The following is a 576,716-nucleotide window of genomic DNA, read 5'->3' on the forward strand; positions in this document are numbered from 1 at the left end:
CTCTCACAACCTCGCACTTGCTCAGTGTCAGGCATCAGCTCTCACAACCTCACATCAATATGGCGATGTGTGGACTAGTATTTCCAAGCTACGTGTGGCTAAATGGAGGCTCAGGCAGGAGACTTGACCGAAATCTCATAGTAAAGTCATGGACTCAGGATGCAAACAGGAGCTCAGTCTCCTTCCAAGGCAGCACAAAGTTTCCCCTATTCAGCCCATGTCCTGTATTTGGTCCTTATGCCCGAGCCTCCATGCAGATGTGACTGCTTAAGAAGACCACATAATAAGAATCTCAGTGACTAAGTGCTGTGCCAGCTCACGTTTACAGTGCCTGGCTGCCTTCTTCATGGTGGGTGGGGGAGAGATCTAGCTCTGTATGTGATAAAGGGAAACCACAACAAGGCAATCCTTAGAACTATAAAACCAAATTAAATCATGGGTTCTGGCTGGGATTTAAACATCTTAGCTGCTCTAATTTCTCTAGAGAAACTAGGAGATCAAGCCAAGTCCCATCATGCACTCTCTTCTCAGTTATAGAGTGTTTTGTCCTAGGTTTTCAATCTGGTTTAACTGTGTCATTTGGGGAGGTGAAAACTTTCCAGGATGGAAGAAATTAGTCTTCCAAGCTTGAGGAGGACTTTCATCTCTCAGTATGCTCTGCTAACCATGCTGGAAAACTAAGACCCTGGTGGGGTAAGTGAATAAGGTGGATGGCCCCTGTTTTCTGAGCATGGGCCATTCTCTGATAGCTTTACCCTTGTTAATTTTCACAGCAATGCCATCACATAAGTATTATCTTCATCCCCAATTTAAGATAAGGGAACTGAAGCTTAAAGAAATAAAGTAACTAACCTAAGCTCATGCTGCTAGCAGAGATGAAGCCATGATTCTAACTCTGGATCATCTGACATGAACACCTTTCCTTTTAAACCACATGACTATCTCACCTGCACCTCCTGTCTTAGAATGACGTGTGGGTCCCTGAGTAGAAATGAAAAATAACAGCCCAACCTGCCTCAAAGGAGACTTTTAGTTTTACAGTTACTTGGACTTGGGGAGCATGGGGAAATGCAGGTGGGCAGTTAAGACAAATGTTCAGAATAGCACTGGCACTCACACAGATAACAACTCCCACCACAAATCATTTGGTTGGAGGAAATGCACTACCAAAGCAGAACTTAAGAAGGGAAGAGGGCATAAAGATAGAGGTAACATGCATATTTTGTAATTGATAAGAGGTGATATACCATAGTAAATAAGCATGCAGATCCTGTATCGAGATTGGAATCTCAGCCCCACCCTTACTCAGATAACCTTGAACTAATTATCTGTTCTCTTATTCTCTCTATCTTTAAACAGAAAATAAAAATATTGCAACCTAACAGGATTGTAATGAAGATTAAATGAATTCCTATCTATAGAGAACTTAGAAGATTATCTGGCACATTGTCAATGATATACATGCCTGCTAGTACTATTTTGAACAATTGTATATACATGTAATTTATATACCACACAATTCACCCATTGAGGTGTAAAATTAAGTGCTGTTTGACGTATTCATAGAGTTGTTCAGTTAGCATCTCAATCAATTTTAGAACATTTCCATCACTCTGAAAAGAAATGCTGTGTCTATTAATAGTCACTGCTTATTTCTTCCTAACGCCCTTGCCCTAGACAATCACTAATTTACTGTCTCTGCAGATTGGCCTATTCTGGATGTTTCATATAAATTAAATAATACAGTATGTGGTCTTTTGGGATGGGCTTCTTCATTTAGCATAATGTTTTCAAGGTTCATACACGTTATCGTATATATCACTACTTTATTCTTTTTTATGACTGCATAATATTCCATTGTGTGGATATACCACATTTTATTTATTCATTTATTAGTTGATAGACATATGGGTGTTTCTACTTTTATGGCTACTATGAACAATAGTGCTTTGAATAACCTTGTTTTATTTTCATTTTTCTTCCATATATAATCAGGAAGAAAATTGTAGGGTCATACAGAAACTTTAACTTCTTCAGGAGCTTCTAGACTATATTCCAAAGTCAGTGAAATATTTTTGTATTCCTTCCAGCAATGAATGTAGGCTCCAATTTCTACACACCCATCTTAAGACTCGTTATTGTCTGCCTCTTTTATTTTAGCCATCTCAGGTGACACCATGGGTGGCTGTGATGGTAACTAATTATGGTTCTGATTTGCATTTCACCAATGGCTAGTAATGTTAAAGTTGACAATCCTTTTATGTAGTCATTGTATATCTTCTTTGAAGGAATGTCTATTGAGATCCTTGGCCCATTTTTAAAAATTAGATTATTTATTCTTTTACTATTGAGTTGTAAGAGCTCTTTATAAATTATTGACACAAATCTCTTATTAGATATATGGATTTGCAAATACTTTATTTCATTCTTTGGCATGTATTTTCAACTTCTTTATGGTGTCCTTTGAAATACTAGATTTACTTTATTTTGATGAAGCCCCATTTATCTACATTTTTTCTCTTGTCATGGGTGCTTTTGGTGTCACAGCTATGAAGACTTTGCCTAACCCAAGACAATGAAGTTGTACTCCTATATTTCATTCTAAGGGTTTTATAGCTTTAGAGCTATCATTTAGGTCTACAATTCATTCTGAGTTAATTTTTGTGTATGGTGTGAGGAAGGGAGTCTAACATCATTCTTACCCATGTAGATATCCAGTTTTCCTAGCATCATTGTTGAAAATGTTATTCTTTTCTCCACCAAATTGCCTTACACCTCTGTCAAAATTCATATGACCATAAATACAAGGGTTTTCTTTGGGACTTTAAATTCTGTTTCTTTGGGCTATATATCTGTGCTTATGCCAGTAGCACATTGTCTTGAATCCTTGATTACTATAGCTTTGAAATAAGTTCTGAAATCAACTTTGCTTTTCTTTTTAAAGTTTCTTTTGGCTTTTCCGGATGTATATATATCCGGAAACAAACAAAAACAAACAAACAAAACAAAACAAACAAAAAACCAAAGCAAACAAACAAAAGAAAGGCTACCTGGGATTTTGATAAGAACAGTGTGTTTAATCTGTAGCTCAAATTTGGTGAGTATTGCCGTCTTAACAACAGTGTCTTTTTATTCATCAATGCATGATGTCTTTACATTTATTTAAGTCATCTTTGATTTTTTTCAACACTTTTATAGTTTCTGGAGTATAAACTTTCTATTTCTTTTGTTAAATGCATTTATAAGTGTATTATTCTTTTATGAAGATATTATAAATTAAATTATTTCAATTTTATTTTGGATTATTTATTGAATTATTATAAAGATATAACCACCACACTGTTTCATCATTTTTAAAGTACTGCTAATAAAAAAACATATATTTAAAATATTCTATTACACACATATAATATTAGCTTGGAACATATGAAATTGCTGTTATTTTTTACCTTTTCTGGTATTCTATTGTTTTTGACTTTTAAAAATAGATGTTTCATATGGTCAATCAAGTAAGTAGTGTATTTTGGAAATTTATTCCAGACACTATGATGATAGTTAATTGCTTTATTTCATTTATTTCACAAAATAACACTGTGAGGTGTATTATATATGACCCGCCTGTTTAGGCTTTCTTATATCTGAGGTTCAGGGATGCTACATAACTGGCCCAGACATAGACAACAGGTAAATTCAGAGTTGGGACTCAAAATCGGTATGCCCACCTCCAAGTTCATACATTTGGAGTTGTCTGTATGGTAGAATATTATGCATATTACTTAAGATCGTGAATTGCTAAAAGAAAGGGGTTGTGCTTATTACTTTGGAATATGAGCTTTGGAATTCATTCTGAATTTGAATGTCTAATTTCATCATTTACTAGGTGTTTGACTTTGAATTGATTACTTAACTTTTTCTCTGTAAAGTGAAACTACTAATTCTTAAGCCTTGGGTTGTGAAGATTAAAGCTGATTACATGCAGTGTATATGACCCAGTACCGAGCATATAGGAGGCATAGAACAACCTGGATCTGTTATTACTGTACAATTTATCAGAGCATTCAAAGCGCTTTTGTAATAATTGACTCATTTATTTTTAAGACAATTAGGATGCCTAATAAAACATTGATAATTGCAATGGTTTTATAAGTTAAGTCAATTGTTTTGGGACATTAAGCTATAAATCAGGAGAGACAGCAGTTACATGATAAATACAAAATCCAAACTCCTATATCCTCTGACTTGAAGTTTAACGCTATGCTCAAAAGACTAGCTGTAATGCGCAGTGGTTTGTGCATGGCTGGAAAGTAAAAACCTCTGGGAATTAAAGTACTGGTCTAAATAGGCAGATTGCAAGCAAATACATTAACATATAATTAATAAATCAATCAAATTATTTCTGGCCACAACAACATCTCCCACCTCAAATGCTATCTTGCAATGTGGACTTGTCATTCTCTCATCAATAGGTAATGCTCTTTCCTCTTTAATTAAAGCTGAGCTGGTCATTTAATTTGATTTGACCAATAGAATGTCTCACAACTGACGTATAACTTTCAAAGCTAAGTTTTAAAATATATGCAGCTTCCACCTTCATATTTTGAAATGCTTCCTCTAAGAGAAAAGCCACCATGTTGTAAGCCCCAAGTAACCACACATATAGTAACCTACATGAAGGACGACCATGATCCTTGGCTGATAGCCCCAGATGTGCCTCTAACCAGTAGCCAACACCAACTGCTACCCATTTAAGTAAGACAGTTTTAGACTAAGCCCAGTCAATATCAATTGAAACAAAATAAAATGTCATCCAAGCCAAACCCAAAACTTTGACCCACTGAATCATGATCAACAAAATGTTTGTTGTTTTAAGCCACTGTGCTTCAGGGTAAATTATTACACGGTAGTAGATTGCCAAATAGCCTGAAATTCTCAGGTAAGAAAACAATGTAAGAATGTTATTTATTTCTAACTTGACACTGCTAAAAACATATACATTTTCTACTTTAACAACCATATTCATTCAACCATGCCTCCTTGCATACCTCTATCCTTCCAACAAATATGTTACGTCTGCCTGCTAAGTTTTAGAAACTGTGTTAGACCTTATGGATACAGAAATGAATAGGAAACGTACATTCCTGTTCTTGTATGTCTATATGACTAAGAAGAAGAAACAATCATTGAATAATAACTACAAGTTAATAACCTGAAATCAGATAGCTTATAATAGAGAGTGCTAGGCTTTCTACTGGTCAGGGTTGACTCTCCCATCAGGGGCCACTGGCTTGGAAGGATGAGCAGGTGGCTACTTATATTTCAGTTATTACTATTGGATAATAACAACCTCCTCCATCCTGTTTTCCCAACAAAACAATGGCATAAAACAAAAGTCCTATTATAGCGATGAATGCTGTGGGACAGGGCATAGAGAAGATAATGTGTCTCTGCTCTATGATGTCTGGGGCATTAGCTGAGCAGAATTTTAAGCAAGGGGTGACTTGACAGCTGGGGGCTGGAAAAGTCTGGAGACACCTTCACTTATCGGGCTTGCATTTGATGCTGGTTGTCAGCCAGGATCTTGAATGGGCTCCTCAGCCTTAACCCCTATATGGGCTCTCCATGTGGTATCTCCACATGGGCTCGTTCAGGCTTCCTCATGTCATGGTATGTGAATGCTAAGAGTAAATGTCTCAAGAGAAATTGTGGTAGAAGCTAGGGAATATGCCTCTTATGACCTAGCTTCAGAAGTTAGCAATGTCGCTTCCATCACAGTGACAATCCACTTATATATAAGAGGAGAGAACATAGACCTACTACTTGATCACAGAAATATCAAAGTTTCATTGTGAGAGAAACTCATGGAATGGGAGAAATTGTTGCAATCATCTTTGGAAAATATAGTCTGTTTAAAAATATATTAAAACACTATTTCTTTTAGATATCCATAAATGGGAAAAATAAATTTATAGTTCTTAATTCTGAAATGTAAAAGCCACTCACATGCTAAGCCACATGAAGGTTTAAGAGCTTCTGTATCTCTTAGACCCGGAGTGCCTTAGGAGGAAAGCACAATTCTCATCATTACTGTAACTCCTTCCTGAAAAAAGAATCAGGGGTCTGTCTCTTTATTCATGATGTGATGATGGAAAGACATAGATTCCTCTAATTGACTACAGCTTCTGAAGGAAAGCAACCACTAAAATTACAAGAGAGGATCCTTGAGAACGTATATTTGAAGAAACCACAAACTTTTATTAGATCAGAAGGCTCAAAGGAGTTACCATGGATATAAATTCCTCAATGCATTCATCAAGTTCATCTCCCGGACATCTTCTCTGCTTGAGTTACATGACTGTCTTTCATGTTCCCCTCTAATCCTAGAATTACCTACCTCCACCCTGGCATCTACTCGATGTATTATGGTTACTTGTTTTTTTGTTTATTTCATTAGACTGTGAGCTCTCTGAGAATAGGGCATAGTTCTTATAAACTAGTAGGTCCTCAACATCTAATTATCTTATTGTTTAGAACACATTACTTTTCTATAAATATTTGCTTCACAAGTGCATGAGATTTTCAAGATTAAGCAGTTGGAATTATAATAATGTGCATTATCTCTCGCTAGCTGCTTCTAACTAGCTATTGGGTACAAGTTCCACTACCCATGAGAACTATATACCCAGTGAGACTTTCCTCATTAGGACTACCTGAATCATAACGAAATTTCAAGAAAAAAATTGGCTGATTCTAGGACTGGGGAAAGAAATATAAAAGATGAGCCTGGAACATTCTGTAGTACCAAAAAGAAAGAACTCAAACAAACAAAAAAAAACTAGACAAACACATCTCACTGTGATGGGACATATCAAAAGGACACAGAAGCTAATTGAAAGAGTTTTCAATGGCCAAAACTGTAACAATTTGAGCAACCAAATAAATAAAACGGTATTGGAATATAACATTAAACATAAGATAAATATCCATGACTCTGTATTGATGTAAATAAATGATTGAATAAGTAAATTGGGGAGAAAAGACAAATGCCAAGATGAATTTCAAATAATTTATGTAGTTACTCTGCCCTCAAGGAGGTGGAGAATAATTTCCACTTCCCAAATATGGAAACTACATTTCTTCTTCTTACAGTGGCTTCTTCCAAAGAGTATGATATGGAAGGGGGAAAATAAAGAGTAATTTTTCTCATGAAGAACTTGACAAATGGTACCTCAGCCAGGTGTTCAAGGTTAACATCCATAGTCACAAACCAGGTTGATAGTATATATAATACATACTATGGTTTTAATGTGTCCCCTTCTCTAAAATGTATGTGTTAAAAATTTAATTCCCAATGCAACAGTGCTGGGAGGTATAGAGTTTTGGAAGATGTTTAGGTCATGAAGTCTCCACCCTGATAAATGGATTAACACTGCTATGAAAAGGGCTGATGGAATTGGGTTCTTCCTCTTTTGCTCTTCTACCATGTGAGGTCACAGAGTTCATCCTATCTTGCCCTTCTGCCTCGTGCCATTTGAGGTGAGGACATGGCTAGAAGGCCCTCACCAGATGCACCATATGCTGGATCCTTGATCTTGAACTAGCCTGCCTCCGGAACTGTGAGAAATAAATTTATGTTCTTTATAAATTTCCCAGTCTATGGCTTTCTGTTATAGCAGCACAAACAGATTAAGACAGTACTCTCAATATGACTTGATGAAAATGGTCCTTTATCTCTGTGATTTTCCTCCTCAAAATGCACAAGTCCACTCTAATCATGACAGAAGAGAACAAAAAGAAAAAAAAAGACTGAAGGACATTTTACAGAATATCTGAGCAGCATTCCACAAAGCTGTCAAGGTCATCAAAACCAAGGAAAGTCTGGAAAACTGGCACAGCGAAGACAAACCTAAGGAAACGTGAGGGCTAAATGTAATGCATTACCCTGGATGGGATCCTGAGACAGAAAAGGGACATTAGGTAAAAACTAAGGAAGTCTGAATAAAGTATAGACTTTAGTTAATAATAGTGTATCAATACTGGTTCATTAATCATGATATATTTATCACGTCAATGTAAGGAGTCAATAATAGGGGAAACTGGATGTGAGGTATATTGTAACTCCACTATCTTCACAATTTTTCTGTAAATTTATGCCAATTAGAAAGGAACGGTTTATATTTTTTTTAAAAAAATCCCAAGGAAACACATACTTTAAAACCCAGAGTTTTCCAGTTGAAAACAGAACCAATGTAAGCCATCAACACAGCAAAGCCAATAAGTGGAGGACTCTTTTAATCTTTCAATATGATGAAGCACTAGCAGACTTCATGTTCCGATTGTCCTCTTGGTCACTGAAGGAATTGCAGCAGGGGAGTATAGGAGGTGGGCATAAAATTATCTGAAAACTTTTGTCTTAAGATCTGGTGCAAAAGATTGTCTGAAGTCTAGAGCAAAACCAGTTTCAATCTATGTAAATATCAGGAAATTAAATTCCATATGTTGCATGCCAGATGCTTTTAGCTGCCGCAGCTGTGCACAAACAGTGAGCAGACAGTTTGGATTTCTCAAGCAATAGAGGTGTCATTCTTTGCAAAGGAGAAGGCTATGGCTTTCAGTTGGAGATTAAGGGGTAACGTGTATGAGTGACTTGATTCCAGCAATCTGACAAGTTAAATCACTGGACAGTTGGGAATTTCATGTAAGGCTTAAAGTTGGAAGAACCTATTAAGGGTGTCATAGTCTTTGGAACCAGAGATTGCTTTGAAACATGTTGTTTATTTTAGAAATTGTATTTAAAATGCACATGTATAACAAGGAAAAGATGGGAGGGAGATTTCCATTCTAATTCAATATGGATGATCAACATGGAAAAATAAGAACTTCATCAACAAGTAAAAAGAAAAAGATAATAAAATGTGCCTATAGTGGCTAAAATTGATTTATATGGGACAGCTTTTAAACTTTCAGCAGGTGTCCCAAATCTCTCCAATGCCTGTCCACTTGATTTAAATGCTTTGCAAAATCTGAAGATAGCACAACACCCGGAAGGGCTAAATGAAATAAATAATAGAGTAGGAACATTTAGGAATTAGACATAAGAGGTGACATAGAAAAATTAAAGGTCTTACCATCTCATGGGAGGATGAGGAGCTTGGAGATGTAGAAAAGGGACTGATTTTTCAGGAGGAGTTCACAGAATAGAGACTTCAGTTACACTTTCAGCTCTTCCTCCAGGCAGATTGTTTCTCCTGAGCATAAAATAGAGCTTAGACGTTGACATTAAATTTCTGAGTTTGAATCCCAGATTGTCACATTGTTAACTGTGTGACATTCGACAGTTAACTTGATCACGCAGTACCTCAGTCTCTTCACCTATCAAATGGGCACCACACCTTTCTCATGGATTGTGTAGAAAATTCAATTAGCAAATGCCTTTAAAGAGCTTACCGTTTGGCACTTACTCAGTAAACACCACTTGTTATTTTCTTTTCTAATACTGAAATGACATTCAGAGTGCCCTTTACAGTCTAGAATGCTAATCTGAAACCAACAAAGAAGGATTTTAAAAGAGTTAGTGTGAGATCCTGAATATAATCTCAAACAAATCAATTGCATAAGATTGGAATGGTTTTGTGGATTTGGGTAAGGATTTGTGGAATAAGAAGCCTAAGTCAAAGTCACATTTCCAAAGACAATGCAACCCGGTTAGACTAGCAGGATGTCCAATAACTTATGGAGTCAAAACACATTCAGAGCATTGATTTTATTTTTGAACATCTCATTTTAGAAGGATATTGACAATCTAGAGTCCTCAAAAAAGACTAAGTAAGATCATAAAATTCTGAAAATCATGTTGCATGGAACAGTTGGCTGAGAAGTTTGAAACCAAAGAGAACAGATACTTCATGGAGTACACAATTACCTTCTCCAAATACTTGGAAGGTATCTATGCAACTAACTGTCAGAACCATTGAAGGGCACTTCGAATGATAGGATCAGAATCATTTTAAAAAACCTCCATATCTGAGTTGGCCCTTGCTTCTGAAATCTCCAAACCCCTTTCTCCATCCTCATTCTCAGCTGATGCCCTTTTTTTTTTTCTTGCTATTTCTTTAAGAAAATGGAATCAATCAGAAGATAATTTCCACAACCTCTCACCTACCTCCCTGTATATATAAGAATAATCTACATTCTAACCTATGATGTGTTAGCTATCCAAGACCAAGATTTCCACCTCATCAGTAGACGCTACCCTCTCTCTCATCTAGTCAAAGACATTACTCAGGCAATTCTCCTCTCTTTTCTCATGAGTAATTACTTTTCTCTCTCTTCAGGATCCCTCCATTGAGCATGCAAAATTATTTCTCCCATTAACAACAACAAAAAAATTGACATAATTTTTCCTTGTATCGCCTGCATATTAGTTTTCTTTGTCTTTATGGAAAAAACTTTAGTTACCAATTTCTCCCCTCCTCTTCTCTTTTAAACTCTTTTTAGTGAAACTTTTACCCACACTAACCACTCTAATCAAAGTAATCAGTAATTGCCATGTTGCTAACTTCAATGGTCAATTCTCGTACTCACTTTACTCATCAGCAGCATTTAATAGCATGTATCACTCTCCTCTTTAAAGCACTTTCTTCATTATTTGCCACGACACTCCATCCACCTAGTTTTCTTTCTTCTTCTCTGGACACTCCTTATTCTCCTTTGAAGATTCTTCCTAATCTCTTCCGTTTTTAAACATTGAATGTCTAAGACTCAATTCCAGGCTAGTTTATCCTGATCTATACTCACTAGTTAAGTTCATCCCATTTCAGGCCTTTAAAATGCCATCTTGGCCAGGTGCAGTGGCTCACGCCTGTAATGCCAGCACTTTGGGAGGCCGACGCAGGCAGACCACTTGAGGTCAGGAGTTCGAGACCAGTCTGGCCAACATGGTGAAACCCTGTCTCTACTAAAATTACAAAAATTAGCTGGGCGTGGTGGCACACACCTGTAAACCCAGCTACTTGGGAGGCTGAGGCAGGAGAATCGCTTGAACCTGGGAGGTGGAGCTTGCAGTGAGCGGAGATCATGCCACTGCACTCCAGCCTGCGTGACACAATAAGACTCAGTCTCAAAAATAAAATAAAATAAAATAAAATAAAATAAAATAAAATAAAATAAAATAAAATGCCATCTTTATGATGACTCTTAGATTTTACCTACCGCCTGGCAATATTACACCTGAACGCCAGACGTTTATTACAATTGCCAACCCAACAACTGCATAGAGATCTCTCATTTTGCATTTAAAATGAACTTTTGAGAACTGAATTCATAATATTGCCCCACTACCCTTGCACTAAAACTGCCCTATCCATAATTTTCCACATTGTAGCCAATGAAAACTCCATCCTTTTATTTCCTAAGGCCAAAAAACTAGTAATCTTGTGATCATTCTCTTTCTCTCCCTCTCTCTCCAATCCATCAATCCTCTTGGTTGAACCTTTACAATATATCTAGAATAATGTCACTTCTCACCACTTCCATGCCTATCTCCTTGGTCCAAGCTACCATATTCTCTCACCTGAACTATTAATGGTCTGTTTAACCTGACTCCTTGCTTGCTCCTTTTAATATCTTCTCAACAAAGCAGCTAGCATAATTCATTTTTTAGACTTTTTAATTGACAAATAAAAATTGTATATATTTATTGTGTAAAACATTTTTTGATATATGTATACAATGTGGGATGGCTGAATTGAGGTAATTAACATATGCATTACCTCACATACTTATTTTTTGTGTGGTGAGAACACTTGAAATCTGTTCTCTTAGCAACTTTCAAAAATACATTAACCATAGTCAGTAAGTTGTACAATAAACCACTTGAACCTATTTCTCCTTTCTAACTGAAATTTTGTGTCCTATAACTAATGTAGCCAATCCCCCACCTCCATCCTCTGTAACAAACATTCTACACAGTTTCTACAAGTTCAACCCTTTTATATTCCACTTGTGAGATCACTCCATATTTGTCTTTATGTATCTGCCTTATTTTACTTAGCATTTTCCTCCAGGTTTATCTATGTTGTAACAAATGACAGGATTTCCTTTTTGGGGGCTAAATAATATTTCATTTTGTATATATGCCACATTTTATTTATCCATTCATTCACTGATGAACACTTAGTTTGATTCCCTATGTTGGCTATTGTGAATAATGCTGTAATTAATGTTGGAAAGTAAAGTAGTCTTTTTAAACATGAGTCAAATTGTGGCACTTCTTACTCGGAACATTCCAATGGTGATCCCTCTTACTCAGAGTGCAAACCTGTGTCCACACCATGGCCTGCAGGGCTCTGCATAGTTTCCTGTCGCACATTTGTCTCTTTGACCTTGTATCCAACTACAATCTTCATTTTCTCTCTCCACTTCAATGGTGTGTTAGCCTCTTCAACACAACAGTCGTTGTCTCACTTTTGAGTCTTTATATTCATTGTTATACCAATTTTGAGCTTTCTCCAAATAGCTTCATAGCTTTATTTCTAATATTAACATAATGATATCACCTCAATTTTACTTCTGCCTGTTTGCAGATGACATAATCCTATATGTAAGAAGCCCTTAAGACTCCCCTAAAAGCTATTAGAACTCAATAAGCAAATTTAGTAAAGTTGCAAGATAGAAAAGTCAACATACAAAAGTCAGTTTTGTTTCTAAAGAATAACAATAGCTTATCTAAAAAAGAAATTGAAACACAATTCCATGTACAACTGAGTCAAAAAATATGATACTTGGAAATAAATTTAACCAAGGAGGTCAAAGACTGGTACATTGAAAGGTCAACTGATCTTTGACAAGGGTGACAAGAGCACAATGAAGAAAAGAGAGTTTCTTTTATAAAAAGCATTGGGGAAAACTGGATATATGCATTCAAAAGAATGAAATTGGACCCTTATCTTACACCAGATACAAAAATCCACTCAAAATGGATTAAAGACTTAAGCATAAAACATGGAACAGTAATACTCATAAAAAACAAAGAGAAAAACAAACCTTTTAGATATTAAACCAGGCAATGATTTCTTGAATATGATGACAGAAGCTCAAGCAACAAAAGCAAAAATAGACAAGTAGAATGACAGTAAACTGAAAAGCTTCTGCATAGTGAAAGGAGCAGTGAACAAAATGAAAACTCAATCTGTGGAACAAGAGAAAGTATTTGCAGAACATATATCTGGTAATGGGTTAATATATAAAATATATAAGGAACTCCTACACCTCAATAGTAAAAATCCAAATGACCAAATTTTTAAAATCTAAAAAGGACCTGAATAGACATTTCTCAAAAGAATACACACAAATAGCCCACAGATATATGAAAAGGTATTAAACATCACTAATCATCAGGGAAGTGCAAATTAAAACCACAATGATATATCACCTCACACCTATTGGGCTCGTCATTATCAAAAGAACAAAGTACAACCTGCTAGAATTACTGTTATCAAAACGACTCATGATACAAGTGTTGGCAAGGATGTGGAGAAAAGGGAACCCTTGTACACAGTTGGTGGGAATGTAAATTGGTGCAGCACTATGGAAAAAAATGTGGTAATTCCTCAGAAAAGTAAAAACAGAATTATCATTCATTTCAGCAATCCCACTTCTGGGTATATGTCTTAAGGAATTGAAATCTAGACCTTAAAGAGCTATCTGCACTGAGGTTTATTGCAGCATTATTGGGAGTACCCTAGCTATGAAAACAACCTAAATAATCATTGATGGTAAATGATAAATAAAATATGGTGTATGCATATAATGGAATACCATTCAGCATTAAAAAAAGAAGAAAATCCTGCTACTTGTGAAAACATGGCAGGACTTGGAGGACATTATACTAAGTGAAATGAGCCAGACACAGAAAGTGAAATACTGCATAATCTCACTAATGTGTGGGATCCTAAAGTAGTCAAACTCATCACTTGCTAACCATGTGACATGGTTGCAAGGGGCTAAGAAGGTGTTGAAATGTGGAGGTACTGGTCAAAAAGTACAAAGGTCGAGTTATGCAAAATAAATATATTCTGGAGATCTGTTGTATAACATAGGGCTCATGATTAAAAATACTATATTGTATCCTTAAAATTTTGCTGAGTGGATAGATCTCATGTTAAGTGCTTTAACCACAAAAAAAAAAAGCACGTGGGAGGTGATTTTTGGAGGTGATGGATAAGTTTATGACATTGATGGTGATGACGATTTCTGGGATGTATACTTATCTACTTAACGTATCAAATTGTATACATTAAATATCTACATCTTTTTGAATGTCAATCATTCCTCACTAAAGCCGTTAATAAAAAGAAACATGATACATTGTTTACATCTTAAAATATCAAGAAATCATAAGTCATCCATTTTATGACTTGTGCTCTAGAGGTTGAAAGTAATCTGTTCCATGTCACATGGTTAGCAAGTGACAGCAAAGGAAACTAATGAAAATAACTCTTTCCATTAAACCACTCTTAAACCTTGCATGAAGTTTGTATTTGTGTAACATCTTGCCAGAAATAATTACTTTCCTTACCTATTCTCCCATAGTTGAAGTTTAAGTAAATGAAGGTTCACTTTATTGTGTTTCTAAGGATGTGTTTATTGTACTAGCCTCATGTGCCTTTTTAACCTAGGCAAAATTTTATGGGTGCTTTTTACTACAGTGTTTCTGAAGAAAGAGAAAGCATAAATCCTAAAATAATTTCACACTTTATTATATATATACATATACTTAAGTAGATAAGTATATATATATATATATATATATATATATATATATATATATGTGCATGAGTAGACAAGAGCACTTAAAAAAAACACTGTGCTTTATTGCCTTTAGCTGAAACGTAGAAACTAAGTCCCATACGGTTATATTTAGCAAGGGTTATAGATTTGATCACAGGAAGGTGAGCTAATGAGGGCCCAAGGTGATGATAATTCAGGAGCTGAGCCACAGACAGAACCTTAAAATCTCCTGAATTGGAGACCAGAGTGCTCAGTTTATTTGATGGTGACAAGGGAGTGACCTGGAGTTTGATTCATAAACATCTTTTTCCTTGGGATTGTGTAAGAAGCACATGCAGCTGAAGTCTTGGGTTAGCTGAACTCTGGCAAGGGCAGGAAAAACATCTTAGTCCTCCCTCATGTAGTTTGTTCCTTCCCTTAGGCACAATGTATATTCTGCTGGTGCTTTGAAATGAAAATAAAACCACACATTTCCAGCTACTGAAGGAGTTCCCAGAGGAAATCCAACAACCAGCATCAGGGATAGTCACATCCTAGGCGTGGCATCCAAAGTCTTCATGGAATTCAGCCTAGCCACCCGGCCTCCACTCCATCCCTCACTAACAGCCCAATGATGATTTTAAAACCTCCTCTCAACCTACATTCTCCATGTTGAGACACTGCATGTCTAGATTTGGTCCTACTTTCTTTACTTTTCCTTTTCTCCAACCCAAATGGAAAATTCTCTCAAAAAAGAAACATCATGGACCTCTAATGTCATTATGAACAGTGTATGTGTATCAGAGTGATGTGGATGGTGATGCATTTGCTTACAAAAGTTGGGAGGACAAGGGGTGTGTATGTGAGTTAGTCAACACAAGGTGAAAATACTGGTGGAAAAATCCAGCCACCTGATGACTAAAATTTCTTTAAATATAGTATCGATGACCCATGTTTCCAGGGAATTTAAAAAAGTGGTTTTCCATTGACCACACAATTCAAATTTCAAAGAATCACATACTTAAGAGTGCTTTTATGGACTTGACATGAGAAAAAGGACAGAGAGAAAGGACTAACACAGTTCAGAATGATATATAAATAGCCGAGGGACATGGTGTGTGTATGTGTGTGCGTGTGCGTGCGTGCCTGTGTGTGCGTGTGCATGCACACATGCATGCACTCTAAAACTTGTTGGCCTCAAGAAGAATATGAAATACATAGGGCCTGCCAAGATATATGGTTTCTTTTACATTACTTTATCATATTGGGAAATCTCTCTGCCTCTCCCAGCATTCAAGATACAAAGGGTTTAAAACTCAAGTTTGCCAAGAAAAACTACCATTTCCAATCTCACTCCTGTGGGGCCCAAATCAACACTACTTTCAAAGTAACTTCCCATACCCATTGCTCACCAAATATCTTTTGCTTTTGTAACATGCATAGATCACAGTTTTGGAAGCCAACATTTTCTAACTTTCTGTTGATGCTAGAGGGGAAAAGGACAACACAACCATAGATTTCCTAAGTGATTCTGAAGTTTTCGTCTGCAGTGGTTACAAAATCTTGGGACTCTTCAGCTGTTTTGTGCAATGCAAATTCCTCTTAGTCTTTCTCCAGTTATCTTTATCTTGTTGGATTTGGGTGTTCTGTATGACACGCATTCCCCATTTCCTCTTTCCTCCCTTCATTGATGAACACCCTAAAACTACTTGCCTTTTGTACTTACTCCTTGTATGCCATATTGAATTTGTGAAACTTTCTTATGGCTTTTTTGTATTCAACATTTTAGAATATATTTCTTTCTTTCAATCAGATTTTATGACTGTTTTATTTCCAGATTTTTTTAAGAGCAATTGAGGTGGTGTGGGAGGTACAGTTGATCTCTCTGAAAAATAGTCAGAAAATCCTGGTCTATAAATTTCCATTCTCCAACTTTTTTCCTGTTTTAGTCAGATTTTTTCAGGAAGTTGATCCTTGATATTTTTACCCTTACTTTAACCATAATTTAAATAAATATGTAAAGTTTTATTAAAGGATTCATTCATTTATGGAGTCCAATTATGAATTTAATTATTATTTTCTCCTCCCCAACATTCTGCTTTGAACAATTTTATCTCTTAAACCTACTGCATCTGACAAATAAAAAATTGTTTTTCTTATGCAGAGAGCCCACATCACTACAATTACTTAATATGATTATATTCTAGATACACAAATGTTACATTTACTTAGTCTTTATGACATGCTAAGAATGAATGCCTTATTCCACAGGGCTTTTTAGAGCAACAAAAATAGTTGGTAACTCCAACATAACTTTCAAGGATGTCCCAAGAGGTCCAGAGATAACCTATTGTAACATTCACGTATTCAGTTATACCACACACACAAAAAAGTTTTGAATATCTCAAGCCAAATCAACTTCAATGAGTCTTTGAATATTTTCACATTTAAATTTCTCACCTTCTTCTTTTTCATGAGCTCCACAACTACATATTCCATTGCTTATTAGAGAGCTCTTAGAGTCCCACCAGAATCTCTAACTTGGCATGAAACTGAGCTCATTTTATTTCCCTTCTAGTCCCTTATCCCAGTGAATTGTCTAATCATCCGTGAACCACTTAATCAGAAACCAGGAAGTTATTCTCAGCATACCTTTGTCCCTTAGCCCTCATGCCCTGTCATTCCCAGAATCCTAGTAAGACTACCTCTTCAGTCTTCCTCATATATGACACTCCCACTTGACTCTGCCTAAGTTAGGCCTTTGAACCACTCATCTCAATTTCAATGACCTTTTAACTCCTCTCTGTATTTACAATTCTGTCTCTTCTGCTCTACATAGTAACCAGCATGATATTTCTTTATCATTTATTTTACTGTATTATTTTACAGCTTAAAACTCTTCACTTAGAAGCTCCTCATTGCTCTCAAGTGAATTTCAAGCAATTCTTTTTATTAGATTCAGGTCCATCTATCTTTGGCCTCATTGTCTTCCATAAACATCCTCTGCTACAAACATATTATAAACCTCTTTTAATTCTTCATACCAGACCTGATCTCACACTCAAAGGTATCCAACCCTTTATATACACTGTTTCGTTTGCCTTGGGAACTCTCCTGGTGCACAAAATTTTTAACCTTTTTAATACCTACTGGCTCTATGCGTTTATTAAATAATGGTTAAGTCCTTTCTTCATGTCAAGCATTGTGCTAGGAAGTTGGGATAAAGAATCAGACACCAACTGTATTAATTCATTATCAAACTGCTATAAAGACATACCCAAGACTGGTTAATTTATAAAGAAAAGAGGTTTAATTGTCTCACAGTTCCATATGGCTGGGGAGGCCTCAGGAAACTTACAATCATGGTGGAAGGTGAGAGAGAAGCAAAGGCACATTTTATATGGTGGCAGGCATGAGAGAATGAACAAGCAAAGGGGAACAAGCCCCTTATAATACCATCAGATCTCATGAGAATGCACTCACTATTACAAGAACAGCATGGGGGAACTTCCCCCATAATCCAATAATCTCCCACGAGGTCCCACTCTTGACACATGGGGATTATGGGGATTACAATTTGAGATAAGATTTGTGTGGGGACACACAGCCAAACCACATGACCATTCTTTTGCTTCAAGAGTCAGAGTGTAGAAAAGGAATGAGAGAAAAGTATAAATAACTATGATAGTTGGTAAGCAGGAACAAAGAAAATAGCGTAAAGAAAAAATGTATGTTAGATAAAGAAATTTGGCTTTATAAATAAACAAAGCTAAGAGACACAGAGATAGAAACTGGGTGTCAAAGGTTTTACAAGTCTGAATAAACACTGCTCTTACATGCCAAAGATTAGTGCATCCTTGCTTAGGTGATGATTGGGGACCTTGTTTCATAATCACAGTATAAGCAGTTGTAGCAAATTCTGTTAAGGGTTTCTTTCTTACTTTTCTTGCTCTTTCTTTCCCTTTCTTTCTTTATTTGTTTCTTTCTCTTTTTCTCCTTTCTTCCTTCCTTCCTTCCTTCCTTCCTTCCTTCCTTCCTTCCTTCCTTCCTTCCCTCCCTCCCTCCCTCCTTCCTTCCCTCCACAATTACAATAATAGATAATCTTGGAATTAGACCAGAACTTGAGGTTATTCTACTTTATTTTTCAACAGATGTTTTCATCGTAATAAAATTCTCAACATGTGGTGTTCCAGTCTCAGCTTGAATATCTCCTGTGATAAGCATCCCCTTCAACTTCGAAGAAACAAATAATGCTGAGTTTAGAATTAAATAACATGTGTTCAAATCCTGGCTCAGTCATGGATGGATCATCAGAATGCAGCCACTTCAATTTATCTTTTGAATTGCCCCTCATGTATATTTTAGAAATGAACCCTAGATTACAGGGCTAGTGTTGAAAAATAGAGAGATAAAGTATATAAAAATTCTCAGCACCATAACTGACCATAGTAGGTGCACAACAAACAGCAGTTCCTGAAACTTTATGATGCTCTCCTCTTTGGCAAAATACCTGTTAAGATTTTACCCTTGCATGATATTTCTGCTTTCATACATAGCTAGTAGCTATAAAGTTTTCCATCTTGCTCATTAAATCTAAGACACACACACATACACACACACACACCTAGAGATGCATAAATGAGTGATTTTGGTTTGTAAAATAAAATACAGCAAATGTTATTGTTATGATTATTCAGCTGCCAGGGTGTTTTTTAATGGTACTCAGATGACAAGTGATGGAGGAAACTCTGAGGTAAATAAAATGAGATTTTGCAAACTTGTAAATGGTTCATTTAGCCTTATTCTTTAGAGAGAGAGAAGAAGCCTTCACTTTTCTCCTTCTTTAAAGAATGAATGTTAAAATACTCCGCAAAATTTTACATTCAGCAACTCATGAAGTGTTTTTTTGTTCTTTCATATATATATATATATATGTATTTCTAGGCCTGGACTCATTCAGAGAGATAGGAGAAAAAATATCGGAGTAATTCTATTGTCTTTTACAAGTCTTTACCAGTCTTTGCTTTCACTTGAAAGTTTTATAAAGATGACAACTTTATGTGTACTCTTCAATGTGGTATCAGCAGCAACCTGAACAGTGCTTTGCCTAGAGTAGTTGCTTGAGAATTATTTAATAAAATAATTCTTGTAAAATAGGCTGATATTCAAAACATTCTTAGAATGAAGGGTACCTTGTTAAAGTAAGATGCCAAAGATTTGTGCATCCTTGCTTAGGTCACGTACTTCAACAAGATAGCCTTCATTCTAAGAATGTTTTGTATAGGGTGGTGCCGTGAAACAGGAAAATAAGGGTAGTGTTCAGACACACAGGTATGTGGCTTGAATCAATTAATGCGGAAAATACATTTTTGATTGAGGAAGGGTATTAATATAATGACATGTCACTTTTTTTGTCTTGAGATAAAGGATTTTGGATAGTTTTGTTTCCTTCCCTTTGATTATCCTATGTTTATAAAGATTGGTGTTTTTAAAATATGTGTATTTTTTTACATGATGTCGATTAGAGAAGTCTTTCTCATCCCAAGAAAAATGTTCTGTCTTTCAATTTGTCATAAGTGTATTTGCAGTTGGCATTGCCTCACATCAATTTCCTCTAAAACATTTTATTGACATATACCTTGCTAAAATATCCACTTGGCCCCAGTCATCCTACTAACTTCTGAATATTTAGTTTTAAATAATCATTTTTATTGGGTGTGTGTAATACAGTTGTCCTTGGAAAACTTGATTTAAGCACATGTTAAGAAATGGTCTTGCATTGCTCTATCTAAACAATAAAATTCTCTAATTCTTTCTCTCACCCCAAGCCACCCTCATTCTTTAAAATGGTGTTGACATAAAATCCACATTGCTTCTAAGAAGAAGAAGTGGGGATGAGGGAGTGGAGTATCAAGCATTTCTTAGTAGAAAAAAATAACGTACTACAAAAATATCTTAAATTTGTGTTTTCATTATTCAAAGATACAAAAAAAGCAAAAAATTCTGATGATAATAACAAAATGTGATGTTTGTTGTTGATTATGTTAATTTTAAAAATCAATTCAACAAACATTGAATGACAAGGTTTGTGGGGCATATCGAGACAAATATATCATCATGGTCATTTTTCATGCAGTCATCAAATAGCATACTAAAGACAGAGCTATAGCCAAGCTTAATCTGGCACAAAATTGAGGGTAGTAAGACCAATAACATAAATACACAGGAGTCAGAGGAAGGAGGCTTGCCATCAGCTAAGAGCAATTATAGGATGGTTTAAAACAAAATGGTAGTTGGAGTAAATCTTGAAAGTTGGGTTCCTTTTAGAAATACAAAAGTGGTGAGGGAAATTTATAAACATATGACTTATGAAATAACATGAGTGAAGATATGAGTGCAGAAATGTTCTGGACTAGTTTGAGATTTCAAAAAAAAAGGAGTTGTTTTCAGTGGGTATAAAGTTTCAGTTATCCTAAATGACTGAATTCTAGAGATTTTCTGTAAAATATTTTTCCTGTAGTTAATAATCCCGTGTTGTGCATTTCAAAACGTATTAAGAGAGTAAATCTCACATTAAGTGTTCTTACCACCAAAACAACAACTATAAAGACAAAAACAAAGGGATACAAGGAAACTTTGTAAGGTCTTGGATATATCTATTACCTTGATTTTGGTAATGGTATCATGGGTGTTTGCGTATGTCCGAATGCATCAAACTACACATACTATATATCTGAAGTTCTTAGTATATCAATTATACCTCAATAAAGCTCTTAAAAGCAGAACCTTGAGAGAGTCTAGCATGGCATGTGGAGGACACAGGAGTATCGTGTGAAATGAAGCTGAAGGCACAGGTTCAAATGGGCCTCTGGAGTCTCGACACTCTTGGTAAACTTTAGACTTAATCATGTAGACAATAATGCACTTTGAAGGAAGTACATGCTGGAGATTTCAGAAGAAAGAGAGTTCAGAGGCAGGACAGCTATCTGGGAAGGAATTTCAACAGTGCACATGGGATGATGAAAGTTTGGACTGTGTCACATTCAATGATGGTGGGAGGAGATGATGGAAGATGTGAACCGTGGAGTGGAGGAATCAAGGAAACATCAGCAGAACTCAACCACACATTACTTTGTGTTATCAGTTGAATTGTTTCCCCTAAAAAAAGATACATTGAAATTCTAACTTCTGGTAAATCAGAATGTGATCTTATAATAAGAGTCTTTGCAGACATAATCAAGTTAATAATAGATCATTAGAGTAACCTAAATCCAGTAACCAATATCCTTATAAGGGACAGAAAAGGAGAAGACAGAGACACACAGAGAGGAAGTCCACATAAAGACAGAAGCAGATTATTTGAATGATGCATCTACAAGCCAAGAAACACCAAGGATTCCCAGTAGCCACCAGAAGCTACTAGAGAAGCATAGAATAGATTATGTCTCACAGCCTCCAGAATGAACCAACTCTGCTGACACTTTGATTTTGGACTTCTGGGTTCTACGACAAGAGAATAAATTGCTGTTGTCAAAGCCATCTAGTTCATTGTACAGCAGTGTTACCAAATTAATACAAACTATTATACCTTGGTATAAATTTTTTATCTTTGTACTCTGTCATTTGGCTTCTTTAATTTTCTACTCAGGGCCAGACTTCCATACTTCCCCCATACCGCAAAAGAAATAAAGACACAGAGTATTTTAGGTATGTAGTTAGGTTATCTAGTACCTTATAATACTTGCAATCAAAGCCCCATTGGCTCCTTTCACAACACAAGTCTGATTCAGGCCTCTGGATGGTGTCTTCCTATCGCACAAGGATGCTGGGACATAGGTTGGGTGCTGCTCGGATCCCCTTTCAGAACTAAAGGACTTTTTTCCTAGCTGCTAAAAATGCAAAGAAATGCTCTTGGATGAAGAGGGAAGCAAATGATCCTTTCAAGGGAGTCCCCCTTCCTAAGCTGCATCCAGTTATTGGTCTATGCAGGAGTATAAATGCTCAGCCTTCAGCCACAGCTCAGGACAATTCTGAAAGGCCATTCCAAATCCAGATCTATCTGTGGGGTCAGCTGAACCCTTGTCATGACAGCATCATTGCCCAACTTCTCCACCTGCCCAATTCTGCTTCTTTCTCTTACCCTACTTGTGTTGATCCCAAGAAACTCCCTAATAGATTTGCAGCACACTAGTCATCTTAGCGTCAGCTTCCTGGGGACCACGTCTGCAATAGAACCTGTGTCATACATAAAGCTCAAAGGGTCAATTATGCAATTGTGCAATTATGAAATGTTTTGAAAGTATGGCCATTCTCAAGATATTTTGATTCAGCCACAGAGAATTAGCACGTTCTCTCTGATAATCTTCATAATCATGCTTTCAGTCTATAAATGTTAACTGAGTGATTTTTTGTGGTTGATCACATGTAGAACCTAGGACTCTTGGTGTAATTAAGAAGGGGTCCTTGCCCTGCAATGGACCTCTTTTGAGATCTTTGATCACCCTTTTCTTTGAGAACTGTCCACCCAGACCACAATGGTGAAAGTTCCACTGAGGGATACTGCTTCCTGGCCATCACTGATTGCTTCACTGCTAGACACTTCACCTACATTGGACCAATCGGATTTTCCTTCACCAGTATTTGGAATTTTGAATTAAATTGCATAGAGATTGTAAGGTTTGGTTTATATTCTGAAGAGAATACTGTTTTGCCAGGATCATTTTATTTACCTAGAACCATAAAATGTGGTTATAATCTTCAGGCTTCACTTTGATTTTCTTCATATCCTTGGATATATCAAAATGTCTTCTCCATACCAGTTTATACAGGCACAAAGAACTTATTCAGATTATTCATAAAATGAACTAAAGTGTCATAACTTATAAGACCTTAGGAATGACTTAGTCCAAGAAATTTCCTTTCTTATTTTTCTTTGGCTGTGAAGTTTCTCTTTCCACACCCCCATCAGGCCCACCTCCCATCAACATGCACAGACACACACACACCACACACACATACAGTAGTACAATTTTACATGTACTTATATCATCTCTATAGTAGATATAAGCTACTCTTAATGAATAAGGAGTCAGGCCCAGGATCCTTCATAGGATCCTTCATAGTCTCCTAATGGAGACTACTATAAAAGTGCTACAGCTCTTTGGAATATACTTTGAAAAGCGAGAATATCATACATTCTTTCACTTTCCCAAACAAGGATAAAACTTCCCAGGAGGAAATGATGCCACAATTCTTGAGTGCTGAAGCCCAGACTAGAACCTAGTCTCTTCATTCAACATAGCAAAATTTATTTTCCTTTTGTTATCCTTTATTAGGCTATTACCAGACATAATAAAACAAAGCCTATTATGTCCTTCATATAGGTCAAAGACAAACATTACACAAATTTAAAACATTGATAAAATTCAAAGTCTATTTAGCCTTTAATAAAGGTTGCAAATATATCTATGTTTCTTACTTTTGCAGAATGTTCAATAAATCTACTAGTGTAAAACTCAACCACCAGAAGAAGAAAAGCAAACATATTTTAAACAAACAAAAAAAAATTGGAAAATTACCAACTGTTTCGTCTCCAAAAATAAAATAGAAACAATCCTATAACCTAGAGTAATCCCAAGTATATAGTAACATGCATGTGTTGCAATATAAAAAAGCATGGAAAGAAGATGATGGTGACAATAATGACGATGATTATAGTGGCGTTTTTCAAAAGGCTGGCTGAAGTGAAAACCAAGCTTGTGTTGTCAAAATGCTATTTGGGCTCTTAATTTATTATTATTATTATTTCAACCGCCAGCATCTAGACCCTGGCACATATAATAAGATTACCTCTGCAATCAGAAAGACTTTAAAACATTTACTAAATACCACCTCTGTTCAGTATGTGGCCCAGATATATGAACGCAGCAGCTATTTTTTGAAGCAAGTTGAAATGAGGTAGCTATATCAAAAAACCAGAATTTTATTAACAAGATGTGTTGGGGGGTAGGGAAGCTTGAGGAGCACATTTTCCCAGGATAAAAAGTATGTTGAAATCATTATTAGGATACAATAAAAAGTTGTTGTGAAAGATACTTTTTCAAGGAAGGGCTATGAGTTGAGGAGTATGTAAGATAGGAAAAGGACATGAGATTTGCAAAATTAACCTAAGTTCAATTTCTGCTTAACAGCTGAATGATCACCCCGTTTCCTGCCTTCTTTTCTCCCTCTCTGTCTCCACTCTGCTGTCTATCTCTTCATTTGCAAATGGGATATTTACTGCACAAGAGGGTCTTGAGATTTGAGCTAAAAGCGCCGCTTTTAGGTTAATCAGAGGCTAGGAGGTCTCTTTTAGATAGGGCAACCACCCATCCAAGCTTGCTGATACAGTTCTAGTTTATCTGTTATACTGATTTAAGTATTAACACTTCCTCTTTCACTGCCAAAAGCGTCCCAGTTTGGATGATAAGTTATATTGTCATCCTATTTATAGGGGATGTTGAAGAAGGGATTTATAGGTAACGAGACAGGTAATGTTATTATACTAGAATTTCAAATATGTTGGGGAAAGAAAGCCAGGGGAGAATGGTCTTTGCAAGAAAAGGACTTAAGGAAAAAAGGAGATTGTATATACTGAGATCTTTACAACAGGAAGCAGCATGGGTCTAAACCCAGAAGGAAGACATAGAAAGGACTACTGAAGGATAAAGATGTGGGGTAGAAGAAAAGAGGAAAGAGACATTTGTTGGAAAAAACTAACTGCTCTGTGATATGGAGACAAAGATAGGTTGGGAATTTGTGTTGTTTGTTCAGTGAAATAATTTCTGTTTTATAGGTTTATCAACCCAATCAAGAGAATGACCAACCCTACTCTGTAAACCTTTTGGAGACAGAATTTTCCTCTGGATGCAATGAAATTCTCAGACTTTCCTGTAAGGTTGTCCATTGTATTCAGATGACTTAGGGCTCAGAAAGAGAAATAGACCAGAGGGATTTTTATCAGTGCCAGGACTCACAGAAAAGGCATCATGATCTATAATCATGAAGAATGGAGCTATCTCTAGAATTCCATTTGGGATTTGGTGCTTCTGATATGTTCTAGCAAACAAAGCAAAGGCCAAATATGTATTTGAAGGGGCCCGAAACAAGACAGATTTTACCTAAACAGAAAAGCCTCAAAGTATAAAGGTTTAAAAGGCAGCTAACATTTTATGAACCTGCCATGTGCAAGATAATGTTTTAAGAATCTTTATGTACATACATATGGAGTACATGTGCTCCTCCAATAGCCTTTCGATATTAGGATCTAGATGCCATTACTAATTCTATTTTATAAGTGAGGATAAGGAAACAGGCCAGAGAAGAGGAATAATTTGCAAAAGTTCACATGATTAATAAAGTTAAATCATTATTCTAATTCAGGAATTCCGACTCAAAACACCAGCTTCTGTCTCTTTGTTATATTTCCTCTTGATAGAATCTACAACAGGAATGACTGCAAGAATCAGGACTATCTAGACTGAAGAAGAGAAGATTCAGGACAGACATAAGCTTTGTCTTTCAACCTCAGAAGAATTGCCATGGGAATAAAGAACTCAGGAAAAGACAAACAGAAAGCTATAGGAGAAGCATTGCTGTTCAATATGGGAAGCTCTTCCAGCTATTGAGGCTGTGGGACAGTCATCCAGGGAGTCTCCACAGGCCGACACTGAATGTGAAAATTGCCTGTCAAGGATGCAGAGATAAGCATTTTTCATTGAAAGAAATAATGTACACTTTTAACCCCCAAATTCTCAACTCTTAAAAAAATCCCAGAGAGCTATGATTTCTACAGATTCCTGTGATGTCTTCAGTAGGGAAAAAAAAAAAAAAAGAAGAAACATACTGGTAGACAAAATAAATATTCAACCAGTCAAATGCAGCATTGGCACTGAATATGGCTGCACAAAATGGATCATTTTGTGATTTCCCCCATTCTGGTTTCTGTCACCTTCTCAAACAATGTTTTCTAACCCTAGATTCTGGCAACAACTAAAATTAAATCATTACAGAAAGAGAGCTCTATATGTTTAGTTAATAATCTCTTTCAAGAAAAAACTCACAAATTTCCACAGATGCCTTTGGCAACACAATTTGGAATTATGTACCCTTTACAGTAATGTTCTTACTTAATGTGTAGCTGGATTTCACCAAACTCACTCTTTGTCCTAGGATTGCGTGTCTGCTGTGTGCTGAAATTAGTAGTAGAGATAGTAATGTGGGGAGTTTCCTCCCTTAAGGAGCTCACAGTCTCCTGAGGAAGAAGGGCACGTCAACAGGCCCCAAAAACACATGTAATAAGGGTTGTAAAAACAGTAAATACAAAGGCCTGTAAAATATCATCTCATCCTAACGAGGGCATGTTGCTATTACTATGGTGAGAAAAAAATTGTATTATAAAGACCAAGATGCTGTAGTGAAGAATCTAAATCTGAGTCCCAAGGACCACATCACAAAGAGGCAGGCAGTGACTCAAACCTGGCAAACAACATAGAGTCAAACAGGCTGTAGTCCTGTCCTGCTCCTTATTAGTGGGTGATTGGACAGAGTGTTGGCTTGAGAGAACTTGCTGTTCTTTCAGTGAAACGGAGTGTCTTTCTGCCCAACACCTCAAAACAGATGCAAACAGCATCCACACCAAACAAATAACTGTATGGAACCTTCCCAGAATATTTTTTTCCTCCTTACTTAGAGTGGTGATGTGGAATTCACACTACATTGTCATAACAATAAAATAATAATAATAACAAACTCCTGGATTTGATTCCAGCTCAGTCCTTAGTGGGTGATGGAAGGTGGGCATTACAATGAAACACTGTAAGTCTTTATTTACACACCTAGAAAATGAGAATTGTTATCTGATCCACATTTCTCAGGGTTGTTGGTAGGATTTAGTGAGATGCTGTCCATAAAACTACTTTCTAAACTGGGAAATATTGTCCCAGCAGTGAGACGGTACAATTGATACAAAACTAACTGTTAGCATTGTTCAAAGAAAAAGTCTGGTTTGAGAAAGCAGTTAATTACTGTTAATGAGGATCATATTCATAACAACTTTTTAACAGAATGAAATTAGTCACCAATCTCAAGATGCCCCCCTTGTCACACCCTATCATATCAGTCCTTGATTTCTGTGGTCACACTTTTCACTACTTGATGTTTCTTGTTTATTATTTTGCTGTGTTTACTTGCCTGCATTAGAACATGACTGCCTCATAAGTGCTGACCCTATCATAGTCAGTGCTCCATTCCCAGTGCCTGAAATAGTCATGATCATGGAGTAAGCATGTCATGTGTGATTATGGAGTAAATACATAGGTGCATTCATAAACAGACTGGATACGAAAGTCACTTGGAATTAGTCACTTTTACATTTTAGGGTCTGATTTTCTTTTTCAAGAAAATGAGATCATTGGACACACAGTTTTTTAAGAACCCTTTAAATTATAATAATAACACACCTAAAAGTCAGATAAACAAAATAAAATTGATTTTTCCCCAGAAAGAGTACATCAAAAAGTCCAAAATAAGTTAAAACCCAAATTTTAACTAAGAAACTAAAACAGTACCAGAAGCCTCTTGCATTTCTTTCTTTGTCCTCTCATTTACCTCTTTCACTTCTGTCCATGCCGTCACTAATCCAGTGACTGGATTCTAACAAGATTTAGAGTAGAGGCTGCATGTGAACAAGGCCCACTGGAACCAGGACCTGTGATGAGATTTTCCTCCTTAAGGTAGCTCTTATGTGCCATCTCACTTCCTTCTCCATTCTTAGTTATCTGCTGAATTCCCAAGATGTGAAGAAGAAAGCACTATCACTGGCTTGAAAGATTTCAGGGTCTAGGATGGAAGACAAGAATGGAAGAGATAAATGCAACAAAATACATACATGTGGCACCAAGGAGGAACAGAGAAGGGTCAGGAGGAATCCAACAATGCTCTCCAATAAAGATAACCCCTGAAAATAGACACTACATGAGCAAAGCCACAAAAACTTGAAGCGGCATGATGAATTCCACAGCATGATGAATTCGAGCAGGTGCCTATGAAAAGAGGAGACAGTCAGAGGTGGGTTGTGGTAAGACACAAAAAGGGGATAGATTTCTCACAGTCTACCCCACTATCTGAGATGTTCTGACAACTTTCACTACCTGATCCAGTTCTTGGATTCCTGTGAAACTTCTAAGTATTTTGCCTTGTCAGTCCCACCCATTCTACCATCTTTGTTCATGAACTCTCTATGTGAACACAGATTCTCCTGGTTCAATTTACAGTCCAGTCCCTCTACACCATTAATGAAAAAAACAAGTAATTGTTGCCAGGACAGAAAACCAATTTGAATTAACCTAGGCAAGAAGGAAGTTGTTTGTCTTTATCTTATGTAACTGAGAAGGATAGTAGTTGAACTGGGAAAACTGGAAAAATCATTTTTCCATGAAGCCCCTATCAGTTTTCAGGATTAAATCTTCTCTGATTTAACACCAAAGAAAGAAAAGAGAGAGAATTTCTTTTCCTCCTACTTTCAGTTTTTTTGTTTGTTTGTTTGTTGTTGTTGTCATTTTTAAGGTACAGTCAAGAGTCCTGGTTGGTTCAGCTTAAGTTACATATTCACCCTCTAAACCCATTGCTTGATGAGTGAGAGTCTGGTTTTAGTCCAAATTGTTTTGGGAACCCAACTTTGGAGGAGTCTCTGTGTTCCATAACATTTCTTCTAGAGCACTTACTATCTAGGGAAGGGAAGGTGGGAGTTGAAGCAGAGGAGGAATGTTTGAATGGTTGCTCAAAGAAGAGAGGAGGATAGCAGACGTGGACACTAGTACTTGAGCTAGGAAACCCTCCTAATTTGTGTCACCTCATTGTCCCTTCCAACTCCCATCAACAGTTATTGTCTCTGTTTACTTTTCTTATAGTGTGATCCGTGCCTCACAGACTTTAAACCCTATACATTTACCTTGAAAATGAGTCTAAATATGGCTACTCATCTGGGAATCTGGAAGAAAAAAGACTTACAATATAAAAAGGGATGTCAGAAGCCCATGCAAATGTTAATACCGTGGGTCTTCACAGAACCTATTCCTGAGACTCAGAAATTTTACTAAATCTTAATGAACATATATCACTGACTTTGTGCCCCACAATGAATGAAGAGAAGACCACCAGAACTGTGGATGGGGAAGCAGAAAGGGACATTACTTCGAGGCAGGCACAGACATTGAAAGACAGGAAGAAACCATTTGAAAAAGTAGAAGCATCTGATGCCCTTAGTGGAAAAGTAAATAAATCTAGACCCCTCAGGACGGCTCTGAGAGTATCACTATGGGTCCAGGACATCGCTACTCTCACTGCAAGAGTGAACATGCAGAGAGATTAGGCTCTTGGTTCCAGAAGAAGCACCTGGGACATCCCTTTTTCCAGATTATAGCATCTGTGATGGCTCTGATGATACTCCCCCATACATGTCAGGGAATGTATGTCAGGGAAGCCTTCTCTGTAGGGAAACACAAGGTCAGACTTGCTTATACTCGAGTTCAGACCAGGTTTTTGGAGTCAGGTGGGTGTGTGTAGATATTTTTAAGCTACAAGACTCAGTGTCACCAAAAGAGCCAAACAGCTAGCCTTTCTTCTAGTTTCCAGAAGACACGTCAGTGTACAGGTTTGAGTGAGGAGTATGTTCCCTTGGCCATCATCCCAGGCCCCTCTATGGCTCTGCCAGAGTTGGGATGCGTGGGAGGACACAGCTCATTGTGGCAAACCTCAGCTCCCTGGCATGTCTGACTCTGGCAACCACCAAAGGTTAAAATAATTTTAATAAAGTCTTAATGAGCAGCCCAAAGCCTCAGAGTTATTCCTGGGTCAATGGAGTTTAAGGCAAAATTCTGGCATCAGTCCATTTGTTAGAACCATTTGCCATCATGGTTCATGCTATCCACTCATCTATGAAATATTTGCAGAACACTAAAATGAGTATTTATAGTAAGTATACCAGGGATCACCATGTGCTAAGAACTGTGCTAAGCACTTTGCTGACATTATTTCATTTAGTCCTCAAAATAAAGCTGTGAGGTAGGTCTGATTATTACTCCTGTTTTACAGATGAGCAAACTAAGGCTTAGCAAGGTGAAGTCATTTTTCAATAGTTACCTGGAGAATAAATGACAGTGAGTAGATTTAAATCCAAATCTAAACAACTCCTTTTCAGGGAAAAGGCCTGGGAAAGAAAAAAAAAAAAAAAGAAGATGAAAAAAGATCTAACCAATTCCAAGCTTGTGTGTTTTCATGCTATGTATGTAACACAAAGTCCTCACATATGAGTCAGGCCCCATGTTAAATATGGGGACATAGAGATAAATAAAATAATGTTTCTATCCTCAACCTTTTCATAGTCTAATAACATAGACAAATAAGTAAATAATTACAATACAGTAGCTTATGAATAATGTCCTATGCAAATCTTGGGAGGCTATGAAAATACTGAGGAAAGGCAGTTAATCTGGTTTAGAGGATCAGAGAAGGTTTCCTAGCAGGGGTGATTCAGAATGGGATTTAGAAGAATGGGTAGGGCTTAGTCATTTGGACAAAGCAAGAATGGAGTGATCAGGACATGAAGAATCAAGAATTTGATATATTTAAGAGACTTCTGGGTAGTGCAGTAATGCTCAAATTTACATTAGGCAACAGGAAACCAGGAAAGGAGTTTATTTGGGGAGAGCTGATAGCTGCATATCCAGAGGCTCACTCTAGCAGCACCTTGGGCCCTGGGTTGGCAGTGGAGAGCCAAAGGCTAGAACCCCAGTGAAGAGCTGGGCAGGCATGTGTACTCTGTCTCTTTTGCCATTGATGGGCACATTGTTTGAGAACTGGCGCATGTGGCCATTTGTTTTCTATCTGTTCCTTCATATCTTAGGGGTCCTAATTAGTCTCCTGTAGGTCCCTGCAAAGCTATTCAGGCATAGAAACTGAAAAAAAATCCTAAAGTTTGTGATTTTTTTTGTGGTTACGGCTGATTAAAACCACATTTGACAAAGCGTAAGGAAGAAAATACCCTGTACTTGACGGCAGCATGTCAGAAGGGACATGAACGATTAGGTGCCTTCCTCTGCATTACGATATCCAATGCTGATCCAGAAACTGGCCTGCTGGAATTCCTTCTGATGCTGGACTATAAGGAAAGATCATCATGAGTCACAGAAAGCCTCTACCTAACCCCTTCTCACTCTGTTGGGACAGTTAAGCAATCCATATCTTCTGGTGAGCTGATGCCTTTCTTCTCCCCTAACTGCTATGAGTGTGGCAAAGTTTTACATCCTGCTTTGCCTCCAATAGGGGAAGAAATATAGTAAATCACTTTAGAGAAAAAAAGGCTGTTGTGATTAATTTACGGGAAAAGAAAGGTTAAAGAAAATATGCAGTGTATAGTTGGACAAAGTGTTAAAGAAAACAACAGGGAAGTTTGCAGATTTGGGGGACAGCCCTAGGGTGATGTTGAGGAAAGTGGTACAGGTGATTGGAAATAGAATTCACAGGGAAAATAGTGAGGAACTAAGAAGTATTGCCTGCCTAAAGATGAGGATTGTACATATACATTGATTTTCTTATTCCTCATAGTAATATTGTGAGAGAAGTATCATTAAGCTCTCTTATGGGAAAAAAAACATTCAAAAGAATTGAATTGTTAGTCAAAAAAACATGCAGCTGTTAAATAATGCAAGTGGGATTTGAACTCAGGTCTGTTAGACTCCTAACCCCTTGTTTCTGAACTTACCACATAAGTGAATGAAGTATATTTTTGTGGTTAGTTAATCAGAAGTAGACCATATAATTTGATTAGTCTGATTTTAATACTTTAATATTATTCTAATTGTGGAAGCAGAATTTTAGACCTTACTCTGTAGCTCAACCACGTAAAACAGAAATATCATTAGGAGATTCACTCAACAGGGAAATCAATCATACCCCATGCCTCCATACCCCTATCCTAAGAATGATCCACCTAATCTTTTGAAAAAGTGTGATAAAAAGTGTCATATTGTCCTGAGTTTAAATTATATCTTTCATTTTCAAGCTGAATGAACTTGATCACATTATATTTTGTTTTCCCACTTAACTCAGTTATTTCATCTGTAAAATTGAGATATTTTATACTTCACAAGTCAATCATTAGAATTAAATAAGATAATTTTATTAGAAAGAAATGGCTAGTATAGGGTCTGGCATACAGTAGGTGCTCAATAAATTCCTCGTGACTTTAATGTCTGTTAACAGGATTAAATGATGACTATGTTATTGCAATTATATTATCACTATTTCCACTGCTGCTATTACAGTTGCTGTGTCTAAAGTTATTTTCCTTGAATAAAGAAATTCTGTTGATTACTTCTAATGAAAATTGAATATCTTTCTTTGATTCTCCCCTCCCCCACACTCCTTTGGCATTTTTCCATGGAAACAGAAGGAGACTGTTGGAAAAGAAATACACACACACACACACACACACACACACACACACACAATTTTGACAGCCAAAATGGTGGAAGGCATCTGCCAAAAATCTACAACTTTATGCCGGGGCAAACATGTGACTTAATTTTCTTCCACCAGGATGGATTTGTGCTGTCACAGCAAAAATTGATCTTCTGTTTGTGGGAAATTATACACAGTTTGTTCTTGTCTGTGCTGGGGGAAAATTCAAGTCCAAATCCTTGCTTGAAAATTCTGGCAAATGTTTCCTGCTTCATATCTGTGAATTTTTTTCTCCCACAAATGTTTATTGAACAACTACTATATGTCAGGCATGGGTCTAGTCATAAGAAATATAACATTGAGCAGAAGCATACCTAACCCTTGTCTTTGCAAAGCTTCTGGCTCAGGGAGATTGGTGGTGGGATAAATATAAATCAAACACTCATTTAAATACATGACTGGAGCTAGAATAAAAAGCACAAGTAGGACTTAAATAAGTGAAGAGAGAGGGAAGAATGTTTTTGACACAGTAACATAAGCTAATCTATTCTCTTCCTTACTCATAAGAAATGCTATAAATTATAGAGAATAAAAGGTTGACAAACTAAGGAGGAGTAATATGAGTTAGGAAGGGAGTGTAGCTCTGATGTGTGACCTGGAAGCCCATCCTATTATTGTCATTTATAGCTTAATTCAATCTCTCTGAACTTCAGTTTTCTGATCTCTGAGATGGCCCTTCAAGTCCCCAAATAACTAATATATATGTACACAAATCTTCTCTTTCTATCTACACAGCTCTCCATATCTCTGCTGCTTTGTTAACTCCTATACACCTCTAAGGTTTTCTTCTAAATGCCTCTTCCTCCGGAAAGTTTTCTTTGACCTTCCCAGACTAAGGTAGATCCTTCGGCTATATAACCTGATAGCACCATGAACTTTTTCTTCTGGTACTTACTATACTGCTAATAAAACGTTTTTTCATGTATATAATTGTTTAATGTCTGTCTTTCCCACTAAACCTTATGAAGACAGGGATCTCACCTGCCTTGTTCATCAGTGTACTCCCAGTTTCAGACACAAGTTTGGGCCTCAATAAATATGTTTGGAGTGAACATTGAATAAAGCCTTTAACACATGCCTGGTACAGAAAATGCCAGTAAGTGGATCTTCCTGTTGTTGTTACATTGCTTGATGTCAGTGGTACAGAATAACTTAGCATAATAAAAATCTCGGTCAATAATAATAAAGGTTAACTATGACTTAGGTTCACGATGATGGCTTCCTTTTCTCTTGAAGTTCTCAACTTTTCTACCTTAGTTACCTTCTCAGAGGCAAACGCTACCTGAACTTCTGCCTTTTTTACTGTATTATCTTGCCTCTCCTTACTGCCCAATGCTTCTTACCTCTGAGTAGACTCTGAATTTCCTGAAGGCAGAAACCACCCTATCTGTTCCAATACTCTAAGTGTTTGGCTCGATAAACTTGTGACAGGGAGTGTGAGTTATCCAAACTCACCAGTAATTATAAACTGCTATGCCTGTGCACTTGCCCCACACTTTATAGCTTCCAAACACTCAATTAATCCTCACATTATGCCCATTTTGTCGATAAAGGAACTGAGATCCACTGATGAAACTAAAGCACCCATACCAAGTCTCATTGCAAATGATTTAAACTAGGAATCTTAAACCTAAATGCCTTGGAGGACCAGGCAGGTGCTTAGGTGAAAGTAGTGTTCTGGATGATGGTGTGTAGGTGGGAAGGAAGGTGGGATCAGAGGACCCACATTTGAAGACAAGTGGTTGTTGTCAGTCGCTGGCAGGCCAAGTTGCCAGATACTCATTTTTTTAAAATGAGAAATCTGGATTTTTATGTGAATCTTACCACTTTCCAATGTTGGCTTCTGATTGAAATTCTTTTAAAGCACATTGCAGTCCAAACAAAACAGCCACGGGCTGAACTTAGCCCCTGGACCACCAGTTTACAAGCTATGATTTAAATTTTAGAATCTTCAAAAATACTTCATATTGCCTTTCACAGTGGGGAGAGTCTCAGAGCTGGGTGACCCTGAGACTCAGTGGTGGCTCCTAGGTTTAGGCCACTGACTAGCAAAATGACAGAATATAGTAGACATTTAAATGTGCTGACCTGGGAAAATTAGAAGCATATTGCACCCACTCTTAATTTTTAAAAATTGTTGTAGTCCATGAAATCCAGAAGTCTGGAAACCAGTGGTTTAGCACAACACCCCTGTTCTATGGAAGAAAAGACAAAGATCCAAAGATGTTCATTGGATGAGCCAAGCATCAAGTCCAGGAGCACTCACCTCCTGTGTGAGGCATCTTGCTTTTCACAGATCTCAGCATTTTCAAGAATATTTACCTTCTGGGTCAGGCACAGTGGCTCACGCCTGTATTCCCAGCACTTTGGGAGCCCAAGGCTGGATGATCACTTGAGGTCAAGAGTTCAAGACGAGCCTGGGTAACACAGTGAAACCCCGTTTCTACTAAAAATACAAAATTAGCCAGGTGTGGTGGCATACACCTGTACTCCCAGCTACCCAGGAGGCTGAGGTGGGAGACTCACTTGACCCTGGAAGGTTGGGACTGCAGTGAGGCAAGATTGGGCCACTGCACTCCAGCCTGGGTGACAAAGTGAGACGCTGTCTCAACAAAAAAAAGAAAAAAAGGATATTTATCTCCTGTATGCCATCTCCTTAAGGGCAGGAGCCCTTGCCAGTTGACATCACTTGAGCAGGTGTGGCAGATGCTTTTTCAGTACTTATAGCCCAGGTTCCTTCTTCATCCCCTCCTGTGAAGCCCTGCTTAAAGGTTCAAAATTGTACTGTGTTGAATTAAACTAAATGTCGGCTTCAGGATATCTGTGTATTTGAGTCTTTATGTGCAAAATGTTGACTAGCTGAAAAACTAAAGTAGGAGTAGCAGATTTAAGAGTAGCTGAAAGCGTGATTTAGGAGTAGCTGACTTAGGAGGTGCTCAAAGCCTGACTTAAGAGTAGCTGGTTTAGAAGTAGCCAAAAGCTCCTACTGACTTAGGAGTTGCTGAAAGTGTGACTTAGGAGTAGCTAACTTAGGAGTAGCTGAAAGCCTGACTTAGGAGTAGCTGACTTAGGAGTATCTCAAAGCCTGACTTGCCACAAGTGGCTGAGTCTCTGTCAATCCCAGCAGTCAAGCCCTAGTCAATGGCAGGTTAGCTAATTCAAACAAAGCAAAATGCCAAGTTGTAACCAATTCAGCTGTCTCTATACATCACTTTCATTGAAAGTCCATAGTGATCTATGTTGCAGCCCCCAAATTTTTTAAACTTGCTGCCCAGTTCTAGAATTGTGAATAAAAGCCAATTCAAATCTTTAAACGAAACTTGTTTTAATTTTGTTTTTTGACAACCGGTAACCCACATCTTTTACAAGGACTCCTCAAATCCCCTCAGTTAAAATGATGGGGTGTTTTTTTCCTTCCCCGTACTCCTAAAAGGTATGTCTGCCTTTCTGTTATAACTAGAGCCTTGTGGAAGAGTTATTTTTGACTTACCTGTTTCCACAGAAAGATTGTGAGCCAATGGTGGGCACACCCGTGTGCTGTTCAACTCTGCCTCCCTTCCACAGACATGAGCTCAGCACCTTATCTGAAGAAGTTACTTTAAAATACTTACAGAAGCACCTGCTTTTTAAGGGCCTAGTATAGAACTGGCACATAGTGGGTGCTTAATAATGTCTTTTGATTGCTACTCCCTTTTAGAACCTAACACAGTTCCCTGGATGTGCTAGACACTCACTAGAATTTTCTGAATGAATGAATGAATGAATGAATGAATAGGAAAACACAGCCATTGTCAGGCTAAACACAGATCCTTTTTTGAAAAACTCCAGGGAACTTCCAGAGAGTTATAATCTCAGTTCGAATGCCCCCATTGTGAAGTTTGAGTGGTTGTTTGGTGCCAGGTGGTCTCTTGACAGTTGTCTGGGGTGGAGCTGGGACCAGGCTGAGGCACCTCAGAAGGCCTTCAGTCCCGGGTTGCAAGGCCCTGAGGCTGTCCTTGTGGTCATGAGAGGGAGTGCCTCACTTGCCCTACGGCCCCATCCCAGCCCGCCTGAGGTTTGTTGCTGGCCTCTGCCTTTTTTTGTTAGGCAGCATAACAAAACACCACTGACTAGGTGGCTTGAACACTGGAAATTTATTTTCTCACAAATCAGGAGGCTAAAAATCCAAGATCACAGCGTGTGGGAACTTGTTCCCCTTCTCTCTGTGTCTTCACATGGTCATTCCTCGGTTTTCATGCTATCTGTGCCCTCATCTCCTCTTCTTATAAAAACACCAGTCACGTAGAATTAGAAACCTCCAACAATTTACTTTAGTGACCTCATTAAAGGCCATATCTCCAAATATATGGCCCCATTCTGAAGTACTGGGATGGGGAGAGTGTAGGACTTCAATACATAAATTTGGGGGTGAGGGATCAAATTCAGGGCATAACAGTGCCCTCCCCCGCCCCACCAAGCACCATAGCTAACAACTTGTTTTGATCTCTTTGAGATGGTTTCTACCTTGGGACATTTGCAGTTGTAATAAAACCATTAGCAGTGTCCATAAAAAGCCAGTTAATGCAGACTTTTATGCAACTCAATAGTACTTGCCCCCACAAGAGATAACAAAATCCCTCTTCTTGTCATCCACCCTTCTACCAGGCCATCACCCATCTGCACGTCTATATCCTACCTACAGCATCAGGCAAAGAAAATTTAGTATGAGCTAGACATCTCTGATTATGATATATGATTATTTGTGATGCAAACAGACAAGAAAAGGGGAGAAAGGCCCAGAATCATTTATGTTGCCCATAAAACACAGTTACAGACACTACCTAGGTTTAAGTGCCCATAAATTCCTGTAAAAATGACTTATATTATAATGACTCCAGAAATAACTAACTGAAGGATGACCAAATATTTAATTCACTGGTGGAGGTTGTCTGTGGATTGTGGAAGGTTGGAAGAGAAAGAACTCTTTACTGAGATCATATTCAATTTAGATAACTACTAACTATGTTAAAAATCAAACCAAAAAAAGAAAACCCTGCTTTTTTTAAAAGTATAAGAACAGAATAGGGAACATTGTGAAGTTGAAGATTTATAGCTCTATGCAGTTCAGAATATTCCAGAAACGTGTTGGCATGCTTTCTTAGGACATGCATTATAACTCCAGTTGCTCAAGTAGTTCCTGGAATCTCCCCTGTCTTTCCTAGCACTGGAATCACCGCCTCAGTGCTGTTGAGCCTGCCACATTTTGGCAGGAAGGATGGAATGAATTAGGAGGAGAGTAAATACAGTTTGAGATGAGAAGAATGGCAAAAAGCAGGACATATTTGTTGGGTCAAGAAGCTATGCCCTTGGAAGGATCAAATCATGCAGGCTCCTTATCTTACAACTTTGTTTTGAAAATCTTTAGGTTGCTGTGCTACTCTGAGCAATTTTCTAAAATGTATTCTATTTTACTTTATGTTTTACCAGTCCTTTCTTAAGTTGTGTTTAAAACTGTCTACTGACTTCATATATTTCAGATTATAAAGTTAATTTTCAGACTTTCTGTTCTTTTTAGAAAATTTATTTTGCTTTTATAGTAGTTTTTCATAATTATTTCTATCTCTATTTCTTGGAACGTATAAATCTTACATATGAGCATATATGTTTATATAATGTATATAAATATAATAAGTATTATATAATGTAGCATATACTAATGTGTACATTATAAATGTATATGTATTTAATTTAAACGGTTTTGTTATCTCATATACTTGGGGTTGTTACCTATTCTGTTTGCTGTCCTTTATAGTGGGTTATTTCCACACGTGATTTTTAATATTCTTGTTGACCTCATTCTATATGAAGGTTTTGTGTGTGTGTCCAGGCAGGGGGAAAATTCTAACAGTGGAGCTCTGAGTATAGGGGCCAAGTCTAGTTCTGCTCAAAATTTCCAGCAATTATTTAGAGAAGGATAATTAATATCACTTACCTGTTCTGAAATGAAGATTGTATAGCAAGCATAGTTAATACCCTAGACTAGAGTCAGGGTCCCAGAAGATTCAATGGGTCAAGTTTAACCAGACATGGGAAAATCGGATACCATGCTCCAGTGATGAAAAGCCACCTACCATTTACTGAACTGGCCAACTTCCTTTCTCCCCTTGGCATTTGGCACATAGTTACCTTCATGGTCTACCTCTTCACTTTTTAAAAATAAATAGGTCAGACAGTACAAGAACGGATTTCCTGCATTCATAAAATGAAGTTAGCCCTTCGCGTTAACATGGTTAACTGTTGCTAGTTCTTCAGGTCTAATTCTCAATGTCATTTCTTCTGGACAGTCTTCCCTCTTCACTTTCCTCAAGACTGGAATGAATATCCTTCCTCTATGTCCCCATGGTATCCTACACTTTCCTCCATCATGGAGTTCATTACGGCACTGATGCTTTCTATCTCTCCCGCGATTCAGTAAAATTCTTAAGGACAAAGATTACATGTTTAAAATAATGCTTTTTAAAATAGCCATAGTATCGGACACTCACTATATGCCAGAAAGCTGCAATAAGGTTTTCACATATATTTTATCTTTCATAACCTACAACAAACTTACAAAGTCACACATTTTTATCTCTGCATTAAAAATGGTGAAAAGGAGGCTCAGAAGTCAAGAAACTTTCTCAAGATGATTCAGTTGATAACTGGCAGAGCTGGGATCCAAATCAAGATCTGTCTCCAAAACTTGTATTCTTAATAATGTTATATATGTGTGTATATATATATATATATATAGCCAAATAATATCTATTCCCCCACTGCCTCTAGCATGGTATAAAATGCATATTTAGTGAATCAAATCATGTGAGCTTTTGGGTGCTGAAATTTAAAAGAAAAAAAAGAAAAAGAAAAAAAAACCTTTCTAAATGGAAGGGAGAAAGGGGGAAATACAATGTTCTGATTATATATTGCCGCATGTGAAACTACCCTCAAGTCTTAAAAAACAGCACTTCTACTACAGCTCATAATTTTGTAGGTCAGAAATTTGAGCAGTTTGGCTAGGCAACTCCTCAACTCCATCTAGCCCCACCTGGGGTCACTCAGTGGTATTCAGCTGATGGCTGGGCTGGTCTGGAGGACACCTTGGTGGGGAAGTCTGAAAGATTGGGTTCATTCAGATCCCTTCTTTCTCTTTCCATTAAGTCTCAAGGTGCTTCTGTGTGGTCTCTCCTGCAGGATAATCATATTTTCTACTTGGCAGTTGCAGACTCAAGGTGAAATCTATCAGAGTTCTTCAAGGCTGGACTTGGAATGGGCACAGCATCACTTGTTTCTAGGGGAGGAAAATGGACATGCATCTCAGATGAAAGAATGTCAAAGAATTTGTAGCTATCTTTATTTTACTACCTACGGTGAATTAAATGACAAAGGAGAGCTGTGCAGTAAGAAGAGACCTTTGAATTGAGGATCCGCAGGGCTTCTCTCTGGGCTATATCAGGTCCCTCATTATATTTTCTCACAGCCCTCTGATCTTCTACAGTCTTCATCACCGGGTGTGTAATATGTTCCATTTGACATTACTTGATTAGAGTCTGTTTTCTTCTCTGGACTGTTGGCTCCAAGAGGGCAGGGAACATTTCCATTCTGTATGCCACTGTACACTCAGCAGTCAGCACAGAGACTGACACACAAAGGGAACTTAAAACACAGTTGTTGGGTGGGTGGATAGATGGGAAGAGGGATGCATGAATCGTTCTTCTAGCCACTGAACTGGATGGCTATGCTTCAATTCATTCTTTGTCAAAAAATGATCTTTGAGGTTTCTCTTAGCCCTGACATTCTGTAGTTCACCACCTGAGGCATATACAATGACTGGAAGGAAAGCATGAGCCAATGATGGGATAAGGCTGCCAAGAAAGCTAATGGGATCTCAGGCTCTTATGAATGAGATTGCTGAGTCCAGGACAGTGTCTGCTGCACAGTGTTCTGGCCTCTAACTGGAAACCACCTCTGCTTCTGGGCACAGTACTTTTAGAAAGATAATGACAAAGTATAAGCTGTCCAGAAGTCACTATACTGGTAGGTGAAGGGCCTAGATGTCGTAGAGAAGTTGAAAGCCTCAGGATTATTTTTCCATAGAAGAAAAGTCCTAAGGCTCATCACAAATGTATTCAAATGTTCAAGTGGTAGCCTCAAGGCAGAAGCTGACTTCCTCTGTGTAAACCCCAGACTGCAGAACTATGACTGATGAATGAAAGTTATATGAGGAGAAATTTTGGTTCAACAGAAAAAAATTTATAAGCAAGAAGTTGCTTGATAAATACTGTAAGGTTTAAAGGAGGCATGCATCCTCAAACACCAGAAGTATTCAAGAAAATAGTCTCAGTGCCTAAATACACAGGCTAAAGAGAATCAAAACACAACTAATGATTGGAAAAGATGGCCCATGCTGCTAAAGTACAAAGCTAGGTGGTATTTGTGGATTTGAGGCCAGAGGACCAGGGTTCCAACTACATCTCTACCACTTTGACATGATGTTAGGCACATGACTTTGTCTCTTAAATAAGAGACTCCTGAGAATTAAATAGAATCATGCATATAACTACCTAGTATATCAAGTAGGAACAGAGTAGACTTGTAATGAATGGTAGGTTTTTTTGTTTTGTTTTGTTTTGTTTTGAGACAGAGTCTCACTCTGTCACCCAAGCTGGAGTGCAGTGGCATGATCTCAGCTCACTTCAAGCTCCACCTCCCAGGTTCACGCCATTCTCCTGCCTCAGCCTCCTGAGTAGCTGGGACTACAGGTGCCCGCCACCACGCCTGGCTATTTTTTTTTTTGTATTTTTAATAGAGATGGGGTTTCACTGTGTTGGCCAGGATGGTCTCTGTCTCCTGACCTTGTGATCAGCCCACCTTGGCCTCCCAAAGTGTGGGATTGCAGGCGTGAGCCACTGTGCCTGGCCAATAAATGGTAGTTTAAAAAAATTATTTCTGTTAGTATTATTACATGAAAGGAAAAAGAAAGGAGAAAGAAAGCATTTCCCAACATCTGCTTTAAGCCAAACCATATATATATATATGTTTATGGTTTGGCTTATATACATATATAAACTTCTTTTCCTATTTACAAATTCTCCATTTGCAAATGAGAAAACTGGGACTCAGGGAACAGAAACAGTTCACCCAAAGACACACATATAGGAAGCGGTAGAGAAAAAATTCAAACCCTGATATTCTAACCACAGAGTCCAATTTCTTAATAAATCAGTCTGTATAGCACTCTACAAGTATGCCTTCTTATCCTAATAACATCATTTTCATTAAATGTTACACAAGCATTTGTCCTGTTTTCTCCACTAAGCCAGAACCTTTGTAGGACAAGGACTTTTTCCATATTTTGTTTGTATTCTGTGTCTCTAAGTAAGTCCTTAAATGCCTGAAGGGTCTTAATATTTCTCACAAACTGTAATTTTGCTGCAAATTTCTTTCTAGAGAAGATAATTCCTTATAATATTTATTTGGGGCTGTTGGTTATTAGGCATTGAAAGCATATTCTCCAAACCATAACTATTTTAATATTTTGAGGGTCATTCTCACTCTGTCAACCCAATCTGAGTATGCAGATATACCTCCCTCCAAGTTGATCTGTCTGTGCTGCCAATTCAAAGCCTGAGCAATTAAAGGTAATTTAAGGGATGCCAGCTTGCCTATTGCTAATCATGTGAATTTGGGCAAGTTATTTAACAGCCATAAACTCCAGTTATCTTATTTGTAAAGTATTTATTATAAGCTGTCTCGTAATAATTTTATGAAGATTAAATGAGATAACACAAGAGAGGTAAAACTGTGCTTTGCAAATTTTTTTATTTTCCTTCTGGGCACATAAGTAGTTTTTATTGCCCAGGCTCTTTATATCTAAGTAAGGGCATTGGTACCTAAATCTAGCCAAAAGAATGGGGCAGTTGTGACATAGGCCATTTCTTCCCCTGGACCTCAGAACTTTCTACCCACTAATCCTTCCCTAGTTATCAGTTAGATGTTTAAAAAAAATCCAGGGAAGGACTCTAAGGTCCTGGAAGAGGTCTGAGATGAAAGATGTCACTCAGATAGAGAAAAGCTGCTCCAGCCATATTGGACTGTGATCACTGTACATAAATGTTTTTTTGGGGATTGTTTACTACAGCAACTAGTATTTCTTGCCCCCTGGCTTACACAACTAATAAATAAATGCACCTAGCATGGTATCTGCCACATAATACTTTATCATTGTTTGCACCCTTATTTTTCCTCTCATAATTTCTTTATTTTTGGCATCTTGTGCCAAAATAAGAACAGTTTCAAATAGCAATACTATTACAATTTATAAAGCTTCTCATCTCTATACACAAATATATATATTTATTTGAATCATGCAACTTCCTAGAACTGGCATGAATTTATTGCCTTCATCTGCAATTAAAGAGACTCAGTTAAATTATAGGGAGAGGAAAATTTACTTTGTATGAATATTATCTGTGGGCCTGATCAACAAATAAGTGCTTAATTTAGTGTCTCATATCTGGCAATACAGGTAGCTAATGACTATTAAAATACTTCATGTGAGTACACTGGTACTCAGAGCACAGCCCAAGGCTGTATACCTAGTAAGTGATAAAAATAGAAATTTAACTTGAGCCAATGTGTCTCTAAAACCTGTGCCCTTTTGAATACACAGGCAGTCATGAGACTGCCACGATTACACAAGCAGGCTGCCACTGAGCTCATAGAAGACTACAAAAGTGTTGACTCCTAGCCCAGTTCCCCTTTCACTACCTCACATTGCCTTCCTCTGGAGACAAATGATTATCCCCTTGTAATTGGTTTCTCAGTTATCAGGAGGAAGATAAGACTCTTTTCCATCTGCATCACTTCTCAATGACAACATTGTTGCATAGCAGTTTTTGAATGAATTAATCAGATTTTAAATATTTAGAATTTACTGTGGTTGCCCCTTTATGAAATCAAATAAGCCAAAAGAAATATGCTTCTGACTTTGTGCATATCAAGAAATAAATATATCTTCTGCAAGGGAAAATATGGGTGCCTTTTGCCATTGAGCAACACAGCAACAGATGGAACTCAGCGTGAGGCACAGAAATCCATGGGTGTTTCCTGGTGGAGATGTCATTTGCCAGAAGAAAGCTGAATCGTGAGGCTGTTTTATAGCAATGAAAATAAACAACTTTATTCAAACATAATTAATCTTCCCCAAAATATTCTTCCTTCCTTGGTGTTTTTGTTCTCACCAGTGTTTGAGGAATCTCTCCCTAGGTTTGAGTCACCAAACACCTATTTTGATTTTTTTAATGTTTTATGTTTAGATACAGACGTGTCATTACCCACTGAGAGCTTAGTCATCCTTTCTCAGGGTCACATCAGTGCCTCCACCCATCCACAAGTCTAGCTTTCCAGTTTCAATTACCCCTACATCTTTATGTCCACCTTCAACTACAGCTCACCCAGTTGTAAACTGATCCCTATGTATGGCTTGCAGCATTTCATCTTTGTATCTGTGTCTCTGTTCCCTCCTTTCTGTTTTTCTTGCCTTTATATCCCTCTACAAAAATCCTCCCATCTTCCCTTTCTGTTTCTTTTTTAAAAAAAAAAAATTAATTGTTTGTTTTTTGTATAATAACTCATTACCAGAAAATTGCTATAAGTACTCATTTACCTGAGTTTTTCCAATTCCATTAGTTTTTCACATAGAAAAAAAAATACGTTTCTAAGATTGGTTGAAAGCCAGGAGGCAAAAAAAAAAAAAAAAAAAAAAAAAAGGAAACCAATATATTTGGAGTGCTTGGTCTGTGCTCAGTGTTGCGCCATGCACTTCACAGAAATTACTTTGTTGAATGCCCGCAATGACCTTGCAAAGTAGACTGACATGCTTCTTTTCTATTTAACAATTAAGAAACATTGGGCTCAAAGTGTTTAAGGAATTTCCCAAAAATTATCCAGCCATAAAATAAGTGGTAGAGTGTACGATGCAGAGTACAATCTCTTTCACTTTTAACTCCCTTACAATTCCCAGAACACTGCTATATTCAGCTTTTTTCACTGAGTAAACCAAAAGTATAAATACTGAAAGGATTGTCAAAGAAAAAAGAAACATCCATATTTAACCTTTCTATATGAACCACATTATCCATCCTTGGTTTCATGGAGACTTGGATTCTACACTGTGCCTGCATGACATATCAGAGCCTGTTTGACAAGCCAACCATACCATCAACTTCCTCATTGCCTTCCCTGATTTGAACCACAAAACTGGAGAGCTTCATTAATCCAATGTTGCATAGAAGACTTTGAAGAGATTCTTGCTCTGTCTTTTAATTTGGAGTCTGTACTTGAAAATTCAAGTACATTTTCAGCACTCCATACTCAAAAGGAAAAAAGACAAGAAAGAGGAGAAAAAGAAAGATATGGAGAAGAAAAAGGGTACACTCTTACTAATTTTCCTATAAAGCACTGTCCCATTCTGTTTCTTCTTACCTTAAGTGTTTTTTCATTAATAGTGTGAAGGTGACCTCCTTTGGGAAGAGGGAATATTTTTCTAAAGAAAAAAGTGTTTCATGTGCACATTAAGTTCCCAATAAATAGATGTGTGGCTTTTAAATGATTACTTTGTCCCATAGCTCTATATGAGAGTGGTGTTGAAATTCTCCCTGAAAATTTCTATATTTTGTCAAGGACCTTTATTTTCTCAAAGATTTAAAAATCTGGGCCTGGCTCATGCCTATAAATCCCAGAACTTAGGATGGCTGAGGTGGGGGAATTTCTTAAGCCCAAATGTTCAAGACCAGCCTGGGGAACATAATGAGACACCATCTCTACAAAAATAAAAATAAAAATAAAAATTTAATTATCCAGGTGTGTTGACACACACCTGTAGTCTCAGTTACTCTGGAGGCTGAAGTGGGAGGATTGCTTGAGCTGGGGAAGTTAAGGCTACAGTGAGCCATGATTGCACCACTGCACTCCAGCCTAAGCAACAAAGCAAAACCCTGTGTCAAAAAAAATTAAAAATGAAAAAAATTAAAATCTGATTAAATCCATCAAGTACATTTAAATTAATGTAAATGGAACTCAACTTCATATAAGATGAGATTAAAACCAATTCATTACCTTGAAAATTGGTGAATAAAGGGAAAGACTCAAGCATTTATCCTGCCCTTCCTATAGCAACTGTACCACTGGTTAACTAAATAGTAGGTAATGGAATGTGATTTTTATAAAAATATCCCAGTAGATAAATGCAAAAAATAAAATAAAATTAGACTATTTTGAACTCCCTCTCCCCAGTGAATTGATAGATCCAATTACTAATCATCAACAGCTCTGAACATCACAAGAAAAACCAGCAGTCATAATGCAGTTGTTGATGGAAGAACTCATCACCACTTCCAATGTTACCAAAGGGATTGAACTGAGTCTCATCAGGTCTTGGATCCAGCTGCCACTTTGCAAGAAATAGGACAGGGGAACATGTTGTCCTGTGCTATAAATGTGCAACAAACACAATCCAGACTGTGGGAGACTTCCCAGATGCCCTCAGTACTCTTGCAGATGAAGAGTAAGGAAAAGTGAGGGTTAGAGGGTGAACCTATAGATTAATAGACTCAACATTAAAAAAAATAATGAGCAAGCCTAAATCATGGTGTCTAGAGATGGATACTTAGGTAACAAATCTATAAAGAAACAGAAGGTGATATGGCTTGGCTTTGTGTTCCCAACCAAATCTCACCCTGAATTGTAATAATCCCCAAGTGTTGTGGGAGGGAGCCAGTGGGAGGCAAGTGAATCATAGGATTGGGTTTTTCCCATGCTGCTCTTGTGATAGTGAATAAGTCTCATGAGATCTAATGGTTTTATAAAAAGGCAGTTTCCCTAACAAGCTCTTGCCTGCCGCCATGTAAGATGTGACTTTGCTCTTTCTTCACCTTCCTCCATAATTGTGAGGCTTCCCCAGACATGTGGAACTGTGACTCCATTAAACCTCTTTCCTTTATAAATTATCCAGTCTCAGATATGTCTTTATTAGCAGCATTAGAACAAACTAATAGAGTAAATTGGTGCTGGTAGAGTGGGGTGCTATAAAACTACCTGAAAGTGTGGAAGTCACTTTGGAATGGGGTAACAGGCAGAGGTTGGAGCAGTTCAGAGGACTCAGATGTAGATAGGAAAATGTGGGAAAGTTTGAAACTTCCTAGAGACTTGGAGAGCTCAGAAGACAGGAAGATGTGAGAAAGTTTGGAATTTCCTAGAGACTAGTTGAATGGCTTTGACCAAAATGTTGATAGTGATATGGACAACAAGGTCCAAGCTGAGGTGGTCTCAGATGGAGATGGGGAATGTTTTGGGAACTGGAATAAAGGTCACTCTTGCTATTCAGAGACTGGTGGCATTTTGCCCCTGACCTAGAGATCTGTGGAATTTTGAACTTGAGAGATATGATCTGAAATTGGAACTTACCTTTAAAAGGGAAGCAGAGCATAAAAGTTTGGAAAATTTGCAGCCTGATGATGCAGTAGAAAAGAAAAACCCATTTTCTGGGGAGAAATTCAAGCCTGCTGCATAAATTTGCATAAGTAATGAGGAGTTGAATGCTAATTGCCAAGACAAAGGGGAAAATGTTTCCAGGGCATGTCAGAGACCTTAGCAGCAGCCCCTCTCATAATAGGTCCAGAGGCCTAGGAGGAAAAAACAGTATCCTGGTCTGGGCCCAGGGTCCTCCTGCTATGTACATCCTAGGGACTTGGTGCCCTGAATCCCAGCTCCTCCAGCTATGGCTAAAAGGGATCAAGGTACAGCTCAGCCTGTGGTTTCAGAGGGTGCAAACCCCAAACCTTGGCAACTCCCACATGGTGCTGAGCCTGCAGGTGCACAAAAGGCAAGAATTGAGGTTTGGGAACCTCCACCTAGATTTCAGAGGATATATGGAAATGCCTGGATGTAGAGGCAGAAGTTTGCTGCAGGGGTGGGGCCTTCATGGAGAACCTTTGCTAGGTCAGTGTAGAAGGAAAATGTGGGGTTGGAGCTCCCACACAGATTCCCCACTGGGGCACTGCCTTGTGGAGCTGTGAGAAGAGTGTCACAATCCTCTAGACCCCAGAATGGTAGGTCCACTGATAGCTTGCACTATGCACCTGGAAAAGCTGCAGACACTCAATGCCAGCCTGTGAAGGCAGCCAAGGGCAGGATCCTGCAAAGCCACAGGGACAGAGCTACCCAAGGCCATGGGAGCCCAACTCTTGCAACAGCATGACCAGGATGTGAAACACGGAGTCAAAGGAGATTATTTCAGAGCTTTAAGATTTTGCTGACTCACTGGATTTTGGACTTGCATGGTGCCTGTGGCCCCTTCATTTTGGCCAATTTTTCTCATTTGGAATGAATGTATTTATCCAATGCCTGTACCCACATTTTATCTGGGAAGTAACTAACTTGCTTTTGATTTTACAGGCTCATAGGCAGAGGGGACTTGCCTTATCTAAGATGACACTTTGGATTGTGAATTTTTGAGTTAATGCTGAAATGAGTTAAGACTTTGGGGGACTGTTGGGAAGGCATGATTGTGTTTTGAAATGTGAAAGAGACATAAGATTTGGGAGTCACCAGGGGCAGAATGATGTGGTTTGGCTCTGTGTCCCCACCCAAATTTCACTTTGAATTGTAATAATCCCACATGTCATGGAAGGGTCCTGGTGGGAAGTAATTGAATCACAGGAATGGGTTTTGTTTTGTTTTTTACTTCATGCTGTTCTCTTGATAGTGAATAAGTCTCACAAGATCTGATGGTTTTATAAAAGGGCAGTTTCCCTGCACAAGCTTTTTTGCCTGCTGCCAAGTAAGATGTGCCTTTGCTCTCCGTTTGCCTTCTGCTTGACTGTGAGGCCTCCTCAGCCATGTGTAATTGTGAGTCCATTAAACCTCTTTCCTTTATAAATTACTTAGTTTCAGGTATGTCTTTATTAGCAGTATGAGAATGGACTCATACAGAAGGAGATGACTAGAAATAAGTCAGGAAAGATGTCAGTTTTCTAGGGGAGAGGTTGGGATATGGGGTTGATTTGAGACAGGACACAAGGTAGTGCTATTGGAGTAGTGGAAAGATTCTATTTCTTAAGCCAGGTGGCAGTCACTAAGCTGCTATATTCACAATAACTCATTTTTTTGTTACGTGTGCTTTTTTGTGTCTCCATTATATTTTATAATTGAAATAATAAAATACCCAATTAAGCAGTTCTCTAAGACTCTAGTTAGTAAATTGAATATTCATTTAACCACATATTGAACTCAATAAAGGAGAGTGTTCCTCAATATAGGAAACATTAATTTTTAAAAAGTGAGGTAAGAAAACATTTTCTCCCATGAAATTTGGAGTCACACATGCCTAAATTCAGAGTATGTATTAGTTCTACAATTTGTTACTACCTCCTTCACCCCAAGACGTAGTTTCCTCATATTTAAATGAAGACATTTAAATTTAAACTTAAAAGGGGATAGTAACATCTTTTTCAAAGTTTTTTGGGAGGATTAAATAAGATGATATGTGAAAATTAAATTAAATGTAAAATGCCTAAAACAATGTTCCTACACAGAAAAACCTCAAATGGCACCTCTGCTTATTAGAGACAGGTTTTTATAATAGTGCCCTTTTGACTGTGAAACAGTTTCAAATAACTCATAAGTCAGGTATTAGAGCTAGATGGCAGATTTAAATATTTCAGTTCATGATGCAGGTGATGCTCCAGTGCCCAGGTGCAGATTCACGGTATAGTCAACAAGAATCTAAAATATTTGTCATCAAATGAAAAGCAGACACTGTATGAGAAAGCATTGCCCAGTAAAAAAAGATACAGAGCTTGTAGAATAAAACTAAGCTTTCTCTTCTAAAGCAGGGATTTGCATTTCTACATGGAAAAAGTTAAATTGCTACCAGGTACTGCTTAGCAAGGAACTGAGTTTTCTGTTTCTGGAATTTATGAAATAATCAGTCACCTTCTTATCAGGGCTGTTGTTTAGGTAACTCTTTCACTGGCAAGGAGTTATCCCAGATGGCCTTATGTTCTTTCAAACATCTCTGATAGAGATGTATTATACAGAGATGTCAAATATTACTAAATAGCTACTATATACAAGATACTAAGCTATATGTTAAACATGGGTTATCTATTTTAACACATGCACAAGACTTAAGATTCAGATATTATGGTCCCCATTTTAGCTATGGAAAAAAAATGGAGGCTCAAGAAGTTTAGAAGGCTTGTTCAAGGTCATAGAACTAGTGAATGGTGGAAGTGGGATTTGAAACTAGATGTCTGTGGTGACAATTTCCAGACTATAGTGCTTATTGGTTAACATCTCCCAAAATACATAACACCAAATATGGGTAGTAAAATATATATATCGACCTGGGTGGCAGTCACAAAGCCTGTGTGTGTGTGTGTGTGTGTGTGTGTGTGTGTTTATAGATGTCACAATATATACTGGCTCAAGGCCATCAAGCAATTAAATAACTAGATGATAGAAACAGAATTTTGACCCAGGCAATCTGATTTAAGAAACCTAACCTACATACACACTACCTCTAAATAGAACATCCTCTGGATGCAATTTTTCTTGGGAAATCAGAGAAGCATAACTCCAAATGGAGCTCACATTATACAAGGAAGAGACAACAGTAGATGTACTATGAAGTAATATAAGTAAAGTGAGATAAAATGAAGGCTAGAGAAAAAAAACCAGTATGAAGAGACAAAAAATAATGAAGAAGAGTTTGGGAATAAAATGGTTCAAATAATCTCTTGGAAAAATTAAAGGGGTGTGAATACTTGAATCAAATGAGATATGGGAGTCTCTTTTCTTTCTTCTCTCTAGTGTCTTTCAGCACCACACACACACATGCATGTGTTCACATAAACACATACACATTAAAGCATGCATATATACGTACACACGTGAACACATCCTGCCTTCCTCCTCTGGCCCAAGCCATCAGTCTTGATCACTTCTGCCCTGACAGCCTGAGGTCACCAGCTCTACACTCACTGTTTCTTTCCTGAGGAGGTTTTACACTCTTCCTTTCATAAAGTGCTTATAAGACATAAACATGATCAGATGCCTATGATAATGTTCACAGACATCATCCAAAAATCCCATTGCAATGCAGATCTCTGGGACTCAACCCCATAGACCCCAAATCATCAAGTCTTGTGTGAGGCCCAGAAATTGCACTGTTCACCTAAACTCCAGATGACTCTGATGCAGTATCAGGCACTGAGTGTCTCATCATTTGGAACTGTTCTACCTATGACACATCAGAAAGAAAGCAGCCTCTTCTAGACTAGAAGGGTAGATTGACTATTGACTTTGAAGCCAGCAAAACTTGAGTTTCAAATCTTCTTACTCAGTTTTTCTAAGCCTTGCTTATCTAACCTATAAAATGGAAAGAATGATACCTACCTTATTGAATTGCTGAAGATTAAATAAGATAATATATGTAAAGTACTTGATAGTAAGATTTTAGGAGGACCTCAGAAAATTCTACTCTATTTCCTCTTCATCTCTCTCATGACATTATCTAAATAGTTCTATCCCCCTGATGTGGCGAAGAATCTCAATATACTTACTGAGTGAATGAATGATGAATGGACTTCCAAAGAGGCATAATTTTTGGAGTTTGGAAAAATCATCTGGAACTGGCCATAAGAGAAGGATTAGGCTAACTACCTGCCAGATTAATAGGCGAGAGAGGAAGTTTAGGAGACTCCAAAGGAAGCAACCCAGTGGGGGTGGGGGAACTTGAGAAGAATCTCTACCACCTGTAAATCTTTAGCAAGTTAATGATTCTGTCCAAAAACAAGTTTTCTTATGACTAAGCACATTTCCCTTCTTTGCGCTTAACATAAAGGAGAGATTTAACATACTTTATTCCTTTGGAACATAGAGTAATGAAGTAGTCTAGAGCACAGCTCTGAAGTCAGATTGCTCAATTTTTGTTTTGGCTCAAACACTTCTTTACTGTGTGACCTTTGGAAAGTCACTAAATCTTTCTGAGCCTTAGATATTTTATCTGTAAAAGTGGATAAAAAATAATATTTACATTATAAGGTCACTGGAAGGAATAAATGACAAAATTCATGGGAAACATTTAGCATTGTGCCTATCCCAGAGACAGCACTCTTCAAGGATTATCTTTAATATTATACTGATTTTAATATTATCTTTTCTATTTTCTTTCTGGAATTATTTAGATAAGTTCTGAGCTCCACACTTTATCTCTGCAAAACGGATTGCAAGTAATATCTCCCTCATAAAAGCAATGCTTGCATGCCACCAACAAGAATGAACTGAAGAGAACATCCCAATAAACTATGAAGACTTCCCAGTCGTGCAGTCTACTCAAGAGAGAATGCATTCTTAGGTACATATGTCAGGTATACTCACTAGTAATCATCAGCATGGCCTGACTCTGCTTCCTGGCTACACGGAAACTTTAGAACAAAACCCTGGGATAAAAAATTTACCCCAAACTGGTCCACAAAGAGAGGAGCCACAGAGATTACTCATATTATGTGCAGGGAGTTTTATTCCGGTGACATCATGACCTTAAAACTCTTTTTCTTTACCCAGCCATAACCTGATGTTGATCATAAATGTCAGCCACGCTATAAATGTGCCTCTGCACACCTGCCAAGCCCTTGGGTCCCTCACAAGTGCTGCTCACCTTGAGCCAGAGGAAGCTGCTGCTTAACCTCTCAGGAGAGTTCTCAGCCTTAACAACAAGAGGGACCTTATTTCCACCATCACTTTCCCTCCTTCTACACTTCCTTCACTCTACTAGGTCACATTTTCTGCATCCCTTCTGTATGGGTCAGGATGGGTTATGTTGTAGTTACAGACAATCCTGAAAGCTCAATTGTTTAAAATGGCAGGATTAATTTCTTACTAATGTGTCCCTAATGAGATGTAGGCTGATGGAGCAGCCACCAACTTTAATGTTGCCTGTCTCTGTGTCAAAGAATAAAGAGTTCTGGAGGGACTTACGGTGACAATTAAATGTTCAACCCACAGATAATACTTATGTCTCGTTGGCTGGAACTAATTACTTAGCTAACCCATCTACAAGGGGGCAAGAATGTGCATTCTGCCACATGATCAAAAAGCATTAACTGACAAATTCAATGAACAGAACTAATGACTGCTGCTACTCTTGAAAGAACACATTTATTCATTCATTCAAAACACATCTCTCTACTGAGTTCCTACTCAAGCATTGTGCCTGCCCTCAGGGAATTCCTAGTGGGAGAGGCAGACTAGTAACCTGATACGTGTTCTAATCAGGGGCGCAGACAATATATTGGAGTGTAGCCGAGTGCCATGGGAATGAGGCCAGGGAAGATTTCTTAGACAGGGAAACCTTCTTCAAGGTTTCTCAGCCAAACCTTGAGGGATGAATTGAGGTTGACAAGATGAAGGGCTAGGATATTGTGTGCCTGGTAAAGGACTCAGTATTGGCAAATGCAAGTAAATACAGCCTGTTTGCATAATCAAATCAGTTCAGTATAGTTGAAATGTTGAATTTAAAGAGGAGACTGGTAGGAGGTAAGGCTAAAGTAGTCAGAGAGGCACATCCTGAAGTGCCTTTCTGGTAATTCAAGCCATGAAGGGAGCTTGGTCTTTATTCTAAGAGCAATGAGGTCCCATTCAAAAGTTCTCAGGAGGAGAGTTAGTTGCCGTTTTAGATAGAAGATGACTCTGGGAGCAATGTGGAGAATGGGTTAGTGAAAAGACCAACAGCAGTTAAGGAATAGCCAGAATGGTGGTGGAGCTGAATGACAGATGATGATGCCCAGGAACAAGGCAACATATTGAGGAGAGAGAGAAAGACGTGGCTAGAACCAGAAGGTAGTAAGAAAACAAAATCACAGTGAAGACCTGATCACAGTGAGATTTTCTAAGATACATTAAACATAACCTTCCTAGAGCTTGTACTTTCTTTCCAGAAAATTAATAACTCAAATGGTACCAACAGTACTTAAATGTTGGCAAAGATCATTATTTGTTCAGGAGGAAAGACAAGATAACTTAAAATTTTAAGCACATTTCACATGTTTGGTGAAACTGTAAAGTATACTTTAATATTCACTACAATGTTACGTGTTAATATTCTTATCTCTATTTTACAAAAAAAAAAAAAAAAAAAACTCAGGTAAATTAACATGCCAAGTTTGCAAGATATGAAGGGGGAGCTGAAATGCATACCAAACTTTCCTGAACTCTAAAACCTATGTATTTTCCATAAAAGTCATATTTCAAAGGATAGAATAAATATCCTTACAGTTATAAGCTGCTTCCCAGGAGCCAGTCCTTTTAATAATCATTATTAACACATATAATGGGTCATTTTTTGTGCTTGGTTTAGGCATATATAGTGATGGAGTAATTTTATGACTTTAGGGAGCTTGGAACTATATACATATAAGAAAATAGAAAATGTCTTAGTATCTTTAGAGAAGTATGGTAAACAAATAGGGAGCAGATTGAGTTGTAGGAAGATCATGAGATCTTCCATATTGAACTGGAAGTGTCAGAATAACATTCTATGTGGGGACCTCTAAGAGTGAGGAGTTGTGTATTTAGAAATAAGCTGCATACATGTGGTGTTTGAAACCTAAAGAATAGATAAGTTTGCTGAAGACAGAGTCTAGAATAGCATACTCCGATTTGCTCCAAAGTGTTTATAGATTTTCTAAGATGATGCTAGGGTAGGCAGTGCTGCCCAGAGTTTATTGACAATAGAATTCTTTTAATAGATAACCTCTCGGGACTGATGTTACAAAGAACACACTTTAATGCGTTTTCATCTGACCAGCAAAGAGAAGAATGTTCCTTATTCAGAAGAAAGTAGGGTCTGTTTCAGTAACAACCAACCTCCATCTCTCAGTCGTTTAAAATAACAAAGGTTTATTTATTGCTTTCATCACTGGTTGACAGGGAAACTCTCCTATACGCTGTGACTTAGGAAACCAAGTTGATGGAACCACTATCTTCAATGTTGTCTCTGCACCAGAGGGAAAAAGACCTCTGGTGGGTGGATCTTCAGTTTATCCCTTAAATATTCTGGCATGGAAAAGACACATAATACTTATCTTTACAACTTATTGGTCAGGACTAGTCTCATGTTCCACTGGACTCCAGAGAGATTAGAAGTGTGCATGTGGTTATAATTATTAGGTGAGCGGCAGTAGCATCAATTCCAAGGAGAAAGCCTTGAAGAATTCCCTTACTTACAGAGCATGAGAAAGGATCTTGAACAAAGGAGCAATGAAAAAGGTGCATGCAGATTTCTGGTATAGTTCAAGACACAGATTTTCGTAGGCTCTGATAAAATGCTCTTTCCAGACTTCTCTTCCAAATTTGTTTCTCCTTGCAAGGGGGGAGTTGTACTGCTGGAGAACTACTGGAAATTCTATGCTGTCCCAAGTTTGGCTATGATATTCCAATTTTAAACCATTTCTCTTCTTTCCCACTTAAGGTCACACCTTTTTTGGATGGGAATGTTGATTCACCATGTTTCCAGCCCTCACCTGTGTCATTCTTTCTTCCTGAAATCCCTCCTTGTTTCCTGACTTGTTTTTACTTAGTGATCAACTTTTCCTTTCTTTCATGATTTAAGAAGGTTAGACAAGAATCATCCCACTTGACCTTTATTGCTTTCACTCTTGGTGTTCTCTTACTCAAACTTTGGTGCATGCCTTCATGGAGCCCCACCCATGGATGGCCTGTTCTCCTGTCTCCACTACATTCAACCCTTGTCCTAAAGCCAAACACCCTGATCAACCCACAAGTCATTTTTTTCACCTTACTCAAGGTAGTGTGATGTAGTATAAACTACATAGAATGTGGAACAGACAGACTGAGTAAAGCCTTGACTGTACCACTTCTAGTCCCCTGACCTTGGATACGTTACTTTTCACTTCACTAAATCTTTCTTTCCTCATCTGAAAAATGGGGTCCATGATGCAAAAGCTCACAGAGCAGTAGTGATGATGGTAGGAGAAGGTGGTATATAGGAATGAATACAATTCCAGTATCAGTTATCTATGACTAAATACCAAACCACTCAAACGCTTTGTGGCTTAAAACAAAACAATTTCTCACTGCCCACAAGTCTTTAGATTTTCTGGGAAGTTCTTATCTGTCCAGGCTGTGAAGACATCAGCTGTTGTCACACATGTGTTTGCAGCCTTCTGGTGGGTCAATTGGGGCTGGCTAGTCTAGGACAGCCTCATTCATTGCTTGGCAATTGGCTGTCAACTTGGGAGATGGGTCACTTGACCAACCATGTGTCTTACATTATCTAGCTAGCCTGGGCTTGTCTTCATGGCAGCTGGCAAGGATCTAGGAGACAAAGCAAATGTATGTAAGACCTCATGGACCTACATTCAAAACTAGCACAGTCACTTCTGCCACATTCTACTGGCAAAGCAAAATCCAAGGCTAGCCCAGATTTGAGGGTTAGAGAGAAAGACTCCACTTAATGGGGGAAGCTGTTAAGTAGCATTTCAAAAGATGTGGATACAGGAATAAGTGGAGGTATTAGAACCATTTTGTAAGCAATCTGTGAGAGTTCTATTTTCTTTCTTCCTCTTTCAAGCCTCCTGAATGGTCTTGCCAATTGTGAGTTTCTTGAAGTCAGGGGCTACGTTATATACATTTCTATTTTTCATATTTCCTAAGCATCCAATGAACATTACCACTATCATCACTACCATTCATTAAGTGCTGGCTATATTCAATGCTCTGTTTTAATCACTTTTTAATACATCACTTCGTCCTTATGACTATTCTTTTTGTAATTACTGCTCTTGACTATCTTCCCATTCCTATATACTTAGTAAGTTCCCAGTATAATCCTACTAAAGACACTTTTTTTCTGCCTCAAGCTATTCCATGGGGTTAACACTTGTTTTGTGGTTGCAGGAGATGGGGCCAGAAGTGAATAAGTGAGTCAATCAATCCCGTCTTTGACTTCTTCCAAAATCCACTTCTGTGTATCACCTGTCTCACCTCCAGTTCACCCTACAGACTTGTTATCCTGGATTGAATTCAGCCTCCCATGAACTCTTGTAATACTTCTCGTGCCTCACAGTACCCATATTACTCATCTTGCTCACCCACACACCTCCTACTCCCCTCCATTCATGTCTTTGCATACAATCCTCCCAGCCCTTTGCTTATGTGAGTTTATCACAGTTATTTTTCAGAGAGAGATACCATAAACCCTATGCTTAGTCATAAAGAACGATGATAACAGCAATGCCTTTCTATTGCCAAGTGCTTGTCCTGACATCTCATTTGATTTCTGGAACCACCCAGATAGATACGTGAAGCTAGTATAACAGTCCCTGTTTACAGGCAGGAAAACTGAGGCATTGAAAGGTTTAGTGCCTTGCCCAAAGTCACACAATATATTGATGTTCAAGACAAGAGGAAAACTTGGGATTTATAATGTATAGACCAGCAATGGTTCTACCCTCTTATCATTCAATGTGATTTATTTAGAAGTTTCTTAGTTTTCTCTAGCTTTTTTTGTCCGCTATGCAGCAATGCTAACTCAACATAAACAAAGGACATCTCGTGGACATTGATTATATGCTAAGCACAATTCCAACATGGAAGGCATGTGAAGTCTGTCCATCCAAGGAGAAACACTGGTGTGTTGTATACAAAAGTTCTTTGTATTTAGGCAACCCTGGTTAAGCCTCTATCTCTTACTCATCTTGAAATCTTGGGCAAATTACACAATATGTTTGATCCACAGTTTCCTCCTTCTTTAGAAGTGAGAATTAACCTTCACACCATAGGTTTATTAGGAAGATTAAATGAGATGAAACAAATAAAGCTATGACACATTGGAGCCCTTCTGCAGACTATTATTACTGTTAATAAATATGAATGAGGTAAGAATGAGTCATGTTACTCAATTGCTCAACTGTTCCCTGTTCAATCTTCATCACATTTATGTCCCTGTTATTCATTCCGTGTTTGTCTGCCAAAGATATAAGCCATTTTTTTTTGTCTTACATGCCAAATTCCCTGATGACCCTCCTAGCTCAGAGGGGTATTTTGAAACATAAGTGATAAGTGACTTATTCATTCTATTAAGCTTCTTTTTTTCCCTTAGGCAAAGGTGAAGAAGAGATTGAGGGAACAGTAGCTTAGGAAAACATTGATATCCAAAAAAATTGGTAGAGACACAATACTGAGTTCTTGTCTCTAAACCACTACAGAACTCAACTTCTGATAGTAAATACAGCAGCCTGGATCATGATGCTAAGGGCAATAGTCTGTTCAAATCTAAAATTCTTTGAAGTCAATTTTACATGTTTTGTTGCTTTTCAAATTTTATTTAGATGTATCAGAACTCACTAAAGTTAAAGACCAATTTAGACAAATGATAAGGATTTCCTTCCAATACCTCGATGTTGTAATAGTAAGTACTGTGTATATAAAATTTGTTTTGTGATTCTTTGTTTACAAGCAGGTTTGCATATATTTCTTTCTACTTAGTTATCTAAAGACCCATGTTAGTTAAAGTAATATTACAGTTCATCTGTAAAATTGGAGAAGAAGAAATTGGACTCAGGATGTGAAGCAGCATGTCCAAGTTTGTGGTGTTAATGATGGGAGAGTTGGAACTTGAATACATATTCTCTAGCACCAGTGCTTTCCCACCCCAGCCTAGCGACCTTTCAAAATCAGTGGCTGTATTGGAATAGGATAAAATGGGACCAAAGATGGTCTGAGCATTGAATTTTCTTCCACACTCAGCTATACAGGAAAGTTTACAAAGCATGACTTCCTTCTTGAAGAGTGGAAAGTTGGAAAGCACTGAATGGATCCGTAAAAGACAGATCACTCTGTGAAGGAGCAAGGAAGAAACTGAATAATTCAGTGAACGTTAATGGGCTTTTCAGAACATGACAGCCGTCCGTTCCCATTCCCAAACCAGATGGTCACTGAGCCAACATTCTTCCTGTCTGATTCTTTTGGGCAGCCTGGAGACAAATAAGGAGTGCTTTCTAGTAGGTGGAGGCTCCTCGACTTGTGAGAAAGGTTGTCTTTACCCTTTCTACATGCTGACTTACACGGCTGTTGATTTGCTTGGTGCTGATTTACACAGATGTTGGTGGGGCTAAATGAGGTGGTAAGAATCTTGAGGGCTTCTCTCCTTTTGGACCTATTGTTATACACCAGGGCAGTGGAGATATACCAGGTAGAGTTTCCTGGCCACTCTATAGCTAGATCACATCTCTGATGTCATGATGTCAGTTACCATTACGGATGTTATCTTCCCATCTGTAAAACAAGAGAGCTAGGCTTCTATCTCTGAGCACTCTTTGAGTTCCAAAATGTTACAGTTCTCAATCACTTACTAAATTTTTTCGTGTCAACACTAACAGATCTATATCATTCTTTTTAATGACCACATTGAATACCACAGTGGAAAGTCTTGTTTTGTGTTGCTGTTTTGTTTTAGTAAAAAGCCTTCAGTGATAGACATTGTTTTTTTAGTCTTTTGATATTGTATACAATTTTCTAGTGTACTTGCATATTAGTGTGTTTGTGCAAATACTTTTGAAGGTAGCTTTCTTGAAAAGGATTGGAGAGGTCAGGGCACATGCATATTTTAAAATTAAATTGATATTGCCAAGTTCACTTCCCAAAAACTAATGCCATTAGCATTTTATTCCATTAAATCTCAAATGACTCTAAAGACTACTGTAGAAGCAGAGCCTCTATCAGATCTTGTCCAGAATATTGATGATGATGATGATGATGATGATGATGATGATGATAATGATGGTCATGGTCAACATTTGTAATAGTCTTACAATGTAGAAGTATTATGCTATGCATCATTCAGACCTTGTAGGTATTGCACATGAGATAAAGGAAACACAGAGAAATAAAAGTAACTTGTCCAAAAATAGATCGCTAGTAAATGGAAGAGCTATGATTTAAGCCTGTTTCTTTATGACTCTAAAGCCTACTCTACCACTGCAAGAGTACACAAGTGCTTACCATACACTAGTATTATGAGATGTTCCGCTAGGAAAAACTGCATAGTAAATGAAAGGGTTCTGTGACCAAACAATTTTTGGAAACTTTTTATATAGCCTGTACAATTTTGGAGATTCACAGTACTCATTAACTAAATAAATGCTCTAGGAAGGTGTTTAACCAAGCCAAATAAGCATTTTTCAAACTTGCTTGATTGTAAAACCCTTACATTAAAACATGCCTATTCTGAGGAACACAGTTTGAGAAATGTTTTCCTGCTTGTACAGTATCTCTATGATTCATCCATAGAACCTCAGGAATTTTTTAAGTTGTTTAATGTCATTTCCAAGAAAATATGGACATGGATAACATTCTTCCCAACAACATTTGCAGAAATGGGAGCTTACTACCTTATAGACCAGTGAATTCCATCTTGGGATTCCTCTGTTGTTAGAAAGTTGTTTCTCACAAAGTCAAGCCTACACATCTTTGTGAAATGTAATCATTGGATCTAATTCTATTCATTTGCAGTTTCATAGAATACACTGAATCCCACTTTTCAGATTTTTGTTACCCATGATCACATCTTAGTCCATTCCTCATCATCTTATCCCTTCATAGCTCAAATTTCTTGCTTGTTCTTACCTGGCTTGTTTTTGTCATCACTTTACTGTCAACATGATTCCCTCTTTAACACACTACTCTTTGTCTGTATTGGTAGCAAAGTATAATTCCCACAACTGGATACTCCATTCTGACCGTGGGTGGCCCAGCCTGAATCAGGATAAAACCAGATTCTCTTGCTCTAAGCATTCCATTTCTATTAACATATCCTAGTTTGAAATAGTTTGGTTTTACAGCCACAGCACACTGGAAACTCCAAGTGAACGTAAAAGCAGTTCAACCTCTTAATATCTATTAATTTGAAAGGGAGGTGGTGTTGATTGTAGCAACTATTGAATAAAGCAGACATATAGGTGATTACAAAGTTTTGTTCAGTACAGCTCTGACCTCAAAGTAATATTTAGCTTTGTGGTCTCCTGGCTTAAAGAGTCCTCTCTGTACTCAGATAAGTTGATAAATTAAGGTAGGAGAGGTGAAGGGAAACAGTAAAAGATGAATTATAGTAACTATTTGGCAAAATTTGCAAGAAAGTTAAAAATATTGAAAGTACAGACCAAAGAAAAAGAATTACAAACCAAAGTAAGAAGAGAGCATAACTAGTATGACCTGGCATTTTGCATGCATCTTCTCTCTTAATTCTCATATCATGAACTATTTTTAAAGTGCAGAAACTAAGAATTTGAAAGGTTAAATGACTTGTCCATATAGCCAGCTGGTAAAATATAGAATCAAGTTTTCTGCCTAGTTATATTTGATCTTAAAGCCCTAAAATTATAGAATTACAAGACTTTCCCTCAAAACCCCTAAATGAACCCCAGTAGTGCTGGGACAGAGCAGCAAAGTCCAGTGAGCTCCACTTCTGAGATGTGCCAAGGGTGGGTACTGGGCAAGAAACAACTTTCAAAGACCAGAAATAGTCATGGGAAATTGCCCAATTAATCAGCCTCCTTCAAGGCCTCTCAGGAAGGATCTCTTTTAGCTGCCACAATATGAATTAATTCTGAAAACCATAAGCCTTATAGACAACATGTTGGGGTGCTTCTATTAGGCTGCCTTGGACTCCAGTGATTTGGCCTATGTATCTTTTCTCCCTTTGAAATTATCTTATTGCTTCTTGTAAGTTCCTCACATCCCAGGGATACTGCTCCGCTGATGGAGAAGGAGCTACACAGGGCTAGATGATATCATTTTCCTGTGTGGAGGTTGGGATTTGCCAAGTTATTTACCTATGAATTTGATATTATCAATACCATTAATAAATACCATTATTATACATCTATTACATATCATGTACTATGTTAAATGTTTAATATATAGCATCTCATCCAGTTGTAGCAATCACATTTTGAAGTATTATTATTTTTTCTATTTATCAATAGGGAAGCTACAAACTTAACTTGCCCAGAGTCACACAGTGAATAAGGAGTGGTGCTAAAATTGGAATCCAAATTTGTCCGAACCAAAGCCTAGTTAATTCAATACATACCCTGAAGCATTTCAGATTTTGGATGTGTTGTAATCTCCTAGGTCTTAAATACACCCCAAGTCCAGATTCTGATTTAGTGAGTTTTGCGATGGACCAATCTGCATTTTGAATCTACATTTTGACAAGTACCACTGGATAATTCTGAGCATCGATTTTACAAAGAAAACTTTCTGAGACTATAAGAGGAGACCCCTCTAACTATGAATTGTCACCTTTCCCTTTCCCCAGAACATGAATATGATGTTCTTCTAATAAGGAAATATCTGAAAAGCATCAAGACTGAAAAAAGAAAGGCATTCCTGTCTGGAGAGAAGAAAAGTGAGTGAGGCTGGGATAATGAAAGAGGATGAAACGATCTATCCTGAAATCCTAAAACTCAGTGATTTCTAAAAGTTTAACCTACTGAGTGGGTTTTAATCACAGTGGTCTTCCCTGGCTTTATCCCACAGGCTTCCTGAATTGCTGGTGGGAGGATTTCCTGGACCAGAAGCAACACAGCAGCAAAATGGTGGGAAAGCCATGACTGGTCAGGGGCTCGATACACAAATTAAACACCTCCCCTCTCCTGCTCTTTTCCAGACTCCTGCACCCAAGAGGAGTGAACAGAACTGGGAACAAAAGTAGCCAGAGAATGAGCAGTTTCCTGTGGAATATAAAATGTATAACTTATGCATTGCCTGGAAATGCCATAAGAAATTAATATTTGTTACAGAAACAGTGGGGTTGCATTAATATTTTAATGGTGAATGAATATTTAATCCAAAACTCTGGATGGAAGGCAAACAAGACAACCGTGGCAGGAACAGTTACACTACCCGGTTAAGGATGCTAATGACTCATTGGATTTGTCAGTGGTAATAATGCCACACAATTTATAAACTATATAGTTCCTTTAACATACTGGTAAACACTCCTCAGAATCAAAATCAGGACAAGTTTTTTTTATTCTTTGAGACGCAGCATGATGTATTGGTTGGAGCAACTATTTGCAATCAGGGGAGCCTGGTCTTGGATACCAAGGCTTTAGTTTACTGGCTGTGCAACCATAAATAAGTTCAATCACCTCTTTGAGCATTGTCATCAAGATAAAATGAATGTCTACTTTAGAGGATTGTTGGCAGCATACGTTATTCACTCAATGTTTCCTTTTTGTTCCTACTAATTTTTGCAATATGGTGGAAGAAAACAAAACAAAACTGTGGCTGAAATTTCTCTTAATTTAGCTCTAAGTCTACTTCTTTGAGATAGGACATAAAATTTCCATTTTTCTATTTCCCCTGAATACTTGTATGTGTCTTTCATCATTTCTCTTCAGTGGAAATTTCTGTAAATAGTTGGAGAAAACTATCTCGCTAATTAAAAACCCAGTTGTATCTATGACCACTAAAATTAAATTACAATACATTGACAATACCTGTTTTTTAAATGCATTAAGATGTCTCCATATGGTCCCACTGTTAATGATTATGTTTACAATATAATTGCAGAAAATCAATAAGCTACTCCTGGCAGGTAATTCTACTTTGTTTCAAGGCTAGAATATGGCCTTGTAGTACATGGTCCCTCTTATCTCTCCTTTGTGGTCCTGCTGTACTTTAATAACTTCTCTATTCTGCCAGTTTGGACTTTCTATAGTTTAGTATTAAATGCATAGGCTTTAGAGTCCAACAGCCATTAGATACACATCCTCACTGGGCTTCTTAGTAGTAGTATAGTCTTGAGCAAGGTAAACCCCATAGGCCAGGGGGTCCTAAGTTGTAACACTGAAGCAATGACACCTATCTCATCACATTATGAGCATCTATGAAATATACATATAGAATAAAATATATCATTCTAAGTTTCCAGCTTAGGAAACTGAGATTTAGGGATCAAGTAACTTACTTAAGTTGATTCAGCAAGGACTAAAACCAAGTCTTTTTGAACTCATTTGCTGTGCACTGAATTTCTATAATACACCAAGAAGACATACTTTCTACGTGTAAAGTTACAGTCAAAAGTTAACCACAACTCAATGCCATACAATGTATTCTGTCTAAGGGCAATAAGCCTAAATGGCTTTAGGTTGTAGTATTTAAGTGTAGTGTAGTAGTTGCTCACCTCATATGGCCCAATCCGGAAACCAACAAATAGGCAATTCACAAGAGCTAGAAAGATTACTTTATTGCTTCTATTTGTTTTTTTAATGAATCCAGGTATTACTGAATTTATCCATCCTTTTCTCATATTCACTATGAATAAAAAGTATTCTAATAGTTAGATGTTTCTTCCAATCTTAGATATTGTCTTCTTCTGCTATATCAATCCTAAGACTCTGAATCTCAGTTGTTCATTTCTTAAAGAGAATATGTACAGTGATGACATCAGGCCCTATTTAATTCTCACTTCTCTAAGAAATTAACTAAGTGGGACATTAAGAAAAGAATTTTAAAGATAGTCTAGATGGAAAACCCCAATGACTCTACAAAAGTACTCCCAGACTGTAGGATACAAAGTAAAAAGAAAAGAAAATCAATAATATTTCTACCTTCTAGAAATGAACAATTAGAAACTCAAGTTTAAAACAAAATACTACCTATCATAGTTCAAAAAAAAACCTGAAGTTTTAGGTTTAAGTCCCTGGTATAAATCTAATGAAACAGATGGACACAGTGGCTCACACTTGTAATCTCAGCACTTTGGGAGGCTGAGGTGGGCAGATCACGAGGTCAGGAAATCGAGACCACCCTGGCCAACATGGTGAAAGTCCGTCTCTACTAAAAATACAAAAATTAGCTGGGAGTGTTGGCACATGCCTGTAATCCCAGCTCCTCAGGAGGCTGAGGCAGGAGAATCGCTTGGACCAGGGAGTCAGAGTTTGCAATGAGCCGAGATCATGCCACTGTACTCCAGCCTGGCAACAGAGCAAGACTCCATTTCAAAAAAAAAAAAAAAAAAAAAAAATCTAATAAAGCACGCATAGGATCTTTATTAGTACCTGAAACTACACAAAATTTATGAAAAAAATGGTAAGACATACTATGTTCATGAATTGGAAATCTCAACAAAGTAAAAAGTCAGTGATATGGTTTGGCTCTGTGTCCCCACCCAAATATCATTTTAGAGCTCCCATAATTCCCACGTGTTGTGGCAGGAACATGGTGGAAGATAATTGAATCATGAGGGTGGGTTTTTCCCATGCTGTTCCCATGATAGTGAATAAGTCTCAGAAGATCTGATGGTTTTAAAAAACGGGAGTTTCCCTGCACAAGCTCTCTTCTCTTGTCTGCCACCATGTGAGATGTATCTTTCACTTTCTTTCATGATTGTGAGGCCTCTCCAGCCACCTGGAACTGTAAGTCCAACAAACCTCTTTCTTTTGTAAATTGCCCAGTTTTGGATATGTCTTTATGAGCATGTGAAAACAGACTAATAAACTCAGTTTTCCCCATTTTGACCTATTGGTTTAATAAATTTCTTATTGAATCCCAGCAGGAATTTTTGTAGATATAGACAAATTGATTCTAAAACTTTTATGGAAAGCCAAGGTATTAGAATAGCTAAAATAATTTGGAAAAAGAATATAATTGAATAAATTATACTACCTTATTTTAAAACTTATTATATCATTACAGTAATCTATACAGTGTAGCACTGATGAAGGGATAGACACATATATTGGGAGAACAGAACAGAGAACCCAGAAAGACACACACAATATGCCCAACTTATTTTGGATAAAAGTTCACAGTGTTTCAGTAAAGAAAAGACAGCCTTTTCAACAAATTGTTTTGGAACAATTGGACGTCCATAGACCAAAAACAATGCACTTTGAACTAAATATTACACCTGATACAAAAATTTACTCAGAATGGATTATAGAGTTAAATATAAATCTTGCAACTATAAGAACATTTATAAGAACACATAGGTGACATTGCTCGTGACCTAGGGCAAAGTGAAGAATTCTTAGATATGACACCAAAATCATAATCCATAAAATAAAAAAAGTTAAATTAATAAGTTTTGCTCTGTTAAAGTCATTGTTAAGAGAATGAAAACACAATGATAGACTAGGAGAAAATAAGCAAATCACTTGTCTGGCAAAAGATTTGTAACCAGAACATGTAAAGACTGCTCTGAGCTCAACAGTAAGTAAACAATCACCCCTGTTATAAAAAAAATGGCACTTGGCCGGGCGTGGCAGCTCACACCTGTAATCCCAGCACTTTGGGAGGCTGAAGCGGGTGGATCACAAGGTCAGGAGATCGAGACCATCCTGGCTAACACAGTGAAACCCCATCTCTACTAAAAATACAAAAAATTAGCCAGGCCTGGTGGCGGGCGCCTGTAGTCCCAGCTACTCAGGAGGCTGAGGCAGGAGAATGGCGTGAACCTGGGAGGTGGAGGTTGCAGTGAGTCAAGATTGCGCCACTGCACTCCAGCCTGGGTGACAGAGCAAGACTCCATCGCAAACAAACAAACAAAAAAATGACACTTTATCATACAAGGTATATAGAGAGAAGATATATACATAAAGCATGTTCAACTTCATTTACCATTAGTAAAATGCAAATTAAAGCCACAATAAGATACCAGTACACACTTAATAAAATGGCTAAAACAAAAATTTTCTGGCAATAAGCACTATTAACAATAGCAAACACATTGAATCATCCTAGCTGTCCACCAATGGGGGACTGGATAAAGAAAATGTGGTACACGTAAACCATGGAATACTATGCAACTATAAAAAGAAGCAAAACCATGTCCTTTGCAGCAACATGGATATAGCTGGCGGCCATTATTGTAAGCGAATTAATGTAAGAATGGAAAAACAAAATACCACATATTCTCACTTATAAGTGGGAACTGTACGTTGGATACTCATGGATGTAAAGATGGCAACATGCACTGGGGACCACTAGAGGATGGAAAGAGAAAAGGGAGCAAGGGTTGAAAAGCAAACTTTTAGTTACTATGCTCAATACTTGGGTAATGGGATCATTTGTGCCCCAGACCTCAACATCACACAATATACCCAGGTAACAAACCTGCACGTGTACCCCCAAATCTAAGTTAAAAGCTGAAAAAAATATTTAAAAGAAGGCAAAGATATGGGCAGAAAAATTTCTAGCAATAGCAAGTGTTGATGCAAAGCAAATGGTTGTCTCATATATTGCTGGAAAGAATGTAAAATATTAAGTCATACTGGAAAACAGCTTAGCACTTTCTTATGAACTTGAAAATATACTTACAACATGACCCAGCAATAGCACTTTTGGGCATTTGTCCTAGAGAAATGCCAGGATGATATAACACAACAACTTGTACGTGAATGTTTATAGCACCCTGTTATAGATTGAATGCTTATCACCCCCAAAATTCATTTACTGAAGTCCTAACCACTAATGTGATGGTATTAGATGGTGGGGACTTTGAGAGGTAATTAAGTCATGAAGGTAGAATCCTTGTAAATAGGATTAGTGCCCTTATGAGGGAATTATGACACCAAAGCTCTCTCTTTCTCCCCTGTGAGGGTAAACAGAGAAGTTGGAAATCTGCAACTAGGAAGAGGACCCTCACCAGAACCCAGTCATTATGGCACACTTTCTTGAACCTTCAGTGTCCAAAACTGTGAAAAATGTTTTTTGTTGTTGTTTTTTAAGCCACGTAGTCTTTGGTACTTTGTTATAGCAACCTGAACTGACAAACATATACTTTTATTTGCAAGTTCAAAAAATTGAAAATAACTCAGATATCCTTCAACTACATGGATAAACAAACTAGTATATCCATACAACATAATACCACTTAGCATTAAAAAGGAACAAACTATTGATACAACCAAAAGCTTAGACAAATATTAAAGACATTAGGCTGTGTCTTTATAATCTCAAAAGATTACATATTGTATGCTTCCACTTATGTAAAATTCTTGCAGTGAAAAAATTCTAGTGATAGAACATCCCTCAATCAGGACAATGGTTGTCAGAGTCAGTCTTGGGGAGGGTGTGGCTACTAAAAGTTAGCATGAGGGAGTTTTTTGAGGGTGTTGGAACATTTCTATATCCTGATTGTAGTAGTGGCTGTACAAATGTATACATGTGTTAAAATGTTATAGAGCCATACACCAAAAAAAGTGCATAGAAAAAACTGGTGAAATATGTATGAATAAAGTCAGTAGTTTAGGAGTGTTTTGCCAATATCAATTTTCTAATTGTTAAATGTACTATCATTATGTACTATCATTAGGTATCAAATGTTATTATCAAGAGAACCTAGGTAAATGGTACCTTGGAACTTTCTATGCCATTTTTGCAATTCCTAAAATGAAAGAACAAAACTAACTTGAATATCCTATTCATTATCGTTCAAGTCTTACTGATATTTTTTCTTATTTATCTGCTCCTATGAGACCAAGAGCTACTGTGTCCTTATAATCTCAACAGTTCTTTTCTCCCTTTGCTGTTGTAGACATTTTCAACAACATAAAATCACTAGGTAATTAAGCTAAAGGTGAAAACACTGCCCCCTACCAGTAGTGGATTATTTCCTTTGATAAATGTTCATTGAGTGTTCATTATGTGCCTAATTTTACAGTATGTGTAATGGTGAGAATGGGAAGATGGTTACTCAGATAAAGAAAACCAAGAAAGTGGGATAAGAACATAAATTATTGCAATTCAAAGCAGGAGGCCATTCTTGGCAAAGGAAAAGAATATATTGCAAATTGGAAACAAAGAAACAACTAAACTTTTAATTCATGTATTGGGGCTCTATCTATAATTTCAGCAGGAGGAAAATGTCAACAATAAGAAATAGAAAAAAAAAGCCAAAAAACACTATAATAGATGATGTCAGTGAACTGCAACCAAACTTTAAACATCCGTCATTCTGTGCCTTCTTCTGGATAGAATTAAGTCATGGAACAGATTTCTATGAATGCTTACCTTTTTGTTTTTCCTGGAAGAATGCATGAAGTTTACATGGGGGAGTGAGCATGATGGATAGACAAGAAAGGGGAAAAGCCAGAAGCCTGCATTCATAAGAGAGTATGCAGTCCTGTTACAAACTTTCTGTGTTGTCAAGGAAGGAAAGGATCCATACAATTCCCTGCCAGAAGCTGTGCAAAATGCCCTACACATCTAATTTCACTTAATCTCCAAACACCCCTAGGAGGTGGGACTTGTATCAGCAACAACAGAATTCACCTCTGCCTCTCTTAAACAACAGGTTGTTGTTGGGCAGAGGAAAAAGAGGCATCTGTAGGCCTCCCCGCTATGAGTGCTGACACTGAGACACCTCCGCTCCAGCTGAGAATCCCCTCTCCCTCATTCCATCGTTATCTGACCCATTCACTTGACCTAGAAAGTCCAACGCAGGGGCATCCAATGAGCCATTTCAGAGTTACACCATTCATTCCAGGACACATGAAAAGATGCAAATCTCATATTGACTTTTCTGCTTTCCTTCCAGACACACAATGAAGCCTCCCAAATGGGGAACAAGTCCATATGCATGGCAAACCAAAATGACAATTGCCTACTGTAGGTACTATCATCCCAATTTTACAGATGCAGGCTTCAAGGTGGAGAGAAGTGAAAAGAAAAATGTCCCAAGGTTGCATAGTTAGTTTTAATGATTTTAGATTTTAGACTATGTAACTGGGTCTGAACACAAAGCCCAAGGTCTTTCCACTATGATTTTCACACCAGTTTTTTTCTCTCTGATGTGGTGCTTCTTATTTTATTTTTACCATTTCCATACACGCTAGCCTGATTTTCCAACTCCCAGGACTTCCCTTCTCTCAATTCTTTGTGTGTGGGCTTCCTCAGGCCAAAAAGCCCACTTGACTTGTGTCTGAGACAGACCGGAAGTAAAGTGGGAGAATCAACATTTTGGGTGCATCCCTCAACCAATGACTGACAGATGTTGGTGTGTAAATAACCCAGCTTCCTTGCTCCTCCCATAGGTGATTTTTTTTTAATGTGGTAAAATACACATAATATAAAATTTACGCTCTTAACCATTTTTAAGTGTACAGTTCAGTAGTGTTTAGTATATTCATTGTTGCACAACCACACTCCAAAACTGAAAAAAATGAAAATTTTGCAAAACTGAAACTAAACTCTATGTACATTAATCACTAACTGCCCATTTCCCACTCCTGCCAGCCCTTGGCACTTACCATTCTAATTTCTGTCTGTAATTTTGACTACTCTAGGTACCTCCTGTAAGTGAAACCATGCAGTGTTTGTCTTCCTGTAACTGGCTTATTTCACTCAGCCTAATGTCCTCAAGGTTCATCCATATGGTAGCATGTGTCAGAATTTCCTGTTTTTAAAGCTGAATAATATTCCATCTTATGTATATACCATTTTGTTTATACAATCATCTGCTACTGAACATGTGAGTTGCTTCCACCTTTTGACTATGGTAAATAATGCCACCCTGAACATTAAGTGTACAATTATTTTTTGAGTTCCTTCTTTCAATTATTTTGGGGTATATGCCTAGAAGCAGAATTACTGGATCATATGGTGATTCTGTTTTTCATTGTCTGAGCAACCGCCATACTGCTTTATATGGAGGCTGCACCACATTTACGTTACCACTAACAGTGCACGAGGGTTCTGATTTTGCCACCTTCTTGCCAACACTTGTCATTTTCTGTTTTTTACTCTTATTTTTAAGTAGTCCTCCCAATGTGGGTATGGTGGGTCCTGTAGGATCACTTTAAGTGCATATTTAACACTGGCTCCCAGACTTCCACAGTAGGATGAGAGCTCTAGATGCCTATAGTGGTGATTTACTTAATAACTTGTTTTATTGGTTTCCTTTCTTTCCTTGTCGTACTTCCCCACTTCATCACTGCTGTTTTCTTGCACTACCTCCCAAAAAAACTACCTACACTAGAACTCTTACCTCAAGATCTGCTTCTGGGAATCTTGAACTAAGACACATATTTTAGATTATTCTGTATCCCTTATAGCAATTGTTAACATGTACCTTGATCAGTTATGTTAGACTGAGTTGCTTTTCAGCCTCAGTTTGCTGAAAGGTTATCTCCTTCCACATGCAGTGTAGAGTCAATAATTTACTAATTAACTCCATGAGCATAACCCACATTCCTAAATAAATACAGGATTCATGCAGCCTATCGCATGGATAAGAAATCCCTCAATCTTCACTGTACTCAAGATTCTTAAAACTGTACAACATCAGAAGTAAATGGGAGCTAATGGATCTCTAGAGCAGTTGTTTGAAAATGATGTGCCATGGGCCCCTAATGTTTCAGAGACTCTGCACATGTTTAAATTGTGCAGTATAAGAAATAAATTAGTTGTACATAAAATATCAAGACATTTCAAGTGGGCTAACTTGGATTGCCAAGTTCATGGCTTTTGGTGCAAAACTCTTTTCACCATTTCTCCAGTTATCTCTGTTAATTTGAAAGTATCCAAAGTCTCTCAGGCAAGTTTTTTTTTTTATTTTGTTATATCCAGTCACAAATCTATGTCACTCAGGACTTTATCAATACCGTGTCATGATACTGTGACTTCAGATCTCTTATTTTATATTAATCAAGATAATAAAAATATTAAATAATTTCCCCAAAAATATATATCACTGCTTTTATCCTTATATGTACACAGGAGGTTCCTGTATAGTTTGATCAAACATAAACAAAGAGAAAATTTTTCATAGCCATAAAATCTTGTAAACCATAGATTTATGTAAAGCCTTCATCCAATTCATAATGTCTTTCAACAGTATCTTGACATGAGTGCTTAAACATACCCAGTTAAAGAAAGCTTCTACCTTCTGGGGAAGTCTCCTTTATTTTAGGATATTTCTAATTCCTATGAATATTTCTGTTTTTACCCCTATTTTGCTAAAATATGCCTCCCTGCAACTTCCAGTCGTCAATCCAGAGATTTTTTTTCTCCTGACTCTTTCGAGGCAGCCTTGGGACTTTGTTGTGGTTTCCCAGTGTTCTCCCTCAATCAGGCAAGAACTGCTGCAAGTGTTTGAATCTCTGCCTTTTGGCACACAACAAGAAGAAAATCCCCCTTCTCCAGTGGCCAGCAACAAGGCTCCCGTCTCCAGTTTATCTATAGCCTATAGCAAAGTGATGGCAAAGATATGGATTTCACCAAGCTTAATCAAGCCTTAAGTGAATCAACAAGAGTAGGGGTAGGAGGGAAGCTAGAAGTGTAGAGAAGGGATAGGCAACTTTCCAACCCCAAAACATATGGCAATCATTTCGAAAGTTCAAGACGGTATTTATTTCATGCAGCAACACTGTCCCAAGAAGAATGCAGGCCAAATTTCTAATACATTAACCCTATATCCAATTTTTCAGATCATCCCCTTTTCCTCTAATTTTTCTTCCCCAACCCCACTTCACTCGATGCTAGTTCCCCCTCTTTATTTTTTTAAAGACTCCCTGTTTTTCTCGAAAACTAAGGCAGTATAACTGGAATGTTTTAATCTACTATAGCCCCTCTGAATCAATTAATTTCTGCATATTCTGACAACTGAGGGGTTGGGGCAAGGGCTGAGGGAGAACAATGGTTGGGTGGTGAGAGGTTAGGATGTAGCAGGGGGTGAGGAGAATGGGAGGTGGAACTCCCTGGAGGACTTTAGACAGGGGAAGATAAATTACCCTTGTGTTTGCTGTTGAGAGAAAATGACTGGGGGAGAGTCTGGTATATGACATGAGCACACATGAGCATTGGGGGAGGGAGTACTGCCTGTCATTCAGAAGGTTAAAAAATAGAAAAAGAAAGGGCTATTGTACATGAGATTAAGTTCTTGATTTGATTCTCAGCTTGGTTGTTGTTGGTGTATAGCAGGGCTACTGATTTGTGTACACCGGTTTTGTAACCCGAGACTTTACTGAATTAATTTATCAATTCTTTGGGTATTTTGGAAGAGACTTTAGGGTTTTCTAGGCACAATATGATATCGACAGCAAACAGGGATAGTTTGACTTCCTCTTTTTTTCCAGGTTGGATGCCCTTTATTTCTTTCTTCTGCCTGATTGCTCTGGCTAGGACTTCCAGTACTATGTTGAATAGAAGTGGTGAAAGTGGGCATCCTTGTCTTTTTCCACTTCTTATGGAGAATGCTTTCAACTTTTCCCTGTGCAGTATGATATTGGCTATGGGTTTGTGTTATTTGTTTTATATTATTTTGAGATACGTTTCTTCTATGCCTAGTTTGTTCAGATTTTTATTATGAAGGATGCTAGATTTTATTGAATTTTTTTCTGCATCTGTTGAGATTATCATATGGGTTTTTTTTAATCGCTTGTGTGGTAAGTCACATTTATTAACTTGAGTATGTTGAACCATCCCTGCATCCCTGGGATGAAATCCACTCAATCATGGTGTATTTTCTTTTTAATGTGCTATTGGATTTGGTTTGCTAGTATTTTGTTGAGGATTTGTGTGTGTGTGTTTATCAAGAAGATTGGTGTTTCATTTTCTTTTTTTGTTATGTCCTTTCCGGCTTTGGTACCAGGGTGAAACTGGCTTCATAGAATGAGTTAGGGAGGATTCTCTCCTTCTCCCTCTTTTGGAATAGTTTTAGTAGGATTGGTACTTATTTTTCTTTGAATGTCTGGTAGAATTCAGCTATCAATCCATCTGTTCCTGGGCTTTTATTTGTTGGAGGATTTTTTATTACTATTGATTCAATCTCACTGCTTGTTAATGGACTGTTCAGGATTTCTTTTTTGTCAGCTTTGGAATTTATTTTATCATTATTATTATATTATACTATAAGTTCTGGGATACATGTGCAGAATGTGCAGGTTGGTTACATAGCTATACACGTGCCATGGTGGTTTGCTGCACCCATCAACCCGTCATCTACATTAGGTATTTCTCCTAATGCTGTCCCTCCCCTAGCCCCCCCACCCCCAGACAGGCCCTGGTGTGTGATGTTCCCCTCCCTGTGTCCATGTGTTCTCATTGTTCAACTCCCACTTATGAGTGAGAACATGCGGTGTTTGGTTTTCTGCTCCTGTGTAAGTTTGCTGAAAATGATTTCCAGCTTCATTCGTGTCCCTGCAAAGGACATGAACTCATCCTTTTTCATTGCTGCATAGTATTCCATGGTGTATATGTGCCACATTTTCCTTATCCAGTTTATCGTTGATGGCATTTGGGTTGTTTCCAAGTCTTTGCTATTGTGAACAGTGCTGCAATAAGCATACACGTGTATGCGTCTTTATAGTAGAATGATTTATAATCCTTGGGGTATATACCCAGTAATGGGATTGCTGGGTCAGATGGTATTTCTGGTTCTAGATCCCTGAGGAACCACCACACTGTCTTCCACAATGGTTGAACTAATTTGCACTCCCACCAACATTGTAAAAGCCTTCCTATTTCTCCACATCCTCTCCAGCATCTGTTCTTTGATGACTTTTTAATGATCGCCATTCTAAATGGTGTAAGATGGTATCTCATTGTGGTTTTGATTTGCATTTCTCTAATGACCTGTGATGATGAGCTTTTTTTCATATGTTTGTTGGCCACATAAATGTCTTCTTCTGAGAAGTGTCTGTTCATATCCTTTGCCCACTTTTTGATGAGATAGATTGTTTTTTTCTTGTAAATTTGTTTAAGTTCCTTGTAGATTCTGGTTATTAGCCCTTTGTCAGATGGTAGATTGCAAAAATTTTCCCCCATTCTGTAGGTTGCCTATTCACTCTGATGATAGTTTCTTTTGCTGTGCAGAAGCTCTTTAGTTTAATTAGATCCGATTTGTCAATTTTGGCTTTTGTTGCCATTGTTTTTGGTGTTTTAGTCATGAAGGCTTTGCCCATGCCTAAGTCCTGAATGATATTGCCTAGGTTTTCTTCTAGAGTTTTTATGGTTTTAGGTTTTATTTTTAAGTCTTTAATCCATCTTGAGTTAATTTTTGTATAAATTGTAAGGAAGGCGTCAGTTTCAGTTTTCTGCATGTGGCTAGCCAGTTTTCCCAACACCATTTATTAAATGGGGAATCCTTTCCCCATTGCTTGTTTTTGTCACATTTGTCAAAGATCGGATGGTTGTAGATGTGTGGCGTTATTTCTTTTCTTCTTTTTTTTTTTTTTTACTTTAAGTTCTGGGGTACATGTGCCATGTGCAGAATGTGCAGTTTTGTTACATAGGTATACACGTGCCATGGTGGTTTGCTGCACCCATCAGCCTGTCACCTGAACTAGGTATTTCTCCTAATGCTATCCCTCCCCTAGCCCCCCTTTCCCAGACAGGCCCTGGTGTGTGATGTTCCCCTCCGTGTGTCCATGTGTTCTCATTGTTCAACTCCCACTTATGAATGAGAACATGCGGTGTTTGGTTTTCTGTTCTTGTAATAGTTTGCTGAGAATGATGATTTCCAGCTTCATCCATGACACTGTGAAGGACATGAACTCATCCTTTTTTATGGCTGCATAGTATTCCATGGTGTATATGCGGTGTGGCATTATTTCTGAGGCCTCTATTCTGTTCCATTGGTCTATATATCTGTTTTGGTACCAGTATCATGCTATTTTGGTTACTGTAGCCTTCTAGTATAATTTGAAGTTAGGTAGCATGATGCCTCCAGCTTTGTTCTTTTTGATTAGGATTGTCTTGGCTATATGTGGTCTTTTTTGGTTCCATATGAAATTTAAAGTAGTTTTTTTCTAATTCTGTGAAGAAAATCAATGGTAGCTTGATGGGGATAGCATTGAATCTATAAATTACTTTGGGAAGTATGGCCATTTTCATGATATTGATTCTTCCTATCCGTGAGCATGGAATGTTTTTCCATTTGTTTGTGTCCTCTCTTATTTCCTTGAGCAGTGGTTTGTAGTTCTCCATGAAGAGGTTCTTCACATCCCTTGTAAGTTGTATTCCTAGGGATTTTATTCTCTTTGTAGCAATTGTGAGTGGAAGTTTACTCATGATTTGGCTCTTTGTTTGTCTATTATTGATGTATAGGAATGCTTGTGACTTACACACATTGAGTTTGTATCCTGAGACTTTGCTGAAGTTGCTTATCAGCTTAAGAAGATTTGGGGCTGAGACGATGGGATTTTCTAAATATACAATCATGTCATCTGCAAACAGAGACAATTTGACTTCCTCTCTTCCTGTTTGAATACTCTTTATTTCTTTCTTTTGTCTGATTGCCCTGGCCAGAACTTCCAATATTATGTTGAATAGGAGTGTTGAGAGAGGGCATCCTTGTCCTGTGCCGGTTTTCAAAGGGAATGCTTCCAGCTTTTGCCCATGCGGTATGATATTGGCTGTGGGTTTGTCATAAATAGTTCTTATTATTTTGAGATATGTTCCATCAATACCTAGTTTATTGAGAGCTTTTAGCATGAGGTGTTGAATTCTATCGAAGGCCTTTTCTGCATCTATTGAGATAATCATTTTTTTGACATTGGTTCTGTTTATGTGTTGGATTACATTTATTGATTTGGGTATGTTGAACCAGCCTTGCAGCCCAGGAATGAAGCTGACTTGATCATGGTGGATAAGCTTTTGGATGTGCTGCTGGATTCAGTTTGCCAGTATTTTATTGAGGATTTTTGCATCAATGTTCTTCAGGGATATTGGCCTGAAATTTTCTTTTTTTATTGCGTCTCTGCCAGGTTTTGGTATCAGGAAGATGCTGGCCTCAAAAAAGTAGTTCAGATGTGGATATTGGGGAAAAGACTAAAAACACGACAGAAAGATTTGATGTCCTGGATGGCTAAGGGCAATCCTAGTCTCTGACAAAACAGACTTTAAACCAAAAAAGATCAAAAAAGACAAAGAAGGGCATTACATAATTATAAAGAGATCAATGCAACAAGAAGAGCTAACTATCCTAAATATATATGCACCCAGTGAAAGAGCACCCAGATTCATAAAGAAAGTTCGTAGAGACCTGCAAAGAGACTTAGACTCCCACACAATAACAGTGGGAGACTTTAACACCCCACTGTCAATATTAGACAGATCAACAAGACATAAAATTAATAAGGATATTCAGGACTTGAACTCAGCTCTGGACCAAGCAGACCTAATATACATCTACAGAACTCTCCACCCCAAATCAACAGAATATACATTCTTCTCAGCACCACATCACACTTATTCTAAAATTGACCACATAATTGGAAGTAAAACACCTCTCAGCAAATGCAAAAGAACCGAAATTGTAACAAACATTCTCTCAGACCACAGTGTAACCAAATTAAAACTCAGGATTAAGAAACTCACTCAAAACTGCACAACTACATGGAAACTGAACAACCTGCTCATGAATGACTACTGAGTAAATAACAAAGTTAAGGCACAAATAAATAAGTTCTTTGAAGTCAATGAAAACAAAGACACAATGTACCAGAATCTCTGGGACACAGCTAAAGCAGTGTTTAGAGGGAAATTTATAGTACTAAATGCCCACAGGAGAAAGCGGGAAAGATCTAAAATCGACACTTTAACATCACATGTAAAAGAACTAGAGAAGCGAGAGCAAACAAACGCAAAAACTAGCAGAAGACAAGACAAATAAGATCAGAGGAGAAATGAAGGAGATAGAGACATGAAAAACCCTTCAAAAAATCAATGAATCCAGGAGCTGGTTTTTCGAAAAGATTAACAAAGTAGATAGCCAGACTGATAAAGAAGAAAAGAGAGAAGAATCAAATAGACACAATAAAAAATGATAAAAGGGATATCACCACTGATCCCACAGAAATACAAACTACCATCAGAGAATACTATAAACACCTCTATGCAAATAAACTAGAAAATCTAGAAGAAGTGGATAAATTCCTGGACACATACACCCTCCCAAGACTAAACCTGGACTGTTCAGGATTTGTATATCTCCCTGATTCAAGCTTAGTGGGTTGTATGTTACCAGGAATTTCTCTATTTCCTCTAGTTTTTGTTACTGTTGTTGTTGTTGTTGTTGTTGTTTGAGACGAAGTCTCACTCTGTCTCCAGGCTGGAGTGCAGAGGCATGATCTTGGCTCACTGCAACCTCCTACTCCCTGGTTCAAGCGATTCTCTTGCCTCAGCCTCCCGAGTAGCTGACATTACAGGAGCGCATGACCATGCCCAGCTAATTTTTGTATTTTTAGTAGAGATGGGATTTCACCATGTTGGCCAGGATGGTCTCGATCTCCTGACCTCGTGATCCACCTGCCTCGGCTTCCCAGTGTGCTGGGATTACAGGCATGAGCCACTGTGCCCAGCATCCTTTAGTTTTTCTAGTTTGTGTGCATAGAAGTTTTCATACTAGTCTCAAATAATATTTTGTATTTCTATGGTATCAGTTGTAATGTCTCCATTTTCATTCCCGATTAAGCTTATTTCAATCTTTTCTCTTCTTTTCTTGGTTAATCTAGCTAGTGGTCTATCAATTTTATTTATCTTTTCAAAGAATCGACTTTTAATTTCATTGTTCCTTGTTATTGTTTTCTGGGTTTCCATTTCGTTTAGTTCTGCTCTGATGTTTGTTGTTTCTCTTCCTCTGCTAGCTTTGGGTTTGGTTTGTTCTTGTTTCTCTAGTTCCTTGAGATGTAACATTAGGTTGTCAGTTTGTGACATTTCTATCTTTTTATTTCAGTCCCTGAGCTTCCCTAGGACTTTTTGTCTTTTCGATGTGGTGTTTAGTGCTAAACTTTCCACTTAGTGCTGCTTTAGCTGTATCGCAGAGGTTTTGATAACTTGTGCCACTGATATCATTCATTTTGAAATTTTTTTGAATTTCCATCTTGACTTCATTATTGACTCAAAAATCATTCAGGAGTATTATTTAATTTTCATGCATTTGTATAGTTTTGAGGAAAGCCATTACCTAAGTGAGGTAACTCAGGAATTGAAAGCCAAATACCATGTGTTATCACTTATAAATGGAAGCTAAGCTAAGGGTACTCAAAGATGTACAGAGTGGTATGATACACACTGGAAACTCAGAAGGGAGGAGTATGGGAGGGGGGTTAGAGATGAAAAATTACCTGTTGGGTACAATGTACATTTTTCAGGTGACAAGTACACTAAAATCCAAGACTTCATCATTATATAATTGATCCATGTAACCAAAAGTTATTACTAGCACTAAAGCTATTGGAATAATTTTTATTTAACAAAAGACAGTCTTATTCCAAGAAGATAGAGGACTAGGGTATTAGATGTCTCCCCCACTACCCTGCTCCCATTCTGCCTTGGGTTGCCTGAAGCCATAATTATGTTTTGTTTCCTGTCCATTTACTTCCGCAGAAGTAGCTCCATCTGAGGTGAGCAGCAATATTTCTCAAGAGCAATTATTTAAGGATTCTATTAGAAAAGACTGAATGATGAGGCTTTTCTTTATCATTTCCTTCCTTCCTTCCTTCTTTCCTTCCTTCCTTCCTCTCTCCTTTCCTTATTACATTCTCTCTCTTGATCACTCAGTCATTCAGTTTCAAAATGTACTAAACAGCTATTCTAAGAGAGACTTCATATTAATCATGATAAGAAAAACCAGACTTCTAATATATAATAAAATTCATTTTGAAAGCATTGCCTCATCAAGCCCTCTGCTAGATGCTGGAGATGCTGGGTCTACGATGACGAACTCATCACTGATTGTGATCTCAAGAAATCCATTGCTCTATAAGGGGAGACAGACATGTTACTCATTTCTTCAATCATTGAATCCCTAGGTGGGATGCTGGGACTATTGGCTCTTTTCCATCTTTAACATGCAGGACCATGCCTGGACTCCAGTTGATATGCAATAAATGATGAAACAACTACATTTATTAGAACACCTGTGATGTGTCAGGTATTTTTACATATTTTATTGTTAATCCATTTCCCAACCTTGTGACAAAGATGTGGTCAATCCCATTTCATAGAGGAGGAAAAGAGATACAGAAAGGTTAGGCAATTTGTCAATCTTAAACATCATTAAGAGATAAAATTTTAAAATGGTAATTCAGGTCTACCTGATGCCAGTGCACATTATTTTCCTACTTTTCTGTGCCTTTTTTTCAAAAATATGTAAATAAAAAACTATTAGGTATTTTTTTATTTAAAGTTGATGAGACCTTTCTAATTTAAGAGAGAAATAATATTCCTAATGGGCAGAACTTTGGGTTGTAATCTATTTTTCATGGCAGGAAACTTAACAAATAAATACGTAAATATAACTGGCATGTCCTCTATGTCATTCATACTAGCCTGAAGTGTCTATAGCATGAATACCCAAATTTTGTTATTTCAAAGGCTCCCACCTGCAAGATTATAGGATCTTAGCACCATCTAGCTAAAATCTCTTTCCAATGATTGTTGCTATCCCCATATACTCAGTAGTAACTTATCTCTTATTCTTCTATTTTCGTCCCTTTGTTGACATCTTCTGTAGAAAGTCACTTGGGGTGGTTTTCACCATTAACATGGTGCTCAAGATCCTGAATGATAATTCTGTGCTCCTCCTGAGGAAGATTCATGCCAAGGTACCCCAAAATATACTTCCAAAGATTTGTTTATCATTACGACTATATGCCCAAAGCAATTTGTCAAAAAGAATTTGTTCATGGAATAACTCACTCATCACATGCTCCCAACACCACCTCAACAGTGAGTCGAGAGCTCCTGGAGTTGCCAACCCCTGCTGTATTTTCTACAGTACACATTGCATCAGACCCAAGTTACATTCCAGGCCTAAGGAGGAGAATGCTCCACTCCTCAACTCTGCATGATCTTTATGACATGGCCTGAAGAAAATGTGCTTATATGTAGTAGATTGATTGCAAAACTTCTCACTCCTCTCTGAATCCATATCCATTGATAGTAAACTCCCTGAATCTGAGTTTGGCCCATGTGATTTGTCCAATGAGGTAATAACAAACTTGATGTGAGCAGAGGCTTGAAAAAGGACTTTCAAAAACACGCCTAGACAGGACTGCTAGAGGATGAGATGCGAAACAGATGTAGTTTTCCCAGCCAAGGCAATTTTAGATTTGCCAATACTCAGCTGATCACCTGAGTCCCAGAAAGACCGGAATAACTGCCCAACCAAAACCAGCCTGATTTAGCAGAACTGCCCATTCAAGTCATAGACTTGTGAAAAATAACTTGCAGTTTTTCAAACCACTATATTTTTAAAAAAATATATTTTTAATTTTTCTGGGTACATAGTAGGCATATATATTTATGGGGTACATGAGATGTTTTGATACAGGCATTCAATGTGTAATAATCACATCATAGTAAGGGTATACATCCCCTCAAGGATTTATCCTTTGTGTTACAAACAATCCAATTATACTCTTTTAGTTATTTAAAAATATACAACTAAATTATGATTGACAATAGTCAGCCATTGTGCTATTGAATGCTAGGTCTTATTCATTTATTTTAACCATTTTTTTGTATCCATTAACCATTCCCACCACCCGCAACCCCCCTAATACCCTTCCCAGCCTCTGTAAACCATCCTTCTACTATCTATCTCCATTAAAAACACCACTGATTTTTTAGTGTAATTTATTAAACAGCTGTAATTAACTGATATATTATGAGTTGTATCACAAATTATCTCATTGAAACAGATTATTTCGCTCCTGCTACCAACATTTCTCTCCAGAGTCATCCTCCTGTTTCCATTCTCCTGTATCACCCCTTTCCTTTCCAGCTTTCCCCCTACAAATCTGCTTAAAAATTCACCTATGTTGCTATCAAAAAGCAGACGCACATGACCTATTGTCCGCTATATTCTTCTGTTCTTAATCCCCAACAGTTCTCCCAGTCCCCACCTCTGCATTCACTAAGATATCAGCATGTTCTCTTCTCCTTCGGTAAGAGAAAAGAGTAGACACAAGCCTCTCATATAAGTTAATTCATGCAAATAGATGTCTATGGATCTGCTAAATCTTTCATTTTATTAGGCAGACATAAATAAGACTAAATTATCTTCACAGTAAGCAAGGATCTCACAACAGAAAAAAGAAATGCATATAAACATAATTTATATACAATCTGCCCTTTGTATACAAGGGTTCTGCATATGCAGATTCAACAAACCATGGGTTGAAAATATTGGAAAACAAAACAATAAAAAGTACAACAATTTATATTTTATTCTCCTAACACTGGTCTCTTCATTTTTATTTTATTTTATGGGCTTTTAAAACATATATAATTTCAACTGTTATTTTACACTCAGGAGGCATAGGTACAGGTTAGTTACATGGGTAACATGATGTTGAGGTTTGGGACATGAATAATCCCATCATCCAGACAGTGAGCATGTACCTAGCAGTTTTTCACATCTTGCCCCCTTCCTTCCCTCCTCTATCTAGTAGTCTCCAGTGTCTATTTTTGCCATCTTTATATCATGAATGCCCAATATTTAGCATCCACTTATAAGTGAGAATCTGCTGTATATGATTTTCTGCTCCTGCATTAATTCACTTAACGATAATGGCCTTTAGCTGCATTCATGTTGCTGCAAAGGACATGATTTCACTCATTTTTATGGCTAAATAGTAGTCCATGGTGTCTATGTACCATTTTTATTTCTCCAAGTGACCATTGATGAGCACCTAGGTTGATTCCATGCCTTTGCTATTATGACACATGCTGCAATAAACATATAAATTCATGTGTCTTTTTGGTAGAATTATGTTATATACATATATATATATGTGTATACATATATATATATGTGTGTGTGTGTGTGTGTGTGTGTGTGTATATATATATATATATATCCAGTGATGGGTTTGCTGGATTCAATGGTAGTTTGTTTTAAGTTCTTTGAGAAATTTCCAAATTGCTTTCCACACTTGCTGAGCTAATTTACATTCCCACAAACAGTATGTCAGTCTTCCCTTTTCTCTGCAGCCTCACCAGCATCTATTGTTCTTTGGCTTTTCAATAATAGCCATTCTGAATAGAATTGCATTGTGGTTTTAATTTGCAGTTCTCTGATGAATTGTGATATGTAGCACTTTTTCATATGTTTATTACCCACTTGTAAGTCTTGTTTTCAAAAGTATCTGTTCATGTCTTTCACCTATTTTTTAATGGGTTATTTATTTTTGCTTGTTGAATTGTTTAAATTTCTCATAGATTCTGGATATTGAACCTTTGTCAGATGCTTAATTTGTAAATATTTTCTATCATTCTGTAGGTTTTCCTTTTACTCTATTGATAGTGTTGACAGTTTCTTTTGCTATGCAGAAGCTCTTTAATTAGGTCCCACTTGTCAATTTTTTGTTTTTTTTTTTCTTTTTTCTTCAATTGCGTTTGGGGACTTAGTCATAAATTCTTTCTCAAGGCCAATGTCCAGTATGGTGTTTCCTAAGTTTTCTTCCAGGATTCTTACAGTTCAAGATCTCACATTTAAATCTTTCGTTCATCTTGAGTTATTATTTTTTCTTATGGTGAAAGGTAGGGGCCCAGTTTCATTCTTCTGCCTGTGGCTAGCCAGCTGTCTTAGCACTATTTATTGAATAGGGAGTCCTTTCCCCATTGCTTGTTTTTGTCAATTTTGTCAAAGATCAGATGGCTGTAGGTGTGTGGCTTTATTTCTGATTTCTCTATTCTGTTCAACTGGTGTATATGTTTATTTTTGTATCACTACCATGCTATTTTGGTTACTGTAGCCTTATAGTATAGTTTATAGTCAGATATGTGTTGCCTCCACCTTTGTTCTTTTTGCTTAAGAACAATGGAACAATTTTGAAAACACAAATGAGAAAATCATTTACATAGCATTTACATTTTATTAGTTATTATAAGTAATTTAGGGATTATGTAAAGTATACAGGAGGATGTGCTTAGGTTATATGAGAATACGACACCATTTTATATAAGGAACTTGAGTATCTTCAAATTTTGGTATCTGTGGGAAGTGCTGAAAACAATCCTCCAAGGATAATGAGGAATGACTGTACACAAGTGTATCATGGACACACACACACTTAGATGCGACTTATTTGCATTACACAGATACCATAAGATCAAATCAATATGAATAAGTAGAGGAGATGATGAAGAGTGAAGTCAGAGAAGACTGAATCATGTTATAATACATTGTTACCACTAAAGGCAGATCTTATTACTTATTTTGGCTTCTATTATACATGAGCATCACACATACCCTTTCTTAACTGTAGCAGATGCTAAATTAGCAGAGTGTAAGGTAACAATGTGTTCATGCCCTCATCCTAACTTGTGATTTTGCCAAGAATACATGAAAAGCTTTGACTTTGCTGGAACCCATCACTTTTACCTGGTGGGAGACCAGGCCCAGCCTTGCCAGGCCATCCTGGTGGCATCAGAGAAAATCAGTCATGCTCTTATTTCTAAGAAGCTTTTCCCTTTTGCCTCATCTTTCAGATACCTGCAAACAGGTCCCCTTTTCCTTTGATCCATGCTCTTATTTTACCTAAAAAAAAACCCAACATCAAGAACAACATATCTTCCTTCTTTTCTTAGTCAAAATGGTCTCTGCATTTTGTGAGCAGTATTTTGCTTGTCAAATACTTGATAAGGACCAGCCATAAGATGTGAATGCAGTAAAAGAAGCACTGTACCAAAGGGTGTCAAGAGGCACAGTTCTAATCACAGCTCTGTCATCAACTTACTTTGTGAGCGTGGACAAGTTATTTCAGGCTGGATTTTTGTCTTATTTTTTTTGAAATGCAAGGCTTTTGTGAAATGTTCTTTAAGACTTCATCTAATTTCAAAAACTGTATGAGTTGATCCTGAGGTTCTCAAATTATGTCAGAAAGCTTGAAGCTGTACTGCTTAAGGGTCTAGATCTTAGACTCTATTATTATGCTCCTGCTCAGGACACTGTGATCTTTGGCCTGATCTGCTTCAATAGATTTCTATTTTGTTTGCCAGTTTCCACTTTTGTATTACTAGAATTAATTCTCCACATGAATTATCAAGTAATGTCTATAAACACAAATCAAATCATGTATCTCCTTTGCATAAGCACTCTAATTGTTTTTCATTGACCTTACAACAGAATCCAAATACCAGCTAAATTCAAGCTGGCCGTAACCTCCATTACCAATCTCATCTCCTGCCACTCTCCCAGGCTGATAACCAGCAAAGAAATAGAAACTCCAGTCTTAGAATCACATGGAATTGGATTTATCCGGCAATCTGAATGAGCCTGGAAGTTGATTCTCACCCAAGAAACTCAATAAGAAACACAGCCGTGATGACACCTGAATCTTGATATTGTGAGGCCTTACTCAGAGTCTACAGGACTTTGTGTGAGATCCATCCAAGCCAAGCAAAACTTATAATCTACAGGACTCTGAGATAATAAATTTGTGTTTGTTTAAAGCCAGTAATAGGGTAATAACTTCTTTTACAACAGCAACAGAAAATTAACACAACAAATGACAGGACTCATCTGTAAAGATTCCATGAGGAAAGCGGTCCCAAATCTCCTTCCATCTCTTATAACTCCTTCTTCTCTCTTAGAACTTTTAATCCTACTTTTATGCCAAACAAATCCTAAAATTCAAATTACTCCTAGTCCTGGATGAAATCTCAGCTGATATTCCTGACCTGTCCTCATTCATTTAAACATGAAACCTGGGCTTTAGATGTAGCAGGTTCATTCCACCGAAGTCTCAGAATTCATTCTTTTTCCCACCGTTGAAGATGATAAGGATAGAATAGGGTATGTCCAACATGGAAAAGACCCTGTAAATTATAAAATAGAAGAAACTAGGTGATATTTTGCAAAGGGAAGGGAGCTCAGAGGAGAGAAATGTCTGCAGGGCCTCAAAATGGTGAGAAAACAGAGTTCTTTTAGTACTAGAGAATATAAATTAAATGCATAGGTATGTATCATAGATAACTTGTGTCTAGGGAAAAAAATGCTAACCATAAAAGGTGTTCAGGATTACTTTTGGAGGTACTTAGATTTAGAATATTGTATTTGGAGAGCATGACCAAATTGACAGAAATTTGAAGCATTTCAGAATCTCTGGTCCAACATTCTCATTTTGTCAATGAGTAAACCAAGGTCCAGAGAGCAAGACTTGCTTCATGATCTTTAAAGTCGTTTGCTATCATGAAATTTAATTTAAATTATTCTTGTTGGACCAAAACCATATGACCATCTCAATCGATGTAAAAAAAAAGTATTAATTCAATAAAATAAATAAATAATAATAAATAAATGATTCCTGCTGTATGAAATTTAACATCCTTTCATGATAAAAACTCCTAACAAATTAGGTATAGAAGGAGAGTACCTCAATACAGAAAAGGTCACGTGTAACAAATACAAAGCCAAAATTATACTCAATCAGAAAAAATCAAAAAGTTTTCAATAAGATCAGAAATATGACAAGTATGTCTACTCTCTCCACTTCTCTTCAACACAGTACTGGAAGTCCCAGTCAGAACAATTAGGCAAAAGAAAGAAATAAAAGGCGTCTATGCAGATTGAGGTGTCTCATGACTGTAATCCCAGCACTTTGAGAGGCTGAGGTGTGTGGATCATTTGAGGTCAGGAGTTCGAGACCAGGCTAGCCAACATGGTGAAACCCATCTCTACTAAAAATACAAAACAATTAGCCAGGCATGGTGGAGTGTGTCTGTAATCCCAGCTACTAGGGCATGAGAACCATTTGAACCCAGGAGGGAGAGGTTGCAGCGAGCCCATTTCATGCCACTGTACTTCAGCCTGGGCAACAGAACAAGAACTTGTCTCAAGAAAAAAAAGAAGAGGAAGAGGAAGAGGAAAAAGGAGAATGAGGAGCAGGAGGAGGAGGAGGAGAAGTAGTGGAAAAGGAGGAAATCTAAAAAAAAGAAGAAGAAATAAAAGGCATCCAATTTGGAAAGAAAGAAGTTCAATTGTCCCTGTTTACAGGCAACATGACCTTACATATAGAAAACCCTAAACTACACACACACACACACACACACACACACACACACAATTGTTAGAACTAATAGGTTGGTTTAGTAAAGTTGCAGGATGTAAAATCAACAGACAAAAATCAGTAGTATTTCTATACACTAACAGTGAACTATCCAAAAATGAAATCAAGAAAACAATTTTATTTATAATAACTGCAAAAAGCAAATAAACAAAAAAAGTAGGAATAAATTTAACCAAGGAAGTGAACACCTATACACTAAAAACTGTAGCATATTGATGAAAGAAATGGAAAAAGACAAATAAATGAAAAGATACTTCATGTTTATAGATTGGAAGAACAGAGGAATATTAAAATGTCCATCCTACCCAAAAAACTCTATTGATTCAATGTAGTTCTTATCAAAATGCCAAAGACATTTTTCACAAAAATAGGAAAAAATTCTAAAATTCATATTGAACCACAAGAGAACATAAATAGCCAAAGCAATCTTGAGCAAAAAGAACAAAGCTGAAAACATCATACTACCTGAATTCAAAATATACTGCAAAGCTATAGTAATCAAAACAGCATGGTACTGGCATAAAAAGAGACACACAGACCAGTGGAACCAAATACAGCCCCAGAAATAAATACATGCATTTACAGTCAATTGATTTTCAACAAAGGTGACAGGAATACACAATGGGGAAAGGATGATTTCTTCAATAAATAGTATTGGGACAACTGGATATTTAAATGCAGAACACTGAATTTCTCACACCATATACAAATATCAACTTACAATGGGTTAAAGACTTAAATGTAAGACCTGAAGCTGTGAAATTCCTAGAAGAAAACAGGGGAATAGCTCCATGACATTGGTCTGGGCAATGATTTTTTAGATATAAACCCAAAAGCACACGCAACAAAAGCAAAAATAGAAAAATGGGATTACTCCAAACTGAAAAATCTTCTTCACAAACAATGAAAAAATCAACAGAGTAACCTATGGAGTGGGAGAAAATATTTGCAAACCAGACATTTGATAAGGGGTTAATATCCAAAAATATATAAGGAACTCAAACAATTCAGTAGTAAGAAAACACATCACCCAAATAAAAAATGGGCTACACACTTGAAGAGACACTCTTCAAACAAAGACATACACATACCCAATAAAAAAAATACTTAACATCACTAATCATCAGAGGAAATGCAAATTAAAGCCACAATGAGATGTCACCTCATACCTATTAGAATGGCCATAATAAAAAAGATGAAAGATAACATGTCTTAGAGAGGATATGGAGACTAGGGGCCCCTTGCACAGTGTTGGTAGAAATATAAATCAGTAGAGTCATTATAGAAAATATGGTGTTTCCTCTAAAAATTAAATCTATAGTTACCATATGATCCAACCATCCCACTTCTGGATATATATCCAAAGGAAATGATATTGGTATTTTGAAGAGATAACTACATTAACAGGTTCATTACAGAATTATTCACAATTTCCAAGACATGGAATCAACTTAAGTATCCATCAATGGATGAATGGATAAAGAAAATGTGGTGTATATATACAAAATAACATACTATGTTGTTGTAAACGAAATGATTTTCTTATTTTTAAAGGCTTATTTTCAACAATGTGGATGAATCTGAAGCACATTATGATAAGTGAAATAAATCAGGCACAGAAAAATAAATACTGCATAATCTCACTTCAATGTGGAATCAAAAAAGGTGAACTCATAGAAGTAGTAGAATGGTGGTTACTAAGGACTGGAGTGAGGTGGTCTGAGGGAGATGTTGGTTAAAGGATACAAAAATTCAGTTTGAAAGAATATGTTCAAGAGATCTATTGTAAGACATGGTCGCTATAGTTAATAACAAAGCATAGTACTCTTGTAAATTGCCAAGAGAGTAGGTTTAAAGTATTCTCACAACAAAATTGATAACTATATGGGGTAAAGCATATATTAACTAGCTCAATTTAGCCATTCCACAATGTATACATATTTCAAAGCAACATGTCGTACATTATAAATTTATACAATTTTGTCAATTAAAAGTATTAATTCAATAAAATAAATAAATAATAATAAGTAAATGATTCCTGCTGTATTAAATTTAAAAAGGCCCATGGGAAAGACTATCTAAAGAGATTATGTTGCAGCTTTTCAGTAATTGCAAAACCTTATTTATCCCATTTCTAATTCATACTCTGGTCCTGTTTCTCTCTAATTTGAACTCTGGGTTTACAGTGTGTACTCTTGCTGTCCATGTGCTGAAAAAAAACCTGTAGGAACTGCAGTTCTCATCTGAGTCTTCAAATGAAAATCTTTCAGATTTCAGATGTGCTTGTGGCTTATGCTTCCTTGTCACTTGAAAAGGGATTTATATAGCCAAATAAGGGTTCAATCAAGACGTTCAAGTCCTGTTTTATCTAATGAGCAATATTTGCACTTTCCCTCATTCAGTCATATAAAAAGCATCAAGTCCTTCCGTGATTAATAGAAGTATTATAGAAATGAGTAACATAAAATCCCCACCCTCTAGCTCATAGGCAAATAACATGGGAAGAGATTGCTGCTATACCATACCATGTCATCAGTACTACAGTGAAGGGCTGTCCAAGATGAAGATGAAAGGAATAGAGAGTGTAGAGCCTGAGGCATAAAAGAACAAGGTGGGCTCCTTGTACAGAATGATTGCTTCACAGGGAGCTTGGGGATAAATGGACAGATAACAGATGAGGCTGGGAAGCTTGGCTAAGGTCATGAATGCCATGTTAAGGAATTTGTATTTCATTCTGAAACTAATGTACATTAGAGGATATACTTAAAGAAGAGAGGTGACATGGCGATATTTTATTTTTAAGAAAATAATTCTGGCACAGTGGGGAAGACCAATTTCCCATAATTCCCTTAGCAACAGCCATTTTTTTGTTGTTGTACTAGAAATTATTCTCCTCATTACAATACATCCAGTGAGGCTCCTCAGTTGTTTACATAATGTTAGCTACTAATCGTTGCTTTCAAAGAATATATATGAGCCATGATTTTTTAAATATTTCTATAGTACCTGTGCACCCATATTTATAACAGCATTATTCACAACAGCAAAATGTGGAAGCAACACAAGTATCCATTGGTGGATAAATGGATTTTAAAAATATGGTATATACATACAATGGAATATTATTTAGCCTTAAAAAGGAAGGACATTCTGATGCATACTGTAACATGGATAAATCTTGAGGACATTATACTAAGTGAAATAAGCCAATCACAGAAGAACAATACTGCATGATTCTATTTATACGAGATACGTAGAGTAGCCAAACTCATAGAAGCAGACAGTAGAATGGTGGCTATCAAGGTCTGTGGGGCAAGGGAATGGGAGGTTAGCGTTTAATGGGTATACAATTTCAGCTGGGAAAGATTAAAAAGATGGAGATGGGTAGTGGTAATGGTTGCATAACAATGACAATATATTTAATGCCACAGTACTGCACACTTAAAAGTGATTAAAATGTCAAGTTCTAGGTTTTTTATTTTTTGTTTGTTTGTTTGTTTTGAGACAGAGTTTCGCTCTTGTTTCCCAGGTTGGAGTGCAATGGCGCAGTCTCAGCTCACCTCAACCTCCACCTCCCGGTTCAAGCGATTCTCCTGCCTCAGCCTCCTGAGTAGCTGGGATTACAGGCATGCGCCACCATGCCCAGCTAATTTTGTATTTTTAATAGAGACGGGGTTTCTCCATGTTGGTCAGTCTTGTCTCGAGCTCCCGACCTCAGGTGATCTGCACGCCTCAACCTCCCAAAGTGCTGGATTATAGGCGTGAGCCACTGTGCCTAGCCCCGGTTGTTTCTATTTTATGACAATAAAAAATACATATATAAATTACTGGCCAGGTGCCGTGGCTCATGCCTGTAATCCCAGCTCCTAGGGAGGCAGAGGCAGGGGGATAGCTTGAGCCCAGGAGTTCGAGACCTGCCTGGGCAATGTAGCAAGACCCCATTCTCCACAAAAAGAAAAAAAAAATAAAAAAGTGTAAAACTAATATATAAATTACAAACAAGAGGCAAACTCGAAATTCAGTTTTTTTCAGAGTCCTGGAGTATACTTGATACTATCCAGCCTGTCAGTGATTATGCAGCCACTGTCTTCAATTGCTTCTTTCTCTGGATTCTTCCCAGCTGCATATCCCTCCTTAAAATGTGATAGACTTTTCCTCTTCTGGCCTGTATAAAACAGAGACAAGTTCCATTGCTCGGCAAAACTAAAATGACAAGGGAGCTTGTGAGATCGTTTCATACATCCCACATCTTTATCTGTACCAAGAGACAAGCCTGGGCCAACTCTTGTTCATTTTGTTCTGCTGAATCAGGGAAATTCCATCTCTCTTGTAGTATGTGGTCACACTAATGGGGCCTCAGGTAGGGGGACAATCTGCCAGACGTCTCTGTGTCTCTGGCCTTCTCCCTTGTATTTGGCATGAGACCAGGAACCCAGATATTTTTAAAGAGAAGGAAAGGGATGACCTGCAAATTGAGCCAGGCCAGAGGCCTGAGTTGACCATTTTTAGTCATAAACCAGAGAGGGTGCTTGCTGTAGAGTAGGACTCCAGAAACCTGGTGCCTGCTGAGATGGCACCAGAATACGAAACACCTGAAACATGGGAGATGCCAGCAGAAACAAACATAATAAAGACAGGGAAGGGTAGCCCAAGTGGCCTGGGTGCAAATTCTGCTCCATGATTTTGGGAAACTCTCTTACCTCTCTGAGCCACAGGAAACTTAACTTATAAAATGAACACTTTATTCTATAGAGTTATAATGCATAAAGGGATGACAAAATATTGTGTATGATATTCTATAAGTACCCACAAATATTAGTTCCTCTCCTCCTGGCATCATATCAAGAGGCAGCCCAGTTCTAAATGATATACTGGTCTCCCCTTAACAGACATCTATGCATCTCTGTTGCAAAAAATGGCACCACCCAGTTTCCCCCAAATATGTCATCATCCTATTAAATGCCTACTGTGTGCATTGTGATTGTTCATCTCAGCTCTCATTCTAGCCTTTACTTCTGATGCTTGAATTGCTTTTTCTACTTTCCTCTTACTTCTTTAAGTCCATCTTGTCTTGCAGGTTTCAGACCACGTTTGGGGTAGGATTGTTGTTACATGCCTGGCTAGGGCTACGTGACACAGAATGATTCTTCTGGGACTTTTGGAGCTCTTTCTTTCCTTGCCCCTACCTAAGTGGGTTTGTGCTTCAGTTTCCACGCTACCCACTACTCTCAACTATCTGCTGAGGGGTCATGTGAAATGGGAGAACAGTCAGGGCCTTAACAGTCAAACCAAACAATAATTTAATTTCTCCACATGATTCCAACTCCACCTTGAGTACTGTCTCCAGAGAATCACTTTTTAAATGCACATTTGAAAAGCGTTTGCTCTACTGGGAAAAAAATTCAGTAGATGATATTTGCTCTTCATTTTGTCACATAACCAGGGGCTGGCCTCCAAGGATTTTAAATGTGGAGAGGACCTTTGAGATCATTTGATGCAGAGGTGGTAAACTTCAATGCCCACCAGGGCCAAGCAGGGAAGGTAAATGAGTGATGTCACTCAGGAGAGTGAATTGGAAAGGCCCGGCTTTATCTAAAGGCGAAGCTGCTACAGAGGTCCCAAGATTGATGCCCTCTGTGATTGTAGGAGCTCTAATGCACCCAAATATTTACGTGTTGGCAATTAATATCCTTAAAAATATTAATGTTGGCACTAAATACAAGTATTTTAAAGATAATATGTAAGCCAAATAAGCATATTGGCACAGCCCTGGACCACCAGTTGGCAATTTCTGACTTGTCCAAACGCTACATTTTGCAGAGATCTGGGACATAGACATATGCTGCCCAAAGTCGCATCAAACAATCCTGGGCGACTGGAATGAGAACTCACATCCAAAGCTGATCCACAGTCTGTCCAGTATACCTCCAACTGCATGTCCTCAGTGATTCTTTCATCCCATTTGAGAAGAAGAGGAAAGAGAGAGGATGAAATGCACTTAGAATGAGGGAGTAATAAAAGGGGTAACCCTGAGGTGGAAAATATGGTACCTTTCTCAAAATTTCATTGACTCAACACATTTTTGTTGAATAAATGCAATCTGCTGACACTGTCCTAAGCACTGGGGACTCTACAGGGAACAAAGCAGAAGTCCTTGCCCTTATTACTAAACTCACTTCCATTTCTTGAACCTCTCAATATTTCACCTCCAGACTTTCATATTACTCTCCCTTTGATGAGAACAGGCTTCTCCTGACAAAGCCTGGCTAAACTTACTCATTCTTCAAGATTCAGCTTAGATTCTACTTCTTCCAGGAAGCCTTCTGGCATGCACACACTCACAGATCTGTATCAGATAAACCTCCTCTGAGACCTCGCAGTGCCTTGCACTTCCCTACTGAAACACGTCTCACAGGCATTCTAATGTCCCTTGTCTCTACTAACTTCTGAGCTACACAGGAGAATATACCATGGCTATCTTGTGCACAACTTACTCTCAGCACATTGAGCAATCTGTAGCACAGAGTTGGTGTTCACTAAATGGTACAGTATCCCTCCTTCCAAGAATGGCAAACCAAGACCATGAGAGTTCCTCAATACTAACCTCTGACAGATCCCGTACTGTCCCCCACCCCGGTCTCCTAAGATCCTCTCAGTTACCCTCTACTAGGGACCTCTCCATGTGCCCAGATCTTCCTGCCTCTCTTCATTTTTCCCTCCAGCTGCACATTTTAATTCTGGAATCAGTCTTTGCTTTATTAGGCTTGCGTTCCCTTTGAAGCCGTGGCTACACATGGCCACACAAACCCTGGCATCTCGGCCTCCAACCAACAAGATCCTTGGTGACCTGACAAAACATCTGGGCAACTGACTCATCTTGGTTTTCTCTTCATGCACATGGCTTGGCACTACTTAGGCACTGCCTGAAGGTCGGGTGCTGAATCCCTGATGCCGTGACAATTTTTCTTTGGTCTCTTGAAATCATCAAGAGCTTGTGTACATGGGTAAGGCTTTTTTAATCAGGGAACAGCTGGTTGTGGTAGGGGAATCTATTTGTTGTGCCCACTATTAATTAGTAACATTTTAGAAAGCAGAACAAGAAGAGCAAAGTTTATGACTAGAAGGGAAAATTGGAAGCCATATGTAAAAGCTGTGGGTGATGAATATTGGATTAACATGCCATAGTTGAAGGATTTTCAGGTGAAAGATGAAGATTTCTTTTCCATGACTTTAGAGGATGAAACTATGATTAGAAGTTTCAAGGAAGAAAACTTTAGACTTTATTCTTTCAACAAAAAGGACCAAATTATAAGATACTCTTTTGTTGTTTTTCAATAAACATTTGTAAAAATCCTGTATTTTGAGCCACTTCATCAACTAGGCATGAAATGAACAGTTATCAAACAGAGTTCTTGCTCTCAAGGAGACTGCAGTCAAATGAGGGAAACCAACACCGAAACAGGAAAATTTGATCATGCAATGTTGAAGTGCAGTAACACATAAACCTTGTGGGAGCAGAGGAGCAGAGCACCATGTAGGGTTTTCAAACCTGGTACTACCAGCTACTGGTGACATGATCTTGAGAAAATCTCTTAACTTACCTGGTAAGATGATACTGAAACTAAAAGGATTTCGTACAAGCAATATTTTGTAAACTAAAAATGGACTTAACAATGTTCGTGTCCACCATTAAACTTTCCCAAATTCACACAGGACTATCTTGAAAGGTATTGAGATTCTGGTCTTAGGAAGAATTTAAGGAAGCCAGTACCTTCCTAGATAAGGGATGTTTAAAGAGAAATTCCTATACACTGGGGAGAGGCTTGTATATATTGAGAACGTCTTCTTAACAATGCCTTGTTTTAAATAAGATTAGTGAATTTGTTCCAAGAAATAGAAAATGTGTTGAAGTTAAGCTAGCAGCCAAGTGGCACTAAAAAATAATTCACCCCTAACAACGGAATTGAGATGGCTACTCATCAACCCTGCCCTGATTAAGAATATTTCGACTTAGATCACTAGCAAGCATAAGTGATGAGTCCCCTTCTCATTCTCCAGTGACACTCGATCTAGTTTCAGAATTTATTTTCCAAGATTTTGCCACCTCTCCTCCTTTCTTTCTTTTCTTTCTTTCTCTTTCTTTCTTTCTTTCTTTCTTTCTTCTTTCTTTCTTTCTTCTTTCTCTTTCTTTCTTTCTTTTTTTCTTTTTCTTTCTGATGGAGTCTCACTCTATTGCCCAGGCTGGAGTGCAGTGACATAATCTCTGCTCACTGCAACCTCCAACTCCTACGTTCAAGTGATTCTCCTGCCTCAGTTCCCCCAGTAGGTAGGATTACAGGCATGCACCACCACGCCCAGCTAATTTTTGTATTTTTCATAGAGATGGGGTTTCACCATGTTGCCCAGGCTGGTCTTAAACTCCTGACCTCAGGTGATCTGCCAGCCTCAGCCTCCCAAAGTGCTGGGATTATAGGTTTGCAACCTGTCCTTCTGTCTCATCCCTCCACCGTCACCAAGTCCTGTTGATTTTACTTTCTAAACCAATTTTTATTCATCTTCAGGCATTTTCTTTGTGCAGCCTTCACCATCTGTCATCTAGCCTCTAGTCCTGTTTTCTCACTTCCAGCGTCCAGTATAATCCCTTCTTTAAACAATAGCCAGAGTGATCCTTTATAGATGAAAATCTCATCATATTAGTTGCTTATAGAAAACCATTCATTGCCTATCACTGGCCTCAGGATCCAGTCCAAGTTTTTTGAACAATGTGCACATTATGCTCTGGCCAGCAAAAGCAACTGCACTTCTCAAATTATCTATGTGGACTGTTCCACAGGGCCTTTGCACATACTGTTCCCTGTGCTTGAAAACATCATCCTTCTCCTAGTCTGAGTGAATCTGTGCTTCTTCATTTTTGAAATCTTCCCAAACTTTTGCCCTCCTCAATTCTCATCTATGTTAGAATTAACCACTTATCCCTTGAGGCTCCAAATGGCTGCATGTGTACCTCTATACGGTGTTTGTTAAATTAAGAAATTAAGCTGCCCACAGGACCACTTAGTGGAAAAAAAAATCAGCAAATTCATATATTCATTCTTAGCCTTTTTCTTATTATAAGAGGTCCCAAGCACTTAGCATTGAGCAAAAGAAGAAATTCAGAAAATTTCAAGATTTACTCCCTTTCTTCAACTAGCTCATGATCTCCATACAGGAGCCTGCTAATTAGACTATATAATTAGTGTCATCATGGAGATCTGAAGAATAATCAAGTGAGGTGAGATTTTTCATTTTCCTGTGCCATCTGGGGACATCGAAAGCATAACTTTCCGATGTCATATCATGAACAAAACATTTATTCAAGCAAGAGATAGTCCCATTTATGTTTCTGTGGGACAAAGGCACAGAGTAAGGATGAGCTGTTCATCCTTAAAATCTTGACTGTCCCCATAGAGTCTCAGTTGATGGGCAGGGAGCAGTAGCCAGCCCTTGCATTCTCCTCTGTGGAAGCTGCTGGCCAGTGGCAGTCCTTTCTACCAGGGCCCCTATTGCCATGAAGGAGGAGGATTCAGGAGCATATTCAGCCTTTGATGGGCCACCATCTGGAGCTGTCACATTTCTTTCCCCCAGGCAATAAAGGTGTTGTTTGGAGCTTATTAATCCAGAATAACAACAACAAAAAGTATATAACTACATGGATAATTTACCTGGCTGGGATGGGAGTTGGCATATGAGTGCTTAACTTTTGAGGTAATGTGACAATTTTTTTTTAGGAAATGTGAACGGTAGAATAGTTACTCCTCAAGGACATTGAAAACCAATAATAACGAGCACCTTAAAATGGCATATTAGTCTTTGTAGCAACCTTTCTTGTGCATTGTAAAGATGTACAGTTCCTTGGATTGAAGTCACCCAGAATAGGAGAACATGACTGGTGGGAGTCATGGCATTCCCTGATTATGTCATTATTATTACTATTGTTATTATTATTATTATTATTGGGCTTATTCAATTCCTAATGAAATTTCTAGGTCTAAAATGTGTTTCATTAGCATACTTCATCAAAAAGATTTAGCTGAACTCGTGCTCTCCACAGGAATTGTGAAAGAGTAGATTGGGCACTTATATAATAGGACTCAAGAGACCTGGATTTTGTCCCAGCAAAGCCCAGGGTGAATTGACATCCCACTCTGTCCCTGCATTTTCCCATCTCTAAGACTGGGATGGGATATATTGGACAAGACAAATTTCTTTCTAGTTCTGCCTTTCTTGGCATCTATATTTCCATGAGTTTTATTATCTCAGCTATATCTCTCTTAACAATGATACTATAATAGAATATTATAAGGAAATCATCAGAGAAAGTTCACTAGAGCATCAAAATTTCCATTGTGTTGATCAGGAACACACAGCTCTGAGTTCTGTGACACTTATAAAGAAGGCCTTATAATCAGCATTAGTGAAATTGGATGTTCATTAAAATATTGGTAACATTTCTAAAAATAATGATAGCCACGTCAAGCAGGCCACAGAATATATCCATTACACCACTATGGTGACCGTAAGGTATCAAATCAAGTGCATTAATTGTACTTGAGTGGACCAGTTGTCATTATGACCTTGAGATCAGTATTGAGATTGTTGGTAATGATAATCAATAATAATAATTTCTATATAGCTTTATAGTACATTTAGAACACTTTTAAATCCAAACATGGTATTTCTCAGTGAGTAAGGAGGGCAAGCTACTCAGAGGTGAGTTATCATCTGACAGATATTAGTTGTGTGATGTCAAGGTACAATGGTTATAAAGTTTACAGCATGGTGTCTAGCATAAAGTGAGTGCTTGGTAAAAGTTGGATCAATTGTCATTTTCATGAGACAGGTAGGCAGGAGGAGAAATAGTTAGATCAATTATCCAAGTGCCCCATTTACCAGATCTCCTTTAGAACCTAATTCTCCTTATTTCTGAGCCTATGTACTGTTTCTATAACAGTATGTTGGAAGGAAGGAAGGAAGGAAGGAAGGAAGGAAGGAAGGAAGGAAGGAGAGGGGAAGGGAGGGGAGGGGAGGAAAGGAGGGAGGGAGAGAGGGTAAGAGATGGGGAGGGGGAAGGAAGGAAGAAGAAGCAGGGGAAGGGAAGGGAAGGGAAGAGAAGGGAAAGGAAGGGAAGGGAAAGGAAGGGAAGAGAAGGGAAGGGGAAGGAAAGAGGAAGGGAAAGGGGAAGGAAAGAAAAAAAAATTGTACAATAAAAAAGGGTCTAATGAAAATATAGAATATCATCTCTCTTTTTCCCTCATGAAATATAGACTGAGAATGAATGAATCCATTTGGATAGAATGGAATTTCTTGGAACAAGTATTTGTGGTTGGAATGGCTCCTGTAAAAGTTGTGTAACTCTCTGTTCATCATTCAGTGGGTTTTGAGCGTTTGAAATGGGCTGGGTGTGGTGTGAGATAGACACCTATCGCAGACAGCTTCATCTTTAAGCACGTACTCTGTGCCAGGCACCATGCCAAGGGCTTTAGTGCACTATCCCATTTGTGTCTCACAATGGTGTTGAAAAGTGGATAATTTTAAGCCTATTTACAGATGAGGAAACAGAGACCAAGTAAGCGCTTAAGTAATTTGCCCCGGGACATGTATCTTTTAAGTGACCGAGCCAGAATTTAAATCCACACTTTTTGTACTCCCAAGTCTGTTTCTAAGTCACAGAGCTTCTTCTCTAGTCTTCACATCCTGCTTGGCCAGAGAGGACATTTACATAAGAGGCAAAGCGAAGGAGCTGCCTCTGTGGAGAGACTCCTTTGTATATTGGATCATATCATTTTTATAATTGAGTTCTGTGAAGTGAAGGAGGCATTGTCATTTCCATTTCTCAGATAGTGAAACTGAGGTGCAGCTGGGTAGACTGGCTGGCAGGAAGATGAGGGCAGGACAACTGCTCAGGTGCTCTGGGAATGTTTTCTCAGGAGTTAGCCTTGAGGTTGAGGTAGTGTGGGTTTATTTTCTCCTTTCTGATGACTGGCAAGAAAGGTATTAGTGCAAAGTAGTAAAAGCAAAGTCTCGGTAGTCAAATGACTTTGGCTGAAACCCTACCATAACCTCCAGGGAGTCAGTCAGCTTCTGCTGGTAAGCCCCAGGCTCTCCATTAGGAAAGCATGGCTAAGAATTGTGCTTATTTCAAATGGGTGATGAGAAGATTTGATGCTTTAAAGTTTAGCAGTGTGCATTGTCTTAGCAAGCACCATAGAAATTTTAATTAGCACATCATCATTGCCATCATCATCATCATCAATTTTACTGTCTAGCAGCAATGGGAACTTGAATTAGCCAGCCAAGATGGAGTCAATTCATGAATTAATATGCACATGAAAAATCCTAGGCTCGCCACCTCTTTTCTGTTTCACCCTAGGTCAGTCACGTGACGCTCCTTCCCCTCTTTGGGCTTCAAAATTCTCATCTCTAAAGTGGGGCTAATAAAGATTTCTGCTGTTTCACCCCTTTGCAGGGAGGTCCCAATTTTTCAGTGAGGTAATGAAAGAGAAAGTCTTTTTGCAAACTCTAAAGCGGACTGGGTATATAAAGAGCCTGTGTTGCTAATTCATCTGTAAGTATTTTTCTATTTTTTAAATAACTAACATTCATGCATAAATATACTTTCATTGTGGATATAAAAGACAAAAATATAGACAAAACGAAAGTCCTCTGGACTCATTTTTATATGCTTACCCTGGGCTCTCCCAATCTCTTCTTCAGAGGTCCCCCAGTATGTACCATCCCAATCCCTGTTTCTGTCATACTCAGTTTGTTGTTGTTGTTATTTAACATTTTGCTTTTCTAATGAAATATGTGGCAAAGTGGTTAAGTGGTGGGTTCAGGACTCGAACTGCCTGAGTTTGAATTGTAGCTCTATCATATTTTAACAACGTTGATAAGTTGTTTTTCCTCTCCGGTCAATTTTCTTCTCTGTAAAGTGAGTGCACGAACTCAGGACTTTGTTGTGAGGATTGACTACGTTAATGCAGCACCCAACATTTAGTGATTCTCAGTATATGCTAATAGTGTTATTATTGGACAGGTAAGTTAATGAAGACTTGGGTCGTACTTGAATCCTTCACACTTAGCCTGTTGCCAGGTGCCCAGTGGGTGATTGATAAACATTTATTCGGTTGGTAGAAGAATGCTACATTCATTTTTATCTGAAGATGCCACTAAGGAGTGGGGAAAGCTCAGTAGAACGACTATTAAAATGAAAATAGCCTACATTACTCGAGTGAAAACTCTGCACCAGACAAGCCCCGAATACTCAGTAAATACTGACTCATTCAACACTCACAGAAACCCTAAACAGTAGATCTTATTATTACTGCTCTCATTTTATCAGTGAGTGAACTGACTCACAGGTTAAATCTCTTGCACATGGTCATATAGTCTGAATTCAAACCTGGCCAGTGTGTGGCAGGGAGGAACTTTTGTTCCTGGCACAGGAACTTTTCATTTCTCTCCAATCCTGCTTTTCTACCCATAAAAGTATGTTAACCGACTTCTCATGAAGATGCTGAGTAACCTGGCTGGTAATAACCACGCAATGGTTTCTCCACTTGTCTATCTGGGTTGCTAGTATTCACTCTCTCCCCTCTAAATGATGAACATCATGATGCAAGACATAAAAATCAGTTAATATTGCCTTTGAGAACTTATGCATGACAGTGACCAGACAGTCTGAGAAAGGTGTTGAGATAATTTGGCAGGTTGAAGCCTGATGGGTTGGGTAAGGCTGCTATCCGGAGAACCACTTCTATACTTAGAGCCTGTTGAACTTCAAGACCTAGCTTACCATCCTGAACTGTGTTCAGAAGTGATACAGAATGACTCAAGTGCTGATGAGAATCAGGGAAGAACTGAATGGGAAGGATTCTTAGTAGGCACATAATCCAGGAGTCTTAACAGGATTATCAATGGAATCAGGAAGGAAATTACCAAGTCTGTAAAATAAGATGTGAAATTGTGTATAAACACGGGGTAATATTCAGAGTCATTTAATAATGTATAGGAAATTGGGTAATGTTTAGAGTCATTTAATACTGTGCAGTTCATAGAAAACCAACAAATCAGAAAGGACTTTGATTCTATAGAACAGAAAGGACAGTGGTCCCAGAGAACAGCTATACTAGGGCTTATCTGTTGCCCATAAGACCAGGAACCAGGTCAGTTTCCATTTCCAATGTTCTAACAGGTTCTCAAAGAGAAAAATAAAAGATCTGTCTAAAGCAACACAGGAATTTAGTGGCAGAAGTGAGACCAGAGCCTGGACTCTTGAGTCCCACTAGAGCTCTTCAATCAGTGTAGTCTGTCCCATGGCCCTTACTGAACACTGCAAGAGCAGATCCAAGTGTGAGCTCATCATTTCTCAACATGACATTGTAAAATAAGTTTAAGTTTCCCTTTCTTCTGAGGAGCACAGTGTACTCTCCATAAACTAGGGCCACTGTCTAAAGTTATTATTATTTATTAACTGTTTGAAATTGGTGGTTTCACTATTCACAATAGCAACAATATGGAATCAATGTAAATGCCCATCAATGGCAGACTGAATTTAAAAAATGTGATTCATATACACCATAGAGTACTATGCTACCATAAAAAAAAATGAGGTCATGTCTTTTGTAGCAGCACAGATGGGGCTGGAGGCCATTATTCTAAGCAAACTAATACAGGAACAGAAAACCAGATACTGCAAGTTCTCACTTATAAGTGGGAGCTAAAAACATTGAGTACATGTGAACACAAAGAAAGGAACCACAGACAATAGGGCCTACTTGAGGGTGTATGGTGGGAGGAGGGTGAGGATAAAAAATATTGGGTACTATGGTTTATTACCTGGGTGACAAAATAATGTATAAATCGAACACTGCAACACACAATTTACTTATATAACAAAACTGCACATGTACCTTTGAACATAAAAGTTATAAAAATACAAAAATAAAAAAGGAAAAAATAATAAAATAAAATTAGTGTTTTTATGCGTGGTCCAAGTCAGTCCAGGGTCCGTATGCTCCCAGGATTATGTGATGCTTTCTCTCAATGTTCATTGTAATAGTGTTGCCTATGGACCTAAGTTTGGAGGGCTGGCCACTGTTGGTTCCCTTTATCAGTGAAGTTAAGGACTGACTTGAGGCACTGCACAGTAAATCTCCAGTTATCATAAAGGAACTTTCAAATTTCTCATTGCTGTAGTTTATCTTAAAGGTTCAGAATATGGACTTTGGAGCCAATTGTACTTGGTTTTTGATTGTTGCAAATTTATGCAGTAGTCTAAAGATGTTTTTCTTGTCTATAAAATGAAGATAATCATATTACCTGCCTCCTAGTGTTCTTATAAAGACTAAAAAATGTAATGTATAAACATTCACCCCATAAAACACCAATAAATGTCCACTATTCATAACAAAACTAATAATAATTTTAAGAATGAAAAATCATGCTAGTCAGCTAGCCAGGCATTAACATATTGTTGGGCACATAATTGACAATAGATAAATAAATAATTATTGATGAATAAATGAATTATCATCATCTGCAATAATAGAAGCAGCATTTTAGTAGAAAGCGTATTGGTTAGGAAATTCTCACTTTGGGATGATTTGGATGTGTAACTTTGGGAGAGTCCTTTCCCCTCTGTGGATCTTTATTTGTAAATTGGGAGTGTTAGATTTAACAAATTGTAAAGCACTTTCTGTTAAAACACACACACACACAAAAAAAAAAACTACAATGAGCTGGTGTGTCAGATACTAATGGCTAACTAACATCATCCTTATATACCATCTAGCCAAGTTTATGTCTATGTGACAAGCGAAGTAGCAACATAAGGCTGTGCATGACAGTGCTGGCTCAATGGCTTGGGGATTAGGTATGAGAGTTTCAGAAGAGGGAGAGATTAATTCTAATTGGTGGAAGGTATAAGGAAACTTTCCTGTAAGAGTCAGGACTTTCTTCAAATGAATTTTAAGAATTTGTAGGACTCAAACTAAGGTGTGGGAGAAGCATGGCAAAATTCTGGAAGTCAGACATACCTAAGGGTTATGGAAGTTTCACAGAGTTCACCAAATGTTCACTCAACTCCTAATCAGTATAAAACACAGAGGGTAGGCCGGGCGCGGTGGCTCACGCCTGTAATCACAGCACTTGGGAGGCCAAGGTGGGTGGATCATCTAAGGTCAGGAGTTCGAGACCAGCCTGGCCAGCATGGTGAAACCCCGTCTCTACTAAAAATACAAAAAATTAGCCAGGCGTGGTAGCGGTCACCTGTAATCCCAGCAACTCAGGAGGCTGAGGCAGAAGAATCGCTTGAACCCGGGAGGCAGAGGTTGCAGTGAGCTGAGATTGCGCCACTGTACTCCAGCCTGGGTGACAAGAGTGAGACTCCATCTTAAAAAACAAACAAAACAAAACAAAACAAAACAAAAAAAACAAAAAAACACAGAGGGTAAACCCCATGAGGGGCTGCAAAAGGCAAAAGACTGAGGTCTCATCTTTCAGAAGCTTGAAGTGTGGCATAGAATGGAATACAGCAGCATAAATCTAAAATACAGGAGGAAGGGATAAAAACTAATCCTCTAGGAATGATTTCTTTTAATGTTTCATCAAGAACAATGTTATGAAGATATACGCACTCCATTGAAGTCAAAGCACATAGGTTAGAGTTCTGCTTTGAACATATATCTTCTAGTTAGGTGATTCTGGGTAAATTGCTGCCTCTTTCTGAACCTGAGTTTCCTATCTTTTCAAACAGACAGCAAAACCTACCTATTTGAGTTGCTGTGAGGATGCAGGTTAGGTCCACGCATGGCACAGAGAAGGGGCTCAGCAAGTCATGCTATTCCCAATTGCTATAGATTGAGCTCATCACAAAGCATTGCTGAATTAGTTTCCCATGAGAAAGTCTTCACTGAAGAAAAATTAATTGCACGCCTTCAATCTCAGTTGATATAAAAGTGGCCAATTAGACAGAGATTCTGCAATTTCTGGAAAAAATTAAAAAAAAAAAAAAAACAGATCTGAAAGCATTGTCCATTATATGACTCAAGGCCTCTTCTCAAATAAACCACAAGATACATTTGTCCTGGAATTAAGCAGAAGGGGTTATCAAACGTTTCATTTTCCACTCAACAAAACACTGCAACATGTACTGAATGAAGAGAACGCCCACCATGGCCCATTTCTGATTTCTCTCAAAGCTTCCTCTTCCAGGGGATTATCGAGATACTTTCCTGATTAAAATTTAAAACAATAGCAAGATTAAAGGTGGATTAGAGGCAGGCCAGCCAAACAGCTAAGAATGTGAACTTTGGAGAGAGATAGCCTTGGTTCAAATGTGTCATGGAATCTCACCAACTTTTTAAAAATCTCAGTATTTTCAGCTTCATTTTTTTAATCTGAAAAATTGAAGAAAATAAGAAACATTACAGATTATAATTTGAGGATTAAATGAATGTAAAATTAAATATATGTAACCAATCAGAATAGTGTCTGTCACACTAAATCATAGCTAATTATTATTACTAAAGGAATAATAAATGAAATTTATAAAATAATATGCCTTTTTACAATTTTTTTAAAGCATGCAATGTAAATTAGTGGTCTTCATCTTTAATTAAAATTCTATGCATAAGAAATGCCTTGGGCACCTGAGACTAACAAAATAGGGCACCTTGGCATGAGTCAAAGGACCAGGGTTGCAATGCAGACGTTTCTGTGTTAGTTTCCTAGTCTTAAACCTGCAGGAAGCTTAAGAGAGAACCCTAGTTGATTCTAAGCCAACCACTATTGGACACAAAAATTTCAAAAACATACAGAGGAAAACATCCTGAGGTCACCGTCTTCACTTCTAGCCTCAGAGGTCCCTGACTCCCAACCCCCTACCTCCAGCTCAGGCAAACAATCTGATCACCAGCTTTCTTTCTGTGCAGCTCTAAACTCAGAACAGCAATAAGTAAATCACCGTATTAATTTTTGTTTCCGAAGGATCTTGGAGATTCTCAAAACTACTCTGGGCTGTGGGTAAATTTATTTTTCATATGATTTAAGAAGGCAGAAGGACAGATAGAAACTGCTGGGCAATTCAGATAAACTGGGTTCAGACTTACCTCCTAGTCTTGTGAAGTTAAAAACTTAGTACAGGGTCCAACACATAGTGGGTGCTTAATATGAGGGAGTTATTATGACTGCTGGTGTAATTATTACAATTGTCAACTCTAGTATATATGTTAAATTAATACAACTAAACTACTGTTGGGGGGAAGTAAAGAAGTTAATGTTTATCCAACACCACTGACATATGTACTCATCACTGTGCAACATGATATCCACGTCTTATTTAATCTTCCAGATAACCCCAAGAAATCCATAAAAAGGGGAAATGAAAAATGAGATTCAAAAGGTTAAGTGATTTTTCCTATCCCCTTGAGCTAGTACACAGAGTGCTAGATTTGGATTGGCTGAGCTCTCCATTATTTATTTAGTCTCTCCAGTTCAGTGTTGTTTTTTTTTCTCCTGTAAAATGGGATGATTATTAGATCTCTTCTGTAAGTTTGTTATAAGGATTAGATGAGATCGTTCCAATAAAAAGCACTTACATATTGCGTGGAACACCATGCATACTCAATCAACGTAAGCTGTTATTGTAATTGTTATTTAGCAAAGATAGGATTTGAACCCAATTTATTCTACTCCAAAGCCTACATTCTTTTTAGTGACCTTCACTTGAGCAACTGATGAACTATATCTGTCAGGGTGTTCACAGATGCATCATCTGGGAAAACTGAGGCAGAGAAAACAAAGAAATTAAATTAATTGTTTATTAAGAAACTAATAGAATCATAGCACCATGATTGGTACCACAGGAGAAAATAAAGAAGCTATACAACATATATAAATATATACACTTAAATTCAACAGGGGTTGTGGACAAACATCTTTATGCACAGCGCTGAGCTAGGCAGTTGGGAAAGAACAAATATGAATGCAACAGTCTCTGACCCAAATGGAAAAAAGAAGCATGCCAATATATAATTTGCCTGAGAGTTTGCTTTGAGGGTGTGCCGATAGAAATTCAGAAGCAGTTCTACAAGGGCCCAGAGGAGGGAGCCCTTCAGGCTGCTCGGGGAGGGGTGCAGTCAGTTGAAGATTCTCTGAGCAGGTGACAGAACTGGCCCTTGAAGATTCTTGCCTTTAAAGGTCTTCACCCTTCAAGGATTCTAATCTTGGAGGAAAGATATAAGCAGGACACTACACTAAGAACAATGGGAGATCCTATCTCAGTGAGTTCCAGATTCTGTGAGACAGACGATGCTTGCTTTAGGAATTCTAAGACGAGAATTATCCATCTGGCTTGACATAAGAAGTACATAGGGCTCTGGCTCCAGAGAAAAGCTGAGAAAAAAAGCTCAAAGGGCCATTAAAAATTAGATCTGTGGAAATGAAAAGAGGGTACTTATATATTGAGCACCTACTATGTCATGCAACACACTAATCTAATCCTCATGACAACTCCATGGTAAGGTCACAGAGACTCAGAGAAATTAAGCAACTTGCTGAGAGTCATAGGAACCCAGGTCAGGGTGACTCTGAGATGTACTTTTAACCACCCTCACCCACATTCAAATCAGTCTCAATCTTTAGGGCTCTACTTTGATGTTACTTTTCTAACTTCCAGTAGAATCTTATGTCCTTTCTGGAAAAACGCTTTTAGTAATTACCAAACAAAATGAACACTGAAGGAGTATATCATAAGAGCGAAGAAACAGAGTCAAAGTACCTTTTAGGAAAAAATCCTCAGGAACTTAAGGGAGTCCCTGGGGAGGAGGGCTGGAAGGAAGGAAACTAACTGAATATTGGATGACTAGATGGGAATTGTTGCCTTACTCCGATAATTAGAGGCTACATTATATTTCAAATCTGGAAGTGATCTTAAGAATATTTGATTCCAGTTTTTTCATTTTACATTAGAACAGAATGAGATCTAAAGATCCTACACAAAGCAGAATAAGATCCTGAGTCACCTGACATTGAAACGATTGCTCTTCTACTAAAAATGATTAAAAGAGAGGGAACACATCCATAAAAGATCAAGTATTGTAGTAAAAAAGGGATAGCAGTACATGATACATTTTATATATATATATATATATGTGTGTGTGTATATATATATATATATATATATATATATATATATGAAGGTCTTTTATATATACATATATATATGAATGTCAGTCATAGATCAAGGGTTAGGGTGGGTCATGAACCAAGAATTAAATTTCATCTAATTTTATGCACTCAATTAAAAACAAGCAAATACATACATACATATATGCATAAAGAGTTAGAATGGCTTCCAAGACAGATGGAAACAAATAGTAAATGTATGTTCAATGAATGGATGAGTGAAATGTCTTGCCAAATGATCCCAGTGCATTTGAGGACGGAGATCAAGGAGTTCAAGGACCCATAAGACATGAACTTCGTTGTCCCTTCGTTTTCCTGCCTCCTACAGGAGAGAAATAACTTGGCCTCCTCAATTCTTGTTTGTCTTTAAGAACCTGAGGAGCACTTTGTCTTTGACAACAACAATAGAACAAATGGTATTCGTATATCATTTTTATTGTTTACAAAAGATTATACCCCAGAGCATATCTTGTCCTCAAAATAAATTTGCCAAGTAGATATTCCCATTTTAAAGGTAAGGAAGTGGAAGGGAAGAGAAATGAAGTGTCTTACTCAAGGCCAGTGAACTGATATGTGTTGGAGGGAGTAGGAAATGAGAAGTAAAAATCTTGTGCTCCCACTGCTGGTCTGAGAATTGAATAATTCCCAGTTGTCTAGGAATATTCAAAATTATTGTATACAATGACTTAAAATCCCCCTGGAAGACATGCAGTTTCTAAATGCCTAATTGCCACAACTGAAGTAAATCAGTAGTCATGGTCCAACCTCTATTGGAGAGGAAGGGGGATTTTGAATGATACAATTTATGTTGTTCAACATAGCTCTCTTTTTATCCAATGGCAACCTTTTACAGATGACTTGGAGTTGCAAAAAGTCAAAGATTTGCTTAGGCAAATTCTTTATTCATGACATTGTGCACCCAAGATTTTCTTTCCTCCAGCCAGTCTCTGGAAACACATTTAGGGTATTGTGCTATTTTCATTTTATGACTACAGAAACAGAGTTCAAACGTTCTTAGTCTAAGACTATTCAGCAACTTCTTTCTAAACTAGGAAGGTATGAATCTGAGATCTCCCATTTTCAGAAAGCTTCCATAATCTTTGCATATATCGCATTCCAGCTTTCATAGAGGGGATGTCTGAGTCATTTGCTCATCCGACAAATCGTCATACTTTTGCCAACAAACATTCTTCCTTGGTTTTCTCTCTTCCTGAAGCGTGTAGCAATGTTCCTAGCTCTCAAGAAAGATCTGGAGCAGCTCGGAAGATAAGAGCAATTGAAGAAGAAAGTTACAATTTAGTGGAGTTAATTTTATCGCAGACTTTCAGCACGCTATTCACATGCAAACTTCACACAGAATATTTTTATCACTACCTTATTGGAATAGATTGGTAATTAATAGCTTGTAATCCACCATTGCTAACATGTTTTGACTTATTAAACACTTGGACAAAATAAAAGAAGATCTGTTTTGCCATAAGGGGGAGCTTTTGAGTTCTATAAAGAGGGGGAAAAAAGAAGAAAAAAATATATTACATGTATGTCCCAGTTCAAAAACAGACCTACAAAGCAGCAAATGGTCAGATCCTTACCTGTGACTTTAACAATTTCAGAGGACCTGAATTGCTTAAGTTGAAAACATTAGGCAAATTAATATTTTTCTCTCATTTTCTTCTTATAAAATTAAAATAATTTCTAATGACCAACAGAGTATTTTAAAGAGTATTCGGGGAAATTCAGAGACCCAGTTGTACTAGGACTACAGCTTCTGAAAGGCAGATGTCCTGGACAGTGCCTTTCTTCTATTTTCTTCTGATGATTCCATAAGAACTTTGGAAACATTTGGGTTAGCTGAAGCCAGCCTTATCTGGGGGCTCAGAAAAGAGGGGAATGGTTCATCATCGTACAACTTTAAGGAAATTCTGAGAGGGAAAAGGACAGGGAAAAGAAGAGGGAAAGAGGTAAAGGGAGAGGAAGCGGGAAGAAGAGTAAGGGAGAGAGTGAGAAAAAGAGAAAGAGAGGGAGAGGGAGGGAGGGAGAGACAGAGAGAGAGAATTAAAAAAAAAAATCTAAGAATCAAGTTTCAAGACTCTTTATGTGCTACAGAAAAGGATGAGGTTTACCAGCAAAGTGCAAAGGGGATCCTAAGAGAAGAGACAGATTTTTCTCCTGCCATCAGAAATAATAATAATAAGTGGGGGGAGTGAGGGAGGGAAAAAAAGCAAGCAAAACAAAACAAAAACAGGAATGTGTGTTTTGAGCAGGAATGAGAGCTGGGAGGACCGTAAGGGGGTGTGTACAGAATTTCATTAAATTGTTACTTTAAGATTGTCTCCTTAAAAAAAAAAAAAAAAAAAGAGAGAGAGAGAGAGAGAGAAAAGGAGGGGGTGGTGGAGAAGCGGGAGCGAAGGAAAGGAGGCAAAAGGCAAAGTGAAGGAAAGCTGGATAGCTCGGCCTCTCCAAACTGATTGATTAGTCATGATCCCCGCAGTTTTAACAGGGACTCATTCAATTGGGAAGGTGGAGCGCTGGGGAGCAGATTAGCATACGCTTGTTTACTCATCTTCTGAGGGATTTTTTCCCCCTCTTTCCTTTCATTTTGAGAAGAAGGAGGGAGGGGAGGGGGGACTTGGGGGGGGAGAAGGGGGCTGTGGCTTGTGTTATAAAGGACGCAAAAAATAAATAAATTAGAGCATCTTTTGGGGGGAGGGAATTCAGCGGATCAGTCTTAAGAGGAGCTTTTTTTTGGAGCGAGAAATCATATAAAATAAAATGAAATAAAACAAGGAGGAAGGCAACCAGCTGTTAGGGGAAAAATAAGGCAGATAAAGGAGCGGGGAGAGAAATTAATTGCCAACCAGGAGGAGTTGGGCTGTATTTTTCAAAGGTGGGGAGAGTGGAGCACACACCTTGAGGAGGAAAGCGAGAAAGAAAAGAAAAAAGCAAGTGGAAAGGGGGGCTCGCCCAAGAAGGGTGAAGAAGCGAAGAAAGTCGAGGCGCCGAGGCTCCCAAAGCTGGCAGCTCCGGGTGGCGGTGCAGGGGCGAAGGGGGGGCGGGGGGAACCGTCGGACATGCGGCTCTGGAGTTGGGTGCTGCACCTGGGGCTGCTGAGCGCCGCGCTGGGCTGCGGGCTGGCCGAGCGTCCCCGCCGGGCCCGGAGAGACCCGCGGGCCGGCCGACCCCCGCGCCCCGCCGCCGGCCCGGCCACCTGCGCCACCCGGGCGGCCCGCGGCCGCCGCGCCTCGCCGCCGCCGCCGCCGCCGCCGGGCGGTGCCTGGGAAGCCGTGCGCGTCCCCCGGCGGCGGCAGCAGCGGGAGGCGAGGGGCGCCACCGAGGAGCCGAGCCCGCCGAGCCGGGCGCTCTATTTCAGCGGGCGAGGCGAGCAGCTGCGCCTCCGGGCCGACCTCGAGCTGCCCCGGGACGCGTTCACGCTGCAAGTGTGGCTGCGAGCGGAGGGGGGCCAGAGGTCTCCGGCAGTGATCACAGGTAGGTGAGGGCGCCTCGGCGGGCGCTGCACCGTCCCTGCGGCCCCAGAGGCTCGCGGGTGTCTGGGCGCGGGTGGCGGGCGGGTCGGGGGCTTGCGGGCGTGTCTGTGCGAGAGCTGCCCCGCGAGCGGCGCAGAGACATCCGGGCGAGCTGAGAGCCTCACTTTGCTCCATCGGTGGAATGGGCACACTCGGAAGGCGTAGCTGCTCCATCCCTGGGAGGAACCTGGGGAGCCCTCCTGGCGGCCCCGCGGACCCTCGGCCAGTGAGGGCTGGTTCCCGGAGCCTAGGGCACGTAACCCGTGCTCCGAATGGTCAGATGCACTCTCTCCTTTTGGGATGAAAGGGAGGATGACCCAATTGAGATGCATGTGAAAGGAGACTTGGGGACCGTTGATTTCTTTGACGTTTTAATGGAGGTAACTCCCCTTCATTAGGCCCCATTCCCCTGAAAGCCGGCAAGGGCAAGGTTGTTGTAATGGCCAGGACTTAGAAGTCCTCGAAGTGCCCCAAAGTTGCTCACTGATTGAAGCCTGCCTCTGGGACTCACCCTCACCCCCTCCACGCCATCCCATGTCCTAGCTTTTAAAGCCCATTGCCTGTCACTCGGGGCTGGGACGAGACCTTCCTAACGCATACCCCGCCAGCGTTCCCCAGACGCGGCTGCGAAACGGGGCGCTTTTCTCATATGGGACTTTATGAGCCCGTAATGAATTTGAGTTCTCCCTCCTCAACCTCCCTCTCTCTCCCCTTCGCTGTTCCACAGCAAAGCCTATAGTGAAATCGGACACTTTGCGAGGATTGCAAACCTTAGAAATGCTCCAGCATCCATTTTCCCCCCTCTAAATGAATCTGTGGAAATGCCTTTAATAAAACTGGGGAGCGGAGGTGGGGGCGGCGCTGGAAGAGAGGAGGAAAGTTTTGCCTTTTCTGTCTGGGAGATTCCCTTTCTGCACAAACAATCTTGCCATGTCCTGGGACGTCTTAAAGTGAGAGTAGGGGTTCCCCCTTCACTGCAGCCAGGAAACGTGTGAAGGCGTTTTGCGATCCCACCCCCTCACACACACACTTTCTTAGAAGGGAAAGCTGTGAGCTCTCCGGGCAGTTCTGCTTCTTCCTGTCTTTCCATGGCTTGGACTTTCACAGATGTAGCACTGACTATCCAGTTGACATGAAGACCCCTTTAGGAGACCCACACTCTGCTGCTATCCCAAGAATACGTCTCCCGAAGCCCCCGCTTTCCAGCTATCAAAGGAGAGCGATACAGTGATTCCCCCCAACAACCCACAACTGACGTCATCGCATGCTATTTTTCCTTTTTTTTTTTCCTCCGGGAAGAAGAAGGAGACTGAACTCATTCACTTTTAACTCGCAAGCCCTATTTGCCCAGAGGAGGGTCTAATTTGGAACAGAGGAAACGTTATCCATAATAATAATGACGATGGTGATAATTTAGAGCTGTAGTATGTTGACTTCTCTTTCCAAACATGTGAAAAAGCAAAGAGACTGCTGCTTGGAGGTGATTTTTTTTTTTTTTTAATCTGTAGGTCTGGTTTTTCCTAGTCTTTACCTAGTACCAGTGATTTGGAAGGCATTCCCTGGAGAGAGGAGAGCACAGGGTTATGCAGGCATCATCAGTGAAAGGGTAGTGAATGCATTTTAACTATGTAAGTGTGTCTACATAAATACGTGTGTGTGTGTGTATATATATATATACATGTATATATATGTGTGTATATATATATGTGTATATATATATATGTATATATATATATATAACACCTGGGATTCCACAGGAGACTGCTTTATAAATGTCTATAATTCAGACAAGGAGCCTCTCTTCACACACATTCTCTTGAGCACTCATTCACTCTCTCACACAAAGATTGTTGCAGTAAAATACTTTAATTGGATGGGGGGCGTTAGGTTATTATTGCTTGTATAAAATGCCTGGTCCATTTTATGTGTAGAAATAACATTCCTCTCAAAACGAAAAAAATAAAATAAATAAATAAGCACTGCTGTCGTGTAGCACCAGAAAGCCAGGAGCTTTTCCCCTGAGGATTCTGGTGGATTTCTTTTCCCTCCCCTAGTTGAGTTGGAGCCAGATTTGGCGGCGTGTAAACACCTGGCTCTGAGCCAGAAAAGACTCATTCTGCATATCCTCCACATGGTACAGGCTGTTGGACTAAAAAGAACCTGCTTCTCCTTGAATTAAAAAGCAAACAAACAGAGGTTCTTTGCAGAAGTACTTTTTCAGCTCCCTCCTTCGTGTAAGTTTGGGCTGGGAGAGCCAGGACCGAGGTGGGCAGCAAGGATCGGGTGCGAAGGCTCACCCTCTCGCGGCGACCTCAGGTGCCCAGTTTGCTGCCTGACCTCTGCTGGCTTTCTCTGGCTGGGCGTTGCCACTTTCCTAGGAATCCCTGGTCACCTATCTTGAGAGAGCAGTCATCGCTCAGCAGGGACCGCGCTGCTATTTCAGGCAGAGAGTTGCTGTCTTGCTGTCAGGCCAGGCTGCCTTACATCACTCTTTGCTGCAGGATTCAATTGGGTTTCGTAAAGGTCTAATTTTACGGTGCTGTTAACCGGGTCTGTCGTCTGGCAGAGGCAGGCCTTGCCGCTCCTGGTAGGCGGGCTATGCTCCCAGATCCGCCCGGGATGCTATTTCTGCCCCGGTTCAAACTTCACTGACACCAGTTCAGACAGGCGCTCGGAGAGACAGGGGGAAGGAGCGAAGGAGCAGTTTGCTTCTGAAGCTCAGAAAACATGCCTTTTATTTTTCTGAAAGGAAAGGAGAAAAATATATATACTAATACATAAAAAAAGGGAAGGCTTATGCAGGCAAAAACAAAGCCAAAGTTAGAAAGTGCCTATGTGTAGGATTCTCTGGAGGGTCCACCAGTGGATGGTCTTTAGGATTGAAGAATCCTTTAAGGCTGCTGTGAAAAGGGTCCTCAGAGGTTACCCAAGCCAGTTTCCCTTTTGGCCGAATGGGGAGAGAGACACACAGAGAGGGGAGGGGTGTGTGCTGGATGACACAGCTCCTCAGCGGCAGGAACTAGGATTTAATCCCTGGCATCTGACTTCCAGGCCTTGCCCCCTGCACCGCTGAGAGAATGTGTCTCATAAACACCATCACCTCTCACCCCACACGGACCCACCACCCACACACAGCCTTCAGCCTTCATGCATAGCAATTTGGGCTCCCTTTCAAGTCAGGGGATGAGGGGTTGTTTCTGACACATCCCTTTGCTTTTGTACCACACCAGGCAGGAGGAACCAGACCCCTGTTCCTCATCCCCAACTGCCCCCCCAACACCCCTCCAGTTTGAAAGAAAAGGAAAACAAAAGACTCAATTTGCTCCATCGAGCAGAGGCCTTGAGCAGCAGTTAATCTTGTTAAAGTTTCTCCTGACCTGTTAGATAAGTGAAATGTGGACCCCACAAGTACTGCCCTCCTCCCACCCCTGTCCCACTCCCCTTGCCTTAGTGATTCGGAATTCCTGCTCAGAAGGAGAAAAGGATTTACCTGAATCCCATCCAGCACCTCTGCTTGCCAGCCTTTTTTCTTTTGTTCTAATGGTTGGACTGGATTAAGTGTGCTGGTTACTCCCAAGAATCTTTTTTTCCTTCCCTTCTGCACCCCCACTTCCTAGTATCCACCCAACCCTCAAAAAAGAGTACCCACATTTTCTCCACTTCAGCATTGCTGTAACAGTGAAGGCTGGGTTTAAGTATATGGCTAGGAGTCCATATATTAACAAGGCTTTTCCCCAGTATCTGTAGTCCTACCTGGGATCTAGAATATTGTAATAGTTAGAACTCAGTTTTAGTAGCCAGGTTACCTATGTGGAATCTCTGCCCCTAACTAACTGTGTGACCTTGGGCAAGCAAGCTAGTTGACTTCTCTGGACTTCATTCACCTTCCTCATGTACAGAGTGATGATGGCACAAGTACCTGTATCATAGAGCTGTGTAAATGCTAACAGAACTTGGACATGGAAGGTACTTAAAACTGGACTTGGTATGTAGTAGGTGCTCAACAAACTTCATTCTTATTAGACATGATTTTCCAAATATCTCAGTCTTGGCTTTCTGGACTGGGGAACACTTGAAGGTATGAAGAAATCCAACTCTACCTGGGTGCTTCCTTGGTGATGCTGGGCACTTTCCTTGTGCCAGCATGTTTTGCCTTCACAACTACCCTGAGAAGTGTGTATCGTCGCCTGTACTTCACAAAAGAGAAATCTGAGTTTCAGAGAGTTGAAATGACTTGGTCTAAAGTCCCACAGGTTCTCAGTGGAGAGAGCCTAGATGTGAACCCAAGTCCTCGTTTCCTCTGTCAGCAGTCTTTTTGGAGAGAGAAGAAATTATTCACATGCTCTTCCTTAACCTTTCTGTGGAACATTTCCATTCCTTTCTGCATCTCTATGTGTCAACCATATACCTACAGATCGAAGAGGGTGAGAAATGGATATAAATCTCAACTGAAGCCCTGCATGAGACCTGGCAGATCTGTTTTTCTTTTCACATCAAATTATCAGACAGACAGGCTTGGAATTTCTCTTACATGCTGTGTAATTTGAGTCAAGTCACTTCATCCATCTCTTCCTTGGTTTACTTATCTGTAAAGTGGGCATAATGACATCAGGATAGTTCAATGAAATAAACATGCAAAAAGTACCCAGTGCAGTGTCAACTTGTATTAGAGACTCAGTCAAGGGTAGCCGGATCTAGGAAGTAGCTGCATCTCTTTTTCCAGTTTGCGGCTTTGGCTTTCAAAAAGTGGGGCCTGTTTGTAAGGCTTCCCCTCTTGAGTTGCTGGGGAGTCTCTCTAGAGTAGATAATGTATCTTGGGGAACAATTAGACTCCTTCAAATACCTTTCTTTCAATTTGATCTTCTCCTCTTTGACATGCTAGGATTACCCCTCTGTAATAAGAGCCAAAGGAGGCCCAGAACCACTGGGACCTTTAAACAGGAAAACAAGTTAGCATTCAGAGAGAGCAAGCACCTCCAGAAAAGGAAGCCACACAGATCTACTGTCGGCCTCTTGCTCCTTCCCCAGGTGCTCCTCAAACTCTCACCTTCCGTTGAGCTGCCACTCAGTGAACAAGTAGAAGTGATAAAGGCTGTGAAACCTGGGAAAGCACCTCCCATTTTTCCCTGCACAGAGGAAGGCAAAATCAAGGTCCAGAGATATGGAACTCGGGAGTGTGGGTTGTGTATGGCCAGCCTGGACATGAACTCAGTGATCATCTGGGTCAAACAGCTCACTGTGCAACAGGAAAGTTGAGGACCAGGGTCACACAAAATTAAACTGTATTCACAGATGATCCCCTCTAAATGGTCTGAGAGATCATTTGGTCCAGCACTTCCCATTCCTGGCTGCACCTGGAATAACCAGCTTTTAAAACATCCTTCTGCCCAGGCTGCACCCCAAGGATTCTGATGTTGTGGGTCTGGGGTTGGCCTGGGAACGGGTGTTTCCCAAAGCCTTCTCAGGTAATGTTGAAGGACCACTAGTGAAAATAATTACTGATGTAGTCTGACATCCTCTTGTTCTGCAGAGGCCCAAAGGGTAAACGATGTTCCCTGCTTACTGAGCTGGGTAGTAGCTAAGCATTTGGGGAAGTTCCGGTGCCCCAGCTCTGAAGGACCCCTCTTCCATGCTGACTTCCTCTGTTCACTCCAAACCCCTGGGTGCCACAGGTCCTGACATTTCATTTTTTCCAGTGCCATTCCTGTGTGGAACCATGGTGGTCCCCATCTTTACAGGAGGCACCTGATGTCAAATGAATCTCTCGGAGTTTTGGAGAGAGAAGCCTCTTTGAACAGGAAGGATTATAAGAAAGGGAAGCTCAGCTCTAAGGCATTCACCATTCACTTTGCCCTGGGCTAGTCCTTTAGAAAGATGTGTGTTCCTATTACTTCAAAACCCCTCACCTTGAGATCCCTCTGAAACCAGCACTGGCTGCAGGTGTCTCCAATGAGGAGAAGAGAAAATCTCCAGGTACTAGAGGACTCCCTCTATGGGCAACTTGTATCTTATCTACCTGTGGCTGAGGGCTCGGGAATCCAGTAGGTATCTATTTCTCTCCGCACCAGCTGCCCCTTCTCTAGAACTTAGTTCCCTTTCCCTAAGGTTCTCCTAACTTTCTTCTTACTGCAGTAAGAGCTCTGCTTCTTGCCTTGGTGCAGTTACTGGAAATGCTCAACTGTGATTCTGACATCAGCAGCTGAGAACCGACTTGTAAGTTCCTTGGCTTGTTTGAAGATCTGTAAGTGGGAATTAGGAGGTCAGCGTTCAGGTCCTGGTTTGGCTTCCTCTAAGCTGTGTGACCTGTGGTCTCTGACTTAACCACTGGGGCCTCAGGGGAGAGGGTTTGGGGGATGGTTACTCTCAATGTCCCCATCTCATGGGCTGTCATGGGACCAGGTGAGACAATGCCGGGAGAAGCCGTTGGCTGAGGTCAGACCACAGTGCACGGGTCAGCATGGTTAGGAGGAGCTAGAAAGTGAGAGATGTGAGGGATTAGTGCAATCAAGGTCATTCCTGGAAAGGTGCTTTTATTATGATCATTCACACTGTAGATGATAAACAGTGATGGAGTTAGCAAACCTTTTCATGCCTGTGACCTCACTGGAGTTCTTTGATGTTGGGACTTCATAAGTCTGCCAAATCCTGCCACTTACTGCTTTATGACCTTGACCATTTACCGCTTCTCTCTGGACCTCAGTGTTCTCAGGATGCAAAAGGAGGGTCAGGGGTAAAATAGCGACTTTCAAACTGTCAGGGGTAAAATAGCGACTTTCAAACTTTTCAAACTTCTGGGACAAGGGTGAAGGGCAGGACTCTGCCTCTCTCCTTCCCTTCACCTTATTCCACTTAAATTGTGTGATTCTACAAGCTTATGTTTAAAGGAATATGTTCCTCCATTACAAAGAGTTTAAATGGATATGGACTGACATTGAGGAGTTATTGTTAATCTTGATAGGTGTGATATGATATTGTTGTTATGTTTTTTTAAAGATCCTAATTTGTTAGAAATGCATACTGAAGTACTTGTGGGTAAAATTATGTTTTGTCTATTTTGTTTGTTTATTTGTTTAAAAAGCTCCAGAAAAAAAAAAAAAAAGGTTCTGGGGGTAGTGGTTGGTGAGAGATTAGCAAACTGATAACAATTGTTGAAACCAAGTGATTAAACCTTGGAGCTTTAATACATTTTTGTTCATGCTGTGGTGTGTGATTGAAGATTTCCATAATAAAAAGTTAAAAATACTAAAAGTGTTTGAGAGCCACAGGAGGAAGTGAAGTCTCAGTTCCCTGCGTGTTCTGTGACCTGAAAGGTTTGCAAATACGGAGACCACCGTTTAGAGAGGGTTAGGGACTCCCCCAAGGTCGCACAAAGATTAGCTGAAAGTCGTGACACAGCCCAGGCTTCAGATCTGAGGAGCTCCCCATCCCCTCCTCTCTGTACACTTGCAAACTCAAGTGAAAATGATTATCCAGGGAGAACTCGAGGGGAATAAAAGTGATGAGGGGAGCCTTAGGAGGAGCATGGAGAAGGGGCAAGTGGAGGCTTGCTCTGCAATAAGAAGCTTTTGAGTGAGAAAATTATTTGCTGTATGGGACTGCCCTACATATTGTGAAATGTTTAGCATCTTTGGCCCTGTTTATGAGAATTTCATGGGATCTGTTAGTGATTGTGACAGGCCCAGAAGTATTGTGACGATACACACACACATACTCATATACTCACAGGTCCACATACCCTTAGTTCTCGTTTTTCTGGTTCCTTATTTCTCTCCATCCCTAACTACCTGGAGAGCAATTCTAGAGCCTTCTAGAGGCCTGGGGCAGTGACCTGCAGGAGCATATGTTTACTGAGGAAGTATTTTGCAATGGTTGATCACAGGACTCAGGAATCAAACTGCCTGGTCAAACCCTGACTATTGCACCTGCTGGTTGTGTGACCTTGGGCAAGTTACTTAGTATCTCCAAGCTTCACTTTTCCCCTCTGTAAAGTGCAGATAATACTAGCTGTTACTTCATAGGGTTGTTTTGAAGATTAACTGGGCCTCCATGTGGAAAATGCTTAGTAATGGAATCTAGACCATGCGGTAACCCAGCAAACGTTAACTCATATCAGTATTATGTGTGCCAGCCATTGCCACGCATTATTTCTAATAATCTCAATAACTCTAGGAGTTAGACATACTTATCTCTTTTGGCAAAGCCAGGAATTGCCTTTTCCTCCCTTACAACTCAGGAAAGAGTTATTGCTGTCATCTTAACATAGAAAAATTAAAAATTTAAACAACTAAAATGAAAGGCTAACAAGATAAACACATTATTGTGTCATTTAAAAAAAAATAGTGCATGCTCATTGTAAAAAAAATCTCAGAAATGCAGACAAAGAACAAGAGACCAGGTAAAATTTGTCTATTTCCTGCCCAAGCATGCAACAACTATTTTTTGAGTTTCTGCTCTGTGCTGGGTACAGTTTTAGGCCTTGAGGACAGACCAGTCAACAAAAGAGAGAAACATCTCCGCCCTCAGGGAGTTTATATTCTGGGCAGTGGGTGTTGGGGAGAAGGTGGAGACAGACTATAAATGAATAAGCATATATATCCCATAATGTCAGGTGAATGTTTGTAAAGAAAAAGTTGAGAAGGAAGTCTAGGAATGCTGTGTGGGAGTGGGGATGCAGGAGGAGAGAGGAGTGGGATATGAAAAGAGTGGTCAAGGGAGGCCATCATCAGAGTAGCTTTGAAGAAGAGACCTATGAGCAGGCCTGAGGCTCTCTGGAGAAGGCCATGGTGTATCGCAAAAGGAGGAGCAATGCTTTGAGCTAGGAGATGTCAGTTCTAGCACTAGTTTGCTGTGTGACTTTAGGCAAGTCACTCTCCCTCTCAGAACCAGTTTTCACATCTGAACTTTGTGGTACTGTAGGGATTATTTGCACTAAAGACACTTCTACAGACACTTCCTAGGATTCTATAATCCTCATCAAGGCTGTCCTCAGACAAAACTGTGAAGTTGGCAATAGTTCCAGTTTTCTTCCTTTTCTGGTGTATTTTCCTCCACTAGGTGGTGCCTGTGCCTGTCACCCTCAGGGGCCAAGTGTGGACACATTTTCGGCTTCCACACCTCAGCAACACTGGGGAAAAAAGAAGATGGTACACCTTCTTGCTAAGTACCATTGACTGGTAACAACTTGGAATGTTACTGCTCCATTGGTGGATACTCTTTTAGGACTTCCCAGAAAGCTTTGTGTCACAAAGCAATGTAACAGTGGTAGAATTTCTAAGACTGACTGAAGACATTATTTGGGGAATATTGGTACTTCCTGATAGCTGGAATCCATCCTATTAATAATATAACTAATTCTAGCCCCCACAAATATCCAGAAAACTTGCTGAGTGACTCCCAGTCATCACTTACTGGGTGAATGCTAGCATGTTCATATTTTGTAATTTCTTAGGATATAAAGGCCATTCCAGACAAATTCCTGGACTTTGGAATAGACCACCGGCCTTGTAGTATTGCTTATCATTTTAATCAGATAACTCAGTGAATTAAAATACCAAAACTCTGGAGTCTGTCATCATTTTCCAGACTATTTTCCTTCAGAGGATCCCTGGAACTGTCATCTCTGAAGTATATCCAGCTTCCTCTCAACTCCCTCCTTCTTCTCTCTCTTCCTACTCCTCATACCCAGCTTATTTGCTTTGACCACTTGGATTTTTCTCCAAACAAGATAAAGAAAATGTGTTTGTTTTTTGGTATTATTTGCCACAAACCCAGGGTCCACAGAACTTGGAAGAATATAAGAGGTTCCCCTCTTCTACTTTAGATTGTAGAGAACCCTGGTCAGGTCTCAGATTCCAACCCACTTGGAGGAAGCTAAGACATAAAAGCTGGTCAGTAACAACTTGGAATATCGAAGTATGTGAGTAGGGGCAGCGTACCACTAGTTGCTGAGACCTGTTATAGCCTTGTGTGTTTAGGAAGCCAGTGGTCCAACCTGTACCTATTATCCTTGTAATCAAGAAGTCATTCCTATGCCTGTCCCGTATCCATTCCTGTTGCTCTATGAATCTGAAAGGTGGCTCGGCAGAATGTGGCCAAATGCATTTATATGGAGGGGGTTATTTTCCCCAGTGTGACTGCAGATCTTTCAGCTCAGAGGCTGATGAATGAAGAGAGAAGGCTGTGTTAATAGGCTAATCTTAAGATGCAAGGCACCCAGGCAGAAAACATAAAACATTGATAAATGTGATACTCAGTTTTGTGAAGTAAACTTCATTTAAGTCCAAAGAAACAAGGTGTGTCAAAGTCCAAGGACTCATCCAAGCCATTTATTTCATAGATGAGGGACTGAGGGTTGATGAGGAAAGTGGCTTATCCAAGTCAGTGACCAAGCTGGGTAAAGACGAGTACCATTGACTGATAACATCTTAAAATGTTACTCTTCCACTGGTAAATACTCTTGCATGACTGCCCAAAAGCTTTGTGTCACAAAGCAAACAACTTAGAATGTTACTTCTACATTGGTAGATCCTCCATTGGTAGATACTTTAAAGTCTTAAGCCAGGTCTGGGTCCACTTGTCTCCTGACTTTACACCCTTTCCCATAGATTAATTACCCATCTGTCTACTAATGGTAGTTATTTGTCCAGACTCCACTGGGCTCCAGACTCACAGATCCACCTGTCTACTGGAAATGTTAGCACATTCTACAAACTCCACACTTCCGAAACAATCATCTTTCCTCCAAAATTCCTTGCATCCTCATCTTGGTTGGTGTCACCCACTCTACATTACATCATCTACCATATTCAATCAGTCATCAACTCCTGACTCTCCTGCTTCCTTATAATGTTTATAGACAAACTCTCTTCTCTGTACCTTAAATCCTCTTTATTTCTTGCTGTGACTATTTCCTTAGTATTATAATGCCCACTTCTCTGAAATTCAATCCCTGCACCCCCTTCAACCTGCCCACCAACATCCAACAGTCACATCTGTCCAGAATGCAAATCTGACTCTGTCACCTCTAGCTGAAAGCTCTTCAATAAAATCTGAATTATTTGAAATTCCCCCAAATGCACCTGGTTCTTTAATTATCACTTTTTTTACTTGGCTTATCTTCTATTTCCAGTGCACCATTTTGCAGAATGTTTATGCCTTCCCAGGATTTTGCCAGAGTTTTCTCTCTTCTGAGAAGCCCTTCATAACTTCCCCAAAGTGTAACTTGTTCCCTACCTTGTTCATCTGTTCCCACTATGCTTTCTGCACACTTTTATCAAAATACCTGGAATTATGACATTTAATTGTGTACATATTTGAGATCTTATCCATCTCAAGTTCTCTATTGCCTAGCTCAGTATCTGACCTATAAAGGGGCTATATGTATTTTTGTTTAATAAATGGATAACTGGATAAGAGAACCAGTTTAATATCTAATGATTCTGGGAGAAAGAGCTCAGGAACCTTAGGCATGTTGCATTACGTAACCAAAGCACATGACCTAGCATGTGCATCACTGTCAGAAACATTACACAGTGGTTAATTCCATTTACCCCTGAGCAAAGAAGTCAGAAGGGAAAAGAAATCTGGCCTTCCAAAACAGAAGGGGAAGGGGAATAGTATATTTAAGGGCCTTCTCAGCTCACATTGGGCTTTCTAATCCAAGCCATATTTTGGCCTTGGTCTTCGCCTCTCAGCCCTGTGCCTGTTTGCAAAGCATTTGTTTTGTGTGTGCACGGCAGCACATAATCTTAAGCTTTGCTTGCCTCTCAAATTTCCCTCTCTCCCCCTTATCAGTGTCCTTCTGAGCCTCAAGTGTCCTGGCAGTCATATCTGTTGCTTCAGTCTTCACCCATTTCCCTCCTTTCTGTTAATGGGGCTTTCTATCTGCTTTCCTTGATTTTCCTTGATCTTGTGAGACCTTGTGATGACCTCAGGATCTGGAATTCTCTATCCGCTGTTTATATACCCCTAGGAGAGAAGACACATTCTCAGCAGTAATAACAGTAATGAAAGCAGCTAGCTTATAATAAGCACTTACTATGTGCTGGCACTATGCTGAATGCTACACTTTGAACACTCTGAAACTGGGTTATAAAGTTGCATGACTCCCTGAAGTACCAATTGCTAATGGGTGATGAAACTGGAATTCTCATCCACACCAGTTTAATTTTATCTCTCTTCATCCTCAAGGCCTGACACATTGCTTGGAACACCGCAATTACTCTGTAAATGTACCATGAGAGAATGAATATATGAATGACTGAATGAATGAATGGTGGTGCCCCCCAGTGGCTAATGCAAACATTTGAAGAATGTAGAATGGAAAGGTAAAGAAGGAAGAGAGGGAGGGATAGAGGAAGAAATAGAGGAAAAATCTGAATGAACATTATAAGATTTCAAAAAGATTGGCTAAGAAATCTCAGATATGCAAAGTATATTTTATTTGCAGGTGATTTTCAAACATAAAGACATTTTACATCCATTAGAGCATTTCCCACCTTTAACTAGTCCTTTAGGAGATATACAGTTGTCCCTCAGTGTCCACAGGGGATTGGTTCGAGGACCAACTCCCTCAATGCCAAAATCTGAGGTTGCTCAAGTCCCCAACATAAAATGGCATAGTGTTTGTGAATAACCCACACACATCCTCTCATATACTTTGAATCATTTCTTGGTTATTTATAATACATAATCCAATGTTAATGCTATACAAATAGTTGTAATGTGGTATTGTTTTATTTGTATTATTTTTATTAAGTATTATATTTTAATTTATTCTGAAATATTTTCAATCTGAATTTGGTTGAATCCACAGATGCAGAGGCTACAGATAAGGAGGACCAATTGTGCACTTATTTCAAAGATACTCTGTTTGCCAAAAATGTTTTTGGATTCTTGTTTTGAGAATCAGTGCCTGGGACATGTTTCCCCAGATATGCTCAATGGAGCCTCCTTGTCATCCTCTGATGAGGGGCCCTGATGCATTCTCAGGCAAATCTTGGAATTATGTGGGTGACCATGCTGAGTGAATATGGGGTTTTGAATAGAACAGTGACTCTGGAGTAACAAGGCTGATTTTTGGGTGACTATCATCAGAGCTGATTAAGCCTTGATAGAGCCAATATTAAGCTCTCAGGATGACCCCTTTACAGAAAAGCCCCTCAAAAGGCTGATTTAATCTGCTAAAAACAAATGCAATATCTTGACCTTCCCTTTCCCAAATTCTAAAGCTGGAGTAACAGAAACTGCCTTATCAAATCTGCTCAGTTTACTGACTGAGAAACTGAGATCCATGGATGTTTACCTGCTAAATTAAGCTAAGCTAAGTGAGTAAGGTTAAGCAGCAAATTGGCAGTAAAATTGAAACTAAAATTTAGATCTGTTGACTTCCACATCAGTGCTCTTTCCACTGGGTCACTTTATTTTCCTTTACAGTGTGGGGTGATAGTTATAACTATGGGTTTATATTAGTAAGATTACTAGAAAGCATCATACAGCTGTTTAATAACTTTTTTAAAGAACTTCTTATGTGCCAATCTGCTGTCCTAGACATTCTTTAAGATTCAATGAGAAATGAAAGTTTATTAGGAAAGGTAAATGTTCCTTCATTTCTTCCTTCTTTCTAACCATTCACCCTTCTATTTCATATGTAGTTATTCAGCAATTTTTATATATTATACATTGAGTTAGGAGATAAGAATTAAAAAGAAGAACAAGGCATAGTTCCATGCCTTGAGGAACTCCCAGTCCTAGTGGTGGAAGCAGACTGGTAAACAGATAGATGACATCATGGTAACTGCTATAACTAAGCAATTAACAGAGTCCTGGGGAAGCACAGAGCAGAAACACTATGTTATGAAACACCCATGTTTATCATGAGAGTGAAAAAGTGCTCTGAAATTTCAAAGGCATAAGTGATCTTTTCCACCTGGAAGGATTGGGGACTTGTTCATGAAGTGAATGTGTATGTATGTAGAGTGTGTGCTCTGCCTTGTGTGGGGGTATAGTCATGTATGTAATTTTAAACATATAGCCATAAATCAAATGAGAACAATCAACACTTCTGGATTCATGCCTCAGCTGTAGATACTTACCCAGAGTATCTTTTAGGAGTATGGTGTTAGGAAATTATTGGACAATTCAATATCCATCACCATCTGCATCAAGCCAATGCAACTCCTTATCTTCCCTCCTCATAGCATTTATCACACTCTATTGTGATTTCCTTGGTATCTGTCTGTTTCTCCCCAATTGTCTCTGAGCTCCTTGGAGCAGAGACCATTTTGGTCTTCATCTTTGCATTATTCCTTTTACTTCGCACAATACTAGTCATGTCGGTGAGGGCTGGCTAAACAATGTTAAATGAACGAACAGATTAGAGATGGCTCCAAATAAGGAATAACATAAGGTGATTGAATGTGAGTGCTGTGAAGAAAAGGTGCTTTGAGAATTAATAGCATAGGCCTTAGAAAGACCAAAGAGTGAAGGCAGACACATTGTGAGTGGCATTGACTGTGAGATATGGCCCTGGTCTCTCTGAGCTAACCAGTTACCTATTGAAATGTATATGCTTATCATCTTTCCCTATCTCTCTTCCTCTCTTTCTTTCCAGTGAACCAGTATACCATCTATGCCAGCTTTAAGTCCCTTCCATGTGGCTGTCCTTCGGCCTCTCCAAACCCATTCTTTTTTTTTTTTTTTTTTTTTTTTTTTGAGATGGAGTCTCACTCTGTCACTCAGGCTGGAGTGCAGTGGCACAATCTTGGCTTACTGCAACCTCCACCTCCCGAGGTCAAGCAATTCTCCTGCCTCAGCCTCCCGAGTAGCTGGCATTACAGGCACCTGCCACCACGCCCAGCTAATTTTTGTATTTTTATTAGAGACAGGGCTTCATCATGTTGGCCAGGCTGGTCTCAAACTCCTGACCTCAGGTGATCCGCCCACCTTGGCCTCCCAAAGTGCTGGGATTACAAGCATGAGCCACCGCACCTAACCTCTCCAAACTATTCTTAGAAAGAGCTGCTAAGAGCTAGGTGGAATTGTAAGGGATGTGTCCATGCTCCTCCTGCAATCTTCACCTAGAATATAAGAGGATGAGGATGGCACACTAGATTTTTTTTTTTTATCTAGTGTGCCAGGAAGTTATCAGAGAGCTTCAAACAATGGAGTTACTGGATCTGGTTTATGGTTTCCAAAGATCACTCTGACTACTATGTGTAGAATGGATTGCATGAGGCCAAGAGTGGGGTCTCAGTTACAACAGCATCATGATCGATTGCTGATGTTATGACTTAGTATTTTGGTTAATATAATTATCATTTATTTCCTTATGAATACGAGTACCAAGTGAAATACCAGAATAGCACTCCTATTTTAGATCAACGAGGATAGGGGAGTTTTTGCACTTGGGTTCAGAAGTACTTGATTTGTAAACCCCAAGACATTTTCTGTAAAAATTTGAGGTTGTGCATATTTTTCTGGAGTCAAAGTTCTTCTTAGTTGCTTAAAGGGATATATGTCCCCCAAATGGTGACTTACATGCTGAAAAACTGGGGGCATACCAGGTCATTTCCTGAAGCTTGTTCCCAGCTCTAAAATATGAACACTATAGGGGATCTGTGATAATGAGAATGTTGATGTTGAGTTGTCATATCAGACTGAGCAATTGCACTTTCCTTCATCTGTACCCTTGTTGGAGTAAATAGAATTTGGACCTTTTTTTCCTCTGAGGAAGAATTAGTTTATTTCTTAGAAATATAATCTACAACTTTGTTTATTCAAACTCTGCTTTCTGAGTTTCTCTGAGTTTTTAAATAGGCAAGTACACTTCAAATGTGGTCTGAAGTGGTCCTGCCCATAAGTATTCACTGTGGACTTTGACCATGAAGCCACAAATCCAGCCACCTATCCACCCTTCCATCAATCTACTCTTCCATCCATTACCCATCTATTAACTCTCCTTCCCTCCCTTTCTTCCTTCCTCCCTACCCCCTTATCTCCCCCCACTCCCTCCCTCTCTTCCTTCTTTCCTTCCATCCACCCTTCCATCAATCCATCCCCTTTCATCCCCATTCATTCCCTAATCCATCCACCCTTCTTTTCTGCTATCCATCCATCTATCCATCCATCCATTCATCTGTCCATCCATCCTTCCATTCTTGGATAAATGTAATCTTCCATTTACCAGGCTTTGTGCTAGGACTGGAGGAAGAGTTAGGAGGTTCCAATTCTTGTTTTTATGCCGCTGTGAGTTCTTAAAAAAAAAAAAATCCCCTGAGACATCTTCACTGAACCTTATGCTTCCACATAGTAGAGTGTGAAAACCACTCATTGAAAACTAATTTGAAAAGTTAAAGTGTTCTGCCTGCATAGTTCTATCATATAAATATTCCTGGTAGTGCTCTGAGTCTGGATCTAGACTACCAGAGGCTCCTTTATCAACAGTAATATTTTAGATCAATAACAGTTTCTACCCTTAGGTTAGCAGGTACTGGAAAAACAATAGGAAGTTTGAAATGGAAGCCTTTCTTTGGGAAAGGGCAGGCTTAGGTGAGACCAGAGAAGGGAGCTGCTAGTCACTTAGCCTCTGGGACTCTTTTTTCCCACAGCCTCCCAAAGCCCTTGTTTAGTGATGCTGAGCCTTCACATTCTGTGTATGCCTCTGGATGTATGATGTAGCAGAATGCCCTTGTGGCATGGGGTTGTTTCAGTTTCCAAAGCATTTTCGACATCTACCTATCATATTCCCACTCGCCTTGTAAAACAAGCATTTTCATTTAATACAGTGAGGTCTTTGTATTCTCAACAACAAACACATGGTCCAAGGCTCTAGGACACAACCTGCCTTTTTCTCCAACCCCCACTTTCAACCCCCCCACCACTCTGTCCACCCTTACAAAGCCCAGTGTTAGCAGAAATATCTGTTTACAAACAAGTGTTCCAAAAGAACAGTATCAGTAGCTCAAACAAGCCTCTGAAACATGCCTCTGATTCTATACTTGGAATCCCTGTGAACAGTGGGTATCACTGGCAGCAGCTTTCATGGAAGGCTTCCTGCCTTTCCATCCTTCCGTCTGTCCTCATGTCTGACTTTCTCTGTCTCCTTCCCCTTATTCATTGAAACCATGGGGAGGCTGAACTGGAGAGGCAGTCAGATGCTGGCCTGGGCATTATGGATATCTAGGAGACAAAGCCCAGACAGGGAGTTGCTTGCAGACAGCAAGACAAACCCAAACACATCCGCCTGCAGTGTTATCTGAAGCAGAAGCTGATTGAAGAAGGATTATTAATTGGGTGGATATAATAGTCACATGATAATCATGCAGCTCTAAGCCTTTTTCTAAGGTTTCATCGACTGAGGAGCTGCTATTGCTGCTCTCTGGAAGTTGAGTCTACTCTAGCTCCCTATTACCTATGCATAACAGCTAATATATTTAATGCATAATATGTGTCGGGCACTGTTCATAAAATTTTGCATATGTTAACTCTTTAATCCTCACCATGACCCTCTGAGGTGGGTACTATTATTACTGCAATTTTCCAGATGAAAGATGAGGAATGTTAAGTGAATTTCCCAAGGTCCACACAAGTCAGTGGTAGAAGCAATCTTCAGAGTGCATATTCTAACCCCTCCACCATAAACCTCTCTAGATTCTCTAGACTGGTTCTAAATTCTGTAGCCTCACATTCACCTTCCTCCCTAAGCATTGTTTACTACTGTAACTTTCCCTCGTTGCTTCCACCAGGGATGCTAAACCTCACCACTATTAACATTTTGGAATGCATAATTCCTTGTTGTGGAGTTTGACAGCATCCCTGGCCTCTATGTACTAGACACAGTAGCCACAACCTCCTCCCCAGTGTGATGATCAAAAACGTCTGTAGACATTGCCAAATGTTCCCTGTGAGCAAAATCTACTGACTGAGAACCACTGACTTACATGGATTCTTCTGATTAAACTGAATTACCTGATACTCCTAAAACACATATTTCTCCCTCTATGCTTTTTCACATTTGTTTTCCCCTCTTGAGCTTACAGTGTTCTTGGCCTCCTCCTCATCAATCTTCTCTGTTTCATAGTCTTTCAGTTCCTCAGCATCTTTTACAGCCAGAGGAAATACTAACCTGTCTGGTTACTGATCTGCTTGTTTCTATGCCTTTTTTGTTTAAAAAATGGTCACCACTTCCAAACTTTTGATTTAAAGTCCCTTAAAGATCCCTGGAGTCTTGAGTTTAAAATTTAGTTTGTACTATGCATTCCACGATGTTTTACAGAGTCTACCATGTATCAGATCTCAAGCTAATCACTGAGGATATGAAGTCAAAGGAGATAAAATCCCTTTCTTTCAAGGAGTTTATGAGATAGACTCTCAGGGAAATAAAGGGATCTGAAGATCAACTCTCCATCCTCCTTCAGTTGAATAGATGGGGAAACCAAGAGACAAAAGGTAGATGACATTTTCTCAAGGTCAGCTAGAGACCAGGATCAAGGCTGAACTAATCATCCTCTACCTAGTGCAACAAAATTTAAATTATGAAGCCCCAAAGAGCATCTAAACCCTATTTATCCATTTAGAGCCTTAAAGCGTTTTTTGAGTTGAGTTATTTATAATTTATGATTTTCTAACAGATGTCAAAACAATAGAAATTTAGTAGTGTATCAAACCTCTCTCTTTGAAATTGTGCTCACATTTCACCCTCTTCATTAATGAGTCTTAAGGCTAAATGACTCCAGATTGCCACATGAGCACTAGACAGGAGTCCTGAGACTTTAGTCCTGGCTCTGTTAGCTCTGTGACTGTCAAAAGGAAGACCATATAATCCCCAGCTAATGATCCCCACCCACCCCCATGGACTGCCTCAAAAAACACCAAAGATTCATTCTTTTCTATGGAAGAAACTTTAGATCTTTTGGCATGTCATTCACAACCCTTTGTGATCTAGCCTCAGACAGCCATTGTACTTCATTTCCCTCAGTTACTCTGTGCACCCTCAATCCCATCAAAAGCAAATATCTTTCTCATCTCGAGAGTGACCTTTAGGTGGACTTCATAGCTCTTGCCATTGCTGATGATTCACCTTGTGCTAGAAAGTCTTTGACCAGCTTCTCCTTCCCCAAATCCTGTACCTCATGCAAGGCTCGGCTCTTTTGAGACTCATCCAGGAAAACTTCCCTGCACCTTCTTGTCAGAATCAAGTAGTCTTTCTGCTGAGCTCTATTTGCTTGTACCTCTACTATAGAACTCGCTTTATTACTCTTTATTTATCATTAAAAGCAGCCCCTTGTCCTGGTGTAGTCAGCTTTCCCCTGACTAAGCAGAAATATTTAGAAGTTAAAATGTGAATTCTGGAGTCTGATTGCTTGGGGTTGAACCCCATCTTTGTCACTTGGCCAACAGGTTACTCAGGCTTAGGTGAGTTATTTGGACTCTCTGAGTCTCAGTTTTCTCATCTGTAAAATGGTGATAATAATAATATTTCCCTGCTTGCATTATTGTGAGAGTTACCTGAGTTATCTATGCAAAGAGTTTCGCACAATACCTGGCACACAGTAATCACTCGGTAAGCATCAGCTGTCATTGCCCTCCCTGCCTAGAAAGGTAATTCTGGAGGGCACCAGCCCTGCAAAGTGGAGATCTGCCTGTCTGGCCTTGTCCCTTTCTTATCTCCCTTTGCCATCTCTCTCCTGAAAGGCTCACCCTAGGCTGTGTGGGCCAAGATGAGGTGATGGCAGGCTCATCTGAGAGAGGAGCTTTTTCTTCAGAGCTCAGCCCACACTGTGTGGGCTGTGTTTTTATACAACTTGCTGTAGGCCTGCATCAGGTATGAAATTTACATCATTTGACTTGCCCATGTGGGAATCTTCCCCATTCCTCTTGGCTCCTTAGAATGGGTACAGGTGTTCAGTGCCTCCTCCTCCCAATGCTCTTCAGCAGATGAGGAACCGAGGTCCAAAGATGAAAACAAGGCTGATGACTCACCTGTTAGACACAGTTGGCACAGTGCCTGAGGTCTACAGTACTTTTGTTAAACTACAAAAATGGATTAATTCTTTCTTTTAGAATTAATTAATTTCTTTTAGATTAATTTCTTTTAGAATCAGAAGAAAAAATAATATAATAATAATACATCTAAAATAAGGAATCCAGACTCTCAATTACATTTATTTTTATAACAATGCAATCATAAAGCATAATTTTGGAAGAAGGAGCCTATGAAAGTCATGAAGTGACCATGGATGAAAAGAAATTTGCCCAAGATTAATAGTGGCAAATTAAAGCACAAGTTCCCGTCTTATTACCCTCCAAATAGAAATTTTTTTCTCTGCATTTTCAAGAAAACTGGTAGAATTTATTTTACCACAGTCATCTTCTTTCACAAATAAGAAAACGGACACCTGAGAGAGAGTGTGACTTGCCTAAGGTCTCGCCAACACACAACTAAGTTGTATTTTCCTAACTCCCTGTTACTCCTTTCACTATTTATACATTCAAACCTAATGACCACTGATGTCAACCTCCCATTATATAGATGGAAACATCGAGGGCCAGAAAGTTGAAGGGGCTTATATGATGTAACAAGGACCGCCACTCTTGCCTCTAAATCAGGGCGCCCTCCAGTACCAAGAGGAGCGTTTGAAAACTGGATACACAATTTTGTTAGACAGCAGGAATCACTTCAAGAGATCTATTATACAACATGATGACTATAGTTACTATTGCACACTTGAAAATTGCTAGGAAAATAGATTTTAAGTGTTCTCACCACAAAAATTCTAATAAGCATGTAAGATAATGCATACTTAATTAACTTGGTTCAGCCATTCCATAATGTATACGTATTTCATAATATCATGTTGTACAGTATTAATATACATAATTTTTGTCAATTAAATACAAATACAAATAATACAAACTTAAAAGAAGAAGAAAAGCTTGTTTGAAACCAAAACTCCCCCCAAATTAGGTTTCCTCACAAGCCTTGGGCACATAAATCTTTCATTTATTTATCCATTCAGCAAATGTTTATTGAGGACTTATGTCCTAGCCACTATATGGAGGGTTCTATATAGTGATACAGGGTGGTGATACAGGCTCTATATAGTGATACAGGGTGGTGATAGACATGTACTGTCTGTTCTTATGAGGCTTACAGTCGAGTGGGGGAGAGTACCATTGGAGGTTGACCTCAGAAATGAGTCATACTGTCAACAGTGATCATTGCCATGAAAAAAAATTAGATCAACAACTAAACAACCAAAAACAGTATTAGGACCTCAGAAAGACTCAGGAGAAAAGAGAGGCTGTGCCCTCAACAACTACATGTGGGAACTATCAAGAAACAGCCCAAGTGTCCTGTGGCTGGTACAGAAAGATGGCTGGGTCAAAGACTGACTACATCTGTGCCAGATAGCAGGTGCTCATCAACACTTATACACTGATGGTGGAGACTCATGAAGACTGAAGGTCTACTGGAAGAAGTAATACTGGTATTGTCTTGAAGATCAGAAAAGAGAAAAGGACAGGGACAATAGGGAGACATTTCTACCTGTAGGAAACAGTGTGGGCCAAAGTGAGGAAATCTTACCAGAGTCTGTCTACACACTCAGAGATAGATTGAGACCAATTTCTGAAATGCAAAATTGTTGTTGGTCTTTATTCTGAGAGCATCAGAGAAAGAGGTTTGTCTGTTTGGGGGAATAGTGAAAAATAGGATTTTAGGAAGATGAATCTGGTGATGCTTCACAGGCTGTATAAGGGAGCAATGAAACTTCTGGACCATGGGCCAGTTAGAAGAGTGTTCCAATAATGTAATTATGATGGATTAAGCACCAGCTTTGTTTTTTCATACCCTTTATGGTGCATAATAGGATGCTCATTTTACCAAGTAACAGAAGAAAAGCTCAGACCAAAATTATGACTTGCTCTAATCTCTGCTCCATGGTAGCAGAGTTGATATTTGAAATCATATCTCACACCCCAGCTTGGAAAGATAAATATCCCTCTCTCCTGTTAGTCTGTGAACTTGTGGATAGAATACTATAGTATCCACATAACTGCATGTAGAGCATTCATTCAATTAGAGTCTGTTGAGCACCTACTAAGTGCCACCATTATGCTAGGCAATATGTGATATATTCTTTTAAACTTTAAACATATGTGCATGAACATACACACAAGCAAAGTTACACAGAGAAATAAAAATGGAGTTGACAAGATGAGCCAAGGTCTGATTATAGCAAAACTGGGAGAAAGTTACCACATCAGGGAAGCTTCCTTTACTTCTCCAACAGTATTAATGGCTATTAATGTCTTGATCTCTGGAGTACTGAGAGGAAAGACCCCCCCCCCCAATATTTTTATTAGTGACATTAAATTGACATGTCCATGTGGCTTTGCAGGGACATGTAAAATATGTTTCTGAGCTTATTAGAAACAGTTCTCTCCTTCTTCTTCAATTCTGTCTCATTTCTCTGATACTTCCCATGTGCATTTGGTTTTACTTTCCTCACATACATCCTTCATGATGCCCATTTCTTGGATGCTTATTGTACACCATGCACTTTGAAAAGTGTTCTATGAACAGTGTCTTATTACATCCTTCCAACCAGAGCTGCCTCAAGGTCATCACAGAGCCAGAACTTAAAACAGCTGTATTCACTCCCAAATTGTGCTCTTCACTACCAGACTGTCCACTGTGCTTTCACTCATGCAAGCACCCTCACATGCATTTCTTTATTTCCCCTTAAATGCATGCATACATATAAGCATTTTGTCAACTTAATTGGTGCTTTCTACTTGCCAATCATTGTGCTGGCCTGGAAATATGAGTGGTCAGTCATTTGTTAAAATGTTGTACAGATGATTCAAATATGAGGTTAGGTGTGAAAGGGGATGATTAAATAACCAGTAAGAGAATTTCCAGCCCTGACTCTGCCTAATTCAATGAATGGTGAAGGGTCAGTCTTGGGGCTGCCATGCAGGGTATGACAGCAGGATGCACTGGTCCTTGACCATTTTCTGGCAAGTGGTATCATTGTCTCCAGGCTTGATGAGTGAGTGGAGAGAGGAGCTTGTAGATTCTCAAGTCATTAAAATGACCGAAGGAAAGATCTCTCTTCCAAGACAGCCCCAACATCAGCCCTCCTTAGTCCACCAGGATCTGGTTTGTGCTGTGCAACTTTCAAGGATGAACAATAGTTCATATTGTTATAGTGTACTTCTTTGACCCCATCCCCCACCTCTTCTTTCTCCTTGATCTTTTTTTCTTGTCCTTCCCCACTTCCTTTCTTACGTTGATGTGCACCAATTTTATATGCACTGATTTCATCGACAATGTGTGAAAAAAGAGCAATAAACATGCATCTTCATTTCAGAGAACAGTGTCAGAAAGGAACCTTTATGTGTGTGTTTAACAGCACAAAAAGGGGGGAAATAATCCCAATTCTGAAAAAGAAGGAAAGATATTATTTTTTGTTTGTTTGTTCATTTATTTGTTTGAGACGGAGTTTCGCTCTTGTTGCCCAGGCTGGAATGCAGTGGCGCGATCTCGGCTTACTGCAATCTCTGCCTCCTGGGTTCAAGTGATTCTCCTGCCTTAGCCTCCTGAGTAGCTGGGATTACAGGCACACATCACCATGCCCAGCTAATTTTTTGTATTTTTAGTAGAGACAGGGTTTCATCATGTTGGCCAGGCTGGTCTTGAACTCCTGACCTCAGGTGATCTGCCCACCTCAGCCTCCCAAAGTGCAGGGATTACAGGCGTGAGCCACCTTGCCTGGCCGGAAAGATATTTATTATTAACACACATTTTTAAAAAGTGTAGCTACAACAATCCCATTCTATGCAAATGAGCCTTTGGATTCTCTTACTAAATCCTCGAAATGGCACTATTTATTAAGTACTTATTATTATCAGTTTACATATGAGGAAACTATCAAGGAGATAAAGAGATTTTGTCCAAGGCTACACAGCTAACAGGGAGCAGAGCTGAGATACACAGATCAGCCTCACACCACTGTCCATGTGTTGTAACACTTGTTTTGTTGCCAGTGGCCATGTGCCAAGTGCTGTCACATTTGTTTTATCATTAGTTCCCCCACTACAACTGTCAGAGGAAGATGTATCATCCCCATTTTACAGATGGGGAGACTAATACTGGGAAAGGAGCCCTGACTTTCCCATCCATAGCTAGTAAATGGCAAAGCCAGCATTCGAACTCAGATTTACTGGCCTGTAATCCCCCAACCTTTCTACGTCCATGCAGACTGCTTACACATGAGCAAAGGAGGAAGGCTGGAGACACAAGAGCCAGAGGGAATTACAGTTTGCCATCCCAAATGTACCACATAAGTCTGTGTATTATTAAAACTTATGGGTTTCAGGAACCCTCAGGCATACTACTCTCAAGCTTGCCTCACATCTGGATAGCCTTAAATAGTTTACAAGGAAATATGCATACATTTATCTCTTTTCTCTCTCAGAAGACATCTGTGAAGTATACAGGATAAGATTCTTCATCCTAGTGTACATGTGGGAAAACTAAGGTTCAGAGAGGTGAATTAACTTGTCTGATGTCACACAGCTAGTAAAAAAGGTGAACAGACCCATTTAGTGAGGGTGCTTTCAGATAACAGTTCCTGGCAAGGAAGAAGAATACAGGCAGGAGAACAGACACAGGTGCCATCAAGGGTGTTCATTCTACTGCTCCATGCCGTCCTGCAAAAGGAAATCTGGTCCTCCTCCTACACTTGCATGGCCAACACATGGGAAACACCTGAGCTAACCCTGACTTGGAGAATTGTTCCATGTGGTTACTTTCAATGCTCCTGCCTCTCTTGAACAAGACACAGAGATGTCCAGAACCCAGTATAACTTGGTATAATCCTCCAGTCCTGTATGTCTCCCTTTAAGCCTCCTCCTTCCACTGAGCCTAAGGCAAATCTTTTGACCCGGGGTGGACCCGGAGGGATGAGGATGCTGAGGAGCAGTCCCCCAGGTACCCTCCTCGGTGATATCCCAGCCTTCCTCTGAATGCCTGATGGTGCTGAGTCCTCCAGGTCATTTTGGTGGGTCTCCCCCCCGACTGAACCAAGTGCAGGGACCATGGGTATACTTAACCCAAATCTGTCTGTTTTAATCACTGTCCTCTGGACAGATAAAAGCTTTCCATAGGATTGCTCTCTCAAGCATTCCTCTGTGGCTTTGATACTAGTGATTAAATCATGGAAGGGAAAGCAAAACAAAACAAAACAAAAAAGGGACCAGCTCCAACCTTTAGCTTTTAATTTTTTTAGCCTCATGAAAGAAACCAGATTGTTGACCTAAATTCCCCCTTTCATCCCCTCATCCTCTCACCTCTGCTTGTATTCTCCTGGCAGATGTCCCACAGCTAGTGGGCATCCTTTAATTGAAGGGTCTGAAACTGCCTTTTACCCTGCCCCACAATGACCTTACATCTCCCGCAGGGGGAACCAAGGCTGGGATACCTGTAATCGCTGGGATCTTGGAGTCACAGAATGTGGATGGAAGGGACCTCTGTGACCATGTGGTCTAACACTCTTATATCCTAAGGAAAGGAAGTGAGGAAGCCCAGAGTAGGGAGCTATTCACCCAGGGACCACAGCACAGCATGGCAGACCTAGACATTAGAGCCTTCATGGTGGATTGAGAGCACCAATCCACCATGGAAAGCATCTTGGTGGGGAGCTTTGGCTCTGGAGTGAAAGAGATGAGAGTTAGAATTGTGATTCTCCCAATCCCTCGCTGGGATCCTTGGAGGGAAAATCAATTAACCTCTCTACATCTCAGTTTCCTTATCTGTCAAAAGAATACTAATAAATCCCACTTAGTCTGTGCTTAGTAAAGAGACTACTAAATAGAGGCTTTCAGAAAGTGTTTGTTATTATTATCATTATTTATTTAAAAATACCACTTTTTCACAGCAGAAATGTCCTGGTGGAGTTTTTTCTCCTTCTATATCTACTCTCCCAATGAGAGAAAACAAACAATAATACGAATTGCATATAAATTGTCATCCTTTGCTAATTATCTCCACCCCGCCGCCCCCAGACAGTGATGGCAGAAAGTCAAATGTTATCAGAGATAATTTTATGTTGACTTAAAGCTTCCCAGGAAAACATCCTAGGCAAGACCACAGGAAGAAAGCATAGCTAGAGTCCCCCTCAGCTGTGGGGGAGCTTTCAAATTTGAAATCAGGAGACTCGAATTCCAGTTTTTCCTACCCCTTAGTGCTGTGGGACTTTAGGCAGGGGACCTCGCCTCTCTGACTTTCCAGTTTTCTGATCTGTAAATAGTACCTATTGTAGCAGATTGCTGTGAGGATTCTAGGAGACACCTTGAGGTGAGGAATGTTTCCTGTAAGTGATGAACACACCACCAATTTTGCTATCTTTCTAATACACCTTGCTCTACTCAAAACAGCAATTGAGTAAATTGAGACATTGCATTGTAACAAGAGAAAAATTCTGAACTGGGAACAGGCATTAGGAGATAAGATAGATTTTAGAAAAATTTCAGTGGGAGAGCTTAGAAAACTTGTTGAATGATGGTTTGCTAGGGCAGGCATAACAAAGGACCCCAGCCTGGCTGGCTTAAATGACAGAAATTTATTTTCTTAAAATTCTGGAGATCAAAAGTCCAAGATCAAGGTGTCAGCCAGGTTTGTTTCTTCCAAGACCTCTCTCTCTCTCTCTTTCTCTCTCTCTCTTTCTCTCTCTCTCTCACTGGTTTCCAGATGGTCATCTTTTCCTTGTATCTTCACATAGTCTTTTCTCTGTATTACTTGTGTCCTAATTTTCTCCTCTTATAAGAACACCAGTCAAATTGGATTAGGATCTGCCATGTCACCTCACTTTAATTTAATTACCTTTTCAAAGACTGTATCTCCAAATACAGTTAAATTCCAAGGTACTGGGGTTACATCTTTAATGTATGAAATTTGGTGGAACACAATTTCATCCACCACAATGAAAAGGAAAATGGGAGGCAGCCAAAAGCATGGCAGCAAGCTTGGGAAGAAAAATCAGTATCGACATTGGAAGTTAGAGGAAACCTGAGTCAGAAACCATCAGGCAGGTAGGCTGGTAACGGAAATCCAGATGTCGAAGGACAAGCTCAAGTAAGCACTCCAGATGGACAACTATGCCTGGACAAACTTTGGGTTCTAGCGAAGTGGGCTGAGCCCAGTGGAATAGATTACTCTTTGGTAATAAAGAACCATCAATTCTTAGTTAATTGTTTAGGTCCCTACAGAAGAATGATAAAGACAGCAGCCTCCTGGCTTTCAATTCAATTCACCTTGCTTGTGGGGGTGCTGCAGAACTTACAGAAGTATTTCCAGAGGAGGCCACGCCTTTAAACAGCCTACAACAAAACATTTGGCCTTTGGCACTTAATGTATTGACCATGACTAAGAGCCTGGGTGTGGGAATTCTATAGACCTGCATTCTGAGCTGTGTTGCTTTGGGCAACCATTTCCCTATTCTGAGCCTCAGTCTATCCTGAAGAGGGAGCAATGCTGATAGACTTGTTGTGAAGATTAAGCAAGATAATTAACGTAGAGTAAATGATAGTATGTTCTCAATAAAGAGTAAGATACTCTTATAGAGAAGGCAGAAATAGGGAAGTATCCCCCTGCTCCCTTTCTTTCTTTCTTTTTAACTTTCAATAACAAACTCTACAGAGCACTTACAACATACCAGATTTTGGGTTGGATGTTAGGTATTTATAAATGAAGCAAACAGCCACATATGTGGGAAGCACAGATCTTGAATGAGTAATTACTCAGTGATGAGGCAGTTTTAGGATGGGGAGGAGTATGATGAATATACAGGAGGAAGATTTGTTGGTGCCTGGGTGGCATGGGGTCGTCAGACAGACTTGTCTTGGGGTAATATTTACCATGATGATCTTTAGAGAATACCCCTAATGCCCAGAGTATTCTCCCACACTCTGTACAGCCTTAGCCAAGGTTCTGAGAGACTCTTTCCATGCCTTTGAGCTTTTCTCCTTTGTGGATGTTCTTCCTTTCTGGGATGAGATTGAATGAGTAGATGAGAAGAAAAAGAGGCAATGAAAAAAATAGACATCAAGCTTCTGGGGGCCTATGGAACCCTTTTCACATCCAGCCTAGCTGCAGGAAGATAGGGTGCATTAGAAAGATCAGCTGGCCAGGGTTCCAGGGATGGTTCCGTAACAGGAGGACCATGGCAGGCTCCTTTCCTGCTGCACCTCAACCTCTCCCTCTGTGCAGTGTGCCCAGACACACTACTTTAAAAGGGCTCTTGCACGCTTTCATTGTCTAGTTCTATGTGCTTATAGCATTGAGACAGACATACGCTAATTATATGTAGATTGTGTGCAGAATTGCATGTGGCCTTCGGTTTTGCCACATGGGACTATATCCCCTGGGATCATCCTCTAGTCCCACACAGATGGTGCTGACTTCAGACAAATTAGCACCATTTTTTTTTTGTACTATGCCTCTATCTTTATGGAGAACTGTGAGGAAGGGCAGTGTGGAGACGTGGGGGTTCTTTTGTGTCCTCCAGAGAACAGCATTGTGTGTCCTGTATAGAGATCCTCAGAGGAGACAGAACCTAAGCATGCAAGAGTTGCGAATGACATAAGGCATCTAATTCCAATCAACACATATTTTTGAGCACCTTCTCCTTACAAGGAACCATTCTATCAGTGAACAAAAGAGCTCTTAAATTCTAGCAAGGGATCATTTTTATCCAGACCCCTCCTTTTACAGAGAAGGGAAATTAGGTTCAGCAGCATAAAGGAGGTGGTATGACTTGTCCCAGGCAAGGTTACCTGACAAGTCAAGCTCAGATCTCTGGTGCCAAACTTCTGGTTCTGAGCTGGTGGTACAACGATGCTTCCCTTTCAGACCCTAAAATAAGACTACTGTTGATTAAGTTATGTTCATATAGAAATAAAACCCCATTGCCACCATACACCCCCAACCTTATTGAAGCTCGGTGATTTTCTTTCACTACTTATACTCCAGGTAAATATTTCCCTCTGAACTTGTGAAGCCGCTGCTTCAAGGTTCTCATTTCCCTTAATGTGTTTCTTTTTGGTTCCATTGAAAACCTTCTCTTTGCCCTTCCTCTCTGCCTCCCATGGCTAAGCCACCCCTTATTTCTTAACTCTTTTGCAGAATCTGCCTTTTCTCACTTCTTCCCCCTTCTCTCAACTGCAAACAGAGGTGGCCTGAGCCTGGGTCCCAAGCCCCGGCAAGGTTCTGAACTGAGAGCACCCTACAGATGTGTAAACATTTTACCTTGCTAACCAGGCTAGCTGCCTTCCAAAGGCAACAGGAAAACCAGAGACTGGGAGCCCCTGGCAAAATAAAAACCTGCAGAGAGAGAGAGACAGAGAAAGAGAGAGGGAAAAAGGATCTTGTTTTAGATTTTAATTTTCTCATTAGAAGGCCATTCATTTTCTTTTCATGAGGGATAGGGTTAGCTGGGAGAGAGAGAGAAGGTGAGCTAAGAGGTGGGAAGGACATGAATGTCATGGCTCCAGGAACCTCTGCTCTCAACTGGTTCCATAACAGGCAGCAACAGATAGATCTGGCGCAACTCACTTCAAATCTGGAGTTGGATCTTAGGCTTTTGAAGGAGTCAGTGGGGAGGCAGCTTTTAATATGTAGTCTCATGATATCATCTAAGCTGACGGGATCTATGATTTCTAAGAAGGGTTTGCCAGTGGGTTTGAGGAGGACCTGGGCTTTTTTGAGCCTTCCTTCTTGATATGTCGTGCAAGATGCCTTCAGGGTACCCTCTCTTTCTGGCCTTTCTATTTTGTTTCCCGTCATTTCCTCCCTCCTTTTCATCCTCTACATCACCCCTGAACCCTCCAGCATCTTAACAATGAACTCTCATTTGGACAGCCGTTGTATGCGGAGGATGTCATATTCACTATGTCTTTTAAGTATGACAATATATTTAGAGATACAGATGAAGGAATTAAGGCTTAGAGGTGAAGTGATTTTGCCCCATACGTACAACTAGTAACTGCTGTCATCAAAATTCAAAGTAAATTACCCTGAGTGCAAAGATCCTGATCTTTCTACTTTACCAAGAATACATTTTATTCTCTGATTCTCCCTGTACTTTAGTCACAGAGACATAAATTAATGCCTTTGATTCTGTTTGTCCTTAAAATCCCTACCCTTTCTCGTCTCCGGCTCTATTTAGAATCATTCCCATGCCTGCTGTAGCAAGGTGCTGGAGAGGTTACTGGAATGACACAGACACAACCATTGCTCTCGAGAAGAAAACAGTTCGGCAGAGAGGGGATAATGGTGAGAACACAGGCAACTCCAAAACCGAAGAGCACATGTCAAGTTTCCTAAAAGTAAAAAGAGTTCAAAGAAGAGAATAATCACTATTCACAGGGAAGTCAGGATGAACTTCTTGAAAGAGTTACCTTGCATGCTAGTCATTGGGAAATCTAGAATAAAGAAAATCAGACTTGGACCTAATATGTGACACAGAACCTTACTTAACCCGCTCCTTTACCAGATAGAGAATCAGGACCCAGAGGACACCAGAGGAGGCATTTGGTGCTTCACTAAGGTTGTCCTGATGGTAAGAGCAGGATGACTTTGTAAGGAGACTCTGGCCATTTCCTGAAAAATGGCTGAGCAGGAAGTAGGAGGAGAGGTGTAGATTGGCATAGATGCTGGTCCAAGACTGCTGGCCATGTCAGCTGCTGACAAAGAGATTTACACCAATTCTAAGCTCCCACTGCCCACAGAGGAGTGAAGACTGTGTGGGCCTCCTCTATTGATTTTGCTGGAAGCTCTCCTTGCTCATTTGATGAGCACTTATAGCAGGTGAACTCCCAGAGTTATGGTGACTGCAACAATTCTCCAGCTGAGAGTAGTCACTGTCCTTCTAAATGAGCATCTTTTATTCACTCTCCTCTCCCTCTCTTTCTTCTCCCACCTGGCCTCATACATCATCTGACACTTAAAATACACTCTTAATTAGAAAGTCCTCTTCCCCATCCAACAGCTTTGTCTATGCCAGGGACACTGGGTATATTCCAGAAAGGCTAGGAAATGGGGGTTGGTGAGCATAAAGATAATTAGATCCAGAGAGAATCTGCTAACCTACTTCCTGGGGTTCCCAGAGTAACTATAGAGATGCTTGGCTTGGAACTTCCTCAAATATTGAACTCAAATTTGTGACATGCCCCAGGTAGGTGGCATAGCCCAGATGCCTGATGATTTTGGTGAGGCAGGGGGAGCTGCTATAGAATTAGGGCCTAGGACAGTGAATCCAAGGATCTGATGGATCTAGGATCCACTTACCAAGCAGTTGACCTTCAACCTGTCTCTCTATCTCCTTTAACTTCCATATTCTCACCAGTTAAGTGAGAAACGTAATGTCACCACCTTAGGGATATTACATGGATTAAGTTAGTGCATATACAGACCTTAGCACAATGCCTGGCCTGCCATAGAGGCTTGGGAGATTTTGCTCATTATTATTAACTATTATGTAGGCATACCCAATTTATGTTAAGAAGGCACTCATTATATGTGTGTGTGTGTGTGTGTGTGTGTGTGTGTATCTATATCTATATATCTATATAGATATATAGATATAGATATAGATATAGATATATATAGACAGAGAGAGAGGCATCAGTGTAAGAAGAAAGCTGAATTGGGACACAGGGGAACTGTCAATGACTCTGTGACATAACAAATGCCTTCCATTCTCTGGGACTCAGCTCTCTCACCTGTCAAACAAAGGGTTTGGAGGTGATGATCTTTGAAAACCTGTCTAGTTTAGCTCTGAAGTGTGTTTTCTTTCTTTGGGGATAAATGGCAAGATTCCTGTTAGAGAATGAAGTTCCAGCTTTTCAGGTCCTGACCCTCACTTTTATGCCCCAACTTTCCTGACAATTTAATGCCACTGATCATTTAATGACTGCTAATGGCAGATGTACACTCAAAGTTCTGGTAACTATGGTAGGGACCTCCCTTCTAAATGAGCATCTTCTGTTCGTTATCATCTCCCTCTGTTTCTCCTTTCACCTCGTATACTATATTACACTTAAAATACCCTCTTAATTACAAAGTCCTCTTCCCCATCCAACAGCTTTGGAAAATGGTTTTCAGATTTTTATTATTATTGCTGCTGTTGTTGCAACAACTTCATTAGATGAAGTACCCTTTCTTCAAACAAAAATCTTTCTTGTATGCTTCATATTCAAAACCAATAAAAGTTAAACTTCATGGGTTAAAATTGTGATGAAAATGCTCCAAACCCAACTTACTCATTCTCTCAGCTCCTCCAGCCCTTGCCTTGCCCTCGAGGTGGTCCCAGAGGCACCATTAGCAACTCCTAGGATCCCACAGAGCAGTTGGAAAGCGATGAGTCTAGGATAACCTGATACAAATTTTATTAGAGAAAAATAACTTAACCCCCCCTCCTTTTCCATCCTTTATTTATTCATCTTTCTCTTTTGGGGCCACATAGGGCTGTATGACAAATGTTCTTATATCTCACGTGACCGAGGATGGGTCGTGGGCATTCACACCATCAGTGACCAAGACAACAAAGACCCACGCTACTTTTTCTCCTTGAAGACAGACCGAGCCCGGCAAGTGACCACCATCAATGCCCACCGCAGCTACCTCCCAGGCCAGTGGGTATACCTAGCTGCCACCTATGATGGGCAGTTCATGAAGCTCTATGTGAATGGTGCCCAGGTGGCCACCTCTGGGGAACAAGTGGGTGGCATATTCAGCCCACTGACCCAGAAGTGCAAAGTGCTCATGTTAGGGGGCAGTGCCCTGAATCACAACTACCGGGGCTACATCGAGCACTTCAGTCTGTGGAAGGTGGCCAGGACTCAGCGGGAGATACTGTCTGACATGGAAACCCATGGCGCCCACACTGCTCTACCTCAGCTCCTCCTCCAGGAGAACTGGGACAATGTGAAGCATGCCTGGTCCCCCATGAAGGATGGCAGCAGCCCCAAAGTGGAATTCAGCAATGCCCACGGCTTTCTGCTGGACACGAGTCTGGAGCCTCCTCTGTGCGGACAGACATTGTGTGACAACACAGAGGTCATTGCCAGCTACAATCAGCTCTCAAGTTTCCGCCAGCCCAAGGTGGTGCGCTACCGCGTGGTCAACCTCTATGAAGATGATCATAAGAACCCGACGGTGACGCGCGAGCAGGTGGACTTCCAGCACCATCAGCTGGCTGAGGCCTTCAAGCAATACAACATCTCCTGGGAGCTGGACGTGCTGGAGGTGAGCAACTCCTCCCTTCGCCGCCGCCTCATCCTGGCCAACTGTGACATCAGCAAGATTGGGGATGAGAACTGTGACCCCGAGTGCAACCACACGCTGACGGGCCACGACGGCGGGGATTGCCGCCACCTGCGCCACCCTGCCTTCGTGAAGAAGCAGCACAACGGGGTGTGTGACATGGACTGCAACTATGAACGGTTCAACTTTGATGGTGGAGAGTGCTGTGACCCTGAAATCACCAATGTCACTCAGACTTGCTTTGACCCCGACTCTCCACACAGGTAAGACCTTACTGGGCTAAAGATGCCCAGTTGAAAGTTGAACTTGATGTCCTCCATATTATAGATAAGGCACCTGAGGCCAGTGGGTGATATGGGGATTTTCTGGTTCAACCAGCAGCTTCATGATTGAGGCAAGTCTTTTACTCGGGTCATTGTGGAGACCATAGGTAAACCCAGTTTATTATAAAAATATTTATTGAGTGCCTACCATGAGTCATGAGGGAAGCCTGAGAGCCCTGTTTTCTCAAAGAGCCCAGAGTTCAAATTGAGTGATATAAGCTGAGTACAAATAGCTGTTGTATTGTATGACATAGAGTGGGTGAGAGTTGCACAGTCCAATATGGTAGTTCCTAGCAACATGTGCCTACTTAAATTTAAATCAGTCAAAGTTAAATAAAACTCAAAATTCAATTCCTGAGTTTCATTAGCCACATTTCAAGTACTCTAGCCACATGGGACTAGTAGCTACCATACTGGCAAAGCAATATGAAACACTTCAGTCATCACAGAAAGTTCTGGTGGACAGGCTCAAAGAGGTGGGGTCGCATGGGGCTAGAAAACCTGGCCCCATGGTCTCAGCTCTCTGTGACTTCTTCATTTTGTAACTTCTTAGAAGCTGTTTCTTCATCTGTAAAATGGGGAGAATAATGGTACCTATTTTGTCAAGTTGCTCTGAGGATTGATAGAGAGAAGACATATAAAGTACACTCTCTTACAGCACATCATTAATTCTCAATAGTATGTCTGTCATTACTTGTCTAATGAAAGGTAGTGTGCTGTGTTTAGGGAGTGCCCTAGATGATCAAAGAGAAAAAGTTGATTTGCAGCTTGACTATATCAGGGAAGCCTTCTTGAGAGAGGTGACATTTGAGCAAGGTCTTCAAGAATAGCTCTAATTTGAAGGATGTTAGAACAAATCTAGAGATCTAATGAACAACAAGATCAATACATTTGGTGTAATAGAACAAATCTAGAGGGCTAATGTATAGCATGAGGACTATAGGAAATAAGGTTGAACTGTATTTGGGATTCATGCTAAATAACCAGATTTTAAATACTTTTGGCACAAAACCAAAAGAAAATGGATGACTTAAGATAATGGATATGTTAATTTATTTCACTATAATAAACTGTTTGCTATCTATATGTTTCCCATAACATCATGTCTACCTTAAATATACACAATAAAATTTACCTGAAAAAAGAATAGGTAAAATTTTGACATCAGAAATTGGGTGGAGGAAGAAGGGAGGACACTCCAGGCAGAAGGAATTTCTCATCTACTGCTAAAAAGAGGACAGAAAAGGGGGCCTTCAGTCTAATGCCTCACTTAGCCTCTGCCATTGCTGTCAGTTGCAACCAGTAATCCAAAAGTAGAGCCCAAAAGGTGAACTCAAGGGTAACCTGTATTAAATGTGGGACCTGGAGGAACTAGATTCAAGCTGGAGAGACCATCAATATCCACTTTCTTGTTTTTCCCAGATTCACACTGAACTTTTCTATTCTGTCCAACACACAGGACCCTGGACTTGCTGATGGCTCGAGCACATTTGCCGACCTCTGCAGGTTTTCTGCTGACTCTTCTCTTTATGTCTCTCTCAAAAGAGCAAGGGCCTCCCGTGCGTGAACAAAATACCTATGTGCAAAGGAATGAGGATGCTGGCAGGAGAATGCCCTGCCTGGCAGCAAGTCAGAAAGCACCTCAGCTCAGCTTCCCGGCACCAGGAGGGCCCCTGGACTCTCACCTTGGCTCCAAGACATGAGCAGCCCATGTGAGGAGAAGCCTTGGTGTGTGACCAGTCTCTTCTAGGTCACAGTGCATTGTCATCTCTGCTTTCACTTGGGCCTTTCCAAAACTTGGCAAGGGAGTCAACACAGAGGTTAACATTCACATTTGACTGATGGGAAATAGAGGAAACTTAGAGAGTGGAGTAACTTAGCTAAGTTCATGGGTCAAGAAAATCATTAGGCTAAATCACAAGTGCAAGTCTATGATCAGTGTGCTCCACCAAACTAGACTCCCAAGAGGTACCTCTGTGCCTGGTGAGAGTGGGCGTGGGGTAGGATGGGCATAATTGGAAGTCATCCATTCATTTGTACATCGATTTATTTGCTCATTCATTCACTCATTCATTCATGCAACAAATGTTTATGCAGCACCTGCCAAGTGCCAGGAAAGTGGATACCCTTAGCCCTGTTTTGCTTTGAAAATTTCAAGATTCAGAAAGATGAAGGGACTTACCTAAGCTCAATCTGCTAATAAATGGATAGCTTGGATTCAAACTCAAGACTACTAGGTCCAAACCTCCCATGGAAGGAGGATATTTTTTAATCTAAGGAACAATAAGGGGCAAAATTAAAAGACAAGTGATAGGGAGAGTGGCGCTACTAAAGTTTTGGGGAAAAAAACTGTGTATCATTGAGACAGGATGAAGAGCAGCTGGCCTTTGCAGAGCACCATGCTGGTGTGGAGGGGCCATGGGGCCCCAGGTTCCAGACACCTCACAATCAGCAGACAGCACTGGCAGGTTCCAAAGGCCTCCTCTTTTCTAAGTCACGGGAATGCATGCCCAGAGTGTCTGTGAGCGACCATGAGCCAGCTATAACCGCTGTGACCAGGGCTTGTTTGTTTGCTAGCTGGGAAAGCTGTATGCCCTGGGTGAGGCCCACCAGGTCACGTGTCATCTCTTGGTGAGGCTGGGATTTTCTGGGTTCTGGCCGATTCAGCTCTCCTGTGTGCAGACAGAAACCTGTGGAAGGTTGCAGATAAATTTTTGCTTTGTGAATTTAAACAAAAAAGGGAGGAAGGGAAGGAGGGAGGAAGGGAAGGAGGGAGGGAGGGAGATAGGGAGGGTGGGAGAGTCATGATTACATGGTCATGACACATACACTTCAAGCTCTGAAGGCCTATCCTGTGGGAAAGTCACAGAATTATTCTATATGGTTTCTAAGCCATGGCTGTGACTACAGTGTTGCAATTACAGGAGGCAGCTTTGAGCTGAGTAATAGATGATATCATCTCCAGTCAGAATGGTCCTTTTTGGGGAGGGCTTTGTCTGTGGGTGAGTGAGCTCCCCTTCACCAGAAGCATGCAAGTCAGTACTGATAACCATGCATAATGAGGCCATAGGTGGGATTACAGTTCTGGTGGAGACGGTGGCCTTGTGGTCTTGGGGTTGAGCACTGCACAGTAATATCTTATTCCATTTCATATCAGAAAACCAAATATTGACTGCTTCTCTTCTCTTTAACAGGCATTTATTGGGCATGTCTATCCCACCAGCCTTTCTGCTCTTCACTGGGGGTGTTGCAATGAGTTGGACATGTTCCTCACCATTAAGGGGCTTCCACTTTAGTGGGAAAGTCATATAGAAACATAAGAAACTCTGATTTGTAAATTTAGAGACACACAGTAGGACAGGAGACTGAAAAAGCAGAGATTTATTTGACTAGGAAAACAAGGCAAATCAGCTGGAGGGGGCAAGATTTGAGTAGGCATTTGAGAATAGGCAGCCTGCTGAGAGGTAAAGATGCAGACTCCATCAGTGAGGGTCCTAGCAGGAAACAGATGGCACATTCAAACAGAATAATTAAGGAGAATTGAAGGAGGGGCTGTTTTCAAGGAGAAGCTGTTTACAATGTTGTAGGCAGGATTAAGGACAACCAACAAGGCCTTGTGCTATACTCTAGGGCGGGCAACCATGGAGAGCCATTTACCCCCTTGGCCTGTAGGGGCAAGAGGAGAAAGTGGTTATGGGACCCAGAGAGAGGGACTGTATGGAGGGGATTTCCTGGCAGCAGCTGTGGCTCTCAGCAAGGGAAGCAGCCAGGCTACAGCCACCTGACCAGAAGGGAACCAGGAGAGTAAATTCCATGTTGTCATTCTCTCTGCCTGCCAGTCTCCTGCCAGTGCTTCCCATTTGGTGGATCCAACTGAAGTCACAAAACAAAGGAACCTGTTGATGCAATCCATAGATAGCCAGCCTCCCAAGGACACAGAGCAGGGTGGGGAGTGGACCTGCATTAGCAAGCAGAGAATGTCCAGAGCCTAGAGACAGCCAGCCCATGCAGAGGGTAGGGCATAAGCCAGGCAGTGGAGAGGGTGAGGAGTGGTGTATAGAAGAGAGCATGGAGTTTAAGGGGTTATTATGGCTGAGATCCAGACCATGAGCAGAGAAAAGTTCAGTTTATCTCACGGAAAACTTTAATGTTAGGCTTAATCCTCTGTTCCTTCCTCCCTACATTCTTCCCACCTTCCCTTCCTTCTGTCCTTTTCTTCTCTCAATAAATATTTGTTGAATGCTCTCTCTGTGCCAGCCCGATCACTGCCCTCCCAGAGCTTACCACCTAGTGGGTAAGACAGAGAAGTCAACACCCCACTGCAATCACTGGTGTGAATGAAGGGTCCACAGTACTAGCCAGGAGGAGCAGTCTGTGTGAGCAGTAAATGCCTTTCTATGAGACTAGCCAGTTAGAAAAAAGACATTCCAGGTGAACTGTGGCCATTCTCTACAGTGGTGGAGAATAGCCAGGGAGGCAGGACTTCATCTGCAGCCATTAGAGATGTCTCCACGCAGGTAGAATGCACTTCACACACCCTTTTATAAATGAAATGGAAAACCTGGATATTAATAGAAAATTCCAGTGTCAGGAAATCCAGGGGCATTTGACACTGAAGACTGTAGCTACCTCACTGAGAGAGGATATTGCAGCAAACCAACCAAGTTCCTGTTTGGACCCTTCCAAACCCTGGCACCCTCAAGTGAACTCACCTTTGTTCATGAATATCTACTCATACAAAATGGGATGGGTGGAAAAAAAGACACTTTCCCTATACACTGTTGTCTCATAAGGAAACATTTCCTTTGTCTTCTCTTTATTATTATTTGGGAATTATTTCCTTTGTCTTCTCTTTTTTATTATTATTTTTTTGAATGTAACAAGGACAATCCCCTGAGGCCAGGTTTTTGTTGTTGTTGCTTTTGGACTCCAGTTAATGTTGTTGGAAGTCTCACAAAAGGGGCTGCGATAAGTCTTGAGGTCACCCCCGACCCCTCTGCTGGCAGCTATAGCCCCCGTTAGCCTCTTCCCCTGCTCTAATCAGGGCCACTGAATGATTTGTCCTCTCTGGGTGGGGTTTCCTACTTAATTTCTGATTTGATCTCATGGAGCATAAACTTCATACTTTCCTCTTCCTTTTCAATCTGAATGAAGGACTCTCAGAGCTTAATGGATCAGTAGATGGGTCCAGTACTTTCTTGCTGCAGATGGGGAGACTAAGCCCTCAAGGAGGGGCAGACACTGACGCAAACCATCCATTGAGAGGGGGGCTGAGCTGCGATGGAGACCCAGGGTCTCACTTCCTACTCCCATGCTTTTTCAACTACACCCTATAGACACCTTAGACACCAGCTTAAAACCTGGAAAGGTTACATTTAGTATGTTTATGTTCTTACCCATCATCCACATTCCATTAAGACACCTTAGTATCCAGAGAACTGTGATAAATGCTGTAGGGGTCCAAGATATAATCTCTGTCTTCAAGGTGCTTGTATCCTGTGATTCAATGACATTTTGTTACAGTCATTCAAGAGAAGGCAAGAGGGCAGATGACTAATTTCCCTGTAAACCACATAGCCTATAAGGCTTCCATGAGCTCTGAGAAAGGGCAGGATCACTGTGGTTTGGAGAAGTTAGGAAAGGTTTAATGATGGAGAAGGGATGCAATAGGCTTTTAGCATAAGCAGGCTTTGTAATAATAGAAAAGAGCTGGTGGGCTGGCCAGACATGTAGTGATAATAGGGTAAATAAATTGAAGTGGGAAGATGTTGAGGAGATGCAAGAAAGATGTGAGTCTGGTTGGGGCTTCATGAAGGTAGATGCCACAGTTTTTTCTTCAGACTGTAGACACTGAAGACTCGGGCTGATTTAGAATGAAAGAATTCAGGTGAAACAGATTCTAGCCTGGGCTGGGCAGTTTGTTAGCTATGCAATCTTGGGCAAGCCTTTTAATCTCTCTGAGCCTCCAATTCCACATCTATTTGGAAGGAATAATAGTATCTGACTGCCTGGATCACACAATTGCCATGAGGGTCTCATAAAATAATATCCCAGAAAGAGTTCTGGGAAGAGTTAACCAGCATGCAGATGAAAGGGGGCATTGTTATTTTTCAGTCACTTTGTTCATTCTTTTCCAGTAATCATGTAAAAGAAATTGCTTGGAATTTTATAATCAGAATATCAGGGTTTATTTAATGTGACTAATATTCATTAAAGCAATAACAGGAGTCAGGTCTGGTGTAGTGGAAAAATTATGCGTGCTAGAGACTGACCAGGGTTTGAATCTTGGCTCCGCTCTGCACTAGCTGTCTGACCTTGGCACATTGCTCAGTAAGAGCCGCTGGTTTCTCATCTGTAATAATTGGGTGATAGCAGCTATCCTGTGGCATGTCATGGCACTCAAATGGAGTCATCTGTGTGAGACACCTGGTATGGTACAGTGCCTGGCACATGGTAGGTGATGGAGAAAAGTCTCCTCCATTCTTGTGTGCACATGTGGACACCATATCCTCCCTGTCAGCATTGTTTTACAGAGACTGTGTTCCTACAGGCTCATAAAAAAAGGCCTGGATGAAACTGCCATATACAAATTGAGAGCATTTGCTGAGATTATTTTCGTTCTCAAAATATTAACTTTTTTTAAAGGACTAGCCACAGAATTGGTATTTTTAAATAAAGACCCTATAACTTCTATCAAACTCATTGAGTTATTGAATTTGCACACTGGCTTACTTTTAAAATGACCCAAATGTCTGGCAGTGTTAAAGGACATATTTCTGTACAAAACCATTCCAGGCAATGTTGGGATGGCTCATAATGAGAGATATGCCAGACTTGTGAAGTTACTATATGTTTCCACCATCTCCAGCCCTCATGCCTGCTTGAGGGTTGATACACAGACATACAGATTCAGGCATACTCACACATATGGTTTGATTTTCTCTGATTCAGTCTGGGTTTTCTTCATGCTTTTCTTCTGAACAAAGTCCACCTTTACTCACAAGTTCCATCTGTGAGACTTGCACACATATAACTTTGGTCTTAAGAGCAGAATAGAGGGGTGAACTGAATTAAAAGAAGAACTGTTCAAGGCCCCTAAAGATGAGGTTAATAAGGAGCTCGAAACAGTGACCTATGAGGAACAGTAGAAGATCAATACAGTCTAGCAAATAAATAAGAATACAAGTTTTGGAGACGGAACATACTACAGTCAAGTCATTTAACAGTTCTGTAACCTTGCACAGGTCTCTTCCTTTGTCAAAGACTCAGTCACCTCCTCTGTAAAGTCAGGAATGAAAGTAACAGTCTAGTGCATTGGGTGGTTTAGAGGATTGGATGAAATAATACACAGTCAACCTTTTAGGACAGCACCTGGCACATAGTGAAGTCTGAAAATAGCAGTTGTTATTGCTGCTGTTGTTTGGGAATTGCCCTCCTCCGATAGATCTTCTCGCTTCTTATTGTGCATATCCCGAAATTCTTAGCCCCTTTTCAATCCTGAGCCCCCTCACTACAATCTCAGTGCGGGAGTAAGAGACAGAAGTAACCTAATCAACCACTCTGTACTACCAAAAGCCCTTTTATTTTATCATCCTCAGGTTTCATTTTTAAAATATTTTTTTTAATTCCAAAAGTCCTGTATAAACCGAATGCTAATATATTGATTATCCCAAGAGATAAGCAGCATGCCACACTAAGTTTAAGCATTTCCAGCAAAAAAGCAAAGGCATGTCTGGGATTCCAAGTTGGGGCTCATTGAATAGTGAGTAGGGAAGGAACTGGAAGCTGGGAAGCCAGGAGGGTACCCATAATGTGCTCAGGACTACACCAACCAAGGCTCTCTCCTGGCCTGGGACTCTTGCCCCAGCATACTCTATATTCTCAAAGTTTACAGATAAAAGTTGGAACTCCTTTGCGGGGAGAAGTCAGGAACATGCCAGGATCTGAGGTCCTCCTTCTTTCATCCCTTTCCCAAATGTTGTGTTCCCTGTCCCATTCCCAGCTGCCTGGATGGATGGCAGTACTGGTGCCCTTTCAAGGGCCTCAGCAGGAGGCAGTTGGTTTTTTCCCACCCTGGGTTTGGCATGCTCAGCACTCTCATTTTCCTTTCTGCATCCACTGATGACACTGACCACTCATGACAGCCTCTGCACTTGGTCAGATGCCCTTCCAGGTTAGGAAACAAAGCCGTTGGGCGTGCAAGAGATGGTTGAACTGACAGACAGCAGCACATTTTGTTTTATTGAAATACATTTTCCTAAGTTGGTTACAGCTCAGCTTGTTGCTTCAAACTCACTGCTGGGCAGTTTTCCACCTCCTGAGAGGGAACCTCCACACCTCCACTCTCACTTTCTGAAAACACAAAACTAGTGTGTGAACAGCATTGCATTTTGTTCATGGGTTTGTTTGCATAACTAGAATATGCTCGTGTTTTCCCATTTTTCAGAGGAGCATTTTCTGTCTTCCTCCTTTCTCCTTTCTTCTCTTTCTCTTTTCCATGTTCTAGGTTGTTTTAGTGGCCTGGTGGTGAAGGGTGGAGGAGCACTGTCTCCACATCGAGCTTCTGATGTGTTTGATTCAAAAGTTGTGTGAGTTCAGGCAGCCAACTGCAGCTCTTAGCCTTGAACTTGACTTCTAACTACTGAACTATTTTTATGGCCACAGAGGGCAATGATGATTATAACTCCACAAAATCATGAAGTAAGAGAGATGCAAAGGAGGTTTCTTTCCCATGAGAATCCATGGTAGAAAAACACAGTTTGCCAGTGGTTTGGCCAAGCGTGAGGAAGGAATTGACTAGATTCTTCCAGGAACTTAGTGGCCAGCATGAAGTATGACACTTTTCTTCTCTTATTTCAAATTCTTCATCTGTAAAATGGGAGGATTTGAGGTTTGTTCATGCACACATATTCTCAAATTAGACATTGGAATCCTGTTTCCAAGATTGTGGGAAGTAGAACTAGAGTACAGAGGATGGGCTTAATATTTAAAAGGTACAAATAAAGCCATGCACTGGCACTGGAGACGCCAAGGGATATAAGAGACAGTCTTTGCCTTCAGAGGATTGACCAGCCCCTGTAACTACTTGAGTACAAAGTGTTCAGTGTGGTAATGAGGAGCAATTATGCTCTATGACAAGTTGAAAAAAAATCCTACTCATATTTCTCAAGTCCCAGCAGTGGCCTTGTGATGGTACCCCATACTGGGGCAGTCTACATGTCTGCTATTTTATTTTCCCTTAGGCTCCAAATGTGGCATCCTCTTTCCAAAAATCAATTTGAATTTATTTCTACTTTTGACAGCCTGGCATATAATGTCATGCTTTCTAGCATCATTTCTCTATACTTGAACTCCTTGATCATCACATGACTTTCTAAGAGTTGTCTCTGTTTAACCCCAAGGGAGACCCAAATTTGGAGAAGTTACTAGACTTATTCAAGGTCATCCAGAGGGACCTACATCTACTGTACGGCCTGTATTGTTTTAATTTTAAATAAATTTGTTTTTTGCCTAAGGTTAGGTGATTTGTATGGGACTATGGTCCAGATTAAAATTTAGACATTGCCATTTTAACACATATTGGTGATTATATAATTCTTGATTTATCCTTTCTAAACTTAGTATATTTTAGTTAGTCTTCACATCAGTTATATGCCTACATGGCTAAAGTCTAGAGCCAAACTATGCAGTCTTCTGAAATAACCCTTGTTCCTAAAACATTGACTGCTGCAGCTCATGAAGGAGATGTGATTGTCTTTGCTTAGTTGTGATTTAAGCATAAGACAAATCACAGGGCTGTTAGTAAGTTGTGCATATTCACTCAGTGTGGTCAGTTGTGTTATTTATCAATTTGGTTTGATGCTCCAAGAAGGAAGTGAGGTGGTGGGAAGAGAGCTGTGGGCCCTTGAACGGTAGAGTTCAGTTGCAAGAATGATTGTCTGACATGAGATAATTGTATTACTACTGTGTTGCTTTTGAACACAGCATCACAATTCAATTGTGCACCTCCTTACTTAGCAAGAGATTCCTCAAGCCTTAATGGCTGCTCTGAAAATATATGAACTCAGAGTTTCTGAGGCTGTCAAAACAGAGATTGGAGTACCCCAAGAGAAGATCTTAGGGAAGTGACTATTCATCCAATAGTTTGTGCATGAGTGTGTGTGTCTGCCTTCTATGTGCCAAGCACAGTGCTAGGTGCTAGAAGTACAACATTGAACATTGCACAAGACATCTGTAATTCTGCCCTTTTGGAATTTCCTGCAGCAAGATAAATAGCTAGCTGCATAATTGCTGTTACGGAGAAGTCCAAGGTGCTGAGCGAACACAGAGAATGGCTACCTGACTCAGACATCGGGGGTCAGAGTAGCTTTTAGGCTGTGTCCTAAAGGATGATTCGTGTTAACCTAGTGAGTGTAGCTGAGCTTGCCAGGAACCAGGTGTTCTGACACTTTGCTTTCTGTCCTAACAATCTCTAAAATTATTTTCCAAAAGGTAAATGAGAAAAATAGCAGCTGTGTAGTTTCTAGTAAAATGCATTCATTGTAAAGTAGTGTGCTTTATTCTGAGATTATTTTTTCTTTTGGAGTGCTACTCAAGTACCTTTTATTTTATGATATGAGGGACCTCATACATGGTGGAGTGTTTTTTTTTCCCCTTTTGAATGCTTTATTTATTCATCGAAGTTACACAAACTGCTGACTTCCATCTCAATGTTTATTATTAGGTTGCTGCAGAAGTAATTGTGGTTTTTGCCATTTAAAAGTAATGTTGAAAACCGCAATTACTTGTGCATCAGTCTAATAATATCCCAAAAGTCTAAGAACCTTGCCACTGGCACACTCTGCTTCTCTGAACCAGCACCTGGTTTCCTCTGAACCAAATTCTCAGGATTCTCCACCCCACCCATTACCTGGTCCCATCACGATCCAATCCACAAGGAGCTGAAGGCCAGTGATTTTCCTATGGGTTAGCCTTCCAAGAGACTCAGCAAAGGACATGCCGTTGGCAGATAAATCTCTGCATTTAGAGCAGCAATAAAGGGGGCTTTGATATGTAGTGTCTGTGACTGATAAAAGAAAAATACTACAGGAGACAAAATCAGAAACCAGACCAACATTTCAGCTTCCCTCACTCCCACCCTAACTCAGCATCAGATTTTTCCCCATGTGTGAATACCACTACTTCTTATATACATTCCTATTGCTGTGAGACACTGCCAATGCCTCCTTCTCCACTTTCACCACCTCTACTCCATCTCCCAAATTCCTTCAGAAATCTCCCTGGAAAATGTAAACCAGATCATTTTATCCTCTTACATAAAATCTGCCAGGGTCTGCTTGGGACTCCCAGGACACTTTCAATTCTCCATTGCCTAGTATACAAGACCCTTCCTGATTGTCTTAGTTTGCTGTATATTGCTTCAGAGGAATACCTGAGGCTGAGTAATTTACAAAGGAAAGAGATTTATTTGGCTCATGGTTCTACAGACAGTACAAGAAGCCTGGCACCAGTGTCTGCTTCTGGGGAGGGACTCAAACTGCTTCCCCTCATGCTTGGAAGGGGAAGAGGAGCCAGCATATGCAGAAATCACATGGCAAGAGAAGAAGCAAGAGAGAGAGTGGGGAGACGATAGAGTCTTTTTAACCACCGACTCTCACCGGAATTAGTAGAGTAAGAACTCACTACCATGAGAATGACACCAAGCCATTCTTAAGGGATCTGCCCCCATGACACAAACACCTTCCACTAGGCTCCACCCCCAACATTGGGGATCACATTTCAATGTGACATTTGGAGGGGACAAATATCCAAACTATAGCACAGATGTAGCCATTGCTGTCCCCTCCAGCTTCATCTTCCTCAACCTTGCAAGTGAGGGCTTGTAATGTCTCTTCTCATGCTTCTATGCTTCTGGGCTTTCTGGAGCTTCTGCCATTTTCTCTATTTCCCACACTTGGTTCAATATCAAACCAAGGTTTATTCTTTATGTGAAAACCTCAGTGGCTTCTGACCCTCCTTCAGCTGGGTGTCATTGCTGTATGCTCTCATTATATTTAACACCCACCCACTCTATCATAACACATATAATAACAGGAAGTAAGAGACTAATGGCTAAGGATATGGTCGGTAGCATCCAACAGACTAGGGGTTGTGTCCCCCCTCTGACACTTTTCCAAGTGGAGGGACCTTGGAAAAGTGGTGTCAGCCCTCTTAGCCTTGGTTCCATCACCTATAAGTTGGGGATACTCTAGGGCTTTTGAAAAGCTTCAAAAATATAACAAAAATACTTCAACAGTTCCAGTGTGTAGTAAACTTTCCCAAATGGTAGTGTTATTAATGTTATCATATTATGTTGTGATCTTTCATTTATTCGTCTCACTTTCTTCATAAAACTTCTAATACCTTGATAATGAAAATCATGCTTTTTTTCATTGTCTGTAGGCAAAGTTTCTGGCTTAAACATGGTATTTAATAGAATCTCAGTAAGTGTTGTTGATGAATGAAAGCAGAAAAGAATGAATGAATGATATGTGGAAAGGAAAGAAATTAGAAAGGAAGAAAGGAAGGAAAGAATGAAAGCAGGGAAAAAGAAAGGAAAAAATGGAGGTAAGGAAAGAATGACTCATTCAATAACTAAATAAAGGAATGATCAATTTTCAATTAGTCTTTGATTGATGCTATTATGTTACATGTCAGGCTTCCATACAAAATCTGTTATTTTGGAAACTAATCATTCAAGATTCCAAGAATTTAATAAACTCTCCCAGCATTTTCTTTCTGTGTCTCTTTTTATAGACTGGAGAGGCAGATTTAGGTATTTTTGACAATGAAACTAAGCAGGAGGATCAAGTCCAGATTGTTAGGGCCCTTGGGATAAAGAACAAAATTCAGGTTTTTGTACTGGTCACAGCTTGGAGAAAGCTTGTTATTTGGAACAAGGATATGGATGCAATAAACATTCTGAGGTTTATCTTGCTTTAATGACTTGCCTTAAGTGGCTTTGATCTTTATATTTGATAATCATTTTCAAATGGTCTGGTGTGTTCTGAAAATTAAGTAGCGGTTCATGGACTTGAGAACCTCCTTGGGAATGACAAGCTACAATCAGAATTTGGAAATGGGCAATGTTACAGAATTTGCTCTATGAGATGGAGAAACAGGACAACCTCCTGTGAAGAAGGTAAACACATTAATCCAGTGTTGGGAACCAGGTTTGGCTGGTGGAGCGGGAACCCAACAGGCACTGGGAGCTAAGGCCAGTTTTCTTTCAATCCATGAACTAGCTTAAAACAGAATTCTGCATCTCGAGGGTTTTTCATGAGTTGGGTACTCTTCTAGGCATTTCCTTGTGCATTACCTCCTTGAATTTTTGTATCCTCCTTTCTTGGTTGAATTTTCTAATTCCCATTTCACATGTGAGGAAATTGAGATACCAAGTGACAGGGTCAGTTGTCCAAGATCACAGAGCCACTTTGTGGAAGAAGGAGGATTTGAACGCCAGTTTGTCTCTCTCTTAAAATCACCCTCTGTTGCCTTTTATTCTAACCTGAAAGAACTGTTTCCAGTCTCTAGGTTGCTTAAAAGTGGCCCACTCTTGGCCAGTGTTCAGCTCACACAAACCTTCCTCCAGTTGAGGGCATCTACGCATGGCCAGTACCATCTCTGTGACCAGCCGCACCCATCAAGAGCCCAGGAAGCATGACTCTGGCGTGACATTGCTTAAAGATCTCCTCAGCTATCACTTCTGCATAGGGGAAGTCCACTGAAGAGTGACCTGCTTTGAGTGGGAATAGAAATTGAGAGTCCTCAGTCTTGATCTGGGCTCACTGTAAGCTGTACCATTGAAACGGGAAGGCCAGTGTATTATGCTTCTACAGGTGAAAACAGGCCTTCTCACACTTTTTTCCCATGATTTTATTTAACGGATTTGTTGTTGTTGCTGTTGTTGTTTTGCATTTTGAATGTGGTTCCCTTTTGCTTCTCTCTCAATAAAACAGGCCCTGACAGCCCTCTCATTCAGATTATTACAGAGTTGTGCCATCTCAGGCCAGTGCATTTAGGAAATATTTTGTTGGCACTTACCAACGAGTGAGATGCATAAAGAAAATATTCTAATGACAGTTGAGTTGAGAGAGCTTTGATCTCCCTCCAGAACTGCACTCATGGCTTTGAAATGCAGTTCTGGCAAAGGGGTAAAGTCTGGGCGCCTTGGCAATCAGGGCTGGGCTCCCTGAAATAGACATTCCAGGGGACCCGCAATCTCAATAGTGGGATCCAGGTGCATGGGTTGTGTAGGAAGACAAGAGACACTGAGTTACCACTCTTGAGAGGCGGCTCAGGGGAAAGTTTCTAAATCAGGAGGGACATTTCAATCTAGCCAACATTTTCCAAACTTTGTTGTTTGTACTGCTGTTTGGTTTTTGGCAAAGGTGGAAGTGTGTAAGGGGAGGGGTGTGGAGGAGGAATTATGGTCACATATTTTTGGGTACACTTCCTGTGCTATCTGTCTTACTCTTATTTTGCATATTTGAGGCTCCAAAAATTCTTGCAATTAAAAAAATATGTATTTAACCTTGTTTAACAGACCATGTCCCAAATCCATTTGACTCAGCGACATTTTTCTTTAAATATTCATCATTTTCTTACAAATTTAGCCCTCTGTAGACCATGATCTGGAAGACATTGATCTATTTCACAACCTCACTGAACAGGTACGGACCCTGAGCTGCAGAACAACCAGCAGAGTATAGTGAGAAGTGGTCAGATATTCAGGCAATGCAGGTTCCCACACCCAGGTGTCCAGCTGAGGGAGAGAATGGAGGCTGCCATCCTTCCCATGATTTGTTCTCTAAACTTTGCAGGGAACTGTGTCCACCTGAAGGAAGAAATGACTTTACTTATGATACAAAATTGCTGCTATACACAAGTGACATGTACACAGGTTAGAGCAGAGAGGTTTGTTGGCAGGCTTTTCTACAACCTGTATTAGATATATGACCTTGGGCAAGTAATTCCCTTTCCTTGAGCTCTGGCCTTGCTCATCCTGTTTTGAAACTATGTAATTTGAGAGAGAGGTGCTCAGTAGCTGCCCATCGGTGGTGGTTCTCTCTTGAAGGATACTTTTAAGTGATACGGAGATAATAAAGATTTGGTCCCAACTGCCAGAAGCTCATTACCTGATGGAAAAGACAGATGCTCACACAGTGAATATAACCCAAAGCAGATTGATAAGTACTGGAATTAAAAGTAGGGGGCACAGAGGAAGGAGGACTCATTTTCAGATAGAGGTGATGATGATGATTTGAGTGTTGTTAATAATTTTTGTTTTGCTAACAATAATGCAGTAAAAGGAGCCTATCCTAATCAGTGATGCCTTCTCTGTGCCAGTCACCATGCTAGGCACTTAACCCGTGTTGCCTCTAATCCTTATGATGCCCCTGACAGGTGGTCATCATCATCCCTACTCTACAGATGAGAGTGGTCATAAGAGGATACATGGAGTGCATCACATGTAAGCTGGACTTTGCAGGGTTCATAAGATTTAAAGGGCCAATCATCAGGAAGAAAGATTGCAAGGCAGAGGAGGGAAACTAATGGGCATTCTTAAGGGTTGGGCATAACTGGGGAAAACTAGAGGTTCTCAGAATAAGAAAACCAAGAGAACTTGAGCGGTTGAGGTTGTAGAAGGAAGAAGGCTGGGTAATGAGGAAGAGACACTGAAAGCTGAGACTGGGAGAGCCACGCAGAGGCAGACTGTCAGTTTAGGTTCTTTCCCAGCAGGAGAAAATAGGAGACCAGGATATGGGGGGCTCACATTTTCTAGTTATGTGCTGGGACTGTGCTGAGCTGTCTTATTTAATCCTGTTGGGATCCGCATGAGCTAATTGATACTCAGAGACTTAAACCTACTTGTCCACAGATATAGGTCTATCTGTCCAATTCTGAGTAGCAAAGCTTCTACGCAGATTAAGCCACACAGATTAAGCTACAGATTAATACACACACAGCTTAATCTACAGACTAATACATGCACAGAGTTGGACAGACAACTTGCCCATAGATATAGGTCTATCTGTCCAACTCTGCGTGAGTCTGGGATTTTGATTGATTTTTCTGGGAAGTGAGTAATGTTTGTTTGCTTTTGGTTTTGTTTTAAGAGATGGCCTATTGCTCTATTGCCCAAGTGGGAGTACAGTGGTACAATCATAGCTCACTGCAGCCTTGAACTCCTGGGCCCAAGCAATCCTCCTGTCTCGGCCTCCGAAGTACTGGGACTACAGGCATGTGCCACCATGCCCAGCTAAATTTTTTGAATTTTTTGTAAAGATGGGATCTCCCTGTGTTGCCCAAGCTGATCTCAAACTCCTGGCCTCAAGCATTCCTGCCGCCTTGGCTGCCCAAAGTGCTGGGATTACAAGCATGAGCCACCATGCCCAGCCCTGACATTTTAAAGTACATTTGACCAATTTACGATGTATACACAGGGACAGCCTTCCCAAAAATTGCAAAATGTAAGTCACATGGCCATTTTCCTTCTCTCACCTTCACTATCCCTAGACAGTAATGTTCCTTCTAAATTTGACCTCCTGTGCTTTCTCTTCTATCTTGTTGACAAAAGTGAAAAAAAAAAATCCTTTCAAGGCATAGGGGTAGGGAGGTAAATACCCACATGGACTCCTGTCCCAAAGATTTTCCCCCTGATATATTTGAGAGACACTCAGCCTGGCTCTGTATTAGTGGGAATACCTCGGGCAGCAAAAGGAAAACTTTCATCCACAGAGCTGTGTTGTTGCTTTTTTTTTTTTTCCCCCCTTTGGGTGGGTTCCCCTAGGAGAGGTGGGGAAGAGAGAGGCCTGGATTGCTGCTGTGGAGTCTTCCCCCTTAGGGAAATGGAGGCTTCCCAAAGTATGAAAAAAAAAATCACATACAAGCCATGAAGAGGCTCCCACATCCCACTTCTCTGCTTTGGGCTAGGATGAATACCACTTCTTGAAAAGATTGGCTTCTGCAATTACCACTGAATAAACAACCAATTAAAATGTCTCCCCTGCCCCTACCCCACCCTTTTTCTCTCTTGAAGCTTTCTCATCTCAGAGCTATGGGGCAGAGGTGGCTTTCTCTAATAACATTTGTGTTCTCTGCCTGAGAGAACATTTGATGGAAATGAACAAATCAATTAGAAAATAATAAATTATGTGGAAAGGGCTGATCCAAGAAAATCTCAGCTCCTCTGTGTTTTCATTCTCCTCCCATGCATTGTTTCTCTTTTCACTCTGGGCCTGGGTGAGCTTGGAAATGAGGGTGAGGTTGTGGGAAGGGTTGGACACATCTAGATTTGTACTTGGCCTTGTCTCCAGTTGTGTGATCTCTGAACCCCTCTTCCTTCATCTGTATGATGGCGATAAGTGATAAGAATAGCTAAACATGCACTGAGGCTTTCTACATGCCAGGCATTATTCTAAGCCCTTTACACTCTCTTTATTAACTACCTTAACCCTCTGAACAGCTGTATGGGGTAGGTAGTATTATCACCCTCATTCTTTATATAAAGAAACTGAGGTGCAGGAAGTTAAGTACATTGCCCAGGGTGGCCCAGACATAAAGTGGAAAAGCTGGATTCAAAACCTAGGGCTGTAGCTTAAGAATGAGCCATCTCACCCACTCTGTTGCATTGCTTCAACTACCAAACAGGGATGAGACATGTGTACCTAGCACAGGGTCTGGCATACAGCAAATGCTTAATAAATGTTGGCTGTCTCCTTCCTCGTTCTCTTCCCTGACGACAGAGCAGACTGATTAGAATTCCTCATGAGATTTCCAGCCTAAGAAGTTGAATGTGGGTTCTTGGGGAAGAGAAGGGCTCAGCAGCGAGATTTCAGGTCAATATCTGAGTTTGTGTGGCTATTCTTGGAATTAGTCAGCTACACCTAGACATAAATGTAAGCTCTCCTGGGCCCACCTATCTCCAACTCATGTTTTTTGTGAAAACATGTACAAATTATGGTCACAGGAATGTTTGGTTTCGTGAGCTTGGGGCTTTCTGTGACATGGGCGGCCTTGACACGCTAGATCTCAGACGTATCCTATTCACAGCAGGGTAGAGGTGTAGGTTTTCCACCCATAGAAATGATCTGTGGAGCATCAGGCAGCTGTTACTAATTTCAATGTATTGATAAGGAAACTGAGGCCCCATTAGTCAGGAATTATTGAATTTGAGACTGAGAGTTAAATATTTTTACTCTTACTTTCCCTAATTTAATTCAATTCCATCAAAATCTACTGAGGGCTCACCAGGTATCAAGCTTTGTGCGGAGAACTGGGTAAACAGAGATTAATAAGGCACCTCGCCTTCCCCCAGGTGGCCACAAGTGTGTATTATGTAATAGAAAGAGGAAGCAATTTATTGAAATGGCAAATGAGAGACAGTGCTCTGCTAGTAGGAGGTGGACGAGTATGGAGATGTTAAAAGGGGTGCAGGTGAGGAGAGCATCAGGGAAGTCTTCCTGGAGGAGGGATACCAGAACAGACTTTGGATTTGTTCATTAGAGAACAAAATGCTGATCAGAGTCCCAGCAGAGGAAACAGCATGAATAAAATTGCCAATGGGATAATGCACCGTACAGGGTACAGAGATGTTTTCTGTATGCAGTGGGGTGCTCAAGAAAGGTTGTAGAGATAGATGAGGCTAAGGAGTAGGTTGTGTCTTGGAGGCTATATTGGGAACTTGAACTTTGTCTTTCATACATGGGGAGACCCTTTATTATTCTAAGAGGGGAAGAGCAGGAAACCATCACTAATGTGTGCTACTGGCTGGGCTCTGTGAGAACTCCTTGGGAGAGACAGCATTAAGAAAAAGGAAAACATTGCTAAGTAGCAACTTGAACTTAGTAAGGTATGAAGAAGGTTCTCTAAGCCTCTGGAGATAACGATACTACCTACCTCTGTGTTCATAAGAAGCCTAACAACTTTGGCAAGTCTCTAAAACTCTCGAGAACTTAATTTTATGATCTGTAAAATGGAATCATCTTACTTATAATATTATTGGGGGAATTCAATAAGGTAGTATTTTTAAAGTGCTTAGCAAAATGCCTGGCACTCATAGTAGCTCTAAATTATTTGGAGAGGGCCTGTTATCTTTTTGGGGGCATGATAACAGCCAAGGTTCTTTTTCTGTTTCAGAGCCTACTTGGATGTTAATGAGCTGAAGAACATTCTTAAATTGGATGGATCAACACATCTCAATATTTTCTTTGCAAAATCCTCAGAGGAGGAGTTGGCAGGAGTAGCAACTTGGCCATGGGACAAGGAGGCCCTGATGCACTTAGGTGAGTCTTAGAAACTCCTTCAGGAGGCAACTAGAGTAGGACAGTAATACACTTAGTGCGATGATGATCATTGTTACGATCATGATGGTGGTGGTGGTAGTTGTGAGGGTGAACAACCGATTTATTTATCACTTTTTAATTTACAAAATTCTTTAGCATCCTTTATCTCATTTTGACCACCAAGCAATTTTCTGAAGGAAATAGCACCATATTATTAACCATGTTTTATCAATGGGGAAATGAGACCCAGAGAGGAAATGGGGCTTATCCAACATCACACGCAAGACAGTGACAGTCACAATTGGAATTTAAGTTTCCAACACTGCCCATTGTTTGCTTTCTCCTTATACCCTCTGTCTCCTAGTTCCTGCAAATATCTTCTCAGTCTGGTAACCACACTGTACTGGCACAGCCAGTCATGGGTTGGCTTAAAAGACACCAAAGAGGCAAGAAAAAGTGAGTTTGCAAGAACTCTGTGTTCCTCCATGTTCCACCCACCAACACCAACAGGAACTCTTCTTACATTCAAATTATACATATCCATAAACAAGACATAAGTTTGTACAAACCAATCACCAAAAGTTAGACATGACAACAGTTTCTGAACCAGGCCCTGTAAGCAAACATTGCAGTTCTTTAATTTTATTTTTTCCATGCTCTCTTCCAGGACACATCTATATGTAAACATGCATTTTTTTAACTGTACATTTTTAAAATCATAGCATAGATGAAATTCTGTGTTCTTTTTTCACTTAATATTATGCTATCTACTTTTTTTTCCATGTCGCAGAAGTCTTATCCTTAACTTCCCACCCATATTTTTTTCACTTAATCACAAAAGAAAAGCACCCTTGTGGGTTATTTTCCCCTCTCTAAAGCCAAGATTTTTAATAGCCACATAATATTCCCTTGAACAAGGGCACTGCCATTTATTTAATCATTTTCCGTTTGGTAGAATGTTCCCATTATTTACAAGAATGAATCGTGATGACTCAGTGAACATCTTTATCTGAGAATGTTCAGGCTCAGCAGTGACAGTGCTGGATGTATCCTCAGGCCTGCCTGGTCTCCTGGTGAAACAGAGTCCAGTAGCTTCTCCATTGCTATTCTGTCTTGGAAATGAGAGATTTAAATAATGCAAGTTTTGCTCAATGAAACCATAGACTTAGTTCCCTCCAGACGACTCTCATTTCTCAATTGTTTTTTAGAGAATGAAACCAATTTGTGTGTGTGTGTGTGTGCGTGTGTGTGCATGTGTGTGGTTGTATAAATAAAGATAGATACAAAGATAAATATCTACTTGTTCTCAGCTGGGAGGATTTTATGCCCCAGGAGACATTTGGCAATATCTAGAGATGTTTTTGCTTCTTACAAATGGGGGAATGCTACTGGCATCTAGTGGGTAGAAGCCAGTGATGCTGCTACATGTCCACAATGTCCACTACAAAGAATTATACAGACTAAAAAGTCAATAGTGCTGAGGTTGAGAAATCCTGAGACATATGGTGTATGGGTAGATAGATTGGCAGATAGACAGACACAGACAGGTGGGGTTGGGCAGAAGAGAGCGTGCAGCTTAGGCAAACTTGAAGATGATCAGCTTATATCACATGCCTAGTATGATATATGGGAGTAATGCTAGACTAGAGCCAAAATTCGTGTTTGTTCTCAGCTGTGACTTTACTTAGCAGTATGGCCTTAGGCAATTCTCTTTCCTTCCTCAGGTCTCAATGTCCTTCAATATTAAATAAGCAGGTCCTAGGAGGCCAGAAGACCCTAAGGATCCTTCTCAGTTCTGAAATTCTGTCCTATTAGAAAAGCAACTGAAAGGGCCATGATCAGAGTCTGAGAAGGATTGAGTAGCAGGCTTCTACTGTTAGAAAAAACTACTCCTGATAATTCCATAAATTTCAGAGTCTGGCTCAGGGCCAGGAATAAGGGAGGCTATAAATCCATAGCATGTTATAGTATTTCAGGATGATGTCAGGCTCAAGCTATTTCACCTTTTAAGAGAAGCAATGAAACAGGACTGGGGCCCAAGTGCTGTCACTCTGTGAAAAGGGGTGAGTTGGGAGGGGATGAGGTAAAGCAAACAGGGCTAGCCTAGACATTAAGTCTGCAATCCAATCATCATCCCTGGAATGGTCCTGTCCTCTCATTACCTCAATAATGAAGCTTCATGGAGAGACAGAGAATCATTGGCATTATTGTAGCTGCTTATTTTAGAGCTCACCAGAGATGCAAAGTCCATTTTCCACAGTCACAAGGCCAGTGTGAAGCAGAACAAGGATTGCAACCTATGTCAGCTAACTCCAGCTGGACTCCAGGCTGCCCTCTCCCCATCCCAAGAGATGCTGCTCATGAGTAATTCCTCTGCAGTAGCCCCAATCAAACCCAATTTATTACAACCATATTTTTCCCCTCTTTTTCTGCTATTACACCATGATCCCTGGAAAAAGCCTTGGGTGGGAAGCGGATTATGTTTCATGTTATGATTGACAGAAAATAATTGAGAAAGATTTCCTGTCTCAATTTCTCTTCCTCCCTGCCTCTGCCTGCCCCCTTCTCATACCCAAGTGAATGTGCACACCCGCACACTCACATGCCCTCTCACACATCTTTATCTTTGTGTTAGAAAGCTCTAAGCAATTCAAAATTGCTCAGAAATTCAATCTCTGAAATTAAGTCCTCCAGTGACCCTAACACGGAGACAGAGTCCTTCTTCAAAATCAGAGACCTCTGCATAGACTCTATGAGTCCCTTGACTGAGCAAGCACACCATTCCAGAGGTTCAGTCTAAGATAAAACCCTCCATGCCCATGTGGGGCTTGCCAGCTCAAATCAACAAGACCCTACCTCCTCACCATTCTTTTAGAAGATGCTGCTCTACACCTAAAGTACCTACTTTCAAGGTTCACAGACCTGAGTTTTAACCTTCCCTTAAACATTTTAAAATTTTAAAGTTTAATTATCTCTCTGGCAGCCTGTATGCATCTTTCCAATGCCTAAAATGAACACAGCACAAATACTACCCATAAATTCTGCTGAGATCTGTTCTGTCTATCTGCCCAAGCCAAGCAATTCTCAATCTTCTGAGGCATGTGATATAGACCATTGCTTCTCAAACCAGAATATACAGACAAGTCATTCAAGGCTCATTTTAAAATACAGATTGTGCTTCTGTAGGTCTGGGGTGAGGCCCGAGATTCTGCATTTCTACTAAGCTCTCAGGTGATGATCATGCTGCTTGTCCTCAAGTGATGTACTTGATGTATGGAGGTGCTATTCTAGTTCTCACACTAGATTAGTTAAACCTCACAAACTTCTTTAGATAAGTTAACATTCAGCAAATATTCAACACATATTTAATGAGATACTCTGCTCCAGGCCCTGTGATAGTCATTAATCATAGAACGTTGATTAAGAGTCCTGCTCAAGTGACATTAGCTAGTATGAAAACTGTTACAATGGTGAATACAGCATGGTGCTGACCTTCATTAGCGTTCATGCTCTTACAGCATCAGGGATGAAGATATGAGATTCAGAGATGCTAATTACTCCACTCGATGTCACAGAGTTAGTGAAGGCAAAATGGGAACCAGAACCAAGATCTCTGAGCCTGAGGGCTTTGTCTAGACAAGAATATGTAGAATATTTGGAAATAAGAGTAGGCCTTACTTTGTAAGGGAAAGGTTGCAGCAGAAAGGTTTACTGGCCCAGAAATCAGAGTTTCTGAATTGCTCTCCATTGAAATAATTTGAAATCACCTTGGGTAAGTCCCTTCACCTCTTTAAGCATTGGCGTTTTCATATGAAAAATAAAGGAATTGTACAAAATGACTTTTGAGATTCCTTCCTGCTCTGATAAGTCATGATTCATGCCATAGGTTGTAACAGCTCTCAGGGCAATGGAGTCCTAGGGTGGAGAAGCTTGTGTTTATTTTGGGCAGCATCTCTTTATCCTTGATGGACTTGGGGGTTCTTGCACCAAGAAGCAGAGTACCTAGTTTGCCTGATTCTCTGGATTTCCCCTTACAGGTGGCATTGTCTTGAACCCATCTTTCTATGGCATGCCTGGGCACACCCACACCATGATCCATGAGATTGGTCACAGCCTGGGCCTCTATCACGTCTTCCGAGGCATCTCAGAAATCCAGTCCTGCAGTGACCCCTGCATGGAGACAGAGCCCTCCTTCGAGACTGGAGACCTCTGCAATGATACCAACCCAGCCCCTAAACACAAGTCCTGTGGTGACCCAGGGCCAGGAAATGACACCTGTGGCTTTCATAGCTTCTTCAACACTCCTTACAACAACTTCATGAGCTATGCAGGTAGGGCCCTACACTCTGTAGGGTGAACAGGTCTGGATGTCAGATGTGGGATCCAATCCTGGCTCAGGGGAACCTTGAACAAGCTACTTACCATTTCTAAGGATGGAAGGCCTAGCTCTGCCACTTATCCACCTAATGTCTTTCGGTCATTCTCTTTCTGGGTTTCACTTTTCTCAAGAAAATGGAATTGTTGGACTAGCATCTCCATGATCCTTCCTAAATGTGCAGCACATTTTTCTAAGCTAGTGGTTGTTGAACCTTTTTTATTTAACCCATGTGTCCCTTAGATAAGCATAAAACTCTCACATTCTCTGTTATTTTGCAAGAACAATGAGAGTGCTTTGGACTTTGCAAAGAGAAAATTATGACATGAGATTGAGTATGATTTTTTTTTTCCTAACTGCATATATCTTATCATAGTACTTTTGAGTACCACTAGTAACAGTGTTAGGAGCATTAGGGGATGCCCTGCACTTCCCTTTAGCATGGGATACATCAAGGCCTTGGAGCCCTTTTAGCACCTTTGGCAAATTAGAACAAGACACCCCTTCCTCAGGGCTGTCATAGCCCTTACCACTGCACCTGCAGCTAAGAGTTTTTGTGTTAGTCACAATGCACACAATTGCACATGGCAGGCCAGCATCAAATTCTGTTACCATACTCAACTTAGTGTCTTTTTCCCCACTAGAACAAGCAAATTCTATCAAGCCAAAGATTGCATCTAATACATCACTCTATTCTCAGAAGTCAGCACAGGGGCCAGTGCTTAATAAATGTTTGTTAGGAAAGGAAGAAGTAAAGAAAGAAAGGGAGGAGAGAGGGAGGGCTGGAGGGAAGGAAGGAGGAAAATGAATAAATTCTCTTATAACAGGTATATAAAATTTATTCTTATCAAAAGCAATATTTCTACTCATGTAACAAAATATTGTCCAGAAAGGCCTTTAATATGCTCTCTCTCATTTAATTCTCACAACAAATGTGTAGAGTCAGAACTATCCCCACTCTACAGATGACAGCTTTGAAGCTCACTGAAATCATTTGCACCAAGTCACATATCTGACTCCAAGTATTTTTCTCTTTTACTCTTGTATTTCTTCTAAAGAGAGCTAGCTGATGGTTGAGTGGGGAAATTGAGCAACCTGGGTGGCTTTTACACTCTGTTCCACAGGGATGCTTCAGGGCAACTGCCCTGGTGGCTATATGAGTAGGGCTTTAGGCTCTCATTCCTGCTAAAGCCAGGGAAAACACACCCCCTTTCTGACTATTTTACATTTCTGTTGAGGTTTTGCCTCATTGCATTTGAAGAGAGGAATTTGCTGCTGGAACCCAAAGGTTTCTGTGATCCCCAGTGGTTCTTTCTGCTTGTCCATTTGGGCTGATGACCCCTGGGGGCCTCTCCAGTATAAGGTTCCTGCAGTCCAAATCTGAATTGAAGTGTCAATAACCCACCTCTGGTACCATAAAGAGTCTTAGATTTGAGTGCTCAAAAAAGACCAGGGTGCTGGGTATTTCCTGAAAAGCAGATTCCCACTGGGCTCCCATTCCCAGCCAAGCTGACATCCCACATCCGGTGCCCCATCCCCTCATACAACACTGCTAAAGTTCCATTTCTATAGCACCTTTTCTTGGCCAGCTCAACACACATGGAAAATAAACAATAACATAAGTTTGGAAGTTTGCCGGCCTCTTAGGGGCTAGGAGCTGCCACTAGCTACCAGACCCCCATAAACTAAATCTTTTTTTTTCCCCTTTGTACAGATCTAAAGGGTGATTGATTTACTATTTTTTTTAAAGGAACCCCTCAGCTCAGTGACCCATTAACAGCAGAACTAATTCACTGAGCTACGATAACAAACTTACACCCACAAAAGCATATTCAAGGCAACCACGATCTTTGAAATGTTTGTTTTCCTTGGGATTTCTGATAGATGAGGTGACAAAAGCAGCTGGATGCAATTCAAAATGCAGAACAGGACTGGGTTCTCAGGGCTATGGAGAGCCATGCATGGGAGCTCTCTCCATCAAGATAATTGGGTGAAGACATTGCTGGGTCAACTTCTTCTCGTTGCTTTATCTTCCTGGGTGCTTCTTCCTCAGGCCTGATCACTGGTAGGGTAAAGGTTTGTGGTGCAGCACTGCCAACAGAACTTTCTATGAAGATAGACATAGTTTATATCTGTGTTGGCCAGTATGGTAGCCATGACCTCTACTACCCATGTGGTAACTGAACGATTGAAATACAACTAGTGTGACTAATGACCTGAATTATCAATCTTATTTTAACTAATTTAAATCAGAATAGCCACATGTGGCTGGTGGCTACCATATTGGTTAGCTCAGGCCTGCAGTAATTCTTGAGTACGTGTGACATGCCGGACACTGTATGAAATTTTTCATAGGCTTGTCTCATTGAATCCCCACAGTAGCCCAAGGAGGTGCACAAGTTTTACAGATGCAGAAAATGTGGTTCAGGTAGCTTAAGTATCTTGCCCAGCATCACAAAGATAAAACAAGGCAAAGGTGAAATCTAAACTCAAGTGTTTCTTACTGCAGAGCCTGTGTTACTAACTAGTAAGTATCTGCCTCATTTTCTGGTTGTGGGGAAGGTTGAGAGGGCCACAAATGCTCAGATCAAGCAGGCACCAGGCAGTTGATGGGGGGAAGCCTAATTCAGTAGGCAGGCTGGACAGAGCTCCAGAGGAGTATAGTTATGTTGAACTCTTGGGTAACTCTTGGAAAACTCAACAGATAAAAGAGTAGCAGACCCAGTTCCACTTTCTGGAGATAATAGGCTACAAGAGTTCCTGGAGGAGGACACTCTGGTCCTCAAAACTGCAGGAAGCCAGGCTTTCTCTAGCCTACAGGAGCAAGTGTCCTGTCCCCATCTTTCTGTGTGTCATGGCTTCTTAATATGCACACATAGATTGACCCAGCAATTCCACTTCTAAGGAATATATCCAAAGCAAATAAGTCAATTGGTATGCTTAAAGATTTAACCGTAAGAATGTTCTTAATGATATTTGTTTCCTAAATATTTATTAGGCATTCACTATATGCCAGGTATAGAAAACAAAATGTTTGAATAATTAGAAACTGCTTACAAGCCTAAAGATAATGCATTGCTGAAGTGAACTGCAAGGTATTCATGTGATAGGATATTATAGGGCCACTAAAGATGACAGAGAAGATGTTTGAAGGACATGAACAGAAGTGGAATAACATGGTGGTTCAGAGCATGAAATTTGGAGTGAGGAGACCCAAGTTGAATGTTCGGTGCCCAGCTTTGATCTTCGGCAGTTTACTTCTCCTCTCTGAGCCTCAGTTATTTCATTAATACCATTGATGATAAGGATGCTTGCCTTGCCTGATTGTAGGTGTAATGGTACAAGTGAAGCACTTAGAACTGTTGTTGTTCTAAGTGCCCATTAATAATAGACTGGATAAAGAAAATGTGGTACATATGGAATACTATGCATCCACAAAAAAGAATGAGATTATGTCTTTTTCAGGGACATGGTTGGAGCTGGAAGCCATTGTCCTTAGCAAACTAATGCAAGAATAGAAAACCAAACACCACATGTTCTCACTTATAAGTGGGGGCTAAATGATGAGAACACATGGACACACAGAGGGGAACAACACACACTGGGGTCTATTGAAGTGTGGAGAGTGGTAGGAGGGAGAGGATCAGGAAAAATTGCTAACGGGTACTGGCCTTAATACTTGGGTGATGAAGTAATCTATAGAACAAACTCCCTTGATACAAGTTTACCTATGTAAGAAATCTGCACATGTACTCCTGAACTTAAAATGAAAGTTAAAAAACAAACAAACAAAAAAGAACTGTCCTTGGTATCATAATTAGTGCTCAGTAAATGATGATTAGTAGGATTATTCATTGACTACTTAATGTGAAAAAGGTCAGAAAGCCATATATATAGTGTAAGACCTGTACATATGTATGTGATGATAAGAATTATAGAAATTTACTGTAGATATTTACATCCATATACAAACACATATATATATACATACATATACACACATATACCTTAGACATCAATTTTATTATCTATAGGTAATGAGTTCAGGGTAATGTTTATTTTTTGTAACATTTTGACATATTCCAGATACTCTACAGTGAAGTTTTTATTATAAAATTATTATCTACATCTATTATTATGACTATTATTACTATCATTATTTTTAAAAACATCAAAAAGACAGAGAGTTTCACACAAGGCAACTTAGTTATCCATTCACTAGACATTAGTTAGCTTGTTAAATGCTCTCATCAGCTTTATGAGACAGCTAACATCTTATTCCTCATTTTATGGTGGGTGAAAATGTGGCTGACGGGGGGTCAGCATTGTGTCCAAAGTCCTAAGTGGAGTGAAGGCATGGTATTCATGACCTGAACCTCCATGCAGTGTGCCCTTTCAGCCACAGATGGACATTTGTTCTTGAGAGGAAGATTCAGTTAGCAAACCCAGGGTACCGTATCAACAGCATGGGGACTGGCATAGGCTTCCCAGTGCTGAAGTCCCGAAGTTCTTTCTGCTTTGGGACAAGATACAGACAGAAGAACAAGATGAGCTGGCCACTCCTGGAGACCAGATGAAGTGGCCACAGATATCAAGAGGGGAGGCACTGGGGGGAAAGAAGCCAAGTGGGACTGACTCTAGACATTAGCTAATTGAGGCAGATCTTTTGTGATAGATGAAAACCCTTTGGTACCTCTCCCCAGATTTTGATAGCTGCTAAGTCTCCAAGTAATGTACCTTGGGATAGATTTCGACTTCAGCTTTTTTTTTATTTTTATTTTTTGAGGCGGAGTCTTACTCTGTCGCCCAGGCTGGAGTGCAGTGGTGTGATCTCAGCTCACTGCAACTTCTGCCTCCCAGGTTCAAGCGATTTGCCTGCCTCAGCCTCCTGAGTAGCTGGGATTACAGGCGTGCACCACCATGCCCAGCTAATTTTTGTATTTTTGGTGGAGACAGGGTTTCACCATGTTGGTCAGGGTGGTCTCGAATTCCTGACCTCGTGATCCGCCCACCTTGGCCTCCCAAAGTGCAGGGATTACAGGAGAGAGCCACTGTGCCCAGCCTCAACTTCAGCTTTAAAGTTCAAATACATTCCTGTCTCCCTACTAGGTTCCATCACCTACCCATTTTTTCAAACTTATTTTTATCAACAAATGTGAAAATGGTTCCATTTTAAGTTATAAAAGAAAAATACACTTTTTTGTTGGGGGAAAGCAAGTAAAGTAGATGTTTATACAGGAAAAAACCTACTGTTTTTCAGTGTCATTCATCTTGAGAAATGCTTTTTGTGCCCTTGCTCATTGAATTCTCACAACTTCATGGTTTGGAGTTTATTTAAATGCCCCCAATTTATGCACGAGGGAACTGAGTCTTCAAGTTGTCTCATTTTTTGGTCATGTCTGATTAGTATTCTGTTCTATGTCTGTGCCTTAAAGTACACAGCCATTTCCCTATGAATGAACAGATGTGCTATTTCTAATATTTTCACCATTATAAATTATGCTTCAAGAAACATCTTTGTATGTCTATTTTACCCCTGTTTACCCAAGAGTATCTATCTTTTGAATCCATAAATTCCTTATTGTTAGATCAAAGAGAATGCATATTTTATATCCTGAATTTTTTTCCTGCTTCCAGTTTTCTAACACTCACACATACATGAGCACACGCAAGCATACACACACACACCACACACACACTATTTCCAATTCCCATGTACTAACATTTATCATGGGGCAGGCATTGCTCTTAGTGCCCCACACCCCTGCACCTTGGCTGTGTTTTGAGATGAGCAATCGCGTTATCATCACTGTCTTCACTTCACAGATGGGGTAACTGAGGCACTGGGGGCAGAAAATCACTTGTCCATTTGACTCCAGATTCTGTGTGCACTAATCTAGTCACGTGGCCATACTTCTTCCCTTAGCCATCATGCCCTTCTCCTGCATGTAACCTATTTGGTGGCTTTTCCAAAGTTTTCAAGATGAAGTACAAAGTTCATGGCAACAAAGAAAAAAGTGTCCAATTATCTGGCCCTTTTCGGTCTGAGGACTTTTTCCTTGCAATAGGGAGCCATAGAATGTTTGGTATTCAGGAGTTACATGGTGGGATCTGGGTTTGAGAGAGATTTACTCGGTTATTCACTATACTGTGTTTGTTAAGAGACATTGGGCTCTTCCACTTCTCCAAATGTGTTAAAGACTTCCCTAAGGTGCTGGAAAGGAGATTGGCAAAAATTACTAAGGGGATTTAAGGCAGCTTCTGCATAGAACCTCCCTCACACCCTGCACCTTCCCTAAGCTGGATTCTCAAAGCCATGTATATAGCTGTCCAGCACCTGCCCAAATGTATTTAATGTTTGTTTGATAAGAAGAAACCAGTATATGCTGCAGGATTCCCAGTAGCAAGTTTATTTTAAGATTGGAAGAGCCCTGTACTCCTCTGTCTGGGGCCCAGCTGCAGGCTCCCTGACCAGGTGGACACCTCTGGGAAGTGGTGTTTTTGGAAATTAAGCCAAAACAGTGCATTGCCCTGTCCCTAGGGCAGTTGAATAAAACTGTTGGAGGGAGAAATGCAAGCGTTCTCCCTCAGAACCAGGTCTTAGGTCACACCCTGGAAAAGAGAGATTAGGATCAAAGGTCCTTAGATCTAAAGACACCTGAGAGATTGTGTTCCAAGCTCCCTTAGCCTCAGACTCAACTCCCATTTATCAACCACCTGCAGGATTTTATATCCATACAATGTCTCATTTATGCTTGAAAAGAAGTTCTCATATTGATCAGAAGCATGGCCTTGAAGTCAGGACTGCCTGGGTTCAAACCCCAGATGTATCCCTAGCTTTGTGATTTTGAAATAATTATTTACCCTCTGTCAGCTTTAATATCCTCTTCTGTACGATAAGGAAAATAGTAGTGCGTACTCCAAAACTCCAGAGAAGGAAAGGGGTTTACCGTGTCTAAAGCACAGTGCACCAATGGCAGCATGGAGTGGGAGATGTTACTACTCATATTTTCAGCATGCACACTACCCTGGTTTGTTCCCAGGTCTGCCTGACTCCCTGGCCTGTGCTCTCTGCCTAAGGCACCATGCCTCTGTAGTCATGCAGCACTTTCTCCTGCAATCCCTCTCCTTTCTTTTCCAATCTTAGCCGTGCAATCTGATCAGCCTCAACTATCTCCTTCTTTAGAAGCCTTCCTGGTCGCCTGCCTGTCCCTGCACCCACCCATGCCGTCTTCCTCGCTTTATCAGTGATTGACATCACAGACTTTAGTAGCCTTGTAACAACCTTGACTCATACACTGGACTGGTCTTGACTCCATAACTAGACTTGTACCTCATCATGGGCAGGAACTTTTAAAGTTTCATCTTTCCATGCCCTTGGGCACAGAGCAGAAATGTAGTAGACACTCAGAAGGTTTGTTTGAAGGGTAATATCAGCACATTGGTTAATAGTGAAATTAATGAATGAGTGGATGAAAGAATGTGAAGGAATGAGTTGGAACCAGTGAGTGCATCAATGAATGAGTGAATGGATAAACAAGTGAATGAATGAATGAATGAATGAGAGATATTGAGTGGGGGGTGAGGGAGGGAGGGAGTAATGGAATTGTTGACTTAGTGCCCAGTGGATTTGGGGGCCATGGGAAATAGGGGAAATAGCTCATCTTGCCTGTGTCCTTTGCCGTGACCTCTGGGCTGCTCTCTTCCCAGTCTCAGCCATACTTTTTCAGTTACATCCACCCTTCCCTCCCTCCTGTTTCCTCTCACCTGTCTCCAGAAGTGATGACTACACTAATTTGTTCACAGGCCATTAACTCTTGAGAGCTGGAAGAGGCCAGCCCTGAGTTGGCAAGGAACGACTTGGGTGCTGACTCTTGGGCCGCCAGGAGCCGTCATTACTCTCTCATATGCCTGCCTGCCTTGCGGCTTGGTGCTTATCTCTCCCTCTGCCTGCTTGCAGATGACGACTGTACGGACTCCTTCACGCCCAATCAAGTCGCCAGAATGCACTGTTACCTGGACCTGGTCTACCAGGGCTGGCAGCCCTCCAGGAAACCAGCGCCTGTTGCCCTCGCCCCCCAAGTTCTGGGCCACACAACGGACTCTGTGACACTGGAGTGGTTCCCACCTATAGATGGCCATTTCTTTGAAAGGTGAGTGTGCCCTGTGTAGTGTTGATCCCTCTCTCTCTCTCCTGCCAAGAAGAAGGAAACTTGGAAGGGAAGCAGACTTGGAGAGGGATTTTACTGCATTTCTTGTTCTTGTTCAAAAGGTATCTCCACCACCTAGCATGTTGTAAATTTGGGATCAGGGAATAAATAAATGGTCATTAATAGAAACAAATAAATAACAATAAATATTTTTAAGTGAATGGGTACTTAGATTCACTTTGTTATTAGAAACTTGGAAACCTCTTTTGCTACAGACCTCTTCTGGGATGGAGGTAATAGTCTCATCTCCATGAGCTCAGGAGTTGTGATTGCCTGGGCAAAAACATTTATATTATATTATATATTATATTATATTAATTATATTGTATCATATTATATATGCTTATATATGGATATATATATTTATGTGTGTCACGTGTGTATATAAGTACATATTTACATATAAGAATACATATACAAGGCCGGGCATGGTGGCTCACTCCTGTAATTCCAGCACTTTGGGAGGCCAAGGTGGGCAGATCATGAGGTCAGGAGTTCGAGACCAGCCTGACCAACACAGTGAAATCCCATCTCTACTAAAGCACAAAAATTAGACGGGTGTGGTGGTGCGCGCCTGTAATCCCAGCTACATGGGAGGCTGAGGCAGGAGAATGCTTGAGCCCAGGAGGCGGAGGTTGCAGTGAGCCGAGATGGCACCACCGCATCTCAGCCTGGGCAACAGAGCGAAACTCTGTCTCAAAAAAAAAAGAAAAAAGAATGCATATACATATATGACATATAAACATAATTTTTGCACCAAATGTTTTTTTTTTTTATTTTGTAGAACTAAAGGTAGCATTTTATAAGACCAGGGAATGATAAACTGAGGCACAAGGTACCTCTATTCTGCTGCCCTGACTGTTCGTTAATTAACCACATGGCCTTGAGCAAGTCACTTTCTGTCTCTGAGCCTGATTCTCCCTTCCCTGAAAACTGGGTCTAATGATACTACAGTGGCTTGAAGGTGGAGACCTGAATCAAGTGGTCTCTTGTGATCTTTCCCCCATATAAACTCCTTGAGGAGCTCAAGCTCTAAGGGGACCAGATTTAAAAGGGTCATGAAAATAGACCAAGGTATTTGCATCTATTTTGGAATTTTGCCATAATTCAGGGAAGATTAATGTATTACCTCTACTCCCAGCCCTTCTTTGGGATGCTTCATCTAGTAATGGTGATATATTAATGATGGTAAAAATAATAACCATGCTAATAATTAGTTAATATTACTTTATTGTAGTTGCTGGGATCTATCAAGTGCTTACTATGTGATGGATTCTATACTAAATGCTTTACATACAGAATCTCATTTAATCTTTCTGGTAACCTTGTACAAAACAAATCATCTTCCTCATCTGCTAGATAAAAAGAGAATTGGAGCTGAAAGAGGCTGAAAGGTGACCAGAGGGTCATGGAAAGTGGCAGGCACTGGGCTTCAGCTCTTGTTTTGTATTGTGTTATCTCAGACTCGTATGTGCTTTCATTAAGTTGTTTCAGAACTAGAATTGGAGAAAAGGCATTACACTGCCCCCCGCAAGGCAAAAAAAAAGCCACAAAAAGAAGCAAGAAATTCTCATTTACAAGTGTATTTGTCTGCATTTGTGTGTGTGTCAAAGACATATTAGGCAAAGGACCTAAATAGACACTTCAAGACACACAAATGGCCAACAGCTATGTAGAAGAAATGCTCAACCTCACTAATCATCAGGAAAAGGCAAATTAAAACCACAAGAAGGTGTCACCACACACCTGTTAGAATGGCTATTACCAAAAGGAGGAAAGATAAGAAGTGTTAGCCAGGGTGTGGAGAAAAGGGAACACCTGTGCACTGGCAGTGGGAATGTAGGTTAATATAGCCATCATGGAAAATAGTATGGGGGTTCCTCAGAACATTCAAAATAGAACTGCCATATAATCCAGCAATCCCAATTCTGTGTATATATTTAAAGAAATTGAAATTAGTATGCCAAAGAGATTGCTACACTCCCATGTTCACTGTACATTATTCACAATAGCTAAAATATAGAAGCAACCTAGGAGTCCATCATCAGATGAACAGGTAAAGAAAATGTGGTGTACAGATGGTCTCCAATTTACGATAATTTGACTTCCACTTTTTTGTCTTCACAATGACAAAAAAGTAATATGTATTCAGCATTGCTTTGAGTATTAAGATGGTATAAACCTATTGTAAGTTGAAAATATCGTAAGTCAAAAGTGCATTTTCAACTTACCGTATTTTCAACTTAAGATAGGTTTATTGGGTGAGTCCTAACCCCATTGTAAGTCAAGGAGCATCTGTATAGACACAATGGAATACTATTCAGCCTTAAAAGCGGGAAAATTCTGTCATTTTCAACAAAATGAATGAACCTGGAAGACATTATGCTAAGTGAAATAAGCTAGGCACAGAAAGACAAATAACTGCATGATCTCACGTATATGTGGAATCTAAAAAAAATGAATTCATAGAGGTAGAAAGTAGAATGATGACCACCAGAGGCAGGTGGGGTGAGTGGGGAAAGGGACGATGTTGATCAAAGGGCATAAAGTTTCAGGTAGATGGGAGGAATAAGCTTTAGTGATCTGTTGCACAGAATGGTGACTCTAATAAATGATAATGCATTGTATATTTCAAACTTGTGAAAAGGATAGATTTCAAATGTTTTTGCCAAAAAACAGTGTGAGAGATGATGGATTTGTTAATTTACCCAATTTAATCCCTCCACATTGTAAACATATATCAAAACATCTTACTGTACTCCATGAATATATACACAATCATTATATGTCAATTAAAAATAAAATGTTAAAAATTTTTGAAACCTATTTGATCACAGTACCACATAAAATGTGGGCATTAATTTTTCACATTACCATCAGTACCTGAGTCTAGAACCTAAATTTGGTAGCTGGCGAATGTGATCATCAGGGAAGGAAATGCACTTACTATGCTCTGTAGAAATTCCCCTTCCCCTGCCCCAGCCATCCTCACTGGGAGCACAGAGCTGGGTTTGGGAAACCTCGTGTGACACTTCAGAGGTTTCCAGCAGGCCATAGATTTATTTACTTTTTCTGTGGTGATGAGAAGTATCAGACTTTTGGTCAAGCCTTGGCCTCCATTCCACTTGAAAATGGAAGTTTCATAAATGAAGCTTCCTGTGTATGTATTTAATTTATATTTCATAAAGCAGTTACTGTCCATTAAATAAATACCACCTGATTGTTGGAAACCTATTTGAGGGTTAATTGTTGTGTAATGAGATATGTCTCTATTACACAGTGTCCTTAGCTTCAATCAATATGTTTTTAATCACCTATAGTCAGTTGGTTCTTGAGGCTCATATAGTAGCTATTCTGTTCAGTTTAAGATTTCATAACATAGTTATCATACGTTAAATTAAAACTGACATTTCCAAAACATATCTAATTAGGGTTAGCAGCTACGTTGACCATAGTCTATGGCTAAAAGAAGTCAGTCCACAAATTCAATAAATTGTTGTAAAGAAATGGAACTGTCTTTAACGTATATCACTCTCCCATACAGATGGAATTTATACTCATGCAAATTGGCTTAGTAGAAAGTATACAAGCTTTAATGCCAGGTCATACATTTCCCGTCCTCAGCTTTATCACTCCCAGTCAATGGGACCTTGAGCAAAGCCATCTCACCTCTGATCCTCTGGGCCTTCTTCCATCAAAATGTGCTCATCCTGCCCACGTCACCTGGCTTTTGTGAAGAATTTAGCAAGATAACGGTGAAATGCCAAGCACACACACTCTATGTTCAAGAAACATCAGCTCCCATTTTGTGCAACATTTTCCAGAGCTGTTTAGCTTCTTAAAAATTCCCTTTCCCTGCAAAGCCTCTGGTGTTTTCCACTACATCCATCAATGCCAACCTCTCGCCCCTGGCCATCCTCATGTCCTCCTGCTGTTCTCACATCTGTGGTCTAAGAGAATACAAGGGTTTCCCTTAAAAAAACATATTCAGATCCTCCCACAGCCTGTGTCCTCACACATGGGCAACTGAATAAATAATTCAAGGCCACCCCTGGTTTTCCTAACTCCTTTATTTTTATCTGTCTTGCAAACACGTGTTGACTGGGTTGTTTCAGTTATCTGACAATTGGCCATGGTATATTGGAAATAGTACTGGACTGAAAACCAAGAAACCTGGGTCTGAAGTCTTTGCGACCTCATCCATTCCCTCTGCCTTTGGCCTCAGTTTTCTGATGTGTAAGCCAAAGATGTTCTAGGCTTTCTCAACCAAGGTTCCTCTTCTAAATTTTAAGACATGGAAAATGATTTGTGTAACTATTTCCTCATTTCTCCCAAAGATGGTATATAATAAGTACTATTTTAGTTTCATAGGAGACAAGTTAATTCATTATATACAATGGATGCCTTGGAGAAACACTGTCCAATAGGATTTGCTGCAATAACGGAAATATTCTATATCAGTACTAAGATTATAGCCATTAGCCAACTGGGGCTTGAAATGTGACTGGTGTGACTGAAGAATCAAATTTCAAATTTTATTTATTTTTAATTAAATTAAGTTTAAATAGCCACATATGGCTAATAGGTGCCATATTGGACAGCACATACTTAGAGCTTTAAGCTTTAATTTTCATGAAACCCAAGTAAGAAAGATGAGCTCTCCCAGCTTTGGTATCCTGCATGTCTATGATTTCATTGTGTATGTTTGTGTGTGTTTATGTGTAGATATAGGTATCCATGAAGACAATGTGAATGTGAAAGGTAGGAAACACATACAATTCCTAGATGTGTAGGACAGGACATCATACATTTGCTTCAGCTGGATGATTATTTGTTCACTCATCCAAGTATTTATTGGGAGCCTGGGATGTATCAAGAATTCACTGAAACTCAGGTGGCTTTATGTGTATCACCCACAATGAAACATCTAAAGCACATAGACGAAATAATGAATGACCATCAAGGTCAGCATGGTTCCTGAATTCATCCCAGAACATTTGTAACCCCAGTGTCAGTCTAAAGCCAGTCATGTGACTCAAAGCCACTATGCGTGGATTGTGGTCATCCTAAGGGAATGCCTCCATTAGCAGTGCTGAGGAAGCCTTTCTCTCCACTCCTACTTTTCTGCATTTGAGTATATTTGTATAATTGTTATTATTGCTACTCCAAGAGTAACTCATGTATTTAAAATATGTAGAAAATTTAGAAAACCAGAAAGAGTAATAATAGGGGGTGGGATCAATCATCCTATATTCCATTGCCCAGAAATTGCTGCTGATAATATTTTGTTTCATAGTGTTATTTGAACATTGAGATATTGCTATAGATTTAGCTTTGGATGTTACTTTTTCATTTAATATTATAGCTTACACATTTTCCATGAAGTTGCATAATATTTATAAATATTTCTGCAATAACTGCTTGGCATTCCATTAAGCATATTAACCATGGGCTATTTAATGATTCTCTTATCACTGAATATTAATATTAGTGTGCTTGCAAAATTTCCACCTACATATGGTTTCATATTTACAATGATAAGGCTGAGAATGCAAAACCTACAATTTGAAGGTCTGCACTAAGTTAGCCATGAGTATTAGCACATGCCTAAGTGACTGGTATCCATCCATCCATCCATCCATCCATCCATCCATCCATCCATCTATCCATCCATGCATACACCCATCCATTCAACTGCTTATACTGACCAACATTATAAGATAAGTTGTGTGCTGTGCTGTGTGAAATAAAAAGATGGTTATTAGATATTGACTTTGTCCTCAAGGACCTCACAATCTATTAGGATAAACTCTCCTGCATGTCAAAAAAAGTTTTCACAGAGGAAATGATGTCAAAGGTGAACTTGAAGGAGGAGAAACATCAGCCAAGTGAAAAAAGTCTGCAGAGGGGATGTGGGTAACATGACGCAACATGATAGGTAGACAGAGCTTATCATGGAGAGAAACAAAGCTAGAGTGAAGCAGAGGATAGTATGAAAGAGCATTGAATACCACATTATAGGGCATTAGGGGATAAAATCACTGAAAGAGGTAAGCAGAGGCATGACTTGTTCATCTTGAGGTTTGGGGATGATCTACTGTCCGCTGTGTGGAGGAGGAACGGGGAGAAACAGCACACTCTGATGCTCACAAGCACACGGTTCCTGACTGTGTGAGCCCAGAGGCATAGTGAACGTCCCTGTGAGGGGAAAGCCATAAGGAAGGCTTCAGACCTGGCTTCTCCATTGCATCCTTTCAGGTAGCCAAAGCACAGAAGTTCTTCCAGGAATGATGAAAGAGTTATCATCAGGACCATTGCACTTTGAGAAATAATGGGTTGTGCTGGGACATTTCTCGACGTCTTCCCGAGATTTTGTTTCCAGTCCCTCTGCAGAGGTCACTCAGATTTGCAGTTTTCAGTTCACAATAAGACAGGAGAAGAGGACTCATTCCTCTCCCTTCTCCACAACTGCCTCATAAACAGATGCCAAATCTGGAAAATGAGTAGGATCCCAGAGACTCTATAGCCAAAGGAAGATTGAATCCAGATACACAAGACCCAACTTGGTAGGGGAAGCCATCATAATATTCCACTTCTGGGACTGGTCCCATTGAGGGATTGGCTAGCCCCTTGGAAAGCCGCTACAATGAATTAGATGGCATGGTAGAGAAACTGCTTTTGACTGTAAAATCGAGGAGTGACTCATCCATCCACAGAATGTCAAGGCTGGATGGTTCTTTAGGCATCATTTAATCCAGCCCTCTTATTTTCAGAAGAAGGAACCATGCCATCTTCATATTTAATGCCTAAAACACAAGATGGTGTCTGGCACATAGTAGGTACCTGATAAATATTGTAAAAGGAGTAAACTTTGAGAACGAAATGGAGCAAGAGATTTTCTCATAACTACATTGCAAATCCTCAGTGGAGCTTTATATGCCTGATAAAATTAAAATTATTGCAGGTGGTGAGACTTCAGCCTGTTGACTTTGTGCTGCTAAAAGTCAGAGAAATGTATGCATCATCAGAACAGAAGCCACTTAGGCTCAAACGAGGTTCTTGCTGGGCAATGGGGAGGCATTTCACTTACGGTTATTTCCAGAAGCCTTGGCATATGTAGGCAGGAAAGGGGGAAACACAGATTTGTTGTGTCCTCTGCCCCATTGACTCTGGCCTAGTCCCATCAGTTGCTCATTCAACTGTTCCTAAGTCGGTGCATTTTCCCTCTTTCCTTGGCCTCCTAGAGAATTGGGATCAGCATGTCATCTTTGCCTGGAAGGGAGAATCCTGGTGCAGTATGCTTCCAACGCTTCCTCCCCAATGCCCTGCAGCCCATCAGGACACTGGAGCCCTCGTGAAGCAGAAGGTAAGCCAGCCTTCTGGAAGCTCATTGACAGGAGGAGTGTGCAAAGAACAGCTCTTTCAATGTATATGGGGTTTTATTATTTTTATGGGTCTTTGCCATGTATCATTTCATTTGAGTAACATCATCCTGCAAGGTTAGTAGTCAAGCGCTCATCCATTTGACAAATACTTTTTGAGCACTTGCACTATCCTAACATGTTGTTCTCATATTACAAATGAGGAAACAAAGACAATAAGATATTAAAGAAGTGCCCAAGGCCACACACCTGATACAAACACAGTGTCTTGGGGGTATTTATATATCCTTCAGACCCCAACTGCTTGTAGTTACAAACAAGGCCACTTTAGAGTCAATACAAATATTTTGGGGCTTCAAGGCATCAGTGGTCTTTGATTCTTCTTCTGTTATTTCTTAGACTATACAGAGCACTTTCACATGTGTTGCAACTATTCCTTTTAATTTCTTCTATATACCCTCTTTTTGGGATCTATTTACCTGTAAGACACATAAAGGAAGTGCCTTATGATTGCCACTATTATGGGTTCCACCCACTATCAGACTCTTCCCTGCTCAGGGTTGTCTCTCAGGCTTACCAAGGAACCAATGATCTCTGTGCTTTCTTACATCATCATTGAAATTAAGAGAAGAATACCTTTTGCCAAATGCTTGTTGTCACACTTTGTCACTTGGCCTCAGAACCAGGCTGGCAGAGGCTCCATACTTTCCTCTTAGTCTTTCATCTCCCCCTCCCTGGTACTCAGGGATGTACACATAGACCCTGCCCCCACCCAGTCCCTCTTGCTCTTCTGCAGGTTAGCTCATGCCAGCAGTCACTGGGTGAGGACACTATTACACCAGTGCATCAGAGGGAGCGGAATCAGTCTTCTCACTGAACACCAGTGAGAACTCCTCCGCTATCCTCTATATTTTTAGAAAGAAGGTTGAAAAGAAAAAGCCAGAGATAGAATAAAGCAAGGGGGAAGGATCAGAGAGGAAAGTGAAGTTGAAAAACGACGGCACTGCACTTTATTTTTTAAAGTAGCTTAAAATAAAAATGAGAGTCAAACTTGGGAAGTCTAAACAAATCCATCTGGAATGTAAAGCAAGAGGGATGTCTGGGAAAAGCCCTCAGTTCAGCCTCACAGAATCACAGGCTGTCAGACCTGAGAGGGATGCCTGGGGTCATCTGGCCCGGGCTCCCCCCAAGTGCAGGAATCCCCTCTATGTGCATCCTCACTGAGGTTCCCTGGAGCCTGTTCAAGCTCCAGTTTTTTAGGAAGTTCTCGAAATCTGCAATTGTAATTTTTCCACCCAAACTGAACCCACTTTGGGTTGTCACAGAGAATGTGTGTCTCTGCCACCTGACAACATTTTGCATGCTTGTATCTAGTGAGCCTGTCTCACTAGTGACCAACACAGGCACTATATGCTGGGCACTGTCTTGGGCACATGGGCAAGGCAGTGCTGAGTGTCTGCTAGGGAAGTCAGATAAGTAAATGGCCAATTACCATTCAATGTGAACAGGCTTATGGTAATAGAAGTACCAAGTGGTGCTGGGGGCCCATAAGAAGGGGACCCCATGCAGAACTGGAGACTCAGTCTTCCCATGAAATATCACAACACTATTAACGAGGTGCATCTGAGAATGTGAAAAAGTTTGGTATGTTCACAGAGTGGCTGTTTTCTAAATCTACTTCAGAGGCTTATAGGGTTCCTGGAGACGTTTATAGGGTATCCTCAAAGTCAAAAGTATTTTCATACAATTACATATGACATCATTTGCTTTTTCCACTCTCATTCTCTCCTGAGAGTCCAGTGGAGCTATCTGATAGACACATGACATGTGATGTCATTTGTGCTCTGATAGCTAATGGAGCACACTCTTCTGTATTCTTGAATTTTTAAATTTCTTAGCTTTAGTTTATAAAGCGGAAACTACTAATAGATATAACCTGCATAAGCAAAAGTTCAGTAAGGCTATAAGAGTTTAAGTAGGTTCAGAACATGTAAAACAAGGTAGAGGTGGCAGAGGTAAGACAGATGAGATAGATAATGGCCAGGTGAGGACGGGTTTGGATTCACAGCAAGGGCAGTGAGAAAACCATGTGCTTTATGAGGGCATGATATATGGTAAGACCTGCATGTCATAAAGATTGCTCAGACTGCTGTGTGAAGAAGAGATCAAGAGGATTTGGTTGCTAGAGGAAGGGAAGCAGCAAGGTGACTGTTGCCAAAATCCAGCTGAGGAATGATGGTGGGCTGGTGAGGTCGGTGGCTGTGAGAATGGAGAGAAGTTTATGGGGTTGAGAGGTACTTGGAAGGTAGAATTAGCAAGATTCTCCCCTGAGATGTCTCTGGCTAAAATTATCTTGCTTTGTTCTACCACTTGTTTGAATAAAATTATTTCCAGACATCTCCCCACACTTACATCCAATGCAACTATTAGTTGGTGAAGTTTGCTCCTAGTTTGTTCCTGACCTTCTTAAAGCATGATATGCAGAATGGAGTTCAACTGGAGGCACTGAGGTCTCTGGTTCCCTGAGCCAATTCGGAGCTCCAAGGAAACCCAGCAGCCTTGGGTTTTCCTCCTATGTAAATTTAGTACATGTGCACCAGGAAAAGACACTGTTCTTTTTTTAGAGCATCCTATTACAGTCTCTGTGATCCTTTTGGCTCAGACCCTTTTAATATCCTTGAAGAAATAAACTTTTCCATGAGCCAAACTCTGCAATTTATTTCTCAACTCATTCTCATCCTATTTATCTTCACATGTTTAAGTTTTTGGACTTCCCAAACTAACTTAAAACTCCCAAATTCATGAGCAATGCCAGACATATCTGTATGGTTGGGGAAAAAACATGGGGAATGCAGGGGAGGGAAAGGAGGAGGATTGGACCATGGTCTCAGCCCTACTATTGATGTACTCTGTGCCCTTGAGTGAGTCACATAGCTTCTCTGAAAATGGCATTGTATCCACAGAATGAAAAGTTGAAATATAATATCCTTTCTAGCTCTAATATTGCATGGAGCTGTAACTTCTTTTCATATAATCCCATATTAACTAGCAGAAGATTCTTCATTTAACAAATCTTTATTGGAAATCTACTGCATTTCATTAGCTTCATTTCTAAGAAGGTAAATACAGTCATAGAACTGCTTGCCTTTGTTCATAGACAGTGGTTGCACTCCTACCCCTTGAGCAAAAACTGTATTTCATACATGAATATTTTTGAGATATTTGACGCCATGTTTTATCTGTAGCCTATAAATTAGATAAATATATATTTCTTGATCTGACTGACTCAAATCCCAGTTAAGATCACTTATGCAAGTATAAAATAGATCCCAAGTGTTGGGTTTTCCATGAGAGATTAGCACATGGCACTAACTGTTTTTATTTTTTCTCATTTGTGTGTTTTCTCTATTTTTCTGCCCAGAATATTTCAGGTGTGCTTAACTATTCACCTGGAAAAAAGCTTGGCACCAAGTTTTTATAACTATATTTGTGTCAACAGCTGCAGTGTATATATATATAGATATATAACGGGTGCCTGTATAGTGCTTCACAAAAGTAAATATAGATCAGCATGATTATGTATAAATATATGTCTATACACATATATGACCTTATTTCTAGTGGACAGTTTATATAAACATGTAATTTTTAATTTAATCACTGTATATACAAAAGGATATCTATTAATAATGAAGTAACAGGGCTTTTACACTTAGTTCTCTTTTCTTCTTTGTTTATTCTTTTCTCCCCTTCCACCTTTCCTCCTCCCCCTTCCTTATCTTCTTCCTTCCCTTCTCGCTTTGTTTCTTTTCTTCAGCTCCTGTCCTTACCTTCCGACTACATGTCCAATCAATCTCCCAGCTGTGTTCACTTTTCCTCCTTAGGAATTCTGACTTGCCATCTCCTTGCATGCTTTCTTGCAGTTCATATATTGTCTGCGTTAGTCCAATACTCTCCTAACTAGTCTTGCAAGACTAAAAGCTCCCTGAGAACAGAGATCATGTTGGCAAGCTTATTCTCTTGGAGCCTAGCCTACCTCTGGACACACCTGGCACTGAATAGTTACTCTTTGAATGCATGGAATGAATGGGCGGATGGATGGATGGATGGATGGATGGATGGATGGATGGATGGATGGATGGATGGATGGATAGTGTCTGTGTCTCTAAACAGTGGTTTTTCTTTTCTTTTCTTTTTCTTTTTTTTTTTTGAGATGGAGTTTCACTATTGTTGCCCAGGCTGGAGTGCAGTGGCGTAATCTCGGCTCACTGCAACCTCAGCCTCACGGGTTCAAGTAACTCTCCTGCCTCAGCCTCCTGAGCAGCTGGGGTTACAGGCACGTGCCACCACACCGAGGTAATTTTGTATTTTTAATAGAGATGACCATGTAGGTCAGGCTGGTCTCGAACTCCTGACCTCAAGTGATCTGCCTGCCTAGGCCTCCCAAAGTGCTGGGATTACAGGCATGAGCCACCGCACCTGGCCAACAGTGGTTTTTCTAAAAGGCGACCCTGATGTCACTCATTTGCTTAAAATTTCTCAGTAGCTCTTCGTCTATTTCAGTGTAAAGTTCAGTTTCCTCCTTAATGTAGTATACAAGCCACTTCACAATCTTGGTTCTACTTAGCTTACCAGCCTCAGCATTTGTTGCTCTACAATTGCACTTGAAAACCATAGTAACCTTAACTTACACTCTCTCCCAACTATTCTCATGCTTGGAATACCTCCTCTTACCAATATTTTCCTTGTTAATACGTCCCTACTTTCCAGGACAGAGCTAATATATTTATGGGAATCTATTAATGATCTCATCCTATTTGAGGTTTACAGCAACCTTGAGGTAGGTAACATTACAGTAGGTAACACAATGAGAAACCCTATAACTGATATTTTAACCCAACTTTCATTCCTTCAAAGCCTGGCACGCTGCCTGGACCAACAATATCATATTCTACTCCCTGCCAGGGAATTTCTGAACCATCTGAGTCTCAGTTTCCTCTTCTGTAAAATGAATTTCATAAGACCTGCGTCACAGACTTAGTGCCAACGTAAAAAGACCTGAGGCGTGTAATGTGCTTGGCACAGTGCCTGCACATTGAGGATGGTCAACTCGTGAAGGCTGGCATTATTAATGAGGTTGCTGCTTTGGTTATGGTTACACTTGGTGCCTCTAGGGACTCTTTTTTACATCTAAGGGTTTGTCTCTAATAACCAGACAACCACAAGCTTTGCTAAGATTTCTACTCCTGTTTACTTGCTTGAGCATAATGACCAGACTCACCTTCCTGTCCTTTGGAAGTATTTGGTCCCTCTGTTGATTAACAAGAAACTAGGGAGGAAGGATGAGCCAGGCAGATTTGTCATCTTTGCTCTCCTGTGGCTTCCCACCCCTGACAGTCATTTTCTCCAAGGAAGGGAGGAAGATTACATCATCCCTTGCCAGTTGCAGGAGAAAGCCCATGGAGGGGTGGAATGTTCACCTGGCACCCACCATCAGGAAGCATGCTTTAATGTTCTATGCTGTAACTTTTAACTCAATGTTAACAGGCTAGAAGGTTAACAAATATTTATTTAGCATCTGCTATGTGAATACTCTATGGACTAGGCACACTGTATTAAGCAAAAGCTACATGGCGTTGAGCGAAGCAGTGCTCTTTAATAGAGACAAAATGACAACGATCTTACAGGATTTTGATGACAATCAGATGAGTTAACTAATAACTAGGAGATGTGTTTCATATACTGTAAAGTGCTGCCTTCAATGAAGTTGACTGAATGAATAAGTGATACATGTGTGTCAACATCCCACAAAGTTAAGAAAGTCAGGAACTCAGTGTGTGGGAAAGTAGACAAGAAGAAAGGCTTCAGCTAGGTGGGGAGTCCTACTTGTGTTTTACACCCTAAACTAAAGGTTGCTTTGAGCCAGCAGTTACTGCAAATAATGAATGAAACTAGCCAAGGAGAGATAGAGGAAATCTTGTAATTAAATCCATCTTTTCTTGCTGTGATGCATTATATCTAAGAAGCCTCTGTGTATTTTCTCACCCCTCCTTCTCTTTTCCTCTTCTCTTCTCCATCTCCACTTGGTGGCTTCTTTCTTTCCTTGGCTAAGCAGAGGCAAGGAGGTTAGAGGCATTTACAGCCTTCACTGGCATAGTTTTTTCACTCCAAATAACTTTCTAGTATTGACATTATAGTGATTCCTGTTACCCTGTAACATTACCACAAAGCGTTTTTAAGCAAAGATCTTTTTTTTTTCTTATTTGCTTCAGAAATGTCTAGGGTCACCACCACCCTCCCAACCAACCACTGAGGCTGAAGAAAAAAAAAGAATGTGGCTAGGTGGGCATGGGGACACATGCCTATATTCAGCTACTCAGGAGGCTGAGGCAGGGGAATTTGAGCCTGCAATGAGCTACAATCAGACCATTCCACTGCAGCCTAGGCAACAGAGCAGGACTCTGTCTCTTAATTTTTTTTTAAGGTGTCTAGTTGGGCAACTTGAGGTCCTTCATCTTACCATCCGGTCTGTCTCTCTCATGAGGCTCCCTTAAACAAATTAGAGCCAATCACTACATTGAGTCCTGGTTATTTTCCTCAGTAGTGCAAGGAAGAGCTCTCTGGGAGTCTAGATGTGATCTCAGCAGAGAAAAATTCAGAAGTCGCTGCAGGCTGAGATCAGTGGGGATGAGGCATCATCTCCCTAGGGAAAGAGGAGAAGAAACCCTCCTTCCTTCTCCCCGCTCCTCACCCAACCCTCCCCTTCCTGAGTGAGACAGAACAGAGTGCGGAGAAGCTCAGTGGTATGGAATGACTGCATGTAGAGAAGGGGAGGAGGAGAGATAAGAGGGCTCCAAGGCTGCCTTCCAGCTCTGTTGTTCATGGTTCTAGACAGTTTCCTCCCAGGTCCTCAGTCTGCAGGGTGGATGCTATTTATGCTCACCTATTCTTTGCTGGTCGGGGGGTGGGGTTAGGATTTCTGTCAGTCCAAGTAGGTTTTACCAATGGCAGTAATACCACAAGGATTCTAATTTATTCTACTGTCCCCTGCATCCAATAGGGAGAACAGCAAAGAATACAGATTCCAAAATGAAACAAAACTCGGTTCCAATGCTGGCTTTTACACTTCAAGTTGTATGAACCTGATCGATTCACTCTATATTTGGGAGCCTTAGTTTTATCACCTCCTAAATAAGTCCTTGCAAGAATTAAAGTTCAGGGGACACAGTGGGTGTTTAGCCAATATGTACCCTTTACTTCTTTTCATCTTAGGCAGCACAGCCTCCTAAGTGGAAGATGAGGAAGGAAAGTTTGAACATTGACTCGGTAGTGAGATGAAAGCAGTTTGACTGAATGTCTGGTGATTCCTCTGAAATCTGTATTGCAGGGGTGGGGATGAGATGGATGCTGTGTGTATAGCAGATTCACCAAGGCACCAAGAACCTTCCTCTCCTTTTCCCCTCTGTCTAAGTTCTAGTCAGACCAATTTCTCCTGGGGTCCACAGGAAACTCTAAGGATGGGAATAAAGCTCTTTCCCCAAGAACTCATTCCCTCATCTCTTCTGCATAGGTCATCCTGATGTTGAACAGCCCTGTAAGTCCAGTGTCCGCACCTGGAGCCCAAATTCAGCTGTCAACCCACACACGGTTCCTCCAGCCTGCCCTGAGCCTCAAGGCTGCTACCTCGAGCTGGAGTTCCTCTACCCCTTGGTCCCTGAGTCTCTGACCATTTGGGTGACCTTTGTCTCCACTGACTGGGACTCTAGTGGAGCTGTCAATGACATCAAACTGTTGGCTGTCAGTGGGAAGAACATCTCCCTGGGTCCTCAGAATGTCTTCTGTGATGTCCCACTGACCATCAGACTCTGGGACGTGGGCGAGGAGGTGTATGGCATCCAAATCTACACGCTGGATGAGCACCTGGAGATCGATGCTGCCATGTTGACCTCCACTGCAGACACCCCACTCTGTCTACAGTGTAAGCCCCTGAAGTATAAGGTGGTCCGGGACCCTCCTCTCCAGATGGATGTGGCCTCCATCCTACATCTCAATAGGAAATTCGTAGACATGTAAGTGCATTCTCTGAATAGGGAGTTTATTAAGTGGGTGGGTTGTGGAGGAACGTGAGGTGGGTCAGAGAGGCCTGGACAGGGGGAAGGTTCATCACAGTCAAGACTCACTCTATGGATTGTAACCCATCATTGGGTGTAGATTTGTCTTAACATGGCAGAGTTGATATCATGGGAAGAGCAATAGGGAAGGAACCATTAGACCTGGATTTAGTGACAAATCTGATGTGTGACCTTAAGCCTCATAAGCCTTTCTTAATCTTAGTCATTCCAATAGTAAATGAAGGAGGTTGGATGAGAGTAGCAGTGAGAAAATCATTTATTACTAATGAAAGTAGAAGAACTGAAGTTTGCTAATGATTTTCTTTTTATATTAAATTGAAGACAATTTATGCATTTTGATTGCTTTTTCAGTGGGTGAATCGGGGGTGAAGTTATAGTAGATTGGGTGGGGGTTGGGCACAGTCCTAGGTATTTGCACAAAAATTGTGCTGGAAAGTGAATATCAACTTTAACAGCACTTGTTTTTGTCTTATTTCCTGAGGCAGAACAGTGGTTCAAACCCATTTGATCCTTAGGGCCTTTGCAGCTTTAGGTTTCCGTAACTCTTTCTGGATGCTCACTGCTCTTATGTGAAGTAGTACTTGTCTTTCATACTCACTTCCCGGCCAGGGAGGTGGCTCACTCCTGTAATCTCAGCACTTTGGGAGGCCGAGGCAGGCGGGTCACCTGAGGTCAGGAGTTTAAGACCAGCCTGGCTAACATGGTGAAACCCCGTCTCTACTAATAATACAAAAAAATTAGCTGGGTGTGGTGATGAACACCTGTAATCCCAGCTACTCAGGAGGCTGAGGCAGGAGAATCTCTTGAATCCAGGAGGCGGGGTTGCAGTGAACCGAGATCATGCCATTGCACTCCAGCCTCGGCCACAAGAGTGAAACTCCATCTCAAAAAAAAAAAAAAAAAAAATTACTCACTTCTCAAGCCACCTCTCTATTACTTCTTCCCCAAACATCCTCAGAATTTCTGTCTTAGGAGGAAGACCATCTTATAATGAAGCCATTAGTGCTTTTCCTGTGTACTAGAAAATGGGCTAAGGTCTTTGCATCTTTTACTCATTCCATCCTCTCCACAACCATAGCCCTATTATTCTTATTTTACAAAGAAGAAAACTGGGGCTTAGAGATGTGAAGTCACTTGTCCAAGATCACACAGTTAGGAAGCGGTGAAGGTAAGGATTGGAATTTCGTTCTGACTCCTAAGCCACTGCACTCAACTGGTGCTCAATTAAAGATGTGATTCCAACTTCTGTTTTAATCTACAAAAAGGATAGAGTCTTCGCCATCTAACTTGGGTGTCAATGGTTTCTATAGGCCTTTTGTGGCTCTTTATTTGGTTCTAAAATGATGTAAGACAATCTCTGCTCTGTCTACTTGAAAATATTCACTAAGCCAATCATTAATGGGAACCAAGTTCTAGAGGAAACTTTTAATCTTTTTAAAGGGCAGAACCACTTTCAAACACTTTACCAGCACTTCCTTTTACATACTAGCAATTAATGTGCACATCACAGGCAAACTCTTGCTAATTCATTGAATCAGAGATGAGGAACAGCTGTTTAAGAACTCAGAAAGAGCACTTGGTTTGTGTTTGAGAATGTACTTAAAATTTAAAGGATAGTCTTGCCTTAAAAATATTCCATAACCCTGTCTCTTCCATCTCCTCACTTGTCTAGAGTGGTAGAGTTCTATAAATATGCTTCCACTTAAACTTTCTTTATAAAACAATGGAGGGAAGAAATAATAGATGTTTTAAAATCTCAGTTTAAACTCAGCTTTCCTTTTTTTGCCTCGAGTTACGAGCCTATGAGAGCTGCCATGGGTTGATAAGTTTGAAATGGTGAAAATTAAACTGAATAAATGAAAGAACCCTTAGTGATTTAGCTTAGTTCTATTCTCAGCAAAATCTCAGCTAAATCACTAACTGGCTCTACCCTCTTAGGTGAGTCACTTGTCCTTTCTAGTCTTCCGATGCCTCAACTTTGCATGCAGGAGGTTGCACTGGATTAATTCTTCTCTCTCTCTTTTTTTTTTTTTCTTTCCAAGACAGTCTTGCACTCTTGCCCAGGTTGGAGTGCAGTGGTGTGATCTTGGCTCGCTGCAACCTCCACCCCCCAGGTATAAGCAATTCTCCTGCCTCAGCCTCCTGAGTAGCTGGGATTACAGGCACGCACCACCACGCTGGGCTAATTTTTGTGTTTTTAGTAGAGACGGGGTTTTGCCAGGTTGGCCAGGCTGGTCTGAGAACTCCTGACCTCATGATCTGCCTACCTCAGCCTCCCAAAGTGCTGGGATTACAGGCATGAGCCACTGCACCTGGCTAGTTCTTCTCAATTTGGATTGCACATTTAAAAACTGGGACATTTAAAAATTGCCTGGGTCTCACTTGTATCCCATCTCCACTCTCCCCCGAGATATTTATTTAATGGTTAAGAATAAGGCCTGACCATTAGAACTTTTAAAATCTCATAAGGTGATTATAATTTGCAACAAGTTTAAACAAGTTTAAAAACCAGTGCACTTAAACAAGTTCTCAAAGTGTGGCCCCAGACCAATGGCATCAGTATCACCTGGGAACTGAGAAAGGCCAGGCTCTCAGGCCCCAGTCCAGCCTAGTGAATCAGAAACTCTGAGTGCAGGGCCTCTCCAGGTAATTTGGATGCTAGTTAAAGTTTAATAGCCACTGCTCTAAATTATCTCCAAGGCCAGGAATCTCCAAATTCTCTTTCACTCATGCAACTACTTGCTCAACTCACAAATATGTAATGAGAACATTCTATATGCCAGATTCTGTACTGGAAACAGTATTAGGATGACTCAGACCAGTCCCTTTCTTGAAGGCACTCAAACTTAAGTGCTGAGCTCCTACCCACTTTGTAAAAGTGCCACGTACTGTGCCAAATCATCAGTAGTGAGGTCGACACTCTTATGCACAATTTGTTCTTTCATTCACTCTCCAAATATTTCTTTAGTCCCTACTATGTGTCAAGCACAAGGGCTAGACTGAGGCTTTCATCGGCCTTCCTCTTCGAATCTTTTGTGTTTCAAGGAGTTTATTGGAGATCTGGGCTGGGATGGGCTGGGCTTCCTGACCTGAATGTTCTCTGAGACTGAAAAAAGAGAAACACATCCTTCCAAATCAACCTACCATTTCAACTCCTTTATCTCTTGGTAATTTGAGTCCTGAACCCCACCACAAATACCTCTTTGTGTGTATATGTGTGTGTATGTGTATTTTGCTGCTTTCACATTTTTTCCATATCAAATAAATTGGCTCTTATACAAGTTCTATATAAAGACTGTTTTGGAGAAAAAGAGGAGAGGGAAAAAATGCTTTCTTTTTCTTTCCTGACTCAACCCATTACATGATTCCCTTTGACCTTTGTCTTCATTTTTTTTCTCTCAACAAAAATATTTATTCTTTCTGTTATCTACACTGGAGATAGTTTCCCAAGGTATGACAGTGATGAAGAGAGAGCCTTCTGTGCTTACCCCATGGAAACTTCTAGTAGACTGATTACTTTTGGCCAGGACCAGAAAGAAATGTGGAACATCTCCATCTCCCTTAAGTGGAAACCCCTCTATCGAATGAGAAATGACACTATCAGAAGAAAGGGTACCAGTGCCAACTCTGCTACAAACTCACCATATGACACAAAGACACACCGCATCACCTATTTGGACCTCAGTTTCCATATCTGTACAATGAGAGGCCAACACATTAAGCCCTTCTCTATGGGTAGACATAGAGAAGGTGTCTGGGGTAACAGGTGATTCACATACTTTTTTGTAGTAAAAGGAATTCAATAGGGATTATCTGTAAGAATCAGTACCCAGAGGAAACCTCACTGGCTCTGTATGCCCTACTGAAATGTGGACCACAATAATGACAACCATTTACTAAGTATTTCCTCTGCTTTAAGTGCCTTACAAACACTTCTGAGGTAGGTGAAAAAGCTTAAATTCAGAGAGTAATTAAACTAACCTCATACAGCTAGTAATGACATAGACAGGCCTCAAACTTAAGTCTAATTCCAAATTCCACCTTCCTAACCACTACCCATACTACTTCCTACTACAATAATGTAAAGGCAGAATTTTAGAGCTGAGAAATGCATCCAATCTGGCCAAAGCTCTAAATATAGCAAGGGGAAGACAGGCTTACAAGTCAGAGGCCACTAGTCCACAATCAGTCCCTGTGGCCCACCCTTGATGTCTTGGTGTCCAATAACACAAATTACACAGACAGTTCTTTATGCTTCTGGCTGGGAAGAAATAGCAGGGAAGCATCTTTTTCTCCACTTGGCTGTCAAGTGCTTCTACACTGAGCACTGTGCTCCTTGGCCTATATGGAATCTTCAGATTTCTCCAAGAAGTAAATACTCTGGACAAAACTGAGAAAGCAAAGTATAAAGCAAACCAGGAACAGTGAACAGTAGCTCACTCTCATCTACTTATTGGTCTGTCTCATTCATCCATCACTTCATGCAACAAATATTCACTGGGTATCTATTAGGTGCTATGCACTATTTTAAGAAATGGTGATCCAGTGGTGCTGAAAACTCAAGGTGCTCACAGTCTATGGGAAAAGAGAGGGACAGGCAAGCAGTGTCATTGCAGTATAATAATATTCTGATGGAAGAAACAGAAACACAGAGTCAGAGGTTTCTAACCCAAACTTGGATGAATTGAAGTCTAAACTTAGAACTAGAATATAAACTCCCCGAGGGCTAGATTTTTTTCCTGTTTTTCTCCTGGTGCATTCCAAGCACGTAGAACAATTATAGACACAAGGTAAGCACTGAGAAAATGTTCTTTAAATGGTTCTGGAATGAAGAATGAGAAGGAATTTAGCATTTGAAGAGAAATGGAGAAGCCAAAATGTAGTAAGCTTGTACTATGTGTCAAGCACTAACTAGGGACTTTACATAGATAATCTCATTTGATCTAATCATCCCAACAACCCCACAATGTAGGTGGTCCTATCCCCAGATTATATATAGGGACTGGAAACTCAGAGAAGGAATGTGGATTATAGTTTACAGCTATCAAGGGGCAAAGCTGGGGTCTGTAAGTAGATCTGTCAACTCCAAAGCTAATGCTCTTGATCATTCATTCTCTGATTGAACAAGTATGTTTGTTTATGCCTCTGTCTTCTTAGGATCCTCAGTTGAGAGCTAGAAATATTCTTAAAAGTCATCTCTCTCAACTGGCTTATTTGTGTATCCCAATTTAGTCATCTATTAATTCTTCTCTCACATTCAGACCTGTAAAGCTTCCAACACAATCTATATCTATTTTATCTCACCTCCTTGGCATTCTCAATATAATTCTTTGGGGAAATGAATAGACATAAGGAAAGGAGATGTTTATATGATCTGGGTGGACATTCTTGTGAGTCCAAATTTTACAAATCAGATCCAAATTTTTGCCTCTGAACTCCAAATGCTTTGAATACCCATCAATTAGAAACTTTAGTGCATTCATTAATTCACTTGCTCAGCAAGTATTTGTTGACTTCCAACATGAGCTTAACTACTTTCTAACCTCTAGGGATTCAATAATGAATACAGCAAGAAAAACTTTTTGTTTCATTGATTATTATCCTGTAGTTGGGAGAGATAAAAGAAGCATGTTATTATATAATATCCCAGTTGGAAAAGATTTAGTGATTTTTAGATAGGTGGTCAGGAAAGTCCTCTCTGATGAGATGACATTTGAACAGAAACCAGAAGTGTCCCCCAGTAACTTATAATGAAAGCTAGCTGAGCTGCCATCCCTGGGATCCCAGCCTGTTTGGAATATGAATTTCTTATAACATGATCCTTAGTCCTTGATCACAGTTTGTGTTGTATTATATTTAACAGTGCTTGTGGTTTTTCCTTCACCTGGTTCATATTCTTAAGTACAAAATTTATGACACTTAAATGACACAATAGGGGCTCCATGGATACTTGTTGATCATGTGAAGAATAAGTCAGCAGTAGCACAAAGTGGGCTCTAAGAAGATGCGTCTCTTGCTTTCAGATCTTAGTTATAACATTGATATGTAATGTCATATTAAGCCTCAGAGGATTTGGAAAGTTTACCCCAAATCAGGGTCAGGTGAAGGCACAGGTGGCTCTTACATGCTGTTTCTATGGCTCTTGAGCTGAGTCACCACTTTCTTTCTTCCTTTTTTTTTCCTAAGCCTCATTTCTTTTTATAGCTCTTTCCGTTTCTCACCTTGTCATCCATCCTTTGTTCTTGTATGTATTAATTTATTCATTCATTCATCCATCAACTAGTGAAAATCTAATATAATCCATGTTAAGTAATACTTGTCCCATTTAACAAATATTTATTAAATATCTATTCTGTGCTACGAATGCAGCCCTGATTAATACAGACATGATCTCTGGCCTCATGAGCACATGGTTCTAAATGAAAAATATTATACTGCAGCATGAAAAGTGTTATGGTGTGAGGAGCACGGGGGGCAGGGGGGCTGTGAGAAAACATGGGAAGGGTGTCTAACTGAGCTTGAATAGGTAAGGAGGGCTTCTTGGAAGAAGTGACATGTAAGCTGAGACTTGAAGGATGCATAACAGCTGATCATTGAAGAAGTTCACCACAGTTCAAATGGTTGAAACTAAGTGGATGTTCAGCCAAGATTGATAAATGAATGAAAGAATAAATGAAGGGAGGAAGGAACAAGCATACTGCATGTCAGAAGGGCATACTCAACCACAGATCAAATGTACAGCTTTGAGATGGAAATTGTATTAATTTGGGATATCTATCTACTTCAATTCTTAGATATACTTCAATCTTTTTAGCTGCTGTACAGTATCCCACAGTATGAATGTGCTGCAGGTAATTTAGCCATACCCTTAATGGTGGGCATTTAGGTCACTTCACACATTTTTCTGCTGCAAGCAAATGTTGCAGTGAGCATTCTCGTACAAACATCCTTGCAGGCACATACATGCAAGCATTTTGCTAGGGTGAATACTGAGAAATTGCCGGTGATAAGCTATGGGCCTTTTTCATTTTAATGGACACAACTATGACATTCTGGGCAGGTGAACTAGCTTCCACCCCACTAGCAGTGTGTGCCAAGACCTGCTATTTTGTATCATGACTGCTTATTATTTGGCATAATGAAAGTGTTTTTTCTTTGCACTTTTTTACCCACTTTGATGGGAAAAATATGACTTCTCATTGACATTTCTGTTATGTGCTCTTAAGTAAGCATCTACTCAAATACATTTACTGGATAATTGCATTTCCTGTTCTATGACTTGTCTATTCATATCCTTAAGATGGGCCTCATCTTTAATCTCCTTCACACCTCTATTTCTCATTCGTTAAATTGGGATTTCAATGTCAGCCCTATTGCATGTCCATTAATGTTATCAGAATCCAGGGTGAAATAGGAAGTTAAGAGGGAAATAGCATTTATGCAGAAGTTACTCTGATTCTTCTTTTATGTATTGATATATTTATCAAATGCTGATTTAGTACAATCCCTGTGCTAAGAACCATGACACATTCTGAAGATACAATAGGTAACAAAAACCAGCCCGGTTTCTGCTCTCAGCAGGGCTTAAATTTAGTCACTGTGTTAACCATCTTCACATTGCTAATATGATTTGTAGCATTTACTACTGGTAGCACTAACATTACTGCTAACAATAACTACCATCTAGTGAAAACTTCATATATGCTCAGTACTTTTTTATAAGTCTACCAATGGTGTTTAGGTATTAGCATGCCTGACTTCTTAGATGGAGAAGCTCAGACTATAAGAGATAAGGTCATTGATTTAAGGTCCCCCAGTTAATAGATGCTAAAGCCAAGTTTTATATCCCTTTGCCTGACCCCAAAGGGTGTGCCTGGCAAGATACAGAGCACAGTCATTGTCATAATGACTGACAAAGGACAAGATGGTATCTTGATCGATGGAGAAAATGAATACTAAAATTAGATCTTCTTATTTCCAAAAGCAATAGAATAAACACCAAAGAGAGGAGAAAGCAAAATTTTTTTATTGTTTTTTTGAACATTTAAGCAGATGAGGAGGAGGAGGCTTAGGAAGTGTGGACATGGCCAAACCAGCATGATTTCCAGTAACCTGTTGCTGAAATGCATGATTCAGGCTGGACCCCTTCCTGAGCAGGGCCTTCTCCCACGCCTGCCCAGCATGGTTTTGCCTACATTCTGATGTCCCACCCACCAGAAGAGATGAGCAGCATCAGTATAGAGAGTTGTTTTTCCAAGCCCAGAATGAATACCACTGCTCTTAGCTCAGGCCAGGGGAGCACATAGTCAGCACAATCTCACTCTGGTTCTGGAAACCAGGCATTATCCACCTATGACTCCCTCTCATCAGTCTTGGCCAAGTATTTCTCAGAATGAAATATGGGTTCTGGGAATATTAGGATAAGCAAAAGGGCTTAACAAAATCAACTGATCTCCAGGGTCATTAACAGCCATAGAAGTGCTATCTCCAAGTGCCTTCTCAATTTTGAAAGGGTGAAGGGCTCCTGTTTGGTGCTAATACCACCAAAATTGCTTATATAAACTTTTATAGATTACTCTAATGCACTACTAAACTTTGTAGTAAGTGAACCATTATAGGTTCTCTTCTACAGATGGGCAAACTGAGACCCATAGAAGTTAAAAATTGAACCGATAGTTCCATTGATAAATTTATTCATTTGTTTGTTTCTACATTTATTCACTCGTGCATTTAATAGGAGTGCCTACTGCATGTCAATCTTTGTACTGGGAGTGTAACTCTGAATCTTATAATCTGGTAGGAGAGCTGAATAATAGTACACACAAAATTATAATTACAAACTGAAGAGTATTATTTCAAGAGGTTATAATAGAGTATACATCCCCCTTAAATTAAGAGAGAGTCTGTAGAAGATGAGTAAAGAGATAAGAAGGAGCCAGACTATTATAAAAAGATAAAAAATAACAGATGTTGGTAAGGGTGTGGAGAAAAGGGAACCCTTATACACTTCTGATGAAAATGTAAATTAGTACAACCTCTATGGAAAAGAGCATGGAGATTTTTCAAAGAACTACAAATAGAACTACTGTTTGATCCAGCAATCCCACTCCTGGGTATCTACCCAAAAGAAGATAAATCATTAGAAAGATACCTGCACCCATATGTTTATCACAGCACTGTTCACAATTGCAAAGATATGGAATCAACCTAAGCATCCATCAATGGATGATGGGATAAAGAAAACGAGGTATATGTACACAATGGAATGTTACTCAGCCATTAAAAGGAGTGGAATCTTGTCGTTTGAAGCAGCATGGGTGGCACTGGAGGCTATTATCTTAAGTAAAACATCTCAGACATAGACAAATACCTCATATTCTCACTTAGAAGTGGGAGCTAAATAATGTGTACACATAGACATAGAGTATGGAGTGACAGACAATATGGACACTCAGAAGGGTGGGGGAATGGAAGGGGGTGGATGATGGGCAATTACTTAAGGGGCACAATGTACATTATTCAGACCGTAGATACCCCCCAAACCCTGAATTCACTCTGCCATCTATGCATGTAATAAAATTATATTTGTACCCCATAAATTTATACAAATAAAAAAAGAAGGGGCCAGATTATGAAGAGTTTGTGGCTCATGTTGAGTTTAGATTTATTCATTATGAAATAGAGGGACTAAACCAATCAGGTCTGAGATTTTACAATACTGCCCTGGTATTCTGTGAAGAAAGGATTGAGGAAGGGTGAGTGAATCCATTTAGGGTTGACTGCTGAAGTCCAAACCAAAGATGATGATTATTTGCATAGAAAAGTGAATGAATTGGAGGTATGTTTTAAAGGTAGAACCAACAGGACTTGGTGATAGATTGGATTCAAGCAGTTTAGTAAGAAGTAGCTGTTTAATGATTCTCCAACTTCTGGTTTGAATATCTGGAATGAGGGAAACGTTATTTCCTGAAATAGAGGAATATATTTTAATTTATTGTTTTGTTGGGCATGGGGTAGATCAAGAGTTCAGTCTTAGACATATTGTGTTTGAGACTCCCATGAGTCGTAAGAGAGGAAATGCTAAGAAGGCTGTTAAACACGTAGGACTGAAATTGCTCATGGCTGAACTGGAACTATTGCCACCCATGTCTACTTACAACATGGTAAGAAACCTCTCCGCAAAGTAACAGAATCTTTTTCCATAACCATAAAATTACTATCTCATCCACCATATTTTCTATCCCACTTATCTTTCAGAATCATTAAAAATAATCTGCTCAATCCTGATGCCATCCAAATAGAAAGAAAGCAATATTCTATATGGAAAATTGTGTGTAGTTAACATAACCCTTCCTGGTTTAGAATGATTTTAAAAGGCTTTGAGAAGGTGTTTTAAATGTGTATTTGAATGAATTATCCAAAATGCATTAGGCCTGTTCCCCATATAATGATAGGAAAAATGTAATAGGTCTTTACAATGGACCTGACACACTTCCCATTAATATATAATCTCAAACAGATATCCTAATGTCCTCAACAGATTTTTCCCCCATTCTATAAAAGATGCTCAGATAAACTATGTAACGGGCCCACATACACCCAGCTGGTAAAATAATGGGTTTGATGACTCTAAGCTAGGACTATTTGTGTTATTATACAAGTGTAATAATTATATCCATCATTTATTGGCTATGTACAAGGCATTGTGCTAAGTGCTTTAAAAAATTTTTCTTATTTAATCCTTTTAAAAAATTCTTTGAGCTTTTATTATTAGTTCCACTTTACAGCTGAGAAAACTAATGTTTAAGGACATTAAGAAACTTCCCTCTGGAAGAGTTAGAGGTGAGATTCTTAGCCACTTCAACCTTGTGCCTCTTATAAACATGCATGAATAAACTTGAGTGGAAAGAAACTTCCTGGCATGCAAGACTATTGGTTAGAATTGAGATGTTTCTCCTCAGAAATGATCAGAGTCTAGACATTGAAGTCAAGTTTGCTAAAAAGCAAGGTTATAGATAGAAAAGAAAATGAAGGCCAAATGCGGTGGCTCATGCCTGTAATCCCAACAATTTGGGAGGCTGAGGTGGGAGGACTGCTTGAGCCAAAGAGTTCAAGACCAGCCTGGACAGCATAGAAAGACCCCATCTTGACAAAATAACAATAATAATAATTTAGTCAGGTATAGTGATGTGCACCTGTGGTTCCAGTTACTCAGGAGGGTGAGGGAGGAGGATCACTTGAGGCTGGGAGGGAAAGGCTGCAGTGGTGAGCCATGATTGTACCACTGCACTCCAGCTTGGGCAACAGAGTGAGACCCTGTCTCCAAGAATAAAAAAAAGAGAGAGAGAAAATAAATGTTGTTACCTTGGGGAAGGAGATGATGGGTCTTGATCATCCAGCTGCACCACATTGATAGAGGAAATGTGTCTATATCTCTCAGCAGAAAAACAAACAGAGCAATTGTTATATGTCCAAATATTTCTATAGATGTCTATGGATTAATAGTTTCATGACATATTAATATCAATTCTGAGAGGGAAAAAGAGGTCTGTGTGTATGCAAGGAATGCTAGTTTCAACTCTATTCAGGAGGTCTTGTTCTGCAGAACTTCACAGAACATGCTACTTTTCCTTTTAATTGTGAGGCTCCCAGAGGTTGCTGAAATGCTTTATGTAGTCTATTCTGACATTGTTTGAAAAAGGTACCCTGTTTTCTTATCACATATCATATGACTAGCGTTACTGAGGAAGCTCCTTTGGAAAATGATGAGTTAGTGAAATCAGGTTGCAATGTGTGTCCTGGTGTCACCTACTACTTTGTTATTTTCTGTTCACTCTGGGGGTAGGTAGGATGGACTAGACTTGGTTGTGCTGCTCCAATTCCTGATTTTTAAGAAAACAAATAAATGAAGAGGAAAGAGAAGGAAAATAACAGCTGTCAGAGCAATTACAGATGTGAGAAGAATGGAGGAATTTATCTCACACTGGGCATTGGCAAGAGGAATGGACAAAATCTATTCAGTCTGTGCTTGGAGACACTGAGAATCATGAGGGCAGGTCTTGGTGGGTTTATGTTGTGTCTGTTAAAACACAACCTCAGACACCACTTTAGAGATGCTGAATTTGGAATCAAGAGATCTGACTCCCACACCAGCACCAGCCTTGCTGTGGAACAGCTTTCTTCCATTGTTTAAGCTTAAGTTCCTTCCCTTGGACAAAGTGGGTGACTGTCCATATAGTCTAACAAGGAGTGGTGGGAAAAACTGATAAGATAATAGACTTGCAAGAACATGATGCAATCTAGTGAACTGTAAAGATTTAAATGTTCATGATTCTTTCTATTGTTTGATTTTTCACTACGCTTGTTCTTGGCCAGAGCCATGATAGAGAGTATGTGTAAAAGGCAAACACTCTGACACATACAGACACACACACATCAAGCAGTTTCCCGTAAACTCTACCAGGAGTTGCTATGCTTCAGTGTTGGGTTAGAAGAAGGAAAAGATAAATTGTACTTTAACCTTTGTAACTGAGCTAAAGAAAAAATAAGAGAGAAAACACACCATGTGCTGGCCCTGGATCAGGAGACCTGGATTCTAGTACTGGTATCCTGAAATTTTGTTGTGTCCTTGATCAGGTGGGTCCCCAACTGTGGGCCCAAGACCCCTGTCTATAAAATAAAGGGGTAGGTCATAGCTCTGAAATTCTGTTCAGATTATCCTTTAGCTCTCACCTGCACTCAGTGCATCTAATTAAGTAAAGACGGAGGCAGCAGGTTACATGTCATGTTGTTAGTAAGTCTGAACTTTGAGTTTGGGGGCTGGCCATCTAGATCTAAAGAAAGCCTCCAGGCACAGTGGGACTCTCAGGACTCCACCTAGACCCAGCCTCTCTCTTAGGACTTACAAAGCTCTTCCTTTGAGACAATTTCAAAATGTTTTGGTGCATTTTTCCTGGATGGCATTTTAACTTGACACTGAGATATTAGAGGTGGGGGCTGTGTAATATCTGCCATGTTATTCTCTACCCCTAGCTTCTTGTGCAAGGCCAGACATCATGTAGATGGTCAATAAATACAGATAAATAAATGCATGCATGCATGAATAAATGGATCAGTAAACCCTGTGGTACATCAATAAGTGGTCAGAAAATCATGATAATACACATCATATCTGGTATATTGAAGGTCTTTCTTTTAACTTCTAAGGTGGATTAGTTACTAGAGGATTGAAAGGACAAATGAGAATCTTACAGCATGGTCACTGCTCCTCTTGGGGCCTCAGCTCTCTTATCCTTAAAGCAAAGGCATTGGGCCAGAAGGTGTAATTCTGTGTTTCATTCATTCAACAGGCAATTATTTAGCACTGTCTGTGTAACAGGTCCTATAGTAGGCAGTGAAGATAAACCAGTCAGTAAGGGACATACTAGCCTTTCAGGAGCTTAGTCTACTTAATGTGAAAGTAAACACATAAACAAGTGATATCTAACAGTGCAAAAGCTATTATGTAAAGGGAAGCACATGGGCTAAGAGCTCCTCACTCAGCTTCACAGGTTAGTGAGAATCTCCTGAAAGAGGCAGCAACTAAGCCAAGGCAAGAAAATTTAGCCAGGGAAGGAAAGTGAGACTGCTTGCTCAGGGTGGTGGCTGAGGGTAAAATTTCAAGAAGAGAGTTTGAGCAAAGAGGCCAGAGAAGTTGACAGGGGTTAGATCATGATGATCCCAGAGTTCATTGCTGTAAGGTCTGGACTTCATCCTGAGAGTGGTGATGAGCCATTGAGTGTCTGTAAGGTAAGAGAAGATCTTCATTAGATTTGGTTTTAGGACATCTTTTTGGCTGTGTGTGTATGTCTGGATAGAAGTAAGGATGGAGGCATAGATCAAAATGGTAAACGAGGAAAAGCAATGTTGCCAAAACTGAAGTAGATGATGGCACTTGTCTATGGTGGTCAAGTGGAAATGCAGAGCACCGGGTGGGGCTGAGGGATATTAATGGGATAAAATACTTGGAAAACTAATCAAAAGGAGGAGGCAGGTGAGTGTGTTATGAAAGATGCCTGTGTTACTGGCATCACTGAAACACACAATGAATGCAGCTATAGAGGCATATTTGGGTTGGGATGAAACAAGGAGAAGGAGTTCAAAAGTGCCTTCCAGTTGCTGGCCTGTGAATCAGAGGCAGGCATACAGGGCAGTTCACCTTCAGCCACAACATTTCTTTCCTATGCAGAGATGCAGGAGCAATTGAGGCATACATATGCATGTTTGTATGCATGTGTGTGTGTGCATGTACATGCATGCATGAGTACCTGCATATGTGTGTGTGTGTGTGTGTGTGTGTGTGTGTGTGTGTGTTTGGAGCAGGCAAACAAAGACCTGTGAGACCACCTGTTTTCATCATCTGCTGATTCTCAAAGTGTAGTCCAATGTTCTAAAGAGGTCCCATGGGGTATCGGGGGTTAATCTTCCATAGAACTAATACCTATAACGTTACAAGGCTCAGGCTTTGTTTTCTACCCAGGATTAATCATTCACTCATGGGCTTTAATACAAGCCAGACACAACCTCACTGTGCAAAGCAATGCCAGCTCCCCTTCCATTCTGATGCTAGCTTTTACATTCTTGTTGTCAGAGTGGGAACTAGGTTTTTGCCCCAGTTTCAGAATCCTATGAAGTGAAAAGTTTAGAAACTTCCATCCAAGGATGTTAGTCAAAAATGCCAGGACAGCTGGACTCAGCCATTAATTTGCCATATGACTTGCGGCCATTTATTTCCCATATCTGGGCTTTAGTATCCATCCCACAATGAGAAACTTGGAGTAAGTGATATTCAAAGTCATCCAGCTCTGATTTCTACATATTTGTGTTTCCTTCTTGAGCTAAGCTCTGTGTATACGAAGTCAGTCTCCAAAAATTTTAAGCAGAGAATTTTGAGATGCTTGAACTTCTTACTGTCTGGGAATTAGACTGAAAAACTCTCAGACCAGGAAAGATTATTGAAGATCATCTATGCCAGGACTGACACTTGACATATGAGAGAATTGAGCTGAAAGAGGAAGCCACTTCTTCAGAGTCACACAGCCATTCAATGGCAGAACAGAGAATTGAACTTAGCGCTCCTAATTCCCAGTCCAGGTGTTTCTTCCCCTATGTAACAGAGTGTTGGACATTGGCCAGACCTTGGGACTCACATTTGAACTCAGCTCCCTCTGATCATAGAGAAGTCTCCCTTGTTTGCTGGGAATGAAATCTTAGAGAGCTGACATAGTAACGTCATGGCAGCTGGTGCCGGTGATGGGGTTGGTATAGGAAATGAGAGAACACATTTGGCTAAGCTCAGGGTTCATGTGACCCTCCAAGAGTCTTAATTTCAAAACAAACTCAACCTTTTAGGTTCAAGTTCTCTCTCTCATCAGAAATGTGACTTCCTGCTTCTAAGAAGCAAGGCTTACAAAAGAGCTCAGAAGACTTCGTGGACATCAAATAGCTCTTACAAAATAGCGTTTTGATGAGTTAAGTGTAAATGAATCAGAAACATAAGGATTACATTTTCCCCAAGTGCACATGGGTTTCAGAATTGAGGGGAAATGTAGTTTGCTAACTGCACGCTGGTTTTCATGGAACTCAAGCCACTCCTGGGAAGGGTAAGGGGAGAGAAGAAAGAGAAGCCCAGTCCCCAAATGGTTTTAGATGTGGTGCCAAATTCGAAAATGCTGTTGGGTTTGCCCTCTGCCAGTAATAAAATTGCTGGCCACCCAGAGAGGCCACAGGGAGGAGAAAGGAGATGGCTTTCCTTACTGGCCCCTAGTCCTCCACAACTGTGTTCAGTTAGTGCCGCTCAATCACCAGCTGTCACTGGGGCCCTCCGTTGGACTCCCTGGCCCTGACTTGGCCTCGATTTTCACACTCTGCAGCATGCCTGTTTACCTCCAACTGTATCTGGTGTTTTGGCTCCCAGAGTCCTTGGTGACTGGTCAGCTTGTCACAAGCCCCTGCTCTGTAATCAAGTGACCTGTCCATCACCAGTAGAATGTTTGGGGAAGCTGTCACACATCGCCTTTGGTTGCATTCAGGAAAAAAACAAGAGTTCTTTGTAGATCTTTTCCTCTCTCCCTTCTTTAATGCTATCCAGGTGTGGAGTTTCCTCCAAACTGTTAAATGTCTTCCCTTCAAATCTCAGTCTGACACAAATTACCAGTTAAATCTCAGGACCGCTGTTACCTCGTCCCGGGATTCGAAGCTCTGGATCTTTTATAATTTCCACATTGTCCCTCCATTCTTTCCCTTCTATTTTGTTTTATTGCACCAAGAAAGTAGAAAATCATTTCAATTGGTGGTAAAAGATGATTAAAACAAAATAACAAAGGCCTTGGCTGCAAACTGTTAGTTTTATTAAATTGGCTACTGTGTTTTAAATTAGTACCAGGGCAAATCTTTGGACAATTATATCAAAGATTGCTGGAATTAATCAGTCACATGTACACAATTGCTCCTTTCAGAGCCTTGTACAGAGTAAGGATGTCGTTGCCAGTAGGAAAAGAATGAGTTTTGCATTACCTGTGTGAGAGGGATGGACCCTAGCCCCATTGAGAAGGAATCCAAATGCCCAATGGAGTCTCAGATCTCTGTCATCTCATTTTTCATTTATTTAATCCAGACAATGGGTTGGAGCTCACAGTGACCACCAGGAGAAATAAGAAAATGGATGTTACAGGGCAAAAGGCCATTTTCCCAAAGATTTTTTCTTGGCACTGAGTCCTCAGCATGACAGCTTTGCTTTAATAAGGGGGCACCTGAAGTGGAAGGGCTGCAGTCTACTGAGTAGCTGGGTCCAGAAAGAGGGAAGATGGGTGTGGTGGGATCCCAGGCTATACAAAGACTGGAGGCAGATTCAGTATCTCAACTACCCTTAGCACATCTAAGTTCTGACTTCTACAGCTGGAGATAGGCTGGAGGCTTGGAGAATTATTGCATTCAGTTCCTTGCGTTTACAACAGTGATTCTCCGTCACTTGATGATTCAAGCCCCAACATCTCACCTCAGAGCCTCCTGCCATCTACTGCTCACTCCACCCAACCATTTTAGCGAAACGTTTCCACTTCCTTTGGTATACCGTGAATTTCAGTCTAAATGAACTGTTCTTAATCTAGAAAAATTTACCTCTGTCTTGTTTTATGCTGTTTCTACTGCTCAGAGCACTATACTTATCACTCACATTTTTTGATATGTGTGCTTTCTCAAACTATTAATTCATTCAACAGATATTGCTGAGAACTTATTCTGTGCTAGGCACTGCACCAGGCACAGAGATACAGCAAGGAAGGGCTAATATTCTCTGTCCTTGAAGCACTTAACATACACCAAGGTAGTCAGGCATTCAACATGTGATTGCAAAATGTGTGCTCACTTTTGTAATAAAGTATGGGACACTAAGGATACCTGTGGAAGGAAACCAACATAACCCAGCTATCAAAAAAAAAAGCCTCCCTAAGCCTTTCTCGTTCTTTAAACCACTATTTGGTCTTCCTCTGCTAGCACTCTCCAAACTCTACTTTGTGTTACAATCACACTCTACTTGGTTTATCCTCTCTTTTGCCCTTTGAACTGTTTGAAACCAATGGCAGTATCTTCTTCATCTTTGAGTCCTCCATTTTGACTGAGCTTCATACATTTTTTTAAAAAATTGAACAATAAAAGTGATGTCCAGAGAAAAATAGCTGATTGGGCCACAATCACAACAAAAACTAATAAAACAGTAGCCATTTTTTTCTGATACTTGGTCCACAGTCAGTATGTTAAACTATCTTTCAAAACATTTCTTCCCAAGGGCATACAATACTTTCTGTCTCAGATCCTTACCAACCACCCCTCACCACCAATAAAAAGTGAGACCAAAGTACCTCTCAGTCAACAGAAATAAAAGGTTTCCTTAAAAATTCAGAGTAATACTCAGACAAAATTGGAATTAAGGCATACATAGTCATCACTCAGTGGAAAAAACTGTGTGTATATAACTTTAATATGTGAATATTAAGAAATAAATTCTTTTGAGAAGACTAATCACAGCTCCAACGCCATTCAGTAAAGAAGGACATTTTGTAAGTTTTAGTTATTGTTAAATAAAATAGAATATAAAAATATCTAGCATACTACCAAAATTTTCTAGGTACTCAATTTATTCCATCCTACAGGGAATATTTGGTCTCTTTGCCTTCAGGTACTGCCTTTTCAACTTTCCTTCCAAACTCATTATCTATACTGCTACCTAAATGGTCTTCCACCAAACAAGTATGATGATGTCATTTGCTGGGAAAGCCAGTCCTTTCCTCTTTCTCCTGATGACTTCTGACTTTCTCCAGTCAAGCCAGTATACCTCCTTGGGAAATTTTCTCACTCCCTCCCCATCATCAAGGGTAAGAAACCAACCCTCTGTGCTCCTACAGCCCCTACATTTTTTAGGCTGTTTTAAAGCCTCAATTTTAATGTTGTCTCTTCCTTGCCATCCAATGAGCATCCTAAAAGCAGGACCATAATGTGTTCATCTTTGCATCCCAGAAACCAGTGAAGGCTATTTCGTTGGATAAGTGTAAGCATACCTAAAACAATACAAATATATTTATTCAGAAATTTTAAAAAATAATCAAACCATAAATATAATCAGCTAGCATTAAGCTACTATCTGGGTTTACTTGTCAGTCTTTCTTCATGAACACTAAATATGAAATGATATTACAAATTTGTGATCTTATATTTATACAAAATAATGTGTGTATGTGTGTTTACACGTAGAAAGATACTGAAAGGGCCGGGCGCGGTGGCTCACACCTGTAATCCCAGCACTTTGGGAGGCCAGGGTGGGCGGATCACAAGGTCAGGAGATCGAGACCATCCCGGCTAATACGGTGAAACCCCATCTCTACTAAAAATACAAAAAATTAGCCGGGCGTGGTGGTGGGCGCCTGTAATCCCAGCTACTCAGGAAGCTGAGGCAGGAGAATGGCGTGAACCTGGGAGGCGGAGCTTGCAGTGAGCCAAGACTGCACCACTGCACTCCAGCCTGGGTGACAGAGCAAGACTCCGTCTCAAAAAAAAAAAAAAAAAAAAAGAGAGAAAGAAAGACACTGAAAGGATCCTGACCAAAACGTTCCTGGTAGCTGTCTCAGGATAATGGAATTTGAGATTATTCTACTTTAATTCTTTCATATAGCCTTCTAATTTGCTATAATAAGCATGGATGATTTTTATTTTGGGGAGAAAAAAGCAATTGAGATTATATACTGTCACTTCCCAGTCTTTTTTTAAAAGTCAGCTTCCATTCTAAAGATATGTTTGCGTTGAAACGATTGTTCTCTACCTTTCTACATTTAAAAAATATATAATATAATATACTCTGAGTTTCACCTTCCTAAAATACTTTAGAACCATAAAGGGAAGCTTGTTTTATCTTCAAATAGTTTTTGTGGTCTGTATTTTACTGGATATTACTATATGGCTCACTAGGGTGTGCCCATCCAAAAAGTCAGCTCAATGTCTTGGAAAGATAAAGGGTTCTAGAGTCAAACAGCATGGTTTAAATCTTGTTTTATAATTGTTACATCTCTGACATTGAGCAGATGACTGAACTACATTGAATCGCAACTAAAAAATTCAAATAATTTCTGCCTTTCAGGTTTATATTAGAAATAGTATGGAAAATTTGGTAAAGTAACTAAACTAAAAACTTTTCCAATATGAGCATCCATTGGATATTCTAGATAAAATATTACAGATATAACTAGCATCCTTTAAAATGCCTGATTGAGATTAGAAAAACAGAAAAGGATATTTCCAGGGGCAAGACATGCAAGAAATAAAATAGAACTGGGAACTAAACAGGTAAACCCTGGATCTAAATTTGTGGTTGGTATAGTTTGGATAAGGGAGAGCCATCAGTTTTGGCAATTGAGTGGCTTGAATATTCTTGTTCACCCCAGGAGAGATGTGGCTTTGCAACTCTGCAAGGTAGTGTATTGGGACTAACACTTTTAAAATAAGGATTTTAAATGAGATTTTCAGGACCCCTGAAACGACCCCTGAAAATCTACATGTTTGGTGAAAGGGTGTACTAGGGAAAAAATATGTATATGCATATGTCTAGCTACCTACCTTAATACCATGATAATTAACATGATTTGATTTAACTGTCATCTTACTATCTTTGCCTAGGATCTAAGTGGAAATTTATAACCATTGTCTTATACCTCAAAAGACTTGATGTTTGAATTTATACTGCTCAGTATGGTGTGAAAATGCCTGAGCTGAAAAATTAAGTGAAAAAAAAAAAAAGATTCCAGGTTAGTGATGTTGCAGGGATACCTAGAAATTAACGTAAAATCGCTCTGAGGGAGGACATGGACTTGACCCAGGGAGCACATGATTCCCACAGATTAAAACCCACTGAATCTGAAAATTAAAAACATGAAAAAAGTAAACAAGGCATCAAAATAAGGGTCAGTAAACAACCTAAGGGCTTTTTACTAAATTTTGACTTTGGTGAGAAGTATACAAATTAGTATTTTAGAATAAACAGAATGCAATAACAACAAAAAATAAATAAAACTAGAAAGTACAATTTTCACAGTTAAGATGAACAAAGAAGAGACAAATAATGGAAATTTAAAAATTCGATAAATCCAAGTGAAGGGAAGAAAGGAGGAAAGGAATAAATAAGCAAGGAAAAAATGGAAACATAAGTCATTATACTAATCAGATTAAAGCCAATTGGATGAAGATAGAGCTTCTCTAGTCAGATTTAACTCAAGAGTTTTGCTGAAAGGTTAAAGGTAAAGGTGGGGACAATATTTACCAGGTAAATGCTAACTAAATAAATTAATATAGTTTTCAGACTAAGGAAACATTTGGCAAATATGTTACTGTGATTTAAAAAAAGAAGTCACCACATAATGATAAAAGGAAGATATTATGATTTACAACCTGAATTTATGAAATAATATGACCTGAAAATATATAAGTCAATGACTTTTACCTAAAAAAAGATAAATGCATGACATTGTGATATTTTAACACATTTTTCTCAATAATTTATAGATCAAGCAAACTAAAATATAGTAATAATCTAGAAGATCTTGAACAACACAAAAAAGTTTGAGCTGATAAAAATGTATAGAACCCTGATACAGAACTAAATTATGAATATTTCCTTCTTGAATAGAGATGTAGACTATTTTTTAAAGTTTTTTTTTTACCATGTACTAGGCCACAAAACAAATTTAAACAAATATCAAAGTATCAGTATCAGATAGAACATAAGCTCTGTCCACAATGCAGCACATTAACAAACAAAACACAAATAAACAAATGAAAAAGGTAAAACTTTTCAATCAATGGAATTTCTAACAAGCGAAAATCTTATATATTTGCCAACAGAATTCAGCAATGTATTAAAAACCACATATAATGTTAAAGAGGTGACTTTAATATTAGGTGGTCTATTAATGTAATTCACAATATTTGTGAATTAAATAATTTTTAAAACAGGAATTTTTACTAGATGTAGTTTTTAAAACCCTGTAAAATCAGATTCCTTCATGATGAAAAAATTATAGTAAACTGGGAATAAGTACAATGTAAAAAGTTTTTTGATCACAGGGTCATCTTCAGAATGCCCAGTTTTGCCATTGGTCTCCTACCTAGCGCAGCTGGACAAAAAATAAAAACAAAAGGCTGGGCACGGTGGCTCAAGCCTGTAATCCCAGTGCTTTGGGAGGCCAAGGCGGGTGGATCATGAGGTCAGGAGATCGAGACCATCCTGGCTAGAGACGGTGAAACCCCGTCTCTATTAAAAATACAAAAAAATTAGTGGGGCATGGTGGCGGGCGCCTGTAGTCCCAGCTACTCGGGAGGCTGAGGCAGGAGAATGGCGTGAACCCCAGACGCGGAGCTTGCAGTGAGCCGAGATCGCGCCACTGCACTCCAGCCTGGGCGACAGAGCGAGACTCCGTCTCAAAAAACAAAAAAAGTCTGAGGATTGAAAAGGAAACGACAAAACTAACATTATTCTTCATCTACTGGAAACAATATAGAAAAATTACTAAGAATCAACAATTACTAGAACAAATAAAACAGTCTATGAGGACTTCTAAATATAATATAAATTTATATAAAACTCAATTATTTTTATTATCCCCAAACTATTAGAATACAAATAAACCTACACGTAATTATGTGTATGTGTGTGTGTGTGTAAATAGCTAGATAAAAAGCTACTATTTACTGTAGGACTGACACCTATAAAATGCTTAGAGTAAGGCATATATTGCTAATAAAAAATCATCACCATTTTTATAATGAAAGCTTTAAAACTTTACTGAAACTATAAAAGAAGACCTAAATAAGTAAAAAGATAAACTGTGTGCATAAATGGGGGAAGACACAGTATCATAAAAATGCCCTTTCTCCTCAAATACACTGATACATTCAATGAAATTGGAATCAAAATCCCAACAGGCATTTGTAAGGAGAAAGCTTCACATGGAATTTCACATGGAAGAGCAAGGGGCCCTTTTGAAAAGGAAAACTATAGAATGAACTTATAATGTAAATCAAGACTTTTATGTTGCTGTGGAAATCGCTATAGACTGCTACCGATAAAACAGTAGATAAAAAATAGACCAATGAGGCTGGGTGGCATGGCTCATGCCTGTAATCCCAGCACTTTGAGAGGCCAAGGCAGGCAGATCGCCTGAGGTTGGGAGTTTGATACCAGCCTGACGAACATGGAGAAACCCTGTCTCTATTAAAAATACAAAATTAGCCAGGCGTGGTGGCGCATGCCTGTAATCCCAGCTACTGGGAAGGCTGAGGCAGGAGAATCCCTTGAACCCGGGAGGCGGAGGTTGAGGTGAGCCGAGATCGCACCATTGCACTCCAGCCTGGGCAACAAGAGCAAAAATAGACCGATGAAACAAGATAACCCCGAAAAAAAAAATTATGAAAGTACTGAAATGATATATGGCAAAGGCAGTATTACAATTCAGTAGTGAAAGGATTAACTGTTATCTTAAAGAGATTAACTAGTGCTGGACAAATAATTTTAATACATATTTGGGGGGAAAAACAATCCTTATTTCACATCATTTAAAAAACTATACTGTGGGCCAGACATGGTGGCTTACGCCTGTAATCCCAACACTTTGGGAGGCCAAGGCAGGTGGATCACCTGAGGTCAGGGGTTCGAAAGCAGCCTGGCCAACATGGTAAAACCCCATCTCTACTAAAAATATAAAATTCGCCAGGCATGGTGGCACATGCCTGTAATCCCAGCTACTTGGGAGGCTGAGGCAGGGGAATTGCTTGAACATGGGAGACAGAGGTTGCAGTAAGCCAAGATTGCTCCACTGCACTCCAGCCTGGACAACAATAATGAAACTCCGTCTAAAAAATAATAATAGTAAATAATAATAATAATAATAAAAACCTATATTGTAGGTGCTTGAAACCATATAGGTAACAAACAAAACCTTAAAATTATTGAAAGGAAATAAAAGAGACTATTTTATGATCTTAGATTAAAGGAATGTTTATTCAACAACATACGAAAAACACAAATCATGAAGGATACAAAATTCTCTTATCAACAAAGCAGCATAAACATAATGAAAAATTAGGAGTCATAGACCATGAAATGGTATTTACAATGGCTTTAATTATAAAGAATTAATATCCAGTATATGTAAATATACTTATGTATTAATATAGAAAAACAAAACTTAATTTAAAATAGGCAAAAAGATGAACAAACAATATGCATGACTAGAAACCTACTTGATCCACAAACATGTGAAAAGATACTCAGGCTTGTTAGTAATCAGGGAAAGGCAAAATAAAACAATAATTAAGTATCATTTAGTAACCATCAGATTGACCAAAAAAAATTACATATTTGGCAGAATCAAGTGCTGACAAGGACCAGCACTTTGGGAATGGGAAGCCTTTGTGCAGATGTGTTAATTGATACAATCATTTTGGTAAATACTTTGGCAATATCTAATAGTTGAAGATGCAATTATCTTAACCTAATGATACCATTTTAGCCTTTTTTCCCTCAGAAAACTCTTGCTATGTGCACAGAGGAAAAGAACACAAATATTTCAAGTAACATTGTAAATAATAAACACAGTGATTAAATAACAATAATAGCAATAATAAAAGAACCAACCTAGGTATCTATCAAGAAAAGAATGGCCAAATAAATTATGATATATTCATATGGTAAAATATTTATGTTAGTGAAAATAAATACGCCAGATCTACTTGTAGCAATATGTGTGATCTCAAACAATGCTAAGGAAAAAAGAAAAACAGCCAGCTACAAAATAAGTATAGTATTGAAACATCTATGAAATTTAAAATATGTAAAACAATACACTGTGCAAAAAGTGTAAAAATGTGCATGGGAAGGAAATGAGATACAGGAGGAGCATACAGGTGGGTTTAAACTTGATCAGTATTTATTCCTTTCACACCAAAAACAAAAGATATGAAGAAAATATGGCACAATGTTATAATTTGACAAAGCTGTATAGTAAGCCTATGAAAATTTGTTATAGTATAGTCTGTACTTTTCTATATAAGTGAAGTATTTTCTAATTAAAACAATAATAATAGCATGTATAGTCTTTGGCACATCATCTCAGGCTCAAAAAGTGAATGTTTCCTTCCCTTCCCATTCTTGGCTGGAGGGTTATATACAAAGTGCCCAGACATTACCCTCTGGTTCTTAGCTCAAGGCTACACTGGAATACTTGGACTCTTCCTGAGCCAAAGTCATCCTAGGTGGTCCCATCTTACATCTTCTAACTCAGACAATCTGGGTGGTAGGTCCAGACCTACACACGTTCTCAGTGCAGAATTTTAAATGCTGAAGCAGTTTCTAGCCTATGGAAAAGCTCAAGACATAAGGATACAACACAACACTCCTCCTTAAATTAGACCCATGGATTGCAGAACTAATCATCACATCCTTCCCAGATTCTTCTTTCATAGTTAAAAAAAAAATGGGTGGACAGAAAGAGGAAATGGCTTGTCCATGGTCAATGAGTCAACGGTAGTATTTCATAGGGAAATACTATGAAATTAATACAGAAAAACAAAGATTTGGAAGTCATGAAACACAAATTCCAAATCTTTCAACTGGTCTTTGTATGTAAGGTCTTTGTGATCCAAAACAAAGTCTTTTGATTTCTATTCTGCTGTACTTTGAGAAAGCTTGGGGCTTCTGTCTTTGGAAAGCACTGTCTTGGAATGGAGTTAGACAGAACTGGTTCAAATCCCTACTCCATGACAAAAATATTGTGACTATCGGCAAGTAGCTTAATCTTCCTAAGTGTTAGTTTCCTCATCTCACAAGGAGGATAATTATTCGAGGGATTGTTCTTTTGGTTGAGACTGTAAATACAAAATATGATACGTAGTGCGTAGCATATAATAAGTAGGCAACACATAGAAACTATGATAGCTGTTTTTATTCCAGAGGATGAAGTTTTAAAGAAATATAACACAGTTTAGTTATAGAGACTATTTGAAGAGATAGACAATGATAAACGAATGCTATGATATAGAAACAATAGGATCAATAATGAGTATTTAAGGAGCTCAGAGAGAGTTTTCTGGAAGAAGCAAAATGTGATGTTTCCATAGGGTAATGAGCCTGTCTCTCCCCTTCCTCCTATATGACTTTTTTGTTTCTTATTTGACCTTCACAGTGGTATGGGACAAGAATCAAACATCCTAATTAAAAGACAGAAAAACAGACCCCCGCAAAATCACATGACTTGTCTACAGATTTCAGATAGGTTTTAATTGACCTATCATATTAACTACATACCAATAAACTTTAATTTATGCATTTTAAATGCATATTTAAGCTTAAGTCATAAGGTGCTTACCCTCCTTATGTATATATTAATATTTTAGATAATGATTTCACAACCTGTAATTAAATTTTAGTGTAAGTTGTGCTCTAAATTCGATACACATTTACCATCAGTATGACTTTCTGAGGCAGAATACTGAGATCATATCAACCAGAAATGCCAGCATTTTTGTTTCTAATTATCAGAAATACAACCCTATGGCACATATGCCATTTGCGATATGTGTTAAAGAATGACGGTTAAATGTAGAAAAAAGTGTTTTGTTTTGTTTTGTTTTGTTTAAAAAAAAAATGCATGAGGGCCAGGCACAGTGGCTCATGCCTGTAATCCCAGCACTTTGGGAGGCCGAGTGAGGAGGCTCACTGGATCCCAGGTGTTCTAAACCAGCCTGCGCAACCTGATTAGACCCCATCTCTACAAAATATATTTTAAAAATTAGCCACTGTGGTGGTGCATGCCTGTAGTCCCAGCTACTCGGGAGGCTGAGGTGGGAGGATTGGTTGAGCCAGCGAGTTTGAGGCTACAGTGAGAGCTGTGACTTCTGCCTGGGTGACAGAGCAAGACTGTCTTAAAAAAAAAAAAAAAATCGCAAAGATTCCACAGAACAACCCTTCAAAATAGACAAACAACTTCATCACATTTAAATATATTAGCTACAAACATAAAATATTCAGATGCAGACTTTATGATTTACTACTACGGATGGTTGAAGTTTAAAAAGAAAAAACTTAAAATGGCATTCAGAATTTGATGTGAGAAATCAGAAGTAGCCAAAATAATCACATCTCAGGTGATCTGCTAAAATTTTAGTTCCAAAGAAAGAGTAAATTGGAAGTTTCAGCTTGGTAGCAAGCTGCTGTCGCTGCACTAAATGAAAAGATTTTGAGCTGGACAGTGGCTCTAAATTTAAGAATATTCTGACGATGTTGGCAAGACTGGAAACGGGATATGCTTGAAGCAGGACATTAAGCCAGAGGCTGCTTTGGCCGTCAAGATTGACATATGGGCCTCAGGAGAGCTGAAGAAAGGATGACGTGGAAACTCCTGGGTGGGGAGAATTGAGAGGGCTTAGGGTCCATCTGAATGTAGGAGGCACAGGAGGGGAAGGAGTTCAAGTGATAGCATAAGGCTTTCCAGATGGTTTTAGGAGCAGCTGAAAGGAACAACTTGACAAAAATGTCCTACTTTTAGACCAACAATGAAATAGGTTCTAACCTCCAGCAAAGCCTTCAGAAGCCACTAGCTTATCCTTCTGAAAGAAATCTATTCTACCTAGGTTCTTGAGAAAAGAGCCCTCATTTAACATTAACTCTGACTTAAACTTGGGTAAAATATAGTTTTATCATAGGAATTTTTCCGTGGAAAACATAATCTTTTTAGTAACTGCTGTACCCATCCCACTGTCCCCACCTTTTAACTTAAGGGAGTGACTTGGGTTTTTATTTTTCAATCTGAAAACTTGGGATAACAACACCTTCCTCAAAGAGCTGCTTAAGCTTCTGGAAAACAATGAAATATGAACCACACACACACAGCTAGAAGAAGGAAGGTTATTAAGGTTTCTGTACTAATCAAATATGATGTTAGTGGATAAGAAGGAGGTCGGTGGGTAGACGTTACAGGGACACAGATTTCGCCCCAGGGTAAAGAGAAACCTTCTGGGATCCAGAATTTTCAGAAGCTGAAATGGGTCACCTGGAAAGAGAGCAAGCTGCCAGGCACTGGGGGTGTTCCAGCCAAGTGAAGTAGTAGAAAAGATATTTTCATCAAGCCACGGCACACATGGTAGATGATGGCTGCATCTTCACGGGTTTGCCTCACCAAGGTTACATTACTTATTTGTCTCTCCATCTCTTCTAGTAAGGGGACCATAGCATAAATTCAGTGGACAGGAATGTTGATAATTAACCATTAATTGTAATGGATTAACATTTATTAAATGTTCGTCATAGGCTGGGCCCATATGTGCTTTATAATTGTTCTCATGCTTCATCTGCAGATAAATGCTGTGAAGCCAGGTTTATGACTGATTTGAAATAGGCTCAGAAAGGTAAAACACCGGCCCATGACTTCCTGGCTAATAAGTGAGGCAGCCAGGACAGAAACACATGTTTTCTTGTCTCTGTGTTGATATTTATTGAGGAAAAGGAGGAGGAAGAGACGCGACGAGAGGACAAAGTGGAGAGAGGAGCAAAACATTCACAAATATTAGCCAACCACCTTAAATATCATCAGCCGCAAATCACTCGTGACACATGCCAGAAGTGAAAAACACAATGTAGAGAAGTACTTTTCATACTCACCCTTTTCCAGAGAACTACCCCCATCTACTTAGACAATGACTGGATAGCCCCAGTGGACTGGGATGTAGTCTGAAGAAAATTTCTTATTTTATATCACAATGTGGCCGTTTAAAAAATATAAAGCATGCCTCTGTATTTTAGAAAAAAATGAACGCATAATACAAGGCATGTCATATTTATCATGTAACTTTGTGTATCCCCTGGGATTGTTACTTTTTTCTCCACCCCACTCCAGTTTTAGAATTATCACCAGGTGAAGTATATGCTCATTAGTCTAGATGTGGATAAAGTAGCCAATAAGCTAAATGAAATCATAAACCCTATAATTCTATCAACAAATTAGGATTCGAGGTTTACAAAACAACCATCACTCATGCATAAAAATCTCTCAAGATATTGGTATGTCCACCTATTTCATCTTCATTGGCAGAGCACTAAATCTCCAGGGATTTTTGGTCTACCCACAATATTAGCAGTTCCAGTGCTGCTAAAACAAACTCCCTTTGGGGTAATACATCCAACATTCTCAGGAAAGTTGTGTTCTTTCCCAGAGTCCTTCAATGCTCATAAACTCCAGCTCATTATTGTGTTGAGAGTCTGAAGACATTCTCTGTCCATTGCCCCTGCACCTGTTATCTTGTTGGCCTTAACCAAACAGCCCAAGTCCTAACAGCAGCTGAAATAACAGACGGGCAGGAGAACTTGAGATTTTTTGACATCATCCTTTTGTTTATGAAATCCCCCCCAATGCTGGAATCTGACAGGAATTCTCTTCATTATCATTTTGTGTTTTTTCCCATGGTACTTTGTTGTTATTAAAAAATTATTACTAAAAATAATTGATGCAGAGGTAGATGAAAGATAGGAATAACATCTTCATTTGAAAATTGTCAAAAAGGACATAGGGAGGGGGATGTGGTCGTGTGGAATTGACATAAACATATATTTGCCTTGGAGGATAATTGGCAGTAGCTGTGTTCATTTGGTGGTGTGTTTGTGAGGAAGCCCAAGCAGGTACTAGGAGGTCTTTAGGTCAGAGGAGAGATGCAGTCTAGGCAAGTTGGAAATCTGGCAGGAAGCAGTCCTTGGAATTGCGATTCCCAGGACATGACCCAACTTTGCAAGGGGTGAGGTTATTAAAACAGACCTAAAATAGGGATAAGATAGGCAGAATATAGGATATCACTTAATAGCATATGATTGTAAGCAAGTTGCTTTACCTTCCTATGCCTCAGATTCACCATCTGTAAAATCAACATGTAAATACTAGCAGCCATGTAGGGATGTTTTGTTTCTCAAATAAGAAATTCATGAAAAGTGTTTAGCCTAAGGCCCTATATTCTATTAATGGATGCTGCTATTATTATTATTATTTTGTCGAGAGTGAAAGAAATAGGGAGAAGCAAGTGGCAGGGAGGCAGAGAGCCACTGTACACACAGCATCAGAAAAGGGTTTGCTCACGTGTAATGGAGTTTCTGCTCAGGTCTTAAAATGAGGAAACATGATCAGATAATGCCCTAAGAATCTGATGTGGTGCTTTCCCACCTCTGTGCTTTTGTTTATATTTATTTTTCCTGGATGGCTTCCTCACAAACGTCTTCATTTTTAGTCATTTGCCATCTGATACTTTTCCAACAGGGTTGCTGTATAGGTTAAATTAAAGAAAAAAACAACACCTAGTAAGTACATAGTTATCAGTCAATTGATGCTGGTTATTACTGTACATTTTAGTGTAGTCCATTATACTTAGCTAACTGATGTAGCCATAGTGGACAATAGAAAGTATTGGATAGCTAAATGTGCATTTGATTTCAAAAATGAGCAAGACTGATAGAACCTACTCCAGGGGATCAATTTTCCATTCTCTCTTTGTCTGCCCAGTATTGTAATTGTATAATTATGTCTTCTTTGTATTTTCCAGGGATCTAAATCTTGGCAGTGTGTACCAGTATTGGGTCATAACTATTTCAGGAACTGAAGAGAGTGAGCCATCACCTGCTGTCACATACATCCATGGAAGTGGGTACTGTGGCGATGGCATTATACAAAAGTAAGTAGATCTAATTAAAGAAAGAAGAGGAGGGATGCTGGTTAGGTCAAGAGATGGTTAGGGTGCTGAACAGAAGAGCTTATGACATATTCTTCAGTGCATGAGCTGTGAGCTACTAGTGGTCCCCAGCAGTCTCTGGATTGGTCTCCAAACAATTTGCTGAACTCAGAAGAAAAGCAATGACTCTTTTTGAACACGTACATTTTGCGACTATGTAATACAATATATGATTTAGACAGAACTACCCTTATGTACCTACTACCATTTGCTCTTGCTCTCAGTTGCTTTATGTGTGCTACAAGGATTCCATTAGATTTTTCCCTCACAGTCACAGCGTACATTCAGTTAACAGGACACAGTTCATCTAGGTTAAAACACTTTTAAGTTCTTTGCTGGTTACCATTCACATTTATGAAAACTGCATATTTATTTGTTATCTCTATTGTATCATATTATACAACAATTTACAAAATGGGTCAAAGGCTTATAAAAACAGTGGAGTATTTTAACTCACTACAATGTTTAAACCATAAATAATAAACAGTGCTCTGGAGTGAATATTGAATGTGAATATGAGTACACTGAGGCAAATGAAGCATCATTTGTGGGTCCAATCAGTAAGTGTGGATTTTATCAGATTATCAACCCATTCATCTTCCTGTTCTCAGGACAAGATGCTATGCAACTGGCAAACAGGGGTGAGGAGCCACCAAGACTTTTGCATTGTTTAAAACTCAATAAATAAACTTTTAAGTGCTTTTCCTCCAGAATAAGAAAAAAAGTTTTCTAGTACAAAATAGAGAATTTTGTCTCTAGAGGTGGAAAAGAGACCAATAATTATTCAAAATTAAATCTCTTATTGCTAAAATTATGTTCCTCATTGCTAAAATGTTTATTTGCAAGTCACACTATTGCTAAGAGACTTTTTAAACTATTGACAGATTTAATGATAAACATTACATGTGGAGAAGGCAAAACAAGCTATTGGCAAAATTCCTTCATTAAATAGCACTGTTGGGTGTCACATAATATCTGTGCAATATGGAATTGCAATTACTATTTCTATAAGGGGAGGGGTGGTATGAAAAAAGAATTTGCTTCACAGTTGGATGAAACCACTGATGTGTAGAACATGAATCAACTCGTAGGAGTAGTACATATATGAAAGAGACACATTAGATGACTCTTTCTTTCTGTTCATCACTAACACTAAGCTAGAGGGGAAGAACAATTTAATTTGTTTCTGATGATTTTGTGGTATGGAATGTAAACTGGAAACCTCTGCTTTAGGATGAAAGGACCAGCTAGGAATACAGCAAGGATGATGCAGTAATGCAAGTGAAAAGAGCTGGCATATAAATACTCATCCACATAGACATCAGTTATTTGCCAGCAGTGTTCTTTCTGAACATGATTTAACATTAAAGGCAATAGAAATATTGCAAACATGATCAGATGATTGGTAAATTATATCTTTTAAACTTGCTGTGTAACAAGATAGTAGCATGTACAAGATTCTGTTCCTCTTTGCTCCCCACTCCACAACTAAAGTTTGCCAACTGTTAATGAAAAGATACCAACTCAAGTTTTTAAAATAAGAAATGGCGGCCGGGTGCGGTGGCTCACGCCTGTAATCCCAGCACTTTGGGAGGCCGAGGCGGGTGGATCATGAGGTCAGGAGATCGAGACCATCCTGGCTAACAAGGTGAAACCCCGTCTCTACTAAAAAAATACAAAAAATTAGCCGGGCGCGGTGGCGGGCGCCTGTAGTCCCAGCTACTCGGGAGGCTGAGGCAGAAGAATGGCGTGAACCCGGGAAGCGGAGCTTGCAGTGAGCCGAGATTGCGCCACTGCAGTCTGCAGTCCGGCCTGGGCGACAGAGCGAGACTCCGTCTCAAAAAAAAAAAAAAAAAAAAAAAAAAAAGAAATGGCATTAAAAAAATATTGGCACTGATGAGGCAAGTAATTATTTGCATAATCTCAAGTGGCTTTCTGAAGCAGGAACATAGCAGGAACATATATGTATATTTATCTATATATTTCCGGATCATATGTTTATTTCTTAAATGTCCTACACCTAAAATTTTATATCTGAATTGTCAAAATGTTTAAGATTGAAGAGATTAGTGTAAGGGTTTATAACTGTTGCATTATGGTGCAAATCAGCTGATTGCCAAGAATTTGACTCCTCAAGCACAGAATAGAAAGCTCCTCACTTGTTTGAGCTATTTAACATACAATGCTGTATGTATTTAAGATCCACATTCATATGAAGCAACAGAACAAGAAGATACAGTTTCCAATGCAGTAAAATTGGGGAAAGGGAAACTTCTCACTGTTCTCTCCCACATTAATACATCAAATTCCAGCTTTTGATAAAGTTGCTGTCTGATGGAACATTGAACAACTAAACAGAGGACTCTCCATGGAGAAAGTACCCCATCATTTGTGGGTCCAAGATTGAACTTCATATCTAGACTATCCAGAAAACATTTGCAGTCACTGGTGATAACTCATAATTGTGATTTGGGAATTTCTAATTTAGCCCAATTTTTTTTTTAAGTCATCAGATTTGGAGCCTCATCTACAGCTCATCTCAGCTCATGGTGGAAACAGATATAGATGAATTGGTTAAACACTGCAAATGATATCATTCTTGCTGATCTAAAACTATTAGTATCATAATTATTATTAATTTTAAATAGTATACTTAATACAGTTTTTTTTTAGTATTTTTACCTAGAATTAGTATCTTTCATAAACATCAAACACATGTTCAGTTACCTGTAGATATCAAATATTTGTTGATATACTTTGTAGAAAACTAAATTTAGCTTATGGATGTTTCCCTAAGTAGGGGTGGGGGGGTAGGGGGGAAGGAAAACTTTGGGGAAAAGAAGGGATATCATCTTAGCTAATACGATTTTTCATGGAATGATGCAAGTTAATTTGCTCTGTCTGTAAAATAATTTATGAAGAAATATGGATAGACTCAGCACTCAGTGAGGCCCTTAATGGATGAGTGCTGTCTTAAATGATCCATAGCAACAGGTTCTACATTTGATAGATCGGGTAAAGGTGAAGGCAATGGATGAACGTTTTGATAATGACAATAATATTTATACACACTTCTTGAGTCTCTACTGTGCATGAAGCACTGTGCTACATTATTGTCTCCTTGAGTTCTCCCACCCAACAGCCATGTGAGATAGGTCTTATTATAATACTTTACGGATAAACAATGAATACACAAAGAGATTACAGAGGTTTTCTCAAGCTTCCACATCTGGTAAGATGTAGAACCAATACATGAACAGAGGGCCCAGATTCTCATCTGGATTCCCCATTGCATTGTTGTGTGATGTGACAACTCTGCAAAACTAACAAGTAAAGGAGTGGCTGCATGCTGTCTGTTATATCCTAGGCACTGTGCCAGAAACTGGGGTGCTAGGATGATGAAGACTCTGTCACTTCCTTTGGCAAATTACAGCCTCTTATAAGGGGCTCTCAAGTAACAGGCAAAGGCAGTCAGTTTGACAAGTGCTGTGATAGATGGAGCAAGATGTCTGTGGACACAGAGAAAGATGGCCACCCGCTCCAGCCCCAGAGGTCAAATAAGGTTTCGCAGAACTTCTTTATCTAATGATAGATCTGTCATGCCTAGAAGATATTTGTAGTGACCCGAATATTTTGTTTAAACCAGTAGAACACTGTTTGGGTGGCGATGGAAGGGAGGTTGAAAGTAAGCTTTGTGGCTTAGGGAACCAGCCCAGGTATTTTTTTGTTTTTAAAGTCTTTTCCAAAACAACCTATGCATTAGCTTAGAAGCACAAGGTCATCGGCAATTTCCAGCAAGCAAGACCCACTGCCAGACAATGCTGAGACCAGCTAAAAATACAAACTTCTTCTTTGCTCATAGGTGTGCAGACAGGAGAGGACTTGGGTGGCTCCTTGGAGATCAATTCAATGCCCTAGCCATCTTAAGGATTGATTGCAAGGCATTATCCTGCTACTCTGACACCTCTTAAAAGCAACAAACATTGCCCAGTGTTAATTGCCTGGGTGAAAGGAAAAGTCTAAGGCCTCTTCCATGCTGTGACAGGTCCCAGCTGGTCTCTGGGGAGGGAGGGACAGCTGTCACACACTCTGCAGAGACCTCCCAACGCAAAGTGGGAATGGGGACTGTGATTCCTTGAGCATCTTCTATGTGTCACCCACTGTGCCAACCACTTTAAGCTACTCAGAGGCATAGGACTAATTATCTCCATTTTAGCACATGAGAAAACTGAAGTTCAGCATCCACAGGAGCACTGTTCAATGGATTTTTCTGCAATGATGGAAATGTGTTCTGTGCTGTCCATTACAGTAGCCACTAGCTACATGTGGTTCCTGAATACTTGAAATGTGGCTACTATGACTGAGGATTGGAATTTTAATTATAATTCATTTCAATTAATTTAAATGTAAATCATCACAGAAATATCAGATCAAGAGGTCAAGTGACTTTGTCAAGATTATACAGTTAGTTTGAGACATGGGGTTCTAAACCCAAGTGTTTTGTTTTTTAAAGGATGACCGTTTTCCAGAAAGCAGTAACCCATCCAGACTTTCAGGTGTTGTTCCTCCTTCTCATCACCTAAGCCCAATTCAAAGATCATTGCTCATTTTCTGCCCATCCCAACCCTTTGCAAAATCATCCTTAGGTGGTGGAAATAATTCCAACAAAAACAAAGGGGGCATTAGTATTTCATAACAGTGTAGTCTCGCAGCCCTTGGAGTTCTTGACACCAACAAATGACACACCCGATGGAGAAAGCAAAACTTTCCAATGGAAGGATGACTAAACTTGAATGCATGAATGAAAAAAAAAAAGTTACCTTTAAGTATATTGGGGGAATAAGAAGGATATCAAGGCAGGGAGTGGTGAAGGACCAGAATCTCTACATTTTCCTTCAAATATGCTTTTTTTAAGATCAGAGACAAGGAAATGTCTGTGAGACTTCCTAGACACTGTGGGAGCAAGACCATTTATTTGTTCATTAGTTCTTCCATGTCTTACTCCCATCTGACTTAACTGACTTGAGATCTCAGAGAATGAGTTGGAATCAGGACTTCTACTTTGTCATCAGAAACACAAAGCAAGGCAAATGTGAAAGTATCTTATAAATCCATACCTTTTAGAAATCTCATTTTGAAGATGAAGAAGCAGAGACTCAGACAGAGAAAGGGATTTGTGCAAGGTCTCACTGAAGGTTCATGGCCCAGGGAGGGACTTTTCCATGTCCAGCCATGGTTTTAAGACTAAATTGGCAAATTTCTCTTCCATATCTGCTCTGCAGAGACCAAGGTGAACAATGCGACGACATGAATAAGATCAATGGTGATGGCTGCTCCCTTTTCTGCCGACAAGAAGTCTCCTTCAATTGTATTGGTACGTCTTTTTCATTTCTTGTGGCCTTCATGAAGAAATGAACGGTGCAGAATGGTTGGTCAATGATAATGCCAACAATAGTTATGACTAAATGATGATTCACTCCTTTGTATTACACCTGTTTATTGAGTGCCTCCTACATGCCAGGCACTGTTTTCAATATCGGGAAATACAGCAGTGAAAAAACAAACAAACAAAGCAATCCCTCAAGAGCTTAAGCTCTCATAGATGATGCCAATGACGGGTAACTTCTTTTGATCAAGCTTTACCTTACAAACATCCCTGCTTTTCTTCACACTAACTGTCCAGGATGGGTATTACTGGAGATGTTTTAAGGCTTTTATTCCTACTTCAGAGATAAGAAAAAATCAAACGCCAGAAAAATTTCAAAAGTTGTCCAGAGTTATACAGGTCAAAAGTGATTAAAGACAGAATCAGGACTTGAACCTGATTTTGTCTGATTCTCAAGCACGTGCTCAACTCATTTTGCTTTGCAACCTCCAGCCGTGATGCAGGAACCACCAAGGTCCCCTCTGCAGACTCAGAACCTTGGGCAGTCTCTCTGATCTGAGGAAGGAGGAATAGCAGACCAGCCTGTGTTTAGAAAGCAAATGTCCTTTTCCCACCTTCACCGAGTCATTTGGGAAATTTGTTTTCCTCTGCCTTCTCTTGGAGTCTGGCTGATCTTGTTGTTTCAGCCCCACTTGGGAGGCCCTGGTCAGCCCCGGGCTGGTAAACAGACAGGGGTTGGGAGGGGCAGGGGTGGAATTTTGAGCTGGTCCAGATGAGATCATACTTCCTTTAAGATGCAAATCGATACCTGAAGATCAAAGGTCCCCCAGCTAATCCCCTGGGCTGGAGGTGAAAACTAATCACAATTCATTTGCAAGTACAAAAGACAGAGGTGCTCTATCTGAAGAGAGAAGGGGCAGTTACAAGCGGATGAAAACCTTCGTGGGAAGATTTCTCACTGACAGGCAATTTTCTAGGACTAAAGAGGAAAAGATAGCATTGCATCCTCGCATCTGCAGTGCATTACAGGGGTGCATTTAGACATTCTTTCTCCCAGTAGATTGTGAGCTCCGTGATGGTGAAGACCATATACCATGTGTCTCTTATTCAATTCTCAACACGCATTTGTTGAGCACCTACTATCTTCTTGGCACCCAGTAGGGGTTGAGCAACACAATAGAAGTGCTCTGTAAATATTTATGGTTGGAAGATAGGTAGATGCCCCAGGAGAAAAGACATGGGAGTTTCTAGGCAGGGCCTTGGGTTTTAAATTGCCAAAAAATTTTCTCTCCTCTGTTGATTTGAATATGGTCCGGTCCCTAGTAAAAGCTTGATATTAGCCTAGTGATGTGGTGGAAAGAACTTTGGATTAAAATTAGGAAAACCAGGTTCTAGTACCAACTGTGCTGAGAACTTACATAAAGCTGGCCAAGTGGCTTCCCTAGTCTTGGCCTCAGTTTACCTACTGTAAATTTTTAAATGATTGGGTTAAGTGGTCCTAACTCTTAACTTAAGAGCCTTACCTGCACTTCTGTTGTGTGATTTTTTGAGGTGGGTGACTGAATTCCTTCTAATTGTGAACTCTACCTGAGCCAAACTCTTACCTTTGTCGTCATCCTTATGGCAACCAACACTAGTCCCAGACCATGCTGAAAAATATCTGCCTGTTTGACTTGCACTAATGTGGCATGTAATTTATGTGCTTCTGGAAAGAAAGTAGGATGGGGTGAAGGTAGGATATGGTACCCTGAAAGAGATGCTTGAGCCTTGACATTCATCTGCTGTGTTGATTTAGAGCTATGCAATGATCAGGAAAAATAAGGACATCTCTAATAGGTAGAAGCTCCTCATCCATGGAAGGGGTCTGCAAACTATGGTCCATAGGCCATAGCCAGCCTGCCCCCTGTAATTGTAAATAAAGATTTATTGGAACACAGTCACACTCATTTGCATATTGACTGTGGCTGCTTTCATGCTACAATGAGAGTTCAGTGATGACAGCAGAGATTCTATGACCCAAAGAAACTAAAATATTTATTATCTGGTATTTTACCTGTGAAGTTTATCAACCCTTGTTCCATGAATTTGGGATATTTTATATGCTTGTTTACTGGAGCCAGGTGCAGAGAGTAGGTGAAAATTATAATGTGGTTCACCATTTCTTGTTAACAAAAAACTGAATTTTAAACATACAGTGTAGCTGGGAGTGGTGGCGGGCACCCATAATCCCAGCTACTCTGGAGGCTGAAGCAGGAGAATCACTTGAACCCAGGAGACGGAGGTTGCAGTGAGCCGAGATCATGCCATTGCATTCCAGCCTGGGTGACAGAGCGAGACCCTGTCTCAAAATAAAATAAAAAAGATGAGGGAGTTTCCAAGAGGATGAGACTGAGATCCTCCTAGATTCATTTTATAGACTGTTGTTCTCTACCAGATTCTGTGTTCTGCTGCTGATGGTGATATTTGCTTAATACTTCTTATATACCAAGCACATTTATAAACTCTTATTCTCGTAACAACTCTTTTACTGAACTGCTCTTTCAAAAGAGGAAATTGAGGTATGGGGTGATGATCTAAGGATACACAGTTAAATGGTGGAGCTGGAATTTAAACCCAGAGAGCCTGACTCCAGAGCTCACTGTGGTAAGCTACCTGCAAAAAAAAAAAAGATAGCTCCTGGTCTTGCAGGCTTTCAGGGTGAATGAAAAAAAAACATTGCAAAACAAGTCGTATCACAAATTAATGGAATGGAATACAAAACCATCAGTGTTGTGGACAGTGTCTAGGGAAGGCTCTCTGTTACCCCTGTATGTTCAGTGGAATTTGTATTACAGGAAAGCCTTCAGCTACGCCCTTCACTGGCCACTTAAAATCTCATTATAGACACTCACAGAGATACAGGCATCCCAGAGATCCCAGCTCCCAGGGACTACATTCCAAGGACAAATCGTGTAGCTGAAGTCTAGAAAACTATCTTCCTCCGAAAGGAACAGCTGAAAAATAGACAGTGAATCTTTACTCCCAGCAGACCAATCTTTAATGAGTCAGAGAAGAGAGACAAGTGTGGGAGGCTGTGCTGAGGTTGACATTGTTCCCATGATTGCATTTGTTAAGACAGTGGTCAAGATAACAGTCAGGAGATCAGGCATACCATGACTTAGATGTGTAACTTTGGCTAAGCCTCAGTGTTCTCATGTAGAAAATGGTAAAAGCCCTAGAACCCAACAGTGGAAGATATTGACCAATATTTTTGGATACTTTCTATCAGAATTTCCTTCTTAGACTTAGGAGATAATTATTCTAATAAGGAAGAGCCCAACGCTTAGTATAGAAGTTGATTATCCAAGCATCTCCTTCTCCCCGTCTTCTGGGTAGCTTGAGTGTGGGTATATACAACCTAGGCTTTCCCTCTGCCCTCCAGTCAGACACACCAACCCAAGACTTTGAATTGGAAGCTAGTAGTGATTAGACTTAGGGATACTGTAGACACCATTTTGCTGAGGATGGTGGGAGTAGCCACATCCATACCAGCCTCCTAAGTACCAGGGAAGGCATCTAGCATCAAAGCTGAGCTAGCTATGCACAGCACCAGCTCTGGATCCCCTCACTAAACTAGTTCTGGGACCTAATCTTGGGCTTGGAATTGAGCTTCAGAGCACGCAAGCCTGGCTCTCCAGAGAGTGTTCCATACGTAACCAATATTCTTTGAACAAATTTTGCTTGTTTGTTTTGCTTAAGTTATCCAAAGTTGGTTTTTGTTGACTGTCACTCAGAATCTTGACTGAAAATTATTGCCATAAGATAATGTGAGATTTAACCCCATTTCTAGCAAGTTGGATGTGCTTGATGCACAGATGCACATTAGCTATTACTTTTCTCTATGTGTGTTTGTGTGGAATGTTGCGGGCACAGGATACCAGCAACAACCACCATTTATGGATACCCACTAGGTGATAGGTTCTTCATACGCATCTTTGTTTTCTGTGAACTACGGGTCGTCTCTTGTTTCCGTATGTGAGATCTGAGGTCTCTTATGACATCTTAACTTGCACCAGGTCACACAGCACACAGAGGTATGATCCTCTCTCCAGTCTGAGTAGAGAACCTGGCTTTTTCTACTCTGCCACTCTGCCTCTCCATTTGAATGACTTTCTTCCTTCCACTGTTCTTTCTTTGTTCTTCTTTTCTCTTCACCCCTTCCTCTTCCCCCTTTTTCCTCTCCTCCTCCTCTTCTTCCTTCACTCCTTCTTCTGCCTCATATTCTTCTCCTTTTTCTCCTTCTCTTCCTCCACCTCTTCTACCTTCTTGTCCTTCTCCTGCTTCAATTTAGAAGGGCTGATGTTTTCTCTGGCTTAGTAACACCAGCGTTAGGGTGGGTGACAGATTTATGGTGACATTCCCATTCACTTTTCAGAAGCCCACACATCCGGAAGTATTCCCAAGGTGCCAGTGTGTTATTATGCAACACCCTGGGGACTTCCCGTTCTCAATTTCCCACCCCTGGTGCCCTCATCCCCCAGCACATAATAAGTTGCTTGTTAAAATGAACACCACCCACATGACCTCTCAGGCAAGGCAGGCTTCATCCCTTTGCAATGTGGAAGTTATCTTGTCTTTTTTTCCCCTCTTTTAAAAATATAACATACACCAGGCCTGAGGTTTCAGTGAAAAAATGTGGTATCAGTAAAATGATAACTCTCCCCAACAGGCACTGGCTGCAGGCATTGTTCACAGCATTGGGAATTCTGTCTCTAAAGCATTGAGTCATAAACTACAGACAGGCTGCTGATAAAAGCTGAAGGAGGTGGGATAATAGTCAAATTAGTCAGACAAAATGTGAAGGGTCCCCAAAAGGGGTTATACTGTGTAATATATCTTTAGCTGGTGCTGGAAATGTGTTACCTTCTGAGATGGAATCTAGTGCATTACAGGAGATGCAGCTGTGGAGAAGCCCTCATGCTCTGTTTTGACTTTCCACCCTGTATTCTTCAGCATAGTTGGGTCCAGTTCCCAGTTTAGATCTAGAGGCCTCCTGGCTGCAGCTTAGCACCTCAGAGCCTCAGTTTCTTCCTTTGTGAAATTAGGGAGACTGGACTGAGACTCTAAAGCTTCTTCCCTCATCTGATACTGAGGAATCTCCGATTTGTCAAACAGCTATTTAAAGGCTTTAGGTTTCAAATCCTGCCTGACGCTGATATATAGTTAAGAAAACAAAGGAAAGGGACCCCCACGTCGTCTTTCCCAGACGTGGAGGCATTCCCTGTGTGTCTCTTTTTCTCCCTCCCTCCCCACTCCTCTTCTCTCCCCTACTCCTGCCATTAGCATCACTCTGTGATCCCTGACACAGCATCCCCAGCCCTGTCCTAGAGCCAGGGCCAGTAACTCAATTAGCAACCCCCAGCCCCAGCTCCCTCCCCTCCCCTGTGAGGGACATCGAGGAGAGGAGAAGAATCGGTCTGCCTCCCCACCAGTTGCTGGGAGGGGCAGGGGTTCACCGAGCCTTGTGGCCCCTCTGTCAGGCTGCTCTGGCCTGCTCTGAGCCAAGGCGAGAAAGGAAAACAAGAAGATGAATCGCCACGTCTTCTTGGTGGAGGTTCCGATGAGACTTTAGAACAACAGTGACTGGAAAGAAAAACAGCATCTGCTGGAGGAGAGGGGGAAGAATGGGCTCTGCTGGGAGTTGCATTTATTATTATTTTTCTTTCTAACAACGTGAAATCATAATAGATGATCCACCTCTCACCTTAAAAAAATTAAAATTAAGAAAACAAAATAAAACTTCTCCAGACTGCATGTATTCAATCAGACCTCCCTCCGTGGAAAAAGTAGTAACTTTCCCCAGAACACGTTTTTGAAATAAAGCTTCCCTTGGCTTGAAGGCAGGCCTATGAAAGAGGAAAAAGAAAGAGGAATATAGGTGGGGGTCATGGTGGTAGTGATTAAGGTGACGACGAGGGTGATAATATCTCAGCTAGGTTGGTGGCATTCTTAACACTGGAGTAATGACATAGGGTATCCATTGTTAAGAACACGGATTCTGGGTGGAAAGCCTGTCCCTGACACTTAGCTTGTGTCGCAGTTTTTTCAATCATAAAATGGGTTAGTAAGTTCCTACTTCTTAGAATTATTGCAAGGAAAAACAAGTTTATTTTTGTAAAGCATTTAAAATGGTGACACCTGCCTGACAAGTGTTATAGATGTGTTTGCTACTGATGCTATTATTGTCATAATTAATATTTTATTTTTTATTTTAATTTTTTATTTTTTGAGACAGAATCTCACTCTGTCACCCAGCTGGGGTGCAGCAGCATGATCTGGACTCACTGCAACCTCCGCCTCCCAGGTTCAAGTGATTCTCCTACGTCAGCCTCCTGAGTAGCTGGGATTACAGGCGCGTGCCACCACACCCAGCTACTTTTTGTAGAGACAGAGTTTCACCATGTCGGACAGGCTAGTCTCAAACTCCTGACCTCAGGTGATCTGCCTGCCTTGGCCTCCCAAAGTGCTGGGATTACAGGCGTGAGCCACCGTGCCTGACTGAATATGATTAATTCAGAAGTTATATCCATCTTCCCAGAAACCCTATGAGATAAATAATGTTATCCCCGTTTTGTAGAGGAAAAAACTGTGGTTCAGAGAGATTTAGTAACTTGCCTACAGTTACACAGAGACATAGCAGACGTGAGATTCACAGCATCTAGGCAGAGTCTACACATTTTAACCATGAAGTTATTCCATTTATTAGATACCCAGCTGTGCCAGTTTTTCTGCTAAGAACTCTTTGTAAAAATGATTTCATTCACCCTCCCAGCAACTCTGTAGAGTCAAAATAATTGCACCATTTTGCTGGTCAGAAAATTGAGGCGTTGAGAGGTTAAGTGAATATCCAAAGTCATATAGCCAGGTAGGTCAGAGAAGGAGACTTCAGAGTTTGTCTGTCTGCCCTAAAGCCTATGTCCAACTCCAGACTAACTCTTGAAATAGCCAGAGAGTGTTTCTCTTTTCCACTATTTCTGTTTGGTGCCATTGAATCACAGCAGGAAACAAAAGTGAATGCACATGTCCTTGTGCCATTTTCATGAGTCATGAAACAACAATTTTCAGTTATTATCACCCTAGAAATGTTCCATGGCATAAAGCTCATACCCCCAATGGAGGGTCATTCTGTATTTTAGGCTGTATTTTCATTTTTAACAGATCACCCTCCATTGACAGTAGCCAAATCGTTTTTTTTTTAGCATAGAATGTGTTTGGCACTTAATAAAGTTGTCATAGCAATGTTGGAGACAGAGGAGCTTGAGTTCAAATGTCTATTGGTTGCAATTACTACATGGGTCTTTTTAGGCATCTCTCAATACCTCTGAGTCTCGGTTTCCTCTTCTGAAAAATGGACGTAATTATAACACCTATAGTTTTGTTAAGGAAAAGAATGACATAACATCTATAGAGTGTTTAGCACAATGCACAGCAGTTAGTGGACAATCAAGGATGTCAGTTAACGCCACCTCTTCTTCCCCTTCCTCATTGCCTATCTCAATTGTGACTGATGCAAAGGCAGCCAACCCATCATCAGCAAAAATGGTCCTGAACCAAATCCTGATGCTAAATTACAGTGGTGCCATTTGCAAAATGATCAAACCTCCTAGTTCTCAGTTTCCCCACTGTAAAATAATGAGGGAATTTGATGAGCTCCCAGGGAGCTTTCAGCTCCGATTTTTAGGATTTAAATCCCAGGTTGTTATTGTTTTAAAACTGGTACATTTTAAAAGAAATCAGGGCTTGGGGAAGAGAAAGGAATTCCTTTCACCCAAAGGGTCAAAGGGGGTCACTGAGGGGACAAAAGAGCAGGAAAAGGAGGCGATGGGGCGGAAGGCTGACGTGCGGGCAGCACCAAAGATCTGAAGTACTCAACAGGGAGGTCTGATGGATGCATTCAAACACCCTTGAGTCAGCACCGGTTAGGATCAAGCTTGCCATCCTGCCTCAGACCAAGGCTTACCACCTCCTTTGGAAACCCGGGAGGCCTACCCCACAGAGAGGCAGGGCTGGAATGAAAAGAAACAGAACGGCCTCTGACGCCAGAAGGGAGGAATTCTAGCCCGCAGCCCAGGTCTGCTTCCTGACTCTCAGGAAGGGGTCAGGCTCAGGGAACCGACTTGGTGCTTGCTTGAATGTGAGGAATCGAGACCAAACTTTGATGTGTGCCTTTGAAAGGCAGCCAGAGTCCAAGGCAGGTGAATCTGGGTAGCCAAGAACAAGGACTTCATTGTGATATTTAAAGTGACCAGAAATTCATCTGCACATACATGTGCCTTGATGTACATCTGTGCAGTTATGACTGAGGCGGACTGGGAGAGGGTAGAGGCCTCTAGGCTGGGTATCAGGGCCTTTTCTTAGCTCCTGGCTCTCAGTTGTTTCTTGGAGTCCATGTTGGGTTGGAAAAGACATTTAATATTCATGAGCTGTGATCTCTACTTGAAGGGAGTGCCCTGAGGGAAATTGAAATATTAAGCAAGTGAGGGATATAGACCTAATTGTAGCCTCCTTTTCTTTTTGGACAGAAAAGTAATGTGCCTAAAATAAAATGATGGATGGGCAGTAAGGATTGTGTGAAAACCTCACTGCTAGAGCCTGCAGGAAAAAATCGGCTGCTTGCCCCAACATGTGCAGTCGGACCCAGGCAGAAGATTCTGCAAATTGGCTGCTGGATGATGTCATTCATTCATTTAGTTCATATTTTTTGATGCCTGCTGTATGCCAGGCACTGTGCTTGTTTCAAAGAAAACAGCAGTGAAAAAGGAAGGCCAGGGAGGTTAGGAAAATGATACAAATAATTATTTAAGTGTCATTGTGGAAAATGGCACTAAATGGAAATACTTGGAAGTATATAACCAAAGGGCCTCCTTTACATTGAGGGGGTCAAGGAGATCTCCTTGAAGATTTGACATTTAAGCTGAGACTTGAGGGTTGAGTAGGATGTGGACTCATTAGGGAGATATGGAACAGGTAACTGAGCAAGGATTGCAAGAAGTTAAGACTATTCAATTCCCAAGGCAGAGAAGAACTTTTGAAGAGGGAAAAGCAAGTCAGCATTGCTGGACTGTAGTGAACAAAGGAGGGATGAGGCTGAAGTCTAGCAGTCTCTGATTTCTCAGGCCCTTGAGGACTGTGGTGAAGCTGCTATTTACGGCATGAAGGAAGGAGAAGTTGACTCAAGCATATACCTTCTACACTCTCTACCAAGCCCTGCCCTGGGCATAATAGCCATGTGCATGCTTGCACAGACCAGGTGTCAGTAAACCACCACCCATGGCCAACCCAGCCTGCTGCCTGTTTTCATAGACAAAGTTTTACTGAAACACAACTATGCTCCTTTGTTTACATATTTGCCACTACAAAGGTGGAGTTGAGTCATTCCAACAGAAATCTTGTATGGACCACAAAGCCAAAATATTTACCATCTGGTCCTTTACTGAAAAGTTGTTGACTGCTGGCAGAGGTGGATGAGTACACAGTTGGCCTGTCATATCCTCAGATCCTACATCCTCAGATTCAACCAATCTCAGATACAAAATATTTGAAACTAACTGGCTAAATAAATAACACTACGACAATTTAAAAACAGCACAAATAGAAAAAACAATAAAGTATTTCCAATGTATTAAGTTTTATGAGTAATCTAGAGCTGATTTAAAGTACATGGTAGGGTGTGCATAGGTCATATGCAAATACTAAGGGACTTTATATAAGGGTCTTGAATATCTTCAGATTTTTGTATCCAAGGGGGTCCAGAGACCAATGCTTCGAAGATACCTAGAGATGACTGTGTAAGCGGGTAAAAGTATAGCCAGTTGGGCAGAATAAGCCAGATGAGAGAGACAGCGCGAGGAGTTAGACAATCATTTCATCCATCTCCCTCCTGAGCCTATACCAGCATAGCTATAATTTCACTGACTCCTCATGTATTTTACTTCCACATCTGTGTCCCTTACCCTTAAGGGAAGAAGCCTTGCCATCTACCCTCGTGTCCCAACATCCAGCTCGAGCCAATCATTGAGACACTGAAGCAAATGACACTCTGAGGCTAAAAAGGGTGGCCAGAGGAACCCAAACAGATGACCTTCCAAACGGTTTAGGCAGCATCCAGGATCCTCCCCTGACCAGTAGAAGGGACTGTATTGATATTTATGGAGAACCTGCTGCAGTAGCTCATTTCAAACCCACAGCACCCCTGGCTACCAGGTATTGTTAACACCACATTCCAGGTGACACAACAGAGCCCCCAAATGTTTAAGTGACTTTTGAGAATGTGGCCTCCATTCAATAAATATTTACTGAGCTGGGAAACCACCCACCAGACAAGCAAATCTTCCTGAGTGCTGCATCTTATGCCAGGCCAACTGCCTCACACCCCACTTAACCATCCTCTTGATTTTCCCAAGGCTACGGGAAGGTAGGGGCCATTATCCCCCACTTTACACGAGGAGAAGTTCAGGCTCAAGAAGATGAAATGGCTTATTCAAAGCGGGTGCTTATTAAGTGACAGAGTTGAGATTTGAACCAAGATCTGCCCAACTTCAAAACTAAAGTCACCAGATGACCTCCTCCAAAATATGAAACCTTTAGAACAAGAAGGAGCCAGTGAGAAATATACAGTCATCCCTCAGTATCCTTGGGCGATTTCTGCCAGGACCTCTGTGAACACCAAAATCTGTGGCTGCTCAATTCCCTGATATAAAATGGAGTAGTATTTGCATGTAACCTATGCACACCTTCCTATATACTTCAAATCATCTCTAGATTACTTCTAATACCTAATACAATGTAAATGCTACATAAATAGTTGTTATACTGTAATGTTTAGGGAATAAGAACAAGAAAAAATGTCTATACATGTTTAGTACAGATAGAATTTTATTTTGCATCTCTTGAATTCACAGATGGAGAACCCATGAATATGGAGGGCCAACTGCATAGACTGCATATATTTCCACCCTTTTTCCATCTCACCATCTCAGACAAAAGTCATAATAGTATACATAACTCAAATTATTAATTTAATTAAATTAATTGGATAAAATTCACTCAAGCTTTTTCTCTATTAATTCCACTGGTTAATCACATTAATGCTATGAGGTAGTTTTAACATTATACAGGCATTATAAGTAAGGAAATGGAGGCACAGAGATGTTACGTTCCCAGTAAGGGATTCTAGCCCTGGAAGTCTCTGGCTCTTAAGCCCTCAGGCTTAACTACTAATTTATGCTACATCTCCATCATTAAGGTTATCTAATAAAGTGTGTACTCTCAAGAGCTGAACAGCCTAGCAGCAAACAGATAATGAGAAGGGGAAACAATGCAGGAAGCTAAAGAAATCTTCACATAACAAAAGGATCCCAGGGTCTTTTTAAGAAACACTGTCTGAAGTGTTTGTTTACAGATCATTAAATACTTAACAGAGGAAGAAACTAAAAACCACTGACTTTCTCTAAGCCAATACTGATTAAGTACCAAAGAGATGTTAACATAAAGCAAATAAGAAATTATAATAATTATTAAAGGACTGAGTTTTTTTCATTTTATCTTACTGGACAGAAAGATAAAATAGCCCAGGTCCAGTGCCTGTCACTCTGCCCTCATGCACACGGTTGCTTTTCTCTCTCCTCCAGGCAGCAGCCATGGTGGTCCTGCAATCAGCCTAAAATGCATGTGACCAGGCTCACACTGATTATTGTCTATATTAAGCACCTGCTGCATACAAAGTTCTGTGCAATGCAGGGTTAAGCAGCAGAAACCTTTGTTAGAGGGCTGCAGAAGACAGTGGTCATTAAAGATATGAAGGGATTGGCATTAGAGGTCCCCTGGGAGCAGTGGAAAGCCTCTGGTGCAGGGGTTGGTGAGCCTGGGAAAGATTTCTGGACAGTGGGACTCAGATAAGACCAGGTTTGACACTCTGCCACTATAAAGATCCAGACAGAGGGTTTTTCTCTATACAGTGAGTGCACCAGTCCTAAAGGAAACTACTCCAGGGAAGTCACAGGGGGTGAGTGGGCAGTTCTCATCCCATAGCAAGCAGTAGTTTCTGGGCAGAGGCATAACATGATAGGAGCAGTATTTTAAAAAAGATCAACCTCCCTGAATGGGATGCTCTTCAAGGGCCAACAAAATACTCTTGGCAAACTGACCCAAAGAGAAATCAGGGTGATTTTAGCTTTCAACAGCAGTCAGAAACCCAGCCCAAATTATCCGTAAGTTTAAATTTAACTATCAGCCGCCATTGGCAGGACTCTGAAAGGTCCTGGCTGGAGTTGGTTCCTCAGTTTAGGAGTCCAAAACCACATGTATAGCTTGAGTTCAGCCTCATTACCAAGGAAGGGTCTCCACAAGAGTCTGAAATCCCTTTTCCATTTGTCCCGTGTGCATTTTGCCAAGAGAACTTCTAAAGGGACAGGGAGGGAGGAAAAGCTGATTGACCAGCCCCGAAGCACAAGGACCACTTGTCTGCCTCAGGGTTCATCCCCCAAATACCTTTTTCCACCTGAGAAGTAGGAGTGATATTCCTGACTTCATATGATTGTTATGATATATTGTTTTATTAATTTATAAACTTATTCATTCATCACATAGGCTTTTATTTATTGAGCACCTCTTATGTGCCAGGTTCATGCTAGACACCAAGGATGCCTGTGTTTGTGACAGTTCCTGTCTTCCAGAAAGTGATCAACAAATATTGATTATTATGGCTAACAAAAATAATAATCTAGTTCTTACTCACAAGTAGAGAGTGACCTGTCCCCGGAAGAGATTGAGCAGAAATTTGAGAATCATTCTTTAGGGAAGTCATGCATGAGATTCTATTAAATAGCATGTTCAAACAGACATATTTCAATATTTTTCTCTTTTGTCTTATCTGGCTCTTTCTTGAAATTCAGAACTCCTGGTACCTGTGAAGTGTTAGCCTCTTCTGTTTTTCTTAACTTTTCTGACCATCCCTCCACAGACCTTCTTTCACCTACTCTTTAAGTATCAGCAGTCTCCAATGTTCCATAATAGGCACACTTCTCATTCTCCATTCTCTCCTTGTATGACTCCAAAATCTCTATCTTTAGTCTGGGCCTTTTTTTTTTTTTTTTTTTTTTTGACCCATGAACTTGTATATCTAATTGCTCTACTTTGACGCCCCAAGGGAACTCACATTCGACACATCTTACACAAAGCTTGCCATCTTTCTTTCCAGACCTGCTGCAAGTGTTTTTCCTAATCTCAACTGGTGGCGCCAGTAGCCAACCAGACATTTAAACAGAAGCTTGGGAAACATCCATAACTCTTCCCTCTCTGCCATTTCCCACATCCAAATAATTGCCATTCTTCCCATTTTACTTTGAAAACGTTATCTTGTCTGCGTCCAAATCAGTCTCTCTCGCCCCATGATCATTACTCTACCTGAGGCCCTCTTCAGCTCCTGATTAGGCTTTTATAAGAGAAAGCTTGTAAAATGAACATGTTGCTTGTTCATTTTTTTGCTTGCCCCAATCTACCTGCCCATAGGTGAGAGCAAGTTTCCTAAAGTGCAGACACCTTTTGTTGCTCTCCAATTGAGAGTGTCAGATGGCTCCATGTTGCCCTTGAGATAAATTTAAATTCCTTACTGTGTCATTTAAGACCTTGCGTGATCTGAGCCCAGGATTTGCTTTTCTTTTCTTTTTCTTTTTTCTTTCTTTTTCTTTTTCTTTTCTTTCTTTCTTTTTTTTTTTTTTTTTTTGACAGATTCTCACTTTGTTGCCAGGCCAGAGTGCAGTGGCACTGTCTGGGCTCACTGCAACCTCCACCTCCTGGGTTCAAGTGATTCTCCTGCCTCAGCCTCCCAAGTAGCTGGGACTACAGGCACATACCACCACACCCAGCTAATTTTTGTATTTTTGTAGACATGGGGTCTCACCATGTTGGCTAGGATGGTCTCGATCTCTTGACCTTGTGTCCTGCCCACCTCGGCCAGGATTTGCATTTTATACTCCAATACCATCTTGTGCTTTATACCTCCTACTATATTGCTGGCCTCATCTCATTTGCTCACAGTGTCCCCCTGCTGGAATGTGCTCCTCACCACCCGTTCCTCCTCTGAGAGATACAGCCCAGGTGTTGCCTCCTAAGGGAAACCTTCTTAAATCTGGGTTAGATTGGATTGGGGGTCCCTCCTCTGTGCTCCCACAGTATCTTGTACCTCATGAGGGTCAGAATCCTGTGCCGTCATCATTTACATATCTCCCCTCTCACTAGGACCTGAGTTCTTGGAGCACTGAGACCTGCTTTAATTCATCTGATTTCCCAAGAGTTAGTCCAGGGACTGACAAATAATTTGCAGTTCAGTAAATATAGAATAAATGAGTAAAAGAAGGATGTATTTCTTAAGAGACAGTTTTATTTTTCAGGCAAGAAAGTGTAGTTGAGCTTTGCTGGTCTTTAGAGTCAGACAATCCTGTTTGAATAGGAGACTTTCCCCCTTAGCTGTCATCTCGGGCAGGTTATCTTGGGTCAGGTGGCTTGGGGTGGTGGTTTCATGCTCAGACCCCTGAACTGGGCTGCTTGTATCCAAATCCTAGTTCCCCCACAAAAGGGGTGGGGGCTTCTTTAAAATGTTAATGTTACTATATCGATACACCAAGAGGTAGAAAGTATGCTATCTTAGCCAGCAGTACTTTTTTGAGGCTTCTTTCACTAAGTAGAGACGGGCTCAAATGCTGCCTTTCCTTCTCTATCTCTATACTGACAGAGGTCATTACTCTTTGGTAAGGTCCAAAGGCTTTAGAATTTTAGAAGAATGGGTGGGTGGAACCAGTGATTTTGGTGGTATTTGGATCACCCCATAAGACTCTCGGATGGCCCCAAATTGAGCTGCTTTTTAATACCAAATCTCAGTCTGCGGCTTGCTTCCATTTGGGGAGAGAGCCTAATTAACTCGTAGCTGGAAAGAACTGCAGGTCTGCCACCCCCCAGGCAGAGAATTCAAAAGGAAGTGGATAGCTGTGTAAATAACACTGCTTTAAGGGGCATTTAAGCCAATGCTCTTTGTTAAGGAAATTGATGGCTTTGTAAGTACTGCGTCTGAAGGGAGTACTTGAGCTGAAGGTCCCCATCTCGCCTCGTAAATTTCCTAATGGACTGTGGGCCTGCAGGCTGGGCCCAGCGTGTTCAATCACTTGCCAACAAAAACTCGGATTTCACTCTAAAAAAATTAAAAACGTTTAACCAAAACATAAGTTATTGAGCCTGTGCAGTTTAACTGTGGCACAAGGTAGCAGAGACAGATTACTTCCTTTAAGGAAAGGGAAACTCCTCATCTTTTACTTTAAAAAATTTGTTTTTTAAATGCTGGATGTGGTGCTACGTGCTTTCTCAACAGCTTCTCATTTTTTTGTCCTCATAACAGTTGGGAAGGTAGTCATTATTTTGCCAATTTGCCAAAGAGGAAACGGACTCAGGGCTAAAGTGTGCTGGTCATTGACACCAGCTAATTAGTGAAGAGCCAGGTTGTGATCACAGCTCCATCAGGCCCCTGAGCCCCCAAGTAGTGCCAAATCATAGGGCATCCGAGAGAGAATCAGATCAGCCCATCTCATCAGATTCTCCTGAATATCCACATCCATTCAAAATAGATTAACTGGACAGCATGGGAATGACTTACCCTCTTGAAACCTCAATTTCATTGTCTGTAAAATGGGGATAATAATAGGACCAAACACGGGGCTCTTCTAGATTTGAATGCCTTATGTACTTGAAACATTTAGCACAATGCCCAGCATGGAGAAAGTCATCCAGTTATTCATTTCACAAATACGCTAAGTACAATTTTAACTGGGGAAGCGGATGATGGTATAGGAAGACCTAGTGAGGGTCCATTAGCCCTTCTGGGGGTGGGTTTCCAGGCAGGTTTTTGAGAGGTTAAACTGTGAATAAAGGACAAATGGGGACTAGTCACAGAAAAGGCAGCTCTGGGGATTTGAAGAAAGCTTCTGCAAACGTGGGGAGGTGAGAGGGAACATGGTCCACTCAGGGCAACGACAATTTGTGTCTGGAGCTTAGACTAGAGTGCGTTCGAGAAGAGAGAAGCCTGCAGAGGCAGGCAAGGACCAGAGTACACCTTGTCAATCATCATCAAGCTCCTGTTGGGAAAAGTTGAATGAATAACTCAGTATCTTCTAGGGCAACCACTTTCAATTTTAGACCAACTGTACTTTGTTAGAAGAGTTTTCCATTGTGTCCTCCCTGAGCCTTCTTTTCTTCAGGTTAAGCATCTTCATACCTACATGATTATTGCTCAGTGGTTGGTGCCTATCCAGGGTCCTATTCTTTGACCATATCCTACCACATCAGTGGCCCAGAATTGGCCTCTTCAGCCATGACTGGTCCAGCTAGGACTGGAGACAACTTCTCTGGCCTCTAGCTTGGAATCTATAGCCAATGACTCAATCTGCAGTCTCATGCTTTTGTTTGGGCAAACACATCCTTCATTTGGCGGAATCTGACTTCAGAGTGACTGCTTCTTGGAACTTTTCGTGAACATGAATAGTTATGATGACTCTTATCATCCCTGATCAAAAAGGGCAGTGGTTTTGATTGATATTTTCAAATGTTCCCAGTTAACTCTTAAGATTTAGGACCAGGCCAGGCGCGATGGCTTACACCTATAATCCCAGCACTCTGGGAGGCTGAAATGGGCGGATCACGAGGTCAGGAGTTTAAGACAAGCCTGACAAACATGGTGAAACCCTGCCTCTACTAAAAATACAAAAATTAGCCGAGTGTAGTGGTCCGTGCCTGTAATCCCAGCTACTTGGGAGGCTGAGGCAAGAGAATCGCTTGAACCCGAGAGGCAGAGGTTGCAGTGAGCCAAGATTGCGCCACCGCACTCAAGCCCAGGTGACAGAGCGCACTCAAGCCCAGGTGTCAAAAAAAGAAAAAGAGAAAAGATTTAGGACCAATTTATTTCTGTCTCCCTCCCTCCCTCCCTCCCTCCCTCCCTTCCTTCCTTCCTTGCTCCCTCCCTCCCTCCCTGCCTCCCTTTCTTCCTTCTCTCACTGCTTTCCCTCTTCTTACTGAGAGATGAGAAAGACATATACACACCTTGTTAAAGAAGAAAATTACAGCTAAGCAATACAAATCAGAACATATAGATTTAAGTTATTATAGTATTTTTATTCTAAGGGCTGAAGAGTAACCCATTCATTACATAAGAAAAAGAAAACTTACCCAAGAGCAATCTTGTGCACTGTCTCTCTTCTGTTCTGTAGAGGACTGCAGTGTGTCTCACCAGCTTGGAGATAGAAGACACTGTGGCTTGAATGGCTCATCTTTTTAGACTTATCGAAACCATATAGCAGGAGGATGGTCTTTGAGGTGAACCAAACCAGTCAGAGTTCAGGGTGGGAGGGATCCATTTTAACACTCTGGTTTCTGCATGGGAGCCCTGCCAAGAACATAGCATGCTGCGGTCACCTTAGTCACAACCAGCTATGCCAGATTGGGGTAACTGGCTTGGTTTTCATGTGGTGCCTGACTCATCCTCGAGTCCTTGGCCCACTGGTAGACATAGCATCCACTTGTCCAAGCTTCTTTCTTTGCTGGACTCTTATGCATGCCCTATCAGAATGACGGGCTGCTTGTTTTACTGGATTGCAGAATAGATATGCATATACATATATATATATATATATATATATATATATATATATATAGCATATATATATAGCATATATGTAGCATATATATAGCATATATATATAGCATATATGTAGCATATATATATAGCATATATATATAGCATATATGTAGCATATATATATAGCATATATATAGCATATAAATAGCATATATATAGCATATATATGGCATATATATGGCATATATATAGCATATATATGGCATATATATGGCATATATATGGCATATATATAGCATATGTATATATAGCTATATATATATAGCATATATATAGCATATATATATATAGACTTTCATTTGCATGCATTGTTTTACTTAATGCTTACAAACATGCATTTCTCACAGAGCAATTTTTATTTGACATTGAATATTCCCAATATTTGTATAATAAGCCTTAATCAGCCAGTCAGAACCCTTGACCTCTAACATTTATGCAGCATTCAGTGAGTTACTTAATCTTTCTAAGTTTCAGTTGCCACTTTATACAGAGAAGCACAGGAATTAGAATCATATAGAATGTCTAGAGAACCTTGCAGTGTTAAAACGTTCATTCGTTCAGCAAATATTTCTGATTATCTTCTATGTACTAGTATCTGACTGCAACAATGCACACAACAGCCTATGTTTCTGCTCTCAAGGAGTTGCCATTCTGTTTTAGAGAGAATACAATTATCAAGCAAACATTTGAAGAAGTGAGATCATGCTATGAAGGGAATAAAATAGACTAGTGGTATAGACACTCTAGTGAAGGTGAAAACTATTTGTTGATAGTGTGTTTAGAAAAGTCCTCACTGAGAAGGTAATGGTTGAGCTAAGACCTAAACAAAAAATTAGAAAAGCCATTTGATAATTGGGGAGATGAGGTCTGGATTGTATCTGCAAAAGTAAAATGTGAAAACAACACAGCTTATAGTTTTTATGTTTGAGTAGTTTTTAGTTTTCACAGCATTATTTTACTTTATCTTTACACCCACTTTTGAAAATGGGTAGGAAAATAATGCTGTCATTTTTTTTAATAAGCAAAAAGAATCAGATGCAGAATGATGATGTATGTTACTGGTACCATGAAAGTAAGTTAGCAACAGAGTTGAGGCACACACTTTACCTTCTGGCCCCTTATTCCATCTGCTTTTCGTTATAGTTCTATGCATGTTTTTCAGAATGGGTTCATCATCTACACGCTTCTCGATCTTCATTTTGCTGATCATGTTTCTCCATCTTTTTTTTTTTTTCATGTTTCCCCTCTTAACTGAATAACTGATTTAGTGATCAAAGGGCAAAATGTCAAGAACCAAATATATCTTAGAGTGACACAGCTAAAAGGGATCACAAAGCTACTTGATTTAACTCTTATTCTATACAAGGGGAAACTGCAGCCCAGAGAGGGAAAGTGACTTGTCCAAAGTCATAGGGTTGATCAGGGCATCTATTCTAATCTCCAGTTCCCTTGACTCCCTGACCATTACTGTAGCAGGCTGCAGAGTTTGAGAAAGTGTCTCATATTTTCTCTCTTTTCTTTCTCTCTCTCTCTTTCTTTCTTCCTTCCTTTCTCTCTCTCTTTTTTTTAATATGGAGATACAATCACACTAAAACTGCTGAAACTCCCTTTGTAGTTTGCCATCTTTTATTACCCTCTTTCTTTGCCACTTTTTGCACACTCTCTGCATATCCATGTTTTGGATTTTTTTTTCCATTTATTAGCTTATATTATCCAGGCCAAATTTCATTTCATTATTTCCTGCCCATACTTTTATAGACCTTTGGGTCCTAGGTATTGCTCTTCCTTCTGTTTGTGGTTAGAATGCCAGCCTATCTCTTGGCTGCTATATAATTCATGTGACACTGGATTTTACCGCCTCTTTCATATCTTGAGATATCATTGAAACCCAAAAGAGAACTGGCTGAAAGTCATTTAGGGCTTTGAACATTCTGCTCTGTTGGCTGCATTGTCATTTATAAGGATTACTATCTTTGCTTACAATCTTTTTAAGCCATTCAAATTACTATACTAAATTTAAGGTGATGTAAATGCATCTTCAAGTTCCAATTCATAAGACTGTCAAATCTCTTTATTAAATTTTACTCTAATATGTGCTACCTTTCCTATCCAGATATTCCATTTCTTTTCAAATTCAGTTAGGATAGAAAATAAAACAATATATAAGACAGATGGTGAGGCATGATGTCTCATAGGAAAAAAAATATATTGTGGGACAATTTGTGTAGAATTGGATTTTCCCCCTAATATGTGCTTGGATTTATGCTCTGACCTCTTTATAATTAATATTTTCATAAAAATTTTTACATAATACTATCTGCTAAAGCAGATTGAAATCAGGTTTGGGACATCTTCAGAATCATTGATAACAGAGATTCTAAAACTCCAAAATAACTTTGTTAATTCATCATTTACTGAGTATCTGCTATGAGATTGACACTATCCTAAGTATTCGGGATATTAATTAAAGTAAGACAAGGGCCAGAAATATCTGAAAATTCAAGAGCTGTACAAAATCATTCATTTATTCACTTATTCATGTATTTTTAAACATGACATAATATAGCCAGGTAGTTTTCTTGACCCTAATGGAAAAGATGCACTTTGAAACATGCTTCTATTAAACTTGTGTTGGTTGTATGGGAGCAGGGAACAATAATAAATAAATATTTTATTTTTTATTTTATTTATTTTAAATAAAATAAATATTTAAAATAGTGAATACTACAGTAAAGGAAATAAAACAATATGGTATGCTACTTTGCAGTGGGGATGGAGGATTAGAATGTGAATTAACTGCTTGTTACTTGAATATTTGAAATGACTGCTAAATAATGAAGAGGTCATGAGAAAAGCCAAGAAAGAGATATTCCAGAAAATGTGAACATCAAGTTCAGGTTCTTGGATGCTTACTTAAGGAATAGATACTTGTTGTGTCGATAGATGTCTGTCTGGATGAATGAATGAATGCATGAATGAATGGAAGGTAGTGAGCAAGGAGGACAGTAACAGAAGATGGAGGGATAAAGCAGGGGCTTGTAGGCCTGGATACAGACTTTGAACTCTTCCACATGAGATGTTAAGCCATTGAGGAGTTTTAGATGAGGGGCATGGCATGGCGTAGTTTACGTTTTTAGAAGAGCACTATAGCTGTTCTGAAGGAGGGATAGTTGGGAAACAAATGGTTGAGAAAAGAGAAGCAGATAGGCTGGTTAAGTGAGAATTGCAGCAGTGATGTTGGCTTGAACTAGGGTGGTAATGATAGAACAAATTAGATCTATTTTAAATATCCCAGGGAAAAGGAGCCTATAAGGTATACTGATGGACTTTGTGTGGTGTTAAAGGGTGAGCTGAAAAAAAGTAGGACAGATGACTGGGAAGGTTTTGGTTTGGTCATTGTTAAGTGATGGTGTTGTCATTTACTAAGGTGGAGAAAAAGGGAATGTGGGGAGAAATCAGTATTTTTGTTTTAGATATGTTTTTTGATGTCTTTTGATGATTTTGTGATGCCTTTAAATAGGCAGATATTTAGTAGAGATATAATTTTAGGCAGTTGGGACTCAGAGAAGAGGTCATATCTAAGGCTATAAATGTTTCAGTGATTGGCACATAGAGGTTTTAAAATTTTTATTTAGAAACTGAGACAGGATGAGAAACTGTAGATAAAAAAGAAAAAGGGGTCCCCATCTAACCCTGAAGTCTGGCAGCATTCCATGTAGAGTTAGGGAAGGAGAAGCCCTCAAATGAGTCTGTGGGGGAGGATCCCAGACAACTAGGATGACATGATGTCATGGAAGTCAAGAGAGGGAGGACTGCAAGAAGACAGGAGGGGGCTACTTCTTTATATGCTTCAAGGCAGTCTAGCAAGATGGGGATTTTGACATCATGCTCAGCTTTAGCAACTTTGAGGTTGATGACGACGTTAATGAGATTGATTTTGGTGGAGTGGTGAGTATAGAAGCTAGACTGGAGAGAACCGATAGGTGAAGTGCAGGAGACAAAGTGAATAACACTAGTTTAGATAACGCAATAAATTTTACTGTGAATCATAGAAAGAGAGATGTGGGATAGGAGAAATAGTATTTAGGAGACGTATAACAGAATGAAAGGAGGTTTGCGTTTTTATTAATTTAAAAACTTTGAATTTTTCAAGAATTTTTACATTTTTAAATCTTTAGATGGGCTATATTCTATTTTGCTGATTTGGGAGACTAATGATGTAGGAAATAGAGGGAAATGGTTTGTACCAAACAAGTAGTGATGCAGAAAAGTGAGAGATGTCATGGAGCTGAAGTTGCTAGAACTGAATCTTAATGGAAGACTCATAGGCAGGACCAGCCTTTCAGGCTAAGGAAGTAAGGGCAGATGCTCTGAGATGTGAGTTCTGGGAAAGAACTGGATGCATTTGACGGTGGAGATGTGGTTGGAACTAAGAATAAATAGGAAAGTTGGAGCTAGATTACAAAAAGACTTGAAAGCTAGTTGGGGAAGTTAAAATTTTGTAGGAGTCTATGAAGTATTTCAAACAGGCTGGGCACGGTGGCTCATGCCTGTAATCCCAGCATTTTGGGAGGTCAAGGCAGGCGGATCACCTGAGGTCGGGAGTTCGAGACCAGCCTGACCAATGTGGAGAAACCCCGTCTCTATTCAAAATACAAAAAATTCGCCGGCTTGGTGGCGCATTCCTGTAATCCCAGCTACTCAGGAGGCTGAGGCAGGAGAATCACTTGAACCCACGGAGGTTGCAGTGAGCCAAGATTGCACCATTGCACTTCAGCCTGGGCAACAAGAGCAAAACTCTGTCTCAAAATAAATAAATAAATAAATAAAGTATTTCAAACATGAAAATATTCATATTTTAGATAAATCATTCATAGATTCATAAGCTGCTTTGTGAGAAGGGATTGAGGTGAGGAAGATGCAAAGCCAGTTTTGAGTGTGTAAGGGCTAAGTAGATAGAATATGAGGCTGTGCTATAGGTGCCTTCCTTGATGGGCCTGAGTGTAGAGTTAGTGTGATAATGTGATTACTTCCAGGGATGCTCTTCTTTTCCAGTGCCTTCAGTTTGTTGGAGGATGCTTGATTCTCACAGTGAAACACAGGGAGGAATTTCTGGCCCATGTGGGTATGTGGCCAACCTTTGAAGGAACTGGAAACCAACTTAAGCTCCTCAGATTCAGGTCTCCTTCAGTAGACCTAATCAGCATCTGAAGCTTGTTAGCAGATTCATGGTTCCTTAGGAGCCCTCACTACCCTGTCTTTTGTACTCTGGGCAGGCTGATCTGGTTGAGGAGGTTAAGAAGAAACCCTGGTTTGAATAGAATTAAATGAGGTCAGCAATGTGGGTTTGACACGAAGCCTTTGAAAGATAGGCTATATAAAGTCAAGATATTTCTGTCCCAGAGGAAACATATGCCAATATATAGCCACCTCCCAGCCCCACCCAAGCTTCCCCTTTGTAAACCTTCAGCAGGTAAGCACTCCTGCTCCCCCTGTTCCAAGAAACTAACGTTTAAGTACAAAGATCACGCTTTGTTGTGTGTGGGGGTGTTTCTTTTTGTTGCTGTTTGGAAGAATTGTGATGTGGCATAAAGACTGTTGTTATTGAACCCATCTCTAAATAAACAGCTAAACTTAAAATATGCTACTTTTTTTCTGGCCTTTAAAGATCTTTTTGAAAAGTAATCGTTGGACTAAAAGAGAATATCATAATGCCAATCACTGTTTTATTAGCTAGAAATAGAAATAGATGCTAATTTCTCAAAAGCTGTCCTATCTTTATTTGCAAGAAATTTAGAAAGACAGGTGAATCCACTCATCGTTTGGAAGGAGGTTCATTTCAGAAGAGTGCACATTCAAAATCTTTGCTTTCTCCTTGAGCTCTAAATTAGTGACTAAGAACTCTCATCTCCTCATCTACAGGTAGTTTTGTGTATGTTTGGTTTTCTTTTTGGCTCATCAATGGGCTGGAAGATTAGTAACCTCAATAGCTTCCCAGACTAGTTATATTTAGCCAATACCAGTGAATGTTACAAAAAGTGAAATCAGAGATTTCCAAAAGTAATATTGAGACTTACTTAAGGGTAATCAACTATTTTGCTCCCAGAATTATATATTGAAAAGTGGGCCGGGCATGGTGGCTCACACCTGTAATCCCAGCACTTTGGGAGGCTGAACGGGGGGTGGATCACCTGAGGTTAAGAGTTCGAGACCAGCCTGACCAACATGGTGAAACCCCGTTTCTACTAAAAATACAAAAATTAGCCGGATGTGGTGGCGGGTGCCTGTAATCCCAGCTACTCAGGAGGCTGAGGCAGGAGAATTGCTAGAACCCAAGAGGAAGAGGTTGCAGTGAGCCAAGATCGCACCATTGCATTCCAGCCTGGGCAACAGAGCGAGACTCGGTCTCAAAAAAAAAAAAAAAAAGAAAAGAAAAGAAAAATTTCAAAGTCTCCTCATTTCTGAAGGATAATTTCGATTTATTTAACATAGTATTGCAATCTTTTTTAAATCTAGCTTCAGATCAGTTTCTTACTGTATTAGTTCCAGGATTTACTGCATTCCCTTACTCAAGTATTGGTCAAAGTTTATCCTTTACTCAGACACCTCTCTTTACATGCTCAAACTATTTATACCCTCTAAGATGTTTCTCCCAAATCATTTTGTCAAGGAAGCCTTCTCTCATTTTCCCAAGAAGTATTGATAGGAGGAGGGCCTGTCCTGATTCATTAACGTATTTCCAGCACCAGCACAACAAGAAGCAGATGTTAGTATATTGATTAAATGAATGTATAGACTTCTCCAGTTCTCATCTACTGATTAGAAGATATTTTAGCTGGGGATTGCAATAGCCCTCACTCCTAAAATCTCCAGAAAGCTTTGGTAGCTCTTATCTGTTGCTCATTCATTGCTGAAATAATCAAAAATGAATTACTGGGTTCTTAGTGTTAGCTGGGCATCTCAGAAATGTTTGAGAAGCAATCCCTTGGGGTTTAATTTTGAAAACTGCAATCCCAAGGTTTGAGGAAATTTTATAGTGAAGCTGATAAATCTTTTAGAAAAAGTGTGACATACCCTATAAGAAGGTGCCTCTGTTTTGATGAAATCTGGTTTGTAGTACTATCATGGTATGGTCAGTAATAGCATTACAAATAAGTACACAAGCACCTAGTTAGTTTAGTCTATGTATAATCTGGTAATAAATGAACTCAAAGATAAATCCGTTGTTACCTTTCATTTGTTGTTTATCTAGTCATATATTCCTCAATCACTGGTTTGGTGTCCCCTTTACTCTGAGCACTGTTATGGGTTGGAAATACTACCGTGAAGGACTCCACAATTCTGTTCGCAGAGATCTTGTCTGCCTGATAAGGAAACAGACCCACAGACAGACAGTGAGGAAACTGTGATGGAAGAAATCTAGGAACTGTGATAACACAGGAATGACACTCAGCTAGGGTGGGGTCAGGAAAAAGGGATGAGGAATAGAGAAGACTTGCAAAGGAGATGCTCTAGATGAACCTTGAAGAACCAGTGGGAGTTAGCAAAGTGAAAAATGGAAAGCACATTTCAGGCAGAGAAAAACAACCTTTGTAAGGGTGTGGAGAAATGAAACGGAATTGTTCGTGTGGAATGTGCATGAAGAGGACAGTTTGTGGATGGTCTTGTATGCCAAGCTAAGGAAAATGATGTTTTTTAAAATTATTTTTATGTGTTTATTTTTTTTTTGAGACAGAGTCTTGCTCTGTCACCCAGGCTGGAGTGCAGTGGCGTGATCTCAGCTCACTGCAACCTCCACCTCCCATGTTCAACTGATTCTCCTGCCTCAGCCTCCTGTGTAGCTGGGATTACAGGCATACACCACCATGCCTGGCTAATTTTTGTATTTTTTGTAGACACAGGGTTTCACCATGTTAGCCAGGCTGGTCTTGAACTCCTGACCTCGGATGATCTGCCTGCCTCAACCTCCCAAAGTGCTGGGATTACAGGCATGAGCCACCATGTCTGGCAGAAAATGACCTTCTATAAGTAGTGGGGATCTATCAAAGGAGGGGCATGGTAAGATTTGTATGTCAGGTAGAAGACTTATAGCCAAAATACCTTAAATTATCCCACTATCCTAGAGAATACACATTATCTCAGGCCATGTTTGAAGAACACATTGACTTCAGTTAGCTTTTACAGTAACCGATAACTTATGACTATCTGTTCAACGTTTTGAAACTGATGAGAGTCAATGTGAAGGCAAGTTTCCTTGTGAAAATTATCCCTAATATCTTGTACTGAGAAGACACGAATAATTTAATTTCTTCCTCCCTTCTCCAGCTCTGACCTCTTTAACCTCTTTAGGTATTTCTGTCACTTATTCACCTGAGTGATTCTAGTGACATCATAAATTCCCAAAGTTTCTAATTCAGCTAAGTTAATTATTGTCCACCAATTGTGTTGAAATCATTCCAATGTAAGTCAATATATTCTTTTCTTTAGGTTGTTACTTTTTTCTTTTGTTTGTTTACTTGCTTCCTTGGCATTTATATTGAAAATAGCTCATGCATCCTCTTTAATCATGTCTATCCTTCAAGATACCTTAGGGTCTAGGGCTGGGTAGAGAAAAGTAGAATCTCTAATTAAGAAGACTTCTTCTCCAACTCCAACCTCATTATCATCATTGTTAAGAATAGACCCTGTGTCTTTAAGACCAGTATTATTTTCCCATCTCAGTCTGTTATGCTATTTGATCATCCTCAGAACCTTGTTGAGAAAGTCTAAAATGTAATTTTGTTTTCATTTTATATATGGGGAAACTGAGGCATAGGGAGGTGAAATACCATGTCCAAGATTAACCAATAATCAGAGATAGATCAAGAGCTTGAATCCAGGATTTCTGACTTCAAGGATAAGAACTCTTAACAATAGCTCTAACCTGAGCCTTTGCTTCAAGGTAAACTAATATCATTTTCCTAAGATTTGGTTTTCCAAGCTTTCAAATGGGAATAACGATCTCTGTGCATCTTAAGTAGTGTCCTGCAGACATGCCTCAGGAACTCAGGGACATGGCATTTCACCTTGATGCTCCAGATAAATGAAAATAAGTCAGCTGGTGGCAGTATCAACTATGTCTGTCCACTTACACCAAGTCCATCTGCCTCGGGCTCTTGAAGCTGAACTCATTTCTTCCAAAAGGAAAAGAAAGTTTCTGGCATATGAAATCTCAACTGGAGAAGACAGACTTTGCTAATGGCACCTACCCACGTCAAGTCTCCTAGCTGGATAGAACAGATTTCTAAATGTGTCACCACATGAAAGGGAATGAATCTGAAGTGAGGAATTCCCTGATATGAGGGGAAGATGGCGTGGGATGGAGAAATCAGAATGCCCAGTGCAATCCCACTATCAGCTAGTCACCACCTGGCTTACAGCTCCATTTCCTTCTCCCTAAGACATAGTCTAAAGAAAATAGTCAAAGGGTACAGAGTTTAAACTGTATTTGGTTGAGAGTATATACATCGGGGATGCCAGATTTTGGTCATTCGTTCATTCAACAAATATTTATTGAAAGTGTATTATGTTTTCAGGATGTGTATGTGTATAAAAGTGTGTATGTGTGCACATGAATGTGTATGTCTGTGTATAATTTTCTTAGTATCCCTCACAGTGAAATTTACTGTATTATTATCAATGCTACCTAGCTACTACACGGAAGTTATTTGACCTTGGTATTGACTTCAGACTCTTTTCACTACAACCTGCTCAGCATCTAGCAGAAAGTATTTAAGGAGCACCAAGTAAATTGATGTAATGAAAACAAGACCAGTTTGTTTTAGTGTTTTGTTGTTGCTGTCTTTGTTTTTTGCGGCCGCACATTTGTATTCCATTCCTCACTCTGTTCTCTTCTGTGCTTGGGGCAGAGGGAGTAGAGAGGGAGAGAGAATTCCCCAGACACGGGCTGGCAGATGTAGCTGAAGGGCCCCCGGGACACTAATAGCAACAGAAACTGAATAGCTGTGTCCAAGGATGTTATTTTAAAAAGAGACTCACAATAGCTTTGTCAGCAGAATCTTGGAGAAGAAACTGCATCTTCTGTCTCTCTTTCTCTCTCTCTCCCTTGCTTTCTTTTTAACTCCATCTTATTTTTCTGTCTTTTAACTCTTCCTCTACGTATCTATATATCATCTATTACTTATCGACCTGCCTGTATACCTGTTTACCTACCTGTGTCTATTTCTACCTTTCCTCCATTCTCAGGTTCTGCTGATTCCTAGCAGACAAATTTATTGTGGTCTTTAACATAATCAGGAAGAAATTAGCCTTTAGAAGAACTAAAATCTAACCCCAATTTCTGTCATTCCGAGAGGTTTTTTGCTAAGGAAATTAAGTCACTTTAGAGACTAGATCTTACCCTTACAGAGAACATAATCTTACCCTATTTTTCTTTACATTGGAGGAGAAGAAAGTGATACCAAGAATTAGGCACCCCTATGATCTTATTTCCAAGAGGTTGTTTTCGTCATTCTGTAGCTGTGGCATGTAGGGAGAAGATTTCTCTGCTAGGTGTAAAAAGGCCAGTCTTCTACTTCTTGCTCTGCTACCACCTGTCTCTGTGACCTGGAAGCAGATGGCTTCTTCCTCAAGCTCACAGTTTTCCATTAGATAAAATGGATGAAGGGGCCAGCATTATACCCACAATCATCTGAAATCACTGCAACAACGCTGGGTAAATATCATTACCTCCATTTTTTTTTTTTTTTCAGATGAGGAAAATGAAGTTCAGAGAGGTTAGGTTATTTTATTTATGTCCTCTTTGTAGTGCTTATAGGAAGCAGAATTCAGATTTGTACCTACTTCTGCCTGATGTCAAAACCCTTGCTCTTTTCAGTTCTCTGTATTGGGTTTCTGAAGAGTAAAGTCTGGATTTATGGCTGGTCACTCTTGGATTGGGCCTAGGTTATACGATATGTAGAGTGGCCACATTCACATGAGGTTGGAGCTACTGAGAAGTACTGAGCCTGTATTCTTTCTATATTGAACTGCCATGAATGCTACTGGTCACTTATAATGAATTGATTTATTCTGTTTCTTTTGCTCATTCTTTCTTTCTTTTCTCTTTCTGTTTTTCTTTTGTTTTGTTTTGTTTTGTTTTTTTGTTTTTTTCAGACAGGGTCTTGCTCTGTCACCCAGGCTGGAGTGCAGTGGTGTGATCACTACTCACTGCAGCTCTGACCTACTGGGCTCAATAAATCCTCCCACCTCAGCCTCATGAGTAGCTGGGACTACAGATGTGCACCACTGTGCCCAGCTAACTTTTGTATGTTTTGGAGAGACAGGGTCTCATCATGTTGCTCAGGCTCATCTGATTGCTCAAGCAATCTGCCTGCCTTGGCTCTCCCCAAAGTGCTGGGATTACAGGCATGAGCCACTGTGCCCGGCCCTATTTGGGCTCTTTTGATAGTATTTCACTGGGTAAACTGTTGGCAGAAATAAACAAGGGATTTTGCAGCTTGGAAGAAGTTCAGCATTCTGGTGCCCCTGAATCCAATGACTCTTCTTTTCAGATACTTAGCATCATAGAAATCTGTCTTGTTTCTCCTTGGCAGGGGCTCTTTCTAGCTAGGGGAAAGTTGCTTGAATGTGTTTCAAGTGAGCACTGATTTCACAAGCTGATTTAATTCCTCCACTTAGAAGCAAATCAACCCATTAAAAGAAGAGTATTTTTTTTTTCTCTCGATGATTATTCTAGGATGTACAAAGCACATTTATGTTCATTTCCTATTAGAGTTCTATGGTTATCCTGAGAGGTTTTCCTGGTTGGGACTATAATTTCTACATTACAGACTGGGGACAGGGGGAAGAGGCCAAGAAGTAAGTGAAGCCAGTTGTGCAAAGATACATAGCTAATGTAAGGGACAGAAACCAAACCCTTGTCTTTGGCCCTAAATTCAGTGCCCTCTCCAGAGCTCCACTCTATTATTTTGTGGAAGAATGTTCTAAATCAAGCAGAAGCCTTAGGGTGACCATATATCCTGATTTGCCTGAGAAATTCAGATTTTCCCAGGATATGTTCCTTTTGTCTGGACATAATTTTTAATAGCACCACTATCATTTTCAAAGTGCTCTGGTTTGGATGATAAATTATATAGTAACCCTAAGACACTGGCTAGCAACTATATTTCAAGGAGCTCAGAATCTTTCAAAAGTCCTGCAACATGTAGACTTAATAGCAGCACAGTGTGATAAGTGTTAAGATAGAAATCTTTATAAAATAGGCACCCACACAGGAGGTGGTATTTAGCTTTGCCTAGAAAAGTTGGGAAAATAGCACAGAAGAGCTGATGCTAGAATTAGTAAAAAGGTGGACAAGGTGATCTCTTTTGGTTGGCCACATTGAGGTTTTTCCTTGTATTGTTCTGTGTTGAAATATCAAGAAACATGCATAGGTCACACCTACTTAGAAGGCATCCTACTGCTAGCTTTGTGCTTCTGTTATCCTTGTCCTTGCAGCTAAGTGAGAATCATTGCAGCCGGCTGCAGCTTTAAATCATTCCAAACAGAAGCACTTGCTGTGGTCTAGATGACATGGGAGCTTGAGAATTCACTTGGTCTTTAACTAAAACTCCTAGGGTATCCGACAAGCCCTTAGAAGCCTATAGCATTAGACAGGAAGGGTTCTTGGTGTCTCAATAGTGTAACCTCTTTCTCTGCTCTGATGGTTGAGCCCAGTGTGGCAAGGAGACTTATTCAAATTAACAGAGCAATTTGGTTTCAGAGCTGGAATTGAAGCCAATGTCCCTTGTAAATCAGTTCATGTTTTAAAGCAAAACTGAAATCCTCTTTGGAGTTAAACAACCCCCAGTTTGCCTCTGTGAAATTCTTTTGTGTCAAATAATGCACTCAGAACTTGGAAAGTGAATGCCTGAGTTGGAGACCCAGATCAGGTATTAACACACTGTGTGATCTTGGGCAAGTTATTAAAGATGTATGGAATCTCAGTTTCCTCATCTGGAAGAATAATATCTTCCACATGAAGTTTTTATGAGGAATATTTCGAATAATGAAGGTGAAAGTGTTTGTGAACTTTTTATTACAGTATAGACACACAACACAAGGTCTACCTTCTTTATATATTTTAAATGTAAAGTACAATATTGTTAACTATAAGCACACTATTTTACAGCAGATTCCTATAACTTTTTCATGTTGCACAATTGAAACCACATACTCACTGAAAAGCAACTCTCCATTTCCTCCTCCCCCGAGATCCTGGAAACCACCATTTTACTTTCTACTTCTATGAGCTTCCCTACTTTACATGCCATCTATAAGTCGAATCATGCAGTATTTGTCTTTCTGTGACTGGATTATTTCCCTTAACATGGTGGCCTCCACGTTTCCTATAACATGGTTATCTCCTTGAACATGGTTCATCCATGTTGTTGCAGATGACAGAATTTCCTTCTTTTTTTTTCAAGACTGAGTAATAGTCCATCGTGACTAATGTGATGGGCTTGACAGTACCAATGGTTTTGGTGGTCTGACTCTGCAGCTGCTGATGATTGCTGAGGCCAAAGAACAAATATTTATTTATTCTCTCCCTTTCTATGTCAATCTTTTGCAGATGAACCCAGCCGGTGCTATTTCCATGATGGTGATGGGGTATGTGAGGAGTTTGAACAAAAAACCAGCATTAAGGACTGTGGTGTCTACACGCCCCAGGGATTCCTGGATCAGTGGGCATCCAATGCTTCAGTATCTCATCAAGACCAGCAATGCCCAGGCTGGGTCATCATCGGACAGCCAGCAGCATCCCAGGTAAGATCCTAACCATGTGTGGCATTTCCTGCAGACATTCAAAGTCTCCGCTATGCCCCACAAGGCTACTCACCTCTAAGGCAGTGTCATTGGCTATAGCCACTTGAGCATATCTTTATTAAATGTACTGTTAGGGCTTCATGAATACCATTTGTAAAAGATTAGATCTGGAATTGTTAGGGCAGGGAACATTGTATGATAGGGTAATGACTGTCCTCCTATTTCCTTGCCTGTAATAACTAATATTTGGAGAAAGAACTCCATTTTGCATATATCATGTATTTCAATGAGGTAAGAATGAATTTATATTGGAAGTCCCACTTTTTAGGGGGCGCCAAGCTGTGTACTACTTGAATTAACAGTAATTATACAGTAATTTGCTATGTGGCCTTAGACTAGTTCTCCCACCTCTCTGGGCCCTATTTTTCGACTCATCCTTAAAATAAAGAGTAGTTGAGCTTGTTGATCTCCAAGGGCCTTCCCAATTCTAAGAAGCTGTGACTCATGCCTCAGTCCCCTAATGCACTATTTATGTGCCACAGTTCTTCCCCAAGGGACTGACAGCTTAGTCCAGGGAGTGAGAGTTTTGGGGCCACTAGTGCTTGTATGATTCTAGAGATGGTCATGCTGTCCCGAGAGCCCCCTTTCCAATTATCCTACCAAGGAAGCACCTGCCTTCCCCGAGACTCAAATTTCCCAGAGACACGACTCAGTGCTTCTGGCTGCCTGGCCTAGTGGCCTTTCAGAGACCAGCCTGCCTCCTGGCCTTGCAGATGAGCTGCTATTCCCAGGCATTCCTTTCCAATATTGCTTTCTTGATTTAGGTTTAGTCGGGTAGCCCTGGCTTCTAGATGAAAGAAAGATATGACCTTCCTCTGGGGTCAAGTGAAGAATCACTGGGTGAGGTACAGAATAGGACTACCTCATTTTTAGTTGTTGCCTGTATTTGATTATTTCTTCATTCACTTTTTGTTTATGTTTACATCACTAAAGCCTTTATTCATTTGCATTTATTTTTGAATGCCCTCAGGAGAGTGGAAACAAATGGTAACATGGCATTTCCTGATGCTTAACAATGTATAGTGCCAGCCTGCTGAATGAATGAATGAATGAATGAGTGCACAGATAGATGAATGGCTAGGGTTCATCCTCCCCCTGTGCCACGTCTGTACTTGGTGGAATCATCTGTGTGGTTGCATTTATCATACTGAACTCTGAAGTATCTATTTGTCTGTCTGGCTCCCCCATTAGGCTGCTGGTTCTTTGAGAACAAGTTTCAGTTTATTCATCTTTGTCCTCTCATGTTCAAGCAAAGGCTAGATAGGTGCCCAGCAAATGTGTGTTTAATTGACTGTAGATACACACACATACACATACATACATCCCATTGCCACATGCAAATGAACGACACTGACAGAAAACACTCACGCATTGCCTCTCTATCACATAGAATGTCCTGCTTCAGAAACAACAGTGCTGGGGCCAGCAAGAGAACAAGGAATCCAAATTCAACACTAGCATCCAGTTCTTAGAAATGTTTTAAAAACAACCTTCAAACAAGAGAATTATTAACACACTCAGAACCTCCCATGAGGAAGAGTTGAGGTAGCAGCTGTGCTTAAAAATCACCCAAATGTTATTGCGACTAATGTGAGAAAAGGAGAGAAAGAATTTTCCAGTCTTAGCATTTGAAAAGAAGCTTCATGGGGCAATTATTCCAATCTTGTAAGGGGGGGCTGTCAGGAATTACTGGTGATTATCTCTTCCTAAACAAAAATCCAATTTAAAAAATCATTATAAATACTAGCTCTTCGATCTACAAAGAGGAGATGAGGAAACAAAATCATCCTATTGAATTATTCATTGTAACCAATTTTATTTTAATGAAATCGACTAGGTTCCATTACTCTGGGCTTGGACATAATCTTTGTTACAAGGAGATTTCAGCTGTAACTAAATTTGCCATAATGAGATCAGCTCACTGGAGAATACAGGGTCGGGGAGGGAATATGTGTGCAGGCTGGGTGCAGGGCCAGGAAGAGGGCAGCAGAACAAAAGTCTCCTGAATTCCTCATCTGAAAGCAAGTACCTAGAAGTCATTCACAAACACACACACACACACACCCTACCACCACCACACACAGAGGCACAGGCACACGCATACACAAGTACGTGGGCACACAGACACACACACACACACACACACACACACACACACACACACACGGAGTCTGCATAATTAGAGGTAAAGGCTATTCCTGAAGTGTAAACGTACCTTCCTTCCAACAACAGAGAATGAGGAGGAAGTATAATTGTGCTCTTCATTACCTTGTACAGTGATTAGAAGAGATTGGTAGTTAATTTTCACCCTGTCAGGGCTTCCAGTGAAGATGTTGATAGCTTGAGAGGAGGAGCTGGGAGGCTCTTAGAAGTTGGGCTTAGGAAGAAGATGGGAATTGTATCATGTGCTTCTCACTTTCCCCCCAGATGCTCATACTCTCCCTCTTCTCTCTCTCTCTCTCACACACACACACACACACATACATACACAAATTTACACACCAAAAGGCCCTGTAGGAGCATGGGAGTACCAAAGCAGATAGAAGAGAATAGCAGGAAAGAAATAGTAGTTATCAAGGTCCACCAGGCACTGGACACATGTATGCACATTACAGCCAATCCCCTTGTCATTCTTCAAGGTAGGAATTGTTGTCTACCTTGGAGAAACTGAGGAACACAGTGGCTTCACTATAAGTTACATGGTCCATAAGGGAAGAATCTAGGATTAGAAGAATCTCATGGAAGATGAATGACAGTGGGTCCTTGGGAACATGAGGTCACATTCAAAAGTTGGAAGTGGCTGGATTCCTGGAAAACTTCACTACAAAACAGGCAGAAAGACTCCTAGATGGATAGATCTCAGCATTGAGTGTCACTCTGCAGACCTCATGAGGTACTTCAGTTCTCCTTGAACAAACTTATAGTCACTGCCCATACCTTCAAATTCAGGCTGTTCCCATTCCCTGACAAGGTGGCCCTGTTCCATGATGCCCTGGAGTTCCCTAGGACACTCCATTAACTTAGGGAATGATGAAATAACCTAGTCATTCCCATTTCCTCTTTACAATTCAGTTTGGTCCCACTTTCTGTCTTTCCCTGATGCAATAAAAATGATAAATGCGAAGGTGTTTATTGGAGTTATGTGCCTAGTTCTGTGCTAGAGCCTGTGGAAGAAACCAAAGAACTGAAATACCCAGCCTCTGACCTAGTCACTGTACAAGAGTTAGGAGTGAGAATTCTATCAAAGGCACATTCTTATCACAATAAGTCTGCAGGATCTCTATGACTACTGCAAAGAAACAACATGCATTGTGCTATATGGCTTGAGAATATTGATTAAAACTTCAGTTTTGATGTTGTAAAAGCCTGCCATATCTAATGGTTTCCAGTGTTTCTCGTTCATTCTTTTCAAACATGATTCCCAAATTTGGTTAGGGCAAAGCTAACCCTGAACATTGAGTCTCATATCCAAATCTTATCAGAAGTATCAAAACTTCCTGGTTGTGCAAATTGGGTTGAACATCCTATAATAAGAGACATTCTTTGGATATTTTGGCCATGCACCTTCCTGGCCCAGCTGGAATCAAGAAGTTCCTGAGACAGAAAAAAATGGAAATTAACCGAAAAAATCAAGTTATCTCTCTTCTGGGAACCTCAGAACCTGGTTTGGTTTAAGTGCTTGCAAATATCTTGTATTGTTCTTATTTGGTCTCCATGTTTCACATTTCTCTAATGCTTTACACAAAAGGATGCCAAAATGAGATGTTGATATTCCTTCCTTTTACCCCGGCCTCCAGCATTTCTACCAAAGTCTGTTTCCTCCTATCCAAACAGGCACCTCCCTCCTTTGCAGTGGCCTGAGGAGGAAATGGAAATACTAAGACTATCTGGAATTTACAGTGCTCTCCTAAGGGATTACAGACCTTCAGTCAACCAACCAATTTATTTCCTTAATCCTTTGAGGGTAAAACTTAGACTAAGCATTTCAAGGGGAGTAGTTTGAGGGCCAAAGTAAAGAAAACTTTTCAAAGAATGAGAACTATCCACAGTGAGATGGAGTGCCTTGTGATATAAGAAGTTCCCCAACATAAGGCATTCAGGCTGGACAGCTGACTGAACAGAAGATTCCTGCACTAGAAGGCAGGTGAGACCTAGGTATGCCTCTTTTCTTTGTAATTGATTCTCTGACTTTATGTCCCATTAACCCACGATTGGGTATATTAGTCCTTGGCCACTTCATTTTGAGTTGCTATTATCATTCCTTGGCCCATCCATAATACTTCATGCCTCTACTAGAATACAAACCAGGCCGGGCACGGTGGCTCACGCTTGTAATTCCAGCGCTTTGGGAGGCTGAGGCGGGCGGATCACCTGAGGTCAGGAGTTTGAGGCCAGCCTGACCAACATGGTGAAACCCCGTCTCTACTAAAAATACAAAATTGAGTCGGTTGTGGTGGCAGGCACCTGTAATCCCAGCTACTTGGGAAGCTGAGGCAGGAGAATCGCTTGAACCCGGTTCAAGCGGTTGCAGTGAGCCGAGACGGTGCCATTACATTCCAGCCTTGGTGATGAGAGGGAAAATCCATCTCAAGAAAAATAAAAATAAAATAAAATACAAACCATACTATACCTTGTAATATAACAATTTATACATTAATTTATTTATTCACTTGATTGAACAGAAATATATTTGAGTCCTGCACTGAGGAATGTGAGAGAGAGAGAGAGAGCATGGCCGTTAATGAGGTGAAGTAGAAATCATGCAGATCTGGCTCTGCTCTCTTAAATTCCATTCTGACATGGAAACCTTGAGTAAGTTACTCTTCTGGGAATCTTAGTGTCCTGTAGAAAATGAGAATGATAACATCTACCTGGTAGAAATTAAGATGAATGATATCTACCTGGTAGAAATGAAGGATGCAGAGAAAACACTCTGTGCTGGGTTTGTTAACTTGATGGGTAGTTCAAATGTTAATTCTCTGTCTTGTTCATGTCAGGTTTCCTTCTTTGCACTCCCCCCAAAGCTGGCTCTAGGGACCCACACAGAACAGAAGCTCAGTCAACATTTTGTTGAATTAAACACAGTTGCGTCAGCAAACGTTTGCTGCATCCTCAGAACTGCAGCAGGCACTTTGAGAAGCTTCAGAGAAGTACTGGTTCTTTTTCTGCCTTCATAAAGCTTACCATGTCATCAGAAGGGTGTTTTCAACTAGAAATAGTAGCCAAAGACCCAAGAGTGAGAGTGTAAGATCTAGAGGGAGTTTCCCCGAGGAAGAAACCACACTGCTATCAGCTTACTCAGCCAGTAGTGATGAGAGCCAGTGTGTAAGATAGAAAAGTCCTTTGCCCACTTTCAGAAGATCCTGGACAAATTATAAAAATAGCATTTATCAACTTCTTCCAGGCTTTCCACCAAATTTCACGAATCCTACTAAAGCTACTACAAAAATAGGAATCACTGTTTTCATTTTACAGATTAGGACACAAAGGCTCAGAGAGCAGAGTAACTTGCTTCAGGGCTCATCTCTATAAGGGGCAGAACCAAGATGCAGGCCACTGTGTTCATAATAGAAATACAGCTACAGGACCAGGCAGCTCAAGCCTGCTCCAATGACTGACACATGAGAACAAGCTAGAAGAGCTAGTGTCTTTTGCATCTTTTAATATGTGGTACGTATTTAAGGAACACCGGGAAAGTGGGCATTCCCTCTCTCTAATACCCAAAATACTGCCCTACAATTTTTGCCTGCTGCTAAGATCTCCATCTTTTGGCCCCCATTCTTTCACCCATTGCCCTTTCCAGAGAGTTTTCTAAAATGTGTGTATGGAAATAAGAGAGACACATAAGTGTTGTAAATTGCCAACCCTTGCATGTAAAAATTATTTCTTAAATTTTGGAATGTCTGCTTAATTATAGTAGGGATATGGGGAGAAAAAAATAATAAATGCACAAATAGGAAGAAGAAACTTTGCTCAATTTACAGTTTTGTCACAAGCTATGTGCTATACATAGGAAACCTTAAAATGTCAGTGAAAGGGAATTGTAAGATGTGCATATTTTCTTTCTTTTTTTCTTTTTTTTTTTGGCAAAGTCTCACTCCGTCCTCCAGGCTGAAGTGCGGTGGCACAATCTCGGCTCACTGCAGCCTCCACCTCCCAGGTTCAAGTGGTCCTCCTGCCTCAGCCTCCCAAGTAGCTGGGATTACAAGCCTATGCCACTATGCCCAGCTAATTTTTGTATTTTTAGTAGAGATGGGGTTTCACCATGTTGGTCAGGCTGGTCTCAAACTTCTAACCTTAAGTGATCCATCTTCCTCAGCCTCCCAAAGTGCTGGGATTACAGGTGTGACCCACTGCGCCCAGCCAGATGTGCATATTTTCTGATGGCTGCCAAGTCTGAGGCAGGAGGGGAGAAGCCATTCATCTGTGTCTTCTTCATCCTTGTCTCCACAGCAAGGGACTAGATACCCACTAGGGTATTGTATGGATACAAGGATAAGAAATCTTTCCACGTACACTTATGATGCAGTGTAGGAAGTGCTCAGAGAGGCGGACTGAGAGGAGGTCAGGGAGAAGTGATTGCTGAGTTTCAACTAAGAGGATAAGCTGGAGGACAGGAGAGGGAGGACGGGAGAGGGAGGAAAGAATCACATAATGGGGGCTGCGAGGGGTATATCCAAAAAAAGGTAAATAATAGATGAAGGGGAAGTCAAGAGAGATGAGCTAGGAAACATGGTTAGGAAAATCCTGCCAATGCTTGGAACTTGACATTATCCTGAGGGCAATGGGGAGTTTTTCTGAGTTTTTCAGCAGGGGGCTAACATGTTTGGATCATTGAAAGAAGAACATTGACAAGTGTTGAACACTTCTTACATGCCAGGCCCTGTATTATTTTGCATAGATTTCAGAACAACCCTGCTGAGAATTCTTAATATTCCTCTCTCAAAATGAAGAAACTGAGTCTCAGGGAGATGAATCACCCCACCCATGGTACTCTTTCTTCTGTTTTCTTTTCTTATACCAGGATACTGGTATTGCATTAAAACAGCCTCACTTGGAAATTCTGCATTGATAAGCAATTCTGCAATGCTAATTAGAGTGTGCTATTTGCAAAGGGCAGGAAGAAATCCTGTGCTCTATACCCAATGCCGAAGTCACTTCTAAGGGGCTCTCTGCCCCTTCCTTGCCTGCTCTGCCTGCTATGGCCTTCACCAAAGCATTCATCTCCTCTCATTAGTGAAATGAGAGAGCCTTTGCCAATGGTGGTGGAAGGAGGAAAGGCGAAGGGAACATGCTGAAATTTCAGAGACAATTCCAAGCAGTTTTCCCAAATACCCAAAGGATCTGCTTTCTCCTGGTGGTTTCTGAATAATTTTTCAAGAGCACGTGTGCAAGTCATCTAAGGAGACAGAACAGAAAGTACCATGGTCTAGTTCAGCCTGTCCCATGGTGTGGGGCACCAAAAAAATCCCTCCAGGAAAGTAAAAATCAGAGCCTGCCTCAGAAAGGAGCCCACTGAGTTGGTCACTATAACCACCCCCAAAACTTTCATGGAAACCTTGGACTGTGGGAGACTTTAAATCTACTGAATCTTATGGGGCCCCAGCAAAGAGATCTACTAGATTCTGCTCCTGGCTCTCTCTTCTATTCATCCTTTGGTCATTTACCCTTTCAATATCTGTTCAAATCTACAAAAGTCTAGACACTCTGGCCCTAGGATTTGGACTGAAAAACTCTGAGTGACTGGAGCTTTATAAAAAATGAGATCTAGGATCAGTTCAACCTGATTTTCAGTTCTAGAGTCCACCACTTACTAGCTGTGAGACTTTAAGCAAGTCAGTTCTCTTTGCCCCCACCCCAGTTTTTCATCTGTAATATAGGAGTAATAACATCTCCATGGCAGGTATTTGTCAAGGATGAGACAGTTGATCTAGAAATACAGTTTTCCTTCTGGTAGCAACCGACAAAGTTTTAAAGAAACACTTCTGTCTGCCTGTGAAGTTTTGGCAACTGAGGAACAAATCGAATTAGGAACAACATGTGGACTTTTTTTTTTTTTTTTTTTTTCTAACAGAATAGTATTTGGGGCATAGAAATTTAACCAGAGAGAGACTTTGAGAGTCTCTTGGTCTTACTTCACTTAATTAAGACTTGGTTTTGATTAAACAACTTCCCTGAACCTCTCAATCCCATCCGTTATAAAATGATTCTGGTATTTGGATTCAAAATCAACAGAATCTTGTGAATCTTCTGGGTCCAAAGCATCATTTTCAACATGAGGTTGAACAAAGCAACCACTGCTCTCAGGCAGTAAGTTATGTGCCATGGAGGAAGGAAGACACCAAAATAGCTTCTTTCGATAAGAAAAGACAAAGCTTGCAAAGTGCTGTGATATGTGGACAAATGGAATTAACCTTAGAGGTTAACCTTTGAGGAGGAAGGGCGAACCTGAATAAAGTGACAGGTTATGTAGAAAGTGATTTTTCTTTCCACTTGGGCATTTGGGGGAAGCTTTAAAAAACATTGTAGTGTAGCCATATTGTTTCACAGAGGAAGCATAAGCTTTAAAGCCAGAAAGACCTGACTTGGGTACTGTTTGTTACCAGCTGTCTGATGCCTGGCGAATGATTTCAGTTTTCTGAGCCTCAATTGTCCTCATCTTCACATGATCCTGCTGTCATTCTGTGAGATGGTATGAGGATCCAATGAGCTAACATATATAAAGTGTATAATACGTGGCTACGTCTTGCGAGGCATCTAATTCTTGTCAGTTCACATCCCTACTAAACTACATTATCCCTGAGCAAATTGAATCTGGAGAAGGAACAAAAATGTGTAAGAGAGGAAAGCAAGGAAGGGATGGGTTTGGCATTTGTAGGCATACAACAAACACATATTGATTGATCAGGGAAGGTGCCACGTGGAACGGTGAGATCCTGCTTTGAATAGCGAGTCTTCATTTTTCAGTTGACACTTGACTCTTGACTTGAAGCCCAAGAATAAGCAAGGCTTTGTGGTTTGGGGCTGCATCTACTGGTTCTCCATGTAGACTAGATAAAACCCTGCCAACCCCTTCCATGGCCCATCTAGGAAGATTCCTTGGCCTCTGTCTTCCTTTTTCTTCCAAACCTGGCCTACCCCTATCTCATTACCTTCATTCTCCACATCCTCTTTAGCTTCAGGACCAGAAACCTTTCTTTTATCCCTGTCATTTGTTCTGGCTCCCTTAAAACCCTTCTTTGTTCTTGTCTTTCATTTTCTTTTCTTTTCTTTCTTTCTTTTTTTTTTTTTTTTTGTTATTGTTTTGTTTTAAGTGGGGTCACCAGCATTCAGCCAGCATGGCCTTTGCTGTGTAATTTAGTTTCATGTTCTGTACCCAAGAAACATGTAAAAAATGTAAACAGCGTTCACTCTCCTGGGCTGTAATGCACTTAGGAAGCAATAGCCAGTTGAGCTTGCTGAGCCTGCTGCTTTGGCGGTATTGAATTTTGTCCCTAAAACCACATACTCATTTCTCTAAGTCTGAAAGTAAACTTTCTCAAGCCAGACCCAAAGGATGGGGTTTTGAGGTGAGTTAGAGTTTGGCTGTGCACAAGATTTTGTTTTTATTTTTGTACACACAAATGTGTTCATTTGTTTTTGTTTGTCTTTCAAGTCCCCTCGTCTCTACTCTCTATTCCTCCCCACTCTCTATTCCTTCCCATCCTTACTTTGATAAATTAGACTGGGTATGTTACCTGTAGAATGAGACCAGAAAGGGCCTTCTGCCTCCTCTTAAGAAACTCCAACCAGGCCAGGCGTGGTGGCTCACGCCTGTAATCCCAGCACTTTGGGAGGCCAGGGCAGGCGGATCACAAGGTCAGGAGATGGAGACCATCCTGGCTAACACGGTGAAACCTCATCTCTACTAAAAACACAAAAAATTAGCTGGGCGTGGTGGTGGGTACCTGTAGTCCCAGCTACTCGGGAGGCTGAGGCAGAAGAATGGCGTGAACCCGGGAGGCAGAGCTTGCAGTGAGCGGAGATTGGGCCACTGCACACCAGCCTAGGTGACAGAGTGAGACTCCATCTCAAAAAAAAAAAAAAAAAAAGAAACTCCAACCATGATTTTCTTAAACCCTGATTAATTCTTCAGCCAGATCCAAGCACCAGAGCACCCTGGGTACATTTGTACATGTTTGTTTTCCAGGGAGAAATGGGCCCAGAGAGGCCCATGAGAGATGTCCCTGCTGAGAGGTTCCCTGTGCCAGGGCAGTCCAAAAAAGTTGTCCCTGGGGCTCCTGCCCACCCCAGAATCCTTTTCCAAACATGACTCATATGTGCAGGTGGTGAAAGGGGACACTTCGGTGATGTCTACATTTCTCTCCTTCCTGGAAGAGAGGCCCCTGGGGAAGTCACAGGTTTGGGAGAGATCTGGTCTACTGGCAAGATACTGCTTTCAGAGATGCAGATGCCACCTGGGTAATGCCCATGTCTGCAGTGCAACTGACTGGTGGCAAGGGGTCCAGGAAGAGAATATCAATTTAAAGCAACGGGAAGGAGGAGATAAACTGACATGCACCAGGGAGCTACGGTCAGGGGTTTATGTTTCAGAGAGAGCAAAATTGTATCAGTGTTCACAGGCCAGGCTCCAGACTATCTGTCCAGTAGAAACTTCCATGATGATGAAAATGTTCTACATATGAATGTCCTGTTCAGTAGCCTCTAGCCACCTATGATATTAAGCCCTAGGAATGTGGTTCATGAAACTGAGGAACTAATTGGTTTAATTTTAATTCGTTAAATTTAAATAGCCTATTTGTGGGCATTGGGTTCCCCTACTGGACAGAGCAGGTCTAGAGTACTTCACATGCCAGGGCTGCTACTTGCATTGAGATCTCGAGCAACTTAATTAGCCTCTCTGTGCCTTAGTCCTCTCATCTGTAAAATTAAATAATTAAGGGGAGATGGTGAGAATTCCATGGGATAGCACGCTTAAAGCACTTAGGACAGTGCTTGGAATAGAGTAAGTACTACCTAAATTCATTCAGTTCTGTCATTGCATCGAATCTTTTTTTTTTTTTTTTTTTTTTTTTTTTTTGAGATGGAGTCTCACTCTTTCGCCAGGCTGGAGTATAGTGGTGCAATCTTGGCTCACTGCAGCCTCCACCTCCCAGGTTTTTCAAGCGTCCTGCCTCAACCTCCCAAGTAGCTGGGACTACAGGCACACACCACCACATCCAACTAATTTTTGTATTTTTAGTAGAGACAGGGTTTCACCATGTTGGCCAGGATGGTCTCGATCTCCTGATCTCGTGATCCACCTGCCTCAGCCTCCCAAAGTGCTGGGATTACAGGTGTGAGCCACCACACCCGGTCTCTCCAGAGATTTTTAAAATGACATTTCTCTTTCCCAGAGTGAGATATGACATACTAATCTTTTTGTAACTCAATGTCTTAAATTTTTTAAGTCTGCATAAATTCTCACTGGAGGACTTTTGCTTTTGGATCATATTCTCCGTATTCACAAGAAATATTGGTCTCAGTGATTTCTCACCTGTGAAGCTCTCTATTTTGTTCCCCATGGCCTATAAACTCCAAAAGTCTTAGCAGACAAGGCCATGCACAATCTCTACCTTTGCTTTACAGACTATTGCCTAAGGGGCACGTTCCAGGCAGTATGGACCAACTTGCAATTTCCAGATATATCTTGGGGTTTCCTTTTCTCCTGCCTGGAAACACCATCATTTGCTCCTCAACCTTCTTAGGGCTTAATTATCCTACAGGGTTTAGCTCAAGTGGCTCCTCTTCCATATCCCTCCCCTGACAACCTCAGCCCATGAGCAGCCTCCCTCTTCCATGTACAGAATACTTCTGGAATTATCAGACAGGCTTGAGCACAAGCTGACTTTCAGTGTGCATTGCTTGTGTCCACAGCTTTTCATACCAAATGACCGGTTAGCAGCTAACGATTTGGCCCTCATCTTATGCCTTTAGGTATTTCCTGTGCCCAGCACAGGACCTGCTGTGTGGACAATACTCAGAAAATGGACTCATTAAATGATGTTGTTGGGAACAATAGCTGCTGGGTGTTACCTCTTTTATGATTGGATTAAATTTATAAATCGGTGTCTACAAGTGATTCCCTTATGTTTCCGGATTACAGCCTCCTGTTAATACCATAGGTGATCAAAGCAGGCAGGGCCTTCTGAAATCCCCTGTTTCATCCCTTCACATTACAAAGGAGATAAGTGCTACTGTGTGAATTGGGGGAGGAAGAGGTCCCGAAAACCCATCCTGAACCCAGACCTCATGTTCTTTCTGCTACTCTGTGCCTCCATAATCTATCCTCACCCCCGGAATGTTCACTGCACAGTGAGAAGGGTTGTTTGGTAACTGTTTTTGTGTGCTTACTCCTGTGTGTTCCAGCATCAAGAACAGGGCCTGGCATATAGAATTTCATGATAAATACTGATAAATAAATGTTTTTTTCTCTGCTAACAGCTTTGGGCAAAAAGTAGGAAACAGCTTCTGGAGGCTGAGCGCCAGGAAGGAAGCTCTACCCTTTGCTTCTTGTTTTTGCAGGAAAGATTGGGGTCTAAGCAATTTTCCTGTGATTGGCTTCCTACAGAGATGGATGGAAATCTAAGGGTCTTCCTTTCTGACTTGAGAATGTGGTTCACCTTCAGAGAGATCTCCCAATACAAGGCCCAGCACAGGAGGGTGTGAAGGAGTAAGAGGAAGAAAGATGGGAGGAAGAAGAGGTAGAGGTAAAAGGAAAGAAGGAATATAGAATGAAGAGACAGAGAAAAAGGAAGGACTACACAATAACAACAAATACCAGTAATAACCATAATGTAATAGTAATCACAGAAATTGATAATGATGAGTAGAGTAAAGAGAATGGCTTGGCTGTCAGAGTGATTACATTATGTAGAGAACTCTACACTGTTTTTTGTACATTTAAACCTGTCAACCACTGTATGAGGTAACTACTGTAATTAAGACTCACAAAGGTTAGGTCACTTACCCAAGTTCTACAGGTAGCCCAGTGGTAGAACAGGGAAGTCTAGAATTTGAAACCAGAACCATGTCCCTCTACAGCCAGGAAGAAAGAAGCAGCAAGTGATGGAGGAAAATGTCAATTTTGTATTTTTAGTGAGTAGGGTGTATCTAAATATTTGCATGTGCAAGAGCTCTTTGAATCCTCACAATGCTACAACATAGGTACCATCATCTCATTCTGCAGTGGAAGATATTAGAGTTTATGAAGGGTTCAAGGCCATGTTGTCAGTGAATGGCAGAAGCTGAAATTCCAACTCACATTCCTTTGATTTAAAATGCATGTGTCTTCTGGTGCTTAGTGGAAGATTCAGGGAAGTGGCAGGTGCAGGGGTTGTTGAGAAGTTCACATTGTGGATCCCAGATTCTCAGGCACTGCATCTCAGAACAGCTGCTTCAACACCCTGCGTTTGTGCAGATGTCTGTTGCCCTGGCCAAGGCTGCCACTAGGGAAAAGCATCACTCTGGAAGGTCCTTGTTCCTCAGAGAACCCTGCTGATAGAGTGGTGGACATATAAGTCAACAGTGTCCATTGCACCTGTGGTGGACAAAGCTCCCCGGTTTGTACATCACAGTCACTGTTTCTACCTCTGAAGCCTGGAGGGGCAGGCCAGGGAGAAATACCACTTTTGTCTTTAAAAATGGGAGTTCTTGTTTGAGTTGGAAGGTCTGCAGGATGCTGTTAAAAACATAAGTGACTGCTGTCCACCTGTTCCTTTCATACATCACTGCATTGCATCCTTTGGAGACTCTTCCTAGGAAAAATCAAGCTCGAGGCAACCTAGACAAGAGTACTGCCTCCTCTTCAAAAGCAAAAGGAAGAGAGCGAATCATGTAGTGATTCCCAGCCCTTACTCATTGAGGCTATAGGAGGGGATGGGAGGACCCTGAGGTCTGCAGTGAGAAGCAGGACTCAGAGACAATGCACTCTGCATGATCATCTTGGCATCTAGTGGGGTTCCCTGCAGGTAATGTGACTTGTACTTCAATTTCAACACAATCTGGAACACACAGATCTTAATTTGGAAAGCTGAATAACAGGAGAAAGGGGGAAGAGGGGAGGAAACAAAAACAACAACCTGGAAACTTCTAGTTTTATGAACTTGAGAAAGTCTTGTTCTTTCAAGACAGATGTTTTTAAGTAAAAAATCATTCCTCTGACCTTTCTTGAATAGGCCGATGCGGTCAAGACTGCCATTAACCACTGTTCAACTATTCATAACCAAGGGTTTCGGTGACCAGGCACCGAACTTGGATGTGATCATCACTTTCCTGATTAACCCATGAATGCCCAGGGACTTTGATTTAAAATCAAAGGACAAAGAGAGGTGTAGAAGCTTCCTAAGACATCCCCCTTTAGTCTTAATAGCTCTGAGCTGAGTGATGGAGATGTCCATATTTTAGTGCCTTACTCCAGGGTTGTCTGTGTTTCTGAATTTCACTCTAGAGCCAGCAGAGAAAGCATTTGGATTAAAGCTAAGTAGATTTTTGTTTTTTATCTTCAGTGTCTAAATCTCAGTCAGTTTCAGGTTTGGGGCTATAGAGCAGAAGGCATTACCCAGCCCTGTTTTAGGATTATGGTGTTTTCGTATTCTGGTCCAGAACTTAGAAGTGTTTCAGTGCTCAACATACTGCTCTAGAACTGACAATGCCTCGGGCCCTGAAATAAAATTCATGATTTTTCAGGATTCTTATCTGGAGCTGGAAATGCCTCAGAATTTTCTACTGCTGGCAATAGCTCTGTGCTCCTGTCTAGAGTTGAGTGTTCATCCTGACTGAAGTTAACAGTGCTCTCTTGATCTGATCCAGAGTCTACACTGGTTTTATATTCTGATCTAGAATTCATGACATTTCATTAATTTCTTTCAGTACAAATGCAAAAATAAAGTTTAAACTACAGAAAGTTAGCAATGTATTTTTTTAAATAACGTGCTCAGAACTGTGTTTGCAACAATATTCAGCATCTCAAACTTATCCTTCACGCCTCCGCTGTTGACATCATTTGGGAAACTGGGTTTGTCATGGCTTAGCTGTGGCCGAGTTTTTCTCCTCTGGCCATTTTTTTTCCTCCAGTTCCTGCTCTCCAGAGCCCATTTGATATTAAGATCTTGCCTTTCAGACCTGGCCTTCAGATATAGATTGCCTCAGCAACTCCCTTCTCCAAGCCCCTCCCTCAGCCTTCAGAGAGCTTGAACACAGAACCTACCACATTTCTCTATGAGTGTTTGCTTGCTTCGTTCTTCACCTCCCACCCCCATGGGAGGAGAAGGAATTTTTATCTTTGTTGCTTTTGTTCCTTTGGGGTCCATTTTCTTCATGTGGACCATGGGAATGAAGAACCTAACACATAAATAAGTGCTAAATAAATGTTGAATGAATGAATGACAGAATGAGAGAGACATAGAAACATTTGATCCTAGGCTGGACAGAAAAAAAAAAGATGCTTTCAAAAGAAAACAGATCCCTGGGAGCACCCAAACCACTGCCTCTCACCCTGTAAGAATACAAGGAAGGTTTTGCATCCCACTCTTTTAACCCCGTCAGCATCTTACTCTTGGAGGTAGCACATGTGCTGTGAAGTCACCCACGGACCATCTGGCTGGGGATCCCGTGTTCCTCCTCTGCAGCAAGAGATTACGTAAACTGGACAGCAGCCTCCAGATGTTAGCAGTTTCTGCTCATTTTTTTCCTCCCTTTTCAACAACAATAATAATAATTAAAACAAACACAGGCCTCATCCCCCACCCGCACCCCTGAAATTACAAACAGGTGGGCCCAGATGTCCTCCCCCTTCCCATCCAAGGGCCTCCTATTCTTGAGGCCCAGCCGCCGACCCTCAGCAGGGCCTGCCCTGGGCTGAGCCGGACAGTCATGCCAGCTGCCCTGTGGCTCAGGCCACAGTCTCCCGAAAGGGGAAATGGCCATGTCATGAGAAGTCTCTGTGCCAGACTTTCCCTCTCCCCGCCTCCCACCCCAAAGCCTTGGCCTCCAACTTAAATGGATGTATTTTGGAGGACTAGGTGGCTTAAGAGATTAGTAATGAGATCCCAAGTCTTTCACTGCTGGGTCAGGAGTTCATAGGCGGGCCTGGGCGACTAGTGAATGGCATAATTAGGGAGACAGGGAGCAGGCCTGCGGAGGGCCCGTGTGAAATGAGCCCAGCCAGGCCTTTAATGGCAGCAGTTGTCAGCAGCACAAAAGGCGGCCGCCACATCCGACACTAATCACTCTCCCTTGTTAGAGGATTTACTAGCTGGAGGAGCTCAAGCCCCCTGCCCATCTCCTCCTCAAAACGGGCATCTGGGAAGGGACTCGGCCCAATGCCTGGCTGTACTGTCTGCAGAACGGGGAGCTGATGCCAACCCCATGGGGTAGAGGTGTGAGAACTAACATTTCATGCAATATAAATGAGTGACTAGTGTCATTATATTAATCAGTACTTCCACTGCTATTGTGAATTTTCTTTCTCCATTTGAAAAAGGGGGTGGGGTGGGTGATGAATCTCCCCATCACAGTGACATAAGGATGGTGTCCATGGAGGTGGAAGCATTTGGATATTTATCATCCTCACCGTTATTGTCATCATTCTCATTAAGATCAGCATGTACACTGTGTGGGTCTCAGTTTTCTCATCTGCAGAATGGACTGGGAATAGGAGATAGAACTGAAGTAACACAGACTTCAACATCCACTCCGAACAGGTGTGGCCTTGGCACCTTATTTATTACCTCTGAGCCCAGGCTGTTTATCTGTAGGACAAACAAGAAGGAGGATAGTAATACTGGCTTCCCGGGAATGTGGGGAATCTATGTTTGGAACATAGGTGCTGGACAGTAAATGATGGCAAAGAAAACATGTTAGCTTTACCACTTTCATGAATGGTGTCTTAGGCCTCTAACATAAGCTTTTCCCTTAGAAGAAGGTTGAGACATCTATCTGTTGTCCCCCAGAAATCCTGAACCTGTGTGTATGAAATTGAGGAATTTAATGAGTAGTCTCTAAGAATCAATTCTATGATTCTGAACCATATCATTTCTAAGAAACTTAGTTTCCCTATCTGTAAAAATGTTAGTATGCTGTAGGGCAATACGTCTTATATGATTTCTATATTCCCTTTCCATTGAAAGCCTGGCTTTTCCTCCATGATCATTTGGTCTGGCCAGGGGTTTGCACCCTAAATCCCAGGATTTCAGACTTGTGGGGAGGTGCCAGCCTGAAGGGTATGAGACCCCTAAGGAGTGTGAAATGCCTAATGTGTTAGGGACAGATCCCTGGAGCAACGAGGTGCTAATCAGCCCAGAGCTGAGCCCCAAGGCTGGAGGGCATCCAATGCCAAGTTATCTTATCAGAAAGTGTCTCCTGGGTAGAGGCTCTGAGATCTGCTGCTATTTCTAGAACTCTGGGAGGGAAGAAGAAGCCATCTCTCTGTTTCACACTCTGGCCCTGCACACAGGAAATGCTTCTTTCCTTGATTGTCTGTCTATGCCGAATAATAAATGCTCATATTGAAAGAAACGCAAACCACCCCTCCCTTTCCCCTCTATCTCTTTAAGGCAGGCATCAAAGGGGAAAGCTGCTCTGGAGGCCTGGGGAAAGTGATAATTGTTTCTAATGGTTGGTAAAAGAAAGCCTGGCTCCCCCCTCTCTTTTTTCTGCCATTGCTATTAAGTGTGTAAAAAGGAAGTGTGTGTGTATGTGTATGTGTGTGTGTGCCTGTGTGTTGTGTTGTGTTGTGTATCTGTTAACCCTCGGCTTCCCTTAAAGTTTTCTGTGTTCATTGGTCAGTTTGGAATTAGAGGCATAAGAGGGAAGCAGGGATAGAAGTAGGAATGAAGAGAAGATCTCAGGTAGGAGAGGTCTATAGTGCTCCGCAGGTAGTGGGAGAGGCCCTGAACCTGAAGTTGGAAGATTTGAGTTGTGTTTGTTCATTATATGCATTAACTGAGATGAGACATGTAAAGTGGTATTGTTGTTATACATTTTTTTTTTTTTTTGAGACGGAGTCTCACTCTTTCACCCAGGCCGGACTGCAGTAGTGCTATCTCGGCTCACTGCAGGCTCCACCTCCTGGATTCACTCCATTTTCCTGCCTCAGCCTCCCGAGTAGCTGGGACTACAGGCGCCCACCACCGCACCCAGCTAATTTTTTGTATTTTTAGTAGAGACAGGGTTTCACCGTGTTAGCCAAGATGGTCTCGATCTCCTGACCTCGTGATCCGCCCGCCTCAGCCTCCCAAAGTGCTGGGATTACAGGCGTGAGCCACCGCGCCTGGCCATACATTCGCTTAGCATCTAAGCTGGACCTTCCTCTGCTCTTAATACTGAAGATAGAAAAGACAAGAGCTCATTCTTCCCCTCAGTGAGCTAATGACCAAGTTCAAGAATTGCAAATAGGATTCATCTTCTAGGCCAGTTCTGAGCAATTAGAGTGACTCCCCATAGTGTTTTGTTGAGAAGGATTTAGAGGCCTACCTTCAGGGATGCACTATGTAATTAATGGTGCCTGTCCTGTGCAATGGATGAGAGAATGGTAGCACTGATGTCACGTGGGAATGAGTCCTGGTTCTCCTGGTCCCTTTCCTGCACTACATGGTTATTATTATCTCTAAACATTGGTCTAGGCCCTATAGACTTTGATTTCTAGATCTAATGCGTCACCAATCTTATAAAGCCTTGGGAAAGCCATATTAGTTTAACATAGGGGACATTTGGTGAGCCCTGCCCAGTAACCTGCATTAGACACTGATGAAAAGGAAAGAGAAGTCAGGCATAGGCACTGTCTTTGAAGCTCATACATGGAGATTCAGATGGACAAACAAGAAACCATAATGCAAGTGTATTACCTCAAGGGTATGGACCAAGAGTTATTGGGAGGTCAAGCCATGGAGTAAGAAGAGAACAGACTTTGCGTCAGACGAGCATGAGTTTGACTGCTAAGCCGTGGCAGGCTGATCAATGCCTACCCAAACCTCAGAGTCCTTATATCTCAATTGGGGATAAAGATGCTTATTTCACAAGATTATTAGGAAGGTAAAATGAGATAATACACAGGCAGCACCCATACTGGGCAGACCATCTTTAAGAGTTGGTGCTGGCCAGGCGCGGTGACTCACGCCTGTAATCCTAGCACTTTGGTAGGCCAAGGCAGGTGGATCACCTGACGCCTGGCCAACATGGTAAAAACCCCATCTCTACTAAAAATACAAAAATTAGCTGGGTGTGGTGGCAGGAGCCTGTAATCCCAGCTACTCGGGGGGTGGAGGCAGGAGAACCGCTTGAACCTGGTAGGCAGAGGTTGCAGTGAGCTGAGATCGTGCCATCGCATTCCAGCCTGGGGTACAATAGGAAGACTTAGTCTCAAAAAAAAAAAAAAAAAAAAAAAGAGCTGGTGCCCTCTCTCACTCTCCCAGGAAAGCACTGAGGAGGGAGAACATCATCTGATAAAAACAGCAAAGCCTGGTTTATGGAGGAGGTTTTATTTCACCTGGGCCATTCTGTGTCCAGGTTCCCTGAGGCCCTTTACAGCTGTAGTCTTATAGGCTGTCTCCCAGCAGGCTTTCCCTCCTGTAGTCCTCAGGACCCTTAAGAATCTTGGAGGTTTATATCAGGAAACCAACTTCTGTCCTTCTTGCACCCTTGCAATTCTTGGGAAATAACCTGGCATTGGAACTGCAAGCCTGAGGTTAAAATGTGGCCTAAGGAGAAATATTGAGAAACACTGGCTGGCTGTGTGTGTGTGTGTGTGTGTCTGTGTTTGTGTGTGTTGCACACTTGTACATTTATGGGTACTGTTAGTGTCAGTATCCATCCCCGCACTCCTCCTCCCCATTCCTTTTCCTATTTTCTTCTATAAGGCTCATTCGCAGGTCCCTTTGGGTGGAAAAAGGAAATTGGAGAGGTTGGACTAGAGGCTTGATGAGCACTTCCTCCCTCCCATGATTGACAAAAGGGCATGTAAATCTGTAAAATCGAAATTCAATGGAAACCTCATGGCATGTCCCCTGTGTGGGAAAATACCAGAGCCCCCGCTCCCCCTCTTCTCCCTCCGTCTCCCTGCCTTTGTGTACATCGTGTGTGGGTGGAAGATAAACTGGATTTAAAAAAACCCTTTGAAAGCAAGACATCGTTAACTCCTCTAATTGAAAGCAGTCTTCTGCAAAGGAGGGGGATTTGGAGGCGGGTGCTGGATGTAGCGGCTGGCAGTGCACTGAGTGGACAAGAGTCTCTGGGTCCTGGAGCCACAGAGTCCTCTGTTTCTGCAGACCTGGAACGCCTAGTCACCACCAGACATCCTGGCCCGTCACAGAGGAGCTTACTGTATATGTTCAAGCCGGTCTCTTCTCCCTCCACCGGGCTATGTTTCTCCATCCATCAAATGTGAGAATTGGAGTAAGAATTTCTGAGGACCCTCCCAGCTCAGATATCCAGTGATCCCAAAGCTCTGGACAAAGGATTTCCCCAGCTATTTTGCAGCTTCCAATTGCAGACACAAAAAGAAAGAAAGAGAGAGAGAGAGAGAAAAAAAACACATTGCTAGAAAGGCTGCAGTAAACTTTTATGTTACTGTTCTGATTGTCTTTGCCCAAAAAGGTGTCTTGGAAATTAGCCTTCAGCTTCAGAGAAAGGGACCCATAAGTCTCAGAAGTCAACAGGATGTTCACCTGCTGCACAGTGTGGCTTTGTTTGTTTCTTTGTTTGTTTTACACTTAATTTTAGAGTCAACATTCTTTTCTGCAGCATTCACCTGAGAAGCTGGAAATCAAAAGCTGGCAGAATGTCAGGACTGAAAAGCCCTTTGGAGATGAATTCATCTTACTCTGTCTTTCCATAAATAGGAAGAGTGAAGGTCAGAAAAAGTGAGCAATTGAGTCAGTTCTAGGAGGCAGGTCCCTTGCCTGGCAATTGCAGGCTCTTTCTACTGTATCACTCCACTCCGGGGCAGACCTGAAAAGGCCTGTTTTGGTCTGTTGAAGCAGCTTCTATTTCAGGAGCCCCAGGGAAAGACAACAAGAAGTCCCAAGTCCATCTTCCATGTGGCTGGGATTAAGACCCCGCTAGCACAAATATATCTATTCTCTTATTTAAAAATCTCATCACAGCCCTGAGAGACATGTGGGCAGGCTCTCTTGAAGTTAACATCTATGGTTAAGAATGTGGGCTAAACTTGTGCCTGGATTTCAATTTTGGTTCTACCGCTAACTAGTTGTATGACCCTAGGTAAATTACTGGGCCTCGATTTTGTTATCTGTAAAATGCATATCATTGTAATACCCACCTCACAGAGTCATGGTGAGCACTGCATGATTTAGTACATACAGAGTCCTTAAAACAGTGCCCAGCATAGAATAGGCACCCGATACATGTTGCTGCTGCTGCTACTGCTGCTGTTGCCTGCTGGGCCCCTATTATTTCCTGTGTGCTGGGAAATCTGCTGGGATTTATTTGAGGATAAATAAAACATGCTTCTCACCTTGGAAATCTTCAGAGTTTAAAGAGATGAGGCTGGACTCTATACAACTATAATCTAACTTGACAAGTGCTGTAACTGAGGTATAAATAAGGAACTATACGGACACATAAGAAAGAGCAATTAATTCTGCCTGGGGAGTGAGTAAAGGCTTTCAGAGGAGGGATGATATTTGAGAGTGGCTTTGAAATGCGTGTAGTATTTCACAAAATGGGCAATGCAGCGGTGGTGGGCGTGGGGGTTCTGGGCTCCAGCATCATGGAGGGGGAGTCCACAACATGTGAGAGAAAGAGTTGTCCAGCATGAAGGAAGCACCACTGTATAGATGCCAGGGAAGGGAGCACAGAGAGCAGTGAAATTGGTGGAAGCTGCTGAAACCAGCTCCTGAAAACCTTTGTAAGCTGTGTCAAGGGAAGGTTCCATCCTGTGGATCATGGGCAGCATGGTGGGTGGATAAGTAGCAGGGTGGTATGGTTAGTTTTTCTCCTTTGGAAAGTTAATTATGGGGAGCATTTTTATGAATGAATGTGGTGGGACCAGAAGCAAAAAGACTGGTCGTTGGTGCCCTTTCTCCACCAGAGGAAGTGGAGGTTTCAGTTGAGTCCAAGTAGCAATTGTGTTGCTTTGTAATTAAGTACGCAGAACATGGAATTCTAGAGATCAGTCAACTCCTAGTTGTGATATACAACTGGATTTAGGACCTTGAAAGGATTTTTCAAAGCCTCTGAGCCTCATTTTCTCACCAGAGAAAATGCAGTGGCTCTAAACTCCCAGACTATCAGGGTTAAATGATATTGTGACTATGAAACCCTTGGTGGATATTATGACTGTGGGTGTCCTTAAGCTCCTGGGGCCCTTAAAGGTCATTCCGTGCAACCATTCAGTACAACTGCAGAGGGGGAATCGGAGAGTCAGAGAAATGTCCAGTTAATTGGTGACAGAGCTGGAATTAAGCCAGGTCTTCTACTGTCCATGGACGGTATTTGAAGGAAACACAGAATATCTCTGCAGATAATGGATAGTCTAAGGGATTCTGCTAAAATGAGTGCCCCCCGCCCCCAAGGCCAAGTGGACAAGGGGTCACTTGCCTTTCAATTCCTCCAGGTGCTAGGATGAGGATGAGAAGCAGTCATCTGCCCAGCTTCCATAAAAGACACAGGGCTGGGTATCTTGGAGAAGAGAATGGTGTTGGGCACTAGAATTGCCGTCTGTCATTTCTGCCATGATTTCTTGGGGGAAGAGATATAAATGTCACTGGAGATGGTTCTACACAGCAAAAAATAGGATCAATAAGGTACAGAACATAAGTGAGAAAAGTGCACTATTTCTGGGAGACAGAAAAATTTGCTTTTTCATAAACGTGTTGCTCCTTATTGGCTGTATATTGCCGTGCAAGATACCTCCCTTCCCTTGACCACTGCAAAGGGGAATGATCTCAGCAGATAACCTATTCTAGTCCCATCTAACTTTAAAATAAGAAAGCTTATAGGCATTGCTACTTAGAAGAAACAGTAGGAGAAAGTGGATCCAGGAGTCTCTCTCTCTCTCTGACTGTTGGAGAGGACTGTCCAATGGTACATAGGCTTTCTATAAATGGAAATGAGCTGTATGTCCATGAAGTAATCAAGAGGCTTATGTCATCCATCCTCCAACCTGAGAGGACCTAAGTGAGGGTGCTTGTCAGCCCAACCACACCTGCTCTTTGCCTAGGACTACTATATCAATTTATTTTTCCCTTCACTTGATTATTTTATGTAAAAAATATTTAATGTATTTATACATTAATAAATGTAATTATTTATTGTTGTCCCAGGACAACAAAGCTGTGACCTGAAGCCACCCCAGGGACCAACTATTTTCTTGGAATAAGGGCTGGGGAAGCTGCTTATAGGGTCCTGCTAGATTGCCCAGGATGGGAAAAGAAGTAAGAAGGTTTTCTGCCAATGTAGACACCATTAAATCTGTACCAGGGGTTCAAAGAGTCAAATACATTCAGGCCAGTGGATCAACATTGAATGTCAACATTTTAGTCATTCAAAGTAATAATTCTTTATTTTTTATTGTGGGAAGAGCACACCGTGAGATCTACCCTCTTAACAAATTTTTAAGTGTATGGTACAGTATTGTTCACTATAGGAATAATGTTTTACTGCAGAGTCCTAGAACTTATTCATCTTGCTTAACTGAAACCTTATGCCTATTGATTAGTCACTAATCACTTTTCCCTTCCCCATCCCCTAGCAACCACCATTCATTTTGTCTTTGGTTCTATGAATTTGATTATTTTAGATACTTCATATTAAGTGAGCTAATGCAGTATTTGTTTTCCATGTCTGGCTTATTTAACTTAGCATAATGTTCTCAAAGTTCATTCCTCTTATTGCAGATTGCAGAATTTCCTTTTTTAAGGTCAAGTAATATTCCATTGTGTGTATATATCACATATTCTTTATCCATTCTTCTGTTGATGGACATGTAGGTTGTTACATCTTGGCTATCATGAATAATACTGCAATAAACATGGGACTGGGCAGGACAGAAAAACAGGTTTGAGCTCCATGGAATCTCTCCTTATCTCCTTTTCCATTTCCCTAGGGAAACCCAAAGCCTAGTGGTTGCCTGTGTTTCTAGAGCACTCTTGATGTGTTCCACAAGACAGGGAGCAATGTGAAAGGAGGGACCAGGTCTTGTTCACACCAGCATGACAGAGAGGGGAAAAAGGGTTACTGTGTTACTTCCTGACATCTCTAGGGCTGGAAGGCTGGGAAGAACCTTGGCATCACTGGAAGGATGGAAAACAGTATGGCTCTGCACGGGGTATAAGAAATGTGCAGATTGGGAAGGGGGAAAAGGTTAAGATTGGGAATGTCACCGGAGCCAGTGTCACTGAAGAAACTGGAGGAGGGGAGATGATGAGCGAAGAAGAGCTTAGGGGTGATGGTAGGGAGAGCTAAAGAGGCCCCTAGAATGCGTGATATAACTCTCCTGCATGTCTCCTCCCAAAACATTCAGTAAAGTCAACATTGCTCAGCAATGCTTTATGGAGTTGGATTTGCCTTTTTGGAAGGTGAAAAAAAAAAACACAGGCGGATGAAAACAGAGCATCCCCATAAAATCAGTCACCTTGGGGATCACACTTGTGTCCTTAGTGGCCAACTTTGTATCATGGGCAAGGCTCTTTTGTTTGCAGTTCTCTGAAGCCTGGCATGCCATATGCCCTCAGTAAATGGCTGCTGAATGAGCAGATTCACTCAATGTCTATGAAAGCAGGAGGCTTGTAAGGGTTTGCCTCTCTCTTCCTCTCCAGCCTCCCTCCAGTTCCCCAGGAACATAGATTATTTTGCAGATCAACTAGGGCTTTGGGCAAAGTTTCAGCTGGATTTGTTCATTCTTCTCTGATTTGCTTTGACTGTCCTTGGTCAGGATTGCAGCCAACTTGAAACAAACACAAAACAAAATAGGAAAACAGAAGAATAAAATAACACCAGTATATTCCTTTAAAACCCTGTCTAGTGCTAATAGAACTGACAAGAGGAAATAGTATTTAAGCAATAAGAGGGCTTTGTTCATGTCAGAGAATCCTGTAGCTATGAATGCTTCAGATGCAGAGATAAGACCCCCAATCCAGCCTTCAGAGATGTGCTTCACCAAGCTCTGCTGGGAGACAGGCAGCTAAGAACACAAGGGGAAAGAATTCCAAAATGATACATGTCGAATTGCTGGCCTGGATTTCAAATTCCATAGATAGTTTATGCAAAGTCTTGCGCTGTTGTAAAGTGTAACACAATCCACTGGCAGATCTGCCTAAACCCGGTCCCAGTTGTTTTTGAGAAAAATAAATAAACTTAAAAACGTCTTCCAGCCCATTTAAGTGGCTATGTTCTACCCTTAGCCTCCTCAGTGTGAGGCTTCTAGAGATTTGAATAACTGAAGCCATCACCTAATTTGTCAGCAATGGGATAGGAGATTCATGGCATGTTTCTTCTCAAGAAGTTACCAGTGATATTCAGAGAATTAATATTGTGCTTTCAGAACCTATCAATTCCTAGGGCCAGGGTGAGGGGAACTTTGGCAGCTAACACATTTCAATACTTTTTGATGCTTTTAAAGCAATGAAACTCTTTTCTTAAAAGAAATATTATAAGGCAGCTTTATATATACAACAGGTGAGTGCAGATGCTCTGTTTGAAATAGTAGAGTGGAAACTAAGTAGATCTTCTCTACATCATGATCCCCTGGCCAACTTCTTCATGGAATCCAAGGAATCCATGGAAGACATGTGAAAACCTATTGTCTAACCCAACATTCGGATGTGCAAGGTAAACTAAGGGCCAAAAGACAAGACAACTTGTTCAAAATTGCACACCACATTTTGGTTATCTGTATTATCCATATTGTATTTGCAACTTTACTATAAATATGAAATTACTTCAACAAAAGTTTTATTTAAAAATAAAAGTATTAATGCTTGCAACTGCAGATTATAATGCAACCATGTGCTTTGATTAGTGTCTCATTATTATAAAGAGAATTGAGACCTGGCATTTTCCAAGACCTCCTCGAAGCCAGAACCATTGCAAGAAGTAATGGAAAGAGAGACATTTGAATTTGCACAGATTTATAGATGGGATTCCCAGGATGGAATATAGCATAGAATATAGATGGGATTCTCAGCAAGATGGTGCCAAGAGTAAGAAGGATGGGCTGTCATAGAAAATTCAGACCTGGTCCCGTTCATTGGAGCCCACTGTACTGAACACATTGTTAGGAAAACTGATGTTGATGGTTTTATATCTATTTTCAATGGCTTTCTAAGCTAACAGTTTGGATTTTTTTTAATTTATAAAATTACATATGATGATGTAAACCAAAACCACCTATGTATAACAGGTGTATGCACTACCTGAAATTGACAACTATACAAGTTTTTCATATTTGCTTCATGTCTCTTTCTGTAAGAAAAATAACACACCACAAATAAGATTGAGGTCCTTTTTTTTCCTGACTCCCGGTGTCATTTCCTTTCCTTGATACACAGAGGCAACTACCACCCTGAATTTGATGTATAGTTCTCTACTCTATTTTTAATTCACATGAATCGCTGGGCAATATATAGTTTTGCTTTGTGTTATTTTTATAAATGACGTCATGATGTACTTATCCATTTGCACCTTATTTCTTTTTTCCTCTCAATGTTATGTTTTGCGATCTCTCCATGTTGATGTCTATGAGCTTACCATTAGGGCTTCCTTTTTATTTGGCTAGAGACCATACTGAGCCAAGTGTTAAACTATTTTTATATCATCCTTGTATATGAATCCAGTTTATTTCTCTTACTGTTCCTTTGCCATAATAGAATTCTGTCATGTGAATATTTCATATTTTATACATTTCTCCACCAACAGGAGAACATATAGACTATTTCCAATCTTTTCCTACTATATTTATTGTAGAAATGGATATTCTTAATCCTTGTATATACTTTTCCATTTTACTTTTGTTTTTGCTTGTTTTAGGTGTTTATGTTTGTTTGATCTTGTTGAGGATATATCACTTTTTTTCAATAGCATATGAGATCCTCAGGGCTCTCCAGGTCAGCCGTACTTTTCGGATGAGTAGAATGCACTGACAAGACATGAAATGACAGGCCCAAATTCACAGGGAAGTTTTGTGAGAGAAGCCACATTAGAGACCAGAGGAGAAGTACTAATTTGGGATGACCTTCTACCAAAGACCTCACCGATTTCAAGGACAGCTCAGCTGTTCCTATCCTCTTTCCCTCATTGCACTGTTTTCTGTTTATATTTATATATACATTTGTAATTACTTGACTAATATCTGCACACATTGCCTGCTCTAAGCTCTTCAGCATCTGTCTTTTTTATCATTTTGTCCCAGAGTGTTTGACAAGCAATAGTTACTCAATAAATATCATTTGAATGAATGAATGAACCAGTAAACGAAGTGACATTTGAATATGCAAGAAACCCCTAAGTTTGAAGAATCCTGCTTGTCTATAAATGTTTCCTGTTTCTTTTAATACTGTTTGGTATTTACTATCATTGAGAATGAATTTGTGTGTGTGTGTGTGTGCGTGTGTGTGTAGGGGTGTGTGTGTGTGTATAAAGTGATGGAACTGATTTTCTTTGTTGATGGAAAAGCAAATACTAATGTTTTCAGTCTTTTCTCTGTTGTAATATCACTTGGAGCACAATTTACAGATTTGTTCTAAAATCTTCTACTTGACACTCAAGATTCTATGAGATCTAATTGTTCAACCCACTTTTCTGCCACTGTCCCTCAGCCTCAGTAGTAACCATTTGATCACAACTTAAGGCGTTTGATCAAACCTAAGCATTCTGGGTTTCTGCTTTCCTCTGAGCCTTGCTTCTGTTCCCTCTGCCTGCAATGCCCTTCCTCTTATCACTGCCCTACTCTTCCAGGCCCAAATCAAATAACAACTCCTCCAAGATTTGTCTCCGTGAGAATATCTCTGTCATCTCTACCATCAAAATATGTTATCTATTATATCCTTAAAAGTGTTGAGGATTACCTCTTCTACATTAGAATGTGAGCTCCTGGACCAGATTCTGGTCTTTTCATCCCTGTTTTTTCCTGTGGTGCCAAGAGCAAAATAGGTGAACAGTAAAGGTTTGTAAAATTGAATTTAGTTGAACTTCTGACACTCTCTAAAACATGATTATTTTTTCTTTATATTTTTCCAGGTGTGTCGAACCAAGGTGATAGATCTCAGTGAAGGCATTTCCCAGCATGCCTGGTACCCTTGCACCATCAGCTACCCATATTCCCAGCTGGCTCAGACCACTTTTTGGCTCCGGGTAAGCTGAAGCTCTGAGAGCTTTGGAATCTCCAGCAGCGAGCCACAGAAAACACTGACTCCCATGACCCTTTCTGAAGATGGGTTGTCTACCTGCTGAGGGTGTTAATTGTAAGAACAGGGAACAAAACACTTAGCAGTGTGATGCTTCCTGAAATGGAATCCTAATTGCTCATGGAATGCCCCCACTGAGCTCTTGTTTTAGCAAAGAGTTTGGATACATCTTGTCTGCCTGGAACCTCCTATTCATTGTTCAAGATCTTTTAAAATTATCTTTTCCTCCTTGAGCCTTTTACTGATCACCAGAAAAAGAAGTGACCATTATCTCCCTTCTTGTCCTGCATGTTTGGTCGCTTGTTGGATGGTACTTGTCACATGGTATTACAGAACTGTCTATGGTCTTTCTTTCTGGCTAAGGATTGTGGATATTACTGCATTTTGGCTTGTGTGTCACTGACCTACTTTGAATTCCCAAAAATGCAAGGGCCATATCTTATTTAGCTTTCTCTCCTCAAAGCCGAGTGCAGAGGTTGACATGGAGAAGTGAAAGATAACAGTATGCACCTTTTTTTGTGTGTGTGGGTTTTAGTGTGGACCGGGACCTTTGCTACACACTTTACTCTCATTATCTTACTAGAACCTCACAACAATCCTATGATGTACCTGTTGATTTTTTTATTTTTTTTTAATCCACCATTTGGAAATAATGGAACTTAGACCCAGAGTGGCCCAGCCATTCACTCAATGTCACACAGCTAAGTATGAGCAGAGAAAGATTGAAATTGGGTTTCTGATCTCAGAGCCTGTGCTCTTCACTGTTAGGTTTCATTGCCTCCTCCTTCCCATCTTGGACCCCTGATGAGTAGTAGCCCAGTTCTTAAAAAGGAAGTTTCTCCTCAAATGCACCCCAATGTGGCTGCCTCCCCACCACATGACTGAGTGCACATGTGACCCTCCTACGTCTTCACAATTTCAGGCGTATTTTTCTCAACCAATGGTTGCCGCAGCTGTCATTGTCCACCTGGTGACGGATGGGACATATTATGGGGACCAAAAGCAGGAGACCATCAGCGTGCAGCTGCTTGATACCAAAGATCAGAGCCACGATCTAGGTAAGCATGCTCTCTTGGTCTTGGCTTGCTTTCAGTACCTGATTCCACCTCTGCCCCATAACTAGTTGTGAGGATCAGCTTAGAATGAGCTCTTCCTTCCTTTTTCCCCTTTCTTGCTTCTTTTCTATTTGGCATTCTGGTTGCCCTCAAATCAAGATGTGGTTATGTATCCAGAGAAATCAAGATCTGGCAGATACAGGGATAAGGGGCCAATGGCCAAGCACTCCCTTCTGCCAGCCACCTTTAACTCAGACATCCTGTATTATTCCCCACAGACCCCAAGAAGGAGAGAGACTGAGTAAGAGCCATTTCCCCGTTGTACATGTCACCATCTGAGACCCAAAGAGAGGCACTGAGAGACCCCAAGTCACATGGCAGGTCAGGAATTACTAGTTAGATTTTCAGCGTCATAGCCTATTGCTTTTTACCCTATAACCGGGAGTGTTCATGACCCTCCACCCCAAGTGGGGACTGTATCACCAGTACAACCTCTGGAGAAGTTTCCAATGAGAATAGGAATAGGAATATTGTAGGAGTAGGGAGGCAGTTGAGGAGTCAGGTTCTACCATGGGAGGACCTCCCTGAGTGCAGGGCCAAGGGGGAGGACAAGGGCTGGACTTGGCCACTTGTACCACCCCTTTGAATACCCACATGCACCGTGGTCCAGAGGAGAGAGCCTGAATCCAGAGCTGACAGCTGAGGTTTGGATCCTGTCCCCACCACTCACTCACCTTGAGAAGGTGAGCAATCTTCCTGTCCTCACAGCACATCACTTAGAGGCTCACTTGCTTCACATACACAGCAAGGACAATGATATCCACCTTAGAGTCAGAGTGCACTATTATTTGACACTGTTGTAACCATGCCTAGCACAAGATCGGGCCCTAAGAATTCCTATTGTCGCTAAGAATTTCCTATGACACCTTCACACTTCCAGTCTACCCTGGAGAGCTCTGGGCAGCCTGGATACTCCAAGTATTTGGAATTTTTGGCCACTACTGAAGCCTGGACTTCAAAGTTGTGCCCACACCATTCTGCAGAGAACGCCTTTCAAAGACCTGTATGAAGCAAGCCAGGCAAGGGGTCATTTCAGGGTCAGATAAAAGCCAAGGGAGCAGGGAAGATTTTCTTGTTTTGTTTTTATGCTTGTTTATTTAGTTCCTTTTAAAGGCAAGGGGAACCTATGAATAAGGAAGAGAAAGAAAACCCCTCTGGACTTAGCAGGATTCCTGGGAAATTTCCCTAAGTGAGAAACAAATATTTTCATAGTTGTCGTTGCACAGCCCAGGGCTCTGAGGAGAGGTTTTTTCAGCAGAGTGGGGAAAAGTCTGGTTCCACAGGAGCTCTTTGGATCCTGGTACTGATGCCTGAGGCTTTTCTGTTTTTCCCCTCCACCCCCACCATCACCATCTTCCTCAGTCTATGACATCCCAGCATTCTCCGAGGCAGCTTCACCTCTGGAACTGAGAAGGGCACCTGCTTCAGGCTTCCACATGGGAGATTTCTCCTTACATAGCAAGCCCGCCAGGACATGGTTAGGATTATACCATTTTTTGGATGTGAAAACTGAGTTTTAGGGGCTTTCTGGAGTCCCATTATTAGGAAGGGGCTACACCAGCATTTAAACTCAGGTCCACCCAACACCAAAGCCAACTTCTGTTTTGCTAATTCCATCTTGCCACAGCCTTCCTTTCCTTCTGTCCCTTGTGTATCTTTTCTCCCTGGCCCTCTCCCTTCCTTCTTGGAGAATGGGAACCTGCTGGCTGCATTAAAAAAAAAAAAAAAAAAAAAACAGGGCTCTTGAGTGAGGCAAGCTTGAATTCTCCCTAGAGTTTTAGCCATGCCTGGGCTGTGCTTCTCTGGAAAACCACCCCTGCCCACGATTCTCAACCTCTTCTGCAGACTAAGCAAGAAGTCCTTCCCTCTCAGGGCTGCTCCCAGGTTCACAGATTACTTATGAGAGTGGGCTTTTTACCCTGGGAAGCGCCTGTTGCTATGAATTATTTCCATCACTTTTCCAACTGACCAGGCAGGCAGCCTGAAACTCAGCAACTCAGACCAACAAGCCCTACAGCAATGTGGGAGGGAGGTGAGGGCCTGGGATGCTTGGCTGAGGGGTGGCCATTTGGGGGAGGGAGAGGGACTTTGGGCAGTAGGTGAAGGGGAAGCTTAGGGGGCAGGGAGGCAGGGGGATTGGAAAGATTTGGAACCAAGAAAAAAAGGCAGACAAAGAAACTTTCAATCAGACTCAAAATCCTCACCGGCCGCCCAATGGTGCTTTTGTGCAGTGACATGAAAGGGTCTGGGGGCTTCGGGAAGGGCCCGTTGGGGAGGGCGTGACTGGCCTTGAGTAATGAGCCTGGCCCCTCGGCCCCTCTGTCTCCCCTGACAGGCCTCCATGTCCTGAGCTGCAGGAACAATCCCCTGATTATCCCTGTGGTCCATGACCTCAGCCAGCCCTTCTACCACAGCCAGGCGGTACGTGTGAGCTTCAGTTCGCCCCTGGTCGCCATCTCGGGGGTGGCCCTCCGTTCCTTCGACAACTTTGACCCCGTCACCCTGAGCAGCTGCCAGAGAGGGGAGACCTACAGCCCTGCCGAGCAGAGGTAAGGGATCCGCGGCAGACTCGCCCTAGGCCACTTGTAGCCGAGTGGAGACAGTGTGATTTTGAAGCTGGGTAGCCATTTGTGTGGATGTAAAAAGTCTGTGCATTTCTCCCTTCTCCATCCATCCTCTGGCCTCTGGCCGGCTCTGCCTTGTGGCCCATGAGTCTCTGAATTCCTGGGGCAATTAAGGGAAACGGTTGTGTGGTGAAAAAAGAACCTCATTCACCTGGCTTGCAGCGGCAGAATTGACAATAGCTTGCAGGTTGACCCTGGAAACATCGGTTTCCTTCTCTGAGCTTCAGTGTCCTCATCTGAACAAAAAGAGGATTAGCTCTCTTTTATCTCTGAAATACTGGAATATTCTGCTTCCCGTGGCACAAGCAGGAGGCATAACCTTCCTAACCAAGGGGGATAGAGTGAGACTGGTATTTGCATCATCCTAGTTCACCGTGTGTTTCAGGGATAGGTGAAATCTCTATGTCTTCCACAAGCCTAGCTCCTGTGACCTCATGAGTGGTCTAAGAGCCTGTCTTTCAACTGCATGACATCACTCCCTCAGTGCTTTTGAGGTGCCATCTGTTAATGCACCTAGTTTGGAGCTACAAGCGAGTGGAGTTTCCTGAAAAGAATACGAGCTTTGGGAATACTCTTACTTGGGTTTGAACCTCCACATTACCACTTCTTGAATGGGTGTTCTTGGGCAAGTCACTTCAGTTTTCTGGGTCATAGTTTTCTATTTTGGAATAAGCAGATGAAATCTACTCCACAGGGTGGTTGTGAGGGTTACATGTTGCACTATAGATAAAAGTATTCCTGCAGACTGTTAGGCACTATGCAAACATAACATATTAAAGAAGAATATTTATAACCATCTTTTGATGATGATGGTGCTGCTTCTGTGCACAGAATTTTTTGTAAAGTTCTTAAAGTTAGAGCTGGAAAAAGCTTCAGAGATTATCTCATGCATCTGACATGTCCAAACTTCTGTGTTACCATGTAGAATCACAGGGCCCAGAAAGGGAAGAACTTGCGCAGAGTTGCACAGCGTCTCTCAGATTTGTTTCATGAGGTCCAGAAGAAGAGAGAGTTGTGATTTTTGTAGGCTACCCAAGAGTGAGGCTCTCTGAAAGTCGATTCAGCCTTGCCCTGTATACCTGGGGGCAAGAAAAAAAAAAGAGAAGAGGGGGACACTAGCCTTTCCCACGCCCCTGTTACCACAGAGGACACAAAAGGTGGTTGCAAAATCCACATTGTTTAGTACCCACTGTCTCTAGCTTCTGTTGTGCAAAGTCTGTCGTAATCTTTCAGAGGCAAGAGCTTCTTAAATATAATTCATTGTCTTATTTCACTCTAAGAGGATGTTTTCCACAAGCCCTTGTTCTCCAGACCCTATAAAAATAAGTTAATTCTCAGAGCCTAGGGAAACCATGTCAATGGAAATCCACTAGACCTTTTCCACAACACTTTCCCATTTTTAACCAGCCTTCCTGACCATCCATAAGTTGACTGAGGCCCAGACTGACTTGTTTGAATTCTCGACGAATGGTGTCTGTGCCCTAAGTAAATAGTAGGAAATATTTAACCACTGAAACATATCGATTGATACGTATTTGTTAGTTCTTTGGTTGTAGGAGGAACATTGAATGAGGGCAAAATGCTGCCCTATATCTGACTAATTATTTGACCTTGGATTAGTCATTCCCCTTCTCTGGGCCTCAGTTTCCCCATCTTTAAAATGATGATGGTGGATTGTGTGGATTCTCTGAGGTTCTTTTCAGTTCTAAATCTGTGTTTCTCAACAGTTAGGAAACATGAGAGAGGACAGGAAGGGACAAACCCTTGTTGAGCCCTTAATAGAAAGGAACATTATCTTATTTTATTATTGCACCTCTTGAATAGATAGGAACAGTATCTTATTTTATTATTGCACCTCTTCTGCGAGGTATGGCTCAGAGAAACAGAGTGAGTGAGTCATGACCATTCAGGCAGTAAGAGGCAAAATCCTGCTTTGTCTGTCCCTGAAAGCCGTGCTCTGCCTACCACAGCAAGGCACGAGTAGCAGAGAAGGAATTTTCATAACTGGACCCATGTGATGATTTATTCAGAGGAACTCTGAGTAAGGGGATGGAGCTGCAGCTCTGAGGTCTTTGGCTGCCTTATCCCTGAGCTTGGATCAGGCTATGACAGGCTGAATCTTGAGGGCTGAGGCTGCAGGGCAGGAGCACCTCCTCCTGAGTGCCCCAGTGGGGAAAGGACAGCAGCTGTTCATGGGGAGCTAAAGAGGCATTTACCAAAACAAGCAGGACTCTGCAAACATGCAAATGCATTAAAACAAACAAACAAGGGAGGAAAGGAAAGAAAAATAAGCAACAACTGTAAAGAACCATGGGATGTTTTCCTTCATTCTCAAAACACCAAAATAAATAGCATCACTTTTTATAACACAAATTTCAACTGGTTGTAGGAGAAACATCCCACTTTACTCTCAGCTGTTTCCCAGGTAGTGAAAAGTACTGTTTCTCCCCTCCCCTTCTCTCCTCCCTCCACAACCTTTCCTCTTTTTCCTGCATCTCTCCCTCTCTCTCCTCTCCCTTTTCTCCCACCTCTCCATCTCCTCTCTCTCTCTCTCCCCCGCCCCCCACCTTCTCTTACCTCCTTTCTCTTCCTCATTTTCTGTCTCTCCTGAGAGCAGTGTGATGCCTACTGTGCTGCCTTGGGAGGAGTCCTGTAGCAAAACCAGTTTGGGCAATGTGTTCCACTCTAGCTTCAGGGGTCTCCAGTCTCTTTGCAGTACTTGGTATAAATTCAGAGACCCAAGAAAACAGGATCAGGTTTCAAAGGAGAGGTCCAGTTGTGCAATTCTAGCCAAATCTCAGCCCCACACCAAGTTGTGGAAAGGAGAAAAGGTGGGGAGGGAAGGATAGTGATGGGGTGTGGGGTGGTTAATAGGCTTCTTTAATGAGAAAAACTACAGTGGTGATATTGAGGCTCCAGTATCTGTCACACACACATACATGCACATACATCATGTTCATCCACGTTGTGGTTCTTAACAGAAATTGAACAGTTTATTATAAAATTGAATGGACCATGTATTTAGAAAAGTAACTTCCTTCCCTCCTCCCTCCATTTATTCTTCTTTCCTTTCATGCTTCCTTTCTTCCTCTCACTCTTTTTCACATTCGCTTTCTTCCTTTATCTCAAACTCTTCCCCATTTCTACAAGCTGGTCCATTCAGAGAGAGACAGTTCTGATTGAGAGCTAAGTTTTAAAAGGCCAACTTTGGGGGGCAACAAGTTCTTCACATGGCTAGATTAACTCTTTCAGCCAGGGAGAACTTAGACTGTTGTTTGTTGGTTGGGGGTGGGGGTGCCCAAAGACTGGAGCCAAGTATTTCTAGAGTCTGTGCCCTGATGAGACCCCATGTGTAGAATATCTCATTAGGTAATGACACAGGGATTCATAGGTAGGATTTGGAACACAGAATGAAGCTGCTCTTGGCCAGAGACCACAGATTGCTCAGATCGCTGCCATAACCTCATTCAACTTCCCCAACCCACAAAGGAATTAGTGCCTCTCAGCACATTGATTGGGAATCACTAGTCTGGGGAATATAACTACAAATGGAACTGCTGTGCCTAAGCATGTGTGTGTCTTTGACTATGCCAAATACTGCCTGACTCTTCTCCAAAATATTGTCCAATTCACAGCCCCATCAGTGATCTACCAGAGTTCCAGTTGCTCCGTATCCTTGGCAGTGCTTGAGATTACCAAGACAACTTTTTCCTATTTTTCTCATTTCAAAGGGCTCTGAAATTATAGACCTCTGTTGTTTTGTTCTCATAAAATCATGAGGCCTAAAAGCGGGGAAGGCTCTGAAAGATTTCCTGGTTCTGTGCCCTCATTTGAGGATGGGAAATCTAAGTTCTAAGCAAGACAAGTGACTCGCCTAAAATCACCTAACAAGTTGGGGGCAAAACCAGCACTGGAATCTAGTTCTCAGGAATCCAGTTATCTTTCCTCTCCATCAGAGGTTTCAAGGCTGGTGTTCCATAGACCATATTAGTCCATAAACAATCTCTCTTTGGCCTTTATTAGTTATCTCCTTTAATTAGTTGCCAACATTTAAATATCAGGAGAGTTCATATTAAAAAACAGAATTCTTCTTGGAACTCTTTAAAGAAATGAGAAGCTTTGAAAACATCAGGCCCTCCATCCTACTAGGCAACCTTGGACTAGAGCAAAGCGCTCTGCTCTTTGGCCAGGCACATACCCTCTCCTCGACACACCCCACTCAGCTCGCTTGAACCCTGCAGGCTACTGAGCTTGCATCACCTAATCTTCAAAACTTGCCTCCATACCACACCACAATACACTGGCGCCTAGAAATCCAGGGTAAAGAACCTTTTAGGATCATTCCCCCAGGTGCCTCATTTCTGGGTAGAAAAATGAGGTCCTAGCATAGTAGCTCTTTCACTGTTTCACTTCCTAAGTGAACTTGCAGAATTGATGCCAAGAACAGTTTTCCCTCCATTTTCTAGTGTGGAGCACTTGTCTTTTTTGTTGTCCCCATCTGAGCAACCCAGAATGATTTATAAACAGCCTTTCTGTTTTTATCTCTGCTTCCCTGTGGCATAATTGCAGCTAAGTGGCAGGGCACAGCAGTTACACCGTGAGTCAAGGAACAGAACCAGGAGAGGGACCCTTGTCAGCCCTTTAACTTCTGGCTTTATCCGGGTTCCAGCACTCTCCAGCTATCCTCTGTTATGTGTGACTGGAATCCATTCTTATTGACAATGGAGACAGCAGTGGGGGGATTGGCTATTGGATCAGATAAGGTTTTACCTCTACATGGAATTTGAGTCCAAAGGTAAATATATTAAACATATAGATAAGAAGAAAAGAAAAACGTTATTTAAGTATCTGATCAGCTCTGCACCCCAGGGACCTCCACTTTTGCCCAGGTTTGAGAATTTGATCTATAGAATTACCTGCATTCTTTCCCGCTCATCCATCCAATCAGCCACCTTTCTCCCTTCAAAGAAGTGTCTTCATTTTTTTCCTTCTTTTGTTATTTTTATTGACTGCCCATCACTGTTATTAAATCCTTCCCTCTTTTTTTGAATGAAGCAGCAGAGCCTTTTATTTTGTTTTCCTTGTTTTGTTTTTTGTTTTTGTGTTTCAGAAATGACAGGGCTGTATCACAGAGTTATTTGAGACGGTCAGTTAGGGTAATGTTTATCATTTTTGGACAGTGTGTTCACACAACCTTGTCCAACTAACAGGATAGCAAAGAAAAAAGAGCAGGGACTTAGGGGACAGACTGGCAGATCTCTATTAGAATTCTTTCCAAGCTGAGTGCCCTTGGGCAAGCAATTTAAAACTCTTAGTCCTAGTTTCCTGTTCTTGAAAATGGGACTAATATCACTACCTCAAGGAGTTGCTGTGTGGAATGCAAATAAGGTGATGTAGGTGAAACAGAGTGGCCAATGCCTGACACATATTACCTCCCTTATCCCTTTTCTTCCTGTTTTCAAGCCTGCAGGCCAGGTGCAGACAGATGTGCTGAAAAAGCAAGATGCCTCAATCCCTGAAGTGTATTCTGGAAGGCAGTAGTCCTAAGAAATGTCCCATGAAAAAAAAATGTTATCAGAGTTTAAAAAACAATGTGTACCTTAGCCCCTTCTGGAAATTTTCAATGGGTTATCCAAATTATTGAGAAGTCCTGCAACTAAGAAAACTAACTGGTTTCATTAACTCAATGCTACCCCTACTGATCTGACCACGAAATCTTTTGATCAGGTGATTCATGGGACCAAGGACCATTTTTTCTTTTATAGCAAAAAGAGACAGAGTAGAGAGACTCATCTTCTCAAGGAGCTTCATAGTTCCAGAAGCATTTCTCTCGCTCTTTCTCTCTCTCTTGCCCTCTCTTTTTTTATTTTTATTTTTTTGTTTTATTTATTTATTTATTTATTTATTTTGATACACAGTCTCACTCTGTTTCCCAGGCTGGAGTACAGTGGTGTAATCTTGTCTCACTGCAACCTCTGCCCTCCAGATTCAAGTGATTCTTGTGCTTCAGCCTCCCAAGTAGCTGGGATTATAGGTGTGCACCACCGCTCCCAGCTAATTTTTTTATTTTTACTAGAGACAGGGATGCACCATGGTGGCCAGGCTGGTCTTGAACTCCTGACCTCAAGTGATCTATCTGCCTCAGCTCCCAAAGTGCTGAGATTACAGGTGTGAGCCACCACACCCGACCTCAAAGCATTTCTCATATATTGGCCTTACTAGTCTACAAACACACCAAGCTCCATCCTGTGCTGGAATTTTATACCTGCTCTTCCCTCTGCCTGATTATACCTCTGCCCCAAACCTGTGTATGGCTTATCCCTTCATTTTACCCAGGTAGTAGTTTAGATGTCCCTTCCTCATGGATCCTTCTATACAAAGTGCCTTGCCCCTTTCCACCAACTGTCACTATAATTTCACCTTGGTTTAACGGCCTAACTGCATGCATCATTATCTGAAATGATCTCATGTATTACTTTTCTTTGGCACACACCCTCCCTCCTGAAATACACAGGATAACAGGCATCTTGTTTATCCCCTCCGTCCACTATATTCCCAATGTATAGAACAATGTCTGGTGCTCAGTAAAGCCCCCAGTGAAGGTCTGTTGAATAGACGAATCAGTGGATGATGTCTCACCCTGTTGACAATCCTAAGAAACAAATTATTTTATTACTTCCACTTTACAGATAAAGAAACTGAACCTCAGGATGTTATATAAGTTTCCAAAGTCAGACAACTGATAAATGGCAGAGCAGGGGCTGGAGCCCAGATTTCCCTGATTGGTAAACCTTGTGCTCCTTCTACCCCAGAAAACGAAGCATTTCAGATCTTCATTTTCCTGTGAAGAAGAACTTAATGTGCACAAAATAATTGGGGAGGGCACTATTTATACTTTAATGGCTCTGCAACTTAAAGAAGAAAGTCATCTTTCCCTCTGGGTCTTCATAAGAGCCCAGGTACCTTCTGAGCGTGCAGAGTAAGAATGCCCAAACTGTTAGGCACAGGTCAGAACAGCTTGGGAGCTAGTAGCTTACAGAGTAAATATATTTAAATTGGAACCATGTGGTTCCTTCCCCTGGTGCTTACACAATGTGAACAGATGCATTGTTTAGTGTCAAAGCCCTTGTGTTGACTCCACAGTTACAGTCTCTTTGAGGTCTCCACATGGTACAATGCTGAGGCTGTCAGGAGTAAGAAAAAGGGCAGAGAATTGGAGTTGTCTCAACAAGTGTTCCTTAATGCCAGTTGCCCTGCATTTCAGAAGGAGAGTATTGGAGAACTGCAAAGCTCCCATCAGTGAGGGTCTGAGACCTAAATTAAATGCTTGTCCTTTCTGGGTCTTTAAAAAAGTAAATTGGTTTGTGATATGCTTTGGAAGCTTTTAGCTCCCCCCGCCTCCAGACTTTATTTCTCACTATACTTTTGAGCAGAGGGTAGAGAATAGGAATAGATCCCAGTAAAACCCTCAGTTGGGTATCGTGAAACTGAGAGAAAACAAAAAACAAAAAACAAAAACAACGACAAAAAAAAAGTGCAAAACTTTTCTGACACTGGTTTGGCCAAAATGTCTCCCTGTCTCCTAGATAAAAATAGGAACATAAAAGCCTTGAGGTTCTAGATGTAAATCATCGGTGCATACGATAGGCCAGGTGTTGGGGGTAGACACAGTCAGAGAGGCAAAAGTCAGAGAAAACTGCCCCCTAGAAGCTTTTACTGTTAGGCAGAATCAACCTCTTTAAAGTGTTTAAGAGCTATTGCAAGGCATCATCACCATTGGTTTCCTGCCATTTAGGAAACATCTGCAAGGAATTTTTATTGGCACTGCAAAGTACACCAAGATGAAATAGGCATTTTCTCTGCCCTCAAGGACGTTCTAGTCCAGAAACATGGGACAAGGTTAACAACAAGGCCTTTGGAGTCACCCCTCTGGATGGGCACTTAAACAAGTAACCTAATCTTGCCAGTCCCCAATTTACCCAACTGTAAAATGAGTAACGCTTAGCTCATAGGGTTGTTGTAAGGATGGAGTGAGCTCATGTATATAAGCAATCAGCAAATAGTAACTAATGTTATTGAGTGCTTGCCTAACTATAATACAAGGGGAATGATCATCCAAGAATGAGGATTTCATGCTGTTTCTGTTTGCATCCTTAAAGATTAGCCTGCAATCTGTTATGTTCCACTGGCACTGAGGAACTGAGTTTTTAATACATCAAACATGAGGCAACAGCATTATAGAAAGAAGGGTAGAATACCCATGAGGGTGCTTGCCGAGGGACACAAGAGAAAGCTTCCTATGGAAATTTGCATGATGCTTAGACCTAAAGAACGGGTGGAATTCAGACTGGCAGAAAGGTAGAATTCAGAGTTGCAGCAAGATGCAAGACATAGTCTCTGTACAACTCCACTAATGATGTGTAAGTTATCTTACAGTTTATAAAAGACTTCTACCTCCATCACCTCAGTTGAGTCTCGTGGCTATATGAGGTTGGCCAAATTTAAGAGTATACCGAAGCTCAGAGATGTGATGTACTTTGCCAACTAGGTAATAGAGCATAGGTATATTTACAACATCAGCTACCACTTATTTTTATTTATTTATTTATTTATTTATTTATTTATTTAGAGATGGAGTTTCACTCTTGTTGCCCAGGCTGGAGTGCAATGGCGCAATCTCAGCTCACTGCAACCTCCACCTCCCAGGTTCAAGCTATTCTCCTGCCTCAACCTCCTGAGTAGCTGGGATTACAGGCGCCTGCCACCACGCCCAGCTAATTTTTTGTATTTTCTTTTTTAGCAGAGGTGGGGTTTTACCATGTTGGTCAGCCTGGTCTCAAACTCCTGACCTCGTGATCTGCCCATCTCAGGCTCCGAAAGTGCTGGGATTACAGGCATGAGCCACCGCGCCCAGCCCAGCTACCATTTACTGAGTGCTTAGTATATGCCAGGAGTTCTGCTATGCGTTTTTTTCTAAACTGATTTAATTCTCAAAATGATCCTTGTAAGTGGGTACTCACAAAATAGAAAAAGGCTTTTGCTCAACCTGGTGCCTGGTAGAAAAATGCAATAAATATTCACTGTAATCATGATGATCCCTTTCTCACAAATGGAAAAACTGAGGCTATTCAAGGTTTAAATCTTGATAACATACAAAGCTTTCAAGTGGCAAGATTTGAACTCTGGTTTGTCTGTTGCCATAACTTGTGCTCTTAATGAGAAACTTTAATCGCTGCCTCTAGAGTCATCTTCACCCTAGCCAGCACCCCTTTCTGTCCTCAGTCTCAAGCCCCCTGAAATCTTGGAGAAAGAGGCTCTTAGCCTTTATCTTCCAACTGAGCATAGCTGTCCTGTGAGGAGACTCCTTCTTCCCCTCGTTTCTTTCCTCCCCAGCTGCGTGCACTTCGCATGTGAGAAAACTGACTGTCCAGAGCTGGCTGTGGAGAATGCTTCTCTCAATTGCTCCAGCAGCGACCGCTACCACGGTGCCCAGTGTACTGTGAGCTGCCGGACAGGCTACGTGCTCCAGATACGGCGGGATGATGAGCTGATCAAGAGCCAGGTATGTGCAGGTGCTGAGCTCAGAGCCTCTCTGCAGCCCAGGGAAGGCTTACTGGGTGTTAACCATGTTCTCTGCTAAATACCCAGCAGCACTTAAAATAGTGCTGCCACATAGTAGGTGCTCAATAAATATTTATTGATTAAATGAATGCATGAATGAATCAATTAACCAAGCAAGCAGTCTGGAATCTCTAAGAAAAAGGGTTCCTGTGCAGAGTAGTGTTCCACACAATACTTACCAATGTTTTTGTGTAGGTTGCAAATCTCCAAGACCATGGGGCTGAGTATTTTGGAATGAATATCTTACAGTGAGAACATAATTGAATGGGCTGCTTTATGACAAGGTGAGCCCTCTGTCAATGAGATGCTCATTCATTCACTAATTCATTGCAAAGCATCTGTTCACTGGAAATTGGATGCTATAGTAAGTACTAAAGAAAAAGAAGCCATTAAGACAAATCGAGTCCTTCTTCTGAAGGAGCTTAGTGCCTAGTGGTGGAGGAAGAGTCAGACAACTCATTAATGATGACCCCACTGTGTGATAAATGCTGTCAAGGGAATTGTAGGGTGTTGTGGAGGCACAGAGAGATTCAAGGGAGGTGCCTTGGAAAAGTGACATGGAAACAGCTAACTAGACAGATCAGCAAAGGGGTGTGTGTTGGGGAGAAGGAAGAAATATATGTAGTAGGCACAGGCATGGATAGTATGTGGAAGCACATTGATGAGAAAAAAAAAAAAAAAAACATGCCACAGATTTTTTTGTTTGTTTGTTTTCTTTTTCTGTACTCACCCAAGCAATGAGGCTGGAAGGGCCAGCTGAATCCACTGGTGCAGGGCCTGTTGATTTAGTCAGGAAGTGTGGGGTTGATCTTCAGGACAACAGGGAGCTGTTGCAGGAAATGACATGGTCAGATCCTGGTTGACAAAGTCTCTTCTAGATACTCCATGTGGGTGTAGCTTGGAGTCTAGCAGTAAGACTGGTAGCAGGGAGACCCCCTCCCTCAGACAGTCATCAAAGGAGTCATGGAAGATAGGACGTGTCCTGCGTGAGATTGGTGGTAGTGAATGATTTGGAGTGATGTGACAGAATGTTGCTTCAGCAAGATGGTGCTGTAATGTCCCAGGTGGGGCTTGGGGGAGTGGGACAGGTTGTCCTGGGATTTGAGGATTTCTGTCACTAAATGTAGCATTTTCCAGGGCTGGTCAGTGGACTTTGCCTTCAAACTGCAAGCACACAGGGCACATTCCTTACTGCTGGGAATGCCTATTTGTACAGAACTTCTGGACTTGCTCTTCTTAGACACCTACTTCCGTGTGTCAGACTTGGCAGGCCTGAACTCCTGTAGAAACAATTAGACTGTTTTGGCAGTGAGGGACCTCACTCAAGCACACATCCCTTTGATGTGTGCTTAAGAGGGAAAATGTCCTTTGCTTTTAAAATCCCAGATCAACGTTTGGCATCTCCAGTCCCTAGGATTTAGCGGCTTCCTCCTTGAATGAAAGCCTCCAGGCTGCAATGATTGTCCATCCCTTGACTCCGTAGCATGGTCTTGCCCTCCACCCAGCTCCACCATCGTGTAGTTTGGTTCAAATCTCCATTTACTCTTTCATTTTTCCTAGGCTTTTTTTTGTCTTTGTACCCTTCTCTCTTGACTATTGAGCCGCCAAATCTGAGAGTAGGGAGTGGATCTTTGAGCAGTTCATGAGTTCAATCCATCCATTTTGCCAAAGGGAGAACTCAAGTAAGGAAAAGGGACTTGCCTGTGGTCTCATAACATGGAGGAAAAACATGGAGGTCTCCTATAGCCATGGAGAGTGCCTACTGTGTGCCAAACACTACAACAAGTTCCTAGTAACTCCTCTAGAGCTAATAAAAGACATACAAATCAACACTTGATGTCCTACCATTGAACTGTATTTCACAGTCTGTTTTGTGAAAGAAGTCATCATGCCCTGTGAGGTCTCAAAACCTCAAGATTCTCATCAATAAAATGGAAATCGTGATCTGGGAGGCACTATAGACAGCAGTTAAGAGCATAGCCTTTGGACTCAAGTCCAACTTATCCTTTTCCCAGCTGGTTAACTTAAGGCTGATCATGTAATGTCTCTGAGTCTCAGTCTCTGTGTCTTTGAGATCTGAAATATGTAATTCATGGAGTTATTGGGATCATTAAAAGTGAGCTAACGTTAAACACTAAGCATTGGTCTCCTAGTGCCTGGGCGAGACTCTGAGCCGTCACCTTGGGAAGAAGGGTATTTCTCCACATCTAGAGCTCAGTCTGCCACTCCTCACTATGCACGACTCTGCCTTTCAGACGGGACCCAGCGTCACAGTGACCTGTACAGAGGGCAAGTGGAATAAGCAGGTGGCCTGTGAGCCAGTCGACTGCAGCATCCCAGATCACCATCAAGTCTATGCTGCCTCCTTCTCCTGCCCTGAGGGCACCACCTTTGGCAGTCAATGTTCCTTCCAGTGCCGTCACCCTGCACAATTGAAAGGTATCAAGAACGCCTTCCCCAGCTCAGCCTTCCTTTGTCTATGGGAAACCTAGAAGCTGCATCCAGGCCCTCTTTCTGGGTCTCAAACACCAAGGGTGGGATGGGTTTTATCTATGCTCCTGACTTCTTCCTACTAATTGTATTTATGTAAACTGCCCTGCTATGCAGATAAGAAAGAAAAAAGAGTGTATGGATAATTATGACAGTGAAGCCCTTTCCAAGACCTTGGAAATCTTGCAAAAAAGAAAAGAAAGAGAGGATAAAAGTGAAGAAGGGAGGGAAGAAGGAAGAGAGAAAAAGAAAAAAAAGTTACATTTGGGACTGATGAAACTAATTCACTCTGTATGATTAGGGCCAGTAAGCCTTATGAGGTAAGCGTTACTATTATTCCCATTTCACAGATGAGGAAACCAAGCCTCAGAGGGTTTAAAGAACTTGCCCAAGGCTGCACCATCAGTGGTGGGGACCATATTGAAACCCAGGTCTGTTGTTCTCCAATGCTGGCTGCCACTCATTAAGAGGGGCCAGCTGGGCAGAGAAGAGCAGATATGGACAGGAAGCATCTGGCATCCTCCTGAGCTAGGCACCAGGGCTATTGAGGGGAAAAAGACACTGGCATACCAGAGAAGAGGTCACATTTTAGAAAAAAGTGAGTAGCTGGCCTGGGTGTCCTAGAATGCTGGGACTAGATGTGGAATGTGTTAATAACTCCAGACTAGGAAATCATACTTCTCTCAATCAATCAGAGGCTTTTGGGAAAGGGAGGTGTATAAATTAACATTGATTATTACAGACCTCATTGTGGCTAATAATAATACTTAATCAAAATGATGCAGATCCTTCCACTGCCAACTGTTGTTGGGGAAGTGTGACCTGGCTGGGGAGACAAGGCCTTAGGAGGACCATCATTTTGACAGTTGGTGATCCCAACTTTGCTTTTCCTTTGACCATACAGGGAAATATCTCTCTATTTCCATATTGATCAACTAGGACCAATTGCCACTTCATGCAACTTGGTTGTCAGCATCATCTAGTGTTCAGAGTACTGTGCTGAGGCTTCTGCTTGGATCTACTGGCAGCAAGGACTGGGCAAAGGTCCTGCTGCCTTTCTCTTGAACTTGATATTGCCACCTAATTTGCCCTCCCACCCTCATCTCAAGCCAGGGGGTAAAGAGGTGATCAATTTCAACTTTCCTTCTTTTACTTGCTTCCCTTTTCTCCTTTCTACCTTTTGTTTTTCCTTTGATCATAACATAGTTTAAGCAAAAAGGACAACAGTTTTTTTAAAAAAAACTTTTATTTTAAGCTCAGGAGGACATGTGCAGGTTTGTTATATAGGTAAATTTGTGTCATGGAGGTTCATTGTACAGATTATTTTATCACCCAGTTATGAAGCCTGCCTTAATACCCTTTAGCCATTTTTCCTGATCTCCTACCTCCTCCCATCCTCTTCCCTGTGATAGGCCCCAGTGTTAGTTGTTCTCCTCTATGTGTCCATGTGTTCTCATTATTTAGCTCTCATTTATAAGTGAGAAGATGCAGTATTTGTTTTTTTGTTCCTGCATTAGTTTGCTAAGGATGATGGCCTCCAGTTCCATCCATGTTCCTGCAAAGGATATGATCTCATTCTTTTTTATGGCCACATAGTATTTCATGGTGTATATGTACCACATTTTCTTTATTCAGTCTATCATTGATAGGCATTTAGGTTGATTCCATGTCTTTACTATTGGAAATAGTAAAAGCACTAATTTTAAACAGGCAATAAATAATAATGATAATAATGACCAGCTTGAAATCCTTTCTGCCCTCAGTTTTTGCCCCACCTGGCCCTCTCCTCTATTTGTACCTCTTGTCCTTCTTAATCTGTCTTCTTCCTCTGTACTTCCGTTAAAGTCTACCCCTTACCAAGTCTACCCCCCTGCTCCTTGCAATCCCCCCGTACCAGCCCTTGGCTAATGCAGCCAGTTGATTGAGTGATTGTCCTTATTCCAGTCCAGCTAGTGCATTTTTGTTTCCTCCAAACAATATAGTGGCCAATATTCTTTCACATTCTAACATGCTAGAGATGGACAAGAACTCAGAGACAGCTTTGGTTTAGGGACAAACAAGTTAGGTGATTTGTTCAAGGTCACAGATAAATTCATACTTTATGCATTCAACAAATGGATACCGAGGACCTACTATTCGCTCAGCAGTAGGCTAGGCTCTGGGAGTAACGAATATACAAGATACAGCCCTTGCCTTAGGATCTAGAAAGTGCCAACACCATGAGGCAAGTGCTTAGAATACCAGATTGAAGGTCTAGTATTTCTCTCCTTGAGTTCTGTTCTATGTTAATTTTAATCTTTACAGCACTCCCAAAGAGACTTGATCTCCTGGGTAATCTTTTAAATGAAGTAATAAAAATAAGTACCTCTCCTTTGACACTGCTACAAGTTGACAATTGTTTTAATGCTCATTAGAGATTGGAATTTCCTTACCCACATTTGTAGACAGGCTGGGCAGGATGTATTTTTCTGCATTAAAAGATGAACAAGTGAACTTACAGGGTCCCAAAACTTGACGGACCCAAAACTTGATGGAATCTAATCTCTAATATCAACACCTCTATGAAGAGACGTTACCCTCTACCAGGAACTTCAGGCTCAGACATGCCTTCACTTCGTGTCTTGAGTCATGTTCCCCCAGGAAATACGGTGGGGGAATGAGGACAGGAGACATGGAACTGACAAAAGTCAACAGGCTCTCTTCTAAAGCAAGTTGCCACTGTGGGCAACTAGAGCTCAGTCCCTCTGGGAAACTCTGGGAGACGGTGGAGAACATGCCTCCGAGTTATTGCAACTCTGGAAACTGGCACATGAATCCAACAACTCCACCATTAGTTTAGTGGTGCTTCCAGGGGCATTAACTCCTTGGTACTTTAAACTCACCCTGCATATGGACAGAGTAAGCATCAATGACCAGTATAATAAGCATCCATGAGCAGTATAATAGCCCTCAGGCAGAGAGTTGGCAGTGCAGTAAGCATCTTTCACAGTATACAGGCCAGTGCCAAGAAGACAAACGAAGGGCACATCATGTATCATACCCTACTTTCTTCAAAGCCACATTGTAGATGCAGGGTAGTGGCTACAGCTGGTGCACAGAAATACTGCCCAGTTGAAAACTCTCTTGGAGTTTGTTGCAGGGGTGGGGGGACATATCCATGGTCCTGAATCACCAGTGCCTGCTTTAGCTGTGGTGCACTGCTAACTTCTATTCACCCTCTTCCAGAAAGCACATTTCTGGTTTGCATTTTCTCTCTTGATTAACATTTTGGAAACTTTATGTTCTCTTGTCACAGAAAACCACGACTTTCACTTCATAATTTACCATATACATAGCTAATACAATGTACTTTTTAAGAGTCCCAACACCTTTTCCACAGATATGTTATCTCTCTTAGGCAATTTGGAGAGGGTGTGCTTCCTGTACTTTATATACAGCTCCCCTTCCCACTAACCTTGTGCATTAGCTGGGCACCCCAAAGCAATGACTGCCCCGATTACAAGGGCAATGCAAAAAGAAGTTTGTAGACACTGACTGGTATTCTGGACGCTTCTATGCTTCTATGGAAACCAAATGAATCACCTTTCTGCACACTTTACTCTTTTTACTTGATGTTAAAATATATATAGTTGTCAGTCTCACAGTTTGTCAATGTGGAATCCCCTATGGGGTTTACAGACACCAATCTGCCTTGTGCTAACCAGATGAATCATACTGACAAAGAAGAAAAATGAAAAAAATGAGAAGGAATAAGATAAGTGGAGGAGCGTACATAAAATTGCAAAGTACTTTCTCCCCTTTCTTCCTTTTCCTGCTTTTTCTTATAGTACTTGGCACCTTCTGGCACACTAAATAATATACTTTTTAGGATAATTTATTGTACTCCTCCCTGTCCCACTAGATTATAAGCATCAAGAGAACAGAGCTATTTCTATCTTGTTTTGTTTTATTTTGTTCACTGCTTTGCCTTCAACATATAAAAGTATCTGGTGCAGAATAAGCACTAAATAGATATTTGTTGAATGAATGAAGACTTCTGTGAAGATTCTTTCAGAGCTACTAATGAAGATGAAAAGAAGAAGGAAAGTGGGAGGAAGCAGGGAAGTGAAGAAAGGAAAGGAGGGAAGAAGGAAAGAAGTTAAGAAGCAAACGAAGACATTGACAACACTTTTATAGGCACTTTTCATAAATGTTGTTTTATTTCATCTTCTCAGCACCCTGAAAGGCAGAAGCAATTGTTTGCTTTCCACAGATAGAAAAATTGAGATTTGATGGCTCCGGAATGAATAATAAGGGCCCTGCTGATCATACGTAGTAGCCAACTTCCCATTAAAAACAACCATCTCTGTAGTTAGACAGAATTTGTTTTGAACCTCAGTTTTGTCTTTTGCCAACTATGATAACTTGGTCAAGTCACCTCTTTCTGAGTCTTCATTTCCAAATAAAGACTGTCATACTAAATGCACTGTTTATAGTGAGAATAAATGAGATTGCATATCAGAAGCACTCGGTACATAGTAACTGCCCAGTAGATGTCAGTTTTCTCCCTACCACTCCACCTCTCCAACCTGCAAGTCCCCGAGCCCCCGACATGTTTCCAGCCCTGATTGTCAACACCATTCAGTAATAACCAGGAAAAGGAGAGTTTGGTGGAGAAACACAAGTTTCAGGTCCTCCTCTAGTTGTCTTGGGAAGGTTTTAGGCGGGCTGTGCCTCGATAATATATGAGCTGGCAGTGAAAAGCCTAACTCCCGTGTTTTACTTTTATTTGCAACGTTCCCCATCAGACCAGCTTCCCAATGGCAGTCAGCACTCTGTCAGAGCTGGCATGGGCTACGGGGGAAGTGCTGCTCTTTCACCTGCTTTGGCAAAGCTTCACTGAGCACCAGGACCTGAACAGAAAATCAAATCTCCTAACACAATGCTGTCACTTCCAGGCATTGGTGGTGGGAGCTGGGGGAGGTGGTAGGCAGGACAGATACAGGGGTGCTGGGCCCAGGGGGAGAGTGGCAGCTTGAGGTCATGCACTCACTGATATCAGAATTTGCTGTAGTTTCTGGTGGGAGTTTTTGCTGCCAAGTATTAGAAGGCAAGTGCCTCCATCTCTGTGCTCAGATGCCCATTTGTAAAGTAAGAAAAATGGATTCAAGGATTGTGAGTGTGTCTTTTCTATGCAGCAGAAGAGGCTCAGGATCAGAAGTCAGAAGCCTTGGATTTTAATTCACTGTAGACATGGGGGTAATTCACTCCCCCCATTTAGATCTCCTCTTCTTTGTGGCAGCTCTCTTGATTTCCCTAGGCTCCTCAGTTGGAAGTAGAAGGGGTTGGAATTCCACATAAGGGATCTCCTGGTTCTTCAAGTCAGCTAAAATCCAAGTAGCTATACATTAGCTTGGCTATCAGAGACTCCTCCCTCCTCTAACCCTGCTTGCCTATGTCTTCCAGGCAACAACAGCCTCCTGACCTGCATGGAGGATGGGCTGTGGTCCTTCCCAGAGGCCCTGTGTGAGCTCATGTGCCTCGCTCCACCCCCTGTGCCCAATGCAGACCTCCAGACCGCCCGGTGCCGAGAGAATAAGCACAAGGTGGGCTCCTTCTGCAAATACAAATGCAAGCCTGGATACCATGTGCCTGGATCCTCTCGGAAGTCAAAGAAGTAAGTGGGGTTGGAAATGCAAACTTATGGTCTCTGGGAGGACAAGAGTTAGGTTCAAATGCCTGACTGGACGGAAGCACTCATTTCTTCACTGGAGGTAATGACTGCCATTCATCCCATTCTGTTCTGTGAGAAGCTAGAAGGATTTGTTAATAATATTAGCTTTGGGTCAAACAGAACAAACTTTAAGTTTCAGCTTGGCTGCCTAATGGCAATGTGATCTCAGACAAATGACTTTACTTCTCTGCACTTCATTTTTTTTTTAAGCCACAAGAGGGGTATGATAATAACAGTTACCACGTAAGGTTGTTATGAAGAACAAATGAAGATGTGCATGTAAAGTGCTCACAAAATGCTTTGCACGTAGTAGTTGTTCAGTAAATGGTGGGTAATCATAACATGATGGTTCCAACACACATCAGAACACTCTGCAAAAAAGGGGAGAGAACCTGGGGCTGAAGGGCATGAGTTTTGTCTCAATCTACATGTAGCTGGAAGCATGACATTTCTGCCTGCTCTTGCTAAAGGAGTTCTGTGGATGAATTATCCTTAATTCCTGCACGGGTCCCACCAGAACCCAATAGGTCAGGTGGGGAATCAAAACTAGGAAATAGGAAATGGGGGCCCAGCTGGTGGTGTTCATGCAGGGCATGGATCTAGCCATTTGGTCCTTGAGATGTCTCCTGTTTGATCCTTTCCTTGAAGACGGGCCTTCAAGACTCAGTGTACCCAGGATGGCAGCTGGCAGGAGGGAGCTTGTGTTCCTGTGACCTGTGACCCACCTCCACCAAAATTCCATGGGCTCTACCAGTGTACTAATGGCTTCCAGTTCAACAGTGAGTGTAGGATCAAGTGTGAAGACAGTGATGCCTCCCAGGTAAGCCTCCTGGAACTTGAGATTGATACCATGGTCCCTTTCCTTTCTGCTTACCAAAAACTAGCCTGTACTTCAGGAACCACTTTCTGCACTTTTGTAATCTCTGATCCTCATTTTCCTACCCGCAATACTGTTTTTGATTTGCTCAGAGATTCTTAGCTTTGAATTTTTTTTTAAGCATTGGAACTTTTATGAAGGAAATCATACATGGAATCCCAATGTATGAAGTTGATAAAAGTTAAGTTCCTCAAACAGGAAATGACCAGGGCTCTTTTCCCAGTTTGCTACCTCCATTACCACCCATGTTGGTCCTTGAAGTATTTAAAATCACAAGACTGCAACTATATTTAGACATCAATTGGCTCCTGAAGCATAAGGAAAAAGGGGACCATATTTAGATGAGAAGTACAGTTTTGAGAACACCATGGAAGAAAGGAAGAGCAGAAGGAGCAAGGTTTGAATTTTATCTCAATCCACATGTAACTGAGAACAAGTCCAACACTCCTGCCTGCCTCTGCTGAAGGAATTTTCTTCAAATCCTACACATGCCCAAAAGGATGGTACGGGAATCAAGAATAGGAAAAAGGAACAAAAGGCTGAAAAAACCTTAAGTCCACAAGGAGCTCCATCTCCATCAAAGCAACCATGCAGAGTTGATAACCCAAGTCCTGTGTTTCACAGGTGTGCAAGGATCATCAGCCAGGTGGGGATAGATTTCAGTGCAGGCGTCGTCTTCAATCAGTCTTTATTGGTCTTTATTGTTAGCCTCCAGATACCAGGCACTGCCAAATCACCATTCTGAATCCCTCTCACTCCCTCCATATCCAAGCAATTACTGAGTCATACCCATTCTCCCACAACAGCATCTCCTGAAGCTGTTCTCTTTTGTCCCCAATGCCACTACCCTCACTCAGGCCAACATCAACTCTTTGATGAGCCACCATGCAGCTTCGTGATCATTTTCCTGTTTTAATTCCTGTGCCTCTTTCCAGTACATTCTTCACATTTCAGCCAGAGTGATTTGAGCAATTATGTCAATCTCTCTGAACCAGGAGCCCCCGTCCCTTAGGATAAAGTCCCAACTCCTTAGGGTGACATTTAAGACCCTTCCCCCATGCCAATAAGATGGATTTTCCCCCCACACCTCTGCATTCTCTACCTTAAAAAGAGTTATCCTTGTACCTTTTTCAGCTGTCTGACACCTCATCTTCCTTCGCAATTTAGCCCAGGCACCCTTTCCTGCAGGAGCCCTTCCTCAATATCCCTTCCACTGCCGGGCTCCGTGCCCCTCCTCAGGTTCCCCCTTCACAACATTGGCCACACTGCGTTGTCACTGCCTGCTTTCATTCCACATCCCCACACTAGGCTGTGAAACAGTCCTTCACTGCATCTGCACCCTTCCCTGTGCCTCTCAGCACTTAGGACAGTGCCAGGCACCTAGTAGGTACTCAGGAAATGTCACAGGAATTAAGGGCAGGAGGAAGGACTGCAATGAACATCAAAGGCAGGTTCCTCCTTTTACAGATGAGAAAACCAAGACTCAAAGAGGTTACTCAACCCCCCATGGTGACACAGCTGGCATCGGCTGAGTCACAGTCAGAATCCAGGTTCCCCTGTCTCCAGCTGTAAATGGGCTGAGTCCAGTAGGCACCACCTGAGAATCCTGTTCTCATACACTCTCGGCGTCTGTTTGCATTCATGGGAGTCATTCCCATCCTTGACTGCCAGGGAGGCAGAAGCCAGTACCGGAACAAACAAAGGCTAGAGATTACCACGGCCTCTTGCAGGCTGATCAGCTTCCCCCTCACTCCCTTACATAAAACTGTTGCTAACAGTTACCCAAACTGCTGAGCCAAATAATATTCTGGCTGCGGTCATGTTATCAAACTGAAACTCAGCCTGCCTGGGGCCTTCCAAGTAACTTTCATGGCCAGTTTGTATTTAAAGGAGAGGAAAGTGTAAATGTATCAGACGACTCAAGCAGCTCTGTTTGGCAACTAACGGAGAGGCTAGTCGCAAAGGAGCAGGGTATTGCTTGTCTGCTCAAAGAATGAGGGTGTGCGTGCCAAATGGACTCCTAATACAATTGACGTTTCTACTTTGTACTGAAAATGAATTTCCTCTACCCTCAGATCAGGGCCTGAGAGCCAAATCTAGTATTCACCTCAGATTCCCTCTTGCTGCCTATAAACATAGCAGAAATGCATGGCCCAGAGCATCTTGAATCAGCTTGTATGGAGCAGGGATTCTTTGCTTTCCAAACAAGTTTCAGATCCTGGCGGGAAAGGATAGGGGCTGTTGTAGGGGAGAGTCACACACTCTCTTCCACTGCCACTAAAAGCAAATAAAAACCTGACTTTATTCATTCCTTGGGAGCCAGTATGACACTGGATCTGTAGTTTGAGTTCAAATCCCAGCTTTATTACCTAGTCACTAGAGGCCAAGTTACTTAACTCGTTAAGCTTCACTTTTCTTGTGTATAAAATGAGGAGAAAGAATACTACATACCTAATAGTTTGTTTGTGAAGGTTAAATGAGGTAATGAAAATAGAGCATGTCTATGGGTACCCACTGGCCTTGTGCAGTGCACAACCTGTGCAATCATATGTGGTAGCCCTGGGGAATACACAAATGAACTAGCCTGCTTTAAGGTCACTCCAGTGGCGAGAATCCCTTATGCTCTATGTGAGCTCCTGGAGGGTCTAGAAACACAACAGATTGCAACCTAGCCCTCTGCTGGCTAGCTCTAAAAACTGAGAAGTTTTCTGTTTTCTGCATATGGCTAGCCAGTTTTCCCAGCACCATTTATTAAATAGGGAATCTTTTCCCCATTTCTTGTTTTTGTCAGATTTGTCAAAGATCAGATGGTTGTACATGTGTGGTGTTATATCTGAGGACTCTGTTCTGTTCCATTGGTCTATATATCTGTTTTGGTACCAGTACCATGCTGTTTTGGTTTCTGTAGCCTTGTAGTGTAGTTTTAAGTCAGGTAGTGGAATGCCTCCAGCTGTGTTCTTTTTGCTTAGGATTGTCTTGGCTATATGGGCTCTTTTTGGCTTAAAACCTAGATGACAGTTTGATAGGTGCAGCAAACCACCATGGCACCTGTATACCCATGTAACAAACCTGCACGTTCTGCACATGTATCCCAGAACTTAAAGTAAACAAAGCAAAATAAAAACAAAACCTGAGAAGGAGGCACCCATCCTGCATGAGGCCAGGATGTGGAGTAGAGAGACCAGCATGAGCTTTAGTCAAACCTGGTCCCTTGCTCAAATAAACCTGTAGAATAAATAGTCCTCTAGTTCCTGTAGACCAGCACTTTCCAGTAGAACTTTCTGCCATGATAAAAATATTCATATCTGTGCCAGGCAAATGATGACCACTAGCTGAATGTAGCTATGGAGCACTTGAAACATGGTTGCAGCAAATGAGCAACAAAATGTTAACTTTTATTTAATTTGAAGTAATTCAAAGTTGAAGGCAAATAGCCATACTTATACAGTGGCTACCATATCAGATAGTCCAGCTCTAGCACTTACGGTATTCTCGTCTCTTTAAACCATGACAGAGAACCTTAATAATAACAGCTTTCTTTGTCTTTGTTTTTGAGTGTCAAATGTGTGCCAAGCTGCTGCTGCAGACTTGCTCTCTTTTGACAGCTCACAACATACAGCTGGAAAAGAAACAAAATCCCCATTTTACAGATGCAGAAAGAAGGCCCGGGGAGGGTAAGTTCTTGCCCATGGTGACAAGAGAGCAGGTGATGTTCTTTCTGATCTCTAGCTCTGCTCTTTCCACTGCTCCCAAACATCTTCAGGCCAGACCAGTAGTGAAGGGCAGAGATTTTATCCCCAGGGGGTGAGAAGCTACTCATCTCAGGATTTAATCCAGCTCAGATGGCCCTGAGCTAGTTGATGAGATAACATAGGCCTGTGGGGGCTTTATAGGTGAGTCAGGGAGTGGCCAGTCTTGGGATGGGGACGGGGTCTTTGGAAGATGCATCAGCAGGGGAGGACAAAAGCTAGAGGTGCTTTGTGGGCAAAGTGATGCACCTAATGATGGATTTCAGCAACTCAGCAGGAGCAAGAGAGAAAGGGAGCGGTGGAATCTTCAACACACCCAGCTCATTGCACAGATCACAGAAGGTGGCTGTGAAAGCCTTTCTGCCATAAGGGGTGTAGAGCTGCACTCTCCATTTGTGAGCCCTGCCATGGACAAGGTACAGCTCACATATGTGCAGTGCCTCAGCTAGGTTTTCATTTCCGGGTTGTTAAATGTTTGGCCAAGCACCCAGGATGTCCTAGAGGAATTCAGAAGAGTCACAGACCCATGTGATGTTAGAGCTAGGCAGGACCTCAGAGACCCCCACTGTAGCTTGCTTGTTTTACTGATGGGAGCCCTAAACCCCAGAAAGGGAAAGAGACTTATCCTGAGTCATACAAGCAGAGCCAGTTCTTAAACTACGTCACTTTGCAATTCACACTTTCCACTCATCCTCCCTTGTGGGGCAACATGTCACCCCTGTACCAACCTTGGAAGACACAAAATGCATGTGAGGGCATTGACTGGGAACAGAGACAAATGATTCACAGCAGTTGAAATAATGAGCACTTACTACATGCCAGCCACTGAGATGAGCACGTTAGATTGATTGCTTCATTTAAGCCCCATGGCATCTGGCATTATTGCCCCATTTTACAGATGGGGAAGCTGGTGTAAACTGGTTTGCCCTGTTTTATACAACCAGACATGGTGGAACTGACACTCTTGTTTTTAAGTCAGCATGCCTCCAAAGCTTAGCCATCTAGCTCCTGCACTCACTGCCTGGTTTTGTCTTGCTCGGATGCCACTACATTTCTTTCCGCTATTATTTTGTTTATTTTCATGTCTTCTAAGGAGAAGAAGTCTACTGCTTCTCCCTCTTCCTTCCTCTTCTCTTCTTTCCCTTCATCCCACTGGGGTACAACAGCTTACAGTCAAGAGACATGGTTCTGACATTGGCAACCTTTGTGACTTGGGCACATTGCCTCCCCTTTCTGGCTGCTGTCAGTTCCAAAATGTACTGTTGGTTGGGTTGATTCTAAACTTCTCTTAGAGACAGTACAGCAAAGTGAGTAAGAACCTCATCTGACGATTACAGAGCTCAGTATGTGTTAGGCTTTAAATGCTTTATATAATTGGACTCACATGATCCTCATGATCACTCTCTCAGGTAGTAGACTCCATGCCCATTTAGCAGTCAGGGAACTTGAGGCATAGAGAAGTTAAAGAGCATCCCCAAATCTACCCAGCTGGGAAGTTGCCAAGCTTGCATTTGAATTCAGGCAGTTTGACTTACACCCAGGCTCTTAACCATGACACTAGCATCATTTGAAAACTCACTTTTTCACTTTCTAACAGAGTCAGTTTCCAAGTCTGCAAAAATAATATAATTTCTACTCTACTGTATTGTTCAAGTGATTTTTAAAGCACTGGGCATGTTATAGGTGTTTGATAATATTATTATATGCCTTCAGCTCTCCGTGGATCTGTGTAGCTAAAGCAGCAGGGGAGTTAGAGCTCAATATGCGCTTGTAAAAACAGATGCACAGGCACAGAGAGGCAAACTGTTTTGCTGAGAGATTTTCAGCCCTCTTATAAGAGATTTCACCTTAGCATGAAGAATTGTACAACTGGAGTCAAACATACCCAGTCAGTTCCCTGACAACACCTAGAAAAAGTACCCTCTGGTCTTCCCAGGTTGGAGCTTCAGTGATGCCAGATCTTCTCTGGTCAAACCAGACTCAGTCAGCAATAATTGACTATGAATTTCTGCACCAGGTGGTAGGCAATTTCTGAATGCACTAGCATCTAGTCTTAAAGAAGGATTTAAAAATCCAAAGAGGCTCCAGAAAGTCTGCATGCAGAGGGCACAGCAAGGGCAAAGATGTGGAGGTGGGAAAGCAAGAAAAGTTTGCAGGAGAAACAAAGTGATTCATTTGTCTAGCAGGAAGGATACATACATAGCAAGAGATGGAGCTAGAAATGTCATCTGGATTCCATTGTAGAAGCCCTGAAGTGCCAACCTACCAGTATGCCTTGTTCTGAAGGCTAAAGTGTCTTAGCAAAAGGATGCTATATATTTTTAAAAGCAAATTTTGCAACACAAAGTGCCAGATGAACTGGGCAGGAGAGAGATAAACCAATGATAACAAAACCAGTGCTTTATGCTCCCACCTTTCATTCATGGTGGGGCCTCCCCAGTGTGAAACTCCATGAGCAGACTCCGGCTACTTCTAATACATTCTCTGTTACAAACCAAGCTCTCCAGCCAGCCCTGGCCCAAGTAGTGCTGAGGTCTGCAGCCCTTTAGGGGTTGGAATCCAAATGCATCACAGGCCCAGGCCAAGGCTCCAGGAAATTGGGGTCAATTTCCTACTCCCCAGAGGGCCCAGGAGAATCATGGGGCCTAGAGCCTGGGGCTCTGAGAAGGAGAGTCTGGGCTCTTTGAAGCCACATGAAGCTGCGTAAGTTTGCCACGAGCCCCTACAGAACCTCTGGGAGTGAACTCTGCAAGCCGCCTTGCAGCTGCATGCTCAGGATGGGCCACCCTTCTCCCAAGGCCAGAGAGGTTTCCATTGCAATTGTACCCTCCTTTTGCCGGCAAAGGAGAGGCCTGGAAAGGGGCCCCTTTCTCTTCTGAATCTTGTCTATCTGCAGCTGTTTTCTCACATAGGGGAGCCTCAGCCTACATCAGTTCTTTTAAGGAGTTTATTCATTTTCTCATACATTCATTCATAATTTATTCCCTCATTCATTCTTTTCTTCATTTACTCACTTGTGCATTTATTTCCTCATCTGTGTGTTCATTTATTTTCTTATTTCTTAAAGAAATACATTCTATCACTCTCCACCAATTCACCCCATCTTTTCGTAAACAAACAATTCTTGAATGAGCAAAAATATCTATTAAGTGATGAATGAATGCACTGAGTGGCCTGGACCTTTTAGGCATTGTGGAAAACCCTGAGGATACAAGGTTGAATAGGGCACCAGCCTGGGCCTTGAGGAGCTCATTGTCTGGTTGCAAAACAGATGATAAACAAATAGGTAATGTCCTGTCAGAGACATTCAGGTAGTGCCCCATGCAGAATTGAGATGGCAGGAGAGCAGGATGGGTTGTGCCAGATAAGGTATTTGCAAGGTAGACAAGGGTGGGTAGGAAACAATAGCAGACAGAAGGAGCAGTGAGCATGAAAGCACAACATACGATGCCTTCACAAATGCAGGCAATTTAAACTGAAGTTCAAGGTTGGTGGTGGTGCTCTGGAGAGCAAGAAACTGGAGAATTAGGCAGAATTAAGGCTGGGAGGGCTCTGGAGCCAGCACAGGAGTTTGCATGGAAGCTGAAGGTCACAGGAAGCCATTGCATAAATTTTTGCATTGGTGGAGCACAGCCAGCTCCTCTGGCCTCATGTCAAGTTTCTCATCTTATTATAAGCCTGAAAGGGGTAGAGAATATATAGCTTGTTCTTAGATCCTTCACAATATGGGCCCCCTGCACAGAAACCACCTGTGATTCTCCATTTCTGTTCGGTAAAGTCTAAACTACTTAAGTTGGCATTTAAGGCTCCACGCTTTATCTGTGTTACCAGCTCATCTTCCCCTGCTTCATGCCTTGAGTCATAGAATTAGAACCACAACAGGCTCTCCAGCACACACGATATTTTTCATCATTTGCACACGCCCTTCCATCTTCCAGGAATATCTTCTGTTCCTTTTCTGCCTGCAATTCCATGCATCCTTGAAAACCCTTTTCCATATATCATCTCCTCTAAGAGGCCTTCCCTGATTGTCCCCTCATAACCAGTTACTCTTCCTTGTGTACTCACAGCACTGGTGTGATATTTGCCCTGCCTCACTGAACACAGTCACACTGACATGGCTGGTGGATCACATGACTGCCATTCCCACTAGATCGCAGAGGCAGGCACTGGCTCTCTTCACTTCTGCACCCCACAGAGCTGGGCACAGATTGGACACTAACGAATCTTACTTGAATTAGCTTTCTGAAATTCGGAGGTTGGAAGGGGACGTCAAGAAGGGATTATGTCTTCAAGCTGCATTTGCCTAATGCTTTGCAGAAGATTGAGAAACTATAATTCCCTATTTTAAAGAATTGGGAGGAAAGCACAGATATATAAGTATCCCCATATCACCCTCTTCATGCCATTATTGTTGGAATGGAATGAAATGGAATAGAATGGAATGGAATGAAAGAAAGAGAAGATGAGAAAAGGAAAAGAAATGTCTTGGAAAAAAAGCTTCTCAGCTAGACCCAGATTATTATTTATGACAGAGCCCTGACATAGGATACTTTCTCACTATTTAAGAGGAAGTAAACTTTAGTGTTCCTCATTAACCCATGCTGCTACTCTCTGTGTCATTCAAGGAGCTGATGGGCTCCTACCCTCTCAATTTAAAAAAAAAACTCCCACACACAAATCAAAACTATAATTGGCTCTGATTGAAATTTCTGAAAGACTACTAAGCTCGGACTTGGGAGTTTGGCATTCTGGAAAGCCTTGAACAAGTTTCTTCCTGGTCTGAGTCCTCAGTTTCCCCATATGTAAAATGGAGACACTAACAATACCCCTCTTTCAGGGTGGTTGAGTTTCAACCATTGTTAAGAAATTGTTTTGGAACACTTCAGAGCTCTGGAGAGATGAAAAATTCTTTTCTGTTGTATTCAGAATAGCTTATTCAATTGGGGCTGGTGTCTCTCTTGGTCCTAACTCTGTTTCTCTGTTGTTCAGGGACTTGGGAGCAATGTCATTCATTGCCGGAAAGATGGCACCTGGAACGGCTCCTTCCATGTCTGCCAGGAGATGCAAGGCCAGTGCTCGGTTCCAAACGAGCTCAACAGCAACCTCAAACTGCAGTGCCCTGATGGCTATGCCATAGGTATGATGGGCCCGAGAGGGGAGCAGTAGGAGGGGCAATTCCTTCCAGCAATGCAGGGCTAATGCCTGGGTGGGTCATTGAACACCCTGGCCACATGAGTTCCTGCGTAGGCACTACAGAAAGAGAGATGAATTAGTGTAGACCATGTCCTCCCAGAAAGAGGGTCAGGGACAGGGATATGGTGACACAATGGTGGGTGAGTGTGCACAGTTACAACAGAATACAGAAAAGCTGTCAGGTGCCTGGTGGGGACACAGAAGACTCCCACAGGAAGGGATGCTTACTTGGGGATTTGAAAAAGCTTGTCGGGGAAGAAATGCTATTGCAGGCAGAAGAAACTCTGTGGCTGAGGAGCAGGAGTTATGAAAGCACACATCACATTTAGGGAAGCAATAGCAGTCTGGTGCAGCTTCTTTTATTATTAATCTTGAAATTTGCATCATACTAAACATTCATGAGTACCTGATATAGTTCAGGCCCTTCATCAAGCACTTGAAAGGCATTATATCTTATCCTCACAATAACCTTTAACAGATGAGGGAATCAAAACTTGAGGGGATAATGGAACATGCTCCCAAATCCTGAGACCCATCCTATTCCAAAGTCTGACTTCTTTCCATGGCATCTCAGCTGCATCCAAGATGAGCATAAACTGCATTTTCAAAATACTCTTTGCATGGTGACAGGCCAGCTCGAGAAATACACACAGTGAGAAGAGACAAGCTGGGATTGTATGCCAGGGATTTGCCTCGTTGAAACCAGGTGTCTGGACACATGCATTAATCACCAGCACCACAGCTTTCCGGGGTACTCAGAGTGCATGGAGTGTGACCTCATTTAAGGGCAGTGATGCTGACCTTTTGGGCTGATTCCCTAATTGACCATGATGAAAAGCCTAGGGAACTGAACATCCTTTCTCCTGGCCAATATGATTTATAGAGCAATCACCAGGGGTGTCTGGTGTAGAAGGTTATCTGAATGTGCATAGAGCCAACATGATCTTCATCCAGCAAACAGAGAGTTATCACTGCATGTCCAGAAGCAAGGCCTGTGTGGTTGGAGAGGGAAGGTTCATGGGGACTGTCCATCCTTTTTTGAAGATGAAAACACATGCCCTCAGATAGCAGAAGTTCTTCACTGTAACTTACAGTGGGAATCAGCACTCTTGTGTTTAGCCCAGGACACTGGCTCCTGCATGGGTCAGAAAACACCAAAACACATGATTGCTCTCGCTGATGGTTTGGAAGGTACTTTAAGATCTTATACAGCCACCAATTCATGAGATGCTGACCAGGAGTGTTGCAGAGAGATGGGATCTTATAGGACCTGCTAATATAGGCATTCTAGAAGGTTGGGCAACAAGTATTGCCATGGTGAGCAGCATGGGCTGCACCATCCCAAGGCCAACACTTTCTCCTTTCCATCATTCCTGATAGGTGTGCGTGGTCCTGAACAAGTATGTCTGTGATGGGGTCCCAACCTCCAGCTCAATCAGAATATGCAAGTGAATATTCATTCATACTCTTAACTGGCATTGAGTGGCTCTGTGAGAAAAAGCCTAATTAAGTGACCTTTAGGGAAAACCTACAGAAACAAATTTGCTGCATATCTATACCCACTGACACATTCAAATACATTCACACGTGCATACATAAACGCATGCCACATGCTGAAATGCTTCATAAACAAACAGCCCCAAACACACACATCATATAGTAAGCTCATGCCTAACACCTACACATCAGCCAAATACCACACAAATGCATCACTCTCACAAACACATACACACACAGGTAGCACATAAACCTATACACAGCACTCACATGCAATACATACAAATCTCATACTTCAACAAACACAAACACATTTTATGTCCCAAAACATATCAAACACACAGAAAGACGCACAAAAGGCAAACAAACCTCACAGACGCATTTACATATTTTATTCAGATGTCTCAACTGTACGCAAATGAGTACGATACCTGGCTGTCTTCTCTCCATCAGAACAGTGGAGAAAGAGGGGAAGGGGTGGGAGGGTGGTATTTCTTTACCCACTGAGTGTTTTCATGGTCAAAGCAGAAAGGGAAAGAAATCTATATGATATTGCAGCCTGAATTAACTCCTTTCCTGTACCCCAAGTCCCCACGGCTGGCACCCAGATGTCCATCTTATAAATGTGATAATCCAGGGCAGATGATGAGTGCATAGGGACACTGGAGGAGATCAGAGAGAAAAAGCCACATAGGGAGACAGGAAGACTGAGGGTGAGAATGAGAAACAAGGCAGGAGAGCAGTTTTTGCTCATCCACTCCTCAGCCCCAGCTGTATCCTCGCTTTCCTCCAAATGCGCCTGACTTCCACCTCCCAGGCTGAGCCCTTCCCTGAGGAGAATCCACTTTGCCAAGGAGAGGGATTTGATCACTGGCCTTATAAGCAGGGGTGAGATATGTGTCGGGCTTGGGGGCTGGAGGGCACATTCTGGAGTCACCCAGACCAGCTCCCCCTGCGTGCCTCCCCCAGGCCACCTGGGGAGGCTTCTGTGGCAGTTATGAGCCCTCAGAAAGTTGCTGCTGCTGCCACCAGGGCTGCCACCCTCCCCGCGCCTCCCGGGAAGGAGACGCGGAGGCCTGGTGAGATCACCACTCTGTAAGGATGCCAATAATGGCTCATATATCACAACACAGCAGCCTGGTCCTAAAGCCCCAGAGCTGGGGTAGGGGAGGAGAGCCTGGGGGAGGGAGACGCGGAGAAAGAGAAATTAAGACATGACCGCTGCATAGGACAGCAAGTGTCTCCTGTTTTGACAACCGTTTTTTTTTTTTTTTCCTCTCTTGGGATAAGATAGCCTTTGTCTATTTCTCAGAGGCTGCATTTTTTTTTTTCAAAAGGATTTTATTATCACAGCCTTGTCTCATCTTTGCTCCCTAAAAACTCCTTTAGAACTGGTCTCATGATAAAGCACACTCCATAAGCAGTTTCTCTGACTGCTTAGGGATTTTTGCTCCTTATTCTCATCACTCATCATTTTTGTCTGTGTTATCCCCATTTCTTGTCTCTCCTCTGGCCTCTCACCATCTCTCCTGTTTCGATGGCTGCCTCCTTCTCTCCTCTCTCTGTGTGGCTGCACTGTTATCGATTGTGGGGCCTGGAATTAGAGATGTGGCTCTCTCCTCACCAGCTTTGTGCCCTGAGCTTTGTGCCTTTTGGCTCTCCAACCTGTGAAACGGGTGTCATGTACATATGTATATTTGGAAGGGGGCCTCTGAAATAGCTAATACATACATATGTATATTTGGAAGGGGGGACTTTAAAATAGCTAATAGAATAGGATATTTAAAGAAAAGAGTTGACTTGCTCCTAGTGTTTGGAGGGTGGTTTCGATACTAAGAGAAATGGCCTCTTTCAGGCCTAGTCAGATTCTGACAGGTTGTTTCTTTGCCCACATGAATAAATGCCTCTTTGGGGTACTGAGTACTTTCCATGGACTAGGCTTGATTTTTCAGATGACCTCAGGATGTGTGAGGTCAGGGTAGAGAATGAATGAGCTGAATTACAGTCAACTTGCCAACCCACAGCCTGGAAGTCAACTGTCTTCACCCAAAAGTTCCTGGACCAAGGGCTTCTATGTAGTAGCCCTATCTCTATTAGTCATTTACCCCTTCTTTGACTCATTACCTGATTTTTTTTATTCCTTTATCCATTTAATCCATAACTCACTCATTCACTTATCCATTTATGTACTTACTTCTTCCTTCATACGACACCTAAATGCATATTCATCAGTCAGTCATCATGCCATTCATTTATCCATTAATCCACTCATTTCCTGATCCATTGATGTACTTATTCACTCACTGTCTCTTGCACTCATTTTACAAATACTTATTGGGTGCCTATAATCTGCCATGCACAGTGCCAAGCTCTGGACATAGAATGGGGAGCATGGGTAGTGCTGGCCCTATAGAGTTACAGTCCAGCAGGGAAGAGAGCTATTGATATCACACTCACCAAGCAAACAGGAAATGATCATGTGACAATTCTGTCATGGGCACCTAGGAGGGGCTTGGCCTGTCAGGAAACCATGAAGGTCTTCTCTGAGCAAGTGGCTTGGGATTGAGGTCTGTAAGATCATTAAAAATGCACTTGTTGGAGTGGGAAGGGTCTTTAAGGCACAGGGAAAGGCAGGGATGAAACCCTGGGGCAAGAGAAGCTGGTATTGCATTTATGTGCTCATCATTCACTCGGCCAGTGCTCACTGAGCTCTACCTGGGTGTCACACGCTGGGTTAAACTCCGAGATGAATCAAGCACATCTGATGATGGAGTACTCTCACTCAGTTGTGGAATTCAGGGCAAACTTCTTAGAAGAATTGAACTGGCCCTTGAATAATGGATAGAATTCGGTTATGGGAAGGCAGATTGGGGGACATTTCAGGAGATGGGATGAACAAGAGAAGAAGCACAGAGGATGAGAATTGTGGGACTCAGATGGAAAACCAAGTGTAGTTCAGTCCGGTTGAACCAACCAAAGAGTGAAGGTGGTTAGTGAGAGAGGAGATTGACCAGACCGCAGGAGGCACTGAGTGCCCAGCAAAGGGGGCTGTATTTTGTTCTGGATGTGGGGAGCCTTGGAAAGGTGTTTGAGCAGAGGAGGAGCTTGATCAAACTAGGGTCAGAGCCAATGAGTGTGGCAGCAGGAACCAGTCAGATGGGAGGCATGTGAATGGAGTCAGGGAGAACAGAGGTGGCCCTGCCTGGCTTGCCTTCTCCTTCCCACTGCCTTCAGGTTGGGTAGCTGAGTCCACCAGGGACCAGGGAGTGGGAGGGCCCACTCTGCAGGAGGGCAGTTTGCAGATGTTGAGGGTCTCGGGCCTGAGCTGCGCCTCATGCTGTACTTCCCTCAGGGTCGGAGTGTGCCACCTCGTGCCTGGACCACAACAGCGAGTCCATCATCCTGCCAATGAACGTGACCGTGCGTGACATCCCCCACTGGCTGAACCCCACACGGGTAGAGGTGAGTGACCAGGGACATCTACCCACCTGCAGCTAAGGGGGAGGGAAATGATATTGTTGAGCACTTGCTATGTCCCGGTTCTGAGTTCATTCTTTCACACATATTACCTCATTTAATCATCACACCTGCCCTGTGGGTGTGTGTTGCAGGGAGGTGGGGTAGAGTCGGGAGGAGACTTATTCACAATCATTTCTCTAGTCCTTAATTATTTAATACTTTCTCTCTGTCAGGTCCTATGTGAAGGGCCTTTTATTTACTGTCCACTAAATGCTGATGTCAGCCTAGGAATAAACTGAGGCACCAATAACAGAGGTAGGGAGCATAGAGCCAGGTTTCAGACCTGAGTCTGTCTGGCTGGAAAGTCCATACTCATAAGGATGGTGTTGTATGGCTTCTCTGGTGCCCTCCCATGTAGCCTTCCACTTTACATAGCCTAGGTTTCTGGTATCCTTCTCCAAGCTTTACCTGTTTTGGGGAAAGCAATTAATAGGTGTCTAGCAAACTAGTAACATCGGTTGTTTGTGGAGAACCTGCCACGTTCATGTGTCCGGTGCTTAGCACGAAGACTCCATTTTAGCCTCAGCACAGTTGTATGAGAGAAGGGTCATTGTCTGCATTTTCCAGTTGTGGACACTGAAATCTCGGAAGTGAGGTGATGGGCCCTGAACCAAGGCTTGAACCCAAACCTGAGTCTGAGCCCTGTGTGCTTCCCACAGTGCCAGGCCGGTGTGCCCCCAGCCAGATGACTACAGAGGCCCCCTCCTCAGGGCAGTGTCAGTTTGACTTCAAGGTTGGCTGTTCCCACTCGCCTTTGTGTCACCCAATCAACTGGGGCCCCCAGAGCTGATGTGGGCCCTGCTTTTCTCCCCCAGGACATCGCAGGTCCCAGGCCTTATGTGTCACTCTGGGCACTGGCTCTTCACCCTGGAGAAACCGAAAGAAGGAGGCCGGGGTTGCGGGGTGGGCGAGGTTCAGCTCTGTGTCTCTCCAACCAGCCTACTGCCTGGGGTGCTGAGAGGCCATGGAGCCCAGGGAGCTACTGTCTGCCTGCCTGCTGCAGATCACACTCTGGATAGCTGGGCAGAACCTGATACTGGGTGTACTGTTTCTCAAATGCGCTGAGGGCACGATTGCCAGGGCTTACTCAGCACTCCGAGTGTATAGACCTGGCCAGACCTCCTCCACTCCTCTGTGCGCCCCGGCATGCTCCTCCACTCCTTTCTGCTTCCTCTTTCTCTTTTGCTGTCTCTTTTTCTGTCTTCATCTTACTCTCACTAATTTTTTTCCTATCTCTGTTTTTCCACTCTGTTTCTCTCTCCTCCCTCTTCTGATATACCTTTCCTCTTGTTCTGTCTTCCTCTCTCCCACACTCTCCTTTCCATCATCCACTGTTTCTCTCTCTCTCTCTCTGCCTCTGACTCTCTGCATATCTACAAGACAGCCCTATTTCCCAAACCTCAAGCTCTTTCATCTGTTTCCTCCACCATTCCTGAACCAGAATTCCTGCACAGATTCCCCCGAGTGCCCCAGTGCACCCTGATATGCTCATATACCCAGGCATGCAGGGAGCCCACATGTCAGAATCTCAAGGCAGCTAGAGATAATCAAGGACAGGTTCCTCATTGTACAGATAGGGAAACTGAGGCCTATAGAGGAAGGCGGCTGGTCCACACAGGCAGCACAACTGGAACGACAAGCTGGACTTGTGATTGGCAGCTCTTCCAATACTACCAGCTCTCCTTCCTTTTCCCACCCGAACTCCCACATACCCGAAAGCAGGTGAGTTTGACTCACACACAAAACAGACACAGGAGACCTCCCTCTCACCCCAGTATCAGAGATCTTCTTGGCCTGGACCAGCCTCCCACTTAAGACCTTTTTCCTACCCCCTGGGCAAATTCCCACCCTTCCCTCTGTGGGCCCTGGGCACTAAAGAGTTCAGTTATGATTCACTGTGAAATAAATCCAGGGATTTGAAAGCCTGCAAGCTGCCCCCCCTCCCCACCATTGCCCACCCGCTGCCTGCCTGCCCCATCCCCCAACCCAGTTCCCTGGTCTGCCTGCCTTTATTGATGCTGGCCTACCGAGAGAACCATAATGAGGTTCAGACCTCCACTGGTCTCTGGAGGCCTCATTATCCAGGAGGAAAAAAATGTGGTAGAAAAAGGGAGGAGGGCGAAGGGCAGAGATTGATGATTTCCAGGAATAAGGCAGAAAAGCTGGCCTCTGCTGCACCCTTGCCCCTTGTGCGGTGAGAGCTACAGAAATAGAGCTGCTGGTGCCAGCATTTCCAGGCCAGAGGAGGCCCTGGATAGCTCCTCTGCTTTCTGAGGGTCTGCCTGCGAGCACCAGTGCAATTTAGATAGCTGGGGGTGAGGCTCTGCTCCAGCTGCTGCCACTTTTATCCCCGGGGTAAGAGAGTGAGAGGCAAGAACTGGCATTTATTGGGCACTTGCTGTGATCAGGCACTGGGTCAGGCACTTCCTATCCTTTATTTCCACCTCCACCCCCTACCACACACGTACGACCACACACATATGTCCCTATCAGGTGGGTATTAGTCTCTTCCTGCTTCCAGTGGAAGTAATGGAATCTCAGAGGTGGAAGCCACTTGCCTAAGAGAAGGTGAAGAGAGACCCAGGCCAGTCTGATAGTTTACTTCAGCTATCCCTGCAGCCTCTATGAAATGTAGAGTAATAAAGGCAATACATTTAGTGATGGCTTACCAGGGATGTGCTGGCAAATAGTTAACAACTGGCTCTCCACAAACATTAGACTCTGCTTTGTAGCATTTCCCAATTTCTGTGATATAAATATTCCTACCGTGGCAGATTTCAAGGTTTCCAGGTTGCTGTCACTGAGCACAAAGTTGGGAAGATCCAGGCACTGCTGGCTCTTGCGAGCCTATGCAAGCCAGCTGTGGTCCACCACCGACACTTAGCCAAGACAGACTCTATTTTAAGTCCTTTGCATATATTGACATGAATGAAGAGAAAGATGACTGCTTAGATGAGTGGAATGTCAACACTGAGATCACAGGTCATGATGTGGACACCAGGACAGTGAGCTTTGTGAAGGCAGGACCACGGTCATATTAGTTACCATAGTACCTCCCTTGGTGCCTAGCACACAGCAGGTACTTGCTAAATATTTATGATTGCTGAGTCAGATGACCCAGGTTCTAGTGTAAGCTCTGGTGCCTTCCTGCTGTATGTCCTGGAGCAAATCCTGTCACTTCTCTAGGCCACAGTTTACCCAGTTGTGAAGTGAGAGCTAGGCTTCACTCAGGAGTCACAAACTGAAATGCCACCTGAACCAGGCAGGTGGAGAAATGAGTGAAGCAGGCCAAACATACTCTTTTGTATATTAAATACTGAGGCAGCCGGGCGCGGTGGCTCACGCCTGTAATCCCAGCACATTGTGAGGCCAAGGCAGGTGAATCACCTGAGGTCAGGAGTTCGAGACCAGCCTGGCCAACATGGTGAAACCCCGTCTCTACTAAAAATACAAAAATTAGGCGAGCATGGTGGCGCACACCTGTAATCCCAGCTACTCGGGAAGCTGAGACAGGAGAATCGCTTGAACCCAGGAGGCGGAGGTTGCAGTGAGCTGAGATTGTGCCACTGCATTCCAGCCTAGGCAACAGAGTGAGACTCTGTCTCGAATAATAATAATGATAATTAAAAATAAACACTGAGGCATATTAGTAGTAGTAGTATTTACTGTAAATATTTTGGAAAGAAAGACTTGCAGAAAAATATAACACCCATACACATACTACCCAACTTAATAAATAAAAACTTTACAGATACTGTTGAAGTTCTTTTCTACTTTTCTTTTTTTCAATTTTTTATTTTTATTTTTTTTTAGTGGAGATGAGGTCTCACTGTGTTGCCCAGGCTGGTTTTGAACTCCTGTCCTCAAGTGATCCTTCTGCCTCAGCCTCCTTCTTTTTTATTGAGCTATAACTTACTTCTTTAAGTGTAAGGCATTATAAATTGTTTTGGGTACACTCATGAAACCACTACTCATATTAGGATGTGGACCTGTCCAAATCTTCAGGGAGTCCTCCCTCCCCAGGCCAGGCAATTTCTCCAGCACCAAGGTAACCACTGTTTTGTTCTCTATTGCTATGGATTGGTTTTGCTTATTTGTAAATTTATTTGTAGACTTGGTCCCTATCACTACGAATTGGTTTTGCTTATTTGTAAACTTCATATAATTAGAAATCATGAGGCATTTTCATAAGTGTGTTTTCAACTTCTATAAAGAGAAACACAATGTACCTTCTTTTTTGTGTCCTAAACCTTCTTTTTCTCAGTCCCCTTCCCTGTACATGCACTTTTCAAAGTGATTAGAGGTACAGAGAACTCTTCCTCTAATCTAATAAACAAAATGATACAAACTCAATAATAGGTGGAAATGCCCCTCAGGTTCAATGCTAGAGAGAAACTGCAGGGAATGGTGGGGACTATGGCAAACTATGGAAAACACAGTTGTTGTTTTTCTGCTTCCAAAGGGGGACAGCATTAGCCAAGTGCAGCAATGTGGAAATGTGGGCCTCCTGTGGCCAAATTTTTCATTTTTTCTTGGGTACAAGAAATCTGGAGTTCTTAAAATTTGAAATCTCTTTCTTTTTTTAAAAAGTTTGGCAACTAATTTTGACTTTTTTTAAACACTTGTATGCCAAACAAAACATTTCTGTGGTTTGTGTAGCCTAGAAGCTGTTGGCTTGCAACCTTTGGATGAGATAGACTATTCCAGTCTGGAGACCTAGAATTCTGGGGTGGCAGCCTGTCTCCCATCAGTTCCTAAGAAATAGATCCAATTTGCTCACACATTGTCCCTTGCCCAGGGATGCTGAGAGTGTTTCACAATAGAAAGTGCATCTCCCTATCCTCAGAACCTTATAATGCCTTTAGGTGCTGAGACCTTGGCTTTTATAATAGCTTCTGAAAAAAAAATGGGAGGCGGAAAGAGAGGGAGGGAATGACTTAAGGAAAGAAGAGGTAAATTGCCATTTATTGACTATCTCTAATATGTAGACATGGTTTGCTAGGCAATTCTATATATGCCATTTCATTTTGTCTCCATCACTCCCCAGTGAGGTAAGGATTATCACGTTACAGATGAAGAAGCTGAGGCTCAAAGAGGTTGTCATTGCCCAATTCACATAACGACTGTGGCAGAATTAGCTAGCTAATTCCACTGCATTCCATCCTGCAAGGGCAACCCTCATACATGTCTTTTAAAAATATGCAACACATGCAGACAGAGAATGCAAAATTCAGTTGTGAAAAGAAGGTAGTTTTGTGGAAAGCCCTGCCGAGTGTCTAAAGGTCAGAGGTCGAATGGTTCTGAGTGACTGTTAAGTCCAGTCTAACTGACCTAGAGATGGAGAACTAAGTGCACTGGAGGGGAAGCCCATAGACAAAGAGATGCAGCCAGAATCTACTGATTTTTTTCATTCATTTATGGACACGCTCATACATTCGTTCATTTGATTGTCCATTTGTTCATTTACTTATTCAATAAACATCGACTATGCACCTCCAAGCAGATACTCTTCAAACACTAGGAATACGAAGTGGGAAATGCCTAGGCTTTTAAAAAGCTTACCCTGGAAAGAAGCCAGAAACTCAGTGGCTGATAACAAAAAGCAAATAATTAATAATAATAATAATAATAACTGATATGATTCACTCATAGCAGGTCCCAGAAATCAAGGAAAAAAGCTAAGGGAAAAAGGGCTTATCTTAGAAGACATCCAGGAGGGGTGTCAGATCTGAGCCTCTGGATGAGGGGGCTCTCTTAGATGCTTTCTCACATGTCTTTGGCTCTGCTTGGGGCCTGTCTTCTTGGGCCTTCATCTTTTAGATGCTCTACCCACTCCAACATTTGTCTCAAAGGGCCTCTCCACCTTTCTGAACTTTGGTCTTCCCATCGGTCAAAAAAGTAAGCTATTTTATACTTACAGCTTCAGGGGATGGTATACTTTGAAGGAGATTATGGCGTTCAAAGCCTAGACCTTAAAACCAGATAAATGTGGGTTTAATTGCTGACTGTCACTACCTATGTGTACGATTTGGGGCAGGTCATTTAACTTCTCTGTGCCCCAGTTTTCTCTTGTGTAAACCAGAGTCAAAAATAGTACCTATCTCATAGTTACGGTGAGAATTAAATGAGATGAAAGCTCTGAGCCCAGGGCTTAGAGCATAATATTTATTAAATAGAGAATTTTGTGCCGATGAGGATGAGGATACTGATGGTGATGATGATATTGACGTTGGTGGAGGTGGTGATGTTAGTGATGGTGTTTTCATGCTGGTGATGATGGTGGTGGTAGTGGTGGTGCTATGATGATGATGATAAAAAGAAGATGGTGCAGATGATGGTGGTAGTGTTGGTGGTGGTGTTGATGATGATGATGGTGGTGATGATGATGGTGGTGCCAATGGTGCTGATGATGATGACAGTGATGATGATGGTAATTGCAACCAGGAAGAAAAGATAGTCTATTCTTCCTACCACCAAGGCAGGAAATGAAAGCCTTCTTACAAAACCTGATCTGAAAAAGCTCTGGCTGGGCTAGATGTCTCACTGGTATCAAGAGGAAAAAGGCTGACATCTGAGGGGCCCCATCTGAGATCTCCCAACTTCTCCTGTAAACAGCCTAGCCAATCCTTCAGCTCCCACTGCCTGTCCCCTTTCCCAGTTCTAGCACACAGAGGGGTCCTGTAGTGAGACAGGTGGGGCGTGCAGCCCTGAGTAATAGTGGAAAATCCAAAAGCCTTGGAAAGATAAATAGGCTTATGCAGATAGTATAAAAGTCCTTTTTCCAAACTCACGTCAGGTAAACCTCAACTGACAGAAACTTGTACAACCACACCAAGACACTCCTACAGATGGATTAAATTAGCTCTCAAATAAACAGGGGAAGGCATGGGCATCGAATCCCTAGTGGATTCTAACTCTGCTGTTTTCCACTTCTTGAACCTTTACCAAATGCCCTCCAACATCTCTGGATTTTGACTGGGAACAGACTCTCATACTGAGAGAGGAAAATCTGGTTAAGAGAATGAAAGCAGGTGATCCTCTTCACCCAGCCCCATGGCTGGGAGGCAGAGGGGGAAGAACGTAGCTTAATTGAAAGAAAGGAATACTGAAACAACCCAAATTCCCTCATTTGTATTTGTATCACATTCCTTCATGTATTTCTTCACTGTGCTCCACGCTTCACCCTGGAAGGATACAGAAGTGTCTATAACTCAGGATCTGCCCTCAAGAAACTTAAGAAATTGGTACTAGGTTTACCATTTTCACAGCATTTATATGAATGCACCATCTCAACAAGTCTATGATGTTTTCAGTACCTATCTTGTGGATGAGAGAACCAAATCTCATAGTGGAAATGTACAAAGCAATTCCAAATCAGAATTGCAACCACATCTGTCCCATATCATATCCCATGACTTTTCCCATATACCACTTTATGCGTGTACTGGGGATGGGTAGACAATTTCAATAGAAGCAGTAAGATGCAAGACAGTAGATTTCACATTGCAAGACTGATTGGAAGATCATCAAGTTAAGCTCTTTCTCCAAGGTCTTTGATTTACTTGAAGGTTGATAGTGGCTACATTCAGCCTATACTAAACTGATCCTCTAAACTAGACTTGTTTAGAGGACAAGTCTAGTGCTTGACCTTAGATGATCTTCTGATGCTCTAGAAGACAGGAAGACAAGTAAAGAAATTATTGTCCACTGGTAAAATCATCTCTATTTTGAGAAGAATCTGTTCCTTTATAAAATAAATATTTATTTAGCATCCCCTCTGTCAGGCATTCCTGAAGGCATGGCATATCTAATGTGAACCTGAGATTTTATGGAGCAGAGAAGAAAGGCACCCAATCCAGTCTTGGGGTCACCTGATTCCCTCTGTCACAGCCTCACCAAGAGGCCTAATTACAATTTGGCTACCATATAGGTCTGCCCTCAGGGAGAGAATAGGCTGTTTACATGGATTTTCCACATTTTGGCCCAGGTGACTCTTCATTTTTTAATTAAAATTAATCAACTGGCCTCTCAGTCAGTTGAACAACCTCTGATCATGTGGACTTCCATAGTTGGTTGTTCACAGTTACCTGTCACTACACATCTAAGCATGTACCATTTTATTTTATTTCATTTTATTCTTTAAAGAAATAATTGTAATCTGGCATGAAAACTGGGGCATCCATGGAGAATAGAAAAGGGAACTTCCAGGATTTTTTTTTTTTTTTTTTGAGACGGAGTCTCGCTCTGTCGCCAGGCTAGAGTGCAGTGGTATGATGTCAGCTCACTGCAACATCTGCCTCCCGGGTTCAAGCGATTCTCCTCCCTCAGCCTCCCAAGTAGCTGGGACTACAGGCATATGCCACCACACCCAGCTAATTTTTGTATTTTTAGTAGAGACGGGGTTTCACCATGTTGGCCAGGATAGTCTCGATCTTTTGACCTCATGATCCACCTGCCTCGGCCTCCCAAAGTGCTGAGATTACAGGCGTGAGCCACCACGCCTGGCCAAGCTTCTAGAATTTTTATGGTAACTGTATTCCTAATACTATGTTATCTTTCTAGTCTTATTTAGCTTTCTTATTTCACCCACTTTTTAAAATATCATCATGTTGGATTTTATGTTATGAGCTTTATTAAATCATTTCTGAAACAACTGGTTATTTTCAAATCCTGGTTTCTCCACCAAACAGCTATGGAGCATGGGGAATTTACTCTCTTATGACACAAGATTAATGCCCACCTCACATCATCATGGCAAGAAATAAATAAGATAATGCATACAGTAATTAGCACAATGAATATACTCAATATATTTTAGTTGTCATTATCTTCATCATAATTATTATTTTTAAAGAGGAGGCTATAAATAAGTGCCTATAAGCTCTGCCTAACGGGGCTAGGAAAAGTGCCAAAGAAGACATAAATTTTGAGCAGACATTTAAAAGATTCTCAAAGTGACAAAATGGGGAAGGGCATTCAGGGAAGGGGAAGAGCAAGAACGAATTCACTGTGGGCAACCTCAGAGAACTGTGGGCAGACCAGTATGACACGGCAGCAGGTGACAGCAGAGGGGTTCTCTGCCTTTCCAGGGATTTGAACCATAGGTTGGTTCATAATAGCCCATGTGCTCTCAGACTGTAGTGTGCATTGGAATCATCTGCAAGGCTTGCTAAAATGCAGAGTCTCAGGGCCTGGTCTCAGAGAGTCCAATTCATTAAATCCAAAGCAGGTCTGAGGAATCTGCCGTTAATTAAACACACTCCCACGGCAATGCTGATGAAAGTGGTCTTCAGCTCATGCTTTGAGAAATGCTGCTCCACAGTTTTCTCCCATCCGCCTGCTGCAGTCACACACATGTATGCACACATACACACACACACATGCAAACACACACATGCGCACACACACACACACCCCTCCTCCCCCCACCTTATCCCAACTCCACGAATGGGTCGAATATTAGTCGAGAATTTTCTGAAAGGCCTTTCTGATCGTGTCTCTACCCTCCAGTTCTGCTTCTCCTCAACCCTTGTTCCTGCCAGGGAAATACAGAACCATGACACATGCGGTGAACACAAATATTATTTTAATCTTGTGGCTCCTGTTATTGCAAGTACCCGGGCAAGTTCTCCATGTAAAAGCCAGGGTGAGGTCAGGAATTGGAAGGTCCCAGAAGAGGTGAGGTGGTTAAATGTAATGCCAACACGGAGGTGGGTCCCTCCCAATCCCAAGCCCATCTGACCTTTCTCTCCCTCTTCCCACAGAGAGTTGTCTGCACTGCTGGTCTCAAGTGGTATCCTCACCCTGCTCTGATTCACTGTGTCAAAGGCTGTGAGGTGAGTCACAAGGAAGGCACTCCTCAGTTCCCTGGAAATAATCCTGCTGTTGTTATTGTTATTGTTATATTAATGTTGGCTATCCTTTGCCATACCTACTGAGTGTTGAAAATATCCATTTAGCAGACTTCTTGGACAGGGATTAGCAGCCTTATTTTACAGATGATGGAATTGAGGCACAGAGATATAAAGAAACATACTAAAAAGCATAGGGAATGGGTAACAGAGTTGGGTTCCAAGCCAGGCTTTTGTGGCTCCAGAGCCTGTGGTCTACAAAATATGGGATCTGTAAGAAAGGAAGGGCAGGGGGCTATAATGATTTACCATCTAGAATATGCTAATGTTGGAAATTTACCAACATTGTTACATTTAACCTTTACAGAGTCAGGTGAGGTGGTTTTATTTTTAATTTCCATTTTACTGATGACCTTTACTTGCAGACCTATTCCTTCTGCCCCACATCTTAGTCATTTACTCATGCCTCAATCCCAGAAGGAATATGAATGCCTTAGACCTAACCATTGAGCTGAAGTGAAAGAGCCTTTATAACCCTTAAATTCTATGACTTCACAGTTGAGCCATTCCTTACAGCTTGGAATTATAGAGATCTGTCTCTGTGTGTCAGTGACAAGCTTGGGAGGACTCAAGGAGCATGGTTCTTGGGAGATCAGCTGTGTCCTGAAGGGAGGGCTGTCCACGGAACTCAAAGACATTTCTGCACATCACTCTGCCCCTTGTGGCTCTTCCCAGCTGGCAGTGAAAAAGCGGCCCCAAATCCCTTCCAGGTGGATGGCCAAATCTCTGTGGTTCATCCAGAGCCCACTGAGGCAAACGCAGGTGAAAAGGATCAGACCATGCCCTAGAAAAAGTCGTATCTGATGAAACTCTTAGAATGCCAGAACCAGAAAGACTCTTTTACCTAATCTCAACTAATCTTTTATTTTTAAAATGGGTAAACAGAGACCCAGGCAGTGGCTGGATCTAAAATTTGATGGAATGCCAAAACTGGGAAGGCTCTTAATTTGATCTAGCTCTATTTTCTTGGTGTATAGAGTAGAAAACGAGGGCCAGAGAGGGGATGGAATGTCCAAGTTTGCACAGCATGATAACCACAAAGACAAAACGTAAGCCCAGCTCTTCTAACGTCCAGGCTGGTGCTTTTCTCCTGCTGCCTGCCTATGATCCATTCCCTGATCTGTGTCACAAGACAATCCCTAGGTTACACATTTTTTTCTCTGCATTGTTGAGGGATTTCCTGAGGGCACTTGACATTGTACTTGACTTTAGGAACCCCATTCTCTCAGGCTTCAATTAGGAATGGCAAAATCAAAGCCAAGGCCCTGTGGCTGTTGCTTACTTCTGTCTTTTTGGATCAATCCAGCATTTTGGGAAAAGAAAGCTTGAGTTACCTGGGCACTCATTCTGCTGAGTTGGCGGTCTGGGCAACCAGTGTGACAGCGGAATTCAATCCCTCCTTGGACTCAGCAGTGAGACCCAAGAGACCCTCACCTGTCAGACTCTGAGCCCTGCCAGTGATGTTTATCACCTTTGCCCTTGCAGGTGCCCCTCATCTCCTGTCCTCTTTAGCTTTGTTCTAATAGTGCCTTGTCTGGAGCTGAAAATTATGCTTAGAAGACATACAAACTCTGGGACTATCAACCTTGAATATCCAGAGGTATCCAAGATAAAGAAAGGGTTTGGGGACCCCTGAGCCCCTGTTTTCTGCACCATGCTGGGTCCAAAGTGATCATTCACTCACTTGTTCACCAAAGCTTCACTGAGAACCTCTTATATGCCAGATACTGTTCCAGTTCTGGGAATACATTGGTGTTAGTCCAGTGAAAATAGTAACTATGCTCTCCTTGAGTCATCTATGATATCTTCTTGCCTGTCATCCATCCATCCATCCATCCATCCATCCATCCATCCATCCATCGTTTTACTAAATAAACATTTATGGAATCTATATTTGATAAAGTTTTGCACAAATACGAGACATTTTGCTAGCAATCTAGGATACAGAAATGGATGATGCGCACAGTATAGTGAAGGAGATAGACAATTAAAGAGAGAATTTTAAAATCCTGAAGAGCTATCACAAAATCAAATACAAGAGGCTATGGCAGCAGACAGCATCCTGAGGCTATTAGGGGTGGCATTTTGGAGAGGTAACATTTGAGCTAGATCTTGAAGGATGGTTTGTTTGTCTGAATGCGTTACTAGTAGAAGGAGCAACATGAGATAAACCAGAGACAGGAGAAATCTCTAAGTACCAGAGCTTTTCTCATATTGTTCCCTGTCTCTAGAAATTCTCTCTTCTCCACCCCCACCTAATTAACTCCTACTCATCTTTATGATCTCAGCTGAAGCGTCATTTCTTCAGGGACTTCACTGAGCTCCCTGTCTAGATCAAATCTTTCTACTTTTTAATAGCATCACAAACCTCTTCTCCATAGCTCTTATCAGAGTTGAAATTGGTTAATTAGATGTGTGATTATGTGATTAAAGTCTGTCTCTTCACCAGAGTATAAGGTCTGGAGGGGTAGGAACTATATCTATATTAATTCACTATTGCATCCTTTTCCTTAGCATAATGTGTAACACATCGTAGGAATTAAATACATAGGATGGAATAAGGATAAATGAATGGATGGATGGATGGATGGACGGATGGATGGATAGGTGGATGAAAGGATATGGTTGCAGGAAAGAACATATAGGGTAGAGTAACTAGTGATGGGACTGGAGAATTTTTTCAGGGCCAAATAAAGAAGTATCACCTTCATTTAATTTTTCTCTTTTCCCCTAGCTACTTCTTTATCAAGCCAGTTCCTTTTATTCTAAGGAAGGGACAATTAGTCTCCATCATTATTCTGTTCATTTATTACATAAAAAAGAACATAACCCACAGGCAGATCTCCTGAGGCAGGAAGGAAAAGAAAGGGTTTATTGTTTGTTGTTTGTTTATACCCCACTGCTCTAATGTGGATGTGATGTGTTCATTCTGGTGGTCACACAGCAGAGTCACACCTGAACCCACAGCCATATGCATGCACACCCACACAACTGAGCTCAGGTCTTCCTTGCTCTCAGAGCTCTGTCTAGCTGTGATCTTTTAGACTCTAGTAGTAGAGTGATGAAATGAAATCTGGCATCATGAGTTCAGGGTGAAAAGTTTCTGTGAGTAAGAATTTGGAACAGAGAGGCAAAAGCCAGGAATGCCACATGGGATGGAGCTTGGTTCTTTCTGGAGCAGTGAGGATGGGAAGGGGAGACCACTGGATCACAGATGGCATGCTTGGATGCAAAGGTCTTAAACAAATGTTGTCTCTTTCCCATGAATGAGTCACTGATCTTTAGAGACCCCAACCAGCACTTTAATCAGAGTGGTTTCACTTTCATCTGCTTTCTATATTGAAATGTCACACAATATGGCATTTGATGGTGAGGAGAGGGGTAGGTTCACTGTTTTGAGAAATCAATGGACTAATCTGGCCTCTTTATTTCATTAGTGGGAGTCCTGAGGCCTAGAGGAGATAAGGTCACTTAACCAAAACCATGAAGTAACCATCCCATTGGCTGAGGTTGGGAGGACTAGAACCCAGGTTTTCTCAATCCCTGCCAACTGCCCTTGCCACTATGCCGGTACAATTACATTCCACTTCAGAAACATTATTAAGAGCCAAAGTTGTGTGCAGCCTTAAATGAGGTGATTGGGAGTCAAAGACAAACTAGACATTGCCCATGTCCATGAAGAGCTCACAGTCTTGCACCAGCTACAGAAACATAAACAGACCACAGAATACAATGTGCTAGCGGTTGGGATGAGGAAATACAAGTGACTGGGGAATCCAAGAGACTCCTGGACTTTCCCCTAATAAGGCTCTGGGTTCAGATAAATAATGGCTTGACTCTATTATCTTTTCTTCATCTTGGGAGTGTCCTGGGGTGGAGAAACACACAGAAGAAAAGAAATAAATCAGTATATGCCAGAACAGCCAAGAGAGATGAAGTAAAAAACCATAGAGCCAACTTAGATTTAAATCACTTACTCTGACTGTGCCAATGTGATTTTGGGCAAGTCCCTGTCTTTGAGTCTCCGCATCTTCATCTGTAGAGTGAGAAAACCAATACCTACCTCACTTATTGTTTGGAGAGCAAAAGAAGAAAACAAACATGTAAAATGTGTGACATCAAGTACATCTGCCCTCCTTGTGAGAGGGAGCCCACTATCACACACAGACCATGGTGCCAAATTCCTATGAGTTCTTACATTTTATCTTAATGCTTCTTGGGCAGTTTACATTCAGCTTCCTAACATATTTGCATATATTTTATTACAAATTACGTTTTTAATTACATACTGCTGAAAAAAGTGGGAGAAGGAGGCTTACATTTCCTGGTCATTTCTTTGAGTAAAATGAGCCCTCTTTCAGGAAGATGTAAGCCATCTATTTTGTGGTTTTGCATACCCAAGCACACAAGAGTATGTCTCTCAGCATAACCATACTCTAGTTGGAAAAAACTGGGTAAGAGTCTTTATGAATGGTAGAAAGAAAGATAAGAGTCTTTATGAATGGTAGAGGTGATAACTCATTCAAGGGGGTGTTGGGGATGTGAAGCCTGGCCAGCTAATCGTGGAAGGCTGTGAAAAGATGACAGACACCCGAAGGACTGCAGACGTCAGCTCCCACTCACTCCAGGATGCTAACAAGGCCTCATTTCCTCCTTCTGTCTCCCTTTCCAGCCCTTCATGGGAGACAATTATTGTGATGCCATCAACAACCGAGCCTTTTGCAACTATGACGGTGGGGATTGCTGCACCTCCACAGTGAAGACCAAAAAGGTAGGCCAGTGTGCACTCCTCGGCAGCTGCCTCCTGCCCACTTCTCCAGCTTGTGGGGCCAGGATCACTCCTTCATGGCTGGACAACCCTTGTCCTAACTCTGCCAGCACTGTCCACACGCTTTATTTCTTTTTTTAATTTTTATTCTTTTGGTCAGTAGTTGAACTAATATCATAGGCTGGGCCCTGGTTGATTTTTGCAGATGTGGTTCTCAAAGCTTAGAATTGGGTACGGAAGCAGGTAATAAAACTGCAATAAGTACTTTCGGAAAGGAAGGACAAAGTGCTTGGGGGGCTAGGCAAGGGGTCAGAGAAGGCACTCTAGAGCAAGAGGCATCTGCACTGAAACTTGAGGGATAAGAGGAAGGGGTGAGGAGGTGGTCAAAAGAACGGTGTCTGGAGCAGGAGACTGGCATGTAAAATCCCAGTGAGAACACACATTTTTAGGGGGTAGGGCTGAAGTCTAGGAAACAGAAAATAGTACATCCCTAATGAGGTCATTTACAGTCTTTGAGCATTTTATTATCTATCTTATTTGTCACACCTGTAGAATTAGAGAAAGATGGTCATGGTCATGGTATTTTTTCTTTATATCAGGACACACCCAGGAGTGATTCAAGTGTTTATAGTAAACCAAAGAAAAACATTCGATAGATGCACATTAACCCCTCACAGAAAAGTGGCCACCTCCATTTTTCTCCGACTGCCGCTGAGACCAGAGTGAGGAGCCCCAGCCAAGGGTTGGGAGGGAGGTGGTAACCCTGCTAGCCTGGGCTGAGAAGCGTTCTTGTGATGAATGAGTTAATGGAAAACTATTTCTATTTTTATATTCATCTGCAGTCAGAGCTGAAAGATCATTTCATCTGTGTCATTTTAAAGAAGGGGGAACTGAGTTTCTGAGACAGGAAAAGCAAAGAATCATAGTCAATCATGCCTAAAGAGCCCTCTATGACTATCTTGGCCCAAACGCTTCATTTTATTAATAGGGGCACTGAGGCCCATAAAAGAGGAATGATTTGTCCCAGGTGACAAAGTGAATGATAGAAAGAGTGAGGTTCCTGGATTCCAATCCCAGTCCCTTTATTTTGCAACATCCTTAGGAGAGTTGGTTTCTTCAAGAAAGAATCTCTGACCCAAAATACAGGAACAAATGGGACAAGACCCAAGGAACACATTCTAATCAGATGGCTGTTAGTTACTGAATCTTTTGGTTGAGGAATAAAATTTCTGGGATTGTCCAGGATCAGTCAGTCCCAGGTGGGCAACAGTTTTCAGCATGCCTACCCTTCTTTGGTTTCGGTTTGGTTTTGATTTTTGATTGATAGGACACTGAAGACGTACAATTTTTGCTTAAGTAGAGAAAAATAAAATTCATTTTCTGTTAAGGAATTTTATCATTTTTTTCTAATTATGAAATAATGCATATTGGAAAATTCAGAAAGAAGAAAACAAAAGAATTCACTTATTATCTTAAAAACCAAAGAAAACCACTGCTTTTTATTTTGGTGTATTTTATTCTGTGAATTTTGTTAAGTAAGTGTGAGGGTATTTTTGTCGTCTGTGTATATATCACTGCCTTTCTAGCTTGCAATCTTGTTTTGCTTAGTTTTGTTTACTTAGCACAGGAAATCTTAGACACAAGAATTACTTGCGCTGAGCACAGTGGCTCACGGTTGTAACTCCAGCACTTTGGGAGGCCAAGATGGGTGAATCACTTGGGACCAGGAGTTGGAGACCAGCCAGAGCAACACAGGCAGACCCTTGTCTCTACACGTAATTAATAATAATAATAATAATAATAATAATAATAAAGTAGCCAGGTATGGAGGCACAGGTCTGTAGTCCCAGCTACTTGGGAAGCTGAAGCAGAAGGACCACTTGAGCTCAGAGAGGTCAAGGCTGCAATGAGCCATGATCATACCACTGTACTCCAGCCTAGGCGATAGGGTGAGACCCTGTCTCAAAATTTAAAAAAGTTCTGATAGTAGTATAAACTTCTCAGCTGTATTTTTTGCTGCATTGTTGTTTATTATATGGCTGTGATGTATGCTAATTTATGTAACCATTTACTTCAACTTTTATTTTTAACTTTTGGATTATTTCTTTTTTCTTATAATTTTAACTAAAATGATGCTCATGAGCGTCTTTGCACATAAAATACTTTTATAGCTCTAATTATTTCTTTATAGTTGATTCTTACAATTGGAATGCCAAGGGAGGGATGTAAGCATATTTAAGGCTCCTGATACCTGTTTCCAAATGAATATAGTGAACAATATTATCTATTTTCTTCCATTGGAGTCAGCCACCTTTGAACGTGAATGGACGATGAAGTTTGTATTTGAAATAGAAGTTTTTACAGAATTATGGCTCCATCTGACACCAACGGTTGGAGAAAGAGCAGCTCTGTTTAAAATAATGTTCCTATCTATTGTAACTTAGGTACTAAAATATAAAATATGAAGCTGATTTTTTGACAGAGAACTTTCCAAAATGGATTCCTCTCTCTACAGAGTGCATTGTGGGAATATGAAGTCATGAGACCAGCCTCGCCAAGATGGTGAAACCCCGTCTCTACTAAAAATACAAAAATTAGCCGGGTGTGGTGGTGGGCACCTGTAATCCCAGCTGCTTGGGAGGCTGAGGCAGGAGAATCACTTGAACCTGGGAGGCAGAGGTTGCGGTGAGCCGATATCGTGCCACTGTACTCCAGCCTGGGTGACAAAACGAGACTCCATCTCAAAATAAATAAATAAATAAATAAATAAATAAATAAATAAATAAATAAATAATAATTTGGAATCCACACCTGAACCTCAATCTCATGACTTCATAGTCCCACAATGCACTCTGTAGAGAGAGAATCCATTTGGAAAGTTCTCTGACCTCATGATCCACCCACCTCAGCCTCCCAAAGTGCTGGGATTACAGGCATGAGCCACCGCACCTGACCAGATTCCAAATTATTATAGTAACTTTACCGTATACATATATTTGAACACCAAGCCACCATTTTGGCTCTCTGTTCCCATACTCAGTTCCAGTGCAGCAATTTCAGACTCCCAGGCCCCAAGATAAGCACAGACTCTTCACTAAGGAACCCCAGAACCAGTTCTTTGCTAGCTCTGAATGCATTTCATACTGTTGTTTCCTCCTTGTCTACCCACATTATAAATGTAGTTAGGCTTTTTGTGTTAAGAAATCCTCTTCTTCCACTTTAAATTCTTGTTTCTTCTTGTTGGCTGAGGGTGCAGAATGCAGATGGCCAAGCTGCCTTCATCCAATGCGGTGAATCTCCATTGAGGATCTCTGTGTGCTCAGCACCAGACCAGGCTGTGGACAGTATTTCTGCCCTTGTGAAACGTGTAGTCTATTAGAGGAGCCTGTTATTAAGCAGGGAGCCACACAACTATTGCATTTAATTACTTTTGTGGAAGAGGCAATGATGAGAAAGTGTGAGATTTTATGGAGAACAGCATGAAGGTCCGAGAAAGCTTCTCTGAGGAAGGGACATTTACATGGAGATCTGAAGAGGGAACAGAGTCTTCCTGGTGGAGGTGAATAATGGTTGGGGGTAGAAGGGGAAAGGTCTCTTAAAACTGTACATGAAGTATGGATTAGAGAGACTAAGGGCCTCCTTTATGGCAGATAGGACTTTGCCATCATTATTTCAGTTGTGGACAGGTGTTTGGGGCTTTTCAGATGCAAGATTCCTAGAAGTCTTACTTCTGGAAAAGTGTCTCAGATTAAAGTCACACTTCCTACAATTTAGATTTCCCAGTTTGACTTTTAAGGGAACTCCAACTTCTTGAAACTTTTCTCCTCTTTCTTGGACACCCCCAACTACTCCCTGCAGTAGACTGGCTTAAAGGTGGTGCTAGATGGAGAAAATAAATAAGAACACAAGACTTCCCTAAGTGAACTATTGCATATTTCAGACACTCTGCGAGACACTTGGCCTCTGTTATCCTCTTTAATCCTCTTGTCAACACAGAGAGGTCACTATTCTTATTCCCATCACACAGATGAACCAGTCTGGGCTTAGAGTACATATGGGACTTGCCCAAGTTCACTTGGCAAATGAGTGGGGAAGCCCAAGTTTGAACCCAGTTCTATCTGACTCAAAAGTTCTGCTTTTTCTCCTGCATGGTGCTGAGTTTCAGAAGAAGAAAGCATGCAGGGTGCCTGTGTCCTTGGCACACCTTGGCATGACCCTCCCTGTTCTGGTTGGAAACATTTCACCATGAGCCCAGACTGCCAGGGAACTTTGGCAAAGAGGAGAGCAGCTTTTCCCAGTAGCAGCAAAGATGGGGTCGGGGGAAGATAAGTCTCCCAGCCTTCCCATCATCCCTGACATCCCTGGCAGCCCAGAGAGGAGTTTCCCGTGGGCATCCACAGAACAGAAGAAAGTTCTGGTTTTTGTTTCCATCTTCCACCGCAGGAAGCCTCTCAGAGAAGGAGAGAGGTTACTTTCCTTTCATGCCTCTGCCCTTACCTGCTGGACCTGTTTAGGTCCCACTTGTCCCCTCAGCCCCAGTCCCATATCAAGAGACAATCCCTTCCCTTACACACCCAGGCTAGCGCTCAGAGAAACTCACCCCTGGGTGAGTTTCAAGCACCTTCCTAAATCACAGGAATTCAGTTAACTGAGCACTTAATATGTGCTTCGCTGTGGCCTGGATCTCTGTGCATGTCATCTCACTTAAACTCCAGAATAATTCAGCCAAGTAGAGCACTGAGGTTGAGGGAAATGGAATAATTTGTACAAGGTGATAGAGCTATGTTTGGGATTTAGGATTTCCTAACTGAACAAATGGTAATAGCTAAGAGTTATTGCTTTGCTTTACATGTCGTTTCATTTCATCAGCACAATAACCCTGTTGTAGATGTTGTTCTTTTTTCTTTTTCTTTTGAGATGAAGCCTCACTCTGTCACCTACTCTGGAGTGGCTCACTTCAGCCTCAACCTCCTAATAAGCTCAAATGATCTTTCCACCTCAGCCTTCCAAATAGCTGGGACTACAGACACACACCATCACACCATGCTAATTTTCATATTTTTTGTAGAGAAAGCAGTCTCCCTGTATTGCCCAGACTGGTCTTGAACTCCTGGGCTCCAGTGATCCTCCAGCCTCAGCTTCCCAAAGTGCTGGGATCACAGATGTGAGCCGCCATGGACGGCCCTAGGCGTTATCTTTTTAATCCTCATTTTATAGATGATGAAACTGGGGCTTAGAAGGGTTAAATTCACACAGTTAGCAAGTGGTAAAGCTAAGATGCAAACCAAGAGAATTCAAGCTGCACAGCACCTGCCTCTAACCCCTTGGAACATCCTTTTGCAGCAGGCTTGTGTCTTGCCCAAGCGTCTTGTCCTGCCCCTTGTGGGTGATATTCTTGCTTCATAGACCTCCAGGAATGGAGTTCTTGGTATGAACTCCAGGCCCAGAGTTAAGCACTCAGCATCTTCTCCCAGACTTCCTTCTTGCCAGTTTTCCACCTAAACTTCTTCCCGGTTCCCAGGGCTAGGGCCTCCGTGATGCCTTGGCCCAGCATGATGACTGTCTGCTCCCTTCATTCTCCCTCCCTTATTTGTCTGTACAGACACCAGCTGTTCCCCACATCCGCCTTATGGGGTGACCTGGGCCCGGCTGGCAGACAAGAGCAAGACGGTGCAGGAAACTCTGTCTGACAGGGGTGTCCAATTTCCCACCCAGACACCTGCCTGCAGTGTGAGGCAGACAGGAAGGGGCAGGACTCAGCCTCTCAGGATGTCAGTTTATTATTTTCCTGTTGGAGCCTTGAGGAGCCTCAAATACAAAGCAGATTTCCAGAATGGTTGCTCCAGTGGTTTCCCTTCATGACAAAAAAAATTCAATTTATAATTGGAATCATTCTAAGTAAGCACGTGTTAGGGTGTGAGGGAGAAAAGGGAAACAACCTTAACATATTCAACATACCAAAGCTTTCTAAGGTGTGGTGGCCTGGAACACTAGTTGTGGTCATGTTTCAGATGGCTGCTAAGAGAGTGATTCTTATAGATGTCTGGGGAGTTGGGGTATAGTCCTGGTTCTGTGACTTATTAACTCTGTGACCTTGGGTAGGCCAGACTCACTTTGGGTTTTTATGTTTTGATATTTGAATTAGATTCCTGTCTAATAACTCAACATAACAAGGCTTTCTAAAAATGTGCCTAAGGACTCTTCACATGGCTTCCTGGATGAGTTGGTCATTGAGCAGGAAGTTGAAGGCTAGTTAAGACTGAGACCTACAGAGAATAAGAAGAGGTTAATCCCAGAAACACATCTCAGCACAGGATGGTGCACCCAATTCATGCAACTATGTGTAGGGCTGGCTGCAATATTTGCTAAATGACAGATTTACTAAATCTTAAACCCTACCTAAATGAGAACATGGTTTCTTAAGAAAAGACATTATACCCAACATGTAGCACATTGGTCATTGGTCTAAGAAGGCTAGTGATTCTATAAGATATGGAAAAATAATCAACATCATTACATGGAGAGCAACCTTCTTAGCAGAGTGGGTGATAACCTACATTGACAAAGGGCTGGATGTTGGGTAGCTGACTTGGGGATGTACATCAGTGTCTCTTCTTGACCTAGCAGCCAGAATAATCCTTTTTTTTTTTTTTTTTTTGGAAACAGAGTCTCACTCTTGTCACCCAGGCTGGAGTGCAGTGGCATAATCTTGGCTCACTGCAACCTCCGCCTCCCAGGTTCAAGCAATTCTCCTGCCTCAGCCTCCAGAGTAGCTGGGATTACAGGCACACACCACCACACCTGGCTAATTTTTGTATTTTTAGTAGAGACGGGGTTTCACCATATTGCTCAGGCTGGTCTTGAACTCCTGACCTCGCAGAATAGTCCTTTTAAATCCAGTCAGATCATATCACACCTCAATGCAAAGACATACAGTTCCTTCCCATTTTACTTGGAATGAAAAACCAAAGTTTTCCCAATGCCTACAAAGCTCTTGGGAAAATGTGGGTGCTTTGCCCACCCACATTGCTTCTCTGACTTTGCCCCCTTTCCACTGTCTATGCCTTTTCTTATTCACCTCTGGCATTCTGGACCCCTTGCTATCCTTAGTTCAGCTCAGGCATCCTTCTACTTTACAGCCTTTGTCACTGTGTCACTGGCAATTTCTTTGGCTAAGAACCCTCTTCTATTCATCCTCATGACTCACTCCTTCACCTCTTTCAAGTCTTTGCCCAAGTGCCATGTTCTCAATGACTCCAACCCTGACCACCCAACCCACATCACCCCTGGCACTCCCACACTCATTTGCTTTGCCTTCTGTTTTTTTTTTTCTTTCTTTCTTCCCTAATACTTATCACCCTGGCACACACTATAAAATATATTTATTATTTATGATCAGATGACCCCTACTCCTCTTGATGCTAGAATGCAGAATTAATGAGGATAAGAATGTGCTTCTTGTTTGTTTATTGATATATTCAAATTTCCAGTGTACCTCATTGTTTCCTGTCCAATAGTAGGTACTCAACACCCACAAATAAATACTTTTTGCATGAGTGAATTTAGGGTATTACCTGCTGTGTGACAGATACTGTACTAGGCCATGAGCAAGAACTTGGTCCCAGCTGAATGAATTCATGTCTTATGGATGAGTAGCCAGACATTTAGAGTATAGCAAGTACTCATGGAGACACAGCAAGTCAGGAGGTCAGCGAAGTTTCCCAGAGAAGGCAACACCAAAGGCAATAAATGAAAGGTCCAGAAGGTATTTCCCAGATGAAAGGAGTAAGGAAGGACCAGAGATAGGGGTGGGAGGGAAAAGGGTATCTTTGGCGAGAGGAACAGTCTGTGCAAAGGCCCAGACACCAGGGAAAGTGTTAAGGAAATTATAATTCCCTGAGTATGCCCAGAGCATGGTGCAAGGGGAAAAGGGATAAAAGATAAGCCTAGATGGATAAGCAAGGCTTTTATCACCCAAGCCAGGGAGATTGAACTTTATCCAGAGGCCAGTGGGGGGTATTCAGGAGGATTTGAAGCACTGAGCCAGTGTAGGGAATCCCAGAAGGCCTTTTGGAAGAGAGAGTAGATATGCTTAACTTGGAGGATTAGTAAGAGACAACAAGCAGATGGCTAAGCACACTAGACTAACTCTTCCATGTTCAAAAATTACTGGCTTCTGGAATGTTATTAAACCCTCTGCCTCCCCCTGCCCCCCGCTTTGGAATGTAGCCCTGACTTTTTCCTTATGGATGAAGTAGGCACTCATTTTAGCTTGGTCCTATGATGGAATCCAGCCCTTCTATCCCAAAAACTTATCAGCATCATTATCAATGTTATTACCACCACCATCATCATCATTACCTCACTGTCAAAACCATCACCACCATCACCACTAGCATCATCATTTATTGAGCCCATATTTTATGCCATGCATTATTCTAATGCTTTACTTGCATTTCATACTTTACCCAACATACTTCTGTGTGGTAGGACTGTTAGTACCTCCTTTTTACAGATAGAGAAACTGAAGCCCAGAAAAGGGAAGTAACTTGCCGGATAGCATACACGAAAGTCAGCAACAGGGCAAAGACTCAAACGTGTCTTTTTCTCCTCTAGGCCAGTGCTTTCCTCTAATTTACCCATATTTTTTCCACTTTATCCTCCATTTATCCACATGACCACTTTATCTTCATTTAAACAAGCTTCGTATACATTAACTGTTCCACGTTTTATGCCAGGTACTGTATCCATCCTACCTTTAAGAAACTTACAGGGGAATCCTCGTCCTTGGCATCATGCCTTTATCTACTTGGTACTCATGAAATCTTTCCATCAGCACTGTCAAGACCCTAAGACTCAACCAGGTGAAGTGACCTGCCAGTGATGTGGCCCCCCACAGCCAGCAGGAGACACAGTCAAAGCTCTCTGACCATCAGCACAACATGACTGTTGTCCCTCTCCAACCGGCACCCCCACCATGCTCTGCTAGTTACCTCCCTGTGGAGTCTGAGTCAGAATCCAGCCCCTGCATGTCTCTCAGCTCTGGACAGGATCTGCAGCCAGGGCCTTGTGGTATAGTTGCCTGAGCTGCATTCCTGAGCCACTCACACTCACAGATGGAGGTGTTAGCCTCAGCAGCTCACCCAGAGGGAGAACCCATGTGCCGGAGCACCATCTCTAGCCCCGAGTAAAAACAGGAGAGAATCCTGGCCCTTAATCATGGACCTGGCTTGCTAACACAATCCCAGAGTGGGTGGCCAAGCCATTTATGGGACAGCCTAGCCACATGGTGCTGAGAATCCCCAAATGTAAACTGGCCACCATGGTGTTCATGCTGTGGGTGGTAGGTTTTCTTGGGAGGCCGCCTGGGGGAGAAGGTGGGGAGCTGCTTGGGGAGTCAGGGAATCTGGCAGTTGGGCTCAGAGCTCTGATTTTATCAAGATGTGATTCTTCTCTCCATGCCTCAGTTTCTTCGTCTGTGAAGAGAGGACCCTGACTCCTGCTCTGCCGTCCTCCTGGGGCATGGTGCTGAGGAGTGCCAGGCCACCTGACAGCCCACTGATTCATCTCTTTGCATCTTAGTTTCTTTTAAGATGTAAAATGGGGATAGTAAGAATAGTTACCTCTTAGCATTGCTGGGCAGAGTGAGTAAGATAATGATGCACATTGAGTTTAGCTCAGTGCCAGGCACATAATAAGGATAAAGGTTATTGGTGATTAAAAAGACAAAGCAGCAGTCAGCCTTTTCAGGTTGTGAAGAAAATACCTTTTTTTTCCCCCTTCTTTTTACTCTCACTTGCTGAAAAGCTCTCAAGTGTTTGAAGTGGGGTTTGGAATCCTGCATCACCAACTCACTGACTGGTACTGAGGCCTGAGACAGGTTAGTTTTGCTTTAAACATTCTGAAGCCTCTATTTTCTCATCTGCAAGATGGGGAGCTAATAATGATAGTCTCCCAAGGTGGTGCAGAGTCAGAGAGCTAGCATATAGAAATCATCTGGCATGTGGAAGGCCCTTTGGAATCACTAGTGTGTGTACAATGGTATTCACCGCTTGAGCCTGCATGAACAGGTGTCCCCAAGTCCTTTCCAGGTTAGACCTAGCAATACCTGAAAATCTCCACCCTTTTCTTCTCAGCTTTATATCTGTGATAAGTGAGGAAGCTTGTAACAGAGGAGGCTCTGAACAGGCAGTTCACAAAGAGGCAAGAGGAGGGAAGAAAACACCATGTGTCTCCTCTACATTGGGCACTCTGAGAGCTGGACTGGACCTGACATGACTTCACTGACTCCTCACTAGAGCCCTTCGAGGTCTTGATAAAGACCCTTGTCTTACAGATGGGGAGGCTGAAGTCCACAAGATGCCAGGGACTTGCTGAAAGTCATACAGTTTCTGTATAAAGTCTACAACATATTACTTACAAGCATGTAGTGGAGACAAGGAGGCTCTGGATAGGCCTCCTGAGACCAACCCTCCTAGGCTTTGTCATATTCTGATTGAGTTTCCTCCAGTGTTTATTTCGGAAGTGCTGAAACTGCCCAGACTGGCCTGGGGAAGGAAGAAAAAGGTGACACCACCCCAGCATAGCCAGAGTGCCAAGACCGGCCTGAGAAGCTAACTGGTGGCAAGGCCTTACCAGCCAACAATTTTGGAGAAGCTGATTGAACTGGGGAGGACAGGAAGGGGAGCATTCAAGACAGGGTCTGTGAAGAAATTCTATGTTTCAAGTTCCTTTCTGGCCAGGTCTTTGCCTTCTACCTTTCTCAGACTGAGAAGGATTTTCAGCCAGATGAGAAGTTAGAAGCTATGAAAATCAACTCTTATTATAGGCAGGGAAACAAGCTCAGAGAAGGGAAGTAACTTGTCCAAAGTCACCCAGCAACTGACTGTAAAAGTGGAGGCTCCCTGACTTGTATTCTGCCTGCATATTCATGCATTCATTTGTTCATTCATTCATGGGTCATTGAATGCATAAAGACTGAGTTCAATAACAGTCATGGTCCCTGCCCAGAGTGAGCTGACATCGAAGTAAAGAAGTAATTCAGTATCAGAAGGGTGCAAAAATAAGATGCTGTGATATGGTATGAAGGTGATGGTGCTATTAGGTTGGTGCAAAAGTAATTGCCGTTTTTACCATTACTTTCAATGGCAAAAACCACAATTATTTTTGCACCAACCTAATATCTTTGGTCAGACTACTGAGGGAGGTAGTGATACTTGCGAAAAGACCTGGACAATGAAAAAGAGCTGGCCAGGGAAGAGCAGTCAGAGTGGAGGGCCATTAGTGGCTAAGGACACAAAAGTAGGAAAACAGAGTATCTGGGGAACCAATAAATAAAGAAGCCACTGAGAGTGAGGAGGAGAAGGAAACCATGTAAGATCTGAGACTTATGTAGAAATCAGATCATGCAAGGCCTTGAACTTGTGGTAAGGACTTTGGATTTTATTCTAAGACATATAATTTTTTGAATGTTTGCCTTGAGTGAGGTGCAGCAGAAAGCACAAAAGATAAAGCAGACAGACATGAAACCATCCCTCATGGGTGTTTGAGCTCAATGGGAAAGTGTTACAGACAGAATATTAGAGAAGACATTAGAGGTAACTGGATCGTGCTAATGATAGAATGAGAGCAAGGGTAGGAGACGGGGATGGATAAAGCATGGGGGAGTTAAGGACAAGGAGATTGTTCAAGTGTGGAAGGTGGGCGGTGGGGGACAATAGGCAGGAAAGATCGTGAAATACGAGTGAGGGAGAAATCTGATTCAGCATATATGTATTTGGCACTGAGCATCTCAAGGGTGTTAGGCCATGTGCTGAGGCTTTTGCATGTTTCTTCTTGCTTGATCCTCAGAAAAAATGCAACATGAAATATGGTATTTTAAAAATCCTCCTTTCATAGATGTAGAACCTAAGATCATGACAGTGGAGGGATTTTCCCAAAATCATTCAACGAGTATGAAGCAAACAAGGATCCCAACCCAAACCTTTTGGCTTTCATGATAGTACTTTCCACACTCTACCCCAGTGGTTGGATTTTGACTTGGCTTTGCCCTCAGTTTCCCTGTTTGGACTGGGGGGTTTTCTCTCTATGCCACTTCCAGTTCTAATATTCTGTGCTTCTCTTCAAGGTAAAATGAATAGGGGCAAATATTCTAGATTCTAGATGGAATATCCTAGATGTATTCCACAAAGTCACAGAGGATGGAAAGTAAATGTCCTAAACAGAGAACAGCAAGTAGCTGTGAGCAAGAAGAGAGGTGCTGCTTGGAAAAGGGGACGGTGGAAATGCTTACCACAGCATCAAGCACTTATGAATTTAAATTGAAAAGAGAAACAAAGACTTGTGGTAGCCATAAGTACAAAGAGTCAGAGAGAGATGGATCAATGAATACAAATTTATTCATTCTGTGGCTTAGGGCCTGTGAAAACAGGAATAAACAAGATTGACCTGGTCCCTGCCTTATGGGCCACAGAATTGGTGGGAGGATAGACCAAAAAAATAAAGGAGAGGGAGCGGGAGAGAGAAAGAGACAGAATAATTGAGCACTTAGCATATGTCAAGCACTGTGTGAGGTGTTTTCATGAGTTATTTCATGTATTCCTTATCACAACCTCAGGAGGTCTACACTTTTATTTTTCCCATTAAATGAATGAGTTCATTGAGACTCAGAGAAATTGTCACATGTTCAAGGTCACATCTCAAGTAGATGAGAGAGCTGGGGCATATACTTAAATCTTTCTGATGTTCCATTCTACATTTTAAATTATTGCAAACTTTCAGGATGGAGAGAGGTTGGGAGGGAGGGAAAGAGGTCAAAGAGGCAGAGAAAAAAGAAGAGGTAGACATTGAGAATGAGTCCACAAGTACATGAGAGAGAAGGATAGAAACAAAGATTCTCTCTGAGACTACGTGACCACTTGGAGACCCTGCCCAGGCAGGAGGCAAATGAGGTCATTAAATCCATCTGCGCAGATGGGAGGCTCTCTGGGGAAAGTTATATGCAAATGTCATGATGCAATGAGGTGAAATCTACTTGCGTTAGTTCAGGTGGGGACTCAAGCAGGAACTGCACTGTGCTCTTTGGAAAGATAGATTATCTCCTGGATGGGGAAGACACTCACTCTGTTGGGCTCTTCCTATCAGTTTGCAGAAAGGAAAGCTGGCCAAGGTCACAGAGCACATGAAGGAACGAACTGGCAACTGTATTGAACTCAGTTCTCTCACTTGTTCGTATGCTAAAATCTGCTTCCCAGGTCCTTCAAATTTGGTGCAAAACCACCATGCGATCTATTCCCTACTCAGGATTCCAAGCCTCCCAGAAGGTGGTCTAGCTTCCCTGAGACATGCTTTTTGTTTTCATCATTGCCTACTAAAGTCAAAGTGACCAGTATGTGCAGAGACTTATGTTTTCTCAAAAGACACTTCCACATCCTTTCTTTCACTTGATCACTTATACATCAGATATTCCATTACACAGTTCTATTAATCAACTTTGCTACAGTGCACGACAATTTTCCACCCATGATTTTACTCAGCTCCTATAGTTTAAAATACAAAGTGGGTCTTATTATATCAGCTCTACATAGGGACCTGAGGCTCTGAGATAAGTAAGTAGCTTGTTTTACTTTAAATACCAGACTTGACACTTATTATTACTTTTGGCAAATTCTTATTCCTTTCTGAGCTTCAGTTTCCCCATCAATAAAAGGGTGATTGTTGCAGCATCTGTCTTATAGAGTTGTCAAAAGTGTTTTCTTGTTTGGAAATCACTGAGTACATTGCCTTACCCCATAGCAAATGCCTGACCCATAGCAAGTGCCTCTGCAAATGAAAACTGCTGTGATTATGATCATGGTGTGCTCGATAAAAGTTATCACCAGGATAGCAAGAAGCAGAGCCATAACTTGAACTTGAACCTTCTGCTCCTCAAATCCAGTGATTGTATCCCTGCGCTGCACTGCCTTTCTGATCATTACTGCTTCAGACCAAATCACCTGATTCACTTCTTCTTTCTGCAGGTCACCCCATTCCCTATGTCCTGTGATCTACAAGGTGACTGTGCTTGTCGGGACCCCCAGGCCCAAGAACACAGCCGGAAAGACCTCCGGGGATACAGCCATGGCTAAGGAAGGACAAGAAGTTGTCAAAGAATTCCCAACGCCAGGACCCACATCCCTTTGGTATTGATTTCACAGTCAGCTGCTCAACGGAATGGCCTCTCCACACCAGGGATCCTTAGCACCCAACCGGTCTGCCTTTAATTTTACCCAGGAAGGACTCACATTGGGGCGAATGAACCAAGTTTCGCCATGCTGGATGATGAAATGGATTCCCATCCCAAAGTCTGAGATGGATTGCATATACAGTGTGCAGTCCCAGAGCCTCCTAAAATTCTAGCCATTTGTCACACAACCACAGCAAGAAACGTGTTCTATATCTAGAGTGTGCCCATCTGTGTTTAGTACACATGCATGCATACACACCCATACAAACATCTGTGTGAGGGCAGTTCTGGAGATGAGCAGAGAGAGACCGGAATAAACTCAATCTTTTCTTTCCCAAGCTCCTAGCCAACACTATCCTTGGGAGAAAGAAATTTGCAGAAACTGCTAAGACCAAGTGTGGAGATGTCAAGCTAGTTCACACTCTGAGGCTCAGAATATGTAGGACATGCACAATTGTGCAGTCCTTTGGGATTGGAAGTGAAACAGTCTGTGATCCCCTACCTTCTAGGGAACTAGGACCTAGGAAGAGGTAAAGATTATCAGGTATGCAAAGCGCCCCAATTCTTCTGCTGCCATGGGGGATTTTACCCCAACTCCAGGGTTCGAGGCCAATCTGAGAATGGCTTAGGATTGCAATGTCAAGGTATTATATCAGCCCCTTGCTTGAGGCTTGAGGTCATAATATCCCTCTAGGACTTACCTGTTCCCCCAGATCTTGCCTTGGGACCACATTTGCTGCTACTTTTCCTGCTGCTCTATCCTATACATTGAATAATCCAAGATGGTAGAACTAGGTTAGGAAAAATTCCACACAACCAAACAGTCTGCCTTAAAAGTGACCCACATTTTTCCATAGCTCCTCACTTTTTAGCCCTTCTGCAAGAGAAAAACCCTCATGGGTCCACATGGTGAGAAGTTAAGTTTCCTGTAAGTGGGCCTCTCACCCTGGAAAGGAGTTGAGGGACATCAGATGCTGGAACCCTCACTGAAAGTCCAGAATGTCTAAGCCAGTGTTAGATTTTGTAAACAAGTGGAACAGTGTTAAATTTCTATGATGTTGGAGCCATCCAGAGACTACTGGAATTGTCGAGACTTTTGGATTATTATCCTTATCCTTATCCTAATCTTCCTAGCCCTTCAGGCTAGAGTAGGCTTTGATCCTGAGAACCTTGCTGTTGCTCTGAGGAGATATAATTCTGGGAGAAAGAATCTTTTATAAGAACAGTACAGATTGTTCTCAAGAGGGCCATCAGAAGGAAGCCAAAGAGTTCACAGCCTCAGCACCAACAACTCAACATGGTCATCATGTTTTCTATATGGTTTTTCCAGCTAGCAGTACTCCCTTCCATACCTGTGACTGGGCAGTGCTTTTCTCTCTCCCATGTCTAGCCTCCAAAAGTTAAGTGAAAATTAGTCAACTGCACGTGGAAGCCCCCACCACTTTGGGGATCTCTTTATTTCTTTTCAGCCAGGGACCTGTCCACTCCCTTTGAATTAATATGGGAAGAAATTAATACAGGATGAACTGGAGAGAAGGGTTGAGTGTGGCATACTTTCTGAAACCTGGAGCTGGGAATTGCGGAGAAGGGAAGGTCTAGACTAGTTACATCACATAGGGATTACTGTAAATCAAGTCATCTCAAGTCTAGTGAAGACAGCCAACAGAAACAAAACCTAGCATAGGGATAGAAAATACCATGCACGTGTGCAGCCCCACCTAATTCCTGCATCCAAGGCAGGTGTTGTTAATCTATCATAGCACTTAAAAAAAAAAAAAAAAAGAGACCAAAAATAACTTTAGGAACCACCATATTATATCACTCCCAATAGCACTGACCTGGTGATCAAAAACACTTGAGAAGACATCTATTGGCCATCTCTGGCCAATTACACTAAGAAACATATCAAGGTGCTTTTGGCACAGGTGCCCACAAATACGGATGCAGTGCTGAGATAGTTTATGAGACTTGTACCATTTCACAAACTCTGAAATTGGGTTCCATATTGGCAAGGCTGCCACAGTTGTTAAGAATAATCCTCTATGTTTCTTCCTCACAAAACCATATCTCATTTATATCCAGACCATTACTTCACTATAATTACAAGGACAAATTATTAGCAAGAAATAAGAATAGTATTAGAAGAATTGATCCTATTTTGAACCCCTCTCCAGTATCTTCACACTCTTGTCAACTCTCCAGGCCTCTCTCTTGCCCTGAGTTATCAGCCTGTGTGGTGTTAACTACCTTAGAAGGTACAAGCTAAGAAATGTAACAGTATCAACCCTCCCAGTTGCTTAATTATACCCATAGGTAATACAAAAAGCTCTGAAGACCCAAAGATGACATTACTAATGATGTGATTTCAGGAGCCACAGAAGAACCTTACCAGCTTCCCTCAAATCAGTCCTTATCCTCTTTCTATCTTCACTCCCATCATCATCTATTTTCACACTATCCAGCTAAGCAAAGATTCCTGGAGGCTGACTTGTATCTTCAGACTCACAGAGTGAATTCAGCTCTTCTGAATCAAGACCCACCCAGTCTCTTTCATTCAGACCTGTTGCTAACAAATTTATATTTGCCAAGGATATTAGGCAAAAGAGGCTACTTGATTGGTGGCCAACCTCGTGCCCACATGGAAGGTATCTTTAATAGGGTCTTTTCAAACCTTAGTGGAGGAGGGTCAGCTCAATTTGGGCAATGCATTTGTTCCCAGTTTCATTTTCTTCCTGGGAATTAACTCGTCATTTCATTCCTTCAGTCATCTTCTGTGTAGGTGACCGGAGCACTGAGAGGCAGCTCTGATGCACTATTGTGTGTCAGCAGCTCAAAGGCCCTAAAACACTGAAGGTTCTGCATCTGAAGTATTAGATTGTTAGCAGCAAAATATGAAAGATGAGGTGGACAGTCCTCTAAGCCCTATTTAGGGAAGCTTTTCCAAGCCACAATCTTAACTACCTACCCAAAGGATTTGCATTACCCCCAGATTCTGTGCCAACAACCTTTTAAGGAAATACAGTCCTTGGGAAATGAGTTTTGATGGTGAATTGGGGTGTTAAGGAAGGGAAAGATTGTCATAGATGGTAGGGCTTTGAAAATGCAGGGTATCAGCTGCCACTCCTGGCTTCAACACATTGAGTCACTGCCTAGACGGTTCTCTTGGTCTTATTCCCATCCTGGCCAATGCTTAAATACTATTTGTTGAAAATAATTCTTTGAGACAGATTTCAGCTACCTCCCTTCCAGGTTCGATTTAACTTGGTTGTAATTGTCAATTTGTTGTTATAGGTCTTACCTGTGTGAAAGAAAGAAAAAGAAAGAAAGAAAGAAAGAGAAAGGAAATTATAAGGTCAAGTTAACAGTTTTGAGGTTTTGTGTTTTTTTCTGGAACTACTTCAAGTGAGAAAATAAAAAAAAATGGTGACAAAGCTGTACAGATAGAGATAATAGAAGACAAAGAGATTAAAAGGAAATAAAAATGCATGATTAAAAACTAAGAATAAAAAACCTATTTTTATGTTTCCTAAAGGAAATTGTTTATTCTACAGCCTCAGTAGGTAGACACAAACATAAAGATTTCCCTAGAAGACATAGAGTGGGATTTGATAACACTGTCTGTTATTTTCTGTACATTGTGGTAGGTCCAGGAAATATGACATTTTCCCCCTTGATGTGTTATTGTTGTTGTTGGGTGGGGTGGGCATTTTGTTTATTTGTTTGGTGGCAATCAGTGGTAGTAGGGAGTGGGAGGGCTTATATTGGTTTTTCCAGCTATTAAGGGGACATATTGTGTCGTTGTGCTTTTCACGTTATAAAATGTTTATATTTACCAGTACAGCACTGGGCTTTATAAAGACTGCACTCAGAACCACACTGCACAGTCCAGTTTTTTAAAAAGCTGCTACATGACAGACAGGTAATCCCACTGAGTGAGTTTTGAGAAACAAATCAAACGAAGTAAACAAGAAACATAAAAACCAAATAGCAAATGAATAAAAGCCTGTTCTTGTAACTTATTCAACTTTTGCCAAATTCCTACCAATCACTTGCTTTTTAAAAGAAATGTATAATAGCCAAAAGAGAAATTATGTCCCTGTTGTACAGAAGTTAGAATTTTTGACTCCAGGCAGCAGTTTGCTCAGTGATCTTGAACAAGTTATCCAATTGCCTCTACATTTGCATCAGTTTCTCTAGCTGCAAAATGGGGATAATACTATATACCTACCTCACAGTGGGAGGGCAGGAGATTTTGAGGCCCTGAGGTTTTAGGTGGGCTGTGAGGGCCAACGCTTGACACAAAGTCCATGGGTTATTATTCAAGAATGCACAGGCCCATCGGCCTTTTAGAAAGACAAGACAGGGAGTGCTTGTTTGATATTTCAAGGAATAAAGCCGGAGCTCCTGAATTGTAGTCCACCTTAAAAGAGAGACCTGTATTGGAGAATATTTTATTTTTTTGGCAAATTTGATCTTACCCTTTACCAGTTCTATAATTTGGTTAAAAGCTGATTATGTCCTACAATGTCAAAGTCAGCTAACTGTCGTCTACTTAAGACTTCTGGTCATTTCCAACTTATAGAGGAAGGGAGTCTCTAAAATCTCTTCTTCAGAAGGCACCTCACTTCTCAGACTTAAAATTCCACATCAAGTGTTCCATTAAAAGAAGATAAGGCATTCTGAGTGCAAACAAATGGGGGCTTCTTAAACTACACACCAGCAGTCAGTGAGGAAAACTTTGAACAATTATTGAGTTGCTTTCTTGGGTCTCTATAATCAATAACCTGTCTGCAGATATCTATCTATATAAAGATATTATATATAAATATAAATTTACATATATATGCACATGTATATATAGTTGTACATATATGTGTGTATATATATACTTAAATGTAATATTTACAAAATAAAACTGTGATCTCGTCTAGAGAAAATGTATTCATATTACAAACTGCTCTTCCATATTTATGTACCATATTATACCTTTTTATTATTGTTATAATTATTATGGGTATTTCTAATTAATATGATGTTGAAACCTGTTTGGCACCTTCTGGAAGCTACCAAAAAAATGACACTCCATTGAAGTGCTTAAAAGCTGTTCTCATAAGAATTCTTCTGGCCTATTGTAAAAAAGAAAAAAAAAAAGAAAAAGAAGAAAGACACAAAGAAAATAATCTAAACACCAAAAACTAAACACAATTCCAATCCTTTTTCTGTACCTCACGCGCATAAATTTGCTGCTCCTATTTTTTTTTCTGTTTATGTGTTTTTATGGATCTAAGTTAAATCTTTTGGCAATATATAAAAATGTAAATAGTAAACTTTATTTATTAAGAATGTCATCTTTTTTAATTTATATTTACACAATTGTTCATCTAATTTATTTTTTCTATACAGTTTTAAATACTCAGACATATTTTGCTGTTCATGATATTTTTATCCTGTTCTCATGGATTTGTTTTCCCATACTGTTTTCTCTGATCTCAATTACAGGTTGGATCTCACAAATAATAATGTCAGAGACAGAAATATTTTGCCACTGTTGATTACTATACTTTAAAGTTCTATATTATGAAAATATATAATAGCTTGTACGCTTCAGTGTGTTGTTGTGTGGTTTTTGTGTGTTGCGGAATGATAAAGGGCTGTCATATATACACGCTAACATGGAGAGAGCCCTGGGGCCTGGAATTAGACAATCAATGATAGAACAAGATTTTATCCAATATATATCGATTCCTCTACAAAATTAATTCCTGAAAGTATCTAATTTTGCATATGCAAAAACTGAAAAACTTTCTTACATGTTATAAGAAAGTTCTGGGGAGCTAAAGCATATGTCACTCTTGGTTATATATTGCCTTTTGCACACAGCCTTTAATAATATACTTCCAGATGTAAACACTGGTATGGTCCAAAGACACAAACCAGTGCAGTGGTTCCCAAGTGCTAAGCTGTGGATCAGAGCTAGTTCATAACTAAGTTTTCATTTGTCTAAGGCAAAATGTGGGGTCAATTGTTCATTCTTGTGGAGTTCTATCTTTTAAGATGAACTCTTTCTTACTCTTCCGGTATTAAAATGTCATATTTTATATACATATATACACACAATATATGCATATGCAGGCTCATATATACATATATATATATATATATGTATCTCCACACACACACACACACACACACACACACATATATATAATTTTACATATGTGAAAATGAGCCTGCAGCTGGAACTGAAATGTTGCTGCTTTCAATCTGTCTAGTGTATCTCACTGTTCATCTTATCACTAGGTAGTAGCTATGAGATTTTTAGAAAATTATTTAATGGCTTTAAGATTTAGTTTTCCCATATGTGATATGGAAATAATAAAAGTATTTCATAAGGTTTTTGCTAGAATTAAATGAGATAAATATGCAAAGTGTTTAGAACAGTGCTGAACATATTATATTATCTCATTATGAGTAGTATGAGACCAGAATTACTTATGACAAGTAATAATACACTAATTTTTCTGATATCTACTTATTTTATAAGATAATAGAAACAAAATGCATGAATCATTCAAGAGCTTGCACAGGCATTTTATGTAGTAAATTTATTAGCACTGTCCACTGAGCTGCTAGCTGGCAGTACCACCATAAGGCAGGTCAAAATATGTGTTTATCTGCTGATAACTACATTTTGAATTTTTCACAAAAAGGCTGTGTGGGAACATCAATGTGAATTATGTGTAAGGGCAGGGATAGGGAAGTCAAGAACTACTCATAGTGGGGTGGCTTTTTTTTGGACTCTAAAAATATAACTCATGGAGAAACATTAGGGAGACTACTAAAAAAGAAAAAAAAAGTCATTGCTAAATTCTTCCAGATAACTGGTTATTTTCAAAGTAAAATAATTGACAAAAGAAAAATATTTTACACAGTTCTATTCAATGTGAAGATTGAAACAACATTTAGACAATAGGCTCCTGAAAAGAGGCAAATATTTCTCAAACAGAAAGATTAAAAGATGAGAGTTTTAATGTGGCTTTTTATATTCCTTGGTTTCGTCTGAAGAGACAAAAAGTCATGGGGCAAAGAGCTTCCTACTTCAAGATGAAAGATCTTTATCCCAGTATCTTCTTCCATCTTTCTCCAGCCCTAAACACACACACACATGGACACACACGCACGCACATACACGTACACAGACACACACACAGAGTAATGGAGAGCTCACTGGACTTTATTAATCTGTCAAATGGGAAATTATTTCTTTCTCACTTCAAAGTAGGCAGAAATATTCAGTATTTTGATTCATTTATATTTATAATGCAAGTTTTGGAGTTTGTCTATCCAAAAAAAAATAATGTTTCAGTTTAAAAAATTTGGAGGGGGCACTCTATTATGCTGCACTGGCATTAGTAAATCTATTCAGTTCTTAACCTTTAACACCAGAAATAAAAAGTTTGGACAAAAGCACAGACTCTCTAACCTTCAATCCATAAGAACCCTTGCTTCTTTGAGTAAATGCTTTAAATTCTAAAGGAATGATGTTTAAGGTGAGAAACAGCGGTGCTGTACAGAAGCATGAGTTAGCAATGGGGGAAACCAAGTTCAAGTACTGTCCACCCTGTGACTTGGGCAAGGCACTGACCTTTTCAGAGACAGAAGGAATTGGCAATGAGAAAAAGCAGGTGGTGTGTTTAAGCAAATGGAACCAGCAGGTGCGTCCTTCTAAGTAAGAAAAAGTGTGACACTTTCAAAGAACTGAAAAAAAAGCCAATGCGTTTAGACAGTAGAAAGGGTATCAGTGGCCCAACCAGAGGATGGAGAAGTCACTAAGAGCCATACAAAGGATTTGGGGCTCTATCTTAACAGCAATGCAGAGCTGCTGAACAATATTTAGAGATTTACATGGTCAGATTTGTGGTTGAGAAAGGTCCCTCGGGTGGCAGTGTGAAGGAGTTGACTGATTAATTTTAGATGTGTTTTTTTTCCTTCTTTTAATTAATAGACTGGGTATTTAATTAAAAACCTATTTCTTAAATAAGTTTTTAGTTCATAGAAAAATTGAGCAGGGAGTAAAATTCACATTAGATTTCAGTTTTAAACAATAAAATATTGGAACAGGAAAATCTAGCTATTTTCTAGGACCAGCTATCAGGAAAATATAGAAACCTAAGACCATGTGATCAGGTTTGTAGGCTTGCGAATTCAAACAATGTCCTTGATGACCCCTCAGTGATGTTGTCATAAGGTCTCAAAATGAGATAGGAAGGCTTTGGGAAAGGGGTCAGAATGGAATTAGGTGAGATCTGGGATCATAGCCTCTTACATGCTGTGTTACCATGCAGTGCTGGTAATGTTCTGTTTCTTGATTTGGGTGCTGTTTACACAATTCTGTTCAGCTTATGAAAATTCATCAAGCACTTAAAAGTTCACATGCTTTTCTGTATGTATATTATATCTCGATATGAAGAAGTTTTAAGAGAGTCATCCGCAAAATTTCTCCGTAGAAAGAAGACATTTTTTCAGAGCAATTGGGGGAAGGAGAATAAGACACCATTTAAGTTCAGCCACAAAAGTTGCCCCCCTATAACACCTTTTGTACTATAAAACTGGTATACAGGGGAAATGTCAAAGGGGAAATGTTAGCAAAGATTCCTTAAAATACAACAGTTTTATAATACAAAAGGTAGAGCAGGGAAGCAATGTGTGTTGGCATTGTGGAAGTATGAGTAGGTAGGAGTCCTAGTTTCCAGTTCTGCTATTCTGCTTTATAGCCCTGTGATCATTGACAAGTCACTTAACCTTTAAGCCTCATGACTCCTCATTTGAGCAATAGGGATAATGATTACCAAGATGAAGATGAGATGAGCTGTCTGAGCCTGCTGCTAACTGAACACCATGACGGAACACTAAGAGATGCTATGGAGAAGCCAGTGAAGAAGCAGCCAAAACAATGGAATTTATCCCCTGAGGAACCCCATCCTACCCCAAACAGAGCTAGACTAGTTTTTAATTTGCTTTACCCAAAGATATTCCATGTACTGACAATGAACCCCTGCCACCATATATCTTTTTTTTTTTTTTTTTTTTGAGACGGAGACTCGCTCTGTTGCCCAGACTGTGCCGTGGCACAATCTTGGCTCACTACAACCTCTGCCTCCCAGGTTCAAGCAATTATCCTGCCTCAGCCTCCTGAGTAGCTGGGATTACAGGTACCTCCCACCATGGCTGGCTAATTTTTGTATTTTTAATAGAGACAAGGTTTTGCCATGTTGGCCAGGCTGGTCTCAAACTCCTGACCTTCAGCAGTTCACTTGCCTCGGCCCCTCAAAGTGCTGGGATTACAGGCGTGAGCCACCGTGCCCAGCCCCTATATCCAATTTTGATATCTACTTTCTCCTACGCTGGGTTTTATATCCTTGAGGGGCTGCCTCAGATGTAATTGAATCAGTCAAACATTCTCAGAAATTTGGGCCACAGAATCCATTCTTCAAGTGCAAAATTTATTTGAAATGCCAAGTCAAAAGAGCTTCTCTAATCAAAGGGGATGGGGTAGCCCAATTCCTATAGCTCCATTCTATTTTCTTCAGAGCTTTGGGGTTCCAAAGAGCATGATGTAAAAGCAATTGGTCTAATCTACTCTGTTTTACAGACGGGGAAATTAACAGAGGTTTCATTCAGAATTTGAACTTGCCACTTGCCCAGAGCCCCTGAGTAGAAAACACAGTGACATCACTAACTAACTTGCCCCTGCTGCTACCTGGTACCTGGGCTCTCCCCACAGGGGTCTTGATGAAATGCAGAGATCTGTGGAGTCTTAGAAATCTGGGCTTCATGCCTAGGGACAAAATGAGGGGGATTTGAAGGCAGTGAAGGACCACAGTTTTTGAGATGCTCTGTTTTCTTTCTGCTTGACATGTAGCCCAGCCACAGACTACCCTGGGAGTGGGAAGTTTGTTATCTCCATATTTTTCTGAGGCTGGAACATGTATATTCCAGCCTGGACTACATGCTTAGCTGAATGTTTTTATTTCCCTCTTTAATCTTTGGCACTCCAAACAGAATTTTTCCCAGAGGCTGCGGAGATGGTGACCAAGTTTCTTAGACAACGTCTGGGTGTCAGCTTGTTAAAATCATATTAGAAATAGTTCTTTCCATATGTATACCACTTTATACCACAGAAAAACACATTTGTTAACTTATGAAAGTATTCATTTACTCAAATATTTTTGAACAATTGTTTATTGAGCATTATTATGCACAATTCATTGGACTAAACACTGATAAGAGTGGTGGCCAAGATAGACATCCACAGCCATTTTCCTTACAGAGTATCCAAATATTCCAAATACAAAGACAAGCAACTAGCTCATTGGAGTGCAATGTGTGAGGTGTTGCAAATGGGGAAACCCATTGCAGAATAAAATGGCCAATATTGCACGCAGAGAAAACAGCATGTGCAAAGACCAAACGGGTGAATTAGGGCATGGCTTGTTTGGGGAATAGTAAGTGTTCAGGCCACCAGGATCTCAATTTGGAAGAAGGGGAACAAGAAACCACACTGGGGAAGAAAGATGCCAGGTGATGTCAGAGAGTTAGAAAGAGACCAGCTGCCAAGAGCTTTGTAAATGCATGTCTTGGTTTGGGTTCCTTTGGAAGCCAACAGTATTAGTTCATTTTCATGCTACTAATAAAGGCATACCCAAGACTGAGTAATTTATAAAGGAAAGAGGTTTAATGGACTCACAGGTCCTCATGGCTGGGGAGGTCTCACAATCATGGTGGAAAGTGAAGGAAGAGCAACGGCATATCTTAGATGGTGGCAGGCATGAGAGCTTGTGCAGGGGAATTCCCATTTATAAAACCATCAGATCTCATGAGACTTATTCACTACCACAAGAACAGTATGGGGGAAACTGCCCCCATGATTCGGTTACCTCCACCTGGCCCAGCCCTTGAAACATGGGGATTATTACAATTCAAGGTGAGATTTAAACCCTATCACCAACTCTGAGGCAAAGGTTCAAGTACAGGTAGATTATCTGGATGATGATTCCAATGAGTACCAGAAGAGAAGAGGGCAAAGATGGTAAGGTCATGAAAAGAGGTAGTATTATCAAACACATTACTACTGTGATCAGCTGCAGCTTAATCACCCTGGGGACGAATTCTGTGAGCCAGGAGAAGACACACTCCTCAGAATTATCCCACCTGAGATGTTAGGAAGCTGGGGTATTTAATCCAATCATGCCCATCAGTGGTTGAGGGATTTCCCTGGGGCATTAATCCTCCAGCACATCTGTCTTACCTGCTGGTGGGCAGAGTGGGCTCAGGCCACCAGAGAAAGCTCTCAGGCAAAGAAAAATGAACAGTGACTATGGAAAGTCATACCAGAAGATATTACAGTGGCAACAAATATGGGCAGAGCTTCAGTGGGATCTGTTGCAGCACTAAAGTGGTTGGACACTATTGCAAGGGAGATTAGCAAACAGGGAAGAGTCTAAGAAAAGAGTTTTAGGAATAATTTTCAATTTTGAGGTAGATCCCTTCATGTGAAATAAAGATTGCAAGGGAGAGCCAGGATTCACTAGGACCAAATGGGAAGCAGGAGTAGTGGTGGAGGTGAGAAATGATCTGGTAGTGCTGAGGCAATGAGAAAAGGAAGTTGGGATCAATAGAGTTATACGAAGTAGTAGGATAGCATAAGTATACGGTTTATATAAAGGACTGAGAAAAAAAAAGAGACGATATGATTTAGGTAAAATGCACATACATCCCTGGGTGCTTAGGGGCCAAAAAAGTAGCCATAAAATATATAAAGGCCATGAGGAGTCATATCGATACCAATTCATTTTTCACAGAATAGGAGAATTGAGTGCAGGAGATATAGGCCATGACAGACCTGGGTGGTTGGATGAGTCCTTCTCACAGTTTAAATCCACAGAAGACTGTCCAGAGAGTTCCCTGGATTAACCTCCAAATAAAGTTAAGAACTGTTTGTCCATAGCTCATGACACCTTTGAGTTCTGTTGAAGCTGAAGTCAACAGAACCTCTCAGAGCTATGGACTTCTCATCACAGTGGTCAACCCTTCTTCTAGACCAGCAGTTCTCAAATGTTAGCATGCATCAAAGTCCTCTAGAAGGCTTGTTAAAACACAGATTTCTGGGTCCCACTCCAGAGTTTCTGATTTAATAGTTCTGGTGTAGGGCCCAATAATTTGCTTTTCTAAAAACTTTCCATATGATGTGATTGCCGCTGATCAAGAGGGCCATGCTTTGAGAACCACAGATGCCAGTCCCTTCAACAATCCACATACTCACATACCTACTATCCTAGGCGATAGGGATTCCCAAATGAATAATAATAATAAAAAAATTCGCATGGCTCCTTCCCTCAGAGAATTCTCTGTCTGTTGGTGCAGATATGAGTAAATACATCTTTAAATTCCAATGTCAAAGACCCTCAGGCTTGAGGGTAAGAATGTGTTGCTGATGTGGAGTTTTGAACATGAGTAGGAGCCACTCAGATCAAGAAGGGAGAGATGGGTGCTCCAGGCAGAGGGCGCAGCCTGGACAAAAGTCTGTGGGTGGGAGGATGCACAGGAATGCACTTAGAGAACTGCAAGCCGTTAGGTGTGGTCAGAACATTGTCTAAATGTGGATAATCACAGGAGATGGGGCTGGAGAAGAGCCCAGGAGACTTAGAGGAGGTAGCACTTGAGCTGAGTCTTGAAGAACAAATGGGATTTTAGAAAAATAAAAGAAGGGTAGTCTGGCTGAGAAGACTGCAGGCACACTTGATTTCAGGATTCCATATTGTCTCCTCATTATCTCTATATTCCTCCTCCAAATGTATGAGAGAGCATAAAAGTGGTGTCCTTTTACAAGAGTTTGTCTAAGAGCTGGGGTGGTGCTCTATGGTTCTTTCCAGAGGCCTGTTTGAGCCTTGCATGGAAAGGAGTAGCTCATTCTCCTGCATACCCTTGCATCATATCGAACACATTCCTTTCCAGGATAAAAAACATGTCAAGGTAACACAGATCACATGTAAAAAGGGAGGTGACCAGACATCCCCTTTTCTTCAGTACTTACAGCAGTGACATAGTGCGTCTATTCATCCATTAATCTGTACAGACACAGACACACACACGCACGCACACACACACACGCATGCATACCATACCAGCACAGACCAAGGAAGTGAAATTTGCAAGGACCAATTTCAATTTCAAAACCTCTTTCCAATGAACCAAAGACAGAACTTAGTTTTCAGACATTTTATGCGCCATCCAAGACCTAAACCCAAACCTTGATATTTCTCTTCCACTAGCAGAATGGTTTTCCCTCAGGTTGTTACAAATATTTCTCTGTGTTGATATTTAAAAATATTTTCCACAAAGCTCCCTGCCAAATGCTTTCATCTCAAACACTTGCGGTTCTCCTGGAACTCATGTTAACACATACAAGGCATCAGCTGTTGGAACTCCATTCACCTGTAAATTTGTCTTCAGAGCCTGAAATTTGTACGTTCACTTCTTCAAAAATTCTGTTGCCCAAAGTTTTAGCCTACTTAAACCCTTCACAGTAGATTCTACCGGCCTTGTTAGGCTTATCTTTTACTACCATCCCCATCCACTCCCTACCCACTCCTCATTTTTTGCAGCCAAACCAAACTTCCTTTAGTTACCTTAGCTTGCAATGTTCTCTTAGTTCTAAGTTCTGGAACATCTGCCTTTATCTATACATACACGCACACCTCACTCCTCTTTGTTCTTCATTTTGGAGTTTAGATAAGCTCATTAATGATCATTATTATAGCTTACATTAATTGCAGACTCACTAAATGCCTGGCATGGAATTAAGTACTTCACACATAATCATTTATTTAATATATGTAAAAACCCATTGAGATCGGTATAAATATCAATATTCTCATTTTAAAAATGAGGAAATTGGGGCAAGAAATTTTAAATAAATTTCTCAATGTAGTATGACTAGTAAACAGATGAAATCTGAATTTGAACTGAGGCAATCTGTTCATGAACACAAAAACATAGCAATGCCTAATGATACTCCTAGAAGGCTTCTCTGAGCCTGACCAAGCCTGGAAACCCTGTGAGCCCACATCAGCTCTTATTTCCTCCACAATTGTCTTAACCACACTATGATAATTGTCCATTTACTTATTTCATTCCTTAGAAACACACAGAAGCTGCCTCTCATTCAACCTGTATCCCCTGACATACAGTAGGTCTTCTGTGATTATTTGAGGGAGATATGAATAAATTTGAATGGAGCCTGAGTCAAGCACCATCCATGAAGAAAACACATGCTAATCCAATTAGTGATATAAACTCCAGGCTGAAACTAAACCGATTAAGAGAACAAAGTTTTTCAGCACTTTAGAAATGCCTGCTAACATAAAAATCATACATCAATTACCAATCTTTCTCATTTTTCATGAAAGAAGCTGCCCTCCAAAGACCTCCAACTGCTAAAGCTTTCCAAGATGAGTATGTGTCTAGAGATAGCAAATTTGACTTTTTAAAAAATCAGTAATTCCAACTCTTAGCACATCCAAATTGCCTGTGTTTGGATAATGGAGTCAGATATGGAGGAGAGTTTGGTTAATCGAGTAGAAAGCTAAGGTTTAAAGCTTTGAGGCCAAGTGGGGAATTGGAACAGACAGAAGGACAATTAGGCACCTGAGATGTGGTAGGTATAACCAACACTAACCCCACCACCGAGAACATGGGTCTCAGCCTTCAATTGGGAAATGGGTCTCAGCCTTCATAGGCTCAGAGGTGAGGGGTTGCCAAACTCCTTCTCCTCAGGCTGAGATGGGTTCTACAACCTGAATCTGCAACTGGCAGCAAGGAAAATGAGGTGGCTTCCTGGATTGACCTGGTCCTCTTCTTTTAACAGCCTCAGGTTCTGAATGAGAGGGTTTCTGGTCACTAGTTAATTCACAGAGCTGATGATTAGCCAGACTTATAGGTTTAGATAGACTTCATTGTGTGACCAGACTCACTAAGACATCTGACCTCTCGATTGTCATCAATCTTGGTCAGTTAGGAATTTGGTTCCATTATTATCAACATTCACACTTTTTCTGGTAAAGCAACAGTATCCTTCTCTTTTCCATCCAAAGCTAGTCATTCTCTTTTCATCCTTTATTCTGATTTTTGCTTTTCTTTGAGCTTCCTACCTTGTTGCAATTAGCTAGAAGGAAACTACAAGCTGAAAGATTACAGTCTACCCTGCTACCAGAAGGATACCTAAAAATCCCATTGCACTGATGCTAAAGTCCAGACGTTGTTGCTGGCCTACTGGTCCTGAATGATCTGGCCTGGCCCTGTTTAATCCAGTAGCCACATGAGTCTACTGAGCACTTGAAATTCAGCACTGGTTAGTCTGTATTTACATGTGTTGCAAGTCAAAAATGCACCACGGATTTCAAAGGTAATGAGGTTTTTCTCACAATAATTATTGATATTAATCACATTAAAATGTCGAAATTTTAGATCAAACAAAACACATTATTAATTTTAATTTCACCTGTTTATTAAAAAAAGTTTTAATGTGGCTATTAGTGGGCCAAGCGCAGTGGCTCATGCCTGTAATCCCAGCACTTTGGGAGGCCAAGATGGGCGGATTACTTGAGGCCAGGAATTTGAGACCAGCCTGGGCAACATGGTGAAATCCCATCCCTACTAAAAATACGAAAATTAGCCGGTGTGGTGGTGCATGCCTGTAGTCCCAGCTACTCGGGAGGCTGAGGCACAAGAATAACTTGAACCAGGGAGCCAGAGGCAGTAAGCCAAGATCGTGCCACTGTACTCTAGCCTGGGCAACAGAGCAAGACTGTCTCCAAAAAAAAAAAAAAAAAAAAAAAAAAAAAAAAAAAAGAAGAAGAAGAAGAAAATAAACAAAAAATAAATGTGGCTATCAGAAAATTTTAAATTACACATGTAGCTCACACTTTGTTTTTATTGGGTAGCACTGATATGACTGATAATATTCAGCCTCCATTCCTGCCATTCTTCCTTTTACAATCTGTGCCCCAGGTATGCTGAATTTCTTCTAGGCTCACTAACCTTGCAAGTTCTCTATCACTCCCCAGCGTTTATATATCTGGAACATTCTTTCATTTTCATCATCTAGCCTTATTCATCCTTTAGGCTGGAGTTCAAATATTTCTTCCTTGGAGAAGGGTGAGATGTGTTCACCCTTCCAAATTTTAAGGTAGGGGCCCCTCTCTGTGACCTCATGACTCCCTTTGTTTCCATTCATCACAGTACTTGCCAGGCTGCTGTAACTGATTTTTTCTGCCTCACAGGATTGTACGCAACAAAAATAAAGCAATTGCTACTATACGTGGTACATAGTAGGTATTCAGTAAATACTTATGAAGTGAATGAAGAAAGGAAACCTAATCTGATCATGCTGCATCAATGGTGCCATGCGCTACATACCAAATCTGGACCTCTGCCTATTTTCATAAATAAAGTTTTGATGGACCACAGCTATGCTCATTTATTTATATACTATCTATGGCTGCTTTTGTGAAGCAGAAGTCTGTAGCTGCAACAGAAACAGTATGGCCCACAAAGCCTAAAGTATTTATTACATGGCTTTTTAAAGAACAAAGTTTAAGCTAGGTATGGTGGTGTAGTCCCAGCTACTTGTGACTCTAGTCCCAGGTACTTGGAAGGCTGAGGAAGGAGGATCAACTGAGCCCAGGAGGATCAACTGAGCCCAGGAGTTTGAGGCTGCAGTGATTGTGCCTTTATGCTCAAGCCTGGACAAGAGAGAAATCCCATTTCTAAACACACACACACACACACACACACACACACACACACACAAACAGAAAAACAAACACATAAGTTTGTTGACCCCTGTTCTAAAATATAATGCCCAACTTTTCAGAACATATCCCTGCTTATCTGTTCGGACTTGTCGGATAGTTACTCCACTTACAATACCTCTCCATTTTAAGTGTACTGAACTATTGGAAGTGCCAGGAAATCTACTACATTCTTGTGCTCATCTATTCCATCTCCAGACCACACTGTAGGTCTCAACACTCTATATTATCTAACTATTTTACATAATATATAAGAAAATGAACATATATCCACTTATAAGTCTTGATTCTCAAGAGCAGGTACAACCCATTCATTCAACACATATTTATTCAGTGCCCAAGATGTGCCATGCCCAATTTCAGGAGCTGGAGATAGAATGGCCACTGTGCTTGTAACACTTAGAACCAAATAGAAGACTATTCTCTCTCAATTCTGTGTTTCCACTGACCAAACCAGTGCCAGGCATGCTGTAGTCACCTAGCACATGTGTGAATGAATGAATAAATGTTTTTTAACTAGAATCACACTTTTATCATTATTTAATGCTATAAGCAGCAAGATGAAATTAAGGGTCAGACTTGATTCTATTCCCAGCTTTGACAGACAGGCAGTCAGGCAGTAAATAATGCTTAAGGACATAGAGTGTGAAGGAAAACTGCCTAGGCTTGAATTCTCCACCTTTGCCACTGGCTCTCTGCGTGATCTGAAGCAAATTATTAGATTGTTGTGTGGGGATAAAAATGTCCATCTTAAAGACATGCCATGTAGATTAAATGAGTTAGGGTTATAGAGTGCTTGACCAGTGCCTGGTACCTACTGAGTGCTTTATTAGTGTTGGCAATCATTATCATTGCCATTGTTATTGTTATCACCGCCCAAGCAAGGCCAAGTGACAGTTCTAGGAGCCTCATTGATAAAATGGGGACAACAGTATCTGTTCTGCCATGGGAATCCAATTAGAGACATCAGTGAGAGGACTTTGTAACCTGTGAAGTACTCTCCAGATGTGAAATGTGGTGATATCTCCCAGATGTGTGGGTGAAATCGTCACTGACACATCTGCAAGGAGCAAACATCTGGAGGCCTGGCATGCCATCATCTCAGCCTCTGCTGCCCTTCCCCCCTACTCTAGCTCCTTTCTCCACACACCTCTTTTCCCACCCAGGGGCAGCATGCCAGTTCCAAGGTTGCAGTGAGAAAAATAACATTCTTCTGTTCTCTGTCCAGTGTGGAAATTCCATCTCTTTGCAGTTTCCATCATGTCAGAGGTGCACTGAGGGTCCATTAAGGCTCCTTATGGGAAGGGAGGAGGGTGTAGAGAGAGAGGGAGGGAATGGGAATCCCTTTTACTGGGATTTTTACTAGTACCGCTAGATGAAATCTTTCCATCCAGTCACCAAAGCGATTATTGGGTCATGGCTACTGCTAGGAGGTGATTTTTTAAAAACAGGCTAACAGCAAAAGAATGCCTCATTGAATCAAAGTACATATCCATTGCAATTTTTTTTCCAACCATTTTTCCCCTTTGCTTTCCCAAATACAACAGTGTCTGGGTTAGTTCTCAAAGCAGTTTTGAATTTAAGGCTGAGACTGCTTTGTAGGGTGTCCCCAGAAGTAAGTCAACTGAGTTCAACACACATTTATTTTGCATCAACTTTTTTTCTGGGCACTATGCTTGGCAGTAGATGTCTGGAGGTGAATGGAGCATTGCACTGTAATTGTGGACTCCACAGACTCCGGGGGAGATAAGTCACAAAACACAGGGCTTTCCAACATGCTAAGTTAGGACTAACATAGAGGTAATCCGTGGTGCTTGGGAATTTCAGAGGAGAGGGCAGGTACCAAGACTTCATATTACCTGAACCCAGTACAGAACCAAGTATACATTAGGTCCTCCATAGGGATGTCATGAATAACTAAATGAGCTCCACCTCTGAGGGTTCAAGGAAGGCTTCCCAAAGAAAACTGTATTAGATCATGGTTGAATATATATGTCATGGTTCATAGGCTGCAAGAAGCAGCTACAGTTTGGCCCAAAGGAAAGTTACTACAAGTGTTTGAGAGGGCTTGGCTCATAGGTTTCAACCTGTGAGGGAAGGCTGGAGAAAGAGACTTGAAGAAGCCAGATCATTCCAGGGTCTTAGCAGCAAAAAGAGATAAAAAATATCACCCAGGCTCTACAGTTCAACACACTCAAGCTGTTCCTTTCTTGTATCACTCTACTCAAAATTCAGAGTGTTGGGAGTAAGAATCTAGTTGGCCACATGCAGGTCTTATGCCTAGGTAGCCTGCAGTGGAAGAATGTAACACTTTGATTTAAGTTCCACCAAGATCATACCCAGTGAAGCCAAGGTGGTTCTCTACTCCTTTCCTCCAAAAAGAATCAGGCATTGATCAGAAGAAATAACTGTTTCTGAGCAGCCAATAGAGAAATTGCTACTGTCCACTAAAGCAAGAGTTAGGCAGAAGGAAAAAAGCTGGCAAGAATATACATACCTATGGAAGCAGAATGGGATAAGGTATGGAGGTCCGAAAAAACAAGGGACAGGCAGGGAAATTGAAGCAGCTTAGGTATAGGGCATAAGACAAAAAGGTCTTATGAACAGGGTATGAATAGTGCAGAGCATGACAACGCTTAATCTCCATTCTGTACTGTGGTGTGAATGCAATAAGGCAGGAGGGTATGGAACCCAGTGCCACTGTTGCCTGTGTCATTGCTGCATGAAAATATTGTGTTATTTTAGCTCAGCATAACGAGAAGTTATATGACTGTGACATCCCCCTGATGTCAGGTGAATAGATTAAACAAGTCCAAATACTATTAACCCAATTACAGATGTGCTGAGTGGGATCTGAACTTGGCTTATCCCCAACTGGAAGTTTCACTTGGAAACTTAAAAGAAACAGGGGCAGAAAATTCTCATCCACACCCAGTGCACCATGTCCTCAGCCAACCACAGAAACCTCTGCTGCCCAATAGTCATCCTCTGTTCTGTTTTTGTTTGTTGACTTTGTTTTCAGTGCAACCCCTAACATCTTACGTAACAGAAAATAAGGTTGGGTGAGAAGCTCTTTCTCCTTAAATGTAGATTTAGGTTTTGTGGGAACTAATAGTGATGCCAATGGAATGAACAAGAGAAAAAAAAAAAGAAAAGAAAAAAGAAAAGGAAAAGCAGACCACAAACCTTTATGGAGCACTTACTGTGTGTCACATTCTATGCCAGGCCCTTTCTGATTTATTTATAGTGTCTTTCTTACAATGTCTGAGTGAGGTGGATACATCTGGTGATTCCTTTTTTTTTTTTTTCAGTGAACAAATGGAGCTCCAAGTCTGCTAAGTTTCCATGTTTGAGGAGGCTGAGAGTTGAAATCAATTTGTCTGACTCCAAAGATTAATATTTATTCTTCAGAATGTCTTCCTCCCTTAACAACTCCTTCTGAAGGTGTTTTGTTCCCCGTAACAAGGACCTGCATCTCATCTTGGTTGCCTGTCAACTTGTAACTCTAGTGATAGAAAGCTCATCATATTATCCTCCCCTCCCAAAAAAAGCAGCCCTTTATATGAACACTCCCTAAGCAAACCTCCTTTTGTCTTAACTCTATTCTCTTGACTCCAACAAAGGGGTGTATTCCTTCAGCTGCATACCTACTATTGCAACATCTGAAGATGGGGACTGGGCCTTGGTGTATTCTCCATGTAAATGGACAGACTCTGTGTGCTCTGGTTGGAAAGGCTCTTGGGAATCATCCATATTTGTGATTCCCAAATATGGCATGCATCAAAGACACCCTGGGAAAGTTGCAAAAACACAGAGTCCCAAGACGTAATTGGAATCTCAATGAGTGTGGCCCAGGAATCTGTATTTCTCCCCAAGCTCCCAGGTCATTTGGATGTTTGAACCCAGTTCCCCAAATTATATTGCATGGAAGATCAAGATCCAAAGAAGGAAAGAAATTTGCCTAGGGCTACACAGTCAATGAGTCATGCTTTTATTTTCTGAGAAAAAAGACCAGCCTTGATGATCTTTGCAGACAGCTCCTCTAAGACCTGCCTCTTGTTCTGCCCCAGAAAGGCTGTTCGTTGACTGTGGAGTTGAATAGCTTGCAAGAGAGTGAAGAAACTACGTCATCCTTGATCATAAAACCTAGTGAACTGCAGCAACCAGGCTGGTATTTGTGCTACAAAACTGCCTGGGGAGGCTAACCCAACTTGGCACTTGCCTTGATTTCTGAGAAGAGGTAAGGTTTTCCCCCTATTATTCTCTAACTGCCCAAAGGTCAGAAAAGCAGATGGGCCTGGGGTTACCACGGGGTCAGGAATGCACTGGACATAAAATAAAAAAACACTCTACTCTTGGTTCTGGCACCTTTATGATCTTGGATGGGTACTTTTTCATTTCTGACCCTCAGTCTCCATATTTATAACATGGGAGCATTGGCCTCTGGAGGAGTTATGAGAATGTTGCTGTAGAGTGACCATGTTTTAGGCGAGAACTGCATCCTAGTTTTCTCCTAATGGCATGACTCCAGGCAAATCACCTAAATTCCCTGAGCCTCAAGACTTGTTCTGTGAAATGGAAGTGTTGACAGCTACAATATGGTGTATGTATGACAAGTAAATGAGATACTCCAACCAACATGCTTAGCACAGACCCTGGCTATGGAAAGTGTTCAACAAAGGGCAATTGCTGCTCTGGTTGTTATTGAAATTTGTCCTTCTAATCTGAATCCCCAAGAGATCAGCCTCTCTGACCAAGGAGGAGAGTGCTAAGGCCTTACATTTGATTGGACTTTTCTAGTTCCTATACCCACCATCTCTTTAGTCCCTCAGTGGCTCCTTAGCAAATTCATGAATGAGCCTTTTGGTAGACTCCAAAGTGAGTTGGTCTGGGACTCAGAAGAAAGAAGCCCACAGTTTACTCAGGCTTGGAGATCCTGCATGAACACAAACCCATATCTCAGCCTCTATTTCCTCAACTACAAAGTGTTGATCAGGAGCCCCATTCCGGAAGACTTAAGTAAAAATGACTTTGGAACTGCATGGAGTAGTATGAGCACACATTTTTTGAGTATCTACTGTATGGTTTAACCTATGGGCCCTGGAGACATAAAACATAGCCCCATCCAGGAGCTCACATATATTAGGGGAAAACAAATATATAAAGGCACAATTAAAACCCAATGGGTTAAGTAGGAACATCACAGATATGTGGGGATTGTGAGAACTGAAAGGACGAACTCTTGTCCTGAATTTGGAGCTATGGTCAGAGCAACTTTCCTAGAATAAGTAACACTTCTCCTCCAGGAGTTTGCTCTGTAAACATCCTCCTCTTCCACAAATATATATAGTTGGTTACCCTCTTCTTTTCCAGTTGCAGTCCCGAGACATTGAAAAAACAATTAGTAAAGCTGAAGGATTCTTCAGTGAAGTTCTTGTCCAGCTAACCTCTTTATGAAGAGACACCGAGGGCAAGACTAGGGAGAAACTAGAGTCCAGCAGCCTGTTAGTGTCAGGACTGGGTCCAGAATCTGAATTCTGAATTACCATTTGGGGTGCTTGTGACTACCTAAACTGACAACCTCCCCAGTCTCCCTGTTTCACACACACACACACACACACACACACACACACAAACACACACACAGAGGCATACATGCCTCCCTGTCCAGCAGAGCACACCTGTGGCCCCTTGCCCTCCCCTGCTGCCAACTCTTGTAAAACAGGAAAACAGAACAGCTTGGCTTTGGCTATAACATGTACAAACACTTGGAGCAAAGTTTCCAAAGGGAGACAGACAGTGAACGCCTTTCAGGGTCTGGCAGTTTTATGGGCAGAGGCCAATTAAAAAGCATACCCCCACACAAAGCCCGTGGGTTTTGTTTGGCTGTGGACTTCTCTCCAGGCCCCTTGTAGGCTGCATTGACAGCGCAAATTGGAAGGACCACTGTTCCTGAGGGATCCTGGACATTCACAGTGCTGCTGGGGGATCTTCCTTCAGGATTTCCTCATTTGAGCCCTGACGCCCAATTTCAATGGGTTTTAGCTATGGGCTAGGTCCAGGGCAAGGCTCCAGGGTTCAGAAGGAATTCTAACCAGACCATGCCCTTGTGTTGCTCATAGTCCTTTGGGAAAGAATGGCATTGAGTGAGGAAAGGGCTAAAATGAAAGTAGGGAGTCCCCACTGTGAGACCTCAGAGAAGAGTTATCAGCTCCTCTGGGAGAAGGCAAAAGGCCTCAGGAAGCCAGTGGATGACATTTAGGGTGGATCTGCCCAAGCTGGAACTCCACTCCCACCAGAGGGAGAACACATGCAAGTGATGAGAGAGGATGAGCGAAAGGCATTTCTGAGACTTTTGTGTGTCTGAAGAGTAGGGAGTTGAGTATAAGAATTACAACAATTAACATCTGTAAACTGCATGTCACATGCCAAGTGCTGTTATAAGTATCTAATGTAAACTGACCCATTTAATCCTGAGAAAAACCTTATGGAGGACTATTTCCTTTAAGTAGCAGAGAGAAAAACCAAGGCATGAACAGGCTGTCACCTGCCCAGGGCTACCGAACCATCAGCAACCCATGGTTTGTGTGGTCAGGACAGGGACTGGGGTTGACTCTTGGGCAGTACAGTTGGCTGGGAATGTGGTATTGCAGAAGAAGCTGAGACTTAGGGAACTCCAGGTCTCCATGCTCTGCTGCAACCTGGCTGAGGCTGTGACCCTCTCTAGACTGGCCAGAGACAGTTATCCTGCTGTTGTCAATCTCAAAGGGAGGTAGTGAAGATAAAAGAGAGATTAAAAGTGCTCTTTGTACCTGAGTCATCATCTGATATAATGTTTCACATCCATGACACATAGATCTCCCCTAGTGTGGTGGGGGCACATGGATAACCCAGGGCCCACAGAGGGTGAACGGCTTGCTCAAGGTCACATAGCAGCTCTACTTCAGGAGCAAGACTAGACCAGAGGTCTCTACCTGAGGAGACAATAAAGCATAGTAGTTAAAATTCTGGAGTCCAGTGAGATCTGGATTGAAATTTGGTTCTGCCACATACTAGCTGCCTGAGACCAGAGAGTTTCTTAAATTCCTTTAGGTTCATTTCCCATATTTTTGAAAGAAATGATAATTTATAAAGTATATGAAATGATGTTTATGTAAAGAATATGTCTTATGGTAAGCAATCAATTAAATAATGATGGTGATGAGGATGAGGATAGTGATGATGAGGAGGAGAAGGAGGAAGAGGAGGGAGAGGAGGAGAAGGAGGGAATTCAGCACTATTTCTATAAGTCCAGTATTTTACACTTCCACAAAATTCTACACTACTTACGTAAGCCCCTTGCTATGGTTCCCACACCTGCATTTGAAAGTCATAGCACATTTGTGCATAATTACACTCAGGGCCATGAATGGTTTTCACATAAAGCTAAATTATATTCTTGGCTCTCTGCTGTCCCAATGACTGTTTCTGCATGATGCAAATCATGCCTCATCCATGCACACTGTCCGTTGAACCCATGTGATTCATCATTCACTTCATGCCCCATCTAGTTCTGCCCAGTCTAACACTCAGTCAGCAGTGGGGAAAGATAAAACCCAAGTCATCAGGCTTTGGTTAGCAAATCCTATTGAGTCAACTTCCTTGACACCTCTCAGATCCAGCTTCATCATTGCAATGGCCATAGCTCAAGCTTCCTCATCTTCCTCCTAAACAATACCTATAGTCTCCTATCTAGTCTTCTTCCCACTCTCTCCTCCCCACTCTCCTACTCTGCACCCAGGAGGGGCATTTGAAAATGCTTATCTGCCCATGTCACACCTCTGCTTTCAGTCCAGTGCCTTCCAATGGCCAATGTGGTCTGGCTCTGACAACTTCTCCAAACACATTCTCCATCTCCCTGACCACACCAGTTGCTCACTATCCCTCAAATATGGCACACTTTTTCATCAATATGCTAGTCTCTCTGTCCCTCATGCCCTTTTTCTACTACTGTACTTACTAAACTCTTATAAATCCTTTGACTATGAAGGCTTTCCTGATGATGACTTGCCTTCCAATGGCAGAGTCCATTGCACCCACCCTTTCTCATGTAAAGAAGTCATTATAGGCCTGGCACAGTGGCTCATGCCTATAATTCCAGCACTTTGGGAGGCCGAGGTGGGAGAATTGCCTGAGCTCAGGAGTTCAAGACAAGGCTGGGCAACATGAAGAAAAATTACACTACAAAAAATTACAAAAATTAGCTGGGTGTGGTGGTGCACGCCTGTAGTCTCAGCTACTTGGGGGACTAAGGTGGGAGGATTGCTTGAACCTGGGAGGTTGAGGCTGCAATGAGCTGTGTTAGTACCACTGCACTGCACTCTAGCTAGGGTGACAGAGTGAGACTCTATCTCTTAAAAAACAGTCATTATAATAACTATTTACTAAGAACTTTTGTTTTCAAGTACACGATGGCTTTATATACATCATCTAATTTAATCTTCCCAACAGTCTTGAAGTAGTATATTTATCCCTTTCACAGATGAGAAAAGTGAGGCTTAGAGAGGTTAAGTTAATGCCAGCTAACCTGAGCTTATTAGTTAGCAATGTCTGTTGAGTTTGCCTCCTAAATTTCTCTTAAAGGTTGGCCCTGCCTCACTGTAAATTGCACAGCCAATATTTAAACCCAGATTGGCTTGACTCCAGAGTGTCTGATTTTATCCTGCTGTATTTAGTTAGCTAAATTCTGGGAGTTCCTTAAGGGGAGGAGCTGGATCCTGTTCATGTTAGTACCCCAAACCTGGAAATCAGTACTCTGGTATTGGTTGGAAGTTAGACTTAGTTTTTGACTTAAGATGGAGAAGGGAGGCACTGCACTTAGTAGCCCTAGCAGGTAGTGTGCATACACAGTGCTCATCATTTGGAATTACTTTGTCTGCTCAAGTTTAGATCTCAGTATCTCAATACCATCACTTACTACCTACAGGATTTGGGGCAGGTTATTCAGTCTGCCTAAACCGGAGTTTCTTGAATTGTAAAATGATCGCCACAATAGCACATGACTGTTTTGCTCATGGTTAAATGAGATAAGTATGTAGAGCCATCGGTATGAGGATCCCTTAAATGGTAGTTACCAGCATTTGTCTGTAGTGCACACTTTATCACGAAGCCTGCTGAGAGAAGATAATTCTTGACCATCCAGAAGGATGAGGTCATTTAGGGGTGATTTCCTATGCACCCCTAACACACACATCTGTGTGTTCACAACTTCTCTATATGGTGGTGAAGACTACATGAGAAGTCTCATCCTTGCCAGCATATTGTGACATGAGCTTCCCTGGCAAGTTCCGTGGCAGTGCATGGATCAATCTGGTCATGCAGAGGCCAGGGCACCATACCCAATAGCTTCATTTACAGGTCAAGAATGTTTCTTTTTTTTAACGACACACTTCTCTTTGGGGGTCTTGTTATTGCATTAAATTCCACCATGGTGACCACTTCTCTTTAAGTTTTTGACACTAGTTACAATTCACATAGCTGACAGAGCTGAAAATCATTAATTCTTTCTTTTAATCAGAATTCTCTAGGTCTTTCCCAACCAGATTTTCCTGGATGTCTGCCCAAGACTCACAGTATTATGCATATTGTCTCCATCAGGAGAAAAAATAAAAAATAAAATAAAAACACTATACATTGCATTGGATGCATGTTAACTCCCTTATCATTCAAGCTGGGAAACAACCCCTTGAGGTGGGACCAGCATTGACTCCACTTTGTTGATGAGAAACCTGATGTCAAGTTACTCCCTTAAGGGCAATAGCTGGTGAATAGCAGTGTTGTCAGATTCAAACTTAATCAGGCTCAGATCACCACACCAGCACATTGAGTGCTGTAATTTTCTGCAACTGTTGAGCTAAATTGTTCCTCGGGTTGGGTCAAGACAATGGAAAGCAACAGCAACCTGATAGCTCTCTGAAAACTTGGGACCCAGGCCCAGCAAACTGATAGCTCTCTGAAGGCCCATGTATACCCAGGAAGTGGTATACATGAGAGGCATTTAGAAGCTCCACCTGTATACTTAGAGAAACATAAACCCAATAATAGTAAACTTCCTGAAAGAGTGCCTTAGAGCTTAGATTGTGAGAGGTTGAGAAGCTTCCCAGGCACCAAGGTTGGAAGAATCTCTTTCTGCTTTGTTTTCTTTTGTGTTACCCATTTTCCCCATATGGATTGAAGTCCTGGGGAAAAAAATGCGCTCAATATGTAGGTTATCAGGAAGGGGATTGTCAATCTCATCAACATTTGCCAAATTGAGAAGTAGGCATGGTTTTTTTCTTTTTTACTCACCACTACACAAATGAGGATAGGCATATTTTGAATGGCTTATGTTTTATTGATATTCAGTATCTTTTCCTCTTCTGAAACCCCACAGTGCTACACTCTCTTCTCTTAACAGGTGTCATCTTTGCATTATGATATACCTGACCTACATCCCATCTGCTCAAGCTAGGTAGCTTATTTGAGCTAATATGAGGGTGTTAAGAATTTATAACATCTCTTCATACTCATTACCCTCCCAGGGAAGGGTACACTGGAAGCAGTGCAATTACCATTTAAAAGGATATTTCAATGATACCTCAATAAAGCTGTTTTAAAAATAGATAAATAAAGGGAGATTCCAGTGTTGGTATGTCACCCCCTAAGCTATCATCACCTCCTTCATGGAAAATGACAATGGCACCCCTCTCTTTGGGGCCTTCTCCAATCCATCCTTCACCCTGTAGTGAGAATGATTTTCTTAAAGAGTAAGTTGACTATTTAGTCATATAAATAGTCATGGATGCTTCAAGGCAGCATCAAGCTTCTTGCCCAAAGCTTCCAATGCCTTGCCAAGCTCCCAGCCTCACCTTTTAACACTTCCTATTTTGATCCCTACTCTTAAGGAAAGTTTTCAGTCCTTGAAAGAGGTGTACTGTCTCTTGTCTCTGGGCTTTTGTTCATATCTCTTCTTCCTGGAGCAAATTCCATCTTTTTTTTTTTTTTTAAGTTGTCACCTAGGCTGGAGTCCAGTGGCTCCATGTCAGTTCACTGCAAACTCTGCCTCCCAGGTTCAAGCAATTCTCATGCCTCAGCCTCCCAAGTAGCTGGGATTGATTACAGGCACGTGCCACCATGCCCTGCTATTTTTTATTTTTTGTATTGTTAGTAGAGACGGGGTTTCACCACATTAGCCAGGCTGGTCTCAAACTCCTGGCCTCAAGTGATCCACCTGCCCTGGCCTCCCAAAGTGCTAGGATTACAGGCATGAGCCACTGTGCCTGGCAAGCAAATCCCATCTTTTTCACCTCTCTGTCTGGCTTATTTCTACTCATCCTTTGGGTTTAGGTATCACTTTTTCAAGGAAGCATTTCAGGAGCCCTCCAGTGTGTCTCATGCTCTAACAGTGAGTGCAAAGAACCTCCATTCTTCCTCTAGCACAGCTTGAAATGACCAGACTCCTTCTCTATAATTTCCACTGGGCAATAAGTTCCCTGAGGGAAGGAAGCTTCTCTGTCTTTAGTTGCATATGCTCTGTGACTGGCACAGGGTAGATACTCAATAAGTGAATAAACAGAGGTCTCTCAAGCACATTCCCTTGGTAAGAAATACCACCCAAGCAGAAAGAGAGACAATAGGAATTTTTAATGCATGGACAGGCCTGCAGGGACTCTGGGCAGACCCACAGGTAGCAGGAAGAGGCAGGGTCCCACAAACTCAATAATGTCCAGCAAAAAAGAGAGAGAAGTCCTTAAAGACCCATGCTTCCTCACTGCAACCATCCTCAGAGCTTCCTTCCTGGTGCTGAAGAGGTCAAAACTGTCTCCTCTAGGGGTCAGGTCAAAACTGTCCCTCCATAGGTCTCCTCCAGGGGTCCATGGCAGGAAGAAAGCAGAGTGTGGCAGGAAGAAGGAAGAAGAGCAAAGGCCGCTTGGTCTCCACCTGAAAACTTCTGCCTCGGGATTGACAGCCATCCATAAGAAAAGGTTTAAAAAGGAGAGACTTTTGATAGAGTCAAATAATATCTTTGAAAAAATAAAAGATAGAGAAAAATGAATAATTCCATTGGTTACAAAGGTCTCTGTCCACTATCCACAGGAGAAACCGTTTGCTTTGGCCTTGCTGGCAAGCTTCATCTGCTAGGCCCATCCTCAGCTGTCCCCCAGCCCACCCAGGCCCCAGGATCCAGGAGAATACTGCTCCCCCTCCCATGGAGAGTCTCTGTGCTCACGGAGGGCAATACCCTCCCTCACCGGCCCTTGGACTCCCCGTACGTGTTTCGGGCCATTGACACCATCTTCTCCTCACACGTGATTTTGGTGTCCTTGAGGATGCTATACCACACCATGCCTGCAGGCCGGACCTCCTCGCTGCGGCAGAAAAGATAGGGCACTGTTTCCACGCGGCTCTGGATGTAGGCACTCCGCAGGAGGCTGGAGCAGTGGCTACTCACCCTCTCCAGTCGCCGTAGAATCAGGTGGGCCTTCCTGAAAGGTAGGATGAGACAGCCATGATTAAAGAAGTCCAGATCAAGAGTTAGACCTTTGAGGTAGTAAATGTCAACAAACAAATGGTAACTTCTCCCAACCATTTCCTATCTACTCCAGATTGGAGTGTGGTACTTCAAACACTGATTCAAAAATTGCCCTAGAACCTATCTTCTTCAATTGTGCAATGTGTTAAAAAATGAAAAAGAGGTAGAGCCTTTAACCTAGTATTTTCACTTCTAGGATATGGGAGCCCTAGGAGTTCAAAGGTGACCAGCCTTGGACTCTGATCAAATAGGTATTATTATAATGATTAAAAAGCAACAAGAACAACCAAAAGTTATTGACACCATATGCTAGACACTGGGTATGCATTTTACATATATTTTACATTTTTTATTTAGCCTTTATAACTATCCTGAATGTATTGTCTACCCCCTTTTAATGGGTGAGGAGCTCAAGCAAGGCTCAGAATAATGACATTACTTGACTAAGGCAAACATCGAGTCAGCCACTGGAGTTGGGAAGAATCTAAATCTAGGCCTGACCACCCACAGTCCCTTTCTAACTGTCTGTGTTCTCACTTCATGAACTATTTCACACTCTTTTCTCTCAGTCTGGAAACTTTGAAATCTTGCCCTTTGTGATTCCCTTTCATCAAATATATATATATATATGTCCCCAAATCAGAACTTTTCTGTGTCTCATTTTTTCCCACCTTTAAAAAAGTGATGATGGTCTTATCCTCAAGTTAAGTAAGAGAAATGCCTAATGCCTGGTATAGAGCTCAGAGTAAGCTTCCAATAAATGATAGCTACTCTTATAAGGGATTGCTGGAATGCGCCCTCAGGATCAAGGTTATGCTGAAGACCAGCCTTACCAAGAATTATTCCGTACTATGGAGGACATCATTAAGAACTTATCTAGAGCCCTATATCCAGCACGAGAGAGGGGAGCTGGGAGAGATCTGATGGCTGCACAGATAAATAAAGCCAGGAAGGATTCTTGCAATCACCTAGTCCAGGGTTTTTCAAAGGTGGCATTATCGACATTCTGGGCTGTATATTTTTTTGTTGTGGGAACAATCCTATAGGACATTTAGCAGCATCCCAGGGCCCCACCTACCGCCAGTAGCACCCTTGCCCCGGTCGTGAAGTGTGAAAATTCTTTAGACATTGAAGAATTTTCAATAGCACTCTTGCCCCAGTGAAACTGTCTTTAGACATTGCCAAATATCTTCTGGGGGCAAAATCACCCAAGTTGAGAACCACTGACCTAGTCTGACCCACTTTCATTAAAAATGTGGAAACTGAGGCTTAGAGAAGGAATAGAATATCTTTATCCCAGGTCACATTACAAGTCAGCTTCAGTGTCAAGGTGTCTGTCTCCATGTGGAAACCACTTTTCTCTGCATTCCAGCATCTTCAAGATGCCAGGCACCCTGGGAGGCTACATGAGAGGTTCTCTCTCCTGCTGTCCTCTCCATGTCCCTCTGATACCACAGGAGGGAAGGAGTTTTACAACAACAGACCCCACAAATGGGAGACTGTGTTAGGCACCTGCATAGCAGCTGAAAAAGGACCGAGCTTATGTGTATACATTTTGTGGGCACAATTTATGAGGTGCCTTTCAAAAAGTCCTCTTTGTATAGTTCACCACTTGGGTGGAATATTTCCTGAGGTGCCAAGAATTCATCACTTCATAACCACACTCTATCCACAGTCCTCTTTCCCCTCGGGCAAGTGCCCCCCCCAAGAGGAGCCTGAGGAGTTTCTTTTCCATTCCTTCTCATTTGAGTTCTGGCTTCATTCTTTAATAATTCTGTGTCCTGGGGACATTTACTTAACATCTCTAAATCTGTTTCTTCATTTGAAAAATGAGGCTGTTGTGAAGTTGAAGGAGATAAAGTCATTTCTTGCTGATTTGTTGAGCATTTATTATGTGGCAGAACTTCTGGTAGAGAAGATGGACAAATGGAGATGACAATACGAATGACAAAAGCAATTATAAAAGAAGTCACGAGAGCTGTGTGAAGACAGAGGAAGGTACTTAAGTAGGATCAAGGATGTCCAAGTAGGCTTCCTATTATAGTAGTAGGGAAACATGTGTTGAGCCTCCTAAATGAATAGGAGTTAGATAAAGAAGAGGAAAAGGTGGCCGGGCACGGCGGCTCATGCCTGTAATCCCAGCACTTTAGGAGGCCAAGGCGGGTGGATCACAAAGTCAGAAGTTCGACAGCAGCCTGGCCAACATACTGAAACCCTGTCTTTACTAAAAATACAAAATTTAGCTGGGCGTGGTGGTGGGTACCTGTAACCCCAGCTACTCAGGAGGCTGAGGCAGGAGAATCATTTGAAACCGTAAGGCGGAGGTTACAGTGAACCAAGATCGCGCCACTGCACTCCAGCCTGGGCAACAAGAGCAAAACTCCACCTCAAAAAAAAAAAAAGTAAAGGTAAAAGCATAGAGACAAGAGATGCATAGATGTTCTGAGAATTTATGGCTACAATACAGTGTACTAGTGGGGACACAGTGAAAACTGGAAGGAGCCATAGCCAGCCTGTTGAAGCCTAGGAACTAGGGCAGTGGTTGTATGCAGTAATGATACAACCACAGGCTCCAGAACACCGACTACTCAGGTTCAAATCCCAGCTCAGCCACTCACTCTGTGTGATACTGAGTGAAGTGCTTTACCACTTGTCCCTCAGTTTTCTTACCTTACCCACAAAATGAAATAATAACTGTATCTACCATAAAGTGTTATTTTTTAAATAAAAAATTAACAGACACATAATAAACTGTCAATAAATGTTATCTATGATTATTGTCTTGAGAGTAAGTGGGAGAGTTATTGAAAGATTTCAAGAAGCAAAGTAACAGGTTTGGAGCTGAACTGTTTAAAAATATTTCTGGTTGTTTGAGGAGAACTGAGCGGAAGGAGGCAAAACACAGAATTAAACCAAGTGGAGGCCAGGAGCAGTGGCTCACACCTGTAATCCCAGAACTTTGGGAGGCTGAGATGGGCGGATCACCTGAGATCAGGAGTTTGAGACCAGCCTGGCCAACATGGTGAAACGCTGTGTCTACTAAAAATACAAAAATTAGCCAGGCCTTGTGGTGTATGCCTGTAATCCCAGCTACTCGGGAGGCTGAAGCTGGAGAATTGCTTGAACCCAGGAGGTGGAGGTTGCAGTGAGCCAAGATCGTGCCATTGCACTCCAGCCTGGGCAACAATAGCGAAACTCTATCTGAAAAAAAAAAAAAAAAAAAAAGTAACCAAGTGGAGTGCACACTCAGGTGTTAACTGTTTCCCACTGTTGTACTTACAGGTGTTGGTTTGATTTTTCTCTACACTGGTAAAAAGCTTCTTATTCTTGGTTTGCTCATCTATACAAAGGGAACAGCAGATGGCTCACCTCATAAAGTTATAGTGAGGGTTAAGTCAGTACACGTCAAACTCTTAGAAAATTACTTGGCACAAAGCAAGCACCTGATGCTTGCTAGAAAGTATCATCACCATTATCATTACTCCCACCACCATCACTCTCATTGTCATCATCATTATTACATCATTAGGTGTATTTTGTGTACTGGGCAATGGGACAGATATGAACTAGTTTAAGCCTTGGGTATCTTTATAACTCAGTGACAAGAGACAGGCAGACAGAAATATTAACATTCTCTAATTCGGGGGCAGAGCACTGGGTTGAGGAACACTACGTATGCTGTTCTGGGAATATAAAAGATGGACACCAGTCATCAGTTTGGAGACTCAGAGTAGTCTCTCAAGAGGACGCCACACCTGAGCTAGTTCTTCAATAATGAAACAGCATTTTCAGGTAGATGAGAAGGCAGAGGAAATAGCCCATCCCAAGTCAGACCGGAGAGAACATAAACTACTAGTTGTTTGAAATAACCAGTGCAAAGAATAGGGAGACCAGTGAGCTTGGCAGGGATCAGACCAGGCAGACTCTTCCAAGCCATGATGTAGTATTTGGATTTTATTCTGGGCAATGGAGAGACATTTTCTGATTAGATAGTCACAGAAGTAAGCGATAAATATAAATACAAAATGAAGTTGGAAAAGACAATTCTTCCAACATGCCCAAATGCCCTTCTTCCAAAGGAACAGACAAAGCCTCCTTTTGAATGGATTAGGAAAACATATTTGGAGTGAGAAAGTGATTTTGCCTTTAAGGAACACCTTGAGTAGTAACAAAGGCAAAGCTAGAACCAGGGTTCCTGATTCCAGGGTGAAGATGAAGTGTTGGCTCTAGAATCTCAGATTTAAATCCCAGCTCTATAACTTACAGCTATGTGGTTCATGAGCAAATTATTCAATGCCACTAACTCTTAGTTGTAGCATCCATAAAATGTGAATAATGGTTTTGCTGGGAGGATGAGATAATAAGGAAAATTTGCTTAGCTCTAAGTAAGTGTCAGCAATGATTCAAAGCAGAATATTATCGTGAAAAGCACATAGGCTTTAGAGTCCATAAGGGCAAGTCACTTCACCTCCCTAAGCCTCAGTTTTCTCCTGTGTAAATGAAAATAGAAATATTTATTTTGTAGGGCTGTTGTTAGGTTGAAATGAAATGATGGCTACAAGCAACCAACACAAGACTTTGTACGTAACAGGCACTGAACCAATGTTTGCATTTAGAAAACAAAGAAGAATTCAGAAAGTAAAGCCATGGAGAGAAGGGTTGGAGGTGCTCGAAGGCTGGGGAGGAGAAGGAAGAGTCGGAGTGAGAGAGACCAAAGGCAAAAATGCTGGCTAATAAATTGTAGGCAATGGAGATCCATAAATCAAAAGGTCAGGCATGCTTCAAGCTTTCCCTGGAGGGGAAATCATAGGTCAGTGACCACTTTTGTCAAATACCGGAAATGAAATCTTCCTCATTGGAGATAGGACTCAGACCCACTGGGATAGGAAGCAAGAGGTGAGGGAGGGCCACCACATACTAATTTATTGTTTTATCAGCAGGCAAGACTGAGACAGGAATCGCTTGTGAAAGAGTCAGGGGCTGGGCCCAGATGCCACTTTTCCGGGACTGTAGAACCATTCTATTCCCAGCACCATTTCCCAATCAGCTGTTGACTCACTTATCAGACAGGACAGAGACCCAATTTCTAAGGGGACCCTGAAATGGAGAAAAATAAGACAGGCAGGAAGAAAACATTCCCATTCGCCTCCCTCCCTCCTCCCTGCCTTACGGAGTTGAGCTTAAGTGTCTCTGTGTTAGCTGTCCCGAAGCTTAATGAGAATTGAGGACATGATGTGGTTGCAAAAAAATGGGAACATGACCTTCAGAAGTGGAGAGGGCAGAGGTTAAGGGAAGTAATGGCTTCATTCATGGTGTCCTCGTCGGGCTCCATCTGGAGAACCCCCGACACTTCTGGTAAGAGGGACACATGTAAATTGCAGCCAGATCATGATACTGAGGGGTGTTTCAAAAGCAAGCCTGCTGAGCTGAAAGCAGGAATGGAGAGTGCCCATGGAAGAGAAGATTTAGGCCATTAGTTACATTGTTGTAGCAACAAAAGACAAGTGGGCAACAATCTGCGGGTCAGAGATGATAATGACTACAATTTATTGAGCACCCACTATGTGCCAGAAACTGTACCTATGCAACATTATTTTACATCTAATCCCTAACCCAATTTTAGAGTCTACAGGTGATAAAAATGAGCTTCAAGCCAGTCATTGATTTGACCAGGGTGACAGGAGGATAGGGCGGGGTTTCAATCCTCTGCTGTAAGGCATCAAAACATTATGACACAGTCACCCTAAAATTATCAGAAGACACATTTGGCTTAAAATAATAAAAAATGTAAAGCTAAAGTCCTCTAAATTTAGAAAGGGTTATTCTATGTGGCAGCGGGTTCCTCATCACTGGAGGTGATTAAATCAAGTATGTTTTAGAAAGGGGTGTACTACAGTGGGAGTCGTAGCAGGCGTTTGTCATTGTTTATTTGTTTTTAATCTAAAAGGCATGAGAGCCTTGATTCACAGAGAAATATCATCTGATGACCACTCACTTCACAACAAAATTTGCTGTGACACAATTGTCAAGCACTGAATTCCTGAGCTGAGAGGACCACTTTTGCTGAGGTTCTATTCATGACTCAAAGTCACACTGAAATTTCATCTTCAGGAAGTCTTCCAGATCTTCCCAGCTATCATAAGTCATGTTTTCCCATTTGCTGCTGAAGCATTTTATTTATCTGTGGAGATCCATATCACATTTTTTCTTAGTGTGCACATATCTTGGGATGTAATGTGGTTTTACAGGACACCAGTTGAATATCAGAAGACAATATTCTAAACTCGGACTCCAACACTTAGTGTTTAGACCTTGCAACTATGGACAGTTTACATAACTCCACAATTCTCTGTTGCCTAACCTTCAAAATCTATTGTTCAGGATATTAAATGAAATATAAATAACTGGGCCAATAACAGGTGCTCAACTAATATTTCCCACCTGCTTCTTGGACAGTGTAGGTTTCCTCTGGTGTCCAGCTCTTTACTGTGCAAGAATAATGAATTAATAAATGCAAACTGGGATTACTCATGCCTGTAATCCCAGCACTTTGGGAGGCTAAGGTGGGCGGATCACTTGTGGTCGGGAGTTCCAGACCAGCCTGGCCAACACGGTGAAGCCCCGTCTCTACTAAAAATACAAAAATTGGCCAGGTGTGGTGGCAGGCGCCTGTAATCCCAGGTACTTGGGAGGCTGAGGCAGAAGAATTGCTTGAACCTGGGAGGCAGTGGTTGCAGTGAGCTGAGATTGCACCACTGCACTCCAGCCTGGGTGACAGAGCAAGACTCCATCTTGGGGAAGGAAGGAAGGAAGAAAGGAAGGAAGGAGGGAAGGAAGGAAGGGAAGGAAATAAATGCAAAGTGACTTGAACTGAGAAAATTTTCAGTCCTTAGCTTTCAAAACACAGCAACTCTTCAGCAGAGGTCAATAAAGGGAATGAAATGGCATAAAAGCATCATGTGGACCTAAAGAAATAATCAGGCAAGTGGGCAAAAGGTTTATGTGGATTTGTTTATAATAACAAAGAAACTGTAAGAAATCTAGTTGGTTTTTAATACACAACCAGATTAATGAGTGATACATTCACATATTTGCATGACTAAAGGACCCTTCAAAAAAATAAAACATTTACATACGTATCTGTGGGTAAAAACTTGTAAAGCATATTGTTAAACAGAAACAGGCAGATAACAGAACATAACTTATGTATTTGTTAAACATAGTAGAGATGAAAGAGCTGTGGTTGTAGACATGAACATATTCTTAAGCCTGTATCTGTTTCCCCATCTCCATGCATATCCATATCTGTATACAGAAATACATGTGTACACTGTTAACAATGTAATCTCTGGGGTAGGGTTGGGATTATGTGGCCCAGAGGTGCACAATTTTCATTATTTTATATATTTCTGTATCATTTGGATTTTATATAATGAACAATAATTATTTCAGAACAAAATAAAATAAAGGTATTTTCATTTTAAACTATGAATATATACACATATATTTTTAAGCTGGTGTGATGAACTTGTGCAATGAAGCCATGGTTTTATGACTTTCCAGTAGTTCATCAGGGTTACTTTCAAAATAAACCCATATCAAATTTAGCCTCAGCTTGCTCCTATCCAACAAAGTCAGAAGCTCAGATACTGCCACTGGTTATATACCTTTAACACCAGGTTTGAAATGTGATTTGTAAGGTGCCCACTGAAAATGTTCGCATTTGCTTTCTCTTTTCATCCACTCAGAAGAAATCATAAGACTTTTCAAAAATGTGTTCTTTGATAACAGAAATGACTGAGTCTCAACTGATCCAGAGCTATTTCAGTTGGAACTGATAGGAACTTCAAGAAAATAACTAACCTTGCTATATACTGTCGGTGGGGAAAACAGATCCATGGGACACTAGTTCAAAGTCCAAAGTCAGTGTGTTTTGTTAGTATTAGTTAGTTGGTATTAGTATGAGTATTTATTTGTTAATTGAAGGTATAATTGAAGATACCTTCAATTATAAGATATACCCATGCTTTAATAACAGCCATTCAAGAAAAGAGGAATACAATGTTTAATGTACACATCCACTGTGCACAATCCGTCCTGATTTTAGAAATGCCAAAATATACAGAAAAAGGTTAAAAGTACCTCTGAGATTATAGGAATATGACCCTAGAAGCCTAAGTCTGCTCTTGTTCCCAATATCTTAAAAATTCTGAGAGTTAATTCAATATATCCAAAGAAGCAGTTAACACAATCTTGGAGGAATGTACAGTGACATCCCAGGTTTGTTTGTTTTCACTAAGAACACAGCAGTGGATGTGTAACTCTTTTCAAATCCCATGGCACGTTGAGAAAGATCCTGTGATGATTTCTGCGATCTATTCGTAATGTCTGCCATGGAGGCAAGAGGAGCTGACATCATAAATACACCATTCCTGGTCCAGATAGATCAATTTCACTGAAGCAAAATGTCCTCAAGAGCTTGCTGTGTCCTCTCTACCAATATGCTCAAACATAATTGAAAGTGTAGAGAAGCCCAAGAGTGGTCAAGGATGTTCTGACCCGAGAAAATTCTGGTCCCTGGCCACCAGTGAGCTCAGTTTTTCAAGTCTCCTAATAGGAACCTTATGTCTGGGGACAGCTGGGTGTCAGTGCGTCTTCTTTGAGCAGCTGTTTGCAGTAACCTGTGGTCGTAAGAACCAGGCTCTGGGGGACACTGGCCTGATAGATTTATTAGGCAGAGGTTAAGAGATGTCCTTTCGTCACTAAATCTTATGGGGATATATGACCACAGATTTAGGAAAGATTTGAAAACATTTTGGGGTTTAGTGATTACACAGTCCAAGAGAATCCTAATAGAGCTCATCTTATATCAGTCCTCAAAGTACTCCTGGAAAAAACTCTTATCCCTCTAGTCAACCTGGGTCCCTCAGAAACAAGACGTGCAGGGCTGGAAGTCAAATGATACTAACAATGTGTCTGTTCTCTGGTCTCTATGACCTTCAGGGTTTTCTGGTTCCTTGGCTTCCCAGCTGGAAGAGACTTTGGAGTTCAGCCCTTTCATGTTACAAACAAGGTCCAGAATGGGGATGGCTTGTGTCCAAGGTCACACAACAAGTAGGTGACAAGGCTAGGACAGAAGCCCTGGGCTCCTGGCTTTGGAGAAGCATCTTACCCTCTCTTATTTACACTGTGATGTTCTGCATACTTGCTAATCCTTGAAAGGCAGAGCAAATGTATCCAAACTGCTCCTCTGTTTAAAACATTTATATGGCTTCTGGGAGAAAGAATAAACTTGTGAACAGAACTCACAAGAACCATCATGATCTGTCCTTTGCTAAACAACCCAGCCTTGTTGTTTTTGTTTGTTTGCTTTTCCTTTTCACTTTGAACTCTCCTCTTTCACTTCGAACTCTCTTCTCCAATAAGATTTATATTTTTAACTGAAGTATATTATCTTACCCAACTTCTCTCATCTTTGCATTGGTAATTCCTTCTGATGAGAAGACTCTCTCCCTTCCACCTGGAGGACCCTTCTTCATTCTGTTTCTAAACTTAGAAACATTCTTTCTTTTACAAGGATTCTTCCTTGAGCTCCAGATCTGGATTAGCTGCTCCAGCTTTCTGCATCTGGAACCTTGTCACTCCAAGTATGCTTTTGGGGCCAACAACATTAACATCACTATGAGAGCTTGTTACATTGGATTTTTTGGAATGTTAGAAGACCTCAGAGTTCATGGAATTCAGTAAATGCAGAATCTCAGACCTAACCCAGACTACTGAGTCAATTTGGAATGTAACAAGTCCTCAGGTGATTCTCAGGCACGTTAAAGTTTGAGAAGCACTGCTCTAAAACGCTTGTCCATTCACATGCCAAATGCCACCGCAATTGCTGGCTGACCAGTCTTTTCCGCACTAGATGCTGAACCTTGTAAAGGCAGGATCTCTGCCATCTTCACTCTGTATTTTTAGCCCCCAGCACACGGCCTGACACATAGTTAGCACATTAAATGAATCAATGAATCAATCAATCAATGAAGTGAGATCTCTTCAAGTCTTTTAATATTTGCAAGGACATTGCATTTTTTGGAATGTTAGAAGACCTCAGAGTTCATGGAATTCAATTGTTTCCATCTGTGATCTAAAGATTCTTGAGGGCTTGGAGAGACATAAGGGATGCTTGGGATTGGGTGGGGTGGAGGGGCATAGAAGAGGAGACCCAGCAGGTGGGACTCCAGGCCACCCACTCCAGTTTCTACCAGAACAAATCTTTAGTCATCTGGTCCACACATTTAAATCATCTCATTACTCAATTACTCAACAACTAATTATTTAGCACTTACTTACAAATGTGAATACGACATAAGGGATCACTAACTATACATAGTTTACATTGTAGTAGGGAAGACAGATAATATGTAAGTAAACATACAAGCAATATAAGATTCTAAATCTAGTAAGTGCAGGAAAGATAGTTAAACCATTAGGGTGTGACAGAGCAAATGGGCGGACATTTTAGAGAATTCTCTGTGGAGGTGGGCTGTGATTCCATGTAAGATTTATTTAGAAAAAAAGGGTATATACCCAAAGGACTATAAATCATGCTGCTATAAAGACACATGCACACGTATGTTTATTGCAGCACTATTCACAATAGCAAAGACTTGGAACCAACCCAAATGTCCAACAATGATAGACTGGATTAAGAAAATGTGGCACATATACACCATGGAATACTATGCAGCCATAAAAAATGATGAGTTCATGTCCTTTGTAGGGACATGGATGAAATTGGAAATCATCATTCTCAGTAAACTGTCGCAAGAACAAAAAACCAAACACCACATATTCTCACTCATAGGTGGGAATTGAACAATGAGAACACACGGACACAGGAAGGGGAACATCACACTCTGGGGACTGTTGTGGGGTGGGGGTGGGGGAGGGATAGCATTGGGAGATATACCTAATGCTAGATGACGAGTTAGTGGGTGCAGCGCACCAGCATGGCACATGTAACTAACCTGCACATTGTGCACATGTACCCTAAAACTTAAAGTATAATAATAATAATAAAAAATACCACTGTTCTAGTTCGTCCTTATCATGTTATAGGTGAGGAGACTGAGGGCCAGAAAGCGGCAGAGCCCAGGGTTGCACAGTGAGCTTATTAGCAGCACCAGGATAGATTAGGAGGCAGTTTCCTTGATTCCTGCTGACATATCAGTGTGGGATGTTGGAGCAATCTCAGATATCCTCCAGGAGACTAGAAAGACCAGAGGAGGAGGAAGCTGGGTGACAGGGTGGGGAGGTTCGCAGACAGTGGCTGGTGACTGCCTGACTAGGGGTTAGCGGGTTATCACAAACCATTACTGAGTGGATTGCCTGGCCTCTGTGGGCGGCCCGGCCGCCTTTCCAGAAGATTTATGTCCTGGAGGCTCATAAAGGATTCCAGGAGGCTGTAAAGACAAAGTCAGAAGTGGAGCTGTGGTTTAGCTTCCACACAAACTCCCTGAGCCCTGTGGGAAAGCCCAAAAAACTGGAATGCCTTCCTCTGTCCACAGGCAAGATGGCAGCTGAGATGACTCACACAGCGGCTTTCATCTGGGGCTCTTCACTTCTGCCCGCCAGTCTGGCCCTCTTTTAGGTTTTATCTAAAGAACCTTCCTTTCATGTGCAAGGGAGAAAGTTAAAGTCCAGGACCCAACATAACTGATAAGGCCTTGCGCTGGACAGAGATCCGTTTTATCCCTGGACCAAGCTCTCATCTCTGTCCCTGAGAGCCTCAAATTCTTGGAGGGCCATTGCAAATGTTCTAAGGGCTCAAGGTAAGAGCTCAAGGCAGAACTGGCCTCCATGTCAAACTCTGCACAACTCTGGGCAGCTCATTTTGCCCCATGGGACCTCAATTTCCTTATCGTCCAAAAAATGGCATGAATACCCTACATGGTCATTTTGAAGTTTTTAAATCATGAAGTGCTGCCCACTAAGTATTTCAAGAAGTCATGTGATTCTCTCCAATGCACCAATGCCACCCTGGCCTAGAATGCTATGCTGTCTTCCTGGGACTATTATCACAACAGCCTCTAGAGCCTCACTGCCGCTTTCTTACCTTGACACCTATACTCAAGCCAGAGGGATCTTTCTCCTTTAATGGTCTGATAATATTACTCCTTTTTGTGAAAAACACTTCAAAAGCTTACCATTACCCTAAGGAGATAATCCCAACTTCTTAACCTAATTTAAAGGACATTCAGGATCTGGCTCCCACTGACCTCCCCCTTCTTATCTCTTACCACTCCTGCTGTCACACACTTTGCTGCCACTACACAGAAATTCTTCAGTGGCTCCAAACACAGTGTTTACCAAAGTGTAGGCCGAGTTCCTCTAGGGTAGGGAAAGGATTTTAGGTGGTACTCAAGATGATCACAGACCCAATATTAAACAAAAATGAATCATGTGTGCAAAAGTGGCTAGATTAGCTCTTTCATTCTCTTCCCCTCTTTCAGGTTACTTCAAAAGGAAAATCTTGGGCCGGGCGGTGGCTCACGCCTGTAATCCTAGCACTTTGGGAGGCTGAGATGGGCGGATTACTTGAGGTCAGGAGTTTGAAACCAGCCTGGCCAACTTGGCGAAACCCTCTCTCTACTAAAAATATTTTTTAAAAATTAGCCGGGCCTGGTGGTGGGTGTCTATAATCCCAGCCACTTGGGAGGCTGAGGCAGGAGAATCGCTTGAACTCACGAGGCGGAGGTTGCAGTGAGCCAAGATAGCACCATTGCTCTCCAGCCTGGCCAATAACAGCGAAACTCCATGTCAAAAAAAGAAAAGAAAATCTTGGTTTGGGGCTGTGTCTTTAACATTTCTCTAACTAATCTCCCTTTTGAAGGGACAGCTTCAGGCTCTGCTAGAATTGAACAACATTGTTTTCTGTTTTTTGTCTTGTTCCACTTTTGTTGCTTTTGTTCATTGTCTTGAAGGGTTAGGTTTAATTTTCTATTAAGGGTAGATGATGTTGGTTTTCCCTTTACAAGATGATGTTGTGTTTTCTATTCAAATACATTTTTTTTTTTTTTTTTTTTTTTTGAGACGGAGTCTCGCTCTGTCGCCCAGGCTGGAGTGCAGTGGCGGGATCTCGGCTCACTGCAAGCTCCGCCTCCCGGGTTCACGCCATTCTCCTGCCTCAGCCTCCCGAGTAGCTGGGACTACAGGCGCCCGCCACTACGCCCGGCTAATTTTTTGTATTTTTAGTAGAGACGGGGTTTCACCGTTTTAGCCGGGATGGTCTCGATCTCCTGACCTCGTGATCCGCCCGCCTCGGCCTCCCAAAGTGCTGGGATTACAGGCGTGAGCCACCGCGCCCGGCCTCAAATACATTTTTAATAAGAAGTGAATATAAGAAAGAAATACCAAATAAAGTGTATATGGTGGTGAGATGACAAAAGTCATAAAAGTGGTAGGCAAGTGATCAAAAGTTGAGAAGAAAACTTCCACTGTCATGTAACATTTTCTCTTCTGAGCATTCCGTCAGGTAGTCTCTCTGCTCCAAATACCCATCCTTTTCCCCCACAACCCTCACTTACCTTACCCCAACTCAAACCTTAGGCATCAGTCTCTCAGCCCCAGTGCAGCTTCATTGGGTGACCTAGACCAGATGCCTATGTCTCATGTATGTTCCCAAAGAGTTCTGTTCTTCTGCTATCATGACGCTTATTATTCCTGCTCTACATAACTGCCTGTTTATGCAACAAGAAGCTATGTATAGGTAGCAACCATTTCTACCTTTTTATCGTTGCATTGTCAGCAGCCACCACATAAGAGGTGCTGTTAAGTATATGCTGAATGGATGAATGTTGCTAGATGCAAGACATAAAATGCAGCCACCATTGCATATACTGCTTTATGAAGCTTTAGAAAATAGTGACTGTGCCTTAGTTCTGTTTGAATCATTCATGGTTCCTGGCATAGTGACTGGCATGCAGGACAAAAATAAAGCCTTCATACATGTTGAATTCATAAATCTATATAGTCATGTTCACTAATGGACTTTAGTCAAAATCATAGCTATTTACTGTAAAAAAACTCAGACTTCTTATGGAAGACTGAGAAAGGCCCTGGATTATGGGTCATGGCCCCACTGCTGTTCCCCTCTGTGATCTTGGTTAGGATACAGGCCTTCAAAGAGCCTAAGTTTCCTATCTGTAAAATGAGGTGGGAGATGAGCAAGGAGAATGATTAATGCAAAGAGCATCAATGCCCTTTCCCCATTCAACATTCCAGGAGTGCAGGAATCTAAAGTTCCAAGATTCTTTCATTATCTCTGCCTATTTTCTATCTTTAGCCTTGACACGACCAAGGTGATAATCACCCTTATTTACTTGATAAAGCCTAGTCTCAGCCTATGGGGAAAGGGTCCAGAAAAGTCAACTGGAGGCAAAAAGAATATGCCCCTCCAATCACACAAATACGCCCATACCTGGGCCCCAGCTCATCCTCACTTCTCCAGACGAAGTCGCCAAACTTTTCATAGTGAGAGTTGTAGTGGTGCTGGACTCGGAACAGCATCGAGGCTGAGACCTCCATCAGTGTGTTGTAGGCCATCTGCTGCTCCTTTCCACTTGTGTACCCATTGTACAGATTGTAGATCTTGTCAGCTATTTCTGAGAGGGCAGAAGGGCAGAAACAGATCACTGGGTGGTGAAAAAAAGTAAGGATATAAGCATGGGCTTCAATAAGAAAGGCACAGTGGTGAGAAAGTTTGCTTGCATAAGCTCTGGGAGCAGACAAACCTTAATTTCATCTTGAATATGTTATTGACTGGTTGTGTTTGGTTTTCTGTCATCTGGAGGTAATGATGTCTATTCTGGAGGTGCATTGGGAGAGCTAAATTAAAGAGTGGATACAAAGCACTCAACACAGGGTCTGGCACAAAGTTAGTGCTCATAATTGCAAGCTTAATTATCAATATAATTATTGTACCTGTGATTTTACATACAATTGGCTTAAATAAATTGTCTTGGATAATCTCAACACCCTCCTTCTATTTCCCCTTTGTTGTATTTCCAACACATTTCTGTGATCAGGTCTGATAGGTCCCCATTTGAAACACCTTTCAAAGATAATCCAAACTCTTCTGCTTGTTGTTCATGGCTATTCCTACTGCTTCAGTTAGTCCTACTAATCAAAGTAACTTCAATACATCATGAGTAGAAGGCATATTCTTCCAGCTTCAAAAACCCTGTCAAAATCTGTATGTGGTCCTAAATCATTACCAACAACAGTTGCTGCTAGGAGAATCTGGAAACTTAAGAGTAAAAATGGGAGGAACACTATGCTCCTCCCATTATGTTACACTATTTTCTACTCTGATTTTTATTTGTACTTTTTTTTTTGACAGTGGACGTGTTATTTTAAAATAATATTTTTAAAAATTTATCAGGAAAATGTTTCGAATCCCCTCCCCTTTGGTAGCACATAAAACATTTATAATTGAGTTTATTATTGAGCCATCTGCAGAAATGTCTGTCTCACCACCCATAATGTGAATTCCTAAAAGGGGAGACTATGTCTCTACTGCATTGCTTGGACTTTTGAGAAATAATTGTTCAACTTTAAGTAGACCACCAGGACTTATGAGCCACTGTCACATTTTGCTAGACTTGATGTAGAAACTGCATCTACACAATGCTGAAGAACAAAGTATATGGTGGATCTGATTGACTGATTATATTTTTTCAGGTTATTTTTGCCTGCTGTTTATGTCATGAACCAGGAGCAGCAAAAACATTTAATCTTGCATGCTAACTGACTGATAATCACTGATGGTAGCTCTATGCTAAGGATTCTGAGACCACCATGGGACTGGATGGAACAGCATGCTGTGATCTGCTAATGATGTCTGCTATGGACACCACAAGGTGAAATGGTTTTCTAGGTGCCATCTCTTTGCTACTCTAGCAACGACAAGTGGGAGAAAATGATTGGTCCCTGAGAAATCTAGGCCAAGGGACAAGATACAGTTATGGGGCTCTGACTCCCTACCATTTGTGGCCTGTAAGTCAGAACACAGATCAACTCTCTAAAAGAGGAGGCAAGTCTTTCCACTGCCAAAGACATTGCTAGTCAATCTTAATTTTTCCCTTCATGACTTTGATTAATTTAGCTCCATGTTCCTCCTGTTCCCTTAGTGCCTTCAATTTCTTCTCCCTGTGCCAGTGTGTCAGGGTGTGCGTGTGTGTGTTTAATGATTAGTGACTGTTGGGTGCAGAACTTAGGGGAAATATGGGAGTTACTTTGGAGTTGAAAAACTGGGTTACCTACCTTCTGCCTTGTTGTCATCTACCAGTGGACAGGCCGTCCTCAGGGTCACCGTGCTTAGCTCTGAGTGCCTCCCTCGTGTATCCACAGCATACAGAGTGAACCTGCAGCACAGCAAGAAAACAGAGCACCAGGCTGTGACTTCACAGAAGGCCCTGGGAGTTGCAGGGAAGAACAGAGAGTCATGGCACATGAGGCTACAGGAAAAATGATTTTAAAAAAAGAATGATACTTATAAAGCATTTATTGAGCACTAACTGCCTACTCAGCACTTTGCACTTCTTAAAAGGGAGGGATTTATTGTCACCCACATCTTGTCAATGAGGACACTGAGACTTAGATTGTGTATCTTTCCACAGTCTCAGTTACTGAGGGACAGAATGGGGGTATTGAACTCATGCAGTCTGAGTCCAGGGTCTGAGAAGTGAGCCCCATTGCTATCCTTTATGGCTGGATATATCCATTTATATATTCATTAATTTACTCATTTAAGAAATATTTATTGAGCATTTACTGCACACCAGGAAGTACTTTAAGTGCTAAGGTCATAAAGATGAACAAGAGAGTCAAGGTCACAGATAAAAAAAGTAAGTAAAATCAAAAAGTAAACAAAAAATCAGATAATGGTTAAGTGTGAAAGAAAATATACCAGAATAATGCAAAAAAGACTAATGCGGGAGCATGGGGAGTATGGGCTTTGGGATGTAGCCCATGAAAGCCTTCCTGAAGAAGAAACTTCAGGACCTAAGACCTGAATAGTGAGGAAGAACCAGTTTATGGAAGGAAGACCTGGGGAAAGAGCATTCTAGGTAGGATGCTCAGTAAGTACAAAGGTCCTGAGGAAAGGAGCCCAGACGGTTGAAGAAATGGGCAGCCAGTGTGGCTGGAACAAAGGGAAATGAGGTAGAAGGTCGGTGGGAACCTTGTAGGCCATGCCAGGGAGACTGGGGGTTAATCTGGCTATAAGGCATATCCCCACCTTTCTATGATGTCATCTGAAGTTCCATGCTATATTGATGGAAGCAGACACAGCCTGTGTGGCCTTAGAAGGAAAGAACAGGTAAAACGTAGACCTGGTAGATTCAAGTCTAATCCAGAGCACATAATTGTTTCTAGAGCAGCCTCTGTCCTCTGTCCTATCTCGGGGAAGCTCTGTGACCCTTGTATTCCCAGATCTCCAAGTTCTACAGTTAAGCAAAGTCTAAGAAGGGAGCAGAAATGACTTTCTAGATGATGTGAGCCTTAGAGGCCAAGAACAGTCTGATAGAAGGGTTGAGCATCTGAGTGTTCTGTCTGCATCATGTCATCCTTTTTCACCAGCTTTTAAGGGTAGAGGCAGTAGTGTGAAGTGGGTAGAGGGTTCCCTACATTAAGTAGAAGAGACTAGGGTCATAATGGCCCTATTTTCTTCCCTCCTCCCTTGCATCTCAAATTATCCCATGTTATAAAATACGAAAAACACTATGATTAGCAAGTTTCAGAATGCTGAGCCCTGATTGGCCATACATACTTGTACTTAATAAATATAAGTTGGTGATACAAATTAATTATTATGTGCTAAGACCCTAATATGTGTCAAGCACTGAGCTAAGAGTTACCTACATTAACACAATTAATTCCCCCACACAATCCTAAAAGACAGGCACTATTACTCTCTTTATTTTATTTGTGAGGCTCAGAGAGGGGAAGCAGCTTGCCCAGAACCACATAGTAATTACTAGGACTGGCAATTTAAACCTTGGTTTCTCAGACTCTAAAATTCATACATGCAACCACTGTAAGCTGTTGTCTTCTGATCACAGTTCTGTAGAAATCAACTCTGTAAAAATGTGATTCCATTAGCCACACTTGCTGAACCCCAACTATGTTGAAGCAGTGCCATCTCATAAGTTTTTCTGATCTTATGAAAACATGCTAAAATAATCACCCTCATTATCTATACCTTTCAGAAGATAAAACTGAAGATTTAAAAAATTAAGCAATGTGTCCAAAGTCACAGGTTCAGAAAATTAAGGAGCCAAGACTATCATCTGTCTTACTCTAAAACCCACACTCTTTGCTCTCAGCTGCCATTTTATTGCTCCCACTCGCAGGCTCAGGGTATCATATCCAGGTTACCTACATGGGCCCTTCCAGCTTTGACTTCCCATGACCTGAGGCCTCAAAGGTTGTTTTAATAAAGGGTACCACAAGTCAAAACTTCTTGGTACAAAGGAAGCAGGGGGTGACAGAGGAAGGGGCCCGGTCTTGGAGATGGCCAGATGTGGGTTCATATTCCAGTTTTACTGTCTAGCATTGTGAACTTGGGCAAGTCGCTTCACCTCTCTGAGCTCACTGCACCTCTCTGCACCCAACATCTGTGATAGACTGCCACCCACCTCACAAGTGCAGTATGGATAGATGTGAAATGTAAGTGCACTATGAGGTAAGTTATCATTGGAAAGCCATGCAGAAGGGTTGAGAACAAGATCATAAATAAATTTAAGGAGGTGAGAGTAAGCAAGTGGCAAGGTGGGAAGTGAGAACAGCATCAGGCAACATTATGTAAGCACTTATCATCCACATATGGACCCATCTAGAAAGTGGCAGAGGCAAGATGCAAATGCTAGCATGCATGACTCATAGTGCATACACTTCGGCTTGGGTACAGCTATATGTTAAATGACAACAAGTCATTTAACACAGTACTAGGCACACAGTAGGCACTTGACAAATACTGATATAAATGAATGAATGAAAGCATACCACCTCTCATTTCTTTAGTTTCTCCATCAATAAAATGAGGTTAGTTTCACAGACAGTGCATGGCTGTCTCAAGGATTACATGGAGTGATGCTGAGAAAGTGGCTTGTAAGAAGAGGATTTTTATAAAAGCACTTATTTGTGCAAGACAACACATTTTAAAAAATGCTTTCTTGGAGTTAGAAGAGACGTATTTCAACCAAGGGAAACATGGAAGGCTTGTAGTGAATAGAATATATGAATGAAAGTTCAAAATATGAAAAGTAGGAATATGTTTTAACACAGCTGTTTCATAGGCCACTTATGTTCCTGTGGTGCTTCTGCAATCCACTTCCTTCACCCAAGAGGGCCCAGGGTCATCTCGCTGCTTAGCCAAGCAGCATGAATAAGAGAGCCCCCAGGATGCTGGGGAAGAAGTGGTCTTAGGTATTCATGTCATAAAAACTGGGTAGAATCCTTGCTTTCTCCAATTGCTGGCTGAATATTCTTTGGGAAGTCACTTCGCCTGCTTTGAGCCTCAGTCTCCTCACCTGTAAAATAGGGTGAAATTATCCATATCTCACAAGTTGGTGGTCAAGACTCAGTGACACAATGATAATAATAGGCCCAGTTCAATCTTTGCTCCCTAAAAGGTAGCTTCTATTTTTGTTATTATAGTAACCAAACATGCCAGTGGGGGCCTCGGGATGGAGGAGGCCTCAGGCAACCCTGCTGGGGGGTGGAGAAAGAGGAAGACGTCAACCTCACAGTGCTGGGTCAAAAGTCACAAGGCCATGCGCTTTCTGCCTGTCTCAGCTGTAATTGTAGAACTGTTCCAGAGGCACATCTGAAAGCTGTTAGGGGACCAGGCAGTGCCTGGAGGGGTTACTTGTGAAGGAGAGAAAGTGGCAGTCCCTGATATGAAGGAGAGAGGGAGAAAGAGACAGAGAGAGTGAGAAGTTGGGGGGGGACAGAGACCAAGAAACAGATACAAATATATACCACAAGCAAATCCATACAGCAGGAGAGTGAAAGAGGGAGAGCCAGGGACAGAGAGAGACAGAGACAGAGACAGAGGGGAGAGGGAGAGAGAGAGAGAGATAGAGAGAGAGAGAGAGAGAGAGAGAGAGAGAGAGAGAATAATCAGACCTCTGAGTTTCTTGAGATCAGAAAGGGTGTCAGCCTCTCTCTGCTTAGTTCTGTCATCATCTCTCTGAAGCAGGCTGAGGTTCACTGATAATTTGAACTAAAACTCCTGTACCATCAACTCCTAATCTTGATTTTACAAGTGGAGAAACCAAAGCCCAGAAGGAAAAATGACTTGCACAAAGACCCACTTGCCAATAGATTCATACAAAGACTCTGGCATTCCTGACTCCTCCTCCTCCAGTGCTCTCTCCTACATTTCCATGCCCTGGCTGATCGAGGTCCAAGTCTACTTATGGGATGCTTTCATTATGAAAGAGGCGGCTCATGGATAACGTTGGATGAGCTATACAGGAACCTGGAGCTCCAGGCCCAAACCATTGCTATTCCTTTCCTTGGCCTTATTTCAGGGGAAGGAACACTGGCCAAGGTGGCTGAAACCTGAATTTGAGTCCCAGCTTGTCCACAGACTGTGTGGTATGAGATCTTGCATACCTACAGTAATACAGGCTTAGTGTATTGGGAGGTTGAAATCCAAACAAACACACTGTGTGGGAAAATGCCTTGGGATAACTACTCCGAAGTATTTTTCAATATTTCTTCATCATTGTCAGGACATTGTCATCCTCAGGACATCATCTTCATCATCCTTAGGACAAAGTCCATCACTCTCAGGACAAATTCCTCAACTTGGAACCCCCTCATTTGAGCTCTGGTCAAAGGTCTAGGTGTGCTTGCTGACCTTCCTCCCCACTCTGCTTCACAGCAGAGGCATCTCCAGCTGCTGATGGTTCCAGAACATGGATCCCACCTCTGAACCTTTCCACCAGTGGCACTCTCTGGCTGAGTCATCCATCCCCTTCTTCACTTGACCCCTCTCCACCTTGTCCTTGAAGCATCGCTCAAACCTTACCTCCTCTGGAAAGTCTGCTTTGACCGTCTCAAGAGCTGCTTAGCCCTCCTTTTCCCCTGCACGGTGCCCATGCCATATGGTGCACATGTCACACAGCTAGGTCAGCACCCCTTCACTTCTTTCTTGCCCCTATGAGTATGTGATTGTCTTCAGGATCAGAATATGGTTCTGCTCAACTCTAAACACCTACACCTGGTGCACCAACGCTCAGCACACACAGGTCAGAATGAATGAGGTTCATTTCCCTTTCCTGGAAATCAGTCTTTCCATCTGTGAAATGAACAGAAGATGACTAGATTGAAAGGTTACTAAAATGAATGGAATAACAAGAGGGCTAAAGGCATGGCTTTGGGATCAGCCAATTTGTTGTTAAATTCTGGCTTCTCGTACATTGGCTGTGTGTAGCCTTGTCTCAAGGTACTCACCTGTACAACGGGAATCATAATATTAAAACTCACCATGAAGGGTTCTTGTTAGAATAAAAGAGAGTGCAGCATGAAAGTGCTCAGCACAATGCCCGACATGTGATATTGTGATATGCAATAACCAATATGCAATCAATCGCTGTTGGCATCATCATTAGGGTTAGTACTAAGCCACTGCCCAAGGCTCTGACTTCACCCCCAACTGGAGTAAGTGGTCCCAGTGGAGATCAGAGGAGGGTGGGTAGAAAGGAAGCTGCTATTGGTCCCATCCAAGACCCCAGACCTCCTCACAGCAGGGGTGAGAGAATGAAACCAAGAAGTTAATTGGCAGTGAGAGCTTCTCACAGATCTGACAGGGGGTAAGAGCAGGGACAGAGCCCTAGAGGCCCACGTCAGGCCTGGGTCCCCGAGAGTATAGGAGAATGCGTTTGAAGTCTCCAGGCCAACGCCTGCTCTTCCCCAGCCGCAACATGATTTAGGCATTCTGGGGAGGCAAAAGTCTCCTCGCTGATTTGAAGGGAAACAGATGTTTCCAGGCCAGAGGCCCCAGTCTTGTAAAATGCTCCTTCCCCCCACACAGCTTTGGCAAACAACTTCCACTTAGCTCATGCCCACCCCTCCCACCCCCACTGCCATGGCTCCCCTCCCTGCCATTTCCAGCACAATGTGGCAGACAGGGGCAGTAGGAAAAGCACCTAGTCCCAGCTTAAGCTTTGGGTCTGGGAAGCTGGATGGCCAGGGCCACCTCAGTGCCCATCTCTATGCTTCAGCCTCCCATCTCCTGCAGTGAGGGAACAGGACCAAGCTCACTGCTGAGAGATAGGTTAGATCTAATATTCTAGGAACTGAGAGCTGTTTTTTCCTCGATAGAGCTGGTGTTACACGTTCCAGACTTTTCTCCACTGGATTCCGTGGCAAACAGCATGGACTTACAAATAAGACTGTTCTGGATTTGAATCTGGATTCTACCTGGGCAGTAGCAAGAAGCTACTGAGCAAGTAGAAATTCTACCATTGAGCCTCAGTTTCCTTATCTGTAAAATGGGGACAAGAGTTTTATCTTGTGGGATTGTGAGAATGAAATCAGAATGCAATCTCCCTACCCATAGTTTAGGTTTCTTGTGAACAAAATCAAGTACTATATCTTTTCCCTTGTACTATTCATGATGCCCAGACAGTATGGATGTAGAGAAAATGTGTAATAGTGTTCGTGATGGATTTTTGATGGGAAGACTGCTAGACACTCTGAAGTCCAAAGCCTCTCATTCTGAACCCAGCTCCACTCAAGTAGTAGAAAGAGTGTTTCTGCTTTTATGATCACAATGAGGCAGGGTGTGCAGAGGTTAGAATAGACACTGGAGCCCTGCTACCTGAGTTCGAATGTTTGTTCTACAACCTACTATCCTTATGACCTTAGGCAAGTTAATCGACCTTCTCTGTTCTGTAATGTTTCTTGTCTTTAAAGTGTGTGGCCGGGCGTGGTGGCTCACAACTGTAGTCCCAGCACTTTGGGAGACCGAGGCAGGTGGATTGCATGAGCCCAGGAGTTCAAAACCAGTCTGGGCAACATGGTGAAACCCCATCTCTACAAAAAATACAAAAATTAGCTGTGCATGGTGGTACACACTGGTAGTCCCAGCTACTAGGGAGGCTGAGGTGGGAGGATCATTTGAGCCTGGGAGATCAAGGCTACAGTGAGCCAAGATGGCACCACTGCAGTCTAGCCTGGCCAAGAGAGCGAGACCCTGCCTCTAAATAAATAAATTAGTAAAAATAAAATGTGTATGATAATATTATCTATCTCAAAGGGATGTTAGAGGAATAAAGTTTATGAAACGATGCTTGACACATGGTAAGTGGTAAGTTAGCATAATTGTTATTCAATGTGCATGTGTTTAAATAATTCATCTCTTCTATAATGGCTTTAAAACAAGACCCCCGCCCCAGTTCTTTGACATTTCACCTTGAATATGGGCAGGCTCATGAGTGCTTTGACCAGTAGAGCAAAATGGAAGGGATGCTGTGTGACTTCTGAGTCTGGGTCATAAAAGGGGATGCAGCTACCACCTTGCTTACTGAAACATTCTCACTTGGAACTGTGAGCCTCCGTATAAGAAATTTGAGTGCCCTGAGGCCACTGTGGTGGGAGGAAGACAAGCCACAAGGAGAGGCCATGTGTGGTTGCTTCAGCAGCCCTGGTACCTAGGCTCCAGATGGATGAGTAAAGGAGCCTTCAGATAATTCTCACCCAAGCAGTCAAGTTACTCCCAGCTTTTGAATTCTTGCAGTTGAGGCCCCATACTTCGTGGAGCAAAGACAGCCCAACCTACTATGTACTGTCTGAATTTTCAACCCACAGATCCATGAGCAAAATCAAATGGTGATTTTAAGCTGCTAAGTTTTGGGGTCATTTGTTGTGTCATCAATAGTAACTGCAACAACTAACAAGCATTGCAAGCAGGATCAGCAAACTACAGCCCACAGTCCAAATCTGGCCCACTGCCTATTTTCATAAATAAATCTTTTACAACCACACTCTTTTTTGGTTTGCTTTGAATGCATTTTCTATGGCTGCTTTCACACTACAATGGCAGAATCACGTAATTGTGACAGAAATCACAGCATCGTCAAGGCCTAAAATATTTACTATCTGGACCTCCAGAGGAAAGCCTACTGACTCCAATGTAGAGCTTTGAAAGTACTGAATGTAGTATCATTTGCTTACATTATTTCATTTAATCCCAAGGTTAGAAATCATTCCTATTTTACAGTTAGGATCAGAGAGTTCAAGTGACTGGTCCAAGGTCACACAGCTCTCTAACTGCAGGTCTAATGCCTCCATAGCCCGTTGAAGACCTAGACTCCAGTTTGAGTAATAATGGCTTTGGGTAAGTCCCACCATGCTCTGCTCTCACTTTCCCAGCCTGGGACATGAGGGTATTGGGCAAGTTGGGCTGGAGAGGCTGCCAAAAGTCAGATGTCCAAACTTCCCCCCAGCTGAGTGCTAGCTACCAAGCAAAGTATTTCTGTTCCCCTTTGGTCTAGGAGTACCCAAGTGAGGCTTGAGAATGAGTCACCAGGGGCTGCTATGCATCCCTGCTCACTCTCACATGCAGCCACCCACCCTCGAGCACCAGAACCCAACTTTCCTGTCTCCCAACTCAAGCTGACAACCCATGCTTTCTGCCAACATAAATATTTAATTCTAGTGCCCGGAACAGAGAGACCATCTTGGTATTAAGGACTCCCATCCTAGTTTCTACTTTCAAAACAACTCAGTCTGAGGCATGATTAGGAGGTCCTGGCTTAGAACAAAGGTAAAGCAGTTTGTGGTTGGGCTCCAAACACCAGCTCCCCACACTTGCACTCCCTTCAACCTCTCAAGCTGTATGAGCTAACAGGCAAAGAATCAGGGGAGTGGGGAGCTGGCAGGGAGAGCTCTGTAGGAAGGCCAAGTCTGGAAACCAGTGTTGGTTCTAAGCTCAGGCAGAGGTGACAGCAACCTGGAAACGGTGCTAGGCATCCACTGTTCTGACTGCTAAATCCCCTGAAATTCACTGGTATGTGAGCATCTCCCTAAAATTCACAGTGCAGTGAACACCAGAACTCAGAAATAATTATAGTATTAACACTTAAAATTAAATACATATAAATTCATTTACAATTAAAGTGTGTTGAGTGTATCTCCAATACCTGAGGAGTGAGTAATTATCACAGCAGTTCCACTCTGTGTGCTTTGCCATAAATGAATGCCTACTAGGTGCTGGGCATTCTGCTAAGCACGGAAGAAACACCCATAAAAAAAAAAAGAGTGGGGTTTTTGCTGTCATGGAGCTCACAGAAGAGCAGAGAGATGGTCAAATGAACAAGAAATGGGACACAGTACTATAAGGTCTTCAATAAAAATGTATTCTTGCCCCTATGTTTGTTTCAGGTGTGTCTGTTCTTCCTTCTTTCAAAACAGTGGACTAAGCCTTAGATATGAGTTTAAAAGCTACTGTGAACTAGACCTTATCTTGCTGGATCTTCTGTCTGCTGCAAACTGGGATTGTCAACCACCTACAGGACTCTCATTTTTTTGTACGAAAAAATGATGACAATTCTTGCCCTCTCCATTCTGAAAGCCTTTGAGGAGTGAATAAGACAGTGGATTTAAATATATAAATACTATGCAAATGATCTGAGTGTATTCATTCACTCATCAAATATGAGTGACCTGACCCCTCTTGAAAAAAAAAAATGCAGGTTGGCATGTGGCTTGGCTTTAACAACAATGACTGTGTTTGCCTTTCTTTTCTTGGTCTTCTCCTGTCCCTTCCTCTCCCCATCCCCCGTCTTTTCCTCCTCCTTCTCTTTATTCAGGGTGTGGACTAAATGATAACACATAATTGTACTAGCTATAGTACTTAATTGGAAGATGTTCACATTTTAATATGCTGTTTTAGGGTAAAGCAGACACAGACTAACCTTATGGTCTCAAGTTAAGGAATGAATTGAACACAGAATGCCCAATTATTCTACTCCAACTTGCACTCCTGGGATCTCTGAAGCAAATTGTAGGCTTTTAAAAATATCTTTATTATATATTGGACAGCATCTCTGAACTCAGATATAAACAATAATTTTTAAAGTGACTTCAGTTATAGAAATGACTTTTTCAGAAGGCATAACTTGGAAGCATGTTGAATTGAGAGGCAGAGGATATGATGTGTAGGTTTCACCTTGTCATTAACTAGCTATGTGGCTTTGGTGGGATTGTTTGCCCTCTCTGCACCTCAGTGGCCTGTCAATAACCCCATGGTGACGGTGTGAGGACTAAATGGTGATTATGGATGTAAAAGTGCCTTAGAGATTCCACACACATTTCCTGGGCACATACTCTGTATCAGACACAGTGCTAGAAGCTTTTACACAGTTGTCTTCTGTTTCCTTTACAACTGCCTAAGGGATGTGTATTATTAAATCCATTTTACAAGGAGGCAAGTGAGCCTTGGAAATTTGGATTGACTTTCCCAAGGCTACAGATATAGTAGTAGTTTAGCCAGGCCCCAACATAGGTCTACTTACTCAAAGTCCACTGCTCTTTCCAAATGGATAAAATTATTAGGCATTCATTGGTCCCAAGTGGGTCTTGAGTCACAGTTCAGAGGAAGTTAAAGTTTATTAGGAGGATGAACTCCATGTTCCCAACTTTTGACAAGGAAGAGATCTTACAACAGGAACACACTACTGCTCCTTTCAACACTGACATCACTTCTCTTCCCACATCTGACCCTAAAGCCCTTCTCTTCTTCCATGGTGCCTTTAAGATTGAATTTTGCCAAAGCCAAGCTCAGAGGAGGAGAGGCCAAGCAGAGGCCACCAACTTGGATTTACTCTTGGCCATTAAGTTAGGGAACATTATAGGCAGAATGGTTCTTATCTACTCAGTTCTGAGCTGAGCTCAGTTCCCATCTCATATGTGAGTTCTGCTTTCCATGGGTGGAGGGGTGGGAGTGGGACAAAGAAACAAGCCCTCTGCTTGGGGTCTAAAAGACTGAGTTTGCATCATGACTTTCTCCATTTCCTGTTTCTAACATCTCTGAGAGTCTTAGTTTTCCTATCTGTAAAATGGAGTCAACAATACTTGCCTCACAAGATTGTTGTAAGAATGAATAGCGCTGGGCGTGGTGGCTCACGCCTGTAATCCTAGCACTTTGGGAGGCAGAGGCGGGTGGATCACGAGGTCAGGAGATCGAGACCATCCTGGCTAACACGGTGAAACCCCGTCTCTATTAAAAATACAAAAAAATTAGCTGGGCGTGGTGGCGGGTGCCTGTAGTCCCAGCTACTTGGGAGGCTGAGGTGGAAGAATGATGTGAACCCAGGAGGTGGAGCTTGCAGCGAGCTGAGATCATGCCATTGCACTCCAGCCTGGGCAAAAGTGCGAGACTCCGTCTCAAAAAAAAAAAAAAAAAAAAAAAAAAAGAATGAATAGCATGAGAAACACCCAGAACAGTGCTTGGTACAATAAATGTTATCTTGCTTATCTTGCTTACTTATGATACTCAAGTAAGATAAAATGGAAACAGTGCATCTTTAAAATCAAATCCCTGCACAAAGGCAATGGTTCTGGAGGGTGTTGTTTTTCATAAGGTTTCATTAGAGCTCCAGTTCAGCCACAGCATGTATAAGCAAATCATGCCATGTTTGTGAGCTTCAGTTTCCTCATCAGTTACCCCATGACAGCAATATCCACTTTTGATCATAGTTAAGAAAACTAGAAACAATTTACACACTAGGCACTGGCTCAGCTGGAGCCTGAACTCAGGGCTGCCTGTTGTGACCTTGGGTGAATTTCTGCCCCATGGACTTTGCTTTCTTTTCCTATTTCACAATGGGTCACTAGATGTCTTCACTGGTGAATGATAGCAAATGTTAACTCCAGCTAGCGCCAATCTTCTGCAAGCTCTTCCAACAAGACAAAGGAAGAGGGAACACTGACAATGAATTCTATAAGGTGGTGTTATCATTATAGAATTTGTCTGATTAAAATCAGATGAAATCCAATATCCCTTATATAGATACAACAGAATACTAAACTAACCATACTGAACAACTATAAAAAAGACTATACCCTATGACAAAGTAGAATTTGATAACAGAGATATCAAAGTAGAAATAGATAATAGAGATATCTATTTTTACCCTTTCTATTCCATATTGTACTGAAGGTTCTAGACAAGACAATTCATCAAGGAAAAAAAAAAGCATCCAGATAATGTGGAGAAATAGGAACACTTTTACACTGTTGGTGGGACTGTAAACTAGTTCAACCATTGTGGAAGACAGTGTGGTGATTCCTCAAGGATCTAGAACTAGAAATACCATTTGACCCAGCCATCCCATTACATACCCAAATGATTATAAATCATGCTGCTATAAAGGCACATACACATATGTTTATTGTGGCACTATTCACGATAGCAAAGACTTGCAACCAACCCAAATGTCCATCAATGATAGACTGGATTAAGAAAATGTGGCACATATATACCATGGAATACTATGCAGCCATAAAAAAGGATGAGTTCATGTCCTTTGTAGGGACATGGACAAAGCTGGAAACCATCATTCTGAGCAAACTATCGCAAGGACAGAAAACCAAGCATCGCATGTTCTCACTCATAGGTGGGAATTGAACAATAAGAACACTTGGACACAGGGTGGGGATCATCACACACTGGGGCCTGTCGTGGTGTGGGGGAAGAGGGAGGGATAGCATTAGGAGATATACCTAATGCAAATGAAAAGTTAATGGGTGCAGCACACCAACATGGCACATGTATACATATGTAACAAACCTGCACATTGTGCACATGTACCCTAGAAATTAAAGTATAATAATAAAAAAAAAAAAGGTTTATGGTAGGAGGCTGGACACAGTGGCTCACGCCCATAATCCCAGCACTTTGGGAGGCCAAGGGAGGTGGATCACCTGAGGTCAGGAGTTCGAGACCAGCCTGGCCAACATGGTGAAACCCTGTCTCTACTGAAAATACAAAAATTAGCTGGGTGTGGTGACGCACGTCTGTAATCCCAGCTACTCAGAAGGCTGAGGCAGGAGAATTGCTTGAACCTGGGAGGCGGAGGTTGCAGTGAGCTGAGATTGTGCCACTGCATTCCAGCCTGGGTGACAGAGTGCGATTCTGTCTCAAAAAAAAAAAAAAAAAGAAAAGAAAAGAAAAACAGTTTACGGTAGGAAGTAATAGTTAATTGCTAATTTTTAAAACCCATGTGACATTTTCTTTACTACAAATTATTTAAGTTGTAAGATTATTAAATTTTCAGTTTAATACTAGTGTCCAAAAAGAAATAAGAAAATCAACAATATAAACATAAGACTATTCTCATGTCACTTCCAAAAGATATTATTTGGGCAAAATGATCAATGACTACATAATTTTGAAAAGGTGTCAATAACCTCTTCTTAGATTGAAGAAAAAGGTAATTTGGAAAATTCCCTGAAAGTACTACTACTGGTAAACTCTGAGTTTACTTTAACAGCAACAATAAAAAAGGCCCAAGCCATCCTTAAAATCTAAAAAGTAAAAAAAAAATAGCATCCAGATAAGAAAAAAAAAAGTAATACAATCTATTTTTGTAGAGACATAATTTTATATATGGAAAATAAAAAGGAGTCCATAAAATATTAGATATAAAACAGTTCATAGTTCAACACAATAAAACTATATACAATAGACACACAGCTAGTATTATACCAAATGGGGAAAAACAAAAAGCCTTTCCTTTAAGATCTGGAACAAGAAAGTGATGCCCACTCTCATCACTGTTACTCAACATAGTACTAGAAGCCTAGCTAGAGAAATCAGGTAAGAGAAAGAAATAATGGGCATCTAAATTGGAAAAAATGAAGTCAAATTATCCTTATTTGCAGATGATATGATCTTATATTTGAAGACACCTAAGATTCCACCAAGAAAAAAACTATTAGAACTGACAAAATCAGGAAAGTTGTAGGATACAAAATCAACATACAAAATAAGTAGCATTTCTACATGCCAATAATGAACAGTCTGAAAAAGAAACGAAGAAAGGAATCCCGTTTACAATAGCTACAAATAAAATGGAATAAATTTAACTGAAGAAGTGAAATATTTCTACAAAAAAATATAAAACATTGAGTCAAGAAATTGAAGAGGACACACAAAAATAGGAAAGATAATCCATGTTCATGGATTGAAAGAATAAAAAAAATCCATATTACCCAAAGCAATCTATAGATTCAATGCAATCCCTAGCAAAATACCAATGACATTTGTATTAGTCCATTTTCATGCTGCTGATAAGGACATACCTGAGACTGGGAAGAAAAAGAGGTTTAATGGACTTACAGTTCCACATGTCTGGGGAGGTTTCACAATCATGGTGGAAAGTAAGGTGGAGCAAGTCACATCTTACAGGGATGGCAGCAGGCAAAGAGAGAGGTGAACTCGTGCAGGGAAATCTCTTTTTATAAAATGATCAAATCTTGTGAGACTTATTCACTATCATGAGAACAGCACACGAAAGAATTTCCCCCATGATTCAATTATCTCCCACTGGTTCCCTCCTACAATACATGGAAATTCAAGATGAGATTTGGGTGGGGACATGGCCAAACCATATCAACATTGTTCAGATAAATAGAAAACAAATCCTAAAATTCCTGTGAAACCACCAAAGACACAAAATAGCCAAAGCTATCCTGAGCAGAGAGAACAAAACTGGAGGAATCACATTACCTAACTTCAAATTATACTACAGAGCTATAGTAACCAAAACTGCATGGTACTGTCATAAAAACAGACACATATATCAACAGAATAGAATACAGAACTCAGAAATAAATCCACACATCCACAGTTAACTCATTTTCAACAAAGGTGCCAAGAACACACATTGGGGAAGGAACAGTCTCTTCAGTAAATGGTGCTGAGAAAACTGGGTATCCATATATCAAAGAAAGAAACTAGAGTGCTATCTTTTACCATATGCAAAAATCAAATCAAAATAATTAAAAAAGTTACATCTAAGACCTCATATTACGAAACTACTACAAGAAAACACTGGGGAAACTCTCCAGGACATTGGTCTGAGCAAAGATTTCTTGAGTAATAGCCCAAAAGTATAGGCAACCAAAGAAAAAAATGAACAAATGGGATGATATCAAGTGAAAACTGCACAGCAAAGGAAACAATCAATAAGGTGAAAGACAGCCCACAGAATGGGAGAAAATATTTGCAAGCTATCCATCTGACAAGGGATTAATAACCAGAATATATAAGGAGCTCAAACAACTCAATACCAAAAAGATTCTAATAACCCCATTTAAAAATGGGCAAAAGATCTGAATAGACATTTCTCAAAAGAAGACATACAAATGGCAAACAGGTATATAAGTAAGTGCTCAACATCATTGATCATCAGAGAAATGCAAATCAAAACTACAATGAGATGTCATCTCACCCCAGTTAAAATGGCTTTTATCCAAAAGTCAGGCAATAACAAATGCTGACAAAGATGTGGAGAAAGGGAAACCCTCGTATGTTACTGGTGGAAATGTAAATTAATACGACCACTATGGGGAACAATATGGAGATTCCTCAAAACACTAAAGCTAGAACTACCATATGATCCGGCTATCCAAGGAAAGGTATACACCCAAAAGAAAGGAAATCAGTATATTGAAGAGACATCTGTACTCCCATGTTTATTTCAGCACTATTCACAATAGCCAAGATGTGGAAACAACCTGTGTCCATCAACAGACTAATGGATAAAGAAAATGTGGTACATATACACAATGGAGTAGTATTCAGCCATTAAAAAAAATGAGATCTTACCATTAGAAACAACATGGATGGAACTGGAGGACATTATGTTAAGTGAAATAAGCCAGGCACAGAAAGACAAACTTTGCATGTTCTCACTCATTTGTGAGAACTAAAATTAAAAACAAAAAAAAAATTGAACTAATCGAGCTAGAGGATAGAATGATAGTTGTTATCAGAGGCTAGGAAGGGCAGTGGAGAAGAAGGGGAAAAGAGGGGTTGGTTAATAGGCACAAAAATATAATTAGATAAAATGAATAACATCTAGTATTTGATAGCAAAAGAGAGTGACTACAGTCAACAATTTACTGTATATTTAAAATAACTAAAAGAGCATAATTGAAAAGTTCATAACACAAAGAAATAATAAATGCTTGAGGTGATGGATTCCTCATTTACCCTGATGTGATTATTACACATCGCATACTTGTATCAAAATATCTCATGTACCTCATAAATATATACACCTACTATGTACCCATAAAAATTCGAAATAAAAAAAATTAAAAAATAAGTTCAGTCAAGCAGGTTACAAGATTAATATACAAAAATCAACTGTATTTCTATTTACTAGCAATGAACAATCAGAAAATAAAATTTGAAAACCATTCCTTTGTGCAGTATTAAAAACTGTATTTACAGAATTAAAAAAAACACTTAGGAATAAATTTAACAAAAGAAGCATAAGACTTGAACACTAAAAACTACAGAATATCATTCAAAGAAATTAAAGAAGGCCTGTGTAAATGTGAAGACATCCTGTATTCATGGACTGGAAGGCTTAACACTGTTAAACTGGAAATATTCCCAAATTTATCTGTAGATTCAAAATCTCTATTAAAATATCCGATGATTTGTTTTACAGAAATTGACAAGCTGCTCCTAAAATTCACATGGAAATGAAAGGCATCCAGAATAGCCAAAACAATATTTAAAAAGAAAAAAAAGCTGGAGTACTTATACATTCTGATTTCAAAATTTATTACAGAGCTATGGTAATCAAGACTGTGAGACACCAGTATGAGGACAGATGTAGATCAATGAAATAAAATTGACAGCCCAGAAATAAACTCATACATTTATGGTCAATTGTTTTTCAAGGAGGGTGCCAAGAAAATACAGTGGGGACAGAATACTCTCTGTAACAAAAGACTCTTTATCAAATGGAACACTTGGGTAGCCTCGTCAAGTGAATAAAGTGGGACCCCTATATCACACCATGTATAAAAATTAAAATAGGTCATTAAAGACCTAAATGTAAAGGCTAAAACTATAAAACTGTAAGAAGAAGACATAAGAGAAAATCTTTAAGACCTTGGATTAGGCAGTAGTTTTCTTGGATATTACATTAAAAGCATAAGCAAACAAAAAACATACATAAATTGGACTTTATCAAAATTTAAAACTTTTGTGCCTCAAAGAACACTATCAAAAAAGTCAAAAGACAACTCATAAAATTAGATAAAATGTTTACAGATTTCATATCTCATAAAGGTGTCATGTCTAGAATATATAAAGTAGCATTACAACTGAACAATTTACGAAGCACAATTTAAAAATGGACAAAAGATTTAGACATTTCTCTAAAAAAAAGACATTCAAATGGCTAATAAGCACATGAAAATATGCTTGACATCATGTTATTAGGAGAATGCAAATAAAAACCACAATGAGACACCACTTCATACCCACTAAAATAGCGATAGTCAAAAAGACACAAAATAGCAAGTGTTAGCAAGGATATGGAGAAATTGAAATCCTCATATATTGGTGGTGGAAATGCAGAACGGTGCAGCCATATTGGAAAACAGTTTGGTAGTTCCTCTCAAAGTTACACACAGAGTTATCATATGACCCAGCAATTCCATTCCAAGCTATCTAACCAAGAGAACTGAAAACGTATCTCCACAGAAAGACTTGCATAAAAATTTTCATAGCAACATTATTCACAACAGCCAAAAAGTGAAAAATGACCCAATATCCATCAACTGATGAATGAATAAACGAAAGGTGGTATATCTAAATAACTGAATATTACTTGCCATAAAAAGGAATGAAGTCCTTATTCAAGCTACAATATTCACTGAGCCTTGAAAACATGCTAAGTGAAAGAATCCAGACACAAAGGACATATATTGCATGATTCCACTTATATGAAATGTCCACAATAGGCAAATTCCTAGAGATAAAAAGTAGATTAGTGGTTGCCAGGGGTTGGGAGGAAGGGGCAATGGAAATGACTGTTAATGGGTTACAGAGTTTCTTTTTCGGGTGATGAAAATGTTCTGGAATTACTTGTGATGGTTGTGCAACTTTGTTAATATCTATAACATAAAATCCACTGAATTGTAGCCTTAAAAAGGTGAATTTCATGGTATGTGAATTATATGTCAAACAAACAGAAAAACCAAAACCAGTGGAGTCAGGAGGATCCTGCCTCGTTAATGATGGCATGGTTCTCCTTTATCTTTAGCTTTTTTATTTTTGAGTTTGAGCAACATCTCCCACCCCAACCCTTTGCGCGTATTTCCTCATTTAAGTAGAAAGTGTTACTTATAGAGGAAATATGGAACCTTCAGTGAAATCTTAAGTGAATAGCTATGGCTTTTTAAAATTTGTAAATGTAGGATCCGAGGATTGCAAAGGAACTATATGGTGCAGAGTTTAGGGTCATGGATGTATAAGCGGGGAAAGTTCTTTGTTTAAAGATGGTCTCTGCTGCTTGCAGGCTTGTGACACTGGGTGAGTACTTGGTCTCCTCCAGCCTTAGTTTCTTTGTCAGTAAAATAAACAGAGTTCCATCTGCCACACTGGGCTGTTAGGAGGATTCTGTAGCGTAGATAAGATGCCCTTAGCCCATTTCTTAACAAATGGTAACAGCACAATACATAGTTATTATAGAACAACCATTCTTAATGATCCTCATCAGCATTTCCTATTTTTTGGCTAAACAGAAATAATTGTATTCAATCTAGTGGGGGAATTCACCTTGAACCTCTGGCATGTTCCCAATAATGTGCACATCCTCCTCTCTCTGCCTGGAATAATTTCTCCCCAGTTCCTTCCCTCACCTCCTTTTCCATGAAGTTCCCTTTTTAAATTTTGACCATACCCCAAATGGTACATTTCAAATACAATTTACCCAGCTTTATTTTTCCTTCACAAGATTTATAATCTTCTAATATATTATATAATTTACTTATTTATTATATTTATTGATTTTATTTTCCACTCCCACTTGAATACAAAATTCATGAGAACAGGATTTAGTCTGTTTTATTCACTAATATATCCCCAGTGCCAAAAATTGTGCCAGACCACATAGTAGGACCTCAAAAACTGTTCTTTGAATATATGTGTGTGTAAAATACACATATTTATATACATGTATACGCATATATATATGTACACATATATAGGTGTATACTTGTTTATATGTACACACATGCACACACACATATAAAAATCTGTGCACCTAGATTGTGGTCTCTCCTACATAAAAGCTATCCATGGCATCTCACTCCTAGAATATTATTTCTTCCCTCTTCATCTGGGACCATGTGATTTTTTTCCATCCAGTGAACTGTGGGTTAAGATTTCGTATGCCTTCTCCAGCCTTCTCTTCCCATCTCATAGGCCAATGTATTCCAGAAGGTATATTCATGATTCAATAGAGGGCCTCCATCAGTGTGGATCCCTGAGTGACTGTTGGAATAGAGCTTCCTGCCAACCTGTAGTAGGTATGTCCAGTGAGTGACGATTAATGCTTTGTTATGTTATGCACTAAAGTTTTTGTGTTAACTCAGCATAGCTTAGCCTATCCTGACTTACGCATGCCTCATTCACAGATGGACGACAACAGTGAGAAACCCATTCTAGAACTATTGATCACACAACCATGTATTTTGCACATATTTTAGGTCAGGCATCTTGCAAGGAGCTTTAAATGAATTGCCTCTGATCCTCATGTTGGCCTGTTAAATAATGGTTATTATCACCATTTTATAATTGAAGAAACTAAAGCTCTGGTTTGGCATGATTTGCCCAAGCTCATCCAACCGGTAATTGGCAAGCCAGGGTTTAAACCCAAGCCTGATTCTAAAGACCACTCTCTTTCTGCTACAATTTGAGCCCCCATGGGACATTTTTAAAATGTCCTCATATGTAAAACCTTTGAACTGATGAAGCACATATAATGTGCTAGGAGGCTATCTAACTTCACCACAATCCCATGAAGTAGGTTTTATCATTGTCTTCCTTTTACACAGGAAGAAATGGGAGCACAGTGAGCTTCAGCAACTTGCCCAGTATGTCCTGGCTAGGATATACAGAGCAATGATTCAAACCCAAACAGCTTGGCTTCAGAGCCAGGGCTCTTAACCTTCTGCCATGCTACATCTCAATTCTTTGGGAATCCCTGTCTTAATCCATGCCATGCAATAATAATCCTGTATTCTTCTTGAAAAGTACAGAGAAAGGAGAATTTCTTGCCTTACAAGGGGCAGGTGTAGAAAAATCACCAGGATTATACTGTGGAATAAAGAATGTCTGAAATGAAAGTTCAATGCTTTACTCTAAACTCACTGTTGACTCCCTGACTCTTCAAGCCGATAAGCTCAAAGAGGTCAGTAGGTTTGGTGATAATATAGGAACGATGGGATAATATTCTTTTCCTTGGGTTAAGGGAAGTTCTAGCTTTTTACCTCAACAGGCCTTCTTATCCTCCTAGGATTGCTCTTTAAGGGTAAGTGTTGGGTGAGCATGTGTGTGTGTGTGTGTGTGTGTGTGTGTGTGTGTGTGTGTGTCTGCCCATATATACAATTTGCATATGGCAATCTGAAGTAAATTTCTAACTAATATTACCTGCTAGTCACTGGATATCTCCTTTGGATGTCCAAAGACATCTTAATCTCCTGCCTTCACACTCCTCACATCCCCCAAAACTGTTCTTCCTGTCATCCTCCCCATCATGGTGAATGGCAGCAGCATCCATTTAGTCACTCAGTCATGCCCTGGGTATCATCCCCAACCCTTCCCTCTGTCTCACTCCCATATTCAATCAGTTTCCAAGTTCTATTAAGTCTATACTTCAACAATTTCTCAAATGTACCCGCCTTTTTCTCCATTGCAACTGCTCTAGTTCAGGCTGCAACCATTTCTCACCCGGCCAATTAGAACCATCTCCCAACCAGTCTCTCAGGCTTCTCCCTTACATCCCACACCACCCTAATCTGTTCATCACACTTCTCCAAGGGTCTTTTTCTGAAATGGTTATCCAGTGCTGTCCTACCTCAAAGCTCTTCGATCTCTCCCCACCATCCATAACATAAAAACTATTCTCCCTAAGCTGGTTCACAAAGGGATTTGACATCAGGACTTTATCTCCTAACTCCTGCCATCCTCCTCTCAACTTCTCAGCCTTCATTATATGCTTCAGCAATACCAAACAACATATTGTTTCTCAAGCATGCCATTGTCCCTCAGCCTATGGGCTTTTGCTGTGTCCCTGCTGAATGTTCTCTCTGCCTATAATGCCTGTCACCTCTCTGGGGCACTTCCATTCCTTCACATGTCCCTCCCTCTGGGAAGCCTTCTCTGACAGTTGAATTAAACTAATGTAAGGGGTATAGTTTTAGTATGGAAAAGAAGACAGCTCCCTCTCCTGTGCTTTTCTTAGTGTCTTGCAAATAACTTCATTATAGTTACATTGTGTTTCCTACTCTATCTTCTCCACTACGCTGTGAGCTCCTGAAAGGCCAGGGCTGCATGTTATCTGTCTGTTTGTTTTCTTGAGACAGGGCCTCAGGGTCTTGCAATCCTGCTACCTCAACCCTTGAGTAGCTGGGATCACAGGTGCATGCCACCATGAACAGAGTTTTGTGTTTTTTTTTTTTTTTTTTTGAGAGAGACAGGGTTTCATTATGTTGTCCAGGCTGGCCTTGAACTCCTAGTCTCAAGTGATCTTCCCACCTCGGCCTCCCAAAGTGCTGAGATTAAAGGTGCCAGCCACCATTCTCAGCCATTTCTGTCTCTATATAGCCAGAATCTGACACATAGCAGAGGAGTATTAAAGATATGTTGAATAAGTAAACAAATTAATGGTTGAATGTATATTTGTCAGTGTGTGGACATTATGACAAATGTCATAATGTATAGCTATATAAACAAATATATATATATATCTGTATGTCTGAGGCTGTGTATCCCTAAGCCTGGTAATAATATGGGAGGATGGGTAAGTGTGGCACCCATGTATGTGAAGTGGCAATGCAGCACAGAGTTATGCACTTGGTTTTCTAAGTCATATAGATTTTTGTGAGGATTATTTGTTTGCTATTCACTAATTGTGATTTGAACACAATAGCATCATCTCTCTAGGACTCACTTCCATCAATGGTAATGCATAGATATTGATGTTACTAGTGTCCTGGAATCATTGTAAAATACTAGTAAAGGCTTAGCAGAGTGACTGGCCCACAGCATTCAATATGTTGGTTATAATTATCTTCCTTGAGAGCAGTTATGTGGTCCATTCATGTATGGATGTTTGTGCTGAAGCATATCCCTGAGTATTGAGTATTCATGTAGCTGTGTGCATGTTGCATATATGGGAGTGGGGGTAGAATATGAGAAACTGCATGACTAACATATTGAGTTCTGTGTGCCAGTTGAGTCTCCAGAGAGCCTTTGTACTGGGCAATTTTGTTTCTGTTTTTTGTTTGTTTCCCATCTCTTACTGCTTTGAAGCTTGCTCTCTGGGACACACTGCTGGGGTCTCTACTTGCCTATAGGGATCAACTTACCATTTCTTCCCATCAACCACTCACTGATAAGTAAGTGTGAGGCACAATGGGTGCGATATGCCTGATGTCTATTTTCCTAAGAAACTTGCAAAGAAGGTGCCTCTTCAACCCAACTGTTGCAGACTATATGAAGAGGCTCAGAGCAGGTCACTGCAGGTCTTTCCCTGTAGTCGTTATGGAGGGAATGACCTAGATATGGACCCGGCTCTGTGCTTCTGCCTAATGTTAATAGGGAGGATGTCACATTTGAGCATACCCTTAGCACACCTGCCTGAGATGTGGCAGAGCACAAGTTTAAAATCCAAGTCTGTCTGCCTCCACCACGAAGGCTGCATACTCTCTATCATGCTGTCCCTTTTCACTACAGCCAGCAGGTTTGATTGTTGCTTTGAACTCAGGCGACCCTGTGCAGCCTTTGTCTAATATCTCAGAGCCCCAGCCACCAACCGGCTCCCTTTGCCCCATGAAGATAAGCCTTTCTGGTCGACTGGACACATCAGCCTTAGAAACCTTGAGTTACCAGAATGGGAGCAACTGGCTGGCTGGGTACGGTTGGGGCATCCGGCCCTGATAAGACCTCGCCACGGCTGGACAAGCTCTCAGAGACGTAAGGCTTTGCGTAAGCACAAGATTAGAAGAACACATTATTAAAATATTTATTTTCTTACAGGTATTGATTGACATAAAAGGGGGGAAGAGTTCCCAGGAGAGAGATAACATCCAGTGGTACTTTTTGTGACTTGGTTTTGAACATATCGTTATACAGAAATTAAATTACTATTAATAATAAATAATAACAATACAAGCTGCAAGTTGTCAGCTGGAAGCAGCTGCAGTTTCCATTTGCTTACATATGAAACTAAGGATCATGGCGCAAATTTAAAAGTAAGCAAGCAAACAAACACAAACCCACTTTGCTCTGCGGATTAGACTAATGCAGATTCAGGAGAGTGGCTGTGTTTTAGGCGAGATGGGAGGGGCAGAATGGGGCTGAGAAGGCTACTTGATGAGTAGTCTTCAAGTGTGTCTTTAATTTCCTTTAGGAGAAAATAAAGAGCTCTGAAGCAAATGTGACAGTACTGACATGCAGTAATCCTGAATAATGACACGTGGTGGCTTATTGTACTTTCTCCATACTTTATTTTATTTCAGTATTCATGATTAAAACAAATGAACACATCCCTGACACCTATCAATTTATACTTTGCAAAGCGTATTGCACAAATAACCTTGAAAGCAAGACAAAGCAGGGTTTATTGCCCACATTTTACATTCAGTGAACTTGCTGTTTGCGGGGAGGGTGGGAAGCGGGCTTTTGAATCAAGGACGCATAGTGGAAGAGTGATAGAGCTGGTACTTAATCAACTGCTGGTCCAGGGCTCCTTATGCTGCATTCACCTTGACTTTGAAGACAAAACTGTTCCCCCTCTTGCAGAAAAATCTCTGTGAGGTTTGCATTGGTCCAAGGACTAAGACAGCATTAAGGCACTTCAGATCTCTAGCTTCTTGGCCAGTCCAGCCACCTTCTCTTATCTCTGCTCTGCAACAATGAGTCTTGACGTCATTGGCTCAGCAAACGTTTCTCAAAGGCTAGATATGAGGCTGGAACTTCTAGGCAGTTCCTTACAGCAGCCTGCTTCACAATTCCTACCAGCCCATTCTCTCTGTGACCTTCCTCACCTATTCTCTTTTCATAAATTTGGTTGCTGCCTCCAAGTAGGGTTTTCTACCTTCCCACACCTTCCTCAGACAGAACATCCAGTGTAAGATGAGGCAATGCAGGGCAGAAGTTCAGGTCCAGAGTTTTGGCATCAGAATGACCTAGATATGGACCCGGCTTTGTGCTTCTGCCCAGTGTTAATAGGGAGGATGTCACATTTGAGCATACCCTTAGAGAATAAATATGTGTTAGGTAAATAAAGGCAGGAGGAGGTCATGCCTGGTGCTAAAAACTTCCTTGTTCTCCCAAGCTTTTTTTTCTCCATAACCCATGATTTGTGGGGCTTCTGTTTTCTCATCTGTAGAATGGGGATAATAAGACTCTGAGAATAACATTTTTTGCTATCAGTTTTGTTTGTTTTCCTTACCCAGACATTGTTACGCCTTCTTTTGGAAGCATGGTACCTATAGCCACTGACGAACTATTTCTGCAGTTCTCAATGTGGTTTGGGTGGGACTGTTCCTCTCATGTTCCTGCCTCTCACCAGAGGAGTGGTGACATCAGCCAAGCAAGGCAGCAAGAGTCCCTTCTTGAGGATTGATAGGGGTGCTGGAAAAGGGGTTTGGTGTGTTTCTTTCTTTCTGAGATTAAAAGCATGAAGGACTATCAAAGTCTACAGTTGCTAGGTTCCATCTTCATACCCCTCATAAGGAAAACTCACTTTAGAATGCAGCCAGCACACAGCAAACTTGAGGAAAGAGATAGAGAGAGAGAGAGTCCTTTTTTTTCTTCTTTTGAGACAGAGTCTCGCTCTGTCACCAGGCTGGAGTGCAGTGGTGCGATCTTGGCTCACTGCAACCTCCCCCTCCCGGGTTCAAGCAATTCTCCTGCTTCAGCCTCCCAAGTAGCTGGGACTACAGGCGCACGCCACCACTTCCAGCTAATTTTTGTATTTTTAATAGAGACAAGGTTTCACCATGTTGGCCAGGATGGTCTCAATCTCTTGACCTCGTGATCCGCCTGCCTCAGCCTCCCAAAGTGCTCGGATTACAGGCGTAAGCCACTGCACCCGGCCGAGACAGAATCTTACGACGTCATTTGAACTCCTGGATTCAGCTGGGGCTGAAGTCAGCACACTGTTAGACTTCCCAGTTATATAAGCAGATACATTCTATTTTCCTTAACAACTTTCATTTGAGTTTCTGTCCGTTGCCTCCAAGAGTCTAAACTCATGTAAATATCCTTTATAAAGTTGTTGTGATGATTAAACAAGATAATGTTTTTAAATCACACATTAAACTTAATATCTGGCACATTTCTAAATATTCAAGAAATGGTAGGGTAGGTAGTTGTTATCATTAGCAGGACTGTAGTGAACTCTTTTCCCAGAATGAAGTTTGCTCCTACGATTGGCTCTGCAGCTCAGCCTAGTGATGAGCAAACAAAACCTCTGTCACTGCCTGGCCACACAACGTTGGCTAGGTCTCTTTCTACCTGGTGCAGAACCAAATTTCCAGGCTCTGGGAAAGACCCATACCTGTTCAGAAAGGACTAGCTTCTCATTCCTCTGAGTGTCAGTACTGAGGACATGAAGCCGTGAATGACACTATCATTATCAATACTTTACTTGCTGTTATCCCCACTGGAATGTGAGGTTTCTGGGGAAAGAAACCACAACTCATTCTTCTTTCAACCCTGCTAGCCTCTCATATACTAGTGGCACTCCCAAAGGCTTTCTTTCCTTTTTCAGAAAGAGATGAGAGCTAATTACCTATAAAAATTAGTAAGGAAGAAATGGGGACTTTTGCCAACTCAAATAGGCTTACTTATTGTTTATCCTCCACAGGACAGTTATAGTACATAGGACGTGTTAGGAGAAAGTTTCCTGGTTGTCACCAGTACTACTCTACCTTGGGCCCACCTAAGAGGCAAGGAATTGGAGTAGAGTTCTTACCAACCAGCATCAGGAAGGATGCTCATGTACACAGAGGAATTGTCTGTGGCTCATCTCTCACCCTCTGTTAATCTGACACTGAAGATTTTAATCTCCCTTCTTTCTTCCAACTCTTGCCTACACTAGCCCTCACTGGCTCTCATCCAGGCTTTGGGAACAGCTTCCCAAATTACTTCCTATAGTTTTGTCACACCTCTAATCTGTTGCTAGTGTATTAGCCAGAGTGATCTTCCTAAAGAGCAAATCTGACAATGTCAACTGAGCAGCCGGCTCATGACCCTTAATAGCTCTCTTTACTTTCAAGATAAAGTCCACACTCCTTAGGTTGGCAAAATAGTCCCTTATGATTTGAGCTCTACCAACTTCTTTCATCATCCGAATTTGTTCCTTTGCACCATAATAACTTGAGTAGGGGTTGCAAATGTGCCATGTTGCCTTGCTTCTCAGTAACTTTGCACATATGACCTCCTCTTCTTGGAAAATCATGTTTCCTTTTCTTGGTATCTGCATCTTAGTAATTCTGATCATTCTTTAAAACTTAAATAAAATGTCATCCTTTCTAGGCAGCTTTCACTGGGCTGAAAGGCATTCTCTCGTCTGAACTCTCATATCATTGACCACATTTCATCGTGAGTTCCATGGAAGCAGAGACAATGTCTCGTTCATCTCTGGGTTCCAAGAATGTAGTGCTGAGTTGTACAGAGAAAAAGGTACTCAAAAACTAATAGAATAAACAAACGTTAAATGTTAATAGGGAGGGTGTCACATTTAAACATACCCTTAGAGAATAAATGTGTGTTGGATAAATAAAGGCAGAAGGAAGTCATCCTGGCTGCTAAAAACTTCCTTGCTCTCTCAAGTGGTTTTTTTTTTCCATAGTCCATGATCTATATGACGTCATAGAACCAGTTCACCAATTTCAATTGGCTTGTGGTATAGTGGTTTATGTATACAACTGGCTCCTCCCAGCAGAATAGAGAACTTTTTAGGGCAAACCCTGCCTCATTCCCCTGTGCCCCTTATAAAGCTCAGCAGGAGGGAATATAGTTCAGCGGGTCAGAGCCTGAGCTCTGAGGTCGGTCAGAAAAGACCTGCTTTCAAATGCTAGTTCTGCCACTTATTCCCTCAGTGACTTTGGCCAATTTATTGAACCTTCATGAGCCTTCATTTCTTCATCTCTAAAGTGAGAGGGGAAAAGTATCTGCCTAATAATTCTAGCTATGCTAAAATGTGATATTGCATATATTCACTTATGTATACAATACATACTTATTGAGTGTCTCTGTGTTTGTGCAATTGAGTGTACACAGATAAAACAAACACTATACCCCATAAACTGTCAAGTCTAACAGGGAACGTTAATACACACATAAATCTGTATTGTAATGTTTGATAATTGCAATAAAGAAAGGAGGTGAGGTACATAATTTAGATTATGGGTTCTGGGGATGCCATTCTGAGGATGTAGATTTAGGCTGAGGCTGGGCACGGTGGCTCACGTCTGTAATCACAGCACTTTAGGAGGCCGAGGTGGCAGGATCACCTGAGGTCAGGAGTTCGAGACCAGCCTGACCAACATGGCAAAACCCGCCTCTACTAAAAATACAAAAATTAGCTGGGCATGGTGGTGGGCACCTGTAATCCCAGCTACTCAGGAGGCTGAGCCAGGAGAATTGCTTGAACTGGGGAGGCAGAGGTTGCAGTGAGCCAAGATCACACCACTGCACTCCAGCCTGGGTGACAGAGCGAGACACCATATCAAAAATAAAAATAAAAAATAAAAAAAATAAAAAGATTTAGGCTGAACACTGAAGGATGAATAGTGTTAACCCAGGGAAAAGATTCGGCGTGTTCTGAGGCCCTGTGAAGGGGAAGAGCGCATGCTGTGGTGTGAGCTAGGCTCCTTAAATGCTAATGTGACTTCTGGGGATGCTGGATCAGTTAATAACTAGGAAGTTAGACTCTAGAGACAAACTGTCTGAGTTCACATCCTGGCTCTGCTACTGACTTGTGGCATGGCTTTTGGTAAATTTTTTTGACTTCTTTGGGCTTTGGTTTTCTCATCTGCAAAATAGTGATAATAAAAAAACACTGTCTCATTGAGAAGGGTGGATGGATTAACTTACAGAAATTATTTAGAATGGTGCCTGGTATATTGAAAGCACTCTTTATATAATAGCCATTCATATCATTGATTCTTTTATTTGCACTCCAAAGTATTTACATGAACACTCTTCACTGAAGAGAAGGCAAAAGTCCTACCTGAAGAAAGCATATTCATATTGTGGAGTGAAGATGAATAAGGGAAATTATGGGAAGTTAAATAAAGTCCAATAAAGCACCCAGAACTCATTTGTCCTCTCTGTAAATGGCATGATTCTTGCCTCTAAAAATGGCATATTTCATAATGCCAATGCTTTATGGTGGGTACTCTCCTTGGCCTGCCATTGGTTACCTACATTGGGACAAGGGTATTGAGATTCCTGGAAGAAAGTTATAACTCTAAGACGATGTATTGTTCAAAAATTAACAAGACTAAAGCAAAAACAAACAAATGAAAAATCTCTGGGGTTTCCTCTCCTTTTTCTTTTTTAAAATGATTTTTTAAATTGATTTAATATCTGTGTAGAAGCCAGCAAAATTGCTGTTTACTTATCCTGTAGCTTCTGAGTGTCTTCTTTGCCCCTTTGCTCTCTCTCTTCCCCCTGTTACAGGCTATAGATATGATTAAGAAAGATCTATGTAATGGTGTTAAGTTACTACACTCTTTGGAGGAGAGATTTCTGGGGACAGGCCTGCGATAAGGGTGAGAGGAGTTGGATCCAGTCGTGAGAGTCAGATAGGCAGCTCACCCACACACAACCTCTCCACAAGCGAGACAGCTTCCCGGCCTTTCTTGCTTGTTTTAATCTGTGAATGTTTCCCAGAAAGAAATAGTAACTTCTTTTTCTGGCAGGGGTGCCTCCTGAAACTCCCTGAAAACAGGGCCTCTCCCTCCCCTTCAGGCTGGCCTCACACATGCTAATGCAAATCAGTCCTGACCCAGCCAGGGGTCTTTGGGAAGGCTGCCAGGAGCTTTAGAACAAACACGCGAAGAATGTTATTTCATTTCTGGCATCCCGGGGAAAGAGGGACAGAGAAGGAAGTTGGGCAGTAAAGGGGGTGGAGGGAGGGGGGAATTCATATGAATGCTTACTGCAATAAGAGTGAAGCAAATGGAAAGGACAGCAGGAAATTCTTAGGAATAAAGGGCCTACTAGGTGCCAGAAATGGACATATGGAATATTTGGTTTTAATTTCACACATACACTCTGAAGAAGAATTTATTACTCTCACTTTTTGGATGCAGGAAGAGGCTTGGTCTCCAAGGTTAGGCAATTTTTCAAAGGCTACCCAGCTAAGAACTGAGGGAGTCAGAATTTGAAACCAGATTTTTACATTTCAAACCTTGGGCTCTGTCTTCTCACTAAGGCTGGCTTACTGGTTGTGCTTTGATAGATTCCCAACAAAACCCGCGAGTGCAACAGCCCCACATGCCATGACCTCCATCGTCTGTCTCCTCCTTTCCAGCCCCCTGCATGGTTCTAATTCCAGATTCATTCAGCCAGACCCCGAGCTAGTCTCCCTACCTGCAGTCTCCTCTATTCTAACTTATACACCACGAAGATCTTTCTATAACCCAACTGTGGCCTTATCACTGCTCCTCCTTAGCACACGTTATGAGGCCTTGCAAGTCCTGCCTCTCCAACCTCATATACTGTACATTTCAACTGCCCTGAATCTCTGTTGTACCCCATATGTGGTCCCTTCAATATCCTACCTCCCTGCCTTCATTTCAGCTATTCCTTCTGCCTGTGATGCAATAACTTCCCCAGTTCTAAGTGTTCAATGCTATCCATTCTTCCAGACCTAGCTCAAAGGCACCTCCCCAAAGGCACACTAGCTGTTAGAGATCACAGCCTCCTCAGAACTCGCATGCCTTTATTATGGGGCAAATCACCTTCTACCCCCAATATGATTAGCTGCTTAAAAGTTTGTCCCTAACACTGGGCAAAGCTCTTTCAGTCTCAGCCATAAGACTTTGAATTGCAGCTTGGTCACTGCCTAAGAGAGAAGTGCATAAGAATACACAAGTGCAGATTTTGGAGCTAGATAGCTTGTGTTAGAATCATGGTTCTGGCCAGGCGTGGTAGCTCATACCTGTAATCCCAGCACCTTGGGAGGCTGAGGCAGGCAGATCATTTGAGGTCAGGAGTTCAAGACCAGCCTGGCCGACATAGCAAAACCCAGTCTCTACTAAAAATACAAAAAAAAAAAAAATAGCCATGTTGGTGGTGGCGGCGGCGGAGGGGGCACACCTGTAATTCCAGCTACTCAGGAGGCTGAGGCAGGAGAATCGCTTGAACCCGGGAGGTGGAGTTTGCAGTGAGCTGAGATTGTGCCACTGCACTCCAGCCTGGGCAACAGAGCGAGACTCTGTCTTGGAAAAAAAAAAAAAAAAAGAATCATGGTTCTGCCATTTACTAATAAGATGACCTTGGGCAAACCATTAAGCCTTCCCATCTTAGTTTCCTTGCCTGTAAAATAGGGATAGTATCTACCTTAGAGGGTACCATATTATTAAGGTTCAAAGAGTTAGTGGACCAAAAGACTTTGCATAATGAATGGCATGTAATAGAGTTTGATAAATGGTACATGATGACAACGACTGGGAGGCAGGAACCATGTTCTTGGCTGATAGCTACACTGCATACATGACAGACTGTCTTCATTCATTCAACCTGTAATACCTATTATCGATCTTTGATGTTTGCTAAATTAAGTACCTACTAAGTGCCAGGCCATATGTTATGGATTTACAGGTAACTAAACCATGGTTTCTAAAACCTATTCTACTCTTAGATTACAGACAGTTTTCATTCTTTATGATAAAGAGAAACATTATAGGTTCAAGGAATAGTAGAATAAAAAGAGAGGGAGGAAAGGCATCTCTTGTTACGTCAGATGATGGGGGAAAACAATCCAAACTAGCCAGATCCCATGTCCAAAGGGCTTCTGGGAAATGCTCAGGAACAGAAAAACGTGAGTAACTGCACAGTGGGCAGGACAATTAGCCAAGCATGAGTCCCCTTCAAGGTCATCATTTCAGTTGGCAGATAAAGACCTATTCAAGGCCAGGTGTGGTGGCTCATGCCTGTAATCCCAGCACTTTGGGAGGCCAAGGCAGACGGATCACCTGACGTCAGGAGTTCGAGACCAGCCCAGCTGGGCCAACATGGCAAAATGCCGTCTCTACTAAAAATACAAAAATTAGCTGGGCGTGTTGGTGGGCACCTGTAACCCAGCTACTCGGGAGGCTGAGGCAGGAGAATCGCTTGAACCCAGGAAGCGGAGGTTGCAGTGGGCTGAGATCGCACCACTGCACTCTAGTCTGGGCAACAGAGCAAGACTCTATCTCAAAAAAAAAAAAAGACCTACTCAAGAAAGATCTTATATGTACTTGGTATGTGTTTAATATTGTTCTGGACACCCTATGCTTGGGAGCTCTGCATGTGTATTTGTTTCACAACAAAATTCTAACATGGAAAATGGCAATACCCTCACTGTACAGATATAGAAATTGAGACCCAGGAGAAATAAGCATCTTGTACAGCCAGAAACTGTCTGAGATTTGAAATGACCCTAGAATAGTCTGACTCAAGACCCCATGCTCGTAGACTCTCAGATACCCAAGAGGATCGGGGCAGATGGGTGCTTGAATCTAGTACCAGAGAGCAGCAGGTAGGCTATAACGGAGGTGAAGAGTCCTGGTTCAGCCCAGCTCTGCTCTGCCTGTCTGGGTGACCTGGGTCAAGCCCTATCTCCTCCCTGGGCTTTAGTTTTTCCCATAAAGAGAGAGGGTTTAGATCAGTGGTGTTTGCAGTCTCACTATCCTGTGATTCAAATATGAAAGTGGAATAGGGTTGTTGGTGGATGGGGGTCTGTCTTTGGAGGAAAGGAGAACAGAGCAGCAAGAAAAATGCCAGAAGTCTGGATTCCGTCTCACCTCTGACTCTCTACACATCATTAATGGTAATCCCTGCAGTCCACTAACACCTTTCCAGTGATGACTCAAGACTGCTCACAACCTCCTTCACAGATGGAGATGGGCATAGGGGGAAGGCAGCCCCTTCATGTGCAGTGATGGACCCACAGCCAAGATAATGAGAGCAGGGAAAAGTTAGGAAGCCTGGCCTCTAGCCTGGTTTCATTCCTAGAGTCTTAAATGATCAGAGTAGAAATGAACTTCTCTATCTGAGCCCCTCATTGCAATGAAAAAGAAACTGAGGATCAGAAAAATGAAGTTCTTTGCCCAAGGCCCCAGGTGGATGGACAGCAAAGCTGGGCATGCAGCCTAGGTGGGGCTTGTGATCCCACTCCAGAAGCCTCTCCCTATGTTGAACTAACTGGGTACTTTGTTCCTGACAAGGAACCCTAAAGTAGAAAGTGATGGTCACAGCCTACTGGTAAAAGACAGAAGTCAGAAGTCAGGATTCCCATGTATCATTCCTGGCTCTGCCTTGACTATGATGCCAGAGTCTCTTGGGGTCTCAGCTTCCTCATCTATACACTGAGAGAAGTGGCCTAGATAAGAGTTCCCAAATTAATGATCTGCTGGTTGTTACCTACAAAATTGGTTTATTTGGCCAATTTTAAATTGGTTGCCAGCATGTAATAATTAGGAGGTTTCACATAAACATCTAGATTTCTGGCTTGGAAGATGTATTAACACCAAATCAGCAGTCTCAAATGGTAACCAGCAGCTGGAACTAAGTATTCTCTGTGCCATGCCTAATTTACTGCAGTCCTCACTCCTCCCTATTATCAAGCATCTGGCCACAATGACTCATTGCCATCACTGGCAAGTTCCTCCTTACAAAGCATGGCTTAGAGTTTGCCTCATCCCTAACAGCTCCCTGCTGCCCTGAGCATGGGGCTCTCACTGCCCACCGAGACTTCCAGCCCACTGAAGGCCAGTAATAGAACATTTCCTGTAGTGATCCAAAATCAATCTGCCTTATAGCCTTGTACCACTGTCCTGCTCTCTGGAGTCACAGTGAACACATCTGTGCCCTGTACCCCTGTGCAGCTCTACAGAGGGTTGAAGACATTGGGTGCACCCTTTTGTGTCTTTTCTTAACTTGAATAAACATTCAAGGTCACTCAAGCGTTCTTCATGGTCATCATTTCAAGGGCCTCGGGGACCTGCTTCCTCTCCTCTAGGCATTGTTCAGATGCTTGGCCTTCCCCTTGCAAGTCAACTCTTTCCTGCAGCAATGAAGCTCATTCATCCCACCAACTCCCTGGAAGCTTCCCCATACTCCTCATGGAGCCCAACTTGGATGATGAGGTCCTCGCCTGCCTCCATAGCCCCAAATCTCCTACTTTCCCTGGCCTTCCACATTCCAGTTACACTCTCTGCTGCAGCGTTGTCTCTCGTCCCCCAGCCTGCTCACAGTCTGTCCTCTGTCCCAAATCCTCTTTTCCCTCATATTAGTTTCTTAGGGCTACCATTAAAAGGGCACCACAAATTTGGTGGCTTAAAACAACAGAAGTGTACTCTCTCAGAGTTCTAGAGGCTAGACGTGTGAAATCATGGCATCCGCAGGGCCATGCTTCCTCTGAAGGCTCTTGGAAAGAATCCTTCCTTGCCACTCTCAGCTTCGGATGGCCCGAGGTGTTCCTTGGCTTGAGGCGGCATCACTCTAATCTCAGCCTCTGTCTTCACATGCCTTCTTTGCTCTGTCTTCTCAGAGCGGCATCAGTCACTGAATTAAGGAATTAACTTAATCCAGTATTACCTCATCTTGATCCTTAAGTAAATACATCTGCAAAGATGATTTCCAAATAAAGCCCCATCCCAAGGTTTCAGGTAGATGTGAATTTTTCAAGGACACTGTTCAACCCACTGCAATCCATCCTCTCACTTCCTCAGAAGACTTGCAGCGGAGGGTTCCCCTGGCTGGGCTAGTGGCTCTTCCTTGGTGTCCCCACGGTCCCTGGAGCATGATATGCAGTGTCAGGTAACAGCCTGGTCCTTTCTCTGTATTCATCACCATGAATATGAGCTCCATGAGGGCAAATACTTTGGTTTGGTTAGTTCTGCAGCACAAGTGCCTACCTTACTGTGAGGCACCTCCTAGACAGTCAACAAATATGCGCTTTTCTTGAACACTGTGCACTGCAGTAAGTTATGAAAAATCTGTTTCCAGATGTTTCCTGAGACTGTGCTGTTCCATTTTGGCCCAGCACATTCGCTAATCAGAGCAACACTCGCTGGTCCCCAAATGTGTGTGGACTCCATCCTTCCCCCTTTTATCAATATCAAATGGCCCTCCTGGCTCTCAACTCAACTCAGCCTGTTCTCCAAACCATGGTCAGGGTTGTCACCACAAAACACAGGTTAAGATACATCCTGTCCCTCCTCCAGTGCCCTTCCTGGCTCCCCTCTGCCTGCAGGAGAAAGCCCAGCTCCCCTCCGCCTGCAGGAGAAAGCCCAGCTCCTCTGCTCAGTATTCAAGGCTTAGCCCTCCAGCGCAGCCTCAGCTCCCACCCCCTCCCCACTCCACAAGGTCACATGAGCAGTCTGTGCCCTGTCCCTCTGGAACCCTGGCTGGTGTCCCATTCCTGGATGGAATCTTGACGCAGTGTGAGGAAAGAAACAGCCTGCTTGAGAGTCCCCAGCAGGTTTTAGGAGCCTCACTGTCTGTCGGCTGAAAAACAGCGTTATTTTTCCTCTACGAGTCTCTCTTGGCTTGGGATGCACGGCTGTATTTGCTTCTGGCTTGAGGACAGCTATTCCCCTCTCCCAGGCCCCAACTGTGCACTTTGGAGAGGTCAGTACGACCTGATGTTAGATGGAATTGAGTCGCCAGGCTGCCGTACTTGCCCCCATCCCCTAACCAATTAGGACTGGACACCACAGCCAAGGGAAGTTCACATTCCACTCGAGTTTGGGGACATCAGTCACCCCCGTCCCTACTGAGCTCCGAGACCCTTGGCCACACCTAAATTGCCATTCAGCCCAGAATCAGATAATAGGCAGAAATCCTTGTACTTAGGCTGGTGTGGGCTGTTTGGGTGTCGGAGGAGGAAAGTGGAGAGAAAAATGCACAGGAGGATAAAAGAAGAGCGACCCTAGGGCTGAGCAAGAGAGGGACTGAGAAGTGATAAGAAAAGGAGAAAGAGACAGGGGTAGAGACACAGAGAGAGCAAGTAGAAGAGAGGTACATACAGACACAAAAAGACAGAGACAGGCCAGGCACGGTGGCTCACGCCTGTAATCCCAGTACTTTGGGAGACCAAGGCAGGTGGATGGCTTGAGCTCAGAAGTTCAAGACCAGCCTGGGCAACACAGTGAGATCCCTAATCAAAAAAGAAAAAAAAAAAAAATGAAAGAAAAGAAAAAGACAGAGAGAGATGGACAGGAAGCCAGGGTGACACGGAGAGGGAAGTAGTGTCCATGACCAAGAAAGAGAGAACAAGAAAGAAAAGAGAAGAAACAGAGGGCAGAGGGGGAAATAAAAGGCCAGGCAGAAACAGTTAAAAAAAGAACAAAAGGAGAAAGCAAAGGAGAGATGTTACAAATATGGGAGAGGAAGCAGGGAAACAGGAAGAAAGAGAGGGAGGGGGTAGGGAGGGAGAAAGGAAGGGAGGGAGGGATACAGGAAGGAAGGGAAGGAGGAGGGAAGGGGAGGGAGAAAGGAAGGAAGGAAAGAAGGAAAGGGAGGGGTAGTGGGGGAGTAAGGGGGGAGGGAGGGAGGGAGGGAGGGAAGGAAGGAAGGAAGGAAGGAAGGAAGAGAGCCAGGGAAGAAAATGAAGAATGGAGGGAGGAAAGGAGGAATAAAATGAAATAAGGAAAGAAAAGTTCACAATGGGAAGAAAAAGCCAGAACAGAGCAGCACAAGAACCCTATCAAGCCTCTCCTGGATTCTTTCCCTGGTGTGTCCTGGATAAACCCTGGGCTGCAGCTCAGGCCTCTGGTCAGCATGGAAGGTTTCCTCTTTGCTCCCTTCTCATAGGAGCTGAAAGTCCCTTCAGGGTCCTATCTAGGATGTGGCCTGACAGGCCCACTGAGCAGGTTGGGTCACTGATGCTAAGAGAAAGCAGAAATATCTGACCTTAAGCTGAATGAAATTCTTTCACCTGGACTAGACCCTTGCCTCCCCAGTTGCCAGGGGCTGGTGTCTGTCTTCTTGCCCCCATCATCTTTTGAAATGCACAGCCTCAGGCTGGGCGCAGTGGCTCACACATGTAATCCCAGCACTTTGGGAGGCCAAGACAGGTGGATCACGAGGTCAGGAGTTCGAACCAGCCTGGCCAATATGGTGAAACCCCATCTCTACTAAAAATACAAAAATTAGCTGGGCACAGTGGCACGTGCCTGTAGTCCCAGCTACTCAGGGGGCTGAAGCAGAAGAACCGCTTGAACCCGGGAGGCAGAGGTTGCAGTGAGCTGAGATTGCACTACTGCACTCCAGTCTGGGCGACAGAAGGAGACTGTGCCTCAAAAAAAAAAAAAAAAAAAAAAAAAAAGGGAAATGCACAGCCTCTGAATTCATGAAAAGTTCATTTGAGATGGCCCCTTTCAAACCCTCTTCTACAAATGGAGAAACGAAGACCTCCAAAGTGGAAGCCACTTGCCAAAGGCCCCATAGCTGCTAAGGGCCAGAGACAGGATGACCCTCAGCAATCTCACCTCCTATCATCTGGACAAGCACTTTTGAAAGCAAGCCCTGGAGGGCTCCTGATGACTTTCATGCTGTTTCCAGTAAATTCTGTGCTGATTTTTGGCATGAAGAAAGGAAATGAAGAGGGTAGGGTAGGAATGTAAATAAAGGGAAACATTGGGATTTCATCTAATATATAATTATAGTATCCATGGTGGTGGCCCTGGCTGCCTCTGTGATGTGCTTCCCAGGCTGTGCCCAGGAGAGGTGGTGTCCTGAGGGTGGTGGACAGGCCAGCAATGCTCCATCCAAGGCTCTCAGCCCCCTGGGCTTTTGGAATAGGATTGTTGGGCCAGGAGCCTGGACTTGCTTGCTGAGACACATGGGAGTCTGACAGTGCTGGGAAACAGCTCGGCAGATGAGAGCTGGGAAATCAAGGGCATCGCACAAATGACAATGGGAGTCCATCCCTAGGGAGGAGCAGGGGTCCTCATGCAGACCCCACATACAATTGTGTGTGTAGTGCTGTGAGGACTGCGGGGAAGGGACAAAGTTTGAAATTCAATGGTAGCCATGTAGCTTTTGTGTGACAACTAAAAGTGTGTTTTCCATATTGTTTCTAACCCATTTGGGCATGGATCTTTGTATAAAAGATCCCTGCCCACAGCTTCCACTCTGACCCCTGTCATTTCTATATGCCCAACTCTTCTCATAATTCGGTGTGGCAATTTTCAGTTCAGGCAGTGGAGATAAACTGGTTGGAAATCTGCCTCTACTTACTAGCTTTGTGGCGGTAGTCAAGTTACCTAACCTCTCTGTGCCTTAGTTGCCTTATCTGTTAGGTGAGAATAGTAGCAACTACCTTACAGAGTTGTTGTGAGGATTAGATTAAATAAGGTTTATAAGAAAGAAAGAAAAAGAGAGAGAGGGAGGGAAGCAAGGAAGGAAGGATGGGTGAAGAAAGGAAGGAAGGAAAGAAGGAAGGAAGAAAGGGAGGAAGTGGGAAAGGAAGGAAGGAAGGGAGGAAGGGAAAGGAAGGGAAGGAGGGAGAGAGGGAAGTGGAAAGAAGGAGGGAGCCAAGAGAGGAAAGCAGACAGAGAAAGATAGAAATAGAAACATAGAAACCTAGAGACAGATGTAGAGATACAGTACTGGACCACAGCCTGGCACATAGTGGGTGTCTCCTGAATATTTGGTGAGAAAGTGAGTAGGAAATTTTACATGAGTGAAGGGGAGAAGTCAGTGTCTACAGAATTTCCACATTGACTTGAAAATTTGTTCAAATAATTCGACAAAGATTTATTGGATTCTTAATTAGTGTCAGTTACTGTTCTAGGTACCAGGGATAGAGGATGAACAAGGCAGGCACAGACCTTGGTCCAATGTCCTTCTAGTGAGAAAAGATAGACAAAAACAAGTAACAGAGACTAAATCATTACAGTATTAGTGAGTACCATGGCTTTGTGTGTCTGTGTGCATGACAGGCAGGTAGATAAAAGTGGCAAAGGAAGATGTCTCTAAAGAGGCAACATCTAATCATGGACCTGAAGGAGAACAAGGAAACACACATGGGAAGAGTCAAGGGAAGGACATCCCAGGGAAAGAGAACAGTAGAGGCAAAGACCTTGAGGAAGGAAGAGACTGGCGCACTCTAGCAAGCGTGCCTGCAGAGTGGTGGGTAGGGGCAAGTGTGGGAGAAGAACGCCAACCTGCTGGAAGGCTGTGAACATATGGTGTCAGCAGAGGCCATCCCACGTGTCACTGCTTAGGTAATGTCTGTCATCACAAATAGTAGTCACAGTGGTTACTCCTCCTCCTGCTGCCATTTGGTAAGCACTGACAATGAGCTAGACATTATCTTGTCCTCTTTACATATTTTAGTTCATTGTATCCTCATAACCCTATGAAATAGATCCTATTATGATTCAGTTTTATAGATAAAAAACTGAAGCAGTCTGGGCATGGTTGCACATGCCTGTAATCTCAGCACTTTGGGAGGCTGAGGCAGGTAAATGGCTTGAGCTCGAGACCAGCCTGGGCAACATGGCAAAATCCCGTCTCTACAAAAGATACAAAAATTAGCTGGACATGATGGCACATGCCTGTAGTACCAGTTACTCAGGAGGCTGAGGTGGGAGGATGGCTTGAGCCTGGGAGATTGAGGCTGCAGTGAGCTGTGATTGCACCACTGCCCTCCAGAACCTCAGTGACAGAGCCAGACTCTGTCTCAAAAAAATCAAAATGAAACAAAAAATCTGAAACAGAGAGGTGAAGAAACTTGCCCAAGGCCACACAGTGGGTAAAAACCCACCTCTGTCTGATTTCATAGGCCTAATTTAAAATTATGTGCATGTGCTAGTAGTGGTAGGGGATGCAGATTCACAAAGTCTATTGCCTTTCCTGTTGCTGCTTTTTGAAAAACATAGAGTGGCACTGATAACCCTTCACACGTGTACACAATCTTATGAAAATGTTGAAGTGAATTTCTGTCTACTATCCAATTTAATTTGGGGGAGGTATGACAAATTATCTCCATTTTATGGATAAGACTGATTATCTCCATTTTAGGAATGAGAAGGATGAGGTGTGAAGTACCCCCACCTCCCATCTATAGGCTGTGATCTGAGTCTTCGGCCCCCAAGCCTAGTATTCTTTCCATTGCAAACAGTGTCATTTGCAGTTAGGAAGTTCTCTTCCACTCATACCTCACCAGGTGCTTTGAACAGCACATGGGAGGAGGGGAGGAGAGGAGCAGGTGGGCATTAAGAATCAGCTTGGGTATGAATCTGAGCTCTACTCCTTCTCATTATGTGACATTGGGGAAAATGATCACTCCCTTAAGCTCTAGCTTTCCCACCTGTGAAATGGGAGAGGCCAAAAATAACACTACCCGGCCGGGCACAGTGGCTCACGCCTGTAATCCCAGCACTTTGGGAGGCCGAGGCAGGCGGATCACAAGGTCAAGAGATCGAGACCATCCTGGCTAACACGGTGAAACCCTGTCTCTACTGAAAACACAAAATATTAGCCGGGCGTGGTGGCAGGCGCCTGTAGTCCCAGCTACTCAGGAGGCTGAGGCAGGAGAATGGCGTGAACCCGGGAGGTGGAGCTTGCAGTGAGCCAAGATTGCGCCCCTGCACTCCAGCCTGGGTGACAGAGCAAGACTCCGTCTCAAAACAAAACAAAACAAAACAAAAAAACACTACCCTATCTCTAGGTTTATCATGAGAATTGAATGAGATAGTACACATACCTTAGAATGGTTCCTGGCACATAGTGAATACTCAATAAAATATTATTACTAGCAGTATTATCCAGAAAGTCCTGGTGGCACTGGGCATCAGAACCTCTGTTTGGAGTCTCCATTCCTGCCTCAGTGTGCAAGCCTCCGGGCTCACTGAACTTAACCTTTCCATGTCACAAATAATACTAAGACCAGAGGAGGGGGAAGAACTGACCCAACGTACCACTGAGAGCAAATGTGAAACTTGCTGTCGGACTCCCAACCTCGGGCTTTTTTTCACAATGCCCTCCCTTCTCCGGGGCTTTGCTTTTTCTTCTACTCTTCCAACTCTACCCACCCCGCTAAGATAGAGCCTCTGGCCTAAGCCTCTGTTCCCACCATGGATGTTGGCACTTGGCTACAGTCCCCAGGCTCCCTTGGCATTCCTTTCATAGAGCTGAAGCCAGGGAGGTGAGGGCGGGTCTGGGGCAAGCCTCTGAATGTGTGGGAATGCATCCCCCACCCCAGGAATCAGGCCTGGCTGCTGCTGGCATGCTTGCTGAGGACCCTTTGGCAGCCTTCCACAATTAGAGAAAGGCAAGGCAGCCAAGACAAGACAGAGGCTAATTACCTTGGGTAATAGGAAATTGGAGAGCAGCTACAAGAAGGGTGTCTGGGCCTTTGGCCAGGCAAGGGCAGGGACCATGGATGCCCAGCCAGGCCTGAGCCATTGGCCCTGAGTGGAGACTCCTGCTCAGGGTCACCCCTCGATTCCAACAACCCACCCACGGCAGCAGGAGCTGGCCCTGCTGTCAGACCTTCCTGGGACCCACTCCCTCTGCTGCTTTTGTTTGTTTTCATTCAAAAGCAAAACAAATGAAATAAACAAGGAAATTCAATTTAAACAGGGCACGGGTGCTGATGTTTCTGTTTTGTTACACCAGGGTGAGCTTAGGACAGAAAATCAGCCTTGACTTTCACTCCTTCATTTGGTCTTACCCTGTGGCACTGTGTAAATTTACATGGATGGAGGGGCTACAGAAAAAATTTGCCTTCCTAGGTGGTGTGGAAAGAGGGAGTTGGGGTTGGAGTGGGGTCAGAGAGAGGGAGAGAGGCCAAAATTCAAGTAAAAAATAGGACCAAGAAACTGAGATACACTCATAGCAACAGAAATTAAAATAATGAATAAAAAGACAAAACAGGAATGGTAGGGAGAATGACAGACAGACAAAGACAGGAAGTCATATAGAAAATACTTACACAGAGAGGGAATAAAAGACAAAGAGAAAAAGGCAGAGACGCAGAGAGGCACAGTAGTGCAAAACAGATGTGAGAGAGGTAGAAAAGCTGGAAGGGCAGGAGCTCAGGAGGAGAGAGGGGATGAAAATAAATCCCATGACAGAACTCATGAGCTAGGATCTCATGCACCTTGATTTTAAAGATGCTGACACTGCAGAACAGGGAAGGAATCTGAACATTTAATCCAAGGTCCCAGAGGCAGAAGTAGTAGCAGGGCATGAGCCCAGATTCCCCAGTGGAGAGACTAGTCCTTCACTCTCCTGCCACCTGAATCCTTTAAAAGCATGGGTGCAGAATTTGGTGTCTGACTGTGTTTAACTAAAACTTGGTCCCTTCTGAGACCTCTCTCCTCTACATCAATCCTCTCCTCTCATTCCATTTCTCTCAAAAGGATTCTGGATGGTCGTTCCTTCCAAAGATAGTGGGACCCCAACTTGCCTGATAAGGACCAGTTCCTCCAGAGCTGTGCTTAGAAAAGACACTGATAACCAGCGACTGAGAAGAGTCAGGGGAGAAGAAGAAAGTGGCTAACACGTCCTGCAGGCTGCCTATATGCCAATAATTCAGGTAAGCCTTGTTTGTGGAGTTTTCAAAGTCAACTCTCTTCCCTACAACCCTTTGAGATAGGGACAATCACCAGCCTCCTTTTCCAGAGGTAGAAATTGTCTCATAGAGCAGTGAAAAACCTGCCTCGGGGCAGGTTATGAGCATGAGGCAGTATCAGGGTTCACACCCAGCCCTGCGTGTCCCCAAGGCCTGTGCTATTTCTACTGCCGCACACAGTCTTCTTGGCTCAAGAGGAAGACGAATTTGGGTAAAAAATGAGCAAGCAAAAAATGAGAATCCCCAAGAACTGACACTGGAACTATTTTAAAACTCCAGACCGAGCTGGTCAGACTCCATGGGAGGAGAGCCGCCAATGGGATAAGAGACTGTTCCAAACAACACCCTGGTTCCTGGTCAGAGCGGCCCGGATCCCAGGGCCATTAACATCATCCATTTCAAAAATACATAAATAAAATAGAGAAGTGTTCCGAGTTAGAGATGACAAGCTCCTGACAAGCACATTTCCAGGACAGAGGAAGAAAGAATGTTCCATATTTTAAGAGGTGGAAAGGAGGGGTGGTGTCAGGCAGTGAGGAAAAGAAGGGGCAAAGGAAAGTGTTCATCACTTTTAAAGAATGTCAGCTGATTTGTCAGCTCTCAGTGTTAATTGCTTTCAGGATTCCATAAAACATTTCATTGCTGTCTACATAATGGGGCTGCAGGATTCCAGTCCAGCTGACATCAAGCCCCTACAGCGTCACCCAGAGACAGGGTTACTCCTTCTGTATTAGTGAATAGGAATCACCCGACAGGATTCTGTCGTTCCCTGTTAGATGCTGTATCTCCTATCATTTGGTGGATGGATGGGAGAAAGTTGAAATTATCACAAGGGCAACAACAGCAACATTGATAATAGCTAACACTTCTTAGGCTTCTACTGGAACCTCATCACTAGAGAGCTTTTGTCCATGATCCCTTCAAGTCCTCCTGGGGTCCCTGTGAGCCAAACACCACATTATCCACATTTTCAAAGAGAAGGAATTGGAGGCTCAGAGGGATGGGCAGCTCACTCAGCATCACAGAGCTGATAAAGGACAGGGTCAGGATTTGAATCCAGGTCTGTGTGCCTTCAGTCTATAACCCTAAGGAGGGGAGAAACCAGAAGCCATCTATCAGAAAATCTTTTGAAAATGCCATTCACTTTCTTCACAGAATTATAGTTTTCAGAGTTAGAGAGGACTTAATCGCTCTTAATGTAGTCACATACTTGTGTTTCACCTCACACATGCAGTTGTCCCAGAGCCCAAGGTGTTGGTGAGTGCTTACTGCTTAAGAGTGTGTAGAGTTGTGCTCTCAAAGTCAGTCCCCAGTCCCACCACTCACCATGAGGATGGTGGTCATTCTTTAAGGCCTAAGGTACATCTTAAAACCTTAGTAAAATTTGCCCAGATGTCCCACTGGAAGACGTGGAATTGCATATTTACTTTGAAGATTCCATTCCTAGAGCATTCACTGCCCCCCAGGTGACTTAATATAAAGCTTGGGTCCCAACATCTAAGAGATAGTCAGTTGCAGAGCCAGGGGCAGAAGACTCAATTGCCAGCTTTTGGTGATATTCTTGAGTTTGGTGACCCAACACATTGGTTGTTACCAAGGAGTGTGAATATCTCAAGTGTTCAAAAGGGTGAGGAAGAGGCAGGGAGAGGAAGGGGAAAATGGGTTGTGCTTTGAGGTAAGCAAGGTTCACAGATTGTGGAAGGACTAACACTTACTGAGCACATGCTTGGAGATACCAAGCCAGGGTGTTTCTTGTTTAATTATCACACAACTCTACAAGGTGGGTTTTATTATTTGTTTTACAAAGGCTTTATAAGAGACCTATAGGGGTAAAGCAACTTACCTAAAGTCACATAACTAAAAATGTCAAAGCCAGATTTGAATCCATAGTCTGTGGCCTTTCTTACAATTATTAGGTTATGTTATCTGAGGATAGGACTTCTGTCTTAGTCTCATTCATATCCACAGTGCTTAGCGCAGAACCAAAACACAAGAAATACTCAGCAAATGTCTAGTGAATAAGTAAATAAGTTATGAATTAGTAAATGAATATGTGAATGAAGTAATTGATGAATGAATAAATTAATGTAATGAAGGAATGTAAGAGCAGGTGAATAGATGGATGAAGAGACGAATGGATGGAGGGAAAGAGGGAAGAAGGGCAAGAGGGAGGGATAAATGGAAAATAGATGAATGTTTGGGTAGACAGATAGTTAAATGGATGAGTGAATGAATCCCTGAGTGTCTAAATACAGTAATAAATAAATGAGTTGAATAACTGGTGAATAAAGCTCAACTTCGTAACAACTTCAGCTTTCTAACTTGACAAGGGAGGTGAGCTATCATTCCATAATTGGGGTACATAAGGAGAGGTGGTCTATAAAGCTCTATGTTATAGCTTATGATGGTTGCATCTAGATCTAAAAACAACACTCATTGAGGTAGGAAATAAAAAGTAACAAATGAGCTCCTTTTCTCTTCCAGGCTAACAAATGAAGCTCAGAGTGACTGCCTCTTGCATCTCCAGAAGTTTGAATGCAGTGACTCCAATGAACTCTACAAAGGAGTGATAATTGCACTATTTTTAAAAGGCTGGCTGGATCTATTAATAAAAAAGTGTATATTGTATATATATATCAGCATATATATCTCAGTATGCGTATTTCAGTCTGTATGTGTCTATATATCAGATATACTAATATAATATTTAAAGAGAAGAAAGGATACAAGAGGTAAAAGATCACTAGGCAGAGATCCCTGACCCAACCATCCTTGATAACTTCATCTGTGCTCTTGAGTAAGCCCTCTTCTCTCTCTGAGCTACAGATTTCTAATCAGTAGAAGGAATGGTTTTAAATTTCTGGCCTCTCTGGGCACTTCAGGACTCACCTGGTGTGATTCTGTGATCCATTGTGGCATACTTCTCAAATGGACACTTCTAAACCTTAGAATCTCAAGTTGCACATACAGGCTAGCTAATAAAACATTTGGCTGGCCTGCACAGAATAACTCATGCCATTCCTCTTAGGCTTAAAATCATCCTGTCTGCCTCATGATCCCCACACACCCAACACATCTTACTTGTAGAGACCGTCGGGCTCCAGACACTTGAAGATGACTGAGTAGATACTGACTTCAGGGACCTCTCCATGGCTTCGACCAGCTGCTACACAAGATGTGCCCAGGCCAGAGAGTAAGTCATCAGCAAAACTCAGGAATTCTCCTGGAGGGAGAAAAAGAAAGATGAGCTCCCCAGCTCAGGCCATAGTGAGGAGACGTTTTTGCTGTCATCCAAACCTATCAAATGTCTTGATACCATTATCAAGAAAAATAATGGATAGAAAAAGCAAAAGATATGAAAATGAAACAGATTTGTATTTAGCCTTGATGACTCTTTGTTCATATTTATGCGCAATTTTTTCATCCATAAAGTGGAAACACTAATACCTACCTTTATAAGATTGTAGCAAGACTCAAATGAGGTAAATTATTGTGTAATAAAAATTTATGAAAAGGTAGCAAGGATATTATGCTTTTTTTTTTCTGTAACTATTCTGGCCTTGTCACTGTTATTCACTCCCTGTTAACTCCTTGAGCAAAGCTCTTCTCTCTTAGAATTGCATTTTCCTTCTTTGTATAATGAAGGAACTGGACTAAAGATGTAAAATAATTTTCATGTCAAATTGCCACTGTTAGGCATGGGTACTGGATTCATGGAGTGTTATAGTGAGATGGACAGAGACCAGCTAAGGAGTAAAGAGTTCTGTGATTGATTAGTGATGAAGGTCATGGAACCTTCACCATGTACAGGATGTACATGATGTCATGGAACGTTCACCATGTACAGGATGGAACAATGGGAGACTATGTGCCACATATTTGTGATCCTCAAACTCCATCACTTCTTTAATTTACTTTAAATCTAACCATTGGATTTTAAGAAGTAGTGGAAGTTTACTAGAAACAGAACTAATAAAGAAGTCTAGGAAGTAAAGAAAACTAGAAAGAATAACTGAACATCTAGACTCTTGGGATCTAGTCTTAGTTCTGTTGAGAATTTGCTGTATAGTCTTGGGCAACTAAATCCTCATTTTTTGTGCTTCAGTTTTCTCCTCTGCATGGTGAAGGTGCCAGAATCATTGTTAGGATTCTTGAAAAAAATAAAATAAAAATACAGATATGAACAAAAATTAAGTTATAAGGATAAACATCGCAGTACTATTTATACTAGCAAGAATGTAGAAACAGCTAAATGTCCAACTACATAGAAATGGCTATATCAATTGAGTTCAATGATGCAATAGGCTATTTTATAGTCATTAAAAATAATCTGTGAAAGAATATGAAAGGATATTTATGACATAATGTGAAGTTAAAAACAGGTTACACTATTACAAAATAATCTCATTTTTGTAGAAATTTTATATGCACATGCATTTAAAAACAGAAGGAAGAAAATAAAAACAAATGTTTAAGGTGGACTGTCTGGAGAGTGACATAATGGGCACTTTTTCTATCTTATTTTTGCTTATCTCTATTTTAAAAATTATCTTCAATAAACATATATTGCTTTTGTAACCCATAAAAATATCAATAAAAATTACTTAAAAATAGATAAAGTAAATGGGCCAGACTAAATGGCCTCTAAGTTCCCCTCTAATTCTAAAATTGGATGATCTAGGAAAAAAACTGACATATGAGGTATTTTTATACCGCACAGTATAAAATGATATGAGGCCTCTCAACTGTTGTTTTCTTCTTTTCTTCATGCCTGATAGAGAGTTCCTCAGAGCTCTATTCATGTACAGCCCCACTAATAAACCAGAAAAGGGTGCCAGCTCCATTACATCCTCTCTACCTGGGGTTAAGAACAAGACAATGTCATGAAACCATAAAAGAACAATAGTGTTGGCTCGTGTTTCAGAAGATTAGGACTCAGAGCAGCTTGGTGGTGCTTCTCTACCAAGGAACTGGTTGAGCAGAATATACAGATCACTTCCTGTTGGTCTTTCAAAGAAAAGTTTCATTCTTTATTTTATTTATTTATTTATTTTTTAATTTTAATTTTAATTTTTTTGAGACAGGGTCTCATTCTGTTGCCAAGTCTGGAGTGCAGTGGTGCAACCTCAGCTCATTGAAGCCTCTGCCCCGCAGGCTCAAGAGGTCCTCCCACCTCAGCTTCCCAAATAGCTGGTACTACAGGCATGCACCACCACACCCAGCTGACTTTTGTATTCTTTGTAGAGATGGGGTCTTACCCTGTTGCTCAGGCTGGTCTCAAACTACTGAGCCTTGGCCTCCCAAAGTGCTGAGATTATAGGCATGAGTCACTGTGCCTGGCCCAAAAGTTTCATTCTTAAAGAAAAACAGTTTTAAAAAGAAGAGTTTCATTCTTCGTCTCACAAGTGAATCTTGCAAGACTTATCTGACTGAATTGGCCAGATGGCCCTGGGATTCAGCCGAACAACAGTTCTAGAAGGTATTTGCTCCTTTAGTCCAATAGAGCAGGTCTTGATGGGTACTGTTTCTTGGTTTCTATTTTTCACGAAGACAATACATGGTTCATAGACTTGACGCGTAGATGCTAGATTTAGGATCAAGTGTCTAAATCAGGGTAGTGTTGGCAACAGGCAATTTCAGCTGCCACTGCAAGACAGACCTGAGACTGAGTACTAATTCCACCATGGGCTGCAAGTCCTTAAACTTCTCAATGTCTCCATTTTTCTTTTTGTTACAAGGAGTTAACAGCACTCTCATGCATTTGGAGTCTACAGAGTAAAGCCAAGGGTCTAGAAAGAAACAAAGATGCCTAGAACCAGAGGTTTGTCTGGAAAATGAAGATGTGAATGAATCTTTTATTCAGCATAATTTTGGCATCCCACATTTCTTCTGTAGGCCTCTTATATCAGTTTCTTTCATAGTACAACCAGAAACTAACAATATGTCCATTTCAAAAAATATCACAAATTCCAGAGCAATGTATGTGATAAAAAGTAAAAAAAAAAAAAAAAAAAAAAAAAAAAAAAGGGGGCATTGGTGGTGAGGGTGAGGGTAGGGGAGAGAAAAGACATGAGATTATTCACTAGATGGAGTGAGGGTCTTATTTCACTTGGGTACTCAGGATTCCAAGTCTGGCTACATGTGTTTGTTTTCTTTGAGCTTGGGTCCATGTCTGTCTGCTTTTCAATTTGTTTCCAGATAGCCAATGAGAGAGCTGGATCTTCATGAGTGTATTAGTCATTATCACATTGCTATGAAGAAATACTTGAGACTGGGTAACTCATAAAGAAAAGGGATTTAATTGACTCATGGTTCTGCATGGCTAGAGGGGCCTCAGGAAACTTACAATCATGGCGGAAGGCACCTCTTCACAGGGTGGCAGGAGAGAGAATGAGTGCCCAGGGAAGGGGGAAATAGCCCCTTATAAAATCATCAGATCTCATGAGAGCTCACTTACTATCACGAGAACAGCATGGGGTAACCACCCCCATAATCTAATCAACTCCCTCGAGGTCCCTCCCAGGACACATGGGGATTATGGGAACTACAATTCAAGATGAGATTTGGGTGAGGGTACAGCCAAACCATATCAATGAAGGAACTCAGTATGTTTGTGGCCTGTGTTAATTACCTGTCTTGAGATGAAAAGATGGCTGATATTCATTTTCAAATGGGAATAGCTTTCCAGATAGTTCCATGAATTTCAGAATAATTGGGACCATGGATACAAGCCCCATAAACATGTCAGGTCAGTAAGACTGGCATGATTCTATGTTCTGAAAAATTCTAAGGTTTGCAGGTTTAATTCAAGTGAAGGAACTGGCTCACCTGCAGTATATGCAGTATAACTAGTCATACCAAGATCATTATAAGGATATTTAGTGCCCAGTTCTATTCACAACTGTATGAATATAATCATCTTCAAATGAGAAAGTTAAAAGGAAGGCAACTGACATCTAGTACTTATTTTTCTTTTTTCCATTTAATCCTCACAGCAATCTAACAAGTTAGATTTTATCTTCCCCATGGTAAAGCTGAGGTTAATGTTGCAGTTAAAAAGGAAGATAGCTGAGATTAGAACCCCTATTTTTTCAGTTCCAAAGACATACCTTTTCTTTTATACTATGCTGCCTCCTAGAGAAAGTTTGAAAATGATAGTATTAGAAAGGGAGGTTTCTCAATGCTATTCAATTTGCAATTGAATTCCCGCCACACTCTTAGCTTGAGGAATGAGACAATAAAAGAAATGGTCCCTGACCTTCTACAGCTTGTAATCTGACAACAGGAAGGGTTGTTAAATACAAGAACAAACCTATAAAGTAAACTGTAAGATAGCTTTTTTTGGCACTGGATTTCAGAAGGTTTAAATGCAATTTAGATGAAGACAGGTGAATGAAGTAATCCCCCAGTGTTCTTCCTCACCCAGTGGAGGGGGTACTAAGAAAGGCATGGGGGCTTCTCTATGCACAAATGAAAATCAATGCAATTCAACACATGTATTTTAGTTCCACAATATAACATACTCTGCATCTGGCAACCATACAATTGAATGAGCAATAATATACAGAGCAGTGGTTAGGAGCCTGGGCTTTTAAGTTTACTCTGCCTAAGATTAAATCCTAGTACTCCACTTACTGCTTGTCTTGGACAAGCTCCTTAACTCTGTACATCTATATTCTTATATGTAAAATGAGGAGAATAATAGTATCTAACTTAGACAGTTGCAAACATCATATAAAATACTGTATACTGGAACACAGTAAGAGCTTAAAATGTGTATCAACTACTACTGTTTTTGTTTTTCTCTCTTTTTTTTTTTTTTGAGAAAAAGTCTTTCTCTATTGCCCAGGCTGGAGTGCAGTGGCATGATCTCAGCTCACTGCAACTTCCACCTCCCGGGTTCAAGCAACTCTCCTGCCTCAGCCTCCCGAGTAGCTGGGATTATAGGTGCCCACCACCATGCCTGGCTAATTTTTGTATTTTTAGTAGAGACAGGGTTTCACCATGTTGGCCATTCTGGTCTTGAACTCCTGACCTCAGGTGATCTGCCTGCTTCAGCCTCCCAAAGTGCTGGGATTACAGGCATGAGCCACTGTGAGAGCCTTGTTTTTCTTATTCTTGTTTTCAACATAACAGAGTAGAGATAAGGACTCTTAAAGATATCTTTTCATCCAAGCTTCTCTTTTTACAGGTGACAAAACTGAAGATCAGAGAAGGACAGTGACAGGTCCATGCCCATACACTCAACAGGAGGAGATTTGGAACAAAAACTTGGTGCCTTGACTCCTGGAGTCTCGGAGATAACTTGTACCAGCCAACTTATGAGATAAAATCACTGAGAATTTAAAATCTCTCAAAGCTAACACAGGAGCCCTTCCTCCCCAATTTCTGACCACTTTATTCAACATGAATGTGATATACAGTCCCTGGGCAATTACTACGCACCAGACACTGTGCTAGGTACATGGTTCCACCTTGCCATCTTCTTAAGCCTGGAATTTCTGAGAAAGACACAAAGTCTCCAAGAGATAGGAGTTTAGTACATTTCTAATATGTCATATATTTTAACAGTGGTTTGCAGATTATAACATAGAGAACTCCAGGGGCAAGGATGAACACTAACAGGAGAGAGATTGGGGCCAGTCTTCCATATACTCACACTAACCTTCAACTAGATCAACTCTAGTTTGATCTATTTTATATACTAGCGGTCCATGTTTTTATTTAGTTTTTTACAAAACTGTTTATAAAAGTTGGTTTTAAAGTTTTATTGCTTAAAGTGTTTGAATTCCAGAACTGTGCTGTATTCTCTGATAGAAATACAGAGGCTTGGGAATGCTACACCTTAATTCAAGGATTTGCAGCTACTCAGGGGCAGAATCCAGAATCAAGCCCCACTGTCTTGCATCTGAGCCCCATGCACCTTTCACTAGGCCACTCTACCTGGGAGGCCTCTGCTCCGTCCTCCCTGGTACCTTGTTAGGGGCTTATGGTAGAACCCTCCTAGAACCCAGGCTGCTGCTTCTGCCTCGCCCAAGTTCGTCCAAGTCTCTAACATTCTTTTCCTGTTTTTCTTTCCTTGAAAACAGATAGGGAGTTGGGAGTCGCTGTACAGGAATGTGCCTGTTCCCCATTACAGCTCTTCTGGGGCTGTAACCCGAGTGGGCTGGGGCCAGACCCCCACACATTTCTTTATCCACTCAGACTCTAGCCTTGCTCTCATTACCTTCCACAGAAAATGTTAATCATGATTCTGCTGCAGCTTCAGAATCAACCCAACAAAGCATGGATCAATTTTTCTAGAGGCCCCACCCCCTATTCCTCAATTCCCTCTCCCTCTCCTTTCAGCAGTCCCTCAATCCTCCTCCTTGTTTCCCCTCTCTCTCTCTTTCTCCCCTCACCCTCTTGCTTCTGAATGAGTTGAGGTCACCGTCAAAGCCGGCCACATGAGCAAATTGAAAACAGGTTGGGAGAAAAGCAGAAAAGAAATTCCAGAATGGAAGGAGCAGTGGGAGTGGGGGGATGTGGGGGTGGGGACGGCAAGTTTTTTAGCCCAGGTGAGGAGAAAGGTCCCCAGCTCAGGGCTCCACACTCTTTTCGGGAAACACCAAGAGGATTTAGGAGTCGTCACTCTGGGCCTGGCCTCTCTAACCTGCAGATGCTCTTTGTCATGGTGCCCAGGGAGAAGCAGAGCTCTCTCTGCATTTCCTTTACTTGGGCAACTGTAGAAATTCATTATGAGAACTTGTCAGGGACAAAATGCATCTTTAAGGGCCTCATACCTATCAGCTGCAGTTGGTTTGTTTCTTCTGAAACATGGTGTTATTTTAAATCTGAAGAAGCAGTGTGTAGAGATCCTCACCTTTATTGTAATGGCAGTAGGAGGTAGTAGAAAGAGAGTGGGTTTTGGGGAGCAGATGACACCTAGTTTTGAAGCCAGACCTACCACTTATGAACTATATTATGTAGAGATGGATGATTAAACTCTCAGAGACTGCTTCTTCATCTGAAAAGATGATCCTATCAATTTCAGAGAGTCAGGTGAGGATTGAGTAAGAGAATATTTATAATATGTCTGATACATGAATAGCTTACAAATGTTAGTGCCCCCCTCACCCCTGCTCCCTCAGGTCTGAATAATTTGTCTGATGGCAAAATTTTTAGTTATCACGCTCAGTTGCTTTTAGGTGCATTACATCATATCTAACTCCCTAAAACCTTCCTGTTTTTTTGCAAAAAGAAGACATTTTGAATGGAAGGAAGGAATGAAATAAGAAACAAAGAAAGAAAGGAAGCAAAAAGAGGGAAATAAAAATGTTATTTGGCTTTTATTACATGGCATCAACAACGCTAGACATTTTTACTTATATTGTCTTGGTTAAATATTCAAAACAATCCATCTTGCTTAAAATTCGATAAAACCTAATGAATTCAGTGAATTGTGCTTTTGCAGATGAGGAAACAGTTTCATCTGTAAATAACTTTCTCACAAAAATCTACCTAGGAATGTCAGAGTAAAGGCTGAAGTCAGGACATTCAGCACCCAAAGTCTGTGCCTTTCCTACTGCACATTTCCCTCCAGACTGCGAGATGCCTGGGGTGGGAATTCTGTTTCAGTCACCCTTGTGTTACTGGTGTCCAGCATAGGGCTGATGATGAAGCTATTTACTGAAGCCTGTGAAACTGAACTTCAGTGGTTGAAGCCTGGATCTGCTCCTATTTACTCGACATCAGCACCTGGCATTAGAACTCTCTCTTGGGATAGCCAGGCTGCCTCCTGCATAACCTTTCAGGAGTAAATAGGACACAAATAATACAGGAAAGGAGGAAATGACGTAAAGATAAGGGCTCCAAAAAAAGGGAATAGTGATCTAGCAAATACCTACTGAGAGTTTCTGTGTGCCAGGCATCGTGCTGAGACTTCAGGCTCATCCTCATGCCTGCCCTCTAGTGGACACCTGTTGGTTTGACTGGCTATAAAGGCATGCCTCTTTCTACCAACAGCACCTGAGTTTTCCTTTGGGGAACCAGCTCTCCCCCAATCTCAGTCTAAACAATTTAGGTAGAGCTAAGGCCCCTTTTATCCTTCAGAGACTGGCATGTGATCGATGGCCAGCCATTTCATGTCAAAGGTCAAAAAGACAAGTGACCTAGGCTTAATCAATCAGACTAACTCCAGGTACAGACACCAACCAAGTTCTGATGACATTATTTGAAGCCCTGGACCCAGTTGTGTCTGAGGCCTAGATCTACCCTTGGGTATTTCAGATACATGAGTTAGTATTTTTGCATTTTTGCAACTTTCCATTTGTTTTCTGTTCCTTGCAATCAGGAGTCCTCTCAAATACAAATCCTATGAGGTATGTTTTATGATTGCCATTTTATAAATGAAAAAATAATGCTCACAGATCTAAATCAAGTAGTCCAAAGTCATACTCCATCTAAATAAGAAGGCTGGAATTCAGATTCAAAGCTGTCAGACTCCAAAACCCGAGCCTTTCCTATCATAAAACGCTGCCTAGGGTGAGGGATACAAAGACTACTAATTAACAAGAATTCACGGGGTATCTCCAGTGTCCTGCTTCCTCGGGCCCCTTCTTCCTCACTTCCTGGGCTCCTTTCCTCACTCACGCATTCCAGCCATGCAGACATTCTTCCTCCTCCTCTAACATGCCAAACATACTCCCACCACAGGGCTTTTGCACCTGTGGTTTCCATGGAGCCTTCTTCCCCTTGTCGTTGTATGGCTTACTCCCTCTCCTTTCCCAAATCCTTGCTCAAATGTCACTTGCTCAGAAAGGCCTTCTCTGGCCACTCAGTCTACAGGAGCATCCACTATCACCCTTTACCCTCTTAACCCATTTATCTTTACAAAATTTATCACTGTCTCTCATATATTGATGGATTGATATATTGCCTGTATCCCCTGCTGTAAACCCTGTGAGTAAGAGAATTTGTTCACTTAGAATGGTGTCTGTACACAGTAGGTTTTCCATAAATATTTATATAGTGAGTGAATGTATCTGTTGTGTGCTTCAAACTGAGCTGATGGCTGGGAGCACAAGCATAAAGAACACTTTCGTTTGAATTCCCTGGAAAGCAGAGCTTAAGAACAATGGCTTGGGTGCAGAAGGTTTATTTGGGAGGTGATTCCAGGGAGCAGGTATGGGGTAAAGGGCAGAGTAAGACAGGGAAGAGAAAAAGTCAATATAAAGGTATATCTTCAAGTTTGCTACTGTACATGATGGGACCTAATTCTGCAAGACCCTTTTAAGGAGGGAACAAGATACCCCCCAGAACTGTTTGGCTGGAAGTCGGGGAGATGGGGCACTTATCTACCAATTCCTGATTCCCATTGGTTGGGTCCTGTTTTAGTCTATTCTCATGCTGCAATTAAAGACATATCTGAGACTGGGTAATTTATAAGAAAAAGAGGTTTAATGAACTCACAGTTCCACATGGCTGGGGAGGCCTCAACATCATGGTGGAAAGCAAAGGAGGAGCAAAGGCACGTCTTACGTGGTGGCAGGCAAGAGAGCTTGTGCAGGGGAACTGTCCTTTATAAAACCATCAGATCTCCTGAGAATTATTCACTATCATGAGAACAGCACAGGTAAAACCTGCCCCCATGATTCAATTACCTCCCACCAGGGTCCCTCCCATAACACATGGGGATTATGGGAACTATAATTCAAGATGAGACTTGGTTGGGGACACAGCCAAACCATGTCAAGTCCTTCACCCAGGAGTGTTATTTCCCCACACTTTTTTAAAGTTGTACTTGCACACTGGCCTAGGGAGCTCCTTCAATCTCTCATAAGGCTGTGGGGCAGAAAGTGCAAGTGTGCATCTGAGGTCACTGGCAGCACAAAGTGAGCCTGAGTGTGCACAGAGCTGCTCACCACAGCTGCAGCTGAAATAGCCATGGGCCAAGAGGATATGGCATGGCCCCAGAGGCATCTGCTATAAAGATACAGTCTCTGCCTTTAAGGAGTTTGTAAAAAGAGCAACTGACTTGTCTTCCTTCTTGAGGTCTAGGACAAACTTGTTAGCCTCACTGTTCAAAGAGTTCACAAGCAGTTATCGAACACCCTCTAGGCGCCAGGGAAAGGACTACAACTGTGGTCACAGCTCTGACCCACAGGAACAAAACCTCTTCCCTGTGATGCTCACAGTTTTGCAAGGGAGAACGGCAAGGACTGCTTTTACGTGCAGCCAACCAAGGAGTCCTGCAACTTATGATTAATACTGAATTTAATAGTATTAACCTCAACATTAATATGCACTTGGCTTATAAAGCCTTCCTTTTTCTACTGCTGGATTAATTAGAGCCATAAAAGCCCTCGTCATCCCCACTGTCTGGAGGACAAATGATGCTAATGCATTTGGCTGCAGCGGGTATTGCTAACATGTGTGGGGAAAGCTGATTTGGGGACCAGGCTGGGGAGAAGGGGGAGGGATGAAGGAAGGCCAAGTTCTCCTCCCCCCCAATCACTCTTTAAGGACCACAGTGTGAGTTCACTGCCTTTGAAGCACTCATCCATGGAGGGTTTTCTTTTACTTTTTTCCTTTTTAAAATTCCATTCCCAAATGTTATATCATTGTAAAGTGGAAAGAACCAACTGTACGATGTGCTTCCTATCAGATTCTCAGTTCCCCTAATACTTCCAACTTTCTCTGGGCCAAACACTTCATTCAACATCTCCCTCTCTGTACAAAAAGGCAAAAACCACGAGGTTGCTGACGGTGGGCCCTAGGAGCCCCTCTGTCCACAAATGTGATGAAAAAGCATAGTATCTGGCAGGGTTGAAGTTATGATTCTTATTTTGTGAAGAAGAAAAAAGAGGCTCAGAGAGTTAAGGCAAGCCTTCCAAACACACAGCTACTACCCAGCAAAGCTAGAACTTGAACCCAGGTTGATCCAATTCCAAAGCCTGTTGTTTTTCCACCACAACAGGCACTTCTTAATTGCTCTGTCTCTGTGAACTTCAGTCTCCTTGTCTCTAAAATAAGGATATCAGGGCCAGGCACAGTGAGTGTCCCATGCCTGTAATCCCAGTTCTTGGGGAAGCTAAGGCAGGAGGATCACTTGAGGCCAGGAGGTCAAGATCAGCTTGGACAGCATAGCAAGACCCCATCTCTAAAAAAAAACAAAAAACAAAAAACAAAAAACAGCCAGGTGTGGTGGCATGTGTCTGTAGCCCTAGCTATATGAGAGGCTGAAGTGGAAGGATCACTTAAGCCCAGGAGATCAAGGTTGCAGTGAGCTGTGACTGTGCCACTGCACTCCAGCCTGGGCAATAGAGTGAGACCCTACCTCAAAAAAAAAAAAGGAGGATGTCAGTATCTACTCTACAAGAAAGTGAAGAAGAGTACATTAAATCCATTAAAGGATTTATAATCTGCAAAACATGATGTATATGTCAGTAGATGTTGCTAAGGAAAATTCACACAGTGCCAGGTAAGGTAATAAAAATGCCAGGTCAGTACTTCTGATACATATGCCAATGTTCAGCTCCAAGGACATAGCAGGGCACAAAAAATGTGATAGTGAAGGATCTTTAATAACCTGGAAACATAGCCATCTTAAACAAAGCAGAATTTGAATGCCAATACACTAACTCACTTCACACACGAAGAAAAAAGTTGGGGTATGAGGATGCTATGCTGCAGGAAAATGTATTCCTGAGATTAGAGCTTCCATAACTCTTCCCTAGTTCTCTAAAGAGCTGGCTGCTTCTGTTCCATCATCTCAGCTGAAGTTCCATCCCTTTAGAATCCTCTGCACCACCCCGACTAATGCAAATCCAAACTGCCCACTCTCAGTTATGCCCCACCAGAGAACTCTTGATTTTATTCCAAGCACTAGTGATAATTTGTAGTTACTGTGTTTGTCACTTTATTTACCTCTTTATTTGCTTTTTATTACTAAAATATTAATTCATGAGTTTAGAAGCCTTGTCCATGTTGTTCATGATTTCCCCAGTGTCTAGCAGAGTGTGGGGGGCACAGTAGCTATTCATTAAAGGTCGATTGAATGAATCAAGGCAGGGATGATGCCGGAGAGGTACTCATGACTCAGTCAAGGTTTTGTAAACACGTGTGGACAACTAATGTTCATCCCTTAAGTTTTTGCTCATACCCAATGTCTTTCAAAAAGCTCTTCTTGGTCACTCTTTGCCTTCACCTGGCAAAGTTTAGGGCCCCTCAACTGAGTTCCCACAGCTCCCTGTGTCCCTCTCTATTATAGTCCATAACTCATTGTCCTGTAATTACATATGTAGTTGTCTTCCTCCCCTCATGCACTGGGAGGATTATGGTAAGGTACCTGGCCTGTCTTAGTCACCACCTGAGCCCTAGTGCCTAGGCTTATGCAGAACAAGTGAGTCAATGAATAAGCATGGCTTCCTTTACCTGCTGGAAGAAAGCCCATGGGGTGGAAGATTGGGGGGATGCTAGGACCTCATTATGCATCAACCTTGGAGTTGTGTTGGAAACAGCAATCCCATGAGGCCACTGGGTCTTATGTAAAAGAGTACTGAGTAGAGATTCAGGGGACTGGTCAGTGCCCCTACCTTCTTATGAGATTCTGTACGAATAAGTTCATCTCCTCATCCACCAAAGCACAGGACCATAATAAAAAGAATGCTCATCAAGTTCTCCACCAGCCTTTACCTGATTCAGTCTTGCAACCCACCTAACTCCTGTTTATTTTCCTCTATATTTCTCTATCACTTTATCTATCTGCCAGACACCACACCCCAGGAAATCTCCCTAATTGATATGATTGCTTATTGATGCCTGACGAACCCTGGAGTTTCTGCCCAGCCTCACCCTTTGCTACAGCACCTCAGCCACCCACACTGGTTACCCATTAACCCTTTGACTCTACTATCCCTGTGCAGTGAGGATTGCTCTTCTCTTTCCACTGCCCTCTCCTTTTGTAAAACCCTTTTTAGTTTACAATGTATGCCTCCACCACCTCATTAAATTTAAGCTTCACAAGTGCATGATGAGGTGGGCACAGCACAATGGAAGTGAAAATTTCCATTTAGGGGAAGGTGAATCTCCGGAAAGGAATGTGGGTAGCTGAAGAGGTACTGGAACCAGATCACACATTTCTAACCCCTGATCCCGTGCTGCTGTAGCTATAGCTTGTGCTCTTGTCTTCTCATCCAGGCTGTGAGCTGAGCCATGACTAATACAGGCTTACAGCCACCCCCTGCAGTGGCTAACAAGGAACCCACCCTTACTGTGTCCCTCCAAACATGTTAGGCAATTCAATTCACTAACATGCTGATATCAAATCTCCTTTGAGAGGGAAAAGCAGCAGAACAGACAATATTGTGCTCAGCCCTGGGTTTGAATTCTGGCTTTGCTAAATGATTCTAAGCAAGTGACGTCATCTTTTTAAGCCTCATTTTCCACATCTGTAAAATGAATGTGAAAATATCTATCTCTAGGGAATCAATGAACTCAAATAAGAATTAATTTAGATAGTGTATGGGAAGCACCTAGCACATTGCCTTGCGTATGGTAAATAATAAACAGCAGCTTTGCTATTATCACTGTTATTTTAAAAAATACCAATTCATGAAACACTTTGTGTGGTGTAAGCAGAAAGGAAAAACTCAACAAACTAGGGAAAGTGAATTATCCTCATGTATTTAGCACTTTTTGATCCTCCCAAACCAGAACTGCACAAACTATGTGTCCCAAGATTAAAAACAGCTGAATGCCCAAACTTCCCTCCCTTTTCTAAATATACACCTCAAAGCCTGCCATTAACTAATAGCTGGGATATCTTCAGTAGATAAGGGAGACTATTTGTCTTTCTTCTTCTCCCCTAGGGTGGGAGAAGAACCCAAGCTCCAAACCCAAGTCTGACCAGGACTCCCCAAAGGCAATCTCTGGGAACCCAAAAGCACCAGTGGGGTGTTTGGTTTTTTGTTCTTGCGATAGTTTACTGAGAATGATGATTTCCAATTTCATCCATGTCCCTACAAAGGACATGAACTCATCCTTTTTTATGCCTGCATAGTATTCCATGGTGTATATGTGCCACATTTTCTTAATCCAGTCTATCATTGTTGGACATTTGGGTTGGTTCCAAGTCTTTGCTATGGTGAATAGTGCCGCAATAAACATACGTGTGCATGTGTCTTTATAGCAGCATGATTTATAGTCCTTTGGGTATATACCCAGTAATGGGATGGCTGGGTCAAATGGTATTTCTAGTTCTAGATCCCTGAGGAATCGCCACACTGACTTCCAGAATGGTTGAACTAGTTTACAGTCCCACCAACAGTGTAAAAGTGTTCCTATTTCTCCACATCCTCTCCAGCACCTGTTGTCATAGGTGGGAATTGAACAATGAGAACACATGGACACAGGAAGGGGAACATCACACTCTGGGGACTGTTGTGGGGTGGGGGCAGGGGGGAGGGATAGCACTGGGAGATATACCTAATGCTAGATGATGAGTTAGTGGGTGCAGCGCACCAGCACGTCACATGTATCCATATGTAACTAACCTGCACATTGTGCACGCGTACCCTAAAACTTAAAGTATAATAATAAAAAAAAAAAACAGCACCAGTGGGATTGAATGAGGTCCTGAGCCCATCCCATTCCCCAAACTCAGTTCTCCTCCATACTCGCACTTGCACACACACACAAAAAGCATATCCCCCTCCCCACTCCATCCCTGGAGGCAACAAGCCTCCAGAAGGGTGGGGAGAAGGCCCAAGCAAAGATGAGTCAGGTTTTCTGGTCATGCAAGCAACACCATTTAACCAGGCTGAGGTGAATCATTGAGAAGGAGGTGGGACCTGGGAGGTGGCAGAGAGAGGTAGATTTCCAAATGTGTGTGTGTGTGTGTATGTGTATGCATGCATGTATGTGAGAGAGAGAGACAGAGAGACAGGGACAGAGAGGCAGAGAGACATAGAGACACACAGAGAGAGACAGAGAGAGACACACACAAAAAACAAACACAGAGAGGAGACACACAACACACAGACACAAAGACACACACTCACACACAGAGAGAGGAGAGAGAGAGAGAAATAGAGAAAGAGACCAAGAGAGAACTACAGCCAGAAAATACTCAGAAAGACTGAAGCAGAAACTGAGAGCCACAGTGAGAGACAGAGGAGAAATGGAGAGAGAAAGAGAGAGACATAGATAAGAACACATAGGGCCAAAGACAGAGAACCAGAAATAAAAATGCAGAAAAAAGACAATCAGAGAGAAGTGGATAGAAGGTCAGAGACCTAGAAAGACAGATAGAAATAGAGAGACATAGACAGGAGTTGGTGAGGAGAGAGAGAGAGAAACAGAGAAAATCGGGGTCAGAAAGACCAAGACCAAGGCAAACAAGAAAAACAGAAGGAAGAAAGGAAAGAAGGAAGGAAGGAAGGAAGGAAGGAAGGAAGGAAGGAAGGAAGGAAGGAATGAATGAATGAATGAGGGAAGGAAGGAGAGAAGGAAGGAAGGAAGATGGAAGGAAAGAAAAAAGGAAGGAGGTAGAAAAGAAGAAGAGAATGAAGGAGGGAGGGAGAGAGGGAAGGAAGGAAGATGAAAGGAAAGAAAAAAGAGAGGAAGGAAAGAAGAAGGGAAGGAAGGAGGAAAGGAGGGAGGGAGGGAAGAAAGATGGAAGGAAAGAAAAAAAGGAAGGAGGAAGAAAAGAAGGGAAGGAAGGAGAGAGGGAGGGAGAGAGGGAAGGAAGGAAGATGAAAGGAAAGAAAAAAGGAGGAAGGAAAGAAGAAGGGAAGGAAGAAAGGAAGGAAGGAAGGAGGGAGGAAGGGAAGGAAGATGGAAGAAAAGAAAAAAGGAAGGAGAAAGGAAAGAAGGGAAGGAAGTAAGGAAAGAAGAAAGGAGAAAGGAAGGAAGAAGGAAGAAGGAGGGAGGAAGGAAGGAAGGAAGGGCACGGCAGGACCAGCTAGAAGGGCATCTTCTGGAGATGGATGCCCTTGAGTGACCAGGGAAGCTTTACTTCTGGTCTCACCGCTACTCGGGGCAGATGATCTGGGAGGAGGAGGGGGGGAGAGTGAGAGGGTGACTGGCATTTCCATTCAGCTCCCCTCATCTATCCCTCCCACCCACATATAGAGGTTTTCACTCTATTAAAATGACTCCCTTGCTTCCTCATTTATGTTAAAATTTTCCTTGAAATAAAGAAAAGGAAACAAGGTCACCCTTCAATCCACAATGAAAACTATAAAAGCGTTTTTAGGCTTGGAAAATTTAGCTGGTCAGTTTTTCCTACTGTTTAATAACTGCCTTGGGTTACACTGAATGAGTAAACATGTTTTACAAGCTTCTAATTCATACCTAACCCTATGAGTTCACAGCTTTACATAATATATACACACACATATACTATATATACACACATGCACACATACATACTGCAATGTAAAATATAAACACACATACATACTTAATATATATATGAGTGTGTTCGTGTGGTGTAAGTAATCTTTCCAATTTGTGCAGCTCATTAGGGCTTACAAAGCACGCTCTTTCCTCATTTAATCCTCACGATAATCCTGTGAGGTAGGCAGTTTAGGATTATCATCCCCAGTTTACAGGTACCTGTGGTTAAGGTAGAGAGACCAAGAACCCACAGGTCTCTAAGGCATCACAGTCCATATCACAGTTCTGCTCTCCATAGTCCCAAAGCTGACTTCATGAACTTGGGTAGTGCAGTGCCCACTTCTGGACCTGCAAGGACCCAAAACCATGGGGATCCTGAGGCATCATCTGTTTCAGGGCTTCATTGTACAGACAGGAAAACTAAAGCTCAGACTATTACTGCTAGCCTATAGGGTGCCTCTGTGCAAATTGGAAAAACAATAGAAAAATAAAAATCATCTCTTTCTTAAGATACTTCCCTCCCTTGTTCCAATATTCTGATTTGTTAGAACAAGACACTTGATCAATGATTAATACATGTTTATGATGTCTACAATTGGAATGGTGAGCTTTGGAATGTGGTAGCATTGTGAGCAGCAAAACCTGTGCGACTGCATCTGACATCGCCAGGATGGGGGCCCAACCAAGGTGAGGGCAAAGAGGACGGTAAGGGAGAAAGAAAGAAAGAAGGGAAGGTAAGATGGGAGAGACAGCACCTACTTTCTGAGGTCTAAGAAGAAAACCCATTTTACTTAAAGGACATTGAGATAATAATAATAACTAGTGTTTATTAAGCTCTTAATCTTTTCTGATACTTACAGTAACCCTGTGAGAGTGTTTCATATTGCTAACTACTGCTTGTATTTCTATCTTACACTCTCAAGTAATAATAATATTATTCAGAATAACAGTGACAATTGATATAACTTAAGCATTCACAATGTTAGATACTATGCCTAGTATTTCATGTACTGCATCTCATTTCAGCTTAATAACAATATGCCAGCCTGGGCGACATAGTAAGACCTCATCTCTACAAAAGTACAAAAATTAACTGGGTGTTGTATCGTGCATCTGTAGCTCCAGCTACTCAGGAAGCTGAGGTGGGAGGATCACTTGAGCCTGGGAAGTCAAGGCTGCAGTGAGCCAAGATAGTACCACTGCCCTCTAGCCTGGATGACCAAGTGAAATCCTGTCTCAAAAAAAAAAAAAAAAAAACCCAAAACAACAACAACAAAAAACACAAGTTAGCTTATTTCCCCAAATTTACAAATGAGTATATCAAGATTCAGAGAGATCCACTAACTTGCCTAAGGTCACTTGGTTAAATTGCGCAACTGAGATTTGACTATTATGAGGGAAGAGTAAAGGTCAGACACACTTTCACATCCTCTAAAAGTGACTGAAATGCTTTACATTCTCAATAATTACTAACTATGCTAGCACATCAGAGAACCCTACTTTGCATATGGGGCATCAATATCTCTGACTTCTCATCTCGTGTGCTTTTAGTATCTGATAGTCTACTCATTCCTTTAATCGCTTTGAGGCTACTGATGAATGGAACCATCTAGATCATGAATCCAGGGAGTCTCTGCTCTGTGGAAACAATGTTGGTTCCCGCTCAGCTTTTCCCTGGTGCCCAGCTCGCCTCCCTGTTTCCACCTCTCCCTTACTGGATACCCAATCAATGCAAATGGATCTGAGTAGTCATTAGAATTTATTTTTTAAGAAAAGCAAGGCAAAACCAAACCAAAACCAGAAGTCTGCCACAATATGCAAAGAACCACCTTTGGATTCCAATAAAACTGGGCTTCCTACCTTTAGCATCCTCTTGTGTAAGACAGGAATAAGAAGTATTACCATTTTAATAGAATGTTTCAAGGATTCAATGTGTAAAATATCTGACCCAGTGCTTCTCCTTAATGTATAAAATGTATTCCAAAACAAGAAGTGGCGATGGGTCGGGGGCACTCATGTTGCACTAGAACTTTACAGTGTACCTGGTATTTTCATATCCATCAACTCCTAGGCAATCCAAAGCCTCACTACTGCTCCAGCTAGAGCGCCTTCCCTCTCCCTTTGCTGACTACACTTCAATGACTGTGCCCTCCTTGGTGCTCCTGAGGATGCTCCAGGGGCTTTGCTATTGCTACATCCTCAGTCTGGAGCAGTCTACATTCAGCTAGCCACATGGTTCACTTCCTCCCACTTTCCGGTCTCTGCTCAAACATCACACCCTCAAAGAGGTTTGTCCTGATCACTGTAACTAAATGGTATGCCCCCAACCTCTATCCTCATACCCTATTTTTCTTTCAAACACATAGTACACTTTGACTCTGTATTGCACATCTATTACTTTACCATCATTGCCTCCCAACCCTCTGTACCGGGAACATAAGCTCCATGATAGGAGCTTGTTCAGTGCCTTCTCCTCAGCTTCTGGAATAGTGTTCGGTATGTAGTAGGTGTTCAATAAGTGGTTACTGAATGACTTAACTCATAGTTGTTCATGAAACTCTGAGAGGCTGGCAAGGCTGGCATTCTGATGCACACTTTACATGTGAATAAACTGAGGCCCAAGGAGGTGAAGAAAATTTTCTAAAGTCCTTCAGCTGGTGGATAACAGGAGTGGGACTAGCAAACTGAGCTGCCAGACTCAAATCCAAAGCTCTTTGTATTTCACCAACTTGTATTTCCTATTATTGCTCCCCTTCACCTCCAAGCATGCCCTGGGAAATGGGTGTTATTTGGGATTTTACCTCTTAGGCGGGAAGCCCCAGAGATGGAGGAGTAAGAAGGAGTGACTTCACATGTTCTCCACCCAGACATAGGCCTTGCTAGAGTCCCATGAACAAACTAGAGCTCTGGCCCTCATCTGGGAGCAGGCAGACCAGCCACTAGCAGCCAAAAGGAGGAAGGGATTGATAAATAGAGAGAATGTGGGAGGAGGGCAGGAAGGGGATTGCTGTAGCCATCTCCAACCCCCCAAAAAGTCAGGCAGGAGAAGTCCAATTACCCTTTCAGAGTAATTTCCGCTCTATAAAGTGATGACTTACTTCACCGCCCAGAGGTTTCCATTTGCCAACTGGGGATAGACAAGTCCTGCAGGGGAGGGAGCGACTTACTGACTCTTCAGCTCCCTGGAGGGGAAAGGAACCTGGGCTTGGACGTGGGCTGTGCTCTGACTTGCTTTTTTACTTTGTGACTCACCTGCCCTCTCTGGACCTCAGTTCACTCATCTATTTAAAGAATTCTGAGGCCTAGAAAAACTCTGGGGATTGGTTTAAGGAAGATGGCATAGAAAAAGGCATGTGTCACAGCATGGGCCAAGTGTTGGGTTCCTTGCTATAAGTCAGGCACTGTGCTTGGTGCTCTACATACATAATCGCTTTAACATTCACAGAGATACTGTGAAGCTGGCATTGTGATGCTCATTTTGAAGATGAAGAAATGGAGACGCAACATCAGTGAGCGTCTCCAAACTTACACCAATAGTGAGCAACAGTTTTGAGATTAGGACCCAGAGATATCCAAGCTCTCCATAGTTTGTCTCCCTGAAATGCAGAGTTGAAATATTGTCACCTGACATCCTCAGAGTCAGAGCTGAGGACTTTAAAGACCAATTAAGTGAATCTCCTGTTTTCCAGATGGAGAAACAGGCACAGAAGGGAAAGTGACTTGTCTGAAGACACACAGGAGGAGAAAAACAGAGTCCAATTAGAATCAAACCAGACTTTCTACTGAACTAGAAAGTGAATGTCTGTGTTAATGGCAGTCAACACTCCATCATTATTGTCCAGTTGGTGGGCAGCCTGTTTGTTTGAAGGGCATGAGTTCCTAGAAGTATGCCTCCCATCCTCCCTCTGGACCACAATATTCCCACAGTCTAGCACCAATGCTGGTGCCTCGTGGGTATTCAGAATATTTTGGAATTAGTGAATGAATGGATTCCCAGTCCAGATTCACTCCTCTCTTATTGTTCTTGGCACCTTCCCACATTGGTACTGTCATCTCCACTTGCCTCCCTGTCTGATGTGTTCTTTCTGTCCTTCTGCAAACTCGATCCTCAGGTCCCCATTTCATGTTCACATCCAATCCCACCACTTCTCTTTCTACTTTAGTTTACAGGGACCTCATTAGCTTACGTACTTGGGCAAGTTTCACAACTTTCTTCTTCTTCTTTTATTTATTTATTTATTTTTTCTTGAGACGGAGTTTCGCTCTTGTCGCCCAGGCTGGAGTACAATGGTGTCATCTTGGCTCACCGCAACCTCCACCTCCTGGGTTCAGGCGGTTCTCCTGCCTCAGCCTCCTGAGTAGCTGGGGTTAAAGGCATATGCCACCATGCCCGGCTAATTTTGTAATTTTTTTAGTAGAGACGGGGTTTCTCCATGTTGGTCAGGGTGGTCTTGAACTCCCAACCTCAGGTGATCCACCCGCCTTGGCCTCCCAAAGTGCTTGGATTACAGGCGTGAGCCACCACGCCCCGTAACAACTTTCTAAGCCTCAGTTTTCTTACGTACACAACAGGGATAGAGATAGTAACAGGGTCTTCAGAAAGCTGTCTTGAGGATCAGCAATGCCAGATGAGCTTGGTGAGCACATATTACACATTCAGTGCATGGTAGTGGCGTCAAGGTCAACATTGTCATCACCTCACCCAGTTCCACAGCCTGCAAGAATTTCCGTATGCTCTGCTCACTCTTCTAGAACTTCAGTTCCCACTGAATGTGTTCAACAGGACCAGTCAATTTTTTGTGAAGGGTAGAAGTGTGTGTGAGTGTGAGTGTGTGTGTGTGTGTGTACTAGAGGCCTGCCATTTGGGAAGCCCTAACCTATGAAGGTATCATCAAAACCCTTGCCCACGTGGTGCCTTACAGTTTACAAAGTACTTTTTTCTTTATTATGAACCTTACAACAGCACTTCAGCGCAGATGATTTTAGTTTTGCCTTATAGATGAGGCAAGTTGGGTATCAGAGAGGGGAGGTGATTTGTCACAACAGTAAGTGGAATATGCAGAATTACTATAAAGATCTAAGATCTGGAACCAGCTCCACTGACTGTCATATATTCTTTCCTCAGCATCTCTATACACAAGACAAAAGGATAATTAGAGGGCAAAGAAGAAAGTGTTTCCATTGAAGGAAGTGCTAGGAAGAAAGCAAAAGTCAGGGATATTGGGCAAGGAAGAGGTAGCTTGGAAGATGCTCACAGGTGTCACCATCCAGGTGGCACTTCTGAGTGTGGGCTCAGCATCTACAGCTTCATTTCCATCCCATACCTCTCTTTTATCTCTGAATTTTTTTATATATATATTTTTAACTATAATTTAAGTTCTAGGGTACATGCGTACAACGTGCAGGTTAGTTACATATGTATACATGTGCCATGTTGGTGTGCTGCACCCATTAACTCGTCATTTACATTAGGTATATCTCCTAATGCTATCACTCCCCCTTCCCCTCACCCCACGACAGGCCCTGGCGTGTGATGTTCCCCATCCTGTGCCCAAGTGTTCTCATTGTTCAATTCCCACATATGAGTGAGAACATGCAGTGTTTGGTTTTTTGTCTTTGTGATAGTTTGCTAAGAATGATGGTTTATAGCTTCATCCATGTCCCTACAAAGGACATGAACTCATCCTTTTTTATGGCTGCATAATATTCCATGGTGTATATGTGCCACATTTTCTTAATCCAGTCTATCATTGATGGACATTTGGGTTGGTTCCAAGTCTTTGCTATTGAGAATAGTGCCGCAATAAACATATGTGTGCATGTGTCTTTATAGCAGCATGACTTATAATCCTTTGGGTATATACCCAGTAATGGGATGGCTGGGTCAAATGGTATTTCTGGTTCTAGATCACTGAGGAATCACCACACTGTCTTCCACAATGGTTCAACTAGTTTACTCTCCCACCAACAGTATAAAAGTGTTCCTATTTCTCCACATCCTCTCCAGCACCTGTTGTTTTCTGACTTTTTAATGATTGCCATTCTAACTGGTGTGAGATGGTATCTCATTGTGGTTTTGATTTGCATTTCTCTGATGGCTAGTGATGATGAGCATTTTTGCACGTGTCTGTAGGCTGCATAAATGTCTTCTTTCAAGAAGTGTCTGTTGATGTCCTTTGCCCACTTGATGGGGTTGTTTCTTTTTTTCTTGTAAATTTGTTTGAGTTCGTTGTAGATTCTGGATATTAGTCCTTTGTCAGACAGGTAGATTGCAAAAGTTTTCTCCCATTCTGTAGGTTGTCTGTTCACTCTGATGGTAGTTTCTTTTGCTGTGCAGAAGCTCTTTAATTTAATTAGATCCCATTTGTCATTTTTGGCTTTTGTTGCCATTGCTTTTGGTGTTTGAGACACGAAGTCCTTGCCCATGCCTATGTCCTGAATGGTATTGCCTAGGTTTTCTTCTAAGGTTTTTATGGTTTCAGGTCTAACATTTAAGTCTTTAATCCATCTTGAATTAATTTTTGTATAAGGTGTAAGGAAGGGATCCAGTTTCAGCTTTCTGCATATGGCTAGCCAGTTTTCCCAGCACCATTTGTTAAATAGGGAATCCTTTCCCCATTTCTTGCTCTTGTCAGGTTTGTCAAAGATCAGATGGTTGTAGATGTGTGGTATTATTTCTGAGGGCTCTGTTCTGTTCCATTGGTCTATATCTCTGGGTACAAGTACCATGCTGTTTTGGTTACTATAGCCTTGTAGTATAGTTTGAAATCAGGTAGCGTGATGCCTCCAGCTTTGTTTTTTTGCTTAGGATTGTCTTGGCAATGTGGGCTCTTTTTTGGTTCCATATGAACTTTAAAGTAGTTTTTTCCAATTCTGTGAAGAAAGGCATTGGTAGCTTGCTGGGGATAGCATTGAATCTACAAGTTACCTTGGGCAGTATGGCCATTTTCATGATATTGATTCTTCCTATCCATGAGCATGGAATGTTCTTCCATTTGTTTGTAACCTCTTTTATTTCGTTGAGCAGTGGTTTGCAGTTCTCCTTGAAGAGGTCCTTCACATCCCTTGTAAGTTGGATTCCTAGGTATTTTATTCTCTTTGAAGCAATTGTGAATGGGAGTTCACTCATGATTTGGCTCTCTGTTTGTCTGTTATTGGTGTATAAGAATGCTTGTGATTTTTGCACATTGATTTTGTATCCTGAGACTTTGCTGAAGTTGCTTATCAGCTTAAGGAGATTTTGGGTTGAGACAATGGGGTTTTCTAGATATACAATCATGTCATCTGAAAACAGGGACAATTTGACTTCCTCTTTTCCTAATTGAGTACCCTTTATTTCCTTCTCCTGCCTGATTGCCCTGGCCAGAATTTCCAACGCTGTGTTCAATAGGAGTGGTGAGAGAGGGCATCCCTGTCTTGTGCCAGTTTTCAAAGGGAATGCTTCCATTTTTTGCCCATTCAGTATGATATTGGCTGTGGGTCTGTCATAGATAGCTCTTATTATTTTGAGATACGTCCGATCAATACCTAACTTATTGAGAGTTTTTAGCATGAAGGGTTGTTGAATTTTGTCAAAGGCCTTTTCTGCATCTATTGAGATAATCATGTGATTTTTGTCATTGGTTCTGTTTATATGCTGGATTATGTTTATTGATTTGCATATGTTGAACCAGCCTTGCATCCCAGGGATGAAGCCCACTTGATCATGGTGGATAAGTTTTTTGATGTGCTGCTGAATTCGGTTTCCCAGTATTTTATTGAGGATTTTTGCATCGATGTTCATCAGGGATATTAGTCTAAAATTATCATTTTTTGTTGTGTCTCTGCCAGGCTTTGGTATTAGGATGATGCTGGCCTCGTAAAATGAGTTAGGGAGAATTCCCACTTTTTCTATTGATTGGAAGAGTTTCAGAAGGAATGGTACGAGCTCTGCCTTGTACCTCTGGTAGAATTTGGCTGTGAATCCGTCAGGTACTGGACTTTTTTTGGTTGGTAGGCTATTAATTATTGCCTGAATTTCAGAGCCTGTGATTGGTCTATTCAGAGATTCAACTTCTTCCTGGTTTAGTCTTGGGAGGGTGGATGTGTCCAGGAATTTATCCATTTCTTCTAGATTTTCTAGTTTATTTGCGTAGAGGTGTTTATAGTATTCTCTGACGGTAGTATGTATCTCTGTGGGATTGGTGGTGATATCTCCTTTATCATTTTTTATTGCGTCTATTTGATTCTTCTCTCTTTTGTTCTTTATGAGTCTTGCTAGTGGTCTATCAATTTTGTTGATCTTTTCAAAAAACAAGCTCCTGGATTCATTGATTTTTTGAAGGGTTTTTCGTGTCTCTAACTCCTTCAGTCCTGCTCTGATCTTAGTTATTTCTTGCCTTCTGCTAGCTTTTGAATGTGTTTGCTCTTGCTTCTCTAGTTCTTTAATTATGATGTTAGGGTGTCAATTTTAGATCTTTCCTGCTTTCTCTTGTGGGCATTTAGTGCTATAAATCTCCCTCACACACTGCTTTAAATGTGTCCCAGAGATTCTGGTATGTTATGTCTTTGTTCTCGTTGATTTCAAAGAACATCTTTATTTCTGCCTTCATTTCGTTATGTACCCAGTAGTCAGTCAGGAGCACGTTGCTCAGTTTCCAGGTAGTTGAGTGGTTTTGAGTGAGTTTCTAAATCTTGAGGCCTAGTTTGATTGCACTGTGTTCTGAGAGACAGTTTGTTTTAATTTCTGTTCTTTTACATTTGCTGAGGAATGCTTTACTTCCAACTATGTGGTCAATTTTGGAATAAGTGCGATGTGGTGCTGAGAAGAATGTATATTCTGTTGATTTGGGGTGGAGAGTTCTGTAGATGTCTATTAGGTCCGCTTGGTGTAGAGTTGAGTTCAATTCCTGGATATCCTCGTTAACTTTCTGTCTCGTTGATCTGTCTAATGTTGACAGTGGGGTGTTAAAGTCTCTCACTATTATTATATGGGAGTCTAAGTCTCTTTGTAAGTCTCTAAGGACTTGCTTTATGAATCTGGGTGCTCCTATATTGGGTGCATGTATATTTAGGACAGTTAGCTCTTCTTGCTGAATTGATCCCTTTGCCATTATGTAATGGCCTTCTTTGTCTCTTTTGATCTTTGTTGGTTTAAAATCTCTTTTATCAGAGTCTAGGATTGCAACCCCTGTCTTTTTGTTTTCCATTTGCTTGGCAGATCTTCCTCCATCTCTTTATTTTGAGCCTATGTGTGTCTCTGCACATGAGATGGGTATCCTGAATACAGCACACTGATGGGTCTTGACTCTTTATCCAATTTGCCAATCTGTGTCTTTTAATCGGAGCATTTAGCCCATTTACATTTAAGGTTAATATTGTTATGTGTGAGTTTGATCCTGTCATTATGATGTTAGCTGGTTATTTTGCTTGTTAGTTGATGCAGTTTCTTCCTAGCATTGATGGTCTTTACAATTTGGCATGTTTTTGTAGTGGCTGGTACCAGCTGTTCCTTTCCATGTTTAGTTCTTCTTTCAGGAGCTCTTGTAGGGCAGGCCTGGTGGTGACAAAATCTCTCAGCATTTGCTTGTCTATAAAGGATTTTATTTCTCCTTCACTTATGAAGCTTAGTTTCGCTGGATATGAAATTCTGGGTGGAAAATTCTTTTATTTAAGAATGTTGAATATTGGCCCCCACTCTCTTCTGGCTTGTAGAGTTTCTGCCGAGAGATCAGCTGTTAGTCTGGTGGGCTTCCCTTTGTGGATAACCCAACCTTTCTCTCTGACTGCCCTTAACATTTTTTCCTTCATTTCAACTTTGGTGAATCTGATAATTATGTGTCTTGGAGTTGCTCTTCTCAAGGAGTTCTTTGTGGCTTTCTCTGTATTTCCTGAATTTGAATGTTGGCCTGCCTTGCTAGGTTGGGGAAGCTCTTCTGGATATTATCCTGCAGAGTGTTTTCCAACTTGGTTCCATTCTCCCTGTCACTTTCAGGTACACCTATCAGACGTAGATTTGGTCTTTTCACATAGTCCCATATTTCTTGGAGGCTTTGTTTGTTTCTTTTTATTCTTTTTTCTCTAAACTTCTCTTCTTGCTTCATTTCATTCATTTGATCTTCAATCACTGATACCCTTTCTTCCAGCTGATCAAATCGGCTACTGAAGCTTGTGCATTCGTCACGTAGTTATCGTGCCATGGTTTTCAGCTCCATCAGGTCATTTAAGGACTTCTCTGCATTGGTTATTCTAGTTAGCCATTCTTCTAATCTTTTTTCAAGGTTTTTATCTTCTTTGCGATGGGTTCGAACTTCCTCCTTTAGCTCGGAGAAGTTTGGTTTTCTGAAGCCTTCTTCTCTCAACTCCTCAAAGTCTTTCTCCGTCCAGCTTTGTTCTGTTGCTGGTGAGGAGCTGCGTTCCTTTGGAGGTGGAGAGGTGCTCTGATTTTTAGAATTTTCAGCTTTTCTGCTCTGTTTTTTTCCCCATCTTTGTGGTTTTATCTACCTTTGGTCTTTGATGATGGTGACGTACAGATGGGGTTTTGGTGTGGATGTCCTTTCTGTTTGTTAGTTTTCCTTCTAACAGTCAGGACCCTCAGCTGCAGGTCTGTTGGAGTTTGCTGGAGGTCCACTCCAGACCCCGTTTGCCTGGGTATCAGCAGCAGAGGCTGCAGAACATCGAATATTGCTGAACAGCAAATGTTGCGGCCTGATCGTTCCTCTGGAATTTTCGTCTCAGAGAGTTACCCAGCTGTGTGAGGTGTCAGTCTGCCCCTACTAGGGGGTGCCTCCCAGTTAGGCTTCTCAGGGGTCAGGGACCCACTTGAGGAGGCAGTCTGTCTCAACTTTCTCAGATCTCAAACTCTTTGCTGGGAGAACCACTACTCTCTTCAAAGCTGTCAGACAGGGACATTTAAGTATGCAGAGGTTTCTGCTGCCTTTTGTTAGGCTATGCCCTGCCCCCAGAGGTGGAGTCTACAGAGGCAGGCAGGCCTCCTTGAGCTGTGGTGGGCTTTACCCAGTTTGAGCTTCCCAGCCGCTTTGTTTACCTAGTGAAGCCTCAGCAAAGCCTCCCCCAGCCTCGCTGCTGCCTTGCAGTTCGATCTCAGACTGCTGTGCAAGCAGTAAGCGAGGCTCCATGGGCATGGGACCCTCTGATCCTGGTGCGGGATATAAACTCCTGGTGTGCCGTTTGCTAAGACCATTGGAAAAGCGCAGTATTAGGGTGGGAGTGATCCGATTTTCCAGGTGCCATCTGTCACAGTTTTGCTTGGCTAGGAAAGGGAATTCCCTGACCCTTTGTGCTTCCCGGGTGAGGCGATGCCTCACCCTGCTTTGGCTCACGCTTGGTGTGCTGCACCCACTGTCCTGCACCCACTGTCCAACAAGCCCCAGTGAGATGAACCCAATACCTCAGTTGGAAATGCAGAAATCACCTCTCTTCTGCGTCAGTCACACTGGGAACTGAAGACTGGAGCTGTCCTATTCAGCCTTCTTGGAACTGCCCTATCTCTGAATTTTTAAACATGCTCCCCGATAAGGTGAATTCTCATTTGGATATTAATATGAATCCTAGCTTTCCCTGTGTTTTCTTGTGACAGCACCCTGACTTTGTTCAGGGGTTTACCCCTTAGGAAATGGCAAAAACTAAGCATAAGCCAATCATTGTTTGGCAATGGTTGGTTTAGAGTTATGGACGTGAGATCTAGATGTGAGGGAAAGTGTGCTGAAGAGCTTCTAAGAATGGTTTCCTCTCTCTCTTATGATGGAAACAAAGGGATAGAGTCCATTTCTGCTACTGAAAGTGTCAGGATATGTGGCTAGAAGCCTTGCAAGCCATTCTTTGATCAGGACCAGGTTGCCATCTTGCTACTGTCCTGAGGAAGGAGCCAATAGATGGTTGGAGGCAGAAACAAGGGCATTACTGAGACTCAGAGCTGGGTGCCTGATATGCCATATAGGGATACACTCTACTTTTGGACTTCTGGTAGCCTGAGATAATCCATTTTCTTGTCTTTTAAATGCATTTGAGTTGAGGTTACTGTTACTAGCAGCCAAAGGCCACCTGACTCCTTGTGGCTCCTACATGCAGGCTGCTTAGTGACCCAAGAAGTTTTCATTTATGTTGTTAATGATCTACTGAGCAGACATCAGAAGTGATTAGTCACAAATAATAAAGATGAAACATTTAAGAATGTTTGGCTTTTTTTGATAATTTAGACCAATACCCCTTAAACTTTATCATGCATCAGAATCACCTGGGATGTCTTGCTAAAACAGACTATGGGAACACACCACTAGAGTTACTAATTCATTAGACCTATGGTGGGGGTTAAGAATTTAATTTTCTAATAAGTTCCCAGGTAATGCTGTTGGTGCTGGTTTGAGGACCACATTTGAGAAGAACTGATTTAGACAACTGTATAATAATTTCCCTTATTTTATTAAAATATAAATACGATTTCTTGAACAGGAGAATAGGAAATACAACTACATCTAGAAGTCACACACCTGGAAACTTCCAGGGGAATGTGACTTGCATTGACTTATCCTGTGTATTGCAGAAATAAAGGTTGAGACTTAAGGCTCCAAATATCTACTGTTTCAGACTCAGAGAGCTCAGGATATAGGTACAATGATTGAAAGAGAGCACAAAATGGGTCTTCTGTCTTTATATCCTGCTGGAGGTAGCAGCTAACATGTTTGAGAGATCAAAAAGATACTATTATTATTAATGCATCATCATCATCATTTACACTTTATAAATTCCTTCTACATCATAATCTCATTTGATCTTTATTGTAATGATGATCATTATGATAATAAATAGAATGAGGGCCTTTTCTCAAATATGGCAGATAGGAGGAAGGACTAGCTTGCAGCTCCTGCCTGGATGGACAGAGCAGCGTGGGGAGACTCATATTGTGAACTTTTGCTCCAAGAACTACTGCAGGAACATACCAGGAAGCCAAGAGAATCCACAGACCCTTTGAAGGAACTAGATCACTGCTGCAGTCTCCCTGAGATGACAAAAAACTGTGAGTCAGCTTGCTTTCTCAACAGAGGGGCTTGTGATCTGGGGCAAGTTTTCAGCCCTGGCTACCAGCTTCCTGGAAATAGGCTTGGTGCTGTTGGGAGGCCATAGTGAGAGTGAGACTGGCTTTTAGGACTGTGGGCTGCATGGGAGCAGAGTGAGGCCTGTGACTGCTGGCTTTCCCCTACTTCCCTGGTGACCTGTATGACTTAGGAGAAGCTGCCATAATCCTTCTGGGAACATAACTCCATTGGCCTGGGAACCATACCCCATTCCCCACAGCAGCTACAGCAAGCCCCACACAAGGACAGGCTGAGCTCTGACATGCTTATCCCTGCCCCCACCTGGTGTTCTTTCTCTAACCACTCTGGTAGCCAAAGACAAAGGTCATAATCTCTTAGGAGCTCTATGGCCCTGCCTACCACCTGAGAAACCTGAATACTTCATCAGGTGTCCCTAGGGTAAGTCTGCATCCTCCCAATAGGACCACAGCTGACACACTCTTGAAAGTGTCACCTCCTGGCTGGAAGCCAACGAATACAAACCAGCACACTAAACAAAAACACAACTGAGGACCATCACAGAGTCCACTTCACTACCCTGCTACCTCCACTGGAGCAGGTGGTGGTATCCATGGCTGCCAAGACCTGAAGACAGATAACATTACAGGACTCTTTGCAGACACTCTTCAGCACCAGCCTGGAGCTCTGCTGGGTGGCTAGACTCATAAGAGCAAAACAATCACTACATTTCAGCTCTGAGGAAGCCCCATTCCTAGGGAAGGGGGAGAACACCACATTAAGGGAGCACCCCATGGGACAAAGGAATCTGAACAGTGGCCCTTGAATCCCAGATCTTCCCTCTGACATAGTCTACCCAAATAAGAAGGAATCAGAAAAACAATTCTACTAATATGACAAAAGAAGGTTATTTAACACCCATAAAAGATGATACTGGTTCACCAGTAATGGATCCAAACTAAGACAACATTTCTGAATTGCCAGAAAAAGAATTCAGAGGGCTGATTATTATGCTAATCAAGGAGGCACCAGAGAAAGGTGAAGTCCAACTTGAAGAAATAAAAAATATGATACAGGATATGAAAGGAAAATTCTTCAGTGAGATACACAGCATAAATAAGAAACAATCACAACTTCTGGAAATCAAGGACACGCTTAGAGAGAGCAAAATGCACTGGAAAGTCTCAGCAATGGAACTGAACAAGTGGAAGAAAGAACTTCAGAGCTTGAAGATAAGACTTTCAAATTAACCCAATCCATCAAACACAAACAAAAAAGAACTTCAAAAAATGAAAAAAGCCTCCAAGAAATTTGGGACTATGCTAAACATCCAAACTTAAGAATAATTGGTGCTCCCAAGGAAGACAACAAATCTAAAAGACTGGAGAACATATTTGAGGGAATAATCAAGGAAAACTTCCCCAGCCTTGCTAGAGGTCTACACATCCAAATACAAGAAACTCAAAGAGCACCTGGGAAATTCATTGCAAAAAGATCATCGCCTAGGCACACAGTCATCAGGTTATCTAAAATCAGGACAAAGGAAAGAATCTTCAGAGCTGTGAGGCAAAAACATCAGGTAACCTATAAAAGAAAACCTATCAGATTAAGAGCATATTTCTCAACAGAAATCCTACAAGCTAGAAGGGATTGGGGTCTTATTTTTAGCCTGCTTAAACAAAAGAATTACCAGCCAGGAATTGTGTATCCAGAAACACTAAGCTTCATAAATGAAGGAAAGATACAGTCTTTTCTAGACAAACAAATGCTGACAGAATTCACCATTACCAAGCCAGCACTACAAGAACTGCTAAAAGGAGCTCTAAACCTTGAAACAAATCCTCAAAATACACCAAAATAGAACCTCCTTAAAGCATAAATCTCACAGGACCTATATAACAATAACACAATTAAAAAAAGAAAACCCCAAGATATTCAGGCAACAAATAGCACAATAAATAGAATAGTACATAACATCTTAATGCTAACATTGAATGTGAGTGGCCTAAAGGCTCCACTTAAAAGATACAGAATGGCAAAATGGATAAGAATTCACCAACTGAGTTTCTGCTGTCTTCAGGAGTCTCACCTAACACATAAATGTAATTTAAAGGGGTGGAAAAAGATATTCCATGCAAACAATGCCAAAAGCAAGTAGGAGTAGCTATTCCTACATCAGACAAACAAACTTTAAAGCAACAGCAGTTAAAAACACAAAGAGGTACATTATATAATGATTAAAGAACTGGACCAACAGGAAAATATCACACTTATAAATATATATGCACCTAATACTGGAGCTTCCAAATTTATAAAGCAATTACTACTAGACCTAAGAAATGAGATAGACAGCAACACAATAACAGTGGGGGACTTTAATACTCCACTGAGAGCACAAGACAGGTCAACAAGACAGAAAATCAACAAAGAAACAATGGACTTAAAAACTATACCCTAAAACAAATGGACTTAACAGATATTTACAGAACATTCTACTGAATAACTGCAGAATATACATTCTATTCATCAGCACATGCAATATTCTCCAAGATAGACCATATGATAGGCCACAAAACAAGTCTCAGTAAATTTAAGAAAATTAAAATTATATCAAGTACTCTGTCAGACCACAGTGAAGTAAAACTGAAAATCAACTCCAAAAAAAACCCTCAAAACCATGCAAATACATGGAAATTAAATAGCCTGCTCCTGAATGATCATTGGGTCAACAATGAAATCAAGATGGAAATAAAAAAAAATCTTTGAACTGAATGATAATATTGACACAACCTGTCAAAAACCTCTGGGATACAGCAAAAGTGGTGCTAAGAGGAAAGTTCAAAGCATTAAGTGCCTACATCAAAAGTCTGAAAGAGCATAAATTGACAATCTAAGACCACACCTCATGGAACTGGAGAAACAAGAACAATCCAAATCCAAACCCAGCAGAAGAAAAGAAATAACGAATATCAGAGCAGAATTAAATGAAATTGAAACAAGAAAATACGAAAGATAAATGAAACAAAAATCTGGTTCTTTGAAAAGATCAATAAAATTGATAGACTATTAGTGAGATTAACCAAGAAAAGAAGAGAGAAGATCCAAATAAGCTCAATTAGAAATAAAATGGGAGATATTACAACTGATATCACAAAAACACAAAGGATTATTCAAGGCTACTATGAACACTTTTATGCACATAAACTAGAAAACCTAGAGGAGATGGATAAATTCCTAGAAATATACAACCCTCCTAGATTAAACCAGGAAAAGATAGAATCTCTGAACAGACCAAAAACAAGCAGTGAGATTGAAATAATAATTTAAAAACTACCAACAAGAAATAGTCCAGGACCAGAAAGATTAACAGCTGAATTCTATCAGACATTCAAAGAAGAATTGGTACCAATGCTATTGACACTATTCCAAAAGATAAAGAGGGAATCCTCCGTAACATTCTATGACACCAGTATCATCCTAATACCAAAACCAGGGAAGCACATAACCAAAAAAGAAAACTACAGACCAATATTCCTGATGAACATAGATGCAAAAATTCTCAACAGAGTACTAGTAAACTGAATTCAACAGCATATAAAAAAGACAATCCACCATGATCAAGTGGATTTCATGCAAGGGATGCAGGGATGGTTTAACACACATAAGTCAATAAATGTGATAGACCACATAAACATAATTTAAAACAAAAATCACGTGATCATCTCAATAGATTCAGAAAAGGCATGTGACAAAACCCAGCATTCCTTTATAATTAAAACTCTCAGCAAAATCGGCATAGAAGGGACATACTTTAAGGTAATAAAAGCCATCTATGACAAACCCACAGCCAACATTATACTGAATGGGAAAAAAGTTGAAAGCATTCCCCCTAAGAACTGGAATAAGAGAAGGATGTCTGCTTTCACCACTTCTGTTCAACATAGTAGTGGAAGTCCTAGCAAGAGCAATCAGACAAGAGAAAGAAATACAGGGCATCAAATTGGTAAAGTGGAAGCCAAACTCTCTCTGTTTACTGATGATATAATCATATACCTAAAAAACTCTAAAGACTCATCCAAAAAGCTCCTAGAACTGGTAAATGAATTCAGCAAAGCTTCAGGATAGAAAATTAATGTACACAAATCAGTAGCACTGATATACAACAACAGTGACCAAGCTGGGAATCAAATCAAGAACTCAATCCCTTTCACAATAGCTGCAAATAAATAAATACATAAAATATTTAGGAATACCTAACCAAGGATGTGAAAGACCTCTACATGGAAAACTACAAAACACTGCCGAAAGAAATCATAGATGACACACCCAAATGAATATATCCCATGCCTATGAATGAATAGAATCAATATTATGAAAATGACCATACTGCCAAAAGCAATCTACAAATTCAATGCAATTCCTATCAAAATACCAACACCATTCTTCACAGAACTAGAAAAAACAATCCTAAAATCTATGTGGGACCAAAAAAGAGCCTGCATAGTAAAGCAAGACTAAACAACAAATCTGGAGACATCACATTACCTGACTTCAAACTATACTATAAGGCCATGGTCATCAAAACAGCATGGTATTGGGGTAAAAACAGGCATATAGACAAATGGAATGGAAAGAAGAACCCAGAAATAAAGCCAAAGACTTATAGCCACTGACCTTCAGCAAAGCAAACAAAAACATAAAGTGGGAAAAGGACACCCTATTCAGTAAATGGTGCTGGGATATTGGCAAGCCATATGTAGGAGGATGAAACTAGATCTTCATCTCTCAACTTATACAAAAATCAACTCAAGATGGATCCGGGACTTAAACCTAAGACCTGAAACCATAAAGATTCTAGAAGATAACATTGGACTAAGAAAAACCTTTCTGGAAATTGGCTTAGGCAAAGACTTCATGACAAATAACCCAAAAGCAAACACAACAAAAAGCAAAGATACATAAATAGGACTTACTTAAACTAAAAAGCTTCTGCACAGCAAAAGAAACAATCAGCAGAGTTAACTGAAAACCCACAGAGTGGGAGAAAATCGTCACAATCCATACAACTGACAAAGGACTAATATCCAGAATCTACAAGGAACTCAGACTAATCAGCAAGAAAAACAAACAAACAAACAAACAATCCCATTAAAAAGCAGGTTAAGGACATGAGTAGACAATTCTCAAAAGAAGATATACAAATGGCCAACGAGCATATAAAAAATGCTCAACATCACTAACTATCAGAAAAATGCAAATCAAAACCACAATGTAATACTACCTCACTCCAGCAAGAATGGCCATAATAAAAAAAACAAAAAGTAATAGATGTTGGTATGGATGCAGTGAAAATGAAACACTTTTACATTGTTGGTGGGAATGTAAACTAGTACAACCACTATCGAAAACAATTTGGAGATTCCTTAAAGAACTAAAGGTAGATCTACTGTTTGATCCAGTAATCCCACTACTAGGTATATATCTAGAGTAAAATAAGTCATTATTCAAAAAAGATACTTGCACATACATGTTTATAGCAGCACAATTCACAATTGCCAAAAATATGGAACCAGCCCAAATACCCATCAATCAATAAGTGGATAAAGAAAATGTAGCATATATATACCATGGAATACTGCTCAGCTATAAAAAGGTATGAAATAATGGCATTCACAGTGACTTGGATGGAATTGGAGACTATTATTCTAGGTGAAGTAACTCAGGAATAGAAAACCAGACATCGTATGCTCTCACTCATACGTGGGAGCTAAGCTATGAGGTTGCAAAGGCATAAGAATGATACATTGGACTTTGGGGACTTGGGGGAAAGGGTGAGGGGTGGCGAGGGATAAAAGACTACACATTGGGTACAGTGTACACTGCTCAGGTGATGGGTGCACCAAAATCTCAGAAATCATCACTAAAGAGCTTATTCATGTAATCAAATACCACCTGTTTCCCTAAAACGTACTGAAGTAAAAACATAAACAATTTTTTTAAAAGAATGAAGATGAAGAGGAAGAGGAAGAAGAATTGTCAGCAGAGGATAAGTAGAAGGGAGTGGATTACTTCCATTGTACAGATTTGAAAACTGAGGTTGTATGACTTGTCCCTGTCATATAGCAAGTAAACCCTGAGCAAAGACTTTAACCCAGTTTTGTCTTCCACTAAATTCTGTATTATCTCTACTAAAGCAGCTGTGTGTTGGCACAGCTATTAACTATGAATAAAAAAATAAAATTTAGAAATTCTACGGCTATCATACCTTCCAAAATAAGGCTGGCATCTTGCTTCAGAAACACCTCATATGCCCTACGAACCCACCAAGCATCTTCCCCCAACCAGGAACAAAGACCCCAAAACTAAGATAGAAAAATCTAGAAGTCAAAACAACTATTATAATGTTGTAGGAGACTCTTTCATGACCTCACCTGAGGGCTATTAACTATTATTAAGATAAAGCTCAAGAGAGCATGCCTTTCTCATTACCAAGCCCATTATATAATTCAGAGACCTTTTTTTTTTTTTAACGACAGTTATAAGTGACAGAAGGCAGTGTGGTAGCAAAGGAAGAGACAGAAAGGTCATCAAAAGCAGACACAGGAGAACTCGAACTTGCTCTGGAGATGATTTAAACATTTTGAGATGGACATTTTGATCAAAAGGAAAGACAGTAAGAAAAACAAGAAAAGGTCTGCCTATTGCCCTAATCCTCCTGAGTAAACCAGGAGCATTGCAGAGCTCACTCAACCTCTCAGGCTGACCTGGTATAGAAAAAAGAGCATGGTGATCTTGAATAGGTTACTAAACATCTCTGAGCTTCCACTTCCTCAGCTTTCAAATGGAAGGTCATAATGCCTCCTTTGCAGCACTGTAAGGACTGGCGATATGATATAGAAAGATCTTAATAGTTTCTGGTCTAAAGTAGGCCCTAAATAATAGAGGGCTCTTGTTATTTTTATGATAATGGCATATATGAGGCATGGGGCAAAGAAGAGGCTCTGAGGGGATGGCTACCAGGTTTGGCTTGGGTAAACATGGGCACCTCCTATTTAATCCAGCCTTTGAGACCAGCTTCAAATATTATTTTCTAGAGTCACAATTTGCTAAACCAAGCAGTTCATGGGCCTTACTTCACAAATTATTACTTTGGTACTTTAAAAGCCTCCCATAACAAGAACCAGCCCTCTACAAGGCAGGCAAAGGAACAGAGCTGAGTTCCATAAGGAAATAATTCTCTCAGGGGTTACAGATGCATGGACTATATTTTATGGCCAGTGCTGGGTGAATTTTTAGCAAGGAGAGAAAGGCCATTTTTTTTCCTCTAATCACACAGTGGCATAGCTTAGATGCTTAGATTTGGACTGAACTATATCTTGCCCTAAAACTCTATTATGGATGTTACCTCTCATTTCATTGACAGAATATTTCTAACATGGATGGGATTCCCTGGTGAAAGAAAAAGAAAAGTCATTCTTGGTGGGGGACAGATTAGGCAGCTCCTATTGTTTTAGTGGCTTCTGCCTATGTCTGCGTCCCTCACCAGAGTGGGAAAAATATCTTCTTACAAATTTTTGTTATAGACTTACCTAATAGGTGCTACGTGAAATGTAACTCGATTGACTGGAAGGCAAGTATACTGCTGAAACACAGTACTTTACTATTTCAGCCATAGATCATAACCAACATAGGTGAAAATGTTTCCATGGGAAAATGTGGTCAGAGTTCCCTTCCGTGCAAAGGTGCCAGAAACACCTTTCCCTTGCAGGCTTTCACTGCTTTCTGAGAGGCAGCCTGGTGTAATGGAAAGAGCTCTATATTTGGAGCAAGATGACATGAGTTCCAGTTCAGCTTTCCTGCTCTGAGTTGAATGACCCTTAAACTCTCTGAGTCTCAGTTTCCTTCCCTGCCCAAAAGGCATAAAAACTCGTACTCCCTTGGTGTTTTGTGAACTGAAATGTTGGCAGAATCACTTTGAAAACCATAAAGTTCCCTGTACAATGTTGAAAACTTATTAGTACCTTTCTGATCTGCTGGGATGTGAGCCCCTCACATGACTTTCACATGAAAGTTGGCATTCCTTCTCAGGGTTACATGGCCAAGGTACCCATTCCTCTCTGTAGAGATATGCCTGTTCTGTCTCTAAGCAGCCTAGGCATCTCTGATCCAAAAAAGCTTCAACTTCCAAAATTCATAAGCTCCAACAAAAAGAGAACTGAAGAGGAGAAGTGGAGCACTGGTATAAAGATACCTGAAAATGTGGAAGTGACTTTGGAACTGGGTAACAGGCAGAGCTTGGAATAGTTTGGAGGGCACAGAAGAAGACAGGGATATGTGGAAAAGTTTGAAACTTCCTAGAGACTTGTTGAATGGTTTTGACTGAAATGCTGATAGTAATATGGACAATGAAGTCCAAGACAAGGTTGTCTCAGACGGAGATGAGGAACTTATTGGGAACTGGAGCAAAGGTCACTCTTGCTATGCTTTAGCAAATAAACTGGTGGCATTTTGTCCCTGTCCTAGGGATCTGTGGAACTTTGAACTTTACATAAATGATTTAGAGTATCTCTGACAGAAGAAATGTCTAAGCAGTAAAGGATTCAAGAGGTGACCTGACTTTTTGGAACACATGTGGACAGTATGTGCTGTAGATCATGCTCCTTCTTGGGGCCCTCCCAACAGAGCGTAGGCTGCAGGGTGGAAGATGTGGCATAGGAGGAAGCACCAGAGCATGGGAGCAGGTGACTTCTTAGGAGTTAGGACTTCCTCATCGGCCCTCCCCTCATCCAGTCTGAGAGCCTTTGCACCACAGATGGCTTCTGCCCTTTTTGGCCACTGTCATATATATAATCAAGCATCAGATTGAAACTCACATCCAAAAGCTATGCATCTCATCTCTAATAGTGGTCCATGAATTTGAGTGATTGTGGTAACCTGGGGCAGCAGGCACAGGAGAATTATTAAGCAAGCCACCTGCCTTCAATAGCAGTGGCAGAAGAAGTATTGAGAATTCCCAGTGTGCCTTCTCACTCCTTTATCCTGCAGGTGCCAGCTTAAGCAAAACTCCTACTATACTGTCTCCTTGTTGAAAGGTCGTTAATAATTATCCATGGGCCTGAGAAAAATGTCAAAGCTCTTTACAGTCACCCTAAATAATGCAATCCCACTCACCATTCCAGACCCACTCTCTCCACAAACCATCCCTTACAGATTCATTCACAAACAGACCTCCCAATTTCACACCTCTCTGCTTTTTCCTATGCTATTCCCTCAACTTGGTAGATCATTTCACCTTATCCTCTTGCCTGTCCCCATTACAGTCCTTCTTATTGACATCCTACTCATTTCTAAGGTCCGGCTCAAGTGCCATCTTCTCTAGGAAGACCTCTGTTATCCAAAACCTCCTCACAGCCCACTTCATTTGTTCTTCTCTAATCCAGACCCAACCTCTGTTATTTGGTGTTGATTTCTTTCACAAAAAGGATAAAAGAAGGTTCATATTCACATATATGCTCCAGTTTCTTCTATATGCATGTGCACCACATTATGGAAACAGCTAAAAGCCCCTCTTTCCTTGCCTGTAATATGGGAATAATCATACCTACTCTGTGGGGTTGGTGTGAGTAGTAAATGTGACAAAAGACTGGGCACGGTGGCTCATGCCTGTAATCCCAGCACTTTGGGCGGCCAAGGTGGGAGGATCACTTGAGGCCAGGAGTTTGAGAGCAGCCTGGCCAACATGGTAAAACCCCGTATCTACTAAAAATACAAGAACAACAAAAAATTAGCTAGGTACAGTGGCTCATGCCTGTAATCCCAGCCACTTGAGAGACTCAGGTGGGAAAACTGCTTGAACCCAGGGGTCAGAAGTTGCAGTGAGCTGAGATCATGCCACTGCACTCCAGCCTGGGCAAAAGAGAAAGAACTTGTCTCAAAAAAAAAAAAAAGTGACAAAAGATGTGAAAGTAAATTTTAGTTTCAGAAATACTGCGAAAGTAAATTTTAGTTTCAGAAATACAATTTTTGATTCATCATGATTTTTAGTATGCATCCCTAGCAGATTTGTTTAAGCTTCTGATGAGCTCAGCCCGATATCTGTATCCTAGATGCTCAGATCCAATTCTGGCCCAAAGCAAGTGATTAGAGAATGTCTGATGACACAAAGACCAATGAAACAGAATAGCAAGTCCAGAAATAAATCCACACATTTACAGCCAACTAATTTTCAACAAAGGAGCCAAGAATACACAACAGAGAAAGGACAGTGTCTTCAATAAACGGTGCTGGGAAAGCTGGATATTGACATTCAGAAGAATAAAATTGGACTCTCACATCATGTACAAAAGTCAACTCAAAATGAAGCAAAGACTTAAATATAAGACCTGAAACTATAAAGTAACTAGAAGAAAACAGTGGAAAAGTTCCATCACATTGGTCTTGGCAATGATTTTTTAGATATGACCCCCAAAGCACTCACAACAAAGGCAAAAATAAACAAATAGGATTGCATCAAACTAAAATACAAAGGAAACAATCAACAGAGTGAAGACAAAATCTACAGAATGAGAGAATATATTTGCAATCCATACATCTGATAAGGGGCTAATATCTAAAATATATAAGTAATTTCAAAAACTTAGTAAGAAAACAAATTGTCCAATTAAAAAATAAGCAAAGGACCTGAATAGACTTTTCTCAAAAAAGGCATACAAAAGGCCAACAGGTATATGAAAAAATGCTCAATATCACTAACCACCAGATAAATGAAAATTAAAACTGCAATAAGAAATCACCTCACACTGTTAGAATGGCTACTATCAAAAAGATGAAAAGTAAATGTTGGCAAAGGTGTGGAGAAAGAAAACTTGTACACTATTTATGGGGATGGAAAGCAGCATGAGAATTCATCAAAAACTTAAAACTACAACTTCCATATGATCCAGCCAATCCTACTACTGGGTATATGATATAGTTTGGCTCTGTGTCCCCACACAAATCTCATCTCAAATTCTAATCCCCATGTGTTGGGGAGGGGTTTGATGGGAGGTGATTGGGTCATATGGGTGGTCACCCCCATGCTGTTCTCATGATAGTGAATTCTCATCAGATCTGATGGTTTAAAAGTGTGGCACTTCCCACCCCCCTCACTCTCCCTTTCCTACCACCATGTAAGATGTGCCTTGCTTCTCCTACACCTTCCACCACTACTGTAAGCTTCCTGAGGCCTCCCAAGCCACATAGAACTGTGAGTCAAACCTCTTTTCTTTATAAAGTACCCAATCTTAGGTAGTTCTTTATAGCAGTGTGAAAACAACTAATACAGAAAATTGGTACCAGAAGTGAGGCACTGCTACAAAGATACCTGAAAACATGGAAGCAACTTTGGAAGGGGGTAACAGGCAGAAGTTGGAACAGTTTTGAGGGCTCAGAAGAAGGCAGAAAGAATTGGAAAAGTTTGGAACTTCCTAGAGACCTGTTGAATGGTTTTGACTGAAATGCTGATGGACAAGGAAGTCCAGGTTGAGGTGGTCTCAGATGGAGATGAGAAACTTATTGGGAACTGGAGCAAAGGTCACTCTTGGTATGCTTTAGCAAAGAGACTGGAGGCATTTTTCCCCTGCCCTAGAGATCTGTGGAACTCTGAAATTGAGAGGATGATTTAGGTTATCTGGCAGAAAAAATTTCTAAGCAGCAAAGCATTCAAGAAATGACCTGACTTTTTTTGAAAGTGTACAGTCATATGTGTTCACAAAGAGTTGGTCTGAAATTGGAACTTATGTTTAAAAGAGAAGCAAAGCATAAAAGTTTGGAAAATTTGCAGACTGCCCATGTGGTAGAAAAGAAAAACCCATTTTTTGCAGAGAAATTCAAGCCATCAGCTGCAAAAAAATTGCATAAGTAAAGAGAAACCAAATGTTAATAGCCAAGACAATGGGGAAAATATATTCAGGGCATTTCAGAAATTTTCACAGCAGCCCCTCTCATCACAAGCCTGGAGGCCTAGGAGGCAATAATGGTTTTCATGGCTGCTGCTCTATGCAGCCTTGGGACATGGCACCCTGCATTCCAGACGTTCCAGCTCCAGTCATGGCTAAAAGGGGCCAAGGTATAGCTTAGGCTGTCACTTCAGAGGGTGCAAGCCCCACGTCTTGGTGGCTTCCACATGATGTTGGGCCTGTGGATGTGCAGAAGACAAGAGTTGAGGTTTGTGAGCTTCTGCCTAGACTTCAGAGGATGTATGGAAATGCCTGAATGTCTAGGCAGAAGTCTGCTGCAGGGGAAGAGCCCTCATGGAGAACCTCTACTAAGGCAATGCAGAGGGGAAATGTGGGGTTGGAGCCCTTACACAGTGTCACCACTGGCTCACTGCCTAGTTGAGCTGTGAGAAGAGAGCCACCATCCTCCAGACCCCAGAATAGTAAATCCATCAACAGCTTGCATCATGCACCTAGAAAAGCTGCAAGCACTCAACATCAGCCTGTGAAAGTAGCCATGGGGGCTTACCCTGCAGAGCCACAGGGATGGAGTACCCGAGGCCTTGGGAGCCCACCTTTTGCATCACTGTGCCCTGGGTGTGAGACATGGAGTCAAAGGAGAGATTATTTTGGACCTTTAAGATTTAATGACTGTCCTGTTGGGTTTCGGACATGCATGTGACCTGTAGCCCCTTTGTTTTGGCCAATTTCTCCCATTTGTAATGAGGGCATTTACCCAATGCCTGTATCCCCATTGTATCTTAGAAGTAACTAACTTGCTTTTGATTTTACAGGCTCATAGGCAGAAGGGACTTTCTTTGTCTCAGATGAGACTTTGGACTTGGAATTTGGGGTTAATGCTGGAATGTTGTGAAGGCACAATTGCATTTTGAAATGTGAGAAGGACATGAGATTTGGGAGGGGCCAGGGGCAAAATGATATGGTTTTGCTGTATCCCCACTCAAATCTCATCTAGAGTTGTAATCCCCACGTGTCAGGGGAGGGGCCTGGTGGGAGGTGATTGGGTCATGAGGGCAGTCTCCCCTATGCTGTTCTCATGATAGTGAGTGAGTTCTCATGAGATCTTATCGTTTAAAAGTGTGGCACTTCCCTCCTCACTCTCTTTCCTGCCACCATGTAAGACATGTCCTGCTTCCCCTTCAACTTCCACCATGTTTGTAAGTTTCCTGAGGCCTTCCCAGCCATGGGGAACTGTGAGTAAATTAAACCTCTTTTGTTTATAAATCACCCAGTCTCAGGTAGTTCTTTATAGCAGTGTGTAAACAGACTAATACAGTATATATTCAAAAGATATGAAATCAGTACGTCAAGGGGATATCTGCACTTCCATGTTCATTGCAGCATTAGTAACAATAGCCAAGATATGGAATCAACCTGAGTATTCATCAGTGGATGAATGGATAAAGTGTGATATATATATATATATATATATATATATATATATATATATATATATATATATATATAAAATAGAATATTATTAATCCTTAAAAAGAAGAAAATCCTCTCATTTGCTATATGGATGGACCTAGAGGACATTATGTTAAGTGAAATAAGCTAGGTACTGAAAGACAAATACCATACGATCTCACTTACAAATGAAATCTAAAATAGTCAAACTAATAGAGAGTAAAATCATGGTTACTACATGTTACCACTTTGGGTACTCAGGAAATGTTGGTCAAAGGACACAAAATTTTAGTTAGGAAGAATAAATTTAAGAGACCTATTGTACATCATGGTGACTATACTTAATAATATATTGTATGCTTGAAAATTGAAAAGAGAATAAATTGTGTGTTCTCATTATGAAAAATTAGTATGTGAGGTAATGCATATCTGAAATAGTTTGATCTTAGCCATTCTACAATTTATACATATATCAAATATCATGCTGTATACCATAAATATATATAATTTCTACTTATCAGAAAAATAAGTAACTAAAACAAGAAAATATCTGATGAATTAATGAATAAATGATAAAATGAATGAGCCAAACAGGAGTCAAGAAATAGGCCAGAAGACTCTTCAATATGAGAATAACCTTTTCCTCTCAACTAAATTAGAGTTCTCCTGATATTCCTTTTTATAACACCTATCTTCCATTCATAGCACCTCTCATGATTTGAATTGCCTACATATGTCTGTTAAGTCAATATCTGTCAGCTTCATTTGATAATCCCCCAATAGCGGGGACCATTTCTCTTTTTATTCCTTGAATACTCAGCACCTAGGACAGAGCATGACATGCAACTGGCACTAAATACATATTTATTAAATAAATGAATACACAGATATTTTAAGTTATTAAAAAACAGAAAATTAATCCCTGATGGAATTTAAAGACAAAGTGTAGCATTTTATTCAATTACTATGTATTAATGTAAGCTGAGACACGTTCTTGGCCCCATCTCATCCATTAGTCTGAGTTAGGGGCATAGTCTGTGTTCTCATTTTCTCTTCCACTCTCTGTCGATGGAAACACTTATCATCTGTGTTGTGTTTGTCCATGTTCTTGTCTTCTGGCCTACTAGGCTATAATCTCCAAAATGGAACCACCTTTCATTCGTATTTATGTCTTAAATGTATGGCCATGGTACTCAAATATGGCAATAGGGCATAATCACAATTCTAAAGTTCTTTTGACATATGATACAGAGGCCCTCTGCTTACTGATGTTTACAATTTTTTTATTATACTTTAAGTTCTAGGGTACATATGCACAACGTGCAGGTTTGTTACATATGTATACGTGTGCCATGTCGGTGTGTTGCACCCATTAACTCGTCATTTATATTAGGTATATCTCCTAATGCTACCACTCCCCCTCCCCCCACCCCACGACAGGCCCCGGTGTTTGATATTCCCCTTCCTGTGTCCAAGTGTTCTCATTGTTCAATTCCCATCTATGAGTGAGAACATGTGGTGGTTGGTTTTTTGTCCTTGTGATAGTTTGCTGAGAATGATGGTTTCCAGCTTCATCCACGTTCCTACAAAGGACATGAACTCATCCTTTTTTATGGCTACATAGTATTCCATGGTGTATATGTGCCACATTTTCTTAATCCAATCTATCACTGATGGACATTTGGGTTGGTTCCAAGTCTTTGCTATTGTAAATAGTGCCGCAGAAAACATACGTGTGCATGTGTCTTTATAGCAGCATGACTTATAATCCTTTGGGTATATACCCAGTAATGGGATGGCTGGGTCAAATGGTATTTCTAGTTCTAGATCCTTGAGGAATCACCACACTGTCTTCCACAATGGTTCAACTAGTTTACTGTCCCACCAACAGTGTAAAAGTGTTCCTATTTCTCCACATCCTCTCCAGCACCTGTTGTTTCCTGACTTTTCAATGATTGCCATTCTAACTGGTGTGAGATGGTATCGCATTGTAGTTTTGATTTGCATTTCTCTGATGGCCAGTGATGATGAGCATTTTTGCATGTGTCTTTTGGCTGCATAAATGTCTTCTTTTGAGAAGTGTCTGTTCACATCCTTTGCCCACTTGCTGATGGGTTGTTTTTTTCTTGTAAATTTGTTTGAGTTCTTTGTAGATTCTGGATATTAGCCCTTTGTCAGATGAGTAGATTGCAAAAATTTTCTCCCATTCTGTAGGTTGCTTGTTCACTCTGATGGTATTTCCTTTTGCTGTGCAGAAGCTCTTTGGTTTAATTAGATCCCATTTGTCAACTTTGGCTTTTGTTGCCACTGTTTTTGGTGTTTTAGATATGAGGTCCTTGCCCATGCCTATGTCCTGAATGGTATTGCCTAGGATTTCTTCTAGGGTTTTTATGGTTTTAGGTCTAATATTTAAGTCTTCAATCCACCTTGAATTAATTTTTGTATAAGGTGTAAGGAAGGGATCCAGTTTCAGCTTTCTACATATGGCTAGCCAGTTTTCCCAGCACCATTTGTTAAATAAGGAATCCTTTCCCCATTTCTTGTTTTTGTCAGGTTTGTCAAAGATCAGATAGTTGTAGATGTGTGGTATTATTTCTGAGGGCTCTGTTCTGTTCCATTGGTCTATATCTCTGTTTTGGTACCAGTACTATGCTGTTTTGGTTACTATAGCCTTGTAGTATAGTTTGAAGTCAGGTAGTGTGATGCCTCCAGCTTTGTTCTTTTTGCTTCAGGTTGTCTTGGCAATTCGGACTCTTTTTTGTTTCCACATGAACTTTAAAGTAGTTTTTCCAATTCTGTGAAGAAAGTCATTGGTAGCTTGCTGGGGATGGCACTGAATCTATAAATTACCTTGGGCAGTATGGCCATTTTGCAATATTGATTCTTCCTATCCATGAGCATGGAATGTTCTTCCATTTGTTTGTGTCCTCTTTTATCTCATTGAGCAGTGGTTTGTAGTTATCCTTGAAGAGTTCCTTCACATCCCTTGTAAGTTGGATTCCTAGGTATTTTATTCTTTTTGAAGCAATTGTGAATGGGAGTTCACTTATGATTTGGCTCTCTGTTTGTCTGTTATTGGTGTATAAGAATGCTTGTGATTTTTGCACATTGATTTTGTATCCTGAGACTTTGCTGAAGTTGCTTATCAGCTTAAGGGGATTTTGGGCTGAGACAATGGGGTTTTCTAAATATACAATCATGTCATCTGCAAACAGGGACAATTTGACTTCCTCTTTTCCTAATTGAATACCCTTTATTTCTTTCTCCTGCCTGATTGCCCTGGCCAGAACTCCCAACGCTATGTTGAATAGGAGTGGTGAGAGAGGGTATCCCTGTCTTGTGCCAGTTTTCAAAGGGAATGCTTCCAGTTTTTGTCTGTTCAGTATGATATTGGCTGTGGGTTTGTCATAAATAGCTCTTATTATTTTCAGAAATGTCCCATCAACACCTAATTTACTGAGATTTTTTAGCATGAAGCGCTGTTGAATTTTGTCAAATGGCTTTTCTGCATCTATTGAGATAATCATGTGATTTTTGTCATTGGTTCTGTTCATATGCTGGATTATGTTTATTGATTTGCATATGTTGAACCAGCCTTGCATCCCAGGGATGAAGCCCACTTGATCATGGTGGATAAGCTTTTTGATGTGCTGCTGGATTCGGTTTGCCAGTATTTTATTGAAGATTTTTGCATCGATGTTCATCAGGGATATTGGTCTAAAATTCTCTTTTTTTGTTGTGTCTCTGCCAGGCTTTGGTATCAGGATGATGCTGGCCTCATAAAATGAGTTAGGGAGGAGTCCCTCTTTTCCTACTGATTGGAATAGTTTCAGAAGGAATGGCACAAGCTCCTCCTTGTACCTCTGGTAGAATTTGGCTGTGAATCCATCTGGTCCTGGAATTTTTTTGGTTGGTAGGCTTTAAATTATTGCCTCAGTTTCAGAGCCTGTTATTGGTCTATTCAGGGATTCAACTTCTTCCTGGTTTAGTCTTGGGAGGGTGGATGTGTCCAGGAATTTATCCATTTTTTCTAGATTTTCTAGCTTATCTGTGTAGAGTTGTCTCTAGTATTCTCTGATGGTAGTTTGTATTTCTGTGGGATAGGTGGTGATATCCCCTTTATCATTTTTTATTGCGTCTATTAGATTCTTCTCTCTTTTCTTCTTTATGAGTCTTGCTAGTGGTCTATCAATTTTGTTGATCTTTTCAAAAAACCAGCTCCTGGATTCATTGATTTTTCGAATGGTTTTTTGTGTCTCTATTTCCTTCAGTTCTGCTCTGATCTTAGTTATTTCTTGCCTTCTGCTAGTTTTTGAATGTGTTTGCTCTTGCTTCTCTAGTTCTTTTAATTATGATGTTAGGGTGTCAATTTTAGATCTTTCCTGCTTTCTCTTGTGGGCATTTAGTGCTATAAATCTCCCTCACACACTGCTTTAAATGTGTCCCAGAGATTCTTGTATGTTATGACTTTGTTCTCTTTGATTTCAAAGAACATCTTTATTTCTGCCTTCATTTCGTTATGTACCCAGTAGTCATTCAGGAACAGGTTGTTCAGTTTCCATGTAGTTGAGTGGTTTTGAGTGAGTTTCTTAATCCTGAGGTCTAGTTTGATTGCACTGTGTTCTGAGAGACAGTTTGTTTTAATTCCTGTTCTTTTACATTTGCTGAGGAGTGCTTTACTTCCAACTATGTGGTCAATTTTGGAATAAGTGCGATGTGGTGCTGAGAAGAATGTATATTCTGTTGACTTGGGGTGGAGAGTTTTGTAGATGTCTATTAGGTCCACTTGGTGCAGAACTGAGTTTAATTCCTAGATACCCTTGTTAACTTTCTGTCTCATTGATCTGTCTAATGTTGACAGTGGGGTGTTAAAGTCTCCCATTTTTATTGTGTGGGAGCCTAAGTCTCTTTGTAGGTCTCTAAGGACTTGCTTTATGAATCTGGGTGCTCCTGTATTGGGTGCATGTATATTTAGGATAGTTAGCTCTTCTTGTTGAATTGGTCCCTTTACCATTATGTAATGGCCTTCTTTGTCTCTTTTGATCTTTATTGGTTTAAAGTCTGTTTTATCAGAGTCTAGGATTGCAACCTCTGCCTTTTTGTATTTTCCTTTTGCTTGGTAGATCTTCCTCCATCCCTTTATTTTGAGCCTATGTGTGTCTCTGCACATGAGATGGATATCCTGAATACAGCACACTGATGGGTCTTGACTCTTTGTCCAATTTGCCAATCTGTGTCTTTTAATTGGAGCATTTAGCCCATTTACATTTAAGGTTAATATTGTTATATGTGAGTTTGATCCTGTCATTATGATGTTAGCTGGTTATTTTGTTTGTTAGTTGATGCAGTTTCCTCCTAGCATCGATGGTCTTTGCAATTTGGCGTGTTTTTGCTGGTACCGGTTGTTCCTTTCCATGTTTAGTTCTTCCTTCAGGAGCTCTTGTAGGGCAGGCCTGGTGGTGACAAAATCCCTTAGCATTTGCTTGTCTATAAAGGATTTTTATCTCTCCTTCATTTATGAAGCTTAGTTTCGCTGGATATGAAATTCTGGGTGGAAAATTCTTTTATTTAAGAATGTTGAATATTAGCCTCCACTCTCTTCGGCTTGTAGAGTTTCTGCTGAGAGATCAGCTGTTAATCTGATGGGCTTCCCTTTGTTGGTAACCCGACCTTTCTCTCTGGCTGCCCTTAACATTTTTTCCTTCATTTCAACTTTGGTGAATCTGATAATTATGTGTCTTGGAGTTGTTCTTCTTGAGGATTATCTTTGTGGCTTTCTCTGTATTTCCTGAATTTGAATGTTGGCCTGCCTTGCTAGGTTGGAGAAGTTCTCCTGGATAACATCCTGCAGAGTGTTTTCCAACTTGGTTCCATTCTCCCCGTCACTTTCAGGTACACCAATCAGATGTAGGTTTGGTCTGTTCACATAGTCCCATATTTCTTGGAGGCTTTGTTTGTTTCTTTTTATTCTCTTTTCTCTAAACTTCTCTTCTTGCTTCATTTCATTCATTTGATCTTCAATCACTGATACCCTTTCTTCCAGCTGATCAAATCGGCTACTGAAGCTTGTGCATTCGTCACGTAGTTATCGTGCCATGGTTTTCAGCTCCATCAGGTCATTTAAGGACTTCTCTGCATTGGTTATTCTAGTTAGCCATTCTTCTAATCTTTTTTCAAGGTTTTTATCTTCTTTGCGATGGGTTCAAACTTCCTCCTTTAGCTCGGAGAAGTTTGGTCTTCTGAAGCCTTCTTCTCTCAACTCCTCAAAGTCTTTCTCCGTCCAGCTTTGTTCTGTTGCTGGTGAGGAGCTGCGTTCCTTTGGAGGTGGAGAGGTGCTCTGATTTTTAGAATTTTCAGCTTTTCTGCTCTGCTTTTTCCCCATCTTTGTGGTTTTATCTACCTTTGGTCTTTGATGATGGTGACGTACAGATGGGGTTTTGGTGTGGATGTCCTTTCTGTTTGTTAGTTTTCCTTCTAACAGTCAGGACCCTCAGCTGCAGGTCTGTTGGAGTTTGCTGGAGGTCCACTCCAGACCCTGTTTGCCTGGGTATCAGCAGCGGAGGCTGCAGAACATCGAATATTGCTGAACAGCAAATGTTGCGGCCTGATCGTTCCTCTGGAATTTTCGTCTCAGAGAGTTACCCAGCTGTGTGAGGTGTCAGTCTGCCCCTACTAGGGGGTGCCTCCCAGTTAGGCTTCTCAGGGGTCAGGGACCCACTTGAGGAGGCAGTCTGTCTGTTCTCAGATCTCAAACTCCATGCTGGGAGAACCACTACTCTCTTCAAAGCTGTCAGACAGGGACATTTAAGTCTACAGAGGTTTCTGCTGCCTTTTATTAGGCTATGCCCTGCCCCCAGAGGTGGAGTCTACAGAGGCAGGCAGGCCTCCTTGAGCTGTGGTGGGCTCCACCCCTTTTGAGCTTCCTGGCCACTTTGTTTACCTACTCAAGCCTCAGCAATGGTGGGCGCCCCTCCCCCAGCCTTGCTGCTGCCTTGCAGTTCGATCTCAGACTGCTGTGCTAGCAATGAGTGAGGCTCCATGGGCATGAGACCCTCCGAGCCACGTGCGGGATATAATCTCCTGGTGTGCCGTTTGCTCAGTTGGAAATGCAGAAATTACCCATCTTCTGTGTCGCTCACACTGGGAGCTGTAGACTGGAGCTGTTCCTATTTGGCCATCTTGGAACCCAAATTTCTATAATTTTTTTCTTTTACTTGGCCTTGTTGTTCTCCAAAATTTATTCATGTTTACATAATGGTGGTACAAACAGAAATGCAACTTTGGTTTCACAATTTACATTGATAACTTCACATTCATTTGACAGTTTATTTCTGACAATTACAGATTTTACCTCCTTCTTGAACCTATGGACATTATATGAGACACAGTGATATGTGTAATGATGTGTAATGTATACATGTGGTAGGAACCCTGGGAACTGTAAACATACAGTGAAGCCCTGGAAGGTGAATAATTAAAATTTGGTGAAAGCTAACTGCTCTTGAGATTTTAAAGCCAGAAAACCTAAGAGTATCTCTTAGAGAAAATTTTATGTATGATCCAGGATTTGGAAAGACCATTCACTGCAAATTGGTAAAATCAGAGAACTCCACTGACTATCATAGAATCAGAAGAGCTGAGGCAGATGCCCTGTGGGAACAGGATACTAACATAGAATCAAAAAATCAAACCTCTAGAGATAGGTACTAAGAGTAATGGTAGTGATTCAAACCAGAGAGTAAGATCTGAGCCATGAAAGCAGGGATTAGGAGAGTACCATTTGTAAATACAAGGCACTCTAGTGTGTTCTTTTACATAGTTATCACAACAAACCTTCCAGGATACTCCAGTTTTACAGAGAATGGGATGGAGGCTCAGAGAGGCTTAATAATTTGCCTAAGGTCATACTGCTTATCAGTGTCCATATCAAAATTTGAAACAAGATCTGTATGAATCCAAATTAAGTGTTGAACCCACTATACAACAATGCCTCCTAGTTGATGCTTAGGCTGCCTGTAGCTCATCTGATAGGAATGAATAAGAGCTATGGTCCCCATTCCTGGATTAGAAATAAAGGAAAGAAGAAAGGGAGGGAGGAAGGGATGGAGGAAGGGAAAGAGGGAAGAAGGGACTGAGAGGGAGAAAAAGAAAGAATGAAAAAGACAGAAAGAAAGGAAGAAAGGAGCAAACGGAGGAATGAAGGAAGGGAATGAGGAAGAAAGGGAGGGAGGAAGCAAGGAAAGAAGCGAGGAAGAAAGGAAGGAAGGAAACAAGGAAGGAAAAGAAAGAAATTTGGGGTTCTACACTAGCACTACTGAAAATAAATCTTCAGGGATGTGTGGCCCATGACTTTGTATTTTAAAAACTTTCTTCAGGTGATTCTCATACCCAAGGGCAGAGAACCACAGAGCTGAAGGGGACTCTTGCTCTAGTTGTGGTGTTCGACTTGTGAATTCTAAATTCACTCAAGTTTTAAGGTTTTGTGTCCTAAGTCTCTTGCCTGTTGGATCTCAGAGTGAAAATTCTTCATGTTGATCTAAGGAAAAGTACTTAAAATTATATTCCATGCTTTGTTAATTCTAAAATGCACAATTTTTGCCTTTGAATATGTCTGAAATTGAGATGCATCCTACAAGTGATGATGCCATACAGTTTCCATCAACCAGGCAGCAAATATCATCACCTGTGCTTATGTGAATCTGGCTGTCATTCCTGGTGGTCCACCTAGATAAGTACAATCCTTAACATTTCAGGCCAAACTCCTTAAGAATTAATTTTGGAAAGAAAATGGATCCTGACAGTTGTCTAACAAACTTCATTGACAAGAACTAGTAAGATAAAGAAAGCAGCATCATTCATTAAAACTTGAAAGAAAACACCAGAAATAATAATGGAGTCTTCTTTTAAGAAAAACAGCAATAAAAATGAACAACATACTGGTACATGCTACGACATGGACGAACCTTGAGAACTAAGTGAAGAAGCAAGTCACAGAAAAAAGCAGATGTGGCATGATTCCATTTATATGAAATGTTCAGAGTAGGCAAATCAACAAAGACAGAAGGTAGGTTAGTGGTTGCATAGGGTTGAGGAAATAAGGGGAAAGTAAGGAGTGACTGCTAATGGGTATAGGGTTTATTTTGGGGTGTTGAAAATGTCCTAAAATTGACCGTGGTGATAATCGCACAACTCTGTCAATGTGCTATCAAATTGTACACTTTCAATGGGTGAAGTTGTATGGTATGTAAATTATATTGCAATGAAGCTATTAAAAAAATCTATGAGGGAGGGAAAAAAAAAAGAAATGTAACATTACTAACTGTCTGGCTGGCAGAGAGGACAATAGTATATGGAAAAAAAATTTAAAGACTGAGTCAAAAAGTGGTTTAGAAAAGGCAGACACTGAATGCAAAGTTTTATGAACATTTGAACACTTATTTTGTTTATAGCACAAGAACGATGCACAGTAGTCCCCACTTTCCAGGGAGGATATGTTTTAAGACCCCAGTGGACGTCTGAAACCACAGATGGTACCAACCCTATATATACTATGGTTTTCAATCTAATAACCTGGACGGCTACTGAGTGACTAACGGGTGTATACGCTGGACAAAGGAATGCTTCACACCCTGGGTGGGATGGTGCAAGATTTCATCACACTGCTCAGAATGGCGTGGATTTACAACTTATGAATTGTTTACTTCTGGAATTTTCTATTTAATATTTTTGGACTTTAGCTGATTACAGGTGACTGAAACTGGAGAAGACAAAACCATGGATAAGTGGAGACTACTGTATTATAAAAATATAATCAGAATAAATGAGCCCTTTCAATGAGCTCCAAAAATATAATTGATAAGAAACCATTGGGTTATAGTTCAGTTGGCATCATTTTCTTTGCTTTATAAATGGCACATAAAATAAAGTGTCTCTTAAAATGAATCGCATCTTGATGTGATAAAATATAGCATGTGACTCAGCTACATGAGACTGCTTTTCCAGCCAATGGCTAGCTGTAAAATACTGGCTGTATTCTTTACCTTCTCCATTCCTAAGATTTCATGTCTCTATATTGGGTCTATTTCTATGGATCCTCTTGGCTCTGAGATATTCTAGTTCTAATTCAAATTTTTATTCATGTCTGGTGGGAAATTTATCATTTATTATTAGATCCTGCATCAGATCACAGGCTTAAAACATAAGGAAAAGAGAAAAAAAATCATACCCATCTAAATTTATCTTTTACTGAAAGAAACATGCAAGAAGAAAGAGGTAAAATGATTTCTTGCAGTTTTCCCTCTAATTATATGTAGAGTTTCACTTCTTAATCCTCTCTGAATCTCAGATCCCCAGAGACGTGAAGATGCATGGAATAACACGTGAAGAGAGGAAACTTCGGGCCTGTGGTCAAAATGTGTTCACCACGGCAGACAACTGCTTGGGTGACAGCTTTGGCCTCTGGATGAATTCTCCTTGGCGAGCAATCGTCCCACCTGTAGGTGCCTTCATGATCGTCTGTGTGCAGGGCACCAAGCAGGCCATCTAAAGCCACTAATCTCAAAGAGAGCTTACCCAGGGACAGGACTTTCCAAAAGGAAAGGAGCACAATAGAAGAGAATGGCTGCTGCTAAGTTCCATCCAACAGGTGAATTTAGTGGATTTTAAAATTCCTTTTTAGTTGCTGGTCTTCATAAGAGATTATTTTTGTCTAAAATGCAAGCACCCATTTTTATCTTGCAGTCTCCAAAATAATTGAGAAATTGGAAATGCCTAAATGTCCAGCACTAAATAAATGATTAATAATATTTGAGATACCCATATTATGAAACAGTATATGAACATGAAAATTTTTACAAAAGTTTTTCCCCTAGTTTTGAAACTAGGGGAAAAAGTTTGAATGCCACATCTAATGAAAAAAAAAAGCAGAAAAAAATATACATGACATTCTCCACTATATAAGGAATGGACATTGAGGAAAGAAATATGCCAAAATTATGATATTATTAGGCTGGTATAGTTGTAACTTACTCATGTTTCTGCATTCCCATTCTATAATAAATGTGTCATACTCTTTTCTATCATAAAATTAATTTTACACAATTTTAAACATTTTTCTTATAACAGAAAATAAAATGTGATCATAGTAGGAAATTTAGGCGGGAAAGAGAAAATATAAATCTGCCAGATCTAACACAAAGAAAATAACTGATAATATAACATTTTGGTATATACTCTTATAGTCATTTTTTCTTGAACAGATGGACAATACAGAGAGTGAGAAAGGGTCTATAATCTTATGAGCCACTGCAAGTTCTACCCAACCTATAATGAGAGCAGGCCCCAACACATGGAACACTGGGCCCTTGTTGCCATGGTTTTCCTAGTTAACTCTATTGCTTTAATCATAGTTAATTGGACTGAGAGTAAAAACTTAACCCAAGGTGATCCACTCACATTTATTGCCCAGGAATTACAGCTGATAGTACTAAGGTACCAGGAAGATAGGCAGTGGATGAAACACTGCACCAGATTGGGGAAGTGACTCTAACCATGGGCAGATGGAAGCAGAGACAGAACAAGGCAAGAGCTGATGGGCCCTCCAAAGACTGAGAGAATAGCACATGTGGTGTCTAATAACTTCTCAGATTCTGTGTCTTCTTGATTTATAAGATTTCCCCTTCAGCTCTCAATAAAGACATCCACATCCCTAAAACCAGAAGTGCTTTAATTATATACCATTTTAAATTAAATTTTTAAATTTTAAGATAATTGTAGATTCATATGCAGTTATAAGAAATAATAGAGAGAGACCTTGTGTACTCTTTACCCAGTTTTCTCCTGTGGTAACATCTTGCAAACCTATAATTCAATATCACAGCCAGGATACTGGTATCGACACAGTCAAGAAACAGAACATTTTCATTACCACAATTATTTCTCATGATTTTTTTTATAGTCACACTACTTTCCTCTTGCTCCTGCTCCACATACTATTTTGTAAAATGTTTTCTGCAATAGTAATATTTAAATGACTGTCTTTTATTTCCTTTTTATTAAACATTATTTAACTGAACCCTAATAAACACCCTTACATGTAAATCTTTTATAAATAACTTTTCTTAGAATAAGCAAATTCTCTTGATACATATTGCTAATTTGCCTTCAAGAAAGTTTGACAAATTTACATTAGCACCAACAAAATATTTTTAATGAAATAAAAAGGTAACATAAACTTTTAGTGGTTTATAAGATCTTCTGAGATCCATCATTTACAAGGGTGCCTAATAAATTCTGCCACTTCAATTGAGCAAGTTGTTTTAAAATCAGATCAGTTCAAGTTAATATGTTTATTACTTTTGGTCAAAGATCATTGCAAGGGTATTAGAAAAAAATATAAATTCAATGTTAACTTTAAAAACAACTTAGAAAAACCTGAACAAAGCCAAGTTATATATATTCTGGGAAAAAAATAGATTACATTTTGGAGTTACAAAAGAGAATCATCAGTCCCATCCATCAAAATGTTGTTTTAAGACTATTATTTTTGGCTGGGTGTGGTGGCTCATACCTGTAATCCCAGCACTTCTGGAGGCTGAAGTGGGCTGATCACCTGAGCTCAGGAGTTCAAGACCAGCCTGGGCAACATGGAGAAGCCCTTCCAAAAATACAAAAAGTAGCTGGGCATGGTGGCAGGTGCCTGTAATCCTCCCAGCTACTTGAGGGGCTGAGGCAGGAGGATTGCTTCAGCCTGGGAGGCAGAGATTGCAGTGAGCTGAGATTGTGCCACTGCACTACAGCCTGGGTGACAGAGCAAAACTCTATCTCAAAAAAACAAAACAAAACAAAAGACTATTATTTTTGGTATAAGCTTGATGTTCACCTTTGGAATCATCCAGCTGAAAAAAAAATCATATAGTATCTTGTTGGACAGAAATATTTTTGGAACTCTCTTTTAAATTGATTATAACCTCTACTAGATAAGCACCCTAAAGACCATCCGGCACATTTTTTGGTTGGTTGGTTGTTTTTGCATGCATAGAAAAAATTGAAAGAAAATGAAGAGAGTTCTTCATAATCACAGGTATAGAGATTATAGCATAAGGGCAGTCTGATTGCTTGAGCTCAGGAGTTTGAGACCAGCCTGGGCAACATAACAAAACCCTATCTGTATGAAAACTACAAAAAAAAAAAAATTAGCTGGGCATGGTGGCGTGTGACTGCCGTCCCAGCTATTCTGAAGGCTGAGGTGGGAGGATCACCCAAGCCTAGGGAGGCTGAGGCTGCAATGATCCATCATTTTACCACTGCACTCTAGCCTGGGCAACAGAGTGACACCCTGTCTCAAAAAAAAAAAAAAAATTGTCAGTCTAATACACACTGTTGTTGATCATGGTGTACAGTAGTTTTGCAACAGATTGCCATAAAAAAAGTTTAACATTCATTAAAAAACAGGAGTTCCACAAGGTAAAATAACTCACTGCTGTGCCATATCCTGTGTTGTTCAGTTGAACCAGTGATCCCTTTCAAATTATAATCCCTTAAGATAATAGTCTTTATTTTCCTTGTCCCTCTCTCCAGTGGCCTCTTTTGAAAAGTCGTCCTCATCCACAGATGGTCAACATTATGATGGAATTTTGTTTTCCTCTCATGTGAATTTGGAGCTGATAGATGCTTCTCAGCTCCTTGCTGGGACCTCACTGACAAACCCGCTGGCCCCAGAACTACTTGTGACATCAGGATGACGCTTGTGAGGTTCCTGTTGGTATCTTCTGCTGAGCTACAGGGCCCAGTGGACAAACACTGATGAGAACGTGAAGTTCAGAATTCGTTACTGCCCCTCACAAAGCCTATGTGACCGGGAGTAGATGACTAAACCCTTCACTGTCTTTTCTCCTATTAGAACATAACATTGTCTAGTTCTAACACAGAGAACAGAAAATGAGTTAGCAATGTCCAAATTCCCTGCAGAAACACTTGGGAATCGACTGCCAAAACGACCTTCTCTGCAAATTCAGGGGTTACACTCAAAACTCTCCAAGGGCACTTAGTGGCTGACATACTAGTATTCTATGATGAATCAGCCCTGAAATTTGCACTGAGACAGTCATACTAAGGAATATGCAGTGTCTGGGGAGAAATGAGGTATTTGGATGAAAAATGGAGTGTCCCCAGATATTTGGGGGAGGAGATAGGAGCAACCCAGAAACCCTCCATGTCTAATCAAGTGACTCATCTTGTGACAGCAGTCCCCATCCTCCATTCCACCTCACCAAAAAAAGATGTTTTGCATCGAAAATCACCATTCACAAAGAACACAAGGTGTCTTAGACATGATAGTAGTAGGTCTTTCCCTGAAATGCTCCACCTTTGCTCCTTTAAAATTTTTAGCAGTTATTTGCTATGTTTCCCCATGCCAGAAAAAGAGGAAAGGATGATTTGGGTTCTTCTATTTATGTAGATGTCACGTGCTTTTGACAGTTCCATCACATTTCTGACAGTTACATATTTTTATTCATGAGTTATTTGATGGATTGGTTCTTTGGGGGCATCAGAAGTTTACACTGGAACAAAGTTAAGGACATACAGACCTCATACTTTTGACACCAAAGGTCACACTTTGGATTAGGCGCTAGGGGCCAGGCCTCTAGACCACAGGAGCAAACACAACAGCAGTTTTTCAGAAGCCAAATCGGTGGGAAACAAGGCAAAGATGAAGCTGAGAGAGATTTTTGTGGCTGTTTTAAGGACATAAAAAGTCATGAAGCATAAAAAGGCCTCATAGGGATTCCCCCTTATTCCCAGCTGCAGAAACATTCTGCCTAGCTCATTTTGGAATCTGAGCCAGAAGACCCTTGGTGAGAGTGCCAATGGCCTGCTCCTGGCCCAGCTACCTGCTCCCCTGTATGCCTTAGAAAACATGGACAGGCCCGGCTCCTCCTCAGCCTTGGGACAGTTCCTTCCAGCTTCCCAGCCAGCTTCCCAGAGATGTTCTTGGACTGCACCAGCAACTGCTGGCCTAGAGTCAGTCCAAGTGCCCAGATGTGCCAATGCAGAGCCAGGGATGCCAGACTTGGCATGGGGGTCCGCCTGCCTGGGGCCATTGGCTTGCCTCAAGAAAATAGAGTTTGAGAGGGCCTGGAGTTTCAGCCCCTAGATGGGGCTGGGTGCCAGTGGTTTTCTGTAATTACACATGGTCCTAAAATGTGTTGTTCTCAAAATTGGAAAATGAACTGTGGATTGGAGTCTCCACATGTACCCACCATTCTATACAAAATGCTTCATTTGGGAATATTCAATTCTTTTTCATTTCCTTAAAGCAGTCATTTTTCAAACATTTTCAAAGCAGTAGAATCCACCTTTCCAAGAAACCTTACACATATATCCCACAGGGAAACCGACGAGATTGGGGCTTACACACCCTACTCCATTAAGCAATTTCATTGTATAGCTTGTCATCCCCTGAGGTCTAACCACAGTTTCCTTAAGCTTGCAGAAAAACTTATTTGAAAGCAATAGTTTAAGAAGTTTTAGAAACAAATCCATTCTTTCTTAAAATCCAATGTTTTCATGACCAATTTTTAGCAGAAAAAAAATAAGAAAATTCATATTTTTTTCAGTGTCAAAATTCATTCAACAAACATTTTCTGAATATAGGGTACAAGCCAGGCACTGAGCTGGGCATTGAGGATGAAGAGATGAAACACAATTCTAGCATCTAAATAGACCTTGGTTGGTGAGTGGCCTTGGGAAAGTCATTTGCATCTCTCTGAGTCCCTGTGAAATCATGAAGGAAAAAAGTGCTAACAATGTGAGAACTGATGATTATTGTCATATGGACTCTTCATTTTACACTAAAGGAAGTTGAGTTCCAGAGTGGGATATCAGACTCAAGGCCCAGACTTCACTTCTGGTCTCCTGACTTCCAAGTGAACAGTGTTGCAGCTTCCCTGACTGCAGTTATAGGAGAAGACAGGGAGGAGATAAAGATGAGAGTGCCTCGGGAAGAGCAGGGATGGAGGAGACAACCTGAGTCTTCTGATCCAAAGGTAAAAACTGAAGATACTGAGTATTAGATGATGGGGCAAAAGGACTGCAGAAGTTGGGTATTCAGAGCCTCATAGAAATGACGTGAAAATCCAATATACCAGTTTGGTATACAATGAGTTCCCATTACAGATGACATTCCTTATGGTTTTCACAGCATTTACACTGCCAGTATCATATTTAACCCTCCCAGCAAGCATCTAGATAGGGTAGGAGGGACATTGTCCCCATTTCAGAAATGGAGAAACTGAGTCTCAGAGATGTAAGCTGACTTGCCCAATGTTGAACAACTGATAAGTAGCAGAGCCTGGATACCTTAGTGAGTCAGGGGCTATGAGTTCTACCCTTTCTGTTCCAGTTGAGTAATGTATTGAGTTAAGAGATAGGCATGGGTCTGAATTCTGTCCTAGGAGTGTGAAGATGGAGTGACATTGAGAGAACTGCAGAAGAAAGGGACTTGGCATTTATGGAGCATACACCTGTACCATCATATCAAAATGCAACACAGCTATTGCCTCTTGGAACATTATAATAGAATGGGGAAATCAAGTATATAAAGAGGTAAATAGCATCTAGGGTCATGAGTCCTATACCAGAGATATGCACAGGAGCTTGTTTAATGATTATAGCAACCAGGTAACAGACTTTTTACTAAATTTCCAACTCTCTGATGAGAAAACTGCGACTCTGAGAGTCCAAGTAACCAGCTCCCAGGTCATGCAATCAATACATTGAGGGAGCAGGCGTTGAACTCTTGTCACTGACTCCAAAGCCCTCTTTGTACTTTACCCAGCTGCCCGCAGCTTCTATGAGAGTGTCTGCAGGCACGCCGGCTGGAGGGGGTAGGAATAATATTATTTCATTTATGTTTTATTTATGTGGTGGTGTGATATTTATCTAGCAGCTTTCATCTGGGAAATGTGAAGTGTTTTATAAACAGGTTCTTATTTTTTTCTCCCTCCCCTTCCACTCCTCCACCTGAGTACTTAAGAACCAAAGAGGTTTCCAGAGAAGACCAAGGTCACAAGGGTGGACAGATGTATATGGGATGGTGGTTCCCCATGTGTGGATGCAGCTGTGTTTGGTGATAACAGCAATAATCTCTTAGATTTGTATATCCCTCTGTTGTTTACTAACCTGTTTCGTGTCCAACTTTTATTTGATACCCACACCAGTCATGTGAAATTGGCAAGACAAGCATCAATTTACAGAGGAGGAAACTGAGGTCCAGAGAGATCAATTAAACTGTCTAAAGTCACATGGCCTGACATAAAAGTAGTGGAGAGTCAAACTCAGGTCTGCTGATTCATACAAAAACAGTGTTGTGTAATGGCTAAGAGGCTGAACTTTGGAATCAGGCTGAATTGAGTTTGATTCTGATCTCCTCTGTGCCTTCAGGGCTATGTACCTGCGGTGGTGGACTTCATCTTTCCAATCCTACTTCCTTATCTGTGAAGTGGGCAAACCAATCATTTTTACCCCAGAGAGCTGTGAAGAACCTGTATCAGTTATACAGAAAGTTAAAGAACTTATCGCAGTGCCTGGTAGGTGGAGATCTCTCAATAAACAGCAGCTATAACTAAGATCCCAACCAAGGTCTCTTTCCACTATAACCAGTGTCTGAGAGGAGGGCTTGGAGCTCACATACACCTGAGAGGGTCTATTTGCAGGCAGGTCAAGGCGCCCGGTTTACCTGAGCTGCCCCCCAAGCTGAGGTTCTGTGTCCCATTCCCTCCCCTCCAGGCATCAGCCTCTGCGTGGGGTGCATTCTCAGGCAGGCTGTCTGAGGCAGCAGCTGCGGGAGGCATACACTCCCAACTCACCCCCACACACCCTGCCCACCTGTCTCCACTCCTTGCCTCTGGCAGCCCCACTTTGCCTAGGAGAAAAGCAGCAAACCTGCGTCCTCAGGTGCTCTCCTCTTAGCTCCCCCACCCCAGGATGCAGCCAAAGAAAACCAAAGCACTCTGTTTTCTAAGCCGGAGCCAGGAGCGATTCCCGTAAGGCACTGCCTGGCTTAATGGGGCTGTGTCTGGGCCTTGCCTCTAAGCCAGGCTCTGGCAGTCAGGAGGCTGCCCTCCTGCCTGGCTCCATCAGAGGCCGTGGCATTTGCTTAAGGTGATTCAAAGTCGAGGCCAAGGGGACAGAGATGGCAGGAGGCTTGGTTCTGGTTCTGTCTGTACTGACTCACAGCATGACTCTGGACATGACCCTGACCAGCTCCAGGCCTCAGTGCCTCTGTCTCTCTACCTTTACTAAACGGCAGCTGCTTCTATGTCAGTAATTCTTTACCCTGGCTGCATATGAGAATGACCTGGGGGAGGGTTTTGTTGTTGTTGTTTTGATTTTTTGAGACTGAGTTTCACTCTTGTTGCCCAGGCTGGAGTGCCATGGCGTGATCTCAGCTCATTGCAACCTCTGCCTCCTGGGTTCAAGTGATTCTCCTGTCTCAGCCTCCTGAGTATCTGGGATTACAGGTGCCCCCCACTATGCTCGGCTAATTTTTGGTACTTTTAGTAGATATGGGGTTTCACCATGTTGGCCAGGTTGGTCTCGAACTCCTGACCTCAGGTGATCCACCGGCCTCAGCCTCCCAAAGTGCTGGGATTATAGGTGTTAGCCACTGTGCCCGGCCTGGGGAAGGTTTTAAAAATGAACACCTGTGCCCCATCCCCATAAATTACCATTGAACTGGCTTGGTATAGGGGTCTGGGCAGCAGTACTTTTCAGAAGCTCAATAGGTGATTCCTGTAGGCAACCAGGGTCTAGATCCATGACCCTAAATAAATGCTGAGATCCCTGTAAGCTTTTGCATTTAAGGATTCTATCAAAGAGATAAAGGAGTAAGAAACAGAGACTTCTAGAAGGAGAAATTCTGATGGGTTTTGGTCTTTAAAGTATCATCAAATTAAGTTGTCTCATTGGACAGATGGGAAAATTGGGGCCCCAAACTAAGGGATGAGTTTAAAACCACATAATGAGCGGCTGGTGGCCTGGTCTAGAACCTGTGTCATCTGAAGCAAACCACAAAAATGTCAGTAATAAAAAGATCAGAGGAGGAGGAGGAGGAAGCTGAAAATAAAGAAAGAAGGAAATGCAAAAAAGGGCAAATAAAAAATGAAAAAAAAAAAACAGAAGGAAGTAAAAGAAAGGAATGGGAGGTCAGGGAAGAGAAAGGGGTAAAACGTAGAGGGACAAAAAGAAATAAAAGCCACAACTGAGGCACGAGCAACTCGGATAGTACCCTGTGAGTCAGGGCAGCTCTGAGCCACACTTGGCTGTACAGTTCGTATTTGGCAATTGCAACCCGGGCAAGAGCTCTGATCCCAGCTGGGGCCCCAGGCCCAGGGCTGGAGCCTGCGTGGGGACGGTCTGACTCACAGCTGCTACTTCCTCACCCTGTTTCCAGCCTCTTGCTCAATCCAGGCAGGAGGCAGGATAGATGCTCTTTTGCAAGGTGATCCCAGCCCAGAGGGCCCTGCAACCTTTATGAAACGATTCTGGTTAGGTGTAGGAAACAAATGGGGCAGCAGACCCTGTACTCCCAACATGCTGAACAGCAAGATGACTCCCAAAGCGGCCAGCCCTTTCCTGCCTCCAGGCCTTTGTTTGATGCCCATTTCCACTGGAGTGCCCTTCCCCACAGATACCCTGCCTCACATGGCATCTGAGGCCTCCCAAGTCTGGCCCTGTAATATCTCTCTACTCATGGTTCCCCTCCATGCTTTCTACACTACCCATAAAGCCATTTATTAAAAGTAATGGCAAAAACCACAATTACCAACCTTAAGACATTTACTACTCCTCACCTTTGCTTATGATGTGCTCACTCTCCTACGCAATGGAACCCACAGGCATCTTTCAAATCCCACAAACACACAAAAATCCCACATGAAATGTCCCTGCTTTAATTCCATCTTTCCAAATGGCTTTCTCTTATCACTACAGTCAAAATCATTCTCTCTCTTCTACAACTCCACATCAAGTGTTCAGTCTGTCCCCTGTAATACTTAGCACTCTGACTCTTTTATCTCAGACCACAAAATTGGAAGTTCTACGTGACCAGATTTACATCCATATAACGTCTCTGGGCATAAACTGTGAACTGTGACAGATCTGGGTTTCAATCTAGCTTCCACCACCTGCTATCTGTCTGCTTCAAAGCACAGTATCTTCATCTGCAATATAAACCTGTCAATTTTACCCTGTATTATAGTTTTAAGTATTACTAGCAATAATACAGGAGGAGTATCTGGAACATAGTGCCAGCTTTAAAAAACAGTTACTTTGCTGTTGTCATGAGTCACCTATGGGATTCCCTATGGGATCCTGTGCTGGGTCTGGCCTGGAGTGGTCTTCAGAAAATGTAGCTTACATTACTCAACTGAAGCTCAGTTGCTCTCTGAAAACAGTGTGGGCAAGGTGGGGATTGGGAGAGGAAAAGGGAGAGAAAATAAGAATGCGTCCAACAGTGCTGCAATATAAGGATGTTGTTCTGCTCTTTTACTCGTGAAAGAAATGAAGGCTGGCAGATCTACAGCAACTTTAACACTCAAAAACTCATTCCCTCCTCCTAATATCCCTGAGAGATAGGCAGGAATTCCTGTCCCTGACAAATGCAGAAAGATCCAACCTGATGCAGGTGGGTTGGGACAAGGTAAAGTTAGGGCTTAAACTCTCCTGCCCTTTAGAGGCCTTGCTGTAAGACTCTGCTGCCTGCTAGGAGAGGAAGCAGTCTTGGCTCCCGTTATGAATAGATGTCAGCCTTTTGGCACAATGCAACCCAACTGTCAGCCTAAAGGAAGCCGCATGTACTCAGGGAAACCCTGTCTGCTCTGCCTTTCACAGGAAGCCAGGATGTGGAGCCAGGAGAGAAGGGGCATTCAAAGGGCCTGGGAGACCCTTGGTGAAAACAATCAGTTGGTTTCAACATCCCAGAGAGATTCTCAATCAGGGTGAGTCTCAAATATTAGTAGACATAAAAATCACCTGGGGAGAGTGTAAAAAAATAAAAATTCCCAGAAATTCTGGTTCAGTCATTTTGGGGCCAACCTAGTCATTTGCATTAATCAGCATGCACTCCCTGATGATTCTGATATAAATGAATCACATGTTGCAAAATGCTTTAGCCTGTTCCCTAATCTAAATCTTATCTCTCTCCTCTCAGCCTGGTCTACCCCTCCTTCAGAATTACCTTTTACTGAGAACACTGAGAAAATCAATGTGCATATCCCATTCCCTTTATTCTGCCATCACCCATAATTTCTTCCTGTCCTGTTTCATCTGGGCCGTATAGACTAGGAGAGGGATGTTTGAGAGAGTAACAGCAACCTTCAACCTCTATAAAACCAGCTCCTGCCCTTCCTGACTCCTTGGGACTCAGTTCTATCAGTTACTGTATTTCCTTTCCTCTGGAATTGCTTCTCCTCCAATCTTTCCCATTTGGGGGACTGGCCCCAACATTCAGAGTCAGTGGTCTTGGTTAAACCCTCTGTGCCTATATCCGCTCTGCCCACTGTCTTTTCCTCCAGCACCCCCTACAACACAAACACACATCACTCATAACCCATGGATCCCACCTCTCAGTACCTCCATCCTCACTGCCATCATTCTAGTTTAGTCTTCATTTCTCCCAAAAACACTGTAGTTCAATAAGGCTAGAAAAGACAGTATGAGAGGGTAAGAAATCAAGCTGGAGAGTGCGGGAGCAGGAACTTTTAGTCTCAGATTCTCAGGAAATAGGAAGAACTGTGAAGAATTGTAGGGGAGGTAGAGAAAAGGAAAATGCTATCTAGCCAAATTTGTAGCTCTATCCATAATGATATGTCCAAAAGATTCTGAAGTAGCCTGCCACATATACATATACATATACATACACATATACATATACATACACATATACATATACTTAATTGCAATAATTTTCAGATAAAGCAAAGGCATCCATGAAGACTTTGCTTCCTTCTTCTAGTAGCTCACAGAGACCAAAGTTGGCACACAGCACTCTCCTAACACTAAAGACTCTACAACTCCTTCTTCATGGGATGTGTGAAAGCACAGAGAGGTGAGTAAGGTGTTTTTTTAGTTAACTTCCTTCCCATGCCTCATATCTGTTACATAGAAAGGGCATATCACTGGGAAAATAATGTGTTTTGCTCATTTTATTTATTTTCTTTGAGAAAATTGGTGTCAGAGTTAAGGGGGATAAGTGTTTTTCATACTCTTTTATTTAAACATAGAACTATTTATTCCTAATAAAATCTCATGGGAAAACTCAACAGGTAAAGGTAAAACATTCTGCTAGTAGCAGGAACTTAGTAGGCTCAAGCTCTCATCCACTAGAATTTGCCTCTCTCAGTGATTCCTGGGGTGCCTCAAAGTATGCCTACAGTCTAATAACATCATTTTGAAAACTGCTGAGCTAGTCCACACACATTATTTTGAAAGGAGAGAAGGAGAGACTTATCAGAGCTCATATATCAAGTCACAGTGGAACTGGGATTTGAACCCTTGATTCCTGACTCTCCTCCCAGTACTCCACCAGCTAGATGACTCTGCTATGTGTTCTGGGGTAAAAAGCCCAACTCAGGAGTCAAAGCAAAAATAAAGATCCCAAGGCCTGGTGCCCTAAAACTTGGCATCACCAGGGATGAGGTTTGGGGCCAGACACTCTGATCTAAGCTGCATGGGCACAGTCAGTGGACGTGCACAACCTCTGCAGGGCAGTCAAGGGCTTTTCTTGGGATTTTATGGCTTACAGTGGAAATCCATTAAATTATTAGTGTGATGAAGAGAATGGGAAAGGTTGCAGCAAGGTTGGCTAGCAGGACTGAAGGTGAAAAGACTCACTACAGAGAAAGTTCAGGCAGCATCAGAGGATGAGGCCAGGTAAGACAGAGAATTGAAGGCTTCCCCTGGCTGCATATCTTAAAAGATGTCTGAGTTAGGCTTAGGCAAAATCTCCTCCTTAAGAGCAAGTTCCCCCTTCCTCCTCTTTCTTCTTCTTTTTTTAATGGTTTGCTGGTTTGAGGAAGATTCTGTGGACCTGCAGACGTGCCAGGGAAGAAGCCAGAAAGTCTACCTTTGACTCTAAAACAAGAATGGTCGATAATCACTCGGACCTCACTTCATTTTAGTTTCCAAATTAAAAATAATAAAAAGGTGCAACTTTAGATGTTTATGGCATTCACCTCTAAAGAGCCCTAGCGGAGGGAGGGAAGTCCAGAGAGTACTGGCCCAGTGGTCACTGCTTGTTTTCCTTAACTTTTCTCTTCTGAACTTCAATTTCCCTTCCTCTGTTATGTCACTGTTATCCTCGGCAGATATTTTCTGCACAGAAACGATGTGTCCAGGACAGTGTTAGGCTTTGCAATGGAACAGAAAACAAATGTGAGAAAAATATTCCACTCTCAAAATGTTTATAAGCATGTAGCTCTGAGATGTAGCAGAAAGTGCATTGGCTTGGGGATCAGGAAGACTTGAGCCCAAGTCGAACTTTTACCTTCCTAGGCTGGTGTGATGGATAAATCACTTCAGCTGGGCCTCCACTTTTCCATGCATGAGGTAGGGACCACAGCACTTACCTAGCACACCTAGCCACATTGCCAGTACTCAACAAAGGTTATAGCCTCTTTTCCCTCTCTTAGACAGTCTGGGAAAGTCAAATTTGGGGTGAACCTGTCTTTTGACTTTCTGACCTTAGGCAAAAATTGAAGTTTTAGAAAACTGCTATGGAAGGACAAGATATCAGCCTCCAAAGGGTCTTCTATTAGCTATGGGTGGATGCATCTAAAGGTGTAAGTTGTTCAGTGAGCATTGAACGAATGAACGAATGAATGAATGTATGAATAAATGAATAAATGAACAAGCTACCCACAGTCAAAGTTCAACATGCCTGTGACTTATTTACTTTTTAGTTTTTATAATTTAGCACAGATTACCTAATCACTTTATCACTATAGTAGTTACATTAGTTCACTTAACTCTCATGTCCTTCTTATGTATGATGGAAAAATATGCAGTGGTAGATAGAATGCTGAATATGTATTATCTCTCGTAATGATACCACAGAGACACAGTGTTGCTGTGAAAAATATGTATAATATTTTTCTCAAGAAAATCCTTACCTATGAGACCCTATACGTGGAAGGTGAATTGTTTCCTTCAAAGAGGCAACTTGGTGGATGTTAAGAAGACAGGGAGGACCCACTTTGGGATCTGGTGTCAAGAGTCTAGTCCTATCATTGTCACAGGTTTGCTGTGATCAGAAGCCGGTCCTTTCCATAGTAAAAATCATTCTATTGTGTTACATGGTATTTACGAAAGTGTGGAACACATCAGAATCAAATCATTTAATGCAAAGGAAGCCTCCCACACTTTCTAATTTTCTTATAGTGCTTCAAATTAAGTCATGAAGGATGGCTTGTTTTAGTGCTAATATGTCCTTGACACCTCTGTAACATTCGCCAGCCTCCCTTTTTTAGAAGAGAGAGACCAAGGCTCTGGCTCAGAACATTCCAGAGGCAACAGTATCTGTCTAGAATTTTATAAAATTCTTTTGTTTTCACTGTATTGATTTTTAGAGTTATCTTCTATTTATGGCATGTAATCCTGGTTTTCCATTTACCAGTAGTGTTACATATTTCCATTTTGAAATCATTGATTTTAACCAAAAATAAAAAAAGAAAGAAGAAAAGAAAGAAATGAGTCAATTTCAAGAAAAACACATTAAGTTAATAATATCCCAGGTATGGCAAAATTGTGAAGGTGATGCTCAGATGAGATGCAGGAGACACTGTGCTTGTTGATTTTCCAGGGTCTTTCGAGGAGGGAAACTGTGAGATTATCTGTGCACTGCAAACCCTGAAACTGCCAGCCAGAACATTCTAATGGAGATTAAATGAACTTCAGTTTTCATGACAGCTTCTGGGAAAATTAGTTTGTATAAAGTGATACCCAGATATTCATGAGCAACTATTATCTTTAATTGGTGCTTGTAAGAGAGAAAAACGGGTCTATAGAGACTGAAAAGGCTAAAGTGCCCTTTAACTTTAGAGGCCACAGAAAACAGCCCACACTGCCCAGAGGCCACCCCAGCAAGAGGCTGAGGGCCTATGTGTTCTTCGAGCTCCCCCAGTCTGCGCCTCTCTGCTCCCTGGCCAAGAAGAGAGACAAGGCCAGCTGCACAGGCTGGCCCACTTTCGCGCTGCTGAGATCTCTGAGCCAAAGTGAGCTAGGGGCCCGGATTCAGGCCTCTTCCCCTGCTCTGTCCCCACTCTCAGTTTGAAATATAGCAGAGCAGGAAGGTGAAACCAGGACAACCCTAAACTGTAGAGAATGGGTTTAAGTGAATGGGAATGGGCTTTCCTCTCCCGACTCTGTGCGGTCCACCTCCCCACCCCGTCCCCACCCCAGGCCATCAGAGCTCACAGAAGACCTCTGGCTGAAGCTGACCTCTGGGAAAGCTATTGGATAGTGCTCTGAAGTCACTGACAGAAAGGAGGATATCCCAGCTCTGGAGAAGGAAGGAAAGGATGATGGATTTTTCCATGGATTTAACATTCACTGAACAATAAATGGGGTCAGCTGAACTAAACAAACAAACAAAAAAAACCACACACACACACAACCCTGCATCTGACAGCTGAGTGACAAGAGCTGCTGGCTGTGGACTGAGGATAGGCCTCGGGGTGCAGAGGTGCAGAGAGGGAGAGATAATTATTCAGGATAATTAGCGTCTTGGGTTAGAGGCTGCTAGTTCTGGGATGCACATGTGTGAGTATACTGACCCATCATTTGCATGCATCATCAACTCACAGCATGGCAGCACCAGACTGGGCAAAAATAATTGGCATTCATCCATCCAATCCTCTCTTCAACAGCACTGCATTCAACACTTACCATGTACATGGCTCTGTGCTATGTACTGAGGATACAGTGGAGAACAGTTCAGACACTGTCCCTGCCCTCCACGTACTTCATCTTCCAGCAGGAAAGATAAAAATATGAATAAATAATTGGAATGAAGCACGAGGAGTGCTCTGAGTTGAGTGCTCAAGTCCTACCTCACCTTTGGTAAAAAGCTTCCAAGAGACTGGGAAAATTTTATTTATACTTCTTTGTCTTGAGTTTCCTCACTGGTGACAAAAGTTGGGGTGGAGGAGAGGTCCTACATCCATGGTTTTTAAGCTGTAGGGCTCTTTAAAAGTGCCCAGAGGGCTGGACATGGTAGCTCATCCCAGCCCTTTGGGAGGCTGAGGTGAGAGGATTGCTTGAGACCAGGAGTTTGAGCAGCCTGGGCAACACAGCCAGACTCCACTTAATTTTTCGTAAATAATTAAATAAAATAAAAGTCCCCAGAGGCTGTTGAGAAGGAGGCTTCAACCAGATCTCTAAGCCACCTGTTTTTATTTTGTTTCATACATCGGAATTTTCTAAAATTGTGTTGGAACAAACAGTTCTGCTGAAATAGAGAGAGAGAAAGTGAAAAGAGGTTGACAATGACTCAATTTGACGATGACCAATATTCCTTCTAGCTCTAGCTTTCTAAGACTTTAGTGACCCTAATGTCCCTAAGTTTAACCCCATAACTCTTTTATAAGCAAATATAAATCTATGACCAGACCCACATATTGAAGTAATTTTCTACCCACTTTATCCACTTGTTTTTCTGTAAACACCTAGAAAGCTGAAGTCATTAGTATATATGTACGCACACACATATATGTGTACATTATATTATTTATGTAGAATACATAGATACAGAAAAAATGTAGATGGAGAGGTATGTTAATATGTTTACTACTGGGTTTAACTAAGTGTTGTTAAACTCCATGATATATTGGGAGGCCGAGGCAGGTGGACCACGAGGTTAGGAGATCGAGACCATCTGGCTAACATGGTGAAACCCCGCCTCTACTAAAAAAATACAAAAATATTAGCCGGGCGTGGTGGCGGGTGCCTGTAGTCCCAGCTACTCGGGAGGCTGAGGCAGGAGAATGGCGTGAACCTGGGAGGTGGAACTTGCAGTGAGCTGATATCATGCCACTGTGCTCCAGCCTGGGCAACAGAGCGAGACTCTGTCTCAAAAAAAAAAAAAAAAAAAAAAAAAAGAAAAGAAAAAATTCAGTGATATAGTGGTTAAAAGTACAGAATTTTGAGAGTACATCACTACAACTTCCTAGATATGTTATTTGGGAGAACATATTTAATTTTTCTATATCTCAGTCTCTTTTTTGTAAAATGGGAAGAGAGATGCCTAACTTTTCAGTATTCTTGAGTTAAATGAAAGTGTCTAATTTTTGCAGTATTCTTGGATTAAATGAAAGTATTTATAGCACACAGCATGATATGTAGCAGGTAATAGAAGCCTATAAATAATATTTCCCTTCCCTTTTATGGCCCTTCCTAAATGCCAAGAGATGGATGGCCACGAGTTTCTTTATGTGTCCTTCTTGCTCTCAATTTAGATGGAGACATGGCTGCTTGGAAATTGTCCTTAAAGGAACCACAGGTTGGTACAGAAGTGAAAGTACTATAATTTGGAAGATCTTCAAAAAAACTCTTTTGACATTGTGGCATGTAATTTCCATACCTTTTTCCTACGTGTATATAAAGAATGTAATATCTTCTGTCTTTGAGCAATTATAAACCCTCAGGATGAAAGAGGCAGAGTGATAGTACAAACAAATAAAACTTCATAACAAACAAGCAAACATAGACCTCTCATGTGGTTCTTGGGGTTTTCAACAGCTCTGAACTTGCATTTGCTTCAAGCACTGCCCAGTTCTAAGAGACTGTAATTGAATATACATTGTTCGATTTTTGTTTTTTGCACTAGTCCCATTACAGAGCTATAAGCATAGAAATAGAATGACCATGTCCACCCTGTTGATCAGTCTTTTCTTTCAGCAAATGAGTACTGTGATCCCACTATGGACCATATCCTATATCATGGGTGCTGAGATGAAGGGCAGAGTCCCTGTCCACACAGTACTCTCAGACTAATGTCAGCACACAGCCCCCACCCCATCTTGAGTCCCAAAATTCAGCTGTGATGTTGCAGACAAGCTGGAGACTTTCAGATAAGATAACAATACAAACAGCAGCAGTAGTAGCAGCTTCTACTTAGGAGGGCTTACTAATATGACAGAATCTACTCTAGACCCTTTACATTTTCTGTCTCTGATTCTCTCCATACCTCTGCAAGACAAGTATGGTCACTACTTTTTTTTTTTTTAACTGCACTGAAGAGAAAAAGAAAAAAGTGATTTGCTTAAGGTAGTGCAGTCAGTGAGTGACTGAGCCAGAATTACATAACAGGGTTCCCTTTTCCTCTGGGGACCAAGAGAGCTTATGGAAGGACATGGGCCATTTCTCAGCAAGATGACACTGCACAGCCACAGGCCAATGACTTGGCATTGCTTTGGCCCAGGAAGTTCAACTCAGAGAAGTAGACTCAAGCAGCCCAGGAATTTTAGGTCCGGAAAAGTCATGTTTCCTCAGAGATGCTTGCTTTTGTCAAGCCACGGGTTCTGACAGGGCTATATTCTCAGACCATTCAGCTCATCCTCAATCTTTAGTACCTACCAGACACAAGGTTCACCCATCTTGATACAGTGAGACACAGAAGAAAAAGCCAGGGCTTGAGTTTGTCTGAGCCTCAGTTTCCTCAGATGTAAAAAGGATATGAGAATATACCCTTCTACACAAGAATGATGTGATAACGAAATAAATTATCTAAATGGCCTGGCACATGGTAGATACTTAAGAAATGCTCATTCTCGTTCATTTAATATTTATTGAGTGTCTACTATGAGCCAGTCACTCTTGTTGGTGCTTAGAACATACCAGTCAGCAAAACATGCAACAGATTGTTGCCTTTATGCAGATTACATTCAAGGGTAGGGAAGCAGTTCTTACCCGACTCTACTTTATGTGCTTCCTTGCCAGGCAATGACAAAGGAACTTGCCTCCTGGTGAAGCCTACAACCTGTGGGACTGGAGGAGATCTCCCCTCCTCTTCCATATGTGTTAAATGTTGCAATCAGAAAGACCCTTGGAAACTCCACTCTGGGGCATTTGTTACACTGTAAATCCCTTGCCCTAACCTTATTCCGTCCCACAAACCAATTTAGAGAGCTGAGACCTTGGATATCTCATCAGACCAGATGGACGAGAAAATCATCTAGGGAGAGGAAATTCAACAAACATATGCTGAATACATCTCTATGCAGAGTCCTATGCTTCTGGTGCTGAGAAACAGGCTGAAGCACATACACAGTTTATTTCACAACTTATTTGGAAGATAATTCTTTTCTGAATTAAATTATGATCTATGGTCTTTTTTCTTTACTCTCAACTTAGTGTGTTTGTGTATGTACATGTCTAACTGCAGAAGTAGGAAGTATGATGATGGGGATGTTGTCTGTGAATCCAACGAGAATGTTACAAAATATATGGTGTATGCACTGCAGTGCCTTTCTAAAAATCCAAAAAGAAATTCTGAATCCTGATCACATCTAATACCAAGGACTTTGGATAAGGACCTTTAGTACTAATTTCCTTATTTTGCCTGGGAAGCTGAGCTTCAAGGAACCTAAGGAACTTGTCCAAAGTTACACAGCTAATAAGTAACAGAATCAGGATTTGAGCCTGGGAAGTTTGACTTAAGAACCTGTATTTGTGGCCTTTATATTACTCTGCCTTCTTATTCCTTGAACTATTAATATGAGCCAGGAGCATTTTCTTCTTCCTCTTTCTTCTTAGTTTACTCTTCACAACACTCTAAAAGGCACTTACTATTATTGCCGCTTTTTATTGATAAAGAAACAACTGTACAAAGCAATTTTAAGGTCTTGCTGGTTAATAAGTAGCAGTACTCGGATTTGAACCCAGGATGGTCTGGCTGTAATTCTATTATTTGTAACTATTGTACTATACTGCCACAGGCCAGTGAGGTCCCAAGTGGGTTGCAATTAACATTGTAAATGTTAATTGTGTAGTTAACAATGTGTAAATGTGACTTACACATTTCTTTGGCTTATATACATTGCCTCTCTTGCCTCCTTGCAATTCATTCTCCACATAACAGCCCAGTGGCATTTGTAAAGTAAAATCTCATTACATCACTAACTCACTAGCTCCTTCACTCATTCCATAAGCCTTCATGCCAGGCACTTTTCTGGTAACTGCGGAGGCAGTGATTAATAAAATAGTCTTACCCCTTACGGAGCATCAAGCCAGCCAGTCCCCAGATTTCCATTATATTTAGAATAATTCCAAAAACCTTAACATTAGACCCAGTGGATCTGGACTTCCCTATCCTTCCTCCCTCTTCTTCTTGTTCTTCCCCTCTCTCTCTCCTCCCTTCATAGTAACCTTCAATAAGTTTGTCTATCAGTCCATCATTCCAGCTTCCCTCCAGCCTCAAGTCTTTAGCACAAGTGAGCTCTTTCTTCTGGATGGTTCTTCCTTATACATTCATTAGTTTTATAATTCAATTGATGTGTTTGTCTCCTACTAGACTGCAAGTGCCATGTGGTCAGAGCTATGCCATATCCTCTTGACATATCTGTCTTTAACCTCTAGCAAAATGTCTCTGGGACCTGGGAGGCATTCAATAGATATTTTTTGAATAGCTGAAGGCATGAACATTATGTTAGGTGCACAGAATTTAAGTATCAATATTTGTGTCTGGAAGGGAGGTAGAGAGGGAAAATAGTCAGAAAGCTTCTCAGAAAAAGTTAAAGTTATTTAAACTACACATCAAAACTGGTATTTGGCAAAGCAGCCAGGAAAGTTTCCACAAGAACAAAGAAAAATGTACATGTGTTGTTATGCTAGGATGGGGTAGACATAGAGATATCTAGATGAACTCTGGGTTAGTTTGTAAAGATGAAGCTGAGAGAGGGTGTAGGGAAAATAAGGCTGGAGGACTAACATGTTGAGAACCAATGCTTTAAGAGAGAGAGAGTGTGTCCCTGCTTCAAACTCATCCCATGAGCACAAATCGTCCAAACACTCGCACCCAGATTCCCTCTTGCCTAATATCCTCTAATCTGGTATGCATCGTGATGCATTTGGTCATCTTCTTATGTCTGTCTCCCCTGCTATGCTAGAAAGTTCTTGTGAACAATGGCTAGAACTTAATCATCTTAGCCTCCTCAATGCCTTGACTGAAAAGGGCCCTTGGTAGAAGTTCAATAAATCTTCATTAATTTAAATGAAATTCAAGTAGAATAAAATATATTGAGGTAAAATCAGTTATATTTTTCTCATTTCTCCACTATACCAGTTATCATCTTCCACTCCCTAAAGTTTGGCTGGATCATCAGGTGCCAGGTTGAGAAAAGCCATTCCAAATCAACACAAAGGAATTACACAAATTTACACCAAGGAGACAAAGTAGACTACCAAAGAGAAAAACAGAAACAGAGAATGACTTTGAGAAAGACACAAATAAAATGAGAAGGAGAAAACAAGAGTCTCCTTGTCAAAATCTAAAGGAGCCTGTTGGAGTCTCCCACAGCCCCAGGGAGCAAAGATAAAGATCCCATCCCTATGAGTATCAAGCTGCATCTATTACATACCACAACTAATTTAATTGTTACAGCATGAACTGACCTGCCAAACTTTTATTGTTGAGACTATTTGAGAAGGTAGCTATGGAGGGTAAGAAGGAAAGCCATGTCTTTGTCCTCCACTGGCCTGGGACATAGGTGTCCCCTTTTCATTCCCTTGACTTCCTCTCAATTCACACAATTAGGATTCTTCATATTCCTTTAGGAATTCCCTAATGGCCAGGAAAATGTTAAAATGTTGGGTAATTTCTTCTTCCTGAGAAGCCCTTTTCTCCGCAGGCAAGCGGGAGGTAGAAATCAAAACCAGGGTGGCTGCCACAGGCGATGAAGCTAGAGTGAAAGAGGTTGGCTGAGGTTAAACCAAAGAACAGTCCAGAAGATGGGAGAATCCCAACAAATTTTCAGTCAGTATTTCCCAAAGTGGGTTCCTGAAAATTGTTCCTTTAGAAAAAGCATCATAGTCAAGCACATTTAGGAAACTTTCCTTAATTCCCCTCTCTTTGAAATTCACAAGCCCCTTTGACATATTAAAGTTTCTGTAAAGTCAGTGAATAAAGAAACCTGTTTACATTTGATTAACCAACGTTTTTCCAAACTAACTAGTCCCAGAACTGTTTTTATATTCTACGGCTCATATATTAGCATTCCACTGGACTAATGTTCTCCTGTGTGAACTTTGGAGATCAGGTTAAGGAGAGGTGAGCATAACCTTGACAAGTTAAAGCATGCTTCTTGGGCTGGGCACGGTGGCTCACATCTGTAATCCCAGCACTTTGGGAGGCCTAGGCGGGCGGATCACCTGAGGTCAGGAGTTCAAGACCAGCCTGGCCAACATGGCGAAACCCCATCTCTACTAAGAAAAAAAATACAAAAATTAGCAGGGTGCCTGTAATCCCAGTTACTCAGGAGGCTGAGGCAGAAAAATTGCTTGAAACTGGGAGGCAGAGGTTGCAGTGAGCCGAGATCATGCCATTGCACTGCAGCCTGGGTGACAGTGCGAGTGACTGCCTCATTAAAAAAAAAAAAAAAAAAAAAAAAGAATGCTTCTTGGAGAAAGCAAAGGTTATGCGTGATTTTGAAAAATGAAGGATGAAGAGGCACTGATTAAGCTGAAGACAGAGGGAAGGTTCGGAAAGCTCATGTGTTCATTTAACACTGCATTTAATAAATATTCATTCAGTGCCTACTCTGAGCCAGAAAGTATGCTTGGTCTTAAAGACACAGAGGTGACCAAGAGAGGCATAAGCCTTGCCCTCATGGAACTTGCATTCTGCAGGAGAAGAGATGTAAGTAGACCATTGCAGAGTAATTTTTCTATCTGGTATGACAAAAGAGAAGGAGGGTCTAAAGATTAGGTAAGAATTCTCCCAGCCAGGCTGGGTGCGGTGGCTCACACCTGTAATCCCAGCACTTTGGGAGGCCGAGGTGGGCGGATCATAAGGTCAGGAGATAGAGACCATCCTGGCTAACACGGTGAAACCCCGTCTCTATTAAAAATACAAAAAATTAGCCGGGTGCGGGGGTGGGTGCCTATAGTCCCAGCTACTCAGGAGGCTGAGGCAGGAGAATGGTGTGAACCCGGGAGGCAGAGTTTGCAGTGAGCCAAGATCACGCCACTGCACTCCAGCCTGGGTGATAGAGCGAGACTCTGTCTCAAAAAAATAAAAATAAAAATAAAAATAAAAATAAAAATAAAAAAATTATCCCAACAGAATAGCAAGGAAAGAATTTGCAATAGAGAGAACCACATGAACAATGATCTCTTTGTCATCCTCAAACACATCAGACGCGCTTCCATCTCAAGGTCTTGCACTTGCTATTCCCTCTACCTGAGATGCTCTTTGTTCAGGTCTCTCATCTCCTTCCGATCTTTGCTCCAACATTGCCCTTTTCTGACTTACTTATTTAAAACTAGACAGCCCTTTCCCTCATCTAGCATAGTTGTCTTTTTTTCTGCTTTTCTTTTTCTTCTGTATCAATTATCAACATCTGATAAAATATTTATTTTGTACTTTTTTCCTTTTCCTGTCTCCCTTTCCTTCTAGAATCATCTTTTAGAGCTGAGTGAATGGTGTCTCTGGATTGCATCTGCAACCTGACGTTCCAGAATGCTGGCTCCATGAAGACAAGGAGTTTTCTCTCTTTGGTTAACTGCTGATACCAGTGCCTGGTACATAGTAAGAACTCAATAGATATTTGTTGAATAACTGAATTGGTAAGCAGATAAAAAGCATGGGAGATTTTAAGGACAAAGAAGAGAGGTAGAGGACAAGCATTTATATACCATAAACTCTTTGCAAAGCACATGGATTACAGAACTAGTTTAAGATTGATATTTTGTCTATTTTACAGTTGAGTAAGTGGAAGCTCAGAATGGTAAAGTGACTAACCCAGTGCCACACATCAAATAAGTAGAGAAGTCCAGAGTCGAACCTAAACCTGATTCAAATAGTTAAAATGACATAGGCCTGATTAACTTTTAGTGATCTCAGGTGGCTCTTTGGGTCTTGCTCTTCCATGTTAATGCACTTCTCCCCTGAACTAAACATGTAGCTTTCTGAGGTGGCCCAAAGTGCATGGAACTGATTGCCTCCCAGTCATGGGATGGATAAATGATGGCATGGCAACCCTTGGGGCTGGAGATGACTCAGCAGACCAGAGCTGGAAAAAGAGCCCACCTCTCCCCACCCTAAACATCTCATTCATTCTCTAATGTCAGGTGCCTTGCTACCCCCATGCTGGGACAGTTAATAGCTCACCCAATAAACGGGTGTGTAACAAAGTCTACTGCAAGGCCATCGTTACTTGCAGTATCAAGTAATGATACTTGCATCAACTTTGGCTGATCTCTGTGCTGGCCACATGATTAATTCCAACTGGTTGTTGTCCCCTGCCTGGGGTCATTCAGAAATCCTTCACTTCTTGGCTGATAGTCTACAGATTCCCAGTGCTTGTGAAAGGATTCGAGAGTTTTCTTCCTCCCTCCCATTCTTCTTTCCTTCATTACTTCATTTATTTATTTTTTCATATAGTCATATATAGATCTAGTTATTCATTCATTCATGGATTCATTTATTCATTAATTAATTTACTCAAATATTTCTATGATACTAATTTATAATCTGTATTCATTCATAAATGCATACACAGATTCAGTTTCTTAATCAACTCAGGTATTGTAAGGGATATGATGAGAGTTATCTCATCTTGGAGAAATCACTTAACTCCTCTAAGCATCATTGTCCAATTGAAGGAGGTAGACTTAGAGTACAAACCTAAGCCAGCTAGAACCAAACGCCTCATTCAACTCAATAATTCCTTGAGTTTAAGATATGTAAGACACAACACTGCCTTACAATATTTTCTAGTCTATTTCATATATTTTCCATCCCAACCTAGTGTGATTCATATGTTTTCCATCCCAACCTAGTATACACATGCATGTATATATGACTGAAATGCAAGCTTTATGAAAAAATCCTTAGGCTTGCCACAAACACACACACACACACACACACACACACACACACACACACACATATGCCCCATACTGAGGAGATTAACAAGTAAACAAATACATTCAGGATAATGTATGTATAATACATTCAGGATAATGTTTTTAAGACACTGTTTCTCTCTCTCTCTCTCTCTCTCTCTCTCTCTCTCTCCATATATATATATATATATATATATATATATATATATATATATTTATTTATTTATTTTGAGACAGTGTCTCACTTCATCACCCAGGCTGGAGTGCAGTAGTGTGATATCGGCTCACTGCAACCTCCAGTCACACCCTTCCCTCCACCTGCCCACCCATTCCCACCCCGGACCCCAAGCTCAAGTGATCTTCCCACCTCAGCCTCAGTCTCCTGAGTAACTGGGACCATGGGCACACACCACCATGTGGCCTGGCTATTTTTTTGTTTGTATTTTTAGCAGAGACAGGGTCTCGCCATGTTGTCCAGGCTGGTCTTGAACTCCTGGACTCAAGAGATCCACCTGTCTCAGCCTCCCAAAGGGCTGGGATTACAGGCATGAGCCACCACACTCAGCCTACATCCTATTTTCTTTTTTTAAATGTTGGCTCCAATCCAATAAGTTGACTTTACAACCTACTAATGGATTATGACCTGAAGTTAGAAAACTATGGTGTAGAAGATCTAGAGAGAGACCTTCGATTACAAGTACATATAACACAAGCTGGATACTTGGATACTGTTTTAGACTCTTCACTCATCTTCCACATCCAGCAGCCTTCTACATGTGTAAGCTCTGTCTCTTACATAGCCCTCCAGTCCATCCTCCAAGCTGCAGCCAGTGATCATTCTAAAATATGCCTCTGATGGAAAGTCTGTAATAGTCTTCACTTGTCTACACTATAAAAGAAAAAAACAATAAATGCATCTAATTCCTTAGTCTTGTCTGGCCTTGATTTCTCCTCCAGGGTCATTTCTCACTAATTCTGCTTTTGTATCTCATGTTGAATCAATGTTGAGTCATGCACAAGTCCTTGAATCTTTCATGTTCTTTCATATGTTGGGCCTTTGCTTTTGAAGATTTTTCTGCCTGGAATTCCCATTTCACCCAATACTGGGCTCATTCCAGGATCAGCTCAATCCTTTGTTTTTCTATGTAGCCTTTACTGACAGCCTCCTTAGCCATCATCCCCTTACTTTTCACATTATCCTGAATATATCTGTTTACTTGTTAATCTCCTCTGTATGGGGCCCATAAGGTCCAGAACTTTATTAATGGAAATTTCTCCATCCCCAGGACTCAGAACAGTGTTTCACATAGGTTAGGTGCTTAGAAAATATTTCTAAAGGTATATGTAGTGACCTGGATCAACAGGATTTGATGTGTCAATACCTGCAGCGGAATTGATTCACCATGCGGAAATCCAATGGCAGGGGGCTTAACTAATCAAGAGCCCTAGTCTGAGTACTCTGAATTTTAACCCTGCATCTGCACTGAGGACACACTTCCTACAGGCTGTTCCTAGCCAACGACTGGGCATAGCAGGGATACTAAGGCAAGCCCATTCTGGGAGATACAGGAATCCTCAGATGGCAGACTGTCTTGAGGATTCCCTTAGGCTGGGCAGCAGCCTGGGATGCTTCTGCACAGCCTTCCTTCCCACTCTCCTTCACACAGGGTCAGACTCCCCCCAACCTGATGGCTCCCACCCAGCCTTCACAGCAAACTCCCATCTTCTCTCACATAGGCCTTTCCCTTAATACAATCCTTTGATGTTTTATCCCATCTCAGCATCTGCTTCTCAGAGGATCCAAGCTAACACACTATCCTCAATGTACATATGAAGGAACCAAGGCTGAGAGAGGTCATGTGACTTGTGAACAATTGATAAGACTGAGGTTCAGTTGAGTGCTGGTAAATGTTTAACAACTTGGCTCTCTGTGGGAAGAGAGGAAAAGTGCCGATTCATAGCACTGGCTGATTTCCAACATATAAATACTTCCACCCTGGCCAATTTCACACTACCACTGTGATTTACCTGAACGTGGACTTGGGAAGATATGTGTGCAGTTGTCCTCAGGAGCCAGACAAGCTGGCTGTAGTGCACCTCTGTGAGGCTGCAAGCCTAGGCTTCTGTCTCTCTGGGTGGCACCCTTGACAGCCCTCCCCAGTTTTTCCCCACTGAGTGCTCTTCTCAGTTGGCGGGGTGGGGCGCCAACAGCCTATTCTGGGAAGTCTCTGTCCAGTCAGTGGGCTGGAAACCTTGTGGACATGCAGCTTCTCCCTGGGTTCAGGGGGTGGATAGGGGCTCTCATGTCCCTAAAAATGTAGGCTCTGCCAGATGGGGAATAGTCACAGGAGGCTTGTGACATCAAAATGGCCTTGGAGGACCCTTCTGGCTGTAGCATGGAAGATGGATTGAAGGAGTGAAGGCAGAAGACAGCAAGACCAGTAAGAGGTGGTTTAAATAAGAGACATAAAGTAGTGGTGTGGGAACTATTTCACGAAGAAGATGAAGGAAGGACGGTTGGCAGGCAGAAGGCAGGACAGATCATACTACTAGTTATTGAATAACTGCTAGTTATTGAAACTGTACTGCCTGCCAGGCTGTATGCTAGGCACTTTCTCATTTTACACCCCTCTCCCAAAATGTCAAGGTAAGAGTTATTATCTCTGCATCCCAGATATGAAAACCAAGCCTCAGAGAGACTGTGCCTTTAATAATAACCATAATGAAACAGGTAGCAAAAATAGTAGCTAACATTCACTGAGCCTCTACTGTATACATGAATATTATTATCACCTCACTGTAAAGATGCGATTAAACAGCTAACAAATGGTGGAGCTGAAACTATAATTCAGGTACTTAGTCTCTTGGTAAAGGCCTAAGTATTCTTCTCTAGATGTCATTAATAATTCAGATGAAGCCCCCAAATGTGGGATATACTCTCATTTCTCCTTCTCACCAGGATATTAGAAAATGTATAATGCAAAAAAAATTAAGAAATGATTCTGAGATCCATTTAGCAGGTAGAAAACCTTCCTATTGGGACAAGGATGCTTTGCATTTCAATTCAATACTGTACTAGTGGACTAGCCTATAGTGAGCTCATCACATGGAAAGAGTTTTGGATATTTTTTTAAATTTTTAAATTTTAATTTTTATCTTTTTTTAGGAGATGTTAAGTAGATGAAAGACCAAGAAAAGCGAGGGAGAAAATTCAATATATTTGAGAACAAAGGCAGCCATTAACCTGTCCATCTTCAGAACCTGAATCGGTAGCCAAATCTCAGCAGACAGAGCTACGTAATGCCAGATAAATCTTCTTGCTGAATGAGAGACCCATCCTACCAGCATAAACAACATTTGAACACTCTAGCCCCCAGCCTTACCAGCCAGCTCTCCATTCTCTACACACAGAGTCTTTGTTGGGACACTCCAGGCCAGTTATTTCACCATCCTGAGTCTGGTCCCTCTCTGAGGCCCAGGGACATATATTCAGTTCAGGTTTGAATTAAGGAAAGATACTACTACCTTGATGGGGGATCAGGACCACAGGACCAAATTGAACCAGGCAAGACTGAAGGGGCCAAGGGATAGAGGATCCCCCTCCCGAAGGAGCCAACTGGAAGGCAACAATTGGATGGCCTGTTAAAGAAGAAAGAAGCTTAGGACAGGGAGAATGCCACTTTCCAGTATTACAAAAATATCCTTTAGGCAAGGTGAGGCCTTTTTTTACTCTGACACTATTTTTTTTTAAACCAACCCTGAAAGAAAAATGATAGGGTCAAGGTTGGTCCAAGGAACAGTAGGTAGGGAAGCAGATGAGAGGTTCAGAGCTCTGGAGTGTGAGCAAGATATTCTTCTTCTAGGCACCTGAGTTACCTTCTTTCTAAATCAGGGCGAAATGTCCCTTTTCATGTTTCCTGAGTAGTCAGGGAAGCAACGAACCAAAGTCATTGGGAATTAGAACTAAGAATCAGACGGGCCTCGTTTGCATGCCAATGGTGTCACTGGCTAGCCGTGCAACCCATGGCAAGCCACTGCAAGTCTCAGAGCTTTGGTTTGCTTGTGTGTGAAAATGACAAATATAGTGCAGGCCTAACAGAAGCATGGTGAACATCTGATGATGCAATATGTGCAAAGTGCTTAACGTAGTTCCTGGCACAATATTAAGTACTTCATAAATGTTTGCTGTTATGATTATCAATCAAAACACAGCAGTAATAAATTAAGGCATGTTATTAGACCTTAGCTTTCCTACCAGTAAAGAACTAGACAATCTCAAGTGTTCCTTCCAGCTCTGCTGTTTATCTGAAAATTCACGACAGACACTCAGTGATACAGAAATGTGTGCTCCAGACCATGTGAACTGGAGAACAGAATTTGGTTCTCTTCAGCTTCAATTCACATTTGGGTTCATGTGTTTTGCTGCCTTCCTTCTTTTCTCTACGTATTGACACCTAGGAAAACTCAAGATGCCAGAGATCCCTGACACCTGGCTCATATGGTAGGCTGCGTGATGATGGAGCCGAGAGCTGAACCGCCCAAGGACAGAGGGCCTCAGCAGGAACTTTGGGAATCAGCATATTGATACCTAAGTGGAGACCTCTTTCCAGACCCAGAAACTGGAGCATGCAAGGCCTTGGGGAAATGACCAGCAAGTTCATAGCCCAAGGTTTCTCTGACTGGTTGGAGAGTCTAATGTATTCCGTCATGCCGTCTAATTCAGAGTCTCCTTGCTTTGACTGTCTGTCTCCTGCTTCTGTTGGCTCTTGCTCAAGATGTGAAAAGTCATTGGAGATGCTTATTACCATGGGGTGGAAAAGTCAGGGGGCTTTGAAGCAGATTACTCGGTTCGAATCTGGGCTCCCTAACTTTGTTGTCTTGAGCAGGTGGTTTCACGTTTCTAGCCTTGCTTTCTTTATCTGAAGCATGAAGCTGATAATTTCTACTTTCCAAAGTTGTTTTATGAGCTTTAACTGAGATAACTGATATACAGTGCCCAGCACAGTTCATATAGTGGGTTTACAATTAATGTTCATTCTGCCCCTTCTTTCCTTATCAATATAAGAATAACCAAATCCTATATATTTACTTAACCCTTTCTCTCTTATTGTATAAGTTTTAAATTTTATATCTCTATCACCTATTGTTCTACAGGTTTTAACATGAGGGCTTTTAGTCTCTTTTTTTTTTTGAGACAGAATCTCACTCGGTCGCCCCGGCTCCAGGCTGGAGTGCAGTGGCATCATCTCGGCTCACTGCAAGCTCCGCCTCCCAGGTTCATGCCTTTCTCCTGCCTCAGCCTCTCGAGTAGCTGGGACTACCGGCGCCCGCCACCATGCCCGGCTAATTTTTTTTGTATTTTTAGTACAGACGGGGTTTCACCGTGTTAGCCAGGATGGTCTTGATCTCCTGACCTCGTGATCCACCCGCCTTGGCCTCCCAAAGTGCTGGGATTACAGGCGTGAGCCACCGCGCCCGGCTGAGTCTGTTATTTCTATATCCCAGCACCCTGCATTGATCTGGGCCAGGATGGTTGCTTGAGAAAGTGTGCTCATCTGAATCTGTTTCACTCAAAATCCTGTGATTCCAAGTAAGTTTTATTTGTTTAGTTACATAATAAGCAACCTTTGCTGAATCCTGTACCATCCTGACCTGTCCTGTCTTTTCTGGCAGAACAAGCTCTGTTAGGATCACTCACATGTTCTCCTTTTATTTTTTAAAAAAGGTATATTTTTAAAAGGAAGAAGGAGATACATCCTGAGAGTTTTGGTAATTGTTTCTTTGCAACATTTGCTGCCTAGAGAAAGTCAGATATGAACAGTAAGACACTCACAGGTCAGGATTAAATGAGATGGGGAAGATTGGAGCTGATCTCCCTGGAGATGAAATGGAAGCTGCAAGGACTCAGATATGATTCGGTGCCACTGCCCCAGATGAGACTGAGGCACAATCCCTGGCCCCACGCTGGTGGTTTCCTCTCCCTGGGGCACCATCAGCTCCTACTGTAGCCATCAAGTCTATGTGGTTTCCCCAAGGGAGCCACCTGAAATCACCTTGTTCTTTGCTATCATGACCGAGGCAGAGAGGGGAAAGAGACCAAGCTGAGCACTCAATCTGGACTCCAGCCCTCCTTCCCTGGGTCTTCTCACTTTTCTTCTATTCTGTCTCTTTTTCCATCTTTCACAACCCTTTCTCTTTCCCTATTTCTGGCCTCTCCCTCTTTTCTCTTTTAGAAACATTTACTGAATTACAAGTGCTTTTGATCCATGTGGAGTTATGTCCATACGGTGAGTGTGAGTATTTGGTGTGTGCTGTGCTGTGGGTGCTACGTGAGTGGATGCCATCTAATGTGTCTGTGTCTGTTTGTGCTGGGTGGATCCATGTGGCACACGGTATGTATATCTTTACAGTATGCCTGTGGGAAGGTGGCTATGTTTACGCATCTGTGTGCCTGTGCTGTTTATCTATGATACGCCTCTTGAGGCATCTGTCATGTGTTGAGTACAAGCTGTGTGTTGTCTGTGCGTGGCATGCTATCCCCATGGTGTGTAACTTTGTATGTGTTGTGGATCTACTGTATGTGTCTGTGTGCTTCCCGTGTGTGTGTGACCGTGTCTCTTTGTTATCTGCCTTTCGTTGGCTGCACATAGCTTGAATGTCCCTGTTGGGTGATGTGCTCACATGCATGTTTATATGTGTTGGTATCTGTGTGTTGCCTTTGTTTTTGTTTAGCTGGCTGAGGTGACTGCATTGTGTATACCTGTATGGGATGGATTGCATTCATTTGTGAGTCTGCACCCTATATGATTTCTCTAAATCCCCTGGCTGCATGCTGTGTCTGTGTGGGGTATGTTGCATTTGTTGTTTGTAGGTACAACTGCATATTCTGTGTGTTCCCCTGTGTCTCTGCCTCTGTGAAATGTGTCTGTGTGTTTTCCCTGCCAGCTCCTCCTCCCCTTCGGGTGCCCCAGCCTCTCTCCCTGCCTTCTCCTCCCCAGGCTGTGACCACTCTCAGCTGACACCTCCGCTGCTCTGGCAACCCAAGAACAGCCTGGAGAAAGGTCAGCTGGCCGCCTTCCCCAGGGCCTGCCTGGATCCTTGGACCCCAGTGTTGCGTGGTGTGGGAGCGCCCTCTGTTGGCTGTATGGGCCATGAACACCACTGGAAACAGACTTCCTCTTTCCCTTGCTGCTCACCCCTGAGACTTCCAGCCTTCTTAATAAGGGACTTTAGGAGAGGAATGGGTAGGGTCGCCTATAATTTGCCGTTGAAAGCGAGATGTTTTGGAGAATGAAAGAGGGTGTGAATAAGTGCACTGAGATACTGAGTATTCGGCAGATGCGTCTTAAGCAGATGGTGAGGAAGGCTTCCCTGACCGCCTACTTGGGTCTCAGCCCCATGGGCATAAGCCAACAAAATGTGTGCTAGCCCTCACTGGTGAAAGGGTCAGCTATTCCCAATTTATGTTTGAGGAAGTCAGAATCTCAAATCTATGCTTACCCAATGACTTCACGCTTTCCCTTGGGAATAATTTCCCAAGACCCCAATTTCCCCTTTGCAGCAGGGACCCAAGGTGGAGACCCAAGGGTTCCAGTTCCAGAAAGAGGGAGGACTGAAATGTTTCTAGGGGATTTAACAGAAAGAGGTCAAAGGCACTCTTGTGAGAAGAAAGGGAATAGTTATAGAGGTACCCAGGACTTGTAATGCCCCAGGTGCGTGACTCTGACAGCCTCAAGAGGAAGAGAAAGGTGCTGTGTGCACACATGTGGGTACATGCGTGCACACATGTGGGTACATGCACACACACACACACACACACATATATACACACACACACATCAGGAGGCAGAACATCCAACAGCCTGCATGGCTAATATCGTGGGGTTTGAGAATATACACATTTACTATTTCCTGCGTTATAGAAGAAACACAACCAAAGGCACCATTTTATGCAAAAACATGAGTTTTCATTGCATTCCTTGTGCTGGTGATTAAAGAAGAGGCTCTGATAAGCAATGGCTATTCTTTAACTCAGGATGACAGCTCCAGGTGAACCAAAAGACCACTTGGCCCAATTGGTCGAAAGTGTGTTCTTCAGAACATTACCTCCCATGAGACATTAATAGTTATTTGAAGGTGTGGCCAAATAAATTTGAAAAATACAGGATTAAATAAAGTTAAACAGATTTTTTTTCTCATGGGATATCTCAGAGCCTTTAATATGATAATGTCTTATGAATTTCTAAGAAAGGAGGAGACTGTACTCAGCATTTCACAAAAGATATGAATAATGGATTTTTTTTCCAGAATGTTATGGGACAAAATTCTAAATTTACACATGGGCAAAGCAAGACCCCAAGTAGCATAATTCAGTTATTATTAAATAACTATTTACTACAAGAATCATGTTTTTTGTTTGTTTGCTTTTGCTTTTGTGTGTTTGTTTTAGTTAATCTCTTTGGATCTTGTACTAACCTACACAGGTAGGTACTATGTTATCATGTTAAATGACAGATGAGAAGAGAGACTCAGAGAAGTGAAGTGGTTTGTCCCAAGTTATGGCATTGGTCAGTGACAGCAACACTCAATACCAGGCACCTCTCTATAAACCATATACAACTTCCACTTTGCCAACTCCTGTGAGTATGATTTTATAGAAAGTATAAAATGTGGCAGTTGTCCCCAAAGCCATACGTTGTACTTAGAATTGTTTTTAAAATCATATAAAAAAGAGAAACATGGTATAAAAAATGTGGACAAGAAGTGGCATTGTACATCCAAGGTGAGAGGACTGAGTGAGACCTGGGAGAATCGGGGAAAACTTCCCAGGGGAAGTGAATTTTAGCTATGCTTTGAAGGATAGAGGAAGCTTAGTTAGATCAAAGGTCAGCAACTTTTAAATATGAAGTAGCTGGTAGTAAATATTTTCTGCCTTGTGAGCCACACAGTCTCTGTTGCAAGTGCTTGACATTGCCATGTAGTGTGAAAACAGCCATAGATAATATGTAAATAAAAGGACATGGCTGTGTTCCAATAAAACTTTATCTACAAAACAGACAGCCAGCCCATGGGTCCTAACTTGCCAAGCCTTAAGTAAGAAGGAAAAAGGTAGGAAATGTGGCCTTTTTTGGCTACAGGAATCACTTTTTAAAAGATAGTGAGCAGTATACTCAAAGGCCAGTGCCAGGCCCCAGACCTGCTCATAACTGTTCCCTTTCTGTCTCCCACTCCACCCAACCCCACTTCAATTGTGTTCTAAGCCCTGAGGGTGAGCTTATTGCAGCTATGCAAAGAGAAAGCTGCCTGCATTTGAGATAAGCTGAATAAACAGCTCACTGATCCCAGTGGAAGGTGCTTGTGAACATGTGCCTGGATTTAGTCTGTTGGGAAGGCAGAGAAAGACAACAAATCTAGTTTCCTCTTGAAAAAGAGATTGGCCTTTTCTCCTTTCAATAAGTCAAGGCCAATGGTAAAATGCTTGCCCGTTTCTACCGACTGTGTGTGGACCACCTCCCCCTTTGCAGGTAGCAAAGCCAACGTGCAGAAGTCCCAGTTTCATCAGATGTATCAGGGCAACATCTCTGCTATTTTATCTGTAGCACAGACCCCATGATGTTATTCCTTTGCACATTAAACTTCAGTAACCCTCCAACTGGTACGGGCTCAAAATCAAGTGCAGCAGCCTGGCATTCAATGAAAGACAATGTACAGCAGATTTCAAGTTAAGACTCTATCCTTACTCCCTTCAGCATCCATACCAACTAACCTACATTTGTCTTGGTGTCTCTTGTCCTTGTGCATGATTCACAAGCTACAACCTTCAGACTTTTGTACTTGCAATTAGAACACCCTTCTTTCTTCGTTTCATTCAAGTCCTACCTTGTCCTTCAAGGCTCTACTTTTAATTCCTTTTGCTTGGTGATGACACCTGTATTTACCTCTAAATTACCACAACCCAGATACTGCAGTATCACTTTTATTGGCTTACCTCTTTTTTTCATAGTAAAATTATGTTTTTAATAATTATAAAAATACAAACTTACTGATTAAAAAACTCAAGTGTTCTGGAATGTATAATTAAAAAAAAAAGAAAGAAAAATTCAGAAGGATGGTAAGGTCCAAAAAGATGAACAAAGGTAATATGGCACAGTCTTTCAGGGAATGCAACTGCTTTGGTGTGGATGAGTACAGGATCCCTACAGAGGAGTGATGAGAAGTGAGGCTGGGGAGATGGCAGGATCCAGACCACCTTAAATTCTCTAGCTTCCATTGAGTCTTAATTTATAGATCATTAGAGAAAAAGCACATCTTTACTAAGCATCTAGGTTGACACATAGTCAGCAATCAATGTATCTTTGTTATATTAATATAAGGTCTTGGGGTCCTAGGCTAAGAAAGCACCCCAAGTGGATTTCCTAACATTGTTCATATAGAAAAGGCACTGTCTGAGAGAGTCTGCAGTAGAAAGTTCAGGGGGTGCTGACTACTGCAGATAGTCCCAAAAGCAAGTTCCTTAATCATTTTCCCCTCAAAATATTGACTGTGTGCCTCTCCCTGTATATTGGACTGTACACTAAAGCTAGGCAGGAGAATGTGAACAGATTCATTGCATAGTGAGCTGATAAGGGAAATGAGAATACATGCTGGGGAGTTATCCAGCTAAAGGGCAACTCTCTGGCAATGTGCTAAAAGGAGAAAAGCTCAGGGCACTGGTGATGGGGAGAGGAAGAGGGAGGAGGAAGCTCATGAGTGGCCCTTTGTCCCAACACTGACCTTCCCAACCTGGGAAGCATTTTACAAAGTAGCAGAATTATAAGTTTCAATGAACCCAAAAGGTTATTGAGCGCCCCACCCCTCTATTTGCATTTGGGTGCCATTTGGCCTCACTTTGAACTCTCCCTTTTACAGGGAATTCATCCTATATCCAGGAGGCCGGTGTGGAGCAGTGGCCAGATGCAGCTGTGGACAATGAAAAGAGGAAGGAGGACTGATCAGTCCCCTAAGAAGCAGTTACTAATATGTCAGGCACTGACTAGGCATACGACCTGGTGTTTCACATATCTCTCATGACAACCTTGTGAATGGGGATTAATATCCCTATTATACATGCAAGAAAACTGGGGCTCAGGGATATTGAGTTATTTGACCTAATTACAAATCTGGTAAGCAGTAGCTGGAATTCAAACTCAGGATGTTCTACCACCCAAGCCCATAGTATTTTAGCCAAAACAAAGAGCTTCCCATCAAACCAAGAAAAGGCAAGATGATTTAGGTGGCCCCCATGGGAGGCCAGGGTAGGAGGGGATGATCCTACAGGCTGGCACTGCCACAGGGAGAGCATGAGAGGATGCTAGGCCGGGACAGGAATGCAGGAAGTGCTTCAGGACAGGATTACAGCACACTAGCAAGAACGGCCCTGCTGGCTCATGTGTTGTTGGTACTCTGTGTGCCTGTGCCTGTGCCTGCCCCACAATGAACGTTTCGGGCATTCTCCCCTTCTTACCCCCTTCCCAAATCTCAAATAAAAGAGGGAAAGAGTACAGCTCAGGGTGTACAGAAGTGTTCTGGCTTGATCCCATAATCACACAAAGCAAGCCCCACCTTGGATCTTTTACCATCTCTCCTTTGAAAACCATCAGAAAGCTCATCCCACCCTTACCTTGCTTATAAAGCACTTTTATCCTTTCAACAATCATCATCTCTTCCCTGGGCCAGGCACTAGGAATACCAAAAACAACACCAACAATAACAGTAAACATTTATAGGGTTCTTCCTGTGTGCCAGGAGCTCTGCTAAGGACTTTATGTGCATTTTCTTACTTAATCCTAACAACAACCTTGTGAATAGATGCTGTGGTTATTTCCATTTTACAGATGAGGAAACTGAGGCTCAGACTAATTCATCCAAAGTCACGCACAGTTGGTGATGGGGCTAGGATCTGAAATCAGAATCCAAGTGCAGAACTACAGTGACTTTCAAAGAACTAACTCAGAGGCCAGTAAAATGGGAAGACACAAGAATACATGTTATAGGCCAGGCACGGTGGCTCATGCCTGTAACCTCAGCATTTTGGGTAGTCAAGGTGACTGAATTGCTTGAGCTCAAGAGTTGCAGACCAGCCTGGGAAACATGGAAAAACCCCATCTCTATAAAACAAAATACAAAAATTAGCTGGGTGTGGTGGCTTGTGCCTGTTGTCCCAGCTATGCTGGGGGGCTGAGGCAGGATCACTTGAGCCCGGGGGAGGTCAAGGCTGCAGTGAGCTGAGATCATGCCACCACACTCCAGCATGGGCAACAGAATGAAACTGTGTCTCAAAAAAAAAAGAAAAAGAAAAAGAAAAAAGAATGTATGTTATGATCCAGTGTGATGAGCACTGGGTCTATGAAAACAGTGTCTGAGTTGAGTTGAAGAGAACAAAAAAAGGGAGAACTAATCCTGTGAAAAGTACTTAGTTTATGCCAAGTGCTGAACAAGTGATGTTAGTTATCTCATCTAATTTTTCCTTTGACCCTGTGGAGAAGGGATTGATGGTCCCTATTTTACAGATGAGCAACTTGAAGCTAGAAGGGATAGAATCATTGATTTAAATTATCAATCCAATAATTAGGGGGCTTGTAGGTGAATCTCTTCTGATAATCTCAGGTTGAGGTAGAAGGGCATTTCAGCAGAGGGATTTAAACTTGCAGTGACCAGAGATAAGGGTGGGCAGGGCAGAGCCAGGGGATGGGAGAGGAGATCATTGGGGGATGCAAGAAGGGGTAAGATTTTGGAGAATGTTATAAACCACACTAAGAAACGGGAACCTTACTCTGAAGGCAAAAGATAATTATGAAGGGCTTTAGGATCCTTTCTCTGACTACAGAGTGGAAAGTGAACCAGAGAGGTAATAGGGGAAGAATGAATGGAGACAGGGAGACTAGTTAAGAAAACATTTACAATAACCCAGAAGAGCAATGATGAGGACAGGGGCTCAGGCTAAGGGGCAGTGAGCCCAGAGACGACAGGACAAGTGTCAGAGATACTGTGTTGAATTCCATTTGATTGACTGAAAAATTGAGTCTCAGGAAACTAAGTCCCCATCATTGTTAAAACTAGGACCCAAACTCTGTTTTTCTGATTCTGAGGATCCTTTCTGGAACTACTCACGTCCTTTTTTCTAGAATTCTCTCTCTCACTCACTCCTGTAACAATGTGAATATCTACCACGGGCTACACCTCCTGACAAATGTTCTAAGAACATTTTTAATTCTTATAATAATCACTAGATATTATGAGAATTATAATCCTCATTTTGAAATTATGAAATCAGAATTCCAGAAATGCAAAAAAAAAATGTGTCTACAACCATGTAAATAGGAAGTAGCAGAGTCAGGATTTGAACCCAGGCCGTCTGGCTCCAACGTGTGTGTGTGTGTGTGTGTGTGTGTGTGTGTGTGTGTGTGTGTGTGTTTCTACTGTACAGTACCAATCCCTGAAACAACACCATTGTTTTTCCCCCAAACTCTACCTGTCCGACTCCACTTTATTTTAAAAAGCTGCGTTTTTCAAATGGAAAAAAAAAATACCAACTGAGGAAACCTAATATGTAATACATTCTTGGATAAAGTTATTATTGTCCACAGAATTACAGAAGGCTCTGAGCAGCAGAAAAACAGCCTGGAAATTTCATGCTTTAAAAACTTCCAAATATTTTTGTATTATTATTTACTTATTTTCTTAGGAAGTAAATTCCGCACTTAGAGGAAGAGGGGTGGGCAAGAAGTGTCCACATTCACAGGTATTTGTTCTCAAGAAGTGAGGCACCTGTGATTCTCAAAATAGTAGAGTCGAAAGGAAAAAAAAAAGGTAAGGCACCTGGAAAAACCACAGCCTCCAAGTATTGATTTGCTACTGTGGGATGACTACACCCACTAACTCATTTAGGTGTCTCAACATTTGTAGGAGGGTGGTACTTATATCTCTATTTTACAAATGGGGCAATCAATGCCTGGAAAGGTGAAGTGACTTGCCCAGTGTCATCCAGATGAAAATGCAGGAAGATACGATCCAAACACAGGATCTGTCTGGAAGATGTGATTCAAACACTGGATCTGTCTGTCATAAAGTGTTTTCTGTTTCTGCTGCAATCTACCACAACCTCCTTGATGGTTAGCCTAGCTCATATCTTGCTTTCTCATGACCGATGTTATGAGAAGGTAACGGATACAACCATTATCAGGGTATAATGTGAGAAGCAGAGCAAACACCACCCCTCCGAAGCCTACAACATTTTCTCTTACCATCTTGCTGTCAGAAATTCCACTGTGAGAAAGTCATCTTTATGAAAGAGTGAAAGGAACATTATACTTAGTGTCTGGCCCTAAGGGCTAACCCTTGCTCCAGCCAGGCGCAATGGTACATGCCTGTAGACCCAGCGGCTTGAGAGGCTGAGGTGGGAGAATCACTTAAGCCCAGGAATTTGAGACCAGACTGGGCAATATAGTGAGACCCCATCTCAAAGTAAATAAATAAATACATAAAATAAAATAACCCCGGCTCTGCTGTGCCATAGGTGTGGGACTATGGGCAAACAATTCCCCCTCACTGGCCCTAAGTCACACCTAAGTCACATTATCTTTTTTTTTGAAGAGTCTTGCTCTGTCACCCAGGCTGGAGTGCAGTGGCGCGATCTCTGCTCACTGCAACCTCCGCCTCCTGGATTCAAGCAATTCTCCTGCCTCGGCCTCCTGAGTAGCTGGGATTACAGGCACGTGCCACCACGCCCGGCTAACTTTTGTATTTTTAGTAGAGACGGGATTTCACCATGTTGATCAGGTTGGTCTCAAACTCCTGACTTCGTGATCCACCCACCTTGGCCTCCCAAAGTGCTGGGATTACAGGCGTGAGCCCCCGCACCCGGCCAGTCACATTATCTTTAAAGTAAGAAAGTTAGAAGATAACTAGAGGCCCTTCGTTGTTTCACATTTTGGGACATTAGCAGCTCAGAGGAAATACACTGGATTAGTTCTCAGAGCAAAGGTGAACATATACAGAGCAGAAGAGGCAGAGGTATGGGGCAGGGGAGAGGAAACAGGAAGACTTGAAATAAGGAGTAGGTCTCTAATAGAGGGGCAAGAGGTAGCCCAAGGTGACAGCTCTGCCCCCTTGTCCACAACCTTGCTGACAAGATTCATCCCACATCAAGGACCCATGGCCCTGGGAGAACATTGATCAGGGGTTATTAGAATCTGGGGTGAGAAAAGGGGAGCAGAAGACAGCCAGCAAAAAATCTTCCAGTTACTCTGAATACCCTGTGACACCAGGCTGTGTTCTAAACCTGTGCTTTGCTGCAGGGCTGCTAAGCTGGTGGCAAGGGATGGCCAGCCATAATTGCAGAACCAGCCTAGTCTTCCCGCTCTCTTTTTCTGGCTGCCATTTTCACATGAAAACCATAAAAGATCCCAGAAGTGGGAGGTGCACTTAATGGGTTTTTTTGGCACCAAGAAATTAATCTTTTTTAAACCAAAGGGATTTTTTTTTCTTTCCTAAAGATCTTTGGCAAACAGAAGCTAAATTGCTTCCAGACCTCATGAAAGGTATTTTGTGCAAACGAGGTGTGATTTACACTTCCTTTAATTAGTCTGAACCCTGGAAAAAGAGAGAAATAATAGAAAACAAGAGCTATGTAGAAAACAAGTCCAAACAGCCCTAAAATAACAGTTTTGTGAAAGCATCAGTTGAGGGTGTTAGAAGGAGACCAACAACAAAAAAAATCCTTCTAATTCTGGGAGTGGAGCAATTACAAGTGAATTGAAGTTTTGTTGGACTCTTTTCCCTGGGGATGGGGGTGGGGAGAAAGTTTGGCAGAAATGAGCCTTAGTGTTCTCAGAGTGAGTTTCAAGTTCTGGTTGACCTTCCTGCCGTTAAGCTTCAGTCTTTTCTGAGGGCATTTGGGGTCTAGGAAGCCAGAGAGTCAGGGAAACAAAAAGACAGTGCTGCTTGCTATCATGGATATTTTGCCATCAAGCTTGTCTCAGCTGGATGGCAACATGGCATTTTGGAAGGGGAGTGGCCTCTGGAATCACAGACCTGGGTTCAAATTTTGGCTCTGCCATTTACCACCACCATGACCTGGAAACTTACATCTCCAATCAGTTGACCACTACCTTACTTCTTTAAGGCTTCTTTCCCTGGTTACCTGGTGCCCCAGTTCCCGTAGTCATTCTATCATGTTGCTCCTGCATTGTCCTCAGTTTCAAGCCCACTTCTCCTTTTGGTCAGTTGGCTTTATCAAGATAATATATAGACATGCATTGTTTCACCTTTAACCCGACAACCCCCCAAATTCTATTGCCCAGACGGATATTCTTCCTTAGTTCTGGTCCTCATATCCAATTGTCTTGCCACTTTGCACTGACATATTGCATGATCTGAGCTAATCTTGCCTCATCTCTATGCAAAATGGGAAAGTTGAGTGAGATGGTCTCTGAGCATATCCTTGCTCTGACCCTTTGTGGCAACTCCACTGTGATCATTTTTCTTCATTCATTCATCTCTTCTTAATTAGTTCACTTATAGTCTACCACAATCTCTGGACCCATCCACACAGCCTAGGTCTAAGAGCCCTTGTAGGAGTTTAAGTTTATTCAGACAATACTGGACACAGCAAGAACGGCTGCAGGGGTGAATCTTATCTTTAACTTTAACTAATCCCATCCTTTCTGACTATTCTTTCCCCAGGGAGGTGGAAGGGGAGAAAAAGAAACAAAAAACTACCTTTTGGGCAAAAGGAATGGAATGGCCAAGGCTACATTATATACAAGCCAAAAGAACAATTTCCATTGACCTTGAGGAATGTGTAAGGGCAAAGTCATAAGCCGAGTTTAATTGATAATTTCACTGTCCATATGTGAAGAAAGAGCAATGAACCACAAGACTTGGGCTCAAGGCCCAGCTCTGCCTCTAACATGCTGCAGGACCTAGGATCAGTCCTTTCCTGTCTCCAGGACTCAATTTTCTTGCTATACAATGAAGGGATTGTACGGAGTGATCTACATGGACTAGCAGCTCTAAGGTTTGTAAGACTGTATTATAAACTTTGAAGAGAATGAGGGAAGGGTCCAAGGATTCTCCTTTGCAGCTTTCCTAGAAAACCATGTATCTTCCCCATGAAAGGAAGAATACAAATAATGATGGTCAAATTTACTGAATGCCTATTATGTGCCACATACTAATGTCCATAGTTAAGAGTCAAACTAAGACCCAAAGCCAAAAGAAAGTATTGTACCCAAGGCCACATAACTAGTAAGTGATGTAACTGAGACTTCAGATATCAAACTAACTCCAAGCCTGTGCTGAACACCGTTCTCTTCATCTACCCAGCCACTTTTTGTTGTTATTGTACCTTTGTTTGTTTATTCTTCCATTCACTCATGCTACCAATGTTCCCTAAGTACTTTCTCTGTGCACGAAACTGTGTAAACACCAGTAAGCATGAGAAAAGATCTATCAGGAAGTTCACAGTTGAGCAAAAGAAACAAGAAACCGTGATCAGGAGGTTTAGAAAAGTTATCTTTCTTTCCAAAGCACCATTCTGATTATGTTTACGATCCTCAAAAGGCTTCAAAGGTTCCCCTTTTCCTACAGGATAAAGTCCAAGTAGCTTAGCCTGTTTTCTTATCCCTCTGAGATCTGGTCCCTGTCTTGTCTCCTCTCGACATCATTCATTCAACATTTGTTAAGTGCTGACTATGTGCCAGACACTGTACCAGAGTCTTGGAATGCAATGCTGAGTGGCACAGACTTAGGCCCTGCTCTCCTGGAGCTTGCAGATATTAATCAAATTATCACACTGATACAGAATTAGGCAATCCTTTAAACTTCCAGTGGTCCAGCCCCACTTGATTCAGGATCCTTCCTTCCAGCAGAGGTTCCCAGCCCAGGAAGTACATAGTCATGCAGTTCTCCTTGGACTCTTTAGATAACCAGTTGATCTTTAATAAAGTGATTTGTCTAATTAATCAACCAGGAACATCTGCTTCTGAAGAGAGAACTTTTCTTGGATCCCATGAATAAATGTTTATTTTATTTTAACATAGTTTTTCAACAACAGGTTAAAATTGCTGGCTACACACTACTATGGAATGCCATGATCTCCCTCCAGAGGAGTCTCTGCTTAAAGTTAATTGCTTATTACTTATGTTCCCAATTTAATCCTAAATTTCAAGAAGGCAGAGTTTTTGCCTATTCTTGCTCATCATCGAATACCCAGCACTTTGCCCAGTGCTAGGCACGCTGTTCTGTACATGTGCTGGTTAGGCATCCTTAACTACATAAAGCCTTAATTCAAAATGAGACTGTGGCAGACATAGATCCTTACCTTAAAAAAAAAAAAAAGTTTTCAGAAGGTGAAACAGAGCCTGAGAGGAAAAGCAACTTTCCAAAAGCCACAGAGAAAGTTGATAGCTTAATTGAAGTTGGAACCAAAGAGAACCAGAAGTCCTGAACTCCTGCTATACCACACCCACTCACACACCTTGAGTCTGAAATGGCAAGGAGGACAGGTCCTCAAAGCAAAAAGGTGCATAACTCGAGGCAGACAGTCTCCCATCCCAAGCTTCTGTTGTACATGAATTTACATCAGAGAGTCACTGAGCCGACTCTTTTAGATGTAGAAGAGACCATCTTCATGGGAGAAACTCTTGCCTGCCCCCAAACAAGACCTCTGACTGAGGAATATATTCAATCACTCCCTCTAACCCAAACTCCCCAAAACACTATTTCCTATTATGTCTCCATAACCAAATTCAACCCACCCAAATCTCAAGATTAGATCTGTGAGCTCACAAAGGCCTAATCACCCAATTAAGAGGAGGAAAACCTGATCCTTTCTAAACAAAGTGAAATGTGAGGTAACCCAGTTGCTGAGATTAAGTCTCACTCAGGAAGAAGCAAAGGAGCTAGGAGAGAATGGGTGGGTCATTCATTAAACGGAATTTTCCAGGAAATTTGAGTGATGTGTCTCCCCAGATCTCAGTGTTCCAGGCCCCAGAACAATGCTGGAGGCAAGGCCCTGGCTTTAGGAGGACCATGGGGGTGAAGACAGCATTACTCTCCTTGCCCGAAATCCCTAGGTACTATCTGGGGCATTCTGATCTCTCACTGGACAAATGGCCTGCTATCAATGATGAACTTTATACTCAGGCCCAAAAAATTCCAAGAGAAAAGTGCTTAGAAAGATAAACTATAGCCCACTACCATCATTTCAATAGACTCAGAAAATTCAACATCCATTTCAAATGGAAACAAAACAAAGCTTTTGCAGCAAACTAGAAATAGAAGATACCTCCTTCCATGTAATAAAGGGCATATACCATAAAAAAATACAACTAGCATTATACTTAATGGTGAAAGACTAAACGTCTAAAATTAGAAAAAAGGCAAAGATGTCTGTTCTTACCACTTCTGTTCATATAGTACTAAAAGTCCTAGCTACAGCAATTAGACAAGTAATAAATAAATAAAAGTCATCCAAATTGGAAAGGAAGAAGTATAATTGTCTCTGTTTGCAGATGACATGATCATACATATAGAACACTTTAGGAAGAACTGAGTTTTCCAACACTGGAGGCATGTTACCAGTGCATGTTCAAGGGCATACAAAAATGTTAAAGAGAAAGCAAGACTAGATGATCTCTTAAGATCCTTCCAACTCTGATACAGAAGAGGTACTCCAAGACAAAGAATGGAGTATGCCAAATAAACGGTAGAGAGAATGAGTGAGTGCACTATGTTGAGAAGGAAAAGACTTTGTGCTGAAAGGGTCAAGAAGCCTTTGTGGAAGAAGCAACACTTGAGTAGTTTTGATCTAGACTATGGTCTATAAGAACAAGCACTGTGCTGGGCATAAGACTGACCTGGTTTTATATATATATAAAAATTATCTGGTTCAGGAATTGAAAGACAGTTTGGCATACCGTTAAGGGCAAGGACTCAGATAGACCTGGATTCAAATCCCAATTCTGCCTTAGACAAGTGATTTCTCCTGACAGAGCATCAATTTTCTCCTCTTCAATATGAGAATAACAACTTCTAGCTTATAGAATTGCTGGAAGAATTTGTGAAAATGTATTTGATGTTCCCAGTAGAGTGCCTGTCATACAGATGTGTGCAGTATGTAATTGGTAGTGATTACTCTGAGAAGGTGTTTGGACTTTGGTTAATTACTTACTGATTTCTGGAATGAGACCTTTATGACTGATACAAAAATGGACACATAAACCAATGGAACAGAATAGAGAACTCAGAAATAAAACCATACACCCAAGCCATCTGGTCTTCTACAAAGTTGACAAAAGTAAGAAATGAAGAAAGGACTCCTTATTCAGTAAATGGTGCTGGGATAGCTGGCTAGCCACATGCAGAAGAATAAAACTGGGCCCTTACCTTTCACCATATACAAAAATTAACTCAAGATGGATTAAAGATTTAAATTTAAGTCCTCCAACTATAAGAATCCTAGAAGAAAACCTATAAAACACCATTCTCAATGTCAGCCTTGGGAAAGAATTTATGATTAAGTCTTCAAATGCAGCTGCAACAAAAACAAAAATTGACAGTGGGATCTAATTAAAGAGCTTTCGCACAGCAAAAGAAATTATCAATAAACAGACAACCTACAGAATGAAAGAAAATATTCAAACTATGCATCCAACAGAAGTCTAATATTCAGACTCTGTAAGAAACTTAATAAGCAAAAAACAAATAACTCCAATAAAAAAATGGGCAAAAGACATTAACAGACACTTCTGAAAAGAAGACACTCAAGCAGCCAATAAACATGAAAAACTGCTCCACATTACTAGTCATCAGAGAAACAGAAATCAAAACCACAATTGCGTGCTATCTCACACTAGTCAGAATGGCTATTATCAAAAAGTCAAAAAACAACAGATGCTGATGAGGCTGTACAGAAAGGGGAACACTTATTCACTGTTGGTGAGAATGTAAATTGGTTAAGCCACTGTGGAAAGTAGTTTGGAGATTTCTCAAAGAACTTAGAATTATCATTCAACCCAGCAATCCCATTACTGGGTATATATCCAAAAGAAAATAAATCCTTCTACAAAAAAGACATCTATGTTTCTGTGTTCATTGGAGCACTATTCACAATAACAAAGACATGGAATCAACCTAGGTGCCCATCAACAGTGGACTGGATAAAGAAAATGTAGTACATACACACCACAGAATACTACACAGCCTTAAAAAAGAATGAACTCATGTTCTTTGCAGCATCATAGATGCAGCTGGAGGCGATTATCCTAAGCAAATTAATGCAGGAACAGGAAACTAAATATTTGTGTTCTCACTTATAAGTGGGAGCTTAACATTGAGTACCCATGGGCATAAAGATAGCAACAATAGACACTGGGCACTATAGGAAGGGGGAGGGAGGGAGAGATCCGGCTCAAAAACTACCTATTGGGTACTATGCTCACTACCTGGGTGATGGAATCATTCATATCCCAAACCTCAGCATCATGTAGTAGAGCTATGTAATAAACCTGAACATGTACCCCTTGAATCCAAAAATCTAAAATACCAGTTGAAATTCACACACACACACATACATACACACACACACACACACACACACACACACGTATGTATATATAATAATGAGATCTTAATGAGATCTTTATGGACAAAATCCTGACAGTGACTTTGAGTTTAGAGAGGAGCCACGCTCTCAAGTTGAAGATTCTGCTAACTCATCAGCAACTGCTCATCTACAGAGGCCACCAATTCCCATCTGGAGAAATCTGCTTTCCTAAAATCAACAATTAAAAAGCAACACTGGGCCAAGCGTGGTGGCTCTCGCCTGTAATCCCAACACTTTGGGAGGCTGAGGTGGGCGGATCACCTGAGGTCAGGAGTTTGAGACTAGCCTGGCCAACATGGTGAAACCACATCTCTACTAAAAATACAAAAACTAGCTGGGTGTGGTGACGCATGCCTGTAATCCCAGCTACTTGGGAGGCTGAGGCAGGAGAATTGCTTGAACCCAGGAGGAGGAGGTTGTGGTGAGCTAAGATCACACCACTGCACTCCAGCCTGGGTGACAGAGCAAGACCCCATCTCAAATTTAAAAAAAAAAAAAAAAAAAAGCACACTGTTATAGAAGATCAGATCTCAGGCAATCTTATGAGAGACCCATTCTTTGATGTGGAGGGTTACCAAGAAGGATCTTGGTATGGACTCAGGGTTAGACAACCTATGGTCACTTCTGCTGGTAGTGAGCCATGTGATTTATTTTAGGCTACCCACACTACCATTCTCAGGTTTTAGTTTTCCCATTTATATAGTAGGGATAATGATATAAGCTTCCAGGACTTGCTGTGATTACTCCAAATCCTTGTAGAGTAACTGGTTGACAGCAGGAGCAAGAATCCTTAGTGGTTACATCCCAACTGCACTTCTTACTAGTTATATGTCCTTGGTTAAGTCACTGTCCCCTTCTGAGCTTCTATTGACATATCTGGAAAATGAGTCCAAGGATACACCACATTATAGGACTGTTGTAGGCAACTGGATGAGACTATGTATAAAATAGTTTATAAAGTAGAATACATTACTGAAAGGCAGGAGATGCTCATATTCTATGCCCAGGCCCTTTGAGAGAAGCATTCCAGTATCTCCTTATTATTCTTCCAGTCTTAAAGGGATTGTACTTCCATGTAGAGAAGAGTTTGAAAGCCCCATTTCAATGTCTGCTCTGTGAAAAGGTTACCAGTATTTTTTATTGTCATTTAGAGTGACCTGAGGGGAAATTGGCCAGACTTCTCTCCTAGGTCTACAGTGTTACTACAAAACTGAAACTCCACCCAGAAACCTGAGCCAGCTGGAGAATGAGGCACTGGGCATGAAACATGCCAAAAATATCTACCCGCTGCTTTCCAGGATCCCAAATGACACTGGTCATTGAAAACCCATCCCTCTAACCCAAAGGGAAAAATTCAGCTCTGCTTAAGAAGAACTTAATGCCCAATATTAATGTTAAAATCCAAAAAGGTCCTTCCAAAATTCTGACCTTCTATTGAAAGACATGTTTTTGTTTCACTGTCTCTTGGAAAATACTTTAGCAGCACATTTCAGAGTTACAAAATGGAGCAGATTGACAGACCTGGGAACCGATAGTCTGTTTATTCACTGAGCAGTGACAGTGGGGTCATAGCAACAGACAAAAGGATGATCATGCCAGGGCTTCTGAAGCAAAGATATCTAAGAACCTGAAGTCTTAATGGGTCCTGGGGTGGGAATTAGGATAGGCTTTGAAACTATGATGAGTTAAAACTGGAAACCACTTGATCTTGGATATGTTACTTAATCTGTCATAATAATAGTGTCTTCATCAATAAAATGGGATGATACACTTCCTATTATATAGCTTTAGAATATTATGCTGGAACGCTCAAGAAATGGTAGTTTTTTTTCTCTGACACCTATTCACACTGATTTTTTAAAATTGAAGAATGCCACTTACATACAGATCTTAAGTGCATAGTTCATACTTCAACGTTTTTGAAAAATGGCTGGATTATCCACTTTTATATGGGTAGCTGACCCACATCTTAGCAACACAGACAAGGTAAATAAAGAAAAAGAGGTTATCCCTCTGGGATCTAAGAAATACAGACCTATAAGGAAACAGACATGAACTGATCCAAAAAATTTCTCTTTTTCTTTCAGTGTAAATTGAGGTCAAGAATTGACTTGGGGAGGAAGATTTGGAGAAAGGTCATATAATTCTACAGTTACAGAAATAATCCCAATAATTAGCAAATACGTATTCAGTGTTTAATATGTCCAACAAGGATAACTCTCCCCACTAAATTATTTATCATCAAACATTTCCAGGGGGGTGTGGTCACAGGGAACCTTCTGGCTGTAGTTCAACATACTGGTTGCATTAAGAAAGGTAGGAGGAATGAAAGAGAGCTGAAAGGAGAAATAGATTGCAATTAAAGATGTATTACTTTTAAAAGTGCCAAGCATATTGGACACATAGTTAACAGAAATTCATTAAATAATTGCTGAATGAATGAATGATCATGTAGACAACTTCAAAATGGAGTACAAACATTTACTTTGATGAATCGCTCTCTTGGTCTCTCATGTGCAGTGTTGATATGTATAGTGTCCCTCTCAGAACTAACCTTTCTCCCTTTGGATTGTAAAAGAATTCCAGGAGTTTCTTAATCAAGGTTCCTAATGAGTTGTGGAGAGAGAAGGGAGAAATGCAACAGGTCTTCGTTTTTTTCTGTGCCTGTAATTCCTGCCACTGCCACATGATGTCACTATTGAAAACAAAGATTCTGCATGGCTCTGTGTCAAGTCATGGTGGAGGCGAAGGGAATAGAAAGGAGCCTTAAACAGATTACAGTGTTTCTCCAGTAGAGGGCAATCCCACTCCCTCAGTGACAACAGGCTCAAGCTTAGACTCCCAAGCCTCCAACTCTTTAGTTTTATGTTTCATTCCTCATTCTCAGGTCATGCCTACTGTGGCAAAGTGGCTGTACATACTGTGGCTTTGAGCCTGTCATACCAATCAGACATCTTCCTCCCTCATGATAAGTCCCCCTAGATGTTGGGACAATTTTAACCCACTGTAGAGTTTCTACACTTCACATGAAGAAGATCAGAACCTTCCACCCATTTATTCCCAGGAGTTCCTAGATTTATAATCAAATTTTCACAGCCACTCCACAGGGGCATCTGGGCTATGCATACTCACTGAGGTGGTCATTGAGGGGTAGCCTACTAATGGCAGTGGCAGCCCATATGAAGCGGCCACTGCAAAGACACCGGCTGCAGCAGGGGAGATGCAGCAGGGGCTGAGTGCTCCATGGAGCTGGCAGGAGCTAGGAACAGGTAGAAGCCCCACCCACTTCCAAGTTGGAGGAGCGGGAGCCCCACCCTCCGAGGCACAGTGTGGCCACACAGTTGCAGCTGTGGATCCAGGCATTCCTGCAGTCTCAGGGACCTGGGGATCACCCCCTTCCCCCACAGGCTCAGAAATACCTGCTCCCACTGCCTGGCCTCTCCCCGCTTCAAGCAGCCCCTCCAATTTCAGATCAAAGTTGAGGTTGGGCCCAGGCACTGTTGTGACCTGGCTGGGTGCATGTGAGCTCAGGGCAGTGCTGACATGCCAGCCCCCTGTTGCCTTGGCCCTCTCAAGACTTTGGGTGCCAATAAGCACGGGAAAGGGGCTGGGACAGCTCTGCACAGGCCAGCAGGCACCCCTCAGTATGAACAACCTGGTGCCAGGGATGGCAGGTTGACGGCAGCAGGAGGCAGAGAGTTTCCTGTGTGGAAAGGGGCAGGTCCCCAGTGCAGCCCCACCTTCAGGCCTGGGATGGCCTGAACCCTGGGGGCTGGGCTGCCAGATCTATGGACCAGAGTGAGAACTTACAGTGATTTTTCCAGACTTGACCATGGACACCTATGGACAAATCAGTATACAGTTCCTCCTCCCTGAAGCCCATAAAAACTCCGGACTCAGCCAGACTCAGATAGATGTCAGGACTATCAGCTGCAGGATTGAGCTACCCAGGAAGGAGCTTTGGTCTCCTCGACTTGCCCATGGAAAGCAGTGACCCATTGTAGGTCTCCTCTCTGCTGAGAGCTAGAGAGCTGGACACTCATCAGGATGACCTGCCTTCAGAAAGGAGCTACCCACTTCAAGTCTCCTGAGGGCTGTTCTGTCACTCAATGAAGCTCCTCTTTGCCGTGCTCACCCTTCACTTGTCTGTGTACCTTATTTTTCCTGGAAGCAGGACAAGAACTCGAGACTTGCCAAATGGCAGGGCTGAAAAAGCTCTAACACAAACAGGGTTGAAAGACACCCCTTGCTCACCACATTGCAGGCAATGAGGAGAGAAGAGCTGCAGCAGTTCAGGGAGCTCAGACCTAGGAGCTCCCTGAGCCAGGGCCATGACGCCCTCTTTGGGGCTCTGGTATCTCCAAGCTTCCAGATGCCACCATGTTCCCTGGTGCCAGCCATGGAAGCTGCTTGTGGTACATCTGGTCCAGCTGTAGCCTCACAGGGAGCTGGCACCCATGCCGGAACCTGAAGCCACCTGCCCTTCTGCAGCCAGAGTGCCTGACTATGTGCAGTAGCTGCACCCCACACCCACTAGCTCACACACCCCTCACCACTCCATGGCTGGCTTGCCCTTGGCAGGCATGGGATCCAGGCTGGTAGCATAAGCCAAGTGCAGCCTCAAGCTAATTTGCTACCTCTAGATATAAAAACATCTATCAGCTTTTTAAATGGCAGCTACTCCTAAGAACAAGAGAAATAATAATAACTATGACTCTACCCAACAATATGAATGGATCCTGTAGTGTGATAAGCATGGGAAGCTAGAAAAAAACAGAATGCATATTGGATAACTTTTTTAATGCATAAAGTTTGAAAACAGGCAAAAGTAATCTCTTTATGGCATTAGAAGTAAGGATAGTGTTTTAACCTTCAGGAAGAGGCTATAACTGAATGGGAGCACAAAGTGGGCTCTGTGAAGCTGGTAATTTGTTTCTTGATTTGGGTACTGGTTATATGGCTGTGTTCACTTCCTAAAATTACATCCATATATGTACTTATGATACGTGCATTTTTATGTGGGAATGTTATACTTCCATAGAAATTTCAAAAATAAATGAAGACATTCTGCCACAAATAAATGAAAGAAGAGATAATAGTGCAGCTGGCCCTCAGTATCTATGGGGAATTGGTTCCAGGTACCCCCTTGGATATCAAAATTTGCAGTGGCTCAAGTCTCATATATAAAATGGCATAGTATTTGCATATAGCCTATGCACATCCTCCCTTAAATTTTAAATCATCTCTAGATTACTTATAAAACCTAATACAATGTCTACAATCACTTCATTCATGTGGATTTAACATAGTACCAGTGTATCAGTCCATTCTTGCGTTGCTATAAAGAAATAACTGAGAATGGACAATTTATAAAGAAAAGAGGTTTAATTGGTTCACAGTTCCACAGCCATGAAGCGTGGCTGAGGAGGCCTCAGGAAACTTACAATCATGGGCAGAAGATGAAGGGGAAGCAGGCACATCTTACATGGTTGGAGCAGGAGGGAGAGAGAAGGGGGAGGTGCTACACACTTTTAAACAGCCAGATCTCAGGATAACTCACTCAGTATCACAAGAACAGCCACAAAGGGGAAATGCTCCCCCAAAGATCCAATCACCTTCCACCAGCCCTCGCCTCCAACAGTGGGGATTACAATTTTACATGAGATTTGGGTGAGGACACAGACCCAAACCATATCAACTGGGCATACAGCAAATTCAAGTTTTGCTTTTTAAAACTTTGTGGAAAATGTTTTCAAGTATTTTCCATTTGAGCTTGGTTGCATTCATGAATGCAAAACTCACAGATACAGAGGGGTGACTATATGCATTTAATATCCCTAAAGGCTGAAAGTCATACAACCTTAGAGATAGAAAGCTCTCAAAGATGACTGAATTCAACCACTTCACTTCACAGATACAGAAACTGAGGCCCATAGATGGGAATCTCAAGATCACAAAGGGATTCAGCATTAGAAGCAAGTCTCCTACAACCCATTCATGGATCTTTTCCCTTCATAATGTTGCCTTCCTTCTCCCAGTGATAAAGGTGAGATGTGGATGAAGTCTAACAATGAGCTGTGCATCAGAATGTCATGGTCTAAAATTTTTCAGGCAATGATTAACATTAATATCTGCCTTGCAAATGGACTCAGCAGCTGGGACAAGGCAGATGTGGCAACACAAATATGTTGCCCATGACACATGAATTGGAAGAGTGGGGTGGAGGCAGCTCTTGAGTGAAGGAACAAAAGAAAAGCCTGTCTGTCTGGAATGCAATGGGAATGAAGATTCCAAGGAGGTCATTTAGGGAGAAGCAGTGCCTGAACCCCAGACAAGGCTGGGTGCGGTAACATCTGTGCTTTTGCAAGGGAAATAAAAGGGAATCTGCTTCCCTGCCTGAAGGGATGATATATGGGCTTCTGAGGCACTGGGCGTGGGCCGAAGGCATGATACAGGGCTTGATGGATGAAGGCTGAGGTAACTCAGTAGGCCACACATTAATAAAAATTATCAAACTGTCCCAGTTGGTGGAGTAGAATGCTAATGCCATTCTCCACATGTATGTTAAAGGAAGAGAATGTCTGAAGGGAGGTAACCTGCTTTTTATCTTTACCTTCATTTCACTTGTCCAAATTATATCCTCTGTTCTGCTGCCAAGATCCTATGCAAGCCAAGTCTGGCAGAGCCTACTCTATACTACAACCACCTGTGATAGTTCACCTGCATCTAGCCATTCTTAACTGAGAATGAGAAGTGTATTCTAATCACAACTTAGCCCCATAAACAACTTTCATCACTCTCAAGTGCCCAAAGAATCAACTTCAGATATCATAACCTAGCCTTCAAGGCTTTCATCCGCTTGACCATGAATTCCAGTCTTGCTCATTCTATACTTCTCCAGACACCTTTCATTTCCATCTTCATGATTTTCTTGCTTTATGCTCTTCCATCTGTCTGAATTTCCTCTTACTTGTTCTCTATTATTGAAATCCCTTCCATCCTTCCAGGTTGAGATGAAAGCCCACTTTATTCACAAAGGCCGCACATCCTTAGCCTCTGATTTCAGCCTCAATTGCAATGGACAGTTCCAATGTGAGTTCAAACTCACTTTGCGCTGCCCCAAGACCTACCTCCTTGAATATATGCCAGGTATATCTTTGCACTTCCTGCCCCAAGGCCTTCAATGATGCCGTGGGACCTCTCTCAGCTCATATGAGCAAGTATAGCCTAGAAGTTTAAGAAACATCAATCTTTAAACAATTGAGATAGGGAGCTAGAGAAGACATAATCTAGCTTTGCATCTTTAAGCCAGCAAGAGCCTCAATACATCAATAGTAATCTTGTGAACACATCCCTGTACTGGCTTTTTCCCCTTCTGGGTCCTGTTCATGATCCTTCATAACTGTTTCCTATGGATACCTACCTAATCTGTGCTCAAGCTCTGTTTTAGGGTTATCAAAACAAAAACAGAATGAGTACACATCTTCTACCTTGAATTACAGCTAGACCTGTCTCTGGAATTTCCCCAGTAATTAGAACTAGTAGTCAATAATTGTTTGTCAGCTAGAAATAAATTTTAAAATACAAGCCACTAGTATCAACTCTACATGTGGAGAAGAACCTCACTTATAAACTATATAATTATCAAGACTGTCCACGTAGCTAATAGTAGGTGAGGAACATCAGAAGAGTCCAGTCTCACTGACATTCGATTTTGCAGTCACTTTATGTTCAGCCAGTTAACAGTACTCATTGGATGTCATTTCCATCACCTCTGCTTCCCTATTTTATGGGCCCAGAACTCCTTTGAGAAGCTCAGCTGCTGCAGAACAGCCAGATCTGACCTTCCTAAGGCATGATTCATCATGCATTGATGACAGAACATCTGCACCCAATGTATGAAACATGGTGACTCGCAGTGTCTGGCTCAGGATATGACCTGGCTCAGAGCTTAAGTCTTCCCATGATTTCTGTCTTGAAAATAGCTCCTAGCATGGTCCCCATACCCTCAGCCAAAAGCACATCCCCCTCAAGTTTTTTTCATTATACTCTCCTCTCCTTTTATTAAAATAAATAAATACATAGGTACATACATACATACACACATACATACATAATTTCCCCTTCAGGGATTCCTTGGAAGCCATCAAGAGTAGGGATAAAGAGCAGAATTTCTGAGTGAGAAAGAATTAGGTTCAAGTTCAAACTTAATACTTCTATGCCCTTAAGTAAGTGACTATGCCCCCTCTAAACCTGAGTTTTCCCACATGTGAAATGAAGATAATACTAACTAATTTTCAGAACAATTTTGATGATTATATAGGATAACTTGGCATCTAGGTGTTCAATAAATGCTGACTATCTTCTCTTTCCCTTTAATAGCTTTACACTTCCCACAATGCTTACAAAATTTCTGGTATGGTGTAGGTACTTAACAAATGTCATTACTCTTGCTTCATTCTTGTTGTTGCTGTTGTTGTTGTTGAGACGGAGTCTCACTCTGTTGCCCAGGCTGGAGTGCAGTGGTGTGATCTCGGCTCACTACAACCTCCACCTCCCAATTCAAGAGATTCTCCTGCCTCAGCCTCCTGAATAGCTGGGACTACAGGGGCGCACCACCATGCCTGGCTAATTTTTGAATTTTCAGTAGAGACGGGGTTTCACTATGTTGGCCAGGCTGGTTTTGAACTCCTGACCTCATGGTCCGCCCACCTCAACCTCCCAAAGTGCTGGGATTATAGGCGTGAGCCACCGCGCCCGGCCACTCTTGCTTCATTCTTGTTTGGGCTCCGTTTACATTAGATACCTTTCTGCTTGTGGTGTGACTGTCTTGTTTCATGACATATGACAATAGCATAATTTACATATTTGATATTAGGGATACAGCATGGAATGGGACAAGTAAGGTCCTAAGGCATGATTACACTTAGCTTACGCTCAAGAGCAAGAGAACTCTTATCACTGTTGGGAATGTAGAAAGGCGAAGCCACTATGAAAAACAGTATGCAGGTTCCTGAAAAAATTAAAAATAGAACTGCTAGATGATCCAGCAATCCCACTTCTGGATTTATATCCAAAATAATTGAAATCAGGATCTTGGAAAGATATCTGTACCCCCGTGCTCACTGCAGCATTATACACAGTAGCCAAGATAGAGAAATAACCCAAGTGTGCATCGACAAATAAATGGATGAAGAAAACATGGTATATGCATACAATGGATTATCATTCAGCCTTAAAAAAGAAGGAAATTCTGCCATTTGAAATGACATGAATGAACCTAAAGGACGTTATGCTGAGTATAATAAGCCAGTCACAGAAGAACAAATACTGCCTAATTCCACTTATATGAGAGGTATCTAAAATAGGCAAAGTCAAAGAAGCTGAGAATAGAGTGATGGTTTCCAGGTGCTGGGAATGCGGAAACAAGGAATTGGTTTTCAATGGAGTATAAAGTTTCTGTTATGCAAAACGAATATGTTCTAGAAATCTGCTGTAAAACATAGCACCTATAGTGAATATGGTATTGTGTGCTTTAAAATGTGTTAAGAGGCTAGATGTCATGTTAAGTGTTCTTACCAAACACACACATGTACACACACACACACATAAATGGACAAAATAAAATTATTGGAGGCGATGGGTATGTTTGTATCTTGCTTGTGGTGATGACATCATGGATACACGCACATGTCCAAAGTCATCAGTATCTATATATTAAATGTATGCAATTTTTATATATCAATTATACCTCAATAAAGCTGTCTTTTAAAGGGCAGGCAAATCAAAAGTAAATGAGCAAATATATAAATAAATGAGATAATTTCAACAAATGCTGAATGACATAAGGGTAGTAATACTGAGGGATGTGATAGAAAATGACAGAGAAGAAACCTGATATTTAGGTAGTCAGGAAAGGCTTTCTGTGCAGATGAAAATGGGATTAAGACTCACGTGCTTAATCCCATTAACTCCCATAAAGGAGTTAACAATTCCAGTTAAGGGAATCACTAGAGGAAAGGGTGGAAAATTCAAAGCAGAGGGAGGTAGATGTGAAGTAACAAGCTTGGTGTGTCTAACAATGAGAAAGTAGGCTAGTGTTGTTACTGCTCTCACGTGTCAAGTTAGTCATCAGCTTCCTAAAAGTCAACTCAAGAAGGGAAAGAGTTTGGGTTATATTGTTCTCCTCTCCAAATATAAGGGGATTATCTCTCAAGGATGGTTATATTTTTAAAAAATGTATTTTCTTGCCTACTAGAATGTATGGCTTCCATCTTTTTCTGGCCTTTGAAATTGGTACCCTTTCCAGAGGTAATTCTCCCCAGAACTCAGGATCAGGGCAGTGAGTGAACCCAAAGCCATAGGCATTGTGATCCAACTCTTTGAAACTTGAATGGTCAATGCTGAAGATACAAAATATTCCATGACTTTTGATCTATTTTTTTTTTTTTTTTTTTTTTTTGGAGATAAGAGTTTCACTCTTGTCGCCAGGCTGGAGTGCAGTGGTGCGATCTTGGCTCGCTTCAATCTCCACCTCCCAGGTTCAAGGGATTCCCCTGCTTCAGCCTCCCAAGTAGCGGGCCACCATGCCCGGCTAATTTTTTGTATTTAGTAGAGACGGGCTTTCACCATGTTGTTCAGGATGGTCTTGATCTCCTGACCTCATGATTAGCCCACCTCGGCCTCCCAAAGTGCTGGGATTATAGGCGTGAACCACCATGCCTGGCCTTGATCTATTAATACGTCCCAGGAGCTACAGAATTATATTCATGAACTTTGAATGACTTCAGTCAAGTCACTTTTCTTCTCTAAGTCTTATTTCTCATCTGTATAATGTGAGTGAGAGGTGAGGGGTGGGTAGGGGATATTGGGTAGGTGGCTACCTGTGATCTCTACATTGGGTAGAGGGCTGTGTTCACTAGAGTTCCAGATTTTCTGTGATTCTAAGAAGCCTTTGGAATCTTGGAGTGAGTATTCCCAGGGAACTCTGATGTGCTGAAAAGCTCTCCTACATCGTTGATGTCAGCTGTGCCTGAGGCTTTTTAATGGGTCAACAGACCCCAAAGGTGAGCTGGAGACAAACCTGGCAATTATAGATTAAAGGGCAATTATAACAGGGCTCATAATTGTTCTCTTACAATCTTGCCTTCATTGTTGGTTAATAACCAAATTCTCTCTTTCCAGGGAACTCCACCCTCACCTTTTCCCACTGGGGTAGGTGAGGCTGGATCAGAACAGGGTAATTGAGTTCTCCCTGGGGAGGTTGGGGTCATGTGAGCACAGCTCCTTGATCTCATCTCAGATGGCTCCAGGGAAGTACCCAAAATCTCTCCTTTGGGAGGTAGGACAGAATGACTCAGGAAAAGGGAAGTTAAAAGGAAGTTTATGAAGTCTGAGAATGGAATTGGTAAATAAATCCAAGTCTGGATACTCCTGAAGGCAGGTGGTATGGGGTAAAATACTGGGCTGAAACCCAGAAGACCCCATGTATGTGTCGGCCATAACTTGCCAGGAGACTCAGGGGAAGTTCCTTCACCACTGGGATTCAGTTGCTTCATCTGTGAAAAGAGGGGGTTGGCTTAACTGATCTGTAAGTATCTTCTAGATAGGATATGAGGTTGGTGCAAAATTAATTGTGGTTTTTGCCATTGAAAGTAAAGTAATAGCAAAATCCACAATTGCTTTTGAACCAACCACATATTTTTAGGATTCTAGATGCCTGTGACTGAGTGGACTACTTCTGAGTCTCAGTTTTTACTTCTGTAAAGAGACAATAACAAGAGTAACTTCATCATAGAATTATTGTGAGAATTAAATGAGCTTAACATGGCATCTCTACTTTATTCATTCAGTGCTCTCATTTAATGATTACTCATTAGACTTCTACTTTAAACCAGACTTTATGCTAGGAGAGGATGGATAATTCATACAGTTGAACTAGGTATCTTAGATGAACCTTCACAGAGGTGAAGATACCTTCACAGAGCTAGGAGTCTTGTGGGGCACACATGAACGTTTAAAAATGGAAGCTATTTTTATGAGGCATTTCTGTTATTGAACAGTCAGATAAAATACCACTGTCTAAATAATGGCGAATGGCAGGGGAAAATATTCCAAGGCATGGTGACATTCTCAAGAGAAGCTATCCTCTGTCCCTGGTCTAAATTAAAGATGACACATTCAAATACCTTCAGAGCAAAGCAGATAATAGAAGTTAATGTAGTGGGTTGGATGTCAGAAAATCTAAAAGAGGGGATTAAGACGACCTAGAGTTTCCATGCATTCTCTAAAGTGGAAAGCTGCTAGTCAACTCTCCTGCCTACTGCTGTCACGTGAGGGTGTGAGTCTAAAGTTGCCAGAACTCACTATTTTCCAGCAGAAGCCAGGAATCCAGATTTTCACATAAAAAGCATCCAGATTTCAAGTGATAGCCACTTATTCAAATATTTAAAAACATTATGTAGCCACTGGTTTGCTATCTCTAAGTTAAAGCCAATATTTCAGATAAGCGAGAGTATTGTAACTGTGTTCATTTTCAAAAGGAAGGTAAGGAGAAAGTAAAGGGGATGAATGATTATTGGCTATCATCTACATGCCCCAGGCATCTTACAGACAACATATATCATTTCATCTGTTGCTCACAACAATTCTGAGAAGCACCTGCGTTTAGTTCTGATATTTTTCCCTGAGGCAATTCACATATGGAAAATGTGTTTTGAGAAACACTGGTATGGACAGATATGACTGGCAGCATAAGGAAGATTGAATATAGGGGCAAGATAAGAGGCAGGACAGCCTGGTGAGGAAGTCATAGTGGAAATACACAAGGTGCCCCTAGTGGGGAGAAAAACAAGGACAGATTTGAGACAAAATGAAGTAATTAACCTATATTTTTCAAAGTTCATCAATAATGTCTGAGAGGGGAATTTTACCTCCCTTCCACCTCCCCATGTCAGATGGAGGAGGAAGGGACTTTACAACTGTACCCCTTTTCTTATTTTCTCTCTTCACCCTCAGGCTATCTATTTAATGGCTGTGTTCAGACCAAGGTCAGCCATCCGTCTAAGTGGACAACAGAAACTAAACCCTAGTCCTATAGCCTGGATCTCCTAGTCCACACCTTGATGCCACACAGAATAATTTCTCAGAGCAATGAACTTCTATATTAAAGATTACTCTGGTCAGGCATGGTGGCTAATGCCTGTAATCGCAGTACTTTGGGAGGTCAAGGTGGGTGGATCACTTGAGTCCAGGAGTTTGGGACCAGCCTGGGCAACATGACAAAAGCCCATCTCTACAAAAAAATACAAAAGCTAGCCAAGAGTGGTGATGCATGCTTGTAGTCCCAGCTACTTGGGAGGCTGAGGTGGAAGGACTGACTGAGCCCGGGAGATAGAGGCTACAGCGAGGTGTGATTGGGCCCCTGCACTCCAGCCTGGGCAACAGAATGAGACCCTGTCTCAAAAAAAAAAAAAAAAAAAAAAAAGAAAGAAAGAAAGAAAGAAAAAGAAAAAGACTACTCAGCCATTCTTCCTGATCCCCTGATCCATGGGCTTCTTGCCTCTGGCTGTCATTACACTGGCAGTGAGCAATAGAGAAATGTAGATTAAATGGTCAGAAGATGTAAATTCAATTCTTGACTCCACACTTATAAGAAGTTTGACCTTCAACTATCAACTTCACAAGACTTATCCTCAACTCCCTCATCTGTAGATGTAGATAATATTGTCCTCTTACTTGGAAGGACTAATTTGTAGATAAAATAAGATAATGGATTTGAAGGTCCTTCAATCCATACTTCATAGAGCAGCCAGGGTGATAAAACTTTTACTCTTTACCATGACTTAAATCACTCTCTATAATTTCATCCCTCCTATAGTCCCTTCTTTTTAAATTCCATACTCAGAATTTAAACTCCAGCCCCACTGTCCTTTTATTCCTTAAGGCCACTGTGCGTGCTGTTTCCTCTACCTGAACCGCTTTCCATCCCACCCGCCCCTCAATCTTCACTTCATTTCACTACTGCCTGTTCACACTTCAGGTATTTATTGAGTGCTTACTATGTGCCTGGCAATGTACTAGGCACTGGGGATAGGGTGATTAAAAAAAAGATAAATATAACAACACTTTGGAGAAGCTAATATTTTAGTGAGAAAGGCAAATGCTACATTCCTGCCTTCACCAACCAAAATATATTGAGAATTGTAATAAGTGCTACCAAGCTAGGAATAGTATAGAATGCTAAAAGTTCATGTAGTCAACAAGAGGGCCAAATCTAATCTAAGGATTCAGATAAGTGACATTTAAACTGAGACCTCATTGTACAGACCCAAGTGGGAAAGAAAATCTGTAGCATCAATAGTAGAGAGAAGAAGTAGGTAAGTGCAATTATTCAAACCTTGTACGATGTGTCAAAAAGTTTTCATCTGGAAGTTAGAAGAGTTATGAAAGTTCTTAAAAGGTTTAAATTAGAAGAATCATAGTTATAAATAAGATACCTATTCATCAAATATTTATTGAGTGCCCATGGTATGCCAGCTACTGTGCCAGATATGATCAAATGTATATTTTAACAGGTAACTCTGGCTTTAGAGTTGAGAATTGAAAGGGAGGGAAAAGTGGCTAATGTGAGGACTATTTAAAAGATGATCACAGAAGATGTTGAGTGGCTTAGATTAGGCAACGGAAATAAAAAGAAAGGACCCGATTTGAGAGATAATGGGGATCAAAGCAAAATAGCTTGGTTATAAATTGAACATGAAGGTGAACAAGAGAAAAGAGTTAAAGATAACTGCTTTAAGAAACTTAAGTTTATAGAGGCACCAGCTATATAGAGTAAATGAACAATTGGAAAGGAGCAAACTTGTAGGGAGATGATAGCAAATCCAGTTTTGAATGTGTTGAGTTTGAATTGCTTGTGAGATATCGAATTACAGATGCTTATAGTCAGTTGAATATAATTAGGGGGTTCCGAAGAATGAGGTGGAGACCCAAATGTAAAAGCAATGACTACATTGATTGTTATGATTGGACTAGATGTGGTAACCCAGAGAGAGATTAAATTGAGAAAAGATTATACAGGACCAAGCCATAAGGAGCTTCAAGATAAAGAACAGATAAAGGGACCCTGCAAGAGAGGCTAAGTTGGTGTTAGAGAGTTAGATACCAAACCAGGAAGGTATAGTACTGAAGAAACCAAGGACAGCAAATGTTTCAGACCCTGTAGAATGCATAGAGATATGAAGTAAGTTTATGACCCAAAAATGTCACTGGATTTAATGACATAGAGTTCACAAATGTTCATGGAGAAAAATGTTTTAGTAACTTGGTGGTAGCAGAAGACAGAGGGGAGTAAGCTGAGGAATGAAAAGATGAAGTGAACCATTGTAGGCTATACTTTCAAAGGTGTGTTTATAAAGAAAAGGAAAGAGATCATTTTGATGCTGGAAGATGCAATGTTTTGTTTGTGTCTTTGTTCTAAGAAGAAAAATTTATAAGCATATAAATGATGTAAATAATCTACTAGAGAAGGAGAGATATAAAATATAGGATATAAGGAGAGAGATTATATGTAGATTCCTAATAATTTAGGAAGGCATAAGAAATACTGCAATGAAAAGATTAACTTTAGAAAGAAAGGAGGACATCTCCTATATTATATCAGGAGGAAATGGGGAGAGTATGCATGAAAAATGTTAAATTGTTTGGAGAAAAATTATACTACTCCATCATTGTTCTTAATGAATAAAGGGAAAATAGGGTATTATGGGTTTAAGAATGATGAAGGCTGAGTGTGGTGGCTCACATTTGTAATCCCAGCACTTTGGGAGGCCAAGGCAGGCAGATTACTTGAGCTCAGGAGTTCGAGACCAGCCTGGGCAACATGATGAATCCCTGTCTCTACCAAAAATACAAAAAATGAGCTGGGCATGGTGGCATGCATCTACAGTCCCAGCTACTCAGAAGGCTGAGGCAGAAAGATTGCTTGAGCCAGGGAGGCAGAGGTTACAGTAAGCCGAGATCACACCAGTGCACTCCAGCCTGGGTGACAGAGCGAGACCTCCATCTCAAAGAATGATGAAGAAGAATGTAAGTTGACAGGAGAAACCTAGTAAAATTGAATGGAAGCATGAAGAGTCCAGTTAACACTGATGACTGATGATACTTTGATGACAATATTCAAAACTGTGTTTTTCTGTAGCTGCGTGACTGTACCATCACAGAAGATGGAGAGTTGCATGCATCCAGTGCAGGTGTTTGACCAAGCAGGGAAATTAAAAGACCAAAAGGCAAGGGAGATCGAGAGGCTGATACAAGCAGTGATTGAAATATGAACCATGGACTCTACCATAGATAGAAAAGTTGGAACTGATAGATGGAGAAAAAGGAATGCTACCAAGCAAGAGAAAGTCCTAATGAGTTAAAAGGCACGGCTGGAGTGGGAGATCTATAAACTGACAGTATAAAAGATCATGGTCAAAGAGTGGGATGTTAGAACTGATGGCTTTTTATGGAACAATATCATGTGAGGACAAAGTCTACAGTGTGGCCCAGGAGTGGGTGGCTGAGGCAGAATGGAGAAATGGTCACTGGAGATGAGCAGATCAAAGAAGTGAGAGACTGGATTGTTGGACAGAAAATCCACAAAAACCCTGACCTTACCTATTGTGATGGCAAGAACCCAGATGAAGAGAAAGCTGCAAACCAGGAACTTAAAATACTTAAAGAACCAGTTTCAGTTGAGGCAAGAGGATGAAGGTTGGATTCAGCTTGACTTCCCCTTTTGGGGAATAACAATGTCATAGACACAAGGTAGTATAGATTTAGTCTGGGCAAACTCTCTGGATGAAAGGTAGGTACCAACCTAGCATAATTCTTGCCTGGCCTGGAAGGAGATTCTGGTGAGTGAAGAGAGAAATACAGATTTTCTTCTCTTGGCGTCTCTAACGGGAAGCTGCTACTAAGGACAAGAATGGCAACAGATGGTGACAGGGAGGGAGAAAGATCAGCTTGGGAGTGATCTCCAGGCGAGGGGTTGATAGTCTTGTGTATGAGAGGTTGATCCATATAATTAATTAGTGGAACCAGACTCTCAAACAATTTCCCACTTCCTCTGAGTAGCCTTTATTATCCCCAATGGACTGAATTTCAAATCTCTCTGCCATGCCCCTACAGCATCTGAGTTACCTCAGCACCCACCATACTATCCCAGCAATTTCTTGCTAAATTGTACCACTCTCCTTGTTGACTGCAAGTTCCATGAGGGCAGGAATTATGCCTGTCCTGTTACCATTCCATACCCAGGACATAGACCATAGTAACAGCTCCCCACACATTCATGAAATGAATGAGTGTGCTTTGTGAGCTATAAAGAACTTTGTGATATAGAAGGCAGGCTGGGTGGCATGGGGGAATGAACAGGATAAAGACTCTCCAAGTACCTTTTCCCTTTGGAAGTCTTTGACTTTAGAAACCTTTCACCCAGAAAGCAGCTGGAGTGACAGAAATATTTTCTGAGCCCCTAATATCAGTTCCAGATGTTTGCAATCATGTGGGTTTATACCTCACCCTGTAAAACATATTCCCCTCACCCCCACCCCCCAATTCTAGCTGAGAGAGTAAAGCCTAGTTTCCAATGACATCACCTCTCTCAGGCTGACCCGGAGTAAGCAGAGAGCAGGCGGGTGAGGTCCCCTCTAGTTTCTCAGATGAACAGCATGGTTCAGCCATGGCCCACACTGCATGAGGAACTAAGAGTAAATTCCACAAGATTTCATAAATACCTACAATGTAAGTGCTCCATCACAGCCACTGCTGCCACCATCCTCTCAGCTACTGGAGAAAAGAGACCTTGCTGTCCTTCACCTTGAGTTATTCCTCATACAAATTCACCTCCATAACTGCTCCCTTTTACTAGAGAAAATTTTCAGTCTAAGGTCTGAGATGGGATGGTGTGTGTGTTGGGATGAGGAGTGTCTTTTCAGTTGTAGATTATCCTTAATGATAACAGGGACAGAGAAAGAACAGGGGAACTGAGAGTGGATACAGATGGCCTCTGGACATTCTCCTTTACCTGGATGTAAGTCTAAATCAGCAGCTCATATCAGAGCCAGCTTAGAGAGACAAAGACAAGCAAAGGTCAGCTGAGACATGGGCACAGAGTGACATGGAATAAAAAGAAGAGAGAGAGAGAGACAGAGAGCCACCAAGGGAAGCCGACACACATAAAGGTAGAAAAAGAAGAAAAGAAGGAAGGAGAGAGGAAAGGAAATAATCAGGAAAGGATATAGGAAGAAAGAAACAGAGACAAGAGTTGAGAGTTGGCAGGAAGCAAGAGTGATACTGATCGGGGGGGAGAGGCCCAGTAGGCTCCCAGATGCCAGGGCAGAAAAGGGGCACTGACCAGCTCCAGATGTTGCTGCCTTGTATGAGGAGGTGCCGGGGCTAGTGGATAGGGCCTGCTGCCTCTGTGAGTGCCAACAGAGCCAGATGGCCTTCCAGCCCTGAACTAAACAAGCTGAAGCTGAGAATCCCATGAAGAAAAAGAGAAGTTTCTGATTTTTTTAAAGTTAAAAAAAAAATCCAGCAGGAGAGCAGAAGATGACCAAAGAAAATGCATGGGGGTGTGGTGAGAATATCACCAGACAGAAAAACAGGAGATTATGATGCTAGGTGTGACCTATCCCTTCTTGTCCTCACTCTTCTGATCCTTACACTGAGGGTGGCGGTTTCAATGCTTAAGGTTCTTCTACTTGGAACTTTAGGGATTCACAGAAGCTAGTTTATCAGACAAAGAAGTGGGAAGCCTGATGGGCTACAATCCCCTTTACAAGATCAGAGCTCACTAGTTGCTCACTAGTTGCTGTCAGTGGCTAGATACTCCATTCTGTCAAGCCACACAAGTGTCCTATATCCCTTTATTTCCATCTGCCTCTAGGTCTATTCTCAACAAGAGCAAACTACACTGGAGGTAATATGAACTAGTGAAAAATCTTTGAATGTAGTGGATGAGGGTGTGGGAGTAGATAGGAAAGAAACCAGAGCCCTAGTTCTAGCTCTGGCTGTACCAGTAACTCACCATGTGTGTAAGCTCTGGACAAGTCCATCTCCTCTGAGCCTTTTTCTTCGTAGGTCAAACAGGAGATTTGGATTTATTAAATCTGCCTGTGCCTCGGCCCAGCTTCTTACTCCCACATCTACCCTGCCCAAGAGGCTGAAACCCATGCCAATTGTTCTGATGAGGCCATGAGGGAGAACCAGACGTCTGTTTTTAATACTGATGACAGATTAGCGTGCGGGGCATTCAGCCACCCCCCACAACAAGCCCCATTTCTGCTCAAAACAACTGGAACAGGAGACTACTTATGCTTGGCTTTCCTAACAGCGTCCCGGAACTGACCGAGCGATGGCTTCTCTGAAGGAGACAAAGAGGGCGCCAAACCTAGAGGTGGGGGCAGGGGTAGGAGACAGGGAGGGAGAGTGAGCATTTCAAAAGTTAGTTCAGAAGGGTGTGAAACAGATGGCAGCCATAAAGTGTGTGTGTATGTGTGTGTTTGTGTTCATGTGTGCACATGGGAGAAAGAGAGAGAGAGAGATCTGTGTAAGCACCTATGCCTGTGCACATGCACGCATGAGCTCGTGGATAAATAAATAATTCCAGCACTGGACTTGGCTGCCAGCAAAAATTCAGAGAGATCAAAGGATAAAGCCTATGTTTCCCTATTCTGGCCTCACCTGACCAAATGTGTGAGTAATCCTAACTGTCTAACCAAAACAAGTCTTAAACCTTATTTTGTTTTCTTCCTAACATTTATTCCTCCCTTTAATTTTTTTTTTTTAATTCATGGAAATAGGAAACAACAAGAAAGTATTAGTACCTACTGTGTCTCAAGAACTGTGCTGGAATTAACCCTTAAAAATAGCTTGTGAAAAAGGTGCTGTTTTTCCCATTCCACAGAAAAGGAAACTGAACCCTAGAAAAGATGTTGACTACCCCTAGATCTCTCTCACTGAGAAGTGGTGAAAAATAAATCCAGAAGCCAGGTTTTCCCAAGTCCATATTTTTTCATTAGGCTTGTATCCTCAAAGATAAAACTCAACTGAGTGAACTGAGAAATTTCAATTTAAGCCAAGTTCATTTTCCAGAGGGTTTAGACATGATAAAGGTGACACAGAAGCAAACAGATGAGGTGAATGTTTCAGATGTACCCTCCCAATCATCTACAGCATCAACTGGTCATGACACATTTTTAGAAGGCTTACCATGTACTCAGCTAGGTTGTAAGACTACAGAAGACCCCATAAAACTACACAGTGCTCAAGGAGTTAATGCAGAGTCGAAAAGTTAAGACATGAATGTGTCTAACCATATGCAATTCAGTTCAGTGAACTGAACATCCATGTATGACAGGCACTGTGGGGAAACCCCAACATATAAGGATACAAGATTCATCATCTTGTATCTTTAAAAACAACTGCCCACCCACAAAGTCAGGAATTGGATAATGTGGAGAATGAAAGTCAAGTCCTAAAACAAAGGTTAAAAAATCCCTGTAAAGACAGAAGCATGTATGTCACTGTCTTCAATCTTCTGAATGGCTACAGGAAGAAGGGCCTAGATCTGTGTAAAGTGACCCTAGGCCAGATAACCAAAAATAAACAAATTTTACCTCAATTTTAAAAAGTAACTCTTGGATTAGAGCACTGTTTCCTGGAAAATAAAGAAGAATCTTGGATTTCTATTTCTGGATTAAATGGAATAACAAGGACTGGATTTATTTGCCCTACTGCCCACACCATTAAGAAATTAACACACACACACACACACACACACACACACACACACACACACACACACACACACGCTGAAGCAGGCGGGTCACGAGGTCAGGAGATCGAGACCATCCTGGCTAACACGGTGAAGCCCCGTCTCTATTTAAAATACAAAAAATTAGCCAGGCATGGTGGCACGCACCTGTAGTCCCAGCTACTCGGGAGGCTGAGGCAGGAGAATCGCTTGAATCTGGGAGATGGAGGTTGCAGTGAGCCAAGACAGCACCACTGCATGCCAGCCTGGGCGACAGAGCGAGACTCCGTCTCAAACAAACAAACAAAAAAACATAAAACAAGCTTGTCAGCAACTGGAAATTAGGCAACAAAGTACAGAGATCCTGAAAGATGGAAAACAAATTATGTGAGCCCTAAAATTTCTCTTTGCCTTTAGAGAGTTTTCAAGCCACTGTTCAGGGAGAGGAAATGCCTGACAGATTCCCTGAATTGCCCAGACAGAGTTCTGAGACCAGGGAAACCAAAGTGATTACACTTCGTAAGATAGAGTAATGGAGAGGAGAGAGCTGCATAGAGGAAAAATTGAAGCAATCTGTGGAGGAGTTCCTGTCAACATTCATCAGAGTACTGATTGATGTATGTACATGAGAAATCTCCCAAAACAAAGGGATTAGTGAGAACAATGCCTGAGGCTCATACAAGGGCCAGTAATAGTGCCTGTCTCTACCAGCCATACTGTAAAACCTCAAAACTTATGGGCAACTTGGTAGAGCACACTGAAGGGTCCTCCCTTAGTAGTAGACAATAATTAGCCCTAGACTAAACACTGCTTCAGTTCCATCTAACAAATCTTAAAAGCAAGATCTAAAGGAATCAAATTGTTTCTCTGTGCAAAAGAGTTCAAAATGTTTTTGAACTCTTTTGAACAAAAGAGTTTGAACAAAATATTTTGAACAAAAGAGTTTGAACAAAAGAGTTTGAACAAAATATTTTGAACAAAAGAGTTCAAAAATATTTTTAGTAATACAAAATATCCAGCTTCAAACAAGGCAAGAATCGCAATGTCTGGCATCTAATACGAAATTACCTGGCATGCAAAGAGGCAGGAAAATGCAACCCATAATGAGAAGGAAAAATATCAATCAATTTAAACTGACCCAGAACTGATCCAGTTGTCAGGATTAGCAAACAAGAACATTAAAAGTTACTGTAACTATATCCCATATGTAAAAAAAATTAAGAAATAGAATATATTAACAAGACTCACATTGGACTTCCAAAGGTGAAAATTACAATGTCCAAGACGAAAAATAATGCTGGATGGGATGAACAATAAATTGCACTTCACAGAAGGCATTGAAGACATGCACTAGAAACTATCCAAAATGGAATACAGAGATAACAAATAATTTTTGAAAATGAAAAAAGCATCACTGAGATGAGTAACAACTTAAAGTGACTGAATATACATGTTGTTGGAGGAAAAGAAAAATGGCGGGAGATTTTTTAAATTGACAAAATAATGTCCAAAAATTTTCCAAATTTAATGAAACCATAAATCCACAGATCCAAGAAGCTCAACAAACCCCAAACACAAGAAATAAATGGCTAATAAAGAGAAAAGCTTAGAATCAGTCAGAAAAAAGGATCTCTCTCTCTCTCTCTCTCTCTCTCTCTCTCTATATATATATACACACACACACATATATACATGAATTATATATATGGGTGTATATATATATATATATATATATATATATGAACAAAGATAGGACTGATGGCAGATTTATAATTTGAAGCAATGCAAACAAGAAGACCAAAGTGTAACATATTTAATTACTAGGATAAAAATCTGTCAATTTAAAATTTCATGCACAGCAATAATATCTTACAAAAACAAAATCAGAAAGCATGCATCACTAACTGACAAAATATAAGAAATAGTAAAAGACATCCTTTAGGCTGAAAGAAAATGACACTAGATGAAAACATGAATGATACTCAAAGAAATGAAGAGTACCAAAGTTAGTATCTACATGGGTAAATATATAAAATCATTTATGCTATTACTTAAATACCGAAAAAATAATTAAGAAAAAACAATAAAGATAAATTGTGGAATTTTTAACATATATGTGAATAACACATATGACAAAAACTGCATAAGGCTTGGAAGAGAGGAAGAACAGTATACTATTATAAGATTCCTATGCTATACTTGAAATAGTATTATATCACTTGAAGGTAACTGTGATATGTTAGATATTCATGCTGTAAACCCTGAAGCAAACACTAAATTTTTTTAAAAAAGAGTTATTGCTAATAAAGTCAACAAAGGAGATATAATGGAATCATAAAAACTATCCAAAAGAAGATAGAAAAAGAAGAGAAATAAAAGATGGGATAATATTTAAAAAAAGAAAGATGATAACCTTAAACCTAAACATACAAATATCACATTATTAAGCAGGTCATGGACTCTAAAATAAATAGTTAACAAAGAAACAAACAAATATCACATTAAATATAAATGGTCTAAACACCCCAACTTTACGGTCTAAACACCCCAAAGTTAATAATGCCAGCTTGGATTAAAAAATAAGATCCAACTATATACTATCTTCCAGAAACACACTTTTAATACAAAGCAATGATAGTATAAAAGTAAAGTGATGGCTGCGGACGGTGGCTCACACCTATAATCCCAGCACTTTGTGAGGCTGAGGCGGGTGGATCACCAGAGGTCCGGAGTTTGAGATCAGCCTGGCCAACATGGCGAAACCCCATCTCTACTAAAAATACAAAAATTAGCTGGGGTGGTGGCGGGTGCCTGTAATCTCAGCTACTCAGGAGGCTAAGGCAGGAGAATCGCTTGAATCCAGGAGGCAGAGGTTGTGTTGGCTGAGACTGTGCCATTGCGCTCCAGCCTAGACGACAAAAGCGAAATTCTGCCTCAAAAAACAAAAAAAAAGTAAAGTAATAGGAAATTATAGACTTTAACACTAATCAAAAGAAAGCTGGAGTACTTAGACAAAGTAGATTTCAGAACAGAATGTAACAGAAATATGCAAGGTCATTTCACAATATAAAGGGATCCATTCATCAAGAGAATATGAAAATTCTAAATGTTTATGAACTTAAATAACAATAACTTCAAAATATATAAAATAAAACATGATAAAACTGCAGAAGAAATAAGTCCATAATCAGAGGTTTTAATACCCCTCTCTCAAATATTGATACAAGAAGACAGAAAATCAGAAAGGCTCCAGAAGACTTGAATAACATAATTAACCGATTTTATCTAACAGGCATTTATAAAATACCCATAAATAAGTGGATACACATTATTTTAAAGTGAACACTGAATACAGCAATAGACCATCTAGACCAAAAACTAGTCTCAATAAATTTAAAATGTTTAAAGTCATAAAAACATATTTTCTGACTATAGCGGAATCAAAAATCAACAACAAAAATTTCTGAAAAAACTCCCAAATATTTGAAAACGAAGTGGCATGCCTCTAAATAACTCATAAGTCAAAGAAGAAAACAAAAGTGAAATTGGAAATACTTTGAACTGAATGAAAATGAAAACGCAACATAACACAATCTTTGAGATACTACTAAAGCAGTAGTTAAGAGGGAATGACTACATTACAAGAAAGGTCTCAAATCAATAGCCTCAGCTACCATTTCAAAAATTAAAATGCGGAGAAAACCAAACTCAAAGTAAGCCAAACAAAGAAAATTATAATAAAAATTAGAGGATAAATCAATGAAATAGGAAACAATAAGCAAAAACAGATAAAACCGAAAGTTGATTCTTTGAAAATACAAATAAATGTCATAGCTATCTAGCCAAACTGATCTAGAAAAAAAACAGAGGAGACACACATTACCAATATCAAGATGAGACTAATATCACTATAATCTCAACAGATTTCAAAAGAATAGTAACGGAATGTCATAAACAACTTTTTCCAATAAATTTGATAATTTACATGGAATGAACAAGTTCCTTAAAACACACAAGCTGCCAAAGATCACTCAAGAAGAAACAGATAATCTAAGTAAATCTATATCTATTAAATAACTAAATTAGTAGTTAAAAACCTTCTTGCAAGAAAAGGTCTAAGCCCAGATGCCTTCACTGGTGAATTCTAAAAAATGATTAAGAAAAAAATACTATCAATTTTAACCACAGTGATTCTCTGAGAAGACAGATACACTTCAGAAAACTGAAAAGGAGAAAATATTTTATAATTCATTTTGTGAGACCAGAATGATCCTAATTAAAACAAACAGATAAAACAACCTACACATTCCTGGGATAAATCTCACATAGTAGGTTGTTTTATAATATGAAAATCTATCAATGTGACTTATCATATTAACAAATTTAGAGAGATAAACTATACAATCATTTTAATAGACACAGAAAATTCAACATCTGTTTCCAATGGAAACAAAACAGAGCCTTTGCAGCAGACTAGAAATAGAAGATACCTTCTTCGAGCTAACTATCCTAAATATATATGCACCCAATATAGGAGCACCCAGATTCATAAAGCAAGTCCTTAGAGACTTACAAAGAGACTTAGACTCCCACACAATAATAATGGGAGACTTTAACACCCCACTGTCAACATTAGATAGATCAATGAGACAGAAAGTTAACAAGGATATCCAGGAATTGAACTCAGCTCTGCACCAAGCGGACCTAATAGACATCTACAGAACTATCCACCCCAATCAACAGAATATACATTCTTCTCAGCACCACATCGCAGTTATTCCAAAATTGATCACACAGTGGGAAGTAAAGCACTCCTCAGCAAATGTAAAAGAAAGAAATTATAACAAACTGTCTCTCAGAACACAGTGCAATCAAACTAGAACTCAGGATTAAGAAACTCACTCAAAACCGCTCAACTACATGGAAACTGAACAACTTGCTCCTGAATGACTACTGGGTACATAACGAAATGAAAGCGGAAATAAAGATGTTCTTTGAAACCAATGAGAACAGGACACAACATACCAGAATCTCTGGGACACATTTAAAGCAGTGTGTAGAGGGAGATTTATAGCACTAAATGCCCACAGGAGAAAGCAAGAAAGATCTGAAACTGACACCCTAACATCATAATTAAAAGAACTAGAGAAGCAAGAGCAAACACACAAAAGCTAGCAGAAGGCAAGAAATAACTAAGATGAGAGCAGAACTGAAGGAGATAGAGACAAAAAAAAAAAAACCCTTCAAAAAATCAATGAATCCAGGAGCTGGTTTTTTGAAAAAATCAACAAAATTGATAGACTACTAGCAAGACTCATAAAGAATAAAAGAGAGAAGAATCAAATAGACGCAATAAAAAATGATAAAGGGGATATCACCACCGATCCCACAGAAATACAAACTACCATTAGAGAATACTATAAACACCTCTATGCAAATAAACTAGAAAATCTAGAAGAAATGGATAAATTCCTGGACACATACAGCCTCCTCCCAAGACTAAACCAGGAAGAAGTTGAATCCCTGAATAGACCAATAACAGGTTCTGAAATTGAGGCCATAATTAATAGCCTACTAACCAAAATAAGTCCAGGACCAGATGGATTCACAGCCGAATTCTACCAGAGGTACAAAGATGAGCTGGTACCATTCCTTCTGAAACTATTCAAATCAATAGAAAAAGAGGGAATCCTCCCTAATTCATTTTATGAGGCCAACATCATCCTGATACCAAAGCCTGGCAGAGACACAACAAAAAAAGAGAATTTTAGACCAATATCCCTGATGAACATCGATGCAAAAATCTTCAATAAAATATTGGCAAACCAAATCCAGCAGCACATCAAAAAGCTTATCCACCACAATCAAGTTGGCTTCATCCCTGGGATGCAAGGCTGGTTCAATATCCGCAAATCAATAAATGTAATCCAGCAATAAACTGAAACAAAGACAAAAAACACATGATTATCTCAATAGCTGCAGAAAAGGCCTTGGACAAAATTCAACAGTGCTTCATGCTCAAAACTCTCAATAAACTAGGTACTGATGGGACGTATCTCAAAATAATAAGAGCTATTTATGACAAACCCACAACCAATATCATACTGAATGGGCAAAAACTGGAAGCATTCTCTTTGAAAACTGGCACAAGACAGGGATGCCCTCTCTCACCACTCCTATTCAACATAGTGTTGGAAGTTCTGGCCAGGGCAATCAGAGAGGAGAAAGAAATAAAGGGTATTCAATTAGGAAAAGAGGAAGTCAAATTGTCCCTGTTTGCAGATGACATGATTGTATATTTAGAAAACCCCATCGTCTCAGCACAAAATCTTCTCAAGCTGATAAGCAACTTCAGCAAAGTCTCAGGATACAAAATCAATCTGCAAAAATCACAAGCATTCCTATACACCAATAACAGACAGAGAGCCAAATCATGAGTGAACTCCCATTCACAATTGCTTCAAAGAGAATAAAATACCTAGGAATCCAACTTACAAGGGATGTGAAGGACCTCTTCACGAAGAACTACAAACCACTGCTCAACAAAATAAAAGAGGACACAAACAAATGGAAGAACATTCCATGCTCATGGATAGGAAGAATCAATATTGTGAAAATTGCCATGCTGCCAAAGATAATTTATAGATTCAGTGCCATCCCCAGCAAGCTACCAATGACTTTCTTCACAGAATTGGAAAAAACTACTTTAAAGTTCATATGGAACCAAAAAAGAGCCCACATTGCCAAGACAATCCTAAGTAAAAAGAACAAAGCTGGAGGCATCACACTACCTGACTTCAAACTATACTAAAAGGCTACAGTAACCAAAACGGCATGGTACTGGTACCAAAACAGAGTTATAGACCAATGGAACACAATAGAGCCCCCGGAAACAATACCACACATCTATAACCATCTGATCTTTGACAAATCTGACAAAAACAAGAAATGGGGAAAGGATTCCCTATTTAATAAATGGTGCTGGGAAAACTGGCTAGCCATATGTAGAAAGCTGAAACTGGATCCCTTCCTTACATCTTATACAAAAATTAATTAAGGATGGATTAAAGACTTAAATGTTAGACCTAAAACCATAAAAACCCTAGAAGAAAACCTAGGCAATACCATTCAGGCCATAGGCATGGGCAAGGATTTCATGACTAAAGCACCAAAAGCAATGGCAACACAAGCCAAAATTGACAAATGGGATCTAATTAAACTAAAGAGCTTCTGCACAACAAAAGAAACTACCAGCAGAGTGAACAGGCAACCTACAGAATGGGAGAAAATTTTTGCAATCTACTCATGTGACAATAGGCTAATATCCAGAATCTACAAAGAACTTAAACAAATTTAGAAGAAAAAAATCAAACAAACACATCAAAAAGTGGGCAAAGGATATGAACAGACACTTCTCAAAAGAAGACATTTATGCAGCCAACAGACACATGAAAAAATGCTCATCATCACTGGCCATCAGAGAAACACAAATCAAAACCACAATGAGATACCATCTCACACCAGTTAGAATGGCAATCATTAAAAAGTCAGAAAACAACAGGTGCTGGAGAGGATGTGGAGAAATAGGAAGACTTTTACACTGTTGGTGGGAACGTAAACTAGTTGAACCATTGTGGAAGACAGTGTGGCGATTCCTCAAGGATCTAGAACTAGAAATACCATTTGACCCAGCCATCCCATTACTGGGTATATACCCAAAGGATTATAAATCATGCTGCTATAAAGACACGTGCACACGTATGTTTATTGTGGCACTATTCACAATAGCAAAGACTTGGAACCAACCCAAATGTCCAACAATGATAGACTGGATTAAGAAAATGTGGCACATATACACCATGAAATACTATGCAGCCATGAAAAAGGATGAGTTCATGTCCTTTGTAGGGACATGGATGAAGCTGGAAACCATCATTCTCAGCAAACTATCACAAGGACAGAAAACCAAACACCGCATGTTCTCACTCATAGGTGGGAATTGAACAATGAGAACACTTGGACATAGGGTGGGGAACATCACACACCAGGGCCTGTCATGGGGTGGGGGCAGGGGGGACGGATAGCATTAGGAGATATACCTAATGTAAATGATGAGTTAATGGGTACAGCACACCAACATGGCACATGTATACATATGTAAAAAACCTGCACGTTGTACACATGTACCCTAGAACTTAAAGTATAATAAAAAAAATAAAAAATGAAGATACCTTCTTCGATGTAATCAAACACTACATTAAAAAACAACAACAACATACAATTAGCATCATACTTAATGGTGAAAGACTAAATGCCTGAGATTAGAAAAACAGGCAAAGATGTCTGCTCTTACCACTTCTGTTCAATATAGTACTAAAATTCCTAGCTAGAACAATTAGACAAGTAATACATAAATAAATAAACGTCATCAAAATTGGAAAGAAAGAAATATAATTGTCTCTGTATGCAGATGACATGATCATGCATACAGAAAACTTTAGGAAGAACTGAGCTTTCTAACAGTGGAGGCATGTAATCAGTGCATGTTGAAGTGTTAAAGAGAAAGCAAGACTAGGTGATCTCCTAAGATCCTTCCAATGCTGAAATTTTTCTGCTGATATAGAAGAGGTACTCCAAGGCAAGGAATGGAGTATGCCAAATAAACAGTAGAGAGAATGAGTGAGTGCACTATGTTGAGAGAGAGAAGACTTTCTGCTGAAAGGGTCAAGCACCCTAGTGGAAGAAGCAACACTTGAGTTTCAATGTAAACTCTACATAGTCTATAAGAACAAGCACTGTGCTGGGCATAAGACAGACCTGGTTACAAAGCCTGGCTCTGTCATACGTGTTTATGGGACTTCAGGAAAGTCACATACGTCTTTGGGATTTACTTACTTTATCTGTAGAACAAAGTTCATGATCATTCTTAAGTTACATTGTTTTTTATTTGTTTGTTTTAATTCTGAGAAGAACGGCACCCTATGGAGATGTGATAGAGATGTGAAGCGTTATTGTTAAAGTGTAAACCCACTGTTGGAGGACTTTCATTTCCCTTGGTTATCTGTGGTTTACAAACCTCTGCTATTATAAAACAGCACTCCAGAAGGACAAAGACACACACACACACACACACACACAAAATACACACCCACCCATTCACAGACAGTGGTAAATCTCACCCACATAAAAATAACGTACATACAGATAAATACAAACACACAGACACTTCAGTTTGCCTATGCATATTCAGATACACAGTCTTGCGCAAACACATATGCACTCCATACAGAGTCAAAAGTCAGAATTAACAAAGTTTGAAAGATGAGGCAAAATCAGCTGCCCAGTTACTGTTCCATGACCTGTCCCTCTGTGAAAGTGATGTCCACTCCAGTCTGTTCTGTCTCTTTCAGTCAATAATGTGGAAAAAGCCACATTAATCCCAGGAAACCTATTAGCAGCCAACTTGACTTCTCATGTTGTCCATAATCTGGGCTTTTCTTTTTCTGACTTCTTTTACATTCACAGCCTCATTTTATCACTTTCTTCCCAATTTCAGAGGAAGCAAAGCAAAAATAGCCCAGAGAGGAATGGGAGAGGTGTAGGAGAGAGACAGGTAGAAGACAGGAAGACAGAAAAAGAAAAGGGAACAATAAAGGTCCTTTCATTCTTTTATTATTCATTCAGTCAACTCATATTTGAATGCCAGACTTTGTGATAGGTGTTGGAAATTTAACTATGACTAACACAGAGAAGGCATCTTTCCTCTTGGAGTTTATAATTTAATTGGGCAAATAATTATACTTCTTTAATTCTTTAAATAGCCAAGTCTTGGTTCAGGATTAAAATTATAAATTTGAGGCGATACCACAAGCTGAATAACCTTGGATTAATCTCAATGTTCTAATCTGTGAAATGGGCACAATAATCACTAACTCTCCTAAAATTGTGAGGATTAAGATGCTGAACAAAACATTTAGCTCCGTGCCTGGCACACAAAAAAACAGATGTCTAATTGATGTTTTCTAGCTGGAAAATAATTGCTGAATGGAAGTCTCAACAGAGAACAGAAAATGTAAGCCCCAGTACAGATCACAGGTGAACGCTTTGCTTCTTGGCAGTGTCAAAATTTAGAAGAACTCGGAAATAATGTTCTGAGTGATAATCAAAGGTATCCCTCTTAAAAGCCAACATTCTCAAATGCTCCTGCATGCTGGAATCACTTCCAATTATCTCTCTCCCAGCACTAGTTAATGAAGACTCCAAGTGTATCTCACTAGAAAGCCAATTGTGTGAATTTCCTTACCTCAGTTCCAGAGATAATATATTTACAGATCAAGCCCTTCAAGCATGAGTCCTGCAGGCCTTCCCAGATACAGAAAGGTCAAATTGTCTTCAGAATCAACTAGTTCTCTGACATAATATTTTGAAGGTCCAACTCAGAGAATCAGACACTCTTTCTAACTGCAACTTGCTATCTTTCCTTGATCAAATTCATACAAAACAGCACACAAGGATGGACAGCGAAAAATCACTAAACAATGAAATCTTCCAATGCCTTCCCAAGACAGATGAGACCAAGTCTCCAAAGACAGTAGAAAATCCCAGTTTCCCTCTTCTGTCATACTATCCCAAGAAAATGGGAACTCATGTACCTACCTGTGTACAGGTCAGTGTCTGTGTATTCATCCACTTTCTTATGCTGCAGAATATAGTCGGAGACCTTGGTCCCAATAGCTGGCTGAACATCCACCCACTCCAAGGAGACCACAGTACTGGAGGGCTCCACTGTTGGGGACAGCCGCAGCCTACAGGGAATAAAAAGGAAGATTCGTGTTTGGCAGCCAGCACCAGCTGGGGCCCAAAAGAATCCGCATGTGTCAAGATGAAGCATAGGTTTCAGTCTGAATTTAAATCTTGATTCCACCCATGATCGCCAACTTGCATGACCGTAGGCAAGTTATTTCCCCTCTCATGGCCTCTGTTTCTCATCCATAAAATAGGGAGACAAGGAGCCACCTTTCAAGATCAAAGTAGAATTTCATAAATTAATCCATGCACACAATATGTGCTCAATGGCAGTTTATCAGTTTTCCATATATTTATACTATATTCTCAACGATGCTTCACTTTCAATTAAATTGGCAGTGCCTTCAAACAAAGGAACTTTCCATTTTTCTGCCATTTTCTTTAATACAATGTACTAGCTAACTTTTTAATATCCTTAAGTAAATACACTATTGGAAGGAGCAAAAATCCTGGAGTAAATCTTTTTGCAAAGCAAGAAAAAAAAATAGAATGATTAAAGGTTAGAACTAGAATGGTCCTTAGAGATGATGAAGTTTAATTCCCTCATTTCACAAAAGGGGGAAAGGCTCAAAAAAAGGAAACAGTTTGCACAAGGTCACACAACAAGCTGAAGACAGGACCATGATGGTGATTTTGCTTATCCTTATCCCAGATTCCCTTTTTCCACGATACCACACTGTGTCTTCAAAGACCATCTTATAACATGATTCTTCTCACCCACAGAGTTCGATTATGGGACTTTGTTTTCCAGTATTGGTTCCTGCCCCCTCTTATGCTTGTCACACCACTTCTCCCTCTTAATCACATGCTTGCAACGACAATGACTTTCCTTTACTTCCTCAGATGGTGAATTTCCAGTGTCTGGCCCTTCGCATATGCTGTTCCTTCTGCCTGAGACATGAGTCTCACCACTTGTTGCCTGGCTGGCATCTACCCTATAGGTCTCTTCAGAGAGCTTTCCCAGACTATTCCCTCTTCCTTCCAACTAAAACATCTCCCCATTATTCTCCCTAATAGCACTTCTTTGTTTCTTTTTCACATTTTTCTTATTAAAAAAATGTTGTTGTTGAGACAGGGTCTCACTCTGTCACCAGGGCTGTAGTGCAGTGGTGAAAGCATGGATCACTGCAGCCTTGAATTCCTGGGCTCAAGAGATCCTACCACCTCAGCCTCCATAGTAGCTGGGACTACAGGCATGTGCCACCACACGGGCTATTTTTTTTTTTTTTTTTTTTTTTTGGAGAGACGAGGTCTCATTATGTTGCCCAAGCTGGTCTCAATTCCTGGCCTCAAGAGATCCTCCCACCTCACCTCCTAAAGTGCAGGGATTACAGGCATGAGCCATGGTGCTCAGCCCTTATTTAAACTTTTATACTGTATTTTCCTGTTTTTGTTTTGGCATCTATCTCCTCCACTAAATTGTCCGTTCCCTGAGTACATGGACTGTGCCAATCTTGTTTCGTAGAAGAGGTTCTCCAGTTTTTTTTTGTTCTGTTTTGTTTTAAATCTCAGTAGCCCCATTGCCCAACACAAGACCTGACAAAGTAGTCAGCTGCCTACAAGCTTTTGCTGAATGGTTGCCTGAAGGAAGAAATGATGAACTGAGTGGCATCATTTAAAACAAGCATGCACTGCAATATCAGTGTCTGCTCCTGTGCCA

General features: G+C 41.2%; 2 protein-coding genes and 5 long non-coding RNA genes across 16 annotated transcripts in view, besides 26 other annotated features; 4 read left to right on the plus strand and 3 right to left on the minus strand.

Annotated features, from left to right (window-relative positions):
* Positions 1 to 110,373: 110,373 nt before the first annotated feature.
* On the plus strand, positions 110,374 to 358,904 carry PAPPA (pappalysin 1). 3 transcript variants are annotated; one of them, NM_002581.5, is made up of 22 exons: positions 110,374 to 111,170; positions 143,737 to 144,799; positions 164,039 to 164,184; positions 168,222 to 168,515; positions 176,520 to 176,712; positions 184,014 to 184,135; positions 191,722 to 192,220; positions 222,440 to 222,568; positions 227,908 to 227,999; positions 259,340 to 259,533; positions 287,827 to 287,940; positions 288,916 to 289,051; positions 291,444 to 291,657; positions 301,126 to 301,294; positions 303,609 to 303,792; positions 309,289 to 309,499; positions 310,205 to 310,376; positions 319,175 to 319,322; positions 324,228 to 324,337; positions 334,159 to 334,230; positions 338,978 to 339,076; positions 353,092 to 358,904. In NM_002581.5, exons 1-22 carry the CDS (start codon positions 110,756 to 110,758, stop codon positions 353,197 to 353,199), a joined length of 4,884 nt encoding a protein of 1,627 aa, NP_002572.2. In that variant the 5' UTR covers positions 110,374 to 110,755; the 3' UTR covers positions 353,200 to 358,904. The 3 variants fall into 3 exon arrangements, with proteins under 3 accessions (NP_002572.2, XP_016870273.1, XP_006717192.1); XM_017014784.3 differs by lacking the exon at positions 287,827 to 287,940; XM_006717129.4 differs by lacking the exons at positions 110,374 to 111,170; positions 143,737 to 144,799; positions 164,039 to 164,184; positions 168,222 to 168,515 and having other exon boundaries at positions 176,598 to 176,712; positions 184,016 to 184,135.
* Positions 112,151 to 112,240: a silencer, noted in NCBI's record as "silent region_20219". NCBI's record gives its function as "represses an Ori minimal core promoter by ATAC-STARR-seq in GM12878 lymphoblastoid cells {active_cell/tissue: GM12878}" and the evidence as "EXISTENCE:reporter gene assay evidence [ECO:0000049][PMID:35858748]".
* Positions 113,101 to 113,602: an enhancer, noted in NCBI's record as "H3K4me1 hESC enhancer chr9:118918797-118919298 (GRCh37/hg19 assembly coordinates)". NCBI's record gives its function as "activates a minimal SCP1, AML or CMV promoter by ChIP-STARR-seq in primed H9 embryonic stem cells {active_cell/tissue: H9 hESC(primed)}" and the evidence as "EXISTENCE:reporter gene assay evidence [ECO:0000049][PMID:30033119]".
* Positions 113,603 to 114,102: an enhancer, noted in NCBI's record as "H3K4me1 hESC enhancer chr9:118919299-118919798 (GRCh37/hg19 assembly coordinates)". NCBI's record gives its function as "activates a minimal SCP1, AML or CMV promoter by ChIP-STARR-seq in primed H9 embryonic stem cells {active_cell/tissue: H9 hESC(primed)}" and the evidence as "EXISTENCE:reporter gene assay evidence [ECO:0000049][PMID:30033119]".
* Positions 228,704 to 229,368: an enhancer, noted in NCBI's record as "OCT4-NANOG-H3K27ac hESC enhancer chr9:119034400-119035064 (GRCh37/hg19 assembly coordinates)". NCBI's record gives its function as "activates a minimal SCP1, AML or CMV promoter by ChIP-STARR-seq in naive H9 embryonic stem cells {active_cell/tissue: H9 hESC(naive)}" and the evidence as "EXISTENCE:reporter gene assay evidence [ECO:0000049][PMID:30033119]".
* Positions 235,623 to 236,254: an enhancer, noted in NCBI's record as "OCT4-NANOG-H3K27ac hESC enhancer chr9:119041319-119041950 (GRCh37/hg19 assembly coordinates)". NCBI's record gives its function as "activates a minimal SCP1, AML or CMV promoter by ChIP-STARR-seq in primed H9 embryonic stem cells {active_cell/tissue: H9 hESC(primed)}" and the evidence as "EXISTENCE:reporter gene assay evidence [ECO:0000049][PMID:30033119]".
* Positions 239,021 to 239,699: an enhancer, noted in NCBI's record as "OCT4-NANOG hESC enhancer chr9:119044717-119045395 (GRCh37/hg19 assembly coordinates)". NCBI's record gives its function as "activates a minimal SCP1, AML or CMV promoter by ChIP-STARR-seq in naive H9 embryonic stem cells {active_cell/tissue: H9 hESC(naive)}" and the evidence as "EXISTENCE:reporter gene assay evidence [ECO:0000049][PMID:30033119]".
* Positions 242,411 to 320,259, minus strand: PAPPA-AS2 (PAPPA antisense RNA 2). The gene is made up of 6 exons (NR_170222.1): positions 320,180 to 320,259; positions 276,206 to 276,383; positions 275,187 to 275,327; positions 274,841 to 274,974; positions 245,259 to 245,475; positions 242,411 to 244,171 (listed from the first exon to the last, which is right to left on the minus strand). It is a non-coding gene; the product is annotated as a PAPPA antisense RNA 2 (long non-coding RNA).
* Positions 242,556 to 243,132: an enhancer, noted in NCBI's record as "OCT4-NANOG hESC enhancer chr9:119048252-119048828 (GRCh37/hg19 assembly coordinates)". NCBI's record gives its function as "activates a minimal SCP1, AML or CMV promoter by ChIP-STARR-seq in naive and primed H9 embryonic stem cells {active_cell/tissue: H9 hESC(naive and primed)}" and the evidence as "EXISTENCE:reporter gene assay evidence [ECO:0000049][PMID:30033119]".
* Positions 243,133 to 243,707: an enhancer, noted in NCBI's record as "OCT4-NANOG hESC enhancer chr9:119048829-119049403 (GRCh37/hg19 assembly coordinates)". NCBI's record gives its function as "activates a minimal SCP1, AML or CMV promoter by ChIP-STARR-seq in naive and primed H9 embryonic stem cells {active_cell/tissue: H9 hESC(naive and primed)}" and the evidence as "EXISTENCE:reporter gene assay evidence [ECO:0000049][PMID:30033119]".
* Positions 287,778 to 288,370: an enhancer, noted in NCBI's record as "OCT4-NANOG hESC enhancer chr9:119093474-119094066 (GRCh37/hg19 assembly coordinates)". NCBI's record gives its function as "activates a minimal SCP1, AML or CMV promoter by ChIP-STARR-seq in naive H9 embryonic stem cells {active_cell/tissue: H9 hESC(naive)}" and the evidence as "EXISTENCE:reporter gene assay evidence [ECO:0000049][PMID:30033119]".
* Positions 311,593 to 312,165: an enhancer, noted in NCBI's record as "OCT4-NANOG hESC enhancer chr9:119117289-119117861 (GRCh37/hg19 assembly coordinates)". NCBI's record gives its function as "activates a minimal SCP1, AML or CMV promoter by ChIP-STARR-seq in naive and primed H9 embryonic stem cells {active_cell/tissue: H9 hESC(naive and primed)}" and the evidence as "EXISTENCE:reporter gene assay evidence [ECO:0000049][PMID:30033119]".
* Positions 337,170 to 337,219: an enhancer, noted in NCBI's record as "active region_28883". NCBI's record gives its function as "activates an Ori minimal core promoter by ATAC-STARR-seq in GM12878 lymphoblastoid cells {active_cell/tissue: GM12878}" and the evidence as "EXISTENCE:reporter gene assay evidence [ECO:0000049][PMID:35858748]".
* Positions 347,572 to 347,671: a silencer, noted in NCBI's record as "silent region_20220". NCBI's record gives its function as "represses an Ori minimal core promoter by ATAC-STARR-seq in GM12878 lymphoblastoid cells {active_cell/tissue: GM12878}" and the evidence as "EXISTENCE:reporter gene assay evidence [ECO:0000049][PMID:35858748]".
* Positions 352,019 to 352,518: an enhancer, noted in NCBI's record as "H3K4me1 hESC enhancer chr9:119157715-119158214 (GRCh37/hg19 assembly coordinates)". NCBI's record gives its function as "activates a minimal SCP1, AML or CMV promoter by ChIP-STARR-seq in naive H9 embryonic stem cells {active_cell/tissue: H9 hESC(naive)}" and the evidence as "EXISTENCE:reporter gene assay evidence [ECO:0000049][PMID:30033119]".
* On the minus strand, positions 354,740 to 357,189 carry PAPPA-AS1 (PAPPA antisense RNA 1). The gene has a single exon (NR_103711.1). It is a non-coding gene; the product is annotated as a PAPPA antisense RNA 1 (long non-coding RNA).
* Positions 379,314 to 379,570: a silencer, noted in NCBI's record as "fragment chr9:119185010-119185266 (GRCh37/hg19 assembly coordinates)". NCBI's record gives its function as "represses an EF-1alpha promoter that drives an FKBP-Casp9 reporter gene in an ReSE screen in HepG2 liver carcinoma cells {active_cell/tissue: HepG2}" and the evidence as "EXISTENCE:reporter gene assay evidence [ECO:0000049][PMID:32094911]".
* The window catches only part of ASTN2 (astrotactin 2), a 991,946-nt gene continuing 794,924 nt past the window's right edge, over positions 379,695 to 576,716 (minus strand). For 3 of the 8 annotated variants that reach the window (NM_014010.5, NM_001365069.1, NM_001365068.1), the window contains 5 exons: positions 574,907 to 575,055; positions 443,942 to 444,083; positions 399,036 to 399,136; positions 397,192 to 397,375; positions 379,695 to 382,671 (listed from right to left, as the gene is read on the minus strand). In NM_014010.5, coding sequence (NP_054729.3) covers positions 382,434 to 382,671; positions 397,192 to 397,375; positions 399,036 to 399,136; positions 443,942 to 444,083; positions 574,907 to 575,055 — 814 coding nt within the window. In that variant the 3' untranslated portion in view covers positions 379,695 to 382,433. Of the gene's footprint in view, positions 382,672 to 397,191; positions 397,376 to 399,035; positions 399,137 to 443,941; positions 444,084 to 567,426; positions 570,189 to 574,906; positions 575,056 to 576,716 lie in introns of those variants that run through there. The other 5 variants (NM_001184734.1, NM_198188.2, NM_198187.3 and 2 more) reach the window with 5 other exon arrangements.
* Positions 421,805 to 421,949: an enhancer, noted in NCBI's record as "145 bp enhancer 254 fragment used in the MPRA reporter construct; PK_construct_4213". NCBI's record gives its function as "activates an SV40 promoter by MPRA in K562 cells {active_cell/tissue: K562}" and the evidence as "EXISTENCE:reporter gene assay evidence [ECO:0000049][PMID:23512712]".
* Positions 421,869 to 421,886: a transcriptional cis regulatory region, noted in NCBI's record as "GATA motif; enhancer activity is reduced when this motif is scrambled". NCBI's record gives its function as "necessary for full MPRA enhancer 254 activity {active_cell/tissue: K562}" and the evidence as "EXISTENCE:site-directed mutagenesis evidence [ECO:0005528][PMID:23512712]".
* Positions 427,408 to 427,999: an enhancer, noted in NCBI's record as "NANOG-H3K27ac hESC enhancer chr9:119233104-119233695 (GRCh37/hg19 assembly coordinates)". NCBI's record gives its function as "activates a minimal SCP1, AML or CMV promoter by ChIP-STARR-seq in naive and primed H9 embryonic stem cells {active_cell/tissue: H9 hESC(naive and primed)}" and the evidence as "EXISTENCE:reporter gene assay evidence [ECO:0000049][PMID:30033119]".
* Positions 428,000 to 428,590: an enhancer, noted in NCBI's record as "NANOG-H3K27ac hESC enhancer chr9:119233696-119234286 (GRCh37/hg19 assembly coordinates)". NCBI's record gives its function as "activates a minimal SCP1, AML or CMV promoter by ChIP-STARR-seq in naive and primed H9 embryonic stem cells {active_cell/tissue: H9 hESC(naive and primed)}" and the evidence as "EXISTENCE:reporter gene assay evidence [ECO:0000049][PMID:30033119]".
* Positions 438,250 to 439,196: an enhancer, noted in NCBI's record as "H3K4me1 hESC enhancer chr9:119243946-119244892 (GRCh37/hg19 assembly coordinates)". NCBI's record gives its function as "activates a minimal SCP1, AML or CMV promoter by ChIP-STARR-seq in naive H9 embryonic stem cells {active_cell/tissue: H9 hESC(naive)}" and the evidence as "EXISTENCE:reporter gene assay evidence [ECO:0000049][PMID:30033119]".
* ASTN2-AS1 (ASTN2 antisense RNA 1) lies at positions 460,866 to 518,876 on the plus strand. The gene is made up of 12 exons (NR_033973.1): positions 460,866 to 460,927; positions 497,023 to 497,322; positions 500,256 to 500,424; positions 502,332 to 502,410; positions 502,535 to 502,723; positions 503,132 to 503,282; positions 503,897 to 504,017; positions 504,120 to 504,265; positions 507,570 to 507,676; positions 508,693 to 508,785; positions 514,190 to 514,233; positions 518,582 to 518,876. It is a non-coding gene; the product is annotated as an ASTN2 antisense RNA 1 (long non-coding RNA).
* Positions 462,066 to 462,235: an enhancer, noted in NCBI's record as "experimental_106426 CRE fragment used in MPRA reporter constructs". NCBI's record gives its function as "activates a minimal promoter by MPRAs in K562 erythroleukemia cells, with activity observed for the introgressed 9:119267847 variant allele {active_cell/tissue: K562}" and the evidence as "EXISTENCE:reporter gene assay evidence [ECO:0000049][PMID:34662402]".
* Positions 496,088 to 497,287: an enhancer, noted in NCBI's record as "MED14-independent group 3 enhancer chr9:119301784-119302983 (GRCh37/hg19 assembly coordinates)". NCBI's record gives its function as "activates an origin of replication core promoter dependent on BRD2, BRD4, P300/CBP and CDK7 cofactors, and independent of MED14, by STARR-seq in HCT116 cells {active_cell/tissue: HCT116}" and the evidence as "EXISTENCE:reporter gene assay evidence [ECO:0000049][PMID:35650434]".
* Positions 503,913 to 504,207: an enhancer, noted in NCBI's record as "tiled region #10185; HepG2 Activating DNase matched - State 5:Enh". NCBI's record gives its function as "activates a minimal TATA promoter and a strong SV40 promoter by Sharpr-MPRA in HepG2 cells {active_cell/tissue: HepG2}" and the evidence as "EXISTENCE:reporter gene assay evidence [ECO:0000049][PMID:27701403]".
* Positions 504,318 to 504,487: an enhancer, noted in NCBI's record as "experimental_106457 CRE fragment used in MPRA reporter constructs". NCBI's record gives its function as "activates a minimal promoter by MPRAs in K562 erythroleukemia cells, with activity observed for both the introgressed and non-introgressed 9:119310099 variant alleles {active_cell/tissue: K562}" and the evidence as "EXISTENCE:reporter gene assay evidence [ECO:0000049][PMID:34662402]".
* Positions 507,461 to 507,630: an enhancer, noted in NCBI's record as "experimental_106460 CRE fragment used in MPRA reporter constructs". NCBI's record gives its function as "activates a minimal promoter by MPRAs in K562 erythroleukemia cells, with activity observed for the introgressed 9:119313242 variant allele {active_cell/tissue: K562}" and the evidence as "EXISTENCE:reporter gene assay evidence [ECO:0000049][PMID:34662402]".
* LOC107987014 (uncharacterized) lies at positions 524,209 to 526,513 on the plus strand. The gene is made up of 3 exons (NR_171890.1): positions 524,209 to 524,445; positions 524,965 to 525,511; positions 526,257 to 526,513. It is a non-coding gene; the product is annotated as an uncharacterized LOC107987014 (long non-coding RNA).
* Positions 546,425 to 546,984: an enhancer, noted in NCBI's record as "H3K27ac-H3K4me1 hESC enhancer chr9:119352121-119352680 (GRCh37/hg19 assembly coordinates)". NCBI's record gives its function as "activates a minimal SCP1, AML or CMV promoter by ChIP-STARR-seq in naive H9 embryonic stem cells {active_cell/tissue: H9 hESC(naive)}" and the evidence as "EXISTENCE:reporter gene assay evidence [ECO:0000049][PMID:30033119]".
* Positions 546,985 to 547,542: an enhancer, noted in NCBI's record as "H3K27ac-H3K4me1 hESC enhancer chr9:119352681-119353238 (GRCh37/hg19 assembly coordinates)". NCBI's record gives its function as "activates a minimal SCP1, AML or CMV promoter by ChIP-STARR-seq in naive H9 embryonic stem cells {active_cell/tissue: H9 hESC(naive)}" and the evidence as "EXISTENCE:reporter gene assay evidence [ECO:0000049][PMID:30033119]".
* LOC105376240 (uncharacterized) overlaps positions 554,430 to 576,716 on the plus strand; it is a 46,451-nt gene continuing 24,164 nt past the window's right edge. Inside the window, exon 1 of the long non-coding RNA XR_930277.3 lies at positions 554,430 to 554,510. This is a non-coding gene — a long non-coding RNA (uncharacterized LOC105376240). The remainder of the gene's footprint in view (positions 554,511 to 576,716) is intronic.

The sequence above is a fragment of the Homo sapiens genome, chromosome 9, assembly GCF_000001405.40.
Source record: "Homo sapiens chromosome 9, GRCh38.p14 Primary Assembly".
Taxonomy (NCBI): Eukaryota; Metazoa; Chordata; class Mammalia; order Primates; family Hominidae; genus Homo; species Homo sapiens.

What these genes read in the sequence shown, in the direction of transcription:
- PAPPA (NM_002581.5), top strand. Translation starts at nt 110,756, where the DNA reads ATGCGGCTCTGGAGTTGGGTGCTGCACCTGGGGCTGCTGAGCGCCGCG. An exon ending in GAGCCCTCGTGAAGCAGAAG is followed by an intron (nt 184,136 to 191,721) that starts GTAAGCCAGCCT and finishes TCTTCTGCATAG; the next exon opens with GTCATCCTGATGTTGAACAG. An exon ending in GACAGCCAGCAGCATCCCAG is followed by an intron (nt 259,534 to 287,826) that starts GTAAGATCCTAA and finishes ATATTTTTCCAG; the next exon opens with GTGTGTCGAACCAAGGTGAT.